General features: G+C 46.1%; 1 protein-coding gene across 2 annotated transcripts; it reads left to right on the top strand.

Moving 5' to 3' along the window:
• Positions 1–169637: 169637 nt before the first annotated feature.
• LOC132829107 (paralemmin-1-like) lies at positions 169638–469939 on the top strand. Of its 2 annotated transcripts, none has more exons than XM_060846425.1 (8): positions 169638–169813; positions 282578–282623; positions 333099–333179; positions 403823–403953; positions 436433–436523; positions 438860–438881; positions 444313–444381; positions 464370–469939. In XM_060846425.1, the coding sequence occupies exons 1-8, from the start codon at positions 169797–169799 to the stop codon at positions 465041–465043; spliced, it is 1131 nt and encodes a 376-aa protein (XP_060702408.1). In that variant the 5' UTR covers positions 169638–169796; the 3' UTR covers positions 465044–469939. The 2 variants fall into 2 exon arrangements, with proteins under 2 accessions (XP_060702408.1, XP_060702409.1); XM_060846426.1 differs by lacking the exon at positions 169638–169813 and adding an exon at positions 226726–226770.
• The last annotated feature ends 106777 nt before the right edge of the window (positions 469940–576716 follow it).

Here is a 576716-nt window from a genome sequence, read left to right as displayed (position 1 = left end):
AGTGGGGACACTCTCTGTGGTATGGTGTGGGCTTGTACAGCCCAGAGTGGGGACACTCCTTGCGGTATGGTCGGGGCTAGTATAGCCAGTGCGAAGACACGCTCTGCGGTATGGTGTGGGCTTGTATAGCCCAGAGTGTGGACACTCTCAGCGTAATGGTGTGGGCTTGTACAGCCCAGTGCGGAGACACTTTCTATGGTATGGCGTGGGCTAGTATAGCCCAGTGTGGGGACCAATCTGCAGTATGGTGTGGGCTCGTATAGCCCAGTGTGGGTACATTGCCTGCAGAATGGTGTGGGCTAGTATAGCCCAGAGTGAGGATACCATCTGTGGTATAATGTGGGCTAGAACAGCCAAGAGTGGGGACACTCTCTGCAGTATGGTGTGGGCTAGTATAGCGCAGCGTGGGTGCATTGTTTGCGGTATGGTGTGGGCTAGTATAGCACAGAGTGGGTACACTCTCTGCGGTATGGTATGGGCTAGTATAGCCCAGCGTGGGTACGTTGTCTGCGGTATGGTATTGGCTAGTATAGCCCAGAGTGGGGACACGCTCTGCGGTATGGTATGAGGTAGTATAACCCAGAGTGGGTACACATTCTGTGATATGATGTGGGCTCGTATAGCCCAGAGTGGGGACACTGTCTGCGGTATGGTGTGGGCTAGTATTGCCCAGTGTGGTGACACTCTCTGCAGTATGGTATCGGCTACTTTAGCCTCGAGTGTGCTCACTCTCTGCGGTATGGACTGGGCTAGTATAGCCCAGTGCGGGGACACTCTACGCGGTATGGTAGTGGCTAGTATAGCCCAGAGTGGGGACACTCTCTGTGGTATGGTGTGGGCTTGTATAGCCCAGAGTGGGGACACTGTCTGCGGTATGGACTGGGCTAGTATAGCCCAGTGTGGGGACACTCTCCGCGGTATGGTGTGGGCTAGTATAACCCAGTGCGGGGACACTCTCCGCGGTATGGTAGTGGCTAGTATAGCCCAGAGTGGGGACATGCTCTGTGGTATGGTGTGGGCTATTATAGCACAGTGTGGGGGCACTCTTTGCGGTATGGTGTGGGCTAGTATAGCCCAGAGTGGGAACCCTCTCTGTGGTATGGTGTGGGCTAGGATAGCCAAGAGTGGGGACACAGTGTGTGGTATGGTATGGGCTAGTATAGCCCAAAGTGCGAACACTCTAATTGGTATGGTGTTGGCTTGTACAGCCCAGAGTGGGGACACTCTTTGCGGTATGGTCGGGGCTAGTATAGCCAGTGCGAAGACACGCTCTGCGGTATGGTGTGGGCTTGTATAGCCCAGAGTGTGGACACTCTCGGCGTAATGGTGTGGGCTTGTATAGCCCAGTGTGGGGACACTTTCTATGGTATGGCGTGGGCTAGTATAGCCCAGTGTGGGGACCAATCTGCAGTATGGTGTGGGCTAGTATAGCCCAGTGTGGGTACATTGTCTGCAGAATGGTGTGGGCTAGTATAGCCCAGAGTGAGGATACCATCTGTGGTATAATGTGGGCTAGAACAGCCAAGAGTGGGGACACTGTCTGCAGTATGGAGTGGGTAGTATAGCCCAGTGTGGGGATACTCTCCGTGGTATGGTGTGGGCTTGTGTAGCCCAGAGTGGGACACTCTCTGCGGGATGGTGTGGGCTGGTACAGCCCAGAGTGGGAACACTCTCTGCAGTATGGTCGGGGCTAGTATAGCCAGTGCGGAGACACGCTCTGCGGTATGGTGTGGGCTTGTATAGCCCAGAGTGTGGACACTCTCAGCGTAATGGTGTGGGCTAGTATAGCCCAGTGTGGGGACACTGTCTATGGTATGGTGTGGGCTAGCATAGCCCAGTGTGGGGACTCTCTCTGAGGTATAGTGTGGGCAAGTATAGCCCAGTGTGGCTATGTTGTCTGCGGAAAGATGTGGGCTAGTATAGCCCAGAGTGGGGATACTGTCTGTGGTATGGTGTGGGCTAGTATAGCCCAGAGTGGATACACTCTCTATGGTATAATGTGGGCTAGTACAGCCAAGAGTGGGGATACTCTCTGCAGTATGGTGTGGGCTAGTATAGCGCAGCGTGGGTGCATTGTCTGCGGTATGGTGTGGGCTAGTATAGCACAGAGTGGGTACACTCTCTGCGGTATGGTATGGGCTAGTATAGCCCAGCGTGGGTACATTGTCTGCGGTATGGTATTGGCTAGTATAGCCCAGAGTGGGGACACTCTCTGCGGTATGGTATGAGGTAGTATAGCCCAGAGTGGGTACACATTCTGTGATATGATGTGGGCTCGTATAGCCCAGAGTGGGGACACTGTCTGCGGTATGGTGTGGGCTAGTATTGCCCAGTGTGGGAACACTCTCTGCAGTGTGGTATCGGCTACTTTAGCCTCGAGTGTGCTCACTCTCTGCGGTATGGACTGGGCTAGTATAGCCCAGTGCGGGGACACTCTCCGCGGTATGGTAGTGGCTACTATAGCCCAGAGTGGGGACACTCTCTGTGGTATGGTGTGGGCTAGTATAGCACAGTGTGGGGGCACTCTTTGCGGTATGGTGTGGGCTAGTATAGCCCAGAGTGGGAACCCTCTCTGTGGTATGGGGTGTGGGCTAGGACTGCCAAGAGTGGGGACACAGTGTGTGGTATGGTATGGGCTAGTATAGCCCAAAGTGCGAACACTCTAATTGGTACGGACTGGGGTAGTACAGCCCAGTGTGTGGTCACTCTCTGCGGTATGGTGTGGGCTAGTATAACACTGTGTGGGGACACTCTCTGTGGTATGGTGTGGGCTAGTATAGCCCAGAGTGGGGAGACACTCTGCGGTATGGTGTGGGCTAGTATAGCCCAGAGTGGGGACACTCTCTGCGGTATGGTATCTGCTACTTTAGCCTCGAATGTGCTCACTCTTTGGCGTATGGAGTAGGCAAGTATTGCCAAGTGTGGGGACACTCTCTGCGGTATGGTATGGGCTACTATAGCCTCGAGTGTGCTCACTTTCTGCGGTATGGAGTGGGCTAGTATAGACCAGAGTGGGGACACTCTCTGCGATATGGTGTGGGCTAGTTTAGCCCAGAGTGGGGGCACCCTCTGTGGTATGGTGTGGGCTAGTGTAGCCCAGAGTAGGGTCACTCTCTGCGGTATGGTGTTGGCTTGTACAGCCCAGAGTGGGGACACGCTCTGCGGGATGGTGTGGGCTGGTACAGCCCAGAGTGGGAACACTCTCTGCAGTATGGTCGGGGCTAGTATAGCCAGTGCGGAGACACGCTCTGCGGTATGGTGTGGGCTTGTATAGCCCAGAGTGTGGACACTCTCAGCGTAATGGTGTGGGCTAGTATAGCCCAGTGTGGGGACACTGTCTATGGTATGGTGTGGGCTAGTCTAGCCCAGTGTGGGGACTCTCTCTGAGGTATAGTGTGGGCAAGTATAGCCCAGTGTGGCTATGTTGTCTGCGGAAAGATGTGGGCTAGTATAGCCCAGAGTGGGGATACTGTCTGTGGTATGGTGTGGGCTAGTATAGCCCAGAGTGGATACACTCTCTATGGTATAATGTGGGCTAGTACAGCCAAGAGTGGGGATACTCTCTGCAGTATGGTGTGGGCTAGTATAGCGCAGTGTGGGTGCATTGTCTGCGGTATGGTGTGGGCTAGTATAGCACAGAGTGGGTACACTCTCTGCGGTATGGTATGGGCTAGTATAGCCCAGCGTGGGTACGTTGTCTGCGGTATGGTATTGGCTAGTATAGCCCAGAGTGGGGACACTCTCTGCGGTATGGTATGAGGTAGTATAGCCCAGAGTGGGTACACATTCTGTGATATGATGTGGGCTCGTATAGCCCAGAGTGGGGACACTGTCTGCGGTATGGTGTGGGCTAGTATTGCCCAGTGTGGGAACACTCTCTGCAGTATGGTATCGGCTACTTTAGCCTCGAGTGTGCTCACTCTCTGCGGTATGGACTGGGCTAGTATAGCCCAGTGCGGGGACACTCTCCGCGGTATGGTAGTGGCTACTATAGCCCAGAGTGGGGACACTCTCTGTGGTATGGTGTGGGCTAGTATAGCACAGTGTGGGGGCACTCTTTGCGGTATGGTGTGGGCTAGTATAGCCCAGAGTGGGAACCCTCTCTGTGGTATGGGGTGTGGGCTAGGACTGCCAAGAGTGGGGACACAGTGTGTGGTATGGTATGGGCTAGTATAGCCCAAGGTGCGAACACTCTAATTGGTATGGACTGGGGTAGTACAGCCCAGTGTGTGGTCACTCTCTGCGGTATGGTGTGGGCTAGTATAACCCAGTGTGGGGACACTCTCTGTGGTATGGTTTGGGCTAGTATAGCCCAGAGTGGGGAGACACTCTGCGGTATGGTGTGGGCTAGTATAGCCCAGAGTGGGGACACTCTCTGCGGTATGGTATCTGCTACTTTAGCCTCGAATGTGCTCACTCTTTGGCGTATGGAGTAGGATAGTATTGCCAAGTGTGGGGACACTCTCTGCGGTATGGTATGGGCTACTATAGCCTCGAGTGTGCTCACTTTCTGCGGTATGGAGTGGGCTAGTATAGACCAGAGTGGGGACACTCTCTGCGATATGGTGTGGGCTAGTTTAGCCCAAAGTGGGGACACTGTCTGCGGTATGGGGTGGGCTTGTGTAGCCCAGAGTGGGGGCACCCTCTGTGGTATGGTGTGGGCTAGTGTAGCCCAGAGTAGGGTCACTCTCTGCGGTATGGTGTTGGCTGGTACAGCCCAGAGTGGGGACACTCTTTGCGGTATGGTCGGGGCTAGTATAGCCAGTGCGAAGACACGCTCTGCGGTATGGTGTGGGCTTGTATAGCCCAGAGTGTGGACACTCTCGGCGTAATGGTGTGGGCTTGTACAGCCCAGTGTGGGGACACTTTCTATGGTATGGCGTGGGCTAGTATAGCCCAGTGTGGGGTCCAATCTGCAGTATGGTGTCGGCTAGTATAGCCCAGTGTGGGTACATTGTCTGCAGAATGGTGTGGGCTTGTATAGCCCAGAGTGAGGATAACATCTGTGGTATAATGTGGGCTAGAACAGCCAAGAGTGGGGACACTCTGCGGTATGGAGTGGGTAGTATAGCCCAGAGTGGGACACTCTCTGCGGGATGGTGTGGGCTGGTACAGCCCAGAGTGGGACACTCTCTGCGTAATGGTGTGGGCTAGTATAGCCCAGTGTGGGGACTGTCTCTGAGGTATAGTGTGGGCAAGTATAGCCCAGTGTGGCTATGTTGTCTGCGGAAAGATGTGAGCTAGTATAGCCCAGAGTGGGGATACTGTCTGTGGTATGGTGTGGGCTAGTATAGCCCAGAGTGGATACGCTCTCTATGGTATAATGTGGGCTAGTACAGCCAAGAGTGGGGATACTCTCTGCGGTATGGTGTGGGCTAGTATAGCGCAGCGTGAGTGCATTGTCTGCGGTATGGTGTGGGCTGGTATAGCACAGAGTGGGTACACTCTCTGCGGTATGGTATGGGCTAGTATAGCCCAGCGTGGGTACATATTCTGTGATATGATGTGGGCTCGTATAGCCCAGAGTGGGGACACTGTCTGCGGTATGGTGTGGGCTAGTATTGCCCAGTGTGGGGACACTCTCTGCAGTATGGTATCGGCTACTTTAGCCTTGAGTGTGCTCACTCTCTGCGGTATGGACTGGGCTAGTATAGCCCAGTGTGGGGACAGTCTCTGCGGTATGGTGTGGGCTAGTATAACCCAGTGCAGGGAAACTCTCCGCGGTATGGTAGTGGCTAGTATCGCCCAGAGTGGGGGCACTCTCTGTGGTATGGTGTGGTCTAGTGTAGCCCAATGTGGGGTCACTCTCTGCGGTATGGTGTGGGCTAGTATAACCCAGTGTGGGGTCACTCTCTGTGGAATGGTGTTGGCTAGTTTAGCCCAATGTGGGGCACTCCCTCCGGTATGGAGTGTGCGAGCATAGCCCAGTGTGGGGATACTCTCTGCGGTATGGTGTGGGCTAGTATAGCCTAGAGCGGGGATACTGACTGCGGTATGGGGTGTGCTAGTTTAGCCAGGAGTGGGGACACTCTCTGTGGTATGGTGTGGGCTAGTATCGCCCAGAGTGGGGACACTCTGCGGTATGGCGTGGGCTAGTATCGCCCAGAGTGGGGACACTCTGCGGTATGGCGTGGGCTAGTATAGACCAGAGTGGGAACACTCTCTGCAGTATGGTGTGGGCTTATAAAGCCCAGAGTGGGGACACTCTCCGCGGTATGGTGTGGGCCTGCATAGACCAGTGTGGGTACACTGTCTGCGGTATGCTGTTGGCTAGTATAGCCCAGAGTGGGGATACACTCTGCAGTATGGTGTGGGCTAGTATAGACCAGAGTGGATACACTCTCTATGGTATAATGTGGGCTAGTAAAGCTAAGAGTGGGGATACACTCTGCGGTATGGTGTGGGCTAGTATAGCGCAGCATGGGTGCATTGTCTGCGGTATGGTGTGGGCTAGTATAGCACAGAGTGGGTACACTCTCTGCGGTATGGTATGGGCTAGTATAGCCCAGAGTGGGGACACATTCTGTGGTATGGTGTGGGCTAGTATAGCCCAATGTGGGGTCAGTCTCTGCGGTACGGAGTGGGCTAGTATAGCCCAGAGTGGGTACACATTCTGTGGTATGGAGTGGGCTAGTTTAGCCCAATGTGGGGGCACTCCCTCTGGTATGGAGTGGGCGAGTATAGCCCAGTGTGGGGATACTCTCTGTGGTATGGTGTGGGCTAGTATAGCCCAGAGTGGGGACACTGTCTGCGGTATGGTATGGGCTAGTATAGCCCAGAGTGGGGACACTCTCTGTGGTACGGAGTAGGCTAGTATTGCCAAGTGTGGGGACACTCTCTGCGGTATGGTGTGGGCTACTATAGCCTCGAGTTTGCTCACTCTCTGCCGTATGGAGTGGGCTAGTATAGCCCAGTGTGGGGTCACTTCTGCGATATGGTAGTGGCTAGTATAGCAGAGTGTGGGGACACTGTCTGCGGTATGGTGTGGGCTTGTATAGCCCAGAGTGGGGACAGTGTCTGCGGTATGGTGTGGGCTTGTATAGCCCAGAGTGGGGACACTCTCTGCGGTATGGTGTGGGCTAGTACAGCCCAGAGTGGAAACACCTCTGTGGTATGGTGTGGACTAGTATAGCCCAATGTGGGTACATTCTCTGCAGTATGATGTGCGCTAGTATAGCCCAAAGTGGGTACATTCTCTGCGGTATGGTGTGTGCTAGTATAGCCCAATGTGGAGTCACTCTCTGCGGTATGGAGTGGGCTAGTATAGCCCAGTGTGGGGGCACTCTCTGTGGTATGGTGTGGTCTAGTGTAGCCCAATGTGGGGTCACTCTCTGCGGTATGGTGTGGGCTAGTATAACCCAGTGTGGGGTCACTCTCTGTGGAATGGTGTTGGCTAGTTTAGCCCAATGTGGGGCACTCCCTCCGGTATGGAGTGTGCGAGCATAGCCCAGTGTGGGGATACTCTCTGCGGTATGGTGTGGGCTAGTATAGCCTAGAGCGGGGATACTGACTGCGGTATGGGGTGTGCTAGTTTAGCCAGGAGTGGGGACACTCTCTGCAGTATGGTGTGGGCTTATAAAGCCCAGAGTGGGGACACTCTCTGCGGTATGGTGTGGGCCTGCATAGACCAGTGTGGGTACACTGTCTGCGGTATGCTGTTGGCTAGTATAGCCCAGAGTGGGGATACACTCTGCAGTATGGTGTGGGCTAGTATAGACCAGAGTGGATACACTCTCTATGGTATAATGTGGGCTAGTAAAGCTAAGAGTGGGGATACACTCTGCGGTATGGTGTGGGCTAGTATAGCGCAGCATGGGTGCATTGTCTGCGGTATGGTGTGGGCTAGTATAGCACAGAGTGGGTACACTCTCTGCGGTATGGTATGGGCTAGTATAGCCCAGAGTGGGGACACATTCTGTGGTATGGTGTGGGCTAGTATAGCCCAATGTGGGGTCAGTCTCTGCGGTACGGAGTGGGCTAGTATAGCCCAGAGTGGGTACACATTCTGTGGTATGGAGTGGGCTAGTTTAGCCCAATGTGGGGGCACTCCCTCTGGTATGGAGTGGGCGAGTATAGCCCAGTGTGGGGATACTCTCTGTGGTATGGTGTGGGCTAGTATAGCCCAGAGTGGGGACACTGTCTGCGGTATGGTATGGGCTAGATTACTTACAGTGTGGAAACAGGCCCTTCGGCCCAACAAGTCCACACCGACCCGCCGAAGCGCAACCCACCCGTACCCCTACATATACTCCTTACCTAACATTACAGGCAATTTAGCATGGCCAATTCACCTGACCCGCACATCTTTGGACTGTGGGAGGAAACCGGAGCACCCGAAGGAAACCCACACAGACACGGGGAGAACGTGCAAACTCCACACAGTCAGTCGCCTGAGGCGGGAATTGAACCCAGGTCCCTGGTGCTGTGAGGCAGCAGTGCTAACCACTGTGCCACCGTGCCGCCCCTAGTATAGCCCAGAGTGGGGACACTCTCTGTGGTACAGAGTAGGCTAGTATTGCCAAGTGTGGGGACACTCTCTGCGGTATGGTGTGGGCTACTATAGCCTCGAGTTTGCTCACTCTCTGCCGTATGGAGTGGGCTAGTATAGCCCCGTGTGGGGTCACTTCTGCGATATGGTAGTGGCTAGTATAGCACAGTGTGGGGACACTGTCTGCGGTATGGTGTGGACTTGTATAGCCCAGAGTGGGGATACACTCTGCAGTATGGTGTGGGCTAGTATAGACCAGAGTGGATACACTCTCTATGGTATAATGTGGGCTAGTAAAGCTAAGAGTGGGGATACACTCTGCGGTATGGTGTGGGCTAGTATAGCGCAGCATGGGTGCATTGTCTGCGGTATGGTGTGGGCTAGTATAGCACAGAGTGGGTACACTCTCTGCGGTATGGTATGGGCTAGTATAGCCCAGAGTGGGGACACATTCTGTGGTATGGTGTGGGCTAGTATAGCCCAATGTGGGGTCAGTCTCTGCGGTACGGAGTGGGCTAGTATAGCCCAGAGTGGGTACACATTCTGTGGTATGGAGTGGGCTAGTTTAGCCCAATGTGGGGGCATTCCCTCTGGTATGGAGTGGGCGAGTATAGCCCAGTGTGGGGATACTCTCTGTGGTATGGTGTGGGCTAGTATAGCCCAGAGTGGGGACACTGTCTGCGGTATGGTGTGGGCTAGTATAGCCCAAAGTGGGGACACTGTCTGCGGTATGGTGTGGGCTTGTGTAGCCCAGTGTGGGGACACTCTCTGTGGTATGGTGTGGGCTAGTGTAGCCCAGAGTAGGGTCACTCTCTGCGGTATGGTGTTGGCTTGTACAGCCCAGAGTGGGGACACTCTTGGCGGTATGGTCGGGCCTAGTATAGCCAGTGCGAAGACACGCTCTGCGGTATGGTGAGGGCTTGTATAGCCCAGAGCGTGGACACTTTCGGCGTAATGGTGTGGGCTTGTATAGCCCAGTGTGGGGACACTTTCTATGGTATGGTGTGGGCTAGTATAGCCCAGTGTGGGGACCAATCTGCAGTATGGTGTGGGCTAGTATAGCCCAGTGTGGGTACATTGTCTGCAGAATGGTGTGGGCTAGTATAGCCCAGAGTGAGGATACCATCTGTGGTATAACGTGGGCTAGAACAGCCAAGAGTGGGGACACTCTCTGCGGTATGGAGTGGGTAGTAGAGTCCAGTGTGGGGACACTCTCTGCGGTATGGTGTGGGCTTGTATAGCCCAGAGTGGGACACTCTCTGCGGGATGGTGTGGGCTGGTACAGCCCAGAGTGGGGACACTCTCTGCAGTACGGTCGGGGCTAGTATATCCAGTGCGGAGACACGCTCTGCGGTATGGTGTGGGCTTGTATAGCCCAGAGTGTGGACACTCTCAGCGTAATGGTGTGGGCTAGTATAGCACAGTGTGGGGACACTGTCCATGGTATGGTGTGGGCTAGTGTAGCCCAGTGTGGGGACTCTCTCTGAGGTATAGTGTGGGCAAGTATAGCCCAGTGTGGCTACTTTGTCTGCGGAAAGATGTGGGCTAGTATAGCTCAGAGTGGGGATGCTGTCTGTGGTATGGTGTGGGCTAGTATACCCAAGAGTGGATACGCTCTCTATGGTATAATGTGGGCTAGTACAGACAGGAGTGGGGATACTCTCTGTGGTATGGTGTGGGATAGTATAGCGCAGCGTGGGTGCATTGTCTGCGGTATGGTGTGGGCTAGTATAGCGCAGCATGGGTGCATTGTCTGCGGTATAGTGTGGGCTAGTATAGCCCAGAGTGGGGACACTCCTTGCGGTATGGTCGGGGCTAGTATAGCCAGTGCGAAGACACGCTCTGCGGTATGGTGTGGGCTTGTATAGCCCAGAGTGTGGACACTCTCAGCGTAATGGTGTGGGCTTGTACAGCCCAGTGCGGAGACACTTTCTATGGTATGGCGTGGGCTAGTATAGCCCAGTGTGGGGACCAATCTGCAGTATGGTGTGGGCTCGTATAGCCCAGTGTGGGTACATTGCCTGCAGAATGGTGTGGGCTAGTATAGCCCAGAGTGAGGATACCATCTGTGGTATAATGTGGGCTAGAACAGCCAAGAGTGGGGACACTCTCTGCAGTATGGTGTGGGCTAGTATAGCGCAGCGTGGGTGCATTGTTTGCGGTATGGTGTGGGCTAGTATAGCACAGAGTGGGTACACTCTCTGCGGTATGGTATGGGCTAGTATAGCCCAGCGTGGGTTCGTTGTCTGCGGTATGTTGTGGGCTAGTATAGCCCAGAGTGGGGGCACACTCTGCAGTATAGTATGGGCTAGTATAGACCAGAGTGGGGACACTCTCTGAGGTATGGTGTGGGCTAGTGTAGCCCAGAGTAGGATCACTCTCTGCGGTATGGTGTTGGCTAGTACAGCCCAGAGTGGGGACACTCGCGGCGTAATGGTGTGGGCTTGTATAGCCCAGTGCGGGGACACTTTCTATGGTATGGTGTGGGCTAGTATAGCCCAGTGTGGGGACCAATCTGCAGTATGGTGTGGGCTAGTATAGCCCAGTGTGGGTACATTGTCTGCAGAGTGGTGTGGGCTAGTATAGCCCAATGTGGGGATACCATCTGTGGTATAATGTGCGCTAGAACAGCCAAGAGTGGGGACACTCTCTGCGGTATGGAGTGGGTAGTATAGCCCAGTGTGGGGACACTCACTGCGGTATGGTGTGGGCTTGTATAGCCCAGAGTGGGACACTCTCTGCGGGATGGTGTGGGCTGGTACAGCCCAGAGTGGGGACACTCTCTGCAGTATGGTCGGGGCTAGTATAGCCAGTGCGAAGACACGCTCTGCGGTATGGTGTGGGCTTGTATAGCCCAGAGTGTGGACACTCTCAGCGTAATGGTGTGGGCTAGTATAGCCCAGTGTGGCGACACTGTCTATGGTATGGTGTGGGCTAGCATAGCCCAGTGTGGGGACTCTCTCTGAGGTACAGTGTGGGCAAGTATAGCCCAGTGTGGCTACATTGTCTGCGGAAAGATGTGGGCTAGTATAGCCCAGAGTGGGGATACTGTCTGTGGTATGGTGTGGGCTAGTATAGCCCAGAGTGGATACACTCTCTATGGTATAATGTGGGCTAGTACAGCCAAGAGTGGGGATACTCTCTGCGGTATGGTGTGGGCAAGTATAGCGCAGCGTGGGTGCATTGTCTGCGGTATGGTGTGGGCCTGTATAGCCGAGAGTGGGAACTCTCTGCGACATGGTGTGGGCTAGTATAGACCAGAGTGGAAACACCTCTGTGGTATGGTGTGGACTAGTATAGCCCATGTGGGTACATTCTCTGCAGTATGATGTGCGCTAGTATAGCCCAAAGTGGGTACACTCTCTGCGGTATGGTGTGTGCTAGTATAGCCCAATGTGGAGTCACTCTCTGCGGTATGGAGTGGGCTAGTATAGCCCAGTGTGGGGGCACTCTCTGTGGTATGGTGTGGTCTAGTGTAGCCCAATGTGGGGTCACTCTCTGCGGTATGGTGTGGGCTAGTATAACCCAGTGTGGGGTCACTCTCTGTGGAATGGTGTTGGCTAGTTTAGCCCAATGTGGGGCACTCCCTCCGGTATGGAGTGTGCGAGCATAGCCCAGTGTGGGGATACTCTCTGCGGTATGGTGTGGGCTAGTATAGCCTACAGCGGGGATACTGACTGCGGTATGGGGTGTGCTAGTTTAGCCAGGAGTGGGGACACTCTCTGCAGTATGGTGTGGGCCTGCATAGACCAGTGTGGGTACACTGTCTGCGGTATGCTGTGGGCTAGTATAGCCCAGAGTGGGGATACACTCTGCAGTATGGTGTGGGCTAGTATAGACCAGAGTGGATACACTCTCTATGGTATAATGTGGGCTAGTAAAGCTAAGAGTGGGGATACACTCTGCGGTATGGTGTGGGCTAGTATAGCGCAGCATGGGTGCATTGTCTGCGGTATGGTGTGGGCTAGTATAGCACAGAGTGGGTACACTCTCTGCGGTATGGTATGGGCTAGTATAGCCCAGAGTGGGGACACATTCTGTGGTATGGTGTGGGCTAGTATAGCCCAATGTGGGGTCAGTCTCTGCGGTACGGAGTGGGCTAGTATAGCCCAGAGTGGGTACACATTTTGTGGTATGGAGTGGGCTAGTTTAGCCCAATGTGGGGGCACTCCCTCTGGTATGGAGTGGGCGAGTATAGCCCAGTGTGGGGATACTCTCTGTGGTATGGTGTGGGCTAGTATAGCCCAGAGTGGGGACACTGTCTGCGGTATGGTGTGGGCTAGTATAGCCCAAAGTGGGGACACTGTCTGCGGTATGGTGTGGGCTTGTGTAGCCCAGTGTGGGGACACTCTCTGTGGTATGGTGTGGGCTAGTGTAGCCCAGAGTAGGGTCACTCTCTGCGGTATGGTGTTGGCTTGTACAGCCCAGAGTGGGGACACTCTCTGCAGTATGGTCGGGGCTAGTATAGCCAGTGCGGGGACACGCTCTGCGGTATGGTGTGGGCTTGTATAGCCCAGATTGTGGACACTCTCAGCGTAATGGTGTGGGCTAGTATCGCCCAGTGTGGGGACACTGTCCATGGTATGGTGTGGGCTAGTGTAGCCCAGTGTGGGGACTCTCTCTGAGGTATAGTGTGGGCAAGTATAGCCCAGTGTGGCTACTTTGTCTGCGGAAAGATGTGGGCTAGTATAGCCCAGAGTGGGGATGCTGTCTGTGGTATGGTGTGGGCTAGTATACCCAAGAGTGGATACGCTCTCTATGGTATAATGTGGGCTAGTACAGACAAGAGTGGGGATACTCTCTGTGGTATGGTGTGGGATAGTATAGCGCAGCGTGGGTGCATTGTCTGCGGTATGGTGTGGGCTAGTATAGCACAGAGTGGGTACGTTGTCTGCGGTATGGTGTGGGCTAGTATAGCCCAGAGTGGGGACACATTCTGTGGTATGGTGTGGGCTAGTATAGCCCAATGTGGGGTCACTCTCTGCGGTACGGAGTGGGCTAGTATAGCCCAGAGTGGGTACACATTCTGTGATATGATGTGGGCTCGTATAGCCCAGAGTGGGGACACTGTCTGCGGTATGGTGTGGGCTTGTATAGCCCAGAGTCTGCTCACTCTCTGCGGTATGGAGAGGGCTAGTATAGCCCTGTGTGGGGACACTCTCTGAGGGATGGAGTGGGCTAGTATAACCCAGTGTGGGGCACTCTCTGCGATATGGTAGTGGCTAGTATAGCACAGTGTGGGGACACTCTCTGTGGTATGGTGTGGGCTAGTATAGCCCAGAGTGGGGAGACACTCTGCGGTATGGTGTGGGCTAGTATTGCCCAGAGTGGGGACACTCTCTGCAGTACGGTATCTGCTACTTTAGCCTCGAATGTGCTCACTCTTTGGCGTATGGAGTAGGCAAGTATTGCCAAGTGTGGGGACACTCTCTGCGGTATGGTATGGGCTACTATAGCCTCGAGTGTGCTCACTTTCTGCGGTATGGAGTGGGCTAGTATAGCCCAGAGCGGGGACACTCTGTGTGGTATGGAGTGGGTTAGTATTGCCCAGTGTGGGGACACACTCTGCGGTATGGTATGGGCTACTATAGCTCGAGTGTGCTCACTTTCTGCGGTATGGAGTGGGCTAGTATAGCCCAGAGTGGGGACACTCACTGCGATATGGTGTGGGCTAGTATAGCCCAAAGTGGGGACACTGTCTGCGGTATGGTGTGTGCTTGTGTAGCCCAGAGTGGGGACACTCTCTGTGGTATGGTGTGGGCTAGTATAGCCCAGAGTAGGGTCACACTCTGCGGTATGGTGTTGGCTTGTACAGCCCAGAGTGGGGACAGTCCTTGCGGTATAGTCGGGGCTAGTATAGCCAGTGCGAAGACACGCTCTGCGGTATGGTGTGGGCTTGTATAGCCCAGAGTGTGGACACTCTCAGCGTAATGGTGTGTGCTTGTACAGCCCAGTGCGGGGATACTTTCTATGGTATGGCGTGGGCTAGTATAGCCCAGTGTGGGGACCAATCTGCAGTATGGTGTGGGCTAGTATAGCCCAGTGTGGGTACATTGTCTGCAGTATGGTGTGGGCTAGTATAGCCCAGAGTGAGGATACCATCTGTGGTATAATGTGGGCTAGAACAGCCAAGAGTGGGGACACTCTCTGTGGTACGGAGTAGGCTAGTATTGCCAAGTGTGGGGACACTCTCTGCGGTATGGTGTGGGCTAGTATAGCCCAGTGTGGGGTCACTTCTGCGATATGGTAGTGGCTAGTATAGCACAGTGTGGGGACACTGTCTGCGGTATGGTGTGGGCTTGTATAGCCCAGAGTGGGGACACTCTCTGCGGTATGGTGTGGGCTAGTACAGCCCAGAGTGGGGACACATTCTGTGGTATGGTGTGGGCTAGTATAGCCCAATGTGGGGTCACTCTCTGCGATATGGAGTGGGCTAGTACAGCCCAATGTGGGGGCACTCTCTGTGGTATGGTGTGGGCTAATGTAGCTCAATGTGGGGTCACTCTCTGCGGTATGGAGTGGGCTAGTATAGCCCAGTGTGGGGGCACTCTCTGTGTTATGGTGTGGGCTAGTTTAGTCCAATGTGGGGGCACTCCCTCCGGTATGGAGTGGGCGAGTATAGCCTAGAGCGGGGATACTGTCTGCGGTATGGCGTGGACTAGTCTCGCACAGTGTGGGTACACTCTCTGCAGTATTATATGCGCTAGTACAGCCCAACGTGGGTACGCTCTCTGCAGTATGGTGTGGGCTAGTGTAGCCCAGAGTGGGTGCATTGTCTGCGGTATGGTGTGGGCTAGTATAGCCTAGAGCGGGGATACTGTCTGCGGTATGGGGTGGGCTAGTTTAGCCCAGAGTGGGGACACTCTCTGTGGTATGTTATGGGCTAGTATAGCCCGGAGTGGGGACACTCTGCGATATGGCGAGGGGTAGTATAGCCCAGAGTGGGAACACTCTCTGCGGTATGGTGTGGGCTTATAAAGCCCAGAGTGGGGACACTCTCTGCGGTATGGTGTTGTTTTGCATAGACCAGCATGGGTACATTAAGTGCGATATGGTATGGGCTAGTATAGACCAGAGTGGGGACACTCTCTGCGGTATGGTGTGGGCTTGTATAGCCCAGAGTGCGTATACTGTCTGTGGTATGGTGTGGGCTAGTATAGCCCAGAGTGGGTACACTCTCTATGGTATAATGTGGGCTAGTACCGCCAAGAGTGGGGATACTCTCTGCGGTATGGTGTGGGCTAGTATAGCGCAGCATGGGTGCATTGTCTGCGGTATGGTGTGGGCTAGTATAGCCCAGAGTGGGTACACTCTCTGCGGTATGGTATGGGCTAGTATAGCCCAGCGTGGGTTCGTTGTCTGCGGTATGTTGTGGGCTAGTATAGCCCAGAGTGGGGGCACACTCTGCAGTATAGTATGGGCTAGTATAGACCAGAGTGGGGACACTCTCTGAGGTATGGTGTGGGCTAGTGTAGCCCAGAGTAGGATCACTCTCTGCGGTATGGTGTTGGCTAGTACAGCCCAGAGTGGGGACACTCGCGGCGTAATAGTGTGGGCTTGTATAGCCCAGTGCGGGGACACTTTCTATGGTATGATGTGGGCTAGTATAGCCCAGTGTGGGTACATTGTCTGCAGAGTGGTGTGGGCTAGTATAGCCCAATGTGGGGATACCATCTGTGGTATAATGTGGGCTAGAACAGCCAAGAGTGGGGACACTCTCTGCGGTATGGAGTGGGTAGTATAGCCCAGTGTGGGGACACTCACTGCGGTATGGTGTGGGCTTGTATAGCCCAGAGTGGGACACTCTCTGCGGGATGGTGTGGGCTGGTACAGCCCAGAGTGGGGACACTCTCTGCAGTATGGTCGGGGCTAGTATAGCCAGTGCGGAGACACGCTCTGCGGTATGGTGTGGGCTTGTATAGCCCAGAGTGTGGACACTCTCAGCGTAATGGTGTGGGCTAGTAAAGCCCAGTGTGGGGACACTGTCTATGGTATGGTGTGGGCTAGCATAGCCCAGTGTGGGGACTCTCTCTGAGGTACAGTGTGGGCAAGTATAGCCCAGTGTGGCTACATTGTCTGCGGAAAGATGTGGGCTAGTATAGCCCAGAGTGGGGATACTGTCTGTGGTATGGTGTGGGCTAGTATAGCCCAGAGTGGATACACTCTCTATGGTATAATGTGGGTTAGTACAGCCAAGAGTGGGGATACTCTCTGCGGTATGGTGTGGGCAAGTATAGCGCAGCGTGGGTGCATTGTCTGCGGTATGGTGTGGGCCTGTATAGCCGAGAGTGGGAACTCTCTGCGGTATGGTGTGTGCTAGTATAGCCCAATGTGGAGTCACTCTCTGCGGTATGGAGTGGGCTAGTATAGCCCAGTGTGGGGGCACTCTCTGTGGTATGGTGTGGTGTAGTGTAGCCCAATGTGGGGTCACTCTCTGCGGTATGGTGTGGGCTAGTATAACCCAGTGTGGGGTCACTCTCTGTGGAATGGTGTTGGCTAGTTTAGCCCAATGTGGGGCACTCCCTCCGGTATGGAGTGTGCGAGCATAGCCCAGTGTGGGGATACTCTCTGCGGTATGGTGTGGGCTAGTATAGCCTAGAGCGGGGATACTGACTGCGGTATGGGGTGTGCTAGTTTAGCCAGGAGTGGGGACACTCTCTGTGGTATGGTGTGGGCTAGTATCGCCCAAAGTGGGGACACTCTGCGGTATGGCGTGGGCTAGTATAGACCAGAGTGGGAACACTCTCTGCAGTATGGTGTGGGCTTATAAAGCCCAGAGTGGGGACACTCTCTGCGGTATGGTGTGGGCCTGCATAGACCAGTGTGGGTACACTGTCTGCGGTATGCTGTTGGCTAGTATAGCCCAGAGTGGGGATACACTTCGCAGTATGGTGTGGGCTAGTATAGACCAGAGTGGATACACTCTCTATGGTATAATGTGGGCTTGTAAAGCTAAGAGTGGGGATACACTCTGCGGTATGGTGTGGGCTAGTATAGCGCAGCATGGGTGCATTGTCTGCGGTATGGTGTGGGCTAGTATAGCACAGAGTGGGTACACTCTCTGCGGTATGGTATGGGCTAGTATAGCCCAGAGTGGGTACACATTCTGTGGTATGGAGTGGGCTAGTTTAGCCCAATGTGGGGGCACTCCCTCTGGTATGGAGTGGGCGAGTATAGCCCAGTGTGGGGATACTCTCTGTGGTATGGTGTGGGCTAGTATAGCCCAGAGTGGGGACACTGTCTGCGGTATGGGGTGGGCTTGTGTAGCCCAGTGTGGGGACACTCTCTGCGGAATGGTGTGGGCTAGTATAGCCCAAAGTGGGGACACTGTCTGCGGTATGGTGTGGGCTTGTGTAGCCCAGTGTGGGGACACTCTCCGTGGTATGGTGTGGGCTAGTGTAGCCCAGAGTAGGGTCACTCTCTGCGGTATGGTGTTGGCTTGTACAGCCCAGAGTGGGGACACTCTTTGCGGTATGGTCGGGCCTAGTATAGCCAGTGCGAAGACACGCTCTGTGGTATGGTGTGGGCTTGTATAGCCCAGAGCGTGGACACTTTCGGCGTAATGGTGTGGGCTTGTATAGCCCAGTGTGGGGACACTTTCTATGGTATGGTGTGGGCTAGTATAGCCCAGTGTGGGGACCAATCTGCAGTATGGTGTGGGCTAGTATAGCCCAGTGTGAGTACATTGTCTGCAGAATGGTGTGGGCTAGTATAGCCCAGAGTGAGGATACCATCTGTGGTATAATGTGGGCTAGAACAGCCAAGAGTGGGGACACTCTCTGCGGTATGGAGTGGGTAGTATAGTCCAGTGTGGGGACACTCTCTGCGGTATGGTGTGGGCTTGTATAGCCCAGAGTGGGACACTCTCTGCGGGATGGTGTGGGCTGGTACAGCCCAGAGTGGGGACACTCTCTGCAGTATGGTCGGGGCTAGTAATGCCAGTGCGGGGACACGCTCTGCGGTATGGTGTGGGCTTGTATAGCCCAGAGTGTGGACACTCTCAGCGTAATGGTGTGGGCTAGTATAGCCCAGTGTGGGGACACTGTCTATGGTATGGTGTGGGCTAGTATAGCCCAGTGTGGGGACTCTCTCTGAGGTATAGTGTGGGCAAGTATAGCCCAGTGTGGCTACTTTGTCTGCGGAAAGATGTGGGCTAGTATAGCCCAGTGTGGGGATACTGTCTGTGGTATGGTGTGGGCTAGTATAGCCCAGAGTGGATACGCTCTCTCTGGTATAATGTGGGCTAGTACAGCCAAGAGTAGGGATACTCTCTGCGGTATGGTGTGGGATAGTATAGCGCAGTGTGGGTGCTTTGTCTGCGGTATGGTGTGGGCTAGTATAGCACATAGTGGGTACATTGTCTGCGGTATGGTGTGGGCTAATATAGCCTAAAATGGGGACACTCTCTGCGGTATAGTATGGGCTAGTATAGCCCATTGTGGAGACACCCTCTGCTGTATCGTGTGGGCTAGTATAGCCCAGAGTGGGGACACATTCTGTGGTATAGTGTGGGCTAGTATAGCCCAATGTGGAGTCACTCTCTGCGGTATGGAGTGGGCTAGTGTAGCCCATAGTAGGAACACTCTCTGTGATATGGTGTGGGCTAGTATAGCCTAGTGTGGGGGGCACTCTCTGTGGTATGGTGTGGGCTAGTGTAGCCCAATGTGTGGTCACTCTCTGTGGTATGGTGTGGGCTAGTTTAGCCCAATGTGGGGGCACTCCCTCTGGTATGGAGTGGGCGAGTATAGCCCAGTGTGGGGATACACTCTGCGGTATGGTGTGGGCTAGTATAGCCTAGTGTGGGGATACTGTCTGCGGTATGGGGTGGGTTAGTTTAGCCAGGAGTGGGGACACTCTGTGGTGTGGTGTGGGCTAGTATAGCCCAGAGTGAGGACACTCTGCGGTATGGCGTGGGCTAGTATAGACCAGAGTGGGAATACTCTCTGTGGTATGGTGTGGGCTTATAAAGCCCAGAGTGGGGACACTCTCTGCGGTATGGTGTGGGCCTGCATAGACCAGTGTGGGTACATTATCTGCGGTATGGTATGGGCTGGTATAGCTCAGTGTGGGTACACTGTCTGTGGTATGCTGTGGGCTAGTATAGCCCAGAGTGGGGATACACTCTGCAGTATGGTGTGGGCTAGTATAGACCAGAGTGGATACACTCTCTATGGTATAATGTGGGCTAGTAAAGCCAAGAGTGGGGATACTCTCTGCGGTATGTTGTGGGCTAGTATAGCGCAGCGTGGGTGCATTGTCTGCGGTATGGTGTGGGCTAGTATAGCACATAGTGGGTACATTGTCTGCGGTATGGTGTGGGCTAATATAGCCCAGAGTGGGGACGCTCTCTGCGGTATAGTATGGGCTAGTATAGCCCATTGTGGAGACACCCTCTGCTGTATCGTGTGGGCTAGTATAGCCCAGAGTGGGGACACATTCTGTGGTATAGTGTGGGCTAGTATAGCCCAATGTGTGGTCACTCTCTGTGGTATGGTGTGGGCTAGTTTAGCCCAATGTGGGGGCACTCCCTCTGGTATGGAGTGGGCGAGTATAGCCCAGTGTGGGGATACACTCTGCGGTATGGTGTGGGCTAGTATAGCCTAGTGTGGGGATACTGTCTGCGGTATGGGGTGGGTTAGTTTAGCCAGGAGTGGGGACACTCTGTGGTGTGGTGTGGGCTAGTATAGCCCAGAGTGAGGACACTCTGCGGTATGGCGTGGGCTAGTATAGACCAGAGTGGGAATACTCTCTGTGGTATGGTGTGGGCTTATAAAGCCCAGAGTGGGGACACTCTCTGCGGTATGGTGTGGGCCTGCATAGACCAGTGTGGGTACATTATCTGCGGTATGGTATGGGCTGGTATAGCTCAGTGTGGGTACACTGTCTGTGGTATGCTGTGGGCTAGTATAGCCCAGAGTGGGGATACACTCTGCAGTATGGTGTGGGCTAGTATAGACCAGAGTGGATACACTCTCTATGGTATAATGTGGGCTAGTAAAGCCAAGAGTGGGGATACTCTCTGCGGTATGTTGTGGGCTAGTATAGCGCAGCGGGAGTGCATTGTCTGCGGTATGGTGTGGGCTTGTATAGCCCAGAGTGGGTACACTCTCTGCGGTATGGTATGGGCTAGTATAGCTCAGCGTGGGTACGTTGTCTGTGGTATGGTGTGGGCTAGTATAGCCCAGATTGGGGACACACTCTGCAGTATAGTATGGACTAGTATAGACCAGAGTGGGGACACTCTCTGTTGTATGGTGTGGGCTTTTATAGCCCAGAGGGGGAACTCTCTGCGACATGGTGTGGGCTATTATAGACCAGGGTGGAAACACTTCTATGGTATGGCGTGGACTAGTATAGCCCAGTGTGGGTGCACTCTCTGCAGTATGATGTGTGCTAGTATAGTCCAAAGTGGGTACACTCTCTGCGGTATGGTGTGGGCTAGTGTAGCCCAGAGTGGGTGCATTGTCTGCGGTATGGTATGGGCTAGTATAGCCCAGAGTGGAGTCACTCTCTGCGGTATGGAGTGGGCTAGCATAGCCCAGAGTGGGTACACATTCTGTGGTATGTAGTGGGCTAGTTTAGCCCAATGTGGGGGCACTCCCTCAGGTATGGAGTGGGCGAGTATAGCCCAGTGTGGGGATACACTGTGCGGTATGGTGTGGGCTAGTATAGCCTAGAGCGGGGATACTATCTGCGGTATGGTGTGGGCTAGTGTAGCCCAGAGTGGGGATACTGTCTGCGGTGTGGAGTGGGCTACTTTAGCCCAGAGTGGGTACACATTCTGTGGTATGGAGTGGGCTAGTTTAGCCCTATGTGGGGGCACTCCCTCTGGTATGGAGTGGGTGAGTATAGCCCAGTGTGGGGATACACTGTGCGGTATGGTGTGGGCTAGTATAGCCTAGAGCGGGGATACTATCTGCGGTATGGTGTGGGCTAGTGTAGCCCAGAGTGGGGATACTCTCTGTGGTATGGTGTGGCCAAGTATAGCCCAGAGTGGGGACACCCTGCGGTATGGCGTGGGCTAGTATAGACCAGAGTGGGGACACTCTCTGCGGTATGGTGTGGGCTTATAAAGCCCAGAGTGGGGACACTCTCTGCGGTATGGTGTGAGCTTGCATAGACCAGTGTGGGTACACTATTTGCGGTATGGTATGGGCTAGTATAGCCCAGTGTGGGGACACATTCTGTGGTATGGTGTGGGCTAGTATAGCCCAGAGTGGGGACACATTCTGTGGTATGGTGTGGGCTAGTATAGCCCAATGTGGGGTCACTCTCTGCGATATGGAGTGGGCTAGTACAGCCCAGTGTGGGGGTACTCTGTGTGTTATGGTGTGGGCTAGTTTAGCCCAATGTGGGGGCACTCCCTCCGGTATGGAGTGGGCGAGTATAGCCTAGAGCGGGGATACTGTCTGCGGTATGGCGTGGACTAGTCTCGCCCAGTGTGGGTACACTCTCTGCAGTATTATATGCGCTAGTACAGCCCAAAGTGGGTACGCTCTCTGCAGTATGGTGTGGGCTAGTGTAGCCCAGAGTGGGTGCATTGTCTGCGGTATGGTGTGGGCTAGTATAGCCCAGAGTGGGGACACTCTGCGATATGGCGAGGGGTAGTATAGCCCAGAGTGGGAACACTCTCTGCGGTATGGTGTGGGCTTATAAAGCCCAGAGTGGGGACACTCTCTGCGGTATGGTGTGGTTTTGCACAGACCAGCGTGGGTACATTAAGTGCGGTATGGTATGGGCTAGTATAGACCAGAGTGGGGACACTCTCTGCGGTATGGTGTGGGCTTGTATAGCCCAGAGTGCGTATACTGTCTGTGGTATGGTGTGGGCTAGTATAGCCCAGAGTGGGGACACATTCTGTGATATGGTGTGGGCTAGTATAGCCCAGTGTGGGGGGCACTCTCTGTGGTATGGTGTGGGCTAGTGTAGCCCAATGTGTGGTCACTCTCTGTGGTATGGTGTGGGCTAGTATAGCCCAGTGTGGGGTCACTCTCTGTGGTATGGTGTGGGCTAGTTTAGCCCAATGTGGGGGCACTCCCTCTGGTATGGAGTGGGCGAGTATAGCCCAGTGTGGGGATACACTCTGCGGTATGGTGTGGGCTAGTATAGCCTAGAGCGGGGATACTGTCTGCGGTATGGGGTGGGTTAGTTTAGCCAGGAGTGGGGACACTCTCTGCGGTATGGTGTGGGCCTGCATAGACCAGTGTGGGTACATTATCTGCGGTATGGTATGGGCTGGTATAGCTCAGTGTGGGTACACTGTCTGCGGTATGCTGTGGGCTAGTATAGCCCAGAGTGGGGATACACTCTGCAGTATGGTGTGGGCTAGTATAGACCAGAGTGGATACACTCTCTATGGTATAATGTGGGCTAGTAAAGCCAAGAGTGGGGATACACTCTGCGGTATGTTGTGGGCTAGTATAGCGCAGCGGGAGTGCATTGTCTGCGGTATGGTGTGGGCTTGTATAGCCCAGAGTGGGTACACTCTCTGCGGTATGGTATGGGCTAGTATAGCTCAGCGTGGGTACGTTGTCTGTGGTATGGTGTGGGCTAGTATAGCCCAGATTGGGGACACACTCTGCAGTATAGTATGGACTAGTATAGACCAGAGTGGGGACACTCTCTGTTGTATGGTGTGGGCTTTTATAGACCAGAGTGGGAACTCTCTGCGACATGGTGTGGGCTATTATAGACCAGAGTGGAAACACTTCTATGGTATGGCGTGGACTAGTATAGCCTAGTGTGGGTGCACTCTCTGCAGTATGATGTGTGCTAGTATAGCCCAAAGTGGGTACACTCTCTGCGGTATGGTGTGGGCTAGTGTAGCCCAGAGTGGGTGCATTGTCTGCGGAATGGTATGGGCTAGTATAGCCCAGAGTGGAGTCACTCTCTGCGGTATGGAGTGGGCTAGCATAGCCCAGAGTGGGTACACATTCTTTGGTATGTAGTGGGCTAGTTTAGCCCAATGTGGGGGCACTCCCTCTGGTATGGAGTGGGCGAGTATAGCCCAGTGTGGGGATACACTGTGCGGTATGGTGTGGGCTAGTATAGCCTAGAGCGGGGATACTATCTGCGGTATGGTGTGGGCTAGTGTAGCCCAGAGTGGGGATACTGTCTGCGGTGTGGAGTGGGCTACTTTAGCCCAGAGTGGGTACACATTCTGTGGTATGGAGTGGGCTAGTTTAGCCCTATGTGGGGGCACTCCCTCTGGTATGGAGTGGGTGAGTATAGCCCAGTGTGGGGATACACTGTGCGGTATGGTGTGGGCTAGTATAGCCTAGAGCGGGGATACTATCTGCGGTATGGTGTGGGCTAGTGTAGCCCAGAGTGGGGATACTCTCTGTGGTATGGTGTGGCCAAGTATAGCCCAGAGTGGGGACACCCTGCGGTATGGCGTGGGCTAGTATAGACCAGAGTGGGGACACTCTCTGCGGTATGGTGTGGGCTTATAAAGCCCAGAGTGGGGACACTCTCTGCGGTATGGTGTGAGCTTGCATAGACCAGTGTGGGTACACTATTTGCGGTATGGTATGGGCTAGTATAGCCCAGTGTGGGGACACATTCTGTGGTATGGTGTGGGCTAGTATAGCCCAGAGTGGGGACACATTCTGTGGTATGGTGTGGGCTAGTATAGCCCAATGTGGGGTCACTCTCTGCGATATGGAGTGGGCTAGTACAGCCCAGTGTGGGGGTACTCTGTGTGTTATGGTGTGGGCTAGTTTAGCCCAATGTGGGGGCACTCCCTCCGGTATGGAGTGGGCGAGTATAGCCTAGAGCGGGGATACTGTCTGCGGTATGGCGTGGACTAGTCTCGCCCAGTGTGGGTACACTCTCTGCAGTATTATATGCGCTAGTACAGCCCAAAGTGGGTACGCTCTCTGCAGTATGGTGTGGGCTAGTGTAGCCCAGAGTGGGTGCATTGTCTGCGGTATGGTGTGGGCTAGTATAGCCCAGAGTGGGGACACTCTGCGATATGGCGAGGGGTAGTATAGCCCAGAGTGGGAACACTCTCTGCGGTATGGTGTGGGCTTATAAAGCCCAGAGTGGGGACACTCTCTGCGGTATGGTGTGGTTTTGCACAGACCAGCGTGGGTACATTAAGTGCGGTATGGTATGGGCTAGTATAGACCAGAGTGGGGACACTCTCTGCGGTATGGTGTGGGCTTGTATAGCCCAGAGTGCGTATACTGTCTGTGATATGGTGTGGGCTAGTATAGCCCAGAGTGGGGGGCACTCTCTGTGGTATGGTGTGGGCTAGTGTAGCCCAATGTGTGGTCACTCTCTGTGGTATGGTGTGGGCTAGTTTAGCCCAATGTGGGGGCACTCCCTCTGGTATGGAGTGGGCGAGTATAGCCCAGTGTGGGGATACACTCTGCGGTATGGTGTGGGCTAGTATAGCCTAGAGCGGGGATACTGTCTGCGGTATGGGGTGGGTTAGTTTAGCCAGGAGTGGGGACACTCTCTGCGGTATGGTGTGGGCCTGCATAGACCAGTGTGGGTACATTATCTGCGGTATGGTATGGGCTGGTATAGCTCAGTGTGGGTACACTGTCTGCGGTATGCTGTGGGCTAGTATAGCCCAGAGTGGGGATACACTCTGCAGTATGGTGTGGGCTAGTATAGACCAGAGTGGATACACTCTCTATGGTATAATGTGGGCTAGTAAAGCCAAGAGTGGGGATACTCTCTGCGGTATGTTGTGGGCTAGTATAGCGCAGCGTGGGTGCATTGCCTGCGGTATGGTGTGGGCTTGTATAGCCCAGAGTGGGTACACTCTCTGCGGTATGGTATGGGCTAGTATAGCTCAGCGTGGGTACGTTGTCTGTGGTATGGTGTGGGCTAGTTTAGCCCAATGTGGGGGCACTCCCTCTGGTATGGAGTGGGCGAGTATAGCCCAGTGTGGGGATACACTCTGCGGTATGGTGTGGGCTAGTATAGCCTAGAGCGGGGATACTGTCTGCGGTATGGGGTGGGTTAGTTTAGCCAGGAGTGGGGACACTCTCTGCGGTATGGTGTGGGCCTGCATAGACCAGTGTGGGTACATTATCTGCGGTATGGTATGGGCTGGTATAGCTCAGTGTGGGTACACTGTCTGCGGTATGCTGTGGGCTAGTATAGCCCAGAGTGGGGATACACTCTGCAGTATGGTGTGGGCTAGTATAGACCAGAGTGGATACACTCTCTATGGTATAATGTGGGCTAGTAAAGCCAAGAGTGGGGATACTCTCTGCGGTATGTTGTGGGCTAGTATAGCGCAGCGTGGGTGCATTGCCTGCGGTATGGTGTGGGCTTGTATAGCCCAGAGTGGGTACACTCTCTGCGGTATGGTATGGGCTAGTATAGCTCAGCGTGGGTACGTTGTCTGTGGTATGGTGTGGGCTAGTATAGCCCAGATTGGGGACACACTCTGCAGTATAGTATGGACTAGTATAGACCAGAGTGGGGACACTCTCTGTTGTATGGTGAGGGCTTTTATAGCCCAGAGGGGGAACTCTCTGCGACATGGTGTGGGCTATTATAGACCAGAGTGGAAACACTTCTATGGTATGGTGTGGACTAGTATAGCCCAGTGTGGGTACACTCTCTGCAGTATGATGTGTGCTAGTATAGTCCAAAGTGGGTACACTCTCTGCGGTATGGTGTGGGCTAGTGTAGCCCAGAGTGGGTGCATTGTCTGCGGTATGGTATGGGCTAGTATAGCCCAGAGTGGAGTCACTCTCTGCGGTATGGAGTGGGCTAGCATAGCCCAGAGTGGGTACACATTCTGTGGTATGTAGTGGGCTAGTTTAGCCCTATGTGGGGGCACTCCCTCTGGTATGGAGTGGGCGAGTATAGCCCAGTGTGGGGATACACTGTGCGGTATGGTGTGGGCTAGTATAGCCTAGAGCGGGGATACTATCTGCGGTATGGTGTGGGCTAGTGTAGCCCAGAGTGGGGATACTGTCTGCGGTGTGGAGTGGGCTAGTATAGCCCAGAGTGGGTACACATTCTGTGGTATGGAGTGGGCTAGTATAGCTCAGCGTGGGTACGTTGTCTGTGGTATGGTGTGGGCTAGTATAGCCCAGATTGGGGACACACTCTGCAGTATAGTATGGACTAGTATAGACCAGAGTGGGGACACTCTCTGTTGTATGGTGTGGGCTTTTATAGCCCAGAGTGGGAACTCTCTGCGACATGGTGTGCGCTATTATAGACCAGAGTGGAAACACTTCTATGGTATGGTGTGGACTAGTATAGCCCAGTGTGGGTACACTCTCTGCAGTATGATGTGTGCTAGTATAGCCCAAAGTGGGTACACTCTCTGCGGTATGGTGTGGGCTAGTGTAGCCCAGAGTGGGTGCATTGTCTGCGGTATGGTATGGGCTAGTATAGCCCAGAGTGGAGTCACTCTCTGCGGTATGGAGTGGGCTAGCATAGACCAGAGTGGGTACATATTCTGTGGTATGTAGTGGGCTAGTTTAGCTCAATGTGGGGGCACTCCCTCTGGTATGGAGTGGGCGAGTATAGCCCAGTGTGGGGATACACTGTGCGGTATGGTGTGGGCTAGTATAGCCTAGAGCGGGGATACTATCTGCGGTATGGTGTGGGCTAGTGTAGCCCAGAGTGGGGATACCCTGCGGTATGGCGTGGGCTAGTATAGACCAGAGTGGGGACACTCTCTGCGGTATGGTGTGAGCTAGTTTAGCCCAATGTGGGGGCACTCCCTCTGGTATGGAGTGGGCGAGTATAGCCCAGTGTGGGGATACACTCTGCGGTATGGTGTGGGCTAGTATAGCCTAGTGTGGGTACACTGTCTGTGGTAGGCTGTGGGCTAGTATAGCCCAGAGTGGGGATACACTCTGCGGTATGTTGTGGGCTAGTATAGCGCAGCGGGAGTGCATTGTCTGCGGTATGGTGTGGGCTTGTATAGCCCAGAGTGGGTACACTCTCTGCGGTATGGTATGGGCTAGTATAGCTCAGCGTGGGTACGTTGTCTGTGGTATGGTGTGGGCTAGTATAGCCCAGATTGGGGACACACTCTGCAGTATAGTATGGACTAGTATAGACCAGAGTGGGGACACTCTCTGTTGTATGGTGTGGGCTTTTATAGACCAGAGTGGGAACTCTCTGCGACATGGTGTGGGCTATCATAGACCAGAGTGGAAACACTTCTATGGTATGGCGTGGACTAGTATAGCCTAGTGTGGGTGCACTCTCTGCAGTATGATGTGTGCTAGTATAGTCCAAAGTGGGTACACTCTCTGCGGTATGGTGTGGGCTAGTGTAGCCCAGAGTGGGTGCATTGTCTGCGGAATGGTATGGGCTAGTATAGCCCAGAGTGGAGTCACTCTCTGCGGTATGGAGTGGGCTAGCATAGCCCAGAGTGGGTACACATTCTGTGGTATGTAGTGGGCTAGTTTAGCCCAATGTGGGGGCACTCCCTCTGGTATGGAGTGGGCGAGTATAGCCCAGTGTGGGGATACACTGTGCGGTATGGTGTGGGCTAGTATAGCCTAGAGCGGGGATACTATCTGCGGTATGGTGTGGGCTAGTGTAGCCCAGAGTGGGGATACTGTCTGCGGTGTGGAGTGGGCTACTTTAGCCCAGAGTGGGTACACATTCTGTGGTATGGAGTGGGCTAGTTTAGCCCTATGTGGGGGCACTCCCTCTGGTATGGAGTGAGTGAGTATAGCCCAGTGTGGGGATACACTGTGCGGTATGGTGTGGGCTAGTATAGCCTAGAGCGGGGATACTATCTGCGGTATGGTGTGGGCTAGTGTAGCCCAGAGTGGGGATACTCTCTGTGGTATGGTGTGGCCAAGTATAGCCCAGAGTGGGGACACCCTGCGGTATGGCGTGGGCTAGTATAGACCAGAGTGGGGACACTCTCTGCGGTATGGTGTGGGCTTATAAAGCCCAGAGTGGGGACACTCTCTGCGGTATGGTGTGAGCTTGCATAGACCAGTGTGGGTACACTATTTGCGGTATGGTATGGGCTAGTATAGCCCAGTGTGGGGACACATTCTGTGGTATGGTGTGGGCTAGTATAGCCCAGAGTGGGGACACATTCTGTGGTATGGTGTGGGCTAGTATAGCCCAATGTGGGGTCACTCTCTGCGATATGGAGTGGGCTAGTACAGCCCAGTGTGGGGGTACTCTGTGTGTTATGGTGTGGGCTAGTTTAGCCCAATGTGGGGGCACTCCCTCCGGTATGGAGTGGGCGAGTATAGCCTAGAGCGGGGATACTGTCTGCGGTATGGCGTGGACTAGTCTCGCCCAGTGTGGGTACACTCTCTGCAGTATTATATGCGCTAGTACAGCCCAAAGTGGGTACGCTCTCTGCAGTATGGTGTGGGCTAGTGTAGCCCAGAGTGGGTGCATTGTCTGCGGTATGGCGTGGGCTAGTATAGCCCAGAGTGGGGACACTCTGCGATATGGCGAGGGGTAGTATAGCCCAGAGTGGGAACACTCTCTGCGGTATGGTGTGGGCTTATAAAGCCCAGAGTGGGGACACTCTCTGCGGTATGGTGTGGTTTTGCACAGACCAGCGTGGGTACATTAAGTGCGGTATGGTATGGGCTAGTATAGACCAGAGTGGGGACACTCTCTGCGGTATGGTGTGGGCTTGTATAGCCCAGAGTGCGTATACTGTCTGTGGTATGGTGTGGGCTAGTATAGCCCAGAGTGGGGACACATTCTGTGATATGGTGTGGGCTAGTATAGCCCAGTGTGGGGGGCACTCTCTGTGGTATGGTGTGGGCTAGCATAGCCCAGAGTGGGTACATATTCTGTGGTATGTAGTGGGCTAGTTTAGCTCAATGTGGGGGCATTCCCTCTGGTATGGAGTGGGCGAGTATAGCCCAGTGTGGGGATACACTGTGCGGTATGGTGTGGGCTAGTATAGCCTAGAGCGGGGATACTATCTGCGGTATGGTGTGGGCTAGTGTAGCCCAGAGTGGGGATACCCTGCGGTATGGCGTGGGCTAGTATAGACCAGAGTGGGGACACTCTCTGCGGTATGGTGTGGGCTTATAAAGCCCAGAGTGGGGACACTCTCTGCGGTACGGTGTGAGCTTGCATAGACCAGTGTGGGTACACTATCTGCGGTATGGTATGGGCTAGTATAGCCCAGTGTGGGGACACATTCTGTGGTATGGTGTGGGCTAGTATAGCCCAATGTGGGGTCACTCTCTGCGATATGGAATGGGCTAGTACAGCCCAGTGTGGGGGTACTCTGTGTGTTATGGTGTGGGCTAGTTTAGCCCAATGTGGGGGCACTCCCTCCGGTATGGAGTGGGCGAGTATAGCCTAGAGCGGGGATACTGTCTGCGGTATGGCGTGGACTGGTCTCGCACAGTGCGGGTACACTCACTGCCGTATTATATGCGCTAGTACAGCCCAAAGTGGGTACGCTCTCTGCAGTATGGTGTGGGCTAGTGTAGCCCAGAGTGGGTGCATTGTCTGCGGTATGGCGAGGGGTAGTATAGCCCAGAGTGGGAACACTCTCTGCGTTATGGTGTGGGCTATTATAGACCAGAGTGGGGACACTCTCTGCGGTATGGTGTGGGCTTGTATAGCCCAGTGTGGAAACACTTCTATGGTATGGTGTGGACTAGTATAGTCCAGTGTGTGTACATTCTCTGCATTATTATGTGGGCTAGTATAGCCCAGAGTGGGGACACTCTCTGCGGTATGGTGTGGGCTAGTGTAGCCCAGAGTGGGGTCACTCTCTGTGGTATGGAGTGGGCTAGATTAGCCCAATGTGGGGGCACTCTGTGCGGTATGTTGTGGGCTGGTACAGCCCAGAATGTGGACACTCTCAGCGTAATGGTGTGGGCTTGTATAGCCCAGTGTGGGGACACTGTCTATTGTATGGTATGGGCTAGTATAGCCCAGTGTGTGAGCTCTCTCTGGGGTGTGGTGTGGCCAAGTATAGTCCAGTGTGGGTACATTGTCTGCGGAATGGTGTGGCTTGGTATAGCCTAGAGTGGGGATATTGTCTGTGGAATGGTGTGGGCTAGTATAGTTCAGAGTGTGTACACTCTCTATGGCATAATTTGGGCTAGTACAGCCAAGAGTGGGGACACTCTCTGCGGTATGGTATGGGCTAGATTAGCCCAGCGTGGGTACAATGTCTGTGGTATGGTGTGGGCTGGTATAGCCCAGATTGGGGACACTCTCTGTGGTATGGAGTGGGCTAGTATAGACTATCGTGGAGACACTCTCTGCTGTATGGTGTGGGGTAGTATAGCCAAGAGTGGGGACACTCTCTGCGGTATGGTATGGGCTAGCATAGCCCAGCGGGGGTATGTTGTCTGCGATATGGTGTGGGCTAGTATAGCCCAGAGTGGGGTCCCTCTCTGCGGTATGGCCTGGGCTAGTATTGCCCAGAGTGGGGACACTCTCTGCAGTATGGTATCTGCGACTTTACCTTCCAATCTGCTCACTCTTTGGCGTATGGAGTAGGCAAGTATTGCCAAGTGTGGGGACACTCTCTGCGGTATGGTGTGGGCTAGTATAGCCCAGAGTGGGGAGACACTCTGCGGTATGGCCTGGGCTAGTATTGCCCAGTGTGGGGACACTGTCTGCAGTATGGTATCGGCTACTTCAGCCTCGAGTGTGCTCACTCTCTGCGGTATGGACTGGGCTAGTATAGCCCAGTGTGGGGACACTCTCTGCGGTATGGAGTAGGCTAGTATTGCCAAGTGTGGGGACACTCTCTGCGGTATGGTGTGGGCTACTATAGCCTTGAGTTTGCTCACTCTCTGCGGTACTGAGTGGGCTAGTATAGCCCAGTGTGGGGACACTCTCTGCGGTATGGTGTGGGCTAGTATAACCCAGCGTGGGGACACTCTGCGGTATGGTATGGGCTAGTATAGCACAGTGTGGGGACACTCTCTGTGGTATGGTGTGGGCTAGTATAGCCCAGAGTGGGTACACTCTCTATGGTATAATGTGGGCTAGTACCGCCAAGAGTGGGGATACTCTCTCCGGTATGGTGTGGGCTAGTATAGTGCAGCATGGGTGCATTGTCTGCGGTATGGTGTGGGCTAGTATAGCCCAGAGTGGGCACACTCTCTGCGGTATGGTATGGGCTAGTATAGCCCAGCGTGGGTTCGTTGTCTGCGGTATGTTGTGGGCTAGTATAGCCCAGAGTGGGGGCACACTCTGCAGTATAGTATGGGCTAGTATAGACCAGAGTGGGGACACTCTTTGCGGTATGGTGTGAGCTTGTATAGCCCAGAGTGGGTACTCTCTGCGACATGGTGTGTGCTAGTATAGACCAGAGTGGAAACACCTCTATGGTATGGTGTGGACTAGTATAGCCCAGTGTGGGTACACTCTCTGCAGTATTATGTGCGCTAGTATAGCCCAAAGTGGGTACACTCTCTGCGGTATGGTGTGGGCTAGTGTAGCCCAGAGTGGATGCATGGTCTGCAGTATGGTGTGGGCTAGTATAGCCCAGCGTGGGTACGTTGTCTGCGGTATGGTGGGGGCTAGTACAGCCCAGAGTGGGGTCACTCAATGCGGTATGGAGTGGGCTAGTATAGCCCAGAGTGGGTACACATTCTGTGGTATGGAGTGGGCTAGTTTAGCCCAATGTGGGGGCACTCTCTCTGGTATGGAGTGGGCGAGTATAGCCCAGTGTGGGGATGCACTCTGTGGTATGGTGTGGGCTAGTATAGCCTAGAGCGTGGATACTGTCTGCGGTATGGGGTGGGCTAGTGTAGCCCACAGTGGGGATAGTCTCTGTGGTATGGTGTGGGCTAGTATAGCCCAGAGTGGGGACACTCTGTGGTATGGCGTGGGCTAGTATAGACCAGAGTGAGGACACGCTCTGCGGTATGGTGTGGGCTTACATAGACCAGTGTGGGTACACTCTCTGCGGTATGGTGTGGGCTAGAATAGCCCAGAGTGGGGACACACTCTGCAGTATAGTATGGGCTAGTATAGACCAGAGTGGGGACACTCTGCGGTATGGTGTGGGCTAGTATAGACCAGAATGGGAACACTCTCTGCGGTATGGTGTGGGCTTATAAAGCCCAGAGTGGGGACACTCTCTGCTGTATGGTGTGGGGTATTATAGCCCAGAGTGGGGACACACTCTGCGGTATGGTATGGGCTAGTATAGCCCAGAGTGGGGACACATTCTGTGGTATGGTGTGGGCTAGTATAGCCCAATGTGGGGTCACTCTCTGCGGTATGGAGTGGGCTAGTATAGCCCAGTGTGGGGGTACTCTTTGTGGTATGGTGTGGGCTAGTTTAGCCCAATGTGGGGGCACTCCCTCTGGTATGGAGTGGGTGAGTATAGCCCAGTGTGGGGATACACTCTGCGCTATGGTGTGGTCTAGTATAGCCTAGAGCGTGGATACTGTCTGCGGTATGGGGTGGGCTAGTTTAGTCCAGAGTGGGGACACTCTCTGTGGTATGGTGTGGGCTAGTATAGCCCAGAGTGGGGACACTCTGCGATATGGCGTGGGCTAGCATAGACCGGAATGGGAACACTCTCTGTGGGATGGTGTGGGCTTATAAAGCCCAGAGTGGGGACACTCTCTGCGGTATGGTGTGGGCTTGCATAGACCAGAGTGGGGACACACTCTGCAGTATGGCGTGGGCTATTATAGACCAGAGTGGGGACACTCTCTGCGGTATGGTGTGGGCTTGTATAGCCCAGTGTGGAAACACTTCTATGGTATGGTGTGGACTAGTATAGTCCAGTGTGTGTACATTCTCTGCATTATTATGTGGGCTAGTATAGCCCAGAGTGGGGACACTCTCTGCGGTATGGTGTGGGCTAGTGTAGCCCAGAGTGGGGTCACTCTCTGTGGTATGGAGTGGGCTAGATTAGCCCAATGTGGGGGCACTCTGTGCGGTATGTTGTGGGCTGGTACAGCCCAGAATGTGGACACTCTCAGCGTAATGGTGTGTGCTTGTATAGCCCAGTGTGGGGACACTGTCTATTGTATGGTATGGGCTAGTATAGCCCAGTGTGTGAGCTCTCTCTGGGGTGTGGTGTGGCCAAGTATAGTCCAGTGTGGGTACATTGTCTGCGGAATGGTGTGGCTTGGTATAGCCTAGAGTGGGGATACTGTCTGTGGAATGGTGTGGGCTAGTATAGTTCAGAGTGTGTACACTCTCTATGGCATAATTTGGGCTAGTACAGCCAAGAGTGGGGACACTCTCTGTGGTATGGTATGGGCTAGATTAGCCCAGCGTGGGTACAATGTCTGTGGTATGGTGTGGGCTGGTATAGCCCAGATTGGGGACACTCTCTGTGGTATGGAGTGGGCTAGTATAGACTATCGTGGAGACACTCTCTGCTGTATGGTGTGGGGTAGTATAGCCAAGAGTGGGGACACTCTCTGCGGTATGGTATGGGCTAGCATAGCCCAGCAGGGGTATGTTGTCTGCGATATGGTGTGGGCTAGTATAGCCCAGAGTGGGGTCCCTCTCTGCGGTATGGCCTGGGCTAGTATTGCCCAGAGTGGGGACACTCTCTGCAGTATGGTATCTGCTACTTTACCTTCCAATCTGCTCACTCTTTGGCGTATGGAGTAGGCAAGTATTGCCAAGTGTGGGGACACTCTCTGCGGTATGGTGTGGGCTAGTATAGCCCAGAGTGGGGAGACACTCTGCGGTATGGCCTGGGCTAGTATTGCCCAGTGTGGGGACACTGTCTGCAGTATGGTATCGGCTACTTTAGCCTCGAGTGTGCTCACTCTCTGCGGTATGGACTGGGCTAGTATAGCCCAGTGTGGGGACACTCTCTGCGGTATGGAGTAGGCTAGTATTGCCAAGTGTGGGGACACTCTCTGCGGTATGGTGTGGGCTACTATAGCCTTGAGTTTGCTCACTCTCTGCGGTACTGAGTGGGCTAGTATAGCCCAGTGTGGGGACACTCTCTGCGGTATGGTGTGGGCTAGTATAACCCAGCGTGGGGACACTCTGCGGTATGGTAGTGGCTAGTATAGCACAGTGTGGGGACACTCTCTGTGGTATGGTGTGGGCTAGTATAGCCCAGAGTGTGGACACTGTCTGCGGTATGGTGTGGGCTAGTATAGCCCAGAGTGGGTACACTCTCTATGGTATAATGTAGGCTAGTACCGCCAAGAGTGGGGATACTCTCTGCGGTATGGTGTGGGCTAGTATAGTGCAGCATGGGTGCATTGTCTGCGGTATGGTGTGGGCTAGTATAGCCCAGAGTGGGCACACTCTCTGCGGTATGGTATGGGCTAGTATAGCCCAGCGTGGGTTCGTTGTCTGCGGTATGTTGTGGGCTAGTATAGCCCAGAGTGGGGGCACACTCTGCAGTATAGTATGGGCTAGTATAGACCAGAGTGGGGACACTCTTTGCGGTATGGTGTGAGCTTGTATAGCCCAGAGTGGGTACTCTCTGCGACATGGTGTGTGCTAGTATAGACCAGAGTGGAAACACCTCTATGGTATGGTGTGGACTAGTATAGTCCAGTGTGGGTGCACTCTCTGCATTATTATGTGGGCTAGTATAGCCCAGAGTGGGGACACTCTCTGCGGTATGGTGTGGGCTAGTGTAGCCCAGAGTGGGGTCACTCTCTGTGGTATGGAGTGGGCTAGATTAGCCCAATGTGGGGGCACTCTGTGCGGTATGTTGTGGGCTGGTACAGCCCAGAATGTGGACACTCTCAGCGTAATGGTGTGGGCTTGTATAGCCCAGTGTGGGGACACTGTCTATTGTATGGTATGGGCTAGTATAGCCCAGTGTGTGAGCTCTCTCTGGGGTGTGGTGTGGCCAAGTATAGTCCAGTGTGGGTACATTGTCTGCGGAATGGTGTGGCTTGGTATAGCCTAGAGTGGGGATACTGTCTGTGGAATGGTGTGGGCTAGTATAGTTCAGAGTGTGTACACTCTCTATGGCATAATTTGGGCTAGTACAGCCAAGAGTGGGGACACTCTCTGCGGTATGGTATGGGCTAGATTAGCCCAGCGTGGGTACAATGTCTGTGGTATGGTGTGGGCTGGTATAGCCCAGATTGGGGACACTCTCTGTGGTATGGAGTGGGCTAGTATAGACTATCGTGGAGACACTCTCTGCTGTATGGTATGGGCTAGTATAGACCAGAGTGGGGACACTCTCTGCGGTATGGTGTGGGCTTGTATAGCCCAGAGTGCGTATACTGTCTGTGGTATGGTGTGGGCTAGTATAGCCCAGAGTGGGGACACATTCTGTGATATGGTGTGGGCTAGTATAGCCCAGTGTGGGGGGCACTCTCTGTGGTATGGTGTGGGCTAGCATAGCCCAGAGTGGGTACATATTCTGTGGTATGTAGTGGGCTAGTTTAGCTCAATGTGGGGGCATTCCCTCTGGTATGGAGTGGGCGAGTATAGCCCAGTGTGGGGATACACTGTGCGGTATGGTGTGGGCTAGTATAGCCTAGAGCGGGGATACTATCTGCGGTATGGTGTGGGCTAGTGTAGCCCAGAGTGGGGATACCCTGCGGTATGGCGTGGGCTAGTATAGACCAGAGTGGGGACACTCTCTGCGGTATGGTGTGGGCTTATAAAGCCCAGAGTGGGGACACTCTCTGCGGTACGGTGTGAGCTTGCATAGACCAGTGTGGGTACACTATCTGCGGTATGGTATGGGCTAGTATAGCCCAGTGTGGGGACACATTCTGTGGTATGGTGTGGGCTAGTATAGCCCAATGTGGGGTCACTCTCTGCGATATGGAATGGGCTAGTACAGCCCAGTGTGGGGGTACTCTGTGTGTTATGGTGTGGGCTAGTTTAGCCCAATGTGGGGGCACTCCCTCCGGTATGGAGTGGGCGAGTATAGCCTAGAGCGGGGATACTGTCTGCGGTATGGCGTGGACTGGTCTCGCACAGTGCGGGTACACTCACTGCCGTATTATATGCGCTAGTACAGCCCAAAGTGGGTACGCTCTCTGCAGTATGGTGTGGGCTAGTGTAGCCCAGAGTGGGTGCATTGTCTGCGGTATGGCGAGGGGTAGTATAGCCCAGAGTGGGAACACTCTCTGCGTTATGGTGTGGGCTATTATAGACCAGAGTGGGGACACTCTCTGCGGTATGGTGTGGGCTTGTATAGCCCAGTGTGGAAACACTTCTATGGTATGGTGTGGACTAGTATAGTCCAGTGTGTGTACATTCTCTGCATTATTATGTGGGCTAGTATAGCCCAGAGTGGGGACACTCTCTGCGGTATGGTGTGGGCTAGTGTAGCCCAGAGTGGGGTCACTCTCTGTGGTATGGAGTGGGCTAGATTAGCCCAATGTGGGGGCACTCTGTGCGGTATGTTGTGGGCTGGTACAGCCCAGAATGTGGACACTCTCAGCGTAATGGTGTGGGCTTGTATAGCCCAGTGTGGGGACACTGTCTATTGTATGGTATGGGCTAGTATAGCCCAGTGTGTGAGCTCTCTCTGGGGTGTGGTGTGGCCAAGTATAGTCCAGTGTGGGTACATTGTCTGCGGAATGGTGTGGCTTGGTATAGCCTAGAGTGGGGATATTGTCTGTGGAATGGTGTGGGCTAGTATAGTTCAGAGTGTGTACACTCTCTATGGCATAATTTGGGCTAGTACAGCCAAGAGTGGGGACACTCTCTGCGGTATGGTATGGGCTAGATTAGCCCAGCGTGGGTACAATGTCTGTGGTATGGTGTGGGCTGGTATAGCCCAGATTGGGGACACTCTCTGTGGTATGGAGTGGGCTAGTATAGACTATCGTGGAGACACTCTCTGCTGTATGGTGTGGGGTAGTATAGCCAAGAGTGGGGACACTCTCTGCGGTATGGTATGGGCTAGCATAGCCCAGCGGGGGTATGTTGTCTGCGATATGGTGTGGGCTAGTATAGCCCAGAGTGGGGTCCCTCTCTGCGGTATGGCCTGGGCTAGTATTGCCCAGAGTGGGGACACTCTCTGCAGTATGGTATCTGCGACTTTACCTTCCAATCTGCTCACTCTTTGGCGTATGGAGTAGGCAAGTATTGCCAAGTGTGGGGACACTCTCTGCGGTATGGTGTGGGCTAGTATAGCCCAGAGTGGGGAGACACTCTGCGGTATGGCCTGGGCTAGTATTGCCCAGTGTGGGGACACTGTCTGCAGTATGGTATCGGCTACTTCAGCCTCGAGTGTGCTCACTCTCTGCGGTATGGACTGGGCTAGTATAGCCCAGTGTGGGGACACTCTCTGCGGTATGGAGTAGGCTAGTATTGCCAAGTGTGGGGACACTCTCTGCGGTATGGTGTGGGCTACTATAGCCTTGAGTTTGCTCACTCTCTGCGGTACTGAGTGGGCTAGTATAGCCCAGTGTGGGGACACTCTCTGCGGTATGGTGTGGGCTAGTATAACCCAGCGTGGGGACACTCTGCGGTATGGTATGGGCTAGTATAGCACAGTGTGGGGACACTCTCTGTGGTATGGTGTGGGCTAGTATAGCCCAGAGTGGGTACACTCTCTATGGTATAATGTGGGCTAGTACCGCCAAGAGTGGGGATACTCTCTCCGGTATGGTGTGGGCTAGTATAGTGCAGCATGGGTGCATTGTCTGCGGTATGGTGTGGGCTAGTATAGCCCAGAGTGGGCACACTCTCTGCGGTATGGTATGGGCTAGTATAGCCCAGCGTGGGTTCGTTGTCTGCGGTATGTTGTGGGCTAGTATAGCCCAGAGTGGGGGCACACTCTGCAGTATAGTATGGGCTAGTATAGACCAGAGTGGGGACACTCTTTGCGGTATGGTGTGAGCTTGTATAGCCCAGAGTGGGTACTCTCTGCGACATGGTGTGTGCTAGTATAGACCAGAGTGGAAACACCTCTATGGTATGGTGTGGACTAGTATAGCCCAGTGTGGGTACACTCTCTGCAGTATTATGTGCGCTAGTATAGCCCAAAGTGGGTACACTCTCTGCGGTATGGTGTGGGCTAGTGTAGCCCAGAGTGGATGCATGGTCTGCAGTATGGTGTGGGCTAGTATAGCCCAGCGTGGGTACGTTGTCTGCGGTATGGTGGGGGCTAGTACAGCCCAGAGTGGGGTCACTCAATGCGGTATGGAGTGGGCTAGTATAGCCCAGAGTGGGTACACATTCTGTGGTATGGAGTGGGCTAGTTTAGCCCAATGTGGGGGCACTCTCTCTGGTATGGAGTGGGCGAGTATAGCCCAGTGTGGGGATGCACTCTGTGGTATGGTGTGGGCTAGTATAGCCTAGAGCGTGGATACTGTCTGCGGTATGGGGTGGGCTAGTGTAGCCCACAGTGGGGATAGTCTCTGTGGTATGGTGTGGGCTAGTATAGCCCAGAGTGGGGACACTCTGTGGTATGGCGTGGGCTAGTATAGACCAGAGTGAGGACACGCTCTGCGGTATGGTGTGGGCTTACATAGACCAGTGTGGGTACACTCTCTGCGGTATGGTGTGGGCTAGAATAGCCCAGAGTGGGGACACACTCTGCAGTATAGTATGGGCTAGTATAGACCAGAGTGGGGACACTCTGCGGTATGGTGTGGGCTAGTATAGACCAGAATGGGAACACTCTCTGCGGTATGGTGTGGGCTTATAAAGCCCAGAGTGGGGACACTCTCTGCTGTATGGTGTGGGGTATTATAGCCCAGAGTGGGGACACACTCTGCGGTATGGTATGGGCTAGTATAGCCCAGAGTGGGGACACATTCTGTGGTATGGTGTGGGCTAGTATAGCCCAATGTGGGGTCACTCTCTGCGGTATGGAGTGGGCTAGTATAGCCCAGTGTGGGGGTACTCTTTGTGGTATGGTGTGGGCTAGTTTAGCCCAATGTGGGGGCACTCCCTCTGGTATGGAGTGGGTGAGTATAGCCCAGTGTGGGGATACACTCTGCGCTATGGTGTGGTCTAGTATAGCCTAGAGCGTGGATACTGTCTGCGGTATGGGGTGGGCTAGTTTAGTCCAGAGTGGGGACACTCTCTGTGGTATGGTGTGGGCTAGTATAGCCCAGAGTGGGGACACTCTGCGATATGGCGTGGGCTAGCATAGACCGGAATGGGAACACTCTCTGTGGGATGGTGTGGGCTTATAAAGCCCAGAGTGGGGACACTCTCTGCGGTATGGTGTGGGCTTGCATAGACCAGAGTGGGGACACACTCTGCAGTATGGCGTGGGCTATTATAGACCAGAGTGGGGACACTCTCTGCGGTATGGTGTGGGCTTGTATAGCCCAGTGTGGAAACACTTCTATGGTATGGTGTGGACTAGTATAGTCCAGTGTGTGTACATTCTCTGCATTATTATGTGGGCTAGTATAGCCCAGAGTGGGGACACTCTCTGCGGTATGGTGTGGGCTAGTGTAGCCCAGAGTGGGGTCACTCTCTGTGGTATGGAGTGGGCTAGATTAGCCCAATGTGGGGGCACTCTGTGCGGTATGTTGTGGGCTGGTACAGCCCAGAATGTGGACACTCTCAGCGTAATGGTGTGTGCTTGTATAGCCCAGTGTGGGGACACTGTCTATTGTATGGTATGGGCTAGTATAGCCCAGTGTGTGAGCTCTCTCTGGGGTGTGGTGTGGCCAAGTATAGTCCAGTGTGGGTACATTGTCTGCGGAATGGTGTGGCTTGGTATAGCCTAGAGTGGGGATACTGTCTGTGGAATGGTGTGGGCTAGTATAGTTCAGAGTGTGTACACTCTCTATGGCATAATTTGGGCTAGTACAGCCAAGAGTGGGGACACTCTCTGTGGTATGGTATGGGCTAGATTAGCCCAGCGTGGGTACAATGTCTGTGGTATGGTGTGGGCTGGTATAGCCCAGATTGGGGACACTCTCTGTGGTATGGAGTGGGCTAGTATAGACTATCGTGGAGACACTCTCTGCTGTATGGTGTGGGGTAGTATAGCCAAGAGTGGGGACACTCTCTGCGGTATGGTATGGGCTAGCATAGCCCAGCAGGGGTATGTTGTCTGCGATATGGTGTGGGCTAGTATAGCCCAGAGTGGGGTCCCTCTCTGCGGTATGGCCTGGGCTAGTATTGCCCAGAGTGGGGACACTCTCTGCAGTATGGTATCTGCTACTTTACCTTCCAATCTGCTCACTCTTTGGCGTATGGAGTAGGCAAGTATTGCCAAGTGTGGGGACACTCTCTGCGGTATGGTGTGGGCTAGTATAGCCCAGAGTGGGGAGACACTCTGCGGTATGGCCTGGGCTAGTATTGCCCAGTGTGGGGACACTGTCTGCAGTATGGTATCGGCTACTTTAGCCTCGAGTGTGCTCACTCTCTGCGGTATGGACTGGGCTAGTATAGCCCAGTGTGGGGACACTCTCTGCGGTATGGAGTAGGCTAGTATTGCCAAGTGTGGGGACACTCTCTGCGGTATGGTGTGGGCTACTATAGCCTTGAGTTTGCTCACTCTCTGCGGTACTGAGTGGGCTAGTATAGCCCAGTGTGGGGACACTCTCTGCGGTATGGTGTGGGCTAGTATAACCCAGCGTGGGGACACTCTGCGGTATGGTAGTGGCTAGTATAGCACAGTGTGGGGACACTCTCTGTGGTATGGTGTGGGCTAGTATAGCCCAGAGTGTGGACACTGTCTGCGGTATGGTGTGGGCTAGTATAGCCCAGAGTGGGTACACTCTCTATGGTATAATGTAGGCTAGTACCGCCAAGAGTGGGGATACTCTCTGCGGTATGGTGTGGGCTAGTATAGTGCAGCATGGGTGCATTGTCTGCGGTATGGTGTGGGCTAGTATAGCCCAGAGTGGGCACACTCTCTGCGGTATGGTATGGGCTAGTATAGCCCAGCGTGGGTTCGTTGTCTGCGGTATGTTGTGGGCTAGTATAGCCCAGAGTGGGGGCACACTCTGCAGTATAGTATGGGCTAGTATAGACCAGAGTGGGGACACTCTTTGCGGTATGGTGTGAGCTTGTATAGCCCAGAGTGGGTACTCTCTGCGACATGGTGTGTGCTAGTATAGACCAGAGTGGAAACACCTCTATGGTATGGTGTGGACTAGTATAGTCCAGTGTGGGTGCACTCTCTGCATTATTATGTGGGCTAGTATAGCCCAGAGTGGGGACACTCTCTGCGGTATGGTGTGGGCTAGTGTAGCCCAGAGTGGGGTCACTCTCTGTGGTATGGAGTGGGCTAGATTAGCCCAATGTGGGGGCACTCTGTGCGGTATGTTGTGGGCTGGTACAGCCCAGAATGTGGACACTCTCAGCGTAATGGTGTGGGCTTGTATAGCCCAGTGTGGGGACACTGTCTATTGTATGGTATGGGCTAGTATAGCCCAGTGTGTGAGCTCTCTCTGGGGTGTGGTGTGGCCAAGTATAGTCCAGTGTGGGTACATTGTCTGCGGAATGGTGTGGCTTGGTATAGCCTAGAGTGGGGATACTGTCTGTGGAATGGTGTGGGCTAGTATAGTTCAGAGTGTGTACACTCTCTATGGCATAATTTGGGCTAGTACAGCCAAGAGTGGGGACACTCTCTGCGGTATGGTATGGGCTAGATTAGCCCAGCGTGGGTACAATGTCTGTGGTATGGTGTGGGCTGGTATAGCCCAGATTGGGGACACTCTCTGTGGTATGGAGTGGGCTAGTATAGACTATCGTGGAGACACTCTCTGCTGTATGGTGTGGGGTAGTATAGCCAAGAGTGGGGACACTCTCTGCGGTATGGTGTGGGCTTATAAAGCCCAGAGTGGGGACACTCTCTGCGGTACGGTGTGAGCTTGCATAGACCAGTGTGGGTACACTATCTGCGGTATGGTATGGGCTAGTATAGCCCAGTGTGGGGACACATTCTGTGGTATGGTGTGGGCTAGTATAGCCCAATGTGGGGTCACTCTCTGCGATATGGAATGGGCTAGTACAGCCCAGTGTGGGGGTACTCTGTGTGTTATGGTGTGGGCTAGTTTAGCCCAATGTGGGGGCACTCCCTCCGGTATGGAGTGGGCGAGTATAGCCTAGAGCGGGGATACTGTCTGCGGTATGGCGTGGACTGGTCTCGCACAGTGCGGGTACACTCACTGCCGTATTATATGCGCTAGTACAGCCCAAAGTGGGTACGCTCTCTGCAGTATGGTGTGGGCTAGTGTAGCCCAGAGTGGGTGCATTGTCTGCGGTATGGCGAGGGGTAGTATAGCCCAGAGTGGGAACACTCTCTGCGTTATGGTGTGGGCTATTATAGACCAGAGTGGGGACACTCTCTGCGGTATGGTGTGGGCTTGTATAGCCCAGTGTGGAAACACTTCTATGGTATGGTGTGGACTAGTATAGTCCAGTGTGTGTACATTCTCTGCATTATTATGTGGGCTAGTATAGCCCAGAGTGGGGACACTCTCTGCGGTATAATGTAGGCTAGTACCGCCAAGAGTGGGGATACTCTCTGCGGTATGGTGTGGGCTAGTATAGTGCAGCATGGGTGCATTGTCTGCGGTATGGTGTGGGCTAGTATAGCCCAGAGTGGGCACACTCTCTGCGGTATGGTATGGGCTAGTATAGCCCAGCGTGGGTTCGTTGTCTGCGGTATGTTGTGGGCTAGTATAGCCCAGAGTGGGGGCACACTCTGCAGTATAGTATGGGCTAGTATAGACCAGAGTGGGGACACTCTTTGCGGTATGGTGTGAGCTTGTATAGCCCAGAGTGGGTACTCTCTGCGACATGGTGTGTGCTAGTATAGACCAGAGTGGAAACACCTCTATGGTATGGTGTGGACTAGTATAGTCCAGTGTGGGTGCACTCTCTGCATTATTATGTGGGCTAGTATAGCCCAGAGTGGGGACACTCTCTGCGGTATGGTGTGGGCTAGTGTAGCCCAGAGTGGGGTCACTCTCTGTGGTATGGAGTGGGCTAGATTAGCCCAATGTGGGGGCACTCTGTGCGGTATGTTGTGGGCTGGTACAGCCCAGAATGTGGACACTCTCAGCGTAATGGTGTGGGCTTGTATAGCCCAGTGTGGGGACACTGTCTATTGTATGGTATGGGCTAGTATAGCCCAGTGTGTGAGCTCTCTCTGGGGTGTGGTGTGGCCAAGTATAGTCCAGTGTGGGTACATTGTCTGCGGAATGGTGTGGCTTGGTATAGCCTAGAGTGGGGATACTGTCTGTGGAATGGTGTGGGCTAGTATAGTTCAGAGTGTGTACACTCTCTACGGCATAATTTGGGCTAGTACAGCCAAGAGTGGGGACACTCTCTGCGGTATGGTATGGGCTAGATTAGCCCAGCGTGGGTACAATGTCTGTGGTATGGTGTGGGCTGGTATAGCCCAGATTGGGGACACTCTCTGTGGTATGGAGTGGGCTAGTATAGACTATCGTGGAGACACTCTCTGCTGTATGGTGTGGGGTAGTATAGCCAAGAGTGGGGACACTCTCTGCGGTATGGTGTGGGCTTATAAAGCCCAGAGTGGGGACACTCTCTGCGGTACGGTGTGAGCTTGCATAGACCAGTGTGGGTACACTATCTGCGGTATGGTATGGGCTAGTATAGCCCAGTGTGGGGACACATTCTGTGGTATGGTGTGGGCTAGTATAGCCCAATGTGGGGTCACTCTCTGCGATATGGAATGGGCTAGTACAGCCCAGTGTGGGGGTACTCTGTGTGTTATGGTGTGGGCTAGTTTAGCCCAATGTGGGGGCACTCCCTCCGGTATGGAGTGGGCGAGTATAGCCTAGAGCGGGGATACTGTCTGCGGTATGGCGTGGACTGGTCTCGCACAGTGCGGGTACACTCACTGCCGTATTATATGCGCTAGTACAGCCCAAAGTGGGTACGCTCTCTGCAGTATGGTGTGGGCTAGTGTAGCCCAGAGTGGGTGCATTGTCTGCGGTATGGCGAGGGGTAGTATAGCCCAGAGTGGGAACACTCTCTGCGTTATGGTGTGGGCTATTATAGACCAGAGTGGGGACACTCTCTGCGGTATGGTGTGGGCTTGTATAGCCCAGTGTGGAAACACTTCTATGGTATGGTGTGGACTAGTATAGTCCAGTGTGTGTACATTCTCTGCATTATTATGTGGGCTAGTATAGCCCAGAGTGGGGACACTCTCTGCGGTATGGTGTGGGCTAGTGTAGCCCAGAGTGGGGTCACTCTCTGTGGTATGGAGTGGGCTAGATTAGCCCAATGTGGGGGCACTCTGTGCGGTATGTTGTGGGCTGGTACAGCCCAGAATGTGGACACTCTCAGCGTAATGGTGTGGGCTTGTATAGCCCAGTGTGGGGACACTGTCTATTGTATGGTATGGGCTAGTATAGCCCAGTGTGTGAGCTCTCTCTGGGGTGTGGTGTGGCCAAGTATAGTCCAGTGTGGGTACATTGTCTGCGGAATGGTGTGGCTTGGTATAGCCTAGAGTGGGGATATTGTCTGTGGAATGGTGTGGGCTAGTATAGTTCAGAGTGTGTACACTCTCTATGGCATAATTTGGGCTAGTACAGCCAAGAGTGGGGACACTCTCTGCGGTATGGTATGGGCTAGATTAGCCCAGCGTGGGTACAATGTCTGTGGTATGGTGTGGGCTGGTATAGCCCAGATTGGGGACACTCTCTGTGGTATGGAGTGGGCTAGTATAGACTATCGTGGAGACACTCTCTGCTGTATGGTGTGGGGTAGTATAGCCAAGAGTGGGGACACTCTCTGCGGTATGGTATGGGCTAGCATAGCCCAGCGGGGGTATGTTGTCTGCGATATGGTGTGGGCTAGTATAGCCCAGAGTGGGGTCCCTCTCTGCGGTATGGCCTGGGCTAGTATTGCCCAGAGTGGGGACACTCTCTGCAGTATGGTATCTGCGACTTTACCTTCCAATCTGCTCACTCTTTGGCGTATGGAGTAGGCAAGTATTACCAAGTGTGGGGACACTCTCTGCGGTATGGTGTGGGCTAGTATAGCCCAGAGTGGGGAGACACTCTGCGGTATGGCCTGGGCTAGTATTGCCCAGTGTGGGGACACTGTCTGCAGTATGGTATCGGCTACTTCAGCCTCGAGTGTGCTCACTCTCTGCGGTATGGACTGGGCTAGTATAGCCCAGTGTGGGGACACTCTCTGCGGTATGGAGTAGGCTAGTATTGCCAAGTGTGGGGACACTCTCTGCGGTATGGTGTGGGCTACTATAGCCTTGAGTTTGCTCACTCTCTGCGGTACTGAGTGGGCTAGTATAGCCCAGTGTGGGGACACTCTCTGCGGTATGGTGTGGGCTAGTATAACCCAGCGTGGGGACACTCTGCGGTATGGTATGGGCTAGTATAGCACAGTGTGGGGACACTCTCTGTGGTATGGTGTGGGCTAGTATAGCCCAGAGTGGGTACACTCTCTATGGTATAATGTGGGCTAGTACCGCCAAGAGTGGGGATACTCTCTCCGGTATGGTGTGGGCTAGTATAGTGCAGCATGGGTGCATTGTCTGCGGTATGGTGTGGGCTAGTATAGCCCAGAGTGGGCACACTCTCTGCGGTATGGTATGGGCTAGTATAGCCCAGCGTGGGTTCGTTGTCTGCGGTATGTTGTGGGCTAGTATAGCCCAGAGTGGGGGCACACTCTGCAGTATAGTATGGGCTAGTATAGACCAGAGTGGGGACACTCTTTGCGGTATGGTGTGAGCTTGTATAGCCCAGAGTGGGTACTCTCTGCGACATGGTGTGTGCTAGTATAGACCAGAGTGGAAACACCTCTATGGTATGGTGTGGACTAGTATAGCCCAGTGTGGGTACACTCTCTGCAGTATTATGTGCGCTAGTATAGCCCAAAGTGGGTACACTCTCTGCGGTATGGTGTGGGCTAGTGTAGCCCAGAGTGGATGCATGGTCTGCAGTATGGTGTGGGCTAGTATAGCCCAGCGTGGGTACGTTGTCTGCGGTATGGTGGGGGCTAGTACAGCCCAGAGTGGGGTCACTCAATGCGGTATGGAGTGGGCTAGTATAGCCCAGAGTGGGTACACATTCTGTGGTATGGAGTGGGCTAGTTTAGCCCAATGTGGGGGCACTCTCTCTGGTATGGAGTGGGCGAGTATAGCCCAGTGTGGGGATGCACTCTGTGGTATGGTGTGGGCTAGTATAGCCTAGAGCGTGGATACTGTCTGCGGTATGGGGTGGGCTAGTGTAGCCCACAGTGGGGATAGTCTCTGTGGTATGGTGTGGGCTAGTATAGCCCAGAGTGGGGACACTCTGTGGTATGGCGTGGGCTAGTATAGACCAGAGTGAGGACACGCTCTGCGGTATGGTGTGGGCTTACATAGACCAGTGTGGGTACACTCTCTGCGGTATGGTGTGGGCTAGAATAGCCCAGAGTGGGGACACACTCTGCAGTATAGTATGGGCTAGTATAGACCAGAGTGGGGACACTCTGCGGTATGGTGTGGGCTAGTATAGACCAGAATGGGAACACTCTCTGCGGTATGGTGTGGGCTTATAAAGCCCAGAGTGGGGACACTCTCTGCTGTATGGTGTGGGGTATTATAGCCCAGAGTGGGGACACACTCTGCGGTATGGTATGGGCTAGTATAGCCCAGAGTGGGGACACATTCTGTGGTATGGTGTGGGCTAGTATAGCCCAATGTGGGGTCACTCTCTGCGGTATGGAGTGGGCTAGTATAGCCCAGTGTGGGGGTACTCTTTGTGGTATGGTGTGGGCTAGTTTAGCCCAATGTGGGGGCACTCCCTCTGGTATGGAGTGGGTGAGTATAGCCCAGTGTGGGGATACACTCTGCGCTATGGTGTGGTCTAGTATAGCCTAGAGCGTGGATACTGTCTGCGGTATGGGGTGGGCTAGTTTAGTCCAGAGTGGGGACACTCTCTGTGGTATGGTGTGGGCTAGTATAGCCCAGAGTGGGGACACTCTGCGATATGGCGTGGGCTAGCATAGACCGGAATGGGAACACTCTCTGTGGGATGGTGTGGGCTTATAAAGCCCAGAGTGGGGACACTCTCTGCGGTATGGTGTGGGCTTGCATAGACCAGAGTGGGGACACACTCTGCAGTATGGCGTGGGCTATTATAGACCAGAGTGGGGACACTCTCTGCGGTATGGTGTGGGCTTGTATAGCCCAGTGTGGAAACACTTCTATGGTATGGTGTGGACTAGTATAGTCCAGTGTGTGTACATTCTCTGCATTATTATGTGGGCTAGTATAGCCCAGAGTGGGGACACTCTCTGCGGTATGGTGTGGGCTAGTGTAGCCCAGAGTGGGGTCACTCTCTGTGGTATGGAGTGGGCTAGATTAGCCCAATGTGGGGGCACTCTGTGCGGTATGTTGTGGGCTGGTACAGCCCAGAATGTGGACACTCTCAGCGTAATGGTGTGTGCTTGTATAGCCCAGTGTGGGGACACTGTCTATTGTATGGTATGGGCTAGTATAGCCCAGTGTGTGAGCTCTCTCTGGGGTGTGGTGTGGCCAAGTATAGTCCAGTGTGGGTACATTGTCTGCGGAATGGTGTGGCTTGGTATAGCCTAGAGTGGGGATACTGTCTGTGGAATGGTGTGGGCTAGTATAGTTCAGAGTGTGTACACTCTCTATGGCATAATTTGGGCTAGTACAGCCAAGAGTGGGGACACTCTCTGTGGTATGGTATGGGCTAGATTAGCCCAGCGTGGGTACAATGTCTGTGGTATGGTGTGGGCTGGTATAGCCCAGATTGGGGACACTCTCTGTGGTATGGAGTGGGCTAGTATAGACTATCGTGGAGACACTCTCTGCTGTATGGTGTGGGGTAGTATAGCCAAGAGTGGGGACACTCTCTGCGGTATGGTATGGGCTAGCATAGCCCAGCAGGGGTATGTTGTCTGCGATATGGTGTGGGCTAGTATAGCCCAGAGTGGGGTCCCTCTCTGCGGTATGGCCTGGGCTAGTATTGCCCAGAGTGGGGACACTCTCTGCAGTATGGTATCTGCTACTTTACCTTCCAATCTGCTCACTCTTTGGCGTATGGAGTAGGCAAGTATTGCCAAGTGTGGGGACACTCTCTGCGGTATGGTGTGGGCTAGTATAGCCCAGAGTGGGGAGACACTCTGCGGTATGGCCTGGGCTAGTATTGCCCAGTGTGGGGACACTGTCTGCAGTATGGTATCGGCTACTTTAGCCTCGAGTGTGCTCACTCTCTGCGGTATGGACTGGGCTAGTATAGCCCAGTGTGGGGACACTCTCTGCGGTATGGAGTAGGCTAGTATTGCCAAGTGTGGGGACACTCTCTGCGGTATGGTGTGGGCTACTATAGCCTTGAGTTTGCTCACTCTCTGCGGTACTGAGTGGGCTAGTATAGCCCAGTGTGGGGACACTCTCTGCGGTATGGTGTGGGCTAGTATAACCCAGCGTGGGGACACTCTGCGGTATGGTAGTGGCTAGTATAGCACAGTGTGGGGACACTCTCTGTGGTATGGTGTGGGCTAGTATAGCCCAGAGTGTGGACACTGTCTGCGGTATGGTGTGGGCTAGTATAGCCCAGAGTGGGTACACTCTCTATGGTATAATGTAGGCTAGTACCGCCAAGAGTGGGGATACTCTCTGCGGTATGGTGTGGGCTAGTATAGTGCAGCATGGGTGCATTGTCTGCGGTATGGTGTGGGCTAGTATAGCCCAGAGTGGGCACACTCTCTGCGGTATGGTATGGGCTAGTATAGCCCAGCGTGGGTTCGTTGTCTGCGGTATGTTGTGGGCTAGTATAGCCCAGAGTGGGGGCACACTCTGCAGTATAGTATGGGCTAGTATAGACCAGAGTGGGGACACTCTTTGCGGTATGGTGTGAGCTTGTATAGCCCAGAGTGGGTACTCTCTGCGACATGGTGTGTGCTAGTATAGACCAGAGTGGAAACACCTCTATGGTATGGTGTGGACTAGTATAGTCCAGTGTGGGTGCACTCTCTGCATTATTATGTGGGCTAGTATAGCCCAGAGTGGGGACACTCTCTGCGGTATGGTGTGGGCTAGTGTAGCCCAGAGTGGGGTCACTCTCTGTGGTATGGAGTGGGCTAGATTAGCCCAATGTGGGGGCACTCTGTGCGGTATGTTGTGGGCTGGTACAGCCCAGAATGTGGACACTCTCAGCGTAATGGTGTGGGCTTGTATAGCCCAGTGTGGGGACACTGTCTATTGTATGGTATGGGCTAGTATAGCCCAGTGTGTGAGCTCTCTCTGGGGTGTGGTGTGGCCAAGTATAGTCCAGTGTGGGTACATTGTCTGCGGAATGGTGTGGCTTGGTATAGCCTAGAGTGGGGATACTGTCTGTGGAATGGTGTGGGCTAGTATAGTTCAGAGTGTGTACACTCTCTATGGCATAATTTGGGCTAGTACAGCCAAGAGTGGGGACACTCTCTGCGGTATGGTATGGGCTAGATTAGCCCAGCGTGGGTACAATGTCTGTGGTATGGTGTGGGCTGGTATAGCCCAGATTGGGGACACTCTCTGTGGTATGGAGTGGGCTAGTATAGACTATCGTGGAGACACTCTCTGCTGTATGGTGTGGGGTAGTATAGCCAAGAGTGGGGACACTCTCTGCGGTATGGTATGGGCTAGCATAGCCCAGCGGGGGTATGTTGTCTGCGATATGGTGTGGGCTAGTATAGCTCAGAGTGGGGTCCCTCTCTGCGGTATGGCCTGGGCTAGTATTGCCCAGAGTGGGGACACTCTCTGCAGTATGGTATCTGCTACTTTACCTTCCAATCTGCTCACTCTTTGGTGTATGGAGTAGGCAAGTATTGCCAAGTGTGGGGACACTCTCTGCGGTATGGTGTGGGCTAGTATAGCCCAGAGTGGGGAGACACTCTGCGGTATGGCCTGGGCTAGTATTGCCCAGTGTGGGGACACTGTCTGCAGTATGGTATCGGCTACTGTAGCCTCGAGTGTGCTCACTCTCTGCGGTATGGACTGGGCTAGTATAGCCCAGTGTGGGGACACTCTCTGCGGTATGGAGTAGGCTAGTATTGCCAAGTGTGGGGACACTCTCTGCGGTATGGTGTGGGCTACTATAGCCTTGCGTTTGCTCACTCTCTGCGGTACTGAGTGGGCTAGTATAGCCCAGTGTGGGGACACTCTCTGCGGTATGGTGTGGGCTAGTATAACCTAGCGTGGGGACACTCTGCGGTATGGTAGTGGCTAGTATAGCACAGTGTGGGGACACTCTCTGTGGTATGGTGTGGGCTAGTATAGCCCAGAGTGTGGACACTGTCTGCGGTATGGTGTGGGCTTGTATAGCCCAGAGTGGGGACACTCTCTGCGGTATAGTGTTGGCTAGTACAGCCCACTGTGGGGACATTCTCTGGGATATGGAGTAGGCTAGTATAGCCCAGTGGGGGGACACTCTCTGCGGTATGGTATGGGCTACTATAGCCTCGCGTGTGTTCACTCTCTGCGGTATGGAGAGGGCTAGTATAGCCCAGTATGGGGACACTCTCTGCGGGATGGAGTGGGCTAGTATAACCCAGAGTGGGGCACTCTCTGCGATATGGTGGTGGCTAGTATAGCACAGTGTGGGGACACTCTCTGTGGTGTGGTGTGGGCTAGTATAGCCCAGATTGGGGAGACACTCTGCGGTATGGTGTGGGCTAGTATAGCCCAGAGTGGGGACATTCTCTGCGGTATGGCCTGAGCTAATATTGCCCAGAGTGGGGACACTCTCTGCAGTACGGTATCTGCTACTTTAGACTCGAATGTGCTCACTCTTTGGCGTATGGAGTAGGCAAGTATTGCCAAGTGTGGGGACACTCTCTGCGGTATGGCATGGGCTACTATAGCCTCGAGTGTGCTCACTTTCTGCGGTATGGAGTGGGCTAGTATAGCCCAGAGCGGGGACACTCTGTGTGGTATGGAGTGGGTTAGTATTGCCCAGTGTGGGGACACTCTCTGCGGTATGGTATGGGCTAGTATAGCTCGAGTGTGCTCACGTTCTGCGGTATGGAGTGGCCAAGTATAGCCCAGAGTAGGGACACTCTCTGCGATATGGTGTGGGCTAGTATAGCCCAGAATGGGACACTCTCTGCGGGATGGTGTGGGCTGGTACAGCCCAGAGTGGGGACACTCTCTGTGGTATGGTGTGGGCTAGTATAGCCAGTGCGGAGACACGCTCTGCGGTATAGTGTGGGCTTGTATAGCCCAGAGTGGGGACACTCTCAGCGTAAGGGTGTGGGCTAGTACAGCCCAGTGTGGGGACACTGTCTATGGTATGGTGTGGCCTAATATAGCCCAGTATGTGGACTCTCTCTGAGGTAGAGTGTGGGCAAGTATAGCCCAGTTTGGCTACATTGTCTGCGGAAAGATGTGGGCTAGTATAGCCCAGAGTGGGGATACTGTCTGTGGTATGGTGAGGGCTAGTATAGCCCAAAGTGGATACACTCTCTATGGTATAATGTGGGCTAGTACAGCCAAGAGTGGGGATACTCTCTGCAGTATGGTGTGGGCTAGTATAGCGAGGCGTGGGTGCATTGTCTGCGGTATGGTGTGGGCTAGTATAGCCCAGAGTGGGGACACTCTCTGCGGTATGGTGTGGGCTAGTATAGCCCAGAGTGGGGACACATTCTGTGGTATGGTGTGGGCTAGCATAGCCCAATGTGGAGTCACTCTCTGCGGTATGGAGTGGGCTAGTGTAGCCAGAGTAGGGGCACTCTCTGTGATATGGTGTGGGCTAGTGTAGCCCAATGTGGGGTCACTCTCTGCGGTATGGTGTGGGCTAGTATAGCCCAGAGTGGGGATACTGTCTGCAGTATGGTGTAGGCTTATAAAGCCCAGAGTGGGGACGCTCTCTGCGGTATGGTGTGGGCCTGCATAGACCAGTGTGGGTACATTATCTGCGCTATGGTATGGGCTAGTATAGCCCAGTGTGGGTACACTGTCTGCGGTATGCTGTGGGCTAGTATAGCCCAGAGTGGGGATACACTCTGCAGTATGGTGTGGGCTAGTATAGACCAGAGTGGATACACTCTCTATGGTATAATGTAGGCTAGTAAAGCCAAGAGTTGGGATACTCTCTGCGGTATGTTGTGGGCTAGTATAGCGCAGTGTGGGTGCATTGTCTGCGGTATGGTGTGGGCTAGTATAGCCCAGATTGGGGACACACTCTGCAGTATAGTATGGGCTAGTATACAACAGAGTGGGGACACTCTCTGCGGTATGGTGTGGGCTTGTATAGCCGAGAGTGGGAACTCTCTGCGACATGGTGTGGGCTAGTATAGACCAGAGTGGAAACACTTCCATGGTATGCTGTGGACTAGTATAGCCCAGTGTGGGTACACTCTCTGCAGTATGATGTGCGCTAGTATAGCCCAAAGTGGGTATACTCTCTGCGGTATGGTGCGGGCTAATGTAGCCCAGAGTGGGTGCAATGTCTGCGGTATGGTGTGGGCTAGTATAGCACAGAGTGGGTACACTCTCTGCGGTATGGTATGGGCTAGTATAGTCCAGCGTGGATACATTGTCTGTTGTATGGTGTGGGCTAGTATAGCCCAGAGTGGGGTCACTCTCTGCGGTATGGAGTGGGCTAATATAGCCCAGAGTGCGTACACATTCTGTGGTATGGAGTGGGCCAGTTTAGCCCAATGTGGGGGCACTCCCTCGGGTATGGAGTGGGCGAGTATAGCCCAGTGTGGGGATACACTCTGCGGTATGGTGTGGGCTGGTGTAGCCCAGATTGGGGATACTCTCTGTGGTATGGTGTGGGCTTTTAAAGCCCAGTGTGGGTACACTATCTGCGGTATGGTATGGGCTAGTATAGCCCAGTGTGGGTACACTGTCTGCGGTATGGTGTGGGGTAGTATAACCCAGAGTGGGGACACACTCTGCGGTATGGTATGGGCTAGTTTAGCCCAGAGTGGGGACACATTCTGTGGTATGGTGTGGGCTAGTATAGCCCAATGTGGGGTCACTCTCTGTGGTATGTTATGGGCTAGTATAGCCCAGAGTGGGGACACTCTGCGGTATGGTGAGGGTTAGTATAGACCAGAGTGGGAACACTCTCTGCGGTATGGTGTGGGCTTATAAAGCCCAGAGTGGGGAAACTCTCTGCGGTATGGTGTGGGTTTGCATAGACCAGTGTGGGTACATTAAGTGCGGTATGGTATGGGCTAGTATAGACCAGAGTGGGGACACTCTCTGCGGTATGGTGTGAGCTTGTATAGCCCAGAGTGCGGATACTGTCTGTGGTATGGTGTGGGCTAGCATAGCCCAGAGTGGGTACACTCTCTATGGTATAATGTGGGCTAGTACAGCCAAGAGTGGGGATACTCTCTGCGGTATGGTATGGGCTAGTATAGCCCAGCGTGGGTTCGTTGTCTGCGGTATGGTGTGGGCTAGTATAGCCCAGAGTGGGGGCACACTCTGCAATATAGTATGGACTAGTCTAGACCAGAGTGGGGACACTCTCTGCGGTATGGTGTGCGCTTGTATAGTCCAGAGTGGGAACTCTCTGCGACATGGTGTGGGCTAGTATAGACCAGAGTGGAAACACTTCTATGGTATGGTGTGGACTAGTATAGCCCAGTGTGGGTACACTCTCTGCAGTATGGTGTGGGCTAGTGTAGCCCAGAGTGGGTGCATGGTCTGCGGTATGGTGTGGGCTAGTATAGCACAGAGTGGGTACACTCTCTGCGGTATGGTATGGGCTAGTATAGCTCGAGTGTGCTCACTTTCTGCGGTATGGAGTGGCCTAGTATAGCCCAGAGTAGGGACACTCTCTGCGATATGGTGTGGGCTAGTATAGCCCAGAGTGGGACACTCTCTGCGGGATGGTGTGGGCTGGTACAGCCCAGAGTGGGGACACTCTCTGCAGTATGGTGTGGGCTAGTATAGCCAGTGCGGAGACACGCTCTGCGGTATAGTGTGGGCTTGTATAGCCCAGAGTGGGGACACTCTCAGCGTAAGGGTGTGGGCTAGTATAGCCCAGTGTGGGGACACTGTCTATGGTATGGTGTGGGCTAATATAGCCCAGTATGTGGACTCTCTCTGAGGTATAGTGTGGGCAAGTATAGCCCAGTTTGGCTACATTGTTTGCGGAAAGATATGGGCTAGTATAGCCCAGAGTGGGGATACTGTCTGTGGTATGGTGAGGGCTAGTATAGCCCAAAGTGGATACACTCTCTATGGTATAATGTGGGCTAGTACAGCCAAGAGTGGGGATACTCTCTGCGGTATGGTGTGGGCTAGTATAGCGAGGCGTGGGTGCATTGTCTGCGGTATGGTGTGGGCTAGTATAGCACAGAGTGGGTACACTCGCTGCGGTATGGTGTGGGCTAGTATAGCCCAGAGTGGGGACACATTCTGTGGTATGGTGTGGGCTAGCATAGCCCAATGTGGAGTCACTCTCTGCGGTATGGAGTGGGCTAGTGTAGCCCAGAGTAGGGGCACTCTCTGTGATATGGTGTGGGCTAGTGTAGCCCAATGTGGGGTCACTCTCTGCGGTATGCTGTGGGCTAGTATGGCCCAGAGTGGGGATACACTCTGCAGTATGGTGTGGGCTAATATAGACCAGAGTGGATACACTCTCTATGGTATAATGTAGGCTAGTAAAGCCAAGAGTGGGGATACTCTCTGCGGTATGTTGTGGGCTAGTATAGCGCAGTGTGGGTGCATTGTCTGCGGTATGGTGTGGGCTAGTATAGCCCAGAGTGGGGACACACTCTGCAGTATAGTATGGGCTAGTATACAACAGAGTGGGGACAATCTCTGCGGTATGGTGTGGGCTTGTATAGCCGAGAGTGGGAACTCTCTGCGACATGGTGTGGGCTAGTATAGACCAGAGTGGAAACACTTCTATGGTATGCTGTGGACTAGTATAGCCCAGTGTGGGTACACTCTCTGCAGTATGATGTGCGCTAGTATAGCCCAAAGTGGGTACACTCTCTGCGGTATGGTGCGGGCTAATGTAGCCCAGAGTGGGTGCATTGTCTGCGGTATGGTGTGGGCTAGTATAGCACAGAGTGGGTACACTCTCTGCGGTATGGTATGGGCTAGTATAGTCCAGCGTGGATACATTGTCTGCGGTATGGTGTGGGCTAGTATAGCCCAGAGTGGGGTCACTCTCTGCGGTATGGAGTGGGCTAATATAGCCCAGAGTGCGTACACATTTTGTGGTATGGAGTGGGCCAGTGTAGCCCAATGTGGGGGCACTTCCGCGGGTATGGAGTGGGCGAGTATAGCCCAGTGTGGGGATACACTCTGCGGTATGGTGTGTGCTGGTGTAGCCCAGAGTGGGGATACTCTCTGTGGTATGGTGTGGGCTAGTATAGCCCAGAGTGGGGGCACTCTGTGGTATGGCGTGGGCTAGTATAGACCAGAGTGGGGACACTCTCTGCGGTATGGTGTGGGCTTTTAAAGCCCAGTGTGGGTACACTATCTGCGGTATGGTATGGGCTAGTATAGCCCAGTGTGTGTACACTGTCTGCGGTATGGTGTGGGGTAGTATAACCCAGAGTGGGGACACACTCTGCGGTATGGTATGGGCTAGTATAGCCCAGAGTGGGGACACATTCTGTGGTATGGTGTGGGCTAGTATAGCCCAGAGTGGGGACACTCTGCGGTATGGCGAGGGTTAGTATAGACCAGAGTGGGAACACTCTCTGCGGTATGGTGTGGGCTTATAAAGCCCAAAGTGGGGACACTCTCTGCGGTATGGTGTGGGTTTGCATAGACCAGTGTGGGTACATTAACTGCGGTATGGTATGGGCTAGTATAGACCAGAGTGGGGACACTCTCTGCGGTATGGTGTGAGCTTGTATAGCCCAGAGTACGGATACTGTCTGTGGTATGGTGTGGGCTAGTATAGCCCAGAGTGGGTACACTCTCTATGGTATAATGTGGGCTAGTACAGCCAAGAGTGGGGATACTCTCTGCGGTATGGTATGGGCTAGTATAGCCCAGCATGGGTTCATTGTCTGCGGTATGGTGTGGGCTAGTATAGCCCAGAGTGGGGGCACACTCTGCAGTATAGTATGGACTAGTCTAGACCAGAGTGGGGACACTCTCTGCGGTATGGTGTGCGCTTGTATAGCCCAGAGTTGGGGCTCTCTCTGTGATATGGTGTGGGCTAGTGTAGCCCAATGTGGGGTCACTCTCTGCGGTTGTGGAGTGGACTAGTATAGCCCAGTGTGGGGGCACTCTCTGTGGTATGGTGTGGGCTAGTGTAGCCCAATGTGGGGTCACTCTCTGCGGTATGGTGTGGGCTAGTACAACCCAGTGTGTGGTCACTCTCTGTGGTATGATGTTGGCTAGTTTAGTCCAATGTGGGGACACTCCCTCCGGTAAGAGTGGGCGAGCATAGCCCAGTGTGGGGATACTCTCTGCAGTACGGTGTGGGCTAGTAAAGCCTAGAGCGGGGATACTGTCTGCGGTATGGGGTGGGTTAGTTTAGCCAGGAGTGGGGACACTCTCTGTGGTATGGTGTGGGCTAGTATAGCCCAGAGTGGGGACACTCTGCGTTATGGCGTGGGCTAGTATAGACCAGAGTGGGAACACTCTCTGCAGTATGGTGTGGGCTTATAAAGCCCAGAGTGGGGACACTCTCTGCGGTATGGTGTGGGCCTGCATAGACCAGTGTGGGTACCCTGTCTGCGGTATGCTGTTGGCTAGTATAGCCCAGAGTGGGGATACTCTCTGCGGTATGGTGTGGGCTAATATAGCGCAGCGTGGGTGCATTGTCTGCGTTATGGTGTGGGCTAGTATAGCACAGAGTGGGTACACTCTCTGCGGTATGGTATGGGCTAGTATAGCCCAGAGTGGGTACGTTGTCTGTGGTATGTTGTGGGCTAGTATAGCCCAGAGTGAGGACACACTCTGCAGTATAGTATGGGTTAGAATAGACCAGAGTGGGGACATTCTCTGCGGTATGGTGTGGGCTTGTAAAGCCGAGAGTGGGAACTCTCTGCGACATGGTGTGGGCTAGTATAGACCAGAGTGGAAACACTTCTATGGTATGGTGTGGACTAGTATAGCCCAGTGTGGGTACACTCTCTGCAGTATGATGTGCGCTAGTATAGCCCAATGTGGAGTCACTCTCTGCGGTATGGAGTGGGCTAGTATAGCCCAGTGTGGAGTCACTCTCTGCGGTATGGTGTGGGCTAGTATAGCCCAGTGTGGGGGCACTCTCTGTGGTATGGTGTGGTCTAGTATAACCCAGTGTGGGATCACTCTCTGCGGTATGGTGTTGGCTAGTTTAGCCAATGTGGGGCACTCCCGCCGGTATGGAGTGTGTGAGCATAGCCCAGTGTGGGTTACTCTCTGCGGTATGGTGTGGGCTAGTATAGCCTAGAGCGGGGAGACTGACTGCGGTATGGGGTGTGCTAGTTTAGCCAGGAGTGGGGACACTCTGTGGTATGGTGTGGGCTAGTATCGCCCAGAGTGGGGACACTCTGCGGTATGGCGTGGGCTAGTATAGACCAGAGTGGGAACACTCTCTGCAGTATGGTGTGGGCTTATAAAGCCCAGAGTGGGGACACTCTCTGCGGTATGGTGTGGGCCTGCATAGACCAGTGTGGGTACACTGTCTGCGGTATGCTGTTGGCTAGTATAGCCCAGAGTGGGGATACACTCTGCAATATGTTGTGGGCTAGTATAGACCAGAGTGGATACACTCTCTATGGTATAATGTGGGCTAGTAAAGCTAAGAGTGTGGATACACTCTGCGGTATGGTGTGGGCTAGTATAGCGCAGCGTGGGTGCATTGTCTGCGGTATGGTGTGGGCTAGTATAGCACAGAGTGGGTGCATTGTCTGCGGTATGGTGTGGGCTAGTATAGCCCAGAGTGGGGACACATTCTGTGGTATGGTGTGGGCTAGTATAGCCCAATGTGGGGGCACTCTCTCCAGTATGGAGTGGGCGAGTATAGCCCAGTGTGGGGATACTCTCTGCGGTATGGTGTGGTCTAGTATAGCCCAGTGTGGAGTCACTCTCTGCGGTATGGTGTGGGCTAGTATAGCCCAGTGTGGGGGCACTCTCTGTGGTATGGTGTGGTCTAGTATAACCCAGTGTGGGATCACTCTCTGCGGTATGGTGTTGGCTAGTTTAGCCAATGTGGGGCACTCCCGCCGGTATGGAGTGTGTGAGCATAGCCCAGTGTGGGTTACTCTCTGCGGTATGGTGTGGGCTAGTATAGCCTAGAGCGGGGATACTGACTGCGGTATGGGTGTGCTAGTTTAGCCAGGAGTGGGGACACTCTGTGGTATGGTGTGGGCTAGTATCGCCCAGAGTGGGGACACTCTGCGGTATGGCGTGGGCTAGTATAGACCAGAGTGGGAACACTCTCTGCAGTATGGTGTGGGCTTATAAAGCCCAGAGTGGGGACACTCTCTGCGGTATGGTGTGGGCCTGCATAGACCAGTGTGGGTACACTGTCTGCGGTATGCTGTTGGCTAGTATAGCCCAGAGTGGGGATACACTCTGCAATATGTTGTGGGCTAGTATAGACCAGAGTGGATACACTCTCTATGGTATAATGTGGGCTAGTAAAGCTAAGAGTGTGGATACACTCTGCGGTATGGTGTGGGCTAGTATAGCGCAGCGTGGGTGCATTGTCTGCGGTATGGTGTGGGCTAGTATAGCACAGAGTGGGTGCATTGTCTGCGGTATAGAGCGGGGATACTGTCTGCGGTATAGCACAGAGTGGGTGCATTGTCTGCGGTATAGAGCGGGGATACTGTCTGCGGTATGGTGTGGCCTAGTATAGCCCAGTCTGGGTACACTCTCTGCAGTATTATATGCGCTAGTATAGCCCAAAGTGGGTACGCTCTCTGCAGTATGGTGTGGGCTGGTGTAGCCCAGAGTTGGTGCAATGTCTGCGGTATGGTGTGGGCTAGTGTAGCCTAGAGCAGGGATATAGTCTGCGGTATGGGGTGGGCTAGTTTAGCCCAGAGTGGGGACACTCTCTGTGGTATGTTATGGGCTAGTATAGCCCAGAGTGGGGACACTCTGCGGTATGGCGAGGGCTAGTATAGACCAGAGTGTGAACACTCTCTGCGGTATGGTGTGGGCTTATAAAGCCCAGAGTGGGGGCACTCTCTGCGTTTTGGTGTGGGTTTGCATAGACCAGTGTGGGTACATTAACTGCGGTATGGTATGGTCTAGTAAAGACCAGAGTGGGGACACTCTCTGTGGTATGGTGTGGGCTTGTATAGCCGAGAGTGCGGATACTGTCTATGGTTATGTGTGGGCTAGTATAGGCCAGAGTGGGTACACTCTCTATGGTATAATGTGGGCTAGTACAGCCAAGAGTGGGGATACTCTCTGCGTTATGGTGTGGGCTAGTATAGCGCAGCGTGGGTGCATTGTCTGCGGTATGGTGTGGGCTAGTATAACCCAGAGTGTGTACACTCTCTGCGGTATGGTGTGGGCTTGTATAGCCCAGAGTGGGAACTCTCTGCGACATGGTGTGGGCTAGTATAGACCAGAGTGGAAACACTTCTATGGTATGTTGTGGACTAGTATAGCCCAGTGTGGGTACACTCTCTGCAGTATGATGTGCGCTAGTATAGCCCAAAGTGGGTACACTCTCTTTGGTATGGTGTGGGCTAGTGTAGCCCAGAGTTGGTGCATTGTCTGCGGTATGGTGTGGGCTAGTATAGCACAGAGTGGGTTCACTCTCTGTGGTATGGTATGGGCTAGTATAGCCCAGCGTGGGTACATTGTCTGCGATATGGTGTGGGCTAGTATAGACCAGAGTGGGAACACTCTCTGCGGTATGGTGTGGGCTTAAAAAGCCCAGAGTGGGGACACTCCCTGCGGTATGGTGTGGGCTTGCATAAACCAGTGTGGGTACATTATCGGTGGTAGGGTAAGGGCTGGTATAGCCCAGTGTGGGTACACTGTCTGCGGTATGGTGTGGGCTAGTATAGCCCAGAGTCGGTACGTTGTCTGCGATATGGTGTGGGCTAGTATAGCCCAGAGTGTTGTTACTCTCTGCGGTATGGAGTGGGCTAGTATAGCCCAGAGTGGGTACACATTCTGTGGTATGGAGTGGGCTAGTTTAGCCCAATGAGGGGGCACTCCTTCTGGTATGGAGTGGGCGAGTATATCCCAGTATGGGGATACACTCTGCGGTATGGTGTGGGCTAGTATAGCCCAGAGTGGGTTCACTCTCTATGGTATAATGTGGGCTAGTACAGCCAAGAGTGGGGATACTCTCTGCGGTATGGTGTGGGCTAGTATAGCCGAGAGTGGGTACACTCTCTATGGTATAATGTGGGCTAGTACAGCCAAGAGTGGGGATACTCTCTGCGGTATGGTATGGGCTAGTATAGCGCAGCATGGGTGCATTGTCTGCGGTATGGTGTGGGCTAGTATAGCCCAGAGTGGGGGCAGACTCTGCAGTATAGTATGGGCTAGTATAGACCAGAGTGGGGACACTCTCTGCAGTATGGTGTGGGCTAGTATAGCCCAATGTGGGGTCACTCTCTGCGGTATGGTGTGGGCTAGTATAACCCAGTGTGTGGTCACTCTCTGTGGTATGGTGTTGGCTAGTTTAGCCCAATGTGGGGGCACTCCCTCCGGCATGGAGTGGGCGAGCATAGCCCAGTGTGGGGATACACTCTGCGGTATGGTGTGGGCTAGTATAGCCTAGAGCGGGGATACTGTCTGCGGTATGAGGTGGGTTAGTTTAGCCAGGAGTGAGGACACTCTCTGTGGTATGGTGTGGGCTAGTATAGCCCAGAGTGGGGACACTCTGCGGTATGGCGTGGGCTAGTATAGACCAGAGTGGGAACACTCTCTGCAGTATGGTATGGGCTTATAAAGCCCAGAGTGGGGACACTCTCTGCGGTATGGTGTGGGCCTGCATAGACCAGTGTGGGTAGCCTGTCTGCGGTATGCTGTGGGCTAGTATAGCCCAGACCGGGGATACACTCTGCAGTATGGTGTGGGCTAGTATAGACCAGAGTGGATACACTCTCTATGGTATAATGTGGGCTAGTAAAGCTAAGAGTGGGGATACACTCTGCGGTATGGTGTGGGCTAGTATAGCGCAGCGTGGGTGCATTGTCTGCGATATGGTGTGGGCTAGTATAGCACAGAGTGGGTACACTCGCTGCGGTATGGTATGGGCTAGTATAGCCCAGCGTGGGTACGTTGTCTGCGGTATGGTGTGGGCTAGTATAGCCCAGAGTGGGGACACACTCTGCAGTATAGTATGGGTTAGTATACACCAGAGTGGGGACATTCTCTGCGGTATGGTGTGGGCTTGTATAGCCCAGAGTGGGAACTCTCTGCGACATGGTGTGGGCTGGTATAGACCAGAGTGGAAACACTTCTGTGGTATGGTGTGGACTAGTATAGCCCAGTGTGGGTACACTCTCTGCAGTACAATGTGCTCTAGTATAGCCCAAAGTGGGTACACTCTCTGCGGTATGGTGTGTGCTAGTATAGCCCAATGTGGAGTCACTCTCTGCGGTATGGAGTGGGCTAGTATAGCCCAGTGTGGGGGCACTCTCTGTGGTATGGTGTGGGCTAGTGTAGCCCAATGTGGGGTCACTCTCTGCGGTATGGAGTGGGCTAGTATAGCCCAGTGTGGGGCACTCTCTGTGGTATGGTGTGGGCTGGTATAACCCAGTGTGGGGACACTCTCTGTGGTATGGTGTTGGCTAGTTTAGCCCAATGTGGGGACACTCCCTCCGGTATGGAGTAGGCGATCATAGCCCAGTGTGGGGATACTCTCTGCGGTATGGTGTGGGCTAGTAGAGCCTAGAGCGGGGATACTGTCTGCGGTATGGGGTGGGCTAGTTTAGCCAGGAGTGGGGACACTCTCTGTGGTATGGTGTGGGCTAGTATAGACCAGAGTGGATACACTCTCTATGGTATAATGTGGGCTAGTAAAGCTAAGAGTGGTTATACTCTCTGCGGTATGGTGTGGGCTAGTATAGCGCAGCGTGGGTGCATTGTCTGCGGTATGGTGTGGGCTAGTATAGCACAGAGTGGGTACACTCTTTGAGGTATGGTATGGGCTAGTAGTGCCCAGCGTGGGTACATTGTCTGCGGTATGGTGTGGGCTAGTATAGCCCAGAGTGGGGACACACTCTGCAGTATAGTATGGGCTAGTATAGACCAGAGTGGGGACATTCTCTGCGGTATGGTGTGGGCTTGTTTAGCCGAGAGTGGGAACTCTCTGCGACATGGTGTGGGCTAGTATAGACAAGAGTGGGTACACTCTCTGCAGCATGGTGTGGGCTAGTGTAGCCCAGATTGGTGCATTGTCTGCGGTATGGGATGGGCTAGTGTAGCCCAGAGTGGAGTCACTCTCTGCGGTATGAAGTGGGCTAGTATAGCCCAGAGTGGGTACACATTCTGTGGTATGAAATGGGCTAGTTTAGCCCAATGTGGGGGCACTCCCTCTGGTATGGAGTGGGCGAGTATAGCCCAGTGTAGGGATACACTCTGCGGAATGGTGTGGGCTAGTATAGCCTAGAGCGGGGATACTGTCTGCGGTATGATGTGTGATCGTGTCGCCCAGAGTGGGGATACTCTCTGTGGTATGGTGTGGGCTAGTATAGACCAGTGTGGGTACACTATCTGCGGTATGGTATGGGCTAGTATAGCCCAGTGTGGGTACACTGTCTGCGGTATGGTGTCGGGTAGTATAACCCAGAGTGAGGACACACTCTGCGGTATGGTATGGGCTAGTATAGCCCAGAGTGGGGACACATTCTGTGGTATGGTGTGGACTAGTGTAGCCCAATGTGGGGTCACTCTCTGCGGTATGGAGTGGGCGAGTATAGCCCAGTGTGGGGATACTCTCTGCGGGTATGGTGTGGTCTGGTATAGCCTAGAGCAGGGATACTGTCTGCGGTATGTTGTGGACTAGTATAGCTCAGTGTGGGTACACTCTCTGCAGTATTATATGCGCTAGTATAGCCCAAAGTGGGTACGCTATCTGCAGTATGGTGTGGGCTAGTGTAGCCCAGAGTGGGTGTATTGTCTGCGGTATGGTGTGGGCTAGTATAGCCGAGAGCGGGAATACTGTCTGCGGTATGGGGTGGGCTAGTTTAGCCCAGAGTGGGGACACTCTCTGTGGTATGTTATGGGCTAGTATAGCCCAGAGTGGGGACACTCTGCGGTATGGCGAGGGCTAGTATAGACCAGAGTGTGAACACTCTCTGCGGTATGGTGTGGGCTTATAAAGCCCAGAGTGGGGACACTCTCTGCGTTTTGGTGTGGGTTTGCATAGACCAGTGTGGGTACATTAACTGCGGTATGGTATGGTCTAGTAAAGACCAGAGTGGGGACACTCTCTGTGGTATGGTGTGGGCTTGTATAGCCGAGAGTGCGGATACTGTCTATGGTTATGTGTGGGCCAGTATAGGCCAGAGTGGGTACACTCTCTATGGTATAATGTGGGCTAGTACAGCCAAGAGTGGGGATACTCTCTACGTTATGGTGTGGGCTAGTATAGCGCAGCGTGGGTGCATTGTCTGCGGTATGGTGTGGGCTAGTATAACCCAGAGTGTGTACACTCTCTGCGGTATGGTGTGGGCTTGTATAGCCCAGAGTGGGAACTCTCTGCGACTTGGGCGGCACGGTGGCACAGTGGTTAGCACTGCTGCCTCACAGCGCCTGTAGACCCGAGTTCAATTCCCGACTCAGGCGACTGACTGTGTGGAGTTTGCACGTTCTCCCCGTGTCTGCGTGGGTTTCCTCCGGGTGCTCCGGTTTCCTCCCACAGTCACAAAGATGTGCGGGTCAGGTGAATTGGCCAAGCTAAATTGCCCGTAGTGTTAGGTAAGGGGTAAATGTAGGGGTATGGGTGGGTTGCGCTTCGGCAGGTCGGTGTGGACTTGTTGGGCCAAAGGGCCTGTTTCCACACTGTAAGTCTAATCTAATCTAGTCTAATCTAATGGTGTGGGCTAGTAAAGACCAGAGTGGAAACACTTCTATGGTATGTTGTGGACTAGTATAGCCCAGTGTGGGTACACTCTCTGCAGTATGATGTGCGCTAGTATAGCCCAAAGTGGGTACACTCTCTTTGGTATGGTGTGGGCTAGTGTAGCCCAGAGTTGGTGCATTGTCTGCGGTATGGTGTGGGCTAGTATAGACCAGAGTGGGGACACTCTCTGCGGTATGGTGCGGGCTTGCATAAACCAGTGTGGGTACATTATCTGTGGTAGGGTAAGGGCTAGTATAGCCCAGTGTGGGTACACTGTCTGCGGTATGGTGTGGGCTAGTATAGCCCAGAGTCGGTACGTTGTCTGCGATATGGTGTGGGCTAGTATAGCCCAGAGTGTTGTTACTCTCTGCGGTATGGAGTGGGCTAGTATAGCCCAGAGTGAGTACACATTCTGTGGTATGGAGTGGGCTAGTTTAGCCCAATGAGGGGGCACTCCTTCTGGTATGGAGTGGGCGAGTATATCCCAGTATGGGGATACACTCTGCGGTATGGTTTGGGCTAGTATAGCCTAGAGCGGGGATACTGTCTGCGGTATGGGGTGGGCTAGTGTAGCCCAGAGTGGGGATAGTCTCTGTGGTATGGTGTGGGTTAGTATAGCCCAGAGTGGGGACGCTCTGTGGTATGGCGTGGGCTAGTATAGACCAGAGTGCGGACACCCTGCGGTATGGCGTGGGCTAGTATAGACCAGAGTCGGGACACTCTCTGCGGTATGGTGTGGGCTAGTATAGACCAGAGTGGATACACTCTTTATGGTATAATGTGGGCTAGTACAGCCAAGAGTGGGGATACACTCTGCGGTATGGTTTGGGCTAGTATAGCCTAGAGCGGGGATACTTCTGCGGTATGGGGTGGGCTAGTGTAGCCCAGAGTGGGGATAGTCTCTGTGGTATGGTGTGGGTTAGTATAGCCCAGAGTGGGGACGCTCTGTGGTATGGCGTGGGCTAGTATAGACCAGAGTGCGGACACCCTGCGGTATGGCGTGGGCTAGTATAGACCAGAGTCGGGACACTCTCTGCGGTATGGTGTGGGCTAGTATAGACCAGAGTGGATACACTCTTTATGGTATAATGTGGGCTAGTACAGCCAAGAGTGGGGATACTCTCTGCGGTATGGTATGGGCTAGTTTAGCCCAGTGTGGGTACACTGTCTGCGGTATGCTGTGGGCTAGTATAGCCCAGAGTGGGGACACACTCTGCAGTACGGTGTGGGCTAGTATAGACCAGAGTGGGGACACACACTGCAGTATAGTATGGGCTAGTATAGACCAGAGTGGGGACACTCTCTGCGGTATGGTGTGGGCTTGTATAGCCCAGAGTGGGAACTCTCTGTGGTATGGTATGGGCTAGTATAGCCCAGCGTGGGTACGTTGTCTGCGGTATGGTGTGGGCTAGTATAACCCAGAGTGGCGTCACTCTCTGCGGTATGGAGTGGGCTAGTATAGCCCAGAGTGGGAACTCTCTGCGACATGGTGTGGGCTAGTATAGACCAGAGTGGAAACACTTCTATGGTATGTTGTGGGCTTAAAAAGCCCAGAGTAGGGACACTCTCTGCGGTATGGTGTGGGCTTGCATAAACCAGTGTGGGTACATTATCTGTGGTAGGGTAAGGGCTGGTATAGCCCAGTGTGGGTACACTGTCTGCGGTATGGTGTGGGCTAGTATAGCCCAGAGTGTTGTTACTCTCTGCGGTATGGAGTGGGCTAGTATAGCCCAGAGTGGGTACACATTCTGTGGTATGGAGTGGGCTAGTTTAGCCCAATGAGGGGGCACTCCTTCTGGTATGGAGTGGGCGAGTATATCCCAGTATGGGGATACACTCTGCGGTATGGTTTGGGCTAGTATAGCCTAGAGCGGGGATACTGTCTGCGGTATGGGGTGGGCTAGTGTAGCCCAGAGTGGGGATAGTCTCTGTGGTATGGTGTGGGTTAGTATAGCCCAGAGTGCGGACACCCTGCGGTATGGCGTGGGCTAGTATAGACCAGAGTGGGAACACTCTCTGCGGTATGGTGTGGGCTTATCAAGCCCAGAGTGGGGACACTCTCTGCGGTATGGTGTGGGCCTGCATAGACCAGTGTGGGTACATTATCTGCGGTATGGTATGGGCTAGTATAGCCCAGTGTGGGTACACTGTCTGCGGTATGGAGTGGGCTAGTATAGCCCAGAGTGGAAACACTTCTATGGTATGGTGTGGACTAGTATAACCCAGTGTGGGTACACTCTCTGCAGTATTATGTGCGCTAGTATAGCCAAGAGTGTGAACACTCACTGCGGTATGGTGTGGGCTAGTGTAGCCCAGAGTGGGTGCATTGTCTGCGGTATGGTGTGGGCTAGTATAGCACAGAGTGGGTACACTCTCTGCGGTATGGTATGGGCTAGTATAGCCCAGCGTGGGTACGTTGTCTGCGATATGGTGTGGGCTAGTATAGCCCATTGTGGAGACACCCTCTGCTGTATGGTGTGGGGTAGTATAACCCAGAGTGGGGACACTCTCTGCGGTATGGTATGGGCTAGTATAGCACAGAGTGGGGACACATTCTGTGGTATGGTGTGGGCTAGTATAGCCCAATGTGGGGTCACTCTCTTCGGTATGGAGTGGGCTAGTATAGCCCAATGTGGGGTCACTCTCTTCGGTATGGAGTGGGCTAGTATAGCCCAATGTGGGGTCACGCTCTGCGGTATGGAGTGGGCGAGTATAGCCTTGAGTGGGGATACTGTCTGCGGTCTGGGGTGGGCTAGTTTAGCCCAGAGTGGGGACACTCTCTGTGGTATGGCGTGGGCTAGTACAGCCAAGAGTGGGGACACTCTCTGCGGTATGGCGTGGGCTAGTGTAGCCCAATGTGGGGTCACTCTCTGCGGTATGGAGTGGGCTAGTATAGCCCAGTGTGGGGGCACTCTCTGTGGTATGGTGTGGGCTAGTTTAAAGTGTGGTCAGCAGATGCTAGAGATCAGAGCTGAAAATGTGTTGCTGGATAAAGCACAGCAGGTTAGGCAGCATCCAAGGAACAGGAAATTCGACGTTTCGGGCCAGAGTCTGATGAAGGGCACTGGCCCGAAACGTCGAATTTCCTGTTCCTTGGATGCTGCCTAACCTGCTGTGCTTTAACCAGCGACACATTTTCAGCTGTGGGCTAATTTAGCCCAATGTGGGGGCACTCCCTCTGGTATGGAGTGGGCGAGTATAGCCCAGTGTGGGGTACTCTCTGTGGTATGGTGTGGGCTAATATAGCCCAGGGGGGGACACTCTGCGGTATGGCGTGGGCTAGTATAGACCAGTGTGGGGACACTCTCTGCAGTATGGTGTGGGCTTATAAAGCCCAGAGTGGGGACAGTCTCTGCGGTATGGTGTGGGCTTGCATAGACCAGTGTGGGTACACTATCTGCAGTATGGTATGGGCTAGTATAGCCCATAGTGTGGACACACACTGCAGTATGGCGTGGGCTAGTATAGACCAGCGTGGGGACACTCTCTGCAGTATGGTGTGGGCTTGTATAGCCCAGAGTGGCGCACTCTCTGCGACATGGTGTGGGCTTGCATAGACCAGTGTGGATACACTATCTGCAGAATGGTATGGACTAGTATATCCCAGTGTGGGGACACAGACTATGGTATGATGTGGGCTAATATAGCCCAGAGTGGGGTCACTCTCTGCGGTATGGTGTGGGCTTGTACAGCCTAGTGTGGGGACACTTTCTGCGGTAGGGTCGGGATAGTATAGCCCAGAGTGGGTGCACATTCTGTGATATGGAGTGGGCTAGTTTAGCCAAATGTGGGGGCACTCTCTGCGTTATGTTGTGGGCTTGTACAGCCTAGAATGTGGACACTCTAAGCGTAATGGTGTGGGCTTGTATAGCCCAGTGTGGGGACACTGTCTATGGTATAGTGTGGGCTAGTATAGCGCAGTGTGGGGACTCTCTCTGCAGTATTATGTGCGCTAGTATAGCCCAGAGTGGGGACACTCTCTGCGGTATGGTGTGGGCTAGTGTCGCCCAGACTGGGGTCACTCTCTGCAATATGGTGTGCGCTTGTACAGCCCGGAGTGAGGATACTCTCTGCGGTAGGGTCAGGATAGTATAGCCAGTGCGGAGACATGCTCTGCGTTATGTTGTGGGCTTGTATAGCCCAGAATGTGGACACTCTCAGCGTAATGGTGTGGGCTTGTATAGCCCAGTGTGGGGACACTGTCTATGGTATGGTGTGGGCTAGTATAACCCAGTGTGGGGACTCTCTCTGCGGTGTGGTGTGGGCAAGTATAGTCCAGTGTGGGTACATTGTCTGCGGAATGGTATGGCCTAGTATAGCCTAGAGTGGGGATACTGTCTGTGGAATGGTGTGGGCTAGTATAGCCTAGAGTGTGTGTTATGTTATGTTATTCAGGTGGATATCCTCAATAGGTATGGGTTACTAGCGGATTAAACTACAGTACCTCGGGCATATACCTGAGGCCGTTACCTGTCAAGTTTACCAGTGGTCCCTATTGACTGTATGGTCCTGATAGCTACAAACTCGGCTGGGTTTATCGCAGGTCTCTAGGTCCCTTCAGTTTATCCTTTCACCTAGGAGTGAGAGGGATTCACTTTAAGTCAATCCTAATGCCTTCTCAGCTAAGTTCTAGACTTAACATACCAACACAAAGGTAAACATATCTTATCAAATAAAGGTTCGGCGAATACGAAGTGTGTGGTGTAAAATATAATAGAAATTTATCACTATAATAAGTTGAATACTCACAATCAGATGTTTTCAGTTAATCACAATCGTTACAGCCTTTTTGAATGTTCTTAAAAGGTACCTAGGATAAAAGCAGAGCTTAATACCTGAGTGTCCCAAATGGGATCTTCTTAGACTAGCGTGTTTCAGCTAGTTGGTTCAGATTGTATCTTCTTCAGGCTAGAATGCAGTGCCTCAACCGAGAATCTTTTAGGCAGGCGTATTTCAGCAAACTCTTAGCCGTCCGTATGTTTCATCCGATCGGTCTGTATTTTGCACAAATGTGTCTTTTCTGCAAGCCTGGTGGTTCAGAGGATCTGCAGTTAAGCCGAGATGGTTGGGTGACTCATTGTCTGTGTTTCAAGACAAGAGTGAGTTCTGTCTGTTTTAGCTCTGCTTTTATCCCTTACAGTCTAAGTTAAGCAATTACATCATTTGTTTAAAGAACTGGAATCTCAAACTGTGCCTCGGTCAGCATTGTTTAAAGGTCGCGTTAAACACTTAATTAGCTGAGAATACAATAAGTAGCTGATAAGTAGCTGGTAAAGAGCAGCTGCCACGTAGTCATAGTTATACTTAATTGTTGCTAGGCTAAAATACAATAAAGAGTTAATAGTATCATTGTTGCTACAATCTAATATAATCAGGTAAAATTCCACAGAAGAATTGAGTCTTTTCATGAAGAAGTAGACGGATCCCATGACACTTAACAAGTTAATAGCATCATTGTTGTTAAGCTTAATCTTATACAATATAATATAATCAGGTAAAGTTCCACAGAGGAATCGAGTCTTTTCATGAAGAAGTAATGGATCCCGTGACATCCCCCTCTTGAAAAGCGAGATTTCCCCATGTGTCTTTAAAAAGTTCAAATGATAGCTGAACAGAGTTCTACAATGATTGTTGTACCAATAGCAGCATGTATCAGGAGTTTTTCGTTTTTCTGCGCTCCATTATTATTATCTTCACTTTATTCATCAGCGGTGTAGTTTGTTGCAGTTGACGCTCTTATTATGAAAGTTCCCATGGCGGGTTTCATGATCAGATTCAGTTGTTGGGGTTCGAACGAATTTCATCAGTGGATTTCGTTTCCAATCATGTTGGTGATCAAAGAGCCGGACCTCTGGTTTCCATGTTGGTTTTGGTTCGGGGCCTTGACAGCCATCGTGTTTCCAACTGTACCATGAAGTTTGTTGGACCATCCGTTTTGGTCTTTCATTCAGAATCCTCATTTTGTACTCATGGTAGTCTTTGAGATCCTGTTTGCGGTCTCTTTCGCATGCCATGTACGGGGATATTTTGTGTTGTCTCCGGAGTTCCCTCAGGAGGCAGTCATTGTATCCAGGTGGGTTCTTATATTCTCTTTCCGTCCATTTCCAATCATGGGTCGGTGATGTATAAGTTACCACCGTTTCTATGGCTTTGGGTGACCATGTCCATTTTGACCATTCGGTTATCATATCGATTTGTGGATGAGGTAACGGTCTGTTGGCTTCTCTGGTTACGTAATTAAACACGTCTTGTTTTATGTTGGATCGGAGCATGTTTAGGTCAGTTAGGTTTTCTTCATTCCGCTTTTGTAGTTTTGCAACATAGTTCAGACAGTCCACAAAGGTATATTTTCCTATGGAGAGTATCATTAAGTGTTCAGCCAGGTTATGGCCTCTTCTACGGTCATACTGTACCATATATTCTTTTGAAAGGGGTGTTTGTCGAATGCGTTCCCCTTTGATCAAATCTGGGTCTGGCAACATCTTTGTTGGTTTGCATACAGAAAGTAATATGTTCATATTCAATTCTTCGAATAGCATTGAGCAAAATGTGCATATTAGTCTCTGTGCCTTTTTACGTCCATTACAATTTAAACATTGTCCAATGTTGTGTTCTTTTAGAACTGTTCTTGGCTCAGTCCACCATCCGTATTCTGTGTGGTGTTGGTTTCCTTCTTTCTAGTTACCCATTCTTTAATTTTTGGATATTGATAAAGGAATATTGAGGTTGTTTTTTTTTTCGCATAGATGCAGAGGGTTTGTTGAGTTCCAGTAACGTAAGTTTTTGGTTCCATTTTGGTACGCAGGTTTTCTGTGGTTTTGGTTTCTTCCAAGGTGGTAGCTGCTTGGACTTATTTTGTTTTTCTGGTTTAGCGTCACCCAGAGACGGGTCGCGTCTGTGTTTCAAAGGTTTGGTTTGGTTTTTGGTTTGGACAAACGAAGGTTTATCCTGGTTCGAGGTCTGTGTTAAGACCGAATGACAGACAATTAATGTCTTTAGAATCAAGTGAATGGTAGCACAATAAATGGCCCATTCTGGTTCGTAATTAAAAGATATGATTATGGTTGAGGAGATCAGTGTTAAAAACGATCCCCATTCTCCCTTAGTAATTCCAAATTTTCTTCGTTTAAATTCAAAGCCAATCATAATTGTGAGAATTAGTCCTATACCTAAGGTCAAATGGACCCATTTATATTCTACCAAGCCCCAAAGGAGCTGGAGTCCTTTCAGAATGTTTCCTCCTATAATGGGTAGGTGGTGGCAGTAGGCATCCCATAGACTTACGGGCATGACTACAGGGCTAAATTGTTCTTTCATGTGGGAGAAAATACCACATTTGTTTGAGGAATTCCCGTTTCTTCACAATAGTTCAGAGTTCCAAGTAAGTCTTGGTTTTGTTTTCCCAGGAAGTCTAGGACTTCTTGGTATTTGGTTGTGGTTTCATCCATGCTTGCCGGTCGAGGAAGCAGAATGTGGTTTATTTTCGTTCTGGAATCAATCCCTTGATTAATGGCTTGAGAAATGGCCAAATTACGACCACAAACACCCAGAGTAGGATAAGTCCCACTAAGAGCGGTGTATGTTGTTCTAGGCCAAGCCATGATAGAATCCAATAAATCCAATCATAGATTTGCACCCAAATGTTTGCAGTAGTTTGTAATACTGACATAGTCCCTGCATTAATATGCAAGTTATCATACCAATTTTTTCTTGATTCTTCTACACATATTTTTATCTCTTCCTGTAGAGTTTTTTGGTCAGCCTTCCTTTCTTTTGATATTAGGTTCTGGAGGGTCTTTAGCTTCTCGTCATCCGTTGGGCCCGAGAAGGTTATCTCCATCCATTGCTTTTCTGAATAGATGGTTAGCATTCTTTCAAAATGTTCTAGGTCAGGTTTGGGTTTTTCTATTTTTAGATTAATTTTTTCTGCCAGGTTCTTATAAGTTTCTCTGTTTTGTCTCACAATTTTGCCATTACATCCGACATGTCCTGTCGTAACATTAAATTCTCCTGACTGGTTTGTTAGCCAGGTATTTCCAGATGGAAGTACTCTATCTGGCAATCTTTTTTAACATATTGAACCGTGTTATTATCACAGGGTTTTAATAGGATTAAATTAGAGAATTCAATCAGTTGAGGCTGATTGTTAATTTGAATACATTTTTCCTTTTTCAGCCACCCATTTTTTAGGCTTTGCCAAATTGGTTGTTTTATTTTAGTTTCGTAATTTTCGTTTGTGAGAATGGATTTGATCTCTACTAGTGAGATCTTTAGTTGTTGATCTTTGTTTTCCACGTGGGATCTGTATACCCTTGAGGTTAAATCAGCTGTTGTCCTGTTTTCTGTTCTTACGGTGTTATGCAACCATCGTCTAGTTATTACATTTAATCGATTTCTAAGGTCATTAAAGGCAATTTGCCAGGCTTGGTCTTTTTTGATTGTTATCACCTCTATTATTAGGTTTTTTGAGTTTTCCCATTGTATTTTCTGATTTTTGAATAAATCCTTAATATATGCTTCTGCCTGTTGTTGTCTATTATTATTATTATTATCATTATTCTTGCTGTTACTGCTTTTTTGATTTGTGGTTATCACCAGCCATCTATCAGGAGAAGATTGTTCCCAAAAGGTGGCATTCTGCTTTGTTTTGTAGCAGTACATCCTGCCCCAATGGTAGCAGTACAGAGTTGTATTTTCTACTTTTATTTCAGTTCCCTATCTTTGTGGGTCTTTTAGGAAGTATTTTAATTTTTTCCAGTCTTGATATACTGATTTCCATTTAGATGTTTAATTTCCATCTGGGTTTTCTGCCTCAGTGTTATACTTTTTGGTATTATTTTCATAGTAATTATCCTAAGGAACTTCATAAGTGTATCCACATTTAAATCTACCGTGTTCTATATATACTACTTTTCCTGAGTTGGGAATTTTGCAGGACCATGGTCCATGGGTTTCATTTCTTTTTGCTCTATTATCATTTGGGCAGTTTTGGAGGAGAGCGGTATTGTATCCTGATGGACGAGAACATTGTGTGGCTTTATCGGTGTGTCGGGGTTATTACCTGTGTTACATTCCAGGCTGCGCTTTATTACTGCCTGAAGTATCCATCCTATAGTTAGAAAGGCTAATACTATAAATAGTAGGGTGTGTTGAACTATATTACACTTAGAGCAGTGTTCTGCCGTGAGTTTCTTTTGTTTAATCGTCTTAGTCTCTTCTTTCTTGGGTTTTTTTGATTTAAGTTTAGGAGGGTTTTTTACTTTTGGTATCCTTTTGCCTTTCCCTAATTGTCCTAACTCCATATTGTTCTGTTTTTGTTTTTTTTTCTTTAAATATTTGTTTCCAATTTTTTTCATTTCTGCTGTTTACATCTTTCTTGGAGGTTAAAAATCCCTCCATTTGTTCCCTGTGTTTCTCTTCTTCTCCTAAATATACAGCCATCCAATCTGCCATGTTCTTAATCTTTGTTAACTGGTCTTATATTATCTACAGATAAAGTCCTTTCCTTGCCTTCCTTCCCGACTGTCACTGTCCTATTTCCTACTTGGATTATCTGTTGAGGCAAATTATAGCGGGCTTTAAAGGCTCTTCCTGATTTATTTTGTTTTTTCTCTTGTACCCAATCTCCTACTTTAGGTTGCCAAAATTTTCTGTCTTCTTGAATTTTCTGTTCCCTTTGTTGTCTTAATTCTTCTTTTTTAGTTTTTAGGAGATCTATCCATTCTTTTTTAAGTTTAGTTTGGGTTTCTATTTCAGGCTTATTTTCTGTATTCATTTGTACTCCATATCTCAAATAGTGCGGAGTTATATGGTTCTCTGCTCCTAAGAGATCTATGGGTGTGTTATTGATGGCCAGCTGCACCTCCTTCAACCATTGACTCCAACTACCACCGCGAGTGCACAATAATTTTGCCAAGGCTAGTTTGACATCTTGGTTTCTCCGTTCTACCTTTCCTGCCGATTCAGGATGTGTGCTAAACTCAAGCTGTATCCCATGAGCGGTACACCACATGTTAAAGTCCTGGTTTTTAAAGCCAGGTCCTTGGTCTGTATGAATTACTCTGGGAGGCCCGTTAGCGACCAGAATCAACTCACTAGCTTCTATAACATCTTGTGTCCTACAACTCTTTGTTGGGATCAGGGTGGTGAATCCGGTACATTCATCAATACATACTAGGCAATATTTATTCGGTCTTTTAAATGGCTTTTTCCCGTGAGAGGTCGGCAATGGGCCGATAAAATCCATTATCCATTTATCCCCGGGCTCCATATTTTGTGACCGAATAATTTTCGGTTCTTTTTTAGTTCCTCCCTTGATATTATATTTTAGGCAAGTTTTGCATTCATTACAATATCTTTTAAATTCTGCATTCATCCCAGGCCACCAGTATTTCTGCTTTAGGTGTGACTGAGTGGTTTTTATTCCTGGATGCACGGCCCCTAAGCCTTCGTGGGCCGTCTTGATAAGTTCTTTTCTCCCTTTCCTAGGGGGTATTATCTTAGCCTGTTCTGTGGTTTGATCTTTAAATTTGGTTTTGACTACCCCATCAGATTCTTCCCAGTAGTCCTGATTTTTAGGGTATCCTTTTACTTCCTTGCCCTGAAGTAAGTCTTCCAATTCTTTGTCCTGATTCTCTTTTTTCATTTGCCTAGTTATTACTCTTATTTTATATTCTTTTCCCAAACTTGCGGCTTTGGCTGCTCGGTCAGCTAGATCATTTCCTTTTTTGTGTTCACCTTCTTTCTGGTGTCCTCTGACATGTATTACTTTTACATTTGGGAGGTTTTCTTTTAATCTAGCTATTTCTTCCCATATTTGTCTATATTGTATGGGGTGATTCCTACAATCATGGAATCCTTTTTCACTCCATTTATCTAGTTCCTCGTTATAGCCTCTACTGGCATAAAAGCTATCTGTACAAACGAGAATTTGGAGTTCTGCAGGAAATTGGCTTGCTTCTTTTAAGGCTAATTCTAACGCCTTTACTTCTGTTTTCTGGGCTGAACCTCCCAGTGGTCCTTTTATTTATAAGACCTTTTCTTCTTGGAACTCATTGTTTAGTTTTGTACCGATTACTATTCCTATTCCTGTTAATTTTTCTTCTTTACCTTGTTTATCCAGGCCTCTTTGGGCACTACCATCTGTATAGATGTACATATCTGGATTGAATTCAGTTTTTTCTTCAGTAGCAGCTAGTTTATATTTCGGTGTCCACCAAGTATCTGTTTTTCCTGTAAGGGGCTGTATTTCTATAGTGGGGTCAGCTAGTAGGATATCCCATTTTTCATACCTGGCCGAGTGGACCCTTTGGCTCCTTTCTATTTTTTGTTGTTTGGATTGTAATTCTGCCAATTCCATGAGGATTATTATCTTTCCTTCCCCTTGGATTTTTCTGATGGGTTCCACTGCTCTAGTTATGGCTACCCATGTTTTTTCTAATTTTGGGTATTTCCTCTCTGTTTCTGTAAAGTTTAAAGAGATATATTGGAAGGGTTTGTTCTGTCCTTGACTGGTTACTCTTACGGTGGCACTTTCTTGCCCTATAATTACTTCTAGTGTAATGTTTTTCCCTGGTTCATGCTTTCCCATGTTTTCTGCTTTATTTAATTGGTTGATTAGTTCATTTAGGTTATTTTGATCTTCTTCAGTCCATGAGAATACTTTCTCGGTTAGTTTTTTGTACAGGGGTTTAGATATTTCTGCATATCCTGGGACAAAGTCTCTGGCATAGTTACATAGGCCTAATATTGCTTGTAATTCTTTAATTTTGGTAGGAGGTTGAATATCAGCTATTTTTTCACTGTATTCTTCAGTTAGTCCTTTCCCTTCATTGGTTAATTCCACTCCTAAGTATTTTACCTTTTCTCTGGCGATCTGGGATTTTGCTAGTCCAATTATATATCCCTTATGGTACAGGTGTTCCATTATTCTATGTAGGCAGGCAAAATGTTCTTCTAGGTCACCATGAGTGATATAAATATCATCTACATAGCATTCTATTTGTCCTGGCGGAGCTAAGTTTTGTACTGTTTTTCTGACTTCTGCAGAAAATATTACTGGGCTGTTTAGGTATCCCTGAGGGAGTCTGGTCCAAACTAATTGTCTCCCTAGGGTGTCTGTTATGGCTGTATATGGCCACTCTTCTTTTGGGATTGGATGACTCCAAAATCCATTTGATAAGTCTAGGGTAGTTTTATATTTCTCCCTTCTTAAGGTATTCAATGTAGTCTGAGCTCCTTTAAAGTATGACGAGAAGGGCACTGATCCTGAATTCAAGTCTCGGTAGTCACAGACAAGTCTGTACTTTCCTGGCATATCAGGCTTTGGTATTCCAATTATGGGTGTATTGTATGGGGATCCTTTTTCTATTAGGACTCCCTGTTCCTCAAGTCTTTCTATGACTTTTTGGATTTCCCTAGCTATCTCTGGTTTGTTGATGCCATACTTCTTTTTGATTTTGAAGTGTCCCATTCCTGTGGGAGTGGGATCAATGTTTAGATTACCGCAATGGTATGAGTCTTTTTGCCAGATTTCCCAGTGAGTTTGCACTAGGTGTTTTATTTTTGCTCTGATTTTGGGGTTGCTTTCTTTATCTAAAATTTCTTTTAAGTCTTCTGTTCTTTTGTCTTCTGTTTGTTCTAGTAGTTTGTGTCCTTTAATGTCTTCCCATCCTAATATTACTGGTTCTCCCTGGTCTTTTAGACCTTCTATAATTAGAGCTTTAGTCTCTATTTGTTTTCCATTTTTTAGGATTAATTTGATTTTTCCTACATCTGCCCATTTTACAGGTGCTCCTATGCCCTGATAAGGTTCTGTTCCTACTTTTGGTATGTTTAGTTTTTCTGCCAAACTTTTGTCCATTAATGACATTTCTGCCCCTGTGTCTAGCATTATTGTGAGCCATTGCTGTCTGTGGGGTTTATACCCCTCTATTTTTCCTTGTTCTTGAGGGTAGCATGGTTCTGCTGCTGTCTGTCTGGGTTTTCTCACCATCCCTGTCTGGTGGATTCTTTGCCCTTCTGTATTCCTTTCGTCCCCTTGTGCTTGCACTCTGGCTGATCCAGAGGTTATTGCTTGTCCCTGACTGTTTCTGGGTCTCAGGTTGTATCGTTCTTGTTGAACTTGTCCATTTGGAGGCCTAGGTCTAAAATTTTGTTGGGGTGGCCTATATTCCCGAGGTTGTTGTGGTTGCTGGGCTGGCTGTAGTGGAGATTGGTATCCCCCTCTAGCTCTTGGGTCTTGATAATTCGGAATGGGGTTTCTCCCTAAATAGTTTGGGCTTACTCCTGGAATTGGTCTAGGAGGTAGCTGCTGTCGGGGAGGTCCCTGGTTTCTGGGTTGGACTTTTTCCACTACCTGAACCAATGGTTCATATTGGGGTCGGTATGTCCATGGTTTTCTTTGGTTTTGTTGGCGTCCTTGTGCCTTGGATTTCTGGGTTTCTGATTTAGGTTTTTCTGATTTCCTTTCCTTGGCTTCTGGTTGAGGTCCGTGGGGATTTTGTTTTCCTATTCTATCTAGGGATAGATTGAGGACTTCTCCTAAGTTGATTAATTCTTGTCTGAATACTTGCCATGGGTTTTGTCCCTGTCCTAGTGCTCTGTTTGTGGCTTCCCTGAGCCTGTTTGCATGGCCTTCGTTCTGGAATTGTCTGAATAATTGCGACCTGACTTGGACATAGTTTATTTCTAGATCTTCAGCGGATTGTGCTACCTGGAGCATTGTTCTCCCTGATTCCAGGAGTGTTTTGAATATCTTGTTGGCTGCTTCTGCTCTTTGGGTTCCACATACCCGGTTGTGGGCTTCATGGAGTATGGTAACTAGATTTATGGTGGTGTGCGGTTCCTGATCTAAAGCAGGACAATCCAGGGCTTTAAATAAATCTGAATTTTCTTGGGGGGTTAGTCCTTCCAAGAAGGCTTTTAGTTTTTCGAAATGTTGAATTATATATTTTATTGCTGCTCTGTCATCTGAGGGAAAGTCTAGGAAGCAGATTTTAAAATTCTTCAGTGAGGGATCACCGTACACACGGCGGGCTGCTACCGGTTGTGGTGCTTGTCCGGCTTGTCCGGGCCTGGGATTATTGATTAGCCATCGGGCTTTTTCTACAGCATGTTGCGCCACTAGGACTTGTGCTGCTACTCTATTTAGTTGGGGTATTTGGAGCACTCTGTCTACTGCCACTATAATTTGCTGAGCTATATCTTCTGCCCAGGCATGTTCTGACATGCCTGGTACTAGATGTACTTCTCTTCCCCTTAGGTCTGTTTCTCTTCTAATTACTGTTACCGTATGTTGAGCTGGTAGAACGCCAGCGGTATGCTGGTGGGCTGGTTCTAGGGGGTTTCCAGTTCCATCTGCTGGTATACATCCATCACAGTGATGGTGAGTTCCATCTACATATTCTATTCTGAACCTGTATCGGAGTCTTGCTGCTATAGGTTCTCCATTGAGTCCGTTTAGTCCTTCTAGGACTGACTCATCTGCCCTCAGTCTTACCTCCTGACCTCTTAGGTTAGGTGGGGAGACTATATTGTCGTTTCCTGCTGCGACTATTTCTGCCCAATCATTTGTAAAATAATAGGCAGGTATATTGGCCATTTTCTTTTTCTTTTTGAGGGGCTTTTATTTTTTTTTACTATTCGCTATATCCCTACAGAAGGAGTTTATTTGGTGACAAAGATAATATTTACGCCGTGAGGTTCAAGATAGTGCAATCTCTCGAGCCGCACGTTGGGCGCCAATTGGTGTGGGCTAGTGTCGCCCAGACTGGGGTCACTCTCTGCAATATGGTGTGCGCTTGTACAGCCCGGAGTGAGGATACTCTCTGCAGTAGGGTCAGGATAGTATAGCCAGTGCGGAGACATGCTCTGCGTTATGTTGTGGGCTTGTATAGCCCAGAATGTGGACACTCTCAGCGTAATGGTGTGGGCTTGTATAGCCCAGTGTGGGGACACTGTCTATGGTATGGTGTGGGCTAGTATAACCCAGTGTGGGGACTCTCTCTGCGGTGTGGTGTGGGCAAGTATAGTCCAGTGTGGGTACATTGTCTGCGGAATGGTATGGCCTAGTATAGCCTAGAGTGGGGATACTGTCTGTGGAATGGTGTGGGCTAGTATAGCCTAGAGTGTGTGTTATGTTATGTTATTCAGGTGGATATCCTCAATAGGTATGGGTTACTAGCGGATTAAACTACAGTACCTCGGGCATATACCTGAGGCCGTTACCTGTCAAGTTTACCAGTGGTCCCTATTGACTGTATGGTCCTGATAGCTACAAACTCGGCTGGGTTTATCGCAGGTCTCTAGGTCCCTTCAGTTTATCCTTTCACCTAGGAGTGAGAGGGATTCACTTTAAGTCAATCCTAATGCCTTCTCAGCTAAGTTCTAGACTTAACATACCAACACAAAGGTAAACATATCTTATCAAATAAAGGTTCGGCGAATACGAAGTGTGTGGTGTAAAATATAATAGAAATTTATCACTATAATAAGTTGAATACTCACAATCAGATGTTTTCAGTTAATCACAATCGTTACAGCCTTTTTGAATGTTCTTAAAAGATACCTAGGATAAAAGCAGAGCTTAATACCTGAGTGTCCCAAATGGGATCTTCTTAGACTAACGTGTTTCAGCTAGTTGGTTCAGATTGTATCTTCTTCAGGCTAGAATGCAGTGCCTCAACCGAGAATCTTTTAGGCAGGCGTATTTCAGCAAACTCTTAGCCGTCCGTATGTTTCATCCGATCGGTCTGTATTTTGCACAAATGTGTCTTTTCTGCAAGCCTGGTGGTTCAGAGGATCTGCAGTTAAGCCGAGATGGTTGGGTGACTCATTGTCTGTGTTTCAAGACAAGAGTGAGTTCTGTCTGTTTTAGCTCTGCTTTTATCCCTTACAGTCTAAGTTAAGCAATTACATCATTTGTTTAAAGAACTGGAATCTCAAACTGTGCCTCGGTCAGCATTGTTTAAAGGTCGCGTTAAACACTTAATTAGCTGAGAATACAATAAGTAGCTGATAAGTAGCTGGTAAAGAGCAGCTGCCACGTAGTCATAGTTATACTTAATTGTTGCTAGGCTAAAATACAATAAAGAGTTAATAGTATCATTGTTGCTACAATCTAATATAATCAGGTAAAATTCCACAGAAGAATTGAGTCTTTTCATGAAGAAGTAGACGGATCCCATGACACTTAACGAGTTAATAGCATCATTGTTGTTAAGCTTAATCTTATACAATATAATATAATCAGGTAAAATTCCACAGAGGAATCGAGTCTTTTCATGAAGAAGTAATGGATCCCGTGACATGTGTACACTCTCTATGGTATAATGTGGGCTAGTACAGCCAAGAGTGGGGACACTCTCTGCGGTGTGATGTGGGCTAGATTAGCCCAGCGTGGGTACACTGTCTGTGGTATGGTGTGGGCTGGTATAGCCCAGATTGGGGACACCCTCCACGGTATGGCGTGGGCTAGTATAGCCCAGTGAGGGGTCTCTCTCTGCGCAATGGTGTGGGCTAGTGTAGCCCAGTGAGGGGACACTTTCTGTGGTATGGTGTGGGCTAGTATAGCCGAGAGTGGGGACACTCTCTGTGGTATGGTGTGGGCTAGTATAGCCCAGTGTGGGGACACTGTCTATGGTATGGTGTGGGCTAGTATAGCCCAGTGTGGAGACTCTCTCTGAGGTATAGTGTGGGCAAGTATAGCCCAGTGTGGCTACATTGTCTGCGGAAAGGTGTGGGCTAGTATAGCCCAGAGTGGGGATACTGTCTGTGGTATGGTGGGGGCTAGTATAGCACAGAGTGGGTACACTCTCTATGGTATAATGTGAGCTAATACAGCCAAGAGTGGGGATACTCTCTGTGGTATGGTGTGGGCTAGTATAGCGCAGCGTGGGTGCATTGTCTGCGGTATGGTGTGGGCTAGTATAGCCCAGAGTGGGTACACTCTCTGCGGTATGGTATGGGGTAGTATAGCCCAGAGTGGGTACACATTCTGTGGTATGGAGTGGGCTAGTATAGCCCAGTTTGGGGACACTCTCTGTGGTATGGTGTGGGCTAGTATAGCCCAATGTGGGGTCACTGTCTGCGGTATGGTGTGGGCTAGTGTAACCCAGTGAGGGGACACTTTCTGTGGTATGGTGTGGGCTAGTAGAGCCAAGAGTGGGGAATCTCTCTGTGGTATGGTGTGGGCTTGCATAGACCAGTGTGTGTACACTATCTGCAGTATGGTATGGGCTAGTATAGCCCAGTGTGGGTACACTGTCTGCGGTATGGTGTGGGCTCGTATAGCCCAGAGTGGGGACACACTGTGCAGTATGGTATGGGCTAGTATAGAACAGAGTGGGGCATTCTCTGCGACATGGTGTGGTCTTGTATAGCCCAGAGTGGGGCACTCTCTACGACATGGTGTGGGCTAGTATAGACCAGAGTGGAAATACTTCTATGGTATGGTGTGGGCTTGTACAGCCCAGAGTGGGTATACTCTCTGCAGTATTATGTGCGCTCGTATAGCCCAGAGTAGGGACCTCTCTGCGATATGGTGTGGGATGATAAAGCCCAGAGTGGGGACACTCTCTGCGGTATGGTGTGGGCTTGCATAGACCAGTGTGGGTACACTATCTGCTGTATGGTATGGGCTAGTATAGCCCAGTGTGGGTACACTGTCTGCGGTATGGTGTGGGTTAGTAGAGCCCAGAGTGGGGACACACTCTGCGGTATGTTGTGGGCTTGCATAGACCCGTGTGGGTACACTATCTGCAGTATGGTATGGGCTAGTATAGCCCATAGTGTGGACACACACTGCAGTATGGTGTGGGCTAGTATAGAACAGAGTGGGAACACTCTCTGCGGTATGGTGTGGGCTTGTATAACCTAGAGTGGCGCACTCTCTGCTACATGGTGTGGGCTAGTATAGACCAGAGTAGAAACACTTCTATGGTATGGTGTGGAGTAGTATAGCCCAGTATGGGTACACTCTCTGCAGTATTATGTGCATTAGTATAGCCCAGAGTGGGGACACTCTCTGCGGTATGGTGTGGGCTAGTGTCGCCCAGAGTCGAGTCAATCTCTGCGGTATGGTGTGGGCTTGTACAGCCCAGAGTGGGGATACTCTCTGCGGTAGGGCCGGGATAGTAGAGCCAGTGCGGAGACATGCTCTGCGGTATGTAGTGGGCTTGTATAGCCCAGAATGTGGACACTCTGAGGATAATGGTGTGGGGTGGTATAGCCCAGTGTGGGAGCACTGTCTATGGTACGGTGTGGGCTAGTATAGCCCAGTGTGGGGACTCTCCCTGTGGTGTGGTGTGGGCAAGTATAGTCCAGTGTGGGTACATTGTCTGTGGAATGGTGTGGCCTAGTATAGCCTAGAGTGGGGATACTCTCTGTGGAATGGTGTGGGCTAGTATAGCCCAGAGTGTGTACACTCTCTATGGTATAATGTGGGCTAGTACAGCCAAGAGTGGGGACACTCTCTGCGGTATGGCGTGGGCTAGTGTAGCCCAATGTGGGGTCACTCTCTGCGGTATGGAGTGGGCTAGTATAACCCAGTGTGGGGGCACTCTCTGTGGTATGGTGTGGGCTAGTTTAAAGTGTGGTCAGCAGATGCTGGAGATCAGAGCTGAAAATGTGTTGCTGGTTAAAGCACAGCAGGTTAGGCAGCATCCAAGGAACAGGAAATTCGACGTTTCGGGCCAGAGTCTGATGAAGGGCACTGGCCCGAAACGTCGAATTTCCTGTTCCTTGGATGCTGCCTAACCTGCTGTGCTTTAACCAGCAACACATTTTCAGCTGTGGGCTAATTTAGCCCAATGTGGGGGCACTCCCTCTGGTATGGAGTGGGCGAGTATAGCCCAGTGTGGGGTACTCTCTGCGGTATGATGTGGGCTAGTATAGCGTAGAGTGGGGATACTGACTGTGGTATGGGGTGGGCTAGTGTAGCCCAGAGTGGGGACACTCTCTGTGGTATGGTGTGGGCTAGTATCGCCCAAAGTGGGGACACTCTGCGGTATGGCGTGGGCTAGTATAGACCAGAGTGTGGACACTCTCAGCGTAATGGTGTGAGCTTGTATAGCCCAGTGTGGGAGCACTGTCTATGGTATGGTGTGGGCTAGTATAGCCCAGTGTGGGGACTCTCCCTGTGGTGTGGTGTGGGCAAGTATAGTCCAGTGTGGGTACATTGTCTGTGGAATGGTGTGGCCTAGTATAGCCTAGAGTGGGGATACTCTCTGTGGAATGGTGTGGGCTAGTATAGCCCAGAGTGTGTACACTCTCTATGGTATAACGTGGGCTAGTACAGCCAAGAGTGGGGACACTCTCTGCGGTGTGATGTGGGCTAGATTAGCCCAGCGTGGGTACACTGTCTGTGGTATGGTGTGGGCTGGTATAGCCCAGATTGGGGACACTGTCTGTGGTATGGCGTGGGCCAGTATAGCCCAGTGAGGGGTCTCTCTCTGCGCAATGATGTGGGCTAGTGTAGCCCAGTGAGGGGACACTTTCTGTGGTCTGGTGTGGGTTGGTAGAGCCAAGAGTGGGGACACTCTCTGCAGTATGGTGTGGGCTGGTACAGCCCAGAGTGGGGACACTCTCTGCGGTATGGTCGGGGCTAGTATTGCCAGTGCGGAGACACACACTGCGGTATGGTGCGGGCTTGTGTAGCCCAGAATGGGTACACTGTTTGCGGTACGGTGTGGGCTTATAAAGTCCAGAGTGGGTACACTGTTTGCGGTATGGTATGGGCTAGTATAGCCCAGTGTGGGTACACACTCTGCAATATGGTATGGGCTAGTATAGCCCAGGGTGGGGACACCCTCTGCAGTATGGTGTGGGCTTGCATAGACCAGTGTGGGTACACTATCTGTGGTATGGTGTGGGGTAGTTTAGCCCAGAGTGGGGACACACTCTGCAGTATTATGTGCGCTAGTATAGCCCAGAGTGGGGACACTCTCTGCGGTATGGTGTGGCTTGTAAAGCCCAGAGTGAGCACTCTCTGCTACATGGTGTGGGCTAGTATAGACCAGAGTGGAAAAACTTCTATGGTATGTTGTGGACTAGTATAGCCCAGTGTGGGTACACTCTCTGCAGTATTATGTGCGCTAGTATAGCCCAGAGTGGAGACACTCTCTCCGGTAAGGTGTGGGCTTGTATAGCTCAGAGTGGGGACACTCTCGGCGTGTGGTGTGGGCAAATATAGTCCAGTGTGGGTACATTGTCTGCGGAATGTTGTGGCCTAGTATAGCCCAGAGTGGGGATACTGTCTGTGGGATGGTGTGGGCTAGTGTAGCCCAATATAGCGTCACTGTCTGTGGTGTGGAGTAGGTTGGTATAGCCCAAAGTGGGGGCACTCCCTTCGGTATGGAGTGGGCGAGTATAGCCCAGTGTGGGGATACTCTCTGCGGTATGGTGTGGTCTTGTAAAGCCCAGAGTGGGTTCACTGTTTGCGGTATGTTATGGGCTAGTATAGCCCAGTGTGGGTACACGGTCTGCGGTATGGTGTGGGCTATTATAGCCCAGAGTGGGGACACCCTCTGCGGTATGGAGTAGGTAGCATAGCCCAAAGTGGGGACACTCTCTGCGATATGGTGTGGGCTTGTAAAGCCCAGAGTGGGTCCACTGTTTGCGGTATGGTATGGGCTAGTATAGCCCAGTGTGGGTACACTCTCTGCGGTAAGGTGTGGGCTAGTATAGCGCAGAGTGGGGACACACTCTGCAGTATGGTATGGGCTAGTATAGCCCAGTGTGGGTACACTCTCTGCGGTATGGTATGGGGTAGTTTAGCCCAGAGTGGGGACACACTCTGCAGTATTATGTGCGCTAGTATAGCCCAGAGTGGGGACACTCTCTGCGGTATGGTGTGGGCTTGTAAAGCCCAGAGTGAGCACTCTCTGCTCCATGGTATGGGCTAATATAGACCAGAGTGGAAACACTTCCATGGTATGTTGTGGACTAGTATAGCCCAGTGTGGGTACACTCTCTGCAGTATTATGTGCGCTAGTATAGCCCAGAGTGGAGACACTCTCTGCAGTATGGTATGGGCTATTATAGCACAGAGTGGGGACACTCTCTGCGGTATGGTGTCGGCTAGTGTAGCCCAGAGTGGGGACACTCTCTGCGGTATGGTGTGGGCTAGTGTAGCCCAGAGTGGGGACACTCTCTGCAGTATGGTATGGGCTATTATAGCCCAGAGTGGGGACACTCCCTGCGGTATGGTGTGGGCTAGTGTAGCCCAGAGTGGGCACACTCTCTGCAGTATGGTGTGGGCTAGTATTGCCAAGAGTGGGGACACTCTCTGCGGTATGGAGTTGGTAGTATAGCCCAGAGTGGGGACACTCTCTGCGGTATGGTGTTGGCTAGTGTAGTCCAGAGTGGTGATACTGTCTGCAGTATAGTGTGGGCTAGTATAGCCCAGAGTGGGGACACTCTCTGCGGTCTGGTATGGGCAAGTTTAGCCTAGAGTGGGTTCACATTCTGTGGTATGATGTGGGCTAGTATTGCCCAATGTGGGGTCACTCTCGGCGTTATAGAGTGTGCTTGGATAGCTCAATGTGGGGTCACTGTCTGTGGTGATGAGTGGGTTGGTATAGCCCAAAGTGGGGGCACTCCCTTCGGTATGGAGTGGGCGAGTATAGACCAGTCTGAGGATACTCTCTGCGGTATGGTGTGTGCTTGTAAAGCCCACAGTGGGTTCACTGTTAGCGGTATGGTATGGGCTAGTATAGCCCAGTGTGGGTACATAGTCTGCGGTATGGTGTGGGCTAGCATAGCCCAGAGTGGGGACACACTCTGCAGTATGGTATGGGCTAGTATAGCCCAGAGTGGGGACACCCTCTGCGGTATGGAGTTTGTAGCATAGCCCAGAGTGGGGACACTCTCTGCGGTATGGTGTCGGCTAGTGTAGTCCAGAGTGGTGACGCTGTCTGCGATATGGTGTGGGCTTGTAAAACCCAGAGTGGGTACACAGTTTGCGGTATGGTATGGGCTAGTGTAGCCCAGAGTGGGGACACTCTCTGCAGTATGGTATGGGCTATTATAGCCCAGAGTGGGGACACTCTCTGCGGTATGCTGTGGGCTAGTGTAGCCCAGCGTGGGTACACTGTCTGCAGTATGGTGTGGGCTAGTATAGCCCAGAGTGGGGACACTCTCTGCGGTATGGTGTGGGCTAGTGTAGTCCAGAGTGGTGACACTGTCTGCGGTATGGTGTGGTCTTGTAAAACCGAGAGTGGGTACACTGTTTGCGGTATGGTGTCGGCTAGTGTAGTCCTGAGTGGTCACACTGTCTGAGGTATGGTGTGTGCTCGTATAGCCCGGCGTGGGTACACAGTCTGCAGTAACGTTTTGGCTAGTATAGCCCAGAGTGGGGACACTCTCTGCGGTCTGGTATGGGCTAGTATAGCCCAGAGTGGGTTCACATTCTGTGGTATGTTGTGGGCTAGTATAGCCCAATGTGGGGTCACTGTCTGTGGTGTGGAGTAGGTTGCTATAGCCCAAAGTCGGGGCACTCCCTTCGGTATGGAGTGGGCGAGTATAGCCCAGTGTGGGGATACTCTCTGCGGCATGGTGAGCGCTTGTAAAGCCCAGAGTGGGTTCACTATTTGCGGTATGGTATGGGCTAGTATAGCCCAGTGTGGGTACACAGTCTGCGGTATGGTGTGGGCTAGTATAGCCCAGAGTGGGGACACACTCTGCAGTATGGTATGGGCTAGTATAGCCCAAAGAGGGGACACCCTCTGTGGTATGGAGTAGGTAGTATAGCCCAGAGTGGGGACCCTCTCTGCGGTATGGTGTCAGCTAGTGTAGTCCAGAGTGGTGACACTGTCTGCGATATGGTGTGGGCTTGTAAAACCCAGAGTGGGTACACTGTTTGCGGTATGGTATGGGCTATTATAGCCCAGTGTGGGTACACTGTCTGCGGTATGGTGTGGGCTAGTGTAGCCCAGAGTGTGGACACACTCTGCAGTATGGAGTTGGTAGTATAGCCCAGAGTGGGGACACTCTCTGCGGTATGGTGTCGGCTAGTGTAGTCCAGAGTGGTGACACTGTCTGCAGTATAGTGTGGGCTAGTATAGCCCAGAGTGGGGACACTCTCTGCGGTCTGGTATGGGCTAGTATAGCCCAGAGTGGGTGCACATTCTGTGGCATGGTGTGGGCTAGTATTGCCCAATGTGGGGTCACTCTATGCGTTATGGAGTGGGCTAGGATAGCCCAGTGTGGGGAGACTGTCTGTGGTATGGTGTGGGCTAGTGTAGCCCAATGTGGAGTTACTGTCTAAGGTGTGGAGTAGGTTGGTATAGCCCAAAGTGGGGGCACTCCCTTCGGTATTGAGTGGGCGAGTATAGCCCAGTGTGGGGATACTCTCTGCGGTATGGTGTGGGCTTGTAAAGCCCAGAGTGGGTTCACTGTTTGCGGTATGGTATGGGCTAGTATAGCCCAGTGTGGGTACACTCTCTGCAATATTGTGTGGGCTAGTATAGCCCAGTGTGGGTACACTCTCTGCAATATTGTGTGGGCTAGTATAGCACAGAGTGAGGACACACTCTGCAGTATGGTATGGGCTAGTATAGCCCAGCGTGGGGACACCCTCCGCGGTATGGTGTGGGCTTTCATAGACCAGTGTGGGTACACTCTCTGCGGTATGGTCGGGGCTAGTATAGCCAGTGCGGAGTCACGCTCTGCGGTATGGTGTGGGCTTGTATAGCCCAGAGTGTGGACACTCTCAGCGTAATGGTGTGGGCTAGTATAGTCCAGTGTGGGGACACTGTCTATGGTATGGTGTGGGCTAGTATAGCCCAGTGTGGGGACTCTCTCTGAGGTATAGTGTGGGCAAGTATAGCCCAGTGTGGCTACATTGTCTGCGGAAAGGTGTGGGCTAGTATAGCCCAGAGTGGGGATACTGTCTGTGGTATGGTGGAGGCTAGTATAGCACAGAGTGGGTACACTCTCTATGGTATAATGTGAGCTAATACAGCCAAGAGTGGGGATACTTTCTGCGGTATGGTGTGGGCTAGTATAGCGCAGCGTGGGTGCATTGTCTGCGGTATGGTGTGGGCTAGTATAGCCCAGAGTGGGTACACTCTCTGCGGTATGGTATGGGGTAGTATAGCCCAGAGTGGGTACACATTCTGTGGTATGGTGTGGGCTAGTATAGCCCAGAGTGGGTACACTCTCTGCGGTATGGTATGGGGTAGTATAGCCCAGAGTGGGTACACATTCTGTGGTATGGTGTGGGCTAGTATAGCCCAATGTGTGATCACTCTCTGCGGTATGGAGTGGGCTAGTATAGCCCAGTTTGGGGACACTCTCTGTGGTATGGTGTGGGCTAGTATAGCCCAATGTGGGTTCACTGTCTGCGGTATGGTGTGGGCGAGTATAGCCCAGAGTGGGGCCACTCTCTGCGGTATGGCGTGGGCTAGTATAGACCAGAGTGTGGACACTCTCAGCGTAATGGTGTGGGCTTGTATAGCCCAGTGTGGGAGCACTGTCTATGGTATGGTGTGGGCTAGTATAGCCCAGTGTGGGGACTCTCCCTGTGGTGTGGTGTGGGCAAGTATAGTCCAGTGTGGGTACATTGTCTGTGGAATGGTGTGGCCTAGTATAGCCTAGAGTGGGGATACTCTCTGTGGAATGGTGTGGGCTAGTATAGCCCAGAGTGTGTACACTCTCTATGGTATAACGTGGGCTAGTACAGCCAAGAGTGGGGACACTCTCTGCGGTGTGATGTGGGCTAGATTAGCCCAGCGTGGGTACACTGTCTGTGGTATGGTGTGGGCTGGTATAGCCCAGATTAGGGACACTGTCTGCGGTATGGCGTGGGCCAGTATAGCCCAGTGAGGGGTCTCTCTCTGCGCAATGATGTGGGCTAGTGTAGCCCAGTGAGGGGACACTTTCTGTGGTCTGGTGTGGGTTGGTAGAGCCAAGAGTGGGGACACTCTCTGCAGTATGGTGTGGGCTGGTACAGCCCAGAGTGGGGACACTCTCTGCGGTATGGTCGGGGCTAGTATTGCCAGTGCGGAGACACACACTGCGGTATGGTGCGGGCTTGTGTAGCCCAGAATGGGTACACTGTTTGCGGTACGGTGTGGGCTTATAAAGTCCAGAGTGGGTACACTGTTTGCGGTATGGTATGGGCTAGTATAGCCCAGTGTGGGTACACTCTCTGCAATATTGAGTGGGCTAGTATAGCGCAGAGTGGGGACACACTCTGCAGTATGGTATGGGCTAGTCTAGCCCAGCGTGGGGACACCCTCTGCGGTATGGTGTGGGCTTGCATAGACCAGTGTGGGTACACTATCTGTGGTATGGTGTGGGGTAGTTTAGCCCAGAGTGGGGACACACTCTGCAGTATTATGTGCGCTAGTATAGCCCAGAGTGGGGACACTCTCTGCGGTATGGTGTGGCTTGTAAAGCCCAGAGTGAGCACTCTCTGCTACATGGTGTGGGCTAGTATAGACCAGAGTGGAAAAACTTCTATGGTATGTTGTGGACTAGTATAGCCCAGTGTGGGTACACTCTCTGCAGTATTATGTGCGCTAGTATAGCCCAGAGTGGAGACACTCTCTCCGGTAAGGTGTGGGCTTGTATAGCTCAGAGTGGGGACACTCTCGGCGTGTGGTGTGGGCAAATATAGTCCAGTGTGGGTACATTGTCTGCGGAATGTTGTGGCCTAGTATAGCCCAGAGTGGGGATACTGTCTGTGGGATGGTGTGGGCTAGTGTAGCCCAATATAGCGTCACTGTCTGTGGTGTGGAGTAGGTTGGTATAGCCCAAAGTGGGGGCACTCCCTTCGGTATGGAGTGGGCGAGTATAGCCCAGTGTGGGGATACTCTCTGCGATATGGTGTGGGCTTGTAAAACCCAGAGTGGGTACACTGTCTGCGGTATGGTATGGGCTAGTATAGCCCAGTGTGGGTACACTGTCTGCGGTATGGTGTGGGCTAGTATAGCGCAGAGTAGGAACACTCTCTGCGGTATGGTGTGGGCTAGTGTAGCCCAGAGTGGGGACACTCTCTGCAGTATGGTATGGGCTATTATAGCCCAGAGTGGGGACACTCTCTGCAGTATGGTGTGGGCTAGTGTAGCCCAGAGTGGGGACACTCTCTGCAGTATGATATGTGCTATTATAGCCCAGAGTGGGGACACTCTCTGCGGTATGGTGTGGGCTAGTGTAGCCCAGAGTGGGGACACTCTCTGCAGTATGGTATGTGCTATTATAGCCCAGAGTGGGGACACTCTCTGCGGTATGGTGTGGGCTAGTGTAGCCCAGAGTGGGGAGACTGTCTGCGGTATAGTGTGGGCTAGTATTGCCCAATGTAGGGTCACTCTCTGCGTTATTGCATGGGCTAGGATAGCCCAGTGTGGGTACACTGTCTGCGGTATGGTGTGGGCTAGTATAGCGCAGAGTAGGAACACTCTCTGCGGTATGGTGTGGGCTAGTGTAGCCCAGAGTGGGGACACTCTCTGCAATATGGTATGTGTTATTGTAGCCCAGAGTGGTGACACTCTCTGCGGTATGGTGTCGGCTAGTGTAGTCCAGAGTGGTGACACTATCTGTGGTATGGTGTGGGGTAGTTTAGCCCAGAGTGGGGACACACTCTGCGGTATGGTGTGGCTTGTAAAGCCCAGAGTGAGCACTCTCTGCTACATGGTGTGGGCTAGTATAGACCAGAGTGGAAAAACTTCTATGGTATGTTGTGGACTAGTATAGCCCAGTGTGGGTACACTCTCTGCAGTATTATGTGCGCTAGTATAGCCCAGAGTGGAGACACTCTCTCCGGTAAGGTGTGGGCTTGTATAGCTCAGAGTGGGGACACTCTCGGCGTGTGGTGTGGGCAAATATAGTCCAGTGTGGGTACATTGTCTGCGGAATGTTGTGGCCTAGTATAGCCCAGAGTGGGGATACTGTCTGTGGGATGGTGTGGGCTAGTGTAGCCCAATATAGCGTCACTGTCTGTGGTGTGGAGTAGGTTGGTATAGCCCAAAGTGGGGGCACTCCCTTCGGTATGGAGTGGGCGAGTATAGCCCAGTGTGGGGATACCCTCTGCGATATGGTGTGGGCTTGTAAAACCCAGAGTGGGTACACTGTCTGCGGTATGGTATGGGCTAGTATAGCCCAGTGTGGGTACACTGTCTGCGGTATGGTGTGGGCTAGTATAGCGCAGAGTAGGAACACTCTCTGCGGTATGGTGTGGGCTAGTGTAGCCCAGAGTGGGGACTCTCTCTGCAGTATGGTATGTGCTATTATAGCCCAGAGTGGGGACACTCTATGCGGTATGGTGTGGGCTAGTGTAGCCCAGAGTGGGGACACTCTCTGCAGTATGGTATGTGCTATTATAGCCCAGAGTGGGTGCACATTCTGTGGCATGGTGTGGGCTAGTATTGCCCAATGTGGGGTCACTCTATGCGTTATGGAGTGGGCTAGGATAGCCCAGTGTGGGGAGACTGTCTGTGGTATGGTGTGGGCTAGTGTAGCCCAATGTGGAGTTACTGTCTAAGGTGTGGAGTAGGTTGGTATAGCCCAAAGTGGGGGCACTCCCTTCGGTATTGAGTGGGCGAGTATAGCCCAGTGTGGGGATACTCTCTGCGGTATGGTGTGGGCTTGTAAAGCCCAGAGTGGGTTCACTGTTTGCGGTATGGTATGGGCTAGTATAGCCCAGTGTGGGTACACTCTCTGCAATATTGTGTGGGCTAGTATAGCCCAGTGTGGGTACACTCTCTGCAATATTGTGTGGGCTAGTATAGCACAGAGTGAGGACACACTCTGCAGTATGGTATGGGCTAGTATAGCCCAGCGTGGGGACACCCTCCGCGGTATGGTGTGGGCTTTCATAGACCAGTGTGGGTACACTCTCTGCGGTATGGTCGGGGCTAGTATAGCCAGTGCGGAGTCACGCTCTGCGGTATGGTGTGGGCTTGTATAGCCCAGAGTGTGGACACTCTCAGCGTAATGGTGTGGGCTAGTATAGTCCAGTGTGGGGACACTGTCTATGGTATGGTGTGGGCTAGTATAGCCCAGTGTGGGGACTCTCTCTGAGGTATAGTGTGGGCAAGTATAGCCCAGTGTGGCTACATTGTCTGCGGAAAGGTGTGGGCTAGTATAGCCCAGAGTGGGGATACTGTCTGTGGTATGGTGGAGGCTAGTATAGCACAGAGTGGGTACACTCTCTATGGTATAATGTGAGCTAATACAGCCAAGAGTGGGGATACTTTCTGCGGTATGGTGTGGGCTAGTATAGCGCAGCGTGGGTGCATTGTCTGCGGTATGGTGTGGGCTAGTATAGCCCAGAGTGGGTACACTCTCTGCGGTATGGTATGGGGTAGTATAGCCCAGAGTGGGTACACATTCTGTGGTATGGTGTGGGCTAGTATAGCCCAGAGTGGGTACACTCTCTGCGGTATGGTATGGGGTAGTATAGCCCAGAGTGGGTACACATTCTGTGGTATGGTGTGGGCTAGTATAGCCCAATGTGTGATCACTCTCTGCGGTATGGAGTGGGCTAGTATAGCCCAGTTTGGGGACACTCTCTGTGGTATGGTGTGGGCTAGTATAGCCCAATGTGGGTTCACTGTCTGCGGTATGGTGTGGGCGAGTATAGCCCAGAGTGGGGCCACTCTCTGCGGTATGGCGTGGGCTAGTATAGACCAGAGTGTGGACACTCTCAGCGTAATGGTGTGGGCTTGTATAGCCCAGTGTGGGAGCACTGTCTATGGTATGGTGTGGGCTAGTATAGCCCAGTGTGGGGACTCTCCCTGTGGTGTGGTGTGGGCAAGTATAGTCCAGTGTGGGTACATTGTCTGTGGAATGGTGTGGCCTAGTATAGCCTAGAGTGGGGATACTCTCTGTGGAATGGTGTGGGCTAGTATAGCCCAGAGTGTGTACACTCTCTATGGTATAACGTGGGCTAGTACAGCCAAGAGTGGGGACACTCTCTGCGGTGTGATGTGGGCTAGATTAGCCCAGCGTGGGTACACTGTCTGTGGTATGGTGTGGGCTGGTATAGCCCAGATTAGGGACACTGTCTGCGGTATGGCGTGGGCCAGTATAGCCCAGTGAGGGGTCTCTCTCTGCGCAATGATGTGGGCTAGTGTAGCCCAGTGAGGGGACACTTTCTGTGGTCTGGTGTGGGTTGGTAGAGCCAAGAGTGGGGACACTCTCTGCAGTATGGTGTGGGCTGGTACAGCCCAGAGTGGGGACACTCTCTGCGGTATGGTCGGGGCTAGTATTGCCAGTGCGGAGACACACACTGCGGTATGGTGCGGGCTTGTGTAGCCCAGAATGGGTACACTGTTTGCGGTACGGTGTGGGCTTATAAAGTCCAGAGTGGGTACACTGTTTGCGGTATGGTATGGGCTAGTATAGCCCAGTGTGGGTACACTCTCTGCAATATTGAGTGGGCTAGTATAGCGCAGAGTGGGGACACACTCTGCAGTATGGTATGGGCTAGTCTAGCCCAGCGTGGGGACACCCTCTGCGGTATGGTGTGGGCTTGCATAGACCAGTGTGGGTACACTATCTGTGGTATGGTGTGGGGTAGTTTAGCCCAGAGTGGGGACACACTCTGCAGTATTATGTGCGCTAGTATAGCCCAGAGTGGGGACACTCTCTGCGGTATGGTGTGGCTTGTAAAGCCCAGAGTGAGCACTCTCTGCTACATGGTGTGGGCTAGTATAGACCAGAGTGGAAAAACTTCTATGGTATGTTGTGGACTAGTATAGCCCAGTGTGGGTACACTCTCTGCAGTATTATGTGCGCTAGTATAGCCCAGAGTGGAGACACTCTCTCCGGTAAGGTGTGGGCTTGTATAGCTCAGAGTGGGGACACTCTCGGCGTGTGGTGTGGGCAAATATAGTCCAGTGTGGGTACATTGTCTGCGGAATGTTGTGGCCTAGTATAGCCCAGAGTGGGGATACTGTCTGTGGGATGGTGTGGGCTAGTGTAGCCCAATATAGCGTCACTGTCTGTGGTGTGGAGTAGGTTGGTATAGCCCAAAGTGGGGGCACTCCCTTCGGTATGGAGTGGGCGAGTATAGCCCAGTGTGGGGATACTCTCTGCGATATGGTGTGGGCTTGTAAAACCCAGAGTGGGTACACTGTCTGCGGTATGGTATGGGCTAGTATAGCCCAGTGTGGGTACACTGTCTGCGGTATGGTGTGGGCTAGTATAGCGCAGAGTAGGAACACTCTCTGCGGTATGGTGTGGGCTAGTGTAGCCCAGAGTGGGGACACTCTCTGCAGTATGGTATGGGCTATTATAGCCCAGAGTGGGGACACTCTCTGCAGTATGGTGTGGGCTAGTGTAGCCCAGAGTGGGGACACTCTCTGCAGTATGATATGTGCTATTATAGCCCAGAGTGGGGACACTCTCTGCGGTATGGTGTGGGCTAGTGTAGCCCAGAGTGGGGACACTCTCTGCAGTATGGTATGTGCTATTATAGCCCAGAGTGGGGACACTGTCTGCGGTATGGTGTGGGCTAGTATAGCGCAGAGTAGGAACACTCTCTGCGGTATGGTGTGGGCTAGTGTAGCCCAGAGTGGGGACTCTCTCTGCAGTATGGTATGTGCTATTATAGCCCAGAGTGGGGACACTCTATGCGGTATGGTGTGGGCTAGTGTAGCCCAGAGTGGGGACACTCTCTGCAGTATGGTATGTGCTATTATAGCCCAGAGTGGGTGCACATTCTGTGGCATGGTGTGGGCTAGTATTGCCCAATGTGGGGTCACTCTATGCGTTATGGAGTGGGCTAGGATAGCCCAGTGTGGGGAGACTGTCTGTGGTATGGTGTGGGCTAGTGTAGCCCAATGTGGAGTTACTGTCTAAGGTGTGGAGTAGGTTGGTATAGCCCAAAGTGGGGGCACTCCCTTCGGTATTGAGTGGGCGAGTATAGCCCAGTGTGGGGATACTCTCTGCGGTATGGTGTGGGCTTGTAAAGCCCAGAGTGGGTTCACTGTTTGCGGTATGGTATGGGCTAGTATAGCCCAGTGTGGGTACACTCTCTGCAATATTGTGTGGGCTAGTATAGCCCAGTGTGGGTACACTCTCTGCAATATTGTGTGGGCTAGTATAGCACAGAGTGAGGACACACTCTGCAGTATGGTATGGGCTAGTATAGCCCAGCGTGGGGACACCCTCCGCGGTATGGTGTGGGCTTTCATAGACCAGTGTGGGTACACTCTCTGCGGTATGGTCGGGGCTAGTATAGCCAGTGCGGAGTCACGCTCTGCGGTATGGTGTGGGCTTGTATAGCCCAGAGTGTGGACACTCTCAGCGTAATGGTGTGGGCTAGTATAGTCCAGTGTGGGGACACTGTCTATGGTATGGTGTGGGCTAGTATAGCCCAGTGTGGGGACTCTCTCTGAGGTATAGTGTGGGCAAGTATAGCCCAGTGTGGCTACATTGTCTGCGGAAAGGTGTGGGCTAGTATAGCCCAGAGTGGGGATACTGTCTGTGGTATGGTGGAGGCTAGTATAGCACAGAGTGGGTACACTCTCTATGGTATAATGTGAGCTAATACAGCCAAGAGTGGGGATACTTTCTGCGGTATGGTGTGGGCTAGTATAGCGCAGCGTGGGTGCATTGTCTGCGGTATGGTGTGGGCTAGTATAGCCCAGAGTGGGTACACTCTCTGCGGTATGGTATGGGGTAGTATAGCCCAGAGTGGGTACACATTCTGTGGTATGGTGTGGGCTAGTATAGCCCAGAGTGGGTACACTCTCTGCGGTATGGTATGGGGTAGTATAGCCCAGAGTGGGTACACATTCTGTGGTATCGTGTGGGCTAGTATAGCCCAATGTGTGATCACTCTCTGCGGTATGGAGTGGGCTAGTATAGCCCAGTTTGGGGACACTCTCTGTGGTATGGTGTGGGCTAGTATAGCCCAATGTGGGTTCACTGTCTGCGGTATGGTGTGGGCGAGTATAGCCCAGAGTGGGGCCACTCTCTGCGGTATGGCGTGGGCTAGTATAGACCAGAGTGTGGACACTCTCAGCGTAATGGTGTGGGCTTGTATAGCCCAGTGTGGGAGCACTGTCTATGGTATGGTGTGGGCTAGTATAGCCCAGTGTGGGGACTCTCCCTGTGGTGTGGTGTGGGCAAGTATAGTCCAGTGTGGGTACATTGTCTGTGGAATGGTGTGGCCTAGTATAGCCTAGAGTGGGGATACTCTCTGTGGAATGGTGTGGGCTAGTATAGCCCAGAGTGTGTACACTCTCTATGGTATAACGTGGGCTAGTACAGCCAAGAGTGGGGACACTCTCTGCGGTGTGATGTGGGCTAGATTAGCCCAGCGTGGGTACACTGTCTGTGGTATGGTGTGGGCTGGTATAGCCCAGATTAGGGACACTGTCTGCGGTATGGCGTGGGCCAGTATAGCCCAGTGAGGGGTCTCTCTCTGCGCAATGATGTGGGCTAGTGTAGCCCAGTGAGGGGACACTTTCTGTGGTCTGGTGTGGGTTGGTAGAGCCAAGAGTGGGGACACTCTCTGCAGTATGGTGTGGGCTGGTACAGCCCAGAGTGGGGACACTCTCTGCGGTATGGTCGGGGCTAGTATTGCCAGTGCGGAGACACACACTGCGGTATGGTGCGGGCTTGTGTAGCCCAGAATGGGTACACTGTTTGCGGTATGGTATGGGCTTATAAAGTCCAGAGTGGGGACACTCTCTGCAGTATGGTGTGGGCTAGTGTAGCCCAGAGTGGGGACACTCTCTGCAGTATGATATGTGCTATTATAGCCCAGAGTGGGGACACTCTCTGCGGTATGGTGTGGGCTAGTGTAGCCCAGAGTGGGGACACTCTCTGCAGTATGGTATGTGCTATTATAGCCCAGAGTGGGGACACTCTCTGCGGTATGGTGTGGGGTAGTTTAGCCCAGAGTGGGGAGACTGTCTGCGGTATAGTGTGGGCTAGTATTGCCCAATGTAGGGTCACTCTCTGCGTTATTGCATGGGCTAGGATAGCCCAGTGTGGGTACACTGTCTGCGGTATGGTGTGGGCTAGTATAGCGCAGAGTAGGAACACTCTCTGCGGTATGGTGTGGGCTAGTGTAGCCCAGAGTGGGGACACTCTCTGCAATATGGTATGTGTTATTGTAGCCCAGAGTGGTGACACTCTCTGCGGTATGGTGTCGGCTAGTGTAGTCCAGAGTGGTGACACTATCTGTGGTATGGTGTGGGGTAGTTTAGCCCAGAGTGGGGACACACTCTGCGGTATGGTGTGGCTTGTAAAGCCCAGAGTGAGCACTCTCTGCTACATGGTGTGGGCTAGTATAGACCAGAGTGGAAAAACTTCTATGGTATGTTGTGGACTAGTATAGCCCAGTGTGGGTACACTCTCTGCAGTATTATGTGCGCTAGTATAGCCCAGAGTGGAGACACTCTCTCCGGTAAGGTGTGGGCTTGTATAGCTCAGAGTGGGGACACTCTCGGCGTGTGGTGTGGGCAAATATAGTCCAGTGTGGGTACATTGTCTGCGGAATGTTGTGGCCTAGTATAGCCCAGAGTGGGGATACTGTCTGTGGGATGGTGTGGGCTAGTGTAGCCCAATATAGCGTCACTGTCTGTGGTGTGGAGTAGGTTGGTATAGCCCAAAGTGGGGGCACTCCCTTCGGTATGGAGTGGGCGAGTATAGCCCAGTGTGGGGATACCCTCTGCGATATGGTGTGGGCTTGTAAAACCCAGAGTGGGTACACTGTCTGCGGTATGGTATGGGCTAGTATAGCCCAGTGTGGGTACACTGTCTGCGGTATGGTGTGGGCTAGTATAGCGCAGAGTAGGAACACTCTCTGCGGTATGGTGTGGGCTAGTGTAGCCCAGAGTGGGGACTCTCTCTGCAGTATGGTATGTGCTATTATAGCCCAGAGTGGGGACACTCTATGCGGTATGGTGTGGGCTAGTGTAGCCCAGAGTGGGGACACTCTCTGCAGTATGGTATGTGCTATTATAGCCCAGAGTGGGGACACTCTCTGCGGTATGGTGTGGGCTAGTGTAGCCCAGAGTGGGGAGACTGTCTGCGGTATAGTGTGGGCTAGTATTGCCCAATGTAGGGTCACTCTCTGCGTTATTGCATGGGCTAGGATAGCCCAGTGTGGGTACACTGTCTGCGGTATGGTGTGGGCTAGTATAGCGCAGAGTAGGAACACTCTCTGCGGTATGGTGTGGGCTAGTGTAGCCCAGAGTGGGGACACTCTCTGCAATATGGTATGTGTTATTGTAGCCCAGAGTGGTGACACTCTCTGCGGTATGGTGTCGGCTAGTGTAGTCCAGAGTGGTGACACTGTCTGCGGTATGGTGTGGGCTAGTATAGCCCAGTGTGGGGACTCTCCCTGTGGTGTGGTGTGGGCAAGTATAGTCCAGTGTGGGTACATTGTCTGTGGAATGGTGTGGCCTAGTATAGCCTAGAGTGGGGATACTTTCTGTGGAATGGTGTGGGCTAGTATAGCCCAGAGTGTGTACACTCTCTATGGTTTAACGTGGGCTAGTACAGCCAAGAGTGGGGACACTCTCTGCGGTGTGATGTGGGCTAGATTAGCCCAGCGTGGGTACACTGTCTGTGGTATGGTGTGGGCTGGTATAGCCCAGATTGGGGACACTGTCTGCGGTATGGCGTGGGCCAGTATAGCCCAGTGAGGGGTCTCTCTCTGCGCAATGATGTGGGCTAGTGTAGCCCAGTGAGGGGACACTTTCTGTGGTCTGGTGTGGGTTGGTAGAGCCAAGAGTGGGGACACTCTCTGCAGTATGGTGTGGGCTGGTACAGCCCAGAGTGGGGACACTCTCTGCGGTATGGTCGGGGCTAGTATTGCCAGTGCGGAGACACACACTGCGGTATGGTGCGGGCTTGTGTAGCCCAGAATGGGTACACTGTTTGCGGTACGGTGTGGGCTTATAAAGTCCAGAGTGGGTACACTGTTTGCGGTATGGTATGGGCTAGTATAGCCCAGTGTGGGTACACTCTCTGCAATATTGAGTGGGCTAGTATAGCGCAGAGTGGGGACACACTCTGCAGTATGGTATGGGCTAGTATAGCCCAGCGTGGGGACACCCTCTGCGGTATGGTGTGGGCTTGCATAGACCAGTGTGGGTACACTATCTGTGGTATGGTGTGGGGTAGTTTAGCCCAGAGTGGGGACACACTCTGCGGTATGGTGTGGCTTGTAAAGCCCAGAGTGAGCACTCTCTGCTACATGGTGTGGGCTAGTATAGACCAGAGTGGAAAAACTTCTATGGTATGTTGTGGACTAGTATAGCCCAGTGTGGGTACACTCTCTGCAGTATTATGTGCGCTAGTATAGCCCAGAGTGGAGACACTCTCTCCGGTAAGGTGTGGGCTTGTATAGCTCAGAGTGGGGACACTCTCGGCGTGTGGTGTGGGCAAATATAGTCCAGTGTGGGTACATTGTCTGCGGAATGTTGTGGCCTAGTATAGCCCAGAGTGGGGATACTGTCTGTGGGATGGTGTGGGCTAGTGTAGCCCAATATAGCGTCACTGTCTGTGGTGTGGAGTAGGTTGGTATAGCCCAAAGTGGGGGCACTCCCTTCGGTATGGAGTGGGCGAGTATAGCCCAGTGTGGGGATACCCTCTGCGATATGGTGTGGGCTTGTAAAACCCAGAGTGGGTACACTGTCTGCGGTATGGTATGGGCTAGTATAGCCCAGTGTGGGTACACTGTCTGCGGTATGGTGTGGGCTAGTATAGCGCAGAGTAGGAACACTCTCTGCGGTATGGTGTGGGCTAGTGTAGCCCAGAGTGGGGACTCTCTCTGCAGTATGGTATGTGCTATTATAGCCCAGAGTGGGGACACTCTATGCGGTATGGTGTGGGCTAGTGTAGCCCAGAGTGGGGACACTCTCTGCAGTATGGTATGTGCTATTATAGCCCAGAGTGGGGACACTCTCTGCGGTATGGTGTGGGCTAGTGTAGCCCAGAGTGGGGAGACTGTCTGCGGTATAGTGTGGGCTAGTATTGCCCAATGTAGGGTCACTCTCTGCGTTATTGCATGGGCTAGGATAGCCCAGTGTGGGTACACTGTCTGCGGTATGGTGTGGGCTAGTATAGCGCAGAGTAGGAACACTCTCTGCGGTATGGTGTGGGCTAGTGTAGCCCAGAGTGGGGACACTCTCTGCAATATGGTATGTGCTATTGTAGCCCAGAGTGGGGACACTCTCTGCGGTATGGTGTCGGCTAGTGTAGTCCAGAGTGGTGACACTGTCTGCGGTATGGTGTGGGCTAGTATAGCCCAGAGTGGGGCACTCTCTGCGACATGGTGTGGGCTAGTATAGACCTGAGTGGAAACACTTTTATGGTATGGTGTGGACTAGTATAGCCCAGTGTGGGTACACTCTCTGCAGTATGGTGTGGGCTAGTGTAGCCCAGAGTGGGGACACCCTCTGCGGTATGGAGTTGGTAGTATAGCCCAGAGTGAGGACACTCTCTGCGGTATGGTGTGGGCTAGTATAGTCCAGAGTGGTGTCACTGTCTGCGGTATGGTGTGGGCTCATATAGCCCAGCGTGGGTACACTGTCTGCAGTATAGTGTGGGCTAGTATAGCCCAGAGTCGGGACACTGTCTGCGGTCTGGTATGGGCTAGTATAGCCCAGAGTGGGTTCACATTCTGTGATATGGTGTGGGCTAGTATTGCCCAATGTGGGGTCACTCTCTGCGTTATGGAGTGGGCTAGGATAGCCCAGTGTGGGTACACTGTCTGCGGTATGGTGTGGGTTAGTATAGCCCAGAGTGGGGACCCTCTCTGCGGTATGGTGTGGGCTTGTATAGCCCAGAGTGGGGCACTCTCTGCGACATGGTGTGGGCTAGTATAGACCTGAGTGGAAACACTTCTATGGTATGGTGTGGACTAGTATAGCCCAGTGTGGGTACACTCTCTGCAGTATTATGTGCGCTAGTATAGCCCAGAGTGGGGACACTCTCTGCAGTATGGTGTGGGCTAGTGTAGCCCAGAGTGGGGACATCCTCTGTGGTATGGAGTTGGTAGTATAGCCCAGAGTGAGGACACTCTCTGCGGTATGGTGTGGGCTAGTATAGCCCAGCGTGGGTACACTGTCTGCAGTATAGTGTGGGCTAGTATAGCCCAGAGTGGGGACACTCTCTTCGGTCTGGTATGGGCTATTATAGCCCAGAGTGGGTGCACATTCTGTGGTATGGTGTGGGCTAGTATTGCCCAATGTGGGGTCACTCTCTGCATTATGGAGTGGGCTAGGATAGCCCAGTGTGGGGACACTGTCTGTGGTATGGTGTGGGCTAGTGTAGCCCAATGTGGGGTCACTGTCTGTGGTGTGGAGTAGGTTGGTATAGCCCAAAGTGGGGGCACTCCCTTCGGTATTGAGTGGGCGAGTATAGCCCAGTGTGGGGATACTCTCTGCGATATGGTGTGGGCTTGTAAAACCCAGAGTGGGTACACTGTTTGCGGTATGGTATGGGCTAGTATAGCCCAGTGTGGGTACACTGTCTGCGGTATGGTGTGGGCTAGTATAGCGCAGAGTAGGAACACTCTCTGCGGTATGGTGTGGGCTAGTGTAGCCCAGAGTGGGGACACTCTCTGCGGTATGGTGTGGGCTAGTGTGGCATAGAGTGGGGACACTCTCTGCAGTATGGTATGGGCTATTATAGCCCAGAGTGGGGACACTCTCTGCGGTATGGTGTGGGCTAGTGTAGCCCAGAGTGGGGACACTCTCTGCAGTATGATATGTGCTATTATAGCCCCGAGTGGGGACACTCTCTGCGGTATTTTGTGGGCTAGTGTAGCCCAGAGTGGGGACACTCTCTGCAGTATGGTACGTGCTATTATAGCCCAGAGTGGGGACACTCTCTGCGGTATGGTGTGGGCTAGTGTAGCCCAGTGTGGGGAGACTGTCTGCGGTATAGTGTGGGCTAGTATTGCCCAATGTAGGGTCACTCTCTGCGTTATTGCGTGGGCTAGGATAGCCCAGTGTGGGTACACTGTCTGCGGTATGGTGTGGGCTAGTATAGCGCAGAGTAGGAACACTCTCTGCGGTATGGTGTGGGCTAGTGTAGCCCAGAGTGGGGACACTCTCTGCAATATGGTATGTGCTATTGTAGCCCAGAGTGGTGACACTCTCTGCGGTATGGTGTCGGCTAGTGTAGTCCAGAGTGGTGACACTGTCTGCGGTATGGTGTGGGCTCGTATAGCCCAGCGTGGGTACACTGTCTGCAGTATAGTGTGGGCAAGTATAGCCCAGAGTGGGGGCACTCTCCGCGGTCTGGTATGGGCTCGTATAGCCCAGAGTGAGTGCAAATTCTGCGGTATGGTGTGGGCTAGTGTAGCCCAATGTGGGGTCACTGTCTGTGGTGTGGAGTAGGTTGGTATAGCCCAAAGTGGGGGCACTCCCTTCGGTATGGAGTGGGCGAGTATAGCCCAGTGTGGGGATACTCTCTGCGGTATGCTGTGGGCTTGTAAAGCCCAGAGTGGGTACACTGTTTGCGGTATGGTATGGGCTAGTATAGACCAGAGTGGGGACACTCTCTGCGGTATGGTGTGGGCTTGTATAGCCCAGAGTGGGGCACTCTCTGCGACATGGTGTGGGCTAGTATAGACCTGAGTGGAAACACGTTTATGGTATGGTGTGGACTAGTATAGCCCAGTGTGGGTACACTCTCTGCAGTATGGTGTGGGCTAGTGTAGCCCAGAGTGGGGACACCCTCTGCGGTATGGAGTTGGTAGTATAGCCCAGAGTGAGGACACTCTCTGCGGTATGGTGTGGGCTAGTATAGTCCAGAGTGGTGTCACTGTCTGCGGTATGGTGTGGGCTCGTATAGCCCAGCGTGGGTACACTGTCTGCAGTATAGTGTGGGCTAGTATAGCCCAGAGTCGGGACACTCTCTGCGGTCTGGTATGGGCTAGTATAGCCCAGAGTGGGTTCACATTCTGTGGTATGGTGTGGGCTAGTATTGCCCAATGTGGGGTCACTCTCTGCGTTATGGAGTGTGCTTGGATAGCCCAGTGTGGGGACACTGTCTGCGGTATAGTGTGGGCTAGTGTAGCCCAATGTGGGGTCACTGTCTGTGGTGTGGAGTAGGTTGGTATAGCCCAAAGTGGGGGCACCCCCTTCGGTATGGAGTGGGCGAGTATAGCCCAGTGTGAGGATACTCTCTGCGGATATGGTGTCGGCTAGTATAGCGCAGAGTGGGAACACTCTCTGCAGTATGGTATGGGCTATTATAGCCCAGAGTGGGGACACTCTCTGCGGTCATGGTGTGGGCTAGTGTAGCCCAGAGTGGGGACACTCTCTGCAGTATGGTATGGGCTATTATAGCCCAGAGTGGGGACACTCTCTGCGGTATGGTGTGGGCTAGTGTAGCCCAGAGTGGGGACACTCTCCGCGGTATGGTGTCGGCTAGTGTACTCCAGAGTGGTGACACTGTCTGCGGTATGGTGTGGGCTCGTATAGCCCAGCGTGGGTGCACTGTCTGCAGTATAGTGTGGGCTAGTGTAGCCCAGAGTGGGGACACCCTCTGCGGTATGGAGTTGGTAGTATAGCCCAGAGTGAGGACACTCTCTGCGGTATGGTGTGGGCTAGTGTAGCCCAGAGTGGGGACACTGTCTGCGGTATAGTGTGGGCTCGTATAGCCCAGCGTGGGTACACTGTCTGCAGTATAGTGTGGGCTAGTATTGCCCAATGTGGGGTCACTCTCTGCGTTATGGAGTGGGCTAGGATAGCCCAGTGTGGGTACACTGTCTGCGATATGGTGTGGGTTAGTATAGCCCAGAGTGGGGACCCTCTCTGCGGTATGGTGTGGGCTTGTATAGCCCAGAGTGGGGCACTCTCTGCGACATGGTGTGGGCTAGTATAGACCTGAGTGGAAACACTTCTATGGTATGGTGTGGACTAGTATAGCCCAGTGTGGGTACACTGTCTGCGGTATGGTGTGGGCTAGTATAACCCAGAGTGGGGACACTCTCTGCAGTATGGTGTGGGCTAGTGTAGCCCAGAGTGGGGACATCCTCTGTGGTATGGAGTTGGTAGTATAGCCCAGAGTGAGGACACTCTCTGCGGTATGGTGTGGGCTAGTATAGCCCAGCGTGGGTACACTGTCTGCAGTATAGTGTGGGCTAGTATAGCCCAGAGTGGGGACACTCTCTTCGGTCTGGTATGGGCTATTATAGCCCAGAGTGGGTGCACATTCTGTGCTATGGTGTGGGCTAGTATTGCCCAATGTGGGGTCACTCTCTGCATTATGGAGTGGGCTAGGATAGCCCAGTGTGGGGACACTGTCTGTGGTATGGTGTGGGCTAGTGTAGCCCAATGTGGGGTCACTGTCTGTGGTGTGGAGTAGGTTGGTATCGCCCAAAGTGGGGGCACTCCCTTCGGTATGGAGTGGGCGAGTATAGCCCTGAGTGGGGACACTCTCTGCGGTATGGTGTGGGCTAGTGTAGCCCAGAGTGGGGTCACTCTCTGCGGTATGGTATGGGCTATTATAGCCCAGAGTGGGGACACTCTCTGCGGTATGGTGTGGGCTAGTGTGGCATAGAGTGGGGACACTCTCTGCAGTATGGAGTTGGTAGTATAGCCCAGAGTGGGGACTCTCTGCGGTATGGTGTCGGTAGGTATAGCCCAGCATGGGTACACAGTCTGCAGTATAGTGTGGGCTAGTATAGCCTAGAGTGGGGACACCCTCTGTGGTATGGTGTAGGTAGTATAGCCCAGAGTTGTTACTCTCTCTGCGGTATGGTGTGGGCTAGTATAGCCCAGAGTGAGGACGCTGTCTATGGTCTGGTATGGAATAGTATAGCCCAGTGTGGGTACACTCTCTGCGGTATAATGTGGGTAGTATAGCCCAGAGTGGGGACCCCCTCTGTGGTATGGTGTGGGCTAGTATAGCCCAGAGTGGGGGCACTGTCTGCGGTATGGTGTGGGCTTGCATAGACCAGTGTGGGTACACTATTTGCGGTATGGTATGGGCTAGTATAGCCCAGTGTGGGTACACTGTCTGCGGTATGGTGTGCGTTAGTATAGCCCAGAGTGGGGACACACTCTGCAGTACGGTATGGGCTAGTATAGACCAGAGTGGGGACACTCTCTGTGGTATGGTGTGGGCTTGTATAGCCCAGAGTGGGGCACTCTCTGCGGCATGGTGTGGGCTCGTATAGACCTGAGTGGAAACACTTCTATGGTATGGTGTGGATTAGTATAGCCCAGTGTGGGTACACTCTCTGCAGTATTATGCGCTAGTATAGCCCAGAGTGGGGACACTCTCTGCGGTATGGTGTGGGCTAGTGTAGCCCAGAGTGGGGACACTCTCTGCAGTATGGTGTGGGCTTGTGCAGCCCAGAGTGGGGACACTCTCTGCGGTAGGGTCGGGGATAGTATAGCCAGTGCGGAGACATGCTCTGCGGTATGTTGTGAGCTTGTATAGTCCAGAATGTGGACACTCTCAACGTAATGGTGTGGGCTTGTATAGCCCAGTGTGGGGACACTGTCTATGGTATGGTGTGGGCTTGCATAGCCCAGAGTGGGGACTCTCTCGGCGGTGTGGTGTGGGCAAGTATCGTCCAGTGTGGGTACATTGTCTGCGGAATGGTGTGGCCTAGTATAGCCCAGAGTGGGGATACTGTCTGTGGAATGGTGTGTGCTAGTATAGCCCAGAGTGTGTACACTCTTTATGGTATAATGTGGGCTAGTACAGCCAAGAGTGGGGACACTCTCTGCGGTGTGGTGTGGGCTAGTATAGCCCAGTGTGGGGATTCTGTCTGTGGTATGGTGTGGGCTAGTATAGCCCAGAGTGGGGATACTGTCTGTGGAATGGTGTGTGCTAGTATAGCCCAGAGTGTGTACACTCTTTATGGTATAATGTGGGCTAGTACAGCCAAGAGTGGGGACACTCTCTGCGGTGTGGTTGGGGCCAGTATAGCCAGTGCGAAGACATGCTGGGCGGTATGGTGTGGGCTTGTATAGCCCAGAGTGTGGACACTCTCAGCGTAATGGTGTGGGCTAGTATAGCCCAGTGTGGGGATTCTGTCTGTGGTATGGTGTGGGCTAGGATAGCCCAGAGTGGGTCCACTCTCTATGGTATAATGTGGGCTAGTCCAGCCCAGTGTGGGGATACTCTCTGCGATATGGTGTGGGCTTGTAAAACCCAGAGTGGGTACACTGTTTGCGGTATGGTATGGGCTAGTTTAGCCCAGTGTGGGTACACTCTCTGCGGTATGGTGTGGGCTAGTATAGCGCAGAGTGGGGACACATTCTGCAGTATGGTATGGGCTAGTATAGCCCAGTGTGGGTACACCCTCTGCCGTATGGAGTTGGTAGTATAGTCCAGAGTGGGGACACGCTCTCCAGTATGGTGTGGGCTAGTGTAGTCCAGAGTGGGGACACTCTCTGTGGTATGGTGTGGGCTTGCATAGACCAGTGTGGGTACACTATCTGCGGTATGTATGGGCTAGTATAGCCCAGTTTGGGTACACTGTCTGCGGTATGGTGTGGGCTAGTATAGCCCAGTGTGGGGACACCCTCTGCGGAATGGTATGGGCTACTATAGCCTCGAGTGTGCTCACTCTCTGCAGTATGGAGTGGGCTATTATCGCCCAGAGTGAGGTCACTCTCTGCTGTCTGTGGAATGGAGCAGGCTAGTATAGACCAGAGTGGGGACACTCTCTGCGGTATGGTGTGGGCTAGTGTAGCCCAGAGTGGGGACACTCTCTGTGGTATGGTGTGGGCTAGTATAGCCCAGCGTGGGTACACTGTCTGCAGTATGGTGTGGGCTAGTATAGCCCAGAGTGGGTGCACATTCTGTGGTATGGTGTGGGCTAGTATTGCCCAATGTGGGGTCACTCTCTGCGTTATGGAGTGGGCTAGGATAGCCCAGTGTGGGGACACTGTCAGTGGGATGGTGTGGGCTCGTGTAGCCCAATGTGGGGTCACTGTCTGTGGTGTGGAGTAGGTTGGTATCGCCCAAAGTGGGGGCACTCCCTTCGGTATGGAGTGGGCGAGTATAGCCCAGTGTGGGGATACTCTCTGCGATATGGTGTGGGCTTGTAAAACCCAGAGTGGGTACACTGTCTGCAGTATGGTATGGGCTAGTATAGTCCAGAGTGGGGACACACTCTGCAGTATGGTGTGGGCTAGTGTAGTCCAAAGTGGGTACACTATGTGCGGTATGGTATGGGCTAGTATAGCCCAGTTTGGGTACACTGTCTGCGGTATGGTGTGGGCTAGTATAGCCCAATGTGGGGACACCCTCTGCGGAATGGTATGGGCTACTATAGCCTCGAGTGTGCTCACTCTCTGCAGTATGGAGTGGGCTATTATCGCCCAGAGTGAGGTCACTCTCTGCTGTCTGTGGAATGGAGCAGGCTAGTATAGACCAGAGTGGGGACACTCTCTGCGGTATGGTGTGGGCTAGTATAGCCCAGAGTGGGGACACTCTCTGTGGTATGGTGTGGGCTAGTATAGCCCAGCGTGGGTACACTGTCTGCAGTATGGTGTGGGCTAGTATAGCCCAGAGTGGGGACACTCTCTTCGGTCTGGTATGGGCTATTATAGCCCAGAGTGGGTGCACATTCTGTGCTATGGTGTGGGCTAGTATTGCCCAATGTGGGGTCACTCTCTGCGTTATGGAGTGGGCTAGGAGAGCCCAGTGTGGGGACACTGTCAGTGGGATGGTGTGGGCTCGTGTAGCCCAATGTGGGGTCACTGTCTGTGGTGTGGAGTAGGTTGGTATCGCCCAAAGTGGGGGCACTCCCTTCAGTATGGAGTGGGCGAGTATAGCCCAGTGTGGGGATACTCTCTGCGATATGGTGTGGGCTTGTAAAACCCAGAGTGGGTACACTGTTTGCGGTGTGGTATGGGCTAGTATAGCACAGTGTGGGTACACTGTCTGCGGTATGGTGTGGGCTAGTATAGCGCAGAGTGGGGATTCATTCTGCAGTATGGTATGGGCTAGTATAGTCCAGAGTGGGGACACGCTCTGCAGTATGGTGTGGGCTAGTGTAGTCCAGAGTGGGTACACTATGTGCGGTATGGTATGGGCTAGTATAGCCCAGTTTGGGTACTCTGTCTGCGGTATGGTATGGGCTAGTATAGCCCAGTTTGGGTACACTGTCTGCGGTATGGTATGGGCTAGTATAGTCCAGTGTGGGGACATCCTCTGAGGTATGGTATGGGCTACTATAACCTCGAGTGTGCTCACTCTCTTCAGTATGGAGTGGGCTATCATCGCCCAGAGTGAGGTCACTCTCTGCAGTATGGAGTGTGCTAGTATAGCCCAGTATGGAGACACTGTCTGTGGTATGGTGTGGGCTAGTATAGCCCAGTGTGTGGACAAACTGTGCGGTATGGTATGGGCTAGTATAGCCCAGAGTGGGGTCACTCTTTGCTGAATGGAGTGGGCTAATAAAGCCCAGAGTGGGGTCACTCTCTGCGGTATGGTGTGGTCTAGTATAGCCCAGTGTGGGGACACTCTCTGCTGTCTGTGGAATGGAGCAGGCTAGTATAGACCAGAGTGGGGACACTCTCTGCGGTATGGTCGCTGCTAGTATAGACCAGAGTGGGGACACTCTCTCCGGTATGGTCGCTGCTAGTATAGCCCAGAGTGGGGACACTTTCTGCGGTATGGTGTAGACTAGTACATACCAGAGTGGAAACACTCTCAGCGTAATGGTGTGGGCTTGTATAGCCCAGTGTGGGGACTGTCTCTGTAGGATGGTGTGGGCTAGTATAGCCCAGTGTGGGGACCTTATCTTGCCAGGATATTCTCACTGGCAAGGAGACTTTAAAATTTGTAAACAAGTCACTCCTGAAGGGAAGTGAGAAGCTCGTGAAGAAGAAAGAGATCAAGGACTAACATGTCCAGACATGCCAAATGATCATCTGAGTGTGCTCTATGACAATAACCAATGAACTGTCTTCCCAGTCTACCTCTCCACTCAGAATGCTTCGGTTTATTTTATCATTCTGTGTCCTTCTGCATGTGTGTGCAGGGGAGGTTTCATACAGGGGTTAGAGCTTGAACTGTTGAATAATGGGTCGACAGTTCATAATTGTTGGCCTGTTGGTCGAACCTGTCTGGTTGAAATAACCTCTTGCTGAGATATTTGAATCATCGATAGTCACAGGTGAGGTGCCAGATGACTGGAGGTTGGCAAATGTGGTGCAGCTGTTTATGAAGGGTGGTAAATACAAGCCAGGGAACTATAGACCAGTGAGCCTGACCTCGGTAATGGGCAAGTTGTTGGAGGGAATCCTGAGGGTCAGGATGTACATGTATTTGGAAAAGCAAGGACTGATTCGGGATAGTAACAAAGAAGATTGTTGAGGGTAGAACAGTAGATGTGATCTATATGGGCTTCAGTAAGGCATTTGACAAGGTTCCCCATGGGGGACTGATTAGCAAGCTTGGATCTCATGGAATACAGGGAGAACTAGCCATTTGGATACAGAACTGGCTCAAAGGTGGTGGGTGGTGGAGGGTTGTTTTTCATACTGGAGGCCTGTGACCAGTGGAGTGTCACAAGGATCAGTGCTGGGCCCACTACTTTTTGTCATTTACATAAATGATTTGGATGCGAACATAAGAGAGTAAGTTTGCAGATGTCACCAAAATTGGAGATGTAGTGGGCAGTGAAGAGGGTTACCTCAGATCACAACAGGATCTGGACCAGTTGGGCCAATGGACTGAGAAGTGGCAGATGAAGTTTAATTCAGATAAATGCGAGGTGGCTGCATTTTGGGAAAGCAAGTCTTAGCAGGACTTATACACTTAATAGTAAGGTCCTAGGGAGTGTTGCTGAACAAAGAGACCTTGGAGTGCAGATTCATAGTTCCTTGAAAGTGGAGTCGCAGGTCGATAGGACAGTGAAGAAGGCATTTGATATGCTTTCCTTTATTGGTCAGAGTATTGAGTACAGGAGTTGGGAGGTCATGTTGCAGCTGTACAGGACATTTGGTTAGGCCACTGTTGGAATATTGCGTGCAATTCTGGTTCCTTCCTATTGGAAAGATGTTGTGAAACTTGAAAGGGTTCAGAAAAGATTTACAAGGATGTTGCCAGGGTTGGAGGATCTGAGCTACAGGGAGAGGTTGAACAGGCTGGGGCTGTTTTCCCTGGAGCTTGGGAGGCTGAGGGGTGACCTTATAGAGGTTTACAAAATTATGGGGGGCACGGATAGGATAAATAGGCAAAGTCTTTTCCCTGGAATCGGGGAGTCCAGAACTAGAGGGCATAGGACATAGAACATAGAAAAATACAGCGCAGTACAGGCCCTTCGGCCCTCAATGTTGCGCCGATCCAAGCCCACCTAACCTACACTAGCCCACTTTCCTCCATATGCCTATCCAATGCCCGTTTAAATGCCCATAAAGAGGGAGAGTCCACCACTGTTACTGGCAAGGCATTCCATGAACTCACGACTCGCTGAGTAAAGAATCTACCCCTAACATCAGTCCTATACCTACCACCCCTTAATTTCAAGCTATGCCCTCTCGTAATATCTGACTTCATACATGGAAAAAGGTTCTCATGGTCAACCCTATCTAAACCCCTAATCATCTTATACACCTCTATCAAGTCACCCTTAAACCTTCTTTTCTCCAATGAAAACAGCCCCAAGTGCCTCAGCCTTTCCTCATATGATCTTCCCACCATACCAGGCAATATCCTGGTAAACCTCCTTTGCACCCGTTTCAGTGCCTCCACATCCTTCCTATAGTATGGCAACCAAAACTGCACATAATACTTCAGATGCGGCGGCACCAGAGTCTTATACAACTGCAACATGACCTCAGGACTCCGGAACTCAATTCCTCTACCAATAAAAGCCAGTACGCCATATGCCTTCTTCACAGCACTATTTACCTGGGTGGCAACTTTCAGAGATCTGTGTACATGGACACCAAGATCTCTCTGCTCATCCACACTACCAAGTATCCGACCATTTTAGGGTTTAGGGTGAGAGGGGAAAGATATAAAAGAGACCTAAGGGGCAACGTTTTCATGCAGAGGGTGGTACGTGTATGGAATGAGCTGTCTGAGGATGTGGTGGTGGCTGGTACAATTGCAACATTTAAGAGGCATTTGGATGGGTATATGAATAGGAAAGGTTTGGAGGGATATGGGCCGGATGCTGACAGGTGGGACTAGATTGGGTTGGGATATCTGGTCGGCATGGACGGGTTGGACCAAAGGGTCTGTTTCCATGCTGTACATCTCTATGACTCTATGACTCTAAATAATAACTATTGTTAACTACAAAAAAAATCTGGTCTGCGCTTTTTGTCAACCTAAATCGTGGGATTCTGTGAACTTTGATAAAATATTTAACTTTGTCAACAACTCCTGGAAAAGTGGGTTTGCTTTCCATTGTGCAACCACAATGGGGTGTAGCAAACATAAAATTCAGAGCTAACTAAAAATGGAAAGAACTGCAGATGCTGTAAATCAGAAACAAAATAGAGATTGCTGCAAGAACTCAGCAGGTTTGGCAGTATCCGAGGAAGGCTCGCTAACCCGAAATATTAACTCCAATTTCTCTCCACACGTGCTGCCAGCCCTGCTAAGCTTTTCCAGCAATTTCTGTTTTTAGTTTATAAAATTCAGAGCAACCAGTTTTGGCTTTGGGAGATAAAAGGGTCCATTTTTCAGCTGCACTTCATTTTATATGTGAACACTGCGTAAATTTGTATTTATATAACTTTCTCTTAATTCTCAAGATCCAACAATCAGCTGTCTTCCTTTCGATCTTGTTCTAATTTTGATGAGTGGCATGGTGGCTCAGTGGTTAGCACTGCAGCCTTATAGTGCCAGGGAACTGTGTTCAATTCCAGCCTTGGGCAGCTGTCTATGTGGAGTTTGCACATTCTTCCTGTGTCTGTGGGGGTTTTCTCTGGGTGCTCCAGTTTTCTCCCACAGTCCAAAGATGTGCAGGTCAGGTAGATTGGCCATGCTAAATTGCCTGTAGTGTTAAGTGTTTTGTCAGAGAGAAATTGGTCTGGTTGGGTTACTCTTCGAAGGGTCGGTGTGGACTTGTTGGGCCGAAGGGCCTGTTTCCACACTGTAGGGAATCTAATCTAATCCTAGCTCTCATTTCTAAATAACTGTCACAAGTCAGTCTGGACCAACGTCAGGCTGTAATACTTCATGATGTTGATCACATTAACCGAGCCATGTTCTTGCTCTGACGTGTTTTGATCTATTCCCTTGTTATGATTAAGTTGCTTGAACAGTTACAGATTATTTGTTTCTCCCGAGGCAGCTTTGAGTTGTTAATATGGTCCATGATTTTATCTTTGATTCTTGTCAAGTTAACAATTGCAGCCTTGAGGTCTTTCTTCAGTTAATATGTCATTACAATAATTGTTTCTTCAGTAGCTTATCGATCCCAAATTAATATATAGGTTTGTTCTGATTGTGTTGCATTAGTTACCCCTCTTTCATATTTGATACACGTGACACATTCTGACTGTTTTACCTAGTATTCATTCTGTTAGTGCAGCATTTATGTCAAATTCTTTATTCATCTTACAATTGTCCTTTGAACATCCCTGCTTCATGTGGTCCTTAGTTAGTCTCACTGGAGATCACTTACCATAAAGTTGGTGGCACGGTGGTATAGTGGTTAGCACTGCTGCCTCACAGTGCCAGAGACCAGGGTTCAATTCCCGACTCGGGCGACTGACTGTGTGGAGTTTGCACATTCTCCCTGTGTCTGTGTGGGTTGTGCTCCGGTTTCCTCCCACAGTCCAAAGATGTGCAGGTTAGGTGAATTGGCCATGCTAAATTGCCCGTAGTGTTAAGTAAAGAGGGGAATGGGTGGGTTGTGCTTTGGCGGGTCGGTGTGGACTTGTTGGGCCGAAAGGCCTGTTTTCACACTGTAAGTAATCTAATTTCAAAAGTCCATCATAACAAGGCTGAAATCCTTCAATTACAATTGAAATACTAAATATAATAACACTTTTCTTATTCATAGAATGAGGGCATCACTGGCTAGGTCAGCATTTATTGCCCATCCCTAATTACCCAGAGGGATATTAAGAGTGAACTACATTGCTGTTGGTCTAGATTTAAAGGTAGGCCAGACCAGGTAAGGACGGCAGTTTCCTTCCCTAAACAACATTAGTGAACAAGCTGGGTTTTTCTGACAATCAACAATGGTTTTGTCATCATTATTAAATTCTTAATTCCAGATTTATTTTTATTGAATTCAAATTCCACCATCTGCCATTGCAGCATTCGAATACAAGTCCCCAGAATATTGTCTGGGTCTCTGGATTAACATCGATAAAACCACTAGGCCATCACCTCTTCTTCCCCTCTGATTCAGCTGCATGGCCAAAGAGACATGTGTGGCTTGGCTGAGTTGCTGCATTGTGACAGATCTGGGATTGTGACTTATGGCCACCATCACTAAACATCATCCATTTACTCAAAGTTCCTCCCATTTCCCAGCAGCTTGCTAGAGATACCAGGAGTCTAATAGTTGAATATTATTGCCTTCTTTCTTCTAATGTGCTGTGTTGTGAGCAACGTCACTCCACACACAATCCTCTCAAACTTTCTGATGGCCTACCTTCTGTCTTGGAGGCAGTCAGCTCTAGCTGTGATGGAATGGGTTAGACCTCACTGCAGGACACTCTGTACCTCCTGATAGAACACAGAACCTGACCACATTGAAAACATTCCAATCCTTTTGGGATAATTTGGAACTATACAACGTGAAACCCACTGGGTATATAAAGGACAGAGGGTTTGAAGAACACCGTGATAATCTTTGATGAACAGTGGTTGAAGAAGCTCCTGTGGAATATAAACAACAGTGTAGACAATTTGCAAGTTTGTGTGCTGCACATTTATGAACCTTGATGTAATCCCAGAAGAGTGTAACTTCAGGTTGGTAATGCACAAAGCCAGTTCACAGTCCTGCAACAAATGTTAACAGTCTGTGTTAGCTTTAGGGAACGTCTCAAAGGAAGTGCTTGCTATACATCAATGCATCTAACCTACACATCCCTGAACATTGTAGGCAATTTAACATAGCCCGTTCACCTAACCTGCACATCTTTTCGAGATGCCGGTACTGGACTGGGGTGTACAAAGTTAAAAATCACACAACACTATAACCTGGTGTTGTGTGATTTTTAACTTTGAACATCTTTTGACTGTGAGAGGAAACAAGAGCACCGAGAGGAAGCGAATGCGTATATAGGGAGAATCTGCAAACTTCACACAGATAGTTGCCCGAGGCTGGAATCAAACCCGGGTCCCTGATGCTGTAAGGCAGCAGTGTTAACCACTGAGCCACCGTGCCACCCTCCTGTTGCCATTCGAACAAATGTATATGAAGCATTTCTGGAAACACAGGAACAAATGGAGCAAGATTGTGATTAATGTGCATGCAGATAGGTATTCCAAATTGTACAGTGTCAAAGCATCTGAGTTCAAGAACTTCTTGCGAATACATGGGCCTGTGGAAAGATTCAACAACCCATATTAGACCACATTGTCAACAATATTAGTCAGATTCCACAATGACTGAGTTGAGATGCCTGAATTGTGCCTGACCAACTATTCAAGACAGTGACTCTGAAACTGAATGTGTCACCCCAGACAGCTGCCCAAGCATGATGCATACGTTATGCACCCACCATGACAGATAGACTATCACTTTGGAAGGAGCAACAGAAATAAAGAGTACTGGGCTAATGGTAAGATGAGCAGTGTAGATGAGCAGAGAGATCTCAGTATCCATACACATAGATCCCTGAAAGTTGCCACCCAGTTTGATGGGATTGTTAAGAAGCATGTGGTTTGTTGGCTTTTATAGGTAGATTGATTTTTGGAATCATGAGGCCATGCTGCAGCTGTACAAAACTCTGGTGTGGCCGTACTTAGAATATTGTGTACAGTTCTGGTCACCACATTCTCGGAAGGATGTGAAAGTTTTGGAAAGGGTTCAGAGGAGGTTTACTAGGATGTTGCTTGGTATGGAGGGAAGGTCTCACGAGGAAAGGCTGAGGGACTTGAGGCTGTTTTCATTCAAGAGAAGAAGGTTGAGAGATGATTTAATTGAGACATATAAGATAGTCAGAGAGTTAGATAGGGTAGCTTCAGATTGGTTCCACAGGTCAGAGAAACATTGAGGGCCAAAGCGCCTGTGCTGCACTGTAATTTTCTATGTTCTATATTGTCCAAACTCTCCTTATAACGTAATCCATTTAGTCCTGGAAACATCCTTGTAAATTTATTCTGCACTCTTTTCAGTTCAATAACATCCTTTCCGTTGCAAGGTGACCAAAATTGAACACAATACTCCAAGTGCAGCCTCACCAACATCCTACATAACTGCAACATAACTTCCCAACTTCTATACTCCCTGCCCTGATTGATGAAGGCCAGTATGCCAAAAGCCGCCTTCATTGTCCTGTCTACCTGTGACTCTACTTTCAGAGAACTGTGCATCTGAACTCCAAGGTCCCTCTGTTCCACTGCACCCCTTAAGACCCTACCATTCACCATGAAACTCCTACCTTGATTTGATTTTCCACAATGCAAGACCTCACACTTAGATTTATTGAACTCCATTTGCCATTTCTTGGCCCACTTCCCCAGCTGATCGAGGTCCTGCTGCAATTTCTGATAACCTTCCTCACTATCCACGATACTGCCTTGTATCATTGGCAAACTTACTAGTCATGTCTTGTACATTCTCATCCAATTCATTGATACAGATAATGAACAGCCATGAGCCCAGCACTGAATCCTGAGGCACTCCATTGGTCACAGGCCTCCCAGTCCGACAAGCATCCTTCCACTATTACCCTCTGCTTCTTACCATCAAGCCAATTTTGTATTCAATCTGCCAGCCCCCCCAGGATTGCATGTGATCTAAACTTTCAGAGCAGCCCATTATTGTACAATACACCTTAAAGACAGCTGGATGATATCATGATATGTGATGTTCTATATAAGAGCTCCCCATTTCGCTGTATTACACCCGCACCCGTGGTGGCACAGTGGCTAGCACTGCTGCCTCACAGCACCAGGGTCCCAGGTTCAATTCTAGCCTTGGGTGACTGTGTGGAGTTTGCACATTCTACCTATGTCTGCGTGAGTTTCCTCCAGGTGCTCCAGTTTCCTCCCACAGTCACAAAGATGTGCAGGTCAGGTGAATTGACCATGCTAAATTGCCCATAGTGTTAGGTGCATTAGTCGGCGGGGGGTGGTGGTGAGTCACTCTTCAGAGGGTCGGTATGGACTTGTTGGGCCGAAGGGCCTGTTTCCACACTATAGGGAATCTAATCTTAAACTGTATATGTGAGTCTGGTGTGTCATATTAGCATACACAGCAGTTGGTAAACCTCCAGATATCTGACTTAATATGAACTCTCTGTGATATAGGTTAATGTGTAGAAAATCATGAAGCATAATTCAACAGTTGCATTCCCACAGTGATTTGGAGATGCCGGTGTTGGACTTGGGTGTACACAGTTAAAAATCACACAACACCAGGTTATAGTCCAACAGATTTAATTGGAAGCACACTAGCTTCCGGAGCAACGGTCCTTCATCAGGTGATTGGGCACCTGATGAAGGACCGTTGCTCCGAAAGCTAGTTTGGTAGACAATCTAGTCTGGTAGACAATCGTGTGGATATGCATTTTAACAACATTCTATAATCCAGAAAAAAAAAATCAAAATGCCTTGGTCTCAAGCATTCTGGCCTGGAGAGTTTACGGCCTAATCATCCAGGTTGTTCTTGTTCACATGTTATTGATAGTGTAATGCTGCCATCTGTTGGATGAAATGGACACTTGCACTTTTCATGCCTCACTGAAACTCAACACATCTCTAATAAAATAAAACAAAAGAATTGTGAATGTTGAAGATCTGAAAGAAATAAGGAAATTTCTGAGAAACGGGCAAAATCTGCAGAGGGAAAGCAGATGTAACATCTCAAGTCCAGTGGCTCTTCTTTGGAAGTCGCCAATGACCTCCTGTAATATTGAAAATATTGTGTGGAATAATTTGAGGCTGGCCTTAGCTTTGCACAGAATACCTCCAGTGTGGAAGCAGACCATTCTGTTTACTGAGTCCACACTGACCCTCCAAAAGAGCATCCCACCCAGACCAACCCCATTACCTTATCCCTATCAACCTGAACTTTCCCACCACTGCACATCAAGAGCAATTTCCCATGACCAATCCTGCACAGCTTCAGACTGTGGAAGGAAATCAGAGAATCCAGTGCAAATCCACTTAGACACAGGGAGAACATGCAAACACCACACAGACAGTCACCCAAGGATAGAACCGAACCTGGGTCCATGGCGCTGTGAGGCAGCAATGCTAACCACTGAGCCACTGTGCCATACAGAAGGGAGGGTAGCAGATTATCATTGGATGGGAAGGAAGAGTTTAATTTCCCGACAGCATGTTAAAGTTTTGCAATGACCTCAGCTTTCCTGACCTCCACCATCAGGAGCAAAAACTGAAATCACTGGAGAAGCTCAATAGGTCTGTCAGCATCTGTGGAGAAAAAGCCGACTGAACATTTTGGGGTCAGTGACCCTTCTTTAGAATTATGTCATCACAAATCCGTTTTGCATGAATTGCCATGTTATGAATACTCATTAATACCTGAATTTGTTGGAATTATGTTCATGGACACAACCTTAGTGGAAAATAGAGAACCATTGTGTTCACAAACTTTACTCTGTATGTATGGAACTGATAGAGTAGACATCATCCTCCAGGTTCCAGTGAAAATAACCCTACTCACTAACACTAACATTACTCCTTTTATAAACAAGCTATTCTTTGGTGTAAACCATGACAGTGTAAAGAGCAAACTGCCACATGTTCGCCAGCTAATGAGCAGTTCTAGTCAGATGCAGCCTGTTATTTGTCACACTCACAGTGTTAGCAGGGGGCAATGTATGACAGGGTCAAACCAGTCCAGGTAAGGCTGCTATATTGGCTGTTATCTGTCAATCTGCTGGGAGAAGCATGTGCAATTTGCCTGAAAAGGTGGCTCAACCCAAAAAGCCATCTTACCTGCTTGCATTTTTGCCGCATGCAAGCTTTTAATGAAAAGCTATCAGATGCGTAATGCTCTTGAATGTGATGAAAATCCAGTGGCCCAGTGCTGCCTCACATTGCCAGGGACATGGGTTCGACTCCACCCTCAGGTAACTGGCTGTGTGGAGTTTGCACGTTCTCCCTGTGTCTGTGAGGATTTCATCCCACAGTCCAAAGATGTGCAGGTTAGGTGGTTTGACTTTGATAAATATGGAGGTGCAGGGTGTGAGTGGCGTGCTCTTTAGATGGTCAGCATTGACACAATAGGCTGAATGGTCTCTATCTATATTGTAAGGATTCTGTGGTGGCACACAAACTGCTGAGTGGTGTGAACCTGAGGCAGGTATGTCAGAGACTGCATCACTTTTTGGATAGGTATTGATTGCACATGAGATAGCTGACAGCGATACCCCTGGCACTCAATCCTCTTGTGAGCCTCTGCTCTCCAATAGCAACCTTACAATTCTATCTCACTCCTATTGGAGCACTAAACATTGAGCCAAGAGCGTTATCTAACCTGATGGAGCACAATAGATCATCATCTTGCAACACTGGAGACAGGATCTCTTGAAAAGACCATGCCTAGGTCCGTTTATATTCAATGCCTCACTCAATGAAGAAAAGTAGCCCATAGCCTTTGATGTAATCACCTTATCTACCTGTCCTGTACATTCATGGACCTGTGGATGTGCACTCAAAGCTCTGTCACTCAGAAGGTGTTAGAATCCCTACAGGGTGGAAGCAGGCCATTCGGCCTACTCAGTCCACTCCAGCCTTCTGAAGAGCATCCCACTCAAACCCATTATATCCCAATCCTGTAACCGTGCATTTCCCTTGGCTAATCTACTGAGCTTGCACATCCCTTGACACTGTGGGCAAGTTAGCATGGCTAACCTGCATATCTTTGGACTGTGGAAGGAATACAGAACACCTGGAGGAAATCCATGCAGACAGTGGAATTGAACCTGGATCCCCATGGTGCTGTGAGGCAGCAGTGTTAACCATGGAGCCACTGTTGCCACTCTTCTCAATACTCACCCATGGTGCATCCCCTTGTTGCCTTTGCCCTCCTCAAATGCAACACCTCACATTTATCTAAATTAAACTCCATCTGCTACCCTGTGGCCCATCAGCCCATCTGGTCAAGATCCCATTCTAAACTGAGGTAACCTTGTTTCTCCAGATTAATTTCCATCTATCACCTTTCTGCCCATTCATCAAACCACTGTTACCTTCCTATTGTTGATATCAGATGTATTTACATGGAAATGGAATGAACTGCCAGCAGAAGTGGTTGAGATGGGTAAATTAACAATATTTAATAGACATTTGGTCAAATACATGGATAGGAAAGGTTTAGAAGGCTGAGTGTAGGGTAATGAGGTTAGCTTGGATGGATGTTTTGGTCAGCATGGACGAGTTTATACTAAACAGCCTGCTGTAGGACTCTATGACTCTATCAATGAACCCTCTCTCATTCAGATTGCAACAGTCCTGGTTGTACAAACTCCCCAAAGACTCCCTTTTTTAAACCCCTTTCAACAATCTGGTGGGTTTTGGCTCATCCCAATAGTAGAAATGGATATCATCCAGTCGAAAATCCCTTCTCCTATTGATTCCACTCTCTGCTCTTTCAAACAATATAACAGACATTTGAAGATTGCTAAAATGACAAACTGTTTCAGTCGGAAAGAACCTTGCTTTGTTTCCTCACTACGTTCATTTTCCAGTGCACTTCCAAATAGAAAATGCTGTCTGGGCCAACCCCAGTGCAATGAGCTTACTATTTACCTTTTGTTTCCTAGCTACTCATTCTCATGATGACCTGAGATCACATGGCCATTTCTTGGAGCCTGATTATGTCATAATAGGAGACCAATGAACCCTCTTTTTGATTGGCTACTGTTCACTTTGGCCTGAGAAGGACAGCTCACAAAACTAAAATACGGCTTCCCATTGCCGTTTGGTCATTGCACATGTGTGCAAGTTTGTGACCCCCAAACTCAATCATTCCTCTGATTTGTAAGTCGTCATTATCTCAGTTAATCTAGCCTAAGGTAAAGACGTTCTCTCAACCAAGTTGCCAGGTTAATGAATGAAGACCCAGCTCCAACAAGGAGGTAACCCCCACTTTTCCTCATAACCATCACTCTCACAATCTCATTATTCCAACAGCATATATAAGTGTCTGATAGATTAATAGTAACACTCTTTAATCTTTGCCTTTTTATTTTACGGCTTTTATGAGCCATGACCTGCTAATTTCCTAACAAAGGCTGAATTTTGACTCAAATTTTCACTGAACTGTGCGTTGTGGACGAGCCAGGGTTAAACCTTCAGTGATAATCCTTACTCCCATTCTTTATCTAAGCAAATCAGCTTTATCACATGTTCCAGCAACACATCTTTGAGAATGCTAAAGCTAAACTCTTTAAAATGTATTTATTGCTGTAAACATTAGCCAATGCATTCAGCCCATTAAGAGCTTTCTCAGACAGGATTTTCGTGGAAGTGTCCCTGAACCTCCGCTTACTTAATAGCTCCTGAGCAGCATCTATCCCAGTGAAATGCAGCGTGCCCCAGAACTCACTGACTTCATCTGACACTTTCAGCAGCTCCTTTTTGGAGATATGAAGATCAGGAATGTGGAAGAAAATATCATACAGAGCCCTGTTATCACGGTATAGGCGCGGTATGATCCCTGTCATCACGGGTATAGGCGCGGTATGATCCCTGTCATCACGGGTATAGGCGAAATATGAGCACATTCAGACATGGTCAAAGGCAGTGGGTTCCACGTCTGCTGGCTCCGATATCTCTGCTGGGTTTTGAGGGACTGGAGATTGCCCTGTGCCAACGGGAGTACAGAGGGAGTTATTTTGAATCTACCAGTAAGGAGAGTACCAGAAGTAGTAATTTGGAGGTTTATCAGAAGGTGAGGTGTAGAACTGAATAGGCCTGTTAGCATTGGATGGTATGTAAGATTGCAAGTGCACAGATTGGATATCTTGGATCAGACAAGCTCCATCAGGCGTTTCACAGGGCTCTGACTGGAAGGGGTCTTCAGATTTGACATTTTGTACACTGACAATGAGTCCACAGCAGCTTGGTCAGAGTGGACATTTGTGTCAATGTCACTTTTGGTCACCATATCTGCTGGCATTATTCTCAAGGATGGGTGCGCCGTGGTGTGAACAGTAACTGAGGAACTGTTCCCATCCAACCCTGATGCGGGGACAGGCTTTTTCTGAGGAGCCAGTTCCTCAGTATGCCCTCCGTTGTCCCTGTTTGTGACTTGTCAATTCTGATTGTCATATCTTTGAGTGAAAAATGCTTTGCTTGGCTGTTTGTGGATGAGTCCTTTCCTGGAGGAATGCTTTCAGATCCAGGACCATCAACTGTTTTCTTTACTTGGGAAAAACCAATAGCCTTCAAAAGAAGAAAACAAATGATCATCATGATTTAATCATGTTAATTAGGAATAACACACATAGATGATTTAAAAAACATATAAAGTAAGCAACATTTATATTTAACATCTTGCCTCTAATCTCAGGACGATAGTATTCCAACTTGTAATTGTATGCGGTTGGTATTAGAGCCCATTGCTAAATTTGGCCTGAAGCTACAGGCAGCACTGCCTTGTCCTCTCTAAGTAGACCAAGCAGGAATTTGTGGTCCGTTATTATTACAAACTTACATCCGTAAAGGTATGGGTGCAATTTCTTGACTCCAAATATGACCCCCAAACATTCCATCTTCATCTGGCCGTGTTCGCATCCTGCATTAGCCAATGTTCTGGATGCATATGCTATTGGGCGTTCCTCTCCATTGAGCTGCCTATGAGCCATAGTTACCATAATACAATGTGGGAAGGCATTGTATGTCAATATTAGATCTTGCTTGGAATCATAGTGTGCCAACATCTTAGATGTTGATAGCTGTTCCTTCACTTCCCTCAAAGCTATGGCTTGGCTGTGCGACCATTTCCAATGTTGACCCTTTTTAAAGAGTTGATGCAAAGGTACCAGGATAGAGGCTGGGTTATGTATGAACTTTCTGTAATAATTCCCCAGCACAAGGCAAGACCTAAGCTCCAGTACAGGCATGGGAGCCAGGCCACCTTTACTCGTCCTCACTTTATCTTCCAATGGGTGTAACCCGAACTTGTTTACTAGGTAGCTCAAGCAGGTCACTTGGGGTGCCTGGAACATACATTTTTCCCTTCTAAGGCATATAACCACCTGGGAGAAACATCAAAGAACTATGTTCAAGTTGTTTAAGTGCTCCTTATTGGTCTTCCCTTCTGTTATCACATTTACTCATAAATAGTGAGCCAGGGTAGACCTTGTAAAATATTCTCTATCATCTGCTGAAAGATTGCACAGATTGATGATACCCAAAGTGGCAGTCTTGTATATTGGTACAAACCTTTTTGGTATTAATTATCCCATACTTCTGGCAATCCTCATCTAACCGCAATCACAGATACGCACAGCTCATGTCCAGCTACGTGAAGGACAGTCGCCCTGCCAGCTTTGAGTATAAATCCTCTGTGCAAAGGATTGGTATTAATCCAGCCGTGAGAAGCAGGTTACCATTTGTTTAAAGTCCTTACAAAGGTGAACCAACCCATTAGGCTTCACAATCAGTATGACTGGTGCTGCCCAATCTGCAGACTGCCCTGGTTTGATCATTCCTTCTCTTTCCAGGCTTTTGATTTTTGCCTCCACTTTTGTCCATAAAGCAAGTGGCACTGGGTGGGCTTTGTAGAATCGTGGAATTGCTTCCTGGTCGACATCTGAGTTGGCCTTAGCTCCTTTGAAAGGCTGGTCATGGCATTAATCAACTCTAGTCTCCCCACTACTCTTGACCCACTTCAATTTGCCTATCAGACCAACCGATCCACGTCAGATGCCATATCACTTGCCCTTCACTCCTGCCTATAACACTTCCTGGATGCTGCCAGAACTGCTGTGCTCTTCCAGCACCACTAATTCTAGAACATCTTGATACCAAGAACAGCTATGTAAGAATCCTACTCATTTTCTACAGTTCAGCCTTCAACGCTATTATCCCCTTGAGACTGATTATTAAACTTAGTGATCTTGGACTAAGTCCCACTGTCTGCAACTGGATCCTCAGTTTCCTGACCCACATGCTACAATCCGTAAAGATTGGGGACGATATTTTATCCTCACTAACACTCAACAATGGAGTCCTCCAGGGGTACGTACTCAGCCTCTTATTGGACTCAATGTATACCCAGGACTGCATCACCAAACACCAGGCTAATGCCATTTGCAAATTGGCTGATGACACCACCGTAGTCGGTCGAATCTCAGATGGTGATGAACCAGACTACAGACAGGAGGTGGAAGACCTGGAAAAATGGTGCAATGGGAAAAACCTGGCTCTCAATGCTGGCAAAGCCAAGAAACGCATTATTGACTTTCGGCAGGATGTTACACATTAACAGCATTGAGGTGGAACGAGTGGACAGTGTCAGGCTCCTGGGAGTGGTCATCCACAACAAGCTTTCTTGGACTCTTCATGTGGACGCACTGGTTACAATGACTCAACAAAGTCTCTTCTTCCTCAGGCAGCTGAGGAAATTCGGCATGATGGTGAATACCTTTGCCAACTTTTATAGGTACGCCACCGAAAGCATTCTGTCTGGATGTATCACTACCTGGTATGGTACTGTACCATTCAAAATTGGAGACGGATACAGGGAGGGGTGAACTCAGCCCGGGCAATCACAAAGGCCAACCTCCTAACTATACAATCCATCTACCAGACTTGCTGTCAAGGAAAGGCCGCCAGCATTCTCAAAGATCCATCCCACCCTGGCAATGTTACACAGCCTTGTATAGGTATGGAGATTAGGCCATGCTAGATCCCGCTGGGTCTCATTGAATGGCAGAGCAGGCTGGAGTTATAGAGTCATCAAGATATATATCACGGAAACATATCCTTCGGTGCAACTCGTCCATGCTGACCAGATATCCGAAATTAATCCAGTCCCATTTGCCAATGCTTGGCCCATATCCCTCTAAACCCTTCCTATTCATATATCCATCCAGATGCCTTTTAACTGTTGTAATTATACCATCCTCCACCACCTTCTCTGGCTGTTCATTCCATGCATGCACCATCCGCTGAGTGAAACAGTTGCCCTTTAGGTCCCTTTAAAACTGTTCCTCCTTCTCCCTAAACCTATGCCTCTAGCTCTGGATTCCCCCACCCTGGGGAAAAGACCTTGGCTATTCCCCCCTATCCATGCCCCTCATGATATTATAAGGTCACCCTTCAGCCTCTGACATTCCAGGGAAAACAGCCCCAGGCTATTTAATCTCTTCCTATAGCTCAAATCCTCCAACCCTGGCAACATCCTTGTAAATGTTTCCTGAACCATTTCAAGTTTCACAACATCCTTCCTAGAGCAGGGAGACCAGAGTTACACAGAACATTTGCTAACTTGCCCCTCGTGTCCAGGGATGTGCAGTTTAGGGGCCATTGGGCATATCACTGCTCTGAAATGCTTCATTCTTGTGTTTTTATGTTCCAGTCAACACAGGCTGATCATTGAAAGTTACAAAGACACAGGTCATTCAGTCCAATTAGGCTGTGGCAGTGTTTGCTCTTCATGTGAATAAGTAGTCCTGAACACACTTACCAATGCCATCCTGCATCCGTCTTCCCATTTCCTGCATTCACCAGAATGTGAAGAGTTTCAATATCAACCACTACCCCAGTAATTCTCACCAACTAAACTCTTACTCAAAGGATGTTTCTATCGCCTTCTGTACAATAAGTCTCGCATGCAACCTCAGTACCTTGTTCTTAACTGCTCGATAATCAGCAAAAGATTTATTTATATCTTTTCACAATGTTGACTATCCTTTAGCTCCTTAGTCAGAACAAAATCATGTTGATTTTTCTTAGTCCTTCTTTGTAATTGTACAAAGTTAAAAATTGCACAACACCAAGTTATAGTCCAACAGGTTTAATTGGAAGCACACTAGCTTTCGGAGCGCCGCTCCTTCATCAGGTGATAGTGGAGGACATTCCTGGCGCTCCGAAAGCTAGTGTGCTTCCAATTAAACCTGTTGGACTATAACCTGCTGTTGTGTGATTTTTAACTTTGTACACCCTAGTCCAACACCGGAATCTCCAAATCATTTGTAACTGTAAGTCTTCATACCAGACAGTACCAGCTAACCGGTTACTCACTCTTTACAATCATAATATCTTTCCTCTTGTGTGGATCTCAGTGCTGTACGGTGTATTTCAACAGAAGTCCTGATTTAGGTGCAGGGAAGTGTGTCCCTGGTTTCTGGATTCAGACAGATTTCTCTGTTCCAAATTGCTCTGACAGATTACAATGGTTAGGCATCAGACACCTGCTTAATTGACAAAAGTGTAGTAGAGATTAACCAGGAATCACAAACATGCTGAGTCTCACATCAGAGGTTGGGAATATATTGGACAAAATTCTGCAGGAAAGAATTAATCTCTGTTTGGAGAGGCAGGGTTTGATCAGGAATATTCAACGTGGACTTTTCATATAGAGTTCATTCCTGGTTGAATTTCTTGCTGAGATGACCAAACAGATGAGGACATTGCAGCAGATGTAAAGTATGTGGATTCAGCAAAGGCTTTGACAAGTTCACTCATGGGAAGCTGATACAGAAATAAATGCACATAAGATCCACTGGTGAGATGGATCTGAAATTGGCTTAGCCACTGGAGGCAGAGTGTGGTGATAGAAGACTGGTTGTATGGCTTGAGCATGGTGTGCAGTGATGTACAACTGGGATCAATGCTGGGTGCCTTATTGTTTGTGACCTTCAAAACTGATGTAGATGAGAATGTGGGAGAGATGGTAAGTTAGTATGTCCATGTCAAAAAGATTGGCTGAGTGGTTGACAGGGAGGACAAAGGTGTGAGGTTAGAGTAGGATATAAACAGATTGGTCAGGTGGGCGGATGGAAGGTAACTCTGATAAATGTGAAGTGACGCACTTTGGAAGAAGGAACAAGACAAGGGAGTGCTCAATGAATGAGAGGACACTGGAAGTTTAGAGGAACAGAGGAACCTTGGGATACTTGTCAACGGAACTGGTTAATAGGGTAATTAAGAAGGCATACCAGTTCACAAATGCATTCATTAAGTACAGTTGCACTTAAATTAATAAATACATTCATATAAAGGGTGTAGTTTAAATTGAGAACATGCACCAATTCCCGATGGCCCCAGTATGCCAGCTCTAAGTGACAATATGTAACCGCTCCAGGCTCTCTAGCCCTCATCTGGCCTCCAAGCAAACCCTTAACTTCACCAGTTTCAGCCTTTGAGACTAATATTGTGATGTCAGCTTCATTGACAAAGCCACCAATCACTCATCACTAAAACTGAAACCATGGCGATAGATTGTTCACTTGTCAGAATAATAGAACTTGTCAGAGGATATTTTGGAAGCTCCTGCTGATAGTCCCACTGAGGCAAGGAAAGGATGATAGGGTGAAAGAACCTTGGGTGACAAAGGATGTGGACCATCTAGTCAAGAGGAAGAAGGAAGCTTTCTTAAGGTTAAGGAGGCAAGGATCAGGTAGGGCTCTAGAGGGTTACAAGGTAGCCAGGAAGGAACTGGAGAATGGTCTTAGGAAAGCGAGAAAGGGGCATGAAAAAGTTTTAGTGGGTAGGATTAAGGAAAACCCCAAGGCGTTCTATACTTATGTGAGGAAGAAGCGGATGGCCAGAGTAAGGGTAAGGGTAGCTTGAGCCTGGAGTCAGAAGAGGTAGGGGAGATCCTTAATGAATGCTTTGCTTCAGTCTTCATGACTGAAAGGGACCTTGACATTTCTCGGTCAGTGAGAAAAAGACTGATATGCTAGAACAGGTTGATTTTAGGAAGGATGATGTGCTGAATATTTTGAAAAGTATAAGGATAGATAAATCCCCTGTGCCTGATGGGATATACCCAAGGTATATACTACAGGAAGTGAGGGAAGAGATTGCTGCACCTTTGGCAATGATCTTTGTGTCCTTACTGTCCACTGGACTAATATCAGATGATGGGAGGATGGCAAGTGTTATTCCCTTGTTCAAGAAGTGGAATAGGGATAATCCTGGGAATTACAGATCAGTCAGCCTTATGTCAGTGGTGGGCAAAATATTGGAGAGGATTCTGAGAGACAAGCTTTATGATTACTTGGAAAATCATTGTTTGATTTGACATAGTCAGCATGGCTTTGTGAGGGGCAGGTCATGCCTCACAAACCATTTTGAATTCGTTGATGATGCAACAAAACACATTGATGAAGGTAGAGCAGTGGATGTGATGTACATAGATTTTAACAAGGCATTTGTTTAGGTTCCCCCTGGTGGGCTCATTCAGAAAGTAAGGAGGGATGGGATACAGGGAAACCTACAGAATTAGTTGGCCCATTGAAGACAGAGGGTGGTAGTAGATGGAAAGTATTCAGCCTGGAGCTTGGTGATCAGTGGTGTTCCACATCTGCTCTTTGTGATTTTTGTAAGTGACTTGGATGAGGAGATGGAAGGGTGGGTGAATAAGTTTGCAGATGATATGAAGGTTGGTGGAGTTGTGGGTAGTGTGGAGTGCTTTGTAGGTTGCAACGAGACATTGACAGGATGCAGAGCTAGTCTGAGAAGTGGCAGATGGAGTTCAACCTGGAAAAGTGTGCAGTCATTCACTTTGGAAGGTCATATCTGAATGCAGAGTACAGGGTTAAAGATAGGATTCTTGGCAGTATGGAGGAACACCAGGATCTTGGAGTCCACATCCATAGATGCCTCAAAGTTGCCACCCAGGTTGACAGGGTTGTTAAGAAAGTAAATGGTATGTTGGCTTTCATTAGCAGGGGGATTGGGTTTAAGTGATGAGGTTATGCTGCAGCTCCAAAGAGTTCTGGTTAGACCACACTTGGAATATTGTGTTCAGTTCTAGTTGCCTCATTATAGGAAGGATGTGGAAGCTTTAGAGAGGGTGCAGAGGTGATTTATCAGAATGATTCCTGGACTGGAGGGCATATCTGATGACGAAAGGTTGAGTGAGCTAGGGCTTTTATCATTGGAGCAAAGAAGGATGAAAGGTGACTTGATAGGGGTGTACAAGATATTGAGAGGCATAGAGGCATAGACAGAGACTTTTTTCCCATAGTCTGTACTGTGCTGTACTGTTCTATGTTTTATAATCTATGTTCTATGATCTATGGTCTATGCTCTATGTAAGCTCACTTTATTCCTTCCTGCCTGGGATGAATATTGTCAAAAGCAGTAAAATTTTGTCTGCTTGCTGAAAGAGAGATAGCAGGATTGAGCTCCGTGTAACTCAGTGTCAAATCTAATTTTAAAACTCCAGCAGAGGCTACGTGTGCTACCAGGTGTCTAACAGAGTCTGACCCTCTCCACATTGTCATTTCCTGCATCATCAGCAGCCTTCTCCTACCATTAAATTCCTTATCCGAGGACTTTGTAACAGGACTCGTGTGTAACCTCACTTGGTGATGAGTTGGTCACAAGTTACTTTTTCTCATTGATCTGATTGTAGCCCTCTAATGCCTGACGATTTCAAGTCATGGAATCATAGAGTCACAGAGATGTACAACACGGAAACAGACTCTTCAGTGCAACTCACCCATGCTGCCCAGAGCACTTGGCCTATATCCCTCCAAACCCTTCCTATTCATATACCCATTCAGGTGCCTTTCAAATGTTGTTATTGTACCACCACTCCCTCTGGCAGCTCATTCCATATACGCATCACCCTCTATGTGAAAAAGTTGCCCCTTAGGTCTCTTTTATATCTTTCCCTTTTCATCCTAATCTTATGGCCTCTTTTTCTGGACTCCCCCACCCCAGGGAAAAGACTCTGTCTATTTCTCCTATCCATGCCCCCCATGATTTTATAAAACCCTATAGGGTCACCCCTCAGCCTCTGATGCTCCAGGGAGAACAGCCCCAGTCTATTCAGCCTCTCCCAATAGCTCAAACCCTCAATCCTGGCAACATTCTTGCAAATCTTTTCAGAACCCTTTCAAGTTTCACAACATCCTTCCTATAGCAGGGAGACCAGAATTGCACACAATATTCAAAACGTGGCCTAACCAATGTCCTGCACAGCTACAACATGACGTCCCAGCTCCATACTCAATGCTCTGACTAATAAAAGCAAGCATATCAAATGCCTTCTTCATTATCCTAGATTTGAGTGGTGCTGGAAAAGCACAGCAGGTCAGGCAGCATCCGAGGAGCAGGAAAATCGACGTTTCAGGCAAAAGCCTGATGAAGAGGGCTGATGTTCCTCCCTAACTTACTGTGCTTTTCCAGCAGTACTCTAATCTAGACTCTGGTTTCCTGCATCTGCAGTCCTTGTTTTTACCTTCTTCACTATCCTATCTTCCTGACACTCCACTTTCAAGGAACTATAAACCCGTTCTCCAAGTTCTCTTTGTACAGCAACATTTCCCAGAACCTTAACATTAAGTGTAAAAGTCCTGCCCTGATTTGCCTTTCCAAAATGCAACCCCTCACATTTATCTAAATGAAACTCCATCTGCCACTCCTCAGCCCGTTGGCCCATCTGACCAAGATCCCATTGTACTCTGAGGTAACCTTCCTCACTGTCCATGACACCTCCAATTTTGATGTAATCTGCAAACTTGCCATGTGTCGATGCCAACTTGATACCAGGCTTCACAATTTACCCACGACCAATATCTGAGCTGATGGCTCTGATAAAGAGACAATATGTCTTTATCACTGGAGTAATGTGATCTTCCTTATATATCCATTCATTCAATCACACTGGCCAGGCTGAGGGGAAGACAGTGGAATAGTAGTGTAGTAATGTTCTGGGGACATAGGTTCGCATTTAACTCAATTCATTAATGTGGAATGTAAAGCTATAAAGAAATGATTGCCAAAGCAATGTTTTTGTGAGAAGGTGACCAAACAGGTGGATGAGATTAAAGTGGTTGATGTCGTGTATATGGATTTCAGTAAGGTGTTTGATAAGGTTCCACATGGTAGGCTATTGCACAAAATACGGAGGTATGGTATCAAGGATGATTTAACAGTTTTGATCAGAAATTGGCAAGCTGAAAGAAGACAGAGGGTGGTGGTTGATGGGAAATATTCATCCTGGAGCTCAGTTACCAGTGGTGCGCCGCAAGGATCTGTTTTGGGTCCACGGTTGTTTCTCATTTTTATAAACGACCTGGATAAGGGCGTAGAAGGATAGATGAGTAAATATGCGGATGACACTATGGTCGGCAGAGTTGTGGGTAGTGATGAAGGATGTTGTAGGTTACAGAGGAACCTAGATAAGCTGCAGAGTTGGCCTGAGAGGTGGCAAATGGAGTTTAATGTGGAAAAGTGTGAGGTGATTCACTTTGGAAGAAGTAACAGGAATGCAGAATACTGGGCTAATGGGAAGATTCTTGGTAATGTCGATGAGCAAAGAGATCTTGGTGTCCATGTACATAGATCCTTGAAAGTTGCCAACCAGGTTGATAAGGTTGTTAAGAAGGCAAACGGTGAGGGGATCCAAGATGGCGGCGACCCAGCAAGACTGAGTCCACAGTGCTCTACCCAAAACTTGGGCAAAGTGGGCTATCCACCCCCACCACACTCACTAAACCATTTATAATAGTTGTTAACCTTAAATAGTTACCTATTAGTACATTTAAATAGTCTAATACTAGCTGGAAAATGAGTAAAGGGAAGGGAACAGGCGGCTGTAAGAAAGCAGGGACCCCTCCCCCATCCTCTCCCTCTTCAGCTGCAACAAAGGTGTCTTCAGCTACTTCAGGAGAGTTACCAATGAAGATGAGCTTTGAGGAGATGTTTGCCAGGTGGGAGGCGAAGATTGATGCTTTTATCGATGAGTCTCGGCAGAGCAGAGAAGCACTATCAGCCGAGCTGCAGAAGCAGGGCAGACACATTCAGGAATTGGGGTGCCGAGTCAGAGAGGTGGAGTCAAAGGCCGCAGCCTCAGAGACTGCGATAAAATCGGCAGCCGACCACATCCGTTTTCTCGAGAATCGAGTCCAGAACCTAGAAAACCACATTGATGACCTCGAAAATCGATGTCGTAGAAAAAATATTCGGTTGTTGGGCCTGCCCGAGCAGGAAGAGGGAGGTCAGCTGACAGCATTCTTAGAGCATTGGCTGCCACAACTTTTAAATCTGCAGGCTGGATCAGGCCAGGTAAGGGTAGAATGGGCCTACCGGGTCACAGTACGTGGGCTCGGCTCAACCCAGCGCCCACGCCCGGTCCTGTTCCAGCTGCAGAGCTATAGGGAGAGGCAGATGCTCCTGGAAGCCTCAAGAAATCTGGGAAAAGATCCCCAAGCTATGATCCACAAAGGATCCAGGATCATGCTGTTCCAGGACTTCTCCCCAGCTTTGGTCCGAAAGAGGAAGGCATTCGATGAGGCGAAGAAGCGTTTAAGGGACTTAAATATTCAGTACTCCTTACGATATCCAGCGACGCTACGCCTTAGCCACGAAGGATCCATATATAACTTCGGATCACCGGAGAAGGCTAAGGAATTCTTGGACTCTCTTAAATAAACTGTAAGAGATTGTGGACGCTGGTCTGCCTTTCCCATTATTTTGGTTTACATCCCTTCATCTTTTCTTATCTTTCCCCCTATGTGTGTATGTATATATATATATATATATATATGTTGGGGCGTTTGGTTAATGTTGATGGGGAGAGGTGGTTACCTTATTCTATTTTACTTCTGTTTTTAGGAGCGGGGTGGTTTTTCTTTCCCCTGTTATTTTGTGGTATTATATTTAAGTATTACATGTTGAGATTGTAATCTTATAGTTATATATGGTATTAATATTCCCAAATATATTTAGATGTGGGTGTGGGTGGGGGTGGGGTGTTCACTGTTAACTCTAGCTTTATATTATATTTGAATTCTCCTCATTTTATTGAGGAACACCTGGGTCAAGGGTGGGGCACTGGTTGGAAGAGGGTAAGATGGACTGTGGGAGAGGAAGTGACGCTCCCTGGGAACAAGGGAGAAAATCTCCAATTCGGAATGTTTTATATCTTTTATACTTAGAAAGAGTTTTTTGTTATATTGTTTTGAGTGTATCAGAGAGTATTTACTTTTGTAAATCTTGTATGCTCCATGCTCGGGATGTTCTAGATAGGGTTTCCCCTCCCGAGGGGTCTCGGATCTGTCCAGATGATTATGGCTGAACAGTCGGTTAAGTGGTGCACCTGGAATGTCAGGGGGAGTAATTCGCCAGTTAAAAGGAAGAAAATATTATCAAATCTTAAGAAGGAGAGAGTTGATATAGCTCTCCTACAGGAGACACACCTGTCGGATAAAGAACACTTAAAATTACGACAGGGCGGATTTGATCAGGCCTTTTTTTCCTCTTTTAATTCAAAAAGCAGGGGAGTCGTTATCCTTGTCCGGAAGAACTTCCCTTTGAAAATTCTAAATCAGATAAAAGACGAATCTGGACGATATATTTTGATTAAAGCCCTCATAAATGGAGAGGAATATGGGATCTTAAGTGTGTACTGCCCCCCGGCACACCCCTTTAAATTCATAACGGAAGCTTTTTCAAAACTGATGGCCTTTGGTGCCCGTCATACAATTATAGGGGGAGACTTTAATTGTATTATGGATCCGGAAATAGACAGGATTCCCAAGAGTGCTGCTGGAGTATCTCCCAGATCTAGACAACTGGCGGACCTGAATAAAGAATTAGGATTGGTAGATGTATGGAGATGTCTCCATCCACAGGGTAGAGATTTTTCTTTCTACTCTAATCCACATAAATGTCACACAAGAATTGATACGTTTTTTGCCCCATCGATTTTTCTAAATTCTATGGCAACCTGTAAAATAGGTACTATAGCAATCTCTGACCATGCCGCTGTATACATGGAAACTAAGGTAAAGAACAATGGGACATCCGCTCGGCATTGGCGTATGGACCCCTTCCTGATAAAAGATAGCAAATTTTTAAAGTACTTCTCCCAAGAACTTAAAACTTTTTTAGAAATTAATACTGGTACGGCTAGCAATCCGTCAATGATGTGGGAGACCATCAAAGCTTATGCACGAGGTTTGATCATCTCCTATTCAGCGACCTAGAGGAAAATGAAGGGAGAGCAACAGCGTCTGCTCGAACCTCGCCTAAAAGCAGCCGAAACAGCATACGCTGATAGACCTTCTATCACAAAATTGCAGAGGATTACAGCTCTTAGGACAGCTTTAAACACCGCGCTTACTCAAACGGCTAAAAGGGAAATATTATTTGCGAAACAAAGATTATATGAATATGGCGACAAACCGGGTAGATACTTAGCATTTCTTGCAAAGAAAAAGGAAGCCCCTCAAACTATTCCGACCATCAAGGAAAGTACAGGTACCCTGACTCATGATCATAAAAAGATCAATGCGACCTTTAAAGAATTTTATTCTGAACTATATAGATCGCAGGATTGTGAAGACAGGATTAGGAGGATGCAGTCATTTTTTAAAAATTTGACCTTCCCGGGCCTGACTCCGGAACAGGTGTCGGCCCTAAATACCCCTTTAACAGTCCAAGAAATACTTGAGGCAATTAGGCAACTTCAGAGCGGAAAAGCACCGGGCCCGGATGGTTTTCAAGCTGAATTCTATAAAGAATTTACAGGAATATTGGTTGACCCACTTATGGATATGTATAATTTTGCGCATAGTCAGGTCTGTCTCCCGCCCACGCTGAAAGAAGCAAATATTTCTCTTATCCTCAAAAAAGGAAAAGACTCAGAAGATTGTGCATCTTACAGACCAATATCCTAACTAAATGTAGACTTTAAAATTCTCTCAAAAATGTTAGCACTAAGACTAGAAAGGGTACTGCCATATATTATAAAGGAGGACCAGACGGGATTTATTAAGGGCCGCAGATCATCCAATAATATCAGAAGGGTCTTGAATATGATCCAAGCCTGTCATCAGGGAAAGATACCAGGAGTAGTAATTTCATTGGATGCGGAAAAGGCATTTGATAGGGTTGAATGGTCATATTTATTTTACACATTGGAAAGGTTTGGCGTTGGACAGGTGTTTACCAAATGGGTTTCAACATTGTATAATGACCCCAAAGGAGCTGTTATTACTAATGGGTTAAGATCGGATGGCTTCAGTGTGGGTAGGGGCTGCCGTCAAGGATGTCCTCTCTCACCATTGTTGTTTACACTGATAATCGAACCATTAGCAGAAGCCATCCAGACTGATCCTAATATAACGGCCCCGAGGATTGGTACAGGTAAACACAAAATTACCCTCTATGCAGATGACGTTCTCTTATTCCTCAGTAATCCTTTAATGTCAGTGCCTCGTCTAATTCAAGTTATTAATACATTTAGTGCATTCTCAGGCTATAAAATTAATTTTTCAAAATCGGAAGCCATGCCAATGGGTGGTCTGGCTATGATACCCCACTTAATGGACGGATCCCCTTTTCCCTTCCGTTGGTCCCTGGAGGGCTTCTTATATTTAGGTATTTTTATCACGCCAGTATTTGATCAGCTGTATAGGGCTAATTTTGTACAATTAATGGAAAGGATAAGGCAGGACCTCCAGCGATGGAGAGACCTTCCGATTTCCTGGCTAGGGAGAATAGCATTAATTAAAATGAATGTTCTGCTTCTCTCTTATATCCTATGAGAATGCTCCCGCTGATGCTGCCAAGGCTAGCCCTACGTAAATTATATGGCTGGTTGGGCTCCTTTATTTGGAACCATAGACGGCCCCTTATTAAGCTGAAGAAGCTACAGCTTCCACAGGCAAGGGGAGGACTGGACTTCCCAGACTTTAGGAAATATCAGTTAAACTCCCTACTAAGTTACATAGCTGATTGGGTTTCATCTGATCCACAATCAATTTGGCTGGATATCGAAGCCTCCCAAGTAAAATACCCACTTATTAACCTTTTAGTTTCAGATAAGAGGAAAATCATTACAGACCACTGTAAAAATCCCATAATATTAGACACAATTAAGGCCTGGAATATAATGCGGCAAAATGAGGGTAACTCACATAAAACATCCCCCCATGCACCAATAGTAGGCGCATGGGGATTCCAACCGGGGATTACAGATGCCACCTTTAAACTCTGGAGATCCAGGGGCATCTCATGCTTAGGGGACCTATTTAAAGATGGGATCCTGATGTCCTTTGAGCAGCTGCGTCTGAAATTCGGAATACCTAATGGGGATCTCTTTCGATACTTCCAAGTTCGAGATTATATACAGAGGAAGACTACATTAATAGATAGTCTTTATAAATCAGAATGAGAACGTAATGTCTTACGACCAGCCGGGGCATCCTCCGTTAGTACTGTATACCATTTGCTACATGATGGAGTCTCAGGAGACATGGATGACCTGCTTAAAACATGGGAGCAGGACTTGGGGCTAGAAATCTCTGAGGATATGTGGAATGACATTTGGGAAAATGCTAGAAGAATTGCTATCTGTAACAGAACTCAGGCAATCCAACTAAAGATACTTCATAGGGCCCATATAGCACCGGCTCGACTGGCAAAATTTAAGGCAGGAGCATCTCCACTGTGTCCCAAATGCAAAATAGAGGTGGGTACTCTTGCACATTGTCTGTGGACTTGTCAGAAAATCCGCAGATACTGGACTAAAGTGGCAAATACCCTGACAGAAATTTTAGGAACGGAAATTAGAGTGGACCCTGTATCTCTCCTTTTGGGCTTTTCGAACCTCTCATCTCTGGATATGCATGTGAAGAGACTATTTTCTATTCTCTCTTTCTGTGCAAGGAAAAATATTTTGGTGAACTGGGTGGCTGAGGGCCCCCCTGGACTTTCAAATTGGCACAGATTAATTATGGAATATATCCCCCTTGACTTCCTCACAAATATGGTGCACCGAAAGACTGAATTATTTTATAAAATATGGCAGCCCTTTTTGAATTATATAAATGCAGGTATTTCAGCTATCCTAACAAGGGCTTTTATTTAGTGAAGATTTCAGACCGGGCTGCTCTGGGGCCCCTTGGGAGAGGAATCCTGCGCGAATACGGGTTTTATTATATTTGATGTTTATACATTCCGAGCATGTAAGAGACTTAGGTATACACTCTGGTTAGTTATAGGTTAGATTAGTAGAAAGTTGAGGTTTTTTTTTCTTTCTTTTTTCGTTTCTTTTTTTTTCTCTTTTTGTTTTCTTTCTTTCTCTTTTCTTTGTTAAATTATGACTATTGTATATATGATTTAATTGTACATCAATGTTTGTATTTGAGAGTTTTGTTTATTTTGTTAATTTGCAAAAATGTTAAATTTCAATAAAAAATCTACAAAAAAAAAGAAGGCAAACGGTGTGTTAGTTTTATTAGTAGACGGATTGAATTTCAGAATGATTAGATTATGCTGCAGCTGTACAAAACTCTGATGAGGCTACATTCGGAGTATTGCGCACAGTTCTGGTCACCACATTATAGGAAAGATGTGGGAGCTTTGGAAAGTGTTCAGAGGAGATTTACTAGGATGTTGTCTGGTTTTGAGGGATGGTCTTACGAGGAAAGGCTGAGGAACTTGAGGCTGCTTTTCTTAGAGAGAAGAAGGTTGAGAGGTGACTTAGGTCAGACATATAAGAAAATCAGAGGGTTAGATAAGGTTAGACAAGATATAGTGAAAGCCTTTTTCCTTGGATGGTGTTGGCTCGCATGAGGGGACATAGCTTTAAATTGAGTGGTGATAGATATAGGACCGCTGTCAGAGGTAGTTTCTTTACTCAGAGAGTAGTAGGGGCGTGGAACACACTGCCTGCAACAGTAGTAGACTTGCCAACTTTAAGGGCATTTAAATGGTCTTTGGACAGGCATATGGATGAGAATGGAATAGTGTAGGTTAGATGGGCTTCAGATTGGTTTCACAGGTTGGCACAATATCGAGGGCCAAAGGACCTGTACTGGGCTGTAATGTTCGATGTTCTATGTTCTATCAGAAATTGTTGCAAAAACATAACTGGTGTTTCAGGAAGGAAATCTGCCATTCTTATCTGGTCTGGCCTACATGTGACTCCAAAAACATGGCAACGTAAATGACTCTTAGTCATCCTCTTAGAAGGCTCAGCAATCCATTCCATTCTAGGGTAACTAGGGATGGGCAACAAATGCCAGCATTGGCAGTGGCACCCACATCCAGCGATGAAGAAAGAAGAAAACATTCTTCAGTGGTTGAATGCAGAGGAGGAGAATTGGTAAGTGAGGGGTGGGTGAGAGGCCGGTGTTGGAGGATTGGTACGTGAGGGGTGGATGAAAGGCCGATGTTGGAGGATTGATACGTGAGGGGTGGATGAGAGGCCAGTGTTGGAGGATTGGTATGTGAGGGGTGGGTGAGAGGCCGATGTTGGAGGATTAGTACGTGAGGGGTGGATGAGAGGCCGATGATGGAGGATTTATACGTGAGGGGTGGATGAGAGGCCAGTGTTGGAGGATTGGTATGTGAGGGGTGGGTGAGAGGCCAGTGTTGGAGGATTGGTATATGAGGGGTGGGTGAGAGGCCGATGATGGAGGATTTATACGTGAGGGGTGGATGAGAGGCCGGTGTTGGAGGATTGGGATGTGAGGGGTGGGTGAGAGGCCAGTGTTGGAGGATTGGTATGTGAGGGGTGGGTGAGAGGCCAGTGTTGGATGATTGGTACGCGAGGGATGGATGAGAGGCCAGTGTTGGAGGATTGGGATGTGAGGGGTGGATGAGAGACTGGTGTTGGTGGATTGGGACATGAGGGGTGGATGAGAGGCCGGTGTTGGTGGATTGGGATGTGAGGGGTGGATGAGAGGACGGTGTTGGAGGATTGGGATGTGAAGGGTGGGTCAGAGGGATGAGAGGCTTGTGTTGCTAATGTAAAGCATGATCACAACTTCAGCTGGCACTTGGCATAATGTCACAGGTGAGGGGAGCATGAAGCGAAAACCTAACCACCATCTTCGATGGTCTTGGTGAGCCTGGATTTCAGAGTCTCTATCACAGCCAGGTCCGTGACATAGAATTTCATCATGGCTCAACTAATAGAGCTCAAGCTCAAGAGTTTCTTAAAAAATATCTGTTGTGTGCAAAAATAATCGACTTCTGTTCAAAGTATTGCAGATGCTGGAAACCTGAAACAGGCAGAGAGACGTCTGGAGAAACTCAATAAGCCTGGCAGCATCTACTGAGAGGGGAATGGAGTTATTGTTCTGAGCCTGGTATCACTTTTCTTTAGAACTTCATTTTTGACGAAGTGTCCACACCTGCTGAGTTTCTCTGGCAAATTCTGTTTTTCTTCCGTATCTGTTAATTTAATTTGAGAAGCTGTTAAAAATAAATCTGTTGCAATCCGATTTTTCTGTATATATAAATGGCCTTCTTTTAATTTAAAGTCTTTGCCCTGCAAAACGTTGGCCTTGTGGGATCACATTAAAAATCACACAACACCTGAAGACGCAGTGCTCCAAAAGTTAGTGCTTCCAAATAAACCTGTTAGACTATAACTTGGTGTTGTGTAATTTTTAACTTTACCCACCCCAGTCCAACACCGGCTCCTCCACATTATTGAGGATCACATGAGAGCTTCCAGCTGGACAACAATAGAACTTCTGGTGACAATATAGCATTGCACTGTCACATTCCCTCAGCTGAAAATCACACAACACCACGTTATAGTCCAACAGGTTCATTTGAAAATACAAACCTTTGGAATGCTGCTCCTTCATCAAAGCTTGCCAAAGTTCCTTCAGCCAATGGGAATAGATTGCTATCTGAGAGCACTTGCCCAGCATGATTAATTGGAATAGGTTAAAATGTGGCGATCTCGGAGAGCGTGTGCTCCTCAGGGATATGATTGCCCACGTACAGGACAGAGAGGTGGATGTCTGCCTCATCAGCCTGGACCAGGAGAAAGTCATTCACAGGATTTCACACACATACATGCGGGACGTGGTCTCCAAAATGGGCTTTGTGAAGGGAATCTGCAATTAGATCCGACTACTTTACACCAACATTGCTAGCGCAGTCTCAATCAATGGGGTGGGAATCAAAAAGCTTCCCGATCAAAACCGGAGTCAGGCAGGGCTGCCCACTCTCTACAGCTTTGTTTGTGATTTGTATGTAAAACTTTTGTTGAGTCCATCAGGAAGGATGTGAGCCTGAGAGGGGTGACTATTCCTGGAAGCAGAGGCCTGTACATTGATGATATCACTGTTTTCGCTCAAGTCCGTTGTCAATGCGCAGACTCATGAGCATCTGCGACCAGTTCAAACTGGCCTTGGGAGTCCATGTAAATCGAGGCAAGAGTGAGGTCATGTTCTTTGGGAACTGGGCTGACTGATTCTCTATTCCCTTCATCATCAGGTCAGATTGCCTGAAGGTGCTGGTTACCTAGTTCAGACAGGGCATGGTATGCACAAAAACTTGGGAAAAGTGTATCACCAAGATGAGGTAGAAACTGGGCTTTTCGGAGCTCCATTCCCTCTCCATTGTGGGAAAACTGTGGTTATCGGGTGTGAGGCACTCTTGGTGTTGTTGTTGTATGTGATGTGTGTCTGTAATATGGGACTCCCTGGTCTACAGGATGCTCCCTGGGATGCACACTAAGACAAACATCAGCCGTGCCTGCACAACCACCAACTTAGTGAAAGACACTCTTTGATTTGTCTGAAATGTATTCGTCTCCCAATGCAAAGAGTCACCCTGACTGAGTGTTGCAGACTGGCATATTCCAGGGCCCAGGACTATGAGCTGAGGGAAGCACCAAAGCTTGAAATGTTTATTAAAAGGTCATTTTTCTTACACTTGGATTGATGCTAAAATGCCATAATTGCACTGGACTTTCTGCAGTGTCCCAGCTGAACCATTTCTACTTACCTATAGATGAATAAAGTAAATTTTTGCTAAACAAAGTCAGTGAGTTATGTCGGATGTGTATTCAATTTTGGAGACTGTCAGAAATCCTGAATATTAATATAATCATCATGGTGGGTTTTTTTTAATTCAATAAAATCTGAACAACATTTAACGATTTCAGATATTTCCTTCAGCTCTGAGCCATGTTCGAATCCTGACAATCACCACAGGACCATGGGGGATGATCTGCAAAGCAAGGCTGTTCAATAGAGGATGCTGCAACACCAGAGGTGGTGAAACACAGAGTTCAGGCTGTCTGCCTGTTTGTTGCTGACGGTCACAGAGCAGGCACAGACACAACAGCAAAACTTTCAAAGGGTCTAATTTTATCTTTTTCATGTCTCTTCCATCCAGGATGGCAGTTATGAGGGGCTATGAACATCGAATATCGAACGTGGCGGCACGGTGGTTAGCATTGCTGCCTCACAGCACCAGAGACACCAGTTCAATTCCCACCTCAGGCAACTGTCTGTGTGGAGTTTGCACATTCTCCCCATGTCTGCGTGGGTTTCCTCCGGGTGCTCCGGTTTCCTCTCACAGTCCAAAAATGTGCAGGTTAGGTGAATTGGCCATGCTAAATTGCACCGTAGTGTTAGGTGAAGTGGTAAATGTAAGGGAATGGGTCTGGGTGGGTTACTCTTCGGAGGGTCGGTGTGGACTTGTTGGGCTGAAGGGCCTGTTTCCACACTGTAAGTAATCTAAAATGTTACAACGCAGTACAGGCCCTTCAGCCTTTGATGTTGTGCTGACCTGTGAAATTGATCTGATGCCCATCTAACCTACACCATTCCATTATTATCCATATGTATGTCCAATGCCCATTTAAATGCCCTTAACATCAGCAAGTCTACTCCTGTTGCATGCAGGCCTATCAATGCCCCTACTACCCTCTCTGTGTAAAGAAACTACCCTGATATCTGTCCGAAATCTATCACCCTTCAATTTAAAGCTATGTCCCCTCCATTTAAAGCTATGAGCCTTCACCATTCAAGGAAAAAGGCTCTCACTGTCCACCTATCTATCCCTCTGATTATCTTATACATCTCACCTAAGTCACTTCTCAACCTTATTATCTCCAACGAAAACAGGCTTGGTTCTATCAGCCCTTCCTCGTAAGACCTTCCTTCCATACCAAGCAACATCCTAGTAAATCTCCCTGAACATTTTACAAAGTTTTCACATCCTTCCTATAATACGGTGACCAGAACTGTACGCAGTACTCCAGGTGCGGCCTTACCAGTCTCTTGTACAACTGAAGCTGACCTCGTGGCTTCAAAACTCAATCCCCCTACCAATAAAAGCCAACATACCATATGCCTTCTTAACAAACCTATCAACCTGGGTGGCAACTTTTAGGGATTTACGTGCCTGGACACCGAGATCTCTCTGTTTATCTACACTGGCAAGAATTTTACCATTAGTCCAGTACTGTGCATTCCTGTTATTTCTTCCAAAGTGAACTACCTCACACTTTTCCACATTAAACTCCATTTGCCACTTCTCAGTCCAGCTCTGCATCTTATCTATGTCCCTCTGTAACCCACAACATCCTTCGGCACTATCCACAACTATACCTACCTGAGTCTCATCCACAAATTTACTAACTCATCCTTCCACGCCCACATCCAGGTCATTTATAAAAATGACAAACAGCAGTGTCCCCAAAACAGATCCTTGTGGTACACCACTGGTAACTGAGCTCCAGGATGAACATTTCCCATCAACCACCACCCTCTGTATTCTTTCAGCTCGCCAATTCCCGATCCAGTTCACTAAATCCCATGCCTTCGTATTTTGTGCAATAGCCTACTTTGTGGAACCTTATCAAACGCGTTACTGAAATCCATATAAACACATCGACCGCTTTACCTCCACCCACCTGTTTGGTCACCTTCTCGAATAACTCAAAAGGGTTAGTGAGGCATGACCTACCCTTCACAAAACCATGTTGACTATCCCTAATCAACTTATCCCTTTCCAAACGATTATAAATCCTTTCTCTTATAACCTTTTCCGGCACCTTACCCACAACCGAAGTAAGGCTCACCGTCCTATAATTACCAGGGTGGTCCCGACTCTCCTTCTTAAACAAGGGAACAACATTTGCTATCCTCCGGTCTTCTGGCACTACTCCTGTTGACGATGATGACATAAATATCAAAGTCAAAGGCTCTGCAATCTCTTCCTTGTCTTCCCAGAGAATCCAAGGGTAAATCCCATCCAGCCCAGGGGTCTTATCTATTTTCAGATCTTCCAAAATTGCTAAAACCTTCTTACTAACATTGCCCTTTTCCAATGTGAATACTGACGAAAGTATTCATTAAGTGCTTCCCCTATTTTTTTAGATTAGATTAGATTAGATTTACAGTGTGGAAACAGGCCCTTACGGCCCAACAAGTCCACACCGACCCGCCGAAGCGCAACCCACCCATACCCCTACACATACCCCTTACCTAACACTACGGGCAATTTAGCATGGCCGATTCACCTGACCGGCACATCTTTGGACGGTGGGAGGAAACCGGAGCACCCGGAGGAAACCCACGCAGACACGGGGAGAACGTGCAAACTCCACACAGTCAGTCGCCTGAGGCGGGATTTGAACCCAGGTCCCTGGCGCTGTGAGGCAGCAGTGCTAACCACTGTGCCACCGTGCCGCCCTATGTCCTCAGATTCCGCACACAACTTCCCACTTTTATCTTTCATTGGCCTTAATCCTACTCTAGTCATTCCTTTATTCCTGATATACCTATTGAAGGCCTTAAAGTTTTCCTTGATCTTATCCGTCAACAGCTTCTCATGTCCCCTCCTGGCTCTTCTTAGCTCTCTCTTTAGATCTTTTCCGGCTAACTTATAACTCAAGGTCCCTAACTGAGCCTTCATGCCTCATCCTCACATAAGTCTTCCTCTTCCTCTTGAAAAAAAGCTTCAACTGCTTTCGTAAACCATGGCTCCCTCTCTTGACAATTAGCTCCCTGCTTCATCGGTATATACTTATCAATGACCCGCACGCCGATCACCGTTTCCACACCTAACTTCGCCCCCACGCCGATCTCCGTCCCTGCCCCCTCGCCTAACCCCGCCCCCACTCCCAGCTCCAGCCCCACAGCAGGTCCTAGCTCGCAGCCCTGTTGTGTTTTCACCATCCCTCCTGGCCTCCCCCTCTCTGAGGATGAAAGATCAGTCCTCAGCAGAGGCCTCACCTTCATTCCCCTATGCTCTCGGATTAATGAGTTCAACACGCGGCGAGACATTGAACAGTTCTTCCGCCGCCTTCGCCTCTGTACCTACTTCTTCAACCAAGATTCTCGCCCACCCTCTGATGACCCCTTCTCCCGCCTCCAACACACCCCATCCACCTGGACGCCCCGTGCTGGTCTCTTACCCGCCCTCGATCTCTTTATAGCCAACTGCCGCTGCGACATTAACCGCCTCAACCTGTCCACCCCTCTCACGCACTCCAACGTCTCACCCTCGGAACGTGCAGCCCTCCACTCCCTCCGCTCCAACCCCAACCTCACCATCAAACCAGCAGACAAGGGAGGCGCGGTAGTTGCTTGTTGCACCGACCTTTACATTGCTGAGGCTAAACACCAGCTCGCTGACACCTCCTCCTACTGCCCCCTTGACCATGACCCTACCTCCCACCACCAAACCATCATCTGCCAGACCATCCATAACCTCATCACCTCAGGGGATCTCCCATCCACCGCCTCCAACCGCATAGTCCCACAACCCCACACCGCCCGTTTCTATCTCCTGCCCAAAATCCACAAACCTGACTGCCCCGGCCGACCCATTGTCTCAGCCTGCTCTTGCCCCACTGAACTCATCTCCGCATACCTCAACACGGTCCTGTCCCCCTTAGTCCAAGAACTCCCCACCTACGTTCGGGACACCACCCACGCCCTCCACCTCCTCCATGATTTTCGCTTCCCCGGTCCCCAAAGCTTTATCTTCACCATGGACATCCAGTCCCTGTACACCTCCATCCCCCATCACGAAGGACTCAAAGCCCTCCGCTTCTTCCTTTCCCGCCGTACCAACCAGTACCCTTCCACCGACACCCTCCTTCGACTGACTGAACTGGTGCTCACCCTGAACAACTTCTCTTTCCAATCCTCCCACTTCCTCCAAACCAAAGGAGTTGCCATGGGCACCTGCATGGGCCCCAACTATGCCTGCTTTTTCGTAGGATATGTGGAACAATCCATCTTCCGCAACTACACTGGCACCACCCCCCACCTTTTCCTCCGCTACATCAATGACTGTATCGGCGCTGCCTCGTGCTCCCACGAGGAGGTTGAACAGTTCATCCACTTTACCAACACCTTCCATCCCGACCTCAAATTCACCTGGACTGTCTCAGACTCCTCCCTCCCCATCCTAGACCTTTCTATTTCTATCTCGGGTGACCGAATCAACATGGATATCTACTATAAACCAACTGACTCCCACAGCTACCTAGACTACACCTCCTCCCACCCTGCCCCCTGTAAAAACGCCATCCCTCATTCCCAATTCCTTCGTCTCCGCCACATCTGCTCCCAGGAGGACCAGTTCCAATACCGTACAGCTCAGATGGCCTCCTTCTTCAAGGACCGCAGATTCTCCCCAGACGTGATCGACGATGCCCTCCACTGCATCTCCTCCACTTCCCGCTCCTCTGCCCTTGAGCCCCGCCCCTCCAACCGCCACCAGGAGAGAACCCCACTGGTTCTCACCTACCACCCCACCAACCTCCATATACAGCATATCATCCACCGTCATTTCCGTCACCTCCAAACAGACCCCACCACCATGGATATATTTCCCTCCCCTCCCCTATCAGCATTCCGAAAGGACCACTCCCTCCGTGACTCCCTCGTCAGGTCCACACCCCCCACCAACCCAACCTCCACTCCCGGCACCTTCCCTTGCAACCGCAAGAAATGCAAAACTTGCGCCCACACCTCCTCCCTTACCTCTCTCCTAGGCCCCAAGGGATCCTTCCATATCCACCACAAATTCACCTGCACCTCCACACACATCATCTATTGCATCTGCTGCACCCGATGTGGCCTCCTCTATATTGGGGAGACAGGCCGTCTACTTGCGGAATGTTTCAGAGAACACCTCTGGGACACCCGGACCAACCAACACAACCACCCCGTGGCTCAACACATTAACTCCCCCTCCCACTCAACCAAGGACATGCAGGTCCTTGGACTCCTCCATCGCCAGACCATAACAACACGACGGTTGGAGGAAGAGCGCCTCATCTTCCGCCTAGGAACCCTCCAACCACAAGGGATGAACTCAGATTTCTCCAGTTTCCTCATTTCCCCTCCCCCTACCTTGTCTCAGTCAAATCCCTTGAACTCAGCACCGCCTTCCTAACCTGCAATCTTCTTCCTGACCTCTCCGCCCCCACCCCACTCCGGCCTATCACCCTCACCTTGACCTCCTTCCACCTATCACATCTCCATCGCCCCTCCCCCAAGTCCCTCCTCCCTACTTTTATCTTAGCCTGCTGGACACATTTTCCTCATTCCTGAAGAAGGGCTTATGCCCGAAATGTCGAATCTCCTATTCCTTGGATGCTGCCTGACCTGCTGCGCTTTTCCAGCAACACATTTTCAGTTCCTTGAATAAGCTCCACATTTCAAGTGTGTCCATCCCCTGCAGTTTGCTTATCCATCCACTGCATCCTAAATCTTGCCTAATCTCATTATAATTCCCTTTCCCCCAGTTATACCTCTTTCCCTGCGATATATACCTATTCCTGCCCATTGCTATTGTAAACATAACCAGATTATGGTCATATATCACCAAAGTGCTCTCCTACCTCCAAATCTAACACCTGACAGGGTTCATTCCCCAGTACCAAATCCAATATATCATTGTTGGCCTGTCTACATACTGTGCCAGGAAACCCTCCTGCGCACATTGAACATAAACTGACCCATCTAAACTACTTGAACTATAGTATTCCCAGTCAATTTTGGGGAAGTTAAAGGCCCCCATAACAACTATCTTGCCACTCTTGGTCCTATCGAGAATCATCTTTGCTACCCTTTCCTTAACATCCCTGAAACAATTTGGAGGCCTATAGAAAACTCCCAACAGGGTGACCTCTCCTTTCCTGTTTCTAACCTCAGCCCAAACTATCTCAGTGAATGTGTCCTCAAAGTTATCTCAGCTACTGTAAATACTACCCTTGATTAACAATGCCACACCTCCACCACTCCACCTCCACCTTTTATCATCTTTCTTGTTCTTACTGAACGTTCTAAATCCCTGAATCTACAACAATCATTCCTGCTCCTCCTCCAGACATGTCCCTGAAATGGCCACAACATCGAAATCCCAGGTACCAACCATGCTGCAAATTCACCCACCTTATTCCAGATCCTCCTGTCATTAAAGCACACACATTTCAAACCAACATATTGATTGCTAGTGCCCTCTCATCATCTTGTAAACCTATCCCTGACCTCAATACCCTCAATCTCCTGTACACTGGAACTCCAATTCAGGTTCCCATCCCCCTGCTGCATTAGGTTAAACCCTCATAAAGAGCAGGAATTCCCCCCCCCCCCCCTCCCCCCACCCCACCAAGATATTAGTACCTCTCTGGTTCAGGTGAATTACATCCTGTTTGTAGAAGTCCCACCTTCCCCAGAAAGATGTCCAATTATCCAAAAATCCAAAACCCTCTCTCTTGCACCATCCCTGCAGCCATGTGTTCAGCTCCGCTCGCTCCCTGTTCCTCACTTCACCAGCACGTGGCACAGACAATAAACCAGCAGAGGCACGGTGGTTCAGTGGTTAGCACTGCTGCCTCACTACACCAGGGACCTAGGTTTGAATCCAGCCTCGGGTGCACATTCTCCCCGTGTCTGCCTGGGTTTCCTCTGGGTGCTCCGGTCTTCTCCCACAGTCCAAAGATGTGCAGGTTAGGTGAATTGGTCATGCTAAATTGCCCATAATGCTAGGTGCATTAGTTGGAGGGGACTGGGTGGGTTGTTCTTTGGAGGGTCGGTGTGGACTTGTTGGGCCGAAGGACCTGTTTCCACACTGTAGAGAATCTAATGACAATTCTGTTTGTTCTAACTCTAAGCTTCCACCCTACCTTCCTGAATTTCTGCCTTAGAGCCCCATCTTTCTTCCTATCTATGTGACTGGTGCCTATGTGGACCGTGACTTGGAACTTTCCCTCAAGGATCCCAGAAACACGATCAGTGACATCATGAACCCTGGCACTTGGGAGGCAACACAATAATCGTGAGTCTCCCTCATTCCCACAAAATCTCCTAACTGTTCCCCTAAGTATGGAGTCCCTAATGACTAAAGCTCTGCTCCTCATCCCCCTTCCCTTCTGTGCAACAGGGACAGACTCTGCGCCAGAGACCTGTGCCCCATTGCTTACTCCTGGTACATTGTCCCCCACCCCCACAACAGTATCCCAAAACAGTCCATTTATTGTTGAGGGGAACCACCACAGGAGATCCCTGCACTGCCTGCAGGTTCCCTTTCCTACCCCTGTCGGTAATCCATCAACCTTCATGTGGCTGTGGAGTAACTACCTCCCTGTAACTTCTCTCAATAACCCCCTCCCCTTCCAGAATGATTCGAAGTTCATCCAGCTCCAGCTCCAGTTCCCTAACGGTTCTCAAGGAGATGGAGTTGGGTGCACTTCCCAAAAACAAAGTCAGCAGGGACACTAGAGGTGACCCTTACCTCCCAGATACTGCAGGAGGAACATATAACTGCCCTAACCTCCATTCCCACTATTCTAAATTCCCAAATAAACCGCTGCAAAAATGAAGCACAAAAGAAAACACTTGTCACCTTGTCAACCGACGCACAGAACTTTTTTATTTGGTTAGAGGAGGAGGATGGGTGGGAGACACTACCCAAGTAGTGTTTTGGGTAAAGCAACAGCCCAAATATGTGAGCTCATGACCTCTCCGATTGCCTCCAGGAACTGAACCACGAGGTCAGGACAGTCCCATGATTTTTTTGATTTAACCTATTTTTATTTTCTGAATTAACCTGTTCAGAGATGTTATTGCACAGCTCTAGAGCAGGTGGGACTTGAACCCAGGCCTCTTAGGTCCAGGGGTAGGAGTACCACAAAAGGACCTCTCCCTGAATAAGTCCCTAGTCCACCTCACCACGTGAAGGAAGCTCAGTGGAGTAGGAATCCCGGTAACCTGTGTGCTGAGGCTGCGCTGTATTATAACTGTAAAGCAGGACCGGGAGGACAGATCCTGTGTTTATCAACCAGTTCTCATGACTTCAGGTCATTTCAAAGTGCTTGAGAGCTGTGCCTATATAGTCATGCCTTTGAGAAGCATGAGAGTCAATTTGTGCATATCAGGTTCTCACAAAGAGTAAAGCATTAAACATATTGGTCAGTGTGACAATACTGACACTTTAACAAGGTTATTTTGTTCTTGGTTTTTTAAGAGCCTAGTTTAATAATGGCAGCAGGCTGGCCTGTTCTCCCAGCTCAGGGTTTTTCTAGTTTGGTTTTACTGTGATAATAACCAAAAGCTGGAGTCCAGGAAGGTTGCAAGCTTTAGCAAATGACTCGTGATTGACTTTCTCTCTGAAATCTCTTTGGATGTTGTTCTCTCCTGCCTGTAAGAATCTGTACTTCAATTTACCTTTTGGCCAAGAGATGTGTCTATGGGATATTATAGGACTGGAACAGCTCCTTAGTTACATTGCTGTTTTGGATTTTTTAATGTTTTCCAATACTTAAGTTATTGTAAATTCTGCTTTCTTTTGTTTGTGTATCAACTGCAGTTTCAATACATTTGTTTTGCTGAAAGCCGAGTAGTGTGACCAACTGCATGACACCTGGGATATCCACTTCAACATCTGCCTTTAAAATAAGAAAAAGGTAGAGTCTAGGCTACCTTCTTAAATAGTTTGAGGGAGTCTGGCCTGGTCCATAACAATCAGCACTTTTGGAAACATTCACATTTTCTCTTCAAGTCTGGCAATAGGATGTGATACATTCAACTAAGAGGTAAAACAGAGCCTCATTGAAACATGCCATCCAGAAGATGGACCCTCTAACAGTGCACATTACTGTGGTAAGTGCCAATCTTTATTAATGTTCTCCATCTGTCAAGCTATGTCTGTGCAGTGAGGCTTGGAGCTCAATGACTTTCTAAAATTATTGCACTTGTTGATGTAATTTATTTATCCATCTCATTATTTAACAACAGTTGCTCCATTTGAAAGTGTTTATTTGACTGAAACATGCATTAGGACATCCTGTGGCTATAACAGGGTGCAGCATACCATGGTTCAGCCCCACCCACCCAATCCCTCTCTCCACACAGCTTTCTTCCCAACCCTTCCAGCTGATCTTCCTGCCTGGCTCCCTCTGCTTGCTCCAAATTTATCCCTCCCTCCCTCTCTCTGTCCTGCACTATCAAACCTCTCTCTCTTGCTTTTTGAATCCCTTCATGTTTTTCTCATTGTCTGTCTCTCCCTTTCTCTCTCTTGCTCAGTTCCTCCCTCTGTCTTTCCAATTTGTTCTTTCTATCTCTCCCATTTTTGATTGGGCCCTTCTCCCCGTCAGACTCTCTCTGGCTGCATCTCTCTATTTTTCTCCTTTTGTTGCTCCCTGTTTATGTCTCCCTTCTTGTCCTTAACTCTCTCTCTTTGTACATCTTGCTCTCTGCCTCTCCCTTTTTCTGGAAAGCCTTTCTCCTTCCTATCTCTGTCAGTCTCTAAGCCTGGGTTCCTCTGTCTGTCTCAGTCTCTCTCTGTTTCTCTCTCTGTGTCTCCCTCTCTCCATCTCTCTCTCTCTCTCTCTCTGGCTTATTCTCATTGTTTTTCTCTGTCTGTCTGTCTGTCTCTCTCTCTCTCTCTCTCTGGTTCTCTCTGGCTTTCTCCTTCTCTGACTCTGTTTCTGCCTCTCTCTATATATCTCTCTATTTCTGTTTTTCCCTATCTCTCTGACTCTCTTTCTCTGTTTCTCTGACTGTCTCTCTCTCTCCCTCTCCCTCTCTCTCTCTCTGATTCTCTCTCTCTTTCTCTCTCTCTCTGTCTTTCTCTCTCTCTTTCTCTCTGTTCCTCTGTCTGTCTCTGTCTCTGATTCTCTCTGTCTCTCTCTTTCTGTTTCTTTGTCTCTCTCTCTCTGTCTCTCTGTTTCTCTCGCTCTGTCTGTCTGTCTCTCTGTCTCTCAGGGAAATTTGAAATGTGCCAGGCTGAGAGCCAGCTAGATTAGTCTCTTGATTCAATTGCCTAAAGGATCTCGGGAAGGTGGAGACAACAGAATGGGAGAGTGAGGAGGAGGCTAGCCCCCAGACTGAGCAGGCCAGGCTGGAGGTGGTTCAGCCTGTTAACATGGTGCCACTTAGGAGCTGGATGTGATTTCTGGAAAACGTAACCCTCAGGACAGGTGCTGGGTATTCACCCTCCAGAGGCTTGTGAGTCTGTATGACACCTGAACATAGGACCCCAACAGAGACAGACAGACCCAGACAGAGGGATAGAGGTCAGGAAGGGATGGGGAGGTTACAGAGACAGTGGAATTCAGAGAGAGAGAGGGAGAGGGGGAGAGAGAGGGAGAGGGGGAGGGAGGGAGAGAGAAAAAGAGAGAGAGGAGACAAACTGAAGGACAAGGAGACTAAAGGTGACAAAGAGACAGAGGGAGCCCAACACAAGTGGCCTAGAAATAAAGAGAGAGAGAGAGAGACAGACAGACAGACAGACAGACACGGAGGGAGGGACAGACAAGGAGGGAGAGTCTGTATCCCAGATATTGGCCCCACAGCAAGACCAGAATCGAGTGTCTTCTCTCCCCCCACCCCCCACAGGGAGAGGCTGAATGCCTATTTGAGGCTGGGGCTATTTGCCCTGGAGTGTCAGAGGCTGCGGGGTGACCTTATAAATGTTTATAAAATCATGAGGGGCATGGATAGGGTAAATAAACAAGGTCTTTTCCCAGGGGTGGAAGAGTCCAGAACTAGAGGGCATATGTTTAGGGTGAGGGGGGGGTGTGGAATTTAAAAGGGACCTAAGGGGCAACGTTTTCAAGCAGAGGGTGGTGCATGTGTGGAATGAGCTGCCAGAAGAAATGGTGGAGGCTGGTACAATTACAGCATTTAAAAAGCATCTGGATGGGTATATGAATAGGAACAGAGTGAGGGGGTGGGGTTATGTGCCAAATGATGGCAAATGGGATTAGATTAATTTAGGATATCTGGTCAGCAAGGACGAGTTGGACCAAAGGGTTTGTTTTCATGCTGTACATCTCTATGAGTCTATGTGAACATGTAATGGTATGATCAAATAATATTATCATGTGTATTGGTTTGAATGTGTTTGGATAATATAGTCATGTGTCCAACCTGGTTGCCAGCACTGTTGGGAGAGATATTGGTGAGTAAATGTGTAACTTTTGGATTGGACTTTTTTATCTGCAGGAATTCTTCTTTGGAAGTTTGTCATCTGTGAAAAAAAATGTTCTTTTATGATAAAGATTTGAGCAGTGTGCCATTTTTTGTGAATGTGGCAAATGTTATTCCCTTGTTTGAGAAAGGAAATAGGAATAATCCTGGGAATTACAGACCAGTCAGCCTTATGTCAGCGGTGGCAAATTATTGGAGAGGATTCTGAGAGACAGGATTTATAATTATTTGGAAAAGCAGAGTTTGATTAGAAATAGTCAACATGGCTTTGTGAGGGACAGGTCATGCCTCACAAATCTTATTAAATTATTTGAGGATGTGATAAAACACATTTATGAAGGTAGAGTAGTGGATGTGCTGTATATGGATTTTAGTAAGTCATTTGATAAGGTTCCCCATGGTAAGCTTATTCAGAAAGTAAGGAGGCATGGGATACAGGGAAATTTGGCTGTCTGCATACAGAGTTTGCTGGCCCATAGAAGGCAGAGGATGGTAATAGGTGGAAAGTATTCAGTCTAGAGCTTGTTGACAGCGATGTTCTGCAGGGATCTGTTCTGGGACCTCTGCTGTTTGTAATTTTTATAAATGACTTGGATGAGGAGGTGGAAGAGTGGGATGGTAAGTTTGCCAATGACACAAAGGTTGGTGGGGTTGTGGGTAGTGTGGAGGGCTGTTGTCAGTTGCAATGGGACATTGACAGGCTGCAGAGCTGGGCTGATAAGTGGCAGATGGAGTTCAACCTGGAAATGTGTGAAGTGATTCATTTTGGAAGGTCGAATTTGAATACAGAATACAGGGTTAAAGGCAGGATTCTTGGCAGTCTGGAAGAACACTAGGATCTTGAAGTCTACATCCATAGCCTTCTCAAAGTTGCCAACCAAGTTGATAAGGTTGTTAAGAAGGCATATGGTGTGTTGGCTTTTATTAGCCGGGGGACGACCACAATTGGAATATTGTGTTCTTTTCTGGTCACCTCATTATAGGAAGGATGTGAAATCTTCAGAGAAGATTTACCCAGCTGCATTTGGGTCAGTGGGCATGTCTTATGAAGAAAGGTTGAGGGAGCTGGGGCTTTTCTCATTGGAGCGAAGAAGGATGTGTGGTGACTTGATAGAAGTGGACAAGATGAAGAGAGGCATAGATAGAGTGGATAGCCAGAGACTTTTTCCCAGGGCAGACACGGCTATCACAGCAGGCATAATTTTAAATTGATTGCAAGAAGGTTTAGGGGAGATGTCAGAGGTAGGTTCTTTCTAAGAGTTCAAATCAACCCAGTCCAGTTGAGCTGGGGCATCAGGATTCACAGGAAATGAAGGTACACTGAGGCCAGATGCAGCAGATGTTGGAGTCCCCCGAGGCTGTGAAGACTCATGGAGAATGGATGAGTCCATTTTGTGAGCCCTCAGGCGCTGAGTGCATTAACCTCCGAGGAGAGAGTGGCCAACTTCTTTGAGAGGCACCGTGAAAACATTTGCAGTGTATGCAGTTTGTGACAGAGAGGAGATGCAGGACACATTGGGGCCACATCATGGAGATTTTAGAGGGTGCACTGATTCTGCCCCAACTGGTGGTCCCTTTCCAGTCAATGAACATCAGCCAGAAGCTGAGACAGGTCCAGGGGTGGATGAAGGTGCCAGTCCTCATGGGCACTCTCATCATTAGGCTCCATGGTCCCTGTGTTGGAGGAAGAACCTTACTGCGGGGCACAATGACAGCGGCTGGCCGCACAGTGATATACGGGTGACTGTCTATGTGGAGTTTGCACATTCTTCCCGTGTCTGCGTGGGTTTCCTCCGGGTGCTCCAGTTTCCTCCCACAGTCCAAAGATGTGCAGGTCAGATGAATCGGCCACGCTAAATTGCCCATAGTGATAGGTGCATTAGTCAGAGGGAAATGGGTCTGGGTGGGTTACTCTTTGGAGGGTCTGTGTGGACTGGTTGGGCCGAAGGACCTGTTTCCACACTGTAGGGAATCTAATCTAATCTAATCTAAACAACCTCAAGAAGACATTTGCATGGGCACCAGGGCGTTTCCAAACACAAGCCAAAAGAACAGATCTCTTTGTCAGCTAAAAGGGAAACACCACATAGGGCCTGTCAGCAAACGCCGAGACTTCCAGCAGAGCATTGAATGGGGTCATTGGGGGTCTTCTACCTGTACTTGTGCTCTGCTTTTCTGTGTGAATGTTCTAACATGATGTGCATTCATCTTTAAAGGAACATATCTAAACCTACATATCCCTCGCCATGATATAATGGGAACACTGTAAGTTCCCCTCCAAACCACTCACCATCTTGACTTGGAAATATATCACCATTCCTTCACTGTTGCTGAGACAAAATCCTGGTATTCCCTCTGCAGGGATGTTTTGGGTCGACCCATAGCACATGGACTGCAGTGGTTTCAGAGGGCAGCTGACCACCACCTTCTCAAAGGTAGCTAGAGTCGGGCAATAAATACTGACCCAGCCAGCGATGCCCACATCCCACAAGTGAATTAAAAAAGAATATTGATCCCTCAGTAGCCCATAGCATCAGTGGCTTGGGTCAGACATGTGCCCCAAAGCCTCCCAGTGAATATTATCTGCATAAAGCCTTATCTTTAAATTAAGGCCCCACATTATTCTTACACAAATCCTCATTGATACATTCAAATTGAAATCTGAGAATACCACAAGAACATGTATAAATTAGAACTCAGACATGTGAGCTTCCATTTATTAACAGAGGGTCAAAATGAAGGGGGCAGAGGTTTTGACGAGTAGTAAAGGTCATTCGATCAGTGAAATCTCTGGGTAGGTGTACCACCTCTCCAAGAGGTTCCCTGTGCCAGACTAGACTTTCAATGCATGTGTGAGCACAAGCTGCTCAGAGTATGTTCTAAGACATGTTGTTTCTCCCATGTCACAGGGTCTCCGCTGGAATGAGCCTGAATCAGGTGGTCTGTGGTGTTGATGTCATCCTGAGCAGACTCTCAAAGCTTCCTTCTGGGGTTTGAGCACATCCCCGTGCCACCAAATGCCATTTTTTTCCTCAGCCTCCAAATCCTGCTCCTGCTTTTCCTCTGATGAACTTTGTCTTCCCAGAGCTTTCTAAACTGAATGCAATGAGGGCCATGTGGTGGGGAGCAGACCTGACCACCGGTGGGGAAGTGAAGGCAGAACAGGTCTCCTGGAGACTTTGATGACATGGTTACAGAACTGGGAAAGTCCTGGGAGGAGAGCAGAAGAGGGATAAATAATCTCAGAACAGCCTTTCTTGAAGCCTTGCCACAAGCCAGCAATACTCTGGGAGCTAAATACACAGAATTGGAACACTTCAACAAAGAGAAAGGAAACTCACACTTCATTGTGTTAGGTGTGGGCAGTCAATAGAGACAGAGATTACCTCAACTACTTCAGCACACAGTGAAGCCATGAATAGGTACTCTGGAAGGGTCAGTTTCAATGCAATGGACAGGGAGCCAGCACCTTGTTATAGTTATTTCAATCAGCCCGTTCAGGATGTTATGACACCCACTGAGCTCTGGGGAGGTGATGGCCAAGTGATTTTTTTTACACGTGCATAGTACTTGTCAAAGGTCCAGCTTCCTCAGAGCCAGCTCTTAAAATAGGTAGAGCTTCTGATACTCTTGTTTTGGTTTTCTTTTTTCTCTTTTTATCATTACCATCTCTGAGTGGGTGAAGTCTCCTGGAGACTTTGATGACACTGCGGTAGTGCTTATTTTTCCCCAGCACCCATGGTGTGTGTGTGTGTGTGGTGTGTGTGAGGTGTGTGTGTGTGAGGTGTGTGAGTGAGAGTGAGAGTGTGTGTGTGTGTGTGTGTGTGAGTGAGTGAGTGAGTGAGTGTGTGTGTGTGGTGTGTGTGTGTGGTGTGTAGAGTGTGTGTGTGTGTGTGTGTGTGTGTGTGTGCAGGTGTGAGACACAGTGAAGGGCAATCTTTATTCAATTTCCACCACCAGGAACAAAGGAAACACCCAAGTGGCCTTCACATCAAAGGGCAATGCTGCATGATCGAACAGTGAAGGGGAGGGGAGGGATTAAGTCAAAATAGAGTTGGAAATAAGACAATCCACTCTCTGCGGCACCCACCTTTCCCTGAAAACCTCAAGGGTGTTGGTGGACACTGTGTGCTCCTTCTCCAGGGACACCTGGGCACGGGCAACATTTTTTAAATTGTTTTTCCTTTTTATTCTTTTTTTTTCACAGTTAAAGACACAAGGTGTATAAATCTTTATTCAATTTTCACCACTATGGAAAGCGTTTAACATGGCAACTTCACACTTCTGACGTAAATCAATGGTCATCCACCACCATTGGAAGATGGACAAGCTGTGTCTCCAAATGTCCAGCAGGGGGAGCTGAGAACTACATGTGGGGCATTTGTGAAAGTCATGTGAATGATCGGAACCTTTATGAGCTCAAAGACAAAATGAAAAATGAAAATTTTCCAGAGTCATGCAATAATTCAACAAGGGAAAAAAGGAATATAGAACAAAAGATGAAGGCAACATTCCTCAATGAGACCAAATAGATTCTAAACCTAGTTAAAAATCACACAACACCAGGTTCTAGTCCAACAGGTTTATTTGGAAGCATTAGCTTTCGGAGCGATGCTCCTTCATCAGGTGGTTGTGATGAAGGAGGAGCGCTCTGAAAGCTAATGCTTCCAAATAAACTTGTTGGATTATAACCTGGTGTTGTGTGATTTTTAACTTTGTAACACCCCAGTCCAACACTGGCATCTCCAAATCAGATTCTAAACCATGAGCTTGAAGGAACAGGCTTTCAAACAGAATTTAAACCTGATGCAGGAACAGATGTTTCAAAACTGGCCAGGGTTAATGTTGATGACAACTACACTAACAAATACAAAACTCCTAGGCCCAGGAGGCACAGATCTTCAGGGCAATGGGTCAAATCACCATGAAGTTTACGGAAAGTGAAATGTCAGTGAAATTTTATATATGAGCAGAAATGCATGTATTTGTCTAGGTCTCTTGGACTGTGGATAAATGACTTCAGGTTAGAAACAAGAGGGTGTCAGCAATACTTTCTAAAAATTGATTAGAGGTTTAGGCAAATAGAAGCAGCAAACTTCCATTACTTTGCAAGATGATGCTAAGCATCTCTGTTTGCACACTACCTGGAACATTTCTCATCTTTCTATTCTCAGTTACACAGGACAAAAACAGGGTCAATATCACCAGTGACTGAAAGAACTCAGAGTGAGTCACTGTTCCCAAGAAAAATAGTAAACGAAGACTGCGTGTGGATCAAAGAGTCAGAAGGGAAATCCATCCTAGTTTGTCTGTCAATGATAGTTTGGCAAAATTGGCAACAGACAGTTTTCCACAAAACTGTATGCCGGCAACCAGCGTCCATCTATTGAGACCATGAATCAAGATTGTCATCTGTAATAATGCTATTCTGTTGGCATTCCCTCAAACATCTACCATTTGGAATTTCTTCTGTACCAGAGAATTTCCTAATGGCAATGGTTCATATCCTAGAAAGGGAAACTGGGAATCATTTTTGAAATGGATGACATCCTAGTGAATCACAAATGAAGAAGGAACACAATCAGAGGGACAGGGTTGTGCGAAAGGCACAAGACCTTACACTAAATGAGCAACATTAATTCTGTCGAACGCCGATTACATTTCTAGGACACAGTATCCAAGAGGAAGGAACCACAACTACCTCAGGAAGGCAAAGGGCCATGAGTGAATTTCTGAGATGGGAATCCAATGGGAAAGTACATCACCAATTTATTCAGCGTTACTCAATCTGTAAGGGGATTTTTCACAAAACGGTGATGCATACTGTATGCAGTACTCTGCTTTTGTGCTACCAGTGAGCTGTATCACTAAAGCATAACCTCCTCACCCCTATATTCAACTCCCTCAAGATAAAAGATAACATTCTATTAGCATTGCTCTAGAATTATTAACTATAGTTATTGCAAATATATGTTCTGTCCAAGGGACTAGGAACAGTTACCTTAAGGGGATGCATTATCCAGGTTCTGTTATCTCTGGATTGTCAATTCAGGGACCCAGTAAGTGTTCTGGGGACCTTGGTTTGAGTCCCACTACAGCTGATGGTGGAATTTGAATTCAATAAAATCTGAACTGATGACAATGAAGCCATTGTCAATTGTTGGAAAACCCTGCTGGTTCACTAATGTCCTTTAGGGAGGGAAACTGCTGTTCTTAACTGCTGGGCCTGTGGTTGACTCTCAACTGCCCTCTGGCTAATTCAGGATGGGCAACAATTGCTGGCCCAGCCAGTGATGCCCACATCCTCTGAATGAATTGTTGAAAAGCCCACAAAACCTATCCATTTCATTTAATGGAAACTTAAAGAGGTATAAGACCACAGAGAAGAAAGCATTAGCAGCTATCAGGGCTGTGAAAGGTTCACATGAAATTCTGGTTGAGATGGACCACAAGTTCCTGGGACTGAAAGAAACCTCAAAAATGCCTCAACACGTTACGACTAAGGATGATGAAATAACAATGATGGAATGAGGTTCAAGGCAAGGCACAATTAACAATAAATACACGCTTGAGAGCTGCGAGTGGGTCACGTAGAAAAAGAAAATCGTATTGTTGTAGAAGGGCCAGTCTCTTATTCCAATAGCCAGCCGTGTCACCTGAGAGAAAACAGACAATCTCATTCAGTTCAAAATCTGACAAAGAGTGCACAAAGATCAGATGATCCTGCCCGCATGGATGGTCAGAGTATAGTGCATGTGCTGGAAAGCACCCCCCCCACCCCCTCGACAATAGTGAGGGATTTATTGATGTACAACCATCAGTTAGTGATGCCATCGTTGATGCGGAGAGTAATCCTACAGAAACTGCACAGGAGAGAGTAATACAGTCATGAGTTGGAGGCAGATAACAAGCAGTTAAGGGAAAGGAGGCTTACAGCTGTAAAAAGTTGTTGTCCTAGTGTTCACTTTTAGAGTTAAAGAATAAATTGACATTTTTTCTTTAAATAGGGGAAGTTGGGAGTTCTCTGTACTCATACTTTAACAGATTACGAGGCGAGGTGAGTTTTTTTGTGCGTTTGATTTAATTAGCAGAAGGATTCACAGCCATGTCGTAACAAAAGGCTCATGACAGAGTTGTTCAATTTTACAAAGAAGGTGCATTTATTTCCTGTCAAGGATGTATTGATGGTAAAAGACTTGATCCAAACCACAGCAACTTAGTGATTGGAGCATTGAAGGAAATCTTTGCAATGCATGATTTCCTGAAAGAATAAAGTTTGGACAATGGACATCAATTGGTGAAGAAGGATTTCAGGAAATTGATTTGAGAAGGAGGCAATGACCAGGTGACAGGCTCACCACTCTACCCTCAGTGAAAGGAGAGGTGTGAAGAGCAGTCTAGACTCTGAAGGTACTGGTGTAGAAGAGGCCAGACTGGGAGCCAGTTCTACTCAGTTACCAAGCAACACCATTGAACAATGATAAGCTACAAGCGGAAGGGGGAAAGGGACGAAATTAGAAATTGGAGACCGATCTCACTGTTAAACACAGACTACAAAATCTTGTCAAAGGTCATCGCCAACCGGGTCAGGTCTGCTCTGGGAGCGGTGATCCACCCTGACCAAACTTATGCTGTACCGGGCAGGAAGATCTCTGAGAGTCTCGCACTCCTCAGGGATACGATCGCCTACATGCAGGACAGGGGGCTGGACACCTGCCTCATCAGCCTGGACCAGGAGAAAGCCTTTGACAGGATATCGCATACATATATGAGGGATGCCCTCTCCAAAATGGGCTTTGGGGAGGGAATCTGCAATTGGATCAGACTGCTCTACACCAACATTGTCAGTGCAGTCTTAATCAATGGGTGGGAATCAGATAGCTTCCCTGTAAGATCTGGAGTCAGGCAGAGCTGCCCACTCTCTCCTGCCTTGTTTGTGTGTTGCATAGAGCCATTTGTCGAATCCATCAGGAAGGATGCGAGCCTGAGAGGGGTGACTATTCCTGGCAGCGGAAGCCTACAGGTTAAGGCCTCCCTGTACATGGATGACGTCACCGTTTTCTGCTCGGATCCGCTGTCCGTGCACAGACTCCTGTGCATCTGCGACCAGTTCGAACGGGCCTTGGGGGCCAAGGTAAACTGAGGCAAGAGCGAGGCCATGCTCTTCGGGAACTGGGCCGACCAATCGTATATCCCCTTCACTGTCAGGACTGACCACCTGAAGGTGCTGGGTATTTGGTTCGGGGGTGCTGGGGCGTGCGCCAAGACCTGGGAGGAGCGTATCAGGAAGATGAGACAGAAACTAGGCAGATGGGAGCAACGGTCGCTCTCCATCGCGGGGAAAAACCTGGTCATCAGGTGCGAGGTACTCTCAGTATTGTTGTATGTGGCACAGGCCTGGCCTATCCCCAGAACCTGTGCTGCCGCAGTCACCCGGGCCATCTTCCACTTCATGTGGAGATCAAAGATGGACCGGGTCGAAGAGACACCATGTACAAAGACCGGTGCAATGGGGGAAAAAACACTCCCAATGCCACCCTCGCCCTGATGGCCACCTTTGTGTGTGGCTGCACCAAGCTGTGCATGGATCCCAGGTACACAAACACCAAGTGTCACTACGTACTGAGGTTCTACCTGTCCCCGGTGTTGCGAAGGATGGGCCTGGCATCGCTGCCGCGGAACGCTCCGAGTAGTTGGACCGTTCCGCACCACCTGTCCTTCGTGGAGAAATTTCTGAAGAAAAACACCTTTGACCACAAGTCCATCAGGAAGTGGTCAGCACGTAGCATCCTTGAGACCCTTCGGGAAAAGGAGAGGGCGGATCCTGTTGAGTGGTTCCCTGAGCAGACTGTCAAAGCAATTTGGCAGAATGCCTCATCGCCAGAACTTTCCAACAAGCACCAAGACATGGCTTGGCTGGTGGTGAGAAGGGCTCTGCCTGTGAGATCCTTTCTGCACGCCCGGACTCTCAGCCGCACCGCACGCTGCCCTCAAAGCGGCTGCAGAGGGGTGGCAAGACTGTCACACACCTCCTTCTGGAATGTGCTTATGCAGAGGAAGTCTGGAGAGGAATGCAGTGGTATTTGTCGAGGTTCGACCCGAGCAGCGCCGTGACGCGGGACTCCGTGCTCTATGGCCTGTTCCCCAGGACGCACACCGAGACGGATATCAACTGCGCCTGGAGGATCATCAACTCGGTGAAGGACGCTCTCTGGGTGGTCCGAAACCTGTTGATCTTCCAGCTGAAGGAGTTGACCCCAACTGAGTGTTGCAGACTGGCACATTCCAAGGTTCAGGACTACGTGTTGAGGGACGCGCTGAAGCTTGGGGCAGCTGCCGCCAAGGCACGGTGGGAAAAGACCACTGTTTAACATCTGCCTGCCTAAAGAAGAACAGGGGGCCCATGCAGTCATTTGGGCTCTGCCGACGCCTCAGCTCAATGAGTGAGAAATGCACAGATCTGTATGTAATAATGAAAATTCTGAGCTGAGTATGTAAATGTGGAAATATGTATGGCATTACCTAATGTACAGTGTATCAAATTATTTTATGAAGATTTTATGAATAAAGTATATTTTTGAAATTAAAAAAAAACACCAGCAGACCCGTGAATGGAAGGATGTTCAAAATAGATGCTCCAGTTTTAAAACATATTATGGACCAGACCAGATCCCCTCAAACCATTTTAAGAACGTAGCCCAAACCCTAACTTTTCTCGTTGTTTCAAGGCAGATGTAAGGTGGATATCCCAGAGGTGATGCAGCCAGTCAAACAACATGGCTTCAAGTAAAATAGCATTTATTTACACACCACCAAAAAAATACAAACAAAAGAAATCAGAATTTAAAACAACAATGTTTTGAAAACTCGACTGACACAGTATTCTCCACAACTTAACAAAGGGCTGTTCCAATCGCCTGCATCATCCCATAAACACAACCCTCAGCAAAAAGGTAAATACAAACACAGGTTCTTACTGGAAAGATGTCAAAGAAAGTGTGTGTGTGTGTGTGTGTGTGTGTGAGAGAGAGAGAGAGAGAAAGAGAGAGAGAAAGGGAACCGCCAGAGATCATTTGCTGAGGCATGGAACCTCTTTCCACTGCAGCTGTTTCTCTAGGTCCTCAACTAAAACTAATCCAGACCAGAATAATCCCAGAACTGGGAGAACTGGCCACTCCCCGCCCATTGTACAACTGTTTTAAAAAATATCTTAAAGCCTTTTCCCTAATTGCTGCCTTAGGCAGTATGTTCGAGTAAAAAATGAGGTCTGCAGATGCTGGAGATCACAGCTGCAAATGTGTTGCTGGTCAAAGCACAGCAGGTTAGGCAGCATCTCAGGAATTGAGAATTCGACGTTTCGAGCATAAGCCCTTCATCAGGAAGGGCTTATGCTCGAAACGTCGAATTCTCAATTCCTGAGATGCTGCCTAACCTGCTGTGCTTTGACCAGCAACACATTTGCAGCTTAGGCAGTATGTTAGCCATTAACGAAGATCCCAAATCGCAGACAAATGAAATAACCATGAATAACGTAACCTTGGAGTTGCCAGTGTTGGACTTGGATGGACAAAGTTAAAAATCACACAGTAGCAGGTTATGGTCCAACAGGTTTATTTGGAAGCACTAGCTTTCAAAGCACTGCTCCTTCATCAGGTGGTTGTGGAACAGGACAATAAGACACAGAATTTATAGCAAAAGATTACAATGTCATGCAACTGAAATGGTATATTCAACAAACCTGGATTAAGTGAGGACTGCAGATGCTGGAGATCAGAGCTGGAAAAATGCAACAGGTCAGGCAGCATCCAAGGAGCAGGAGAATCGACATTTCAAGCATAAGCCCTTCTTCAGGAATGAGGAGGGTATGCCAAGCAGGCTAAGATAAAAGGTAGGGAGGAGGGACTTGGGGGAGGGGCGTTGGGAATACGATAGGTGGAAAGAGGTTAAGATGTGGTTGATAGGCCGGAGAGGGGGTGGGGGCGGAGAGGTCGGGAAGAAGATTGCAGGTCAAGAAGGCGGTGCTGAGTCCGAGGGTTGGGACTCGGAGGGTTGGAGGGTTCCTAGGTGGCAGATGAGGCGTTCTTCCTCCAGGCGTCGTGTTGCCATGGTCTGGCGATGGAGGAGGCCAAGGACTTGCATGTCCTTGGCAGAGTGGGAGGGGGAGTTAAAGTGTTCAGCCACAGAGCAGTTGGGTTGGTTGGTCCGGGTTTCCCAGAGGTGTTTTCTGAAATGTTCCGCAAGTAGGCGGCCTGTCTCCCCAGTGTAGAGGAGGCCACATCGAGTGCAGCGGATGCAGTAAATGATGTGTGTGGAGGTGCAGGTGAATTTGTGATGGATATGGAAGGATCTCTTGGGGCCTTGGAGGGCCCAGGAACCCTCCAACCACAAGGGATGAATGCAGATTTCTCCAGCTTTCTCATTCCCCCTCCCCCCCATCTTATCTCAGCCCCAACCCTCGGACACAGCACCGCCTTCTTGACCTGCAATCTTCTTCCCGACCTCTCCGCCCCCACCTCCACTCTGGCCTATCACCCTCACCTTAACCTCCTTCCACCTATCACATTCCCAATGCCTCTCCCCTAAGTCCCTCCTCCCTACCTTTTATCTTAGCCTGCTTGGCACACCCTCCTCATTCCTGAAGAAGGGCTTATGCCCGAAACGTCGACTCTCCTGCTCCTTGGATGCTGCCTGACCTGCTGCGCTTTTCCAGCAACACATTTTTCAACAAACCTGGATTGTTAAGCCTTTCATCTTTCAGAATGTGTTGCAGGTTTTGGTTTTTTAATATGCAAAAGAAGTTCTGGGATTTACATATTAATAAACTGAAACTTTTAAAAGATGAAAGACTGAACAATCTAGATTTGTTCAATATATCATTTCACTTGTATGACACCATAATCTTTTGCTATGAATTCTGTGTCATATGGTCCTGTTCCACAACCACCTGATAAAGGAGCAGCGCTCAGAAAGCTAGTGCTTCCAAATAAACCTGTTGGACTATAACCTGGTGTTGTGTAATTTTTAACTTTGTTAAAGGAGCATCTTCACAAACATAACATCAACATAACATTAAGTGAAAAAAACCTCTCAAGTCCACCAGATGATAAAACAACTAGAGAGAAGCCACAGCAAAGGCCAGGAGAAGCAGCATAACTCTCAGTACTTTGTTAACCTCAAGGACAGAAAGTAAGAAGATGTCAGAAGCCATGGTCACCAGAGAAACAGATCAGCCAAGTTCTTAAATTGTCATAATGTTTGAAGGGGCAAGTGAGACAGAGTATGATTCTCACAGGATGCGGGGAAGCCATAAATATACTAAAGCAATTAATGTGTGCAGGAGTGGCATAACTATTCCAGCCATAGTTCAGAAATGTCACTCTTGTGGTGAACTCCAACAAACCAAATCAGGGATGTCCAGTCACAACAGAGGGACGGGGGATAAGGATTCTAATTCTTCCAGAGATTATTGACCCAACTAGGTTTACGATTCCTGCACACAAAATTAGGACAAATCTAACCTGGCCTATTATCACCCGTCCATCTACTTTGATCATCAGTAAATTAATGAAAGGTGTCATCAACAAGTGCCATCAAGGCATCATCAAACAGCACCTGCTCAGCAATAACCTGCTCAGTGACGCCCAGTTTGGGTTCCACCAGGGTCACCCAGCTCCTTGCCTCATTACAACCTTAGTTCAAACATGGACAAAAGGGCTGAATTCCAGAGGGGAGGGGAGAGGGACAGCCCTTGACATCACTCTAGCGATTTGAGTAATATATTATGCTGAGGGAGTGCTACACGTGGCTAGGCGGGGTCAGGAGAAAGCCTTGGCAGGATGGATTAGGGAAAACCCAAAGGCGTTCTACACGTACGTGAGGAATAAGACAATGAAAAGCGAGAGGGTAGGGCTGATTGCAGATAGCAGAGGGAACTTGTGCCTGGAGTCTGAAGAGGTAGGGGAGGTCCTATATGTTCCTTTTGCTTCAGTATTCACTAGAGAGAGGGACCTTGTTTATAGTAAGTACACTGTGGACCAGGGTAATAGGCTTGAACAGATTGATATTAAGAAAATGGGTGTATTGGAAATTTTGAGAAGCATCAAATTCCCAAGGCCAGACCAGATATATCCAAGGTTACTACGGGAAGTGAGAAATGAGATTGTTGCACCTCTGGTGATGATCTTTGCATCGTAACTCTCCACGAGAGTAGTACCGGCTGATTGGAGGGAGGTGAACATTGTTCCTCTGTTCAAGAAAGGGAATAGGGAAATCCCTGGGAATTACAGACCAGTCAGTATTACGTTTGCAGTAAATAAGGTACTGCAAAGGATTCTGAGAGATAGGATTTATGACTATTTGGAAAAATATAGTTTCATTAAAGATAGTCAGCATGGCTTTGTGAGGGGCAGGTTATGCCTCACATAACCTCTGAGTTATTGAATTCTTTGAGGATGTGACAAGACAAGTTGGCGAAGGTCAAGCAGTGGATGTGGTGTATATGAATTTCAGTAAGGCATTTGATAAGGTTCCCCATGGTAGGCTCATTCAGAAAGTTAGGAGGGTATGGGATACAGGAAAATTTGGCTGTCTGGATACAGAATTAGCTGGCCTATAGAAGACAGTGAGTGGTAGTGGATAGAAAGTATTCCGCCTGGAGGTCAGTGACCAGTGGTGTCCTGCAGGGATCTGTTCTTGGGCCTTTGCTCTTTGTAGTTTTTGTAAATGACTTGGATGAAGAAGTGGAAGGGTGGGTTAGTAAGTTTGCCGATGACTCAAAGGTCGGTGGTGTTGTAGATAGTGTCAGATGCTGTTGCAGGCTACAACACGACATTGACAGGATGCAGAGCTGGGCTGAGAAGTGGCAGATGGAGTTCAACCTGGATAATTGTGAAATGATTCATTTTGGAAGGTTGAATTTGAGTGCTGAATACAGGGTTAAAGAGAGGATTCTTGGCAGCGTGGAGGAACAGCAGGATCTTGGTGTCCATGTGCATAAATCCTTCAAAGTTGCCACCCAAGTTGATGGGGTTGTTTAGAAGATGTATAGTATTTTGTCTTTCATTAACAGGAGGATTGAGTTTAAGAAATGCAACTGCAGCTCTATAAAACTCTGGTTAGACCACACTTGGAAAATTGTGTCCCGTTTTGGTCACCTCATTACAGGAAGGATGTAAATGCTTAAGGCTGGGTGCAGAGGAGATTTACCAGAATGCTGTCTGGATTGGAGGGCTTGTCTTATGAAAAGAGGTTGAGTGATTTTGGGCATTTCACACTAGATAGATTAGATAACCAGATACCTTTCCCCAGGGCAGAAATGGCTGTCATGAGGGGTCATAATTTTAAAGTGATTGGAGGAAGCTATAGGAGAGATGTCAGAGGTAGGTTCTTACGCAGAGAGTGGTGGGTGCGTGGAATGAACGGCCAGTGATGGTAGTAGAGTCAGAGACATTAGGAACATTTGAGTGACTGCTGGACAAGCACATGAACAGCAGTAAATTGAGGGGTGTGTAGGTTACATTGATATTAGATTAAGATAAATGCTTGGCACAACATCAATGGCCAAAGAGTCTGTACTGTGCTGCACTGTTCTGTGTTCTATGCTCTATGTACATCCTCAGAGTTAGTGTCTTTATGGCAGTGCATTAAACTGAGGCTCTGTCTGCCTGTGAGATGGAAAGAGAAGATCTCCTAGCACTGAAGAAGATCATGGTGTTGTACTGACTGATCACAACCCCAAGTACTATTACAATTACTTACAATTTCAAAATGTATCATTTGAAGGAGGGCTGATTCAGAGAATAATATTTTCTGATGTAAATTAAGTGACTGTGTGTTGAGGTTGACTGATGAAAGATCTAAAATGTCAAAGGTACTTCAAACATTGGACTTTGAAGAAAGCACAGGAACACAGTCCAGGAGCAGACAGTTAAGATTAGTCTAGTTTGGGATTATGTTCGGCATGGACTGGTTGGACCGAAGGGTCTGTTTCTGTGCTGTGTGACATATAATTCTATGACTCTATAACAGGAGTTAAAATTCATGTTCAACACCATTGAAGTAGGCTAGTGGGAATGAAATCTGTCATGTGTAGCAGCCTGTGTTTGATCTTTAGCGTGCTGTAGCAGTCAGTGGAAGAACTATCCTCTAGTCATCCCTGAGTTGCAGGTAAAGGAAGACCTTCTCTCATTCTGAGTACTGCAAACTGGTTATAAAGGAAACAGGACAACAAAAGGGCTATTTCTCATTCTGAGTACTCAAATTTAATCATAGTTGAAAGGGATTAGAACTACAGGATCTCAACCAATCTACAAAACTAAGGATCATGGAACAAAGTATTCAACTATCAGTAATCTCCATGCTGACGGCCACAATATTAAACAATCTGCTCTTCACAAACTATTTTAGAGACTTATATTTGACTTTTTAAATTTTATTAATCTTTTTGACTACTTCTGTACATGTGTTGTGTTACAATTCTTCCCGTGTTTGGAAATAAATAAGCTCATTATTGTTGTTAATTCAAGAAAACCTGATGAAGTTGGCTCCTTTTAAAATGTAGTTTCATTTTTTCTGGAAGAAGGTTATCCACAAGGGAAGGTATGACTTTGAGGTGCCGGTGCTGGACTGGGGTGGACAAGGTTAAAATTCACAACGGGTTTATTTGGAAGCACTAGCTTTTAAAGCACCACTCCTTCATCAGGTGGTTGTGCTCAGGTCTATTTGAATTCACCTTGTTGTAAGCAGGTGAGAGGCTTGGTGAACCAAGAAGGGGAGCTCTCTCACCCCTCCACATTCAGGAGATTAACATCTTTGGGGTATCCATTATGGTCAACAACGATAATGAACGAGGAACCTGAATTAGGACCTGGCCATAACAAGGAATGGTTCCTAGTTCCTCAGTCAAAATTGGTTCCTCACCCAATATCACAAAAAGCAAATTAACTAATTGTTTGTGGGATCTTGCTGTGTACAAATTCTCTGTTGTGTTTTTTATCTTCTCACAGCACACATATGAGGTTGAGGGGAGACTTTACAGAGGCTTATAAAATCATGAAGAGTATAGATAAGGTTAATGGCAGGAGTCTTTTCCCTAGAGTGGCGGATTTCAAGGCTAGGAATGTACTTTTAAAGTGAAAGGAAACATATTTTAAAAAGACATGAGGAGGCAACATTTTTACACAGAGAGAAGTTCATGTATGGAATGAATTTGCAGAGGATTCTGAGATAAGGTATACATGCATTTGGGATTACAGGGTTTGATTAGGAATAGTTTTTGCACGTACAATTTCATGCCTCACAAATTTGTTCAAGGTCTTTGATGAAGTGACCAGGAACGTTGATGAAGCCAGGGCACTAGACATAGTCTATATGAATTTTAGTAAGGCCTTGGTAAGGTTCCACATAGTAGACTGCTCTGGAAGATTAGATTGCATGGAATTCAGGAGCAACTGGCAAATTAGACGCACACAATTGGCTTGATGGTAGGAAGCAAAGGGTAATAATGGAAGGATGCTTGTCAGACTGGAGGCCTGTGACTAGTGGAGTGCCTCAGGGGTCAGTACTGGGCCCGTTGCTGTTTGTTATCTACATCAATGATTTGCTTGAGAACATACAACATATGATTAGTAAGTTTGCAAATGACACTAACATAGGCGGTATGATGGACAGTGAGAAAGTTATCAGAAATTACAGCAGGACCTTGATCAGCTGGGGAAGTGGGCTGGGAAATGGCAAATGGAGTTTAATGGAGGTCTTGCATTTTGAAAAGTCAAATTAAGGCAGGAGTTTCATCATGAATAGTCGGCCCTAAGAAATGTAGTGGAACAGAGGGACCTTTGAGTTCAGGTGCATGGTTCTCTGAAAGTGGAATCACAGACAGGGCAATGAAGATGGCTTTTGGCACACTGACCATCATCAGTCAGGACACTGAATATAAAGTTGGGAAGTTATGTTACAGTTGTACAGGACATTGGTGAGGCCACACTTGGAGTATCGTGTTTAGGTTTGGTCACCTTGCTGTAGGAAGAATATTATTAAATTGGCAAGAGTGAAGAAGAAATTTACAAGGATGTTGCCAGGTCTCAACAGTCTAAGTTATAGGGAGAGGTTAGACAGGAAATTACGAGGAGTGTTTTTTTAAGAGTGTAGGACACCAAGGGGGAGTCTTATGGAATTGTATATGAGCATGAGAGGCATGAATAGGGTGAATGCACAAGGACTAGAGGGCATCAGTTTAAGGTTAGAGAGGAAAGAATAAAAGGGAACCTGAGGGGAAGATTTTTTAAACAAAGGGTGATAGGCGTATGAAATGAGCTGCCAGCGGAAGTGATTGAGGCGGGTAAATTAACAACATTTAAAAGGCAATTGGATAAATACTTGGGTATGGGCCAAGTGCAGGGGAATGGGGTTAGCGTTAATGGACATGTTGTTCGGCATGGACCAGTTTAGGGCAAAGGGCCTGACTCCATGCTCAGGACTCTATGACTCTACCAGTAAGTGGTAGATGTGGGTCCAGTTACAACATTTAAATGACATTTGGATAAGTTCATGGTTAGAGAATGTTTGGAGTGATGTGGGCCAAGTGCAGGCAGGTGTGATTAGTGTAGCTTGGGGGATTATTGTAGGCAAAGACAGGATGGATCTAAGGCTCTGTTTCCATGCTGCATGACTCTATAAATCCTGAGATTGTGATGGGGACTCCACTAACATCAGTGTTTCCTTTATTGTTAATTATATTTCTGCTATTTGGGACATGATTAGTTAGCCTGAACTAAAGAAGGCTTCGGTTTCTTGGTGGTACGTATCATCTAAAGTGCTCACTCCCAGAATGGCTCCTGTATTTTAATTTAATTGTATAGAAATCGTCTTTGGCAGTTCGTTCTCTCCCTGCCCAGAAGGCAGACGGAGCAATGCAGGCACTGTCCAGTAGGGGTGCAGTGACACCGCTGTATCATGGAGCTGAGTGAACACAGGACAAAGGCAATGAGATGTGAAGCTGCCGCTCGCTAATAGCAGACTGTCAAAGCAGAGGGGGTGCTTTCTGTAGGAAATAAGCACCCACAGGCTGTGGACACACACAGATCCGACTGCACGTCCTTCCAACCAGCATCCCAGACAGGCTGCCCTCTTGTAACCAGGAGCACCGCACAGTAAATGGCACTGACAATGGAGTAAGTGAATTAAATCTGATCCTGTGGAATAATCTATTGATCCAGCAGGCTGGTGTGGGAGGGTAGGGGGTGGTGGATTGGGTATATCACTGTACTGCTGTCTGTGGGCATTTCATTAAGAGAACTGAGTATTGCACAGCCATGCATTAGCCTGGGTGTCTGCTTGTGAGGCTGCAGGCTTTTGTGGTTGCTAATTCAGCTGAGATTGCAATGTGCTCGCACCTATGTCTTTGAAGGACGATGGGATGTATTGTCTATTTATTTTGCATTCTGAAATGGGGAATGTAACAGTGATTCCCAGTGAATCTCAACATGGCTGCACCAGCCTGAAACCCTTGCAGTTTATACTCAGTATCAGTTGATACCTATGACTCTATCAGAGAAAATTCATTGTGCATCATTAAAAAGCAGAAAATTATTATTGTGATGTATTATCCGTACTGTATAATATGATGTAGTGACCATGAAGGACAGGGGCAGAAGATAGACAGAAAGTTATTTGGTCCTTTCCCCTGAATCCATGCTTCTGAGTGCCCCGAGGTTTTACATTAACCATTTGTTTGTTGAATTATTTATTCATTGTACCTGAGTTAGCAGAGGCTTCTTATTGGGATAGGATTTCTGGCTGTGTTTCTGAACAAGCTTTATTTTGATAAAATCTGCAATTTGCTCAATGCTTGGCATTTTGAGATGGTGCTGTTAGAGACGTGCGTTGGTGTTTATAAACCTCCCTTTTCCCCTTCGCTATCCCTCCCATGAAGTGGGGGTCCCTGTGGGCAGTGGGTTTGGGCCCTGTGTGTCGTCAGCTGTAAGAGAAACACTGTGCCCAACCTGGGCGAGGATCTTCCATGCCAGCCATTTCTGTCCATGCCAGTGAGCAGACAGTGAACTGGAGACTGGGAGAGATCTGGGTCACTTGGCTCCACAGAGAACAAGTCAGGAACTTGTCATTCTTACTGAGTGAGACCCTCTTCCCAATAAAGAGAATCGTTTTTCAATATTCGCCCTGCTTTTTCTGCTGGCTGTTTCTGAGATAATGCGTGACAAGAACACATCTCCTCTTTGTTACTTTGCCCAACTGCTCAGTCACATGTGAGGCTCGACAGTAAGCAACTACAAACTATTTGGAGATATTATTACAATTAATACTCTCACATACACTCACATTTACTCTCTCACACACACATTCACACACTAATATTCTCACATACACCCTTATACTCTCATACACTCGCATTTACAGTCACACACACTCAAACTTATATACTCACACTAGAAGAAAGTGAGGACTGCAGATGCTGGAGATCAGAGTTGAGAGTGTGGTGCTGGGAAAAGCACAGCAGGTCAGGCTGCATCCGAGGAGCAGGAGAATCGATGTTGCAGGCATAAGCCCTCCATCAGGATGATCTGCTGTGCTTTTCCAGCTCCACGCTCTCGACACTTATATCCTCACACGTACACACACACTAGTACTCATAACTCACATTTACACTCAATCACACATTAATACTCACACTCACATTTACACTCACACTCAGTAATACTCACACACTCACATTTAGACTCAAACACATACTCACACACACTAATACTCTCACACTCACATTTACATTCACACTCAAACACACGCTTATACTCTCACATACACTCACGTTTACACTTGCATATACATTCATACTAATATTTTCACACACACTAATGCTCTCACACATATATTTACACACATGAATACTCACATATATTCACATTTACACTCAAACACGTAATAATACTCTCACACACACATTAATATCACACACACTCACATTTACTCACACACATTCACACTAATATTCTCACACATATGCACACTAATACTGTCATATACTCACATGTGGTTTCACTACAAATTCACACGCACACAGACACTCCATAAACCTACTCTACATACACACAGTCCAACTTACAAACAAAAAGATAGCCATATACACTGTCACACACACACACTCATGAACATTCAAGTTCCCATGAGCACACACACACGTACACACACGCACACTTGTTCACAGACTTACATGCGCTCTCTGACACACACACCCATACACACTAACGCACACATAAACAAATACAGACATACACACCTACAAGTGCAAATTAACAGAATGGCATAACATGTATGTATGCACATACACACAGATGCACTGTAGTATATACATGTAAATGCATGTTTACATATGAAAACAGACATGCACACATACACAAATTCATATGCATGTATTCACACACACATATTTTAACAGAGGTTACCATATAGCAAGTCCAAAAATGAAGTGATCTCTGTCTACCTCTGCCTACCCTGGCCTGCGAATGAATTGGAAGTGATTTGTGAGTGATCCTAGAACATAAGGCAGCTGAGGTTCAGCAGTTAATTCGTGAAGCTAGTGGACATCGCCCCAAATACTTCTCTCATAAAATGTTTATCTCTCCATTTTAGATAATGTGTAACACAACCTCATGATCATGTACTTGGGAACAGTAACCCAGATTCTGTAATTGCTGTTATTATGCTACTTGTGACAAGATGGCACCACCTAAATGATGCCAAGTGGAAAATAAGACTCATGTGAAAAGGCACTTAGAAAATAAGATTCCAGAAGGCAAAGAGTGGAATAGGGGAGAGACAGAGTGATTCCTGAAATTAGAACTGAGGATCTGGTCAAAACTGTCAACTTTACAGAGCAGTCTGTTCTGATACAATGTGATAATTCTGTTCCCGTGTAATCCTGCGCCATAAGAAAATCACATAATAGCAGACCATTTAAACAATGGGATTGGAGTTGTGTTATAGCCAATGCAGGTAAAGAAGGTTTGCGTTCTTCAAATAATGGTCTAAATTCTTCAATTATGTTATCGCGAATTAGTGTCAAAGAAATGCATGTTATAGCAGAACCGACTTTACCTTGTTTCACCTTTCCGTAACAATAATTTGTTGCTGTTTTTGGTCTCATTTGATCCAAAGATTGCATTTGGAATATAGACATTTGATACTGGTAGAATTCATACAACACAGGAGACCATTCAGCCTTTGTATCCATGCTGTACATTTGGTGGCTACAGCTTTCCTGACAACTTCAGACCAGAAAGTGGGGCCTTGAATTTCTGACTTCTCCTCTCAGGTCAAGGAGTGAACTCTCTAATAATTAGTTGGACCAAACTTCCAGATCGACCACCAACTTAAACTTACTTTGAGTGAAAAAAACTTGATGTTGGGAAGGGAGAAGCTTTCATATTTCGTGGAAAGAGCATCTATTTTGCCAAGCTGTATACAGGGCAGGTAGACATTCCACTGAGTGATCGGTAAGGGCTTTGTGCTGGGAGTGACCCCGCCCCTTCTGGGCATGATCAAATCTTCAAAGAGAGAAAATATTGATGATAGAACAAGTAATTAACATTAGAAGGGAAACTGTCAAATGGCAAGTGATTTAATTCTTCTGGATCAAAAGGACAGGTTCATCTGTGGTGCAGTAGTAGTGTCCCTACCTCTGATCCAGGAGGCATGTGTTCAAGACTCATATACATTGAAGGTTTGTCATACCATGACTAAGCAGGTTGATTAAAAGCACCTTCTGTGTAGAAAGGGGCTCTTGCAGTGCAGTGGTTGTGTCCCTACCTCTGAGCCAGAAGGCCAGGTTCAAGTCCTATCTACTCCAGAGATGTGTCATAACACTGTGAACAGTTTTTTTTAAAGAAATATCTTGATGGGATATAAAGGGGGGCTGACCGGGAGAGAGAACCGTTAGGCTGAAATGGTCAATAAACTCTCAAAACAATGAAAATGCATGTCCTTTCTTTTCTGTTTGACCAGCCTGGTTAGGATCCACTAACAATGGAATGTGAACAGTCTGTCAGGACTATAGAAATGTTATTACTGTACTTCTTCTATTTTCAGTTTAGCCATCACTTCTTTATGAAGGATATGGTCTCTCCACAGGCAGTAGTCTACTATTGGTTGCCATCTCTTGATACAATTCTCCAGCACTTGATAGAGTCTCTAATGATTAATAGTGAGTCAGGGTGTCTTGTCAATGTGATCTGAGCTTTCTCCAGTGTTCAGACAGCCTTGCAGTACAATACAGTAATGGGTAAGGTCGACCAAAGACGACCAATTAGGATGAGATCTCACATTAGTCTCAGTTGTAAGTTGAGCTTCAGTGACACCATTGTGATGTTCCCAGCCCGGGCTTTGCTAAATTCTTTGCCATAAAGAACAATATGCTGGAGAAACTCAGCATGTCTGCAGAGAGAGAAGTAAAACAGAGTTAACGTTTCAGGTCAATAACATTTGCATCATGAATTCTAACAAATAATCATCAATAGGAAACATGAACTGTTTCTCTCTGCACTGATGGTGCCAAATCTGCTGAGCTTCTCAAGCACGTATTTGATTTTATTTCAGATTTCCAGCATCTGCAGTTTTTTCTACTTGACTCCGAGTTGTCTAGGTGTTAGTAAGTGGTGGGTGTCTCCGCAGGGGGCCACTTGTGTAATTAAGTACTGCATTTAATGTGCTGGCTGTGAGAAAGAAAAGAACTTTGGTTTCTTTAGCACCTTTTGCAGTCTTAAATTATTCTAAAACAGGTCAGGAAGCAATTGCAAAGTGTAGTCACCTGTCCCATGACAATATCAAGGCAGGCAGCCAGTGTTCGCAGACTGGGTTCCCACACACGATGATGTGAAAATGACCAGATATTTTGCTTTTAGGATGTTGATTGAGGGGGAAATATTGCACCAGTATACATGGGAGAGCTCCTTTGCTCCTCTTTGAATAACGCTGTGGGATTGATGATATCGAGGGGAGGGAGCAGATAGAATCATAATCATAGAATCCTGATAGTGCACACAGAGAATATTCAACACGCTGAAGAACATGGTTTTAAAAACATTGTTTTTAAAACAGTGGCTAATTCACTAACATTGCAGATCCCTGGAAACTACAGGGGAATTATTACCACAGCTAATCCACCTCCCCTGCACATCTATTTTCCCTGGAGTGTTGGAGGCTGAGGGGAGACCTTACAGAGGTTTATAAAATCATAAGGGGTATACATAAGGCAAATAACCAAGGTCTTTACCTCAGAGTAGAAGAGCCCAACACTAGAGGGTATAGGTTTAGGATGAGAGGGGAGAGATTTAAAGGGGACCTAAGGGGCATCGAACATAGAACAGAGAACATTGCAATGCAGTACAGGCCCTTCAGCCCTCGAGGATGCACCCACCTGTGAAACCAATCTGAAGCCCATCTAACCTACACTATTCCATTTTCGTCCATATGTTTATCCAATGACTATTTAAATGCCCTTAAAGTTGGCGCGTCTACTCCTGTTGCAGGCAGGACATTCCATGCCTCTACTACTCTCTAAGTAAAGAAACTACCTCTGACATCTGTCCTCGATCTGTCACCCCTCAATTTAAAGGTATGTCCTCTCATGCTAGTTATTACCATCCGAGGAAAAAGCTCTCCCTGTCCGCCCTATCTCATCCTCTGATTATCTTAAATGTCTCAAATTAAGTCATCTCTCAATCTTCTTCTCTCCAACGAAAACAGTCTCTCTAGTCCCTCAGCCTTTCCTCATAAGACCTTCCCTCCATACTAGGCAACATTCTAGTAAATCTGCTCTGAACCCTTTCCAAAGCTTTCACTTCCTTCCTATAATGCGGTATCCAGAACTGTACGCAATACTCCAAGTGTGGCTGCACTATAGTTTTGCACAGCTGCAGCATAACCTTGTAGCTTCAAAACTCAATCCCCCTACCAATAAAAGTGAACACACCTAAGCCTTCTTAACAAGCCCATCAATCTGGGTGGCAATTTTCAGGGATCTGTATGCATGGACACTGAGATCTCTCTGCTCATCGAAACTGCCAAGAATCTTACCGTTGCCTAGTACTTCTTATTCCTGTTGTTCCTTCCAAAGTGAATCACCTCACACTTTTCTGCATTAAGCTCTATTTGCCACCTCTCAACCCAGCTCTGCAGCTTATTTATGTCCCTCTGTAACCTGCAACATCCTTCGGCACTATCCACAACTCCACCGACCTTAGTGTCATCTGCAAATTTACTAACCCATCTTTCTATGCCCTCATCCAGGTCATTTATAAAAATGACAAACAGTAGTGGTCCCAAAACAGATCCTTGTGGTACACCACTAGTAAGTGAACTCCAGGATGAACATTTCCCATCAACAACCACTCTCTGTCTTCTTTAGGCTAGCCAACGTCTGATCCAAACCACTAAATCACCTTCAGTCCCATGCCTCCATATTTTGTGCAATAGCCTACCATGGGGAACCTTATCAAAAGCCCTACTGAAATCCATATACACCACATCTACCGCTTTACCCTCCTCCACCTGTTTGTTCACCATCTCAAAGAACTCAATGAGGTTTGTGAGGCACAACCTACCCTGCACAAAACCGTGTAGACTATCCCTAATCAACTTATTCCTATCTAGATGATTATAAATCATATCTCTTATAACCTTTTCCAACACTTTCCCCATAACCAAAGTAAGGCTCACTGGTCCATAATTGCCAAGGTGTCTCTAATCCCCTTCTTGAACAAGGGAGCAACATTTGCTATCCTCTAGTCTTCTGGCACTATTTCTATGGACAATGACGACATAAAGATCAAAGTGAAAGGCTCTGTATTCTCCTTCCTGGCTTTCCAGGGAATCCTCAGATAAATCCCATCTGGTCTGGCGACGTATCCATTTTCACACTTTCCAGAATTTCTAGCAATCCTGCCCAGTCTCATAGCCTGTAACTCAGTATTCTTCTCGACAACATTGTCTTTTTCCAGTGTGAATACTGATGAAAAATATTAATTTAGTACTTCCTATTTCCTCGGAATTCACGCACAACTTCCCACGACTGGACTTGACTGGCCCTAATCTTACTCTAGTCATTCTTTTATTCCTGATATACCTATAGAAAGCCTTAGGATTTCCCATTATCCTATCTACCAACAACTTCTCATGTCTCCTCCTGGGTCTTCTGAGATCTCTCTTTAGGTTTTTCCTGGCTAACTTGTAACTCTTAACCGCACTAACTGAGCCTTCATATCTCATCCTTATATAAGCCTTCTTCTTCCTCTTGACAAGAGATTCAACTTCTTTAGTAAATCACGGCTCCCTTGCTTGACCACTTCGTCCCTGTCTGACAGGTACATATTTATCAAGGACACACAGTAGCTGTTCTTTGAATAAGCTCCACATTTCAATCGTGCCCATACCCTGCAGTTTCCTTCCCCATCCTACGCATCCTAAATCTTGCCTAATCGCATCATATTTGTCTTTCCCCCAGCTATGACTCTTGCCTTGTGGTATATACCTATCCCTTTCAATCACTAAAGTAAACATAACCAAATTGTGGTCACTATCACCAAAGTGCTTACCTACCTCCAATTCTAACGCCTAGCCTGGTTCATTACCCAGTACCAAATCCAATGTGGCCTCACCCCTTGTTGGCCTGTTTACATACTGTGTCAGGAAACCATCCTGCACACATTGGACAACAACTGACCCATCTAAATATACACAGGGACTGCTGCTATGCATTAGTCAGAGGGAAATGGGTCTGGGTGGGTTAATCTTCAGAGGGTCGGTGTTGATTTGTTGGGCCGAAAGGCCTGTTTCCACAATGAGGGAATCTAATGTAAAGTTCGTCAATGTTTGGAAAATTAAAGTCCTCTATAACAACTACCCTGTTACTCTCACTCCTAAACAGAATCATCTTTGCTGTCCTTTCTGTTACATCCCTGGAACAATTCAGAGGCCTCCAGAAAACCCATACCAGGTTGACTTTTCCTTTTGTGTTTCTAACTTCAGCTCATACTACCTCAGTCGATGAATCCTCACATGTCCATTCTGCCACCGTAATACTGTCCTTGTCTAACAATGCTACACCTCTCCCTTCTTTACCATCTTCCCTGTTCTTACTGAAACATCTAAATCCCAGAACCTGCAATAACCATTCCTGTCCCTGCTCTCTCCATGTCTCCGAAATGGCCACAACATCGAAGTCCCAGGTACCAACCCATGCTGAGGTTCATCCACCTTATTCCGGATGCTCCTGGTGTTGAAGTAGACACACTTCAACCCACCTTCCTGCATGCCGGTGTGCACCCTTGTGACATTGAAGCCTTATTTCTGACTCACTAATCTCAACCTCCTGGACAATAGAACTATAACTCAGGTTCCAATGCCCTGCTGAATTAGTGTAAACCCTCCCGAATAGCATTAGTAAACACCACCCCCCACCCACCAAGATATTGGTAACCCTTCTGGTTCAGGTAGACTGTCCTGTTTGTAGAGGTCCGACCTACCCCAGAATGAGCCCCAATTAAGCAGGTATCTGAAATCCTCCTTCCTGCACCATCCCTGTAGCCATGTGTTCAACTGTTCTCTCTCTCTCTCCCTCCCTATTCCTCACCTCGCTAGCATGTGGCACGGGTAACAAACCAGAGATAACAACTCTGTTTGTTCTAGCTCTAAGATTCCACCCTAGCTCCCTGAATTTCTGCCTTAAATCCCCAACCCTTTTCCTACCTATGTGGACCACAACTTGGGGCTGCTTCCCCTTCAACGATCCCAAAAACACATCCGAGACATCACGATCCCTGGGAGGCAACACACCAATCATGAGTCTCTCCCGATCCCACAGAACCTCCTATCTGTCCCCTTAACTATGGAGTCCCCCAGTGACTAATGCCCTGCTCCTCTCGCCTCTCTCCCACCTTTCCTTCTGAGCAACAGGAACAGCCTCTGTGCCAGAGACCTGTATCCCATGGCTTACACCTTAAGTACCTGCCCACACCCCCCCAACAGTATCCTACAGAGGGTCCCTGCACTGTCTGCTGAATCCCTTTCCATTCCCTGACTGTAACCCATCTGCCTTTTTCTTGCACCTCCAGGATGACTACCTCCCTGTAACTCCTCTCAATTACCCCTTCAGCCTCCTGATTGATCCGAAGTTAATCCAGCTCCAGCTCCATTTCCCTAATGCGGTTTCCGAGGAGCTGGAGTTGGGTGTGCTTCCCGCAGATGCAGTCAGCAGGACACTAGTCATGACCCTTACCTCCCTCACATTCTGCAGGAGGAACATTCAACTTCCCTAACCTTCATTCTCACTATTCTAAATTCCCAAAGAGACTATTGAAAATAAAGAAAAATAACTAGTTACCTTACCAATCCGGCGTGTAGAACTCTTTTTTTTCATCAGGTGAGGTGAATGGGTGAGAGACACTACCTAAGTCGTGTTTTGGGTAAAGCAACCGCCCAAATATATTGCCCCACTTACTCGGCCGTCCTGTGTCCGCTCCTGCTCAGCGTGTGCTCCACCTGTTCATGAGGTAAGTTTTTAAAACACTCACTTACCTTCCCAGCAGCACCCTGGTCATCGCTCCTGCTCTTCCTGCTGCTGAACACAAAATGGAGGCTGACTTTTTTCAACGCAGAGGGAGGTGCATGTGTGGAATGAGCTGCCAGAGGAAGTGGTAGAGGGTGGGACAATTACAACATTGAAAAGCCAACTGGATGGGCATACAAAGTATTTAGAAGGATATGGATCAAATGCTGGAAAATGGGACTGGATTAATTTTGGATGGACGAATTGGACCGAAGGGTCTGTTTCAGTGCTGTACAACTCTAACATTTAGACTGTGGGAGGAAACCAGAGCATCCGGACGAACCCACACAGACACATGGAGAATGTGCAAACTCCACACAGACAGTTGCCTGAAGCTGGAATCAAACCAAGGTCCCTGGCGCTGTGAGGCTGCAATGCTAACCACTGAGCTACCGTGCCACCCTAAGTGTCAGTTTAACATCATACCTGAAAGACAGTGCCTCTGGCAGTGTATCACACTCTCAGTACTGCATCCAGCAGTAGTGGCAGCCTGGATGTCATGCTGAAGCCTGGGGAGTAATGTTAGAAGTCCCAAGTGAGATTGAGGCAAATCAACTCAGCAACCAAATAAACTCTAAACAGCAAGCAGATATTCCACATTAGCACAACTTTGGTGTGAGGCTGCCCTCCAGAGAAACAGTTCGGATTTGTAGTGGGAAATGGGGAGGATTCCTCGGGAATTATGGCTTAGCATTGGATCAATTGCACCCACCCCCAACTCCCCCCAAAAGCTAAACCCATACTGTTACTGCAAAGATAAAACGACATGCTCCTGATTCATTCTTTCCACTGTCACTCAGTGGAAAATCCCAATGGAAAACACAGCAGTTATTTCACACCCAATAACATCACAGTGAACTTAGCCCCTGCTTTCAAGTGAACTACACTGTAGTCAAACATTCCTCACACATCACATTCCATCTGCTCCGTCCTGTCCCAAACACTACATCTGCCAGGGATATCCCTGAAACCCAGATTCTTACACTCACGGCACAATATTTTCCATCATTATTGATGCCACTATTCCACATTAACGCCTTCCAACAAAGGCACTGCAGCTTTTGAAGTGTCCTCAGCAGTAACACTGTAGCCATTTTCAATAGAGTCCCAGTAGTGTGAATGTAGAGCCATTCAGCTCATCAAGTCTACACTAAACTCCTGAAGAACATCCCACCCAGAACCACCATCCCTCCAAACCAATATTTCCCATGGCTAACTCACTCAGACTGTACACAATGGGGAATTTCCCATGCCAAATCCAGCTAACCTGCACATCTTTGGAGTGTGGGAGGAAACCGGAGCACCCAGAGGGGGCCCACACAGAAACAGGGAGAATGTGGAAACACCATATAAACAGTCACCCGAGGCTGGAATTGAACCTGGGTCTCTGACACTGTGATGCAGTTATACGAACCACTGAGCCACTGTGCTGCCCACAAGTTCAGGGTACGTGAGGTGGTGTCATTGTTGCACATAATTGCACCGGTGAATCGCTGAAGTTGGAGACGATAATACTAGCTACCCGAAAATTTCAAAGGGTAATTTTGTGTAACTCAGAGACTGAGATAAGAGAACCTAAAATGTACCACTGAGCACACAGGCATTACGTAGTAAATCAATGTCTTCGGTGTTAGGAACAGTGATTTATAACCATGTGTTTCAGCTCTGCTTGTTGTCGAAGTTTTGAAGCATTGAGTCAGATATGTCTTTACTCTCCAGATGTAGCTTGGCTTGTCAACAGAGATTAATGGACTAATTCCAGTTGAACAGTAGTCTCCATTTCATCTTTGTAAAAGTGAGTCCCATCAGAAAGGCTCAGAGTTTGAGTAGAAACTTTTTTCTTGGAATGTCAGCAAAGCTGGTCAGGCCAAAATTCATTATCCATCCCAAGTTAATTTTGAGACGGTGGCAGTCACTTTTCTTCTTGAGCCATTTAAGTCAAACATCTGTACACTGCTGTCATTTAAATAAGGGATTTTCAGAATGTTGGCCCAGTAGCTGTGAAGGAATGGAGATATAGTTCCAAGTCACGATGGTGAGTATCTTGGAGTGAACTTGAAGCCTATCAGATAGATGGGAGGAATTTGGTGTCTGCTGTGAAGTGCCAAAAGGCAGATAAGATGCATATGGAAAAGGACTAAAGGCACAGCGACTCAGCAGATCAACTTGGAAATCACAATGTTAGAATAGACTTCACTGCAGCAGGAAAAGTTATTCTGAAAATGTTCTGGGCCAATAATGAAAATCTAGGTAAATTATTTAAAAAGCTACATTTTTTGCAGGAAAAGCATTTCAGCAAGGGCCATTTTTGAAACTGCTGAAAGAATTAAACAATATGGAAGGGAAGCTGTAAAAATTAATGAATGCATTCATGGATTGAAAGATGTAATTAGTATTTCACAATTAGATCAATCTTGCTTAAGTTAGACTATATTTAGCTGAAAGCAGATCGAGCAAACTTCTACTGGTATCACAAAGAGAAACTCTTAGGCATCTTTGTGATGTAGTTGATGGAATTTTTTGAGGAAGAAACAAGCAGGTTAGATCAAGGAGAACCAGTTGATGTTATCTACCTGGACTTCAAGAAGGTCTTTGACAAAGTGATGCACAGGAGTCTGCTGAGTAAGCTAAGAGCCCATGGTGTTAGAGGCAAGGTGCTAGCATGAATGGAAGCCTGGCTGTCTGGCAGAAGGCAGAAAATGGGGATAAAAGGGTCCTTCTCAGGATGGCAGTGGTGTTCTACAAGGCTCAGTGTTGGGACCACAACTTTTCACTTTATTTATTAATGATCTAGATGAAGGAACTGAAGGCATTCTGGCTAAGTTTGCAGATGTTACAAAGATAAGTAGAGGGGCAGGTAGCATTGAGGAGACAGGAGACTGCAGAAGGATTTAAATAGGTTAGGAAAGTGGGCAACGAAGTGGCAGATGGAATACAATGTGGGACAGTGTGAGGTCATACATTTTGGTAGGAAGAATAGAAGCATGGACTGAATTCGAAATGGGGAGAAAATTCAGGAATCTGAAGTGTAAAGAGACTTGGGAGTTCTTTTCCAGGATTCTCTCAGGATAAACTTGCAGGTTGAGTCTGTAGTTAGGAAGGCAAATGCAATGATGGCATTTATTTTGAGTGGACTTGAATATAAAAGCAGAGATGTACGTCTGAGGCTCTATAAGGCTCTGGTCAGACCATATTTGGAGTATTATGTGCAGTTTTGAGCCCGATATCTCAGGAAGGATGGCCTTGGAACGTGTTCAGAGGAGGTTTACAAGAATGGCCCCAGGAATGAAAAGCTTAACATTGAGAGGACTGTACTCAATGGAGTTTAGAGTTGAAAAATCTGGTGCTGGAAAAACACAGCAGGCATGGAAGCATCCGAGGACCAGGAGAATCTACGTTTCGGGGATAAGTCCTTCTTCAGGAATGAGGCTGGTGTGCCAGGCGGGCTGAGATAAAAGATAAAGGGGAGGGAATATGGGGGAGGGGCGCTGGGAATAAGATAGGTGGAAGGAGGTGAGAGTGAGGGTGATAGGCCGGAGAGGGGATGGGGGCAGAGAGGTCGGGAGGAAGATTGCAGGTCAAGAGGGCGGTGCTGAATCCGTGGGTTGGGACTGAGATAAGGTGTGGGGAGGGGAAAATGGGGAAGCTGGAGAAATCTACATACATGAGCAAAACCAATGTAGTGTACAAAATCCCATGCAAGGACTGCACAAAATACTACATAGGACAAACAGGAAGGCAGCTAACGGTCCGCATCCATGAACACCTACTAGCCACGAAATGACATGACCAGCTATCCTTAGTAGCCACACACTCAGATGACAAGCAACATGAATTCGACTGGGACAACACAACTATTATAGGACAAGCCAAACAGAGAACAGCCAGGGAATTCCTAGAGGCATGGCACTCATCCATAGATTCTATCAATAAGCACATTGACCTGGACCCAATATACCAGCCACTGCAGCGGAAGCTGGAACTGACAACCGTGAGCGGCAGGTATAAATCACTATAAATGCCGGAGGAGACATCACAGAAGCACTTCACAGGAGGCTCCCAAGCACTGAGGATGTCACCTAGACAGGGGACAAAACATCTGCAACACAAATTTCAGCTTGGCGAACAGAACCACAACAACGAGCACCCAAGCTACAAATCTTCTCCCAAACTTTGAAAATCTACATTCATCCCGTGTAGTTGGAGGGTTCCAAGGCGGAAGATGAGGCGCTCTTCCTCCAGGCGTTGTGTGGTCAGGGTCTAGCGATGGAGGAGGCCAAGGACCTGCATGTCCTTGGCGGAGTGGGAGTGGGAGTTAAAGTGTTCAGCCACGGGACGGTTGGGTTGGTTGATGCGGCTCGCTGAAACGTTCTGCAAGTAGGCGGCCTGTCGCCCCAATGTAGAGTACACCACATCGGGTGCAACGGATACAGTAAATGATGCGTGTGGAGGTGCAGGTGAATTTGTGACGGATATGGAATGGTCCATTGGGGCCATGGATGGAGGTGAGGGGGGAGGTGTGGGCGTAAGTTTTGCACTTTTTGCGGTTGCAGGGGAAGGTGCCGGGAGTGGAGGTTGGGTTGCTGGGGGTGTGTGGACCTGACGAGGGAGTTGCAGAGGGAGTGGTCTCTCTGGAAAGCTGATGGGGTGGGGAGGGAAATATATCCCTGGTGGTGTGGTCTGTTTGGAGGTGGTGGAAATGACGGAGAATGATACGATGTATCCGGAGGTTGGTGGGGTGGAAGGTGAGGACCAGTGGAATTCTGTCCTGGTGGCGATTGGAGGGGCGGGGCTCAAGGGTGGCGGCGCGGGAAGTGGAGGAGATGAAGTGGAGGGCATCATTGACCTTGTCTGAGGGAAAATTGCAGTCTTTGAAGAAGGAGGCCATCTGGGTTGATCGGTAGTGGAATTGGTCCTCCTGGGCGCAAATACGGCCGAGGTGAAGGAATTGGGAATATGGGATGGCGTTTTTACAGGGGGCAGGGTGGGAGGAGGTGTAATCTACGTAGCTGTGGGAGTCAGTCGGTTTTTAGTAAATGTCAGTGTTGAGTCAGTCGCCCGAGATAGAAATGGAGAGGTCTATGAAGGGGAGGGAGGAGTCTGAGACGGTCCAGGTAAATTTGAGGTCGGGGTGGAAGGTGTTAGTAAAGTGGATGAACTCTTCAACCTCCTCGTGGGAGCATGAGGTAGCGCCAATTGATGTAACAGAGGAAAAGGTGGGGAGTGGTGCCAGTATAGCTGCGGAAGATGGACTGTTCCACATATCCGACGAAGAGGCAGAAATTTGGTACTTGTGAAAATCGCTGTATATAAGGTTTTTGAAGAATGTAAGCCTAAAGGGGGTGACTTTACACTGTATGGACAATCACAACCTGCAGAATAATTTACATCTCACAAAAAGGTGTGACAAAGTGGTTAATGATTGCTCATGATAACAGATATCATCGAGATATACAGCACGGAAACAGACCCTTCGGTCCATCTCATCCATATCGACCAGATATCCTGTGTAGATCTAGTCTCATTTGCCAGCACTTGGTCCAGATCCCTCTAAACCCTTTCTATTCATATATCTGTCTAGATGCCTTTTAAATGTTGTAACTGTGCTAGCCTCCACCACTTCCTCTGGCAGCTCATTCTGTCCACACACCACCCTCTGTGTGAAAAAGTTGCCCTTTAGATCCCTATTCACTCTTTCCCCTCTCACCCTAAACCAATGCCCTCGAGTTCTGGACTCCCCATCCTGGGGAAAAGACTTTGTCTCTTTATCCTATTCATGCCCTTATGATTTTATAAACCTCTAAGAACGTCACCCCTCAGCCTTTGACGTTTCTGCTTAAAAACAAAAGAGATTGCCAAAATAAAATAGGTTAATGCACGCCTGCTTTGCAAAAAGGAATGCTTGTGTTAAGACAATGTTGGAGGTTGTTGAAAAGGAATGTCATGTTTTATGATGGTATAATACGCAAATTCAATATTTGTAAACTGTTTCCAAATATTGTGTGTTATTGAATGATTAACTACTTTGGGCATATATAAGAGTGACTGCTGGAACGCTGGTTGTTGATGGTGGAGGTGTAGACCTTTGTACTGTTTATTCTCGAAATAAATGTAGCACTGAGTATGAGATTGGCATTTGGCTTCCTACTTCACCATCTGACTGTCAGAGATTGAACACTTCAGGCTGGGAGCAGTCCATGGATTTGAAAGGAGGCATGGCAACTTTGTATTTGGCAGAGGACACACACTGTGCATCGGTGATAGGGGAGTGAGTGTGCAATGTGGAACCTGGGGTGAAAAGGACTGAATTACTCTCCATTAAATTGCAAGTAGTTTGCCAGGTCAGTGAGGCTGGAGAAGGATTGCACTCAATATAAGTCCAAAATTTGCATTTTCCACCTGTGCAGAGTTTCATTGATGGATGAAATATTTCAGACATGTAGCCATTGTTTCACTGTAGCTGATGGAAGCCAATTAACGCACAGCAAGATTCCACAAAGAAATCATCATTAGGCTTTATGATTTCCACTGGGCCTTTCTCACCTCAGATCAGAGTCTGGTGTGGACTAATTGATTGGTGTACCATATGACTGCTGACATGGTGGAAGGAAGCTAAGATGGATTCAGTCTTAGAATCCCTACAGTTTAGAAACACACCATTCGGCCCAACAAGTCCACACTGACTGTCTGAAGACTATCCCACCCCGACTCACCCCCTACCCTATCCCTGTCACCCTGTATTTCCCATGGCTAATCCACCTAATTTATATATCCCTGCACACAATGGCAATTTAGCATAGCATATAGAGCAAAGAACATTACAGCTCAGTACAGGCCCTTTGGCCCTCAATGTTCTGCCGACCCCTGAAACCAATCTGAAGCCCATCTAACCTACATTATTCTATTATCATCCACATATTTATCCAATGACTATTCAAATCGCTTAAAGTTGGCATGTCTACTGCTGTTGCAAGCAGGAATTCCGCACCCTTACTACTCTCTGAGTAAAGTGCCTACCACTGACGTCTGTCCTATATCTATCACCCCTCAATTTAAAGCGATGGTCCTTCATGCGAGCCATCACCATTCGAGGAAAAAGGCTCTCACTGTCCACCCTATCTAACCCTCTTATCATCTTGTATGTATCTGTTAAATCACCTCTCAATCTTCTTCTCTCTAATGAAAACAGCCTCAAGTTCTTCAGCTTTCCCTCATAAGACCTTCCCTCCATACCAGGCAATGTCCTGGTAAATCCTGTCTGCATCCTTTCCAATGCTTCCACATCTTTCCTACATTGCGGTAACCAAAACTGTACACAATACTCCAAGTGCGGATGCAGCAGAGTTTTGTACAGCTGCAACATGACCTCATGCATCCGAAACTCAATCCCTTTACCAAGGAAAGCTAACACACCATACACCTGGCCAATCCACCTAACCTGCACATCTTCAGACTTTGGGAGGAAACTGGAGCACCCAGTGGAATCGCACACAGACATAAAGAGAATATGCAAATTCCACACAGACAGTTGCCCCAGGCTGGAATTGAACCCCAGGTCCCTAGTGCTGTGAGACAGCATTGCTAACTACTGAGGCACTGTGTTGCACCACCAATGACAGTGATCTCTCATCGAAAGGACAGTGTGTCCAGTAGGATAGTACTCTGTCTAAGTTGTGCTGGAGTTTCAGTTGGGTCATATGCTCAAGCATTTGGAATGGGATTTGAACTCGCATTAAACCATCTCTAGTGCCACACACTGAGCCACCTTGACTGATTTAGGGGGAGATTAGAAGATTAGATTTGACAATGACTCAGCAAGGTTTTAACTACCTTTACAGGATGCTAGCCAAACATTTGATTGGCATTTTCCAGATTATAAATTTATTGCAACTGTAAATGACATAGAGAAGCCTGTCTCCAGCTTGGAGCAAGACACAACTCATGCAAGTTTGGTGACCTTGCCAGCTTTCAACTCCAGTCAGTATCATTCGAGCAGAGTCTCTGGTCGTTATCAATGCAGAAGGCCCTGAAGAAACTCAGCAGATCTGGAATCAACTGCAAAAAGAGAAATCAAGTTAATGTTGTGTATGCATATGCCACCACTTCCAACACTGACCATATCCTCCCTTTCCCTGTCAGCATTTCAATGGGTCTGTTCACTCCATGGTACCCCTGTCTGCTCTTCCATCATTCCCAAACTTCAGGGTGCAACACTTGCCCTTTTACCTCTGCCCTCATCCACCACCAAGGCTTGTGTTCCTTTCAATTCAATCTATGTTGTCTATGGTGTGAACCTTGCAACTGGGGAGATCAAACAAAGACTGGATAACTGCCTTATGGAACACCTTCAATCAGTCCCTAACCTTCTAATCACTCACTATTGTGATGTACCGCCTGGCTTACATTTCAGTCCTCATGCAGTGAAGCCCAACACAGATTGAAAGAACTCTTCGTCCTTTATGTGGGCATCTTGTAGCCTTCATGATTCAAATGGAGTTCTGCAGTTTCAGACCAGGAGCTCTGTCCTCCATGTTAATGATGCTTTACTCCCATGTGCCTGTTTGAATCTTGCTTCTCATGTTTTTGCTTTCAGACAGAGTTGTTCATCATTCTTCCATTAGCACTTAATCTTTGTTTCTTTATTTAAAAATGAAGTGGCCATAATCTAGTGGATGATAGGGCTACTCTCTCATTAGTGTGTGTGTGTGTGTATGTGAGAGAGAGAGAAGTGGCAGTGGTTTAACCAGACAGTCACTGCACCTTGCAAAAGAGGGTTGATAAAGAGGGTAACCCTAGCCAATGCAAGCAATGAATGTATGCTGTTGCTGTTATGCTACATTGCAGACCAAACTGAGCAAACTAGCCCTCCATTTCTTTCCTATAATCAGCTCCAATCCCTTTGCCTTTTGTACCATGACATCTTCTTTCATTTAATCTCTCTCACTCCCTTTCCTATCCCAATATTCCCTTTCATCCCCTCCTTCCTATCAACAAAAATCCCATCGCATTTCTTTCTCCTGTCAAATTTGAAGAAGTTGTATTCGAATGAAAATGTTTAAAGAAAGGTGGTAAGGACAAGACAGGGAATTATAGACCAGTGAGCCTCATGTGGGCAAGTTGTTGGAGGGAATCCTGAGGGACAGGATGTACCTGTATTTAGAAAGGCAAGGACTGATTTGGGATAGTCAAAATGGCTTTGTGCATGGGAAATCATGCCTCACAAACTTGCTTGAGTTTGTTGAGGAAGTAGCAAAGATAATTGATGAGGGCAGAGCAGTAGATGTGATCTATATGGACTTCAGTAAGGCATTCAACAAGGTTCCCCATGGGAGACTGATAAGCAAGGTTAGATCTCATGGACTACAGGGAGAACTAGCCATTTGGATACAGAACTTGCTCAAAGGTAGAAGACAAAGGGTGGTGGAGGGTTGCTTTTCAGACTGGATGCTTGTGACCAGTGGAGTGCTACAAAGATCAGTGTAGGATCCTCTACTTTTTGTCATTTACATAAATGATTTGGATGCGAGCATAAGAGGTACAGTTAGTAAGTTTGCAGATGGCGGCACGGTGGCATAGTGGTTGGCACTTCTGCCTCACAGCGCCAGAGACCTGGGTTCAATTCCCGCCTCAGGCGACTGTGTGGAGTTTGCACATTCTCCCCGTGTCTGCGTGGGTTTCCTCTGGGTGCTCCAGTTTCCTCCCACAACCCAAAAATGTGCAGGTTAGGTGAATTGGCTATGATAAATTGCCCATAGTATTAGGTGAAGGGGTAAATGTAGGGGAATGGGTCTGGGTGGGTTGCGCTTCGGCGGGTCGGTGTGGACTTGTTGGGCCAAAGGGCCTGTTTCCACACTGTAAGTAATCTAATCTAATCATGACACCAAAATTGGAGGTGTAGTGGACAGTGTAGAGGGTTACCTCAGATTTCAACAGGATCTTGACCAGATGGGCCAATGGGATGAGAAGCGGCAGATGGAGTTTAATTCAGATAATTGCGAGGTGCTGCATTTTCGGAAAGCAAATCTTAGCAGGACTAATACACTTAATGGTAAGGTCCTAGCGAGTGTTGCTGAACAAAGAGACCTTGGAGTGCAGGTTCATAGCTCCTTGAAAGTGGAGTCACAGGTAGATAGGATAGTGAAGAAGGCATTTGGTGTTCTTTCTTTTATTGGTCAGAGTATTGAGTACAGGAGTTGGGAGGTCATGTTGTGGGCTGTACAGGACATTGGCTGGGCCACTGTTGGAATATTCTGTGCAATTCTGGTCTCCTTCCTCTCGGAAAGATGTTGTGAAACTTGAAAGGGTTCAGAAAAGATTTACAAGGATGTTGCCAGGATTGGAGGATTTGAGCTCTAGGGAGAGGTTGAAAAAGCTGAGGTTGTTTTCCCTGGAGCGACCTTATAGACGTTTACAAAACCATGAGGGGCATGGATAAGATAAATAGGAAAAGTCTTTTCTCTGGGGTCGGGCAGTCCAGAACTAGACGGAATAGGTTTAGGGTGAGAGGGGAAATTTATAAAAGAGACCTATGGTGCAACTTTTTCACACAGAGGTGGTACATGTATGGAATGAGCTGCCAGAGGAAGTGGTGGAGGCTGCTACAATTGCAACATTTAAGAGGCATCTGGATGGGTATATGAATAGGAAGGGTTTGGAGAAATATGGGCTGGGTGCTGGCAGGTGGGACTAGATTGGGTTGGGTTATTTGGTTGGCATGGACGGGTTGGACCAAAGGGTCTGTTTCCATGCTGTACATCTTTATGTCTCTATGCCTCTAAGAAAATGTTTTTCTCTCTCTCTCTTCAGAGAAGCTGCAGGACCCACTGAAGGTTTCCAGAACATTCCGTTTTTATTTCAGAGCTCCACTATTTGTGGTATTTTTCTTTGAACCAACTTTATTCTTGTCTGGGAAGTCAGAACTAATCAGGGTGACAAATTCTGATTGAGTTCAGATCTAGAGCTCTCTGTTGAGAGTCTAGGTCAATGTTACTATCGCTTCTGGTGACCTTATATTAAACTAAGTGCCTTTAGTTTGAAGAATGTCATCAATGCTCTTAAGGCGGGCCCAAATGAAATACAATTCACCAGCAGCTTGAACAGGAGAGATGGGTCAATATTTGGGAGGAGGCACTATCAGAGAGATTCTTTACTTGACTAGACATGGGTGGGGCACAGGCGCACGAAGGACGAGTGACACCAAGAGACAGGCCATCACATGATCATGAGAGAATGGTTTTCAATTTTGAACGCAATGTTTCTCATTATTTTTTAACCTCAGTCCTTTCCCACCTTTACTTCATGTATAGTCCTGCCCCCCATCCCCCCCCCACCGCCGTCATTGCCTACTCCCTGATGCATGGTTGCCATGTGGGATGGAGTTGTAGTCAATCAAGTTTTGCTATGTCTTTTCTTGTCCAGTTTTATCCCTGTTCTGTGCCTGTCTTTTTGTGTTGAGGTACATTCCCGTGGAAGTCATGTGTCTGTTGGTACCATGGGTGGGTCATTGCCCATTGTTTATCTGCCCTGAGATGTTTCTGGAATGGCTATGGTGACCTGGTCGTTGAACAACAGGAGGAGAGGCCAATCAGTCTCTCTTCCTCACAGGTGGGGATTGCAGTTGATTATTTCTACTGCAATTTCTGCTTTGTCGCAATAATCCCCACAAACAGAAAACATAGCCTCATCAGAGAAAGGAAAAGGAACACTCAAGAAAATTCCACAATGAGCTCCTTCAAAATAACCTCTCAGATCCCAACATTTCTGGATTCACCATTTGATCCTGCCTTTGGAATGAAGACCCAGGGAGTAATGGTTTGGATAACAACAATGAAAGACATTATCCAGGCTTGTTTGAGACTCAAGATGTGAGGTGCAAAAAGTAAATTAGACAGGAGCAAAAAATAACAAAAAGACACTGACAGATGAAGTGAGTGGATGAAATTGTAGCAAATGGATCTCACATGAGGCCCTTCATTCTTGTACGGATAGCTCTGATATAGAGATGGTAAAAGTTAGAAATAGTGGAGGTTTAGTGTCCATATAAACAGATTACTGAAGTGTTATCCTCAGGTACTAAGTGTAAATGAGAAAGGTAGACAGGGCTGTGAAGAAGGCTTTTGGCACACTAACCTTCACCAGTCAGGGTACTTAATATAGAAATTGGGAAGATATGTTGTTGAGGCAGCAATTGGAGTATTGTGTTTAGATTTGGTCCCCTTGTTATACAATGGTTGTTATTAAACTGGAAAGAGTGCACAAGAAAATTACAAAAGTGTTGACTGGACTCAATATTCTGAGTTATAGGGTAACATTCAACAAGCTAGGACTTTTTTCTTTAAAGCATAGGAGACTGAGGGGGGACCTTATAGAGGTGTATAAGATCATGAGGCATGGAAAGGGTAAATGCACTCAGTCTTTTTCACAGGATTGTGGAATAGAGGATGAGAGGAGATCATAGAGTCATAGTGATATACGGCATGGAAACTGAACCTTTGATCCAATTCCTCTATGATGACCAGATGTCCTAACCTAATCTAGTTCCATTTGCTAGCAATTGGTCCATATCTCTCTAAACCCTTCCCATTCATATATCCATCCAGATGCCTTTTAAATGTTGTAATTGTACCAGCCTCCACTACTTCCTCTGGCAGCTCATTCTATACACGCAACACCCTCTCTGTGAAAAAGCTGCCACTTCAGTCTCTTTTAAATTTTAGCCCTCTCACTCTAAACCTATACTCCCTAGTTCTGGACTCCCTCATCCCAGGGAAAAGACCTTGTCTATTGACCCTATCCATACTCCTCATGATTTCATAAACCTCTATAAGGTCACCCCTCAGCCTCTGAATCTCCAGGGAAAATAGCCCTAGCCTATTCAGCCTCTTCCTATAGCTCAAACCCTCCAACTCTGGAAACTTACTTCTAAATCTTCTCTAACCCCTTTCAAGTTTCACAACATTTTTCCGATAGGAGGGAAACCAGAAGTGCACACAATATTCCAAAAGTGGCTTTACCTATGCTCTGTACAGCCACAACATGACCTCCCAACGTCTGTATTCAGTTTAAGGCTAGAGGGGAAAGAATAAAAGGGAACCTGAGGGGCAAAGTTTTTACACAGAGGGTGGTACTCATGTGGAATGTACTGCCAGCAGAAGTGGTTGAGGTGGCTACATTAATAACATTTAAAAGGCATTTGGACAAATATAAGAATAGGAGGGGATGGAAGGATCTGGCCCAAGTGCAGGGAGATGGGACTTCCGTGGATGGATATTTTGGTTGGCATGAACCAGTTTGGGCCAAAGGGTCTGTCTTTGTGCTGTGGGACACTCTGACTCTATGACATAAATTCACTAGAGTCAACTCATTAATTCTGTTTCTCTCTCCACAGATACTGTCAGACCTGCTGAGTTTTTCCAGCAATTTCTGTTCGTGTTTCAGATTTCCAGCAACAGCAATTCTTTGTGTTTTTGTTGTTGTTGAATATAATTGCAATGTTCAACTCTGTAACCAGGCAATGACCATTTCCAGCATGAGATAATCCAACCATTGTCTCTTGATACTTGATATTACCATCACTAAGTGCCCCATTACCAACACTTGAGGGGTTATTATTAATCAGAAACTGAACTGTGAATATAGAAAACATTAAGATTGATGAGTCCCCAGGACCAGACCAGATTTCTCCTAGGCTGCTCTGGGAAGTGAGAAAGGAGGTTGCTAAGCCGCTGGCGAGGATATTTGCCTTCTTACTCTCCACGGGAGTCATAACGGAGGATTGGAAGGAGGCGAATGTTGTTCCACTTTTCAAGAAGGGTACTAGGGAAATCCCTGGCAATTACAGACCAGTCAGTTTTACACCTGTGATCAGCAAGGTTTTGGAAAGAATTCTGAGGGATAGGATCTATGACCATTTGGCAAAGCACAGTGTGATTAAAGGCAGTCAGCATGGCATTGTGAGGGACAGGTCATGCCTCACAAATCTTATTGAGTTCTTTCAGGAGGTGTCAAGACAGGTCGACGACGGTAGAGCAGTGGATTTCAGCAAAGCATTTGATAAGGTTTCCCATGGTAGGCTCATTCATAAAGTCAGGAAGTATGGGATACAGGGAGATTTGGCTATCTGGATTCAGAATTGGTTGGTTGACAGAGGGCAGAGAGTGGTTGTAGATGGGAAATATTCTGTCTGGAGGACAATGTTGAGTGGGGTCCCGCATGGCTCTGTTCTTGGGCCTCTGGCTCTTTGTAGTTTTTATAAATGACTTGGATGAGGAGGTTGAGGGGTGGGTTAGTAAATTTTCAGATGACACAAAGGTTGGAGGTGTTGGCGATAGTATAGAGGGCTACTGCAGGCTGCAGTGCGACATAGACATAATGCAGAGCTGGGCTGAGAAATGGCAGATGAAGTTCAACTTAGATAAATGCGAAGTGATGCATTTAGGAAGGTCGAACTTGAATGCTTATTAAAGACGGGATTCTTGGCAGAGTGGAGGAAGAGAGGGATCTGGATGTGCAAGTACATAGATCCCTCAAAGTTGCCACCCAAGTGGATAGGGTTGTTAAGAAAGCACATGGTGTTTTGGCTTTCATTAACAGGGGGATCAAGTTTAAGAGCTGCGAGGTTTTGCTGCAGCTCTACAAGTCCCTGGTGAGACAAAACTCAGAATATTGTGTCCAGTTCTGGTCAGTGTACTATAGGAAAGATACAGAGACTTTGGAGAGGGTGCAAAGAAGGTTTACCAGGATGCTTCCTGGACTGGAGGGCTTGCCTTATGAAGAAAGGTTGAATAAGCTCGGACTTTCCTCTCTGGAGAGAAGGAGGAAGAGAGGAGACCTGATCGAGGTGTACAAAATAATAAATGGAATAGATAGAGTCAATAGCCAGAGACTTTTTGCCAGGGCAAGATTGACTGGTACAAGAAGTCATAGTTTGAAGATATTAGGAGGAAAGTATAGAGGAGGCATCAGAGGTAGTTCTTTACGCAGAGAGTTGTGAATGCATGGTGGTGGAAGCAAAGTCATTGGAGACATTTAAGCGATTGCTGGACATGCTCATGGATAGCAGAGAGTTGAGGGGTGCATAGGTTAAGTTACTACATTTTACGTTAGGATTAAATCTCAGCACAACACCGTGGGCCAAAGGGCCTGTTCTGTGCTGTACATTTCTATGTTCTATGTTCGATGTTCTAAATACTGTGGCTGTCAGAGCACATCTGAGGCTAGAAACTTTGAGATGAGTAACCTCCTGGCTCCCCAGTGACTGACCACTATCTACAAGGCACAAGTCAGGAGTGTGATGGAATACTCCCTACTTCCCTGGACGGGTGCAGCTCCAACAACACTCAAGAAACTTGATGTTATCCAGGACAAAGCAGCCCACTTGATTGGCACCACATCCATCACTTTCAACATTCATTTACAGAATGGATGTACTGTATCAACAATTTGTACCATCTGCAAGATACACTGCAGTAACTCACCAAGGCTTCTCTCACAGCACTTTCTAAACCTGCAACCTCTACCACCTAGAAGGGCAGCAAATATACAGCAACTCCGCTATGTGTACATTCCTGTTATATGGCAGTGACAGCTCTCTATATTGTATGAGCTGTTGTTCATCATGATGGTTGCTCCCACCAACCTCTTTGCATGTGGCACACTGCAGTGTTAGTGTAGTCAAGGAAGATCATTTACTGGTCTAACTAGAAGGCTTTCTTGTAGGTAACAAGATATAGTTATTGCAAATGAACAGCTAGTCACAGTATCTTCTGCCTTGGGACCCTTCAACTACACGGCATCAACATCGACTTCACTATTTTCCAAATCTCCCCTCCCCCCACCTCATCCCAGATCTAACCCTCCAACTCGGTACATCCTCTTGACCTGTTCTACTTGTCCACCTTCCTTCCCACCTATCTGCACCACCCTCCCCACTGACCTATCACAATCATTCTCCACCTGCATCCACCTGTCACCCTCTCAGGTACCTTCCCCCAGTCCCACCCTCAACCTCCTATTTATCTCTCAGCACCCTCTCCCCTTCCACATTCCTGATGAAGGGCCTGTGCCCAAAATGTCGATTCTCCTGCTGCTCGATGCTGCCTGACCGGCTGTGCTTTTCCAGCACCACACTTTTCAGTGGTATTAGGGACTTTGAGGATGACCAGATGTTAGGTTTGTTTCAGGCAGATGAGGAGGGATGAATCAGGTTATTAACCCCTTTATTTCTTTTCAGCACACGGACTTCAATCAAAACCTAATGCTAGTGAAAATTAAGATTACCAGGTTTGCTTGAGTGAAAGAAAGTAGACTTTTGTTACTTACTCAAAGAAAAATAATAAAATATGGCATCAAACTCACACAGGAATACAAATATACAGTGTATAGATGAGAGAATATCTGATACGAAAGGAAGGTCAACAATGTGCAAAATAAAAACTGTTCAGAGTCCTTAAGGTGTTAGATACTAACCCAAAACCATGACTGTTTCATTGTTGTTCTGTATTCTCAGCAGCGGTGAAATTTGTAGGTAAAAACAATGATTGCAGATGCTGGAAACCAGATTCTAGATTAGAGTAGTGCTGGAATAGCACAGCAGGTCAGGCAGCATCCGAGGAGCAGGAAAATTGACGTTTCGGGCAAAAGCCCTTCATCAGGAATAGAGGCAGGGTGCCTGCAGAGTGGAGAGATAAATGAGAGGGGGGTGGGGGTGGGGAGAAAGTTACATAGAGTACAGTAGGTGAATGGGAGTGGGGGTGGAGGTGATAGGTCAGAGAGGAGGGTGGGGAAGGTAGCAAAGAGTGAAATCAGCAGTGAAATGTGTAACCATCTTTCTGTTTTATAAGCATTGAAGGGAAACATGTAGGAAGAGAGAAAAAGAGTCTTCCAGTTCTGTGTTTCTAATCCAATTCCTTTTTTCACTCTACACAAAAGCTGCTTTCCTGTAATACAGATCACTTGTATATTCCCCTGTCTGGCATCATTGTCTTCAACATGCTGGGTAATCTGCTGACAATTTTCAGTGATACCTCCAGAAAGGTGTGCTTCAAACTTTGGAGCTAAGGCTTTCTCCATTCATGGCTTTGTTTCAGTACCTTTTGATAAAATGTTCATTTTAGCTTAGTCTGGCTTTATTGATCTCGTATTGGTTTCACAAAGTTGACCCAACCTGGCACTGTTGTAATCATCTGAAGTCAGTGGTTTTTCAGTTTTTAAAAATTAGTTTTGTCCAAGAATATTTGAATGTTTTCAAGAAGGAGATGGATATGGTTCTTCAGGCAGAAGGGATCAAAGGATGTGTGGAGAAAGCGGGAAAGGGTATTGAGTTGGATGCTGCAAATGTGTTGCTGGTCAAAGCACAGCAGGCCAGGCAGCATCTCAGGAATAGAGAATTCGACGTTTCGGGCAAAAGCCCTTCATCAGGAATAAAGGTAGAGAGCCTGAAGGGTGGAGAGATACCTGGGGGGTGCAGTGAGAGAGGGACTCACTGAAATCCTTGTAGAGGGAGGAAGAGAGCTTCTTCAAGGAAGGCATCCTTGTAAGAGGATTCGCAGTAGGTTAAAATCTTCGAGTAAAAAATGAGGTTTGCAGATGCTGGAGATCACAGCTGCAAATGTGTTGCTGGTCAAAGCACAGCAGGCCAGGCAGCATCTCAGGAATAGAGAATTCGACGTTTCGGGCAAAAGCCCTTCATCAGGAATAAAGGTAGAGAGCCTGAAGGGTGGAGAGATACCTGGGGGGCTGAAGGGTGGAGAGATACCTGGGGGGATTTCAGTGAGTCCCTATCTCACTGCACCCCCAAGGTATCTCTCCACCCTTCAGGCTCTCTACCTTTATTCCTGATGAAGGGCTTTTGCCCGAAACGTCGAATTCTCTATTCCTGAGATGCTGCCTGGCCTGCTGTACTATTGAGTTGGATGATCAGCCGCAATCAGATTAAATGGTGGAGCAGGGACTTCCTCTGTTCCAACGTTTGTATATCTCTATGCTTCTGTTGGTGCCATTAGGTTAGAATGCTTTGTTAAAAAGACAGTATTATATATCACATGATTTAAACATATTAAGAGCTATAAAAGAGGGACTTCTTTATGTCACTTAGGGGTCTTAAACATTTTTCATTGAATATTTTTGTAAAAAGTACAAGTGACAATAAATTACTATTCTATTCACAAAAACATCTTGATAAACAATAATGGGAAAATATAACTTAGGGAATTAACTATTTAAAATGGACAATTGCCTAATGTTGCAGATTCATCAGGACATTGTTTTAGTGGTTTACTCTTGATATCCATGTAGAGGGGGCTGAAGAGTTTCTGTGCAGAGGAGATGACCTGGGGGGTCAGCCAAACGGGTTCAACTAGAGAAGCTCCTACCATTAGTTCCTGTGAGCGTGTTAACACAGATTACCTTGTCTTCCACACACAAAGGGAGTCCCCTCTCCTCGTGCCTGTTGAACTCTCTGGGCTTTGCCCAGGTCTTTTACATTGGTCTATTGCAGCCACTCCCAGATCCCAGTTTTCACATCACTGCACTGGTCTGCACTGTTCATGGGCCTGGCATGTCAATGCTGAGCCATCAGTCTGGAAAACTCTGTTCCAAATCCTGGCTGCTGTTCACTTTTGTCTCTCTCTTTCTCCAACTAAGGAAACCAGCCAGTCATTTTGGCTAGTGGTTTCTCTGATTCCTCTTCCTTGGTCCCCAGCTGGGATTGATGTTTCCTATTCAAGTCCTAACAAACTTTTCCTTTTTGTTGATCTCTATGGCTCTGCATCACCACCCACCTCTCTCACTAAACATCCCGCTTCCTTGCAGGAATGTGCTCTCCACCAGCATCGCCACCTATTTACAGTGGTCCCACTGTATTTATATGGCAGTGTCTTGGTGCATAGTTTCTGAAGCCTGTTTCTAATCACAAGTTTTGAAGAACATACTGGGAGTTCTTCCAGCTTCAGCCTGAAGCTTTTGTCATGAGGCTGGGAGCCAGACTTTGGCTGATTATGACTGGATGTTGTGCCAGTCGTTTCTTCCTTAAGGTAGGAAGATCTCTCAAAAACAGTACACTTATCCTTATTGAATTATGGACAAGTCTCCTCCTCCACCACCACGCGATATTTCAGAGGTGCGTGAAACTGAGATCAACAAATCAAGGGAGACTTTAAGAAGGATTGCAGATGCTAGAGAGTCAGAGTCAAAAAGGGTGGTGATGGAAAAGCATAGCAGGTAATGAAAAGCTTGTTCAACAAATTGCCCTTTAAGGTTGGTCTTAAATGGGATGTAGAGGTTGAGAAAAGGAAAGACTCAGGGAGGGAATTCTGAGGTAATGGCAAGACAGAAGAAAAATTAGGGTTTCAGCAGCTGATCAGTTGAGTTTGGAAGTGAATGGTGTCATGTCGATGGATGTCGGTGATGTAGGAGGACTAAAACCAACTGATCAGAATGTACAAACACAGTATACCTCAAATGTTTTCCCACAGTGACCCCATTTTGGGGCTTGAACATTGTGGTGGTCTGAAAGAGAACTGTTAGATTGGAGTGGAAGGCATTCTGGGATAGCTGTCTGTGTGAGTGTAGAACATGATTGTCTGAATTCAGTTAACCCCAGAATTCCAACTCACAATCTCAAAATTCCACAAGTCCCCAAATTCCAGCTCAAAATTCCAGCTTGTGACTGTAAAGTTCCAGAAGCAGCCACAATCTCACTACGGGAAGCCTTGTATGAGCAAAAGGAGTGGGGAAGCAATTCATGTGAGCTCTGAGCTTTGCATCTGTTAGATTAAACCCCAAGCAAGCAGACTGCAGGTGTTCATCCTTTGTGATACAATACAGAGCCTCATTATAACCAATTTATTAATAATCCAACAATCATTAGTATCGCATGTCAGATTCTTGTCTCTGTGTCAAAAGAGTGAAGTTCTAAATCTCACTTCTCACAGCTGAGTAGATAATCTTGCCTGATCCTGTGCTACAAGACTGAGGAAATGCTGCACAAACCCACTATCCTTCTGTGCTCTGAGGAGACTTGACCGTACAATTTCAAGAGTAACAGGTCAGTTCTCCCTGAAGTCCTGGACAACATTTATCGCTCAACTGATCTCATTGTAAATAAGATTATCTCTTTCATATCTCATTGCTATTTGTGGAATTTTGCTGTGTAAAAAAAACCTGCTGTAATTGCTACATTATGGAATAATGTTGCTAAACTTGAAAGAGTGCAGAAAAGATTTGGTTTGGAGTATATGAGCTATAGAGAGAGGTTGAATGGGCTGGGGCTTTTTTCCCTGGAATGTTGGGAGTCTGAGGAGCGATCTTATAGAGGTTTACAAAATCCTAAGGGGCATAAAAAGGGTGAATAGCCAAGGTTTTTTCCCTGGGTTAGGGGAATCCAAACCTAGAGGGCATAGGTTTAAGGTGAGAGGAGAAAGACGTAAAAGGGACCTAATGGACAGCTTTTTCATTCAGAGAGGGTGTTGCATGTATGGAATGAGCTGCCAGGGGAAATGGTGGAGGCTGGTATAATTACAACATTTAAAAGTCATCTGATGGGAACATGAATAGGAAGGATATAGAGGGATATGGGCCAAATGCTGGCAAATGGGTCTGGGTCAGATTAGGATGTCTGATCAATGTGGATAATTTGGACCGAAGGGTGTTTTTCTGTACTCTATGATTCTATGTCTCTAACTGTACTCCAAAGATATTAGTCATTGGATGAAAAATTCTCTGTGATAGGCAAAGGTTTATTCTTTAAATTATTTATTCAATCAGGGAATGTGAGATTCACTGACAAGGTGAGCTTTTATTTGCCATCCCTAATTGCCCTTGAGTAGGTGAAAGTAAGCTGCTGTCTTGAACTGCTGCAGTCCATGTGGTGTTGGTAGATCCGCAGTGCTATTTGAGTGGATGTTACAGAATTTTGACCCAGCAAAAGTGAAGGAATGATGATACACTCAGGATGGTGAGTGGCTTGGAGGGGAATTTGCAGATTGTGGTGTTCCCGTGTGTCTGTTGCCCGAATCCTTAATGGTGGTAGAGTTGTTGAAAGAGCCTTGGTGAGTTGCTGCTTGTGAAAGGGACACTGTAGAAAGACAAATAATTCCTTAAAGTTGGTGAAGAGTATTAATAGAGGAACGTTGATATTTACCTGAAGCAAGTGAACCTTATGAGGTTATGTTAGCTTGGCTAATCTCACTGAGCAACCGACAGTATCTGCCTGCGAGCATTCTTCCATTCTGTTATCCCAAACCCAGAGCAGAATAATGTCAGACAGGAGCTAAAGCAGTTGTGAGTCAGGTAGTCTGATTCACGGTTTCCCCAGGGTCCTTATCTTAATGCAATATTAAGCACGACATGATCAAGTGTGATCTGCAGAAGATGTTTAGAAGCAGCAAATGACCTGGAAGTGTTCGAAAGCATTGTTTCCATTTTCATGCCAAGAACAAAAAATACCTCATCAAAAATCTTCCGTTGACTGCTGTCATTTTTCTGCCTTTTGTAGTTCCTCATTTTCAATGCTGTCCTGTGGAAACATGAAATCTGGCAGGATGAAGGGATACCCTTCAGCCATTCAAGCCTGTGCTAGCTCTTTGAGTAATCTACTAGGAGAAAGTGAGGACTGCAGATGCTGGAGATCAGAGCTGAAAATGTGTTGCTGGAAAAGCGCAGCAGGTCAGGCAGCATCCAAGGAGCAGGAGAATCGACGTTTCGGGCATGAGCCCTTCTTCAGGTTTGAGGAAAGTGTGCCAAGCAGGCTAAGATAAAAGGTAGGGAGGAGGGACTTGGGGGAGGGACATTGGAAATGCGATAGGTGGAAGGAGGTTAAAGTGAGGGTGATAGGCTGGAGTGGGGGTAGGGGCGGAGAGGTCAGGAAGAAGATTGCAGGTTAGGAAAGTGGTGCTGAGTTCGAGGGTTGGGACTGAGACAAGGATATGTGGATCAGTCCATCTTCCGCAGCTACACTGGCACCAGCCCCCATCTTTTCCTCCGCTACACCGATGACTGTATCGGTGCTGCCTCGTGCTCCCACGAAGAGGTTGAACAGTTCATCCACTTTCACCCCGACCTCAAATTTACCTGGACCATCTCAGAGTCCTCCTTCCCCTTCCTAAACCTCTCCATTTCTATCTCGGGCGACCGAATCAACACGGACATTTACTATAAACCGACTGACTCCCACAGCTACCTAGATTACACCTCCTCCCACCCTGCCCCCTATAAAAATGCCATCCCATATTCCCAATTCCTTCGTCTCCGCCACATATGGTCCCAGGAGGACCAGTTCCAATACCGAACAACCCAGATGGCCTCCTTTTTCAAAGACCACAATTTCCCCCCAGACGTGATCGACGATGCTCTCCACCGCATCTCCTCCACTTCCCGCTCCTCCGGCCTTGAGCCCCGCCCCTCCAATTGCCACCAGGACAGAACCCCACTGGTCCTCACCTACCACCCCACCAACCTCCATATACATCGTATCATCCATCGTCATTTCTGCCACCTCCAAATGGACCCCACCACCAGGGATATATTTCCCTCCCTTCCTCTATCAGCGTTCTGAAAAGACCACTCCCTCCGTGACTCCCTTGTCAGATCCACACCCCCCACCAACCTAACCTCCACTCCCGGCATCTACCCCTCCAAACACAAGAAATGCAAAACTTGTGTCCACACCTCCCCCCTTACTTTCCTCCAAGGCCCCAAGGGATCCTTCCATTATCTGCCACAAATTCACCTGCACCTCCACACACACTTCATTTACTGCATCCGCTGCACCCGATGTGGCCTCCTCTATATTGGAGAGACAGGCCGCCTACTTGCGGAACGTTTCAGAGAACACCTCTGGGACACCCGGACCAACCAACCCAACCACCCCGTGGCTCAACACTTCAACTCCCCCTCCCACTCCACCGAGGACATGCAGGTCCTTGGACTCCTCCATCGCCAGACCATAGCAACACGACGGCTGGAGGAAGAGCACCTCATCTTCCGCGTAGGAACCCTCCAACCACAAGGGATGAACTCAGATTTCTCCAGTTTCCTCATTTCCCCTCCCCCCACCTTGTCTCAGTCCCAACTCTCGAACTCAGCACCACCTTCCTAACCTGCAATCTTCTTCCTGACCTCTCCGCCCCCACCCCACTCCGGCCTCTCACCCTCACCTTAACCTTCTTCCACCCATCGCATTTCCAACACCCCTCCCCCAAGTCCCTCCTCCCTACCTTTTATCTTGGCCTGCTTGGCACACTTTCCTCATTCCTGAAAAAGGGCTAATGCCCGAAACGTCGATTCTCCTGCTCCTTGGATGCTGCCTGACCTGCTGCGCTTTTCCAACAACACATTTTCAGCTTTGAGTAATCTGTCCAATTTTTCTTGCTGTGACCCCTTGGCTGTTCAGTCTTTTCCTCTATTATCCAATTCCTTTTTATAAATCCTTATTGAATCTGATGCCTCTGTCCTACAAAAAAGTGCATTTCAGATCACAATAATTTGCTATACACCAAAATCTTCATTTTCCTCCTGCTCTTTTGCCTAAAACTTTAAAGCAATGTTGTCTGGTTACTAGTCTACCCCTTATTTCCTTTAGGCAAGCCCTTCATCAATCATTCCTTCATCTTCTTAACCTTAGGTTTCACCAACCTCTGATGCCATTTCACATTGAAGATGAGCTCCCTGGTGCTAAATGCAGATTGACAAGGGTTATTCCACCAGAGGCCTAACACACACAAATCCAGTGCTGTCAAACCACAAGCGTCTGCTCCTGGATTTGCTCATTTGCTCTGTAAACAGTAGAAACTGACGCCTTCTTCCCTTGCCCATTCCCTGTCAAACACTGAAACCCAGTCTCAGACATACTGTTGCTACATTGATTGAGCTCAGTGGCGCTGACCACTGCTCAGTCTATATAGTGGTCCACCACAGTAGGTTTGACCTCTGACACTGCTGGATTACCAACCAGTTTCCATAGCAGATCAAAGATCCTACAAGGCATAAAACTGCGTTTCAAAGAGGCTTCCTGGACTGTGTCATGTGACAGCAACATGAGGCCCAGCAAAAGACTTTGGAGAGGGCCATATCTCATTGAAATTAGGCATAGAACTGTATCTAAGCTGTAGCTGTGAGAACTCTCAAGTCCCACACCAGAGATTTCAACACAGTACTTTGTCTGACAGTCACAGTTGGTACTTAGAGTGCTGTACTCCCAGAAGCACTGTCTTTAGGAATAGGTACTACACTGAACTCTCTTGTCTGATTTTAAATGAATCCACCACTCTGCTTTTAAAAATAAGAAAGTGAATCTTTCCTGGTGTCATATCTGAATGTTGATCCCTCAATCATCATTACAAAAACAGAAATAGATCACAGTCACTTTCACATTGCCATTTGTGGGAGATTGCTGTGTACACATTCGTTACCACTTTTCCATTATTACAGCAGTAATTACATTTTGAACCTTGTTGAATCCCTGAGATGGTGAAGGGTGTTACACAAATTCATCCTCTGCCTTCATGATGCAAATATATTGAAGTAACGTTTAGATTTCACTCGCTGATGTTTTCTTCTCTACTTTCCTGAAATTGGTACCAATTCCCCAGTTGTTGGTAAATCTCCAATATCTTCCAGCGATGGCCGAAATTGATGTGTGAGCCTCATTAAGAAATGGTGGTGAACCAATTGACTATGAAAGCTATCACATCCGAGTACTATTCTCATCCATCATCCAGGCACAGCAAATTCAAACAGCAGTTACTCGTCAGTTATCAGAAGCTGGATCTCTGGCTAATGACAAGATGTGGAACTCTTTCCAGCCTTAATCAACATGGTTGTCAAACAAACCTTAGATTCTCAGAATTACTACTTCCTGATTTGTTTCATTTCCTCTCAGTCTTTTCAGCTGTGGTTGTGTCGTGTTCTTTAATCCTTGACCTCCCTTGGCTTGTCAAACATACATTCTTAATCAACACACAACTAAGTAATGAGTGGCAAATGATTCCAGCTGATTTTCAAAATCTTTGACTGGTCAATGCAGGCCAACTGCTTCCAAATTGATCATGTTCGGTTGTACTTTCTGAACCGAGGGGATCAGCGTTTCTGACTGACAGTTACTGCATGGCTCCATTCTGCAAATCACCGTTAGTTTATTTGGAGATGTCAATTGCTTCACAACAGCAACGTGAATTTCTTTGCACGGAATTAAACTTCAAGTCAGAGAATTCTGCTTATCGGCACATCAATTCTGCACCAGTCTAATTGAACTAAACTAATTGAAACTTGTCAGAAAAAGTTAATTTTCTGTTAGAATTTGGTTCATTTACAACCTCACTGAGTACCTTCGAAGGAAATCTTGCTGCTGCTGTCCACCCTCTGTAATTCTGGACTCCGGATCCGCCCCGGATGGAGAGGGGAATATTTTCTTCAAATGTGTTTATGTCACTACGTTGTTGATCAATCAAATGGCTCTGTTCTGGATGAATTTGATCTTCTTTGTCTGCCCTGCTGACTGCATTTCTTCCTTTTATTTTCAATGCTAACTCTGTAAAATATTGTACAGAAGAGTTTTGAGATCTTGCCTCACAGGGTAAGGTAAGAAGGAACCGAGTGTGATGGGTATCTCCTTCAAGAATATTCTGGAATATCAAGGAATTCAGCAGATTACTCTCCCTGCTTTATGCTTTAAAAGGGAAATGACTGGTGGTTACTCATGAATCATACTGAGTCACTGAGTCATAGAAATGTGCAGCATGGAAACACACCCTTCGGTCCAACCCGTCCATGCCAGCCAGATATCCCAACCCAATCTAGTTCCACCTGCCAGCACCCGGCCCATATCCCTCCAAACCCTTCCTATTCATATACCCATCCAAATGCCTTTTAAATATTGCAATTGTACCAGCCTTCACCATTTTCTCTGGCAGCTCATTACATTCACGCACTACCCTCTGTGTGAAAACATTGTCCCTCAGGTCTCTTTTATATCTTTCCCTTCTCAGCCTAAACCTATGCCCTCTAGTTGTCGACTCACCCACCTCAGGGAAACCTCTCGTGATTTTATAAACCGCCATAAGGTCACCCCTCAGCCTCTGATGCTCCAGGGAAAACAGCCCTAGCCTATTCAACCTTGCTCAAATTCTCCAACCCTGGTAACATCCTTGTAAATCTTTTCTGAACCCTTTCAGGTTTCACAACATTCTTCCGATAGGAAGGAGACCAGAATTGTATGCAATGTTCTCTTTGTGTCTCCCCTGTGTTTATTTGTTTCTAGTGTTGGAACAAATTACGACAGATGCTGGAATCTGTTCTGAAAACAACAAATGCTGGAGATCACAGCGGGTCAGGCAGCATGTGCGGAGAAAAAGCTGCCTGATCCACTGTGATCCCTAACACTTTGTTTTCGTATTTGTTTCTTATCTTTTGTATTCCTAGTTCCTGTCAGTGATCTCCTTTGCTTCTTCCAGTTGGCACTCTCTGCCGATCGTTCCCTCACCCTTTTCCAGTTCACACTGACCCAGTCACCTCCCATTTCTTCCTCAGACAAAGATTTCAAAGTAACTTTAAGCTCTCGATGTGTAACGTCGGCTGGCAGCCACCTATTCCAGAGTGAGGCTCTGAATTTGACAGTAGGCCTTGAAAGGTCAAATGATGAAGACCACAGAGTGTCTGAGGTGCTAACGAATTGAATGAAGTCAGCCCCGATGCTCATAGAGATTACTTCAGCCCAATTTAATCAACATTAAAGGAAATGTTTACGGGGAGTATGTTGTGGGGTTTTGACAGGCAATCAGTTCTCCAAAAAAAAATGGATGGGAAATAAGATGGAAGCAAGGAGGGATAGAATGGTTGATGAATCTACAGTACAAAGACTGTCAGTGAATTTAACCAAGTATGACTGATGGAATGTTATATTAATTCTCTCTCGGCTGAAACTGACCCATCATTTAAATTTAATTCCCTTATAAAAGCTATCCTAGATTTAACTTCCATCATTGCTAGTAGTAGAGAATTCTATTCTCTAAATGTTGAAAAAATGTCTCCTCATCTCCCCGTTATTCTTTTAGCAATGAGAGCTTTATACATTTCTTTGAAAGGTGGAATGTGTTTGTCAAGTTACCTTTGTTGTCATCCGCGAAGAGAGTCAATACCTTGTAAAAAGTAATCCTCACCATAGAAAGAAAATGGTTGGACAGGATTTCGTGAATAAAAATCTTGACTGTAACAAATTAACTAAAATCAACATAATTAATTAGCTAGCGAAGGTTATTTTGGACAAAAAGGTAAATTTCACTTTGAATTGCTGCTTCAACAAAGGTATGCTGGATCCAAGAACTTACATTAACTCCAACAGAAGCATGGCACCCATTTGCAATCTCACAGTTCCCAACCTGACCTCTGCTATGTAAGATTTCTTACTGCTCATCTAATTGTTTCTGCTGTTAAACCACTTTCACCAGCAGTCATCTGCCATTCAAAATCCAGGCCAGGGTTACCATCGACAAGGGCATACCTACTAAGTCTCTTCCACTCGGGTCACACCAGCCCTGATGGCACAGAGTCCTCAAGGGTCATTTCTCCAACTTCTGTAGACTTGCCAAATCAATAATTTAATTCCTTCCCTATCTTCAACTCTTTCCTGTTTTCCTGTTTCCAACTCTATGGCGCGCACGTGCGCGCGTATATACACACACACACACACACACACACACTCTCTTTTCTTGGACGCTTTCTTCAATGCCTGTATCTGTTCATGAGAGTGTCAAGCAAAAAAAACCTAAGGAAAATCTTACTTGTTTTCATTTTATGCAAATTACTTGTGTGCTTTTGGTGTCAGTCACTAAAACAGGCAGAAAACTCCAACATCACTGCAATTAGTCTTCTATTTATGCCTTGATTCTTACCTGCGCATTGCCATGGCAACCTCAGCTCACATGGACATTTCTTTGAACCTAACGATTTCATTATCAGGAATTAACCAATTAGCCCTCTTTCAGAATACCCCCAGTCCACTTAGTCTTAAAGGGACGTTAAACAAAAGAAAATACAGGCTTTTCCCAACAACCCAAGTTGATGGGGTTGTTAGGAAGGCATACAATGTGTTGGCTTTCATTAGCAGGGGAATTGCGTTTAAGGTTATACTGCACTCTGTAGAGCCCTGGTTAGACCACACTTGGAATATTATGTTCAGTGCTTGTTGCCACTTATTGGAAGGATGTGGAAGCTTTAGAGGAGATTTACCAGGATGCTGCCTAGGCTGGAGGGCATGTCTTATGAAGAAAGATTGAAGGACCCACAGCTTTTCTCATTGGACCAGAGAAGGTTGAGAGATGACTTGCTAGAGGTGTACAAGATGATGACAGGCATAGGGCAGAAATGGCTACCACAAGGAGAAATAATTTTAAGGTGATTGGAGGAAGTTTTAGGGGAGATGTCAGAGGTAGGTTCTTTACACAGAGTGGTAGGTGTGTGGAATGCACTGCTAGCAGTGGTGATAGAGTCAGATACATTAGGACCATTTAAGCGACTCTTGGATAGGCACATGAATGATAGTAAAATTAAGGGTATGTAGATTCGTTTGATCTACAGTGGAGTAAAAGGTTGGCACAACATCAAGGGCTGAAGGGCCTGTACTCTGCTGTACTGTTCTGTTCTATGTTTTTTAATGTGGACCACCATACCTTACTAAGACACCTTTTAATTTTGAGTACCTCAGTAAAATTGCACTTATGCAACACTTCCTGTGGCATTTTGCTCCTGAGTAAGAATTCCATTATTCAACTGGGACTGTGACGAATATGGCTGTGGCAACCATCTGTGAATCTGGCACAGTGTTGGCTCATTCAGCATGAACTGATCGAGTCAGCCTTGGTTCAATGAGTAGCAATCTCATTTCTGTCTTTTCAGGCCATATCAAATATTAATCCTGTGCACTAAACTGTTGACTGAACCCATAGTTAGTATTGTGCAATTGGAACTTAATCCAGTTTGATCTTCTCTGAATTATGTTAAACCACCAAAAGGTTTTCTGACCGATATTTGCGACAGGTGAATTTGAAACCATGATGATTTGTATTCCCACAATAGCAAAAACACCACAAATATTTACACAGTATTCATCAGATGGAAAAAAAAATCCTTCAAACCATTCAAAGAGGGCATCAAGAGGTCAGTGGAAATGAGATTGAAATTGATTGAAATGAGAGTGAAAAGTATGATCAAACTCTCAAATTTTGAGAAGGTTTTTAAAGGAACAGAAGGAAGTGATGAAGTCCTGATTTTACTCATGAGGTGATAAGTTATCTGGGATCAGTCGGGGATTAACTTGCTGGATAATATTTCCTGCTGTATTGACACTGGCACCATTTTAACCCCAGTTTTCAAGGCCTTACATAATAGGCCTCACTGTTTTGGAAATGTTAAGCATGAATCAAATACTCGAGCCCTGTTGAGATCTTAACTTGAATCAGATACGAAGATCTCTGAGGATGCTACTGGGAACTACAAAGATCAGATTGTGGTTTTGTGTGATCAACTGGACAAGATTGCAGCCACTTATTCAAAATCGTAATCTATCTTTCTAATCACAGTCAAACTATCCTGGTCCACTTACGATCCAGCACCTTGCCTTCTACAATGTGTCATCATTCTAGACTCAAGGGTTACACATGTGTAACTACCTGAGTTGCTTTGATCTTGGTGGAAATGGTGCAGGTTTGTGATAATGTCATTTGAACTCAATCACCAACTCCTCACGTGTTTGTTCCCAGGTCCTCCTGAAACGACACCCTGCACCTCCCATACCTACTCCCAGCCTCTCCTGTACCTTCTCCCAGCTCCTCCTGTACCTCCTCCCAGCTCCTCCTATACCTCCTCCCAGCTCCTCCTATACCTCCTCCCAGCTCCTCCTGTACCTCCTCCCAGCTCCTCATGTACCTCCTCCCAGCTCCTCCTCCCAGCTCCTCCCGTACCTACACGCAGTTCCTCCTGTACCTCCTCCCAGCTCCTCCTATACCTCCTCCCAGCTCCTCCTATACCTCCTCCCAGCTCCTCCTGTACCTCCTCCCAGCTCCTCATGTACCTCCTCCCAGCTCCTCCTCCCAGCTCCTCCCGTACCTACACGCAGTTCCTCCTGTACCTCCTCCCAGCTTCTCCTGTACCTCCTCCCAGCTCCTCCTGTACCTCCTCACATCTCCTCCTGTACCTCCTCCCAGCTCCTCCTGTACCTCCTCCCAACTCCTCCAGTGCCTACTCCCAGCTCCTCCTGTACCTCCTCCCAGCTCCTCCTGTACCTCCTCCCAACTCCTCCAGTGCCTACTCCCAGCTCCTGTTGTATCTCCTCCCAGCTCCTCCCATACCTACTCCAAGCTCCTGTTGTACCTCCTCCCAGCTCCTCCCATACCTACTCCCAGCTTCTCCTGTACCTACTCCCAGCTTCTCCTGTACCTCCTCCCAGTACCTCCCGTACCTCCTCCCAGCTCCTCCCAAACCTACTCCCAGCTTCTCCTGTACCTCCTCCCAGTACCTCCCGTACCTCCTCCCAGCTCCTCCCATACCTACTCCCAGCTTCTCCTGTACCTACTCCCAGCTTCTCCTGTACCTCCTCCCAGTACCTCCCGTACCTCCTCCCAGCTCCTCCCAAACCTACTCCCAGCTTCTCCTGTACCTCCTTCCAGTTCCTCCCGTACCTCCTCCCAGCTCCTCCCGTACCTCCTCCCAGCTCCCAGCTCCTCCAGTACCTCCTCCCAGCTCCTCCCATACGTCCTCCCAGCTCCTCCCATACCTCCTCCCAGCTCCTCCCATATCTACTCCCAGCTCCTCCCGTACCTCCTCCCAACTCCTCCTGTACCTCCTCCCAGCTCCTCCCGTACCTACTCCCAGCTCCTCCCATACCTACTCCCAGCTCCTGTTGTACCTCCTCCCAGTTCCTCCTGTACCTCCTCCCAGCTCCTCTCGTACCTATTCCCAGTTCCTCCCGTACCTACTCCCAGCTCCTCCCGCACCTCCTCCCAGCTCCTCCTGTACCTCCTCCCAGCTCCTCCCGCACCTCCTCCCAGCTCCTCCTGTACCTCCTCCCAGCTCCTCCTGTACCTCCTCCCAGCTCCTGCTGTACCTACTCCCAGCTCCTCCCGCACCTCCTCCCAGCTCCTCCTGTACCTCCTCCCAGCTCCTGCTGTACCTACTCCCAGCTCCTCCCGCACCTCCTCCCAGCTCCTCCTGTACCTCCTCCCAGCTCCTCCCGCACCTCCTCCCAGCTCCTCCTGTACCTCCTCCCAGCTCCTCCTGTACCTCCTCCCAGCTCCTGCTGTACCTACTCCCAGCTCCTCCTGTATCTCCTCCCAGCTCCTCCCGTCCCTACTCCCAGCTCCTCCTGTACCTCCTCCAGTACCTTTTGCCAGCTCCATCTCTGTCTCTTCACTTGTCTAAAGACAGTTTTACTCTACATTGTCACTCTGTGATTTATTTTTCTTTTTCCCTGACATTCTTACTGGAAAGACCATAAGAAACAGGAGCAGGAGTAGGCCATTCAGCCCTTCGAGCCTGCTCCGCCATTCAATAGAATCATTGCTAATGTGACGTTCCTCATGTCCACTTTCCTGCATTCTCCCTGTAAATAGGTTAGTGGAGACAGTTCAAGTCAGTGGCATGTGACACTTATAAGCCAATCATAAGCTCTGCTGGAATCTATCTGGTTTGAGAGTGGGGATGGATCAATGTGCATGAGGTAGGAGTGTGATAAGGTGGGAAGGTGTAGTTACGGTTTAACTGATCAGACTTTACCTCATTGATTGGTGAGTGGACTCATTGGGCTGAATGGCCTATTTTTGCTCTTATGTCTTCTGGAATTGTTGATAGAAATGGATTGTTCCAACATTTTCCCCTCTGATCTACTCTGGTTAACTTGCTCGAGACCACTACTCAATAATCAGATGACTGTGGAAAGTGAAGCAATTTCTAGCCGTATTCTAAATACAACATCAACAACAAGCAAAAAGAACTTTGATTTATCGGAACAACTTGCCTTCTCCAAAACAATTTGGAAATTCACCCAAGATCCTCAGACAGCATCTTCCAAACCCACTATCTGGAAAGGCAAGAGTGACGTTTACATGGGAACATCTTCACCTGCAAGTTCCTCTCCAAGCCACTCACCATCCTGACTTGGAAAGATATCACCGTTCCTTCACTGTCGCTGGGTCAAAATGATGCAATTCCCTCCCTAAGGGCATTGTGGTTCAGCCCATACCAGGTGGACTGCAGCAGTTCAAGAAGGCTGCTCACCACCACCTTCTCAAAGACAACTAGGAATGAGCAATAAATGCTGGCCAGCCAGCGATGGCCCACATCCTATCAACTAGGAATGGTTGCTATCGATTTGTTGACCATGTTGTCAGTTGTAAAGGTTCAGGAAATGACTTTAACAGGTTTTTCCAGTTAGTATGCAAACTACACAATTTCTAATGAATTATTTTATACAGCAATCCATTGCTGGCCACCATACTTCTTTATGGGAATACTGTTTGATTGTAACAGCACCAAGATGTCCTGCATGGGCAAGATTCAACACTTTGAGGATGTCTGTTCAGGTCCCATAGACAATGCAGTTGTCCTAAGAACATAAGGCATAGGAACAGGAATAGGTCATCTGATCCATCGAGCTTGCTTTGTCATTCAATAACATCATGGCTGATCTTTTCATGTAGGACAAAGTGTGGACTGCAGATGCTGGAGATCAGAGTATGAGTGTGGTGCTGGAAAAGCACAGCAGGTCAAGCAGCATCCGAGGAGCAGGAGAATCAACGTTTCAGGGCTTATGCCCGAAATATCGATTCTCCTGCTCCTTGGATGCTGTCTGACTGCTGTGCTTTTCTAGCACTACACTCACGACTCTGATCTTTTCATGTACTTGGCTCTACTTCCCCTCCTGCTCAGCATAGCCCTTAATTCCCTTATTGTTCAAGAATCTATCTTTGCCTTAAAATCATTCAACCAAGTAGCCTCAACTACTTCACTGGGAAGGGAATTCCACGGATTCACAATCCTTTGGGAGAAGAAATTCCTCCTCAACTCAGTCTGAAATCAGCTTCTCCTTTTTTGAGGCTACGCCTCCTAGTCCTAGTTTCACCCGCCAGTGGAAATATCCTCTCTGCTTCTATCCTGTTTATTCCCTTAATAATGTTAACTGTTTCCGTAACATCCCCCTTCATTCTTCTAAATTCCAATGAGTATAGTCCCAGTCCAGTTAAACGATCCTCATAAGCCAACCCCCTCGACTCTGGATTCAACATAATGAACCTGCTCTGCACCCCCTCCAGTGGCAGTGCATCCTTTCTCAAGTAAGGAGACCAGAACTGTGTACAGTACTCAGTACTTATCAAATAATGCAAGCTTATTCCATATTCTGTCACACGGAAACGGCTCGCTATCTATTTCATCAGACCACACAGTTTTTACATACTGTCAGTACACTTTCTGCCCTTGAAAGTAGAGTCTCAGGTCGATAGGATAGTGAAGAAGGCATTTGGTATGCCTTCCTTTATTGGTCAGAGTATTGAGTACAGGAGTTGAGAGGTCATATTGCGGCTGTACAGGACATTGGTTAGGCCACTTTTGTAATATTGTGTGCAATTCTGATCCTATAGGAAGGATGTTGTGAAACTTGAAAGGGTTCAGAAAAGATTTACAAGGATGTTGCTAGAGTTGGAGGATTTGCAGTATAGGGAGAGGCTGAACAGGCTGGGGCTATTTTCCTTGGAGTATCAGGACCTTATAGAGGTTGATAAAATCATGAGGGGCATGGATAGGGTAAATAGACAAGGTTTTTTTCCCTGGGTTGGAGGAATCTAGAACTAGAGGGCATAGGTTTAGGGTGGGGAGGGGGGAGTGGGGGAGAATTAAAAGAGACCTAAGAGACAATGTTTTCATGCAGAAGGTAGTGCGTGTATGGAATGACCTGCTAGTGGAAGTGGTGGAGGTTGGTACAATTACAGCATTGTGGTTCTGTTCGCCGAGCTGGAAGTTTTTGCTGCAAACGTTTCGTTCCCTGGCTAGGGAACATCATCAGTGCTATTAGAGCCTCCTGTGAAGCGCTGCTTTGATGTTTCTTCCGGTATTTATAGTGGTTTGTTCTTGCCGCTTCCGGGTGTCAGTTTCAGCTGTAGTAGTTTGTATGTGGGGTCCAGGTCGATGTGTCTGTTGATGGATGTTCTTGCCGTTTCCGGGTGTCAGTTTCAGCTGTAGTGGTTTGTATATGGGGTCCAGGTCTATGTGTCTGTTAATGGAGTTTGTGGATGAATGTGCTGCAAACGTTTCGTTCCCTGGCTAGGGAACATCATCAGTGCTATTGAAGCCTCCTGTGAAGCGCTGCTTTGATGTTTCTTCCGGTATTTATAGCGGTTTGTTCTTGCCGCTTCCGGGTGTCAGTTTCAGCTGTAGTAGTTTGTATGTGGGGTCCAGGTCGATGTGTCTGTTGATGGATGTTCTTGCCGTTTCCGGGTGTCAGTTTCAGCTGTAGTGGTTTGTATCTGGGTTCCAGGTCTATGTGTCTGTTAATGGAGTTTGTGGATGAACATTCATCCACAAACTCCATTAACAGACACATGGACCTGGACCCCATATACAAACCACTACAGCTGAAACTGACACCCGGAAACGGCAAGAACATCCATCAACAGACACATCGACCTGGACCCCACATACAAACTACTACAGCTGAAACTGACACCCGGAAGCGGCAAGAACAAACCACTATAAATACCGGAAGAAACATCAAAGCAGCGCTTCACAGGAGGCTCCAATAGCACTGATGATGTTCCCTAGCCAGGGAACGAAACGTTTGCAGCAAAAACTTCCAGCTCGGCGAACAGAACCACAACAACGGACACCCGAGCTACAAATCTTCAACCAGACTTTAATTACAGCATTTAAAAGGCATGTGGATGTGTACATAAATAGAGGGTTTAGAGGGATTTGGGCCAAATGCAGGCAAATGGTACTAGATTAGTTTAGGATATCTGGTCGGCATAGATGGGTTTGATGGAAGGGTTTGATTCCGTGCTGTACACCTCTATGACTCTATGACTGCCTTCAATTCCATCCGTGTGACAGAATTCATAATTACATCTCACTGGTGAAGTGAACTGCTATTCCCAAATTTAACACAAAAATTAAAGATTTTACCAACTTTGCAAAGTTTCATAATTTACCTGACTTTCAGATTAACAAAAAGCACAGGCCAGGTTTCCGTACTTAACAAAAGTTGCTATTTATTATTCGTAATTAGTCTCTAGTTACATGTAAACAGTTAGAAGCTGTTGGCACATAAGAGTACTGATTAAAACATTAATTCCCTTATAAAGTGCACTTTACACACATGCACGCACACGCACACGCACACAGAGACATATACAGACACAAACATAGAAAAAAAACAGGCAAGACAGTTCACTGGTCACTCTTGCCCAGTTCTGTTATTGAGATGATCTTTATGACTCTTCTGCTTCTGTTGCCTTTCTCAAGATGCTTTGGTTCATTGGCAACAGACACAAGTGGCCAGTTCATTTATAACAAATCTCTAAAAGTCACACATTACAATATGCTTTGACTGCAGAGACAAGTGAGACTGCTCCTGAGCAAAGAAGAATAGAGTACTTCTCTCTCGGTCTCTGTCTTTCTTTGTGTCTCTCTGTAACTTGCTCTCTTGGCCCATACCCCTCTCAATTTTTCCTGTCCATATACCTGTCCTAATGACTTTTAAATGTTGTAACTGCACTTCCATCTACCACTTCTTCTGGCAATTCATTTCATACACACACCACCGTCTGTGTGAAAAGGTTCCTCCACAGGTCCCTTTGAAATCTATCCCCTCTTACCTTAAACTTATGCTCCCTTGTTTTGAATTCCCCTATCCTAGGGAAAAGACCTTGGCTGTTCACCTTATCTATGCCCCTCATGATTTCATAAACTGTATAAGTCACTCCTCAACCTCATACACTCCAGGGAAAAAAGTCTCAGTCTATTTCGCCTCTTGTTATAATTCAAATCCTCCAGTCATGGTGACGTCTTGGTAAATCTTGGTGAGGTCATTGATTGAAGGTTTGTAGTTTAGAGAGTTTGTGACCTTCTGAAAAGAATGGTCTTGAAACTTGGCAGTGTTTCAGTGGCTGATTGGTGGAGCTCTGGACAAATGGTATAAACAGAGACTTTCAGTTCATGAGCTCATTTTTCTCAAAGTTACACCATCCTCCCTCTTCTCAAAATCGTTACCTTCCTTGTTCAATTTCACAGAACATAGAACAGTACAGCACAATACAGGCCCTTTGGCCCACTGTGTTGTGCCAAGCATTTATTTTCATCTAAGATCAACCTAACCTACCCACCCCTCAATTTACTGCCGTCCATATGCTTATTCAGCAGTCGCTTAAATGTCCCTGATGTCTCTGACTCTACCAACACTGCTGCCAGTGCATTCCACACACCCACCACTCTCTGCCTAAAGAACCCACCTCTGACATCTACCCTACACCTTCCTTCAGTCACCTTAAAATTATGTCTCCTCGTGACAGCCAAATTTGCCCTGGGGAAAAGTCTGGCTATCTATCTATCTGTCTCTCATTACCTTGTACAACTCTATCAAGTCACCTCTCTTCCTTCTTTTCTCCAGTGTGACAAGCCCTAGCTCATTCAATCTCTCTTCATAAGACATGCCCTCCAATCCAGGCAGCAACGTCCTGGTAAATCTCCTCTGCACCCACTCTAAAGTATCTACATACGTGCTATAATGAGGCGACCAGAGCTTGACACAAAATTCCCAAGTATGGTTTAACCAGGGTTTAGTAGAGCTGCAGCAAAACTTTGTGGCTCTTAAACTCAATTCTCCTGTTAATGAAAGCCAAAACACCATACGCCCTCTAAACAATCTTATCAAGTTGGGTGGCAACTTCGAGGAATCTACGCACATGGACCCAATGATCCCGCTGTTCCTCCACGCTGCCACGAATCCTGTCTTCAACCCTGTATTCAGCATTCAAATTTGACATTCCAAAATGAATCAGTTCACATTTATCCAGGTTGAACTCCATCTGCCACTTCTCAGACCAGCTCTGCATCCTGCCAATATCATCTTGTAGCCTGCAATAGCCCCCAATACTATCTACAACACCAGCAACATCTGTGTTATTGGCAAAATTACTAACCCACCTTTCCACTGCTTTATCCAAGTCATTTATGAAAACTACAAAGAGCAGAGGTCCAAGAACAGATCCCTGCAGGACACCACTGGTCACTACAGGCAGAATACTTTCCATCCACCATCACTTGCTGTCTTCTTTCAGCCAGCCAATTCTGTATCCAGATGGCCAAATTTCCCTGTAGCCCATACCCTCCTAACTTTCTGAGTGAGCCTACAGTGAAGAACCTATCAAATGTCGTACTAAAGTCCATATACACCACATCGACGCTTGACCTTCGTCAAGTTGTCTTGTCACATCCTCAAAGAATTCAATAAGGCTTGTGAGGCATGACCTGCCTCTCACAAAGCCATGCTGACTATAGAACATAGGTGGAACATAGAAAAGTACAGCTCAGAACAAGCCCTTTGGCCCACGATGTTGTGCCGAGGTTTAATCCTAATGTAAAATATAGTAACTGAACCTACGCATCCCTCAACTCACTGCTATCCATGCGCATGTCTAGCAGTTACTTAAATTTCCGCAATGACTCTGCTTCAACTACCACAGCTGGCAACACATTCCATGCATTCACAACTCTCTGCATAAAGAACCTACCTCTGATGTCTCCTTTATACTTTCCTCCTAATATCTTCAAATTATGACTCTTCGTACCAGTCAATCCTGCCCTCGGGAAATGTCTCTGGCTATTGACTCTATCCATTCCTCTCATTATCTTGTATACCTCGATCAGGTCTCCTCTCTTCCTCCTTCTCTCCAGAGAGAAAAGTCCGAGCTTATTCAACCTTTCTTCATTAGGCAAGCCCACCAATCCAGGCAGCATCCTGGTAAACCTTCTTTGCACCCTCTCCAAAGTCTCTGTACTTTTCCTGTAGTAGGGTGACCAGAACTGCACACAATATTCCAAGTGTTGTCTCACCAGGGACTTGTAGAGCTACAGCAGAACCTTGCAGCTCTTAAACTCTAGCCCCCTGTTAATGAAAGCCACAACACTATATGCTTTCTTAACAATCCTATCCACTTGAGTGGCAACTTTGAAGGATCTATGTACTTGCACACCCAGATCCCTCTGTTCCTCCACACTGCCAAGAATCCCGTCTTTAATCCTATATTCAGTATTCAAGTTCGACCTTCCAAAATGCATCACTTCGCATTTATCCAGGTTGAACTCCATCTGCCATTTCTCAGCCCAGCTCTGCATCCTGTCTATGTCACGCTGCAGCCTGCAGTAGCCTTCTATACTAACGACGACAACTCCAAGCTTTGTGTCATCTACAAATTTACTACCCCACCCCTCAACCTCCTCATCCAAGTCATTTAAAAAAACTACAAAGAGCAGAGGCACAAGAACAGAGCCCTGCGGGGCCTCACTCAACACTGATCTCCAGGAAAAATACTTTCCATCTACAACCACTCTCTGCCTTCTGTCAGCCAGCCAATTCTGAATCCAGATAGCCAAATCTCCCTGTGTCCCATACTTCCTGACTTTATGATTGAGCCTACCATGGGGAACCTTATCTTTAATTTTTCTTTAATCAAACTATCTTTTTCCAAATAATCATAAATCCTGTCTCTTAGAATCCTTTTCAGTACAGCAGACATAAGACTGACTAGTCTGTAGTTCCCAGGAATTTCCCTATTCCTTTTCTTGAGCAGCGGAACAACATTCACCTCCTTCCAATCAGCCGTCATTACTCCCGTCGAAAATGAGGATGCAAAGATTATCACCAGAGGTGCAGCAATTTCATTCTTCACTTCCCGTAGTAATCTTGGATATATCTGGTCCACCCTGGGGTGTTGATGTTTCCCAAAATTTTCAGCACGTTCACTTCCTTAATCTGTTCAAGCCTATTAACCTGGTCCATGGTGTTCTCATTATTTCATGACCAGTTCATGAAAAAAAGAACACAGAAGGGTTATTTCCCCATCAAATTCACTCACTATGTCTCATCTGTTGTGGACAGACTCAATTGACCAAACATTTCATTGATCTAACTGCAATATTTCAGCTGCAAATGGCAGTAAATGTTTGAAGAACACCAAGTGGCATTTTGGTTAAGGGTGATGTCTTAAGGGTGATGCCACGTATCTGAAGTCCATTAGACTGATGTTATTGAGGCCCAGGGCTAATTTCAGGATCTACTGAGGCCTCACCATTCAGGAGTTTGGATTGTATAACCACCCACAAAACATAAACAAACAGTGCCCTGTGAAAGTTTTCCAGAATTGCTGAAGTGAATCAAAAGCACAGAACATTATTTCAACTCTGTAAAGATTGGATTCACTTGGGGATGGTCATGCTTGGACAAGCACCCAGCAACATAACTACAGCTGGCCTCTTTATTTTAAAATAATTTTGGTCCTGGGTGGAATGAACTGGAGATCCCAAGGGCTGAGGAATGTATTTATAGACTCTGTCCTGAGGCAGCAAATATCAAAGAAATTATCAGGAATTCATCAACCAAAAGCAAAAATACAATTGATTTAATGCTTTGTTTATCCAGTCTCAGCAGAATCTGTGGCTGAGTTGTTAGAACCTTGTTGTTTTTACTTTGGATAGCTGCATAGAATGAATTGTTTTCTTCTGAAGTGAGCTAAGTTCGGGTACAACAGCAGATTGTGATACTCGGCAGCGTAGGAGGTATCTTTTGTCTGTGAGTCAGAAGGCTGTCTTTCCAAATCCTGCTCCAAAGGCTTGAGTAGCTTCATAGAGTCATGCAATATGGAAATCGACCCTTCGACCCAACTGGTCCATGCTGACCAAGTTTCCTAAACTGAACTAATCTACTCACAACTCAATCGGAAGGGCTGCATAGTTGGAGATGTTGCATTTCAGGTGAAGCATTACACCAAGACTCCATCTGCTCTCTTATGTTCACATAAATGATCCCATGGCATTATTGGTAGAACAACCGAAGAGTTCCCTTCATCTCCTAGTCAATATTTATCTATCAACCAACACTAGAGGTAATTTATTCCATTGTTGTTTATCAGGCCTTTGCACAAAATGGCTGCCAATTTTTGTATATTAAAATGGCAACCAAATTTCTTAAATTGACAACAGTAATCGTCCGTCACTAGGACTTCATTGGTTGGAAAGTGCTTTGTGACGTTATGAGGTCTTGAAGATACATGGTCTGCATTCCGTATGTATTACTTTTTTTGTTGTATTTGGATGAGGTATCCCAGAACTACGTTTTTAGGAAGAAGCACAAACCTGGCAAACAGGAGGGTAAGTCACGCCTTGGTCAGTTCTGAGGCCAAGAGGATGAGGGGATATCTTTGAAGCCACTATGTGATGGATCTGGGATCTGTGTTGGTATCAGAAAGGGCCAGAGTTCAACCTGTGTCTCAAACAAACAACAGATTAGTTAAAATTAGCGCTGAGTGCAAATGTCTTAGCTTTCCCTTCAAAACAAATCAATCAGATCTAATGTATTCACAATGATAGCTGATTTAAAAACCTTCATAATCAAATGGGGCCTAGCTTCAGAGCAAAGTCCTAATTTCTAGTTGGCATGTTGTGATAAGATAAGCTATGATATAAGATATGATATGGGTTTTGAGGTGACAACAATCAGTCAGAGACCTTGCTTGCTTTAAGTCAATTGAGGTCATAGAATCCCTCCAGTGTAGAAACAGGCCATTTGGCCCACATCAATTCTCTGAAGAGCATCCCTCCCAGACCAACCCCACCCCTGTAGCCCTGCCCTGCATTTTCTATGGCTGACCCACACAGCCTGCACATTCCTGGGCACTATGGGCAATTTAGCACTGCCAATCCACCTAAATCTGCATTTGTTTGGACTGCAGCAGGAAATTGGAACATCTGGAGGGATCCCACGCAGACACGGAGAGAGTGTGCAAACCCCATACAGGCAGTTGCCAGAGGCAGGAATTGAACCAGGGTTCCCGGCACCATGAGGCAGCAGTACTAACCACTGAGCCACCATGCCACCCCCAAACTGGATATCAGAGTTAACACATGATAATTATCTGCTTCACTCAAAACAACAGCAAGTTTCACTTTTGCACAGCTCACTGTCAAAAGAATTTCCTTCGAAATGACTTTTTAAAAATATATTTGCTGATGGACTGAGGGCATACCCTGGCTAGACCAGTATTTATTACCCATCCCTAATCGCCACTTGAACTGACTGGCTTGATATGGCTTCCTCAGAGGGCATTTTAAAGTCCACTATCTTGCTGTTGCTCTGGAGTCACATGTAGGCCAGACCAGGTATGGACGGCAGATTTCCTTTCCCATTAATGAACCTGTCGAGGGTGATTATATGTTTAATATAATTTGGCCCCAATTTGCAGTACGGAACCTGACAGTGCTGCAGTTCTGTGGTCGGCCCAGCATGGATACATGCCGGCAATGTGGTCAGTAGAGGCAAGATGGCGGCGAAGTAGGACGACTGTGTTCCAGCAGAGGTGGCATGGTGTTGGTCTCACTGGCAGGGTGAAAGAGTTCTGATCCATACCCATGGCTAAGCACTTAAGGAGGATTGTAATGTTGAATTTATAACATTATTTCTTTATTTTTCAAGTTTACGTGAAGATTTTGTACCTAGAATCTGTTGCACCTGAGATGGTGCCAAGAATGGTGACATTGTACACTTTTCAGTGTACTCCTGTATTCCTGTACTCGAGTACACATGATAATAAAATCTAATTCTAATGCACCGTTTTTCTCAGCTCACTCACAACTGGAAACGTTTTTCAAATCCATCCTATAGAATCCTTTCATTATTATAAATATTGTCTCTGTCAATATCATAGGAGTTCAAAGTTTGGGAGAAGATTTGTAGCTCGGGTACTCATTGTTGTGGTTCTGTTCGCCGAGCTGGGAATTTGTGTTGCAGACGTTTCGTCCCCTGTCTAGGTGACATCCTCAGTGCTTGGGAGCCTCCTGTGAAGCGCTTCTGTGATGTTTCCTCCGGCATTTATAGTGATTTGTATCTGCCGCTTCCGGTTGTCAGTTCCAGCTGTCCGCTGCAGTGGCCGGTATATTGGGTCCAGGTCGATGAGTGCTCATCCACAGATTCAATCAATAAGCACATCGACCTGGACCCAATGTACCGGCCACTGCAGCGGACAGCTGGAACTGACAACCGGAAGCGGCAGATACAAATCACTATAAATGCCGGAGGAAACATCACAGAAGTGCTTCACAGGAGGCTCCCAAGCACTGAGGATGTCACCTTGACAGGGGACGAAACGTTAGCAATACAAATTCCCAGCTCGGTGAACAGAACCACAACAACATATCATAGGAGTTATATGGTGACTGTGTTGTGGGGAGGTAACGTCCTCGTGGTATTATTGCGGGACTGCTAATCCAGAGACCCAGGTAATATTCTGGGGGTTTGAATCCGGCAGCAAAAGATGATGTAATTTGAATTAATTTTAAACAAGCTGGAATTAAGACTCCAATGGTGACATGAAATTGCTGGGGGTAAATCTATCTGTCACCCATGTACTTTAGGGAAGCAAACTGCCATCCTTACCTGATCTGACCAACACATGACCCCACAGCAACTCTTAACTTCCCTAACAGCAATTAGGCATGGCCAATAAGTGCTGGTCTAGCCAGCGATGCTAATGTCCCATGTATAAACTAAAAATAAAATTCCCTCTTGCTTTTCTGTACTCTGCAGCCAATACAAAAATATTGACATCAGCAATGTTAGTATAAGTCAGTCATTTTCAATATGGCTGCCTGAAAAGGTGACAAGATGGTGAAATCGCCAACAGTTTCTTGAGATTGTTACATTCTGTTAGCATCAGCAAAGAAACGGTTGCTAACTCTGATTGGAGGTGTTCTGAAGTTTCCATCATGTGACATTTGACCACATGGCATTTGAATTTGAATAGGGCCTTATGTTTGTAAAATGTTGTTCCATTTATCTTTGTGTCTTAGTATCACTGTGCCCCAAAGAAAATACTTGCAGCATTTATCACGAGATGGATAACAGCATTTTTAAATCAAAGAGGTAGAAAGATTTAAGAAGTAATTTTTAATTCAAACTACACAATGGCCTTTCAGTGTCAACCACCAGGAGAAACACCAATCTAACAAAATACTTGTTAGAAATAACTTCTGATCAAAGTTTTCGGACAGAATGATGGCTTTTCACAGTGCACAGCAAGTTATAAGTTTATGAATTAAACTGAAAATCAATTCAGTTCACTGACTGAAACACACACACTGACTGCTCCAGCTTCAAAGAGGTGAGATTCAGTCCTCAAGAGAAGCAGCACCAAATCACCCATTCACAAAAAAGACACATTGTACAACAAGGCACATCTGAAGTCAAACCTGACCTTAGGATTCAGTCTCTCTCCAAATTTGTGTTTCTCTTTTCCTCTTCGATCTGTTTCTCACACTTTCTCACAGTTTGTATATCTCTTTTTCAAATGTGTTTGTCCCTCTCTTCCTCTCCCAGTCCGTTTGTCTCTCTCTCAACTTGTGTTTCTCTCTTTCTCTTCCTCTTCAGACTGCGTTTCTCTCTCAGTCTGTGTATTTCTCTCTTACAGTCTCTCTCTCTCTCTCTCTCTCTCTTTCTCTCTCTTTCTCTCTCAGTCTGTGTCTCCCCCGACTCCAATGCCCACACATCTCTTACCAATCCCTCCTTCCCCATGTTAGTTTTGTAAACTACAGCCAGGAGCTGATGAAGACCCCTGATGAGGGAGGGCCTGGATAATCGATGTGAGCATGTGCTGAAATCTGGAGGAAATAGTGGAGTTTTATCCTGGAATTCTTTAAGAAATAATCAGATTGTGCCTTGCAGCCTCATGGTTGAGTTTCCATCTATAGTTCAGCATCAAAGTAAAGGACGAAGCAGCTCCGTCTGCTCTTTCCTTCCTACCTCTTGTAGCCGCAGTGGAAGATAAACACTGGAGGAACTGTTCCTTCGCTCAGTACATTTAGTTGTGATCTCTAACTCAGCATATTGGACCAATTCTCAAATCAATATCACCAATGGCTGCACTAATGGTTCCTGACCTTAGACATTTCCTCTCTTGCATATCAACCACAACAGTTTACATCAGATTGAGGGCTGAGGTCAGAATGATTCAATTTAACTTCTGTTTACAGTTATCTTTTGAATCGGTAAATGGTTCTCACTAATGCTCTGCTAATTTTAGCTCTTTGCTTTCTGCTACCAGCCTAGTAGACTCTTTTCTCAATGTTGTAAGCATTTCAAGATTCTGCTTTCCTAAAGCAGAGCTAGACATACTAAATCAAGCTCCTTCTGAGCATGTTGAAATCACAGATGAAAGGGATTTTCACATTTAATAGACAGTGAGTGTACACAGCTACTTATTAATATGTGGGCAATATTCAGTTTTCTTCTTGAAACAGAATAGTTTTGAGAATCATTAAGGAATAAGAGGAAAATCAGATGAAGCAATCATCCGCTGATAACAGAAGGTGAAATATTTTCCTGCCTAGTGTTTCCATTGTGTGAGATGATGATCCAATAATTCAGAATTATTGTTTGGCCTGATTCACCTCCCAAGCCTCCAATGTGGTCAACAGAAAGTACTTCCTGAAAGTCTAGGGAATGCGGTTTTTCCTCGACCCATTTTTATTGACCCCTCTGAAACAGGCATTTAACCCCTTGTCTATGTGAACAGAGGCCTTGGTGACTGATTCAAACCCCACTACAAATTTAATTCCCTTTGAGGCTGCTATTGAGACAATAGGAATTGCAAACGGTACTTACTGAGCGTAAGCATTAATGGAGTGCTGTCCACAGCTCCAGATTAAATCTGAAGGTTGTTATTGGTGTAATCATCACCCTGTGACTAGCAACACTTACCCAGGATTAGAGACCAGAGCCCATTTAGCATTCGCCCATGGGATGTGGGCATCACTGATTGAGCCAATATTTAATGCCTGTCCCTAGCTGCCCTTGAGAAGGTGATGGTGAGCATCCTTCTTGAACTGCTACAGTTCAAGTGCTGTGGGTTGACCAACAATGCCACTGGGGAGGGAATTCCAGGATGTTAACCCAACGGTGGTGAAGGAACGGTGATATACTTCCAAGTCAAGATGGTGAGTGGCTTGAAGGGAAACTTGCAGGGGGTGGTGTTCCCGTGTATCTGCTGCCTCTGTCCTTCTAGATGGAAGTCATGGTTTAGAAGGTATTTTTAGTGAACTTCTGCAATGCATCTTGTAGATAGTACACATTGCTGCTACTGAACATTGGTCGTGGAGGGAGTAGATGTTTGTGGATGTGGTTCCAATCAGAGGGATTGCTTTGTTTTGGATAGTGTCAAGCTTCTTGAGCGTTGTCAGGGCTGCACTCATCCAGGCAAATGGGGAGTATTCCATTAAACTCCTGATTTGTGCCTTGAAGGATAGTGGGCAGATTTTGGGGAGTCAGGAGTTGAGTTACACGCTGTAGTATTCCTAACCTCCGACCTGCTGTCAGATCCAGACAGCCATTCTGGATCCAGCCTGCTACAAACTGTGAACTGGCTGGAGCTCACCAATCTGGTGAGGCAGGTGAGATCCATCATGCGTGGTCCTACCTGTAGTCAGTTGAGGCATGATGACAATTTCTATGTCAATGCACTAGTAGTTAATTAAATTATGAAGTAAATGTAGGTCTGACATCTATCCTACACTCTGCACCCTGGAATTGTTGATCAGCAAGATGGACAATGACAATATTGTTAGAGATAGTTAATGAAGTAATCAAACTGCTGGGAAATGTTGGAATGGCCAGTGGCAAGGTATAGAATAATTGGCATCATGCAGCCTGACAGCATTTCGGGTCTTCTGATCCCAATGAATTGAGGCCTCACCATCTGATGTCTGGGCAGAACAGTGTGAGGAAATAGAACAGAAAACCACTCCACCATCTCCTCTGTCTACGTTGCTATTTCTTCCAAACTTTCTGGCTCAATATGATACTGACTAGTTCTGAGATTTGGGCTCGTGCAGGCCTGAGACTTTCACCAAATGTTCTGCTCGATCACGATTAAAATCAGTAGCTGCTAGAGATAGAAAATGAGTATCTTGCTGCTGCTGGCCATGTTTTGGGAGGATGGGAAATCATTGGAACTTCCTGAAGATCATAGCTCACCAGCAGATCAGTGCTGGGATTGCGGTGTAGTGAACTGAGTCAGCCGTAACCGCAAGATGGAAGTTTTCATCTGTGTGTCATGGAGGAGGCCTTTATCCCAGCTCTTCCAAACCACCTCCTCCCTCTCAGAACAGTGACAATTTCTTCTCCTATTGACCCTAGATATGTGTTCCTCTTAAGGGTTATAGAACATTACAGCACATTACAAGCCCTTCAGTCCTTATGTCTTGTCTATTGTTAAAAATCACACAACAGATTATAGTCCAACAGGTTTATTTGGAAGCAGTAGCTTTCAAGGTGCTGCCTCTTCATCAGGAGGTTGTGGAACAGGATCATAACACACAGAACTAGTTTCGATTCTTTAACTAGCATATCCCACTCTAAAAGAAGAAAGACTTAATCTAAATTTGTTTAAGTTATCATTGCAGCTCCATGACACTGTAACCCTTTTGCTATAAAATCTGTGTATTATGATCCTGTTCCACAACCTCCTGATGAAGAGGCAGCACCTCGAAAGCTAGTGTTTCCAAATAAACCTGTTGGACTATAACCTGGTGTTGTGTGATTTTTAACTTTATCCACCCCAGTCCAACACCGGCATCTCCAAGTCTTGTCTGTTGAAAGCGTTCAGGGTGCTTTGCTGGATTTACATGATTTTACAGTGATGTGCCATATGTTTACTTTTAAATTTTCTCTCAAAAGCTGCAGAGAACATTTGCAAAATGCAACAAGATTAACACTGCCACACACTTCTGAATCAGCCAGCTTTAATGTTCAAGTTGAATGAGCTGGCTGTAGTCTTCCTCTCCTCTCCCCTTACTGATCATCATCCGTGTAGACTGGGCCAGACTCAGGTTGTGAAGAATTCAAGCATCTCCCACCAGCAGAGAATCCGTGCAAGTGCACAGCCATTATGTTGGGAGAGTGGAAAGGGTCTTCCTACAGCGGGTTCTGCTGCCTAACCCCTGCTGACCTTTGAAATATGCTTCCTGAAAAAGCTTCCTTGTTATGTCGTTGAGCTGCTGAGAGGGAAATGAGTCTCCCCCTCTCCAGATGATCTGAGTGGGGCTGTTTTCTACAAGCATTGTGGCAAGGTTTTGCTGAAAACATTACCATAAATTGGTTTTGATGCTCTCTGTGTCAGACCATTGAACTCCAGTGTTGCATATCTTGCACTGAGAGTTTACATCAACTAACAGTAATTAACCTCAGGTAAAGCTGGCGCTGAGTTTGGGCAACAGGTAAGATTTCTCAATCATTGGTTTGCAATGGAATGAGCTGTTCCATTTCTTTGGCAAACTGAAATGTTTAATTTACTGCATGACATGTTTCAATTTATGAAGGAGAGGATATTTTTACTTAGGAATGCAAGATTCTGCCTCTTCATTCTAACTAGGATAACTGTTACTCATTCCTACATTTGGTACAGTTGGTGTTTAGAGCTTAAAAATGTGTTGCTGGAAAAGCGCAGCAGGTCAGGAAGCATCAAAGGAACAGGAGAATCGATGTTTCGGGCATAAGCCCTTCTTCAGGAATGAGGAGGGTGTGCCAAGCAGGCTAAGATAAAAGGTAGGGAAGAGGGACTTGGGGGGAGGGGCATTGGGAATACGATAGGTAGAAGGACGTTAAGGTGAGGGTGATAGGTTGGAGAGGGGGGTGGGGGCGGAGAGGTCGGGAAGAAGATTGCAGGTCAAGAAGACGGTGCTGAGTCTGAGGGTTGGGACTGAGAAAAGGTGGGGGGAGGGGAAATGAGAAAGCCGGAGAAATCTGTATTCATCCCTTGTGGTTGGAGGGTTCCTAGGCAAAAGGTGGTTTTGCCCCTCTGAAGCAGGTGGTTATATGTTCAAATCCTGTTTAAGTACTTTTCGTGAGACTGAACACAAGGACTGCAGAACTCTTGGAGTTGCTGCCTTTTGGGTCTGCAAGATAGCCATAGAAAATCGTATTTCGCTTGTCAGAGATAGGAGTCTCAGTGGGCGTTGGATTGGCCAGCATTATATCCTGCACCTGATGTTTAATTTCATTGGCTGCTATCTAACCATACCATTTAATATGGGTGGCTAATCCACAAGAGTGCAGGGGAAATCTCCCTATCTTGATTAGATTACTTACAATGTGGAAACAGGCCCTTCAGCCCAACTAGTCCACACCGACCCTCAGAAGAGCAACCCACCTAGACCCATTCCCCTACATTTACCCCTTCACCTAACACTACGGGCAACTTAGCATGGCCAATTCACCTAACCTGCACATTTTTGGACTGTGGGAGGAAACCGGAGCACCCGGAGGAAACCCATGCAGACACGGGGAGAATGTGCAAATCCACACAGACAGTTGCCTGAGGTGGGAATTAACCCCGGGTCTCTGGTGCTGTGAGGCAGCAGTGCTAACCACTGTGCCACCCGTCTTTAAGCCAGATAGCTTGGGTTCAAGTCCCACATGCTCCAGAGGAGTTTTATAATATATCTAGACAGATTAATTAAAAATATCTCCATTATAGTCCATTCTGCCTGAGATGAATTTATCTATTGTGAGAATAAATACCAATTGGTTAATAGTCAATAATGGAGGCTCTAATACCCATCATCTTCTACATTCCCAAATGTGCTCTATCCATTGAATGGTGTTAATTGTTCAACATGCCAAGGTCATGTTGCTTCCAGAAGTCATGTTGTGACTCTGCTGCTTGTTAAGAGTCTAGCTGTAGGAAAACAAGAGGGAATGTCTCAATGACTGATTTAATTTTCCAAGATTCTGGAGTGATATATATTACTCTGCAGCAATCCAGAAACAATAGATTTCCCTGCCTGAAACTGCTGCAAGTTAACATACTGGAACTTCCCTGTGTGGTTCAGCTGAGGAATGAGCCTTAAACGTTTCAGTTGAAGTTGATGTTTTTAACAAAGTCAACCATTTTTTGCTTTGATACATTGTGTAGAAATTGCTCCTCACCCACACTGTAAACCTTCTGGTGTAATGGCAAAATTTCCAAGAAAGCCTTTTTGGCTTTCATGATACCCTGTTGTCATATTCCCATTCCCATTGTTTTTAGGGATAGACACATTGTTCCAAATCCTTCAGTCTTCAGACATATCCTACAAGATACACACTGAGACCTCTCGGAAGTCATATTCAATAGTTATCCAAGATGTTTAAACTTGAGAAGGGTCATTACTCTGGATCTAAATGCCCTCCACAAATGTCTCAAATTTGGAGTTAGAGTCAGAGACATAAGAGGGTTCAAACTGACTCATCTGAGTAGATCCCCAGGAAAAGGTGGAGCTAACTCCAGGCTAAGTGGCCACCCCTGGCGTCGATCACTCGCTGTGACTGCACCCACCATCCACGCGACCTGGACATGCATCACTCACCCCCCTCCAGCACACCGCCCACCCCCATCTTGGGGATTTTGAGACACTCTCCAACACTTGACCCACCCTGCAATCCCCTTCACACTCTAGACCTTGCCCACTCACTTGTCACCTTATTCCTGACATCTTACCTCCTTACCCAACTGGTGTGCTATACCTCTCACCCATTTATCAGCCTCACCTTGCACCCACCTGTCATCATATCTCCTCACCCACCATGCAGCCTACACCCAACAATCCAGCCATTCTAATTCCTCACTCACTCACTTGCCTGTCTAAACACTTAATTTCATTTTTAATAGCTGTTGAAGTGGCTTTTGGACTTTGTATTTACTGGAATTTGATGCTTCCTTTACTGATTCGGCCAGCATTAATTTCCCACCCCTCAGTGCCCAGAGGGCAGGAAAGTGCCAACCACATTGCTATGGGTCTGGAGTCACATGTAGGCCAGACCAGGTAAGGATGGCAGTTTCCCTTCCTAAAGGGCATTAATGAACCAAATGCTCCCCCCGCCCTCCAAATAATCGATTTGTGATCATGATTAGACTCTTAATTCTACATTCTTTTTTCAATTGAATTCAAAATCCACCATCTGCCATGGCAGGATTTGAACCTGGGTCCCCAGGACATTATCTGGGTCTCTGAATTAATAGTCCCATGATAATGCCGCCAGGCCACCACCTCCCCTCTGGAAGCCAAAATTTGAAGCTAATTCCAAAAAAAAGGCATCTAACACTAATCCTGTGCTGAGTGGGTTCTATGAGGAGAAATGCTGTAGATCAGAGCTGAAAATGTGTTGCTGGAAAAGCGCAGCAGGTCAGGCAGCATCCAAACAGCAGGGGAATCGATGTTTCGGGCATGAGCCCTTCTTCAGGGATGAGGAGAGTGTGCCAAGCAGGCTAAGATAAAAGGTAGGGAGGAGGGACTTGGGGGAGGGGCGTTGGAAATGCAGTAGGTGGAAGGAGGTCAAGGTGAGGGTGAGAGGCCGGAGTGGGGTGGGGGTGGAGAGGTCAGGAAGAAGATTGCAGGTTAGGAAGGCGGTGCTGAGTTCGAGGGATTTGACTGAGACAAGGTGGGGGGAGGGGAAATGAGGAAACTGGAGAAATCTGAGTTCATCCCTTGTGGTTGGAGGGCTCCTAGGCAGAAGATGAGGCGCTCTTCCTCCAGCCACAGTGTTGCTATGGTCTGGCGATGGAGGAGTCCAAGGACCTGCATGTCCTTGGTGGAGTGGGAGAGGGAGTTGAAGTGTTGATGTGCCCTCCACCGCATCTCCTCCACTTCCCGCTCCTCCACCCTTGAGCCCCATCCCTCCAATCGCCACCAGGACAGAACCCCACTGGTCCTCACCTACCACCCCACCAACTTCCATATACATCATATCATCCGTCGTCATTTCCGCCACCTCCAAACGGACGCAACCACCAGAGATGTATTTCCCTCCCCTCCCCTATCAGCGTTCCGAAAAGACCACTCCCTCCATGACTCCATCATCAGGTCCACACCCCCCACCAACCCAACCTCCACTCCCGGCATCTTACCCTGCTACCAAAAGAAATGCAAATCTTGCGCCCACACCTCCCCCCTTACTTCCCTCCAAGGCCCCAAAGGATCCTTCCATGTCCGCCACAAATTCACCTGCACCTCCACACACATCATCTATTGCATCCGCTGCACCCGATGTGGCCTCCTCTATATTGGGGAGACAGGCCGCCTACTTGTGGAACATTTCAAAGAACACCTCTGGGACACCCGGACCAACCAACACAAGCACCCCATGGCTCAACACTTCAACTCCCCCTCCCACTCCACCAAGGACATGCAGGTCCTTGGACTCCTCATCGCCAGACCATAGCAACACGACGGCTGGAGGAAGAGCGCCTCATCTTCTGCCTAGGAACCCTCCCTCTACAAAGGATGAACTCAGGTTTCTCCAGTTTCCTCATTTCCCCTCCCCCCATCTTGTCTCAGTCAAATCCCTCGAACTCAGCACCGCCTTCCTAACCCGGAATCTTCTTTCTGACCTCTCCGTCCCACCCCCACTCCGGCCTACCACCCTCACCTTGACCTCCTTCCACCTATCACATTTCCAACGCCCCTCCCCCAAGTCCCTCCTCCCTACCTTTTGTCTTAGCCTGCTTGGCACACTCTCCTCATTCCTGAAGAAGGGCTCATGCCGAAACGTCGATTCTCCTTCTCCTTTGATGCTGCCTGACCTGCTGCGCTTTTCCAGCAACACATTTTCAGCTCTGAGTGGGTTCTGTGGCAATTTCCTACGTTGGAGACACTCAGAACAGGTGATGTTCTGAGACACTCAGAAATCTGGCTGAACAATTCACTGACAGGTATAGGTCACTCTGCTATAACACATGCTTCGGTCACACAAATTCTCTAACACCAATGATGAATTGGAGACACTGTTTCTAAAGCATGAGATTTTAGAGCTGCTATTGATTGTATTGGTTATATTCTGGCTCCATTATTTTAAATGGTGCCACTATTATGCGAACAGAACAGGATAGCATTATAACATAACAGAACTGACTGTAAGTGGACAATCTCCATCAAGGTTACGGTTGGACTTATACCTCTGACCTAAACTCCTAATTTCCAGCCGCAAAACAATGCCAGCCAAAAATAACCAGCAGCCAGATTTCTCACCCAACCCCATTCTGTGATATTCCATATTTTATATGTACACTCATTCATAAGATTATTGCATATTTAATGGCATTAGTATTCAGTTTAATGGAGGATACAACCAAATCATACAAGTTGATTTTGCAATGAAGTGGCATTAACTGCAGCAAAGAATCCTGAGTCAGGACAAACCCTGCAGTAAATCCAACAGTGCAGCTGGAGTGAATTTCAGATGCATCTCAATAACAGAATCTTTAGAATGGATGGAATCTTTACAGTGGCTGTGTACAACGTCAGTACAGTGTGTATAGCGTTTGTGTAACAGTGGGTATGTAGTGTTTGTATGCAATGTGTATAGTGTGTAATGTGTAAATATAATGTCTGTATATAAAACATAGAACAGAACAATACAGCACAGAACAGGCCCTTTGGCCCACAATGTTGTGCCGAACATTTGTCCTAGATTAAGCATCTATCCATGTACGTATCCGATTTCCGTTTAAAGGTCACCAATGATTCTGACTCTGCCACTCCCACAGGCAGCGCATTCCATGCCCCCACCACTCTCTGGGTAAAGACCCTATCCCTGACATCCCCCCTATACCTTCCACCCTTCACCTTAAATTTATGTCTCCTTGTAACACTCTGATGTACCCGGGCAAAAAGTCTCTGACTGTCTACTCTATCTATTCCCCTGATCATCTTATAAACCTCGATCAAGTCACCCCTCATCCTTCGCCGTTCCAATGAGAAAAGGCCTAGCACTCTCAACCTATCCTCGTACAACCTATTCTCCATTCCAGGCAACATCCTGGTAAATCTTCTCTGCATCCTGTCCAAAGCTTCCACATCTTTCCTAAAGTGAGGCGACCAGAACTGCACACAGTACTCCAAATGTGGCCTTACCAAGGTCCGGTACAGCTGCAACATCACCTCACGACTCTTGAATTCAATCCCTCTGCTAATGAACGCTAATACACCATAGGCCTTCTTACAAGTTCTATCCACCTGAGTGGCAACTTTCAAAGAGCTGTGAACATAGACCCCAAGATCCCTCTGCTCCTCCACCTTACTAAGAACCCTACCATTAACCCTGTATTCTGCATTCTTATTTGTCCTTCCAAAATGGACAACCTCACACTTGACAGGGTGGAATTCCATCTGCCACTCCTCAGCCCAACTCTGCATCACATCTAAGTCCCTTTGCAGCCGACAACAGCCCTCCTCACTATCCACAACTCCACCAATCTTCGTATCATCTGCAAATTTACTGACCCACCCTTCGACTCCCTCTTCCAAGTCATTAATAAAAATTACAAACAGCACAGGACCCAGAACTGATCCCTGCGGAACTCCACTTGTAACTGGGCTCCAGGCTGAATATTTACCATCTACCACCACTCTCTGACTTCAACCGGTTAGCCAGTTTTCTATCCAACTGACCAAATTTCCCACTATCCCATGCCTCCTGACTTTCCGCATAAACCTACCATGGCGAACCTTATCAAATGCTTTACTAAAATCCATGTACACTACATCCACTGCTCTACCCTCATCCACATGCTTGGTCACCTCCTCAAAGAATTCAATAAGACTTGTAAGGCAAGCAAGACCTACCCCTCACAAATCCGTGCTGGCTGTCCCTAATCAAGTAGTGTCTTTCCAGATACTCATAAATCCTATCCCTCAGTACCCTTTCCATTACTTTGCCTATCACCGAAGTAAGACTAACTGGCCTGTTATTCCCGGGGTTATCCCTATTCCCTTTTTTGAACAGGGGCACAACATTCGCCACTCTCCAGTCCCTTGGTACCACCCCCGTTGACAGTGAAGATGAAAAGATCATTTCCAACGGCTCTGCAATTTCCTCTCTTGCTTCCCACATAATCCTAGGATATATCCCTTCAGGCCCGGGGGACTTGTCTATCCTCAGGTTTTTCAAAATGCCCAACACATCTTCCTTCCTAACAAGTATCTCCTCTAGCTTACCAGTCCATTTCATACTCTCCTCTTCAACAATACGGTCCCTCTCATTTGTAAATACTGAAGAAAAGTACTCATTCCAGACCTCTCCTATCTCTTCCGCCTCAATACACAGTCTCCCACTACTGTCCTTGATCGGACCTACCTTCATTCTCATCATTCTCATGTTTCTCACATATGCATAAAAGGTCTTGGGGTTATCCTTGATCCTACCTGCCAAAGATTTTTCATGCCCTCTCTAAGCTCTCCTAATCCCTTTCTTCAGCTCCCTCCTGGCTATCCTGTATCCCTCCAACGCTCTGTCTGAACCTTGTTTCCTCAACCTTATGTAAGCCTCCTTCTTCCTCCTTACAAGACATTCAACCTCCCTCGTTAATTAAGGTTCCCTCACACGACCATCTCTTTCCTGCCTGACAGGTACATACATATCAAGGACACGTCGTATCTGTTCCTTGAAAAAGTTCCACATTTCAATGGCATCCTTCCCTGACAGCCTATGCTCCCAACTTATGCTCCTCAGATCCTGTCTTGCAGCATCGTATTTAACCTTCCCCCCAAGTGTAAAACCTACCCTGTTGCCCGCACCTATCTCTCTCCAAAACAGAAAGTCACAGAATTGTGGTCACCATCACCAAAATGCTCACCCACTAACAAGCCCATCACTTGTCCCGGTTCGTTACTGAGTACCAAATCCAATATGGCCTCCCCTCTGGTTGGACAATCTACATACTAAGTTAGAAAAGCTTCCTGGACACACGGCACAAACACCGCCCCGTCCAATCTACTTGATCTAAAGAGCTTCCAATCAATATTTGGGAAGTTGAAATTGCCCATGACTACTACCCTGTGGCTTCTGCATCTTTCCAAAATCTGTTTCCCAATCTGTTTCTCCACATCTCTGCCGCTATTGGGGGGCCTATAGTAAACACCCAACAAGGTGACTGCTCCTTTCCTATTTCTGACTTCAGCCCATACTACCTCCAAAGGCAGATTCCCCTTGAACTGCCTTTCTGCAGCCGTTATACCATTTCTAATTAGCAACGCCACACCCCCTCCTTTTTTACCTCCCTCCCTAATCTTACTGAAACATCTGTAACCAGGAACTTCCAACAGCCATTCCGGTTCCTCTTCTATCCGCGTTTCTGTGATGGCCACAACATCGTAGTCGTAAGTACCAATCCATGCCTTAAGTTCACCCACCTTATTTCTGATACTCCTTGCGTTGGCGTATACACACTTGAACCCATCTCTATGTCCGCAAGTATTCCCTGTCAGTGCTACCTTCTCCACAGCCTCCCTACATTCTTGGACATCCTGAAAAATAGCTGACCTACTTGCTGGACTACAAGTCCGGATCCCATAGAACATAGAACATAGAAAAATACAGCGCAGTACAGGCCCTTCGGCCCTCAATGTTGCGCCGACCGAATCCTACCTAACCTACACTAGCCCAATAACTTCCAAATGCCTATCCAATGCCCGCTTAAATGACTATAAAGAGGGAGAGTTCACCACTGCTACTGGCAGGGCATTCCATGAACTCACAACCCGCTGTGTAAAGAATCTACCCCTAACATCTGTCCTATACCTTCCACCCCTTAATTTAAAGCTGTGTCCCCTTGTAACAGCTGACTCCATTAGCGGTAAAAGGTTCTCAGTGTCTACCCTATCTAAACCCCTAATCATCTTGTACACCTCTATCAAATCTCCCCAAACCTTCTTTTCTCTAATGAGAACAGCCCCATTGCCAAATTAGTTTAAACCCCCCCCGAAGAGTGCTAGCAAACCTACCCCCCAGGATAGTGGTGCCCTTCTGGTTCAGGTGCAACCCGTCCTGCTTGTACAGGTCCCACCTTCCCCAGAATGCAGTCCAATTGTCCAAATACCTGAAGCCCTCCCTCCTACACCATCCTTGCAGCCACGTGTTCAACTGCAATCTCTCCCTATTCCTTGCCTCACTGACACGTGGCACCGGCAACAACCCAGAGATGACGACTCTGTCCGTCCTAGCTTTTAGCTTCCAGCTTAACTCCCTGAGCTCCAGAATTACCTCCACCCCTCTTCCTACCTATGTCGTTGGTGCCAATGTGCACCACGACTTCTGGCTGCACACCCTCCCCCTTAAGGATTCTGAAGACACAGTCCGAGACGTCTTGGACCCTGACACCCAGGAGGCAACAAACCATCTGTGAGTATCGCCCATGTCCACAGAACTGCCTGTCCGTCCCTCTAACTATAGAGTCTCCTATAACTAGTGCTCTTCTCCTCTCCCCCTTTCCCTCCGAGCCGGACCTCGTGCCAGAGACTCAGTCACTGCAGCTTACCCCTGCTAGGCCGTCCCCCCCAACAGTATCCAAAGCGGTACATGTATTGTTGAGGGGAACGACCACAGGTGATCCCTGCACTGCCTGCTTCCTCCCCTTCCCACCTCTACATGTTACCCAGCTACCTCTGTTCTCTGGTGTAACTATGTCCCTGTGTATGCAAAGTGTATGTACAGTGAATGTATAGTGTGTATACAGTGTATTTGTATAGTATGTATATATACAGTGCATGTGTAGTGTTTTTATGTGTATACAGTATGTACAATATGTGTATACACAGTGCGTATATAGTGTCTGTATATATAGTGTGTTTGTACAGTGTATGTGTGTACAGTACTGTATGGTGTGGATGTATATACAGTGTGTTTGTACTGTGTGTGTATACAGTACATGTATAGTGTATGTATATATACAGTGTGTTTGTACAGTGTGTGTATATATAGTACATGTATAGTGTGAATGTATATACAGTGTGTTTGTACAGTGTATGTGTATACAGTACATATATAGTGTGTGTATATATGCAGTGTGTTTGTACAGTGATGTATATACAGTGTGTTTGTACAGTGTATGTGTATACAGTAGATGTATGGTGTGGATGTATATACAGTGTGTCTGTACAGTGTGTGTATACAGTATACATATGGTATGGATGTATATACAGTGTGTTTGTACAGTGTATGTGGATACAGTACATGTATGGTATGGATGTATATACAGTGTGTTTGCACAGTGTGTGTATACAGAACATGTATAGTCTGTGTATATACATACAGTGTTTGTACAGTATGTGTGTATAAAGTAATGTATAGTGTGCATGTATATACAGTGTGTTTGTACAGTGTATGTGTATACAGTACATGTATAGTGTGTGTATATGGCCCTCAATCGCTAAAGGCATTAACACTGTTAGTTTCACTGTCAGTGACATAGCCTGAGACAGTAGGAAAAGACACTGCCATTCAAACTCCAACTCAATTCCTTTGGTAACTCCTCTAACACTGCAGCAATCTGTGTCTGCCTACAACAAGACGTGGACAACATTCATCTTTGGGCTGAACATTCATGGCACACAAGTGTCAGGCACCAACCAGCACAAGAAACTGAATCTAAACTCTGTTGATATTCAGTAGCATGACTGTGCTTTTTTCCCAAATGACCACAGCTGGTACCTTCTGATATTTTCCATCTCTCTCTAGGTAGATGGCACTGGGTAAGGTTGCCAATCCTTCTTCGTCTTTGAGTCTTGAGTCTCCCTCATGTTACAGCACTTCAGAGAATCTAAAGAACAGGCACTGTTCTTAGATAACAAAAAGGCTTTTTGAATGCTAGCAATGAGTACAACTACACATTTGATCAGGATAATGATTAAGAACTGAGGGAGTTGGTACAGATATGTTTGCTCCCTTTGAAAGCTGGAGATGAACTCCTTGACTCTACCCTCAGACTGCATGAACCAATGTAACAATGACCCTTGTAACAATATGACAATTACCAGTCATCAATGCCCTCAGCCTTACAGAATAGTCTAGAGTCCAGAAAGTGGCCATTCAGCCCATTGAGTCCTTGGCAACACTCCAAAGAGCATCCAACCTAGACTCAATCCCACCCTCATTTACCATTATCAACAACCAGAAAAGTAACTGGACTGTGGGTGCTGTTGTGTCTGAGTGGTAATGCCAGGAGGCAGGTGTTCAGATCCTACTTGCTCCAGAAGTGTGTCATAACATCTCTATTGGGCTGAGGAAGATGTTAACAGATCTAACAGATATTCGAAGCCTGGGAAATCTGTGGCAAGTAATTGTCCTTCTGATTCTCCAAAGCCTCTGCAATCTACCACAGGAAGCAGGAGTGAGATAGAATACTTGTGTGGTTAGTAACACTTCCTACAACACTCACAAAGCTTGGCACCAATCAGGATGAAGTAACCTATTTGATCAACATCACGCCAACAACTTCAACCATCCTCCTCACCTAACTTTTAACAGAGTTCTGAGAAAGGGTCACTGAACCCGAAACGTTAGTTCTGTTTTCTCTCCACCGATGCTGCCTGTTGAGTTTTTCCAGCATTTTCTGTTTTTGTTTTATTTCCAGTATCCATAGTTATTTACTTTCTTTTGTCTTTTTTTAGCCTTTAAACATCCTTGCAGATACATGGAGGTACATTTGAGTCCATGAGTTAGGAATAGACCTGTCAATCTTGTTCACTGTTCAATAAATAATGGTTAGCACTGCTGCCTCACAGTGCAGATTCCATTCCAGCCTCGGGCGACTGTCATGTGGAGTTTGCACATTCTCCCCATGTCTGCATGGGTTTGCTCCAGATGCTTTGGTTTCCTCCCACTGTCCCTAGATCTAGGTGAAAGAACTGAGATTATTATGGCTCAATTTACAGATGATACAAAGATAGGTAGAGGGACAAATAGCACTGAGGAAGCAGGGAGACTGCAGAAGGATTTGGACATGTTAGGAGAGTGGGCAAAGAAGTGGCAGATGGAGTATAATGTGGGAAACTGTGAGGCCATGCCCTTTGATAGGGAGAATAGAGGCATGAGTTATTTTCTAAATGGGGAGAAAATTCAGAAATCTAAAGGGCAGAGAGACTTGAGAGTTTTAGTCCAGGAGTCTGTCAAGGTAAACTTGCAGTTTGAATCAGTAGATAGGAAGGCAAATGCAATGAGGGAATTTATTTTGAGAGGACTTGAATATGAAAGCAGGGATGTTCTTCTGAGGCTCTATAAGGCTCTGGTCAGACCACATTTGGAGTATTATGTATAGTTTTGGGCCTCATATCTCAGGAAGATGTACTGGGCCTGGATTGTGTTCAGAGGAAGTTCACGAGAATGGTCCCAGGAATAAAAAGCTTAACATAAGAGGAACGTTTGAGGACTCTGGATTTATACTCAATGGGGTTTAGAAGGATGATGGGGGATCTAATGGAAACATACAGAATACTGAATTACCTGGGCAGAGTAGATGTTGAAAATATGTTTCCATTGGTAGGAGAGACTAGGACCCGAGGGCACAGTTTTAGAGTAACGGGAAGAACTTTTAGAACAGAGATAAGGAGAAACGTCTTCAGCCAGAAAGTGGGGAATCTATGGAATTTATTGCCACAGAAGGCTGCTGAGGCCAGGTCATTGGGTACATTTCAGACTGAGATAGATAGCTTCTTCAGTATCAAGGAGATCAAAGGGTTACAGGGAGAAAGCAGGAGAATGGTGTTGAGAAACTTGGTGCTTAGGCTTTGAACCCACAGCCCCTGTTCTTAGAGTGAAGGATGTTGTCATTGGCAAGTAGCAAGTCTTCAAATCCTGATCTTAGACTAGGTTCCAGTCCAGCACAGACAACAGAAACTAATAGGATTATTCTGCTCACCTATCCTCCCACATATGGGAAACTCCATCAGGAAACCAAGGCTTCCAATATTTATAGAATCCCTACAGTGTTGAAGCAGACCATTCGACCCATCGAATCCATACCAATCCTTCAAAGAGCATCCCATCCACACATCCTATCCATGTAACCCTACATTTCCCATGGTCTCTCCACCTAACCTGCACATCTTTGGAAACCTGAGCACATGGAAGAAACCCATGTAGACACAGGGAGAATGTACAGAGGGGTACTAATATCCTGAGTGGGAAATTTGCTGGTGCTATTTCGGGTGGGTTTAAACTAGCTCAGCAGGGGGATGGGAACTGGAGATGTAGTTGCAGTGCACAGGAGGATGAGAGTAGGAAGGACAGGGACAAGATTTCAGGGTCACAGGAATCTGCTAGCAGACAGCGAAGTGGATTGAAGTGTGTCTACTTCAATGCCAGAAGTATCCGAAGTAAGGTAAAAGAGATGGAGGCATGGCCTTGTTAGTCAAAGATAGTATAACAGTGGCTGAGAGAACTTTTGATGAAGATTCGTCTACTGAGGTAATGTGGGCTGAGGTTAGAGACAGGAGAGGAGAGGTCACACTGCTGGGAGTTTTTTATAGGCCTCCGCAGAGTTCCAGGGAAGTAGGAGAGAGGATTAGCAAAATTATTCTGAGTAGGAGTGAAAGGAACAGGGTGGTCATTATGGGGAACTTTAACTTCCGCAACATTGACTGGAGATGTTATAGCTCTAGTACGTCGGATGGATCAGTTTTTGTCCAATGCGTACAGGTGGGTTTCCTGACCCAGTATGTCGAAGGGCCGACAAGAAGGGAGGCCACACTTGATCTAGTGCTTGGTAATGCACCAGGCCAGGTGTTTGATTTAGTTGTAGGTGAGCACTTTGGGGAGAGTGACCATAATTCAGTTATGTTTAGTTGAGCGTTGGAAAGGGATAGGTACATGCCACAGGTCAAGAGTTATCGATGGGGCAAGGGCAATTATAATGCAATTAAGCAAGAATTAGGATGCATAGAATGGGGGAGCAAAATGCAGGGGATGCAGACAATCGAAATGTGGAGCTGGTTTAAGGAACAGATATTGCGTGTCCTTGATAGGTATGTCCCTGTCAGGCAGGGAGGAAGTGATAAGGTAACGGAACCGTAGTTTACAACAGAAATTGCATCTTTTGTTTAGCAGAAGAAGGAGGCTTATGTGTTGATGAGACAAGATGGTTCAGATGAGGCGATGGAGAGATACGGATCAATTGGGAAGGATTTAAAAGAGAGAGTTAAGAAGAGCAAAGAGAGGACACGAGCAGTCTTTAGCAAATAGAATAAAGCTTTCTATAGGTATGTGAGGAATAAAAGGATGACTAGGGTAGGAATAGGGCCAATCAAAAACAGAAGTGGGAAGTTGAGTGTGGACCCTGTAGAGATTGGAGAAATGAACATTTCTCATCGGTTTTCATTCAGGAAAAGGAGAATATTGTAGAGGAGGAGAATGAGGTATGAGATATTAGACTAGAAAGGATCGAGGTTAGTTACAAACAGGTGTTATCAATTCTAGAAGGAGTGAAAGTAGACAAGTCCCCTGGGCTGGATGGGATTTATCCAAGGATTCTCTGGGAGGAGATAGCAGAGCCGTTGGCTTTGATGCTTGAGTCGTCATTTTCTACAGGCTTAGTACCTGGGGGATTGAAGGATTGCAAATGTTGTGCCATTGTTCAAGAAGGGCAGCAGGGATGACCCAGGTAATTATAGACCAGTGAGTCTTACTTATGTTATAGGAAAGGTTTTGGAAAGGATTATAAGAGATAAGACTTATAATCATCTGGCAAGCAACAATTTGATTTCAGATAGTCAACATGGTTTCGTCATGGGCAGGTCGTGTCTCACAAACCTCATTGAGTTTTTTGAGAAGGCGACCAAGCATGTAGATGAGGGTAGGGCAGTTGACGTGATATACATGGACTTCAGTAAAGCCTTTGATAAGGTTCCACATGGTAGGCTGATGGAAAAAATGCAGAGGCATGGGATTGAGGGCGATTTAGCAGTTTGGATTAGAAACTGGCTTTCTGGAAGAAGGCAGCGAGTGGTGATTGATGGAAAATATTCAGTCTAGAGTCCAGTTCTAGTGGTGTGCCACAAGGATCTGTTTTGGGACCACTGCTGTTTGTCATTTTTATAAATGACTTAGACGCAGGCATAGGTGGATGACACTAAAGTCGATGGAGTAGTGAACAGTTTGGAAGAATGTTACAGGTTGCAGGGGGGTTTGGGTAAACTGCAGAATTGGGCTGAGGTGGCAAATGCAGGTAAATGTGAGGTGATGCACTTTGGGAAGAATAACAGGAAAGATTCTTGGTCGTGTGGGTGTGCAGAGGGATCTTGGAGTCCATATACATAGATCCCTGAAAGTTGCCACCCAGGTGGATAGTGCTGTTAAGAAGGCATACAGTGTGTTTGGTTTCATTGGTGGAGGCATTGAGTTCCGGAACCACAATATCATGTTGCAACTATATAAAACGCCGGTGCTGCCATACTTGGAACATTGTGTTCAGTTCTGGTCACCCCATTACAGGAAGGATGTGGAAGCATTGGAAAAGGTGCAGAGGAGATTGACCAGGATGTTGCCTGGTCTAGAGGGAAGGTCTTATGAGGAAAGGCTGAGAGACTTGGGCCTTCTTTCATTGGAAAGAAGAAGGCTAAGGGGGGGATTTGATAGAGACATACAAGATGATCCGAGAATTATGTAGTGAACTAATTTTTCCTAGGATGATGACGTCAGCTTGTACGAGAGGGCATAACTACAAATTGAAGGGTGATAGATTTAAGACAGATGTCAGAGGAAAGTTCTTTATGCAGAGAGTGGTAAGGGTGTGGAATGCCCTATCTGCTAATGTAGTCAACTCAGCCACACTAGTGAGATTTAATCAATCCTTAGGTAAGCACATGGATGATTTTGGGATAGTGTAGGGGGACGAACTGAGAATCGTTCACAGGTCGGCGTAACATTGAGGGCTGAAAGGCAAGGTCTGTGCTGTATTGTTCTATATTCTATGTTTTAATGTGCAAACTCCACATAGACAGTCACCCAATGCTGGAACTAAGCCCTGTTCCCTGGAGATGTGAGGCAGCAGAGTTAACCACTGAGCCATCATGCTGCCCATTGTCAGATATTATCTATCATCAGATAATTGTTTATGATCTGATGCCATGATAATAATGTATCTCCACTTTTTATAGTGTTGCTTACAGCACAACAGACATTTCTGACATGCTGTCCATTCCCAAAGATGATAAATATCTGACTATTATCACTTCCCGGTTAAATCTTACAGTCAGATTTATATATGATTACACAGATATCACAATACAAATGTTGAGCTTGTTTGGCATTTTTGATATAGAAAAGCATCCCAATGCATTTTGCAGAGGCAAATAGGCAAATAGATCAAAGAAAGAAAGTGGCAGTGCCATGGTAAAAGAGATCGGAGAGGCCACTGATTGCTTGGTGAACTAACATTGATTTTAAGAGTTTTGAAACATAGACGGAAATTATTTAGATTAGATTCCCTACAGTGTGGAAACAGGCCCTTTGGCCCAACCAGCCCACACCGACCCTCTGAAGAGTAACCCACCCAGACCCATTTCCCCTCTGACTAATGCACCTAACACTAAGGGCAATTTAGCATGGCCAATTCACCTGACCTGTATATCTCTGGACTTTGGGAGGAAACCCACGCAGACACAAAGAGAATGTACAAACTCCACACAGTCACCCAAGGCTGAAATCAAACCTGGGACCCTGGTGCTGTGAGGCAATAGTGCTAACCACTGAGCCACCGTGCCACCTATTTAGCATAGAGATGAGGAGAAATGACTAGCGATGCCATGGTGGCTCAGTGATTAGCGCCATTACCTCTCAGTGCCAGGGACCCCGGTTCAATTCCAGCTTCAATCGACTGTCTGTCTGGAGTTTATACATTTGCTCTGTGTCTGTGTGGTGTTCTGATTTCCTCTCACAGTTCAAAGATGATTGGTTAAGTAGTAAATTCCACATAGTGTCCAGGAATGTGCAGGCTGGGGTGGATTACCCAGGGGAATAATAGAGTGGGTTTGGTTGGGATGTTGTACTAAGGTTCAGTGTGGACTTGATGAGCTAAATGACCTGCCTCCAAATAGTAGGAGTTGCATGACTTCACTTGAAGGGCAGTGATTCTTAGCAATTCTATCTCCTGGGAGGTTGTGGATGTGGTTGTTGAATACATTCAAGGCTAGGTTAGACGGATTTTTAGCCTCTGAGGGAATCAAGGGTTCAGTGATTAGGTGCAGGGGTGTGATTAAAGCCCAAGATTGGCCATTATCATATTAAATGGAAGACCAAGGTTGAGGGGTCAAATGGCCTGCTTTTGCCTTTTTCTTGTGTTCTTGTGAAGGGATTTTGGTTGAGATTGGCAGAGATAAGACTGTAACAACAGAAGACATCCATCAGTGGGTGTGAAGGGTGGTTAGCACTGCTGCCTCAAAGCGCCAGGGACTGGAGGTCGATTCCACTCCCTGCATCTGTGTGAGTTTCCTCTGGGTGCCCTGGTTTCCTCCCATAGCCCAGTAATGTGCTGAAGGATTGGCCATGGGAGATTGCGGCTGAAAACAATGCCCTTTGACATCTAGTATTCAGCTGTGTGTAAATATCAATGATACAAGCTATAACAGTTTATTAATATCTAGCCTCTGCAGGCTTACATAATGTCATGTTTTTTTCAATACATTTCAGGATTCACACATTAGGATCACCTCTAATTCATCGTGAACATCTCCCGGGGAGATATAATCACCCTCAGTAAATAATAAAGGTTGATTCAGCACACAATGAGCTAAAAAAAACATATTTTATCATGGTCCAAAAATTTCAGGGAGAAAACAAGACTTTCACAATGTGATGTTTGTGCATAACAGAGGCAGTTTTCAGAGGGACTGATCATAACTCAACAAAAGACCAGTTAAACAGCAATACACACAGCGAGTTAATCAGACTATCAAATAAAGAACTGTTCACCAATTAAATAAAAGATATAAAAGTGAATCCTTTTGGAAGGATCAGTTGACAAGATTTGTTCAGTTTGTCGATGATCACATGTCCATTAATATTTGACCATAAAATTCAAATTAGTCTGGCTTTTATATCCTGAGGGACCAGTAGATACAAGAGCTTGGGATGGTTCCATCTCCAGCTTGTGGGTATAAAAATGAACAACATACTCTCTATAATCACTGCCATATCATAAAGTGCAAGGCTGCTGAAATGTTCCCTATTTTCTGCAGGATGGGAGATGTGCAAGCTAGCTTAAGCGTATTAAACTAGAAAGAGTACAGAAAAGATTTACCAGGATGCTACCTGAACTGGAAGTTTTAAGTTAGAAGGAGAGTGGCTGGATAGGTTGGGACTTCTTTTCCTGGAGTGCAGGAGATTGAGGGGAGATCAGATAGAGGTTTGTAAAATGATGAGAGGTATAGATAGGGTAGATAGCCAACAGCCTTCCGATGGTGGGGAGTCTAAATTGAAGGGTATAGGTTTAAAGTGAGAGGAGAGAGATACAAAAGGGTCTAGAGGGGAATTTGTTCACACGAGAGTGGTGAGTGTCTAGCGAAAGAGCAAATCTTTTTCAGGGTGAGCATTCATCAAAGAGACATAGCAGTCGATTAACAAAATGTAAGAGCGAATTGCTGCAGGTGGTGGAATCTATAGTAAAAAAAAGTCTAGAACAGGCTGCCAGAGATAGAGGTGGAGGCAAGTATAGTTTTATCATTTAGGAAACATTTGACAAGTACATGGAATAGATATGGAGGAATATGGAATAAACACAGGTGAGTGGGACAAGATTATTTGTGAAAACTGGGTGGCATATACAAATTGGGCCGAAGGGCTGTAAAACTCTATGACTCCTCCTCCTGCTTGCATTGCTAAACTTCCTACATGAAGAAAGCATTTGTCCACTCAAACTGATTGTCAAACTATTTCTCCTCAGCAGCCAGTGAACATTTGCAGCTGAGGTTAGAAGCAGAATGCCAAGAATATTTAGGGGGTAGGGCATGGAGCTTTCATTCTGCGGAGGCTTAAAGATAAAGTTTCAGTTGGCACTCGCTCAATCTAAACTGGCATGGGTGCTTGGAGGTAGAATAATCTGTTCAGTCTGCAGGGTAGACAATGAAGTTGGTGTTGTTATTAGTTCATGAAAAGATGAAAGGATAATTCAGGTACATTAGTGTGAATACTTAGCACTTGGCATATTCTTTCAGTCCTGTTGCCGGTACACTTTTGAAGCTTCACAGTTAAGTTTTCAAAACCTGATCTTATTATTTTAACAGACTGAGTGACGGCTCAAACATAGAGCTTCAAGTGAACGCACTGTCCGGATTAATATTAGAAGAGAGAGGAGAATCTCAGGGGGTTTGAAGTTGTTGTGTCCTTGCTTTCTCTCTGTAACCACTCTTGAGCAAGCCAGAAGACAAAAAAATGACTGGCAGTAATTCAGCAAACTATCAATGCATTTGGTGTGTATCTCAGTGGGCATGCTCCAATTAAAGTGCCTGAGACTACGTAATGGGGTGATTTCAATGTGACCCGTCTAATGGTGGGTTCCAGCCATCCACTGTTGGATGTCAATGAGAAAGAAAATGCAGTGTGTTAAAACAGACAGTCGGTCTAATCAAATAAAACCAGAAATTCTTGGTCTGACCGCATCCTTGGAGAGGAAACAGAAGAAGGGTCACTGGACTTGAAACGTTTCACCAGCAATTTTTATCTTAGTTTATTTAGATCTCCAGCATCTGCAGTTACGGAGTCATAGAGTCAAACAGCACATAAATAAATTCTTTGTTCCAACCAGTCCATGCTGACCATAATCCCATCTAAACTTGTCCCACCTGCCTGCATTGGTCCATATTCCTCTGAACATTTCATATCCATGTACTTATCCAAATGTATTTTAAATGCTGTGACTGTGACTTCCTCTGGAAGTTCACTCCACATACAAACCACTCTCTGTGTAAAAAGGTATATTTTTAAAATCTTCATCCTTGCATCTTAAAAATATGCACCCTAGTCTTGAAATACCCCACAATAGGGAAAAGCTAAGCACAAATCCTCTTACCATACCCCTCTATAAGTTCACCCCTCAATCTTCTACTTTCCGGTGAAAAAATGTCCCAACCTATACAGTGTCTCCTTATAACTCAAACCCTCCTGACCTGGCAACATCCTAGTAAATCTCTTCTGTACCCTCTCCAGCTTTATAATTTCCTTTCTATAACAGGGCACAGTACCCCAGAAGAGGCCTCACTTCCTGTATTCCAATATGAGATCCCAACTCCTATACTCAAAGGTCTGAGCGATGAAGTTCTTGGTTTTATTGTATTCAATCTAATCAATGGATAAATTGAGTCAAGTAGACAGTGTTTGAAGATTCATTCTGCAACCCATCTGTGTCACCAATTCCTACAGAGTGAAACATGCCATGGTAAAGAAACAAAGAACTTGTATTTCTGGAGTTCATTTTGTCCAAAGCACCTCAAGTTCAATTAAGTACATTTCGTGGACTGCGGTCACTATTACACGACACAAATGCCATCAGTTCGACTGCTTTAGATGATGATAGTGATATAAGTGAGCTCTCTGTGAAAAGTGCCTTTAAGCCCCTCAGAGCACAGAGCTGTGTAACACCTCATGTGAACATTTCCCGAAACTGCATCCTTCTGGCACAGAGACAAGAACACTATGACTGAGCCATAGCTGCCACATGAGGAATAATATGCCTCCACTGGCAGAAGGATGTAACTACAGAATGATAAGTTAATATAGATAATTTTCATTTGACATGAGAAGAGTTGCCAGCAGATGTATAGAAGATTAACAATGCATTTCTTATAATAGATAGAAGTCTATAAAATTATGAGAGGAATAGTTGGGGTTTACAGAAACTTTGTCCCAGAGTTGAAATGTCTAATTTAAGGGGGCATGGGGGAAATTTAAAGGAGATGTGAGGGGCAAGATTTTGAACAGAGGTGCTTGCACATGAATAAGCAAGAATGGAGGGATATAGACTGTGAGCAGGCAGAATGGATTAGTCAACTTGGTGTCAAGTTCAGCATCATGGGCCAAAGGGCTTGTTCCTGTTCTGTACTATTCTATGTCCAATTATTAGCATGACACCATACAATATCTCACTCCTTTAATACACCCCGCAATATCAGAAAAATCTATCTCTTTAAAGATTTACTCCTCCTCTATAAGGTATTTTGGTTTCTTCTTCAATTCTTTAAATCAATTTCTTCAGCCCAGAATCTAATATAATAACCAGCTAACCACATTGTTAAACTAGCCAGCCTTTTCCAGCTTATGATCCAAGTCTATTAATTGAATTTCCAGCACCGCATTCTGCAGTGATAGTTTAACATTGGAATGACTACAAGTGTTTCAAAGCTGCAAGGGAGTACACAGTAGGAATGTAGAATGTTCCTTTCTTTCAGCTTTCCATCCTTTATTCCCAGCTCTAGCCTGTGCAACTTAAAAGGACTTTGCTTTCATTGACAACACAATGGAAAAGTAAAGACTTGAACTTCACAACCTCAGCATATCTCAAAAAGTGTTTTATAGCCAATTAAGTTCTTTTGTAATGTGTGTACAACAAGATTCCCAATACAGCAGTGTGATAATGATAGAATAACCTGTTTCCATAAGTTGGTTAAGGGACAAATATTGGTCAGGACATCAGATTTAACTCTATGGCTTCTGTTCAAAGTAATGTCATGGGATTATCCATCATGGAGCAGACCGAGCCTCCGTTTGACACTGCCAGTTGCACCATCCTCCTTCGATTTGTGAGTCAATCATTTCAATGGAACCTGTTACTGAACGCAAGAAGACTACAGAGCCAAACACAACTAAATTCACAACTTGTGTTGAAAGACATGACTTGAGCTAACTGTACAATTTCATCTGACTCTCTTGATTAATTTTCCTCAATATTAAAATACTCATATATTTTCCATAAAAATGATGTAATAAGACCATAAGAAGTAGGAGCAGAGTAGGCCAATCAGTTCATCGAGTCTGCTTCACCATTGAATGGCTGATCTGATAAACCTCAACTCCACCTTCATTGATTTTAACAATTATTTTGGCTGCCTATGTTAAATAGAGAGACACATACTGACTCATGCATTCACACTCACACATTCACACTCACACATGTACACCCTCACACACACATTGATACACACTCACACATGCGCACACACATTGGGCCTGCACACACATTCACATTCGCATTCACACAAACACACATTCACACACACACGTGCGCACACATTTACACTCACACATTCAAACACACTCATACGTACTCACTCACACATAGACATTAACACACATATATTTGTTCTAACAAACATACTCACATTCATAGTCACACTAACTCACATTTAGACTTGTACTCATTGACACACAGTCACACTAATACACACCCTCACATACACATTGATACACACTCACAGTTACACACACATTCACATTCACAGACATAGACAGTTGTACATACACATGCACGTACTCACTTCACTCACCACAATGTGACAGAGATGAATGGAGTACTAATCAAATACGCTGTTTTATATAGTGTGGTGCTGTGTTGTTGGAAGTGCTATAATCCAGGGAACCGGACGATATCTCACTCCTGACATATAGAAGGTGAACAAGCATTGGGAAGGCAGAAAATGAGTTACCTATCACAGAAATTACAATCTCTGAATTCCTGTTGACACCACAATACTTACCTGACTGGTCCAGTTCAGTTTCAGCTCACTGCATATGGCACGCCCTCTGATTTGGTGGCAGAGTGTGGGAGACGGGATATAGAGTTAAATCAAATGAGGTCTTGGACAGATTTAAAAGTGAGGATGGAAGAGTTTAAATTGTTCTGTGGGAATGGGAAAAGGGAACAGTACAGGTCAGCACAAGAATGACTGATCCAAACTGTTTTCCACACAATTGGTATTTTGTTGCTAGGTTTTGAGTTAAGAGCATTAATCAACATGGCTCAAGTTTATCAGTATCCATGAATTTCCTGACATCTGGTCTATGCAGAGAGCCAGAAATCTCATTGCTGGGACTTCACCAGGAACAGAGTTTGTAGACAAACTCAGTGGTGAGGTTCCAGTATGTCAACATCATGTAAACACAGGCAGCCAGTTTAACAAGCAGATTACCAACTGGACTGGATACTATGTTGACAGATTCTCTAACCTTGATGACTAAACAGTGAATAAATCAGCGTTTAATGAGAGAGCCAGCCAAAGATTCAAAGTTCAAATATTACTCTAGCTGAATTTAGCTGAAGACATGGTGGGACTGATCAAAACACTGAGGCTCAGTGACACTAGGTTTGGCTTTTAAAAGCTCGTAAAAGTGGAAGAAGAAAAAGCTGAGGAAGGTGAGCAGTTCCACTGTTTTATCATGTCATTGTTTCAGTGACGAAAGTAAATGATGACCAATTTAGCTAACGCAGATTTTGTCCACTGACAGTGACTTCATGTGCTTAATTAATTAGGAAAATAATGTGAAGGAGTATGAGAGGAATTACTTGCTATGCAAAATCAATGGAGTACAGTGTAGTTACTGTTGTGATATTGGAAATTGTGGCAGTCAACTTGCATACAGCAAGATCTACAAACAGTGATACTCAGATAATCTATTGTCCAAGTAACATGGCTGGCACCATTTTGAAAATGAGAAAGTGTGGACTGCAGATGCTGGAGATCAGAGCTGAAAAATGTGTTGCTGGAAAAGCGCAGCAGGTCAGGCAGCATCCAAGCATCTCCTGCTCCTTGGATGCTGCCTGACCTGCTGCGCTTTTCCAGCAACACATTTTTCAACCATTTTGAAAAGGCCTAGACAATGGGTGTCCAAAGCATTTGCCTGTTTCAGGCACCTGTCTTACCTGATGTGGTGGTGCTGGTGTTGGACTGGAGTGGACAAAGTCAGAAGTCACATGACACCAGGTATTGTCCAACAGGTTAATTTCAAATCACGCTAGCTTTCAGAGCATTGCCCCTTCCTCAGGCACAGGTTTACACCTGATGAAGGGGCTGCACTCCGAAAGCTTGTGATTTCAGATGAAACTATTTATTTGAAATCACAACCTGTGTTGTGTGATTTTTCACTTTTGTAAATAGGACACAGATTGCCATTTTAGGTAGAGGTTTTATAATGCTCACTGTGATTGGCTTCATGGGCAAAAGCCCAACAAAGGGAAGAAATCTTGTGGGCCCCAAAGGAAGAGGAAGCAATCAGAAACCACACAAATAATTTCAATAAAATCAAATGTTTATTTACAGTTAAAGTGTGACATACATTTGAGAGTAATGTTCAGACACAGTCTGTGCTTTGAGTGTTACATTGCAGAGAGCCTGTGGTTTTGTGACAACATCCTGCTGCCTGACTCATGTGTACATTGAGTTCTTAAAAGGGCATCAGTTCCAAAGATGATTGTACACAATAACAGAAAGTAGAGAGAAGAAAACAGGTGGTATTTCTAATCTGTACTAGCAAATTGTCACAAGGATCAGTGCTATAGAATCTGAGCTATTTGCAAGCGATATTCCAGACCTAGACAAAGAGACAAGGAATCCAAGTTTGCTGATGATCCAAAATGAATTAGGGATGTAAACCGTGAGGCAGACACAAAAACAGTACAAAATGGTTAAGTGAGTGGCATCAAGGTGACAGTAAGAATATTATTTAGCAAGGTGTGAGCTTATTCACTTTGGTTGGCCTCATAAAAGGACAAAAGGCTCGAACAATGTCTTGGCCAGCAATTAGAAAAGCAAGTTACCTGTGTGTCCTCATTGTGAGGGGTTTCGATTACAAGAGCAAGTAAACTTTGCTACTAATGCACTGCAGTTTGGTAAGAACATATCAGGAATTTTAGACTGCATATTTAAGGAAAGATATAGGGTAGGGCGGTGGGGCAGTACGGGTAGCTCAGTGGTTAGCACTGCTGCCTCACAGAACCAGGGACCCAGGTTTGATTCCACTCTCAAGTGACTGTCTGTGTGGACATTGTCCCCGTGTCTGCATGGGTTTCCTCTGGGTGCTCCAGTTTTCTCTCTCAGTCCAAAGGTGTATAGGTGGATTGGCCGTGCTAAATTGCCCTCGAGTATCCATGGTGTGTGCATCCTTGGGGGATTAGCCATGGGAAATGCAGGGTTTCAGGGATGGACTGAGTCTGGATGGGATTCTTTTCAGACAATCAGTTTGGACTTGATGGGCTGAATGGGCTGCTTCTGCACTGTAAGGATTCTGTGAGCTTATGCTCTTAATTTCCTGAAGATGGTACCGACATTGATTCATGAGCTGACTTATGATGAGCTGTTGAGAAAATTGTGTCTAAAATCTCGAGAGTTGCGAAGAATGGATGGTGAGCTCATTGATACACAAAAGATTATGACAGAGCACACATTGTGAAATGCTTCCCCTCTAACTGGGGAATCAGAAATACAGAAGCACAGTCTCAGGATGAGGTGCCGATCATTTATGGCTGAGATGGAGAGAAATATCTTCATCCAACAGGATCTTTTGAATTGTCGACCCCAGAGTTATTGATGCTCCATTGCTGAATAGATTCAAGGCTGGGTCAGGCAATTTGCTCTCTTAGGGAATTGTGGAATATAGAGTCATAGAGATGTACAGCATGGAAACAGACCCTTCAGTCCAACCTGTCCACCCCAACCCAATTTAGTCCCACCTACCAGCACCTGCCTCATATCCCTCCAAACCCTTCCTATTCATATACCCATCCAAATGCCTCTTAAATGTTGCAATTGGGGAACTAAGGGGCAAGCTGAGCTGAAACAGAAGATTGGTCATTATTGTACTTAATGGCAGAGGGGACGCGATGGGTGAATGGTCTATTCCTGCTTCTGGTCCTTTTGTTGGTAGTTCTTGATGACATCTAGAGGTTATAGAGTCATAGAGATATACAGCACAGAAACAGACCCTTCGGTCCAACTCGTTCATACTGAACAAATATCCTAAATTAATTTGCCAGCATTTGGCCTACATCCCTCTAAACCCTTCCTATTCATATACCCTCCAGATGCCTTTTAAAAGTTGTAATTGTACTGGCATCCACCACTTCCTCTAGCAGCTCATCATGTACACATACCACCCTCTGCATGAAAAATGTTGCCCCTTAGGTTCCTTTTAAATCTTTCCCCTCTCTCCTTAAACCTCTGCCTTCTAATTTTCCCCTATCCTAGGAAAGCGATTCTGGCTATTGACCCTATCCATGCCCCTCATGATTTTATAAACCTCTATGAGGTCACCCCCTCAACCTCCGATGCTCAAGGGAAAAAATCCCCAGTCTATTCTGCCTCTACCTATAGCTCAAAGCCTCCTACACTGACAACACTTTTCTGAAACCTTTATGGTAGAGAAAAGGACAATAGAAGGTTTTGAGCAAGCAAAAGCACTTCCTTGGGCCCTTACACACATCCCTGGGTCTACACCAGATAAAGATGAGAGGATGCCTAAAATCTGGGGCCTCTCTTAAACTTGGACGTTGTGCAGAGTGGACTTGGGGAAGGAAATTAGCTCACTAATATGGATTGCTGGCGTTATGGCACAACAGACTGGACTTTTTGTGCCCAGCACAGACTTTAATTCCAGAATGGTTTCATTTCCTGAGGCCCCCTGCCCAGTTCATATAATACAGAGATCACTCAATACAAAAGTCAGCCCAGCTGCAAATTGGAGTTGTAACAAAAATAACAGACAAAACAATATTGAAGGAAGAGGAAGCCTCTGCAGTGTTGAGTGCTGTGTTGAAAGCTTTAGCAGGCTCACAGTTGGCCACAGCGATGGGATTAAAGCTCGCAGAATAACGTTGCCATAGTCACCGCTTTTGGCTTTCAAAACTGTTTTCTCCACATTCTGAGTTCCGAACTTTGGAGTGAGATCAGAATTAATGAAGCTGATTTTGTGTGTGTGTGTGTTTTTCTGTGTGTATTCTTGTTTGTCTGTTTTTGCATGCATTTGTGAGTGTAGGTGTCCATTTATTGCCAATCCATAAATTATTTGACAGTCTGGAAAGAGGTTGGGGATTCTGTCTCGCTCCCTGCATTGGCTGGGGAAATATTGTTTGTAAATGGATTTGCCAAAACAAATCCTCCTTATCCATTCTGAGCACGTCCTTATCCATGGGATAGTTTACTCTTAGCAGTTCTATTTCAAGATTTTGCTCTGGAGTGCTGGATATTTGCTAAAACTGTGAGATATCTCAAAATACTTTTTGTTCCGAAGCCTCCTGCTCCAAAGGTTTCAGCACATAAGGCAGAGTGCTGCTCCCAGCTCAGCAGCCAAGCATTGCTACATTGTTGGAGTTGTTTTTCTAAATGAAACGTTACATGGAGGTCCCATCTGTCCTAACAGGTGGGAGGAGAAACAGTCTGTTACACTACTGTAGAACAGAGGAGTTCTAGTGAGCCAGCGTCTATCCCTCAATCAGTATTGTTAACAAAAAAATAATTTGGATTGTTCCATATTGCTGCCTGCTGGAGCTTCCTTTGTGCAAATTGGCTGTGGTGTTTCTGACAGGAATATCTACATTTTGAAAGTATTGTGTTAATTGTAAAGAGTTTTAAGTCATCACAAAGTTGCTGTACAAATATGAGACTTCTTGATGTCCATCTAGTTTCATTAAAGATTAATTTGCCCTGTGGAAGTTCTTATTTACAGTACTTACATCAAAATACTTTGATACTGATTTCTGTCACAAATTATACAAACAGAGGTGTTAGTATTTGGCGGGGAATGTCCTAATCCATGATTGGAATGTGCCGGAAGTCCTGGCTGTGTCCATTGTTGGTGTACAACCATAAGACCATAAGATGTAGGAGCAGAAGTAGACCATTCAACCCATTGAGTCTGCTCCACCATTCAACGGCTGATCTGATCATCCTAAACTCCTGCCTTTCCCCCATGACTCTTGATTCCCTTCCTGATTAAAAATCTATCATTCTCAGCCTTGAATATACTTAATGACCCAGCCCTACAGCCCTCAATGGTAAGGAATTCCACTTTTTCATGACCCTTTAAGAGAAGAAATTCCTCCTCACCCCTGTTTTCACTGTGTGATCGCTTACTCTAAGATTATTCCCTGTTGTTCTAGACTCTCCCACAAGGAGAAACACACTCTCCATATTTACTTCATCAATTCCTATAGGAAACTTGTACATTTCGATAAGATTGCCTCTCATTCTTCTGTACTCCAATGAGTCCATGTCTAACCTCCTCAACCTCTCCTCATAAGACGGTCCCTCCATATCCAGGATCAGCTAAGTGAACCTTCTTTGGATTGCCTCCAATGCCAGTATGCCTTTTCTTATATACAGAGCCTAAAACTGTTCACAAGCATTCTAGCTGGGGTCTGACTTGTACAATTTTTGCAAGACCTCCTGACTTTTATACTCCATTTCCTTTGAAACAAAGACCAATATTTTAGTCTTCCCTTTTAATTACTGAACTGAGATACTAGCTTTTTGTGATTTGTGGATGAAGACTCACAAGTCCCTCTGTTCTGTAGCTTTCTATTGTCTTCCTTCATTTCTCCATTCACTCCAATAAAGACACGGTGGTAGGAACTCAGACTGAACTGACTGCAAGTCGGAATGGTAAAGCAGTTTGGTATCTGTTTAAGATGAGCAGGTTAACTCATCAGCTTTCAGGCAATCTCACCAGTGCCTTTAGTATTCATATACTAACATCGGGGTCATTTCTAGGTCAGAGGCTTTTTTTGGTGATTTTTTTTATGCTGGTCAAGTCCATGAACATTAGCACAAGTTTCAGAAAAGGAAGGTTTTCCCATTGCAGTTCCCCGCGCCCTCACTCCTACAATAAGATTATTATCCAGCTACTAAACCTACCACCCTTCCAGCCCCTGACATTCAACTGAACTTAACTAATGTGATATTGTCAGCTCCCTGCATTCAACTTTAAGAAGTATCACATTGACTGGTAAGAGTAGTGGTGCATCCTGTGATCTGCAGTATTGCTTTGGGGTGGAGAGTGGCATAGTGATAATGTCAGTGAGCCAGTAATTCAGGGGCTCAGGCTAATGCATTGCGGACCCTGGTTCAAATCCCATCAGGGCAAGGGTGGAAGTTGAAAAATTGATCTGGAAAAGCTCATCTCTCTGTTGGTGACGGACATCTTATTTTTAAAAAGTCTGGTTCACTAATGTCCTTCAAGGAAGGAAGTCTGCCATCCTTACTTGGTCTGGCCCACACGTGACTCCAGACACTTGTAGAAGTGCATGAGATCATGAGAGGCATGGATAGGGTGAATGCACTCAGTCTTTTTCCCAGGGTTGGGGAATCGAGGACTAGAGGGATCAATTTAGATTAGAGGGGAAAGAATAAAAGGGAACTTGAGGGGCAATTTTTTTAACACAGAGCTGGAATGAACTGCCAGTGAAAGTAGTTGAGGCGGGTACATTGACAGCATCTAAAAGGCATTTGGACAAAGACATAGGTAGGAAAAGTTTAGAAGGATATGGACCAAATGCAAGGAAATGGGGTTAGCATGGATGGACAGTTTGGTTGGCATGGACAGTTTGGGCGAAAGGGCCTGTCTCCATGCTGTAGGACTCTAGGACTCAATGACTCACAGCACTGTGAGCTTTTATAGAACTGCTAAAGGCCCTTCGGCCCATCTTATCTGCACCAGTTATCAATCATCCATCTGCTCTAGTTGCAATTTTCCAGCACTTGTCCTATTGCCCTGTATGAGATGGCAGTTTAACTGCTCATCTAAATACTTTTTATATATCTTGATGGTTCATGCCTGTGCCACCCTTTCAGGCATTGAGTTCTCAATATTCACTCACTGCTGGGTGAAATAATTTTCCTCAAATCCCCGATAAACCTCCTACTTTTTATCTTAAGACTGTAGTTGATCATAACTACCCTCTGAAATGATTGTGCCAGCCAATCAGGTCAAGGTCAATTAGAGATGGACAATAAATGCTGGCCTCGCTGGTAATGTCCACATCCCATGAAAGAATTAAAAAACTACTTTACCATTGAGCACTTGACAATTTAATTAATGCAAAGTCAATAAGGTCTCATTCCCAATGCTGGAGGTAAGTACTATTGTGAGAATAGGCACTTCCACTTTTCACTGTCGATCACACTGACTGGGAGGAAGTGAGGTCTGCAGATGCTGGAGATCAGAGCTGAAAATGTGTTGCTGGAAAAGCGCAGCAGGTCAGGCAGCATCAAAGGAGCAGGAGAATCGTTTCAGGCACAAGCCCTTCTTCAGGACAATCACACTGCTGGGTCTACCTTGCAGAGTTGCTGCAGCACCCCTCATCTCCAATTACAGCTCTTTCTACCTGTGTTTCCTCTCTTGCCTCCTTTGACCAATACATGAACTTTAATCAGAACCACATGAAGGGGACAGACAGCAGGCCCTGCCCCTGATGTGCTGGGATAATAAACATTCAGCTGCTGCAGTGTGTTGATAAAGCTCCCAGCCCAACCCCAGCTCTGTCGGCTGGAATGTAGAAGAGAGTTGCTCCTTGTCAGCCTGATTGATGGCATTCAGTAGGGAGTATCCTGGGAGCAGGCCAAAAATACTCTGATTCTGTGTCCTCCAGCCTGATACCATCCAACAGCATCACCCCATGGGCGACCCTATCCTTCACTTTATATTTTCTCACTCTGCGTCCCTTTCAGACTATATCCCCTTGCACAACACCCCCTCTCTTTATAACCCCTCACTGTATAACCCTTCACTTTATACCTCCTCACTCTGTGTCTCCTTCAGTCTATATCCCCTTGCGGAGCTCCCCAACTCTTTATAACCCCTCACTGTATAACCGTTCACTTTATACCCTTCTCAATATATACCCCTCTCATTTTATCACTTACTCACTCACTTTATACCAACTTCGCTTTATACACTCACTCACTATGCCCTCCCTCACTCTCTGCCCCTTAATCAACAGCTCTTTCTCAGTCAGTAACCCCCTGCTACACGATATGCACCGCACCCCATACTCCCCTCACCCATGTCCTGTCGCTCTTACCCAGTCCCTAATGCTCCAATCCTCTGTGACCCTGCCTCTCATCTCCCCCAGCTCTCAGCTGTCTCTGCTGGCCAGATGGATTCAGCAAGAGATCAGAGGTAAGACAGCAGTTTGCAACCCTTTGTGATGTGAACAGTCTGTCCTGTGAATGTGCATTTGTGCCCAGGGCTGTGTGAAATTAATTTGCCAAAAACAACGTAGCAGCTGCAGTGTGAGACCTTCCTTTATCATCTTTCAGGATAAAGTCTTGGAAAGAGTGTGTGTCTAAGACACTGAAGTTATGCTGTAATTGTACAGCAAGCTGGTGAGGCCTCACTTGGAGTATTGTGTTCAGTTCTGGTCACCTTGATATAGGAAGGATGTTCTTATACTGGAAAGAGTGCAGAAGAAATTTACAAAGACTCAATGGTCTGAGTAATGGGGAGAGGTTGGTCAAGCTAGGGCTCTCTTCTGTAGAGTATAGGAGACTGAGAGGGGAGCTTTTGGAGGTGTATAAGATCATGAGAGGCATGGCTAGGGTGAATGCACTCAGTCTTTTTCCCAAGGTTGGATATTGAGAATTAGAGGGCATCAGTTTAAGGTTAGTGGGGAAACACACACAGAGTGGTATACATATGGAATGAGCTGCCAGCGGAAGTAGTTGAGGTAGGTACATTGCTGAAAATGTGTTGCTGGAAAAGCGCAGCAGGTCAGGCAGCACCCAAGGAGCAGGAAATTTGACGTTTCAGGCATAAATCATGAATCATTCCTGAAGAAGGGCTCATGCTTGAAACGTCGAATTTCCTGTTCCTTGGGTGCTGCCTGACCTGCTGCGCTTTTCCAGCAATACATTTTCAGCTCTGATCTCCAGCATCTGCAGACCTCACTTTCTCCTCGAGGTAGGTACATTAACAACATTTAAAAGGCATTGGGACAAATACATGGATAGGAAAGGTTCAGAAAGATTTGGGCCAAGTGCAAGGAAATGGAGTTAGCGTGAATAGACATTTTGGTCAGCAAGGGCCAATTTGGGCCCAAAGGCCTATCTCCATGCTGGAGGACTTTATGACTCTAAGACTCTAACCAATCCTGGTACGGGGTAAAAATTACCGGACAAAGTGATTGTGGCCCTCTAGATCCTTTTTGTGCCTGCACTGTTGACTGACATAGCAGTGACCCCACCTCTGCAGCCAAACACAGGAGTTACAGAATAAAGCAGGAAGTGTTTGAAAAACTCAGCAGCTCTGGCAGTGTCAAACAGATCTCGACAGGCCAATTCATTAGAGCTGTCAGAGCTTATGGTCAGAAGACTTCATGCACAGCCAATTGGAAATGAATAAGAGGCCTAAATTAACTTGGAGAGTTGCAAATTTGGAAGATACCACAGAGGGATAGCACTTTGAGGTGGCATGGTGGCCCAGTGGTTCGCGCTATTGCCTCTGAGCACCAGGGACCTGCATTCAATCCCATCCTCGGGCGACTGTCTGTGTGAAGTTTGCAGATCCTCCCAGTCCCAGGGTGGGTGTGTTCCAGTTTCCTTCTGCAGTTCAAAGATGTGCAAGTTAGGTTGATTAGCCATGGGAAATATAGGGTTACAGGGATCGGATAGGATGGTGGGTCTGGGTGGGATGCTCTTTGGAGGGTCAGTGTGGACTTGATGGAACGAATGGCCTGCTTCCACAATGTAAGGATTCTATGCTACTTCTGAAATGTATTCATGATAAAAACAAATTGGCATGGTGGTAAATAGGGCACCCTTAGGTTACAGAGCTGAAAATGTGTTGCTGGTTAAGGCACAGCAGGTTAGGCAGCATCCAAGGAACAGGAAATTCGACATTACGGGCCAGAGCCCTTCATCAGGAATTCCTGACGAAGGGCTCTGGCCCGAAACGTCGAATTTCCTGTTCCTTGGATGCTGCCTAACCTGCTGTGCTTTAACCAGCAACACATTTTCAGCTCTGATCTCCAGCATCTGCAGACCTCACTTTTTACCCTTAGGTTACAGGGTGATATTGATGACTGTTGTAATATGGCCACTATCACCTACTAAGGTCCTGGAAACAGCAAAGAGTTAAATGATCAGCTTATCTTTTTTTTTGTGATGGTGACTGGGGGATAAACTTTAGCATGAAGTGATGTGAGTTTGCCTCCAGTGAATATTTACCTGATCACCCATAATGCCTGAAACTGAGTGGAGATGGTGACAGTGAAGAATCCAACAGTAATTTAGTACAGCTAACTATTATACACAAGCATTACATTCCTAGGAATCCTCAGCAAATAACTCACATCCTAATTCCCAAAGTCTGTCCACCATCTACAAGGCACAGGTCAGGAGTCATGATTTGGAGATGCTGGTGTTTGACTGGGGTATACAAAATTAAAAATCACACAACACCAGGTTATAGTCCAACAGGTTTATTTAGAAGCACAGTAGCTTTAGGAGCCCCGCTCCTTCATCAGGTGATGAAGGAGCGTCGCTCCAAAAGCTACTGTGCTTCCAATTAAACCTATTGGACTATAACCTGGTGTTGTGTGATTTTAAGCACGCCAGGAGTGTGATGGTGTATTCCCCATTTGCCTGGATTACCCATCAAAATTGTGTCAAAATGGGAAGAATGAGTATGTGGTCCCACAATCAGAATTTAGGGATTTCAGGTGTGGTAATCTCAGCATTCCTTCCAGTTTCATGTGCAAGTGAATACAGATTCAAAGGATAACACAGGTGAATGAGTGTCTGGAAAGATGGTGCAGGAGGGAGGTCTTTAGATTCCTGGGACATGGGACTGGGGCTGGGGAAGGTAGTACTTGGACACATCAGATGGGTAGACCTGGGACTGAGTTCCTCGACAGACATTTTATTCGTTTTGTTCAGAGGACTTTGGTAGGGGAGTGGGAACCAAAGGAAGACAGTAGAGGACAATACTAGGGTTCGCAAAATACTTTGAGATGCAGTTATCATGGGTGTAGAGACAGCAGCAAATTAATCGGTGAAGTCAGGCTAAGGAAGTAAGAAATGAGGTGTAAATCAGGGTTCATGTGGATTTTTGTGAATGTGGGGAGTGCAGTAAATAATTATGAGGAGTTACAGGCACAGATTGCTATGTGAAAAAATGTTGTAGCAATAACAGAAACATGTCTCGAGGAAGGATGTTAAGTATTCCTGGGTGCAATGTGTTCAGAATAGCTAGAAGGGCAGTACTGGTTAAGGAGACCATTGCAATTTTGGAGAAAGAAGAAGTCTCAGAGGTTTCAAGGACAGAATCTATTTGGTTGGAGCAAAGGAACAAAAAGATTGCAATGCTGGGTGAAGTCGGCTGTTAACCGAAAGGTTGGTGTCTCATGCCTACCCAGGGACGCTCCTGTATGTCTATTTAGGAGCAGCACGATGGCTGAGTGGTTAGCACTGCTGCCCCACAGCACTGGGGTCCCAGGTTCAATTCCAACCTCGGGTGACTGTGTGGAGTTTGTACATTCTCCCTGTGTCTGCGTGGGTTTTCCTCCGGATGCTCCAGTTTCCTCCCACAATCCTAAGATGTGCAGGTCAAGTGAATTGGCCATGCTAAATTGTCCATAATGTTAGGTGCATTAGTCAGAAGGAAATCGATCGGTGTGGACTAGTTGGGCTGAAGGGTCTGTTTCCACACTGTAGGGAATCTAATCTAATCTATTAGAGCATCAACTAGTGGCAAGAACTTAGAGAACAAATCTACAAGAAATTACAGAGACATGCCAGCATTAAAGAGTGGGGAGAGTTTAAATATCCATAGAAGACTGAGGTAGTTGTAGTGTAATGGGCAGTGAGGGACATGTGTTTCTAGATTGTGTTCAGAATTCACGACAGCAGTATGCGTCCTGGCCAACAAGGAAGGATGTGTGTCAGACTTGGTTTTTGGGAATGAAGTGTGTCCAGTAAATCGAACATCAAAGGGAGATTGTTTAAGTGACAGTGATCATTGTATCAGAAGGCTCAGGATCATGACGGAGAATGATCATGGTTAATCCAGAGTAAGCAACTCAATTGATAGAGATCTGACTTCAGTGGGGTAAGAACGAGGTTGAACAAGATTAACTGGAATGAGAGGTTGATGGGAAGAACAGTAACTGAAAAACGGGCGCCCTTCAAAGAGGAGACAAATCAGGGGCAGTTGGGGTAAATTGCCTCAAATGGGAAAACAAATAAATCCAATCTCCATGAATAACAAAAGAGACAGAGATCCAGATAAAGAAGCAAAAGTGCTTTGTGACAGGCATCATAAAATACAATCCTGAAAGGCATTTGGATAAGTACATCGATAGGAAAGGTTTGGAGGGATACGGGCCAGGAGCAGGCAGGGGGGGCTAGTTTAGTTTAGGATTATGTTCAGCATGGACTGTCAGACCAAAGGGTCTGTGTTCATGCTGTTTGACTCTATAATGAATACAAAGGTTAAGAGGGAAGGTGAAAAAGCAAATAAGAGAAGCAAAGAGAAATTATGAGAAAAAATGTGCAGTAAACCTAAGCTGGTGTCCCAAAGTCTTTAATAGGCTTATAAATAATAAAAGAGTGATAAAAGGAGGAGTAAAGAAACAAGATTTACAAATGGATGAGGTTTAAATGAATGCTTGCATTTGTCGTTACCAAAGAGAGAGATTTTACTCAGACTAAGGTGATTGAAGAGGAAACTCTGTTGGTAAAAGAGTCCAACACTAAAAAGCAAGGAATGTTGGATAGCCTGTTCATACTTAAAATTGACAAAGCATGATGTGATGCATTTGAAAGACATGAGTGTGGAAATTGCAGGGGGGCACTGGTCTGAGTCTTCCCCAGACTCAGAGAAAGTTCCAGGAGACTGGAAAAAGTGCCAGGAGACTGGAGAAAGTGTCAGGAGACTGGAGAATTGCAAATAGCAGTTTTGTTCAAGAAGCGTTGCAAGGATAATCCCAGAAATTACAGACCAGTCAGTTTAACTTTTGTTGTGGAGAAAGCATTGAGAGACAATTATTTGGGGCAAAATTAATAGGAGAAAGGTTGATTCAGAAGACTCAAAATACATTTCTAAAGGGAGAATCATGTTTAACTAACATACTGGAGATCTTTGAAGGAGTAATAGAAAAGCTCAATGTGGATGATGCTGTGGATATGGTGTACATGGATTTCCAGAAGCCATTTGATACAACGCCACACAACAGACTTAGGAGGAAGGTTATAAATTGTGGTATAAGAGCAACATGGATACCAAATTAATTGAGTGATAGAAATCAGAGAGAAATAGATAATGAATATTTTTTGGGTTGGAGGAAGGTTTTTGAAGGAAGGGGTTGGTATTGGGACCTTTTCTTTTTCTGAAATATATTAATGACCTGAATGGTTGGCTATCACCAAAACAAAAACACAAAGTTGCCATGTTATCACAAAAATCCAATAGCACAGAATAGAAGAAGGAAACCTGCCCTTCTTATCTGACCTGAGCCTCCCTGTGGACTCCAGTTACAATTACACAATTGGCTGTGGGAATTTAGGAATTGGTAGTAAATGATGCTTTGCAAGTCTTTTATCGTGTAGCTTGATGCCACACTGTCAGCTTGGGTTTGTTACAGATTGTTGAGAAGGTAAAGTTTAAGACTGTATTTAGGCTAACACAAAGTAGCACTATCTATTATACATTATCACTAATATTGTTTGGATGTGGTAATCAGATCTATCCTGGTTCTGAGTTACAGTCACATGGATTAAGGACTAAACTATCTTCTTCATGCATGTCCTCTTAAGACTCTCTGTCTCATTCTGCAATGTGTTGTTGCAGTGTGAAATCATCCTCCAGAGGGTATTAACTCTGCCCATGCTATGCTATTTATACTCAGTGAAATGCAGCTCTGTGACATAATTTCAAGGCTGCTCCAGGGTCCTGTTGCCCTTGCACAACAGCTTGTGCCACCCATGTCCTGAGAATAACTTTACAAAACTTCAGATGATCACTTCCGGTGCAATGGCTCTTCTCATGGTCACATGGTGGTAATTAATGATATTTTAAAACAGGAGAAGGACTGAATGGACTCAACAATGAGTTTTCATTGAATTAATGTGAAGCTAGCATCTGTTTCACCACTCATGATAGGTATAGATTCAAATAGTATTGTCACCATCTTTACTGTTTACTCATCGTTTGGGTGAGACGTCACTGAATGTAAGCCTGAGCCTTCAGATTGACAGTGAAGATCATTGGGTCTTTATCTGACAGTAGCAGGTAATTTGGCCAAAGTCCTGAACAATGATCCTCCCTAAACCAACATCACCAAAAGAAACATATGGGCAAGCCAGCTATTCATCTTAATACCGATGGTGTAATACTGTTGAATGAGAATCAGTTGCCATATTCCTCTGTGTTACATGATTCACAGCAGCTCGAGATAGTCATTCACCACTGACTTTCAAGAATATTAAGTGCTTGCCAAGCCAATGATATACTCATCCCATAAATGAACAAAGGAGAAAAAGATTGCATTTCAAAGCAGTTTATTGTCAGTACTTTGGAAAGTTCTTAGGAGAGTTCATAAGTTAAATTTTTTTTCTCTCTGAAACATTAGGCAATAGTTTTATCAGGAATGTTCCTTTTAAGAAGAACTTGTGATAGGTTTGGCTGCAATAACACCACAAATCAGCTTTTCCAGTGTTAGGAGGCTATTTAATATCAACTGGTGTTTTTATATAAAAAAGACTCCCGATTGTGGCTGGTAAATGCATCCAACTTGTTTTAGCCAGAAATATCCTTGAGGCTGTTTACAGGAATGTTTTTCCAAGTTGGCTACATGACCTTTGGTAGCTTGCTAGTCAGCTGCTAGAAATCATAAGAACTCAGACTGTCACTGGAGGGGGTGCAGAGGAGGTTCACTAAGTTGATTCTGGAGTTGAGAGAGTTGGTTTATGGAGTCATAGGGTCATACAGCATGGAAACAGACCCTTTGGTCCAACCAGTCTGTGCCAACCATTATCCTAAACTAAACTAGTCCCACTTGCCTGCTCCTGGCCTATATCCCTTCAAACCTTTCTTATCCATATTCTTAACCAAATGTCTTTTAAACATTGTAACTGTACCCACATCCACCATTTCCTCAGAAAGTTCACTCCACACGTGAACAACTTTCTGTGTGAAAAGTTTGCTCCTTGTGTCATTTTTAAGTCTCTCTCTCCTTAAAAATGTGCCCCCTAGTCTTGAAATCTCCCATTCTCGGTAAAAGACAACTATCCATACTCTCGTTATTTTATAAATGTCATAACCTCCTACATTCCAGTCAAAGATGTCTAACCTATCCAGCTCTTCTTTATAACTCAAACCGTGCATTCCCAGCAACATCCTGGTAAATCTGTTCTGAACAACCTCCAGATTAATAATATCCTCTCTATAAGTGGGCAACCAGAACTGGACACAATACTCCAGAAGAGGCCTCACCAATGTCCCATACAACCTCAACATGATTTCCCAACTCCCATACTCAAAGGTCTGGACGATGAAGGCAAGCGTGCTAACCACCTGCTTAACCATCCTGTCTGTATGTGATGCAAACTTCAAAGAATTATGTACCTGAACCCCTCAGTCTCTCTGTTCTACAACACTACCCAAGGTCCTACCATTAGTGACCAGGACTATACCCATTGGAATTTAGAAGGATGAGAGGGGATCATTTAGAAACATAAAATTATGAAGGGAATAGATAAGGTAGAAGCAGGGAGGTTGTTTCCACTGAAGGGTGAAACTAGAGACTCAAAATAAAGGGGGAGTAGATTTAGGACTGAGTTGAAGAGGAACATCTTCTAAAGGGTTGTGAATCTGTAGAATTCCTGTATGGTGAAGCAGTTGAGGCTACCTGGTTAAATGTTTTTAAGGCAAAGATAGATTTTTGAACAACAAAGGAATTAAGGGTTATGGTGGAAGGGTGGATAAATGGAGATGAGGCCATAAAAAGATCAGCCATGATCTTATTGAATGATGGAGAGGGCTCAAACGGCCACATGGCTGAATTCTGCTCCTATTTCTTATGTTCTTATGTTCTTATGTAGGAGCAGGATTAGGTCATTCAACCCTGCTGCACGATTTAATATGATCATGGCTGATCTCATTTCAGCCTTAACTTCACTTTCCTGCCCACTCTCCATAATCCTTCAACCTATTACTGATTAAAACTCTGTCTATCTCCTCCTTAAATGTATTCAGGGTCCCAGCGTCCACTGGTGTTCTAGGTCATGAATTCCACTGGTTCTCAACCCTTTAAGATAAGCCATTCCTCCTTACCTCTGTATTAAGTCTGCCTTAAAGTTATCCTAAAAATTTGACCTCTCATTCTAGATTGTCCCACAATGTGAAACATTTGCTCTATGTATACTTTGTCAATCACCTCTAGTATCCTATATGGAGAAAGTGAGGTCTGCAGATGCTGGAGATCAGAGCTGAAAATGTGTTGCTGCAAAAGCACAGCAGGTCAGGCAGCATCCAAGGAACAGGAGATTTGACGTTTCAGGCATAAGCCTGAAGAAGGGCTTATGCCCGAAACGTCGAATCTCCTGTTCCTTGGATGCTGTCTGATCTGCTGCACTTTTGCAGCAACACATTTTCAGCTCTAGTATCCTATATACCTCAAATAAATCACCTCCTATACTTCTACACTCCAGAGAGAATTGGCATAAACTGCTCAATCTCTCTGCATGAGACAAACCTTTCAGTCCTGCAATTAATCTAGTGAACCTCCTTTGAATGAAAGGACACAGAGTGAAAGAGAACACACTTAATGTAATTGGCAAAAGCAGCAAAAGAGATACACCAATGCAATGACTGCTTAAGATCTGGAATGCCCTGCCTGAGAGTGAGGATGCATTGAAAATGAAATTCGGCTATTATCTTAAAAGGAACAATGTGCGGTGTTAAGGAGAGAAAGCAGGGAAGGGGCATGAAGTGAAATATTTTTTGGAAGAGTTAGGACAGGCATGACAGGCCAAAGGGCTTCTTGTGCATTGTACAACTTCTGTGATTTTGATTTTCAGTACTGACCTCCCCCTAATTTGGCAGCTTCTGGAAACTTAAAAATTGCATTGTAAGTTTTCAATGTTCATATTGATGTAAATTGTGAACAGCAGTAACCCCAGTATTGATCCTTGCAGTACGCCACACTCCAAATAACTCACATTTAACCATTTTCTCAGCAGTCAGTCTCGAAACAGGCAGACATTCATTCTGCTGCTTGTCTTTTGACTGTCCATTATTTTATTCATCGCCTGTTTTGCGGAACCCTGTCATAGGCCTTTTGAAAAGCCAGATAAATGATGTCTACTGTGTTGCCCTTGTCTACTTTATCTGTGACCACTTCAAAAATTCGTAAGGACAGCGAGCGAGAATTTTCCTTTTGAAATCCGTGGTGCCTAGTCATTGGAATAGCCCTGTCCTCTAGATATTCTCTCATTTAGTAAGGGTGACATTATTTTTCCTACCACTAAAATTAAACTGCCAGGTCTATAATTTTAAGGAAATGTTCTGCACCCCCCACTTTGTAAATATAGGAATTACACTGGCTATCTTTCAGGCCTCTGGCACTAAAACTTTCTAAAATAGATTATTAAAAATGAACAGTTTTAACTTTGTTAACTCCTCCCTGGATTGTTTTTAAACAGACATATGGTTTACTATTTTGTTTTCTGTTCCTTGACAATTTAATTTTGTAGTGTCTCTACCTTCCTAATTGTTATTTTTGGCTTATCTTTTAATTTTTTTGTGTTCTCCATGATGCTTACTGTTGTCTGTGCATCTAATGTATATCTGTGTCCTTTCCCACAATTGTACCATTATGTCTTTATTCATGTGTGGTGACTCATTAATGATTAGCTTGGGCTTCTTTGTAACAGCATATATTCCTACTGCTTTTTGTTGAAACATTGTTTTTAATCTTTCCCATTGGTGTTTTATATCATTGTTTTCCCATCTTTTTGCCCATTTTATTTTTTTCAGAAAATGTTTTGGTCCCTCAGATGAAAACTCTCAAAAAAAACTTTTCTTCAATCTACTAGTTTGGTTTTGTCATATTTCTCCCTCCTTATTATCAACTTCATTTCTGTTCTTTAATGGGATGCGGGTATCACTGGCTGGGCCAGCATTTATTGCCATCGCTAATTACCCAGAGGCAGTTAAGAGTTGTGGGTCTGGACTCACATGTTGTTCAGACCGGGTAAGGATGGCAGTTTCCTTCCCTAAAGGGCATTAGTAAATTAGATGGGTTTTTCCAACAATTGATTCATAGTCATCATTATACTCTTAATTCAAGATCTTAATTGAATTCAAATTTCACATTTCTATGGCCAGATTCGAACCTACGCGACCTGACTTTACTTGGGTCTCTTGATTCACAGTCCAGCAATAATACCATCATCATTAGGGGCCATCATCTCCCCTAATTTTATCATGATCAGTATTGCCAGGATGTTCCTTATTTTATTACATTTTACTGCTCTGGCCCATTCTTTACTATGATGCCAATTTGTGAAAATTCCTTTTTAACAACTAACCAATTGAGTTAAAACAGAGGAAATAGAATGAGAAGGAGGTCAGTTGCCCCCTCTCAGCTCTATCATTCAACTTAATCATAGTGATCTTCTACCGCAACGCCATTTACCCCACCATCCCTTCATCCCTGATGTCTTTACTATTTAGAAATCTATCAATGTCTGTAAGAATTTTGCTTCAATAGGATCACCTCATTTTATTCATTCAACTGTAGTTAATATATACAGAGGAATCTTGGATATCCGCCATTCGATTATCCGAATTTCAGATTATCCGAACAAGATCGTAAGGTCCTGATGCTTTTTAAACTGTGTATTTCGGCATTCAGTTATCCCAACAAAATAATCCTTTGCCCTTGTCATTCAGATAATCAAGGTTCATCTGTATCGCTCTACTGTAGAAAAGATATTATTAAACAAGAAAGAGTGCAGAAAAGATTTACTAGGATGCTACCTGGGCTGGCAGGTTTGTGTTTCCCTGGGGTGTGGAGACTGAGAGGTGGCCTTAAAGAGGTATATAAGAAACATGAAAGGCATAGATAAGGTAGATAGTGAGAAGCTTTTCCCCAAGGGAGTATAAAACTAATGGGCATAGGTTTAAGGTGAGAGAGGAAAGATACAAAAGAGTCTGGGGGCAATCTTTTCACATAGTGTGGTGAGTAACTGGAACTAGCTGTGAGAGATAATGGTGGAACATAGAACAAAGAACATTCCAGCGCAGTGCAGACCCTTTGGCCCTCGATGTTGCGCCGCCCTGTGAAACCACTCTGAAGCCCATCTATCCTAAACAGTTCCATTATCATCCATATGCCTATCCAATGACCGTTTAAATGTCCAACTGTTGCAGGCAGTGCATTCCATGCCCCGACTACTCTCTGAGTAAAGAAACTGCCTCTGACATCTGTCCTATATCTATCATCCTCGATTTGAAGCTATGTCCCCTCATGCTAGCCATCACCATCCGAGGAAAAAGACACTCACTGTCCACCCTATCTAACCCTCTGATTATCTTAAATGACTCAATTAAGTCACCTCTCAACCTTTTTCTCTCTAATGAAAACAGCCTCAAATCCCTCAACCTTTCCTTGTAAGACTTTCCCTCCATAGCAGGCAACATCCTAGTAAATCTCCTCTGAACCCTTTCCAAAGCTTCCACATCCTTCCTATAATGTGGTGACCGGAACAGCATGCAATACTCAAAGTGCAGCTGCATGACCTCAGCTGCAGCGTGACCTCGTGGTTCAGAAACCCGATCCTTCTACTAATAAAAGCTAACACATCATATGCCTTCTTAACAGCCCTATAAACCTGGGTAGCAACTTTGAGGGATCTATGTACACATCTACACTACCAAACATCTCACCATTCGCCCAGTACTCTGCATGCCTGTTGCTTCTTTTCCGCATTAAATTCCATTTGTCATCTCTCAGCCCAGCTCTGCAGCTTATCCCTCTGTAACCTGCAACATCATTCAGCACTATCCAAAGCTGTCCCGACCTTAGTGTCATCCACAAATTTACGAACCCATCCTTCTAAGCCCTCACTGTTTATAAAAATGACAAACAACAGTGGATCTGGTACAGATCCTTGCGGTACTCCACTAGTAACTGAACTCCAGGATGAATATTTCCCAACAACCACCACCTTCTTTCAGCGAGCCAATTTCTGATTCAAGCCGCAAAATCACCCTAAATCCCATGCCTCTGTATTTTATGCAGTAGCCTACCATGGGGAACCTTATCAAACACCTTACTGAAATCAATGTACACCACATCAACTGCTTTACCTTCATCCACCTGTTTGGTCACCTTCTCAAAGAACTCAGAGGTCCGTGGGGCACGACGTATCCTTCACAAAACCATAATAACTATTCCTAATCAACTTATTCTTATCTCTTATAACCTTTTCCAACACTTTACCCACAACCACAATAAGGCTCACTGGTCTATAATTACCAGGGTTGTCTCTAATCCTCTTCTTGAACAAGGAGACAACATTTGCTATCCTCCAGTCTTTGGGCACTATTCCTGTCGGCAATGATGACATAAAGATCAAAGCCAAAGGCTCAGCAATCTCCTCCCTGGCTTCCAGAGAATCCTTAGGATAAATCCCATCTGGCCCAGGGGATTTATCTATTTTCACACTTTCCAGAATTTCTAACACCTCCTCCTTGTGAACCTCAATCCCAACTAATCTGGTGGCCTGTTTCTCAGTATTCTCCTCAACAACATTGTCTTTTTCCAGTGTGACTATTGATGAAAATATTCATTTAGCACTTCCCATATCTCCTCAGACTCCATGCACAACCTCTCACTACTGTCCTTGTTTGGCCTTAATCTTACTCTGGTAATTCTTATATCCCTTATACACCGATAGAATACGGGGGTGAATACAATTTAGTCATTTAAGAAATATTTTGACTTGTACGTAAATGGGATACGAATGGGGGAATATTGACCAAATGCAGGCAAATGGGACTTGTTTAAATTGTGAAAACTGGGCAGCATGGGGACGTTGGGCCGAAGGACTCTATAAGCCTCGACCTTGAGAATAGAGTCCTGTATACATGATAGAAACACTATTCCATTAACCCTTTTATTTACAACTTCTGGTCAATTTATATCAGGATAATTGAAATTCTTGATGACTTATTCTACGTTGTTTTACTGAATTCCCCCATTTGTGTTTTTTACCCTCCATGTTTCTGCCACTCCATCTTGTTCATCCTTTGAGAAGGAGAGAATTATTGTCATCATGTGGGATGTTTGGGAAGATTCTGCTGGTGGTTGCTGTGAATGATCTGACTTCATGGATTCTGCTGCAAATAGGACAGGATAGGACACACACTTGGACAGTTGCTAGCTCAGTATTTCCTCTTCTTGTGTTTTCTCCCTCATTCTGATATGAGCTTGCTTTCAAAGGAGACCAGTCCATTTTATTTCAGTTTGCTCCAGGGACAGCAGTCCTGGGTGAGTTTCTCTCAGCGCAGAGGATCGCTATCAAAACTTCGATGCTGAGCCTTTGAAGTGGCCTTTGGAGCACTTCCTTCGTCTGCAATGAGAGTCCACCCAAAACTGAAACACTTTTTCATAAAAGTGTCAGACATTCGAATCACACCAAGTCAGTTCTGAGTGTGTCAACGTGGAGTGGATGATTGGCATGCCAGCTGAGGTTGGCACTGCAGTACTTGGTGTTTTATCCTGCCATCTGATCTTTAGAAGCTTTTGAAAGCAGTGCAGATTGGAGCAATTAAACATTGAATCATTTCACTGGAATGTCGCGGAGTCATACATTGCAGAAGAAGCCGTTCAGCCTATTGAATCTGCACTGACCTATCAACAGTAGTCCCACCTTCCAGCATTTGGTCCATAAACTTGAATGCTATGACATATATTCCCTCATTCCTGATACAGGGCTTATACCCGGAACATCAATTCACTTGCTCCTTGGATGCTGCCTGACCTGCTGTACTTTTCAGCGCCACACTTTTCGACTCACATATTGTTTAAAGATTTATGACTGCCTCATCCTGGGTGAAACATAATTTGCTGAAATCTCTTTGAAACTTCCTATCTATTATCCCAAAATGATGTCCCCTTGTTATTCACCTTTAAATGATGAGGAACAGCTGCTTTCTATCCACCTTGTCCATGACCCTCATAATCTTATACTCCTCAATCATGTCCTTCCTCAGCCTTCCCTGCTCCAAAGAAAACAATCCGAGCTTATCCAGCTTCTCTTCAAAGCTGAAATGCTCCATTCCAGACAACATCCTGGTGAATCTTCTCTGAACATCCTCCATTGCAATCACATTCTTCCTATAGTATGTGGACCAGAACTGGACACAGTACTGCAACTGTTTTCTAACCAAAGTCCTGTACAACTCCAACATGACCTCCCTGCTCTTATAATCTATGTTACGACTGATAAAAGCACATGTCTTGTATGCCTTCATATTTTCCTTATTAACCAGTCCTGCCACCATCAGACATGCATCCTAAGATCTGATCATTCCTCAGAGCTTCCTAGGCTCCTGACATCCATTGAGTACTCTCTTGTTTTGTTATTTCTTCCAAAATGCATCACCTCACATTTATCAAGATTAAATTGCATTTGCCCCCTGATCCGCCCATCAAGAACAACCCACCTATATCTTTCTATAAAACAAAACCTTCCTCACTATTAGCCACCTGACCAATCTTCATATCATCCACAAACTTAGTAATCTACAAACCCCACATTCTCATCTCCATCATTCACACACATAATGAACAATAAGGGACCCAGCACTGATCCAATGGCATGCCACTGCATACCGAGTTCCAATGACACAGACCACTAATTTTAGATGATCTTGCCAAGTTACCCTGGATCCCATGTGCTTTTACCTTTTTCATCTCTATCCATTAGAGACCTTGTCAAAGGCATTGCTGAAATCCATGTAAACTGAATTAACCACACTACTCTCATCTGACCCAAATTTTTAATTCTTCTCTGGCCACAGGGGAGGTGCCAGAGAACTGGAGGACAGCTAATAAGGTTTCGATTTTATAGAAGGGTGGTAGAGATAGACCAGGGAAAACCACACACCAGTGACTTTCACATCAGTGGTTGAGAAACTATTGGAGGAAGGAGTAAAAGAGAAAATTAATCTTCATTTAGAGAAACAAAGTTTGATCGGGAATAGTCAGCATGGTTCTGTCAGAGGGAGGTCATGCCGAACAAATTCTATTTAATTTTTCATGGAGATAACCATGTGTGTAGATGAAGATAACAACTTCACAGTTGTCCTCCCTAACCACACCCTCCCCCGAGTGAAAACTGAAATGAAACACTGATTTAACACCCTTCCAATGTTGTCTGATTCCACACCCAAACTGCTCCTTTGTTCCCTGCTCTTTTCCTGATTATACCCTTCCCCTTCATATATTTATAGATTATCTTGGGAATCTCCCTAGTTTCATCTGCTGGCATTGTAACATGCCCCTCTTTGATCTCCTAATTGTTTCCTTGCCATTCCCCCCTGCCCTTTCCATACTCCTCGAGAAGCCTCCACTATTTCACTCCCTTTCCTCCTTATATATAGCTCTCTTTTCCTTTTTATTCAGTCTTGAATATTTCAGGACATCCAGGGTTCTCTGGGCTTCTTGGTCCTGCACCAATTCACCAATGATCCTCAGACAGCAACTCCCAAAACCATGATCACTTCCATCCAGAAGGACAAGGACAGCAGATATATGGGAACACCATCACCTTCAAGTTCCCCTTCAGGCCACTCACCATCCTGACTTGGAAATACATTGCCGTTCTTTCAGTATCGCTGGGTCAAAATCCTGGAATTCACTCTCTAATGGCATTGTGGGTCAACTCATAACAGTGGTTCAAGAAGGCAGCTTACCATCACCTTCCCAAGGGCATCTAGCGATGGCCAATAAATGCTGGCCAGAGATCAATGCCCACATCCCGCAAAATGAATTTAAAAATGCTTTACTCTAAAGGGAATATGTTGGGTCTGTACTTCGCTCAGTACCTTACTGAAAATCTCCCATTCTTCTGTTGTAGATTCACCCTAAAGTTATAGGGTCATAGAGGTGTACAGCACCAAAACAGACCCTTCGGTCAAACTCATCCATGCTGACCAGATATCTTAAATTAACCTTGTCCAATTTGCCAGCACTTGGCCCATATCCCTGTAAACCCTTCCTATTCATATACCCAACCAGCCTCCACCACTTCCTCTGGCAGCTCATTCGATAAACACACCACTCTCTGCATGGAAAAGTTGCCCCTTAGGTCACTTTTAAATCTTTCCTTTCTCACTCTAAACCCATGCCCTCTAGTTCTGGACTCTCCCATCCCAGGAAAAAGATCTTGTCTATTTACCTTATCCATGTCTCTCATGATTTTATCAACTTCTATAAGGTCACCCCTCAGCGTCCCTTGCTCCATGGAAAACAGCCCCAGACTGTTCATCCTCTTCCTATAGTTCAATCTCTCCAACATCCTTGTAAATCTTTTCTGAACCCTCTCAAGTTTCACAACGGACGGAGACCAGAATTGCACACAGTATTCCAAAAGTGGCCTAACCTAAGTTCTGTACGCCGTAACATGACCTCCCAACTCCTATACTCAATACTCTGACCAATAAAAGCAAGCATACCTTCTTCACGATCCTATCTACATGCGACTCTACTTTCAAGGAACTATGAACCTGCAGAACTATGAACTATGAGTTCAGTTTGGTCAGCAAAACTCCCCAGTGCCTTACTATTAAGTGTGCAAGTCCTGCCCTGATTTGCCTTTCCAAAATGCATCAGCTCACATTTATCTAAATTAAACTCCTCAGCCCATTGGCCCATCTGATCAAGGTCCCGTTGTACTCTGATGTAACCCTTTCCTTGCTGTCCACTACACCTCCACTTTCGATGACGTCTGCAAACTTACTAACTATGCCTCCGATATTCACATTTATATAAATGACAAAAGGCAGTGAACTCGCTGTTCCCTGTCTATATTGGCTAGCTATTGCCTTATTTAATGAAATCTGCCTTACCCCAATCCAAAACCCCTTTTCTGCAGAGCATTCACAAAATCAACCTAGAAGGTACAGTGTTGTTGTTGCTGTCAGTACAACATTCCCCTGCTGTCACCCATCACTTTCATTACCCAGAATTCCATCCAGCACTGTCACCACTATGTGCTTGACCTTTTGTGTGGACATGAACATCTCTGGAACGTATTTCAAGAAATCCTCTCCCTTTAAACCTTTTACACTATGATAACCTAAATTAATGTTGGGAAAGTTGAAATCCTTTAATGTAATTACCCTATTATTGTTACACACTTTAGTGAATGTTTGATACATTAACACTGACTGGGGCCTCCCAGCAATGTGAATGCCATCTTTTTTATTCTTAAGTTCTACCTAGCAAACCTTATGTGAAGACTCCTGCAAGATATTATCCCTTACTGCAGTAACTTAATTAATTAATCATATGACACCACCTCCACTTCGATATCTTCCCTTGACCTGCCTGCAGATCTAATACCCCAGCATGTTCAGCTGCCAGTCCTGTCTCTCCCTCAACACTGTCTTTGTGTTGGCAACAGTATCACAATTTGATGTGTCAATCCACACTCTTATCTCATCATGTTATGCCAATCATGTCATCCACTAACAACCAATTTGAGACACAGTTGAAGCCAGAGTAAGGGTAAGGACCGATATGGGATTAGCTACTTCAAGAATTAGGTAGGTAGAAATTTATTGCTATTTGTATTTATGAAAATACAGTAAAATGCGTATAGGTCGCCACAAAAAAAAAGTACCATTTAATTTCACAAACTATTTACTTTAAAAAGGAGACAAAAATCGTTTTTTATTCACTTCACTGCCAAAGACCAGCAATTTCTATCTATTTCTACACAACATAAAGATTGGGGTATGGTTGAGACAGATGCCATAATACATCGTTACGCTGCAATGAAATCCTACATTGACACATGGACTCGGCTCTGAGCGCAGTGAATGTATAAAGAAAAGACAGAGTAACTGCAAGCAACATATTCCTGTGGTTCATATACTGCTACTAATGTTGGAAGTGAAGTTAGGTCCTTTATGTTTAAACATCACACATCATATCAATCTAACTGTCTTAAAGGTACACTGCCCTTGTGCTAATAGCGAGTCTGTAGACTACAGTACTTGGTCTGATTAATTTTTTAGTTTCTCTTTAGTGAATTGGAGATTCACGAGAATGGTCACAGGAATGAAAAGCTTAACAAATGAGGAACAGTTGAGGACTCTGGATTTATACTCAATGAAGGTTAGAAGGATGGGATGGGGGGGAAATCTAATTTAAACATACAGAATACTGAATGGCCTGGACAGAGTGGATGTTGGGAAGATGTTTCCATTGGTAGGACAGATGAGGAACGAGGGCACAGTCTTAGAGTAAAGGGAGAACGGACGTAAGGAGAAACATCTTCAGCCAGAGAGTGGTGAATCTATGGAATTCATAAGGCTTTGGAGGCCAGGTCATTGAGTATATTTAAGACTGAGATAGATAAACTCTTAATTGTCAAGGGGATCAAGAGTTACAGGGAGAAAGCAGGAGAATGGGGTTGAGACACTTATCAGCCATGATCGAATGGCGGAACAGACATAATGGGCTGAATGGCCTAATTTCTGCTTCTATGTCTTGTAGTCTAATGGATTTAATGTCGACTTTGCTGACAGCCATCTGTGCACCTGAATATACACAGCTCCTCCACTTCCCTTTTATCGCTCTCTATCTTTTGAAATGTGTTGTATTCTGCTTTGTTTAAATGTTAAATGTTTAAATCCAAGCACTGATTTTTTTTTCTCTAGATATTTCTCAGTAATCCCTATTAAGTCTGGTTCCTCACAAAATATGATAGCCAAAATATCCCTTAATCATTAAAGACACTGTGTGTTATACTAGAGAGTTTAAATCTTCTAAATAGCAGTTCTTCTTATTTGATTTTTAACATTTTTTGCATTCAAGCTCAATAAATTAACTCCTCACTTAAGTTTAGTCTTTCTTTAGAATCAGAAAATCCCCAGAGTGCAGAAAGAGGCAAATCAGCCCATCGAGTCTGAACCAACCCTCTGAACAGCATCCCACCAGACCCATGCTTCCCTCCACCATCCCACCTCATGCGACCCCACCATCTACCCTGTCCCTGTAACTCTGCATTTACTATGGTCAATCCACCTAACCTGCACATCATTGGATAGCCGGAGGAACCTGGAGTATCCGGAGGTAACCCATGCAGACATGGGGAGAACGTGCTTTACCCTAGTATTTTCTGTTTTGTTGATGTTTAGATTAATTTCAGCTTCTCTGCATAATCTCCCCCCGCCCTCTGCTCCATGTCACTTTGTTACTAATTTAAAAACCTTGGTCCCCTCCCTATTTATCCTTTTCAATAATGATACAATGACCCTCCTGGCTAATCCCCTTGAACACAGAGAGCCCTGTCTTGTCTCTGCCAGGCTTCTCCACATGGTAACTTCCCTGAATAATCTTCTCTCTGCCAATTTGCATGTGACATGTGCAATAAACCTACAATCCTCAATGTCATTGCTTTCAAAAAAAGTGCCTAACTGACCCTAACCCTAACTCTAATTATTAGTCCTGCCTGTTCCTACACTATGTTCTCGGCTGCCCTACCCTGGATTATCCTCCTTCCTTTCCAATTTTCTCTTCTGATCACGACCCTTACCCTGACACCTAACAAGTTACACACCCAGAGGGATTCTCCCTCAAGTCTGCAGTCTGCATAAATGAGGCGCTGTGTTTACAACACTCACCTGTGCCTTGGGATGTCCTAAGTGGTGCAAAAGGTGCAATACAAATGAAAACACTTTCCGTTTTTCTCACTCTTGCGTTAATCTGGCAGATTCTAGAAGGGAGTCTTCCTGTCGGGAGTAATCTCAGTAAGGGTCTCACAGTGCAACTCACACTGTCAGTCTCACCCAACTCGAATAGCGAGTGGAGAGATGGCGGGGGTGCTCCTGAACACTCCTGTTACTGAGAGACCACAGATCCCATGCCGGAGATTTCTGACATTAGGAAGAAATGCTGTTGACTCCCATTCTAGGCCTCAGCTCCCCTCTGCAATTTCCCCTCCAACGTGGTCGACGACACTCTCCACCGCATCTCCTCCACTTCCCGCACCTCTGCTCTTGAACCCCGCCCCTCCAATCGCCACCAGCCCAGAACCCCACTGGTCCTCACCTTCCACCCCGTCAACCTCCAGATACATCGTATCATTCTCCGTCATTTCTGCCACCTCCAGACAGACTGCACCACCAGGGGTATATTTCCATCTCTACCCCTATCAGCATTCAGGAGAGACTACCTCATCAGGTCCACACCCCCCACCAACTCAACCTCCACTCCCGGCACCTTCCCTGCAACCGCAAGAAGTGCAAAACTTGCGCCCACACCTACCCCCTCACCTCCCTCCAAGGCCCCAATGGATCCTTCTATATCTGTCGCAAATTCACCTGCACCTCCACACACATCATTTACTGTATCTGTTGCACCCGATGTGGTCTCCTCTACAATGGGGAGACAGGCCGCCTACTTGAGGAACATTTCAGGGAACACCTCTGCGACACCTGCACAAGCCAACCCAACCGCCCCGTGGCTGAACACTTTGGCTCCCCCTCCCACTCCACCAATGACATGCAGGTCCTTGGCCTCCTCCATCGCCAGACCCTGGCTACACGACGTCTAGAGGAAGAGCGCCTCATCTTCCGGTTAGGAACCCTCCAACCGGATGAATGTGTGGTTCCCCTCATTTCCCCTTCCCCTACCTTATCTCAGTCCCAACCCTTGGATTCAGCACCGCCCTCTTGACCTGCAATCTTCTTCCCAACCTCTCCGCTCCCAACCCCTCTCCGGCCTATCACCCTCACCCTCACCTTCACCTCCTTCCACCTATCGTATTCCCAGCGCCCCTCCCCCAAATTCCCTCCCGTCTATCTTTTATCTCAGCCCGCTTGGCACACCAGCCTCATTCCTGAAGAAGGGCTTATGCCTGAAACGTCAATTCCCCTGCTCCTCAGGTGCTGCCTGGCCTGCTGTGTTTTTCCAGCACCACATTTTTCTACTCTGGTACTCCAGCATCTGCAGTCCTCACTTTCTCAGCTCTGAAGCCTCTGTCTAAGTAAACCACTCACTGTCTGATCACAGACTCTCCTACACAAGCTAAGTGGGAGAAATGATGGAATATCTACTGTAAACCCAATCAAGGTGAACTCCATTTTGGGAAAAAGTGACATTTCTTCTGAGGCAGAACCACTTCAATTGGAATTCAATTGGACCTTTTTTTCAAATCTGATATTAAGTAGCCTTGATGTTGTGCATAATATATGAAGTTAATATTCTTCTGCAGGGTACTGGTGAACTGCAGAACAAGAGGTCATGTCAGTGTTCTGCTACAGAATGGAACTGTTTGCTTTGTAAAAACATTCCTCCCAACATCACTGCCACATTCATATCATGTTCAGATAATTTGATAACCAGCTCATCAGCTCCCAATCACAGACTGGCAAACCAGTATTAACAAAATATCTAGCTCTCAATCACACAGTCCAATAGAACATCAAATAGCGTCACAGAGTCATAAACAGACCCTTCGGTCCAACCCATCTATTCAACCAGGTTTTCCAAACTAATCCAATCCTTTGGCCCATCTCCCTCTAAACCTTTCCTATTCTTGTCCCTGTCCAAATGCCATTTAAATGTTTAACTGTACCTGCTTCTACCACTTCCCCTGGCAGTTCATTCCACACACGCACCACCCTCTACATGAAAACGTTGCCCCTCAGGTCTCTTTTAAACCTTTCCCCTCTCACCTTAAATTCCAGTACTCTAGTTTTGGACTCCCCTACCATGGGGAAAGATCTTTGCTAATCATCTTATCTGTGCTCCTCATGATTTTATAAACTTTTACAAGATCACCCCTCAACCTCCTACATTCCAGGGAAAAACGTCCCAGTCTTCCTAGTTCCTCCTTATAACTCAAACCCTTCAGTTCTAGCAACATCCTTGTATATTTTTTCTAAACCCTTTATAACTTAATAATACCTTGCCTGCAGCAGAGCAGCCAGAGTACTCTAAAAGTGGCCTCACCAATGTTCTGTACAACCGTAACATGACATCCCAATTCCTATAATCAATGCTCTTTGATCAAGTCCTTTCGATGTATAGTGAACTGTGAGAATCCATTCTCTCATTGATAGGCTCTGGTACCATCCTCCAACCAACTAAATTCTGCTACCAGCCTTGAATCATCCAAATCAACCAAGCTGTCTGATGAAGGGGTTGGATTTGGAATAGTGAGACAGTTTTCTGAACCAAGTTGCGGTGATTGTAATGAGGTCTCATAGAATTTGAGTTCCCTGATAAGTATTGTTAATCAGGACCAATCAGGGAGCCTTGGCTGACAGATATGAACAGGGGTCCAGAGTTTCTGTTCCCGCTGACAGCTGGCTTTGAGGAAGCCAGATTAGTGTCCAATACTATGCATGTGCAAAAAAAGAGCGATTTGGTGACGGGATACCAGCCTCTGTGAAGTTATTTCACAAATAAGCAAAGGAACTGAAATAAAAAGAACCAAGAGGAACACAAGGGTATTCCCAAGGGAGGAGAGTGTTTACTAATCATGGGTTTTGCACTTTATATTCCCCCTAAGAGTCCTTCCTAAACTCATGGTGCCCTTGGGAAGTTCAGGAGCCAAAATGGAAGGCAGGATTACTGCTACCCAACACTTCGTCAATACACCTTAGAGACAGGTCATGGTGTAGGGAGGTCTCTGCCAAGAAAACACGGTGGAACGTGCTGTGAAAGACCACATGATAGTGCCTTGTATACACCTGCTTTAAAATTCCCTCTTTAGTCCAAAACAGAAAAACAGTATCTCTCTAATAAACAGTCCACCAACAAAATTCTTCTGAGAAATTATCTAGATCTATGCCATTTGGTATTGTTAATCATAGAAGGGAAGCGATATTCTAGTGTTTTCTGCTGAAAGGAATCTGCTCCTCTGAGTGATTGGACAATTTCCTAAAAATCTCCACCATTGAGATGACAAGACATTGCCAAAGCTGTCCTTCCATAACCACAAAGATTCACAACCCACTGGCAAAGACTGGCAAGTAGAAGTCATGGTAACTGCAAGGTATGACTGATGGAAAATGCTAAATGATTCAGTTCGCCACTAACAGCTGAGATTTATCATCAAGACCCACACAGAAATCCTAGGATCATTCGCAGGTTTGTGTTGTTTGCTGGATCCCATTCCTGCAACGCATCCCAGCACATCCTATGCCTGGGAACTGGGATGGAGGTCAGCTGGGAATCCCACTCCTGATTGTAAAACAAACCTCTCAACATGCTTGGGGGTAACAGGCTGAGGAGAAAAATGGAGGGAAATTAATCAGGAAGCCAGACAAGCATGTGAAACAGTTAGAAGTGGAAAGGGGTGTTGATCGCAGTGAGGTGAAGATTGGTTCCTCTAGGGTAGTGGGTAACAGGTTGATCTCTGAGCCAGAAACTCCAGGTTCAAGTCCCGCTCTCAGACTGGATGACCTTGAAAGGTGTATTCCTAATGTTGCCAACCAGGTCAACGATCAAACTTCACTTTCTTCCGTCATGCACGGCAGTGGAGGAATCTCCTGGTCAGCTCTGTTTGATGTGGAGTGGCACCTCTGAAGCTGTAGTCTCTGATGGAATGGTTGCCCCAAGAAGCACACGCTTTGTCTGCCTCATAGAGCATTAAAACTGGGAGGAGTCCTGCACAGTAAGAGGGAGGAAGCCTGTCCAGAATCAAACACAGCATTATTCAGTTGAATTTCTCTCATGTTTATAACCCAATCTAACTCTGTGTTTGTATGAAGGGTGAAAGTCCCAGAGAGTCTCTCTGCTCAATTGGTAACTACGCTGTGTCTGCATTAGTTTCCTCTGGGTGCTCCAGTTTCCTCCCACAGCCCAAAGATATGCAGGTTAGGTGAATTGGCCATGCTAAATTGCCCATAGTGTTCTGGAATGTGTAGGCTCGGTGGGTTAGACAGGGGAATGTAGAGCAGTAGGATAGGGAATGGATCTGGGTGGGTTACTCTTTGGAGGGTCGGTGTGGACTTGTTGGGCCAAATGGCCTGTTTCCACACTGTTGAAATCTATAATTATCTATGATATGTTGATCCTGCTCCCTGGGTGCAGTTTAATCCTCATAGCCCAGTCAAACAAGTTAGAAAGATGTCACTGGTGAACTTTACACGCTGTGATCTCAGCTTCATATCTGTCAATCCCCTCCACTGAACAGGAGCTGTTCCTTCACTCGTTACACTGGCTTCTATGTTACCTTAACGCATCATGGAGTTTACAAATCACTGCTGCTATTGACTGCAGGAGCACATTAAAATTCTACAGCCTTCTCATCGTCAAATTCCTTCAAATCATACTTGTGCTACGTTGTTCAAAACTGGGAGTGGGGTTGACAAATAAGGAGAAACTTAGTGGAAGATTGGCAATCAGAGAATGCACATTGCAGAGGATTTACAAAATAATCAAGGGGTGGATGAAGCTGAATGTTTTAACACATTGAATTGGTATTACCTGGAATACATTGCTGGCAATCAGGGAGGAGGTAGAGGCAGAGTGAATGCAAACTTTCAAAACGGAATTGGATAAATAGTTTGAAAGGTAAATTTGTGTGAATATATAAGGAAGGAGCAGGTGGCTAATTGAATTGCTTTCATAAAGAGCAAGCATGTGCCAAAGACTGAAGAGCCTTCTCTGTGCAGTCTGATTCCAAGTATCTACATTAATTTGTTCAGCTTACAGCTAAAATGGTGGTGTGATTCCTGTGGTGATTGATTGATGTGGCAGTCCTGCAGGTCAGAATGGGCTGCTTCTATTTGAGACTCTACTTCTACTCTGGGTATTATGGTAATGCGAGACACTAGCTGAATAATATTCAAGTGTTGGTGGTCACTTAGACTGCATTTTACTGCTGGATCATATGCAGGCAGGCATCATGAGGCTGGACCAGAACAGGTTGGAATGTTTTTTTAAGATTACTGATGAATTATCTCAATATCTCTTTCCTTCTTGCAGCAACACAGGTTTTTTTTTGTCATTGTCTCATCGAATAATCCTTTTCTTTCTTGCTTTCTCAGGATGTCCGAGACTTTGTTTCAACAGGAGAGGCTCCAAGCTATCGCGGTGAGTCTATATATAACTTCTCTTCTTTCTCTGATCCTCACCCGTTCTGCTAAAGAGGTGTTGTCCAGGGAAAGCCCACTCTAGCCACTTCCTGGGCTCAGGCTGACCCTGATCCCCAGTGAGATTAAAATGGGGCAAATGTGTGAAATTATCATATTTTTTAAATATGATGGTACCACCCAGCAGCTCATTGGCAACCTCAGGAGGTCCAGAGTCACCTTATCATTGCTTATTAATCTTGGCTGCATCTTATAGGCCTTAAATTTACTCAGGTATCTGAGCGGGATTAATCTTTGCATCAATCTTTAGAATAGGATATATTTTTGTTGAAGGCCTTTCCTGTTTAAAATGGTCCTGACTGAAAACATTTGTTTTTATTGTCTTCCTGCAAACATTGATTGAGATTCTGCACATTCCAGCATTAGGACTGTTTCCAATCATTTTCTGTAAGGGTTGTGAATGTATTGACATTGACTCTGTGTCGGTCTCTATTTCAAAACAACTTTCTTATCAATGTCGAATTAATTTCTCTGTCCATTTTCAGAATTAAAAGCATGCATTGTGAATATTAAATAAAAGGGAAGTTTCAGGATGCAAAAGATTATTTATCCCTTTTACTTGGCAGCAATCGTATTCTGAGGGGGAAGAAGAGCAAGGCGATTTTATTTATAATAATTTAATGCTGATGGAGGGATCTGTTTGATCGATGAGACTGAGGATATTAATATGTCCAAAGTGGCTAAATAAATAATGTACCTTAAAGTCAGGAGTGGGACTGGGTATTGCAACAGCAACAACATAGGGAGTGGAATTGTCGCTGGACTAGAAATCCGGAACCTTAGGTTAATGTTTTGGGAACATAGGGTTCAATCCTACCTGACAGATGGTGAAATTTGAATTCAATTGAAAATTTGCAATAGAAGCTGGGCAAGCTGGGACTCTTTTCCGTGGAGCATAGGAGGCCAGAGTGTGATTTTACAGAGGTTTATAAAATCATGAGGGATGTAGATAAGGGGAATAGCAAAGATCTTTTCCCTAGGGTGGGGGAATTCAGAACTAAACAGCATTTAAAGTGAGAGGGGGAAGATTTAAAAGGGAGCAAAGGGGCAACTTTTTCACACACAGGGTGGTGTGTGTGTGTGGAATGATCAGATTGGGAAATCTGGTTAGCATGGACAAGTCGGACCGAAGGGTCTGTTTCCATGCCATATGACTCAATGACAGACAATTGTCATAAAGACCAATCTGGCTTATTAATGTCCTTTCAGAATAGAAATCTGTGAGTTTTACCTGGTCCAGGCTCTGAACTTCTGAAGAACAGCCTTATCGGACTTGAAATATCAGCTCTGTTTCTCTCTCTCCAAAGAGATTACATAACCCGTTGAGTTTCTCCAGCATTTTCTGTTTTTCTTTAATTTCCAGCAGGTGACTATCTTGCTTTTATTCAAGTGGTTATATAGTTTCCATTAGTCTGATTTTTAGCCCATGTATTATTGAATCCAGATTTCAGCATCTGCAATGGGATGATTTAAATCCAGAGAATTAATAAGGGTTTCCAGATTTCTACCCCAGTGACATTACCATGAGACTACATCTCCTCTGAGTGAGGTTTCCATGCTATTATTGATAATGGTCCCATAATCAAGACCTCATCCATCATTAATCCCTCATTGGATATTGATTAACGGTGTGGATTAGTTCATTGAAAACATTAAAACATATTATAAGTAACAAAGCAGAACAGCAAGGCAACTGATTTCTGTGAGCGCATGTTGCAAACCCAGAGCAGACACAATGTCAAGCACATTTGCAATATTGTACATTCATTGCTCATGGAGTCCTTAAAGGTGAACTTTATTAAAGGTAAGGTAAGCATGCAATAGTGCTAGGATGACAGCCCATGCAAATTTCTACTGTGTGTCTCGAGTTTCAAAGAGTAAGAAGCAATCTCATTGAGACAAAGGTCTGAAGGGACTTAATGGGAAAAGTGCTGAAAAATGGTTCAATTCTTAAAATATCCAGGGGCACAGTTTTAGGACGAGAGACTGATCATTTAGAACTGAGACAAAGAAAAATCAGAAAGTTGCAAGCTATGGTGTTACCTCCCCCAAAGGGCAATGGTTGTTCCCCCCATTGAATAATGTAAATTAATTAATTATTTTATTGTTGTCACATTGAGATACAGCGAAAAGTGTTGTTTTGCATGCTATACAGGCAGATCGTACCATTCAAAAAGTATCAGAGTAGCAAAACACAATATAGTGTAACAGCCATAAAGAAGGTGCACAGAGAGAGATCAGAATTAGCATTTGAGACGTTTGTTCCAAACTCTGATAACAGGGGGAAAGAAGCTGGTCCTGAATTTGTTCGCAAGTGTATTCAAACTTTTACACCTACAGCCCAATGGAAGAGAATACACAACCAATGTGGGAGGGGTCTTTGATTATTCTTTACTTTCACAAGGCAGCAGGAATTATAGATGGAGTCAATGGATGGAGTTATAGATGGAGTCAATGGATGGAGTTATAGATGGAGCCAGTGAATGAAGTTATAGATGGAGACATTGGATGGAGTTATAGATGGAGTCATTCGATGGAGTTACAGATGGAGTCATTCGATGGAGTTATGGATGGAGCCAGTGGATGGAATTATAGATGGAGTCATTGAATGGAGTCATAGATGGAGTCAATGGATGGAATGATAGATGGAGTCAGTGGATGGAATGATAGATGGAGTCAGTGGATGGAATGATAGATGGAGTCAGTGGATGGAATGATAGATGGAGTCAGTGGATGGAATGATAGATGGAGTCAGTGGATGGAATGATAGATGGAGTCAGTGGATGGAATGATAGATGGAGTCAGTGGATGGAGTTATAGTTGGAGTCAGTGGATGGAGTTATAGTTGGAGTCAGTGGATGGAGTTATAGTTGGAGTCAGTGGATGGATTATAGATGGAACCAGTGAATGGAGTTATAGATGGAGCCAGTGGATGGAATTATAGATGGAGTCAATGGGTGGAGTTATAGATGGAGTCAGTGGATGGATTATAGATGGAGCCAATGAATGGAGTTATAGATGGAGACATTGGATGGAGTTATACATGGAGTCAATGGATGGAGTTATAGATGGAGTCAATGTATGGAGTTATAGATGGAGTCAGTGGATGGAATTATAGATGGAGTCAGTGGATGGAGTTATAGATGGAGTCAATGGATGGAGTTATAGATGGAGACAGTGAATGGAGTTATAGATGGAGTCAGTGGATGGAGTTATAGATGGAGTCAGTGGATGGAGTTATAGATGGAGTCAGTGGATGGAGTTATAGATGGAGTCAGTGGATGGAGTTATAGATGGAGTCAGTGGATGGAGTTATAGATGGAGTAAGTGGATGGAGTTATAGATGGAGTAAGTGGATGGAGTTAAAGATGGAGTCAGTAGATGGAGTCAGTGGATGGTGTTATAGATGGAGTCAGTGGATGGAGTTATAAATGGAGTTACTGATGGAATTATAGATGGAGTTAGTGGATGGAATTATAGATGGAGTAAGTGGATGGAGTTAAAGATGAAGTCAGGGGATAGTGTTATAGTTGGTGTCAGTGGATGGAGGTGTAGATGGAGTCAGTGGATGGAATTATAGATGGAGTCAGTGAATGGGAGTATAGATGGAGTCAGTGGATGGAGTTACAGATGGAGTCAGTGGGTGGAGTTATAGATGGAGTCAGTGGATGGAATTAAAGATGGAGTCAGTGGATGGAGTTATCGATGGAGTCAATGGGTGGAGTTATCAATGGAGTCATTGGTTGGAGTTATAGATTGAGTCAGTGGATGGAGTTATAGATGGAGTCAGTACATGGAATTATAGGTGGAGGAAGTAGATGAAGTTATAGATGGAGTCAGTGGATGGAATTATAGATGGAGTCAGTGGATGGAATTATAGATGGTGTCAGTGGATGAAGTTATAAATAGAGTCAATGGATGGGATTATAGATGGAGTCATTGGATGGAGTTACAGATGGAGTCAGTGGGTGGAGTTATAGATGGAGTCAGAGGATGGAATTATAGATTGATTCAGTGGATGGAGTTATCGATGGTGTCATTGGATGGAGTTTACATGATTGATAGAATTTTAGTACAGGGAATGAAGGGGTATGTGGAACAATCAGAGAGGTGGGGTTGAATCCTGAAGTCAACCACGGTCTTACAAATTAGCAGAGGAGTTTCACTGAAGGAACTGCATGGTCGACTCCTGCTCCTAGTTTGTATTCTGGCGGGTGGAGGTGGGCTGAAGCTAGCCTTTGTGAGGAGTGCCATTATGAATCAGGAAGCTGCTTTACATGGCACCCTACTGCTTCAATGCACGTTGTTGGATCCAAGTTTTGCCACCAGCAATAACTAACTTTCTCCAGTGAAATCCCTCCACTCACTATCATCTGTAATTTCAGCCTATCTGTATTAAAGACCTTTAGGTGTAGACCCCTTTATTGTCTGTCTGTATCTCTGGCATACAACATTTATTTGTTTTCCTTTGTATAAATAATAAAACTGAAAATAAACGTGGTTGAAAATTGAAAATAGATGATCTAACTAATGAACTATCTGTGCAGTGAAGTTCTGTGACTGTGGGAATACTCCAGTTTAGACCATTCACATTGTTAGTGAACCTTGTTTATGTCCAGGTGAAGATTAGGAGCGGGGGTGGGCTAAATAAAAGTAGGAAGGTGTTGACTGGCACATCATTAATGCTGACCCACGGTGTAGATGTCACAGCATCTGTGCACCTGCCACACAGCTTTAGATGCTAACTGTGGCTTACTTGGTCGCACAGCCACCTTCTAATCCTAAGACTCCGGGTTCACGTCCCACTTCTCATGCTTGAACGTTAAGATGAAGGTAACACAGTGGCTTCACAGCACCAGGGACCTGGGTTCGATTCCAGTCTTGGGTGACTGCGTGACGTTTGCTCATTCTCCTCATGTCTATTTGAGTTTTCACCGGTACTCCAATTTCCTCCCACAATCCAAAGATCTGCAGGTTCGGTGGATTGGCCATGGGAAGTGCCGGGTCACAGGGATGGGGTGGAATGTTCTTTGGAGTGTTGGTGTGGATGTGATGGGCTGATGGGCCTGTTTCCACATCATAGGGAGTCTATGATAGCCCAATACATTGCTGAGAGAGCAGCACCCCTTCCAGAGGAGATGGTAAACTGAAGCCTCATGTGCCGAGTTGAGTGTGTCCTATGCTGAAGAAGAACAGGAGAGCTTTCCCTGGTTCCCTGATCAATATTTGTATTTCAATCAACAGCCTCACAAAAGATGGAAATCATGGGCATTCTTGTGTTGTTTTGTGGGAGCTTGCTGAATGTAGATTGGTTGCTGTGGTTCTAGTGCATTCAAATGGGGATCACACATGAGAAAATGTGCCCCATTAACTTTGAAGTGTTGAGAGAGTACTGGTGGTTGTGATGGTTGCTATGTATATGCCTTTCAAGGGAAGTTTCTACTTTACAGTGTGGTGGCTCAGTGGTTAGCAACTGCTGCCTCACAGCGCCTGGAACTCAGGTTCGATTCCAGCCTCAGGCAACTGTCTGTGTGGAATTTGCACTTTTGCCCTGTGTCTATGTGGGTTTCCTCCAGATGCTCTAGTTTCCTCCCACAGTCCAAAGATGTGCAAGTTAGGTGGATTAGTTCTATGAAACGTGGTGACAGGAGAGTCTGAATGAGATACTCTTCAGAGGGTCATTGCAGATTTGATGGGCTGTATGGCCTCTGTCTGCACTGTAGGAATTCTGTGTTTCCCTTTCAGAATCTATTTTGTTGTAGATTTTTTCTCTCCTCTTCTGAAGCTGTTAGTTTTTGCAACAATGACTCCAAAGTACAATTGAGATTGGGCATCATGGACTGGGCTGGCATTTATTACCCATCCCTTGTTTGACCATTTCAGGGCTAGGTAGGATTCAACCCCATTGCTGTGGGTCATGTGTAGGCCAGACCAAGCCGACAGATTGTCTTTTTAAAATTGATCAAGTTGAGTTTTTTCTGATAAACAGTGCTGACATGTTTTGCATTTTTTTATTGCACATTTTTATGAATTGACATTTCACCAGTACCATGGTGAAATTTGAACCCGTACACATAGAAAATTAACCTGAGGTTACTGGGTTATCATTATCCCAGTGAAATCACCACTACACCAGTGCTTCCCTGATTTTTCAATGATATTTTCAAGGTATTTTCAATTGCATTGAGTCAATAAAATTATCTGGGCCTAGTGGGAATTATGTTAGTAGTTCAGTGATAGATTTCTTGCCTGCCACATGGGAGGCCCAGGTTTGATTCCCAGCCAATATATGGCACTCCTTTTCTTCTCTTCTAGGGCCCTGTTGTGGTGCAGCATCCCTACCCATGGACCCAGAGTCTCAGGTTCAAGACACATCTGCTTCAGTTTGATTAAAGAACTTCTTTTTTTAAATCTCACCTTGCTGACTTAGAAAGCACAAGTCTGGGGATAAGCGTGCTGCAAAATTAATCACTTTCTTGTGAAAGAACCCGCCAGTTAAGTTAACCTTGTGAATTCAGGGATAGCTGTAACATGTGTGCTGAAGCACTGGGGAAAGTGCTGATGTGGGGCTGGTAGAGGAAAGCACAAAGCATGGAGGGATTGAACAGCAAGCCTCAATGATTAATTAACACAGCTAACATATCTGAGGCTTTGTAAAGGGAGGAGGTCTGTATCCCAAAGACGTAGAGTTGTAGAAATGTACAGCATGGAAACAGACCCTTCAGTCCAACTCGTCCAGGCTGACCAGATATCCTAAACTTATCCAGTCCCATTTCCCAGCACTTGGCCCATATCCGTCTCAACACTTACTATTCATATACCCATCCAGATGCCTCTTAAAAGTTGTAATCATACTGGCCTCCACCACTTACTCTGGCAGCTCATTCCATTCACGCACCACCTTTGCATGAAAAAGTGGCCCATTAGGTCCCTTTTAAATCTTTCCTCTCTCACCCTAAACCTATTCCCTCTAGTTCTGGATTTCCCCACCCCAGGGAAAAGACCTTGTCGATTTACCCTATCCATGTCCCTCATGATTTTATAAACCTCTATCAGGTCACCCCTCAGCCTCTGATTGTCCAGGGAAAACAGCTCCAGCCCGTTCAGCCTCTCTCTATAGCTCAAATCCTCCAACCCTGGCAACATCCTTGTAAATCTTTTGTAAACCCTTTCAAGTTTCACAAAATTCTTCCTAAAGACCAGAACTGTGCACAATATTCCATTTGAGCAGACTCTTTCCAGATGTTCCTGTAATTGCTGCAGAGATGCAGAATTTTATTTAAGGAGTGCAGAAGCGATAATTTGCCACTCAAGCAAGATAAATGTCATCTCCCTTTCCTGGTTGGGTTTTCAGAATGTCAAGATGTACTCAGATTCTGATGGAGGAACATACATATAGCATCCCGATTCCATTCCATTGTTAGGACACAAGAATTGTCAGAGGATTGAGGCTGTGATTGGCGCTGGGGTGACACAGTGGCTCAGAGGTTAGCCCTTCTAGCACCAGGGATCTGGGTGCGACTCCGGCCTTGGGCAAATGTCTGTATGGAGTTTGCACATTTGCCCCATATCTGCATGGATGTCCATGCTAGGTGGATTGGCCATGAAAAATGCAGGATCACAGAGATGGCACAGGCCAGGGTGGGGATGCTCTTCGGAGAGTCAGTACAGACTCGAACCAAATGGCCTGCTTCCACACTGTAGGGATTCTATGGTTTTTAAAATTCTGCCGGCCTTCAGAGAATGGTTGTCAGACACTGCGCCACCGAGACCACTTGTCCCACAGCCAATGAACACGAAGGGCCAGAGTTGGTGTGACTTCAGCCCCTCCATTGGATAGTCAGGTCCTCACTTAGACAGTTACCAGCCCATATGATTGGCCAGTAGCAGTCTAATCTCAGCCAATCAGAAGCTGCAGTGGGCACAACAAACCATTGGAGTCTCTGGGAGTCCAGGAGTGGGACGGATATTGGGGGTTGCTCAGGACAGCGAGGGGTGTAGGGGAGTATGACTGCGGTGGTTGAACAAAAGGATGATGGACCTATTGGTGGGAATACCAGAAGCGGGAGGAGAAATGAAGGGACATCTGTAAGGGGTGGGTGGACATTGTGTCCAGGGGCACTGGATGTTGAAAGGAGGTCATTGATTAACCCACCCACTTCCTGCCTTGGGAAAGAGACTCAGTTGACACTCACTGAGATGAGCAGAAATCAACAGGTTACAAATCCACAGTATTCCTCTCCCCCCTCGAGAGGGGTTACGGCTGTTCCGCCATTGAATGTGTTCAGGGTCAGAATGGACAGCTTTTTGCTGTCTTGGAGAATGAAGGGATATATGGAGCTGTCAGAAGGTGGAGCCGAAGCCTGGAATTGTTCAAATTGGCAGGATCACTGAGCCATCAAACACCAGCTGGTGAACTTAGGCTCCATTGGTACGTAACCTGGGCACAAGGCATCAACATTTAATAACCAGGAGCGGGGTGGTGTCACTGTGCTTGGGGTAGGGAGGGGGTGAGGCTTCCCAGGCCAAAAGCAGTTCTAGGTTCCATGATGTCAGTCACTGTCCCTGGATGAAACATCATGGGAACAAAGTCACTCCCTGAATTGCTTACCAATGCAATGCTATCAAATGACCTGCTGGTTGAATGCTCAATATTGTTTTGGAAACCAGGGAGATGGCCTCTTGAGACAGCAAATAGTGCTTCCATTTCAAATCTCGGTCAACAAAACAGCATCTCCTACAATGCAGCATGCCTTCAGCGCTAGTCTGGTGCATTAACCTAGCTTTGGTGCTGAAGTTGCTGGATTAGGACTCAAACCCACAAGAAAAAGAAGGAAGCATATGTAAGGTATAGACAGGAGAGATCGAGTGAATCCTTAGAAGAGTATAAAGGCAATAGGAGTATACTTAAGAGGTAAATCAGGAGGGCAAAAATGGGACATGAGATAACTTGGCGAATAGAATTAAGGAGAAACCAAAGGGTTTTTACAAATACATTAAGGACAAAAGGGTAACTAGGGAGAGAATAGGGACCCTCAAAGATCAGCAAGGCGGCCTTTGTGTGGAGCCGCAGAAATTGGGGGTGATACTAAATGAGTATTTTGAATTAGGATATGGAAGATATAGATTATAGGGAAATAGATGGTGACACCTTGCAAAATGTCCAGATTACAGAGGAGGAAGTGCTGGATATCTTGAAATGCGTAAAGGTAGATAAATCCCCAGGACCTGATCAAGTGTACCCTAGAACTCTGTGGGAAGCTAGAGAAGTCATTGCTGGGACTCTTGCTGAGATATTTATATCATCGATAGTCGCAGGTGAGGTGCCGGAAGACTGGAGGTTGGCAAACGTGGTGCAGCTGTTTAAGAAGGGTGGTAAGGACAAGCCAGGGATCCGTAGACCAGTGAGTCTGACGTCGGTGGTAGACAAATTGTTGGAAGGAATTCTGAGGGACAGGATATACATGTATTTTGAAAGGCAAGGACTGATTCGGGGTAGTCAACATGGTTTTGTGCATGGGAAATCATATCTCACAAACTTGATTGAGTTTTTTGAAGAAGTATCAAAGAGGATTGATGAGGGCAGAGCGGTAGATGTGATCTATTTGAACTTCAGTAAGACGTTCGACAAGGTTCCCCATGGGAGACTAATTAGCAAGGTTAGATCTCATGGAATACAGGGAGAACTAACCATTTGGATATATAACTGGCTGAAAGGTAGAAGACAGAGGGTGGTGGTGGAGAGTTGTTTTTCAGACTGGAGGCCTGTGACCAGTGGAGTGCCACAAGGATCGGTGATGGGTCCTCTATTTTTTGGTAATTTACATAAATGATTTGGATGCAAGCATAGGAGGTACAGTTAGTAAGTTTGCAGATGACACCAAAATTGGAGGTGTAGTGGACAGTGAAGAGGGTTACCTCAGATTACAATAGGATCTTGATCAGATGGGCCAATAGGCTGAGAAGTGGCAGATGGAGTTTCATTCAGATAAATGCGAGGTGCTGCATTTTGGGAAAGCAAATCTTAGCAGGACTTATACACTTAATGATTAGGTCCTAGGGAGTGTTGCTAAACAAAGAGACCTTGGAGTGCAGGTTCATAGCTCTTTAAAAGTGGAGTCGCAGGTAGATAAGATAGTGAAGAAGGCATTTGGTATGCTTTCCTTTATTGGTCAGAGTATTGAGTACAGGAGTTGGGAGGTCATGTTGTGGCTGTACAGGACATTGGTTAGGCCAAAGTTGGAATATTGCGTGCAGTTCCGGTCTCCATCCTATTGTAAAGATGTTGTGAAACTTGAAAGGGTTCAGAAAAGATTTACAAGGATGTTACCAGGGTTGGAGGATCTGAGCTACAGGGAGAGGCTGAATAGGCTGGGGTTGTTTTCCCTGGAGCTTCGGAGGCTGAGGGATGACCTTTTAGAGATTTACAAAATTATAAGGTGCATGGATAGGGTAAATAGACAAAGTATTTTCCCTGGGGTGGGGGAGTCCAAATCTAGAGGGCATAGGTTTGGGGTGAGAGAGGAAAGATATAAAAGAGACTTAAGGGGCAACTTTTTCACACATAGGGTGGTACGTGTATGGAATGAGCTGCCAGAGGAAGTGGTGGAGGCTGGTACAATTGCAACATTTAAGAGGCATTTTGATGGGTCTATGAATAGGAAGGGTTTGGAGGGATGTGGGCCGGGTGCTGGAAGGTGGGACTAGATTGGGTTGGGATATCTGTTCGGCATGGACGGGTTGGACTGAAGGGTCTGTTTCCATGCTGTACATCTCTATGACTCTATGACTCTGAGCTTGGTGGGACGACTAACACAGCTGGGAGAATAGAGTCACAGCTAAGAGGGGCTTGTTGCAAATGTGAGAATGCTACATACGTGCCGCTGTGCTACAGGTGGTTTTGTTGGAAGTGTGTACTGATGTCTCCTCAGAATTTGCTGTAGTCTGCAAGTCTCTGTATAGCAACTCCATCTGTGGAAGCACAAACTGTGCAAAAAAAACAAAGTGCTGATTCCTTGTCAATTGTTACCCAGTGTAGGGTCATTATTCACTTGTCCCTTATGTTAAGGAATAGTAACCTGATACTGAGGAGCCAAATTTTTACAGAGGCTGGAAGGTTCTACAGAATTCTAAAGATGGTGGACATTGCTTAGCTGAGGAGATTGCACCTCCATCTCCATCAGATGGATAGACAATATGTGTTAATGACTTAGAGGAAGGCAGTGAATGTACTGTAGCCATATTTGGAGTCAACATTAAAATAGGTGGAAAATCAGGTCGCAAATGGAATACAAACAAGCTACAGAGAGATATTGATAGGTTAAGAGAGTTGGAAGAAAGTTGGCAAATGGAGTATATTGTGGGAAAATGTGAAGCTGTTCATTTTGGAAGTTGTGAAAAGCTATTAGCAAACAGGATTAAGAAAAGCAAGAAGGTAACCAGGGAAAGGGTTGGCCCACTCAAGGACAAAGGAGGGATTGTATGTGTGGAGCCAGAAGAAGTTGGCGAGGTCCTCAATGAATACTTTGTATCAATATTCACCAAAGAAAAGAAAATGGTGGAGGATGATCTCAGGGAAGGGAGTTTCGAATTTCTAAGCAAAGTTGCTATTAAAAAGTAAGAGGTGTTGTGCATCTTAAAAAGTATTAAGGTGGATACGGGTTAGCACTTCTGCTTCACAGCACCAGGAACCTGGGTTCAATTCCACCCTCAGGTGACTGTGTACAATTTGCATATTCTCCCCGTGTCTGCGTGGGTTTCCCCTGGGTGCTCCGGTTTCCTCCCACAGTCCAAAGATGTGCAGGTTAGGTGGATTGGCCATGCTTAATTACCCATAGTGTCCAGGGGCGTGCAGGCTAGGTGGGTTAGCTGTGGAAAATAGAGGGTTACAGGGATAGGCTAGGGAGGTAGGTATGGGTGGGGTGCTCTTTGTGGGGTCACTGTGGACTTGATAGGCTGAGTGGCCTGCTTCCACACTGTAGGAAAGAAAAACGATGACTAAGTTCTGGGGTCCTGATGGAATCTATCCCAGAATATTGAGGGAGGCAGTTGCTGGAACATTGGCAGGCATCTTTGTATCTTCTTTGGCCACAGGTGAGGTCCCAGAGGACTAGCAAATCGCCAATGTTATCCGATTGTTTAGGAAGGGTCACAGGGATAATCCTGGAAATTACAGACCTGTGAGCCTCATCTCAGTGGTAGGAAAATTATTAGAAAAGAGTCAAAAATACATGCATTTTGAAGCAAATGGATATATTAATGATAGACAGCGTGGTTTTGTGCAGAGGATGTTCTGCCTCACTAACTTGATTGGGTTTTCTGAGGAGATGATGAAAATGATTAAGGGAAAAGCAGTTGATGCTGTGTATGTGGACTTTCAGTAAAGTCTTTGACAAGATGCCTTATGGCAGACTGATACAAAAGGTAAAGTCACATGGTATCAGGGTGAGCTAGCAAGATGGATACAGAACTGGCTTAGTCATAGGAGACAGAGTATAGCAGGGGAAGAATGCTTTTTGGGATGGAGGATGGTGGCTGGTGGTGTTCCATAGAGGGCCTCTGGTGTTTGTGGTCCACAGAAATGATTTGGTCTAATTAATAAATTGAATGATACAAAGATTGGTGGAGTTGCAGATAATGAGATTGTCCAAGGATACAGCAGGATATAGGACAGTTGGAGGCATGGGCAGAAAAATGACAGATGAGTTTAATCCAGACAAATGTGAGGTGATGCATTTTGGAAGGTCAAGTACAGGTGGAAATTATACAGTGTACCCTGTACAATGGTAAGACTCTTAGGAGTATTGAACTGCAAAGAAATCTGGGTGTTCAGGTCCATAGATCATTCAAGGTGGCAGCGCAGGTAGATAAGGTTTAAAAAAGGCCGATGGCATGTTTAGCTTCATCGGAAGGGGGATCGCATATAAGGAGGGCTAAGTTATGCTGTAGCTTTATAAAACTTTCATGAGGTCACAATTGGAATATTGTGCACAGTTCTGGTCACCACACTACCAGAAGGATGTGGACGCTTTAGAGAGGGTACAGAAAAGGTTTACCAGGATGTTTCCTGGTATGGGGGATTTTAGCAATGAGGAAGGGTTGGATAGACTGGGATTGTTTTAACTTGAACATAGGAGGTTGTGGGGTGACCTGACAAGTTTATAAGATTGTGATTGGTACAGTTAGAGTGGAAAGTCTGAGGCTTTTTCCCAGGAAGCAGACACAATAGCAGCCTTCAAGAAGTCCTTGAGTGAATGCATGAATAGGAAGGGAATGGAGGGATATTGATCCTGTAAGTGAAGACAGTTTTAATATGGAGGGGCAAAATGTGTCAGCACACGCTTGGAGGGCTGGAGGGCCTGTTCTTGTGCTGTTTTGTTCTTTGTTCTTTGGAAGGAAGAAGAAAGTATTATTTCAATAGGGAAATTCTGCAGAAAGCTGCAACACAGAGGGAATTGGGGGGACTTAGGCACACAACACAGAAAGCTAGCATGCAGTGGCAGCAGGTAATCAGGAAGGCCAATGGAATGTTGGCCCTTATTTCAATGGGTTTGGAATATGAGAGCAGGGAAGTCTTACTGCAACTGCACATGTGAATAGTTTTGGTTTCCTTATTTCAAAAAATATATTATTTCATTGGAGTCAGTACAGAGGAGATTCACGAGGATGACCACTGGCATGGAGAGATTGTCTTTTGCGCAAAAGTTCAACAGGTTGAGAGTGTACTCACTGGAGCTTAGAAGAATGAGACACAATCTCTTTTAAGTTCCATAAGAATCCTACATGTTTCAAAAGATAAATGCTGAGAGGGTGTTTCCCCTCGTGGGAGAGTCTGGGACCAAAGGGCACAGTCTCTGAATAAAAGAGAGCCAATTTAAAACTGAGATGAGGAGGAATTTCTTCTCTTGGAGGGTTATGAGTCTTTGGAACTTTTACCACTGGGAGTTGTGGGGGCAGAGTCCTTGTGTATATTTAAGGCTGAGATTCTTGATGAGGAGGAGAATAGAGAGGGATGGGAAAAGGCAGGAAAGTGGGCGCAGAGAGTGCCAGGTCAGCCATGATCCCCACTGAATAATGAAGCAGGCTTGAGGGACTGAATGCTCCTGTTCGTAGTTGTTATGGTCTTGGAGATTCAATTTTTGCTGGTGGGGGAAAAGAGAATGTGTGTGATTCCTACAGGAGAGCCACCCAAACTCTCAGGGTTCCATTTTGGAGCTCCATTTTGTCGACTGAATTGTCATAATCTGGCAAATAAGTCTGTGTAATTGTAATAAAAAGCAGTTTTTTAAAAATACCCCACTCTTTCTTTAATAAAAACTGCTGTCACTCAGGAGTAAAGTAACATCCTCTGCTGGCTGCTTTTATTGATAGGCATAGGTTAAGAAAGTTCTGCAGTTTCAATAGAAGTCTTTCTTGACATTTTCCAAAGGTTGTCATTATGAATGTTTGACAATTTCTAAAGTTACAATTATCTCAGCCAGAGTTCTAAATTCATACTTTGTTTGACAGGTTTAAAAGATTATTAAAAGGCTGGCTCTGACTCTGATTAGGGCTGTCTTTGATTTGGAGTCTGAATAAAAGTTTTTTTTACAACCAGAGATAAACAATTTGCTGAGACTTAAGGGTTTTGAATGGATTTTATGAAAGGAGGGTTTTATCACTATTAAATGTCTAAAAACAGGAGCTGTATCGGGTAGCCTATTATGTTTAGCTCCACAAGAGTTCTGAGATCTACCTCTGTTGGATCTTGGGTGATTGGTATGGAGGAGGCATGGTGAGTAAGAGGGTGATGTCAGAATGGTGTGAGTAGGCTTGGACACTGGGAAGCCATTGAGGTGTGGGTGAGAGGATGAAGGAGTATGGGGGATATGAGTTCTAGAGGGATTAGCAATTATTAAAGCTATTAGGATTAAATGCCAGAAGGCAGAGGTAAGCTTTCTAAAATGGTCTGTATCTACAATGTAGCTTAGCTGTGCTTCCAGGGTCGGTAATCCCAACTATCACAGACCCAGAGAATGTTTCAGGGTCTTTTCTGCTGAGGCAGCTTCAATAACTTGGGGAATTTTGCAACTTAAGCTAGCTGCCTCCATAGTCAAGCTCCAGCCCTGGGATTTCCATACACCATCGATTGCCATCAATCTACCGAGAATACATACTGGGGGCTGGGATTCAGAACACAGGCACTGGGGAGGGCCAATGCTATCACCTAAATTCTTCAGCATATTACCTCTGCTCCTGACAGTGTTGAGATAAGAAGGGCCCATTATTTTATGCTGCAATGTCCAAATTATGACCTTCTTTTTCTCATGTTAGAGTTTACGGTTTGCAGCTAACTTACCAGCTGAGATTTTGTCTGGGAGAATGACCCTGACCATCCACTTGCTTGACATTTCAATAAGTTATCTTTGCCCCTGTGTTGACATTGCCTGTCCTGGGTCTGTTGTTCCAGTGAAGCCCAATGCAAGCTGGAGGAACAACACCTCATTTTTCACAGTCACTTTACAACCTCGAGGACTCAACATTAAGTTAAACAAATTCTGATAGTCCTGCATTTTGATTGCACCCTCTCTCTTCCCATATTGTTTGCATGTGTTTGCTCTTAGTGTAGCAGTCCTATTAACGCCTACCATTAACACCTTTTCTTCCTCCATATCGCTCCTGTACTGCCATTAGCAAGCACTTGGCTTTTGTGATGGGCACCATTTGTTCCACTTGCTCCTCCTCCACTTTTCTTGACAGCAAGAAAAATTGTTTTCTGGCCCCTTTCAGATCCCAAAAAAGTCAGAGTGGGCTCAAAATGTTAACTCTGTTTCTCTCTCCTGCTCAGTGTCTACGTCATTTTCAGTTTTTCTTTAAAATCTGCGCAGTACTCTGTTATTTAACAAGAGATGGGAGCAGTTTCCAAGTGATTAATCCAACCCCCTGGAGCAGCCAATTGCTACTCAGATGGTGGGTCATCTTAATGATGATGGGCAGGCTCTTAGAGGTGGTGGCTTGACCAAAGGTCTTGCAGCTTGGAGGGAAAGGGTGCTTCAAAATGGAGATGGATCTCAGCACTATCCCTAAATCCTTAATGATCACACTGGAGGCAGTAGCTGCACCTACACAAGGATGGATGGACAGAAAGAGTCCCTCATTTGGAGCTCTGCCCTTGGCCAACCACTGGGTGCTCATCTCCAAGCCTGAAATGGGCTTCTTCCTGTCCGAACAGGAAGCCTGATTGAAAAATCTGTGAACGGCATCTTCCTTCAATTGCCCTCAGTGACAGTGGCTACATTAGAAGGTCAGAAGCTGGGAATCCTATGGCAACTAACTCACCTCTTGAACCCCCTGTCCACCATCAATGAGGAGCAAGTGAGAAGTGTGATGAAATAGTTCCCATTTGCTCTGGATAAGTGCAGCCCCGACAACACTTAAGCTTGACACCATCCAAGACAAAGCAGCGCCCTTGATTGGCACTACATTGACAAGCATCCACTCTGTTCCCCACCGATATTCAGTAGCAGCAGTGTGTACTATCTACAAGATGCATGGCAGAAATTCACCAAAGATCCTCAGACCTTCCAAACTCATGACCACTACCATCTAGAATGGCTAGGGCAGCAGATATGTGGGAATACCATCCCGTGCAAGGTCCCCTCAGAGCCACTCACCATCCTGACTTGGAAATATATCACCATTTTTTCGCTGTCACTGGTCAAAATCGTGGAATTCCCTCCCTAAAGGCATTATGGGTTAGCCCACACTAGGTAGACTGCAGTGGTTCAAGAAGGCAGCTCACCACCACCTTCTCAAGGGACAAGTACTAATGCTAGCCTGGCCAGCGATGCTCACATCCCACAAGTGAATAGAAACTTGCACTGTCTACATACAATACCCTTTTTGTAGGCATCCATTAAAGTGCTTCAATGTCTTAATGGAGCCAGGGAGTCAGTATGGCAGCTGCTGGGATTATTTATCTCCCACCCACCATTCCTCCCTCCTCTTTGTCTTCAAATTTAGCTGCAGAATCCCAGTTTAATGTCTCATCTAAAAGATAGCAGTTCCAGCACTCAGTAGCTCCTCAATTCTGGAGGATCAACATCCACATTCAGGGATTGAGACCTGCTACACCAGACCTTCAATAATCAGTCTCCCAGACAAAGCTGACTCAAGCCATCAGCTAATACAGGCCTGAGGTCACTAATCCACCATTTACCATAGAATAAGAACCACACACACTCCTTACCACCTGAAGCAGATGTTTGCTTTCCTTTCATAGCGTCCAGAGACAGGACCTTCAGCCAAAACTGGTCCATGCCGAACAAAATATCCATCCACATTAACCCAATTTCCCTGCACTTGGCCCATATCCTTCTAATCCTTTCCTATCCATGTATTTGTCCAAATGCCTTTTAAATGTTGTTAACGTACCCACCTCAACCACTTCCACTGGCAGCTCATTCCCTATGCATGCCACCCTCTGGGTAAAAATGTAGCCTCTCGGGTTCCCTTTTATTCTTTCCACTCTAACCTTAAACTGATGCCCTCCAGTCCTCGATTCCCCAACCCTGGGAAAAAGTCTGAGTGCATTCACCCTATCCTTGCCTCTCATGATCTTATACATTTCTGTAAGATCCCCCCTCAGTCTCCCACACTCCTAGTTTGCCCAATCTCTCCCCATAACTCTGACTCTTGAGTTCTGGCAACATCCTTGTAAATTTCTTCTGTATTCTTTCCAGTTTAATAACATCTTTCCATTTGCAAAGTGACCAAAACTGAACACAATACTCCAAGTGTGGCCTTATCAATGACCTGTATAACTGCAAAATAACTTCCCAACTTCGGTACTCAATGCCCTGACTGATGAAGAGTAGTTTGCCAAAAGCCTTCTTTACTGCCCTGTCTACCTGTGACTCCACTTAAAAAAAAACAAATTGCTCTGGTTAAGGAGGAGGCAGGATTGCACTCTCCAACATCCCAGTATCTCACTATGCTACCACCAGTCCCCCCTATACATCCCTCCCGTACTTCATGTGTCACCACCCACCCCTGCAGCTACTGGGCAAGCCACATGTGGAGTTGTGACAGACAGCCTCATAATGAGAATCAGCATATCTGGCAGCATTTATGGAGAGGAATCAGAGTTAACATTTCGGGTCCAGTAACCCTTCATCAGAACATCCTCTACAAATCCCCCACATTCTCCCTAGAGTGCAGTGACCAGAACTGCACACAATACTCCCAAGTTTGTCCTGACCAAAGTCTTATACAATTGTAAGGTAAGTGTGCCTTACGCCTCCTTTACTAGCTTATCTACTTGTGTTGCTACTTTCGCTTGATTGGAATTGAGCTCCAGGCTTGAATACAGGCCTAGAGTGTCAATGAGGAAAGGTGGTCTAAATTCAAGAATCCGAGCTGAATAGGCAGGGAATACAGGGATATGGGCCAGGCACAGGCAGATAAGACCAGGTGAGAATGGCATTATGGATGATACAGACATGGTGGGCCAAAGGCCTGTTCCTGTGCTGGACCGTTCTGTTATTTGAGGTAAAAACAAGAACTGCAGATGCTGGAAACCAGAGTCTAGGTTAGAGTGGTGCTGGAAAAGCACAGCAGGTCAGGCAGCATCTGAGGAGCAGGAAAATCGACGTTTCAGGCAAAAGCCCTTCATCGGAACGTAGCCCTCCTATGTTCATTGAGGGTCTGAAGCAAACAAAAGGCATTCCTTGGAAATGTTTGTTTAATGAGGTAGATGTATAAAGTATCTTGAAATCCTGAGGCTCCATTTTCCAGATATAATCGAGGGAATTAATAGTCAGATAAGCAAGAAGTGTTTCAAATTAACAGAAAAAATATCAGTTGGGGAATGTGGCAGGCAGCAGGTGATCTTTCTATTTGTCGAGTTAAATGAAAGGATCACAGAGCAAATCCTTTATCTCCTGATTCAAGAGAATTTGTAAGAGAATTTGGGCTGATTAGTTGAATTTTACTGCTTTGGAGCAGAAAGCAGTCAGGCATTTTAGATCATTATCCTAAATCCAGGCCTAGATTTATCACCACAGTGGAGAGAGGCCTGACCAGAATGGATGAGGCCCAACTTGTAATTCTCATTCCCAAACACAGCATTTCCCATTCGAGTGGGAGCAGGAAAGTGGTTGGGTTGGGATTTGACATGTCCTTTTTGTGGGCAGCTAGTTATTTAAATTAACATTTACAACCAATGAAATGGGATTTTGTCAGCCTTGGAGTGTGAAACCTAAAGGATTGAAATGGTGGTGTACCTTTCTGGCCTGATTCCTTGGACACATTTGGAAGCGGCATGGTGCCCTTTAAGGGAGGTAAGGACCTTTCTGGGTTTATTAAACGTATATATAATTACGTTTATAAAATGCATAAACTTATCAATGAGCCATGCTCAATGGAGCTCTGAAAAGACCTGTTAAAGGTTTAAGAAGCACCCTGCAAAGGGACCTGTCAAATATGTCAAGAAGTTTTGACAAAAACACTTGTCAAAGAGAGCTGTCAGACTCTTAAAGCATTTAAAAGTCCTGCCCTTTAAGTCCTGCCCTAGAATTAGAAACAAAAACAGAAATTACTGGAAAAGCTCAGCAAGTCTGGCAGCAGCTGTGAAGAGAAATCAGTTAGTGTTTCGGGTCCAGTGACCCTTCCTCAGAATTAGAATGAGCTTGATTGTCACATGTACTCATTTAAGTACAGTGAAAAGTTTATAAGTCACCACTTATGGAGCAATATACGGTATCAAGGTCCCTAGGTAGAGCTGCTTAAGTACAAATTTTCAGTGGCAAAAGTTAGAAAAATAAAGGAATAAAAAAATCAGTAATAAATTAGTAAAATTGAGAAATAAGAATTCAGAAAATGACAGAGGATATGAGGAGCAGTAGGGTGACCATCTGTCAGATTGCCACAAAACTTCCACTAATAAGAATTTACTTTTATCTAGCTGCTTTTAAACATAATTCAAAGGGACCGTGACACCCTTAACTAAAAGAAAACTATCATGGATGTGAGAAATCCAAAATAAAAACAGAATGCTGGAGAAACTCAGCAGCATCTGTGAAGATAGAAAGAGAACTAACATTTTGAGTTCAATATGACTCTTCTTCAGCATTGAAGGGCACTGGGGAATGATGGTAATGCTGGGGAGTAGGAGTGAGTGGAACATATGATCAGGGTTCCGAGAGTGAACAATGAAGTGAGTGCTAATAATTGAAAGGAGAGATAGGAATGATAGCTGTGGATAGTCAAAAATAGATTGGTTTTACTAACAGCAAATCTACACGAACAGAACACTGGAGGAGGGGAGGGCTGTAATCAACGCAGAGGACCGAGTTCATGCCAAAGTTGTTGGGCTCAACGTTTAGCTCTGAAGGCTTTAAAGTGACAACGTGGAAGATGAGATGTTGTAACTCCAGCTCGCACTGAGTTTCGCTGGAACATTGTAACAGGTCCAGGACAGAATGAGAACAAGATGGTGCACTCAAATGGTGAGCAATTGAAAGATCAGGGTCACTGTCGTGGACAAAACAATAAAGGAAAGCAGTACCCAGTCTGTGTTTTATCTCCCTGCTATTAAGGAAAACCACCTTGTGAGTAGTGAAACAGAAGACTAGGTTAAGAAAAGGTGAAGTGAAACGCTACTTCAGCATGAAACCAGGCTGTTTGGCATATTGAATCACACCAAGCATCCCACCCAGACTCACCCCTCCACTCTACAATTCCCATTGCGAATACTTTTAACTTATACACCCCGTTCAGTGTTCAACGATGGTCAATCCACCTATTCTGCACTTTTTGGACTGTGGGAAGAAACCAGAGCACCCAGAGGAACCCACACAGACATAGAAAGAACATGCAACCTTCACACAGACAGTCACCCGATGCTGGAATCGAACCCAAGTGCCAACCACTGAGCCACTGTGCCACTCGTCACTGGGCAGGAAGTGAAGAGTGAGGAAGGCAAAGAGCAAGTGTGACTGGATGGGGAAGTGTGATGGGGAGTGAGAAAGTGATGGAGGAGGGGACCAGGTAGTCACAGAGGGAACAGTCCCTGCAAAATGCAAACAATGGAGGGGATGGCAAGGTGTGTTTGCTAGCGACATCCTCATGGAGGTGGTGAAAATGGAGGAGGGGTATTGTGGAGTCCGGTGGGGTGGAAAGTAAAAACAGAGGGAATCCTATCATTCTGAGAGGAAGAGGAAGGAGGGAGGACAGAAGTGTGAGATGGGTTAGGCAAAGAAAAAGTTTTTCAGAAACATCCCGGTGAACATTGGAGTTGGAGTTCAGAAGTGACAGAGATGGAAAAGCTGGACAAGTGAATGGAGTCCTGACAGAAAGCAGAGTGTGATGAAATATAGTTAATTATAGTTGGCACTGACCCTACGACAGTGCAGCACTTCCTCAGTACTGACCCTCCATCAGTTCCTGTTTCCTCGGTACTGATCCTCCAACAGTACGGCACTTTCAGCACTGACTCTCCAACAGAGCAACACTCCCTCAGCACTGACCCTCTGACAGTGCGACTCTCCCTCAGCACTGACCATCCAACAATGTGGCAGTCCCTCAGCACTGACCCTCTGACAGAGCGGTGCTCCCTCAGGACTGACCCTCCGACAGTGCGGTGCTCCCTCAGCACTAACCCTCTGACAGTGCGGCATTCCCTCAGCACTGACCCTTTGACAATGCGGAACTCCGTCAGCACAGGCCTTCTGACAGTGCAACACTCCCTCAGTACTGACCATCTGACAGTGCAGCGCTCCCTCAGCACTGACCCTCTAACAGTGCATCCCTCACTCAGCAAAGACCCTCCGACAGTGCGGAACTCCCTCAGTACTGACTATCTGACAGTGTGATGCTTTTTCAGCACAGACACTCTAACAATGTGGTGCTCCCTCAGCTCTGACCCTCTGACTGTGCAATGCCTCAGCAATGTCCCTCTGACAGAGCGGCACTCCCTCAGCACTGACCCTCTGATAGTGCGGCACTCCCTCAGCACTGACCCTTCGACAGTGCAGCATTCCCTCAACACTGAATCTCCGACAGTGCGGCAGTCCCTCAGCACTGACCCTCCAATAGTGCAGTGCTGCCTCTGCACTGACCGTCAGACAGTGCGGCGCTCCCACATCTCTGACTCACTGAGAGTGTGGCACTTCCTCAGCACTGACCCTGTGACAGTGCAGTGCTCCCACAGCACTAACCCTCCGACAGTGCAACACTCCCTCAGCACTGACCCTCCAACAGTGCAGCACTCCCCCAGCACTGAGCTTCTGACAGTGCGGTGCTCCCTCAGCACTGATCCTCCGACAGTGCAGCATTCCCTTAACACTGACCCTCTGGCAGTGCGGTGCTCCGTCAGCACTGACCATCCCACTGTGCTACACTCCCTCAGCACTGACCCTCCGACAGTGTGGTGCTCCCTCAGCACTGACCCTCCAACAGTGTGACACCCCCTCAACACTGACCCATGACAGTGCAACACTCCCTCAACACTGATCCTCCGACAGTGTGGTACTCCCTCAGCACTGACTCTCCACAGTGCGACTCTCCCTCAGCACTGACCCTACAACAGTTCAACATTCCCTCAGCACTGACCTTCTGACAGTGCGGTGCTCACTCAGCATTGATCTTCTGACAGAGCAGCACTCCCTCAGCACTGACCCTCTGACTATGCAGCACTGCCTCAGCAGTGATCCTCTGACAGTGCAATACTCCCTCAACACTGACCCTCTGACAGTGAGGCACACCCTCAGCACTGACCCTCTGACAGTGCAGCACTCCCTCAGCATTGACCCTCTTACAGTACAGCGCTGCCTCAGCACTGACCCTCTGACAGTGCAGCACTCCCTCAGCATTGACCCACTTACAGTACAGCGCTGCCTCAGCACTGACCCTCTGACAGTGCAGCACTCTCTCAGCACTGACCCTCTGACAGTGCAACACTCCCTCAGCACTGACCCTCTTACAGTGATGCACGCCCTCAGTACTGACCCTCTGACAATGCGGCAGTCCCTCAGTACTGTCTCTACAAAAATGCAATGATCTCTCAGTACTGACACTCCAACTGTGTGGAACTCCTTCAGCACTGACGCTCCAAAAGGCAGCATTCCCTCAACACTGACCGTCTGACAGTGAGTCGCTCCTTCAGCACTGACCCTCTGACGGTGAGGTGCTCCCTCAGCACTGACCATCTGACAGTGAGGTGCTCCCTCAGCACTGACCCTCTGACAGTGCGGCAGTCCCTCTGCACTGTCTCTACAAAAATATAGTGATCTCACAGTACTGACACTCCGACTGTGTGGCACTCCCTCAGCACTGACCCTCTGACAGTGAGACACACCCTCAGCACTGACCCTCTGACAGTGTAGCGCTCCCTCAGCACTGACCCTCTTACAGTACAGCGCTCCCTCAGCACTGACTCTCTGACAGTACAACGCTCCCTCAGCTCTGACCCTCTGACAGTGAGACGCTCCTTCAGCACTGACCCTCTGACAATGCGCCAGTCCTTCAGTATTGTCTCTACAAAAATGCAGTGATCTCTCAGTACTGACTCTCCGACTGTGTGGTACTCCCTCAGCACTGACCCTCCGACAGTGCAGCATTCCCTCAACACTGACCCTCTGGCAGTGCATTGCTCCATCAGCACTGACCCTCTGACAGTGTAGCGCTCCCTCAGCACTGATCCTCTGACAGTGAGGCGCCCCCTCAGCACTGACCCTCTGACAGTACAGCGCCCCCTCAGCACTGACCTTCTGACAGTGCAGCACTCCCTCAGCACTGACCCTCTGACAGAGCAGCACTCCCTCACTATGGACCCTCTGACAGTACAGTGCTCCCTCAGCACTGACCCTCTCACAGTGTGGCAGTCCCTCAGTGACTCTACAAAAATGATCTCTCTGTACTAACTCTCCGACTGTGTGGCACTCCCTCAGCGCTGACTGTCTGACAGTGCAGCATTCCCGCAACACTGACCCTCTGGCAGTGCGGTGCGCCCCTCAGCAATGACCCTCTGACAGAGAGGCAGTCCCTCAGCTCTGACCCTCTGACAGTGTGGTGCTCCCTCAGCACTGACCTTCCTACAGTGCAACACTCCCTCAGCACTGACCCTCCGACAGTGCAGCACTCCCCCAGCACTGAGCTTCTGACAGTGCGGTGCTCCCTCAGCACTGATCCTCCGAGAGTGCGATGTCCCTCGGCACTGATCCTCCGACAGTGCGGCACTCCCTCAGCACTGACCCTCCGACAGTGCAGCACTCCCCCAGCACTGACCTTCTGACAATAAGGCGCGGTCTCAGCACTGACCCTCTGATAGTGAGGCGCTCCCTCAGCACTGACCCACTTACAGTACAGCGCTACCTCAGCAATGACCCTCTGACCGTGGAGTACTCCCTCAGCACTGATCCTCTGACAGTGAGGCGCTCCCTCATCACTGACCCTCTGACAGTGCAGCACTCCCTCAGCACTGACCCTCTTACAGTACAGCGCTCCCTCAGCACTGACCCTCTAACAGTGCAGCACTCCATCAGCACAGACCCACTGAGAGTGAGTTATTCCCTCATCACTGACCCTCTGACACTACAGCGCTCCCTCAGCACTGACCTCTGACAGTGAGGCACTCCCATAGTACTGACCCTCTGACAGTGCAACACTCCCTCAGCACTGACCCTCTTATAATACAGCGCTCCCTCAGCACTGACCTCTGACAGTGAGGCACTCCCATAGTACTGACCCTCTGACAGTGCAGCACTCACTCAGCACTGACCCTCTGACAGTGAGGCACACCTTCAGCACTGACCCTCTGACAGTGTAGCGCTCCCTCAGCACTGACCCTCTGACAGAACAGTGCTCCCGCAGCAGTGACCCTCTGACAGTGCAGCACTCCCTCAGCATTGACCCTCTTACAGTACAGCGCTGCCTCAGCACTGACCCTCTGACAGTTCAGCGCTCCCTCAGCACTGACCCTCTGACAGTGAGGCGCGCCCTCAGTACTGACCCTCTGACAATGCGGCAGTCCCTCAGTACTGTCTCTATAAAACTGCAATGATCTCTCAGTACTGACACTCCGACTGTGTGGAACTCCCTCAGCACTGACCCTCCAACAGTGCAGTATTCCCTCAGCACTGACCCTCTGACAGGGCGACACTCCCTCAGCACTGACCTTCTGACAGTGTGGTGCTCACTCAGCATTGATCTTCTGACAGTGCAGCACTCCCTCAGCACTGACCCTCTGACTATGCAGCACTGCCTCAGCACTGACCCTCTGACAGTGTAGCGCTCCCTCAGCGCTGACCCTCTGACAGTGCAGCATTCCCTTAACACTGACCCTCTGGCAGTGCGGTGCTCCGTCAGCACTGACCATCCCACTGTGCTACACTCCCTCAGCACTGACCCTCCGACAGTGTGGTGCTCCCTCAGCACTGACCCTCCAACAGTGTGACACCCCCTCAACACTGACCCTCTGACAGTGCAACACTCCCTCAACACTGATCCTCCGACAGTGTGGTACTCCCTCAGCACTGACTCTCCACAGTGCGACTCTCCCTCAGCACTGACCCTACAACAGTTCAACATTCCCTCAGCACTGACCTTCTGACAGTGCGGTGCTCACTCAGCATTGATCTTCTGACAGAGCAGCACTCCCTCAGCACTGACCCTCTGACTATGCAGCACTGCCTCAGCAGTGATCCTCTGACAGTGCAATACTCCCTCAACACTGACCCTCTGACAGTGAGGCACACCCTCAGCACTGACCCTCTGACAGTGCAGCACTCCCTCAGCATTGACCCTCTTACAGTACAGCGCTGCCTCAGCACTGACCCTCTGACAGTGCAGCACTCCCTCAGCATTGACCCTCTTACAGTACAGCGCTGCCTCAGCACTGACCCTCTGACAGTGCAGCACTCTCTCAGCACTGACCCTCTGACAGTGCAACACTCCCTCAGCACTGACCCTCTTACAGTGATGCACGCCCTCAGTACTGACCCTCTGACAATGCGGCAGTCCCTCAGTACTGTCTCTACAAAAATGCAATGATCTCTCAGTACTGACACTCCAACTGTGTGGAACTCCTTCAGCACTGACGCTCCAAAAGGCAGCATTCCCTCAACACTGACCGTCTGACAGTGAGTCGCTCCTTCAGCACTGACCCTCTGACGGTGAGGTGCTCCCTCAGCACTGACCATCTGACAGTGAGGTGCTCCCTCAGCACTGACCCTCTGACAGTGCGGCAGTCCCTCTGCACTGTCTCTACAAAAATATAGTGATCTCACAGTACTGACAATCCGACTGTGTGGCACTCCCTCAGCACTGACCCTCTGACAGTGAGGCGCTCCCTCAGCACTGACCCTCTGACAGTGAGACACACCCTCAGCACTGACCCTCTGACAGTGTAGCGCTCCCTCAGCACTGACCCTCTTACAGTACAGCGCTCCCTCAGCACTGACTCTCTGACAGTACAACGCTCCCTCAGCTCTGACCCTCTGACAGTGAGACGCTCCTTCAGCACTGACCCTCTGACAATGCGCCAGTCCTTCAGTATTGTCTCTACAAAAATGCAATGATCTCTCAGTACTGACTCTCCGACTGTGTGGTACTCCCTCAGCACTGACCCTCCGACAGTGCAGCATTCCCTCAACACTGACCCTCTGGCAGTGCATTGCTCCATCAGCACTGACCATCTGACAGTGTAGCGCCCCCTCAGCACTGACCTTCTGACAGTGTAGCACTCCCTCAGCACTGACCCTCTGACAGTACAGCGCCCCCTCAGCACTGACCCTCTGACAGTGTAGCACTCCCTCACCACGGACCCTCTTAGAGTACAGCGTCCCCTCAGCACTGACCTTCTGACAGTGCAGCACTCCCTCAGCACTGACCCTCTGACAGAGCAGCACTCCCTCACTATGGACCCTCTGACAGTACAGTGCTCCCTCAGCACTGACCCTCTCACAGTGTGGCAGTCCCTCAGTGACTCTACAAAAATGATCTCTCTGTACTAACTCTCCGACTGTGTGGCACTCCCTCAGCGCTGACTGTCTGACAGTGCAGCATTCCCGCAACACTGACCCTCTGGCAGTGCGGTGCGCCCCTCAGCAATGACCCTCTGACAGAGAGGCAGTCCCTCAGCTCTGACCCTCTGACAGTGTGGTGCTCCCTCAGCACTGACCTTCCTACAGTGCGACACTCCCTCAGCATTGACCCTCCAAAAGTTCAACACTCACTCAGCACTGACCCTCTGATAGTGCGATGCTCACTCAGCTTTGACCTTCAGACAGTGCAGCACTCCCTCAGCACTGACATTCTGACTGTACAGCACTGCCTCAGCACTGACCCTCTGACAGCGAAGCGCTGCCTCAGCATTGGCTCTTTGACAGTGTAGCAATCCCTCAGCACTGACCCTCTGACAGTGCGGTGCTCCCTCAGCACTGACAATCCCACTGTGCTACACTCCCTCTGCACTGACCCTCTGACAGTGCGGTGTCCCCTCAGCACTGACCCTCCAACAGCTCAACACTCCCTCAGCACTGACCCTCTGACAGTGCGACACATCCTCAGCACTGACCCTCTGACAGTGAGGTGCTCCCTCAGCACTGACCGTCTGACAGTAAGGTGCTCCCTCAGCACTGACCCTCTGACAGTGCGGCAGTCCCTCTGTACTGTCTCTACAAAAATGCAGTGATCTCTCAGTACTGACACTCCGACTGTGTGGTATTCCCTCAGCACTGACTGTCTGACAGTGCAGCACTCCTTCAGCACTGACCCTCTGACGTTGTGGTGCTCTGTCAGCACTGACCCTTTGACAGTGCAGTGCTCCCACTGCACTGCCACCCCCCCCCGACTGTGCTGCACTCCTTCTGCACTGACCCTCTGACAGTGCGGTGCCCCTTCAGCACTGACCTCCTGATAGGACGGTGCTCCCTCAGCACTGACCCTCCGACTGTGCTACACTTCTTCTGCACTGGCCCTCTGACAGTGTGGTGCCCCCTCAGCACTGACCCTCCAACAGTGCGACACCCCCTCTGCACTGACCCTCTGACAGAGCGACACTCCCTGAACACTGACACTCCGACAGTGTGGTGCTCCCTCTGACAGTGCGACACTCCCTCAGCACTGACCCTTCGACAGTGTGCTGCTCCCACAGCGCTGACCCTCTGACACTGCGGCACTCCCTCAGTACTGACCATCTGACAGTGCAGCGATCCTCAGCACTGACCCTCTGACAGTGGGATGCTCCCTCAGTACTGACCCTCTGACACTGAGGTGCTCCCTCAGCACTGATCGTCTGACAGTGAGGTGCTCCCTCAGCACTGATCGTCTGACAGTGAGGTGCTCCCTCAGCACTGACCCTCTGACAGTGCGGCAGTCCCTCTGTTCTGTCTCTACAAAAATGCAGTGATCTCTCAGTACTGACACTCCGACTGTGTGGCACTTCCTCAGCACTGACCCTCTGACAGTGTAGCATTCCCTCAACACTGACCCTCTGGCAGTGCGGTGCTCCCTCAGCACTGACCCTCCCACTATGCTACAGTCCCTCCGCATTGACCCTCTGAGAGTGCAGCATTCCCTCAGCACTGACCTTCTGTCTATGCAGTGCTGCCTCAGCACTGACCCTCTGACAGTGAGGCACTCCCTCAGCACTGACCCTCTGACAGTACGGTGCTCCCTCAGCAATGACCCTCTGACAGTGAGGCACTCCCTCAGCACTGACCCTCTGACAGTGCAGCACTCCTTCAGCACTGACCCTCTGACAGTGCGACACTCCCTGAACACTGACCCTCTGACAGTGCAGCACTCCCTCAGCGCTGACTCTCTGACAGTACAGTCATCCCTCAGCACTGATCCTCTGACAGTGAGGCGCTCTCTCAGCACTCGCCCTCTGACAGTGTGGTGCTCCCTCAGCACTGACCCTCTGAAATTGCGGCATTCCCTCAGCACAGACCGTCTGGCAGTACAGTGCTCCCTCAGCACTGACACTCTGCCAATGCGGCAGCCCTTCAGTACTGTCTCTACAAAAATGCAGTGATCGCACAGCACTGACCCTCCCACTATGTTGCACTCCCTCTGCATTGACCCTCTGACAGTGCAGTACATCCCTCAGCACTGACCCTCCGACAGTGTAGCATTCCCTCAACACTGACCCTCTGGCAGTGTGGCGCTCCCTCAGCACTGACCCTCCCACTATGCTACAGTCCCTGCGCATTGACCCTCTGATAGTGCAGCACTCCCTCACCACTTACCCTCTGTCTATGCAGTACTGCCTCAGCATTGACCCACTGACAGTGCAGCACGCCCTCAGCACTGATCCTCTGACAGTACGGTGCTCCCTCATCAATGACCCTCTGAATGTGCAGCACTCCCTCAGCACTGACCCTCCAACAGTTCAACACTCACTCAGCACTGACTCTCTGGTAGTGCGGTGCTCACTCAGCTTTGACCTTCAGACAGTGCAGCACTCCCTCAGCACTGACCCTCTGACAGTGAGGCGCTCCCCCAGCATTGGTCCTTTGACAGTGCAGCACTCCCTCAGCACTGACCGTCTGACAGTGAGGCGCTCCCCCAGCATTGGTCCTTTGACAGTGCGGCACTCCCTCAGCACTGACCCTCTGACAGTGTGGTGCCCCCTCAGCACTGACCCTCCAACAGCTCAACACTCCCTCAGCACTGACCCTCTGACAGTGCGACACTTCCTCAGCACTTACATCCGACGGTGTGGTGCTCCCTCAGCACTGACCCACTGACAGTGCGACACTCCCTCAGCATTGACCCTCTGACAGTGCGGTGCTCCCTCAGCACTGACCCTCCAACAGTGTGACTCTCCCTCAGCACTGACCCTCTGACAGTGCGACACTGCCTCAGCACTGACCCTCTCACAGTACAGCGCTATCACAGCAATGACCATCTGACCGTGCAGCACTCCCTCAGCACTGATCCTCTGACAGTGAGGCACTTCCTCAGCACTGACCCTCTGACAGTGCAGCACTCCCTCAGCACTGGTCCTCTGACAGCGAAGCATTCCCTCATCACTGACTCTCTGACAGTGCGGCAGTCCCTCAGTACTGTCTCTACAAAAATGCAGTGATCTTTCAGTATTGACACTCCGACTCTGTGACACTCCCTAAGCACTGACCCTCCGACAGTGCAGCATTCCCTCAACACTGATCCTCTGGCCAGTGCGGTGCTCCGTCAGCACTGACACTCTGACAGTGCGGTGCTCTCTCAGCACTGACGTTCTGACAGTACAGTGCACCTTCAGCACTGACCCTCTGACAGTGAGGCACTCCCTCAGCACTGACCCTCTGAAAGTGTGGTGCTCTGTCAGCACTGACCCTCTGACAGTGCGACACTCCCTCAGCACTGACCGTCCAACAGTTCAACACTCACTCAGCACTGACCCTCTGATTGTGCAGCACTGCGTCAGCACTGACCCTCTGACAGTGAGGCTCTTCCTCAGCATTGGCCCTTTGACAGTGCAGCACTCCCTCAGCACTGACCCTCTGACAGTGCAGCACTCCCTCAGCACTGACCCTCTGACAGCACGCGCTCCCTCAGCACTGTCCCTCTGACAGTGAGGCACTCCCTCAGCACTGACCCTCTGACAGTGCAGCACTCCCTCCGCACTGAGCCTCTGACAGCATGCGCTCCCTCAGCACTGTCCCTCTGACAGTGAGGCACTCCCTCAGCACTGACCCTCTGAAAGTGTGGTGCTCTGTCAGCACTGACCCTCTGACAGTGCGACACTCCCTCAGCACTGACCGTCCAACAGTTCAACACTCACTCAGCACTCACCCTCTGACTGTGCAGCACTGCCTCAGCACTCACCCTCTGACAGTCAGGCGCTGCCTCAGCATTGGCCCTTTGACAGTGCGACACTGCCTCAGCACTGACCCTCTCACAGTACAGCGCTATCACAGCAATGACCCTCTGACCGTGCAGCACTGCGTCAGCACTGACCCTCTGACAGCGAAGCATTCCCTCATCACTGACTCTCTGACAGTGCGGCAGTCCCTCAGTACTGTCTCTACAAAAATGCAGTGATCTTTCAGTACTGACACTCTGACTCTGTGACACTCCCTAAGCACTGACCCTCCGACAGTGCAGCATTCCCTCAACACTGATCCTCTGGCCAGTGCTGTGCTCCCTCAGCACTGACCATCCCACTGTACTACACTCCCTCTGCACTGATCCTCTGATAGTGCGATGCATCCTCAGCACTGACCTCCTGATAGTGCGGTGCTCCCTCATCAATGACCCTCCAACTGTGCCACACTCCTTCTACACTGGCCCTCCGACAGTGCTACACCTCCCTAGCACTGACCCCCTGACAGTGCGACACTCCCTCAGCACTGACCCTCTGACAGTGTGACACTCCCTCAGCACTGACCCTCCAACTGTTCAACATTCCCTCAGCACTGACCCTCTGACAGTGCGGTGCTCACTCAGCATTGACCTTCTGACTGTGCAGCACTCCCTCAACACTGACCCTCTGATTGTGCAGCACTGCGTCAGCACTGACCCTCTGACAGTGTGGTACTCACTCAGCACTGACCCTCTGACAGTGCGGTACTCACTCAGCACTGACCCTCTGACAGTGCGGTGCTCACTCAGCATTGACCTTCTGACTGTGCAGCACTCCCTCAACACTGACCCTCTGATTGTGCAGCACTGCGTCAGCACTGACCCTCTGACAATGAGGCTCTTCCTCAGCATTGGCCCTCTGACAGTGCAGCACTCCCTCAGCACTGACCCTCTGACAGCACGCGCTCCCTTAGCACTGTCCCTCTGACAGTGAGGCACTCCCTCAGCACTGACCCTCTGACAGTGCAGCACTCCCTCCGCACTGAGCCTCTGACAGCATGCGCTCCCTCAACACTGTCCCTCTGACAGTGAGGCACTCCCTCAGCACTGATCCTCTGAAAGTGTGGTGCTCTGTCAGCACTGACCCTCTGACAGTGCGACACTCCCTCAGCACTGACCGTCCAACAGTTCAACACTCACTCAGCACTCACCCTCTGACTGTGCAGCACTGCCTCAGCACTGACCCTCTGACAGTGAGGCACTGCCTCAGCATTGGCCCTTTGACAGTGCGACACTGCCTCAGCACTGACCCTCTCACAGTACAGCACTATCACAGCAATGACCCTCTGACCGTGCAGCACTCCGTCAGCACTGACCCTTTGACAGCGAAGCATTCCCTCATCACTGACTCTCTGACAGTGCGGCAGTCCCTCAGTACTGTCTCTACAAAAATGCAGTGATCTTTCAGTATTGACACTCCGACTCTGTGACACTCCCTAAGCACTGACCCTCCGACAGTGCAGCATTCCCTCAACACTGATCCTCTGGCCAGTGCGGTGCTCCGTCAGCACTGACACTCTGACAGTGCGGTGCTCCCTCAGCACTGACCATCCCACTGTACTACACTCCCTCTGCACTGATCCTCTGATAGTGCGATGCATCCTCAGCACTGACCTCCTGATAGTGCGGTGCTCCCTCATCAATGACCCTCCAACTGTACCACACACCTTCTGCACTGGCCCTCTGACAGTGCTACACCTCCCTAGCACTGACCCCCTGACAGTGCGACACTCCCTCAGCACTGACCCTCTGACAGTGCGACACTCCCTCAGCACTGACCCTCCAACTGTTCAACATTCCCTCAGCACTGACCCTCTGACAGTGCGGTGCTCACTCAGCATTGACCTTCTGACTGTGCAGCACTCCCTCAACACTGACCCTCTGATTGTGCAGCACTGCGTCAGCACTGACCCTCTGACAATGAGGCTCTTCCTCAGCATTGGCCCTTTGACAGTGCAGCAATCCCTCAGCACTGACCCTCTGACAGTGCAGCACTCCCTCAGCACTGACCCTCTGACAGCACGCGCTCCCTCAGCACTGTCCCTCTGACAGTGAGGCACTCCCTCAGCACTGTCCCTCTGAAAGTGTGGTGCTCTGTCAGCACTGACCCTCTGACAGTGCGACACTCCCTCAGCACTGACCCTCCAACGGTATGGTGCTCCCTCAGCACTGAGCCTCTGACAATGCGACACTCCCTCAGCACTGACCCTCTGACAGTGCGACACTCCCTCAGCACTGACCCTCTGACAGTGCAGCACTCCCTCAGCACTGACCCACTGACTGTGCAGCACTGCCTCAGCACTGACCCTCTTACAATACGGTGCTCTCTCAGCACTGACGTTCTGACAGTACAGCGCACCTTCAGCACTGACCCTCTGACAGTGAGGCACTCCCTCAGCACTGACCCTCTGACAGTGCGACACTCCCTCAGCATTGACCCTCCAACAGTTCAACACTCCCTCAACACTGACCCTCTGACTGTGCGGTGCTCCCTCAGCACTGACCCTCCAACAGTGTGACTCTCCCTCAGTGCTGACCCTCTGACAGTGCGGTGCTCCCTCAGCACTGACCCTCCGACAGTGTGCAGCTCCCTCAGTGCTGACCCTCTGACAGTGCGACACTCCCTCAGCACTGACCCTCCGACAGTGTGCAGCTCCCTCAGCACTGACCCTCTGACAGTGCGTCACTGCCTCAGCACTGACCCTCTCACAGTACAGCGCTATCACAGCAATGACCATCTGACCGTGCAGCACTCCCTCAGCACTGATCCTCTGACAGCGAAGCATTCCCTCATCACTGACTCTCTGACAGTGCGGCAGTCCCTCAGTACTGTCTCTACAAAAATGCAGTGATCTTTCAGTACTGACACTCCGACTCTGTGACACTCCCTAAGCACTGACCCTCCGACAGTGCAGCATTCCCTCAACACTGATCCTCTGGCCAGTGCGGTGCTCCCTCTGCACTGATCCTCTGATAGTGCGGTGCTCCCTCATCAATGACCCTCCAACTGTGCCACACTCCTTCTGCACTGGCCCTCCGACAGTGCTACACCTCCCTAGCACTGACCCCCTGACAGTGTGACACTCCCTCAGCATTGACCCTCCAACAGTTCAACACTCCCTCAGCACTGACCCTCTGACTGTGCGGTGCTCACTCAGCATTGACCTTATGACAGTGCAGCACTCCCTCAGAACTGACCCTCTGACAGTGAGGCTCTCCCTCAGCACTGACTCTCTGACAGTACAGCGCACCCTCAGCACTGACCCTCTGACAGTGAGGTGCTCCCTCAGCACTGACCCTCCAACAGTTCAACACTCACTCAGCACTGACCCTCTGACTGTGCAGCACTGCCTCAGCACTGACCCTCTGACAGTGAGGCGCTGCCTCAGCATTGGCCCTTTGACAGTGCAGAATTCCCTCAGCACTGACCCTCTGACAGTGCGGTGCTCCCTCAGCACTGACGATCCAACTGTGCTACACTCCTTCTGCACTGGCCCTCCGACAGTGTGGTGCTCTCTCACCACTGACCCTCCAACAGTGCAACACACCCACAGCACTGACCCTCTGATAGTGCGACATTCCCTCAGCACTGTACCTCTGACGGTGAAGCACTCCCTCAGCACTGACCCTCTGATAGTGTAGCGCTCCCTCAGCACTGACCTTCTGACAGTGCAGCACTCCCTCAGCACTCACTCTCTGACAGTACAGCGCACCCTCAGCACTGATCCTCTGACAGTGAGGTGCTCCTTCAGCATTGACCCTCTGACAATGCGACAGTCCCTCAGTACTGTCTCTACAAAAATGCAGTGATCTCTCAGTACTGACACTCTGACTGTGTGGTACTCCCTCAGCACTGACCCTCTTACAGTACAGCGCTGAAGGAGCACCGTACTATCAGGAGGTCAGTGCTGAGGGGGCGCCGCACTGTCAAAAGGTCAGTGCAGGGGGAGTGTAGCACAGTGGGAGGGTCTGTGCTGAGGGAGCACCACACTGCCAGAGGGTCAGTGCTGACACAGCACCGCACTGTCAGAGGGTCTGCACTGAGGGAGTGTTACACAGTTGGAGGGTCAGTGCTGAGGGAGCACTGCACAATCAGAGGGTCAATGCTGAGTGAGCACCGCACTGTCAGAGGGTCAGTGCTGAGGGAGTGTTGAACTGTTAGAGGGAGAGTGCTGAGGGAGGCATGCACTGTCAGAGGGTCATTACTGAGGGAGCACTGTACTAGCAGAGGGTCAGTGCTGAGGGAGCACTGTACTAGCAGAGGGTCAGTGCTGAGGCAGAGCTACACTGTCAGAGGGTCAGTGCTGAGGGAGCACCGTACTGGCAGAGAGTCAGTGCTGAGGGAGTGCTGCACTGTCAGAGGGTCAATGCAGAGAAGTGTAGCATAGTGGGAGGGTCAGTGCTGAGGGAGCACCACACTGTCAGATGTTGAGTGCTGACGGAGCACCGCACTGCCAGAGGGTCAGTGTTGAGGGAGTACCACACAGTGTCAGTACTGAGAGATCACTGCATTTTTGTAGAGACAGTACTGAGGGACTGCCGCATTGTCAGAGGGTCAGTGCTGAAGGAGCGCCTCACTGTCAGAGGGTCAGTGCTGAAGGTGCGCTGTACTGTCAGAAGGTCAGTGCTGAGGGAGCGCTGTACTGTAAGAGGGTCAGTGCTGAGGGAGTGCTGCACAGTCAGAGGGTCAGTGCTGAGGGAACATCACACTGTCAGAGGATCAGTGCTGAGGGAGTGCTGCACAGTCAGAGGGTCAGTGTTGAGGGAATGCTGCACTGTCGGAGGGTCAGTGCTGAGGGAATACCACACAGTCGGAGTGTCAGTACTGAGAGATCACTGCATTTTTGTAGAGACAATACTGAGGGACTGCTGCATTGTCAGAGGGTCAGTGCTGAGGGAGCACCTCCCTGCCAGAGGGTCAGTGCTGAGGGTGCGCTGTACTGTCAGAGAGTCAGTGCTGAGGGAGTGCTGCACTGTCAGAGGGTCAGTGCTGAGGGAGCGCTGTACTGTAAGAGGGTCAGTGCTGAGGGAGTGCTGCACAGTCAGAGGGTCAGTGCTGAGGCAGTTCTGCACAGTCAGATGGTCAGTGCTGAGGGAGTGTTGAACTGTTGGAGGGTCAGTGCTGAGGGTGCACACACTGTCGGAGGGTCAGTGCTGAGGGAGTGTCGCACTGTCAGAGGATCAGTGCTGAGGGAGTGTCGCACTGTCAGAGGGTCAGTGCTGAGGGGGTGTCGCACTGTTGGAAGGTCAGTGCTGAGGGAGCACCACACTTTCGGAGGGCCAGTGCAGAAGGAATGTAGCACAGTTGGATCATCAGTGCTGAGGGAGCACCTCACTGTCAGAGGGTCAGTGCTGAGGGAGTGCTGCACTGTCAAAGGGCCAATGCTGAGGTAGCACCTCACTGTCAGAGCATCAGTGCTAAGAGAGTGCTGCACAGTCAGAGGGTCAGTGCTGAGTGAGTGTTGAACTGTTGGAGGGTCAATGCTGAGGGAATGTCCACTGGCAGAGGGTCTGTGCTGAGGGAGCACAGCACTGACAGAGGGCCAGTGCTGAGGGAGTGTCTAACTGTCAGAGGGTTATTGCTGAGGGAGCACCGTACTGTCAGACGGTCAGTGCTGAGGGAGTGCTACACTGTCCGAGGGCCAGTGCTGAGGCAGTGCTGCATAGACAGAGATTCAGTGTTGGAGTGCTGCACTCTCAGATGGTCAATGTGTAGGGAGTGTAGCATAGTGGGAGAGTCAGCGCTGATGGAGTGCCTCACTGTCAGAGGGTCAGTGCTGAGGGAGCACTGCACTGTCAGAGGGTCAGTGCTGAGGGAGTGCTGCCCTGTCAAAGGGCCAGTACTGAGGCAGCGCGTCACTGTCAGAGGGTCAGTACTGAGGCAGTGCTGCAAAGTCAGAAGGTCAGTGCTGAGGGAGTGTCACTCAGTCGGAGTGTCAGTAGTGAAAGATCACTGAATTTTTGTAGAGACAGTACTGAGGGACTGCCGCACTGTCAGAGGGTCAGTGCTGAGGGAGCACCATTCTATCAAGAGGTCAGTGCTGAGGGGGCACCGCACCGTCAGAGGGTCAGTGCAGAGGAAGTGTACCACAGTGGGAAGGTCAGTGCAGAGGGAGCACCACACTGCCAGAGAGTCAGTGCTGACAGAGCACCGCACTGTCAGAGGGTCTGCACTGAGGGAGTGTTACACTGTTGGAGGGTCAGTGCTGAGGGAGCACTGCACAATCAGAGGGTCAGTGCTGAGTGAGCACTGCACTGTCAGAGGGTCAGTGCTGAGGGAGTGTTGAACTGTTGGAGGGTGAGTGCTGAGGGAGGCATGCACTGTCAGAGGGTCACTACTGAGGGAGCACTGTACTGTCAGAGGGTCAGTGCTGAGGGAGCACCGTACTGTCAGAGGGTCAGTGCTGACGGAGCGCTGCACTGCCAGAGGGTCAGTGTTGAGAGAATGCTGCACTGTCGGAGGGCCAGTGCTGAGGGAGTGCCAGACTGTCGGAGTGTCAGTACTGACAGATCACTGCATTTTTGTAGAGACAGTACTGAGGGACTGCCGCATTGTCAGAGGGTCAGTGCTGAGGGTCCACTGTGCTGTCAGAGAGTCAGTGCTGAGGGAGTGCTGTACTGTAAGAGGGTCAGGGCCGAGGGAGTGCTGCACTGCCAAAGGGCCAATGCTGAGGGAGAGCCTCACTGTCAGAGGGTCAGTGCTGAGGCAGTGCTGCACAGTCAGAGGGTCAGTGCTGAGGGAGCACCATACTGTCAGAGGGTCTGTGCTGACAGAGCACGGCACTGTCAGAGGGTCAGTGCTAAGGGTGAGCTGTACTGTCAGAGAGTCAGTGCTGAGGGAGTGCTGCACTGTCAGAATGTCAGTGCTGAGGGAGCGCTGTACTGTAAGAGGGTCAGTGCTAAGGGTGAGCTGTACTGTCAGAGAGTCAGTGCTGAGGGAGTGCTGCACTGTCAGAATGTCAGTGCTGAGGGAGCGCTGTACTGTAAGAGGGTCAGTGCTGAGGGAGTGCTGCACTGTCAGAGGGTCAGTGCTGAGGGAGCGCTGTACTGTAAGAGGGTCAGTTCTGAGGGAGTACCACACAGTCAGAGTGTCAGTACTGAGAGATCACTGCATTTTTGTAGAGACAGTACTGAGGGACTGCCGCATTGTCAGAAGGTCAGTGCTGAGGGAGCGCCTCACTGTCAGAGGATCAGTGCTGAGGGTGCGCTGTACTGTCAGAGAGTGAGTGCTGAGGGAGCACTGCACAATTAGAGGGTCAGTGCTGAGGGACTGTTGAACTGTTGGAGGGTGAGTGCTGAGGGAGTCATGCACTGTCAGAGGGTCACTGCTGAGGGAGCACTGTACTGGCAGAGGGTCAGTGCTGAGGGGCACTGCACTGCCAGAGGGCCAGTGTTGAGGGAATGCTGCACTGTCGGAGGGTCAGTGCTGAGGGAGTACCACACTGTCGGAGTGTCAGCACTGACAGATCACTGCATTTTTGTAGAGACAGTACTGAGGGACTGCCGCATTGTCAGAGGGTCAGTGCTGAAGGTGCGCCTCACTGCCAGAGGGTCAGTGCTGAGGGTCCGCTGTACTGTCAGAGTCAGTGCTGAGGGAGTGCTGCACTGTCAGAGGGTCATTGCTGAGGGAGTGCTGTACTGTAAGAGGGTCAGGGCTGAGGGAGTGCTGCACTGCCAAAGGGACAATGCTGAGGGAGAGCCTCACTGTCAGAGGGTCAGTGCTGAGGCAGTGCTGCACAGTCAGAGGGTCAGTGCTGAGGGAGCACCATACTGTCAGAGGGTCAGTGCTGACGGAGCAGCCCACTGCCCGAGGGTCAGTGCTGAGGGACTGTTGCACTGTCAGAGGGTCTGCATTGAGGGAGGCTCATACTGTTGGAGGGTCATTGCTGACGGAGCACTGCACAATCAGAGGATTATTGCTGATTGAGCACCGCATTGTCAGAGTGTCAGTGCTAAGGGTGAGCTGTACTGTCAGAGAGTCAGTGCTGAGGGGGTGCTGCACTGTCAGAAAGTCAGTGCTGAGGGAGCGCTGTACTGTAAGAGGGTCAGTGCTGAGGGAGTACCACACAGTCAGAGTGTCAGTACTGAGAGATCACTGCATTTTTGTAGAGACAGTACTGAGGGACTGCCGCATTGTCAGAGGGTCAGTGCTGAGGGAGCGCCTCACTTTCAGAGGATCAGTGCTGAGGCAGTGCTGCACAGTCAGAAGGTCAGTGCTGAGGGAGTGTTGAACTGTTGGAGGGTCAGTGCTGAGGGAGCGCCTCACTGTCAGAGGATCAGTGCTGAGGGTGCGCTGTACTGTCAGAGAGTGAGTGCTGAGGGAGTGCTGCACTGTCAGAAGGTCAGTGCTGAGGGAGCGCTACACTATCAGAGGGTCAGTGCTGAGGGAGTGCTTCACCGTCAGAGGGTCAGTGCTGAGGGAGCACCACACTGTCAGAGGGTCAGTGCTGACGGAGTGCTGCACTGTCAAAGGGCCAATACTGAGGCAGCGCCTCACTGTCAGAGCTGAAAATGTGTTGCTGGTTAAAGCACAGCAGGTTAGGCAGCATCCAAGGAATAGGAAATTTGACGTTTCGGGCATAAGCCCTTCATCAGGAATGGGGGCTTATGCCCGAAACATCGAATTTCCTATTCCTTGGATGCTGCCTAACCAGCTGTGATCTCCAGCATCTGCAGACCTCATTTTTTACCCTCACTGTCAGAGGGTCAGTACTGAGGCAGTGCTGCACAGTCAGAAGGTCAGTGCTGAGGGAGCGTTGAACTGACCCTCTGACAGTGAGGCTCTCCCTCAGCATTGGCCCTTTGGCAGTGCAGCACTCCCTCAGCCCTGACCCTCTTACAGTTGATCACTCCCTCAGCACTGACCCTCCAACAGTTGATTACTCCCTCAGCACTGACCCTTCAGCAGCGCGGTGCTCCCTCAGCACTGACCTTCTGACAGTGTGGTGCTCCCTCAGCACTGACCCTCTAACTGTGCTACACTCCCTCTGCACTGGCCCTCCGACAGTGTGGTGCTCCATCAGCACTGACCATCCAACAGTGCAACACACCCTCAGCACTGGCCCTCTGACAGTTCGACACTCCCTCAGCACTGACCCTCTGACAGTACGGTGCTCCCTCAGCACTGTCCTTCTGACAGTGCGGCAGTCCCTCAGTATTGACTCTACAAAAATGCAGTGCTCTCTCAGTACTGACACTCCAACTGTGTGGCACTCCCTCAGCGCTGACCCTCTGACAATGCAGCATTTCCTCAACACTGTGCTACACTCCTTCTGCACTGGCCCTCTGACTGTGTGATGTTCCCTCAGCACTGACCCTCCAACAGTTCAACACTCCCTCAGCACTGACCCTCTGACAGTGTGGTGCTCACTCAGCACTGACCCTTCAACAGTGCTACATTCCCTCAGCACTGACCCTCTGACAGTGCGGTGATCCCTCTGCACTGACCCGACAACAGTGTGACACTCCCTCAGTGCAGACTCTCTGAGAGCACAGCAGTCCCTCAGCACTGACCCCCCGACAGTGCACATTCCCTCTGTACTATCCCTCCAACAATGCAGTGCTTGCTCGACACTGGCCCTCCAATAGTGCGGTGCTCCCTCGAGGTTGTCTCTGCAACAGCATTGCACTCGCTCACTACTTTTTACAGGTTTTTTTCCAAGATAATGACATGAATTGCTGGACTGGTATTTGCTTCCCTTCTCCAATGCCTTTGAAACGGTGGTGGTGAACTGCTGACTTAACCTTTTCTTTCCATTTGGTGTTTGTTGACCCACAATGGAATTCTGGGATTTGAACCCATTTTAACAGCAATATATTTACAAGTTAGGACAAAGAGGTTTTGCAGGAGGGGTCCTTGCAGGAGGTGTTTGGTCCCACATATCTGCTGCTTTTGACCTTCTAGATGGACGTGGTTGTGGGTTTGGAAGTTGCTGTCTGTGGTGAATGTTTGCACTGAGTCTGTCAGCTGAGATATGGTCCTCAGGTTCCAGAAACAAAACTGAGTGTGAGGTGAGGGTGTAATCACAGAGACAGAAGGCATCTCCTTGGTGACTTATGCTGCACTGGGAAGGGATACTGTTGTCCGTATCTGGTCTGACCTGGACGTGATTCCAGTCAAATACCAAGATGAGTGACCCTTCACTTCCCGCTGAGCTGGTACAACCTCAACCACCAGCAGCTGCTGTCCATCCCATGGGACAAGCTACAGATACAGTTTTGCCAGCAATGCCTAAATCCTGAAGCACCTATATTCTTTTTAAACGGTTCCTTCCTCAGCTGACACCCCCTCCCACCCCACCCACACCCAACATGCAGCCCAATAAACTGATGCTACAACTGGAAACGGTGTTCCTCTCTCTCATCCTCGACAGTTCCCAACAAGTAGGCGGCACAGTGGTTAGCACTGCTGCCTCACAGCGCCAGAGACCCGGGTTCAATTCCCGCCTCAGGCGACTGACTGTGTGGAGTTTGCACGTTCTCGCTGTGTCTACGTGGGTTTCCTCCGGATGCTCCGGTTTCCTCCCACAGTCCAAAGATGTGCAGGTCAGGTGAATTGGCCATGCTAAATTACCCCTAGTGTTAGGTAAGGGGTAAATGTAGGGGTATGGGTGGGTTACGCTTCGGTGGTTCAGTGTGGACTTGTTGGGCCGAAGGGCTGTTTCCACACTGTAATCTAATCTAATCTCAAATGATTAATCATGGAATACTGGGCATTGTCAGTTACCCAATGTCTTGAACTGTCTTTCCCACTTCCAAAACCAGTTGTCTCAGTACAGACTGAGGGTGGTTCTGGTTCAGCCCATGAGAGAATGGTAATCAATACGAGAACCATTTAATCCTGGCTTTTGGCCAGAGGATGACATGAGTTTGACTGATCACCCCACTCAATGAAAGTATTTTGATCAACACTTTCCATCTCCTCCTATATCTGCTTCCAACAGAACTCCATTTCAAAGATATAGTGCCCCCTCCAGATGTTGTAATATCTCACCTGTATAATTAATAGGCTGTGAATGAATAAATGAAACTTGGCTTTAATTGCTGGCTGGGATGTGAGTCTGGATTATAGTTTAAACTGCCTGTGGAATGGGATGGATCAAACTGGTAACTGATACGTTTACTCTCCATGAGGACATGGACCTTATCCTACATCAACCCATCCAGCAACATCCCACTCGATTTTGGGACATGCGTCTCCTTATTGGTTGTTACAAGGTGCATGATGAGCTTGTCAGTGCATACCTTTCACCTCTCCTTCCCATCGTCAATTCTCTTCTCCTCCTTTTCATCTGCTCTTAGCCAAGGTTTGAGAAGAGCTGCACAACCTCACATAAGGATCCACTTTCACACTTGGGAGAGATGGTGTTGGGCAGTGGAAGAGCACTGGACTCCAGGGAGGGTGGGGAGTTGGTTTTACTACGGGGATTTGGGGATATAACCAAGCCCAATGCTGTCCTTCATTGATGTCTATCAGCAACTTCTAGCAGTGATCATTGGATCATTGGAAGTATATTAGTAATTACAATGCATCACAATAATAAGCCCCTATTAAAATATATATGTATTGTTACCATTAATAGAATTGATCTTAATTGGAATCAGATTGGAATTCTGCCCAGCCAATGCTACTGCATTTGTACATTAGCAAATTCCAGCAGGACTGGTAATGGACACCGCATAGAACATAGAACATAGAACATTACAGCACAGTACAGGCCCTTTGGCCCTCAAATGTTGCGCCGCCCTGTGGAACCAATCTCAAGTCTATCTATCCTAAACTGTTCCATTTTCATCCACATGTCTATCCAATGACCATTTAAAAGCCATAAAGGTTGGTAAGTTTAATACTGTTACAGGCAGTGCGTTCCGTGCTACTATCTCTATAATTACCAGGGTTATCTCCACTCCCCTTCTTGAACAAGGGGACAACATTTGCTATCCTCCAGTCTTCTGGTATTATTCCTGTAGACAATGACAAAATAAAGGTCAAAGCCAAAAGCTCTGCAATCTCCCCCTTGGCTTCCCAGAGAATCCTAGGATAAATCCCATCCGGCCCAGCAGACTTATCTATTTTCACACTTTCCAGAATTGCTAACACCTCCTCCTTATGAACTTCAATCCCGTCTTGTCTCGTAGCCTGTATCTCAGTATTCTCCTCAACAACATTGTCTTTTTCCAGTCTGAATATTGATGAAAAATATTCATTTAACACTTTCCACTTTCCACAGACTCCACACACAACTTCCCACTCCTATCCTTGATTGGCCCTAATCTTACTCTGGTCATTCTTTAATTTCTGATATACCTGTAAAAAACTTTAGGGTTTTCCTTGATCATAGCTGCCAAATACTTCTCATGTCCCCTCCTGGCTCTTAGCTCTTTCTTTAGATCTTTCCTGGTGAGCACGTAACTCTCAAGCACCCTGAATCTTCATGCCTCATCCTAATATAAGCTTCTTCTTCTTTTTGACAAGAAGTTCAACTTCTTTAGTAAACCACGGCTCCCTCACTCGACCACTTCCTCCCTGTGTGACAGGTGCATACTTATCAAGGATACGCAGTAGCTGTTCCTTGAACAAGCTCCACATTTTAATTGTGCCCATCCCCTGCAGTTTCCTTCTCCATCCTATACAACCTAAACCTTGCCTAATTGCATCATAATTGCCTTTCCCCCAGCAATAACTTTTGCCCTGCATTATATACCTATCCCTTTCCATCGCTAAAGTGAACATGACCGAATTGTAGTCACTACCTCCAAATCTAACACCTGGGGGGGTTCATTTCCCAGTACCAAATCCACTGTGGGCCTGTTACATACCATGTCAAGGAACCATCCTGCACATATTGGACAAAAACTGACACATCTAAAGTACTCGAACTATCATATTTCTAGTCAATATTTGGAAAATTAAAGTCCCCTATAACAACTACCCTGTTACTCTCACTCCTATCCATCTTTGCTATTCTTTCTGCTGCATCCATGGAACAATTCAGAGGCCTCCAGAAAACTCCCACCAGGGTGACTTCTTTCCTATTTCTAAGCTCAGCCCATACTACTTAAGTAGATGAGTCCTCAAACGTCCTTTCGGCCACCATAATAATGTTCTTGCCTAACAATGCCACACCCGCGCACCTCTTTACCATCTTCACTGTTCTTACTGAAACATCTAAACCGCAGAACCTGCAACAACCATTCCTGTCCCAGTCTATCTATGTCTCCGAAATGGCCACAATATTGCAACATCAAGGTCCCAGGTACCAACCCATGCTGATGTTCATCCACCTTATTCTGGATGCTCCTGGTGTTGAAGTAGACACACTTCAAACCACCTTCCTGCATGCCAGTCTACTCTTGCGACCTTGAAACCTTATTTCTGACCTCACTACTCTCAACCTGCTGGACACTGGAACTACAATTCAGGTTCATACACACAGGCACACTCGCACACAGACATGCACACAGAAACACAGACATACACATAGGAACATACACAGACACAGACATGCACACACACAATGTCCCTGTGGTAACTGCTTGGTACTGCCAATCCTCTGGTCTCAGAGCAGTGTTCCCGTTGAGGTAAATGATAGTCTTAGTGCCTTCCTTCTATCTTGACGGACCTATGAGTATTAGCATGTAGGTAGACTGCCTGATCTCTTTTGAAAGCTTCTTATTTCAGATTCATCATCTATTAATGTGAATAATTTTAATTTTAGCAGCACAATTTGATCTTTTTCTTCAAAAGTAAAGGCTAATATACAATATTCATTTGCTATTTCTACTGTACATTGAACATTCCGTCTAAAACAGTCTTTGCGAATCTCTTAATGATATAACATGTCTGCTGAGTTTCTCGTGTTTAATGCAGTTAGAAAAGTTATTTTTTCTCAGGCTGTCGCTGTTGTGCACAATCCTTTTTCCTGTTAACCTTTTTGCAGATTTAACAGTGACCTTTGTTTCCTTTTATTGTGTGTGGAACCTCCTTGTGTTTTCCTGGGAATTATCTACTTCTAATCTGTGAAAATGTTTTCGTTTGAGAAATAATTGTCTTTGCTTATAACCAGCCAGGCAGCTTTGTTAATAATTACCATGCAGCCTATGCAATGGATGGATATATATGAGTTCCACGTGCTTCAATTCATACATAACGTCAGAGAGATCTACAGCCAGAATAAAGCCCTTTGGCCCATCAGCCACCTAAGTATTTCAATTCAATACTTAGCCCATAGTCTTGCCTGCCTTGACATTATAAGTGCATATCTAAATACTTATAGTGTCACAGATCCAACCAGTCCATGCTGAACATAATCCCAAACTAAACGAGTCCCACCTGCCTGCTCCAGGCCCATATCCCTCCAAACATTTTCCACTCATTTACTTATCCAAGTGTCTTCAAACATTGTAACTGTGCCTCTGGAAGTTCATTCCACACACAAACCACTCCAAAATATTGGCCTCATGCCTTATTTAAATCTTTCTTTTCTCACCTTAGAAATATTCCTCCTAATCTTGAAATCTCTGACCAAAGGGAAAAGATATCTGCCACTCACCTTATCCATACCCCTCACGATTTTATAAACCTCTGTAAGGTCACCCCTCAACCACATACATGCCAATGAAAAAAGTCCCAACTTATCCAGCCTCTCCTCATAACACAAATGCTCCATTCCTGGCAACATCCTGGTAAATCTCTGCTGAACTCTCTACAGCTTAATCATATCCTTCCTACAACAGGGTGACCAGAGCTAGACGCAGTACTCCAGAAGAGGCCTCAGCAACGTCCTGTACGACCTCAACATGACATCACAACTCCTATACCCAAAAGTCTGAGCAATGAAGGCTAGCGTACTAAATGCCTTCTTAACCTGTCTACATGTGACACAATCTTCAAAGAATTGTGTACCTAAACCCCTACCTCTCTCTTTTATTCCCAAGGCTGTACTTTTAATTCAAAGTCCTACTTTTGGTTGTTTTACCAAAATATATTACCTCACATTTATCAAATTGAACTTCATCAGCCATGCCTTAGCCCATTGACCCAACTGATCAATTGTTTTGAAGGCTTCTGCCTCAGTGGGAATGAGTTGCAGATTCCCACCACCCTCTGAGTGAAAAGGTTTCTCCTCACATCTTCAGGAAACCTCCTGCCCTTTCCATTACCTCTGTCATTGCCATGAACGTTATTTGCAAGTTTCTCTCTGGTCTTTCTCCATAATTGAGGCTCCTGGTACAAGGGATGAATCTTATGGGGTTTCTCGCCTCTGAATACAGAGTTCGGTCACCTGCACCATGTCATGATCACCAGAACCAGACACCACCCTCAATTAGTGACAAGAGTTTGGGAAGATAGGGCCTAATGGTAATTACTAGTCATCCAGAAACTTCGATTTTACTTAGCCATGGGTTCAAATCCCACAAAAGCTGCGGGTTTAATGTGAATTTGGTTAATAAATTTAGAATATTAAGATAACCTCAGTAATGGTGATGCTTTAAAAAAATGTTCTATCAGTTCACTCATGCTGTTTCTAGAGGGATACCTACCATCCTGGCCTACATGCAACACAAGATCCACAACAATGTGCTTGACTCTTAACTTCTCACTGAACTGGACATAGCAACTGCTCAGTTTAAAGGCAATTGGGAATGAGCAACAAATCCTAGCACATCTGATGAAAGAAAAAAGATGAGGATTTGATCAGAAACATATTCCCATTTTCAAGGAGGACAAGGTCATTTAGTTGGAAATGGCAAAGTGAAAACTGAAATCAGATAAACTATCTGAGTGCTATGTTCTTCTGAAATGTGAAAAGTGCTGGTACGAGCGCTAATATTTCATTCAATGCTGAGAATTTCCGACGTACTGTATATCAATCCCCCTTCATAAATGAGTCTTCAAGCAAGCTTTGAAAGATTTGAGACTATTAAGCTGAAAGGCTTCTTTCAACCTTTTGTTGAGCAGACTGCATTATGGAAAGAATTAAAATGCAGATTAAAGGAGCATGCTCATCACACCAACACACCAGTTTACTCAGTTGCCAAATTGCTAGCGTACGGAACAGAGCAGTGCCAACAGCATTTGGCCAATATCTGATATTGGGACCTGCCCCCTCAGCCTTCCCCCTGAGAGTGAAAGACAATGGCAAACAGCCAAGAGAATTGGCTCAGGGTGAAGCCAACAATAAGTTAATGACCTGAGCTCAAAAGGAATGGTATCATCAAACCGGCTTTATTTCAAGGTGGGCCAGTGGCCCCACACATTGAAAGATGCCTCAACAGAGGCTGGTACTACTTTTACTTCATGGCCACCAGTGCCGAAACCATTGTCCCATGTTTGTTGCTCTAAAGGAGATTCTCCTCACCAGCCTCCTCTCCTCCACCCTGAATAAGCTCCGTAAGTGTAGGAGTCACAATTCAGCCCCTCACTTCTGCTCCGTTATTCCAGCAGGTCATGGTTAATTGACACCTTGAAACCAATTCACAGATTTGTTGTGATGCAAAAGGAGGCACTAAACCCATCTTTGTGACACCAACTCTCGGGCTGAGTCATTTACTGCTGTTCTTCTACCATACCCCCACCCCCAAAACTTTGAATCTTGTTTCTTTTTAAATGTGAGCGGCAAGTGGCACAGTGGTTAGCACTGCTACCTCACAGTATCAGAGACCCGGGTTCGGTTCCCGCCTCAGGTGACTGACTGTGTGGAGTTTGCACATTCTCCCTGAGTCTGCATGGATTTCCTCCGGGTGCTCTGGTTTCCTCCCATAATCCAAAGATGTGCAGGTTAGGTGAATTGGCCATGCTAAATTGCCTGTAGTGTTAGGTGAAGGGGTAAATTTAGGGGAATAGGTCTGGGTGGGTTGTGCATCGCTGTGGACTTGTTGGGCCGAAGGGCCTATTTCCACACTGTCACTAATCTAATCTAAAAGGCCAATTCCCTTTTGAATGCCTCAGCTGAACACTGTCCACAGGAAAACTTTAACTGATGAGGAAAATTAGTTTTCATTCATCCGATCTGATATTATTATTCAATATTTTTTTAATTTGATTTTTTAATGTCACATGCACCTGGGTATAGCGAAAAGTTTTGTTTTGTATGTAGTACAGGCAGATCATACCATACCGAAGTGCGTTAGGGTAATAGAACAGAGCAAGGAATAGTGTTACAGCTGCAGAGGAAGAGTGAGTTCATCATTAAATTTAAAATTTGAGAAGTCTATTCAGAAGTCTAACAACAGTAGGGAAGAAGCTGCGCCTGAATCTGTTGGTACATATCCATGGCCATCATAGTATATCAATGACATTAGGTCTGTGTCCTCCCATTCTTGATCACTGATCCTATATACTCTGTCCTGACTTATCAAAGATTTTGAACACCTCAATCAGATCTCCTCTGAAACCTTCTTCTCTCCAAGGAAGTTGGTCCTAACTTCTCCAAACCTCTACCTCAGATCCTCATCTCTGAAACCATTTTTGCAAATCCTTTTACAACCTTACACATTTTGGCTCCATGACATTAACTAACCAGTTCTGCTAATCATAGTCTGGAAAGCTCCAGTTATTCCCTAGTATCCAAATACCTTTGGGAGAGTGAGTTCCAGGTTTTTACATCAAGTCAAAAAGTGCTTCTTGTCTTCCAACCCGGATGACCTACCTCTAAAGTTAAGTTGATGAGCTGGCCCCTGAAGTTTCCAACACTGAGCAAACCCACATTGGCATGTTGAAATGGGACGTACACATGGCCTCCAGTTCCACTTTGATGCCCACTTGATCATAAAACTGTCAATGAAATACAGCCAATGAGCATCTCACTGAAAAAAACCTTTGATATTGCTCAAATAAGCAGATAGATATTGAAAACTGACATCATAGAATGTAATAAAACTGTCACTGAAATACTACCTGTGAAATGGAGAGGTGGATGTGTAATGACAAAATCACCGACGAATAATCCAGAATCCCATGCTAATGTTATGGAGCACGGGTTTGAATCTCACCTTGGTGAAATCTGAGTTCAATAAATTCTGTAATTAAAAGCTGAATCTAATGATGACCGCTGTTCATTTTCATAAAAACCCATCTGATTTACTAATGTCCTTTAAGGAGGGAAATCTGCCACTCTTAACCAGTCTGACCTACATGTGACTCACAGCATTATGGTTTACTCTTACTTGCCCTCTGAAATAGCTTTTCAAACCACTTAGTTTGAGTGCAGTTGGGGATGAGCAATAAATGCTGGCCAAGTCAGTGACAGCCATGTCTCATAAATGAATTATTTCCTAAATTCCACTAAAGAAACTTTGACCTTGGTTAAAACTACACACAACTAATTAAAACGGACTTCAACAGTAATAAATCTGTCAATCAAGCAAAGCTAGCAGTCCCCTTTACAATGTGTCAGCAAACAACTGCATGACTGAGTCTTTATAGAATCATAGAATCCCTACAGTGCAGTTAGAGGCCATTCAGCCCATTGAGCCTGCATTGACCCTCTGAAGGGCAACCCACCCAGACCCACTCCTAAGCTATTAGTCAGTTCACTAAGTATTCAAGATGAGGATTATCTTGCATTTCTCTCCTGGATATTGAGAATGATGGATCAAGGAACATAGCACATCAGAGCAGGAGTAGACCACACTGCCTATTGGGCTTCCCTCACCGTTCAGTGCAATCCTAGCTAATTGAAGAATTCATTGTATTTTACCCACCCCAGCCCCATAACCCTGGACACTCTGGTCAGCAGAAATCTATCAGTCTCAACTTTAACCATATTCAACAATTCAGCTTCCATAGCATGCTGGGAGAGAATGGCAAAGATTTACAACACTGAGTAAGAGGAATTCTTCTCATTTCAGACTGAAGTATCACTCCCCTTATCCTTATCTAGTGTCCCTCGATTTTAGATTCAGCAACCTGGAGTAATACCTTAACTACATGTATCTGATTTCTCCTTCTCTGATTGGGGAAGAGAGTGTGGCAATGGGGGTGGCGAGTGGGGATGGGAAGGAGTGGATGTGTGGGGGAGTGGGGAGGAGAGGGAGTGGGGTGGTTGGGAGAGTGGGGAGGGGAGGGAGTGGAGCAGTGGGGGAGTGGGTGTTGGGAGAGTGGGGAGGGAAGAGAGTGGGAGGGAAGTGGGGAGGAGAGGGAATGGGGGTGGGAGAGTGGGGACGGGAGGGAGTGGGGAAGGGGGTGTATTGGGACAATGTGGGAGTGGTGAGGGGAGACAGGCGGTTGAAGCAACAGTTTTGTTTGGAACTATTAAAAGCTGCCATTGTTACTCAGAATTTACTGGAACCTTTTTTTAAAAAAGCGATATTTCACAATAATAATATTTAAGTGAAACCAATCCCTGATGTTAAAAGCCTGAATGAATTCATTCATCACCTTCTGTGTGAAAATCCACAATTAACCAATCACTGAATTTAAAGCAACGTAACGCGAATCCAGCAGCAGTTCCCCATTCAGGATGTTCTATTCAGGAAAACTGAGAGAGACAATAGACTGAGTAAGTGAACAGGGAATTATTTAGTGAGTCTTTTGAACTGATTCCTTCTTGCTCTCTCTCATTCCCAGGAGAAGAGGAAGCGGCAGACAGAGATAGAAAACAAGAAACGACAGCTGGAGGATGAGCGAAGGCAACTCCAGCACCTGAAGGTACGCCCCCTATTGAAGTTCGATGCCAACCATTTTATTTAACTAAGTTTACTCTCATGCAAACGTGTGTGGTACCTTGAATAAATCTAAATGGTAATAATCCTATGGGAATGCTCCCATTCTCCTCCTGCGCTATATTGTTCTATGTTCTATATTTACTGTACTTGCCTGGCTGGGCTATGTGATCAAGAAACTCCACACTGTTGCAAAAAGCCCAATCTAGTGAGGGTCATTGATGTCAGAGAAAGAAAGACTCCACCATAAGAATGCTAAGTAAAAAACTTATAGAAACTGAGCCAGGATGACTAAAGAACTGATACAGAGAGAAATTGGAATATTAGAATAAACGAGCAAGAAGTGTAAAGATAGACAGTAGGAGCTTCTACACTTTTATGAAAAAGAGGAGAATAGCTAAAGTCAGTATTCCCTTTTTAAAGATTTGAAGGAGCTAGTGTTGGACTGGGGCGCTTAAAGTTAAAAATCACACAGCACCAAGTTATAGTCCAACAGGTTTATTTGGAGGTACTAGTTTTCAAAGCACTGCAAAACCACCTGACGATGAAGCAGCGCTCCGAAAGCTACTACCTCCAAATAAACCTGTTGGTCTATACCGTGGTATTGTGTGATTTTTTAACTTTGTCCCCTGTAAAGAGTGAGACTTGGAAATTATTAATGGTAAATGAAGCAATGATAAGGACTTTGAACAAGTATTTTGTATCTATCTTCACAGCATAAGATATTCAAATCATCTCAAGAGTAGTACCACCTCAAAGAAAAAAAATAAAACAATTGCATTAACTAGAAGGGCGGTGGCACAGTGGTTAGCACTGCTGCCTCACAGCACAGGGACCCAGGTTTGATTTCAGCCTCGGGCAGCTGTCTGTGTGGAGTTTGCACATTCTCCCCGTGTCTGTGTGGGTTTCCTCTGGGTGCTCCGGTTTCCTCCCACAATCCAAAGATGTGCAGGTTAGGTGAATTGGTCATGCTAAATTGCTCGTAGTGTTAGGTGCATTAGTCAGAAGGAAAATGGATCTGAGTGAGTTATTCTTTGGAGGGTCGGTGTGGACTTGTTGGGCCGAAGGGCCTGTTTCCACACTTGTAGGGAATCTAATCTAATCTCAAAACTTGATGTGACAGAAGCCTAACAAGTCTGTAATTGTCTGCTTCCTAGGGTCTCGAAAGAAGTGGCAGCAAATGTAATAATAGATGCATTGGTTGTAATCTTCCATAAATCCATAGATTGTGACAGGTTCTCAATGTTTTAGAAAATGACAGATTTTCTAAACCAATGTTTAGAAAGGATGGAGAGAGAAAAAAACGGGGTAGATAGTCTAACATCTATCATTGGGATAGTGCTGTAATATAAAATTAATGGCAGAACATTTAGGAAATCATAATTCAATCAAGTAGTGCCAAGTGGGTTACTAAAAGGATAACCATGTCTGACAAATTTATTCAAGCTCTTTGAGTATGTAATAACCAGTAGCAATAAAGGGGAACCAGTAAATGTAATGAATTTGGGTTTCTGAAATGCAAAAAATTGCCACATAAAACTTCAGCGCACAAGTTAAGAGCTTATGGTGTTGTGACTGAAGTGTTTACAGTCTGTATTGATGAGGTGAATAAAGGGAATGAGTATATTGTAGCCACAATAGCTGGTGATATAACATTAGGTGGGAAAGCAACTTGGAAGGATGATACAAACTTATTCCTTATAACTATAAGGATTAGTTACATTTCTCATAACTATATAAGGAACATAAGTTAAATGAGTGGGAAAACTTGTTAAATCAAGTATAATGTGAAAACTATGTGAGGCTGTTCACTTTGGTAGCAGGATGAGAAAAACACAATATTTAAATAGAGAACAAAAACTGAATGCTGTAGTAAAGAGGGTTTTGAGTGTTCTGGTAACTGAATCACAAAAGTTTGCCTGTAGGCACAGCAAATAATTAGGAAGACGAATGGAAATGTGGTAATCTGGAAAAGTCATCTGGTCATCTACTTGAACTACTTCTGCAGATACAGTTACTTGGCTAAGCTCCAGGAACAGATCCTGCCCTCAGCTCAGCAGGCAATATTCACATGCTAGCAGGGAATTGTATGGCTTGTTTGATTGACATACGTATTATCTTATAATAAATAATTATTTCTTTGATGTTGGTTTTTAATGCTTACACAAGATTAAGGGATGTGGGCTTGATGAAAACTTTTGACATTGAAACGATGAATGATGGTGGCTGTTTGGTACTTTTAAGAGCTCAATAGTTTCTTTTTTCCAAGGGACATTTTCAAATGCATATGATGACTGCTTCGAGGATTGTCCAGACCTGAGTGGGTGATTGGAATTATATAATATCCATTGGGAGAGTGGGCCTGGAATATGGATGGGTAGGGGTCACAGAAGGGGTATGGAAAGGACATTAGGGATAGAAGACCCAAGGAGTGGTTTGGGTATATGAAAGAAAATGGCGGGGACACGTGAGACATGATGAGGCATTGGCAGCAACTTTCAAACTGACCTGTTAAAGGTTCCTGACTCTTCAGTAGTCCCCTGCCATGGTGCATGAATTCACTTAGCACAAGCTTCAGATCTCACTCAGCTATACAAAATGCCAAAGACAGAGAAATTTTAATTTCCTGCATGTTTCCACCCCACTTTAAGTGAGTGCAGGTGGTGACCCTGCCATGACCTAATAGAAATGACAGAAGTCTTTGAGGAAATTCAAAACTCTGGTTCTGAACCCCTCCCAATTCTGATGTGCCCAACCTCGATGGCTTTATCAGTCTAGTAACTCTACCCTGGCCGGATAGCAGTCAAACCGGCTCTGATCTGGTTAACCACATTTAGAAGGCAGTTTCAGAACAGCACAGTAGCTTGCAAATGTCATCAAGAATCATTTGGTGACCCAGCAATTTTTTTTTTGGTATTGCAATTGTATCAGCAAAGAGTTGAAGTCTCTGATGGCTTAGTGAAGGAATGTCCCATGGTGCATGCTACAGACTAATGGGGAGCCACACTCCATCTGTTCCCAGTTTGAATTGGTTGGTATTAATCAGGAGGGAGAAAGACTGTCATTGCCGAATGCTAAGGGATTGAGTTCAAGTCTCCAGAAATTGACAATTGATCTCCAGGGCAAATCTGGAGAATAATCATCGAGTTTTCAATAATTCACGTGTGTGTGTTTTTTTTCTCAATTATCACTGAATACTTTCCTATATGAGTTATAAAACTATCCAGATGTAGGGTAGGCCAGGAAGAAGGTTGTTTTACCAGCTGAGGCAGATAAAGGCAGGAGGTCATTGGACAAAACCCCCTCTGTCATTCATTTAGAGTTTGCAGCCCAAAGTGAGATGCTCAAGTCCAAGAGAAGTAAAAGGAATCACTGGAGGATTGCCAGTCTACACCTCTATCTCTGGATTTCACCCCCGCCCCCCGCCAACAGTAGGAGGCATGACCAAAGGCAGGAGTCCTTTACTTGAGGCAGCCATTACCGTCAAATGTATCGCGGTGGCACCATCTAATCTCAACTCATCACGGTTGGCTAGACGAGTGTGGAATCTGTAACTGGTGTTCGAGGATCGAGATCCCAGCTTGAAAAGTATCTCTTGGATTCTTACATGAGACATGGGAGCAGCTGGCAAGGGCAACATTTATTGCTCATCTCTAATTGCCCTGGAACTGAAAGGTTTGCTCAGCCATTTCAAAGGGCGATTAAGAATGAAGCACACTGTTTTGGATATGGAGTTAGGATGGCAAGTTTCTACCCCAGAAGGACATTAGAGAACAAGATGGATTTTTACAAATGAATGATAGTTGTTGATATAGACCAGACCAGACCACTTCAAAATATATTAAGAAGGTAACCTAGACCTTAACTTTTTCTTATTTTAAAGATTAAATATAAAGTTTTGCATTCCAGATGCAATTCAATTGGTCAAACTAACCAGCGTAAAATAAAACACACTTTATTCATAAACTATGGTCAATATAGACAAAAGAAAGAATAGAGACAATAATTGGCTTAGCTATGACACTATTGGACAACTTAACATAATAATTGATCTAGTAGCTATTACTAATTAACTGTTCCAATATAGTAACATTCCATAAACCCAGCCTTGGCAGAAGACAAATTCAAGCAAACAGATTATTTCATGCACAACTGTAGCAACCCAAGAGGAGAAACATCAAGACAATTCTGAAAGAGTATGTACTTCAGTAATGGATCCCAAAATAATTGCTATGTGTGAAAAACTAAAAAACTAAAACTTATTTGAATTGAGATTGACCACACCCATTCAGGCTGCTTCTATTATTCCAATTTAAAAAAAAACTCTAAGGCTGCACAAGCTATTTAGTCTACTGGTTTTCCAAACAGACAGCTCAGCACTTCTGTCTTTAAAAAATCTCTCTTTAAAAAAACAGTATAACCTCTCAAAGCCATTGTATCGTCACATTATCATGGTCCACAGTTAAGAAGACTGGCTTTTTATTTGGATGTACTAACCAGCTGGTGGGGCAAGATTTGAATCCATGTCCCTAAAACTTTAGCCTAGGCCTCAGAATCACCAGTGACAATATCACTACACCACCTTCATTCCAAATCTACAGCAACAAGGAATAGGAAAAGGGCAGATATACCATCAGAGTCAAGAGTGTGGTGCTGGAAAAGCCCAACAGGTCAGGCAGCATCCGAGGAGCAGGCGAATCGATGTTGCGGATATAAGTCCTTCATCAGGATATACCATCAGACCTGTTTCACAACTATAGTGCCAGATATATAAACACCTCCCAGAGTAATCTCCTGGCAGAGACCATTCATGGAAAATAAAAATCTGGAGAATTCCCTTGGGACTGCTATAAGTGATGTAAAGCACTCTGGGTCACCACAGTAATCTACAAGGAATTAGAGGCAAAAAAAAGCCGGCAAATGCTGGAATCCAAAATTGACGAGCAGGAGGCTGAAAGAACACAGCAAGCAACAGAGCTTCAGGATGTGAAGAAGCCAACGTTTAGGGTATAATCCTTCTTCAGGAATTCCTGAAGGAGGTTTATATTCGAAATGTTGACTTCTCCATCCCCTGATGCTGCCTGACTTGCTGTGTTCTTCCAGCGTCCTGCTTGAGTACTATCTACAAGGTACTGTCAGATACCAGTGCATCACGTGGACGAAGTATCAGAGGGAGAAACAAATAAGCCAAAAGCAATATCTCACTTCAAAACACTTATTTGGAGACACCATTGTTGGACCGGGGTGTACAAAGTTAAAAATCACACAACACCAGGTTATAGTCCAACAGGTTTATTTGGAAGCACTAGCTTTCAAAGCACTGCTTCTTCATCACCTGATGAAGGGGCGGCACTCCGAAAGCTAGTGCTTCCAAATAAACCTGTTGGGCTATAACCTGGTGTTGTGTGATTTTTAACTTCAAAATACTGAGCAGCATTCACATCATGTATCTATCACTCTCAGGATTCACAGCAGGAGAGATTTCTAACAGTTATCAAAATTCAAGATTACAAGTTTACAGTTTTTGGTCAGAATGGGAAGCTCAGTGAGCAAGCAGCTCATGTGCTCATCTCCAAAAAAACTATTGTAACCCCTTCTTCAAGCTTCAGGTCATTACTCTGGTTCAAATGAAACAGAAACAGTGAAATAAAGTAGAGCTGGGAAGTGAACATACTGGTCCAAATCCAAGTTCCATTTTCAGGTATAGAAGGCTTGTGTTTTACAATTTCTTTCTTTGAGGCCAGAATTCCTGTCTGTCCAGCTGGTGGGAGCTGTGTTTGACACTCTCCAGAATTCCTGTCTGTCCAGCTGGTGGGAGCTGTGTTTGACACTCTCCAGAATTCCTGTCTGTCCAGCTGGTGGGAGCTGTGTTTGACACTCTCCAGAATTCCTGTCTGTCCAGCTGGTGGGAGCTGTGTTTGACACTCTCCAGAATTCCTGTCTGTCCAGCTGGTGGGAGCTGTGTTTGACACTCTCCAGAATTCCTGTCTGTCCAGCTGGTGGGAGCTGTGTTTGACACTCTCCAGAATTCCTGTCTGTCCAGCTGGTGGGAGCTGTGTTTGACACTCTCCAGAATTCCTGTCTGTCCAGCTGGTGGGAGCTGTGTTTGACACTCTCCAGAATTCCTGTCTGTCCAGCTGGTGGGAGCTGTGTTTGACACTCTCCAGAATTCCTGTCTGTCCAGCTGGTGGGAGCTGTGTTTGACACTCTCCAGAATTCCTGTCTGTCCAGCTGGTGGGAGCTGTGTTTGACACTCTCCAGAATTCCTGTCTGTCCAGCTGGTGGGAGCTGTGTTTGACACTCTCCAGAATTCCTGTCTGTCCAGCTGGTGGGAGCTGTGTTTGACACTCTCCAGAATTCCTGTCTGTCCAGCTGGTGGGAGCTGTGTTTGACACTCTCCAGAATTCCTGTCTGTCCAGCTGGTGGGAGCTGTGTTTGACACTCTCCATCAAGTAAATGGATCATGGAAGCAAAAGAGAAACTTGACAAGCGAAACACCTTGAGGGATGAGCATGAGAGAGGATTGCTGCTCCCCAGGGTCGATGAACTTGAATAAAATGGTAAAACATTTTCTCTTGGGGAGGTTCTCATGTGCAGCTTGACTGAGCAGTAAACCCCGCCCAACCTTAAACTGCCCAGATCCAGGTTAAACGAGCATGTCCAGTTCCAATGAAGCCATCAACTCCCGGTCCAGATAATAAGGGGACTTAGTCTTAGTCTTGTTGCCTACTGTTTAAAGGCAGAGTGGGTTAGATCAAGAAAGAATTGGGTAAATTTCCCTTTTCATTTCAATTGCCTTGGTTAGGGGAGGAATTGGTGGGGGTCAGTGAGTTGGAACTGTGGGCCACATCCAGATCTAAAAAAGGCTCCTTGAAGTACCAACGTCATCAGATGATTTCAAATTTACGGAATGATTTGCTCTTTGCGAATTTGTGGGCTGAACTGTTTAAGTTTTCTAGTGTAGCCGATGTCTTTTTACCAGTTGCCATGAGAAACAACATGGCATCCAGTCGACATTGACTGAGCACTATCACCTGGTGCAGCTGGTGCCCCCTGATATTACAGCTTTGTTCAAACCAATTTGAGCAGCTCTCAATGTGTGGTTTTGCGCAAGCCTGGCTTTTGTGGTTTCTAGTTTTCCCAATACCTTTTACTGGTGTTTCATTAGTAAGGATAAATGTCTATATTGAACAAAGGGTAACTCTTTACCACAGAAAGTGGTTGAGGCAAGCGCATTGAATATTTTCAAGGAGGGGTTTAATATAGTTCTGAGGGCTAAGAAGATCAAAGATATGGGGAGAAAGTGGGAAAAGGGGACTGAGTTGGAAGATCAGCCGTGATCATTTTGAATGGTGGAGCAGGCTTAAAGGGCTGATGGCCTACTCCTCATCCTATATCCCATCTTGCTGTGTTTCATACAATGTGGATCCCAGGACTAAAGTTAAAAATCACATGACACCAGGTTCTAGTCCAACAGGTTTATTTGGGAGCACTAGCTTTCAGAACGCTGCTCCTTCATCAGGTAGCTGTGGAGCAGGATCATAGACACAGAATTTATAGCAAAGGATTACAGTGATACATTGAACAAACCTAGATTGTTAAGTCTTTCATCTTTTAGAATGGATTTGCTGGTCTCGGTCTTTTAATATCTAAATCCCAGAACTACTTTTAAGTCACATTTTCAAGATAACTTAAGGTTTTATAACAATAGGTGACATCTCAGCTCAGACAATGCCTTAATGGTGTGAGTCAGACCAATCTTGAGCCAGACTACTTCTATTTCCAAAGTGGAATTTACAAATATTACATGGATTCACTGCCTGCAATGACTTTTTGCAGGTTTTGCATTTTTTGAGCAAAAGAGAATATACCTGCAAATGTCATTCTGCAAATACAAATTCACCCCACAAACGGATCTGTGTGTGCGTGTGCAGGAGAGAGAGAGAGAGTCCATTTGAGCGCGTATGTTTGAATGTAAGTGCACATGAGACAGCGTCTGTTTGCATGTGTGCAGGCTTGGTAAAATGGGTGTGTGAATGTGATGGAGTATAAGCCTGAGAGAATGCGTGCGTGGGTGTGAGTGTGGGAGCTGTCCGTGTGTTGTGGATGAGAGAGGGTCTGCATGAGTGTGTGAGTATATAACAGTGTGGGTGTGTGTGTGAGAGGGAGAGAGTGTTGTGGGGTCACCTGTAGTGTGACATGAACCCAAGGTCTCAGTTGAGGTGATCCTCATGAGTCCTGATCTTGGCTATCAGCCTCTGCTCAGCTGCTGTGCATTGTTGCCTATCTCGAAGTCCACTTTGGAGGATGGTCACCTGAAGATCTGAGACCAAATGTCCCAGACCGTTGAAGTGTTTCCCGATTGGGAGGGAACACTCCTGCCTGGTGATTGTTGTGTGGTGTCCATTCACCGTTGTGATAGTGTCTGCTCAGTCTCACCAATGTACATGCCTCGGGGCATCCTTACCTGCAGCGTATGAAATAGACAACGTTGGCCAGGTCACATGAGTACCTACCACGTACACGGTGGGTGGTGTCCCCACATGTAAGGGTGTTACCCGTGTTGACACTCTGACATGTCTTGCAGCGGTTGTCATGACAGGGTTGTATGGTGTTGTGGTTGATGTTGTCCTAAAGGCTAGGCAGTTTGCTGCAAACAATGGTCTGCTTAAGGTTTGGTGGTTGTTTAAAGGCGAGAAGTGGAGGCATAGGGAAGGTCTTGGCGAGGTGCTTATCCCCATCAATAATGTATACTGGCTGCAAAGAACATGGCATAGTTTTTCGGGTCCCCAAAAGTACTGGACAACAATGTGTACCCTATCGGTTGCAACCCGTGTCTGTCTCCTGAGGGGCTCATTATGGTTTCTCGATGTGGCACGTCAGAACTGATGGACGATGAGTTGTGCATCATACTCTGTTCTTATGAGGACATCCTTGAGTACCTTCAGGTGTCTGTCACATTCCTCCTCACCTGAATAGATCCTGTGTATGCGTAGTGTAGCATTGTGAGGTTATCCCTGGGCTTGTGGTAGAGTGAGGTGCTGAGGTGCCCATCCTTGATGCAGATGCAAGTATCTAAGAATGAGACAGATACTGGAGAGTAGTCTATGGTAAGTCTGCACCTGTCCTTTCTTGATTACCACATCCTAGCCACATTAGAGACCACCAGTACTATTGCACTATATGGCTGCACTAACATTTCTGGAAACTTCTGTGATATTGTTTGGTTTCCCATTCATGTAGAGGTGAGATTAATAGAGTCAGCCAGCAATGGAGCAGATGTGTTCCCTGGAGTTTATTGTGCTGAGGCAAATTCCTGAAATCCCCTCAGACTTCTCACTGAAGCAGACTGTGTTTGCTCCATAGCTATCTCTTTCTCTGTAAAGCTTTCTTCTCAAGTTAAAAATTTTCAGAACGGTCTTAGTAGCTTTTGAAATGCACACAATAAAGGGAAATGCCTACAAGCAACAACATTTCCGAAATGGAGATTACACGAGCAACTTCAAATCATGGAAGCTTGAAACAAAGGCAGAAAATACTTCACAGGCCCTGGGAAGAACAGACGGATCTACATTTTGGGTGGAGATCATTTGTTACTCTTACTCCCTGCCGTGTCAGATATCAGTGGATCTGTTATGAACTTTTAGCAATTTTCAATCCAAAAATGGGGATGATAACTGGGATTATGCAATGTCCATAATCACAGAGTTGGCAAAAGAATCATTCAAAAGCAACTGAGTCTGCTAGATCCTGCTGAAGGCAGGAATAGAAGCCTAGAATCACTACCACTCACTGTCTCTGAACTGGTTCTCAGAGTTCCTCCCCCATCTTGTTTGACATTGTTTTTATATAATATTGATCACCGATGATATCATTCCTATTCCAGCCTGTATCAAATCTTCCCCAGACTAGTTCAAGTAACAAGACCAACCTTAAAAACACTCCAACGTTTGTACAGCTTTCTATAATCCCATAAACTTGCTTCTCTTTATGAGAGTTTATATTGTTCACGAATCCAGTATTTTAAACCAGTACTTTACAAGTAAATGAATCAGAAAGACCATAAGGATTCAAGTCAAAAACCCCATCATATGCATCATCAGATTTTAACAGGTGACAAGAGCTTTTTCATCAATGGGTTGAAAGGAAATAACTACAGCCATGAAGATCAGGCAGTAGGAAGACATGATGACAGCTGCCTTCTACCTGGAGTCAGAATAGAGGCCTGCCAGGTTTTTTGTGGGAGGATCCTTCAGTCAGGAAGATCGCTGTGGGCAGGGATCCCCTCATGGTGCAAGAGATTCCTTGAGCAGGAGTAATGCACATTGTGGCTTCTGCCTTTAGCACAGAACGATCACACTGCACGGCAGGAGTAGGCCATTCGGTCCTTCAAGTCTGCTCCACCATTCAATAAGATCAAGGCTGTTCTGATTTTACATTGCTGCATACACCTGATCATCTTTCAGACGCTTGATCGTCAAGAATCTAACTACCTCTGCCTTAAAAATATTTAAACATTCTGCATCCATTGTCTTTTGAGGAACAGAATTCCAAAGACTCATGAGAAAAAATATCTTTCCTCACCTCTGTCTTAAATAAGTGACCCCTTTGTCTGGATTCTCCCAAAGAGGAAACATAATCATTTCCACATTCACCCGGTTAAGTCCCCTCAGGGATCTTATATGTTTCCATTGAATCACCTCTAACTCTAAATTCCAGAGGATACAAGTCTTGCATATTCAACCTTCCTTCATGAAGCAATTTGCTCATTCCAGGTATTAGTCTAGTAAACCTTCTCTGAACTGTTTCCAGTGCATTAACATATTTCTATAAGTATGGTGACCAAAATTGTACACAGCACCCCAGATACAATCTGATCAATGGCCAGTACAACTGAAGCATAGCTCCCACACACTTGCATCAATTCCCTTCACAATACAAGACACTTCCCGTATGGTTGAAGACAGCAGATAGACGAGAACACCACCGCCTTCCAGTTCCTTTCCAAGCCATGCACCATCTTGACTTGGAAATATATCACAGTTCCTTCAGTGTTGCAGGGTTAAAATCCTGGAATTCCCTCCCGAACAGGACTGTGATACAGTGGTTCCAGAAAGCACCTCACCAGCATCTTCTCTGGGGCAAACAGGCAATAGGGACAAACACTGGCTTAGCCAGCAATCACCACCTCTCTTAAAAAAAATCCATAACTCTTAGTTTTTTGAGAATTGAGTATGAATTCTAATAGTGGGATCTGAGATATTACCTGCAGGGACAAAGGATCACACCATTAGAAACAGAAAATGTTGGAACTACATTAAGAGTGGAGAGAGAAACAAATTTAAAGTTTCAGATTGATGAACTCTTATTGTTCATCTTCTGCCATGAGTAGATGCTTCCCTCTTCACAGCAGTCTCACCAGAAAACATTGCTTGATAAAGGTGTGTACATGTGGCTAGGAGAAGGAAGTGTAAATGAAATCCTTGTTGATCTGCAAGGATCACCGCACTTTTCTCCATTTCCTTTAATACCTTTGGTGAGCAAAAGTCTACTTGTCTCAGCTTTAAATGTCACAATCGCCCAGAACTGATTATCATTTTCAGATTAAAATTCCAGGCATAGAATCCCAACAGTGTGGTAACAGGCCATTCAGTCCACACCAACCCTCTGAAAGGTATCCCTCCCAGTCCCACCCCCTCATTCTGCATTTCCCATAGCCAACCAACTGAATCAGCACATCATTGGAGGAATCCCATACAGACTTGGGGAGAGTATGCAAACTTCACCCAGACAGTCACCCAAGGATGGAATTGAACCCGAGTTCCTGATGCTGTGAGGCAGCAAGCTAACCATTAAGTCACCGGCCACCCCATCTTTCAGTCTTCATGTGTGGATGTGTTTTCTGATTTCACTCCTGAAAAGTCTGACTGTAATTTTTAGATTGAAAGTCCCCAGTGTGTGACCTGCAGTTCCCCACGTACATGAGAGTCCCTTCCAAACTATCTTTTGTAGTGATTCATGATACCCAGCATGGTCACCATGTTATATTCTATCTCTTGTGATCAACCACTGTTGGGCTGTGATTGGACCAAGTGCATGTTACCACCAATCTACCCTCCTATCCAGGTGTAAGAGGTTCTTTCATAATCCAGGGTGGAGAATGGACCTAAAGCTGAAGCAATACTTGTCTACCATGATAGAATGTAGTTGATTACATAATGTTACGTATGTAGGGATTACATTCCCTCTTAGGCGCATTAAATATTATTAACAGGAGGTAGAGAAGACAGATTTCAAATCATTCTCCACCCAGATGTTGTGTGACTTCATCAAACTGGGTGGAGCTCTGGATTGCATAGGCATTAACTCTTTCAGAACCCTTATCTTATACAATACCATTCACAATTATTGGTCAACACAAAGCATGTAACAGTCAAGCATCTGTAATCAATCAACTGTGACAGTGTCACTGGACAACTGCTTCCAACCCCCCCAGGGCTAATTCTCTGGCAATTTGGGTTCAAATCCCCCAATGGTGAAAGCTGTATTAAATCAGTGTGTGGAGTTAACAGCTGACTTCATGGTGGCCAGGTAACCATTGTTGATTATTGCAAAAAAAAAGAACCTTTTTGGAAAGTAAATCTGTTCCCCTTTACCTGGCCTGGCCTACACGTGACTCCAGACTCATGGCAAAGCGATGGACAATAATTGCTGGTCAAACCAGCAATGAATTAAAATAAAAATTCTTGAAATAATTAATAAATGCAGCAACATCTTTCTCCACCACAAGACCCAGCAAGCCACAACGAGAGAAATGATCCATTAAATTATATTAATGTTCATTGATCTCTTGCTAAAAACACTGTGGACATATCTACTTCAGATGGAGGTTCGAAATGGTATCTTAGCAAAGCTTCTCCTGGACAATTGTAGACAGGCCTGGTTATAAATGCAGGCTTGACCAGCGATGCTCACGTCCCATAGAAGAATTGTAAAACTGTTGGCAAGGACAAGAAACAGTCCCTTTCTTGACTTACATAGTTTGTTTTTATAATTAGTAAATGTCTGACAAGGCCAGTGGTCAAATTCAGGAAAGCATTTTTTGAAAACAAAGTTGGCCTATAGAACTTCCTCAAAACATTGTGGATGTTTGACCAAAGTTTTTAAGACAAAAAGGACTATGCTAGTGAACAAGCTCAGTTCAATAGAATTGGGCTGTGGGTCAGTTGGGATCAAATTGGATAGCAGAGAATGCCCAAGGCACTAAGTGGCTCCCTCCTGTTCCAAGGACTTGTCTTAGATGGTACCCATTGGTACCAAACAGAGAGGATCAAATACCCCCTGCCATTTAAAATCACAACATCCCTGTGTTGATCACACCAAAATTGAACTGAGAACAGATGAACCTCAAAGCCAATCTGAATTGAGAATTGACCACCAACCGTATCTCTCACTTTGCTTTCCAGGTGCCTAGCAACATCTCACTATCCTTGAATCAGTATGATTTCAGTCCTGGGCATAATATTAACTCTGTCCTTCTTTTTCGGGGCAGGGGTTTTCCAACCTGGGCTGCATTTTCGCTAATGGGATATTTCGTTCAAGTCGGGAAATACCCTGATTCGAGACATTTGCCCCAGTTGAAGGATCTCGGTCATGCAGAGTCCCCATTCCTGGGAGCTTGAGGCGAGAGAGAGTCAGCCCTGTCAATCTCGGACACGGATTGTAAGCAGTCACTTGGGTGGACGGTCAGTCTCTTGTCAAGCTCAGTAGATTAGAAAACCCACCTTGGCTTCTTTGAACTGCATACAGGGTATATCAAAAGCAGTTTGGGCCTGTCGCTCTCATTCCTCCCACACTCTCAGCTCCTCTGTCTCTATGAGGCCATTGATGGCCTGGCCAGTGGGTTATTGCTGCGAGAAATCCAGGATGGCGGGTGGGAGAGGGTGGACTGTCCATTGGCATAAAACCCAGCACTATATGTGTAAAATCAGTAACAATCACTCCATCAGTACAATGTTGGAAGACTGTGGTGTCATTGTACGGAGCCAATGGGACATTTCGTTCAAGTCGGAACAATAACTCAGTCCACGTTCCAATATCCATCCCAGCACATTGACATGTCCGACCAGGATTGGAAATCATGCGTGCTTCTCTCTCATCTCATTGTCTTCTTTATTGAGAAGATTGTTCCAAGCTTAATTCCTGAAAAGGGCTCATTTCGACCAATGGCTCCTGATTGCATGTACAGCGCTGCTTCAGATCAATATCGAACATAGGAACAGGAGTAGGCCATTCAGCCCCTTGACCCTGTTCTGCCGTTCATTGACATCAAGGTTGATCTGTGGTCTAACTCCACAGACATGCCTTTGACCTATATCCCTGAATACCTTAACTTAATCAAATAATTTATCCATCTCAAATCTAAAATAAACAATTGATCCTGTATCCCGTGCCATTTGTGGAAGAGAGTTCCAAACTCCTTTTATATATATGACTGAAAGTGATTGGCATAGACTGTTGGGGATCTGCTGAGTTATTTTGGAAGGTACTGCTCTTTCCTCAAAACCTGGGTGTTGAGGATGGAGGTAGAAATAATCTTGAGGTGTCAATTAATGCTGTGGGCTATGGGTTCAAACTCCATCCCATAACTTATGTGCACTCCAAAGGGGCCAAAGTGGGTTTTCTAATCAACTGAGATTGAGTACAGACTGACCATCCACCCCAGTGACTGCTTCCAATCTGTTTCTGAGATCGGCAGAGCTGACTCTCTCTCACCTCCAGCTTCCTGAAGTAGGGACTCTACATGATCGAGACCCTTCAACTGGGGAGCGTCAACAAAACAGGCAATTAAAGTTTAGTCTCAGTGATGGTGACCATGATAATTATCATCAATTTTTGCAAAAATCCACCTGCTTCACTTATAGGATAAAATCTGCCATCCTTACCCAACCTGGTCTGCATGTGGTACTGCATCCACATACTTTGATGGTAATGCCCACATCCCACAAAAGAATAAAGGAAGGAAGATCTCCTGCAGCTGGCTACATGTCAGGCACAGGTCACCACCTTCACAGGAGTAAATTGCTGTGCAGTTTCATGTAGATTGTAATTGTATGGATAAGACCATAGAGATAGGAGCAGAAATTAGCCCATTCAGCCCATCAAGTCTGCTCCACCATTCAATCATGGCTGATAAGTTTCTCTACCCCATTCTCCTGCTTTTTCCCCATCACCCTTGATTCACTTAATCTTCAAGAACCTAGCTATCTCAGTCTTAAATACACTCAATGACCTGGCCTCCACAGCTTTCTGTGGCAATGAATTCCGTAGATTCACCACTCTCTTTGCCTTACTTCCATTCTAAAAGTTCTTCCCTTTATTCTAAGGCTGTGCCCTCGGGTCCTAGTCTCTCCTACCAATGGAAACAACTTCCCAACATACAGTCTGTCCTGGCCATTCAATGTTTCAATTAAATACCCCCTCATCCTTCTAAAATCCATTGTGTAAAGACCGAGAGTCCTCAAACATTCCTCAGTTGTTAAGCTTTTCATTCCTGGTATCATTCTTAAGAACCTCCTCTGAACACACTCCAGAGTCAGTGCATCCTTCCTGAGATATGGGGCCCAAAACTGTGCACAACACTCCAAATTTGGTTTAACCAGAATCTTAAAGCTTCAAACGTACATCCCTTTTTACATATAAGTCCTCTCAAAGAAATGCCAACATTGCTTTTGCCTTCCTATCTACTGACTCAACCTACAAGTTTACCCTGAGAGAATCCTGGACTAGAACTCCCAAGTCCCTTTGTACTTCAGATTTCTGAATTTTCTCCACATTTAGAAAATAGTCCATGCCTCTATCCTTCCTACTAAGGTGCATGACTTCACACTTTTCTACGTTGTACTCCATCTGCCACTTCTTTATCCACTCTCCTAACCTGTCCAAATCCTTCTGCAGCCTCCCCACCTCCTCAATGCTACCTGTCCCTCTAGTTGTCTTTGTATGATCTGCACAACTTAACCAGAATGCCCTTAGTTCCTTCATCTAGATCATTCATGTACAAAGTGAACCATTGTGATCCCAACACTAAGCCAGCAGAACACCACTTGGTCTGAGAAGTATTCAGAAACCTCATCCTTCACAACGGATAGCAAGATTTTACCCACACTTGAGTCTGGAATTTTCCTTCTTTTGCTATTCCCTTTTCAAACAAGGTTGTCACATTATCGATTTTCCAGTCCTCTTGGACCCTCACTGATTCCAGTGATTCCCGAAAGATCACTACTAATGACTCCACTATCTCTTCAGCTGTCTTCCTGAGAACTCTAGGATGTAGTCGATCTGGTCCAGGTGATTTATCCACCTTCAGGGCTCTCAGTTTTTCTGGCACCTTCTCCTTGGTGATGGCCATCATACCCAGCTCTGCCCCCTGACTCTCTTGAATGTTTGGGATATTACTTGTGGCTTCCACCGTGAAAACTGAAACAAAGCAATTATCCAGTTCCTCAGTGATTTCCTTGTTCCCCATGACTGTCACTCTGGCATCATTTTCCAGCAGCCCAATGTCCACTTTTACCTCTCTTTTGCACATTATGTACCTAAAAAAGCTCTTAGTTTTCCTGATAGTCAGTTTCCTCAATGTGATAGAACTATAGAATGGTGTACCCAGAATGGATGCAAACTATGAAGTGCACAATTGGCTCATGGAGGCTGTGTGTCTCCCAGCAGATCTGAAAGGCATAACCACCCTCCACATAAATGGATCTGGAGATGTGGTCTTCTGTTCAACATTGAAGAAATCTAATCCTTTCCTGTAAAACATGTCATTCTGGAGAGGATGCAAGGCCAAATCACAGCATGACCTTGTGAATTCAGCAATAACATTGGTGTCCGTTCCCTTCGGTTTCACACACAGGCTTTAGGCTCATCAATCAACAGCATTTTTTATAGTTCCTGGAGTCGTCGTCACAGTCTGACTGTGTACGTGCAGCCAACTGACAGTTCCCAGAGTGGAGAGGGGGTGTTAAAATTGTCTTCCTCTTTCCTGTCCTTTCGTTTAGGACAATGACAAAACACAGCTGCATCAACCAAGGCAGGAACAGCTATCGAGTAGTAATGAAAGTCTGACTCCAGCCCAGCTACATGAACACTGTACAGGGACTTGGAATGTGAAGGGAGGCAAACCTTTCCATTTCCCTCTGGCGTCACACCTTGGCTGAGCTCCAATTTCCAGGAAAGCTTCCACTGATTCCTTCCCACCAGTTTGGGTGTAATTGCACACAAATCAAGGCAACATTGTGTGTTTCAGGATAGAATGGACTGATTGAGCTGAATGGCAGAGTCTAGTGTGGCATACTTGGTCATTTGTAACTCGGAGCTGCCTGACCTGGGTGAAATGTAAAAACCAGGGTCTTGCTGACCCCCAGGTTGAGACAAGATGGCATCCTTCAGAGAAGGTCATTGGAGATTTACTCCAGTGTCCTTGCCCAATATTTATCCCTCAATCAACATCACTAAAACTGATTATCCATTTCATTTTGGCTGTTGGGATCTTGCTATGCTGGGAGTCCTCATTGCAGTAGTTGAAAAGCACTTCACAGAATTGTAATGGCACACAAGAAGGCCATTCAGCCCACCATGTCTGCACCTGTTCTCTCATAGAGGAATGAGAGGAGACCCAACTGAGGTGTAGAGGATGCTAAAAGATGTTGGAAAAGTCAGTATGGTACGGATGTCTTCTCATGTGGGACAATCTAGATGGAGAGAGATCATAGTTTTAGGATAATGGGTAGCAAATTGAAAATAGGGATGAGGGAAAATCACTTCAAGTAAAAGGTCATGAATCTGTGCAATTCACCTCCCCAAGGTGCAGGGGATACTGGGATATTGAGTAAATTTAAGGAGGAGATAGGCAATTTTTTAATTAACAACGGGTTCAAGGACTTTTGGGAGTGGGCAGGATAGTGGAGTTGAAACCGAGTTCAGATCAGCCATGACAGTATTAAATGGCAGACCAGGCTTGACGGGCTAAACAGCCTACTCCTAGTTTTTATGTTTTTGAGCATTTCACTTCATGCCACTGTCCTGTCACAACTCTGTGCATAGTTTCTGTTCATATAGTTGTCTAATGCCCTCTTGAATGCCTCAATTAACCCTGCTTCCCTCACAATTCCAGGCAATGAATTCCATTGGGTGGCACAGTGGCTCAGTGGTTAGTACTGCTGCCTCACAGCACCAGGGACCTAGGTTTAAGTCCTGCCTTAGGCAATTTTTTGTGTGGAGTTTGTACGTTCTCCCCATGTCATGTGAGTTTCCTCCGGATGCTCGGCTTCCTCCCACAATCCAAAGATGTTCAGGTCTGGTGAATTGGCCAAGCTAACTTGTCCTTCATGTTACGTGCATTAGTCAGGGGTAAATATAGGGTGGGGGGGGGGAGTGGGTTACTCTTCAGAGGATTGGTGTGGACTTGTTGGGCCAAAGGGCCCACTCCCATACTGTAGGGAATCTAATGTAATCCATAATTGAGCTAGTTGCTGTGTGAGAATATTTTGTCTCATATCACTTTTAAATCTTTCACTGATTACATTAAATCTGTGCCCTTTCATTCTCGATTCTTTTATGAGTAGGAGCAGTTTAGAACATAGAACATTACAGCGCAGAACAGGCCCTTCAGCCCTTGATGTTGTGCCGACCTGTGAACTATTCTCAGCTTATCCCCCTACACTATCCCATCATCATCCATGTGCTTATCTAAGGATTGTTTAAATCTCCCTAATGTAGCTGTGTTAACTACATTGGCAGGTAGGGCATTCCATGACCCCACCACTCTCTGCCTCTGACATCTGTCTTAAATCTATCACCACTCAATTTGTAGTTATGCTCCCTCACACAAGCTGACGTCATCATCCTTGGAAAAATACTTTCACTGTATACGCTATCTAAGCCTCTGATCATCTTGTATGTCTCTATCAAATTCCCCCCTTAGCCTTCTTCTTTCCAATGAGAACAGTCTCTCAGCCTTTCCTCATAAGACTTTTCCTCCAGACCAGGCAACATCCTGGTAAATCTCCTCTGCACCTTTTCCAATGCTTCCATATCCTTCCCAAAATATGGCTAAGTGTGGCTGCACCCTATCTATTCTGTCCAGGCTCTTCATGATTTTGAAAACTTTGATTAAATCACCTCTTGCACTCCCCTCTCCAAAGAAAGCAGTCCCAACCTCTTCAGTGCATTGACATACTCCTAGAATCCTTCTCATAAACCTCTCCTGCACTGTCTCCAATCTCCAATGGCCTTCCTAACTGTAGATGGAAATGTACACAATAATTCAGTTGAAGATGAACCACAATGGTCTGCTCTATGGAGAAAGAGGTCGATGAAGGCAGAGCAATAGATGTTTTCTTTATGGACTTTGGCAAGTCAATTGATAAAGTTCTACATGGCAGACTGAACACAGAACATAGAACAGTATAGCACAGCACAGGCTGTTGGTGTTGTGTCAACCATTTATCCTACTCCAATATCAAACAAACCTACATTACTTTCATTTTACAATCTTTCATGTGACTATCCAAGAGTCGCTTAAATGTCCCTAATGTACTGCATTCCACACACCCACCGCCATCTGTGTAAAGAACCTGCCTCTAACATCTCCCCTATACCTTCCTCCAGTCATCTTAAAATTATGCCCCCTTATGATAGCCATTTCTGTCCTGGGAAAAAGTCTCTGGGTATCCACTCTATCTATGCCTCTCATCATCTTGTACACCTCTATCAAGTCACCTCTCATCCGTGTTCGCTCCAATGAGAAAAGCCCTAGCTTACTCAACATTTCTTCATAAAACATGCCCTCCAGTCCAGGCAGCATCCTGGTAAATCTCCTCTGCACTCTCTCTAAAGCTTCCACATTCTTCCAAATATGAGGTGACCAAAACTGAACACAATTTTCCAAGTGTGGTCTAACCAGGGCTGTATTGAGCTGCAGCATAACCTCACAGCTCTTAAACTCAATAACGCCATTATTGAAAGCCAACACACTATACTCCTTCTTAACAACCCTATGGACTTGAGTGGCAACTTTGCATTCAAATTCAAATTTCCAAAATGAATCACTTTGCACTTTTCCAGGTTGAACTCCATCTGCGATTTATCAGCCCAGCTCTGCATCCTGTCACTGTCCCGTTGCAGCCGACAACAGCCATCCATACTATTCACCACTCCCCAAGCTTTGTGTTGTTGGCAAACTTACTAACCCACCCTTCCACTTTCGCATCCAAGCCATTTATAAAAATCACAAACAGCAGAGGTCCCAGAGCAGATCTCTGTGGAACACCACAGGTTACCGAATACCAGACTTTCCATCCACTACTACTCTCTGTCTTCTATCAGCCAGCTAATTCTGTATAAGTCAGCCACATTTCCCTGTTTCCCATACCTCCTTACTTTCTGAATGAGCCTACCATGGGGATCCTCATCAAACGCCTTGCTAAAATGCATGTACGCCACATCCGTTGCTCTATGTTCATCAATGTGCTTTGTCACATCCTCAAAGAATTCAATAAGTCTTGTGAGGCATGATCTGCCCCTCACAAAGCCATGCTGACTATCTGTAATCAAACTCTGTTTTTCTAAGTATTCATAAATCCTGTCTCTCAGAAACACAGATGAAAGACTGACTGCTCTATAATTCCCAGGATTATCCCTATTCCCTTCTTGAACAAGACTAGTCAGCAAGTTTAGATTACATGGGATCTAGCCAATTGGATTCAACATTGGCTTCAAGGTAAAAGACAGAGAACAGTGATCAAGGGTTGTTTGTCAGACTGGAGACCCATGATTGATAGCGTGCCGCAATGTTCGGTGCTGGGTCCACTGCTTTTTGTCATTTATGTAAATGATTTGGATGTGAACATAGGAGACATAGTTAGTAAGTTTGCAGATGACACCAAAATTGGAGGTGTAGTGACAGTGAAGAATGTTACCTCGGATTACAATGGGATCTTGATCAAAAGGGCCAAAGGGCTGAGGAGTGGCAGATGGAATTTAATTTAGATAAATGTGAAGTGCTGCATTTTGGAAAGGCAAATCAGAGCAGAACTTATACACTTAATGGTATGGCCCTGGGGAGTGTTACCAAGCAAAGAGACCTCGGAGTGCGGGCACATAGTTACTTGAAAGTGGAGCAACAGGTGTACTGGTTGCTGAGGAAGTCATTTGGTATGTGTGCCTTCATTGGTCAGAGCATTGAATATAGGAGTTGGGACGTCATATTGTGGCTATACATGACATTGGTGAGGCCACTTTTGGAGTGCTACTTACAATTCTGGTCTCCCTTCTTAAGGAAAGATGTTAAACTTGAAAGGATGCAGAAAAGATTTACAAGAATGTTGCCTGGACTGGAGGGTTTGAACTACAGACTGGGCCTATTTTCCCTGGAACATCAGAGGCTGAGGAGTGACCTTAGAGAGGTTTATAAAATCATGAGGTACATGGATAGGAAGAATAGCCAACATCTTTTTCCCGGGAGAGTCCAAAACTAAAGGGCATAGGTTCAAAAGGGGCGTGAAAGGTAACTTTTTCATGCAGACAGTGGCGCATATATGGACTGAGCTGCTAGAGGAAGTGGTGGAGGCTGGTGCAATTTAAAAGGATGGAGTATATGAATAGGAAGGGTTGATGAGGGTATCGGCTACATGCTGGCAAATGGGACTAGGTCGTATTGGGATATCTGTTCAGCATGGATGAGTTGGACCAAAGGGTCAGTTTCTGTGCTGTCTGACTCTAGAACTGATTAATAAAGCCAAGGATCTATCTGCTGGATTAACTGGTCTCTCCACGCTCCACAACTTGTCAATCTCTTTGAAGCTGTACACTGTCCAGCTCAGTTTACAATGCTTTTAAGTTTTGCTACTATGTGCAAACTTTCAATTGTCCCCTGCGCATTAAGGTTTAAAGCATTAATATATTTAATGAAAACAAACAGTCTCAGTGTTTACTCTGCAGAACCCCAGTACAAACCATCCTCCTCCAGCTCAAATAAATGGTTGTTAATCATTTCTCCCTGTTTGCTATCACTCAGACAATGTTGTACCCACATTGGTCTTATAATTCATTGAGTGTAACTTGTTTTGCAATATCCTGAGATGTGAAATAATACATAATTGCAGGTTCTTTCCTTTAAATTAATATGCCAAGTATTTCCCAACAAGGCTCGTGGTCCTTTAACAGTTAGACAGGAACAACCATCTCAAAGGCTGAATGTTGTTATAGCAACATTTATCTTTGAAATTCATTTGAAAGGATGCTGGCTGCAGGGCAGCACTAAAGCAGTGCTGGGGGTGTCATAGCGGGGAGGGAGGTGAGCTGGAAAGGAAGGAGAATTGGTGGATACGGTTCATTGCAGGATATCTCCCGATTGGACAAAAGATCAGAAATTTTAATCTTTGGAACATTCATGAAACTCAGGATTTCTAAATGACAGAACACAACACATTTTCAAATCATTGGAAGGAAGAATAAACAGCAAATTGATCTCATAGCTCTTTTGAAACCCTGGGCCTTTTAATTATATGAAAGGACTAATTATAAGCAATGTACTGTGGCCAATCAGTTTAATCTTTCCTCTGTTCTGAAAGGCATGTGTTATGAAGACTGATTAAGTAGTTTAGGCTTATGCTGTTCAGAATTTAAATGAAGCATAGAATCCTTACAGCATGGAAACAGGCCATTCAGCTTATCGAGTTCACATCAACCCTCTGAAGAGTATCTCCCCTAGACCCGACCCCTGCCCCATCCCTGTAACCCTGCAATTCCTGTAGCTAATCCACCTAGCCTGCACATTCCTGGTCACCATGAGCAATGTAGCATGGGCAATCCACCCTAACCTGCACATCTTTGGACTGGGGGAGGACACCGGACCATCCTGAACAGACATGGGGAGGATGTGCAAACTCCACACAGATTATTGCCCAAGGGTGGAATTGAACTTGGGTCCCTGGCCGTGGGAGACCATTGTGACACCCTATGATAAAAGAGAGATATATAAAGTGATAAAGGGGATCGACATCCCTAGAACAAGAGGTCATAGTTTTAGGATGAGATGTATCAGATTTAAAACAGATAGAAGGAGGGATTATTTCTGTCAAAGCTTTGTGGAACTGTGGAATTCACTACCCTAAATTGTGTTAGATGCCAGGAAATTGAGTAAATTTAAGGAGGAGATAGATCTTTAGCTAGTAATGGAAAGCGGACAGGAAAATGGAGTTGAGGCTGAGATGAGATCAGCCATGATTGGATTGAATGATCAGGTGGGCTGAAGGGACTGGAGTATTTTCGCTCCTCGTTCTTATGATGCAGAGGGACAGTGGCTGATCATTGGGTTTAGCCACATTCTGTACTGTGTGAAAGTGAACAACTATTGTATTGTCTCCAAAGCTCCTGAAGCACTGCTTCCATGGGGTTAACACAGCAGAATGCCGTCCAGTTGGGGACAGGACAAGTATGGAAAGACAAACCAGTACAATGAAAAATCCTGAAGTGAAAACAAAATACTGTCTGATCTGCTGAAATGCATGTTTCTTCAACACGAATTGCCTTTAACGCGATTGAAGAATTTAGACCGTTATTTGCAGAACACAAATTCCCTTACCTAAATTGGATATAGTGCAGTTCCAACACCGTTAGTTTAAATGGTGCTGGTATTGCGCAATTTTCCTAAAAAGCAAGATCACATGAGAACAGAACTATCGCACTATATCAGAACTGTAGATGTGGGAAATCTGAAACAAACACAGAAGAAGTTGGAGAAACTCAGCAGGTTTAGCAGCATCTGTGCAGAGAAAAACAAAGTTATTGTTTCAAGCAGTAGCTCAGTGGTTCGTACTGCTGCCTCACAGCCCCAATCAGGGAAATATTTTTCTGTGAGGTCCAGCAAGCTGACCTCATTACAATCACTACACTAATCCAAAAAGACAGGCAGCAAGTATGCAGAGCAGTTGGAACTACTCAGTTTACTGTATTCAGCGACCAACAACTGATTTGTGTGCTAATCCCTCTCTGAGCTTCCCCATCCATGACTGGAAAGTGATAAGGTAGGAGCTGATCACCCCACAACAAGAAAAGTCAGGAGCTACATAAAGGGGTTCAATCTTCCCCTTCTTCAATGAATTTCCCCAGGTCATCAGAGATTCACACAATCATTAAGGGGTTGAAGGAGACTATTTCGCCCATCGTGCCTGTTCTAGCTCTGTTATCTAGTCTGGCCTATGATCTGGTATCAATCCCCTACCTTCTCCCAAATTCCTGCACACTGCTATTATCTATAAAAAAAGTTTGATATCCTCTTGAACCTGTCTGCACCACATTTCCAGGCATTGCATTCCATAGTCACTAACTGCTCACTGTGTGAGAAAGTCTCTTGTCACATCACCCTTGTTTGTTTGCGTGGACCCCAATCATTCCCCAATCTATAGCAACTCCTGACAGTCACCTCCCGCCCACAAATCCCCCTCCACTCCACAAATCATTCAACCCAATTAGTCATGTAAAACTACAGGATTGTGTCACAGGAAAGTTACAGTATACACTTATTCATACAATAACCTTAGATGACTCTCTCATTTAAAGGATAGAATTACAAGGAATGCATTACTGGACTTGGTCTGCGAAGATTTTCATAATGTTATGCTCCACAATCACCTGATGAAGGAACAGCACTCCGAAAGTTAGTGCTCCCAAATAAACCTGTTGGACTATAACCTGGTGTTGTGTGATTTTTAACTTTGTACATCCAAACATAAGCCTTCTTCTTCCTCATTTAGGTAGGTAATGTCACTCAACTTTTTCACTTAGTGGGATAAAGTTACAGGAATCTATCTCTGTACAATAATTAGTAAAGTTCCAGATGTCTTAACTGTCATTTTATGGTAAGGTTGCAGGACACTTCCCCTTCTGTTGATGTTGTCATAGGTCCACCTATGGGTGAAAATGGGACCTCAAGTCAACATTTCATTCAAATAAGTGAACCTTCTGACTGCAGCACTCCTTTCGTACTGCACTGGAGTATTAAACTGTGCTGTGAAGTGGAACATGATCCCGTGATCTTTGGAAGCAAGAGTCGTAATACTCAGCTCAAGCTAATTGATGAGGTATAAGAAATGCATGAGAAATGTATGTTCAGGGAGTTGGATAAATGAATCAAAAACAGACAACATGGGTAATACAGAGTGCTGTTGCAGATGTAATAAGCTTATGGAAGCTATAAAGCAGTTGACCTTTCCCAGTCTTTCAGTGATAAATGGGACAGCAGTGAAACTACTGTCAATTTCCCTCTTATTGGAGCATAGTCTGTAAGTGGCATTGAATAGTTGGGCACAGTTCCCTGTTGCCCTTATCCTTGGCTCTGTCATTACTGGCACTTTGCAGACACTGTGGGTTTGTTTCTTGTCATTGTTTAATTTTACTTTCATCTAAAATGTTCATTAAGAGGGTATCTGTGGTTTTAGAACTCACTCAGTTCAACAACCCCTACAGAGAAATCTAACTCTCACCAGCCAAATCCTTTTAAAAGCCTCAGAGTTCCTTTGAAGCACTCACTCAGTCCTTCCCGATAGTGTTTGATGGGCGGATGTGAAATAGGAAGTGACTTCTATCGAACAGCTCTGAGTTAAGTGCTTACTTTAGAGTGATTTGGCTAATAGGCTGAACAGAGAGAAAAAAACTCTTTGAATATTCATAAAGGGAGCCTTCACAGAACTGAGCTGAATAAACCAAGTTATAATATTCTGTCTGGTCTCTACAAAGTATAGTGAAACAGATAAACACAGCACACAAGAACATAATGTGGAGTGCAGCCACAATAAGATAAACTATTCAAAAACATTTCAGAAAAAAATACACTACACACTTCAGCTCTATATTGGTGTCAGCTATAGTTCAATAGGAAAACTTAGAATCCCTACAATGTGGAAACAGGCCCTTCAGCCCAACAAGTCCAAACTAACACTCTAAGAGTATTCCACCCAAACCCATTCCCCATTACTCCTGACTAATGCACTGAACCTAGACATCCCTGAACACTATAGGCAATTTAACATGGCCAGTTCACCCAACCTGTACACTTTTTGATTATGGGAGGAAACCCATGGAGACACGGGAAGAATCAAACACCACACAGATAGTTGCCCGAGGCTGGAATCAAACCCGGGTCCCTGGCACGGTGAGGCAGCAGTGCTAACCACTGAGCTACCATGCCACCCCAACTCCTGAAAGATGCAGAGACCACCAGAATTTTGAGATTATGTGCCAGCCATAGATCTCTGTTACCTTTCAAGCTGGACAGGGATTCCTAAATTCCCTTAGACTGTGAGGCCCCATCTCACCCCTCAGTAAAAGAAACATAGTCAGAGGGATAGACCAGAGTAAACAAGCAACAGATATTGTATGAGCTTGCTGCATTTGTTTTAAATTTAAAAATGGATGTCTTTTGGCAAATAAAGTTTTGGATAGCTGTTGGTAACTAGAGACGTGACATGACATATGAGTTAAACATCACATGGCACCTGTTGGACTGATTTGTGATTTTTAACTTTGTCCATCCCAGTCCAACAATGGCACGTCCACATTATAACATATGAGTGTAGCATGTGTGGGAGGAGTGAGTGACTCTGGAGCTAAGATTCAGAAAGCTCTCTGCCACTGGGTTTTCCCTCACCTGCTGTCTGGGTCTGTTCTACACTCAGTGAGTGAGATTGATTAGGATTCCATTATCAACCCACTGCCAGAATGGAGCAAATGAACTGACAGACCGTGGTCTTATGTCAACATTTCAATTTCACACAGTGAGTGGGTCTGGAATGTTCCACCTACAGTGTGCTGGAACCCGGCTAAATCTGGGCTTCTGAAAGGGAATTGGATAACGATCTGATGGGAAAACATTCTGCCAGTTCATTTAAATGGTATTCCTTAATTTTTTTATTTGATTTGATTTATTAATGTCACGTACCTAGATACTGGGAAAAGTTTTGTTTTGCATGCAGTACAGGCAGATCATACCATGAAAAGTGTGTTAGGATAATTGAACAGAGCGAGGAATACAATGTTACAGCTGCACAGAAGGTGCATAAAGAGCAAGATCAATATTAAATTTGAGATTTGAGAGGTCCATTCAGCAGTCTAATAACAGCGGGGAAGAAGCTGTTATTGAATCTGTTTAAGCTTTAGTATCAGCAAATTACTGCAGCTGCTCAAATCAGATCTGAAAACAAAAAATGCTGGAGGTCACAGCAGGTCAGGCAGCATCCATGGAGAGAGAGCAAGCTAACATTTCAAGTCTCGATGACTCTGCATCAGAGCTCTCTGTGCAGATGCTGCCTGACCTATTGTGATGTCCAGCATTTTTTTAAAGCTTTTGCATCTTCATCTCAGTGGAAGAGGGTAGAAGAAAGTATAACCAGGGTTGGAGGGGTCTTTGATGATGTTGGCTGCCTTCCCTAGGCGTTGAGAATTATAGATGGAGTCAATGAATGGCAGGTTGGCTTCCATGATGGACTGGGCTGTGTTCACAATTCTCTGTAGTTTCTCACAGTCCTGGGCAGAGGAAATGCTGTACCACTCTTTGGTGCATACATTCAGAATGCTTTCTATAAAAACTGGTAAGAGTCGAGCACTTGCTCAATGGGATGATGTATAAAGCTTGATTAACAGCACTGGCTTCAGCCATCGAGTCCTGGTCTTTCAGAGCGTTGACATCAATCTCTTTTCCTTCACTTTGCCTGACACCAACAACAAAGACCTGCATTTATATTGTGCCTTTAGCAGGGTCAGGCATAATGTGACTCTTTACAGAAACATTGTCTCACAAGGTGTGACACTGAGCCACTTAAGCAGATATGGGGACAGCTGACTAAGAGCATAGTCAAAGTTGTAGGATTTACAGAGCAATCCAATTAAGGAGAGAATGTTAGCGTAGTTTAGGGAAGAAATTTCAGGCCTAAGGGCTTCGGTGGCTGGAGGAGTTACCACCAACACTGACCTGGTAAGAATCAAAGATTCTCAAGAATCCAGACTTGGGAGAGGCCAAGATATTTCTTAGAATCTTAGAATCCCTATGTTGTGGAAACAGGCCCTTCGGTCCAACAGGTTCACACTGACCTCTGAAGAGTATCCCACCCAAACCCAATCCCCATTACTCAACATTTACCCTTGACTAATGTCTGTGTCATTTGCTGAGGAAAGGTCAAAGGTCAGCATTCCCTATCACAATGCATGGAGTTATTATTGTGAAGCAAAGCCAGATTTGAGCATACCTGTGAAGTCTCCCATGTCAAATTTCAGGAAAAGATCCCCAGTCCAGGCAGGAGACACCAAATCGTTACATTCTCGGGTGGGGAGCTGGGTCCTAAGGTGATGGGGAATGGGGCCCCTTGTTTGGTCATTGCATGGTTAATCCTAGAAGCATCTTTCCTTTGTGGACAACTTTCTCCCAGATACAAGTAATTTTCTGTTTTACTAGGAGCCAATGTAACCCAACTTTCTCAAGTGGATAAAAGAATAAGTTTATCATTGACAAAACGTGCAAAGAGGTAATAATTTGCACACAGATTAGAGAAGAGATGCGTCTGAAAAAACAAGTTAAAAGGTGTACAATTCAGTCCCTGAATTGTTCATGAAAGATAGTTAGTGGAACGCTGATAGTTGGAAGTTGATTTTAAGATTCTTGGTTTTACAGGTCAGTTGAAATTCTTTTGACAGACTAGGTAGCTTCTAGTGCTCAGGACGGGAGAATATTTAACCGCCATACACATGTAACTAGTGGTGATTATTCAACTGTGACCTTCACTGCACAGTGGCACACAAATCAAGACTATCACCAGGAGGATCTCAGCTCATTAGCCCACCTTCTCCCGCGAGAACACATCAACCAGGGTTTAATATTACTGAAAGGGGAGGAGTCAAAACAGGACTCTTGCTGGACTGTCAATTCTTTTATTCCAAGCAGTTCGCAGTTGGAGATAAATTCCTTGTGATTACAGTTCATCTTGTGCTGCATTTTCTATCTTTGAAGTTTCTTTGACACCTACAGGTGTGGCATTCCAGAGTTTCTCTATCCAGACGGCCACTAATTTGCATATTTTTTGTTGTTTCAGTCACCTTTTAAGGAATATCACATGTTGAAATTTAAAACTTGGATATGTTCTTAGGTGACCTAGGTTTATGATCGCAGTCATGACAAGTGACACTTATTTCTGAAATCATCCTTATAAACCCTCTCAACACCCGTTCCAGGGCCTCATGATCCATTTTATAATGTAGGACTACAATAATGCTCTCTCTGTGATAGAACATAGAACATAGAACAATACAGCACAGAACAGGCCCTTCGGCCCACGATGTTGTGCCGAACATCTATCCTAGATTAAGCACCCATCCATGTACCTATCCCATTGCCACTTAAAGGTCGCCAATGATTCTGACTCTACCACTCCCACGGGCAGTGATCTAACAAGGTTTGATATGGGTTCAGGATAATAGCCCTACTTTTCAATTTAACCCTTGGGAAATAGAGCCTGTAGTTTGTATTCCCTATGGCCTTGTTGACCTATGACCTATCTGCCATCTGCAGACTTTCTGATTATGCAGTCCATGCAAAGCTATTTTCTGGTCATCAAAATTTGCCAGTAGGAAGCCATAACGGAGAGCAAGAGAGAACATAACCCAGTGAACAGGCTCCAAGAGGAATATCCTCACAGCAGGGGAGAGGAAACTTGGGGAAGGGAGAAAGGCTTTCTTTGAGGCCCAGAGGACAGTCTGTCCTCTGTTATCAATGCTCCTGCTTTAGTGAGTTTGCTGTCTTTTCAACTGGCTCAGCTAGGAACGCTGTAATGTCACTAGGTTATCAGCTCTGTTAAATGGAGGTCATGTCAATGAAAAAGTTTCTGCAAATCCCAACTCTTAGTTAAACTGCCTCATTGCCACCACCTCAGTTTGGACAGCCTTAGTCCTCAGAGAGTCATAGAGCATGGAAACAGACCCTTCGGCCCTACTTGTTCATGCTGACACAGTTTCCCAATCCGAACAAGTCCCATTTCCTTGTTTTTGGCCCATATCCCTCTAAACCTTTCCTATTCATATACCTGTCAAAATGACTTTTAAATGTTGTACCCACATCTCTAACTTCCTCTGGCACTCGTTCCATAAATACATTACCCTCTGAGTGAAAAGGTTGCCCCTCAGGTCCCTTTGAAATCTTTCCCTTCTCACCCTAAACCCTATGCTGTCTAGTTTTGAATTTCCCAACCCAAGGGAAAAGGCCTTTGGCATTCGCCTTATCCATACACTCATGATTTTATAAACCTCTATATGGACTTAAACCTCCTATACTCAGGGAAAAAGTTCCAACTTATCCAGCCTCTCCTTATAATTCAAACTCTCCATTCACAGTAACATCCCCGTAAATCTATTCTGTACCCTTTCTCGTTTAATAACATCCTTCCTATAGCAGGGAGACCAGAATTGTGGCTGAACCAATGTCGTGTACAGCCTCAACATGACCTCACATCTTGTACACTCAGTGGTCTCAGCAAAGGTGGCAAGCATGTCAAATGACTTCTTCACTACTTTGTCTACCTGCAATGCAACGTTTAAGAGGAACTATGTACCTGAATCCTTAGCTCTGTGAATTAATCTTGCCCCATCATTAAAATGAGTTTCAGGGTTAACAGCATGCTTGGAGCTGAATTCACTGGTTTCCTGCAAAATCTGCGTAATACTCACAGCCAAGACATTTTAAAGCATCTGCTTTCGATTTGAGTCCACGGGACATGGGACAAACACAGACACATGAGGCTGACTTCCTTTCATTAATCTGACAATCTGTTGGTAATGGAAATGAATTTAGCCAGGCCAAAACAGTCATCGAAGGATAGGGAAGTATTAGATCGGGATAGAAATAAACTTCATTATTACACAAGATGAGGTGAGCGAAAGTGAGTGTTCGTCCACATGAAGTTAGTTTTTGCTTTGGGCGTGTGAGTAATATCGGATGATCCTTCCCTTGGTTCCATTACCTTCAATCCTTGCTTGATTAGAAACAGGACCTTCAGCCCAACAAGTCCACACTGACCCGCCGAAGCGCAGCCCACCCATACCCCTACATATACCCCTTATCAAACACTATGGGCAATTTAGCATGGCCAATTCACCTGGCCCGCATCTCTTTGGACTGTAGGAGGAAACCAGAGCACCCGGAGGAAACCCACGCAGACATGGGGAGAGCGTGCAAACTCCACACAGTCAGTCGCCTGAGGCGGGATTTGAACACTGGTCTCTGGCGCTGTGAGGCAGCAGTGCTAACCACTGTGCCACCGTGCCGCTTGATGACTCCACTAGTTAGAAAATGAGAGAAAAATGACATTGCCAATTTATTTCTCTGCTGCTACCCTTTTGAGTGCAAGCAAAATTTCCACACCAATTTACATTTCAATAGTGGCTTTAGTGTCATCAATTTCAGAGATGCAATGATCAACTTTAACACTGAGCCACATAAGGAAACAGGTGGCCTGAACTGAGCTCAGAGATTTTAAGGTAAAATGAACATTAGGCAGGGAATTCCAGAGCCATGTGTATTTGCAATAGCAGTTACATGAGGATTTCCATAAGTATGCTACAATAAATACCCATAAAGGTTTGATCAAATATATGAGACTGTCATTCTGGGGCATGTTAGCGTGCGCCATTTTCCAGAGGACAATGGAGAACATTTTACAAGATCTACCCGAGGTCACCTTTTATATCAATGATGCACCAGTAACAGGGAGGATCAATAAGGGGCACTCAGAGAACTTGGACATAGTTCTTGGATGTTTCTTTGTTGGCACCCTGGGCACTGCCACACCAATGTGGCTATGTCTGCATCCAATCCTGGCTACCAGACATACCTTCTGGCAGGTGTATGCCTTAGAAGGGAAAAATATGTGGTCCAGGCACCAAATGTGACTTACTTGGGCTACAGAGTCGACTAGAACTGGCTACATCCAGTGGAGGATAAAAGTAGGGGTGATCAAAGGTGCCCTAGCTCCCATGTCTGTACTGGAACTTAGGTCTTTCCTTGAGCTGGCAGGGAAGTGAAGAAACAGCTCTCATCCTCTAAACTGCTGGCACACTATGATCACAAGTGAGATCTGGTATTGACATGCGATACCTCCCTGTGTGGCATTGGGGTAATCTTAGCTCATATGTAGCCCAATGGAGGGGAGCGCTCAACAGCATGTGCACCCTTTGGCTAATGCAGAGTGTAAATACATCCAGATAGAGAAGGAAGGTCTGGCAGTCATGTTTTAAATCAGGAGGTTCCACCACTAGCTTTATGGATGTAAATGTGTAACAATAACAGACCACAAACTCCTGCTGAATCTAGCTAAAGACAACAGTGCCACCCATAGCTTCGGCCAAATTCTGGGTTCTCATCCTAAGTGCATGTAATTACAATTCGGGACAGCGCCTGGGAGGCCAAGTCGCAGATGTGGTTACACTGAGCTGCCTCCTGCTGGCAGATACACCCCTGGTGGTGTGGCCACATGAAGTGTACGTGATGGTTTTAGGTGTTCCAGACACTCTTCCAGTCAAAACTAACAATATCAGACTTTGGATGCAGAAAGATCCAGTTCTTGCAAAACTGAAACAGATGGTTGTGACGGGGGAAACCGTAGGGCAGTCACAACCAGAGTCAAAGACTTTTTGGACTCGGAGAGGCCAGATTAATTAAAGGACTGCACATTGCTTTAGGGAACAAGAGTGATTGTCCTGAGCAAAGGACGCTGCCAGATACTGGCTGAACTCCATTAGGATCATTCAGGGGTCTCAACATTGGAAGATGTTGGTGAGAGGTTATGTCTGGTAGCCAGGATTGGATGCAGACATAGCTGCATTGGTGTGGCAGTGCCCAGGGTGCCAACAAAGACAACAATTATCATCAGCAGCTCCCCTACTTCCATGGGAATGACCAGGTGAACCCTAGACTTGGTTACTCATTCACTATGCAGGTCCTTTCATAGGCTCAATGTTTCAGTTGTGTGGATGCCCACTCAAAGTGGCTGGACATGCAGAGAGTTCACTTGTCAAACAAGGGAACACAGGAGAAAACTGACATGCATCTTCTGCAATATACGGGCTCTCTGAAGTTTTGGTCACAGATAACATTTACCAGCAGGAAATTTGATTATTTCCTAAAGTTGAATGGTATTCGACACATAATGTCAGCTCCATACTATCCATTATCCAATAGTCTGACAGAAAGAGCAGTCCAAACTTTGAAGGTAGGCTTAAAGAAACAGCATACAGCTTCAGTTGATACCAGAGTGCCCTGGTCTCTATTTGATTATAGGACCACTCCTCATCCAACTACAGGGATAGCTCCAGTAGCAGGTTAAATCTGATCTTCCTGGATCTGTGGGAGGGGAGGGTGAAATGGCATCAGGAACACCAATGCTGGACACAAGATTCCGCTAAGTGAGAGAGGCAGTTGACTGCAGGACACGATGTTTGGCGCAGGAACTATGGGCATGGCCCTCCATGGATAAGAGACATGGTTGATGCAAAGTCAGGTTCAGTGATGTATAAAATCCAGGTCAGTGCTGACCAAACGTGGACCATATGAAAGCTGCAAAATGACAAACGGTGTGGGAGCAAAATGTGCCCGGCTCCTTGACTGCTTTTTCAACTGTTCCTAAACCCATGAGTTCTCCCTCTCCATCACGCGTTGAAGATACCTCAATATCAGAGATGGACACAGCGGATCATTGCGGTCTCAATGCCTTTGCCATCTGAAGAAGAGAATGATTTTTTTCTGAGATGTTCCGGATGCAAGAGATGAGTTACTGTGTGTTACACATCACCCGCATCCAAGTCAGAGTCAGAAGAGCCTGACCCAGTGCTAAAATACCCCAGGAGAAGCAACAAAGAAAAATAAATAGCCTATGTGTTCTGACTCTGTGTAATGAGGTCAGCCAGGTGGACCTCATAAAATACATGTTCCCTGATTGGGGCTGTTAACCTGGTCTAATTAGAGAGCCCTGCCTGACAGATAGGATAGGAGTGTCAGAGGTTCTGCTCAGTCAGGGCGCTGACTCTGAGGGAGCTGGACCAGTATCAAGGATTCTCCATGTGTAAATAAAAGGTGAATTGGTGATGGGATCCCAGCCTCTGTGAGTTATTTCAATGTCAGTAGCAAAACCTTCACTGATAGATGGGAGAAAAGGTAGAAGTATTTGCATTCTTATAGCACCCTTCATAGCCTCAGGACATCAATGATTTACACTCACTGAAGAACCTTTGAAGTGTAGTCACTGTTGTGATGTATTTGCATGTAACAGAAGTCCCACAAATAGTGACACAATAATGGCCTAGCTTATCTCTCTGTGAAGTGCAATTTGAAATGTTAACTTTCTAACTCAGACCAATAGGGATCATAACCCATGTAGTTGTTCATTTTCACTATCCTCATGGATTGGTGTAATATATAGAAACATTAAAGGCAGTGTGTACGTGCCTTCTCACTGTTACAGCTACTATGACATTGCACACAAGGATTTGACAACGCCTGCATGATGTAATGATCAGAACTGCAGCTGCACTTGCCAAGAAACAGCGATGCAAAGTTTGATAAATGAATACTTAAAACGTCACAAGGAATTATTAGATGGACTACAGCGACACATTTCTCTTCTCCTTAACACAAATGTCCTAGAGCTGCCTGAGGACTGAGAGACATGAATGTTGCCCGTCACTTTGATCTTACAAAGTTGTAACATTCTATCGGGATCCATGTACCCTAAGGATTTGGAGGTATGAACACATACATTAATGACACGTAGGCCTCCACTTTGCTTATTGCACATGGTGGGCGGCACGGTGGCACAGTGGTTAGCACTGCTGCCTCACAGCGCCTGTAGACCCGGGTTCAATTCCCGACTCAGGCGACTGACTGTGTGGAGTTTGCACGTTCTCCCTGTGTCTGCGTGGGTTTCCTCCGGGTGCTCCGGTTTCCTCCCACAGTCCAAAGATGTGCGGGTCAGGTGAATTGGCCATGCTAAATTGCCCGTAGTGTTAGGTAAGGGGTAATGTAGGGGTATGGGTGGGTTTCGCTTCGGCGGGTCGGTGTGGACTTGTTGGGCCGAAGGGCCTGTTTCCACACTGTAAGTCTAATCTAATCTAAAAAAAATCTAATCTAGATGTCACTTTGGAAAGTCTTGAAAGGTGTGACATAAATGCAAATGTCTCTTACTTTGTATGATGTGGAGGAGCCGGTGTTGGACTGAGGTGTGCAAAGTTAAAAATCCCACAAAACCTGGTTAGAGTCCAACAGGTTTATTTGGAAGCACTAACTTTCAGAGCGCTGCTCCTTCATCAGGTAACTATGGAGCAGGACCATAAGGCTATAAATTCTGTGTCTTAATATCCTGCTCCATAGCTACCTGATGAAGGAGCACCGCTCCGAAAGCTAGTGCTTCCAAATAAACCTGTCGGACTATAACCTGGTGTTGTGTGATTTTTAACTTACTTCATATGACGCAGAATCAGACATTCTACTTTCTTTAGAAGTAAAAGATCATTAAATGTGAATTGTGATTGGCTGTGTTTTATTTTCATTTGTATGCCAACTTGTGTCATTGTGATTTAGATAGTTGTAATGAAGCAGAATAAGGAACCTTACGTCTGGTGAAGGTTATACTAGAGTGGGAGTCTCCGTGTGCTTAAAAACCTGTTTACTGTCCCAGGAATAGCTCAAACAGTCTCAAACAACTTATGACCTTGTGTATTTAAGTATAATCAGGTGATATCAATGCATGAATAGCATTCCAGGGCTTGTGAACAAATACATCATAAAAGTATCTAAAATTAGCAAGACCTGATTAAACTGTAATGGAGAATGTGCATAGCAGATTGTGCAATTCTACAGGTGAAAAAGTTTTGAACAAAATCAAAATGTACCAAAATGGACTCTTGTTAAAAATAATTGGTGGGTGTCACTGGCTAGAGCAACATTTATTGCTTTGGGGAAGGTGTTGGGGAGCTGCAACATTTTAGCTACTGTCGTGTTTGTGGTATTGCAATGTGCTCTACACTGTTAGGAAGGGAATTCCAGGATTTTGAGCCAGACACAGTGAAGGAATGGCCATATACTTCCAAGTTGTGATGCGGTGGCTCAGCGGTTAGCACTGCTGCCTCATAGCAACAGGAACCTAGGTTTGATTCCATCCTCGGAGGACTGTTTGTATGGCATTTGCACATTCTCCCCATAACCCTTTGGGTTTCCTCCAGTTAGTCAGGTGTCCTCCTACAGGTGGAAAATATGCAGCTTAGGTGAATTGGCTATGCAAATTGCTCATAGTCTTCAGGGATGCAGGGTTGGGTCTGCGTGGGTTGTTGTTCAGTGGGTCGGTGCGGACTTGATGGGCTGAATGGCCTGCTTCCACGCTGCAGAGATTCAATGATTCTAAGTCAGACTGTGTAGCTCAGAGGTAATGATGTTGCCGTGCATCTGCTGTCTTCATTCTTTTGGGTGGGCTGAGTCCTGGCAATATTATAGGGATGAAAACGGGGGAAAGCTCTCTGCTGATTGAAGTAATACTTAGCACAAAAGAAAAGGAGCTGCGGTTGTTGGAGGTCAGTTATCTCAGCTCAAGGACATCTTTGCAGGAGTTGCTCAGAATCATAGGATCCCCTACAGTGTGGAAACAGGCCATTCGGCCCATCAAGTCAACACCAATCCCCTGAACAGCATCCCACCCAGACACAGTAACTGTGTATTTCCCACGGCTAACCAACCTCGCCTGCACATCCCCAGACATTAACCTGCACATTTTTGGATTGTGGGAGGAAACCGGAGCACCCACGCAGACACAGGGAGAATGAGCAAACAACACACAGACAGTGGCCTGAAGGTGGAATCGAACCCAGGTCCCTGGCACTGTGAGGTAACAGTGTTAACCACTGACCATTGTGCCACTTTCAGGGTAATGTCCTATGTGCAAACGTCTTCAGCTCCTTCATCAATAACCCTCCCTCCACCATAAGGTCAGAAGTGGGGATGTTCGCTGATGATTGTACAGTGTTCAACACCATTCGTGACTCCTCAGATACTGAAGCAATATCAAATGCAGCAAGACCTGGACCTCATCCAGGCTTGAGCTGATACATGGCAACTAATACTAACTTCACACAAATGGCAGCCTATGACCAGCTGCAACAAGAGAAAATCTAACCATTACACTTGACAGTCAAATGTCTTACCATTGATGACTCTCCCCCCTCTTCCCCACTACCATCAGAGGCTTGCATTAACCAGAAACTGAACTGGACTACCCATGAAAATAACGTGCAAGTCAAAGGCTGGGAATACTGTGGTGAGTAACCCATTCCACTGACTCAAAATTCTGCCCACCATCTGCAAGGCACAAGTCGAGAGTGTGATGGAATACTCCCCACATGCCTGGATAGGTGCAGTTCCAACAAGACTCAAGAAGCTTGGCACCCATCAGGCCAAAGCAGCATACTTGATTCACACCATGTCCATAAATATCCACTCTCTTCACAACCAACACTCAGTAGCAGCAGTGTGTACTATCTAGAGGATACACTGCAGAAATTCACCAAAGATCCTTAGACAGCACCTTCCAAACCCACAACTACTTCCATTGAGAAGGATAAGAGTAGCAGATACATGTGAACACCCCCACCTGCAAGATCCCCCCAAGCCACGCACTATCCTGACTTGGAAATATAACACCATTCCTTCAGCATGGCAGTGTCAAAATCTTAGAATTCCATCCCTAACAGCACTTGGATCTACTATAGCACATGGACTTCCACAGTTCACCACTGCCTTCTGTAGAGGAACTAGACAAAGAGATGAGTGTAAAGGTGTAACAGACTCCATTATATGATGAAGGAACTGAAATCAAACCTGAAGAACTGCTTCAGTGAACTGAAATGAGAGGGCTGAATGGTCTCACCCTGTTCCTTCCAAAAACAAATTTAGCTCATCAAAAATTTTACTGCTTTTCTTGAATATGGGCCAAGTACAGACTAAAAAATAAATGTTTGTCATTGGAGCACATTTGGTTTAACCTTTGGAACAACTTCGGAAGACGCAAATATAGCACTTTCTGCAAATGTTAAACAATTGTCTCTGGCTGGGACTCTGTCCAGTGACTGGATAACTCTTGTTCCACATGTTATCACCACACCCAACCACAGGGGCTAGTTAAAATGTGGAAACCCCCGTTGCTACGAACCCTACACAAAACAGAGTCCAAAACCCTTCAGCCAAAAGGAATTAAACAGCTGCTGGAAAAGGAGGAATATTACGGGAACTCAAGAAGGCAAGAGTTGCATTTGGGTAGCTCCAAACCTCAGCACATCCAAAAGTGGTTTACAGTCGCTGCATAGTGTTAGTCATCTTTAAAATGTAAAAACACAAGTTGAACACATCAAACACAGTGAGAGGCATGAGCAGTTAATCTGTTGTAATCATAATGGTTGAGGGATAAATATTGGCCTGGACGCCAGAGAGAAATCTTTTTTTTATACAGAATGGCAAAATCTTTGATGTCTGTCTGAGATGAAGTGTCAGTTTAATGTGGGATAAATCTAACATTGGATTAAGAATAGATTTTCAATGGGATTGAAGTTCATCTCCCTTCAAGTAGATGAGGAATGAGCTGACATTGTGATTAAAATGCGAGTCTAGCATTTACATTTCTTTCCCTGCTAGCGTTGCAATCTCATATGATAATGGAACTTGTAAAGGGGGGTTTCAAATATTTAAAATCACTGTCTTGTGACTGCTGTGCCAAGTGCTGCTCCCAGATTTAATGCTCCCACTCCCTGACAGTGCTCTCATAATCTCCTGCTGTTAGGCAGGGTATCCTAGCTAACTCACTGTCTCTGGACCCCATGCATTCTCAGTTTATAACCAACGCATACCCCTTATTCATCTATTCATCATTAACCAATGTATACTCACAGTCTATCCAACCAAGATATGCTTAACCATTGTCACATTTAGAGTCTTTCACATTGTTGTTGATTTGATTTGATTTAAAAGTTTGTTTTGCAGGCAGTACAGATAAATCATAGCAAACAAGGACATACAGATCACAGGATGCTCAGACAGAGTGAGACATACGGGGTTACAGCTGCACAGGAGGGGCACACAGCAGGATCAACATTGGGCTTGAAATTAGAGGGGTCCATTCAGAATTGACGTTTCGGGCATGAGCCCTTCTTCAGGAATTCCTGAAGAAGGGCTCATGCCCGAAACGTTGATTCCCCTGCTCCTTGGTTGCTGCCTGACCTGCTGTGCTTTTCCAGCAACACATTTTCAGCTCTGATCTCCAGCATCTGCAGTCCTCACTTTCTCCTAGGTCCATTCAGAAGTCTAATAACAGCAGGGAAGAAGCTGTTCTTGAACCTGTTGGGATGTGTGTTTAAGCTTCTGCATCGTCTACCCAATGAAAGAATTTGGAAGAGAGTATAACTGAGCTGGGGGTGAGAGGGGGGTTGGGGGGGTGGGGTTTGGGGGGCGTCTTTGATGATGTTCGCTGCCTTTCCACAGCAATGAGTCCATGGATGGAAGGCTGCCTTCTGTGATGGTCTGGCCTGTGCACACCACCTTCTGTAGTTTCTTACAGTCCTGAGCACAGCAGTTGCCATACCAGGCCATTATGCACCTGGAAGGTATGCTGTCTATGAGTCATCTGTAAAGGTTGGTGAGGGTCCTTATAGACATGCCACATTTCCTAAGTCTCCTGAGGGAGAACTGGCATTGTTGTGCCTCCTTATACTGTGAGGTGGGTAATTATTTATTCTTCTGTGGGATATGGGCATCACTGCCTGGACCCGCATTTCTTGCCCATTCCAAGTAGCCCTTGAGAAGGTGGTGATAAGCTGCCTTCTTGAATAGCTGTAGTCCATATAGTGCAGGGTCACCCACAGCCCTGTATGGAAAAGAGTTCCATGATTTGTAACCCAGTGACGGGAAAGGAATGATAATACAGTTCCAGAGCAGGATTGTGAATGGATTGAAGGGGAATGTGCATATGATAGTGTTCTCTATCTGCTGTCCTTGTCCTTCTAGATGAAAGTGGTCATGGTTTGAAAGGTGCTGTCTAAGGACCCTTAGCGAATTTCTGCAATGCATCTAAACATTGCTTCTACTGTGTGTCAGTGGTAGTGGGAGTCAATATTTGTGGATGTGATGCTGTTTTGTCCTGGATGGCGTCAAACTTCTTGAGTGTTGTTGGAGCTACAGCCATCAGGCAACTGGGGAGTATTTCATTACACTCCTGACTTGTGCCATGTGGATGTTGGATAGGCTTTGGGGAGTCAAGAGATGAGTTACTCTCTGCAGTATTCCTAGCCTTAATTGCTATTGTAGCCACTGTGTTTATATGTATCTAGTCCAAATCAGTTAGTTGTCAATAGTAACCCCCAAGATGTTGACATTGAGGGTGGTTATGCCATTGTGATTGTGAAACGTGTATTCCAGAATGGGGCATGACTGATTGTCACATTTGTTTGCCTTCAGAAAGAATATATCGCAGTTTATTTTCAAAGTGCTGGCAGTAATGAAGGATGATTGATTAGTATGTGGTGGAAAAGCTGCTAATGGGACATTTTTACGAGGCCTGATCTGAGCATGACTCGAGATAGGAAGCATTGAGCTGGCTTTAATGACAGTCAGCTGCAGCCCACAACTTGAAGGAAATCAAAACAACAGCAGCCGCTTGGTCCCTCAGAATGTCTCCTGTTGATTCCTGCACAATCTGATCCGCATTCTAGTTTTCTTACTGCAGGAAACAGGAAATCTTATTTTCTAACTAAAAATAAGGTTTCATTTCTTTGATGTATACTGAGGGACAACCCCCCTTCCCCCCCACCTTCGGGTGAAGCAGTGCAGCAGCATTTTCACTCATTTAGTTGTAACGAGTGAAAGAGTGAGAAATTTGAAACACAAAGCAAGCCACACAAAAACCACCCACTCTTAAGTCTCTGGGCTGTTTTAATATTCAAGATTCAGTCTGTCTGGACCAGACCCTGCCTGTTCAATAGACCCTCTCCCCAGGTCAATATTATGAGTTCCCACCAATTGTACTGGAAAAAAGCAACATTTCTCAAAATAAGGTTGAGGCCCATTGACTCTACATGACAAAAAAATATTTAACTTAGTCAGGAACTGAACAGTGTTCACCACTCAAACTACTAAATTATTCAACATTGTTTATTTAAAGTCAGTCACTGTGTCTATATTGGAATCCCTACCCTATTATTGGGAGGTCTAGGATGTCCGTCATCACTGTTGATCTAATTGCAGTTTTTTTTAAAATAACACATAAGAACAAAGTATAGTTCAGCCAGGATCTGTGGAGAGAAAAACTGTTTGTTCTCAGTACAAGCCAATGTTTGGAACAAGTGAGACTTTGACAAAAGTCTTCCCTCTGTGGACTCTGACTGACCTGGTGTCTGTTTTGGTTTTAATTCAGAATGACCTGCTGTTTTGACAACTTGGCTGAAGAAACAAAGAAAGTCTTGTGTTTGTACAACACTTCTTGCAGCCTCACAATGTCCAAAAGCACACTATAGCTCGTGAATTCCTTTTGAAGTGTAGTCACTGTTGTTTTGATTCTGGAGTCAGTGAGCCTCTGTTAGCATCTAAAAGGGATTTTGTTGATGGATGTGTTTAAAGATATTAGAATTAGAATTCCTACAGTGTAGATAGAGGCCATTTGGCCCAACAAATCCACACTGAATCTCAGAAGAGTATCCCACCCAGACCAATTCCTCTACATCTATTACTGTACATTTCCCCTGACTAATGCACCTTACCTACATATCCCTGAACATTATGGGCAATTTAGCATGGCCAATTCACCTAACCTGTACATCTTTGGATTGTGGGAGGAAACCGGAGTACCTGGAGAAAAACACGGGGAAAATGTGCAAACTCCATACAGTCAGTCACCTCACCTTACTTGATGAGTTAATGATGGCTGTTATGATGCACTGGTTCAAAGCCTACCTGCTTCCTGAGGTGTGGCATAACGTTTCTGAACAGACTGTTTAGGTACATAACGGAAAGCAAGCTAGTCCAGCCCCTGGCTAGAGTGGAGATACAAACACTGTGGCAAGCAAGAAATAGTCTCCTAGCAAAGTAATCCAGTTTGCGGGTATTCACCACAAAGAGAGCTCCAATGTGTGCATTGGGATTAGTAGTTTGTGGAATTTCCCAGCTTGGGGCTAGCCACCTCTTTGTTGTGATTCACTCATGGAATGGAAGCATCACTGGGCTACTTATTTCCTGTGTAAAAGGAAAAGCACAGCAGATCAGGTAGCATCCAAGGAGCAGGAGAGTCGACATTAGCATTCTTGATGAAGGGCTCATGCCTGAAACATCGAATCTCCTGCTCCTTGGATGCTGCCTGACCTGCTGTGCTTTTCCAGCGCCACACTTTTTGATTCTGACTCTCCAGCATCTGCAGTCCTCACTTTCTCCTACTTATTGCCCGCCCCTTGAGAAGGTGATGGTGAGCTGCCTTCTTGAACTGTTGCAGTCCATGTGCCACAGCAAGAGCCATAATGCTCTTGGGGGAGGGAGTTCCAGGATTTTGGAACAATCTTATCCTGGTACCCAAAGCTGGGCCCTTCAGTGTTTATGGTCTACATGAAACCGCTCCTGCATCTCTGCACACTTCCCAGTCCTCTATCATACAACATGATTAAGAAAGTCTTCTATTCCCTTCTTCCTCATTGATCATCTAAATTACCATGTAACTGCCTCAGCTACCGCTTATGGCAATGTGTGCCACACTGTAAGCATTTTCTTCGGGAAGGAGGTTTATTAAAAGGTTGAAGTGTTTAAAACCCTATTTCTGTTGTGGCTAAAGCCTGATTTGAGGCAAACCTTACAATGAATCATTCCTACCTCTAACAAGCGATAAAAAGTAGTAGAAAGAATAATTGGATTTATGAATAACTATTTTAGATTTTATAGCCTGGAATATCCTCCCCATTTTCAAAGTACGCTGTTCAAAATATCTCTGCTTCATAGCAAAGACCATTCACCCTCAGCCCTCTCCAAGTCTGTCCTAGGGGAGGGATTGCCAGTGATTCATGATTGGCCTGGACTCTCCAGGAATTGAAGATTAATCCCCAAATACCTGTTGAGTAGGATCTTGCAGAAAGATCACAGGAATATTTTAAAGAATGGGATTTTATTTGCCATTTTATTTGAAAGTTTCTAATCGCCAGATGTAAAAACATTTAAAAAGGAGAAGCAAGTGATTAACAGTCAAATATTGTATAAAGTCATTGAGTGATACAGCATGGAAATAGACCGTTCAATCCAACCAGACCACACTGACCATAATTTCAAATTAACTACTCCCACCTGCCTGTGCTTGGTCCTTATCCCTCTAAATTTTTCCGATTGGCTCCAGACCAATCCTGGAGCATCGGTAACCCCTCCCTGGGACAGGCTTGGAGAGGGCTGGGGGGATGACAGTGAATGGTCTTTGCTATGAAGCAGAGTGTACTCTGAAATAGGGAGGACCTGATCAGGTGTACCCAGCAACTCTGTGGGAAGCTAGAGAAGTGATTGCTGGGCTCCCTGTTGAGATATTTGTATCATCGATAATCAGAGGTGAGGTGCCGGAAGACTGGAGGCTGGCTAATGTAGAGCCACTATTTAAGAAAGGTGGTAAGAACCAGCCAGGGAACTATAGACCAGTGAGCCTGACATCGGTGGTGGGCAAGTTGTTGGAGCAAATCCTGAGGGATAGGATTTACATGTATTTGGAAAGACAGTAACTGATAAGGGATAGTTAGCATGACTTTGTGCATGGAAAATCATGTCTCACAAACTTGATTGAGTTTTTGAGGAAGTAATAAAGAGAATTAATAAGGGCAGAGCGGTAGATGTGATCTATCTGGACCTCAGTAAGGCGTTCGAAAAAGCTCCCCATGGGAGACTGGTTAGCAACGCTAGACCTCATGGAATACAGAGACAACCAGCCGTTTGGATACAGAACCAGCTCAAAGGTAGAAGACAGAGGATGGTGGTGATGCAGGGTTGTTTTTCAGACTGGAGGCCTGTGACCAGGGGAGTGCCACAAGGATCAATGCTGGGTCCACTATTTTACATAATTTATATAAATGATTTGGATGTGAGCATAAGAGGTATAGTTAATAAGTTTGCAGATGACAACAAAATTGGAGGTGTAGTGGACAGCGAAGAAGGTTAGCTCAGATTACAACAGGATCATGATCAGATGGGCCAATGGGCTGAGGAGTGGCAGATGGAGTTTGATTTTGATAAATGTGAGGTGCTGTATTTTGGGAAAGCAAATCTTAGCAGAACTTATACACTTAATGGTAAGGTTCTAGGGAGTGTTGCTGAACAAAGAGACCTTGGAGCAGAGATTCATAGTTCCTTGAAAGTGGAGTCTCAAGTAGATAGGATAGTGAAGAAGGTATTTGGTATGCTTTCCTTTATTGGTCAGAGTATTGAGTACAGGAGTTGGGAGGTCATGTTGTGGCTGTACAGGACATTGGTTAGGCTACTTTTGGAATTCTGATCTCCTTCCTATTGGAAGGATGTTGCGAAACTTGAAAGGGCTCAGAAAAGATTTGCAAGGAAGCTGCGAGGGTTGGAGGATTTAGGGAGAGGCTGAACAGGCTGGGGCTGTTGAGGGGTGACCTTATAGAGGTTTAGAAAATCATAAGGGGCATGAATAAGATAAATAGACAGTCTTTTCTCTGGGGTGGGGAGCCTAGAACTTGAGGCATAGGTTTAGGGTGAGAGGGGAAAGATATAAAAGAGACCTAAGGGGGAATATTTTCATGCAGATGGTACTATGTGTGTGGAATGAGCTGCCGGGAAAGTGTTGGAGGCTGGTAGAATTACAACATTTAAGAGGCATCTGGATGGGTACTGTATATGAATAGGAAAGATTTAGAGGGATATGGGCTGGGTGCTGACAAATGGGACTAGATTAGTTTGGGATAGCTGGTTGGCTTGGACGCATTCGTTTGTTTCTGTGCTGTACATCTCTGTGACTCAATGACTGTGTAACTTAACCAAATAATTTTTAACCATTCTAATTGTGCCCACATCCGCCACTTTCTCTTGGAATTCATTCCACACGCCAACCTATTTCTGTGTAAAATAAATTGCCCCTAAGGTCCTTTTCAAATCTTTCTCCTCTCGCCTTAAAAATACACCCCTTGTTTCTGAACTTCCCCACTGTATGGAAAAGACCCTTGTCATGCACCTTATCAATGCCCCTCATGATTTTATAAACCTCAATAAAGTTACCCGCTAATCTCTTACACTCCTGCGAAAAAAGTCCCAATCTTTCCAGTCTAATTTTATATCTAAAATCCTCCATTCCCAGTAACATCCTGGTAATTTTTTTTTCTGAACCTTCCCAGGTTAATAATATCTTTCCAAAACAGGGTGACCGGAACTGCACACAGAAGAGACCTCACCAATATCATGTACAACCTCAACATGATGCCCCATCTCTTATGCTCAAAAGGTTTGAGCAATGTTTTCAAATTAGCACGAGAAGGCCCAGTGTATCACGAGGATGGTAGATTGGCTGACTGTAGAACATGGGAAATATCACATGATGAACCCTCCAGGGATTGATTCATCACAGTCAGCAGCTCAGTCCCAACACTGATTTCAATCTTATTCATGCTGGAGCTCATTTCTCTTTAACATATTTGCTTGTTTCTATTGATTCCATCACCAAGCAAAAGGCAAAAATCGATTGATCATATCTCAGGTTTGAAATTTATAATTGCCCCAGAGACTTTTGGATTTCCACCACAGTTTGTGAGAGAAAGTGCTTGAATCTGATGATTATTCTCAGCTTGAGTGGGGAACAGTTTCTCCCAGTCTAAGCCCTTTCTCAGCAGGTTATGGGTAAGGAGGGATAATTGGGAAATTCTCATCCCACTGTGCAGTACAGGATTCGGGAGTATGTGATCATTCTAATGTGTATCTGTCTCCTTCAATTGTAATGAAGGAAAGAAATGAAACCTCAGCCTGAGCAGACTAAAAACACAGCAGGAAACAGAGAGAAAAAAAAACTCACTGGAATGTGAGGAAATGTCCGTTGTGTGGGTCAGGATTAGAGCGGTGCTGGGAAAGCACAGCAGATCAGGCAGCATCCGAGGAGCAGGAAAATCGACGTTTTGGGCAAAAGCCCTTCATCAGGAATGAAGGCAGGGAGCCTCCAGGGTGGAGAGATAAATGGGAGGGGGTGGGGTGGGGCTGGGGAGAAGGTCGCCTCGGATGCTGCCTGACCCGCTGTGCTGTCCCAGCACCACTTTATTTTAGACTCTGATTTCCAACGTCTGTAATCCTCACTTTTGCCTTTGAGTAAGGTCAGTGAGGGCACGGATTTCATTACTTCATCCAGGGAATTTAGTCTCCTTCCTTAGCCCCCTCAGCCTGAGCTATCACAGCTATAAGTGAGAATTGTGTTGGCAAACTGCAGGGAGGAGAGTAGTGGTGATGAAGTGAAAGTGTCACTGTATTCATAGTCCAGAGGTACAGGTTAAAGCTTTGAGGACATGATTCCAATCCCACTATTTGGAATTTAAATTCCATTAATTTAATCAGGAATTTGAAAGCTACTATCAGTAATGGTGATCGTGAAACAACTATTGATTGGTATAAGAGCCCATCTTGTTCACCAATGTGCATTAGGGAAAGAAATCTGCCGCCCCTACCTGGTCTGGCCTACATGTGACTCCAGACCCACAGCAAAGTGGTTCACTCTGAACTGCCCTCTGAAAATGGTCCAAGCAAGCCACTTAGGCATGGGCAACAATTATTGGGTGTGCCAACGTGCCAATATCCCATGAAGGAATTAAAAATAAGTCCCTCAGGACATCGTGAGCAAGAGGAAGGATAGTGGGAATTCTATCGGAGTAGGCCTATAGAATTATACAGACTGCAGGTCACTCAGAACTTGACATAACTACTTCTTAAAGTGCGCTAATCCCAATTCTCTGCACTTGTCCCAGATCTCTGAATGTTACAATACTCAAAGTACTCATCCAAATATATTTTGGAATTGTAAAGTTTCCAGCCTCCACTACCTTCCCAGATTCCCACCACTCACTGAGTGATAATTTTTTTTCCCAAATCCCTTCTGAACCTTCTGCCCCTTACCCTAAAATTATGTCCTCTTGTGATTGACCCCACAATCAAGGTGAGCAGCTGCTCTCTATCCCCTGTCAGTACCTGTCATAAACTTTTATACCTCAATCATGTTCCCCCTCAGCCATCTCTGTTCTAGAGAAAACAATCCAAGCCTATCTAGTCTCGCCTTATTGCTCAATTTCTCTATACCAGGTAACATCCTGGTGAACCTCTACTGTACTCCCTCCAGCTTGTCCAACTTATTGACGCTGTGTTCTTCCACCTGAAGTCAGCCATACCTCATTGGGCAGGGCCATTCCTAAGACTGGTGCACAGGATCTGGATTATAGCTCAGTGCAGTGCTAAGGAACGGCTGCACGATCAGAAATAATGATTTTCAGACAGCTCACTAAATCATGGCCCTCTCTTGCACTCAGAATGATCCCAAAATAGTCTGGCATTCTAGACAAGTTTATTACTCAACCAGCATCATTTAATACAGGATATCGGCTTGTGTCATGTTGCTGTTTGTTGTGTCTTTCTGTGCATAAACTGACCGCTGCATTTATCCTAAACAACGGAGTCCATGGACAAAATCATCTCCTCCAGAGGAATGACAAGGAAAGTAACAGTGGGGGTTGGGTTTGGAATGGGTGGAAGAATGGGAAAGTTGGTTGATATTCGAGAGATAATCCCTTTCCTTCCACCATTGCAATTAAGATCCTGGGAGAGGAATGCCCAAGTCTGACTTCCACATCCCAATGTTACATTGCCCACTCCACTTATTTATATGTCAGAAATTCCCAGCCTAGATTTTAAAACAACTTAATTTGCTATGATCTCCCAAAAGTTTTATATAAACACAAGGTCTTTTTTTCTCTCTCTTAAGTGCTGCCTTCTAGTCCTCCCAGACGACCATGACTGTTTTTCTCCATAAAAGTAAGCACATCTAAAGCTCTACACTCAATATCCAAACCTACACTAAATCCCATTCACCTACTACCCTTATGCATAACAAACTCTTATTCTTATGTGAAAATTCCTTAATTGACTTCATTCCCTGTCTCGATACACTCCTCTAGTGTTGTATTTCTCCCAGATCTTTGCATTGATCTAATTCTGGCCCCTTGAAATTCCTCAGTTACCTTTATTCCACCATTGACTGCAGTGCCTTCAGCTGCTTAAACCTCAAGGCCTCGGATTCCCTCCCTATCTCTCTCTATCTCATTAAAAATCACTGCTTTAAAAGCTGCATTTCTTCAGGCTTTCCGCCACCAATCCTAAAATCTCCTGCTGTCAGATTTTGTCTGATAATATTCCTGCAAAGCCTGATGGGAAATATTCATTACATTAATGGCGCTAGATAAACACCAAGTTGTTGTTGAATCGAGATGCTTTGAAACTGGAGTACCCACCAGCCATGCCCCTGTCAGGGGTCAAGAATCAGCCCCTTTGACCCTTAACCTTCAAATTCCGACCCGACTCTCTCCAGTGGGTGTATCCATCACAAAGCAAGATTTATTTTACACTGCTTGTTCATTCATCTTGTAACTGCTGCTCCTCAAAGCGCAGATCCATGCAATAGCTGGAATGTGTTTAATTAGTGGAAAATGAAACAAGATGTTCAAGGTTGAGGTAGTGTCCAGAATGACTCAGCCTTTGTATTCAATTCACTGCATTCAAGGAAGTATCCCTTACTTCCAAGAATTGACTGAGTTATTTAACATATTGGAATAATTGCCAGTTTTGGGAAATTATAGCCTGTGGAACTGGGAAGTAGGAGGGTGAATGGGATAGTCTGGGTAGTAGTTCCAGATGGAGAATGGTTGCAAGCTGATGGGCCCAGTACTCCCATACTGAGTTACTGTCTGGGGATAGAAAGATTCAAATCTATATCCTGGCATCACGCAAAGATGCTCTCTCTATATTACAGGACCTCTCTGATTTTATCCTATTGTCTGAATTTTGCCAGTTGGGTTAACTAAATCTTTGCTGAGTTAGCTTGGAGTTAAATGGTTTCCCCTGTCAGTGCAGTTAAATGGGCAACGTAATCTTCAGGGAACAGTGCTTAACCACTGATCCACTGCCACCCCTATCCAAATCATCCTGACTCCAAACCTCATCTAGAATATTGCAGAATAGCAACAGCTTGATGAATGATCGAGGTATTTATGCAGGTGATTCCCAACCTTATCACCAAGGTAACTGAAGGCGCAGTCACCAGTGGTGAAGCGATGCAAAATGGACATCACGGACTGCAGTGTTGTGACAGTGCAAAAGGAGGCCATTCATCCCATCATGACTGCACCAGCTTTCTGAATGAATGTTAAGACTCAGTGCCATGCTCCTGCCTTTTCCCCATAGCCCAGCTCATTATTTCCATTGAATCCAATGCCTTCTTGAATGCCTCCATTGAACCTGTCTATACTACATTTCCAGGCAGTGCATTTCATACCTTAAATACTTGCTGAATGAAAAAAAGTATTCTGTAACCTTGTATTTGATTTTGCAAATTACCTGATATTTATGCATTGTTCTTCCTGAGTTTCTCTCTATTTACGCAGTGCAGACTCCTCACCATTCTGAAAAGTTTTGTGAAATTGCCTCTGGGCTGCCCTGTCTCCAAAGAAAACAGTCCCAACTGCACCAAGCTATCTTCATAGCCAGCACATGCAGCAGTTTGAGGGGCTGGAGGAGATGACAATGATAGGGAGGGCTGACACCGTGAAGAAAATGGAAAACAAGGATCAAAATTTCAAACCGGAAGTGTTGCCAGGCCAGGAGCCAGAATACAGGAGTAATAGGTGAACAGGAGTTGGCGCAATTGAATTTACAATCAGGGAAGATTTGCTTGAGTTCAAGTCTACAGAGAGCAGTATGTAAGAGACTAACCTGGGAACATTTCATTTCACAAGATCTCTCTCAGCAACATCATCAAGTAATACACTCTGATGCCATAGTACCACCTCAATCAACTTCTGTTGCCTCTGGTTTCACACATTGGAAACATTTGAATAATTGTCTAAAAGTTACAGTGGAGGTGGAGTTAAACAATGTTATGCAGTTGGAAGACTGAATTCTTGGTGCTGGAAAGAAGAGGAGTTGGAAGTACTTATTCAGTGTCAAATCGGACAACTTATTGTGAGTGGTCTGTGAAGGAGATGAATGACTATTTTGTAATGGCAACCAAAGATGGTGGTCTTCTCAACCATTAACCAGAGGAGATTTGTACTTGCCCAGTTGTAAAGGTTAGAAACACAAGGTGTAAAACCATAGGCAGCAGTAGGATTGAGTTGATTGAACTGGTGAGGTGGTGCTATGTCATCAGAGTGCATGCAGACCCTTGCGTTGTGTTACATAGAAACATAGAAAATAGGTCCAGGAGTAGGCCATTCAGCCCTTCCAGCCTTCACCATCATGCAATATGATCATAGTTGATCATCCAATTTCAGTATCTCATTCCCACTTCCTCTTCATACCCCTTAATCCCTTTAGCTGCAAAGGTCATGCCCAGCTCCCTCTTGAATATATCTAACAAACTGGCCCCAACAGCTTCCTGAGGTAGAGAGTTCCACAAGTTCATAACTCTCTGAGAGAAGAAATTCTTCCTCATCTCAGTCCTGAATGGCTTACCTTTATTCTTCAACTGTTTTGCTGAGATTTTACGAGATGAGATGTAAAAAAGGGCCAAGGATAGATCCCTGAGAGAATAGATTCCAGAGATTCCAAGGTTGGGGCAGGAAGAGAAACCATGGAAGGTGATCATCTAGAAGCTAACACCTGAGAACGGATTATCACATTGCTGTGTGCTACTTTTATACAATACTGCAGTTTATTTCTGAAGAGGAGTCACTGGACCCGACAATAACTCCACTTTCTCTCCACAAATGCTACCAGACCTGCTGAGTTTCTCCAGCAATTTCTGTTTTTGCTACGGTTTACTTAATTGACTATAAAGTACTTCAGAGTCCTGACTTTGCCAAAGGTGCTAAATGAATGCAAAAGCTTTTGGTTTTTTTGGCTGCCTTCAATGAGAATGAGAGAGAGAGAGAGAGAGCTGTCCCTTTAAGATTCTTTTAAATTAAAACAGGCAGCCAAAAGCAATTAAAGGATTGAGAGGCAGATATTCCAGGTTCTGAACTTTCTCTTGTGACTGCCAACTATTTGCTCATTGGCAGGTGTTTCATTTCATTCCAGCTGAGACATGGCCCCATGGGAATATGCAGGAAAGCTGCAGATCCTAGTCTCCTCAGTACATCACCGCCCCTTGGCACCGGATCAGGTGATTTCACTTCCACTGCAATAAGACAGCTTTGGTGTGTTTTGTGTGCAAAGACTGCTCCTTCACTGCCACTGAAAGGTTGCCTTCTCCCAAGTCAGAACTCCTCTGAATAATTGCATTTAAACTCGTTTTAGCTCATTTAGAATCCTGCATAAATTCTGGGCTCCCTGCTTTAGGAAGGCTGTTGTTAAATTTGAAAAGGTTCAGGAAAGATTTATGTGGATGCTGCCTGGGTTGGAGGGTTTGAGCTATAGAGACAAGCTGAATAGGCTGGTGTTATTATCCCCGGAGCGTTGGAGACTGAGGAATGATCTTATCGAGGTTTATAAAATCATGAGGGACATGGATAAGGAGAATAACAAAGGTATTTTTCCCAGAGTAGGGGAATCCAAAACTAGAGGACATAGATTTAAGGTGAGAGGGGCAAGAATTAAAAGAAACCTGAGCGGCAATGTTTTCACACAGAGGGTAATGCGTGAATGGAATGAGCTGCTAGAGGAAGTGGTGGAGGCTGGTACAATTACAGCATTTAAAATGCATCTGGATGGGTGTTTGAATTGGAAGGGTTTGTGAACCAAATGCTATCTAATGGGACTAGATTAGTTTGGGTTACCTGGTGAGCATGGAAGGGTAGGATCAAAGGGTCTGTTTCAGTGCTGTACATAGAATATAGAGCAATACAGCGCAGAACAGGCCTTTTGGCCCTCGTTGTTGCAGCAACCTGTGAACTATTCTCAGCTCGACCCCCTACACTATCCCAAAATCATCCATGTGCTTATCTAAGGATTGTTTAAATCTCCCTAATGTGGCTGAGTTGACTACATTAGCAGGTAGGGCATTCCACACCCTTACCAATCCCTGCATAAAGAACGTGCCTCTGACATCTGTCTTAAATCTATCACCCCTCAATTTGTACTAATGTCCCCTCGTACACGCTGATGTCATCATCCTAGGAAAAAGACTTTCACTGTCTACCCTATCTGAGCCTCTGATCAAGGGTGGCATGGTGGCTCAGTGGTTAGCACTATTGCCTCACAGCGCCAGGGACCTGGGTTGGATTCCAGCCTCGGGTGTCTGTGTGGAGTTTGCACATTTTCCCCGTGTCTGCATGAGTTTCCTCCGGATGGCCCAGTTTCCTCCCACAGTCCAAAGATGTGCAGGTTAGGTGAATTGGCCATTCTAAATTGTCCATATAGTTAGGTGCATTAGTCAGAGGTAAATATGAGGAATGGGTCTGGGTGGGTTATTCTTTGGAGGGTCGGTGTGGGGCTAGTTGGGCCGAAGGGCCTGTTTCCATACTGTAAGGAATCTAATCTAATCTTGTATGTCTCTATCAAATCCCCTCTTAGCCTTCTTCTTGCCAACGAGAGCACGTTCAAGTCTCTCAGCCTTTCCTCATATGACCCTCCCTCCAGATCAGGCAACATCCTGGTAAATCTCCTCTGCACCTTTTCCAATGCTTCCACATCCTTCCCAAAATATGGGGACCAGAACTGTACACAATATTCCAAGTATGGCTGCACCAGCATTTTGTATATTTGCAGCATGATATTGTGGCTCTGGAACTCAATCCCTCTACCAATGAAATCTAACTCACCGTATGCCTTCTTCACAGAAAAAATCCTCGGATAAATCCCATCTGGCCCAGGGGACTTGTCTACTTTCACTCCTTCTAGAATTGATAACACCTGTTTGGAACTAACCTCGATCCTTTCTAGTCTAATATCTCGTACCTCATTCCTCTCCTCTACAATACCCTCCTTTTCCTGAGTGAACACCGATGAGAAATGTTCGTTTTGCACCTCTTCGATCTCTACAGGGTCCACACTCAACTTCCCACATCTGTCTTTGATTGGCCCTATTCCTACCCTAGTCACCCTTTTATTCCTCACATACCTATAGAAAGCTTTAGGGTTCTCCTTTATTCTATTTGCTAAAGACTGCTCGTGTCATCTCTTTGCTCTTCTTAACTCTCTCTTTAAATCCTTCTGAGCTGATCTGTAACTCTCCATCGCCTCATCTGTGCCATCTTGCTTCATCAACGTATAAGCCTCCTTCTTCTTCGTAACAAGAAATGTAATTTCTGTTTTAAACCATGGTTCCCTTACCTTATCACTTCCTCCCTACCTAACAGGGACATACCTATCAAAGACACGCAATATTTGTTCCTTAAACCAGCTCCACATTTCCATTGTTAGCATCCCCTGCATTTTGCTACCCCATTCTATTCATCCTAATTCCTGCCTAATCGCATTATGATTGCCTTTGCCCCATTGGTAACTCTTGACCTGCAGCAGGAAATTATCCCTTTCCATCGCTAAACTCAATGTAACATCTCAATGACACCATAACTTTGAACAGATTAATAGCTCAGTTCAGAACGGGAATGCTGACATGCAGGTAAGGAGCAGGTCATTACTTGACGAGGAAGTTTGTGTGAAGTCTAAATTAGTTGGGTCAAGTGATCAGTTCCAGCTCCTTAAATCTGGAGGATCCCAAGTTCATACTGAAATGAAGATCTGTATTGTCAGACGTGCCATTTTCACATATAAATATCTTCATGAAATGTGGCAAGGCCAGATTTTTTGCCCAATCCCAAATTGGATTGAGCTGCTTGCTTAGTAACCTCAGAGGACAGTCAAGAGCCAATCATACTGTCTTTAGTCTGGAGTCACATGTTGACCTGAACAAGTGACAACAGCAGGTTTCCTTCCCTAAAGAGAATCAGCAAATCAGATTGGTTTTTAAACAGCTCTTGGATAATTGTCAAGATCACCCATCACAAAAGAACCAGCTTCAGTTCCAGAATTATTAATTTAAATTCCAACAGTTGCCCTTGAATCTGGGTTTCCAGAGTTCTAGCCCCCATAAAGAGCCTGTAACTGGCCGTGTTAAAGATTTATGACACTCTTCAAAGTGAATTACCCAGTCGATATGTAACCCATGGCACCAAAGGCATTTACCTCATTGCAGTTTGTGGGATCTTGCTGTGTGCCAGTTACATGTCATGCCTGTCCACAAAGAGTGACTTCACTTCTGCAATAATTCACTGTAAAGCACTTTGGCTGCACGTTTTGAAGAAATGAAAGGTGTTGTGTAAATCTAACATTTTGTTCATTCTCCTTTTCTTGTCTCTTCCTATCCCAACTCCTTTATTATAGAATCCCTGCAGTGTGGCAGCAGGCCATTCGGCCAATTAAGCCCACATCACCCCTCCAAAGTGCACCCAACCCAGACCCACAGTCCTACACAGCCCCATAGCCTCACATTTTCCTTGGCTAACCCACCTAGCCTGCACATCTCTGGATACAATGGGTAATTTAATGTGGCCAGTCCACCTAACTTGCACAGGAAACTGGAACACCCAGGGGAAACTCACACAGACACAGGGAGAACATGAGGAAGTGAGGACTGCAGATGCTGAAGATCAGAGTTGAAAAGTGTAGTGCTGGAAAAACACAGCAGGTCAGGCAGCATCCGAGGAGCAGGAGAGTCGCCGTTTCGGGGATAAACGTTTCACCAGGAATCCCTCCATTTTATTCCAACAACACTGGATGACAATATTTATGATCAGGTATAAAATGGTAAATCAGGTGTAAACCAGGAAGAACTTGTCTAAATATTTGAGACATAAATACAGGCCATTGTTGTTCTCTACAGTGTGGCCTGTATCTTAGGAAAGTGGGCTCTGACCTGGCATATTCAAAACTGACAAGGGCACTCAGTCTCCACTCTGGCTGTGAAGCAGCACTGGGTATTTCAATCTGTGTGTGTGTCTGTGTATGTGTGTGCTTGTATGTGTGTGTCTGTGTCTATGTGTGTGTATGTGTATGTATGTGTGTCTGTCTGTGTCTCTGTGTGTATGTATCTGTATGTGTGTCTGTGTGTGTGACTGTGCGCGTGTGTGTGTGCGCGCGCGTGTGCATGTGTGTGTCTGTGTATGTGCATGTGTGTATCTTTGTGCATGTGAGTGAGAGAGAGAGAGAGAGTGAATATGTGAGTATGTGTATCTTTGTGTGCGTGTGTGAGCATGTAGTTCTTTGTGTGTGTTTATGAGAGTGAGTATGTGTATCTTAGTGTGTGTGTATATACAAGTGTGAATATGTGTATCTTTGTGTGTGTAAGAGAGAGAGAGTGAGTGTGTGAGTATATGTATCATAGTGTGTATGTGTATTTGTGTATGTGTGTAAGAGGGTGGTGTGGGAAATGTATGTGAATGCTGTGAGAGTGTGTGTGTGTTGTGTGTTTGAGAATGTGAGTGTGTGTCTGTGTATGAGAGTGTGTATATGTGTGCCTGTGTTTGTGTGAGAGGATGAGTATAGGGGATATCATTGTCTAGTCGTATTAGTACAGGATTGACTCTGTGTATCTGTAGAAGATCCTTGCATGTCTGAGGCTCCTTTACCCTAGAAACAACCCTTGAACAATCCTACTTTGAAACAGCTCACTATGAGCATGAGACTCAGCAAGCCTCATAGCCCTTTCTTCTCTCCATTGAAACTTGCTTTACATTTAGCTTTCAAGGATAAGTTCACTTTTCGCAATCTCAATATGTTATTATTTAAAAAGGCCATGTATTGTTACTTAACATTGGCCTAATCAGCCTGCAGTGACCAGACTGACTCTCAATCACCCTGTTACACATCCTCTTTTGAGCACGACACTATAAGTTCCATTGAGCCTCATATCATTTTGCCTCTACCCTGCAGTGCTCCATCTCATACATAATAAAGCTGAGCTGACATGGTTACCAGACAGGTTACCAGCATCTTTCCCTTCCCTAGGCCCCCTTCAATTTGAGGGGCACATGGCATGTCACCAGGACAGTTGGCACTTCAGTGAACAGCACCTTGGGGTTTCTGTGCCCATGAAATGGATGGACCATATCTCACAGCTGTCCCCGAAACAACAGTGGCTGCCCAAAGAGCGAACACTCTGTTCCTGTCTGTTCCTGCACTATTTCACTGACAGAGTCTCTCTTGAGGCTTTGCTTTAAATACAAATGTTTGTGGGAAGTCTGTGACTGTGAGCAGGAGATTATTACAGAGCACATGGTGGGCGGCACGGTGGCACAGTGGTTAGCACTGCTGCCTCACAGCGCCTGTAGACCCGGGTTCAATTCCCGACTCAGGCGACTGACTGTGTGGAGTTTGCACGTTCTCCCCGTGTCTGCGTGGGTTTCCTCCGGGTGCTCCGGTTTCCTCCCACAGTCACAAAGATGTGCGGGTCAGGTGAATTGGCCAAGCTAAATTGCCCGTAGTGTTAGGTAAGGGGTAAATGTAGGGGTATGGGTGGGTTGCGCTTCGGCGGGTCGGTGTGGACTTGTTGGGCCGAAGGGCCTGTTTCCACACTGTAAGTCTAATCTAATCTAAGTCTAAAAAAAAATGGCTCACTGCCCAGGAAACAACCTCTGGCTCAGAGATTCACTAGAACCAGTTGATTCTTCTGTTTTGGTCTGGTTTGGTGTGTGTTTTGCCTGCAGCAGGGTATATTTACCAACTGTGGCAATGCTATGTTATCCCTCATAACTGGGACTTAGGTAACATGAAAGATCCAATAAATGCTCATTACAGTGCAGTACAGTATGTACAAATGTTATATTTCCTAGCACCTCCATGTCTGGGCTGCCATTAAGTATTCGATTAAAAAGAACAAGATACTTCCATCAGTGTGTGGCCAGTTCAGATGGAGTATGAAACCTATACACTAGTGCTTCCCAAACTTTATCCCATTGTTTCCTTATTTTGAGGTTGGAAAACTGATGTGAATCCGCTGTGAGCATTGGGGGCAGAAGGAAGTCAGGGGTGGCTCAGTTTTAGATTAGATTACTTACAGTGTGGAAACAGGCCCTTCTGCCCTACAAGTCCACACCAACACGCCGAAGCGCAACCCACCCATACCCGTACATTTACCCCTTACCTAACACTACGGGCAATTTAGCATGGCCAATTCACCTGACCCGCACATCTTTGGACTGTGGGAGGAAACTGGAGTACCCGGAGGAAACCCATGCAGACACGGGGTTATTGCAACCAGAGAATTCACAATCCCAACATATCAGCTCAATTTCAGCACTCAGTTTCCTCAGCTTTACATTGGAAAGCCCGGTATTATCCCCTCAGGTCACAAGCTATAACGGAAAGATGATAGCACAAGGGTGGCACAGTGGCTCAGTGGTTATCACTGCTGCCTCACTACACCAGGGATCTGGGTTTGATTCCAGCCTCGGGTGACTGTCTGCGTAGAGTTTGCACATTCTCCCCGTGTATGCGTGGGTTTCCTCCGGGTGCTCTGGTTTCTGCCCACAGTCCAAAGATGTGCCAGTCAGGTGGATTGGCCATAGGAAATACAGGATTTCAGGGATGGGATGGGTCTGGGTGGGACACTCTTGACCGAGGCGGTGTGGATTTGGTGGGCTGAATGGCCTGCTTCAACACTGTAGGGATTCTATGATTATCAAGGAGAAAATGAGGTCTGCAGATTTAACAGGAAATTTGACGTTTCGGGCATGTCATTACTGAAGAAGGGCTTATGCCCGAAACGTCAAATTTCCTGTTCCTCGGATGCTGCCTACCTGCTGTGCTTTTCCAGCAACACATTTTCAGCTTCTATGATTATCACGTGCATATCTCTTAAATACATACTCACTGTGAGAGTTACCACGACTGGATTAGTAAGAGGAGGTATGACTTAAAATCTGAAATAAACCATCAGTAATGAGAATATTCCAAAAGAGCCTGGCTCTCTCCCTGGGTGAGGCCCAGGTTTATTAGTTATGACTTTATTTTCCTGAGGATTCATCACCCCATCTCCAACAGCAATCCAAAGTAATAGCTCCAAGTTTGTCATGGCCCCAAATTTGACAGATGCAGCCCCTTCCTGCAACAGATGAGCCTTCAGTCTGTACTATAAGTAATATCATCCGAGGGGTTACAGTGTATTGGGTGTGAGTTTACTACATCAATAACAGTGTAATTTTGCACATGCTGCATTTCAGAAATGAAAACAAAGTGTTGAAGAAATTGAGCAGATCTGTGGAGAGAGAAAGAGTGAGCATTTCCGGTCCAATACAATTTCTTCATGTTTTTCATGATGGGCTGAATGGCCTGATTCCACACTATAGGGATTCTCTGTGATACCTTCACTGGGTCCATGAGGCTGCAAGCAATCCAAACATTGTAATGACTCCTGTGATGACGCTTTCCAACTCCCATTGGCGTGTTCATCCTTGGGTAAATATCTGCCAGCAGCATTCGGTTAGGTCCAAGTTATTGCGATAATTGGCTTTCCCTAAGCCCTCAACTACCAATTTGGATACCTCATTCTGAAAGTCTTGAAAGAACTGTTTATTTCATTCAGGTTTTGAAGATAAAACCACGAGGCAACTCCATTGTCATGTGATTCTTTAGTCACCCTGAGTCTCCACGCCCTTGACATCTCCAGGGTAGCCATCTTCCACTGGATGTTGGAAATTTATGCCATCAGTTATTGACTTTCCCTCCCCCTCTCTTTCTCTCTCTCTCTCTCTCACTCTCTCCCTCTCTCTTTCCGTAGAGAACTAAGATACCTTCTTAACAGTAAATCTGAGACACAGCTGGAGGGGATCCCAGTTTCATCCATGCTTTGTCTTCAGTCCTTTTCTGACTTTTTGTGGGTCTTGTCGAAAATTTCCACAAGGACATTGGTTTGAGGAGATAAACTAAACATACTTACATCTTTGAACAGTGCAATGGATCAGTCGTTAGCACTGTTACCTCACAGCACCAGGGACACAGGTTTGATTCCAGTCTCAGACATCTGTGCAGAGTTTGCACATTTTCCCCATTTCTGCCGGGTGCTCTAGTTTCCTCCCACAGTCCAAAGATGTGTAGGAATAATGCATTGACGTAGAGAGGTATAGAGTTAACAAAGGCCTGAATGAGGGTTGCAGCTGATTGAACTGAGGCAGTTGTGGATTTGAATGATGATACAGAAGTGGGAATTGATCGTTTTTCATTGATGCTAGTGTGTGTGGTCAGAACTCATCCCAGAGTCAAGTTTTACACCAAGGTCATGAGCAGTAAGTGGTTTACTCTCAGATAATTCGCAGAAACAGGATGGAGGTAATGATTTAGAAATGGAGTGTGTGACTGGTGTGGAAGGCAATGGTTTCCTCTCCCAAATATTTATTACAGGGTGTATCTGCTCATTGAGTGCTGAATGTCAGAGAACTGCTTAGATGATTTAGGGACATTGAGTGAGATGGAGGTGACTGTTTGCCACCTATATTATACACTCATACTTTAATACTCTATTGTTCTTTAATTCTAACCTAATATATTCTGTTTTTCACCCCTCAGCAACAAAATCTCTGCCCAGTGCTATAATTTCTTAAATGAATACTGTTCACCTCCTTTTTTCTGTTTCCTTATTATTCCAGATTATCTTAATGCTGGGAATATTAACTTCCCAATCCTCCTCTTCTTAGAACTAGATCTTTGTCATTGCCACCATATTATCATTCTTTTTGGTGACTTGTGTCTACAGCTCACCAACTGTATGATGCACATTCCATGTATTTATCTGCCTGAAGTCCAATTTATGTGCTTCCCATTAGTCCCTGTCAGATCCTTCCTTTTCTTGAACTACTCTTTACCCCAGCATGACTCCCAACTTTATATCTGTGTAGTGACTTTAATGTAAAGAAATCTTTGAAGGTGATTTGCGAAAGTGTTCATATAAAATTAAGTATAATACTGAGCCACAATAGGTTTAATGATGTAATGAAAAATGTCCAGTTCTTGGAGGCCTGGAGAATTGAAATCACTTTGATTCTTCTCTCTCATATCTCAGACTGATATCCATCCTTCTATGAACCTTTTCTCATAGTACTTGTGAACCTACTCTCCCCCATTCCACCCCGTCGCCAACGTCCGAAGGAAATCAGTCCCCGGTAAGGTTTATAGCACCAGAGATAGTGACTGACAGCGAGCTCCAGAGGTTCCAGCACCTGACAGTTTCGCTGGGAGTGGGAGAGGGTCATCATTTGCACACCTTTACAGAGGCATATGTTAAAATGCAGCTGCATTCGGTCAGATCCGACTTACGTGTCAGATGAATGGCTTATGCCCAAAATGTCAACTCTCCAGCTCCTCGGATGTTTCCTGACCTCCTGTGCTTTTCCAGCATCACACTTTTTGACTCCAATTTTCATGTCCAAAACATGACTTGAGACCATAGCTGTGGAATATTGAAAGCTTGATGAATTATTTGGATAGGCTCAGAGATACTGCATTGAGATTCCCTCCTGTACTGTAATGAGTCTAGAAAGCCAGATTTCAGCCACCAAGCTGAGGCAGGCTAGTTAAAAGGCTAGTTTTGAGGCATTTCCTTTCAATTGTTCTAATAACTGTTAGGTCCTCACCACTCCTCAGCATTCTCTCCCATTTCCTATGGCCCTTTATATATCCCATGGTCTTTTCATAACCATTTACCCAGTAGCCATCATGTACACATTCCTGATGAAGGGCTCTTGCTCGAAACATCGATTTTCCTGCTCATCAGATGCTGCCTGACCTGCTGGGCTTTTCCAGCACCATTCTAATCTAAACTCTGGTTTCCAGCATCTGCAGTCCTCACTTCTGCCTACCATGTACAGATCCCCCAGAGTAATGCAGAGATGAAAAATAAACTCATTTTGCTCTCATTTGTGCACACTTGATAATGAAAAAAAACTCCCATTCACAAAATCTATCCAATCTCCTCAAATGGTTAATTTCTCATAAAAACAAATGTCTTTCAGACCCAACATCAAAGACAGCGAATCCTTTAATAGCCTCTTGAAGTCGTGTCAATCGTGAACTTAGATTCATCAGTGAGATAACTGTATCTTTTGAAACTTAGCCAAGCATTCGTAATGACATGATGATAGTCTTGGGGAAATGTGAACAAAGAGCTTGTCTGAAACTGAACATTCTCAGTGAAACTGTCAGGTGCTGGGACCTCTGTCAGATGCTGGTGGTTTTTTTTAACCTACACCTGCTGATCCAGCAGAGAGTCTTCCTTCTTAAATTTAAAGAATGGGGCATTTAAAAATGTTCCAGATCTCGGCAGTTGTACAGAACTTCCTTGGTCTTGTGATGGTGAAGGAGAAGCTATGTTTGAGCTCCTGCTCTGGGGCTCGCCCATCTCCATCTGCTTTTTTTTTCTTTTTGCTTCTATTATTTCCTTCTCTTTTACGGCCTTTACTGCATCCTAAAAACAGGGCCCTGTAGTACGGAACATGCAGCAGGAGACAACGAGCCTAGCTATTCAAGATGGCAGCACAGGCATGGTAGGCCTATCTGCTTAAAGCCAGCCATGACCTGTTCTTTTTTCTCTCTCTCTTTTCATCCTTTTTTCTTTTCTTCTCCTTTTCTTCACCTTCTTGACATCACAGGGAGGCTGCAATGACATCGCTGATGACCTGACCAAGGATTCCTGGCTTCCCAGGCCCGATATGGTAGCAAGGCATGAAGGAGCAGGGACCCCTGGCAGCAGTAGGCCCAAAGAGGGGACCTTGCTGTTGTCCTGGAGCCATGTTTGGGAACCCGGCTGATGAAGATGAATTCTGTTTAAGTATTTGCTGTTCACCCTTTTGTACTTCAAAATGGTGCCATATTGTGGCAACAGAACACTCTTCACTGTATCTGCCTCGCTAAATATGACGATAAATCATTTATTCATTCATTCACATCTACTCCATCAATTCATGATCCTAGAATTGAGGGTTAAGGCCAAAATTTGGTCTGTTTGAACTCGGTATTGAGTTCAGGTTGGCCACAGTGAGTTTAGAATTCCCTCTTGTGTGAATCACAACTTGGCAAAACCTGGATATAGCTGAAATCAGGTTAAGAGACCCACATCTAGGCTCGAACCACTCTGTTTTTAAAGATCTACTTAGAATTCCCAGTGCTGTGAAAATCCAACCTATAATTCCTTCACCTCTTGAGAAAAGGTATCTCCGGCAATGATTAATATCTGAAGTAATTGCAAAAATAAGTGCCTGAGAGGTTGTTTGACTGTTGCTAATATAATCAAAAACTTTAAATGAATTAAAACAATTTATATCTGACTACGTCAATGTGTTTAGGAAGTAACTAATGGATAAATGCAGGAATGTCTTGCCATTTGTACATTTGAATGTCAGTCTTTAAGTGAGGTTCCACTGTAGAAAAGTCTTTAGACAAAGTGGAGAAATCAGACATCCACTTTCAGATTCACCCATCCAGCTCTGCATGTACACATTCCAAAGGTCACTGAACAATTTACTCCTTACTAGTGTGAATGCTGGTAGTCTCATAATTATTTCTATCAAAAGATCCAGGCCACTGTATAATGATATTAACACAGTGAGTGATTGGGCCAGTGTGTGGGACAATACTGTGTGTACATTGTGTATTGGTGTTACAGTTAGCAATGGCTAAGAATATGAGACTATTATAACACTATGTTAGTACACAGTAGTTTTGTAGCATGATGTTCCTACAGGGTCCTTCAGACTCAATTTGACATAATATTTCAGCATGATTTTACCATTGGGAATCACTACGCGTGTGTTCATGATCAAACATTAAACACGGTGCCTCTGACAGTACAGCATTGAAAGCATTGTCAGCGTTGAAAGTTTGTTCTGATGGCAGTGAAGTTGGACATGAACCCAAAACCTACTTGACCCAGTGAAAAAAATGTTACCAGTTGACCCACAGCCGGCGTGACATTGTGCTCCTCTGTTTATTAACCCACAGACAATTTTCACCATTTTCTCAACTTGCTCTGCAGCCTTTCAGCATTTCTGCGGCTATTGGTAGAATAGTCAGTCATTTATAATATACAATCTTTGCATGTAACAGGTCTGGCAAAGTGCATTAGCTCACATTTTCTATGTTTCTTGATCTTGTTATCTTAAAGTTGTTTACCATAAATAATTGTGTGTGGTTACCTGACTATGCTACATCATTGTATATGACATGATAGGATCATGTTACTGTAGGGAGGCACTATCTGTATACCGTAATCTATCATAATATTACTAAAGGTATTTGCTAACTACAGTATATGCAATAACATTATAACAGTTAGTGTCTGTACGTAACAATATTGTGTCATTTAGTTACTATAGGAAGTCAACATCTGTATTTAATAACCTGTCGTGATACAGGTATATAACGTGCTGACTGTATATAACATTATATAATGGTGTAACTATTGAATGCTGTTAATCAATAGTATATCATCACATTGCTATCAGGTGTCATTGTGCACGTTTATAGATAATGCTATGGTTCAATGGCAGTATGGGAAATTGCAGCATATGTTCTTGATAAAGGTGTGTCATGATGTCAGTATAGGCAATGAACCCCTTCATCCTGTTATTTTAACCTATTTGTGTCACCTGACAAGTTATTTGAGACTGAGCAATGGGGAAACTTCAAATTAATATCTTTGCTGCTCACATTTCATTTCAGAAGTATCCGAGTGATGTCCTGTTGGAAATCCTCTGCCAAGGTTCCAGATAGTTCTCAGTTCAGAAATACAGCTGTTCCAAGTCGCTAGCTTATTATTACCACTACTTCATTGAAAATTCCCCAGTAACTTTAGTGTGGCAGATAGGATCTAACCTTGACCAACTGATACACTGCCCCAATTTTAATGCCTGTGATTACCTAATGATAGATCAAGGATTCCTTGGTATAGGCTTGATAGATATAGGACAGATATCAGAGGTTGCTTCTTTACTCAGAGTGTAGTAGGAGTGTGGAACACATTCCTGCAGCAGTTGTAGACTCACAAACTTTAAGGGCATTGAAATGGTCAAAGGAGCCTTCTTTCTGATTTACTAATAAACCTTTTCTGAGCTATTTTTACACACCTATGGAGGAGGTTGGACTTGAGCCTTGGCCTCTTGGCCCAGAGATAGGAATACAATAACTGTGCCAGAACAGCCCCCCATCTTAAGGTACCAAGCTCCTCCTTTCGATCAACCTGCTGAGGCACATTATAATTAGTTTAAACCCACTGTTCGGGTTGGGGGTTGGCATTGGTAGTCAAGGACAGTATTACGGGGGCAGAAAGGACATTTGACAATTCATCTACTAAGGTAGTATGGGCTGAGGTTAGAAACAGGAAAGGAGAGGTTGCCTTGTTGGGAGTTTTCTGTAGGCCTCCGAACAGTTCCAGAGATGCAAAGGAAAGGATAGCAAAGATGATTCTGGATAAGAGTGAGAGTAACAGAGTAGTTATTATGGGGGACTTTAACTTTCCAAATATTAACTGGGAATACTATACTTCAAGTACTTTAGATGGGTCAGTTTTTGTCCAATGTATGCAGGAGGGTTTCCTGACACAGTACGTAGACAGGCCAACAGGGGTAGAGGCCACATTGGATTTGGTCCTGGTTAATGAACCTGGCCAGGTATTAGATTTGGAGGTAGGTGAGCACTTTGGTGATAGTGACCACAATTCGGTTATGTTTACTTTAGTGATGGAATGGGATAGGGCAAGAGTTATAGCTGGGGGAAAGGCAATTAAGGCAATTAGGAAAGATTTAGGATGCACAGGATGGGGAAGGAAACTGCAGGGGATGGGCACAGTTGAAATGTGGAGCTTGTTCAAGGAACAGCTACTGTGTGTCCTTGATAAGTATGTACCTGTCAGGCAGGGAGGAAGTTGTTGAGCAAGGGAGCCGTGGTTTACTAAGTTGAATCTCTTGTCAAGAGGAAGAATAAGGCTTATGTTATAATGAGATGTCATGGCTCAGTTCGGGTGCTTGAGAGTTACACGTTAGCCAGGAAAGACCCAAAGAGAGAGATAAGATGAACCAGGAGGGGACATGAGAAGTCAATGGCAGATAGGATCAAGGAAAATCCTAAAGCTTTCTATAGGTATATCAGGAATAAAAGAATGACTAGAGTAAAATTAGGGCCAATCAAGGATAGTAGTGGGAAATTGTGCATGAAGTCTGAGGAGATAGGGGAAGCACTAAGTGAATATTTTTCCTCAGTATTCAGCTTAGTAAAAGACAGTGTTGTCAAGGAGAATACTGAGATACAGGCTACCAGACTGGATGGGATTGAGGTTCACAAGGAGGAGTTGTTAGTAATTCTGAAAAGTGTAAAAATAGTTAAGTCCCCTGGGCTGGATGGGATTTATCCACAGAATTTCTAGGAAGCTAGAAAGGAGATTGCAGAGCCTTTGGCTTTGATCTTTATGTCGTCATTGTCTACAGAAATAGTGCCAGAAGATGGGAGGACAACAATTGCCCCCCTGTTCAAGAAGGGGAGTAGAGCCAACCCTGGTAATTATAGAGCAGTGAGCCTGACTTCGGTTGTGGGTAAAATTTTGGAAATGGCTATGAGAGATTGGATTTATAATCATCTAGAAAGGAATAAGTTGATTAGGGATAGTCAACACTATTTTGTGAAAGGCAGGTCGTGCCTTTCAAACCTCATTGAGCTCTTTGAGAAGGTAACCAAACGGTTGGATGAGGGTAAAGTAGTTGATGTGGTGTATATGGATTTCAGTAAGGCATTTGATAAGATTCCCCATGGTAGGCTATTGCACAAAATATGGAGGGATGGGATTTTGGATCAGAAATTGGCTAACTGAAAGAAGACAGAGGGTGGTGATTGATAGGAAATATTCATCTGGAGTTCAGTTGCTAGTGGTGTACCACAAGGATCTGTTTTGGGTCCACTGCTGTTTGTCATTTTTATAAATGACCTAGATGAGGATGTAGACGGATGGGTTAGTAAATTTGCGAATGATACTAAGGTTGGTAGAATTGTGGATAGTGCCGAAGGATGTTGTAGGTCACAAAGGGATATAGATAAGCTGCAGAGTTGGGCTGAGAGGTGGCAAATGGAGTTTAATGCGGAAAAGTTTGAAGTGGTTCACTTTGGAAAGTGTAACAGGAATACAGAGTATCGGGCTAATTGTAAGATTCTTGGTAGTAGAGATGAGCAGAGAGATCTTGGTGTCTATGTACATAGATCCCTGAAAGTTTCCACCCAGGTTCATAGGGTTGTTAAGAAGTCATATGGTGTGTTAGCTTTTATTAGTAGAGAGATTGAGTTTCGGTACTATGAGGTCTTGCTGAGGCTGCACTGGAGTATTGCGTACAGTTCTGGTCACCACATTATAGAAAGGATTTGGAAGTTTTAGAAAGGGTTCCAATGAGATTTGCTTGGATGTTGCCTAGTATGGAGGGATGGTGTTATGAGGAAAGGCTGAGGGACTTGAGGCTGTTTTCTTTTGAGAGAAGAAGGTCAAGAGGTGACTTAATTGAGACATATAAGGTAATCAGAGGGTTAGATAAGGTGGACAGTGAGAGCCTTTTTCCTCAGGTGATGGCTAGCATGAGGCGATATAGGTTTAAATTGAGGGGTGGTAGATATAGGACAGATATCAGAGGTTGCTTCTTTACTCAGAGTGTAGTAGGAGTGTGGAACACATTCCTGCAGCAGTCGCAGACTCACAAACTTTAAGAGCATTGAAATGGTCTTTGGATAGGCATGTGGATGAGAGTGGAATATTGTTGGTCAGATGAGCTTCAAATTGGTTTCACAGGTCGGCATAACATCAAGGGCTGAGGGGCATGTACTGCACTGTAATGTTCTATGTTCTATAACACATCCCCAGGGCAATTAAGACTTGAACCCTTGGGCCAGAGGTAGAGGACACTACCCTTACACCACAAGAGACTATCTTCTAAAGGAATTCACCAGTGCAACTTATAAAGAGACAGGCATTGACCTTTCATTGGCAGGCATTGAATAACGAAGCACCAAAGATTAACAACTTTAGAATTTTTTTTTGTAGAATCCCTACAGTGTGAAAATAGGCTCTTCGGCCCAGCAAGTCCACACCGATCCTCCGGAGAGTAACCCACACAGACCCATTCCCCCATCGTATATTCAACCCTGACCAATACACTATTCCTACACATTCCTGAATGCTATGGGCAATTTAGCATGGCCAATCCACCTGACATGTAAACCTTTGGATTATTGGAGGAAACCAGAGCAACCGTAGGAAAACCACACGGAAACGGGGAGAATGTGCAAACTCCACATAGACAATCACTCGAGGTTGGAATTGAACCCAGGTCTCTGGTGCTGTGAGGGAGCAGTGCGAACCACTGAGCCACTGTGCTGTATTGAGTCTCTAGATTCTGGAGAGGCAGAAAATTAGCAAGATTACTTCTCTGTTCAAGAAGGGATTAGATACAGAAAAAAATAAACTCATGAGTTTGACATGGGTCTTAGGAGCCATGTCCCAATCAATCACTAATCCTCTATTTCAAATAGAGGATTGGCTGGCTGACAGAAAACAGGGAATATCTCATAAATGGTCCAATGCCTGATTGGCAAGGGTCTGTGCCAGGGCGTCAACTTCTTCCAGTTTATTGTATAGGAGAAGCAAATGTGTGGGGGTGAAGTCTGCAGGTGACCCAAAGATGGTTAGGAAATTATGAAGAGGATAGAAGAAGGTTGCAGATGGATATAGGTAGATTGAGTGAGTGGGAAGAAGAGCCTGGCAGATGGAGTAAACTGTGGGAAAATGACAGGTTGTTTGCTTTTACAGGAAGAATATTAAAAAAACAGTTTTACTTAAACAGATAATAACTGCATCAAACGCAAAGATCGAAGTGTTTGAGTGCATGAAGGTACAACAAGTAATTAAGCAAGTTAAAATAATGCTATCTTATTAGATTAGATTAGACTAGACTTACAGTGTGGAAACAGGCCCTTCGGCCCAACAAGTCCACACCGACCCGCCAAAGCGCAACCCACCCATACCCCTACATTTACCCCTACCTAACACTACGGGCAATTTAGCATAGCCAATTCACCTGACCCGCACATCTTTGGACTGTGGGAGGAAACCCACGCAGACACAGGGAGAACATGCAAACTCCACACAGTCAGTCGCCTGAGTCGGGAATTGAACCTGGGTCTCAAGCGCTGTGAGGCAGCAGTGCTAACCACTGTGCCACCGTGCCGCCCAAACAAGGATATTATTCTTCAGTTATATATGACATTAGTGAGACTGCATCTTGGATACTGTGTGTAGTTTTGGTCTCCTTAAGGTATAAATGTGTTTGGAGGTGATTTAAAGGAGATTTACTAGATTGGTACCTGAAATCAGTGGACAGCTTGAATAGATTGGGCTTGTTGCACTGGAGTTTATTAGAGAAAGGGATGCCTTGACTGAAGAATATAGAGTATTGAATGGTTTTCACAATGGGAATGTGGAAAAGTTATTTCCCTTTGTTGATTAGACAAGAATTAGGAACAACTATATAGAGATTTAGGAATAACCCTTTTACAACAGAGATGAGGATTTTTTTTTCTTTCTCAGAGGGCTGTAAGACCTTGGGACTCATTGCCCCAGAGGGTGATGGATTAAACACCTTTATGGCAGAAGGAATCAGTAAGTAGGTGGGAATATGGAATTCAAATGCAATCAGCAATGATCCTGCTAAATGGCAGAGCAGGCTCGACAGGCCAAGTTGTCTAATCCATTTTTTGATGCTATATCTATTATTAAAGAGAGGGGATTGCATAGATGTAAGGCCTTTGGTGGAATTAGGGCCATGCAAGAGGCTGGAAGAGTTCACAGTATTAGAATGTGTTGAAGATTTGAAGGGAATGTAGCCCATGAAGATCCATGAGGACTGGGAGATGGGTGAGTAGTGGAACTTATTGTGAGACAGGAGTCTTCAACTGGAGGAAGACCTGGCTCAATCCATTGGCTTTGAATTGAACAGGAATTCTGATAGAGATGCTGCACAGGTAGAGCTGAGTCCATATGAAAATAGATGTGAAGATGATTTGAAAACCAGTGTTATTGTTCAAAGTTTGGGAGAAGATTTATAGCTCGGGTGCTCGTTGTTGTGGTTCTGTTCGCCGAGCTGGGAGTTTTTGTTGCAAACGTTTCGTCCCCTTTCTAGGTGACATCCTCAGTGCTTGGGAGCCTCCTGTGAAGCGCTTCTGTCATGTTTCCTTCGGTATCTATAGTGGCTTGTCTCTGCCGCTTCCGGTTGTCAGTTGCTGTCCGCTGCAGTGGCCAGTATATTGGGTCCAGGTCGATGTGCTTGTTGATAGAATCAGTGGATGAGTGCCATGCCTCTAGGAATTCCCTGGCTGTTCTCTGTTTGGCTTGTCCTATAATGATAGTGTTGTCCCAGTCGAATTCATGTTGTTTGTCATCTGTGTGTGTGGCTACTAAGGATAGCTGGTTGTGTCGTTTTGTGGCTAGTTGGTGTTCGTGGATGCGGATCATTAGCTGTCTTCCTGTTTGTCTTTTGTAGTGTTTTGTGCAGTCCTTGCATGGGATTTTGTACACTACGTTGGTTTTGCTCATGCATGGGTTTCGTCTGGGTGCTCCAGTTTCCTCCCACAATCCAAAAATGTGCAGGTTAGGTGAATTGGCTAGGCTAAATTGTCCGTAGTGTTAGGTTAAGGAGTAAATATAGGGGAATGGGTCTGGGTGGGTTGCATTTCGGCAGGTCAGTGTGGACTTGTTGGGCCGAAGGGCCTGTTTCCACACTGTAAGTCATCTAATCTAAAAGGAGTACAATGAAACGTAATACAATCCCCATTTTAAATGTTGTACACTGTGTCCTTGTTTCTGTCTGATACTTTGATTTGGCGTTATGGTTACCATTAAATGACAAAAAGCTTGGCATTTGAGGAAGTACAAAAAATTTGAAAGACAGAGGGACGAGAATATCGACACTGATTGTTGGGTGTAATTGCTGCATGGCATGTTCACAAGGACAGTCTCCTTAGCAATTACAAATTAGAAATTGAGGTAGAAGTATGACAAAAAAAATGAAATGGCCAAGTAAAATGCAGACAGAAAATTGCACAGGTGCAAATGTTTTATTTCATTATAGATAATAAGAAGTTTCCTAATTTTCTACTGGGAACTTTCTCAGAATAGAATGGGGTTTAAAATCTGCAGGCACACTTTCAAATTTAGAAAGGATGTAGAAATTGGAACCGCACTCAAATTGAAAGCTGATATATCAAATGAGGCAGATGTGGAGGTCAGACAGCACCATGTCCTCTTACTTTGAATCCATCTGATTTTAATTTCTTTCCTAACACAGTCCAAGGCTCTGCGGGAACGATGGCTGCTGGAGGGAACTCCATCATCGGTGGCAGAGGAAGACGAGGGGATGAAGAAACAGCTCCAGGAGGACAATGACAAAACTAAACAGATGGAGGAAACCATCCAGAGGTAAGTGGCAGGCAGTCTTATCATTAATTCTTATATAACAGAGACAAAGCTGAAAAGACGAAGTTACCGCTATCCTATAATTAGGACCAAGGCTGGAATGTTTTATCTGAAATAGGGTCTTCTGCTCCTTCAGTGACAGTGTTCAGAGGAGGTTCACGAAAATGGTCCCAGGAATGAAAAGCGAATGAACATTTGAGAACTCTGGGTCTAATCTCAATGGAGTTTAGAAGGATGAGAGAGGGATCTAACTGAACCTCCAGAATACTGAATGGCCTGGACAGAACGGACGTTGGGAAGATGTTTCCATGGTAGGAGAGACTAGGATCCAAGGGCACAGAATGGAGATAAGGAGAAACCTCTTCAGCCAGAGAGTAATTAATCTATGGAATTCACTGCCACAGAAGGCTGTGAAGGGAAGGTCATTGAATATATTTAAGACTGATCTAGGGGATCAAGGGGATCAAGAGTTATGTGGAGAAAGCAGGAGAATGGGGTTGAGAAACGTTTAGCCATGATTGAATGGCAGAGCAGACTCGATGGGCTGAATGGCCTAATTTCTGCTCCTGTGTCTTATGGTCTTAATGGTACAACACACGATGCCATCTTAGGTACAAATCCTAGGTACAAAAAAAAGAGAAAATAAAGAAACAAAAGTTACGCTACGCTCTAGATATACATCGCATAGGTTAGGAAAATTAGAAATAAAGCTAAAAAGATGGACATGTGGTCCTTTGATGTGATCAGAACCAGATTCTTCAATTCCCTCAACCATGATGGGCCTGTTTCTGTATCAGGAGTGAATGTTTGAAGAATCATTTATCATGAATTACAACAGGTACTGTCTCCTGCTGTCCTCTTAGTTGCCTTGGGTTTTGATGTCTCTCAAGAGATTACATGGCAATGGAGGGATGGAAATGGAGTGTAGGAAACCATCTGAGAGATACAGCTCGCTGATTTACCCATCTATAATAGCACTTAAGATAACTGGCTGGTTAGTCCATTTCAAAGATCCTGATGAAAGCGTTATGCTGCAAACGTTGACCCTCTTTCTCCTCAGATGCTACCTGACCTCCTGTGCTTTTCCAGCACCATACTTAATTGACTCTGACTGTCCAATCTCTACAGTCCTCACTATCTCCTACTTCATACTACTTTGAGTATGGGTCATGTTCAGTCAGACCAGGTAACGTTGGCAGATTCTTTTTCTCATGCTGGCTGGGCCAATATTTATTGGCAAGATAGCAGTTAAGAGCCAACCATATTGCTGGAGTCACATGGATGCCAGACCATGTAAGGATGGCAGGTTGGCATCAGAGTAGCTTTTTAATATTGAATTCAGATTTTGCCATCTGCTATGATGGGATTTGAACTGTTGTGCCCAGATATTATCCTGAGGTTCTGGATTACTTACCCAGTGACATTACCACCATCTCCTCAGTGTTGATTTACAGCCTCTGACTAACACAGGAAAGTGCAGGTTGGACTAAATTGTACAAGAATTGAGACACATGGCTCACACACACTTGTAACCATGACTAGTAAGGTGGCACTGAACAACAGGGAGCCCTGCATGAGCTGTCAACTCCTGCTGATCTAGTCAGATGTTTTAACTCATTACATAGCCATGCTCTATCAGCAACTATGGACTTATCTCAAATCTCCTGCAGTAGTAACAGAAATACTTCTGGAACGCTCAGACATAAAACAAAACCAGTCATTTACAGAGATCCTATCACATGACGAAATTTCTAAATGTGGAGGAATGTTGGTCAAATCTTTTTACAGTCGGGAAAGGAAAGGACAGAGCATGACTGTTGCATTGTGGCAAGTCTAAGCGAGGTTTAATCATTGAACCACATTTTTTCAAACTCGGGCCTGCAAACATACAGGAGTTGATTTACAGGTTTAGAAATAGGAAGTATGGGAAATCCTGAAAGTCCTCAGCTGCCTAGGCCTCAAGCTCTCCCCATAGTCCAAAAGGGAAAACTAGCAAATAAGACAATCTGGTCCAACTTGTTTTGAATATTTCAGAATGGACATCCAGTACATTCATTTCCAAATGTCATTATTCTTTCACTAGCTTGTCCCTCTGGGTGCCCATTGCTTCACCATGTTTAGTGCACCTTTAGAACTCTTCTTAATACACACCCTTTTCGATCAAGTCCTCTACATCTTGCACATCATTCCTGATCTTGCCAACTTGTTCTGGCTTCCACTTTATCCTCACGAAGCCCTTCAGTTCACATTGCAGCTTCTAAGTTTAGACTGGAGTCTATGAAGTTGAAAGTTAACCCAGTGCACCACTGAGAGCAGGTTGGGAGAAAACAATGTGTGCATTTTCGCATGTTTGTTTCTTAGTGAAAGAAATATTGGTGAAAATTATTTCTGACAAGCAGTCTGTGATTGGGAGGCGGGGTGATGGTAGGGGTTGGGTGGAGGTGGGAGGCATTGGTGACAGAAGATCACATGACAAATTCTGCAGGAATATGGCCAACAAGAGTTAGCAACTCTGGTCTGAAGCACTGGGTAAGTGGCATATATTCATTTGTTGTTGAAATAGGATTCAGATTTATGATCCAAATGGAATTCCTTCAGTATTTAATAGTGGGAACCAAGGAAAGACAGGAGATAAGATAGAAGGATGTCACATCCCACTCATTAGTGGTCCACTAAATATTATCCAGGTGTGTTTCAATTGTGTAAACAATTGTATTGAGTGCATTAAAAGGTGCTAATTTAAGACTAAGATGAGGAGGAATTTCTTCTTTCAGAGCGTTGTGAGTCTTTGGAACTCTTTGCCCCAGAGAGCTGTGGGACAGGGCTAGTCCTCCTGTATATTTAAGACTGAGATGGATGGATTCTTGATCAGTCTGGGAATCAACCAATATAGGGAAAGGGCAGGAAAGTGGACATGACACATATCAGATCAGGCATTATCCTCTTGAATGGTGGAGCAGGCTCAATGGTTGGAACAGCCTACACCTGTTCCTATTTCTCACAGTCTATTAATGACACAACATTAATTTCAAGATCCTATAATGGTCTCTCAGAAATGGTCATTTTTAATTTGCTATCTTCTTTCCTCAATTATACAAGATTTAATGCTTCTGTAGAGAAACCTTATTTCCTTTAATGAACAGGTACACTCTTTCTGAATATTTCTGTTCGATATTTCAAAACAGAGGTATTTTGAGAGCTCTTTGCAAACTGTCAGAAGCAGCCTTGGTGAGCTGTCTAACATTAGATTCACTATAATGCATTTTATATCTATACTCATGAGCCATCTCAATCTTTCATTGGGAATCAGTTATTATCTGCAATAAGCTCTGAACTATGCACTGCAGAGGTGGGCTAGAAGGGACAGGATTAGGAGGTTGGGGAGGGTAGGATGTTGAGTGTAAGATAGGTTTGTTCTCCTCCTCGGTTGCTGCGTTTCAGCTGGTGAAAGAGATTTACCTGTCCACAGTTGTGAGATGCTGGCAGGGAGACAGATAGGGTTACAGGCTGCTGTATGAGGAGAGGTGATTAAGGGCAATGGCTTGAACTGCTGTTGAGGGCTTTTGCATAAATAGGCCCTACCAATGTAACATTTTATGACTGGGCTTCATCCTCTAAGTGTAGAAGGTTGCACAGACTCACACTCTAGGAGAAGAGTATCTAGAAACAAAAGAGTCGGAGGAAAGGACACTGGACCCAAAACGATAACTCCGTTTTTGTTCCTACAGATGCTGCCAGGCCTGCTGAGTTTTTCCAGCAATTCCTGAATTTGTTTATGATTCTCAGCCTCCATGGTTGTTTTGGTTTTTTGTTTTGGTCAGAAAAGTATTTATTTTGTGACCATCAGACTTGTCAAAGCTCATTAAGTACTATTAATTGGTTGCAATATAGGAAAGCTGGCAGTCAAGTTCACGCACAGAAAGATCCCACATACCACAATGTGACAATGGTCAAATCATCTGGGACTTTTTGTTTGCAAAAATATACTTTATTCGTTAAAAAGTCTTTGCATATGAAGAACAAGCAAGACACAGTGGTTAGCACTGCTGCCTTACAGCACCAGGGTCCCAGGTTCAATTCTAGCCTCGGGTGACTATATGTGTGGAGTTTGCACATTCTCCCTGTGTCTGTGTGGGTTTCCTCCGGGTGCTCCGGTTTCCTCCCATAGTCCAAAGATGTTCAGGTCAGGTGGATTGGCCATGCTAAATTGCCCATACCAGGGATGTGAGATTAGTTGGATTAACCCCAGGGTAAATGGGAGGATACAAGTAAATGTGAGGTTACAGGAATAAGGTGGGTCTGCATGGGATGCATTTCAGAGAGTTGGTTCAGACCCAGTTGGCCAAATGGCCTCTTTTTCTGAAATCCTCAGTGATCCCCATGAAACATGGAAATTTCACATCCCTGCAGTTACCAAAACAAAACCCAAAGTGTTTCTTACTTATGCAGGACAATATTTACATATATTTGAAGCAGTGAGATGGTCTGATAACTGAGCAGACAGTTTTTCTGGGTTGTAGCTTGAGGGATACATGTTGGTCAGGCTTCTGCCATTGTTGAAATAATGTCTTAGGGTATTTTACATTCACCTGAAACAGATCCTCAGTAAAACAGCCCTCCCTCCCCAAACAAGAACCAAAACCTCCCTCAGTGGACGTGGTGCCTTTAAGTTTATGTCCAAGGACTGGACCCAGAGCTTTACTGCTGTGACATGAGAATATTAACCAATCAGCAATTGCTGCTACAACAGTGAAATGGTTACGTCACTGGGTTTATAATCCAGGGCCCTCATCAAGTCAACCGCACCCCGCCTCTCCTGTAAAATGGTTGATCGGCTAAAAATGGCTTCCTCACACCAATAGTATGCTAGAAGCAGCTTTAACAATGCAACCATCACATTTCCACCACCATCCAGGGCAACAAGAATTAGAGATAATTTTGGGGTTCTTAATCAGCGAGGGATCAGGGACCTTAGTAATGGATGTGGGGAGAGATTTTGGTTTCAGAGATTGAATGGGGCAGTTACAGAATTACGTCTTCAGAGGGGGCACCCCTGAGCACCACAAGAAGTGTCCCTCCTTCTTTCCTTCCTGTAGACATTGGAACAGAGGAAGTAGGAGCAAAGGTAGGCCATTCGGCCTTCGAACCTGCTCCATCATTCATTAGAATCATGGCTGATCACCCAACCCTGTTCTTGCTTTCTCCCTCACACCCTTTGATCCCTTTAACCATGAGAATTATATCTAACTCCCGTTGAAAACATTCAATGTCTTGGCCTCAATGCTTTCTGTAGCAGAGAATTCCACAGGCTCCCCACTCTCTGGGTGAAGGAATTTTTTCCTCATCTCTGTCCAGATTGGTCTATCCAATATCTATGGACGGTGACCTCCTGGTTCTGGACACCCCTGGGAAGTAGTGACATTGGCCATTGAGTAGGGCTGGTGTCTAGCCCTCCCACCCAATCCCAATGTCCCCCAGGGCAGCCTGAAATCAGTTTGAATGGCAGACAGCACTCTCCAGTCCTGTTTAAGATCACATTCTAAGCTGTCATTGTTCTGTCTGTGAGACAGGGTGATGTCTGTTCTCAACGCCCACAGTGAGGCACTCACAATGAGTTTCTGACTCCCAAACTCCATTTTATTCTTCAATTCCAGATGAGACAAGGGCAGACTCTGATAGCAAATATCCCTCAGACGTGGACCATTCCAGAACCACAGCTCAGTAAGGCCATTCAGTGTCAGGCCAGCTCTCTGACAGACACACTGGTGTGGGAGGCCTGTGTAATGTGAGGTCTATCCTTGGATTGATTGGAGGAATAAGCCTGAGAAGTGAATGTTCTGTACTCTATGCCAACGATGTTAAGTAAATGTCCAGTTCACTTTGACTCGTTCTCCTATCCAATGCTTTTCCCCTTCATAAATACTACAAGACCAGCTATTCAGATGGGCATTGTTCAAGCTGCTGTGAACATTTATAGGCTATGGGACAGCAGAGCTCAATCCTACACCATTCTCAGCTGCGGTATGTGACTTGACAACATGTGGGGAATGGCCAATACTGGGGACAAATTCACCCATTGTATCACTAAGTTATATGATAGCAAATCCATAGAACATTACAACAAAGAAAGAGGCCATTCAGACCATCAAATCTGTACTAGCCCTTTTAAGAAGCAATCTGATTAGTCCAATTGCTTCCCAATTCCCCCACATTCTTAGAAATGTTGCTGCACCATTCCAGCAGCCTGTGTAATTCCAATTCTTACTACACACAAAATGCAAATATTTCTCATCATTTTGCCTCTAGTCTTTGGGCCAATCACCTTGTGAGCTGTTACCATTGAGAATAGAACCATAGAATCCCTACAGTGTGGAAACAGGCTCTTCGGCCCAACAAATCCATACCACCTTCTGAAGAATATCCCACCCAGAACCATTCCTCTACCCTATTACTCTACATTTACCCTTCACTAATGCACCTAGCCTATACATGCCTGAACACTATGGGCAATTTCCTCATGGCCAATTAACTTAACCTACAGACCTTTTAGATTGTGGGAGCAAACCCATGCAGACACAGGGAGAATGTACAAACTCCACACAGACAGTTGCCTGAGGCTGGACTCAAACCCTGGTCCCTGGCGCTGTGAGGCAGCAGTGCTAACCACTGAGCTACCATGTTAATTCCTCTTTATTTGTTTTTTCTCAACCCTGTCAGATTTTAACCATCTCAATTGCTTGATTACATTAGATTACATTCCCTACAGTGTGAAAACAAGCCCTTCGGCCCAGCAAGTCCACACCTACCTTCTGAAGAGCAACCCACCCAGACCCATTTCCCTCTGACTAATGCACCGAACACTATGGGGATCACTTTGTGATTGTGGGTAAAAATCAGAGGAAACGCACACAGACACAGCTGCGCAAGGCTGGAATCGAACCTGGACCCCTGGCACTGTGAGGCTGCAGTGCTCTCCACTGAGCCACTATGCTGCCCTAGTGCCACATCTCCTTTTATTTTGAGCTAGAAGGATAACTCCTGCTGTCCAACTGAGTGTGATCTTTCTTCACGTTAAACTATTCCAGTAAATCTTTTCTGTAACCTTTCCTAAACCATCAAATCTGTTCTAAAGTGCAGTTCCCTGAACCTACTGCCTTGATCCAAATATGGTGATGAACTCCAGAGGTGAGTGGAGATTGACAGCCCTTGACGTAAGACTGCATTAGATCAAGGAGCCCTTACAAAACTGGAGTCAATGTAAATCAGGAGACTAATTATCTGCTGGTTAGAGTCATACCTGGCACATAGGAAGATGGTTATGGTTTTTGGAAGTCCATTGTCTCAGCTCCAGGAGCCCCTCAGAGTAGTGTCCTAGGTCCAACCATTTTCAACTGCTTCATCAATGACCTTCCCTCCATCATAAGGTCAGAAGTGGGGATGTTCTCTGATGATTATACAATGTTCAGCACTATTGCCAACTCCTCAGATACTGAAGCAGTCCATGTTCAATTTCACCAAGATCTGGACAATATCCAAGCTTGGGCTGAAAGTGGCAAGTAACATTCATGCCACACAAATGCCAGGCAATGACAATCTCCAGTAAAAGACAGTCTAATCATTCCCCTTGACAATCAATTGCATTACAATTGAATCTCTCAGGTCCAAAGTCATTGGGGTTACCATTGACCAGAAACTGAACTGGACTAGCCATTTAAATACTGTGGTTACAACAGCAGATCACAGGTTAAGAATCCTGTAATGAGTCACTCACCTCTTGTCTCCCTAAAGCCAACTACAAGGCACAAGTCAGGAGTGTGATGGAATACTCCCCACTTGCCTGGATGGGTGCAACTCCAACAACATTCAAGAAACTTGACACCATTGAGAACAAAGCAGCCCACTTGATTGGCACCACATCCATCACCTGCAATATTCATGCCCTTCACCACCAATGCTCAGTAGCAGCAGTGTGTCCTACTGACAAGATGCAATGCAGAAATTCACCAAGTCTCCTTTGATAACACTGTGACAAAGCAGATAAACAAGAACTCACCATCCAGATTAGGAAATTTATCGCCATTCCATCGGTGTCATTGGTCAAAAATCCTGGAAATCCCTCCCTAACAGCATTGTGGGTGTACCAAAGGACAAGCTCAACAGCAATTTAAAACGTTAACTCACTGTCACTTTCCGGAGGGAAATTCGGGGTGGGAAATAAATGCTGATCTGACCAATGACACCCTCATTTCATACAAATAAATAAAAAACAGGACACTATTGTCCTCATGCACAAGGAAGTTCCTTCTTTGTGAGTAGAAGAAAAATTAATGTATAAAAGCAGGGCATTCATTTCGCAAAAGTTATTGTTTGTGGAATATCTGATAACTGAGATCACAGAGTCAGATTGTTCACCTTACTATTTGTAAACCCACATTGGATCCAATTTACCAAAGTAATGAAACATTCAGCAAGGTCACTTTTCCACAGCCATCTGCTCAATTACCGTTTGCAATCACGGAGCACTTTGGAAGATTCATTTGCAATGGAAGCTCTTACTATAAACCAATGTCTTTAACCATCTGTAGTTTATGAGGACAAGTTTTCTTCTCTTTGCCTGACCTTGTGCGGTATATCTTGCATAGATTTTTCTTTAATTGGAAGTTAATATTGCTCTGTATTAAAGCACAAGGTTGTATGATATGTTAATGGATTTTCATACTCAGTCACGGACATCAATTGCATTCCCGACTGAGCTGACTCTGAGTTGATTTCTGCGGCTGTTTTATCAATAAAGCTCTGAGATGCCTGTTATTTTTATTGGATGAGGGTATTGAGAACTATGGAGAATACAATAGCATTTAACTCAGCACTCCCATTTTGGAGATATAATCTGGGCACCATCATGGTTGGGTATTCACTGCTTTGACCAGCTTGCTCTATTTCTGCCTGAACAAATGAGCAGGAGTGGGCCATGCAGCCCTTCATACCTGCTCTTGGTAAGATCATGGCTGAACCAATTATCGCCTCCATCTCACATTGCCACCTTTCGCTCTCACCTCTCGATTCTCTTGTTAGTCTAGAGTTGGTCAATCTCCAATTTAAGAATATTCAGTGGCCCAATGCCATTGAGAAAAGAATGCTCTAATGACTTATAGAGTCATAGAGATGTCCAACAGAGAAACAGACCCTGCAGTCCAATTCATCCATGCTGACCAGAAATCCTAAATTACTCTAACCCCATTTGCCAGCATTTGACCCATTTCCCTTTCATGTCCCTTTGTGAGAAAGAAATTCTCCTCCTTTTGGTATTAAATGACTAATTTTCTAAAACTGCATCCCCTAGTTTGAATGCTTCCTGCACATTGAAGAATCCTCTCAGTAACCACCCTGTCAAGACTCTTATACAGTTCAATAAGATCACCTCTCATTCTTCTAAACTCCAATGGATACAGGCCAAACCTATCTAATATTTCTCATAAAATAACACATCCATCCCAGATAATGGTGAAGTTAATCTTCTGGCCTTGAATGCATTTATAGTCTTTCTTAAATAAGCAGACCAAAACTGTGCACTGTACTCCAGATGTGGTCTCACCAATTCTCTGTGTAACTGAAGCAAAACATTCCTAATTTATTTTCTACTCCAAAGCTTGCATGTTGCACATGGAGTAAATAGAATAATTGCTTCCTCATAGAGGATAATTGACGCAGTGAGACAGCAAGGAGCAGTCGAGCGCCAATGTCATCAGAATCACAAGAGTTAGTTGTTGCTTTGTGCCAAAACCAACTTTGCTTTCATCCTTCTTAACAGTCCATATCAAATACCATTGTTGTCAATTGTCTCCCCTCCCCAAAAAGAATGGAGTCTCCTCAGAGCTGACTTGCTGCTGGAGTGATGGAGATAAGTAAGTCCTTGAATGAAGCTGTGGCATGGAGAAGAAAGCACCATTGAGGACTATTCATCGTAGTTTCTGGATGCCCTTCTACTCAGGATGAAAAGCTAACAGTGAGAAAAATGAGGAAAGACTGAAGAGGCTTTTCAACCTTGACTGGTTTGTGAGATAGCTGGCAAGAAAGAAAGGTAGCTGCAGAACTGAGCCTTAACACGCAAGGGGGAGCGGGTGGTGTCATCTCCAATGAGTGAAGGAAAGAATTAGTTCTTGGATTGGCAAGCTCTTTTCAACAAGGGCTGTTTGGGACACGGATCATGGAGATACAGCAGTGAGGGGGGAGGGGGTGTTCTGGAATCCTTTGGGAAATAGCTGGAAGCTGTAAAATATGAAAGTTGAGCTTCCCTAAAAGGATTTTAAGGTGGAGTTAATAGCCTTGCTCACCTGTTTTCAAATCATGAAGCTAGAGCCTTGATCGGAGGATACACAACATCACGTGACTGCTTTTGTATTCTAAATGAGATAATCCACTCATCATCTCATTGGACAATGGGCATTGCAGTGTCATACAAGTGAGAGTAGGCCATTTGGCCCTTTGAGCCCGTTCCATCATTAAATCAGATCAGGGCTAGATGTCTTTCCCAGAGAACGAGCGCAGCTGAATGATCTCCATCCAAATTCTATGCTACCAACACAAGTAACCAGATTTATCAATTCACACCTGGATGTGGAGGATTTCAAACAGGTGATCTTATGGCTCCATTTTGATGAACACGAAGGTGCCATGCCTAATTCCCAATGTGCTGGCACCGTCACAAGGGCAAAGATCTCTTCTCACTGCCATCGGGCACACCACCTCTGAAATTTTTGTTTTGGCCATTTAGGAATGGCCAAGTAACAATAAGCCACTGGGAGTACTATCTCGGTATAAACCTCACTGTTGACAATAGAGGCTGCCTCAGTAACGCGATGGGAGGGAGGGGGAAATCCACACAGAGTCTACCGGCAGATGTGGTTAACTGTGTGTTCAAACACTGTGCTGACTTCAGATGGCACTCTGCTCCTTCCCGCCATAGCCTTCATTTCTGAATGGAATGATCACTCTGTGAATGGACTGATCCCTCAGTGTTGTGAATGGACTGATCCCTCAGTGTTGTGAGTGATCCCTCAGTGTTGTGAATGGACTGATCCCTCAGTGTTGTGAATGATCCCTCAGTGTTGTGAATGGACTGATCCCTCAGTGTTGTAAATGGACTGATGCCTCAGTGTTGTGAATGATCCCTCAGTGTTGTGAATGGACTGATCCCTCAGTGTTGTAAATGGACTGATCCCTCAGTGTTGTGAAGGATCCCTCAGTGTTGTGAATGGACTGATCCCTCAGTGTTGTGAATGGACTGATCCCTCAGTGTTGTAAATGGTCCCTCAGTGTTGTGAATGGACTGATCCCTCAGTGTTGTAAATGGTCCCTCAGTGTTGTGAATGGACTGATCCCTCAGTGTTGTAAATGGACTGATGCCTCAGTGTTGTGAATGATCCCTCAGTGTTGTGAATGGACTGATCCCTCAGTGTTGTAAATGGACTGATCCCTCAGTGTTGTGAAGGATCCCTCAGTGTTGTGAATGGACTGATCCCTCAGTGTTGTAAATGGACTGATCCCTCAGGGTTGTAAATGGTCCCTCAGTGTTGTGAATGATCCCTCAGTGTTGTGAATGGACTGATCCCTCAGTGTTGTAAATGGACTGATCCCTCAGGGTTGTAAATGGACTGATCCCTCAGTGTTGTGAAGGATCCCTCAGTGTTGTAAATGGACTGATCCCTCAGTGTTACAAATGGACTGATCCCTCAGGGTTGTAAATGGACTGATCCCTCAGTGTTGTGAAGGATCCCTCAGTGTTGTAAATGGACTGATCCCTCAGTGTTCTAAATGATCCCTCAGTGTTGTGAATGGACTGATCCCTCAGTGTTGTGAATGATCACTCAGTGTTGTGAATGGACTGATCCCTCAGTGTTGTAAATGATCCCTCAGTGTTGTAAATGGACTGATCCCTCAGTGTTGTAAATGGACTGATCCCTCAGTGTTGTGAATGATCACTCAGTGTTGTGAATGGACTGATCCCTCAGTGTTGTAAATGATCCCTCAGTGTTGTGAATGGACTGATCCCTCAGTGTTGTAAATGGACTGATCCCTCAGTGTTGTAAATGGACTGATCCCTCAGTGTTGTGAAGGATCCCTCAGTGTTGTAAATGGACTGATCCCTCACTGTTGTGAATGGACTGATCCCTCAGTGTTGTAAATAATCCCTCAGTGTTGTGAATGGACTGATCCCTCAGTGTTGTGAATGGACTGATCCCTCAGTGTTGTAAATGATCCCTCAGTGTTGTAAATGGACTGATCCCTCAGTGTTGTAAATGATCCCTCAGTGTTGTGAATGGCCTGATCCCTCAGTGTTGTAAATGATCCCTCAGTGTTGTGAATGGACTGATCCCTCAGTGTTGTAAATGGACTGATCCCTCAGTGTTGTAAATGATCCCTCAGTGTTGTAAATGGACTGATCCCTCAGTGTTGTAAATGATCCCTCAGTGTTGTGAATGGACTGATCCCTCAGTGTTGTAAATGGACTGATCCCTCAGTGTTGTAAATGATCCCTCAGTGTTGTGAATGGACTGATCCCTCAGTGTTGTAAATGGACTGATCCCTCAGTGTTGTAAATGATCCCTCAGTGTTGTAAATGGACTGATCCCTCAGTGTTGTAAATGATCCCTCAGTGTTGTGAATGGACTGATCCCTCAGTGTTGTAAATGGACTGATCCCTCAGTGTTGTAAATGATCCCTCAGTGTTGTGAATGGACTGATCCCTCAGTGTTGTAAATGGACTGATCCCTCAGTGTTGTAAATGGTCCCTCAGTGTTGTAAATGGACTGATCCCTCAGTGTTGTAAATGATCCCTCAGTGTTGTGAATGGACTGATCCCTCAGTGTTGTAAATGGACTGATCCCTCAGTGTTGTGAATGGACTGATCCCTCAGTATTGTAAATGGACTGATCCCTCAGTGTTGTGAATGGACTGATCCCTCAGTGTTGTGAATGGACTGATCCCTCAGTATTGTAAATGGACTGATCCCTCAGTGTTGTGAATGGACTGATCCCTCAGTATTGTAAATGGACTGATCCCTCAGTGTTGTGATGGACTGATCCCTCAGTATTGTAAATGGACTGATCCCTCAGTGTTGTGATGGACTGATCCCTCAGTATTGTAAATGGACTGATCCCTCAGTGTTGTGAATGGACTGATCCCTCTGTGTTGTAAATGGACTGATCCCCCAGTGTTGTGAATGATCCCTCAGTGTTGTGAATGGACTGGTCACTAACTGGGGACAGAGAGTCTCTCCTCTTCAGTGCTTGCTAAAGTACCGAATGGAGTGAAACAGAATAATTGATTTTAACTACAAAAGTACTTGAATATTTCACCATTGTCATAGCCATCAATATTCCCTCACTACACAAAATGAAAAATAGTACAGTCTGCCTGTGTTAAAAACACCATTTCTGTGTATGGGCCACTGTTATTGATGTACCCAGACTGAACTCCTGCAATTTAAATGACCAGGCAGTGAGACTGTGTGGTCTACATCAGACCAGGGAACAAGAACTATCTCTGGCATTTCAGATACTAAAACTGAAAACATGTAATTGACAAACTCCCTGGTTTTTGAGCAGCAGCATTATATTTGACTGAAGAAAGTAGTAATTGAACCATTATAGTCTCTGTGTAAATAAAACACAACACATTTTGATTTTATCTCAAAATAGCAATTTTCTCTTGTATTTGCTGTTGAGGGGAAGTTGCTGACACTAGTCTTGTCCCATTTATCTATTTCCTTTTGTTTTTTATATTGTTAGGCAGTCGTCCCACTGCTCCCTTTACAACATCCATTGATGCCCTGGCAAACACAAGCTTCTGGAATGACCCCAGCCTCAGGCTGTCTCCTGGCTTCAGTCTGATTACACTGACACCTATTGGCTATGTATAAGCACAGCATTTTCCTGAGGCAAGGCCTCTACAGGGAATGTCACACACATTCTCTCTCTCTCCCTCTCTCACACAAGCATTCTGTCTCTCTCTCCCTCTCTCAAACTACATTCATTTTGATAGCACCTTTCAAAAGCCATCCCAAAAATGGTTAACAATCAATTCTTCTTGAAGTGCAGTCAACGGTGCACAGTCATGAAACATGACAACCAGTTTGTATACGTTGAGATCCCGCAACCAGCAATGAAGACAGTGACCAAGACTAAACACCAGGCAGAGGTCACCCAATCTCTTTCAGATTAGTGTCATAAGACCTTTGTAAAGACTTAGCAGAACAAGGGCAGCAGATGTGGTGAACATCGCCTACAGCAATTTCCCCACTAAGCCACGCACTATTCCATTTAAAATCCAGGAACCCCCACCCACAGCCTCACCATGTTCTGGTTGTCCTTGCAGCAGTTCAACAAGGTGGTTGACCACCAGTTAAAGGGAGGCGGCAGCGACTGCACTTGCCAGTGGTATCACATCTCACTGTGTGTGGAGGTGTGTGTGTGTGTGTGTGTGTGTGTGAGAGAGAGAGAGTGGGGGGGGCTCTCTGTGTGCGCGTGTGTGGGGCTGTGTGTGTATGTATGTATGTGTGTTGGGGGGGCTGTATGTGTGTTGGAGTGTGTGTGTGTCTCTGTGTGTGTGTGTCTGTGTGTGTGTCTATGTGTGTGTTGGAGTGTGTGTGTGTATCTGTGTGTGTATCTTTGTGTGTGTCTGTGTGTTTATGTGTGTGTGTGCGTTTATGTGTGTGCGTATCTGTGTGTGTGCGTGTGTGTATCCACATTCTCTCATATATGCAAAAGGAAGCACTCTAATACACATTCAGTGTCTCTCCCTCCCTCACATACACATTCTCTATCTCTCTCTCCCTCAGGCGCACATTCTAGCTCTCTTCCTCTCACACACACATACTTTCTGTGTCCCTCTCTCACACACATTCTCTCTCTCCCTCTCTCAGACTCAGACTCTGTGTCTCCTCCCCTCTTTGAGAATCACATTCTATCTCTCTCTCTCTCTCAGACTCACATTCTGTCTCCCCCTCTCTCAGACTCACATTCTGTCTGTCTCTCTCTCTCTTTCTCAGACGCACATCCTGTCTCTCTACCTCTTTCAGACACTCACATTCTGCTGCTCTCACTCTGATACAAACATGTGGTCCCTGTCTCAGACACACTCCCTCATGTAGCCCAGTGACCAGCACTGTTTGCATGCTCTCCCCTAGCCCTGCACGCTGAGGATACCCTTCAGTGCATATCCACTGGAAAAAACAGGAATTTCAGGGAAGCTATTGACCTGTTGTCATCCATGATACCTGTTATGGTATAACATCGTTTAGAATCAAAATCTGCAAAAAATGTATTTGAGGGGAATTTTTCAAACACACACCTGAATTATAAAGTTTGGCTGGCATTCAATAAAAATTGAACAATTTGACTGACTTGTTTATTGGTAAAGGTGAATTGTTTCCTCATTTGTATTGATTACCAGTGATTGAGTTGAGTAAACAAATCTTCAGAAAACCCCATCTGTGGAACTAATCCACACTTTCTAATAGAGCTTTTGCCCGAACCGTCGATTTTCCTGCTCCTCGGATACTGCCTGACCCGCTGTGCTTTTCCAGCATCACTCTAATCTAGATTCTGGGTTCCAGAATCTGCAGCCCTTGTTTTTACCTAATAGTCAGGGTAGACAGCTCCCACCTTTCTACTGTTTAAACAAATCAACAATAAAAGCTGCCCATTAGAAACTGTTGATGGCATCTGGATTAAAGTTGGGCCATTGGGCAAGAGGAGAAAATCAAGATAAACCTTTTTGCACAGAGGCTGGTAGACATCTGGAATTCTTACTTGGACCATTCAAGGTGGAGATTGGTGGATTTTTGGTGTAGAGGATGGAATAATAGTAAAGATCAGAGACAATGTAACTGAATGGTAACAGGCATAAGGGGCTGAATGTTCCCAATTAATCCAAAGTTTTGTGCCTTAGTTAAGGAGGAGAAAGTGAGGACTGCAGATGCTGGAGATCAGAGCTTAAAAATGTGTTGCTGGAAAAGCGCAGCAGGTCAGGCAGCATCAGCTTATGCCCGAAACATCGATTCTCCTGTTCCTTCGATGCTGCCTGACCTGCTGTGCTTTTTCAGCAACACATTTTTAAGCTCTGCCTTAGTTAAGGGCCAAAGAACAAATAATGTCTGTGTTAAACCGGATAAGATGGTCTGGTGTCAAAGGATACACAAACTCCCTTTTTTAAAATTATTCATTCATGGGATGAGGGCATCACTAGCTAGATCAGCACTTATTACCCATCCCTAATTACCCAGAGGGCGGCTAAGAGTCAACCACATTGCTGTGGGTGTTGAGTCACATTTAGGCCAGTTCAGGTAAGGATGGCAGTTTCCTTCATTAGTGAACTAGATGGGATTTTCCTGATAATGGATATATGGTCATCATTAGACTCTTGTTTCCAGATTTTTATTGAGCCATGGTGGGATTCAAAACAGGTCTGCAGAACATCACCTGGAGTTCGCTGGATTAACACACTCCTGATGAAGGAATTACACTCGAAACATCGAATCTCCTGCTCCTCGGATGCTGCCTGACCTACTTTTCCAGTGCCACACCTTTTGACAGTGTCAGGCCATCACCTCCCCTCGATTTCCTGAAGACCATAAGACAAAGTGAATGTTTTGTCAGAAAAGGACCTTTAGCTGCATGGTCTTCAGATGAGAAATCCACATGGCAACCTGCCCAATCAGAAATGCAGTTCCAATCAAAGTCACGGACTCAGCTCAGGGATGCTTGGAATGTAGATTGTCAAAGACAAGGCTGACTGTTTCCATAGTGACATTGAGGCCTGTGTTTAGTTGCCAGTTCATTGTACACAGGCTACACATAACAGCGACTGGAATGATTTATAAATTGTTGGCTTGGCTGCATGGAAGCAATTAGCTCTAATAAGCTGCAGGTCCTGTTGATATCTTCCAACAGTGCTTTGAAGCTGGTATTGTGTGGAATCTGAAGGTCAGTGTTGCTATCCTTAGTCCTGCTGTCCTTTCCAGAGGGCCCCAGATAAAAACTGGACCTCGTGGCAGGCAAATTGAGAGAAGCTGGGATGGGGAGGGGAGACAGGAGAGCTCTAATGTGGGGGACAGCGTTCTACACCCCAATGGAGAGATGGGAATAAGGTGCCAACTGATGGACCATTTTCGGGGCCACTTAAAAAAGTGGTTCACACATTCATGAGCACGCACTCAAGAGTTCGACCTCATGATGCCTGTCTACAAAGGTTAGTCAAAGTTAGATGATGCAGAGACCGGGCTGTTCTACTCCATTTTTGTTTTTGGCTCATACTGTGCTCGTAAAAGGATTGATGGAATTAGATGCTGCCCGTAAAAAAGGTCAGCATTTTCTGTGTCAAAGTGTGAGTCACAGAGTGCTCCATAATGTCACTGCAAGATGCAGCTAAACCCGACTTACACCTATCCTTCTCAGGCACACCCCAATCCCACTCCTCCAACAACCCCACCCCCACCCCCTCCCTTTCCTGTCCATGCCAACCCAAGGTCATAAAGATATCCAGCACAGAAACAGACCCTTCAGTCCAACTCATCCACGCCGATCAGATATCAGAAATTAATCCAGTCACATTTATCAGCATTTGGCCCAAATCCCCTCGAAACCCTTCCAGGACACCCTGGTCCATGCCTCAAACCCTCCCCACATCACCTTCCGAAGCAGTTGCAAAAGGTGTAATACCAGTCCATTTACTTCCTCTCTCCTCATATCCAAGACCCCAATACACCTTCAGGTGAAGCAGTTCACACAATCCAGTTTATTGTATTCACTGTTCACAATGTGGTTTCCTCTACACTGGGGAGACAAAATGCGGACTTGGCGACCGCCTTGGCAGAGCATCTATGTTCTCTGTGCAAAAATGACCTTGAGCTTCCAATTGCCTGCCACTTCAGCATACCACGATGTTTCTGGGCCAACCTCTCTGTCTTGGGGCTTGCTGCAGTGCTCCAGGGAAGCTCAGAGCAAACTGGGGACCCTGCAGCCTCTAGGAGTCAACATTGAGTTCAATAACTTTAGAACTTGGTGAATGATATGGGCCAAATGCTGGCAAATGGGATGAGATTAGGTTGGGATATCTGGTTGGCATGGGTGAGTTGAACCAAAGGCGAAACTGAGTACTTCAGATGCTGAAGACTAGAGTTAAAAATATAGTGCTGGAAAAGCACAGCAGGTCAGGCAGCATCCGAGGAGCAGGAGAATCGACATTTTGGGCAAAACCCTTCATCAGGAATGAGTCAAAGTTGAACCAAAGGGTCTGTTTCTGACTCCACGATGCCATCCTTCCATGTTGTTTTTTTAGCCACCCCACACCCGGTCCTGTTATGACATTGGTTGCTTTTAGCATTGTCACTCAATCCCACCTACTCCAGCTCTCATTATTACTGATTCAGCTTCACTTCAATCCTAGCTTACTACCAATAACCCCCTCATTTGTCTACCCCATTCAAACATTTTTCTCTGCTGGCTCCATCTCCACCTATCTGCTCACCTCTTCCTCCACCACCACCACCCCCAACCTCATCTTCAGCATAAAGACCACTTCTTCCTCGTTGCTAATAAGTCTGGTGAAGAGTCACTGGACTTGAAACGTTAACTCTGTTTTCTTCCTGCAGATGCTGCCAGACCTGCTGAGTTTCTCCAATGATTTCAGTCTCTGTTTCTTGTTCCAGAGAACCAGCTGGCATGGATTGTCGCTGTGGCATCTGGCCCAGCTGTTGTCCACTGCTGCCAACATTGCTAGTTCTTTACAATCATTAGTTATGGTTTGGTTTATTGGTTAAGTTTAGTGATTAAGAATTATGATTAGTGGATAGGGTTAATAGAACTAAGGTTAGTGCCGCGAGGTTAATATGTCCAGGTTATTGGATGGGTTTGACGGTTAATGTCAGTGGTTTGTTCGGTGCAGTGGTTGAGCAGTCAAGATTAAGGTTAGTTGATTGGTTGAGGACAATTGATTTAGCTTAATGATTATTTTAGATTAGATTAGATTACTTACAGTGTGGAAACAGGCCCTTTGGCCCAACAAGTCCACACCGACCCGCCGAAGCGAAACCCACCCATACCCCTACATTTACCCCTTACCTAACACTACGGGCAATTTAGCATGGCCAATTCACCTGGCCCACACATCTTTGGACTGTGGGAGGAAACCGGAGCACCCGGAGGAAACCCACACAGACACGGGGAGAACATGCAAACTCCACACAGTCAGTCGCCTGAGTCAGGAATTGAACCCGCGTCTCAGGCGCTGTGAGACAGCAGTGCTAACCACTGTGCCACCGTGCCGTCCACTATGGTTATGGTTTACTGGTTAGGATTAGCACTTTAAGGTTAGGGTTAATCTTTCCATTGGATATGAACTGTGCTGGTTGGGTTAGCATTTATTGCCCATCCCTAGTTGCCCTTGAGAAGGTGATGGTGTACTGCCTTCTTGAACCACTGCAGTCCATGTCCTGTGGATAGCTTGATATACACACACATAGTCACATACACACAGTCTCACACACACATGATCTTACACACACAACCACACGCAAATGCACAGAAACATTCACATGCAAACACACACACAGACACACACACACAAAACACGCTACAGTATGTCATGGCTGCTTGAGGACATTGCTCAGCTTGAATTGATTTCCACATGATTACAGTTACTCTAATTCCAAAGTCGCTGATTGGCTGTAATATTGTGAGGCTGTGAAAGACTCCGTATAAATGCAGTCATTTTCTCCCTTGACATTTGAAACCAGTCTTGATTTTCAGACATTTTCAGAAATGCACAGTTACCCTGGTTACCTTGTAGTCTCCCAAATGAAGCTGCTGCCAAGTCCAGCCTGGAGTGTGAGCCTGGCTGTGTGTTGGTTTCACAGTTGTGATTCATGAAGACAAGAGGCAGGATATTCTCAGGGAGAAGACTGGTTTCCACTTCAGCTATGTCTGCAAGAAACATGGAAGATGTAAAGGGTGACTTTAACCCCCAACCCATTTGTGAGCTGCTGGTGCCCAAGAAGAGAGAATCAAATGGAATATTCAACCCACTTGGAGAACAGGCAGCAGTTCCTGGAGTTAAAGGGATCAATGGTTACAGTTTTCTTTTGGTCCCATAATCCACAGAGAGGGACACCGAATTTGCTGTTGGGAATGGAGTTTGATGCTGAGGAGGGAGATGAGAGGGGGCAGGCTGGGAGACGGTGCGAGAGGGTGGTGGGTGGATGGATGAATAATCGCACCAGCTCACTGGACTAACATATTCATCCCTACAGCATTACGATCCCAGCAGTGATAGGTTAATACAAAGGTCAGTGATACTGGATTAATATTTGCATGTTATTAAACTAACAGGCAATAAGAAGGACAGTAGCGATATTGCTTACTCATTACAGTGTGTTGCATTCATGTGCTCGAATATGTGACAGTATTGATACTATGCACTACAGGTATAGAGTTCTGCTTGAGCATAAAGCCAGAAATAGCAATGAGCCTTATGTTGAAGCCTGGAGGTTTAAGTGGTGTGACAGTATACTGTGGATTATGTTCAGGTAACCCAGATTAAATATTCCTCTCACAAACAAAACAGACATTTTTGGGAAAACTCAGCAGGTTCAGCAGCATCTGTGGAGAGAAATCAAAATTAATATTTCAGGTCCAGTGACTTTTTTTCAGAACTGATGGCTACTAGGATAATTTTTTTTAATACAGAAGATAGGTGAGGGTAAGGAGTAAGGAGTAAACGAGAAGTGGACCTAAGGCCATAAGACCGCAAGACATTGGAGCATAAATTAGGCCATTCAGCCCATCAACTGGGAGCAGGGTGAGAACTGCAGATGCTGGAGATCAGATTTAAAAAGTGTGGTGCTGGAAAAGCACAGCCGGTCAGACAGCATCTGAGGGGCAGGAGAGTCAACATTTTGGACATAAGCCCTTCACCAGGAATATGGGGGTGACTCAAGGAGGCTGAGATATAAATGGGAGGGGGAGTGTGGGGCTGGAGGGTGTGTAGCTAGTAATGTGATAGGTAGATGAAGGTGGGGGGGTGATGGTGATAGGTCGGATTCGAGGGTGGAGCGGATAGGTGGGGAAGAAGATGGACAGGTAGGACAGTTCAAGAGGGCGGTACCAAGTTGGAGGGTTGAATCTGGGATAAGTGCAGTTGGAAGTTCTCAAGGCAGAAGATGAGACATTGTTCTTCCAGTCATTGGGTGGCTAGTATCTGGCAGTGGAGGTGGCCAGGACATACATGTCCTTGGCGGAGTGGGAGGGGGTGTTGAAGTGGTCAGCCATTGGGTAGTGGGGTTATTTAATGCGTGTGTCCCAGGGATGTTCTTTGAAATGTTCCACAAGTTGGCGACCTGTCTCCCCAATGTAGAGGAGACCACATCGGAAGCAACAGACACAGTAGATGATGTGTGGAGGTGCAGGAAAATCGCCTCCGTGAGCGATGCAAGAACCACTGTCGCCGAAACCACCGCAAAGTTTACCCAGCATGTCACTTCCCCCCCTGCAGTTACCATCGTCTCAGCAACTTCCAACGTCACTCACTGGAACACCACCAATGAACACGCAGCCACTGCCAAAGACATCACGAATGTCACACAGAACATCATTTCCGCCCCCACAGATGCCACCGAATGTACCGCTTCCACCCCCATGATCCCTTTGATGTGTGGCACTTCTGTTGGTGATGACACCGATGATATCATAAGCACAACCACTTGAGAGACAGTCTCCGCCCCTACTCCCAACTCCAGCCCCACACCAGGTCCTAGCTCCCATCCCTGCCATGTTTTACCATTCCCCAGACCTCCCCCTCACTGAGGATAAATGATCAGTCCTCAGTAAAGGCCTCACCTTCATCCCACTGTGCTCCCGGATCAATGAATTCAACACGTGTTGCTACGTTGAACTTTTCTTCCACTGCCTCCACCTCCGTGCTTACTTTTTCCAACAAGACTCCCGCCCTCTCTCTCCGAGGACCCCTTCACTCACCTCCAACACACCTCATCCATCTGGACACCCTGTGCTGGTCTGTTACCTGCCCTCAATCTCTTCATTTCCAACTGCCGCCGTGACATTGACCACCTCAACCTGTCCACACCCCTCCCCCACTCCAACCTCTTGCCCTCACAATGAGCAGCCCTCCACTCCAACCCCAACCTCACCATCAAATCAGCGGACAAGGGCGCCGTGGTAGTTTGGCCCACCAACCTCAACACCGCTGGAGAGAGGCGCCAACTCATGAACACCTCTTCCTTTTGTGCCCTCCCTCTCTCCCAACCATGACCTCACCACCCATCACCAAACTATCCTCTCCCAAGTCATTCACAACCTCATCACCTCAGGGGATCGCCTGCCAACAGCCTCCAACCTCATAATCCGGGATCCTCGCACCACCCAGTTCTACCTCTTACACAAAATGTACAAACCTGACTGCCCCAGTCGACCAATCGTCTCCACCTGCTCCTGCCCCACCAAACCTATCTCCACATATCTTGAAACCGTGCTTTCCTGCTTCATCCAGGATAGCCTCACATACATTTGAGACACTACCTATGCCCTCCACCTCCTCCATGACTTTCGGTTCCCCAGCTCCCAATGCCTCATCTTCACCATGGACATCCAGCCCCTATGCACATTCATCTGCCATGACAAAGGCCTCTAAGCCCTCCCTTTCTTCCTCTCCCACCGACCCAAACATTACCCTGCTATCAACATACTCATTCGATTTGCTGAACTGGTCCTCACCCCCAATAATTCCTCCTTTGAATCCTCGTAGCCATGGACACCCACATGGGGTCCAGCTATGCCTTCCTCTTCATCAGATATGTGGAACAGTCCATCTTCTGCAGCTACACCAGCACCATTCCCCATCTTTTCCTCCGCTACATCGATGATTGTATTGGTGCGCCTCGTGCTCCCACGAGGAGGTTGATCAAATCATCAACCTCACAAACACCTTCTAGTCTGACCTCAAGTTCACCTGGACAATCTCAGACACCTCCCTCCCCTTCCTGCACCTCCAGTGTTAGATCCACGCCCCATACCTACCCACCATCCCCTCCCAGCACCTTCCCCTGCCACCGCAAGAAGGTCTCCTCTACATTGGGGAGACAGGACGCCAACTTGCGGAATGTTTCAGAAAACATCTTTGCGACACGCGCACTAAACAACCCCACTGTCCTGTGGCCGAGCACTTTAACTCCCCTCCCACTCCGCCAAGGACATGTAAGTACTATGCCTCCTCCACTGCCAGATACTAGCCACCTGATGCCCGGAGGAAGAAAACCTCATAATTCACCTTGGCACCCTCTAACCGCACAGGATCAATGTGGAGTTCACCAGTTTCCTCATCTCCCCTCCCCCCACCTTATATCAGATCTAACCCTCCAACTTGGCACTGCCCTCTTGAACTGTCCTACCTGTCCATCTCCTTTCCCATGTATCCGCTCCACAATCCTCTCCAACCTATCACCATCACCCCCTTCATCTGCATTCCCAGCTGCCCGCCCCCCCCCACCCCCCCACCTCCCATTTATCTCTCAGCCCCCTTGGGCCTCCCCCACATTCCTGATGAAGAGCTTATGCCAGAAACGTCAACTCTCCTGCCCCTCGGATGCTGCCTGACCAGCTGTGCATTTCCAGCACCACACTCTTTAACACATTCAGCCCATCAAGTCTGCTCCACATTCAATCGTGGCCAATAGGTTTTTCAATCCCATTTTCCCACTTTCTTCCCATAACCTTTGATCCCCTTGGCAATCAAGAACTTATCTATCTCAGTTTTAAATATATTCAATGATCTGGCCTCTACAGCCTTCTGTGGCAGTAAATTGTACAGATTCATCACTCTCTAGCTAAAGAAGTTTCTCCTTATCTCCATTCTAAAAGGTCTTCCCTTTACTCTAAGGCTGTGCCCTCGGGTCCTAGTCTCTCCTACCAATGGAAACATCATCCCATCATTCACTGTGTCCAGGCCTTTCAGTATTCTGTAAGTTTTAGTCAGAACGCCTTCATCTAAACTGCATCAAGGATAGACCCAAAGTCCTCAAATGTTCCTCACATATTAAGCTTTTCATTCCTCAGATCATTCTCCTGTGAACACGCTCCAGGGTCAATACATCCTTCCTGAGGTATAGGCCCAAGCATTGTGCACAATACTCCAAATGTAGTCTGACCCAGTGCCTTATAAAGTGTCACAGGTACATCCTTGCTTTTGTATTCTAGTCCTTTCAAAATTCAAGACAACATTGTATTTGTTTTCTTAACTACCAACTCAAACTGCAAGTTTACCTTGAGAGAATCCAGGGCTAGGACTGTCAAGTAACTTTGTACTTCAGAGTTATAAATTTTCTCTCCATGTAGAAAACAGTCCCTGCCTCAATTTTTCCAACCAAAGTGCATGACTTCACTCTTTCCCATGTTGTCTGCCATTTCTTTGCCCAATCTCCTAATCTGTCTATCTTTCTGCAGCCTCCCCGCCTCCTCAACACTACCTGTCCCTCCACCCATCTTCGTATCATCTGCAAATTTAGCCAGAATGCCCTGAGTTGGTTATCCAGATCATTCATGAACAGTATAAAGTGAAAAGTTGTGGTCCTAACACTGATTAGGACGGCACTGTGGCACAGTGGTTTAGCACTGCTGCCTCACAGTGCCGGAGACCCGGGTTCAATTCCCGACTCAGGCGACAGACTGTGTGGAGTTTGCACATTGTCAGCGTGGGTTTCCTCCGGGTGCTCCGGTTTCCTCCCACAGTCCAAAAATGTGCAGGTCAGGTGAATTGGCCATGCTAAATTGCCCGTAGTGTTAAGTAAGTGGTAAATGTCGGGATTTGGGTGGGTTGCGCTTCGGCGGGTCGGTGTGGACTTGTTGGGCCGAAGGGCCTGTTTCCACACTGTAAGTAATCTAATCTAATCTGATCCTTGTAGAACACCCTTGTCACTGTTGCCATCCTGAGAAGGACCCTTTTATCCCCACTCTCTGCCTCCTGACAGCCAAGCTTCTATCCAGGCTAGCACCTTGCCTCCAACACCATGGGCCATTATCTTACCCAGCAGCCTCCTGTGCAGCACCTTATCAAAGGCCTTCTGGAAGTCTTGATGGTTAACATCCATTGGTTCTCTTTTGTCTACCAGCTTGTCACCTCCTCACGGAATTCTAATGTATTTGTCGGGCATCACCTTCCCTTGATGAGACCATGCTGACTTTGCTCTATTTTAGTGTGCTCTTCCAAGTATTCAGAGATCTCATCCTTCACAATGGACTCCAAATTCTTGCCAACAACTGAGGTCAGGCTAATCAGCCTATAATTTCCCATCTTCCCTTTCCTTTCTTAAACAGCAGGGTTACATTAGCAATTTTCCAGTCCTCTTTACCCTCCTTGACTCCAGTTATTCCTGAAAGATCGTCTAAAGCCTCCACTATCTCTTCAGCTATCTCCTTCAGAACTCATCAGGTCCGGGTGATTTATCCATCTTCAGACCTTTCAGCACCTTCTCCTTGGTGATGGCCAGCATACTCAGCTCTACCTCCCACCGTTCTTGACATTTTGGGATATTACTCATGATTTCCACTGCGAAGACTGACTCAAAGTATTTGTTCAGTCATAGAGTCATTGAGTCAGAGATGTACAACATGGAAACAGACCTTTCGGTCCAACTTGTGCATTCCGACCCAACATTTAAATTAATCTAGTCCCATTTGCCAGCACTTGGCCCTCTAAAGTTGAAATGTGTGACAAAGGGCTTATGGCAGAAACGTTGATTCTCCTGCTCCATGGATGCTCCCTGACCTGCTGTGCTTTTCCAGCAACACATTTTTTGACTCTGATCTCCAGCATCCGCAGTCCTCACTTCTTCCACATTCCTCTAAACACTTCCTATTCATGTACCCGTCCAGATGCCTTTTGAATGTTCTAATTGTACCAGCCTCAACCGCTTCCTCTGACATCTCATTCCATACATGCACCACCTTCTGTGTCAAAAATTGCCCCTTAGGTCCATTTTAAATCTTCCCCCCTCATCCTAAACCTATGACCTCTAGTTCTGATCTCCCCCACCCAGGGAAAAGACCTTGTCTACTTACCCAATCCATGCCCATCATGATTTTATAAACCTCGATAAAGTCACCCCTCAGCCTCAGCCATTTCTTTGTTCCCCATTACTACTTCCCCATTAGCATCATTTTCCAGTTTCCCAATGCATACTGTTACCTCTCCTTTGCTCTTTATATATCGACAGGAAACTCTTGCAATCTTTATTAATATAACTGGCGAGCTTGCCCTCATATTTAATCTTCTCTCTCCTTATTTCTTTCTTTGTTGCTCTCTGTTCATCTTTCTAAGCTTCCCAATCCTCTGGCTTCCCAATGCCCTTCACCACATTACCTGTTTTTCCTTTTGCTTTTATGCTATCCCTGCCTTCCCTAGTCAGCCATGGTTGCCTCATCCTCCCTGTACCATGTTTCTTTTCCCTCGGGATGAATCCCAGAAATGCCTGCCATTACTGTTCCACTATCTTTCCTGATACACTCCTCTCCCAGTCAATTCTACCCAGCTCCTCCCCCATGCCTCTGTAGTTGCCGTTACTCAACTGTCAAATCGCATCATCCATTGACATTTCCACCACCTACAAATGGACCCATCACCAGGGATATATTTCCCTCCTCACCCCTTTTCACTTTCCGCAAAGATCATTCCCTCCACGACTACCTGGCCAGGTCCACGTCCTCTAACAGCCCACCCTCCCATCCTGGCACCTTCCTCTGCCACCTCAGGAATTGCAAAACCTGCGCCCACACCTCTCCCCTTACCTCCGTCCAAGGCCCCAAAGGAGCCTTTCACATCCATCAAAGTTTCACATGCACTTCCACACATGTCGTTTATTGTATCCGTTGCACTTGATGCGATCCCCTCTACATTGGGGAGACTGGAGACCTTCTCGCAGAGAGCTTTAGAGAACATCTCCGGGACACCCGCACCTATCAACCCCACCGCCCTGTGGCTGAACATTTCAACCCTCCCACTCTGCCGCGGACATGCAGGTCCTGGGCCTCCTCCATTGTCGCTCTCTCACCACCCGACGCCTGGAGGAAGAACACTTTATCTTCCGCCTCGGCACCCTTCAACCACAGGGCATCTATGTGAACTTCAGCAATTTCCTCATTTTCCCTCCCACACCTTACCTCAGTTCCAACCTTCCAGCTCATGACTGTCCTCATGACCTGTCCCACCTGTTAACCTTCCCACCCATCCACTCCACCCTCCCCTCCGACCTATCACTATTACACCCACTTCCATTCAACTATTGGACTCTCAGCTACTTTCACCCCAGCTTCAACCCCCTCCCATTTATCTCTCCACCCCTGAGGCTCCCAGCCTCATTCCTAATGAAGGGCTTTCACCCGAAATGCCAATTCTCCTGCTCCTCGGATGCTGCCTGACCTGCTGTACTTTTCCAGCAACACATTTTCCACTGTCATATCTTTACATCTGATTCCACCTTCTCCCCTCAAATTACAGAGTAAATTCAATATTATGATCACTGCCTCCTAAGGATTCCTTCACCTTAAGCTCCCTGATCAAGTCTGCCACGTTGCATGTCACTAAATCCAGTTATGCATGTTCCCCACTGGGCTACACCACAAACTGCCCCAAAAAGCCATCTCATCGACAATCCACAAATTCCTTTTCTTACAATCCACTACCAACCTGATTTTCCCAGCCCAGCTGCATATTGAAGTCCCTCGTGATCATTGTAACCTTGCCTTTCTTACACGTCTTTTCTATCTTTTGGTATATCTTGTGCCTGAAATACTAACCACTGTTTGATGGCCTGGACATAACTCCCATTATGCTTTTTCTACCTTTGCAGTTCCTCACCTCTCCCCTCAAGGATTTAACATCATCTGACGCTCAGTTTCATTTCTTACTAACAAGACAACCCAACCCTCTGCCCACCTGCCTGTCTTTTCGATAGGATGTATATTCTGGGATATTTAGCCCTCAGTCCAGGTCCCCTTTACAGCCACGTCCTCGGTGATTCCTAGCCCTTTCCAAACACTGTCCTATTTTGTGTGCTGGAGACATTAATAATCTCTCCTGAGTTCTCCTTCCGTTCCAATTATATCATGTTTTCCCATGCAGTTGAATCCACCTCCCCAAACATTAACCTGCAGCTTTGCTTCCCATTGGTTATTCTGTTTCTTGGAGTTTTACCCTTCCTTTTCCCCCCACATCCTAGTTTAAAGTCTTGTTGACAGCCCTATTTACCCTCTTCACTTGAACTCTGGTCGCAGTTCAGTTCAATTCAGGTGGAGATAGAACCCAAAGAGAGTGAAGAACAGTTGGACAGACAAAAGAGTAAATAACAATCAGCCTAGGGGAAATGAATCAAAAACAGAAATTGTTGGAAAAGCTCAGCAGGTCTGGAAGCATATGTGGAGAGAAATCAGAGTTCTGAGAAAGGGTCAGTGGTCCCAAAACGATAACTCCGATTTCTGTCTGCGGGTGCTGCCAGACCTGCTGAGCTTTTCCAGCAATTTCTGCTTTTGTTTCTGATTTACAGCATCTGCAGTTCTTTCAGTTTTTATTTTGAAGAATGAGTAGCTACAAATGGGGACTATTAGTGGCTAACAATGAGTTGTGTGTATTAGCAGACCCTGTGATAACAAGGCCTGGTGTGGGGGGTAAGGACATGGGAGAAGGTGCCTCCAGCCCTAAAGTTGTTGAACTCGAGCCTGAGTCCAGAAGCTGTAGAGTTCCCGAGTGGAAAATGACACGTTCTTCTTCCAGCTTGCGCTGAGCTTCACTGGAGCACAGCAGCAAGCCTGAGACAGAGATGTTGACCAGAGAACAGAGTGGTGTGTTGAAGTGGCAGGCATCTGGAAACTCAGAGTCATTTTTATGGACACAATGTAGGTGTTCTGAAAAGCGGTTACCCAGTCTACATCTCGCTTCCCCAATGTAGGGAGATTACATTGTCTAGTAAAAAGTGAGGTCTGCAGATGCTGGAGATCAGAGCTGAAAATGTGTTGCTGGTTAAAGCACAGCAGGTTAAGCAGCATCCTGATGAAGGGCTCTGGCCCAAAACGTCGAATTTCCTGTTCCTTGGATGCTGCCTAACCTGCTGTGCTTTAACCAGCAACACATTTTCAGATCACATTGTCTGTCCAGTCTGATCTGCTCCTGCCAAACATGACAAATTCGTTCAGTCACACTCAGTACACAGGACGTAGATAGGAATGTGTTAGACTGAGGTTTATGATTGTGAAGGGCAGATGAAGGTATTCAGGAGTATTCACAATCTCCCAGTTGCTATGGAGTCGAATGTGGGAAATTTGCTTTTAAGAGAAAATCACCAGGTGTGTAAACCTGTGGAGGGGAATATTCAATCCCCACTGCCCCAGGGGCCTGTTATCGCAATGTGTGCCCAATGCAGGGCCCGAGCTATGTTCAGCATTGCTCTTTGTTTGGACTTTGACGGATGACTCCCAATTTTGTTCGTCCAGTTATCCAGCTGCAGGTCAGTCCTGGGACAGTGGGAGGTGGGGCAGAGGAGGTGGAAGGTACCAAGACCCACAGTGACCTGTGGTCTATTTGGCCTATTTCAAGTTTCTCCTAGCCTCTCAGGGCTGTTATTGGCTACAACAATGCTGGTTCACTTGGTTCAGCCAATCTAGACCCAGTAAAACCAGACGGAACTAACATAGCACAAGCTGAACTCGTTTCTCACCAGCTCTCGATTGTTATTAGATACTCCAGTTGACAAACACAAAGTGACCAATATCCATTTGGTCAGGCATACCAGCCACTAAGGAAGTGCCCAACCTATTCATAGAATCCCTATAGTGTGGAAACAGGCCATTTGGCCCAACAAGTTCACACCGATTCTCCAAAGAGTAACCCACTGAGACCTATTCCCCTACCCCTGACTAATGCACCTAACACTATGGGCAATTTACCATAGCCAATACACCTGACCTGTGCTTCTTTGGATTGCGAGAGAGAACTGGAGCACCAGGAGGAAATCCACACAGACACGGGGAGAATGTACAAACTCCACACAGACAGTCACCCGAGGCTGGAATAAACTGGGTCCCTAGCACTGTGAGGCAGCAATGCTAACCACTGAGCTACCATGCCACCCATTGTGCCATGTATGATGATTTGCAATGTTCCCTGTAAGATCAGCTTTAAGAATTGTAGATCCAGCAACCAGTTAATGTCTGAAAGCCCAGCAAAGATGAATTACATTTCTCCATCACAAAACCTGACAACAAAGTGGGAGCCCTCCTATTCCTAAGGCAGTCAGTCACAGGATATACAACACAGAAAGCAGGCCATTTGGCCCAATCACTCCATGCCAGTGTTAATGCTGCAGTCTGCCTCCCCTCATCTCCTCTCCATTCCCATTGTATTGCTCTATACCCTCCTCCATCATCAGTCCAATTACCATTTGAAATCACACTCTAGACTGACACTGATCTGCAGTACCAAAGGAGTAAGTTATTACAACTAAACTCCCTTCAATAAACACCAGAGATTACATTGTTGGTTAGATAGAGTCCAGGCATATGCTTTTCCTGTCAGCATTTATTCCAACTCACACACCAGCAACTCCATAACCACCTTGATCCCCACATGGTACATTCTCACTCAATTAGATATGTTTAATGAATCTGCTCAGGCATGCTGTTACACATCAATGGAACAGGACAGCCTTGAACCCAAGCATCCTGGTTCAGAGATAGGAACACTACCACTGTGGCACAAGAGCCCATCACACTACCTTAAATTTCACTTGAACCTATTTTTCTAATCAACCTAGTCAGAGATGTTCCATGTCTGGAACAGAGAGGATTGAAACCGGGCGTCTTGGTCCACGACAGGGGCACAACCACTGCATCACACTCACTCCCTTACTCTCACATGACCTATAACCACCAGCCATTGCCTCGTTCCACTTGGCCTCAGTGTAGTGAATGTAACAAGGTCAGCCAGGTGGACCTCATAGAACATGAGTTCCCTGATCGGGGCTGTTTACCTGACCCAATCAAGGAACCCTGGCTGACAGATATAAACAGGAGTGTCATGGGTTCTGCTCGCTCTGACAGCTGGCTCAGAGCTAGCTGGGTCAGTGTCATCTACTACCTATGTGTATATAGAGGGGGACTTGCTGAAAAGATACCAGTTTTCACAGAGATTTTCACCTTCCACGCCCTCCCCCTTCACAAACTGAGTGGTGAGAAGCAACCAAGGGAACTTGGGGGAGATTTGTCTCTGCTTTTGAAAACAAATTACCATGAAGGAAGGGAGGGGTGGTCTGCACGCGCACTGGAGCTGATGTCATTGTGTGAGGTGAGACACCAGCAGTGGACGCATTGACAATAGTTTGGCGATTTGAGTAACCAACATTCCTGATAGAACAAACTCCAGCGTCTTTTACAGTCTCAAAATGACTGAGAGAACTTCACGGTTAATACCTTACAGTACAGTCACTCAATTTGGTCAATTTCAGCCAATTCACCTACAGCAAGATCCCAACAAACAGAATAAAGTCAGTCATAGAGCCATACAGCACGGAAACAGACCTTTCGCTACAACATGTCCATGCTGACTATGTTTACGAACTAAACTAGTCCCACTTGCCTGTGTTTGGCCTTTAACCCTCTCAACATGTCCCATGTTGGATCCATGTACCTGTCCAAATGTCTTTTTCAAGGTGTAACCGTACCTGCATTTACCATTTCCTTTGACAATTAATTTCATGTACGCATCACCCTCTATGTAACAAGGTTTCCCCTCAGGTTCCATTTCAAATTTTACCCCTCTCGCCTGAAACACTCTGTAGTTTTGGACTCCCCCACCTGAGGGAAAAGACCTTGGCCTATCTATGCCCCCTTATGATTTTATAAACCTCCATGAGGTCACCCTTCAGCCTCCAGCTCTCTTTGGAAAATAGACCACAGCTATCCAGCCTCTCCCTATAGCTCCAACCATCCAGTCCTGGTAACACACTGTTAAATCTTCTCTGATTCGTTTGGCCAATTAAATTGTTTATTCAGGGTGAATATTGCTGTGCAGTAGTAAATAAGACAATTGCCAGTGGAATTCAGCTATGTTCACAGGTGTGTGTGTGTGTGTGTGTGTGGGGAGGGGGGGGGGTGATTTATCATGCAATATTTTGAGAGTGTAAAAACAAAAGAGAGAAAAATATTACCAGTTGGCATTGAGCCAGATAGCAAGAGGATGAAACCATTAGCAGGCCACTCCGTTAGTGAGGGCAGAAGCCATTCCATGTTCTAATTCATCAAACTAACTAAATAGGTAACCCACGGCAACAGGATCCCTAGGAAGTGCCTGTGTCTTAATGGATTAATGCTTCTGGCATATTGATGTACATTAATCCCACTGTTAATGAAAGTACATTAATCCCTTTCAGGCTGGAGAGGGAGCTTGAATTACTTGAAAATGGTGAAATTGTCATCTCGAAAGAAAACAGCATTGAGGAGAAGCTGAAAGCTGAGGAGAAGGTTTGTACCGAGGGGGAGGATTCGATAACGGAGGAGGGAATGGGGCAATGTCTGTTGTGGGTATGACCTCCATCTGAGTGATCAGTGCATTGGAAATGTAGCAATATTTCCCTCTGCTTAAAAATAGCATGGCCTGATTAGATTGGAGCCACCAAGCTCAGGAATTGGTGACGCAACCCCATGTCGAATAGGCTTGAGCTTGGGATTCCTGCCGACCCTCTTGGCCTTTGTATGAAGAGGAGTAAGCAAGAGGAAGTCCTAACCCAATGGAAACTGACTCTTCCCATAAGGAGGGGGAGGGGTTAGGTGGGAAGTGGTGAGCCATGGTTGTTAGGCAATGGGGATGATCCTGAGGCAGTGAAGAGTTCACTGTGTCTTGAAGTGGCAATTCTTAGAAAGTTTTTACACTTCTAAACCGCTGCGAGTCACCGTACTGCTTGCAAACACACAATGCATGCTCCATTGCTTTTCCCCAAACAAGTGCAATTTAATGGCGCCAGGAGATTCCCAATGGGAATGACATGTGGAAAATTAGGAAGACCCTTTGAGAGATGCCAAGCTTGGGGCATTGATGGCAGGTGCCTACCTGCAGGAACCTATATGCCATCAAACAACGATTAAAGTACTTCACATCATGGCAATTAAAGGGTTCAAAAGTTATTCCTTTCCAAACAAAGTTTTAACAACAGACACAATGGCATCACTACAACCTGAAGCAATTGGTGATGTTTCCTCAGGGTTGGGCAGGAGAGATTTACCAACCCCTCCCTCCACCTGCCAACCTCATTTACATTTGGAATCTCCGGACAGGAAGGAGGAAGGGGAGCTCCCTCACCCCCAGTGACAGTATGTCAGGTTGTTACAGTTTTCATCGCAGTGATGCGGTTTGGTGGCCAGGAGGTTTGACTGAGCCTTAGTGCCCCAGAGGGAATGGAGGGTGGGAGGGTAGAGTTATTAAATTATGAAATATCACCAGACTTTCATCTCAGTTCCAACAATCCAAATCCTCCAGTGAAATCAGGCTGACCTAAGCATGACAACTCCATTTAACTTCATTCCCAGTCCAGGCACAGACAGGTCCACACTGTGAGCAGTGTACACTGAGTGACTGAACACTCCTGCCCACCCTCCTGAGCCTTGCCTCTGGGTGTTGAGCCTCCCATACAGCCCACTGGCCAGAAATATTCTCCTCGATAAGCCAAGCACAGAAACTGTCAACGGTGGTGCAGCATGTTATACAGGCCTGACAAAAAATTCGCCAAACATTGCCGAGGATCTCCCCTCATATCCCTGACCAAACATGGCACTGACCTCTGCCAGTCTTGGAAAACAGCTCAGCGATTCCCTGTGCATGCTGGCTGAGAGTACAGAACTGCACTCTCTCTGGGCTTTAGACAATTTTGTAACACACCCCTTTCACACAGGGACCAAGGTTCAATTCCAGCCTTGGGCGACTGTTTGTGTGGAGTTTGCACACTCTCCCCGTGTCAGCATGGGTTTCCTCTGGGTGCTCCCACAGTCCAAAGCTGTGCAGGTTAGGTGAATTGGCCATGCTTAATTGTCCATAGTGTTCAGGGATGTGTAGGTTAGGTGCATTAGTCAGGGGCAAACGTAGAGTAATAGGGGAATGGGTCTGGATGGGATATCCTTCGGAGGGTTGTTGTGGATTTGTTGGGCCACATGGTCTGTTTCCATGCTGTAGGGATTCTATGATTCAATGAATCAAGTTGTGGGAAGGGATGGTTTTGAAGAGGTCATTCAGTGCTTCAAGGTATACTATCATTCAGTTGTGTCCTGACTGATCTTTATCTCCACCTTCATTCCCTGCTTTGATTCCATGCTGTTCCTGAACAGTTTTTCATTTTTCACTGACCTTTCTGTGAGTAATGATTCCCAATTTCACCCATCACGCCATCAAAATGCTGAAATATTTCAGTGAGATCACTTTGTCACCCTCAACACTCAGGGCAGTACAAACCATGTCAATTTGTGGTGGTCCATATCAGATCATGGCTTGACTTTGGTCCTAATTTCCAGACAGGGTGGCTGCAATACTGACCTCACAAAAGGTATAATGGGATGGCACTGAGTCGGGAAGTCCTCCTCACAGTCTTAAAAACCATCACTACCCTCTTCTGCCTCTTTTGGCTCCTTACACTCACACCCCCTGCCTATGTGCACCTGTGTCTCCAGCTTTGGCCATAACTCATATTGGTTAATGCCCAGATTAATGTTCCACATCTCCAAGAGATGGACCAGTGAGAGAACAGTGTCATTTGACAAATAAATATAACTTCAAATGTCCATTAACATCCGTCTTATTATTCTCCTCACAGGTTTCTCCAAACAAAGGCAGTGGTGAGTAGTTTTATTCATGACAATTTGAAACAGTTGATGCTAATCGTGCAGAGTGTGGAACGTGTTTATAGGACTTCACATTTACTCTGTGCAGACTTCATTCATAATAAGCAAGAACAAAAGATCCAAAGCACTTCCATATAGACTTTGGAGAAAATATAGTGGAATTTGATATTCCTCATTAGAATCCAGTTACAACAAAGAGACCTGAGGAGGACCATTTATATTCCCATTTATATTCCCAGTAAAGTAGCAGCAGGATCCCAGGCCCTCATTATATATTGGCTGAACAACCTTAGAGCATGGCCTTTCTTTCAGTTTAAACACAACGCCTCATTGGGGTTGTTTGCACCTGCTTTTGGCAGTTGATTTGGGCTCAGGTAGATTGAGTATCTGTTACAGTGACCCTCCATCAGCTGGAATAGATGAGAATGCCAAAAAGCTTGTAAACAGCAGCCAATTATCATCACACTCTCTCGCAGTGCACAGAAACTGTAAAGCGCAATCATTTTCAAATTTTTGTAAAGAAGTGTATACAGAGGGTTAATGGAGCCGCAGTTAAACTCTCACCCCAACTTGAAGCTTATTCCCATGAGTAAGCAGATATTAATCATGTTAACTCATTAACTCCAGGTAGAGATGGGTGTAAGTTGATTAATTAGATAAAATTGGATTTGCAATTTTTCTCTTGATTTTCACTTCCAACGGAGTCTAGTGGTGCAGTGGCAGTGACCCTACCCCTGGACCGGGACGCTTAGCTTCAAGTCCCACATGCTCCAGAGGAATGTAATGATATCCCTGGTCAGATTGATTCAAAAATGTCTCTCATTTCCTAACTAAACAGAACTTCCATAGTGACAGTCTGGGAAGCACTAGTGTGTTATGAAGTGTGTTGTTGACCAGAAAGCCAAAGGTCATCTAATTAGTGTACGTCTCCCACATCAAATTACTAATACCCTTGATGAGAGAGGTGGGCACTTTAGAGGGCTGGAGTATATTATTTTCCCCTTCAACTCAGTCTTTCTTTAGTCCCTGCCCTCCCACTGCAGTGGGCAGTGGTTCTGAATTATTAATGTGAAAATGTTACTGTGCATGTGAATGTATTGGTAAGAGCCCAGTGATTTATCATTGTGGTCCCAGGAATTTCAGTTTTGAGGACTGGAGAAGATGGAACTGTTGACCTTGGAGAGAAGAGGTTGATAGGAGGTCTCTTCAATGGTTTCAAAATCAGGACCGAGCTGGATAGAGTAGAAAGGAAGAAACTGTAAAATGAACAAGAATAAGAGGGTATAAAATGAAAGGGATGTGGAAATGAAGCCAGGCTGAAGCAAGGATATACTTTCTCACTCGGTTAGTAGTTAGTGTGTGGAATGCATTGCCTGGAAATGTGATTCAATTGAGACACTTGAGAGGACAGTTATTTGGATAGAAATGGGATACAGGGTTAGGGGAAACGGCGGGAGATTGGCACGAGAGAATGGAACTGGTGCAGGTCTGATGGACCGAAAGATCTCCTTCTGTGTGATTCTGCTGTGAATGTTTAGTTGTTTTCAGTTAGCAGTTTTATGATGGGCTTAAAAGCTAGATTGGCATCATTGACATGATACAGGTCAGCAAAAGGATCCTTTGCAGAATGGGCTAGGGTTAGATGGTAGAATGTCCAGGTTCACCTGCTGTGGAGTCATAGAGATGTGCAGCATGGAAACAGACCCTTCGGTCCAACTCGTCCATGCCAACCAGATATCCTAACCTAATCTAGTCCCATTTGCCAGCACTTGGCCCATATCCCTCCAACCCCTTCCTATTCATATACCCATCCAGATGTCTTTTAAATGTTGTAATTGTACCAGCCTCAACCACTTCCTCTTTGCTCCTTGATCCATTTTATCTCTTTCCCCTCTCACCTTAAACCTATGCCCTTTAGTTCTGGCCTCGCCCACTCCAGGGAAAAGGCATTGTCTATTTACCCTATCCATGCCCCTCATGATTTTATAAACCTCTATAAGGTTATCCCTCAGCTTCTGACACTCCAAGGAAAACAGCCTATTTAGTCTCTCCCTGTAGCTCAAATTTGAGCTAGAGCTGCCATATGCACAGGAGGCTGGGGGAGCTGTTTCCATGGCACCTCCAGGATATTGAGGCTATATTTTGAAGATCAGGAATCATCCACTGTGGAAGGCGAGGATATACCTATGAAGCTCGGCTCCGCTCTGAGAATCCGGGATCATCCATGAGGGGAGCCGAGTATTGGGAGAGAGAGGGAGAAATCATGAATATTAACGAGCAACACTCAGAGCAAATACACTACAGACAATAGAGGTCAAAGGTGAGAATAGATGCAGCAATTGAGAGGGAATCAAGACAGGGAGTCTCAGGGAGCGAGGCTAAAGGGGGAGTCAGAATTACACAGGCTGATGGTTAAGGCTGGAGGACTGGGTTAAACTTGTGGAGGCATTTGTGAATGAGACTCAATGTTTTGAATTCGATGTATTGGGGAAAGGAAGACGTGATATAGATTAAAGTCAGAAATACTGGAAATGGTCACGAGGCCAGAGAGGAGAGAGAAATGGAGTGAACATTTTAAGCTAACTGTCTTTTAGAGCCAAGAGTGTGGTGCTGGAAAAGCACAGGAAATCAGGCAGCGTCCGAGGAGCAGAAGAAACGACTTTTCGGGCAAATGCCTTTCATCAGGAATGAGGCTTGTGGGCCAAGTGGGCAGAGTGATAAATGGGAGGGGGGGTGGGACTGGGGTAAGGTAGCTGAGAGCGCAATAGGTGGATAGAGGTGGGAGTAAAAGTGATAGGTCAGAGGGAAGGGTGGAATGGATAGATGGGGAGGAAGATGGGCAGGTAGGATAGGTCGTGAGTATGGTGCTGAGCGGGCAGGTTGGAACTGGGGTAAGGTGGGGAGGGGAAATGAGGAAGCTGGTGAAATCCACCTTATCCCAGTTCCAACCTACCAGCTCAGCACCATCCTCATGACCTGTCCTACCTGTCCATCTTCCTTCCCACCTATCCGTTCCACCTTTACCCCCCCCACCTCCATCTATTTATCACACTCTCAGTTACCTTTCCCCTGGCTCCACCTCGCTCCCATTTATCGCTTCACCCCCAAGGCTCCCAACCTCATTCCTTTTCCCGAAACGTCAATTCTCCTGCTCCTCGGATGCTGCCTGACCTGCTGTGCTTTTCCAGCACCACACTCTCGACTCTAATCTCCAGCATCTGCAGTCCTCACCTTCACCTAACTGTCTTTTATCAGAGTATCTGAGAGCTTGGGCAGTAGAAACAGGTCTAGAGGTTAAATCTGAGCAGCACTTTCAATCAGCAGAGTTTTTGTTGAATTTAAGTTTGAGATGGTCTCCCGAGGGAGTGACTCGTGATAATGTGACGCTACGCAGTGCCAGTATCTTTGCAGACTGTGTAATTATACCCTGTGTGCCTGTGTCTGGTCTAGACTATCTGGTGCCAAGGCAGGTTAGTACCCAACAATGAACCAACAAGCTGGCTCAATGCACCTGCTGCCCCAGATGAGATCAACCGTCAACACTGCGATCACAACACCAAACTCAACCTCATATCACACCATTCATTTAGCAGCCCATTCCTGGGGGACAAGCAGAGTTTTCACAGTGCTTTCACTCAATCTCTATCTCTCTGGGGTTAATCCTTCCTTTAGTAAACCAGGTAATGACAACATAAGGCATGCTTGAGATCCATTGATGACTTCACATGTACTCCTCTCTCACTCACTTAATCAGTCTCATTCTGTCTCTAACTTGCTGTCTTCAGTAATTCTCCCTCACTTTCTCTATCTCCATCAAATCTATGTCAATCCATGTCTCTCTTCACTAATGCTCTCTCGTTTTCTCTGTCACTCACCCTCTCTGTCTATCTCCCACAATCCTGTCTCTCTCTGTCTTTCTTCACTAATTCTCTCTTGCTGTCTCTCTCCTTCTCTCTCTCTTTCTCTATATCTGCATTAATATCACTGTTATCCTTTGGAACGCCGCTCCATCATCAGGTGGTTGATGAAGGAGCAGTGCTCCTAAAGCTAGTGTGCTTCCAATTAAAGCTGTTGGACTATAACCTGGTGTTGTGTGATTTTTAACTTTGTACACCCCAGTCCAATACCGGCATCTCCAAATCATGACTGTCATCCTTGTCTGTCTCAGCCTAATTCTCTCCATTTTTCCAATGATCTCTCTCTCTGTTCATCTCCCTTCTCTAATCTCTTTAATTAGCAGACAGTGATGAACACTACATCATACTCAGTTCAGTTATGGAGGCACCACTCACACAGGGAACAAACAAGAGCTGGGAACACTGTACTCCCCATGTGTCTGGGTTCCCACTCGGAGTGCAGAACTAATAATCCCAGACCTCATCCAACAGCTTCATGTTTCCTGCTCTGCAAGCTAACCTGTTTGAAACAAACTGGATTGCATGAAATAAACAGGTTAGAAGCTCCATTCAAATAGCAAGTGCAGAGGGATAAGGTAGCGATTCACCAGTAACACTTGTAAATGAAGGTACTGGTTATGCTGGAAACTGTTCTGAGGTGGGCAAGGCAGTCTGCATCATTCCCAAGTTTTACAAGTTTTGATTAAGTCATAGGCACATGATAAACAAGCTCCAACAGCGCTCACAGTCATTCCTGAGCATCTTCAAACAAATCACCAAGGAAATCATGAGGGGCATAGATAAGGTGAATACGAAAGGTGATGAGTTCAACAGTAGGGGGCATATTTTTAAGGTGAGAGGAAAAAGATTTAAAAAGGACATGAGGGACAACTTTTTTACACAGGCTGGTTCATGTGTGGAACAAGCTTCCAGAGGAAGTGGTGGATACAGGTACATTTAAAAGACATTTGAATAAGTTCATGAATGGAAAAGATTGGAGGGATATGGGCCAAATAAGGGCAAGTGGGACTCATTTAGTTTGGAAGTATGGTCAGCATGGACCGGTTGAACCAGTTTCCATGCTCTATGAGTCTATGAAATGAAATGTGGGAGTCACATAACTCATAACCTGCAGTTAAAACTCAAAATAAAATTGAATGCAACCTGACTGGGCTATTGTCTATTCAGAGTCCTTGTATACTCTGCAGACTTTATCATGTATAAACAGGACAATCTCACTGAGGATTAATGTGCACAATAGGTCCTTCTTCAAACATAGCACAACCTCTGTTCCTATCAAACTTCAGCAAAGTGTAAAGTTCCCCTGTTAAAGGAAACTTTATTTATCAATAGCATGTTTTTTTAAGGTGACCTCAGATTGCAACCTTTGAACCTGGCAGGTTGGTAGATTGAATGCCACGAGTTCAGCTTTAAAAAGTTAAGAGCTTGAGATAACCCAGAGATGGCTCTGTCACACCAGGCAACCACCCAGTCCCGTCGGCCTGTCTAATTCCACCTTACTCTTACAGAGTCGGCAAAGCATCACAGCAGCCCATTGGCCAATAAACCTGAAGGAAGCACGGAGAAGCTGAAAGCTGGTAAGAGCATCTAGTAACCAGTAACTAGTGACTAGTCACCAGTTGCACCCTATTGACCCGCTCTGGGGTATCTATCTTAACATGAGACCAGGGTGACCAACCCTAATAAAGCAAATTAAAGGGCACCCTGATTGTGGACCAAAAGAGAAGGGGTGATGGTGGCTAATTGAGCGCGAGCCGACAGGGATGGAGGATGTTTAATGCAATCAAGACTTTTACAAGGTATCTTGAGGAGTTATTAGTTCCTCATGCTGCTGGCTGGCACACAGACATGCAGCCCCAGGCCCCTGCATACTGTCCAAGAAACACAAGACAGGAGCAGGGAAAGGAACAGGCTCAATTACAGGGAAAACCTTAAAGAACTTGAAAAACAGGTATAGGAGCAGGGAAAATCTTAAGGCATACAGAAAGAACAGGTTAAGGAACAGGAGAAACAAGGAAAACCTTAAGGAACTGGGCAACAGTTTAAGGAACAATTAAAGTGCACTTGTTTATCCTGTGTAACTCACTCAACAACATTTGAATGCCTGATTCGCAAAATAAAACTGTGTCAATCTTTGAAATCTTACCAGGCCGAGATTATTGAATGTGCACTGGCTGCAACAACGGCTCAATTCCAGGATCAGGAGCCTACGATGCAGAAATATTTACAGAATATCCAATGAGAAATGAGGGTAAAATGTTTCCCAGGCCTCCCTAGCAGCACCCTAAATCCTGCATTAGGTCCATTACGATGGCTCTTCTAAACCCTGTCTCATCCTCCACCCCAAGCAATTTTGGAAGCACCAACCAAGCAGGCATTGGGCCCACCCAGAGTAGGACCCTTCAGCAGGACCCAATCAAACAACGTGAGACCAGTCCCTTCAGTGCTGCTGGGGGCAGAATGGGTCAAAAGACCACTGGATTCATGCCATTTCACCATCTCCATCAGATTAGGTCTTTAACTGTCTCACAACAAAATACCTGAAGAAAACGATTGATAGAAAAGGAGCAGAGGAGAGAAAACATTGTGGATCAGACCAGGATTAAATACAATAGTACACTGACTGAAGGTCAGAAGGTATAGGGAACAGACTGAGGCACCAGTGTAGCTCTTGCCCCGCATTCAGACACCTGCTACACTCCAACACACATGCATACACACACACACACACACACACACACACACATTCATGCACACATAGTCACACACATACACACCCACATATATACATATATATTCGCACACATATATACATATATATATTCACACACATACACATATATATTCACACACATGCACATATATATTCACATACACACACAAATATATACATATATTCACATACATACACATATATATTCACACACACATGCATACATATATATTCACACACATACACATATATATTCACATACATGTACAAATATATACGTATATTCACACACATCCACATATAGTCACACGCACACATATAGACATATATATTCACACATATACACATATATATTCACACACACATATATACATATATATTCACACATACACGCACACATATAGACATATATATTCACACATATACACATATATATTCACACACATATATACATATATATTCACACACACATGCACACATATATACATATATATTCACATGCATACACATATATATTCACACACACATGCACACATATAGACATATATATTCACACACATCCACATATATAGTCACACGCATACATATATACATATATATTCACATATACATATATATTCACACACATTCAATGGACTGAGGAGTGGCAGATGGAGCTTAATTTGTCTAAATGCAAGGTATTGCGTTTTGGTAGAACAAACAAGAGCAGGACTTATACAATTAATGGTAGGGCCCTGAGTAGTTTTGTACAACAGAGAGAGCCAAGCGTTCAGGAATAATTCTTTGAAATTTGCATCATAGGTAGGCAGGGTGGTTAAGAAGGAGTTCAGCACAATTGCCACCATTGCTCAAACCATTGAGTATAAGAGTTGGGATAGGTACATGCCACAGGTCAAGAGTTATCAATGGGACAAGGGCAATTATAATGGGATTAGGCAAGAATCAGGATGTATAGAATGGGGTAACAAAATGCAGGGGATGCAGATGTTCGAAGCTGGTTTAAGGAACAGATATTGCATGTCCTTGATAGGTATGGTCCTGTCAGGCAGGGAGGAAGTAATAAGGTAACAGAACCGGGTTTTTGCCTGAAACGTTGATTTTGCTGCTCCTAGGATGCTGCCTGAACTGCTGTGCTTTTCTAGCACCACTAATCCAAAATCTGGTTTTCAGCATCTGCAGTCATTGTTTTTACTTAGAAACTGGGAAGGAGACAGCAGAGCCTTTGGCTTTGATATTTGAGTCATCATTGTCTGCAGGTTTAGTACCTGAGGACTGGAGGATTGAAAATGTTGTGCCCTTGTTCAAGAAGGGCAGCAGAGATGACCCAGGTAATTATAGACCAGTGAGCCTTACTTCCGGCGTAGGAAAGGTTTTGGAAAAGATTATAAGAGATAAGATTTATAATCATCTAGCAAGCAACAATTTGATTTCAGATAGTCAACATGGTTTTGTCAAGGGCAGGTTGTGTCTCACAAACCTTATTGAGTTTTTTGAGAAGGTGACCAAGCATGTAGATGAGAGTAGGGCAGTTGGCGTGGTATACATGGACTTCAGTAAAGCTTTTCGTAAGGTTCCACCTGGTAGGCCGATGGAGAAAATGCAGAGGCATGGAATTGAGGGTGATTTAGCAGTTTGGATTAGAAACTGGCTTTCTGAAAGGAGGCAGCGAGTGGTGGTTGATGGAAAATATTCAGTCTGGAGTCCAGTTATTAGTGGTGTGTCACAAGGATCTGTTTTGGGACCACTGCTGTTTGTCATTTTTATAAATGACTTAGCTGCAGGCATATATGAAGGGATTCGTAAATTTGCAGACACACTAAAGTCGGTGGACAGTTTGGAAGAATGTTACAGGTTGCAGTGGACTTGGATAAACTGCAGAATTGGGTTGAGATGTGGCAAATGGAGTTCAATGCAGCTAAATGTGAGGTGGTGCATTTTGGGAAGAATAACAGGAAGGCAGAGTACTGGGTCAATGGAAATATTTTTGGTAGTGTGGATGTGCGGAGGGATCTTGGGGTCCATGTGCATAGATCCCTGAAAGTTGCCACCCAGGTGGATAGTGCTGTTAAGAAGGCATATGGTGTGTTAGATTTCATTCGTAGAAGGATCGAGTTCTGGAGCCGCAATATCATGCTGCAACTATACAAAATGCTAGTGTGGCCACACTTGGAATATTGTGTACAGTTCTGGTCGCCCCATTACAGGAAGGATGTGAAAGCATTGGAAAAGTGCAGAGGAGATTTACCAGGGTGTTCCCTGGCCTGGAGGGAAGGTCTTATGAGGAAAGGCTGAGAGACTTGGATCTGTTTTCATTGGAAAGAAGAAGGCTAAGGGGGATTTGATAGAGACATACAAGATGATCAGAGGATTAGGTAGGGTAGACAGTGAAAGACTTTTTCCTAGGATGATGAGGGGGCATAACTACAAATTGAGTGGTGATAAATTTAAGACAGATGTCAGAGGCATGTTCTTTACGCAAAGACTGGTAAGGGGGTGGAATGCCCTTCCTGCCAATGTAGTCAACTCAGCCACATTAGGGAGATGTAAACAATCCTTAGATAAGCACATGGATGATTTTGGGAGTGTGTGTGTGTGTGTGTGTGTGTGTGTGTGTGTGTGTGTGTGTGTGTGTGTGTGTGTGTGTGTGTGTGTGTGTGTGTGTGTGTGAGTGACACAAATATTTCACAGGTCGGCGCAACATCGAGGGCCGAAGGGCCTGTTCTGTGCTGTATTGTTCTATGTTCCATGTTGAGTTTGTACAGGATGTTGGTGAGGCCTTTTCTGGGATACTGTATACAGTTCTGGTTGTCCTGCTATGGGAAGGATATCATTAAACTGGAAAGCTTTATCAGAATGCTGCCTGGACTGGAGAATTTGAGTTATAAAAATGGGTTGGGTAGGCTTAGATATTTTTCACTGGAGCACAGGAGGTTGAGGGGCAACCTGATAGTGGTTTATAAAATCATGAGGGGCATACATAAGGTGAATAGCAAAGATCGTTTCCCTAGGGTAAGGAAGTTCAAAACTAGGAGGTGTATTTTCACAGTTATTTTATACAGAGAATGGTTTGTATGTGGAATGAACTCCCAGAGAAAGTGGTGGATGCAGGTACAGTCAGAACATTTAATAGACCTTTGGAAAAGTTCACAAATAGGAAAGGTTGAGAGGAGATATGGGCCAAATGCAGGCAAGTGAGACTAGTTTACTTTGGCAACATGGTTGGTGGATCTAGTTGGACCAAAGGGTCAGTTTCCATGTATGACTCTATGACTGTATGACACACATACATGTACACACATAGATTCATGTACACATATTAACACACATACACCTATTCACACACAAACATATATTCACATGCTTAAACACATGCTTGCACATATAACCATGTTCATATGAACATAGAGCACAGAACATAAAGCACAGCACAGGCCCTTTGTCCACAATGTAGTGCCGAGGACTTATCTTAGTCTAAGATCAACCTAACCTACACACCCCTCAATTTATTGCCATCCATGTGCTTGTCCAGCAGTCGCTTAAATGTCTCAAACGTCTCTGGCAGTGTATTCCACACACCCACCGCTCTCTTTGTAAAGAACCTACCTCTGACATCTCTCCTATACCTTCCTCCAATCACCTTAAAACTATGACTCCTCATGACAACCATTGCTGCCCTGGGGAAAAGTCTCTGGCTATCTACTCTATCTATGCCTCTCATTACCTTGTACACCTCTACCAAGTCACCTCTCTTCCTTCTTCTCTCCAGTGTGACAAGCCCAAGATCACTCAACCTTTCTTCATAAGACATGCCCTCCAATCCAGGCAGCAGCAGCCTGGTAAATCTCCTCTGCATCCTCTCTAAAGCACCTACGTCCTTCCTATAATGAGGCATCAGAACTGGACACAATATTCCAAGTGTGGTCTAACCAGGGTTTTATAGAGTTGCAGCAAAACCTTGCATCTCTTAAACTCAATCGCCATCTGCCTTCTTAACAACTCTATCAGTTTGGGTGGCTACTTTGAATGATCTATGTACTTGGACCCCAAGATCCCACTGTTCCTCCACACTGCCAAGAATCCTACCTTGATGCTTCCCAGAATTTCTGGTACATCTATTTCCTTAATATCAATCTATTCAAGCCTATTAACCTAGTCCACGGTGTGTTCACTATCAGCAAAGTCCCTCTCTCTAGTGAATACTGAAGTAAAAAACTCATTTAGGGCCTCCACTACCTCTTCAGATTCCAGGCACAGGTTCCCTCCACTATCCCTGATCAGCCCTACTCTCTCTGATTATTCTCTTATTCCTCACGTAAGTGTAGAATGATTTGAGTTTTCCCTAATCCCTTCTGAAGGCTTTTAATGGCCCACTTCTAGCTCTCTTCAGTGCAGTTTTTAGTTCTTTCCTAGCCACCCTGTAACCCTCTAAAGCTGTGTCAGATCCTTGCTTCCTCAACCTTAAGTAAGTTACCTTCTTCCGCTTGATGAGAAGCTCCTCTTCTCGTCATCCAAGGCTCCTTCACCACAGCAGTATAATTTCCCTTCCCCCAATTAAATACCTTCCCATACTGTCTGTTCCTATCCCTCTCCATGGCTATGATAAGGTGAGGCAGTTGTGGCCACTGTCACCGAAATGCTCTCCCACTGAGAGATCTTACACCTGGCCTGGCTTGTTGCCTCACACCAAATTCAATATGGCCTCTCCCCTAGTCGGCCTATCTACATATTGAGTCAAGACTCCTTCCTGGACACACCTGACAAAATTGGCTCCATCCAGACCATCTGCATTGACGAGGTTCCAATCAATATTGGGTGAGTTGAAGCCACCCATAGCAACAACAACTCTGTTACAGCGGCGCCTTTCCAAGATCTGCTGTCCAATCTGTTCTTCCATCTCTCTGCTGCTACTGGGGGCCTATGGATAGCACCCAATAAAGTGGCTGCTCCTTTCATGTTACTGACGTCCACCTATACTGACTCAGTAGACAAATCCTCCTTAACAACCTCCTTTTCTGCAACTGTGATGCACTCTCTAATTAATAATGCTACTCCCCCTCCTCTTTTGCTCCCCTCCCAGTTCTTTTCACAAGATTTAAATCCTGGAACATCCAGCAACCATTCCTGCCCCTGTAAAATCCACATCTCCATTATGACCACACCATCGTAGTTCCAAGTACTGATCCATGCTCTAAGTTCATCACTCTTATTCCTGACACCTTGCATTGAAACAGACACACTTCAACCCATCCCTTTGCTCTAACAACTGTGTATCCTTTCTGACAGACTCTCTGCATTCTATTTCTGCCCATTCAACAGCTAGCTTCTCTTCTGATCTGATCTGTAACTTCGGTTCCCATCCCCCTGCCAAACTCGTTTTAACCTTCCTGAAATGCTTTTGCAAATCTGCACAGGACATTGGTGCCCTCCAGTTTAAGTGCAACCCGTCTTTCATGTACAGGTCCCACCTTCCCCAGAAGGTATCCCAATGATCGACATATCTGAAGCCTTCCCTCCTACACCAGCGCTGTAGCCACGTGTTTAGCTGCATTCATTCCCTGTTCCTCGCCTCACTAGTACATGGCACCAGTAGCAATCCTGAGATTACTACTCTACTCATCCTTCCAACCTAACTCTTTGAAATCACTTTTTGGAACCTCATTCCTTTTCCTAGCTATGTCATTGGTGCCAATGTGTACCCCAACTCTAGCTGCTCACCCTCCCCTCCAGAATCTTGTAGATTCAATCAGAGACATCCCGGACCCTGGCACCTGGGAGGCAGCATACCTTCCGAGAGTCCCATTATATGTGCTCACACACGTACTCCCAAACATGGGACATGCATGATGCCCGCAACAGACGTTCATGCCAATGCTGTCATGCACCCATATACCCAGAAACCCCCAGCCAAGCACACACTTAAAGAAACATGCAAACATACATTACTCCACCCAGCCTGTGACTCACACTCATAAACAATTACAAAATCTACTGACTAGGCTTGGATTTCCAGTAACATCATCAGGTGAGAATGCATCTTTCATATGCCAGAGAGACTGTACTTAAACATTGGTATGAAATTCTTGGTGGAACAGCACTGTGGATGCCCTACACACTCAGAACTGCAACCATTCTATAAGGCAGCTCCTCACTACCTCCTTCAGGGCATTGGAGATGAACATTAAATGCTGGCCCAGACTTTGCTACCCACATCCCATGAAATGATAAACACAAAGACATTCAGACAGCTCAGTCAAAGGCAAGGGCCAATGTAACTTCAGTTTTATTTTGTAGCATGGGTACTTTGAATGTTATGTGAGTCTCTGTGCGGTCTTGTAAGAATTGTCAGCTCACTACATGGCCTTGCAGTGTCACACAGGTCTGACCCCTGTTAGTTCAAGTCTTAACGACATTTGGGACATCCTGCCTGTCCAGGGCAGAGTCTTCACCTTGTCCAGAAGGTCAAAGGTCAGAGAGTCTTCACCCTGTCCAGAAGGCCAGGAGAGTAGTCAGGAGACCCACCGGTCACAGTCAGTGGGCAGAGATTATAACCAACAGCAGGAAGTTACACTCCCTGGTCCTTATGAATAGTACTTGTTAAAATGAAACCTGTTGATTTCCGATTTGTTATAACAGGGTGTGAGGGTAAACAAGCAGGGAGCAGCCTGGTGGCTGAAGGGGGACAATAGGTGTGGGACATTAGCTTGGGGGTTATTCGCTGGGGATATGAGATAGGGGTATTCATGCCTGAGCTCCGACATATTCCATCTCAGTAAATGTCTTGTAGCACTCTGGGTTTGGGTGTTTGCTATAAAGGAGATATCCTCGAGCTGACCCTGGCTCTGAAAGCCCCTTGGACAACAGGATATTTCAGATTTTGTAGCCCAATCTGTTTGCAGAGCAACCAGCCCATCCAGCCCAGGCCAAACCAGCCCAGGCCAAACCAGCCCAGGCCAAACCAGCCCAGACCAAACCAGCCCAGGCCAGACCAGCCCAGGCCAAACCAGCCCCGGCCAGACCAGCCCCGGTCAAACCAGCCCAGGCCAGACCAGCCCAGGCCAAACCAGCCCAGGCCAGACCAGCCCAGGCCAAACCAGCCCAGGCCAAACCAGCCCAGACCAAACCAGCCCAGGCCAGACCAGCCCAGGCCAAACCAGCCCAGGCCAGACCAGCCCAGGCCAAACCAGCCCAGGCCAAACCAGCCCAGGCCAGACCAGTCCAGGCCAGACCAGCCCTACCCAGACCAGCCCTGCCCAGACCAGCCCAGAACAGACCAGTCCAGACCAGACCAAACCAGACCAGACCAGTCCAGCCCAGACCAGCCCAGAACAGACCAGTCCAGACCAGACCAAACCAGTCCTGCCCAGCCCAGCCCAGTCCAGCCTAGTCCTGTGGTATTTGGCCAGTATCAAGCTGCTGGACTGCTGCTCTCGATGTGGTCTCCTCTACATTGGGGAGACAGGACGCCAACTTGCAGAATGTTTCAGAGAACATCTCTGAGACACACATACCAAACAACCCCACCACTCTACACTTCACCTCCCCTCTCACTCTGCCAAGGACATGCAAGCCTTTGGCCTCTTCCACCACCAAATCCAAGCCTATCCCACCTATCTGCTCCACCCTCTGCTCTGACCTATTACCATCACCCCCCACCTCCACCTACCTATCGCATTCCCAAACCCCAGCCCCCTCCTATTTATCTCACAGCCCCTTTGGGCACCCATCCTTCCACCCCGCCCCATCCCCCAATCCCTTCAAGATTCCTAATGAAGTGCTTACGCCCAAAACATCTTCTCTCCTGGTCTTCAGATGCTGCCTGACCTGTTGTGCTTTTCCAGCAACACACTCTCCACTCTTATCTCCAGCATCTACGGTCATCACTTTCTATGGATTAGTGGTAATGTCTGCCACCTTCTGGAGCTCTGGTGGTACTGCTCAATGGCTAAACTGCTTGCAAGCTGCAGTGACATATTCCAGGATCAACAGGGAGAGAGAGAGCGACAGGAACTGAGAGAGTTATAGGGAGTAAGGGATCAACAGGGACTGAGGGATCGATAGGAAGTGAGGAGGTCGGGGAAGGATGTATCCTCCGTGGCACCACTAAGTTAAATGTTTAAAAATTGCCAATGTCATCACATGTTCCTGTGCAGAGTCTCTCTGCAGTAGCTAATTTTGATCATATCCTTAATCAGTGACTGCAGAAAACTATCTCCAATCATATATCAAAGATAAACAACAATCAGGAGGAAGAAGATATCTCTCTGTGAAGTATTGCTCAGATTTGTGATTGGTTCGGTGTATTATGTTTCCTCTGTGCAGCAATAATTACAAGCACTATTCTGTTGAAGTAATTCAAGTTACATGACACAGCCTCAAAATGAAAATACTGACAGCTGATCTTGTACACACCACAAGACCATATGATATTAGCCATTCGGCCCATTTGATCATTGCTGAGATTTTTCTCAATCCCATTCCCCTGCCTTCTCACATAACCTTTGATACCTTTACTCATCAAGAACATGTCCATCTGTCTTGCATACATTCAATGACTTGGTCTCCACAGCTCTCTGCGGCAATGAGTTCCACAGATTCACCACCCTCTGGCTGAAGAATTTCCTCTTCACCTCAGTTCGAAAGGGTTGTCCTTCACTCTAAGGCTGTGCCCTCGGTTCCTAGTCTCAGAGCTCCTTAAGATAAAGGAACAATTTTACAGAATAGAGAAACAAACATAAATCTCTTGGATACCTCCCCTATGCTCTTCAAGTAATGATAACTCACAAAACTTCCATAGATTATGCCTTCCAAGTCCCCATCTTCTGTCAACCAGGAGGATAAGGGCAGAAAAGTGCCAACCCCCCTGTCCCCTCAGTCACCATCTTGACTTGGAGAGACATTGCTCTTTTTTCTCTGTCACTGAACAGCAAGGACAAGTCGACCATTCAGCCATTCAAACCTATTCCACCCTCCAAGAAGAATATAACTGATCCGATTGTAACCTCAAATCCTCATTCCTAACTTCTCCTACCCCACCCCCACCCCATTCGGAACAAGGATCTGTCTAACTATACTATAGGAAGGATGTGGAGGCATTGGAACGAGTGCAGAGGAGGTTTACCAGGATGTTGCCTGGTATGGTAGGAAAATCGTATGAGGAAAGGCTGAGGCACTTGGGGCTGTTCTCATTGGAGAAAAGAAGGTTTAGGGGAGATGTGATAGAGGTGTACAAGATGATTAGGGGTTTAGATAGGGTCGACACTGAGAACCTTTTACCGCTAATGGAGTCAGCTGTTACAAGGGGACACAGCTTTAAATTAAGGGGTGGAAGGTATAGGACAGATGTTAGGGGTAGATTCTTTACACAGCGGGTTGTGAGTTCATGGAATGCCCTGCCAGTAGCAGTGGTGAACTCTCCCTCTTTATGGTCATTTAAGCGGGCATTGGATAGGCATTTGGAAGTTATTGGGCTAGTGTAGGTTAGGTAGGATTCGGTCGGCGCAACATTGAGGGCCGAAGGGCCTGTACTGCGCTGTATTTTTCTATGTTCTATGTTCTATGTTCTAACTCTGCCTTAAGAAAGATTCACCGATTCTGTTTCCAGTGTCTGGTCAAAGAGAGAGTTCCAAACACTCACAACCCTCTGAGAGGAAACAAACTGGATAAAAGCAAATTACTGCAGATGCTGGAATCTGAAACCAAAAGAGAAAATGCTGGAAAAATCTCAGCTCTGGCAGACCTGCTGAGATTTTCCAACATTTTCTCTTTTGGTTTTGGAGAGGTAAAAAACATTTGCCTCATATTTTTCAAAAGAGATTCCACTTTCATGGGTGGGTGAATTTAAATCTATGGTCGTAATATCGGAGGCAGAGGAACCTGGAGGTTCCTGGACTGTTCGGGGTGATCTAGTGAGAAGGTGGTGATCAAAGTAATGTCGGTTGTTGAGTTTCCAACACTGGGGTATTGAAAACAAAAGCAGACAAGTTTCTGTGGTCCTTTATTAAGCTTGAGTGAGGCCTTAATAAGAATTGCGCCCAATCCTGTTCACTAATGTTTAGGAAGGATAGAAGGGTCCTTGAGAGATTCATATGAAGATTTACTGGAATAGTTTCAGGGATTGGGGATGTCAGTTACAAAATGTAGTTGGAGATGTGCCTGCAGCAAAGGGAAGATCTAATCAAAGTCTACAAGCTGATCACAGATAAGATGCCAGTAAGGAGAGGACTAGGGAGACAGAGGAGTTGAACACATGGCTACAGGGATGGTGCAGGAGGGAGAGTTTCAGATAATTGGATAATTGAGGCTCATTCTGGTGTGGTTGGGACCTCTACAAACGAGATGGTCTACACCTGAACCAAAGGGGTACCAATATCCTGGGCGTGAGGGGGGAATGTTTGCTAATGCTCTTTGAGAGGGTTTAAACTAATCCAGCAGGGGGTTGGGAACCTGAATAGTAGCTCCAGTGTCCAGGAGGTTGAGAGTAGGGAGGTCAGAAGTGACGTTTCAAGGTCACAAGAGTGTACCAGCAGGCAGGAAGGTGGTTTGAAGTGTGACTGCTTCAACGCCAGGAGCATTCGGAATAAGGTGGATGAACATGCAACATGGGTTGGTACCTGGGACCTCGATGATGTGACCATTTCAGAGACATGGATAGAGCAGGAACAGGAATGGTTTTTGCAGATTCCAGGGTTTAGATGTTTCAGTAAGAACAGGGAATATGGTAGAAGAGGGGAAGGTGTGACATTGTTAGGCAAAGACGGTATTACGGTGGTAGAAAGGATTTTTGAGGACTCATCTACTGAGGTAGTATTGGCTGAGGTTAGAAACAGGAAAGGAGAGGTCTCCCTGTTGGGAGTTTTCTATAGGCCTCCAAATTGTTACAGAGATGTAGAGGAAACGATAGCAAAGATGATTCTGCATTGGAGTGAGAGTAACAGGGTAATTTTTATGGGAGACTTCAACTTTCCAAATATTGACTGGAAGTACGATACTTTAGATGGGTCAGTTTTTGTCCAGAGGGTTTCCTGACACGGTATGTAGACAATCTAATAAGGGGCGAGGCCACATTGGATTTGGTACTGGGTAATGAACCGGGCCAGGTGTAAGATTTGGAGGTGAGCACTTTGGTGATAGTGACCACAATTTGATTATGTTTACTTTAGTGATGGAAAGGAATAGGTATATAATGCAGAGCAAGAGTTATCGCTGAGGGAAAGAAAATTATGATGTGATCAGGCAAGATTTAGGATGCATAGGATGGGGAAGGAAACTGCAGGGGATGGGCACAGTTGAGATGTGGAACTTATTCAAGGAACAGCTCTACGTGTCCTTGATAATTATGTAACTGTCAGGCAGGGAGGAAGTGGTTGAGTGAGAGAACTGTGGTTTATGAAAGAAGTTGAATCTCTTGTCAAGAGGAAGAAGAAGGCTTATGTTAGATGAGACCGAAGACTCAGTTGGGTGCATGATAGCTAGGTAAGACCTAAAGGGAGAGCTAAGAAAAGCCAGGAGAAGACATGAGAAGTCATTAGCAGATAGGATCAAGGAAAGCACTAAAGTTTTCTATCAGTATATCAGGAATAAAAGAATGACTAGAGAAAGATTAGGGCCAATCAAGGATATTAGTGGAAAGTTGTGCATGGAGTCCGAGGAGACAGGGGAAGTGCTAAATGAATATTTTTCCTCTAGAAAATTTTTACACTGTAAAAATGTTGTCGAGGAGAATACTGAGATACAGGCTATGAGATTGCGGTTCACAAGGCAATTCTGGAGAGTGTGAAAATAGATAAACCCCCTGGGCTGGATGGGATTTATCCAAGGATTCTCTGGGAAGCAAGGGAAGGGATTGCAGAGCCTTTGACTTTGATCTTTATGTCATCATTGTCTACAGGAGTATTGCCAGAAGATTGGAGGATAGCAAATGTTGTCCCCTTGTTCAAGAGGGGGAGTAGAGACAACCCTGGAAATTAAAGACTGATGAGCCTACTTCAGTTGTGAGTAAAGTGTTGGAAAAGGTTAAAAGAGATATGATTTATAATCAGCTAGAAAGGAATAGGTTGATTAGGGATAGTCAGCGTGGTTTTGTGAAGGTAGGTTATGCTCACAAATCTTTTGGAGATCTTTGAGAAGGTGACCAAACAGGTGGATGAGGGTAAAGCAGTTGATGTGGTGTATATGGATTTCAATAATGCGTTTGATAAGGTTCCCCATGGTAGGCTATTGCACAAAATACAGAGGCATGGGATTGAAGGTGATTTAGTGGTTTGGATCAGAAATTGGCTGGCTGAAAGAAGACAGCGGGTGGTGGTTGTTGGGAAATGCTCATCCTGGAGTTCAGTTACTTGTGGTGTACCACAAGGATCTGTTTTGGGCCCACTGCAGTTTATCATATTTATAAATGACCTAAATGAGGGTGTAGAATAATGGGTTAGCAAATTTGCGAATAGCACTAAGATCGGTAGAGTTATGGGTTCTGCCGAAGGATGTTGCAGGTTACAGAGGGACATAGATGAGCTGCAGAACTGGGCTGAGAGGTGGCAAATGGAGTTTAATGCAACAAAGTGTGAGGTCATTCACTTTGGAAGGGTAACTGGAATGCAGAGTACTGGGCTAATGGTAAGATTCTCGGTAGTGTCGATGAGCAGAGAGAGCTCTGTGTCCAGGTACATAGGTCCCCGAAGGTTGCCACCCAGGTTGATTGGGTTGTTCAGAAGGCGTACGGTGTGTCAGCTTTTACTGGTAGAGGGATTGAGTTTTGGAGCCACAAGGTCATGCTGCAGCTGTACAGATCTCTGGTGCAGCCACACTTGGAGAATTGCGTACAGTTCTGGTTACCGCATTATAAGAAAGAGAGTCACAGAGTCATAGAGATGTACAGCATGGAAACAGACCCTTCAGTTCAAATCATCCATGCTAACTGGATATCCCAACCCAATCTAGTCCCACCTGCCAGCACCCGGCCCATATCCCTCCAAACCCTTCCTATTCATATACCCATCCAGAAGCCTTTTAAATGTTGCAATTGTACCAGCCTCCACCACTTCCTCTGGCAGCTTATTCCACACTTGCACCACCCTCTGTGTGAAAAAATTGCCCCTTAGGTCTCTTTTATATCTTTCCCCTCTCACCCTAAACCTATGCTCTCTAGTTCTGGACTCCCCCACCCCAGGGAAAAGTCCTTGGCTATTTATCCTATCCATGCCCCTCATGATTTTATAAAACTCTATAAGATCACCCCTCAGCCTCCAATGCTCCAGAAAAAAACAGCCCCAGCCTATTCAGTCTCTCCCTACAGCTCAAATCCTCCAACCCTGGCAAAATCATTATAAATCTTTCTGAACCCTTTCAAGTTTCACAACATCCTTCTGATAGGAAGGAGACCAGAATTGCATGCAATATTCCAGAAGTGGTCTAACCAATGTTCTGTACAGCCATAATAGTGGTGGAGAGATGGACTTCAGATGGGCTTCACAGGTCGGCGCAACATTGAGGACCGAAGAGCCTGTACTGCGCTAGATTGTTCAAAGTTCTATGTTTAAAATGGTCAAAGAGAAATTGTTCCATTAGCTGATGGTCCAATGACAAGGGGACACAGCTCGAAGATTTTTGGAATGAGACACAGCAATTAACGATGACTGACTGCCTGTGAGAACAGTGAATTCAGATTAGTGATGTCAGAAGAAAATTGGATGGAAATTTGTAACAGGACTGTGTGGATGGAGTGAGGGAATTGGAGTAGCAGGTTTGCTTCATAGGGTTAGTATAATCTCAATGGATAGAATGACCTCCTCACTGTAATAACAACTCTAAAACTCTATCAGTCAGAATCAACCAGGTTTCAGAAGTGACGATCTGATCCTTAACCTAGCAGGTTCTCGCTATAGGCCCCACTGCAATCACTTCAGCTTGTAGATTGGGATGAAAATTCTGTGAGTTAAGGTGCTGAGGGTGTGCTGCACTGTTGAAGCTGCAGTTGGTTCAATGAGGACCTAAGCTCAGACCTGAGTTTCACTTTCAGGTCAATGTGGAAGACCAAATAGGTTTTACTTTTCTTCACTCATGGAATGTGGGTGTCACTGGTTGGGCTGGTGTTTGTTGCCTGTCCTTCATTGGGTGGCTCAGTGGTTAGCACTGCTGCTTCATAGATCCAGAGACCCGGGTTCGATCCTACCCTCGGGTGACTGTCTGTGTGGAGTTTGGACATTCAGATGTGCAGGTTAGGTAGATTGGCCGTGCCGAATTGTCCAGGAATGTGCAGGCCAAGTGGATCAGCCATGGGGAAACAGAGTTACGGGGATAGGGTAAGGGGAGGGACTGGGTGGGATGCAGTTCAGAGGATTGGTGTAGGCCGAATGGCTTTCTTTCTGCACTGTAGGGATTCTATGAATTGCCCTTTGGGGTGAGCCACCTTCTTGAACTGCTACAGTCCATGGGATGTCGGCGCCCACATGGTTGTGAAGAAGGGAGTTCCAGAAATTTGACCCAGTGACACCGAAGGAACCACAATCACCCAGGGAGGTGTGTGACTAGAACATAGAACATAGAACATAGAATAATACAGCACAGAACAGGCCCTTTGGCCCACAATGTTGTGCCAAACATCTATCCTAGATTAAGCACCCATCCATGTACCTATCTAATTGCCGCTTAAAGGTCACCAATGATTCTGACTCTACCACTCCCACAGGCAGTGCATTCCATGCCCCCACCACTCTCTGGGTAAAGAACCCACCCCTGACATCCCCCCTATACCTTCCACCCTTCACCTTAAATTTATGTCCCCTTGTAACACTCTGTTGTACCCGGGGAAAAAGTTTCTGACTGTCTACTCTATCTATTCCTCTGATCATCTTATAAACCTCTATCAAGTCACCCCTCATCCTTCGCCGTTCCAACGAGAAAAGGCCGAGAACTCTCAACCTATTCTCGTACGACCTATTCTCCATTCCAGGCAACATCCTGGTAAATCTTCTCTGCACCCTCTTCAAAGCTTCCACATCATTCCTAAAGTGAGGCGACCAGAACTGCACACAGTACTCCAAATGTGGCCTAACCAAAGTCCTGTACAGCTGCAACATCACTTCACGACTCTTGAATTCAATCCCTCTGCTAATGAACGCTAATACACCATAGGCCTTCTTACAAGCTCTATCCACCTGAGTGGCAACTTTCAAAGATCTATGTACATAGACCCCAAGATCCCTCTGTTCCTCCACCTGACTAAGAACCCTACCGTTAACCCTGTATTCCGCATTCTTATTTATTCTTCCAAAATGGACAACCTCACACTTGGCAGGGTTGAACTCCATCTGCCACTCCTCAGCCCAGCTCTGCATCATATCTAAGTCCCTTTGCAGCCGACAACAGCCCTCCTCACTGTCCACAACTCCACCAATCTTCGTATCATCTGCAAATTTACTGACCCACCCTTCGACTCCCTCATCCAAGTCATTAGTAAAAATTACAAACAGCAGAGGACCCAGAACTGATCCCTGCGGAACTCCACTCGTAACTGGGCTCCAGGCTGAATATTTACCATCTACCACCACTCTCTGACTTCGACCGGTTAGCCAGTTTTCTATCCAATTGGCCAAATTTCCCTCTATCCCATGCTCCCTGACTTTCCGCATAAGCCTACCATGGGGAACCTTATCAAATGCCTTACTAAAAACCATGTACACTACATCCACCGCTCTACCCTCATCCACATGCTTGGTCACCTCCTCAAAGAATTCAATAAGACTTGTAAGGCAAGACCTACCCTTCACAAATCCGTGCTGGCTGTCCCTAATCAAGCAGTGTCTTTCCAGATACTCATAAATCCTATCCCTCAGTCCCCTTTCCATTACTTTGCCTACCACAGAAGTAAGACTAACTGGCCTGTAATTCCCGGGGTTATCCCTATTCCCTTTTTTGAACAGGGGCACAACATTCGCTACTCTCCAGTCCCCTGGTACCACCCCCGTTGACAGTGAAGACGAAAAGATCAATGCCAATGGTACTGCAATTTCCTCTTTTGCTTCCCACATAATCCTAGGATATATCCTGTCAGGCCCGGGGGACTTGTCTATCCTCAAGTTGTTCAAAATGTCCAACACATCTTCCTTCCTAACAAGTATCTCTTCTAGCTTACCAGTCCGTTTCACACTCTCCTCTTCAACAATACGGTCCCTCTCGTTCGGAAATACTGAAGAAAAGTACTCATTCAAGACCTCTCCTATCTCTTCCGACTCAATACACAATCTCCCACTACTGTCCCTGATCGGACCTACCCTCGTTCTCGTCATTCTCATGTTTCTCACATACGCATAAAATGCCTTGGGGTTATCCTTGATCCTATCCGCCAAGGATTTTTCATGCCCTCTCTTAGCTCTCCTAATCCCTTTCTTCAGGTCACTTCTGGCTATCCTGTATCCGTCCACTGCCCTGTCTGAACCCTGTTTCCTCAACCTTATGTAAGCCTCCTTCTTCCTCTTTACTAGACATTCAACCTCCCTCGTCAACCAAGGCACCCTCACACAACCATTTCTTTCCTGCCTGATAGGTACATACATATCAAGGACACGTCGTATCTGCTCCTTGAAAAAGTTCTACATTTCCACCACATCCTTCCCTGACAGCCTATGCTCCCAACTTCTGCTCCTCAAATCCTGTCTTACAGCATCGTAATTTCCCTTCCCCCAATTGTAAAATCTACCCTATTGTGCGCACCTATCTCTCTCCATAACCAAGGTGAAAGTCACAGAATTGTGGTCACCATCACCAAAATGTTCACCCACTAACAAGCCCATCACTTGTCCCGGTTCATTACCGAGTACCAAATCCAATATGGCCTCCCCTCTGGTTGGACAATCTACATACTGAGTTAGAAAAGCTTCCTGGACACACTGCACAAACACCGCCCCATCCAATCTACTTGATCTAAAGAGCTTCCAATCAATATTTGGGAAGTTGAAGTCGCCCATGACTACGACCCTGTGGCTTCTGCACCTTTCCAAAATCTGTTTCCCAATCTGTTTCTCCACATCTCTGCTGCTATTGGGGGGCCTATAGTAAACACCCAACAAGGTGACTGCTCCTTTCCTATTTCTGACTTCAGCCCATACTACCTCCAAAGGCAGATCCCCCTCGAACTTCCTTTCTGCAGCCGTTATATCATTTCTAATTAGCAATGCCACCCCCCCTCCTTTTTTACCACCCTCCCTAATCTTACTGAAACATCTGTAACCAGGAACCTCCAACAACCATTCCTGTCCCTCATCTATCCACGTTTCCGTGATGACCACAACATCGTAGTCCCAGGTACTGATCCACGCCTTAAGTTCACCCACCTTATTTCTGATACTCCTTGCGTTGAAGTATACGCACTTGAGCCCATCTCTGTGTCCGCAATTATTCCCTGTCAGTGCTACCTTCTCCACAGCCTCCCTACGTTCTTGGACATCCTGACAAACAGCTAGCTTACTTGCTGGACTACAAGTCCTGATCCCATCCCCCTGCCAAATTAGTTTAAACCCCCCCGAAGAGTGCTAGCAAACCTACCCCCCAGGATATTGGTGCCCTTCTGGTTCAGGTGCAACCCGTCCTGTTTGTACAGGTCCCACCTTCCCCAGAATGCAGTCCAATTGTCCAAATACCTGAAGCCCTCCCTCCTACACCATCCTTGCAGCCACGTGTTCAACTGCACTCTCTCCCTATTCCTTGCCTCACTGTCACGTGGCACCGGCAACAACCCAGAGATGACGACTCTGTCCGTCCTAGCTTTTAGCTTCCAGCTTAACTCCCTGAGCTCTTGAATGACCTCCCCACCCCTCTTCCTACCTATGTCGTCGGTGCCAATGTGCACCACGATTTCTGGCTGCACACCCTCCCCCTTAAGGATTCTGAAGACACGGTCCGAGACGTCTCGGACCCTGGCACCCGGGAGGCAACAAACCATCCGAGAGTCTCGCCCATATCCACAGAACCGCCTGTCCGTCCCTCTAACTAGAGAGTCTCCTATAACTAGCGCTCTCCTCCTCTCCCCCTTTCCCTTCTGAGTCTCAGAGCCAGACCCCACGCCACAGACCCCGTCACTGCAGCTTACACCTGCAAGGCTGTCCCCCCCAACAGTTTCCAAAGCTGTATACTTATTGTTTAGGGGAACGACCACAGGGGATCCCTGCACTGCCTGCTTCTTCCCCTTCCCACCTCTAACTGTTACCCAGCTACCTCTGTTCTCCGGCGTAACTATGTCCCTGTAGCTTCTATCAATCACCCTCTCAGCTAGGAGGGGAGCTTGCTACAGGGTAGTGTTCCATGCATTAGCTGCATTTGGCTAGCTACCTAATAGATGATATGGGTTTGGAAGGTGTTGTCTATGGAACATTTGAGTTATTATTACAAATAGTTTATTAACCAGCATCTGGGGAACAAGCAGTGTACCTGTTGAAGCAATATTCCGGATAATCGAGAGGTATGCCTAATCAACATAAAAATATGCCAAGTAATGCAAACATAACATATGACTGTTATACTTTATTTACAGCATAAATAATGATCTAACCTTGCCTTAAATATTACCGGTAGAGAGCTTTCTCATTTGCATCCTCATCTGATTACTCAGACACTGGGGAGATCGCAATAATACAATAAATATGCATTTAAGGTTTATATGTTTTGCTGGCTCATGAGATTTCAGGTCATTGGGGAAGGTGCCAGTTCAAACAAAGTTTGCTGTCTTTTGTTATTTGAAGAGCTGTGGTGGGAGAGATTTACCCCACCAGATTATGGAACCATTGCCACCATCCTTAACATGCAGTGACAGTATTTTTTGCTACCTATTTGCTGACATTCAGCTCCTTTTGTTGTTTGCAGCGATGTTTGCGGTGGAAATTACGGTGGAGAAGGACAATGTTACAGGGGAGACCAAAGTCTTGTCCACCAGCAGTGTGTCTCCCAAGAACCTCAAGCAACAAGGAGTCAAGGTCTATGAGGATGACCTCAAGGTTATCCATGAAATGCGCAAAGGTGACGGAGCAGTGGAGAACGGAATCCACCTTCTCACTAGCACCGAGGTGGACGAGCTGATACAGAAGGCTGACAAGGTGACAGACTTCAATAAAGCGCTGGCTCCTGAGGGGAAAGGACCTCATGGTCAGCTTCAGGCCGACGGTCAGACCCCAGAGAAGCTAAAGCCGGACGGGATGGCCGGAGAGAGCCTTAAAATCCTTCAGAAAACCCCGGGGGATGGTGCAGAGCCCAGCAAAGACCAGCCGGTTACCATGATCTTCATGGGTTATCAGGACGTCGAGGACGAGAATGAGACCAAGAAGGTGCTCGGGTATGATGGAACAGGCAAAGCAGAGCTTGTGGTGATTGAGGATGCTGATGGCAAGAGCGAGAGGCCAGGGGAGAGCCAGGCCCCTCCCAATGGCACCACCGCTGCCCAGGGTGCTGAGGAGAAGGCAGCTGGGAAGGGTAAAGAGGCAGTAGGCGAGGTGGAGAATTTGAAGGAGAAGCAACGTTGCCAGTGCTGCGTCGTGATGTGATCGCGCCCTGTCTTATCCTTCTTATTGTACAGTCGGAATGTTATATGTTCATAGTCTTCAGATGCACTGTTTGTCTTCTAACGTAACACATGCTTTAATTGGGGATGCAAGGATTGCAGCCAATCCATCGCAATTTAGCAAAGACCTGCATTTTCATTGGCATTCGGTCAGGGCCTAAATAAAAGCTGAGAGCTAATTGGCTGAATGGTACCCAAAACATCATCCATTGAGTACAGTAGAGCTTCACTGAGTCTACCTTGGCGATGACATGATGGTGCTGTAATGTCCCGTTGCAATCATCCACGAACAATATGAGAGTTGTTATAAACAAGCCATGAGCAACCATCTCTCAATGCAGAAAGAAAACAAACTCACAATTGATCTCTATAAAGTGACGCCTGTCCAAGCTGTTGGGCAGGAAGCAGTGCTTGTCAGTGATCAAAGGTTGCCCTGATCACTCTGTAAGTCAGCAAACCCAGAGCTCAGAAATGGCTTGAACTATGTCCTTTAAAAGTAACTGATAGAATCATAGAATCACTATAGTGTGGAAACAAACCATTTGGCCCATCGAGTCCACACTGACCTGCCGAAACACAGCCCACCCAGACCCACCCTATCCCTGTAACCCTACATTTCCTGTTGCTTGCCCACACATATCTGAACTTTATGGGCAATGTCCCATGGCCAATCCAACCTTAGCCTACATTTCTTTGGGATTTTTTCTTTCATTGTCTCTCACCAAAAGTGAACAGTTGGGAGGAAGGACTTGAACAGTTTTTAAAGAGGACTTAAACCTCTTTTTAAAAACAAAAGGGTTTTTTTTACGTTCAAATTTCAAAACAGAGTGAAGGCCTCATGGCCGGAGAGAAAAGGGATGGGTGGATTGAATCATTTTAGTTTCTTCAAAATCTGAATTTAATTGTGTCATGTAATAATTGGGTCATAGTGTTACAGTAATAAAGCCAGGCCTACCTTTTGTAAATAGGGTTTATATTGTAGCTGATCTCTAGGGGAGGTGATGATCTAGTGATATTATCACAGGACAATTAATCCAGAGACACTGTTAATGTTCTAGGGTCCCAGGTTCAAATCCTGCCACGGCTGATGGTGGAATCTGCTTTCAATAAATATCTGGAATTAGGAATCTAATGATGAGCATGAAACCATTGTCAATTGTCACAAAAACCCATCTGGTTCATTAATGTCCTTTAGGAAAGGAAATTGCCATCCTTAACTGGTCTGGCCTACACGCGACTCCATACCTACAGATTGACACTTAATTGCCCTCTGGGCAATTAGGGATGGATAATAAATGTTGGTCTGGCCAATGCTACTCACATCCTTGAAGGAATTTCTAAAACCTCAACTGAAAACAGACTAAGTCAGCCAAAGGAGATGTTTCTGGGAATCTGCTGGTAATGTAAGGGTTAAAAAGTACATAGTCAAAACTCATAGTAAAACTTTCTCATCAAGTTCATTCTTCTGTCATCTGATCAACCTGGAAACTGTACTGTACACAAATATATGATGCTTGGAATTTCGCTTTAGTACAGTGAGTCCCACCTTTTCTCATCTAAGTCATATCAATGTGAATAAGTTCTGTCCTTTATTGAGCCACAGTGCCATTGAGTTCAATCTCTCTACTTCATGGTGATATATGATGCCTTAAATGATCCGAATAAGCAAAAATAAACTAATGTTAATACTGTCATTTGGTCATTTTGGATCATAACCAGTTTGCCAAAGGGGTTATGATATCCTGCAGAGAATCTATTGCTGGACAAACATAGTGAGGTTAGTAGAGGAATATTCAGCATCATGTGGGGTACCCTTGCTGTTAAATAATGGGCTAGATCATTCACAAAAACCCCTGAAACTAGATTAATGCTCGTTTTTGTCCAACATGCTTTTTTATTTCTTCCTGCTCAAGCTACAGTTTTAGTGAAATGAAACCAGTAATTCCTCCACAGGAATCATTTGACTGGATTCCTTCAGCGCATGTACTGCTTAGTCCATTTCTCCAGACCATGCATTGATTGATCTTTAACTGAGCACTGAACTCCTTTCTTAGGCATACAAGATGGTTGACCACTGAATTTTCATTAACTTTGAAAGACTCTGTTAATGTATATATACAGTCAATGTTAAATCAACTTTGGTTTTTCTACATTGAGATTTCGGTATTATCAATGTCAAACTGGCAGCTGAGATCTTTTAGTCAGCCTGAAAATTTGTCTGTACAGTTTGGATTTTCTGAATCATTGCATCCCTAATTTTGAAACACTTTTCTACATCACAGTTAGTCTTGAACCAGATCAACCTATTCTATACACTGCCAGGCACCATGCACTACTCTCAGCATATATGTATGACGTGATACAATGGGACAATTTTATTTTTCTCTGCATGTTCTATAGCTCCAAGCTGATTACAGATCATTGTAAAAGTAGTTAACTGATGGTGTTTTTTTTATCCGACTGCAATCTGTCTGCAATTCCTTTTTACATCTATCCAAAGGTTCAATGAGCCTAGAGACCAATTGCAACATTGCTGTTTAGTTGAAGATTCTCAGTCCACTTTCTGCTCCAGATTCTAATCAGTTCAAATCTGAATCGACTGATTGTCCAGATTAAAACTTCAGATACAAATGGTGTCATGCAAACTTAGTGATTCTTAAGTCATTCTAAATACAATCCAGATCAAATCTGACTTGTGCAAGTGTCCAAACTTGATTTTAAAAAGTACACCACTTGAAGCTGTGGATCTGATTGTTCCTGAGCTGAGCTGAGTTCACTTTGTTTGAATGTGTTTGCTGAAGTGCCTGCGTGTTTATGTTTTTTTTAGTACGTGTGTGTTTGAATGTGTGAGTGCTCCTATGTTTGAATAAAGCTTTGTATGCATTTCCCTTTATAAGTTTGCTTGAGTCCATCTGTACTTACCTGCTTGTGCGCACGCCTGTACTTGCATAAGTGTGTGTATGCATGTGTGTGTGCATTTGTAAGTTTGCCTGTAGACAGCCTGTCTGTCTGTTTGTGTATGCAAGTGTGTATTTATGTGTACGAGTGTCTTTGTGTGTACGGGTGTGTGTTGTGTGTATGGGTGTGTATTTATGTGTACGAGTGTGTTTGTGTGTACGGTGTGTATTTGTGTGAGAGAAAGTAACTCAGAATTCCTGGGAACTCACTTCATTCCTCTTGTGTTCCTGATCACATTATTTGTTTCCATGGTGACTCCAGGCATTACCAAAGATTGCACCAAACGATATCACTGCAAAAGTTGTTGTTATTGTTTTTGTTAATGGAAACTTCATTAAAAATGGGAGTAAGCAAGACAATCAAATTTCTTTAAAATGCTTTCCCATTTTGTTGCTCTCCATGAACTATTATTGAAAATTCCCAGCCTATTATTGGAGAAATCAATATATGTATAGATCTATAAACACATATATCTATTTTTGAACACGATGCCTTGGGAATGGCTTTGAACCATGTTTAGATTTCCCTAACCTGGTTAGAGATGGATACGATAGTGCGAGCATGCTCATTAGATAATAAAGTAGTCCCATTTTATTCAACACATTCCAGAGGCCTGTGACACGAGTGATCTCACATAAATTCTTCGGCGTAGCACATGTGTAAGCGTGATGTGCACTTCCCTGAAGGTCTGAGCACCATGTCTGTAATGTGCTTCTGGATTTCTGAGACTTTGGGACTCCAGCTCTCTGTAGCTGAGAGGCAAAATCAATCAGAGTGCAGATTCCCTTCATGTGTCAGGCATTAGGCTTTGTAATCGATTTGTGTTCTTTGTTGTTTAGTGCTGGTGTTGTAAAGGGTTGGAAACCCTTAGTAATCTCTTCTGTATCATACCCCTTCGAAAATCCTATAGCATACATTGGTTCTTGAGGGGCTTTTAAACACATTGTCCAAAAGACTATTTTACAACATTCAGCCAGATAAACAGATACCTAGTATTAAAACATATTGGAGCATGGACAATGAGTACTTTGGAATACAAGTTGCAAATGATTGTCTAACTTTTATGTTAAAAATGCTTTGTGTTTTTTTTAAAACAAGAAGAATCAGTTCCCATTGACAACTTTAGTAAAAGAAAATTTAATGCATATATTTTTGTTATGACATCTTATAATTACTGTTAATTTGTGGTGTGTGCAACACACACACACACACACACACACACACACACACACACACACACACACACACACACACACACACACACACACACACACACACACACACACACCTCACAATATGCTTGCCTGAGGTGTCCAAATGCTTATTTGGTGATACATAGTCGCTGGACTCATACAGGACAAATTATACACGCTGTACAATGTTTGCTCTATATTAAAGAATCCAACACCAACAGAATGTTTTGTTTTGTGTGAGGGAAGTTGTTTGAGTGTGCATTACAGTCAACCCCCCTTCGAAGCATCTGGCAATAAAACTTGCTGTTCTTTTCACCTTGTGCATGCAGAACTGTTCTCCTTAAGGCTCACTTTCACAAGTGGACCATCTTCCAACAACTAACTGAGATGTCATGTGGTAATGAAATTGTAGAGTTCTAACTAGAAGATCAAAGAACTTGACTATCTGTACCACTGATGTGGATAACCTGACAGTTTACTCCCATTGATGGTTAGCAGTCCACCAATTTGTAAAAGAGAAAAACAAGTATTAAATGTCAATGTTTCATTAGAGGATTGGGACTGTAAACAAATGGAAGGAAAATTAACAAAGCTAAATTATAGAACTTGAAACTGCTCTTGCCACATGCACCCAAGTGGAGTCGACTGTATTTAACTGTTTGGAACAATGTGAAATTTAATATGCAAAACTGTATAGTAATCAAAAATAAAATCTAGATGTGATTAAATGGAATGTTATTAATGTGACTAAATCCTAGGAATTGGAATGGGAGTATAAAAAAAATTTAAAGTACAATTGATTATTTCTCAACAGGTTTAAGTAAATGTTCTAGTTGCAGTTGTGCAGTTTTAATGATCTCTTTTGTTGTTAGTTTTCCAGATGAGTTGGTCTTCATTTGCAAAGTCTTGTATGTTGAAAAATATGTCTTTTGTTCTTCATGTGATTGGATGCATCCAGAGATTTCTTGGAAGCACTTAATTCCTATCCTGGAGTTTTCTCAAGATCACTTACACTCTGAATAGTTTCTCTGTTAATCAGCTTTGTACCTTGATTCCATGGCTGAAATTTGCACACTTGGTTTTGTTAAGCAACATGGTTTTTCAAATTGGTTCCACTTTCTGTTTTGTTTGACTGGAAGTTGGATTATACTCATTCAGTGACCATTTTCTGAATCCCATGCTTAAAAGTAATCTTTTCTTTAACTTTCCAGCCCATTGTATAAGTCTTGTCTCCCATAGGCAAGTAGGAACTTGGGTACTAACCTAGTTGATAGCTTTCCTGAGCTGTGCAGGTAATGTGGAATGGGAAGATGTTGGCTGGGATTCAACCAGCAGTAACAAAGTCCCGAAGCTGGGCATGAACAGGCAGAGTTGTTGTGGGAGTGCAATGTTGGTGGAGAGAAGAGGATGTAAAGGTTGCAACAGTGGTATCCTACAGAAACAAAGATTCTGTTGTGCTACTGAGTATCAAAGGTGTCTCCCACCATGCTCAGACTCAACTTCTGGCATAGTGGTAGTGTCTCTATCTTTGAGCCAGGAGGCCTGGGTTCATGTCCCACCTGAGCCAGAGATGTGTAATAGCATCTCAGAAGAGGTTGATGAAAAATATTTTGGTATCACTGACAGAACTCTGCAAGCGCATTGACAAGGGAGACACTCCCAACAAGATGGGCAACTAGGAACAACCAAGTGACTTTCAGGAGCAAGGTGCTTTTCCAGGAGGTCTGCACCCTCAGCTTTCTGACCAGAGAACCCAACCAACACCTGCCAAGAAAAAAGGCTCAATAATGTCTGTCTCTGGTATCTACAGCGACAATTGGAAAGACAAATCCATCAGACAGTAAGATGTAGGAACAGGCAAGACAGCTCCACCATTCAATGTGATCCTGGCTGATCTGATAATCCTCAACTCCATTTTCTGCCTTTTCCTCATGATTAACTCTCTGTCTCAACCTTGAATACATTTAACAATAAGACTATAAGACATGGAAGTAGAATTAGACTATTTGGCCCATCGAGTCTGTTCCATCATTTGATTATGGCTGACGTATGTCTCAACCCCATTCTCCAGCCTTTTCCCTGTGACCCTTGATTCCCCCTTACTAAAACCAACCTATTTGTCTCTGTCTTAAATACACTCAATCATTTGGCCTCCACAGCCCTCTGCAGCAATGACTTTCATAGATTAACCACCCTCTGGCTGAAGAAATTCCTCCTCCTTCCAGTTCTAAAGAGTCATCCCTTCACCCTGAGGCTATGCCCTCGGCTCCTAGTTACCTGCTGTGGGAAACATCTTCTTCGTGTCCACTCTATCCAGGCCTCTGAGTATTCTGTTTCAATCAGAACCCCTCTCATCTTTCTGAACTGCATCGAGTACAGACCTCAACTGGTCTTCATATGACAAACTCTTCATTTCTGGGGTCATTCTTGTAAACCTCCTCTGGACCCCCTTCAAGGCCAGCATGTCCTCTCTTTGATACGGGGCTCAAAACTGCTCACAGTATTCGAAATATAGTCTGACCAGAGCCTTACACAACCCTAGCAGTACATCTCTGCTCTTGCATTCTAGCCCTGCAGAACTCTACTAATCACCAGCTGCCATCCAGAAGAAGACCCCTTTATCCTCACACTCTGCCTTCTGCCAGTCAGCCAATCTGCTATCCATGCAAGTACCTTGCTCTGAACACCAGGGGCTCATATTTAACAGCCTCCTTGCAGAACCTTGTCAAAGGCTTCCTTAAAATCCAAATATAGATGAACCTCAATTATCCAGCATTCCATTATCCGAATTTCAGATTATCTGGACAAGATCGTAAGGTCCTGATGCTGGGCTAAATTGTGTTATCCGAACATTTGATTATCTGAACATTCAATTATCCGAACATTTGATTATCTGAACAAAATACTCTCCAGCCGTGTCGTTCAGATAATCAAGGCTCCTCTGTAGATCACATCCACTGGCTCTCCTTTGTCTAACTTGCTCGTTACCTCCTCAAAACTTCTAAAAGATTTGTCAGGCATGGCCTTTCCATGTCAAAGTTGTGCTGACTCAGCCCTAGTTTCCCATGTACGTCCAAGTACTCCACAATGTTATTTTTAATAACAGACTCAAAAATCTAACTAACAACTAAGGTCAGGCTATAGCTTCCTGGGCTAACTGACCAAGCTTCCTGAGCTAACTAACTAAGCTGAAAATGTGTTGCTGGTTAAAGCACAGCAGGTCAGGCAGCATCCAAGGAACAGGAAATTCGACGTTTCGGGCACAAGCCCTTCATTCCTGATGAAGGGCTTGTGCCCGAAACGTCGAATTTCCTGTTCCTTGGATGCTGCCTGACCTGCTGCGCTTTAACCAGCAACACATTTTCAGCTCTGATCTCCAGCATCTGCAGACCTCACTTTTTACACTAACTAACTAAGCTTCCTGGGCTAACTGACTAAGCTTCCTGGGCTAACTAACTAAGCTTCCTGGGCTAAATGACCTATAACTTCCTGGGCTAATTGACCTATAGCTTCCTGACCTATCTGACCTATAGCTTCCTGGGCTAACTGACCTATAGCTTCCTGGGCTATCTGACCTATAGCTTCCTGGGCTAACTGACCTATAGCTTCCTGGGCTATCTGACCTATAGCTTCCTATTTTCTGCCTCCATCCCTTTTTAAACATTAGCTATTTTCCAGTTCTCTGAGATCCTTCCTGACACCAGTGATTCCCGAAAGATCAACACCAATTCCTCCATATTTTCTCAGCTATTTCCTTCAGAATCCTGGGATGTAGTCCAGCCTGAGCGGCTGATTTATCTTCAGATCTTTCAGCTTCACCAGCACCTTCCCCTTAGTGATGGTAAATGCAGTCACCTCTGTTCCCTGACTCTCTTGAAGTCTGGTATGCTGCTTGTTTCATCTCACTGTGAAAACTGATGTGAAAACCTAGCTTCAATGCCATTTCTTTGCTCTCCATCACTGCTACTCCACCCCCATTTCTCAGCAGTCCCACGTCGACACTTGCCTCTCCCTTGCTTTTGGGTGACTCAGTCGTGCCTGCTGTCTGCAGTAAAAAAAATTCTACAGATTCACAACCCTCTGAGAAGAGGAATTCTTCCCCATCTCTGTCGTAAATGTGTGACCCTCTGATTGTGTTCACTTTCCCTAGACTCTCCCACAAGGAGAAACAACCTCCCATGCTATGGACTAGGCCAGACCCCTCAAAACACTTATAAGCAGGTAGGCAAATCCGTAGCTTTGCTATTTGTTGAGCTAGATGTATAGTGGATATTCCCGGAGTAAATTAGTTAGGTAGACGACCAGGTTTTAAACAAATAAAAGTTATTTACAAAATTGCAGAATGAAAGACAACAGAAAACAGAATACTGGATAACTTATCCTATCCAAACCCGACTTAATGATATAGTTCCGAAAATACTTGCAACAGCCCCAATACACACATCCCTTCGCACAACCAGTAAACAATGACACAGGCAACCTACAGTTCTAAATCATAAGGGCAGAAGGCCAGAGAGAAGCTGCCAGCTTCCCCTGTGACTCTTATTCAACTCTCTCCTGAACTGAATTGAACTGCACAGCTAGAGAGCTGGCCCGCCCCCTTGACTGTACCAGTTTTTTTTTCGAAATGCTTTTCAAGCTTTTGGCCTGAAGCTCTATCTGTTCGGGTAAACAACAAGGTCCCAATGAACCATTCAAACTTCAGGCACAATGGAGCCTGGCCAATTACTCCCTCTCTTATAAAAAAATTCAAGAGCAAAGTAACCTTGTACCAGACCAGCATTGTGACATTCCCCCCCCGCCCCCCCAAAAGAAAAACGAACCATCAATGTCTAAATATGGCTTCATTTTCAAAACACTAAAAATTGTTTTTCATTTGGTTAGTACTTAAACACACTATACATTCACTAACTATAAACATGCAAACATGCACAACCACATTCAGATCCAGTCTGTGGTTCTCCCACCACTGATTGTCTGTTTCACATCCAAGTCTCAACAACGCATCAGTAATCACTTTTCCTCAATCTGCCACATGCACAATTGTCAAATTGAATGGCTGCAATTCCAAGCTCCATCAAAACAATCTGGCATTATATCTCCACAAACCTCAATGGGTTATGATCAATGTATACGATTGTCTCAGATGCGTTACTGGTAGCATAAACACTGAAGTGCCAACACCAAGCATAAAGTCTCTTTCTCAACCGTTGAATATTTCTGCTGATGAACATTCAATTTCCCGGAGAAATACCCGATAGGTCTCTTTATCTTCTTGTTGTCTTCCTGCAGGAGCACAACAGGAGCACTGGCATCAATAGCCACCTTGAAAGGCTTTGCATTATTAAGCATGGCTAATACAATAGTTAACACAGTTTTCAGGCAGTTCGCTGTCAACTGAAACCCCTTGCCTTTCTTTCGCAATTCAGGGAGTAGAGCAACCACGCTGCTAAAGTTCGACACAAACTTTTGATAAAATCCACTCAATCTCAGGAACCGTAATACAGCTCTTTTTGTCGATGGGGTGGGAATTTCCTCAATTAATCCCATGGGGCCATTTGTCTGTGTCCAATAACATGGCCCAGGAAGGTGACTTGGGCTTTGGCAAATTCACTTTTAGCCAGGTTTACCACCAAGCCTGCCTTCCGAAGTTGATCAAACAAGTCTGATAAATGTTGTCAATGTTTCTTCCATGAATGACTAAAAAATCACCAGGTCACCTGTGTACACAACACAGTTGGGTAATCCAGCAATGACCTTATTGGTTAGTGTCTGAAATGTGGCTGCAGCATTTTTCATACCAAATGACATGATTTTTAACTGATACAGTCCATTTGGCATTACAAAAGCCAAAATTGCGTTTGCTCTCTCTGACAGGGGTACCTGCCAGTAGCCTCTGAGTTAAGTCCAACTTAGAAATGTAAGTTGCTTGTCCCACTTTTTCAACACAGTCCTCCAACTGCAGAAATGGATGTGCATCAGTATTTGTAATGGCATTGACTTTGCGATAGTCCACACATAACGTCTGGCTTTGGCACCATTACTATGGGTGAGCTCCAGTCACTGTAACTCACTTTGATTATGCCATCTTGGAGCATGCATTCTATCTCCTTCTGAACCTGTGCCAACTTTAGAGGGCTTTATCTATAAGGATGTTGCTTAATCGGAACAGCATCCCTTAGATCTACATCATGCACAATTAGGTTAGTACTTCCCAATTTATTTCCACATATCTCCCCATGTGATCGTAGTAACTCTTACAGGTCATTTAGATTTTTCTCAGGAAGATAACTCAATTATTTATCCCAATTTTTGACAATTTCTCATTGTCCAGTTTAATTTGAGGAATGTCCAATTTAGAACACTTTGAATTTGCTTCGTTTTTCTGTGCTGTAATCATTAAAACCTTCTCCTCTTGCTTTTCTTCCCTATCAAAATACCTTTTCAGCATATTCACATAACACACTCTCTGAGATTTCTTCCCGTCAAGTCATTCACCTCACTCATTTTCCTTTCCTTTTGATAAGGTCCACTAAACCTTGCTTTCTAAGGTTCACCTATTACTGGAAGTAACATTAATACCTTATCCCCAATTGCAAAATTGCAGATTTTTGATTTCTTATCTGCTTCCTGTTTCATTGCATGTTGTGATACTTTTAAATGCTGCCTAGCCAACTCTCCAGCTCTATTTAATCATTCTCTAAAATGTAATATGTAATCCAAATGGGTGGTCTCTGAATTCTGACTTACTAATTTCTCCTTAATCAATTTTAATGGTCCTCTCACTTCATGCCCCAACCACTAATTAAAATGGACTGAATTTGGTTGATTCATTTGGTGCATCTCTGATGGTAAAAAGCACAATCATCCCAATCATCGGGATAATCCTGACTGTAAGCCCTCAACATGGTCTTTAGTGTTTGATCCCACCTTTCTAGTGCTCCTTGCGATTCTGGATGATTTGCAGTAGATTTGGATTGTTTTATGCCTAAGCTCTCCATAACTAGATGGCACGGTAGTTAGTACTGCTGCCTCACAGCGCCAGAGACCCAGGTTCAATTCCCAGCCTCAGGCGACTGTCTTTGTGGAGTTTGCACATTCTTCCCGTATCTGCATCGGTTTCCTCCCACAGTCCGAAGAATGTGCAGGTTAATTAATCTAATCTAATCTAATCTAATCTAGGTTAGGTGATTTGGCCATGCTAAATTGCCCGTAGTGTTCGGTGGAGGGGTAAATGTAGGGGAGTGGGTCTGGGTGGGTTGTGCTTCGGCGGGTCGGTGTGGACTTGTTGGGCGAAAGGGCCTGTTTCCACACTGTAAGTAATCTAATCTAAAAAAAACTTCCTTGAATAGTTTGGATGTAAAGTTTGACCTTTGACCTGACTGTCTCTGGTCCATATGTAGTAAAAAATTTGATTAATCCCTCTACAATTCTTTGACCTGTGATATTGTGTAATGGAACAGCCTCTAGAAATCTCGTTAATACATCCATTATTGTTAACAAGTACTGATTCCCACTTTTTGCTTGAGGCAGGGGACCTACACAATCAATTAAGACTCTTGTGAAAGATTCCTCAGTCCTGGCATAGGTATTAAAGGTGCAGGTTTTATTACTGCCTGTTGTTTTCCAATTATAGAATCATAGAGATGTACCGCACAGAAGCAGATCCTTCAGTCCAACCTATCCATACCGACTAGATATCCCAACCCAATCTAGTCCCACCTGCACATCTAGCAAACTTCAACTACAGAGGAACCTCAATTATCCAGCATTCTATTATCCGAATATCAGATTATCTGGCAAAATCACAAGGTCCTGATGCTCAGCTAAATAATGTTATCCGGCATTTGACTCTCCAGAATTCGATAAACCGAACAAAATACTGCCCGCCCTTGTCCTTTGGATAATCAAGGCTCCTCTGTACATCCTTGTGTAGTCCAGGCCAGTAAAAGTGTCTTTGTAGTTTAGCCTGTGTTTTCCTCCCCCCTCAATGACCTCCAAGTGATAGCTCATGTGCCACTCGTAGCACTTCCTTTTTATACCCCACTGGCAAGATAATTTGATGAATTTCTACCCATTTCTCATCCGCTTGAATATGTGATGGTCACCAGTTCCTCTATAAGACACCATTTCTCAGGTAATATCACACAGGGATATATTCAGACTCTTTCTCTGTGTATGTCTTTTGATGCAACTCTAAATTTTCATCTTTCTACTGCAACTCAATGAACTTTGCAGAGATAAAGATATTTGTATGGTTGTTTATTTATCTCAACTAACTGATTGAACACTGTCTCTGCTAAAGCTACTTCAGGTTCCTTATCTGAAACCTTTGATCTCTCCTCCTTCAGCTGGTAACTGTGACCTCATTACTACACAGTCAGGGAAGATTCCCAAATAAGAATCCTGCATTGCTTCTGTTGCTTGAGTCTCTACTGGCTTTTCAACTCCAGTAGGTAGCATGCCTACCAGTGAATCAGCGATATCGTTTGCAAGGACTGATTGTATTCCTGGAGCTGAGAGTTTGTCAGTAATCCTACCACAAATTCTCCACTCTTCTCTGGACACCCTAACCTCACTTGACATTATTGAATGTTTTTGGTCTCTCTGTGAATTCCCATTACCAATACCTTTTCTGGCAATAGTCCTTCAGGAGTACATATCACCTCACTCTCCTGTATCACAGACTGAACGGATCCTGTGTCCCTTAATATTGTAATCTCTTTACCTGCTACTCCTGGCCTGTGTGAATAAACTTTACCCTTGCATGTATATGTTTTAAGCAGATCTAGCACTTTCTCCTTGACCAACCTCCGATCAGCTTGTACATTCTGGTGCAGCTATCCAGCCTCCACTGTGCTTTCTGTTACCATGCCAGCAAACCTCCCAAGCTGATCTTGTCTTCCTACATCTGGCTTCCCAGTGCTTCACCAAGCCCATCAGCACTGTGATTTCATGTGGCCTACTTTATTATAATGAAAATACTGGAGCTTTTTACCTTCTTGACCCCCTTCAAGAATTTCCTCATTTCCCCATGTAAGTTCTCTTTATGATCTTCACTGAGATCTATCATTCCTTTTCCATATGAGGATTTCTCTTTTCCACAACTTCTACCCTTCATGGACTGAAATTGATTCTGGAAGCCAAACTGTGTTTTATGGATCAGCTCATAATCATAAACAGCTGCTAACTTTGCTGTTTTAACTCTCTGCTCTTCCACATGAATTCACAGTATGTCAGGCAGTGAGTTTTTGAACTCCTCCAAAATAATCGTTTCTCTAAGGGCATCGTAAGTTTACTGTATTTTTAAAGCTCTTATCCATCTATCAAAAGTACCGTTTGATCCCTTCAAGCTCAATGTGGGTTTCACCAGGGTCCCTCCTGAGATTCCTGAAACATTGTCTGCAGGCTTTTGGTACAAGCTCATATGCACTTAAGATGGTTTTCTTCGCTTCCTCACACTCCCCAGATACCTCCTCTGATAGTGATGTGAATACCTCACTAGTCCTACCTACAAGTTTGGTTTGGATCAACAAACCTTACATGGTCACTGGTTACTGCATTTGTTTAGCCACTTTTTCAAATAAGATGAAAAAGGTGCCCACATCCTTCTCATCAAATTTAGGCAATGCTTTAATATACTTAAACAAATTCTCACCAGGCTTCTGACTACAAGGGGAACTCTCATCCTCACTCTCTTCTTCACTCAGCTTACCCTCAGCCTTTATCTCCAGCCTTTTAAGCTGATTTCCCTTTTTAAGTGCTAATTTCTGAAGTTCAAACTCTCTTTTTCTTTCACTTCTGCTGGAGCCCTTTGTTCTTTTTTCTTTGTCTTGCGATTGTGAGCGTAACTTAAACTGTTCCATTTCTGCTGCCCTTTCCTTATCCCTCCCCTCCAATCAAAGCAATGTCATATGCAATTGAATTTTAGCCATCTCAACAGATCCAGATAATGTTTCCAGCAAATTTAAATGCTGAGCTATTGCTGTAACCATCTCATCTTTCCTCATGTTGGGAGATAAATTTAAATCCAGCTTGTCTATTAATTCCCATGGCTTGGTCTTATTTGCCTTTTGTAAATAAAAACCCCAAGATCACTTCTTCCACCTCCAGAAACTCCTTGATGACTGAAAGAGCCATTGCTATCTGGGTGCTGTTTCAACCAATCAAATCAACACCCCAACAAGTCCACACCAACCCTCTGAAGAGTAATCCTCCCAGACCCATTCCCCTACCCTATTACTCACGTTTGCCTCTGACTAATGCACCTAACCTGCATATCCCTGAACACTGTGGGCAATTTAGCACGGCCAATCCACTTAACCTACACATCTGTAAACATCAAGGGCAATTTAGCATGGCCAATTCACCTAACCTACACACCCATGAACACTATGGGCAATTTAGCATGGCCAATTCACCTAACCTGCGGATCTTTGGATTCTTCTCAGTATCTTGTATATTTCAGTAAGGTTGCCTCTCACTCTTCTAAATTCCAATGAATACAGCTAACTAACCTATAGTTACCTGAAAACAAGAAATGCTGGAGATCACAGCAGGTCAGACAGCATCCATGGAGAGAAAGCAAACTAACATTTTGAGTATAGTTACCTGTTTTTGTCTCCATCTCTTTGCAAATAATGTGATAAATTGGTAGTTTTCCAATTCTCTGGAAATTTTCTAGAGTTAAGGATTCTTGGAAGTGCATCCATTATCTTTGTGGCTACTATTTTTATCATTTCAGCATGTATCCCACCAGGTCCAGGGGGATTGTTGGTCTTTATCCCCATTAGTTTCCCAACACCTTTTCTCTAGTGATAGTTATTATGTTTATTTCTTCTCCTTCATTTGCCCCTTGACTAACTTTGGAATTTCAGACTGATGCAAAGTATTTATTCAACTCCTCTGGAATTTCCTGGTTCCCTGTTATTATTTCTCCAACTTCATTCCCTAAGGCACCTAAGCTCACTTTGGGCTCCCTCTGCCTTTTTATATCTTTAAAGATGTTTTTTTTTCCATCTTGACATTACTTGAACATTTGCCGTCAAAGGCTTCACTGGACATGTTCACAGGATTGAGAGGGTGGCGCTGGAAAAGCACAGCCAGTCAGGCAGCATCCGAGGAACAGGAGAATTGGAATTTTGAGGATAAACTCTTCATCAGGAATGAGGCTTGTGGGCCAGGGGGCTGAGAGATAAATGGGAGGATGATGGGGCGGGGGGAAGGTAGCTGAGAATGTGATAGGTGGATGAAGTTGGGGGTGAAGGTGACAAATGGGAAAGGTGATGCACAGGTAGGACATATCAAGAGGGCGGTGCCGAGTTGGATTTGTGATAAGGTGGGGGGAGGGGAAATTAGGAAACTGATGAAATCCATATTGATCCCATGTGGTTGGAGGGTCCCAAGGTGGAACATTCTTCCTCCAGGCGTTGGGTAATAATGGTTTGGCGATGGTGGAGGCCCAGGACCTGCATGTCCCTGTAGAAGTGGAGGGGGGAGATAAAGTGTTCGGCCACAGAGCAGTGGGGTTGTTTTATGCGTGTGTCCCAGAGGTGTTCTCTGATGTTCACAGAATAGCAGTTGGCTGTATTCCCCAAGGACATGCTGTGTGGGAGAAGAAGCTTGTACCCAGATTCAAGGATATTCTCTAAAGAAACATGAAAACCCTTAATATCAACCAAGACCATTGGGAACCCAATCTGGTGATCCCTGTAAATGGTGACACCAACTGTTGGCAGGATTGCTTCACCCCGAGGAAGATTTATTATGGCTGCAACTACAAAATATTTTATGGAAATTTGGTGGAGGGCAAACATCCATTGTGATTTAGACTGTGAAAGGTAGGGAAGCCTCCATTTTACCTGCAGAAGGAGTGCAAACCTAAGGAGATCAAATGGAATTTTGGCATTTATTGCTAAAGGAATGGAGTATGAAAGTAGGGAAGTAATGTTGCAATTGTGAGACGGCATGTGAAGTACTATGAACAGTACTGGCCCCTGTTATGTGAGGAAGGACGTAATTGCATTGGAGGCAGTTCAAAGAAGATAAATTCCAGAGATGAAAAGCTTGTCTCAGAGAAATTGAACAGTTTAGGTTAATAGTCTTCGGAGAATGAGAGGAGATCTAATTGGCTAAAGGGGACTGATAAAGTGGACATAGAGCAGATGTTTTCTCATGTGGAACAATCTAGAACAAGAGGTCATAGTTTTAGGATATGGGTTGCAGATTGCAACAGACATGAGGAGGAATTACCTATAGAGTCATACTTATACAGCACGGAAAAATACCTTTCGGTCCAATTCATCCATGCTGACCAGATGTCGTAAACTGATCTAGTCCCATTTGCCAGCATTTGGCCCATATCCCTCTAAACCTTCCCTATTTATGTACCCATCCAGATGCCTTAAAAATTTTGTAATTGTACCATTTCCACCACTTCCTCTACCAGCCCGTTCCACACACACAACACTCTCTGCATGAAATTGTTGCTCCTCAAGTCCTTTTTAACTCTTTCCCCTCTCACCTTTAACCTATGCCCTCTGGTTTTGGACTCCCCTAACCTGGGAAAAATACTTTGGCTATTCACCCTATCCATGCCCCTTATGATTTAATAGACCTCTATAATGTCACTCCTCAGCCTCCAAATGCTCCAGAGAAAACAGCCCCAGCCTATTCAGCCTCCTCCTATAGTTCAGACCATCCTCGTAAATCTTTTCTGAACCCTTTCAAGTTTCACAACATTATTCCAATAGAAAGGAGACTAGAATTGAACATAATATTCCAAAAGTGCCTAACCAATGTGCTGCTTCTCTTAAAGAATCATGATTCTTTGGAATTCACAACCCCCACCTTGTGGTGAGTGGCCAGAATTTAAGAGGTGATAGACCGATTTTTAATGAGTAATCGGTTGAAGAGTTATGGAGAGTGGCAGGAAAATGGAGTTGAGGCTGAGATAAGATTAACCATGATCATATTGAATGGTGGAACAGGCTGGAGGGGCTGAATGGCCTACTCATGCTCCTAGTTCTGATGTTTTTAAAACAGTACAAAGATGTAGCTATGCTATACAATAGTATGTAATGAAATAAAGAACAACAGATGCTGGAAATCTACAACAAAAACAGAAATTGAAGTTTTGATGAAGAGTCACTGGACTGAAAATGTTATAATCAAACACAGGTTTTCACAGGAGAAGATACTAGAAAGAGAAAGAGAGAGAGAGAGAGAGAATAAGCTTCAAACTGTTTCTTTGGAACATCAGCTAAAACATGACAAGCAGCTTCAAGACAGACTGCTTGCTAAAACCAAACCAGAAAACAAAACCCTGAATTGGGACAACTGGCCAATCTCCTTTCATAAGATGTTTTTTTAAAAAAACTTCAAAGCCTTTTCAAGTAGATATATCCAGACATATTGGAACCTCTGCCCTTACTACCCCTATGAAAAAAAACAAGGACACCGTAACCTTGTTAAAGGAGCAGCATCGCCACATAGGTCACTTCAAGAAAATGTGACAGCAGAGGAATTTTTGTGGGTAAGCGATGATTCAGCCAACTTGAGTTTGACAGGAATCGTTTATGGAAAAGTCCAACACAAAGAGCAATGGGAGTCAAAAATGTATATGCAATTCACAATCAACACATCTCACCTTTGAGATTGCTCATATGTCATGATCTCAAAAGTAGCCGAAGAAACTTGATTTATACCAAGGAACAACTGGTTCAGGAATGAACCATTAGCAACCAAATGGTCAGGACAACCATTTGAGGATTTCATTGGGCTTTGTACAGGTCGTTCTCCTATAATGCACGTTTCATCAGCACAAATTGGCTATAACGTGACTGACAAATTGTGGCTGCTGTTGGATGATGCAAACTTTCTGCCATACGGGTATAATGATTTTCTTTTAGGCATCTTCAACAGCGCCATTTCCTAATGTGTGGTGTGGCAGAGGAACACAACTGTTGCGTTATAGCAGAATGATCTGTAGACCCATGGCAGAATCCTAAGAGAAGGGATTTGTTGAGATTACTCATTATGGCATGAAAGAATTGCTTCACGTACCAAAATGAACCAGAATCCAGCAAAGCCAATTCAGTGAGAACAAAGTGGAAACTGAGAAAGTGCCACCAGTTGGCTCACAGCTCCGGGGACCTGGGTTCAATTCCAGCCTCGGGTGACTGTCTGTGTGGAGTTTGAACATTCTACCTGTGTCTGCGTGAGTTTCCTTCGGGGACATCAGTTCCCTCCCATAGTCCAACGATGTGTAGGTTAGGTGGATTAGCCTTGGGAAATGCAGGGTTTTGGGAATAGGTTAGGGTGGGTAGGACACTGTTCAGAGGGTCGATGTGGAATTGATGGACTGAATGGCCTGCTTCCATACTGTAGGCTGTAAGAGTGTCAGTGAGCAACTAATCGGTGGATGAGTTCTGCTTGATAGAAATGTTTGACAGACTCTTCCCAGGCCCCTGAACAATTTAGATGATGGGAAATTTGGGTGAGATGTCCAGCAAGGACCCTTCCAACTTGAAATTGAAAAGTCCCATTTGAAGGCCTCACAGGAGGGTAAAGAGCAAAGAGTCCAGCACCTCACCATCCCCCACTGTGCTATCATTAGCTGTTTGTGTCTGCACAATGATACTATGAATGGCAGAACCCTTACAGACATTAACATACAGACAGATCTGGGTGTGCAGATCCACAGTTCCATAAAAGTGGCAACATTGTGTGCAGGGTGGATTAAGAAGGTATACAGCTTGCTTGCCTTCATCGGCTGGGCATGGAGTACAGGAGTTGGCAAACCATGTTGCAGTGATATAAAACCCTCGTTCGGCTGCATTTGGAGTATTGCATGCAGATTTGGTTGCCACACTACCAGAAGGATGTGGAAGCTTCACAGAGAGTGCAGAGAAGGTTCACCAGGATGTCACCTGGTCTCAAGGGCACTGGCTATGAGGAAAAGTTGAGGCATTAGCTAGGATTGTTTTCACTGGAAAGACAGCAGCTGAGAGGAGACCTGGCAGAGGTCTACATAATTATGAGAGGCATAGATAGGGTAGATAATCAGAGGCTTTTTCTCAGAGTTGAAGTTTCATTTACAAGGGGGCACAGGTTCAAGGTGGGGGTGCAGTTTAAGGGAGATGTGTTAGGGAAGTTTTTCATGCAGAGAGTGATAGGAGTCTGGAACGTACTGCCAGAAGAGGTGGTGGAAGAAGGCACACTGGGGACATTTAAGGGGCATCTGATGGTTACATGAATAGGAAGAGAATAGAAGGATAAGGACTGAATAAAGGTAGAGGGTTTTGTTTATTAGTTTAGTTAGGGCATGATGATCAGCACAGACCTGCAGGGTTGAAGGGCATCTTCCTGTGCTATACTTCTCTTTGTTCTTGGCACCATGGCTGGATTGAGTGAGATGACAGTGGGTGGCACAGTTGGTAGTGCTGGGGAAAGGTAAGGAGGCAGTGCAGAGGGCATACGGAATCCATAGCAGGGGCAAAGTGGGTGAGGTGCAAATGAGGGAACATGCTACATGGAACAGCGAGGGGGTAGACCCTGAGGTTGGGTGGGAGGTAGGCGCAGTAGCAGAGATAAAGTGAGTGTGACATAGCAGTCCTTCCCTTTGAGCTTTACTTGTTGCATTCTCTCTCACCATGTCCTCTCTCCTCTTCCCTCACTCCAGTGGGACAAGCTGGTCTTTCCAATCTGGCCTTTAGACTCACCATTGTTCTGCCCTTCTCCATTCTGATCACTCAATCTGCACAATCAGCAGTCTTCCTCCACCAAAGCTCCAGCCCAACTCACTATTACATAAATGCTGCCCCCTACTCAGCTCTGATGAAGAGTCATCTAGACTCGAAATATTAGCTTACTCTTTATCATTCTCTCTCGCCATGGATGCTGCCTGATCCGCTGTGATTTACAACATTTTTTTTTGTTTTCACAACTCCTGCACTCAAATTCTTTTGCAATAAAAGCTAACATTCCATTTGCCTTCCACATGGCTCGTTGCACTTTGATGTAAGTTATTGACAAGGGCACCCACGTTCCTCTGTGTATCTGCACTTCCAGATTTCTTATCATTTAAGAATTATTCTGCACATCAGCTACTCCTACCAAAGTGGACAACCTCCCAGCTTTCCACATTACATTATCTACCATGTTCATGTCCATTCACTAAGTCTATGCAAATCCCCCTGAAGCTGTGTTATGTCTTGCTCACAACTCACATTCCTGCTTAGCTTTGTATCATACATAAATGTGAAGATGTTAACTCTCTGATAAATTATTTATTTGATATAATGCAGTCATCATTCCTGCTCTTCAATATGGTTCTGAAATTTGAACCACTTCAAAGTCCTTGAGACGAACCAGCAACACCGAGATGGATTCTCTGCACCAGCTTGGATGATAGGCACACTAACATCATTGTTCCTTTAGCAGCATTGAGGCCATGATCATCCAAAACCAACTCCAATGGACTGGCCATGTGCTTAAGACGTCAGAGTTCTGACTTCTAAAGCTCATCATGTTCATCCAGCTCAAGGGAAGCACTTGATTGAGAGAAAGTTGAAGGAAAATGTTTTAAAAACTCCTTTGAGGCCTTCTCTCAAGAAATGCACCACAAGTGTCAAGGCATGGGAGACCACTGTTCAGAAGAAATAGACTTGGAAGAAACTCAGTGCAAAGAGACACAAATCTTTGAGAATATTCGCCAACGAGTCGAAGTGTGGAAAAGGAACCAGGGAAAGGAACACCGGTGATTTCAAGGCTGTAGACCAATTCCACCCACTTGGAAACACCAGCCAAATGTGCAGTCACAGATGTGGCTTTAGGGTTGAACCACAGAACCATAACTAGTGATACAGGATTCTGGCCCACTTCTTCCTACAACGTATTTTCATTCTGCTTACCAAACCTTAGCAGTGAGAATGACACGTTGCAGCCCTTTGCTAATGATTGAGATTCGGATGATGGTGCAGGAATTGGCTAAGTTTGGATTTTTTTTTGTGTCCAGAACATAACTAGTCAATTTTCCACCTTGCTGGGAAGATACCAAAGTTATACTGGAACAGCTTAGCTGGAAGCATGGCTAATTCTGGAGTGCATGTCTTCAGTATATTTGCAGTCTGCAATGTCATCAGCTATTTCTCAATCAGGAGTGAATGAGAGTTATGGTGTCCCACAGTACAACCCTAACTGGTCCCTAACACTATTCCCCTGCACTTGGCTCATATCCTACTAAATCTTTCCTATCCATGTATTTGTCCAAATGCCTTTTAAATGTTGTTAATGTACCCACCTCAACCACTTCCGCTGGTAGCTCATTCCATATGTGTACCATCCTAGAACATAGAACATAGAACATAGAAGGATACAGCGTAGTACAGGCCCTTCGGCCCTCGATGTTGCGCCGACCGAGTCCTACCTAACCTATACTAGCCCAATAACTTCCAAATGCCTATCCAATGCCCGCTTAAATGAACATAAAGAAGGAGAGTTCACCACTGATACGGGCAGGGCATTCCATGAACTCACAACCCGCTGTGTGAAGAATCTACCCCTAACATCTGTCCTATACCTACCACCCCTTAATTTAAAGCTATGTCCCCTAGTAACACCTGACTCCATTAGCGGTAAAAGGTTCTTAGTATCTACCCTATCTAAACCCCTAATCATCTTATACACTTCTATCAGATCTCCCCTAAACCTTCTCTTCTCCAATGAGAACAGCCCCAAGTGCCTCAGCCTTTCCTCATAAGATTTTCCTACCATTCCAGGCAACATCCTGTGTAAAAAGGTTGTCCCTGAGGTTCCCTTTTATTCTTTCCCCTCTAACCTTAAACCAATGCCTTCTAGTCTTTGATTCCCCAACCCTGGGAAAAAGATTGAGTGGATTCACCCCATCCATGCCTCTCATGATTTTATACACTTATATAAGAACCCCCCTATGTCATAGAGTCACAGAGATGTACAGCACGGAAACAAACCCTTCAGTCCAACCCGTCCATGCCAACCAGATATCCCAATCCATACTAGTCCCACCTGCCAGCACCCGCCCCATTTCCCTCCAAACCCTTCCTATTCATATACCCATTTAAATGCCTTTTAAATGTTGCAATTGTACCAGCCTCCACCACTTCCTCTGGCAGCTCATTCCATACACGTACCACCCTCTGTATGAAAAAGTTCCCCCTGAGGTCTCTTTTATATCTTTCCCCTCTCACCCCAAATCTATGCCCTCTAGTTCTGGACTCCCCCACGTCAGGGAAAAGACTTTGTCTATTTATCCTATCCATGCCCCTCATGATTTTATAAACCTCTATAAGGTCACCTTTTAACCTCCGATGCTCCAAGGAAAACAGCCCCAGCCTATTCAACCGCTCTCTATAGCTCAAATCCTCCAACCCTGGCAACATCTTTGTAAATCTTTTCTGAACACTTTTAAGTTTCACAACATCTTACCGATAGGAAATAGACCAGAATTGCAAGCAATATTCCAAAAGTGGCCTAATTAATATCCTGCTGCAAATGTGTTGCTGGTCAAAGCACAGCAGGTTAGGCAGCATCTCAGGAATAGGGAATTCGACGTTTCGAGCATAAGCCCTTCATCAGGAATAAGAGAGAGAGAGCCAAGCAGGCTGAGATAAAAGGTAGGGAGGAGGGACTAGGGGGAGGGGCGATGGAGGTGGGATAGGTGGAAGGAGGTCAAGGTGAGGGTGATAGGCCGGAGTGGGGTGGGGGCGGAGAGGTCAGGAAGAGGATTGCAGGTTAGGAGGGCGGTGCTGAGTTGAGGGAACCGACTGAGACAAGGTGGGGGGAGGGGAAATGAGGAAGCTGGAGAAATCTGAATTCATACCTTGTGGTTGGAGGGTTCCCAGGCGGAAGATGAGGCGCTCCTCCTCCAGCCGTCGTGTAGTTGTGTTCTGCCGGTGGAGGAGTCCAAGGACCTGCATGTCCTCGGTGGAGTGGGAGGGGGAGTTAAAGTGTTGAGCCACGGGGTGATTGGGTTGGTTGGTTCGGGCGGCCCAGAGGTGTTCTCTGAAGCGTTCCGCAAGTAAGCGGCCTGTCTCACCAATATAGAGGAGGCCACATCGGGTGCAGCGGATGCAATAGATGATGTGTGTGGAGGTACAGGTGAACTTGTGGCGGATATGGAAGGATCCCTTGGGGCCTTGGAGGGAAGTGAGTGTGGAGGTGTGGCTTGGGGCCTTGGAGGGAAGTGAGTGTGATATCCTGTACAGCCACAACATGACCTCCTAAACTCCTGTATTCAATACTCTGACCAATAAAGGAAAGCATACCAAACACTATTCCTGAGATGCTGCCTGGCCTGCTGTGCTTTGACCAGCAACACATTTGCAGCTGCAACCTTCTTCAGTATCCTATCTACCTGCAACTCCACTTTCAAGGAGCTATGAACCTGCACTCCAAGGTCTCTTTGTTCAGCAACACTCCCTAGGACCTTACCATTAAGTGTATAAGTTCTGCTAAGGTTTGCTTTCCCAAAATGCAGCACCTCACATTTATCTGAATTAAACTCCATCTGTCACTTCTCAGCACATTGGCCCATCTGGTCAAGATCCTGTTGTAATCTGAAGTAACATTCTTCACTGTCCACTACACCTCAAATTTTGGTTTCATCTGCAAACTTACTAACTGTACCTCTTATGCTCACATCCAAATCATTTATGTAAATGACAAAACATAGTGAACCCAGCACCAATCCTTGCCGTTACAGGCCTCCAGTCTGAAAAACAACCCTGCACCACCACCCTCTGTATTCTACCTTTGAGCCAGTTCTGTATCCAAGTGGCTAGTTCTCCCTGTATTCCATGAGATCTAACCTTGCTAACCAGGCTCCCATGGGGAAACTTATCGAACGCGTTACTGAAGTCCATATAGATCACATCTACCACTCTGCCCTCATCAATCCTCTTTGTTACTTCTTCAAAACACTCAATCAACTTTGTGAGACATGATTTCCCATGCACAAATCCATGTTGACTATCTCTAATCAGTCCTTGCCTTTCCAAATACATGTTGATCCTGTCCCTCAGGACTCCCTCCAACAAGTTGCCCACCACCGACATCAGGCTCACCGGTCTATAGTTCCCTGGCTTGTCCTTACCGCCCTTCTTAAACAGTGGCACCACGTTAGCCAACCTCCAGTCTTCCAGCACCTCACCTGTGACTATCAATGATACAAAAATCTCAGCAAGAGGCCCAGCAATCAATTCTCTAGCTTCCCACAGAGTTCTCGGGTACACCTGATCAGGTCCTGGAGATTTATCTACCTTTACACATTTCAAGACATCCAGCACTTCTTCCTCTGTAATATAGACGTTTTGCAAACTGTCAACATCTATTTCCCTACATTCTGTACCTTCTATATCCTTTTCCACAGTAAATACTGTTGCAAAATACTTGTTTAGTATCTCCCCCATTTTCTGCGGCTCCACACAAAGGCCGCCTTGCTGATCTTTGAGGGGCCCTATTCGTTCCCTAGTTACCCTTTTGTCCTTAATGTATTTGTAAAAACTCTTTGGATTTTCCTTAAGTCTATTTGCCAAAGCTATCTTATGTCCCCTTTTTGCCCTCCTGATTTTCCCTCTTAAGCATACTCCTACTTCCTTTATACTCTTCTAAGGATTCACTTAATCTATCCTGTATATACCTTACATATACTTGCTTTTTTTCTTAACCAAGCCCTCAATTTCTTTAGTCATCCAGCATTCCCTATACCTCTCAGCCTTTCCTTTCACCCTAACAGGAATATACTTTCTCTGGATTCTCGTTATCTCATTCCTAAAGGCTTCTGACTTTCCAGCCATCCCTATACCTGCGAATATCTGCCCCCAATCAGCTTTTGAAAGTTCTTGCCTAATATCGTCAAAATTAGCCTTTCTCCAATTTAGAACTTCTCTCCTATGCTCTAAAGAAAAAGGTTCTATCTTGTCCAACCTCTCCTTATAATTCAGTCCCTTGAGTCCTGGCAAAATCCTTGTAAATTTCTTCTGCACTCTTTCCAGTTTAATAACATCCTTCCTACAGCAAGGTGACCAAAATGGAACACAATACTGAATTGGCTGAAGACTGTCATTCGTGATGCTGGGATATACTGCCACCCTCAGTGCTTTTTCCAATTGGTACTCAAAGCTGATTTAACAGCCAACGGTGTGGGTAGGTGGGGTGTAGGTTTGGTGCTCGACTCAATCTGCACTTCACGGGGTGCAGATCAATGTTGAGGACTCCCAGAATAACCAGGGTGCTGCCATATCAGTGATATTGGTGCTCTATCCACTAAATTGGGCTGAATCTTATGTAGTTTTCGTTAGACATCAATTTTGTGAAGTTTTTTATTGTGGTTCCTTGCTGTTAGGCTTAGTAAGATTTCTTGCCGTGACTTACCAAACTGGCTGATGAACTGCCTACCACACCTTATGTCCAAATCCACCACAATCTTACCCTTACACCTTTCCCAGAAGAACTTGCCACTCAGTGAATATACATTGAAAGTCCAGCCATTGTTTAAAGTCTGTTGAGTACACAGGTGAATGTTGGTATTCGTCTTCGATCTCAGTATAGGGGAAGATGGGACTGGGATTCCCTGACAAGGACATAGAACATAGAACATAGAAAAATAGAGCACAGTACAGGCCCTTCGGCCCTCGATGTTGCGCTGATCCAAGCCCACCTAACCTACACTAGCCCACTTTCCTCCATATGCCTATCCAATGCCCGTTTAAATGACCATAAAGAGGGAGAGTCCACCACTGCTACTGGCAGGGCATTCCATGAACTCACAACTCGCTGAGTAAAGAATCTACCCCTAACATCTGTCCTATGCCTACCTCCTCTTAATTTAAAGCTATGCCCCCTCGTAATATCTGACTCCATACTTGGAAAAAGGTTCTCATGGTCAACCCTATCTAAACCCCTAATCATCTTGTACACCTCTATCAAGTCACCCCTAAACCTTCTTTTCTCCAATGAAAACAGCCCCAAGTGCCTCAGCCTTTCCTCATACAATCTTCCTACCATACCAGGCAACATCCTGGTAAACCTCCTCTGCACCTGTTCCAGTGCCTCCACATCCTTCCTATAGTACGGCAACCAAAACTGCACACAATACTCCAGATGCGGCCGCACCAGAGTCTTGTACAACTGCAACATGACCTCAGGACTCCGGAACTCAATTCCTCTACCAATAAAAGCCAGTACACAATATGCCTTCTTCACAGCACTATTTACCTGGGTGGCAACTTTCAGAGATCTGTGTACATGGACACCAAGATCCCTCTGCTCATCCACACTACCAAGTATCTGACCATTAGCCCAGTAGTCTACCTTCTTGTCACTCTTACCAAAGTGAATCACTTCACACTTAGCGACATTGAACTCCATTTGCCACCTTTCTGCCCAGCTCTGCAGCTTATCTATATCCCGCTGTAACCTGCCACATCCTTCCTCACTGTCAACAACTCCACCGACTTTCGTATCATCCGCAAACTTGCTCACCCAACCTTCTAGCCCCTCCTCCAGGTCATTTATAAAAATGACAAACAGCAATGGTCCCAAAACAGATCCTTGTGGAACACCGCTGGTAACAACACTCCAAGATGAACCTTTACCATCAACTACTACCCTCTGTCTTCTTCCAGCCAGCTAATTCCTAATCCAAACCTCCAACTCCCCCTCAATGCCGCCTGGAGGTCCTGGTGGGGGAGGGGGTGGGGGAAGGGGTGAGGGGAGCGGCGATTGTTACAAACAATGGTCACCCTTTGCCCAGAGTATTGGCAGAAGACGCCAACGTCCCACACCACTAACTCTGAATGACCTCTGTCCTAGCTACTCACGTGGAACAGCTCCACACCTGTACCAGCACCAAAAGTTGTGCCACCCATAATCATCTCACTCAATCACTCCCTTTCTCTCATTCCAGGAGCAGACAGGCCACTACAGGATAGAAAGCTCCTGGATTGGTGGAGAGGTGCCTGACATCACATTCCTCAGCTCCTACAAAGAGTGATGTCTGTCCCCTACAGGAGATCTTGAAACATCCAGATCCCACTGATTAAATACCATTCTTCATTCCACTCCAACTCCCCTGTTAACTCCCTGTCAGTCTCATTCATTGCGCACTGTGTCTATCCATAGGCCTCATCACCTTCTTACTCTTGTGTTCTGTGCATCTCCTCCAGCTCTGTAGGGAAAAGAAGACACCTCCTTGATCTCTGAGGATGAACGTACTGAGGCCTCAGAGGAAGCATTAGCATGGCTGCCTCCAGCACCCCGAGCACATGGGAGCACAATCTGGTGAGCACCTCACTGTGACAGCTCCCGCAGCACTCGGGGAACTGTCAGAGACCAGGCACCCGCTCAATCCGAGGCAAGAGAGGAGATCTGCCTTCAATGGGATCATGCTGGATTAGCCACTAAAATGACATTAGACCATTAATGCCCCCATCATTGGGTGATCAAAAATGTCAAAACAAGAATTGAACTTACAAAATACTTCTCACACCATTCCCTTTCTCACAAACATCTCCAAACATTTGATATAATATGAACAGCATTGAATGCACTGTCATTCCACATTGTGATCCACTTTGCAGAACTGAGTCTCAAATAGAGTGATGGAATGGCATGAATATTGCTGGTCAGGACACTCTGTGAGCTGACTGTATAAGGAGATACCAGAAACCACTGAAAACAGAAAGATCTCGGGAATAATGTCCCACTGAAAGGCTAACCATTGTTACAATGAGTCAATGCCTCAATCTGGCATCAAAAAGTCGTTTTAGTGCATGCATGAAACCTACCAGTATCTGACTCAGAGCTGACACTGCCCTAAGAATGAGAACGTGTATACAGCATCCCACTGACATCTGGTGTGAATCAGTAATTAGCTCAGTCCCAGAAAACCTGTGAAAAGCAGAACAATCATTAAACATATAAATGGATCACTGCATCGGGCTTAAATATAATTTTGCTGAGAAATTAAGTTGCTGAGTCATTCAAATAAAGTGTTTTACAATCCTGGTGTGTGGTGTGTAATTGCAAGGTTTTGAAGTTTAAGATACAGTGCCAACCACATGAAGGGTTTATTATTAATGCTCCTTAAATACTGCTCACTGTCAGCACACAGGTCACCACCACAACCAGGACTAAGACACAGAGAGAGAGGGCCACTAGAACACAGTGATAACATTCAAACACAAAGGTCCATGATTAGTCTCACTTTTAAGTTCCCTGCCTGGGTAATAACCTGGCAGAGTTCCAGAAACAGAAATTGCTGTATCGTGCAGAGAGAGAAACCGTCTCAAGAGTCCAGTGACCCTTCTTCGGAACTGGAAGAGTTGATTGCTTTTACTGCTGTTCAGTGACTGTCCAATAGCTATGATTGTCCTGACAGGGCTAGAGCCAATCCAATTCCTATTACTGCTCTAACTCTCAGCATGTGTCTGAAGGGTCAGTTTTTAGACTGGGCAATTCAAAACACTGCAGTTTCAGCTTTAATTTCAGTTCCTTTCCTGTCACCATATTTTGCTTCATCAGAGTTTATTTATTTGTAAATTGAGAGCAAAACTGGGTCCTTGCATCCATTACAGTATTAATACTTTTTATTCATTCCAACGACTATCACTGGCTGCGCTTTACCCATCTTGGATATGCTTGAGAAGGGGTGGGGAGAAACCTTGAACAATTGTGGTGTAAGTATTCCTGCAATGTTGTTGAGTAAGGCTCTCTGGACTATTGACCCAGTGACAGTAAATGAATGATGATGTGGAAGTGAGTGTGGTATGGATGATTTGCTTGCTTTCGAAGCCTTTCTTTCTTGTGGCGGAGAGCACAGGTTTGCGAGAGTCTATCAGAGAAACTTGCTGTGTGGGTGGATGGTACAGAACACAGCTACAGTGTCTGCTCAATCATTATCACAGTCAATGCATCCTCTTTATTCGTACCCCGGATCACTGAATACAATTGGGACCATTGCTCTCATTGTGTAGTCCCGGTACAAAGAAATGTTTAAAAATTTACCAACTGTTCTTTTACTCAAAGCTCCGTGCAGCCTGAAGTGATTCTCCACAATCAAACACATCAGCAAGATCCAAAACCCTCAAAGATGCTGGTACTGCAGTCCTCACATCCCTCATGCTAAATATACTCCTGATTACCCCTTCCATCCCAAAAGGTGGCCTTAAAAAGAATCAACCAGAACTTGGGACAGCTTTGGAGCTACATTCAGTATGAAACAACAAAGGAAAAAAGAAAGAACTTGCATTTGTATAGCATCTTTCACAACACAAAGCATTTAATAGTCAGTGAAATACTTCAGAAGCACATTCATTGTAATAAAGTGGGAAATATAATAGCCAATTTGTGCACAACGAGCTCCCATGTTCAGCAGTGATATTGTGATGTGACATTCTATGAGCTGCTGTGGACCAGACCAAACCCCCTTAAAATATATTCAGAAAATAGTCCAGGTCTTAACTTTTTCTTGTTTTAAAGATGAGTGAGATGTTGAATTCCAGATGCAACTTGATTGGTCCAACTACTCAAAACACACTTTATTTATACAGTATAGTTAAAATACTACACAAGAAAGAGAAATTGGAGTAACTCAATTCTATTGGAAAACTTAACAGAATAATAGAACATTTCAGTACTAGCCAGTAACTGTTGCAATTTAGAAACAATCCATAAATACCCCCTTGGCAAAAGGCACGTTCAGTAAAATGGACTGTCTCACAGGCCAGGAGGAAAAACATCAAGTGATAACTATGAGAGAGAGAGAATAGAAGGGAGAGCTGTACTGCACTTCCACCCAACTTCCACCCAAAAAACCAATGCCTCACAAGCTTAACAGGCTTTCAATAGACAGCTTTGCACCTTGGCCTTAAAACCTCTCTTCAGAAAAAAAGACAAAATATACCTCTTAGAGCCACAGTACCATCATAGAATATACAAATCAGGAACAAGTGCAGGGCACTGTGCCCTTTGACTTTACACTGCCATTCAGTGACAAAAATCGCAATAGCTGGAGACCTGACTACATCAGCAAAGTTAATGCTTTGGGTCCAGTGACCCTTCAGAACTGACTGGACCTGTGGAAAAGATTGGTATAAATGCTGAAGACAAGCATTTGGGGTGGGCTAGGCAGAGCAGTAAATGATGGGTGGAAATGGAGCCCAAAGAGAGAGAAAAAGGCAACTGGGCAGTGTAGTGATTGGAACAAGGGTCAGGTTGATCTCATCGATGATGAGATCCTTGATTGGGTTGTTAGTTTGGGCCAACCAGGGAACCCTGGCTGACAGACATAAACAGGGGATTCAGCAAGATACTCAGATTAGGAACTGGCTCTGAGCTGGCTGGTCAGAGCCCATGTACAGTGCACATGTTAATGAAGAGTGACTTGGTGAAGGGATACCAGCCTCTGCGCTGTCATTTTAGGCAAAGAAATGGCTAATGGATGATGGTGAGCCAGGGAGTAAAAGAAACTACTATTAGAGACCTTGGGTGGATGAAAGCAGCCTCTGTGATGACAGGGGTGTGGGCTTTGGGGTAAGGACATGGGAGAAGGTGCTCAGGGCCTAACATCATTGAACTCGATATTGAGTCCTGAAGGCTTCAGAGTCCCCAAGCGGAAAATGAGATGCTGTTTCTAGTTTTTGTTTCAGATTTCCAACAACAGCAGATCTTTTTTTTTTTGTGTTTCCTGCCATTGAATAACTTCATGGAGGGCTTGCCTGAGCCCCATTAAACTGCCCCAAAACAAGAGAAGTATTTCCATTCTCTGAACATTTCTCCTGAGCAGATATAAAAATATTGGAAATGAGAGTAAAATTTCTGTTTGACCAAGTGTCATCCAAATGGATACTGATTCTTCCTGTTTTGCATTTGAAGCAGGAAAGCGGTATGTCACATCAATGGATGAGTTTGCCAATGAATAGTTGGAACATGGGGCCAAGTCATGGGGATGAATGAGTCAATAAGTGTGAATCTGGACAGGCACAGCAGGTCAGACAGCATCTAAGGAGCAGCAAAGTCAATGCTTCAGGGCAAAACCCTTCGTCAGGACTGGGAAGGGAGAGGGGAGTCAGGATGTAAATTGAAGGAGGGGGCAGGGCTAGGGGAAGGGTAGGTAGGATGGTGATAGGTGGATACAGGTAGGGGATTATTGTAATTGATCAGTCGGAAGAGTGGAGGTGAGTATGAAGGTGGACAGGTGAAGTCAGGTCAAGGAGGCGGGGAAGAGGGGTGGGGCTAGATATAGGATAAGGTTGTGGGAGGAGTGATCTTGATGCTGGTGAGGTTGATGTTGAGGCCATTGGGCTGTAAGCTTCCCAGGCGAAGTATAAGGTGTTCTTCCTCCAGTTCCTGTTTGACGTCATTCTGACAATGGAGGATACCTGGTAACCTTACAGCCCAATGGCCTCAACATCAACTTCACCATACAACCTTGTCATGGAAATCACTGCAAGATATGTCAGAGAATTGACATAGATACTACCATTATACGTGAGGATACCACCCACCATGTACACAGCAGGTGACTTGGCCAACGTCATCTATCTCATGTGCTGCAGGCAAAGATGACCAGAGGTGTGGTGCATTGGCGAGACCAAACAGACGCTACAACAATGGATGAATGGACACCATGCAACAATCACCTAACAGGGGCATTCCCTCCCAGTGGGAAAATCACTTCAGTGGTCAAGGACATTCGGCCTCGGATCTTTGGATAAACGTTCTCTATGGTGGACTTTGGGATACACAACAACGTAGAGCAGAGGTTGATAGCCAAGTTCAGTACCCATAAGGATGGACTCAACGGGATCTTGGGTTCATGTCACACCACACTGTACACTTACACACATACTCTCACGTATACACACACACGCACACGCATGCTTATGCACACTCCCTCCCACACATACTTCCTCACACTCACATGCACTCTCTCTCAAGTACTCACACACCACCCTCTGTCTCACACACACACGCACATAAATCTCTGTGGTGAATTTGTATTTGCAGGTACATGCTATATTGTTCAAAAAGCGTACAATGTGTAGACAGTCAGTCAATATGGCATTTTATAAATTCCTACGTTGGAAATAAAACCAGACTAACTCTAGGTTAAGACACAGACAGACTCTAATCAAGGCCTCAGACATTAAATGCATTGTCTGACCTGAGACATCACTCTTTTATACTGATAAAACCTTAAATTATCTCGAGGCTGTGACTTGAAATAAATTCTGAGAGTTACACATTAATCAATTGAAAACTGCCTCTCCATTCCATCTGATTAAAGATTTAACAACCACTTAGGTTTGCTTGTTACATTCACATCAGTTGCATGTATCTTTGATCTTTTACTAATAAATTCTGTGTCTGACGCATCATCTCCCACTAACTACCTGAAGAAGGAGTGACACTCCGAAAGCTTGTGTTTTCAAATAAATCCGTTGAACTATAACCTGGCGTCATGAGATTATTACCAGCCATAAGATGCACTGCAGAAATTCACCAAAGATCTTACAGCACCTTCCAAACCCACGACCACTTCCATCTAGAAGGACAAGGGCAACAGCTACATGGAAACACCACCACCTGCAAATTCCCCTCCAAGCCAGTCACATCCTCACTTAGAAATAGATCACCTTCAGTTCCTTCAGTGTTGCTGGGTCAAAATCCTGGAATTCCCTCCCTACGGGCATTTTGAGTCAACCTACAGCACAGGGACTGCAGCAGTTCAAGAATGCAGCTCACCACCACCTTCTTAAGAGGCAACTAAGGACAGACAATCAATGCTGGGACCAGTCAGTGATGCAATCTCCCACAGATGAAGAAAAAACGGACACAGATTCACAGAAAAGCTCGCCACTGTGATATGATTACGTTGTCTTTCACACACCTGTAAACTTTCTATCTCATCAATATTTCATTACAAGTTAATATTTTAACAAATGGGAGAGATTAGTTTGGGAAAGCAATGGGGTGTAATCTTCACAATGCCTAAGGATTGAAAGATTTCTGAACCTTGCTGTTAGTTGGAAGCTCTTCTGAACTCACTGCCACATGTAGCAGAAGTTGCTGATTACAACTATACCCATAATTATGTGCATACAAGCAGTTTGTGAGGACTGCAGATGCTGGAGATCAGAGGCAAGAGTGTGGTGCTGGAAAAACACAACAGGTCAGGCAGCATCAGAGGAACAGGAGAGTCAGTGTTTCGAGCATAAGCTTTTCATCAGAATTCATCATCATTCCTGATGAAGAGCTCCTGCTTGAAATGTCGACTTTCCTGCTTCTTGGATGCTGCCTAACCGGCTGTGCTTTTCCAGCACCACATATTTTGACCTCTGTCTTATGCCTATCAATCAGTCCATCTAGGAGCCAGTTCCACAATTTCACTATCTCTGTGTAAAGATGTTTCTCCAGAGTTCCCTGCTTGATTGATCGGTGACTATTTTGTATTCATGCTCCTCCCATCCCCCACTCACCACTTTGGATTCTCCTACAAATGGGAACATCAGGTGGAATCTCATGCCCCACGCCCATCTCCTGAGGCAATGCCCTGCTGCCAGCGTCTGATTGGTCACCAGCATTTTTAACCTGATTTGGCAATTCATGCTCAATGGGACATCCCAAAAGGAGACAACGCAGTCTCTCACAGGCTCAAGTAAGACAACCAGTGCCTACATCAATGCTTCCCAAATCTCTTCCTACTATGACCTCATTTCCAATTAATGCTGTTCCAATTCCTTGTTGAGTGTTGTGGAGGGAGAAGGCCAGTGGGAGGTGAGGAAGCAATTTCAGCTCGTGGTTCCATTTTTGGGTCCCAACTTCCACTTTAAGTGTTCTGGCCCATGAAATAATACTAATGTCAAGGCAAAATGTTGCAAATGCTACATTTGGGATTTTTTTTGTATTAAGTACTGTACACCCACGTGACTTCTACCTTATCAAAGCCTTTCATAATTGCAAATATCTTCAAGTCGCCGCTCAATCTCTATTTCCTACAGTAAGAGCCCCAGTCTATTTCCAGCTTTCCTGATAGTTGTACCATCTCAGCTGGAGTATTGTCATTGTAAAAAATGACTGGATGCCACCAGTTGACAGAAAACAAAAAGTGTATTAAACTAATCCCCAGGAGAAGAATGAGACCTGACTCTCATACACTGATTAATTTCCCCAAACCCATTCATCATTCTGAAGCCTTCATTTCTTTATGAAATTCATTAATAGGACAACCAAAGGACTATTTCTCATTAATTTGTTTTCTTCTGCCAGCCCACCAAGGTCTGTGCATGGCAGTAACTTCTGAAACCGGAAATCCAGGCTGGGTGTGGCATCGCCATGCTAATTGGTGTGCCTAGACCCTTGGAGTGGATGCATAACTGCACAGCTAACAGGGAATGCTGCCAGGCAGACAGTCTTCAGAGAAAAAGGCAGGCAATTCGGTTTTGAGATAAGGAAAAACCCCTTTACCGAGTGGGTGGTGAATCTGTGAAAATCTCTATCCCAGAGGGCTCTTGGAGCTCAGTAAGTTTAAGACAGAGATTGATAAATTTCTAGCTATGAATGACATCAGGAATATGGAGATAGGGCAGGAATATGGTATTGAGGTAGATGAGCAGCTGTGATCCAGAATGGCAAAGCAAGTTCAAGGACTGAATGACCTCCACCTATGTTTCTATCATGTGCTCAGAGTACTCTTGAAATAATTCACCCAGAAAGGACTAAAAATTGAACACAACATTCTTTACCTGGAAATAAGATCCTGGATCTGGACAGCAGGTTTCTCCACTCTGGATAGAACTATGCCTGATTTAGTTTTCCCACTTTAGCACTCCAGCTGTCTGATGAAGGAGCAGCGCTCCAAAAGCTTGTACTTTCAAATAAACCTGTTGGACTATAACCTGGAGTAACATGATTTGTTTTAATGTTGTGCACTTTAGTATAAGAAGACTAATTGAATGTTATGTTTTATTGTGAGGGAAATTGAATGCAAGAGTAGGCTCTGTGTACACCACTGATCACTGTACTTGTAGAAGGATGTTGATGCATTGGAAGCAGTTCAGTGAAGGTTTACTGGACCTGAGTGGATTGTGTTATTAAGAAAGGCTAGACAAGCAAGGCCTATATCCTCTGGAGTTTAGAAACATAGAAGAGAGGAGCCGGAGAAGGCTATTCAGCCCTTTGAGCCTGCCCCACTATTCATCGTGGTCAATAGCCTAATCCTGCTTTCTCCCCATAACCTTTGACCCCATTCACCCCAAGTGCTGTATCTAGCCACCTCTTGAATATATTCAATGTTTTGGCATCAACCACTTCCTGAAGTAATGAATTCCACAGGCTCACCACTCTTTGGGTGAAGAAATGTCTCCTCATCTCTGTCCTAAATGGTTCTGGACACACCTATCATCTGGAACATTCCCCTGCATCTACCTTGTCTAGTCCTGTTAGAATTTTATAAATCTCTAAGAGATCCCCCCTCATTTGTCTGAACTCCAGTGAAAATAATCCTAACCTAGTTAATCTCCCCTCATACGTTAGTCCTGCCATCCCCCGGGATCAGCCTGATAAACCTTCACTGTACTCCCACTGGAGTAAGAGCATCCTTCCTCAGAAAAGGAGACCAAAACTGCGCACAATATTCTAAGTGCGGCCTCACCAAGGCCATGTATACAAGGCTACAAGAACACATCCCTGCTCCTGTTCTCGAAACCTCGGGCAAAGAAGGCCAAAGTACCATTTGCCTTCTTTACTGCCTGCTGCACCTGCATGCTTACCTTCAGTGACTGGTGCACAAAGATACCCAGGTCCCACTGCACACTCCCCCTCCCAATGTACAGCCATTCGGTTAGTAATCTGTCTCTTATTTTCAAAAGTGATGTAAGATCCTAATGGGACTTGACTGGGTGGATGTGGTAATGATGGTTCCCCTTGTGGACAAATCTAGAACTAGGAGAATCGCTGTCTTAAAATAACGGATCACCCATCTAAGACAGAGATGAGAAAACATATTTTCCTATCAGAAGGTTGTGAGGATGTTGTCAGCAATGAAAAGCTTGAGTTAAAAAAAATAGGTTGGATAGGCTTGGACTTTTTTCACCAGGGCAGAAGGGATTGAGGGATGACCTTATAGAGGTTTATAAGATCAAGAATGGCATAGTCAAAGTGAATAGCAATGGTCTTTTCCCTAGGATGGGGGATTTCAAAACCAGGGAGCACATTTTCAAGCTGAGAGGAGAAACAACATGAGGGGCAGCGTTTTTACTCAGAGTGGTTCGTGTGCAAAATCAACTTGCAGAAGAAGTGGTGGATGCGGGTACAGTTACAGCATTTAAATTTGGACAGGCACGTGAATTAGAGGGATATGGGTCAAATGCAGGCAGGTGGGACTCATTTAGTTTGGGTACATGGTTGGCGTGGACTGGCTGGACTGAAGGGACTGCTTCTATACTGTCTGACTCCATGAGTCATTGGAATTCCCTTCCTCAAAGGCAGCGTGTGCAGAATCTTTAAATAGTTTTATGACAAAGGTGGATTCATGCTTGAGTACCAAAGGGATGAGAGACTATCGGGTAATGCAAAAGGCAAATTGAGGTCAAACTCAGATCAGCCATCATGTTACTGAATGGCAGAGCAGATGTGAAGGGCTGAATGGCCTACTCATGCTCCTTGTTTGTGCATTGCATCTTCCAGATTCAGGGTCTATGCAGCTTGAGCTGTCCCAATACTGGTCAGACATTTCACCAGGCTTTGCTGCAACAGGGAGGGAGTTCCAGGACTTTGACCCTGCAACAGTGAATGAATGGTGACATATTTCCAAGTCACATAATATGTCACTTGGAAAGGAACTCTCAAGTGGTAGCTTTCCCATGTATCTGCTGCCCTTGTCCTTCTGGGTGGAAGTGGTTGTGGGATTGGAAGGTGCTGCCTAAGGATCTTTGGTGAATTTCTGCAGCTCATCTTGCAGATAGTACACCCTGCAGCATCTGAGCGCTGATGATGGAGGGAATAATGCGGACCCAAACAAGCGGAACCACTTTGTCCTGCATGGGGTGAAGCTTTTTGCGTGTTGTTGGAGCTGCACCAGTCCAGACAAGTGAGGAGTATTCCATCACAATCCCACTTGTGCCTTGTAGAAGGTGGACAGGCTCTGGGGAGTCAGGAGATGAGTTACTTCCTGAAGTATTCCTAGAGTCTGAACTGTTCTTGTAGCAGCTGTATTTATATGACTAATCCAGTTCAGGTTTGGGTCAAGGCATACTCCAGATGCAAATGTAGGTGTCTCAGTGGTTAGCACTGCTGCCCCCCAGCACCAGGGACCTGGGTTCAATTCCAGCCTTGGGTGACTGTGTGGAGTTTGCACATTCTCCCTGTGTCTGCATGGGTTTCCTCTCACAATCCAAGGATGTGCAGTTTAGGTGAATTGTCTGTGCCATATTGCTCATAGTGTTCAAGGATGTTTAGGTTAGTGGTAAATATAGTGTAGTAGGGGAATGGGTCCGTGAGCTAGTGTGCTTCCAGTTAAACCTATTGGACTATAACCTGTGTTGTGTGATTTTTTAACGTTGTACACCCCAGTCCAACACCGGCATCTCCAGATCATGACTCCTAAGAGCATTGAACCTAGGTCCAACCCCTAGCCTATCGTTTTTAGCCTGCATTTCTGATGGCGAATCCACACAGCCTGCACATCCCTGGACACTATGGGCAATTTTCCCATGTCCAATCCATTTCAGCTGCAACCTTGATACTACACTTAGTCAAATGCAGCCTTAATGTCAAGGACTATCACTCTCCCCTCCCCTCTGGAATTTAACTCTTTTGTCCATGTTTGAACCAAGGCTGTAATAAGGTCAGGAGCTGAGTAGCCCTGGTGGAAGACCAGCATGAGGTAACATTAGCTCCATATCAAAGCAAAAATTCTGAAGAGGAACCCTCCAAAATGGACCTGTTTCCCTTATCTTTATTTGCCATTAGCTGCCCACTGATAAAGTCTGAACCGTTAGACCAGTTATTGAAAACCTGAATTAAAGTATCCATTATCTGAAAAAGCAAGTTTAAAGAACAGTGAGGGTTTACCTGAATGAATGAATGAAACACAGAAAGAAAGAATTGTTTAATAAGTCGCTTGCTCCCAGGCCAATCGCAGATTGCAATAACCTGGACAGAAAGAATCGATTTATTGGGATGGGGAAACCCCCCGTGGGGCAGGGAGCTGCTGCACTGCGATTGGTTTCTTCACCAATTAGCGGCTTTAAAGCGGGTTGGAGCTCAGGGGCGGGCACAGATTCAGGCAGCGCGATGGGGCATTGTTTGGTTTGGTGTCTGTGCCTTTGGGCCGCTCGGCCCTTCCTGGTCTCTGCTGTGTGTCCTCCGGAGCCGGGCTGGAGGCTGCCGTGTGGCCTGACCACTATCAACAGCACTGAGTGCATCAAGCAGGGCTGCTGCTTTCAGTCCCCGAGTCTCAGTGGGCAATCCTGTTTCTACAACCTGAGAGACAGCCCAGGTAAGCAGCCCAGCCTCCCCCTGGAGCGGAGCCCACCCCGGGTTGGGCGAAGGAAGTATGAGGATCACCCCAGCCTGGCACTGAGGAAATAACCCCGGACTTGTTGGTGTTTCCTTGTGCAATGGTGAAGGGCTGTTTGTGGGGAGTCAGTGGGAGGGAGAGAGAGAGAGAGACTTCTTTTCTGTAGGTGAGTAAATAACCCAGGGATTTTTGTTTTTAGTTTTGTTATTTAATCACAAAATGTGGAGCCGTGTTGATATTCACATTCTGTCCTGACATAATGACTGTTGTAAAAGTCAGTGTGATTTTTAGTTTCATATTAACTTTTAGTTGTAGTGTTGTCTTGTTTGCCTTTGAACCCTGATTTTTCAAAGGGCATGGAGAAGGCTGGAAGTATCTCTAAATTTGATCTTTGAACAAGCCCCTTATTGTTAAAGTTGACTTTTCTCTGGCTAAAATATTATTCTATATTTGGTTTCATTACTCTGATGTCCTTGTGTAAGGAATGGTTTGTCTGATTAGCATGCAGAACAGTACCTTGTCCCAATACATCTAAGAATAAAGTCATATCTGAGACTTATGTCTGGGTGCCTGTTCTGAACGGAAGAACGTCAACTGCTACAGGACTGTTTCTCAAGGGAACCTGGATAGGTAACTTTCTTTTCAATGGCTAAATGTCAGGGCAGCTTACTGCAGATACTGGAATCTGTACTGAAAACAACAAATGTTGGTGATCAGTTGGTCAGACAGCATCCACAGAGAGAGCAAAAATGTTTTAATTTGTGATTATTCTCCCTCAGTACTGAAGTGTGGATGTGTTACTGCTTGGGGGTAATGGGGCTGGTGGAGGAGAGATGTTAGTTTTAATGAATTGATTGGAATCTGAGTGGCAGAACAATGGTGTCTCCGAGTCTTGAAAGGACAGACCCTCTCACTAGGATAGGGCAGAAAGGACATGATAACAGAATTTAACAAGCTAAACTAAAGGGAAGAAATGGTTCAGTTTGAAGGTGTTGAACTCAATTTTAAGTCCAGAAGGTTGTAAAGTGCCTGGTCAGAATCATAAAATCATAAACCCTACAGTATGGAAGATGAGATGTTGATCAGTTTGTGTTTCACTGGAACAATACAACATGCTGAGGATGGGCATGTGAGCAGGACACTATGTTAAAATGACCAGTGATAGGAAGGTTGGAGTCCTGCTGCACACAGACCAGAGGTGGTCTGCAAAGTGGTCAACCAGTCGTTGGTGTCTCCAATGTAGAATGCAACATGTTGGGCGCAGTGAATACAATACACAATTGGAAGTGCAGGTGAAATGCAGCTTCACCTGGAAAGACTGTTCAGGTCCTTGAATGGTGAGCAGGGAGGAGAGAGGGTCAGGTGCTGTACTTCCTGCAGTTCAATGTGGGCAGTGGCGTTGGTAGCTGTGGAATAGACTCGGGTGTCCCAGATGGAACAATCCCTGTGAAATGAAGATGGGGTGAGGGAGGGGAAAGACGTGCTTGGTGTCCTGCTGGAGTTGCCTGAAATAGTGGACAAAATGTTAAAGATTTGTTGCTGTCCCTATTGTAGAACAAAGAATGGGAGGATAAACTTCACTAGAAATGTCCTCTGCTAGCTGTCCTATGAGTTGTCTATTGAGGAAGTAACTTAACCCGGGGAGGTTGCCTGTTTTATAGCCACTGCAATTTGATGAGTTATGTACACCACCCTCTGAATGTATGGAAATGAGCTGCCAGAGGAAGTAGTGGAGGTTGGTACAAATGAAATTTAAAAGTTATCTGGATGAGTACATAATAGGTAGGTTTGGAGAGTAATGGGCCAAATGGGATTAAATTGAAATATCTCTGGTTGTCATGGATGAAGTCAGACTGAAGGATCTGTTTTTATGCTGTATATCTCCATGACTGAGGCACTGCATAAATTCCTATGTTTATAAACCTAAACTGCAAAAAGTGTAGGATGAACAGATTACAAAATGGAGTTGGAAATGGGGACCACATAGTGATGCATTGGACTCCATACAGCCACAAACATGAATCATAGAATCACTACAGCATGGAACCAGGCCCTTCAGCCCAACAAGTCCACACAAACACTCCAAAGAGTAACCCACTCAGACATATTGCCCTATCCTATTACTCTCCATTTACCCCTAACTAATGCACTTTACATACACAGCCCTGAACACTATGGGCAATTAGCACGGACAATTCACCACACGAGATCAATATGGATTTCACCAGCTTTCTCATTTGACCTCCTGCCACCTTATCCCAGATCCAAATTTCCAATTCCACACCACCCTCTTGAACTGTCCTACCTGTCTATCTTCCTGCTATCCACTCCACCCTCCGTTCAGACCTATCACATTCAACCCCATCTTCATCTTCCTATCACATTCCCAGTTATCTTACCCCCAGCCCATTTACCTCTCAGCCCCCTTGGGTCACTCCCTCATTCCTGATGCTCAAAACATCGACTCTCCTGCTCTTTGAATGTTTCCTGACTGGCTGTACTTTTCCAGCAGCACATTCTTCAACTGCTACCAAACATAGCCAAGATGTCATCATAGTAGATCAACATTTGTCCTATTGCCACTAACTGAACCTTTCTGTTTCAGGTGTCCCTATGAAGGTGATGACTATCAAACCCTCCTACAACCGGTAGGTGTCTCTTCTGGCCTGCAGTTCCCAACCCATCACAAGCGGTTTGAAGTGAAGACATTTGTTTTCTTGGATGGAGTGTCTGAGCAGCCCCTCTCTGGACAGGTAACCAAAACGGAAGGAATGAGGCCAAGCTCATGAAATCTTCTTGCTGTGTCTCTGTACTACAACCTGGGCTATGGATCTCCAGGAAGCTCCCCTAACATCTCTCCTCCTTTCTAGGTTTACTTGCACTGCAGTGCTGAGGTTTGCTCTCCCTCTGCTCAGGATGACTGTATACCCATTTGTGGTCCAAGTGAATTCCTTCTTTTGTGAAAGACAAATGGTGTTTAAATGGCCTTCAAGAATGTAATGAACCATGTGAATAAAGGAGAATTGGTAGATGGCAGTTTTCTTGAAAGTGCCCCAGATTACAAAAGAACTTTGCAGTGCAGGGGTGTAACATGAAGGAAGGATTCTGTTGGTAAGGTAAAACAGAAGCCCATGAGTGGGTCATCCAAACCAGGAAAGTAAATGCTGGGATTCTATTCATTAGATCTCTTTATATGGATCCTTCATTCATGTCAATGTGCAATAGCTAAATTTGATTGCAGAGATAGGTAAAAGGTGTGAAGTGAGAAAGGACTGGTGGTGTGCCTGGACCAGCAATCAGAATTCCAGGCTAGTGTTTCTGGGATTTGGTTCAAATCTCTCCACAGCAGGTGCTGAAATTTGAATTCCAGAAATGTAGAATAAAAAGCTGTTTGAACAGTTACCATGTAAAAGTTTTTATTAAAATTCTCCTCCCCCTCAGGAAGTCTTCTTTCCTTGCTGCTTTTGACTCCAGAACCACTGCAATGTAGCCAAATCTGAATTGCCCTGCAGACCCACTGGGCTGGGCCTCCAGTGAATGAAGGGATGTAATGTCAAGTCAGCAACAACTTTTGGTAGAACTTGATGACAAAATGAGCTCTTCCACTTTGGCAGGAAGAACAGAACAACATTCCTCAAGGAAATAATGAAAGGCTCGTCTCTCAATTTATGGAACATAGTTAGTTTGCAGGTGCAGCAATCACTTGGGAACAAAGTGTGCAGCAAGAAGTTTCCCAACAGTTCCTCAAAACTCCATTCTAAATCTTTTAGTCTGGGTCACTATCTTCCTACAACATTGCACAGAAACCCATTCTGTGGGTTACTGAACAGTTGAGCCACTTCTGAAAGGTTAGAATGAGGTGATCATAGTGAGTCACAGGCTGGGGGGGGGGGGGGTTGTTTGGTGGCAGGGGTGGTGGACACATGTACTGCCACCTTCAGACACCTAGGAATGGGCAATAAATGGTGGCCCAGCCAGCAATGTCCATGTCCCACAAATGAATCAATAGAAGTCGAGATCCCAATCTGATCAGCCAAGTTACCAAATGGTAGAATAGGTTGAGGGGCTGAATGTCCTCCTATTCATTCTCTCTCTGACTTGGGAAGCCGTCTGCTTCAGATTTGGATTTGAAGTAACTTGCTTGTTGAAGGAATTTCTGTTGCCCTGTGTCTGAGGCTTGATCCCTTTTATACAGACAGTGAAAGGGGTTTTTACGTCAATGGGAACTACAAATCCATGTCTGAAGAACTGACTGATTTGTCCCCCTCAATGCCCATAACTATACAGGCCGAGACTTAATGGTCACAGAAATAGGAATGCTTGCCATTGATCTGAAGAACATTATTGAAGATGCCAGTGTCTGTGGCAAGAACTTGCACAACTTTATGTAACAGAATTTAACAAGTTCCCAACATGAAATTGTGAATTAAGCTCACTTTGCATTCTCTAAACACTAAGAGCTAGAACAACACATTGGTTGATATTGAGCTTCATTCCAGACACTTGGCATTCCCCCAAACACATCAATGTTGAGTTAACAATATATGTTCTCTTTCCTTATCACTTGTCACTGACAAGTGACACAATGCCATTGCATAAAAGGTGTTCTCTCCAACTTCAGTGGTTTGAATTTCTTGTTTGGAGTCCAGTGCTTCCTTAGTGAAAGCAGTGACTACCCACAAGTATCATGGTTTCAGTTTTTCACTAAAACATCAGATTAGGAGGGGGTAGGTAAGCATTTGCTAACTGCGACCTGATGCATTGCTGGCTGAAGTACAGATGGTTCTTCACATAGTAACATTTCTGATCTTGGAGCAAGCTCTAGTACTAACTAGTGGGCAGCATGTTGGCACAGTGGTTAGTACTGCTGCCTCACAGTGCCAGAGACCGGGGTTCAATTCCTGCCTCAGGCAACTGTCTTTGAGGAGTTTGCACAATCTCCCATTGTCTGCATGGATTTCCTCCCACAGTCCAAAATGTGCAGGTTAGGTGAATTGGCCACGCTAAATTGCCCAAAGTGTTAGGGGAATGCGTCCGGTTGGGTTGCTCTTCGGAGGGTTGGTGTGGACTTGTTGAGCTGAAGGGCCTGTTTCCACACTGTAAGTAATCTAATCTAACTCCTGGATTGGGTCAAACTATCTAATCTTTGTATCCAACAGGGCAGCGTAGGAGTACCCATGACCATGAAGGGACAGTAGTGAGTGCACCAGGCCCAATCCTCCTGAGAGGGAGAAGTTACATTGCAAAGAAGCAACTTGAAGCAAATGGTGAGTGAAGTCTCTGTAATAGGTCACCTGTGACCTCCAGCAAAAAGAAACTGTCCTCTGATCTCTTCCCCCCCCCCCCCAAGATGTTGCTGGGACCCCTTGGGTTCTGCAGGGAGCAGTCATTGACCTCCAGATGGTGTCTCTATCTCTGGTAGTGATGGTTGCAGTGTACATGAAGAGACCAAGAACTGCTGCTGTTACTCCATATGGTGAATTGTAAGCCCTGAACAGACTTGTATCAGATGGGGAAATATGCTATGAGTCCTTGAGGAACTGTCAGAGCAAGATCAGCAAATCCTGTTGGTAATGAGAGATGTGTGAAATCTAAATCCAAGCTGTTAGGTATAGCAACATTTTAATCCAGAATCCACCAAACATCAGTCAGCTTGAATCAGTTATTTGAACTATCGGAATTTTGCAAAGCAAATTGCACCCAATTTCATGTTTTACATTGGTTTGTACAATGAGTAGTGAAATTAGATTCGGTGAATTAGTCATGCTAAATTGCCCATAGAGTTAGTGCATTAGTCAGGGGGAATAGGTCTGGATGAGTTACTCTTCGGAGGATCAGTGTGGATTAGTTGGGCCAAAGGGCCTGTTTCCACACTGTAGGAAATCTAGTCTAATCTAGTGCAGTCAGGCCTGCTTTACCACTGAATACAAAACTGATTATTAATAAACCTTGAATATCCTTCCTGTCTACCCTGAACCTTTCACCCATTGCTTACTTTGTTGAATCTATCCAATCTGCCTTCAATGTGGACGGCACGGTGGAACAGTGGTTAGCACTGCTGCCTCACAGCGCCAGAGACCCGGGTTCAATTCCCGCCTCAGGCAACTCATTCTCCCCGTGTCTGCGTGGGTTTCCTCCGGGTGTTCCGGTTTCTTCCCACAGTACAAAGATGTGCGGGTCAGGTGAATTGGCCATGCTAAATTGCCTCTAATGTTAGAGTGGTATGGGTGGGTTGCGCTTCTGCAGGTCGGTGTGGACTTGTAGGGCCAAAGGGCCTGTTTCCACACTAAGTAATCTAATCATTGAAGGACTCTACTTCTACCTCTTCAGAGAATGTTCCAGGGGGTTTTATTTGAATTTTTTTATTTTAAATGTCTAATCCTTAATATGAAATCCTTCCTCCCACCCACCCAAGAGGAAATGTGCTGACATCTAACTAGACACAGCCCACCCTTTCAACTTGATTGAGACAACTTGCTTTTCAGATGCATGTCCAGCCTTTCCTCATTCAATAGCATTCCTCCATTTCATGGTTTGATCTCAAATCTCCCAACTACACTAATGTACTTCACTACATACAGTATCTAGATATGTCTTTGTCACTCCTCCAGCCTGTAGTTTCTTTAATTGATTGCATTTCTCTTCCAGTCCCTCTCCCAAATGAAGGCTATTTCAAACTAAAACAAATGTATCCAGTATCTCTCCAAAGGATGAATGCTCTCGGGACCTGGATACTTCTCAGCCTGTAGCCCCAACTGTTTATTTAGTATTAATTTGGTTCTCTTCACTACTACTTCCTAGTTTAGAACTAATTCTGGGATGTTACATTGTATCCTCAGTGAGAACTACAAAATACTCATCACCCAATATTTGGATCATTCATGATGAGGTATAAGACTTTCTAAGGGAAGACTTATGAAACGTGTGGCTATTGGTGTTATCATTTTTTTGGTACCGTTTAATCTCAACTTTTCCCAAACTTGATTGCTGTTTACCTTTGCATAACCCTCCTTCTCCACCTTCCCTTTCCAAACCAGGGATCCAATATTTGGTAATTTTCCATTCTGGAATGGATGGATCACTGAGATAATGTCTGCCACAGCATTTTATTGACCTACCCCTTAATTTGCTAACTTGGCTTCTATGCCCTCAATTACCCTTGAGCTTGACACTAATCTTTGACCACTCCCACCCCTCAGTAATTCCATAACTGCCTACTGAGGAGTGGCTGAATTCAAATGATTGATCTTGCCTCATGGCTCCTTGCCAGGTCTACTACACAGCCTGCTCTCTAGTTTTCAGAGCATCCTTAGTCTAGGAAGTTAATCCAAAGCTATTCTAAGGACTCCAGTTAGGCTATCATTACTCATGCTGCTTTCTAGGCTTGGTATAGAATAAGGTCACCAGTGATTATCATTCAGTATGTTGTGAAGTGCTCAGTCTTCCTTTATGCTCCACCTTATTGCAAGGTTACTATGGGTGTGGTGCACATAGACCCTCTAATGTCTTTATTACATAATTATATATCCATCCTGGTTTTGAACTGTTGCCAAAGCAACTACTCATGTCAAGCTTCCAGCTTTACCCTTAATGTTACGTACCGTATGGAGTCCCAATATGGTTACCATTTCCCACTTCATTTTGTGATCAGTTCATCCTACTTTTTGTTGTAGTTTAAATGTTTAAATTTGAAAAACCTAGGGATTTATGCAGTGCTTCTATCTGTCAAGGATACAGCACAGAAACAGACCCTTTGGGCCAATTAGTCCATGCCAGCCAGATAGCCTAGTTAAATTTAGGCACTTATTCCCTTCAACTGTTCTATTCATGTATCCATCCAGATGCCTTTTAAATGTAACTGTACCAGTCTATGGCAGCTTATTCCATACATGCACCATCCCTGAATGTAACTGTAAACACTCTCTGCCAGAAGTTTTTAATCTTTGCTATCCTTCATGGAATCCCTTCCTGTTCACCCTGCAAGTCCCTCCATTATATGGAGCACCTTTAAAAGCCTGCCTTTTCAAATAGCTTCTCCACGTGTGGCTGACCTTTAATCATACGAACTTCCATCATGGAAGATAGCAACTCATGGAATGCCAGTCTTGACAGTATGCAGAGTTTCTGAGCCAGGTCATTCCCCTAACAACATCCTGAATCAAAGGATGTTCTGGATGTAGGGCATTAGGTTGGTGTCATCATTTGATCTGCCTTTTGGTTATACTAGCACACTAAACGTTCCCTGTCATTGTACATAATGACTATGGCTTTCTTGCTGAACGTGCCTCTGATCTAGCTACAGTTCTGTAGGATGAGCCTTTACCTTAAGTAAATGACAACAGCTGTTATCTATACTGCTGCCTACCAGACTAATGGGGTGAGGTTGTGCCAATGATGTCAAGGGTCTAGCCCACATCACCTGCTGCCAGAGTGATAGATGATAGCAAACAGCTGGTCCCTTTGATTGTAGCAGGCATCAGGGCGCTACTTTTCAACACAGACAGCCTTTCCTTGTGTATCTCTGAATATCAAAAGCAGAATCAAACAGCAGATATTGACAACCTGAAGCAAATAATCCTAACAGTGCTATAAGAGAAACACCACAAACTAGGTTCACACTTAATTGGGCTCACGGTATGATTTACTTCACAGACCTTGCTCTTTGTAAGCAAAATATCTGCTTATTGTCCACTCAATTTTTGTGAAAAGTGTTGGTAGTGCTTACCATAGTAAATATAGCAGGCATTCTCAATGTGTGACCAAGAAGATGCTGCCTATTATGACCAGAACCCCAGTGAGGTTCCCACTATAAGTCCAAGAAGTTAGACCATTCAACTCATCAAGTCTGTTCCACCACTCAAACATGGCTGATAAATTTCTCAACCCTATTCTCCCACTTTCTGCCTGTAATTCTTGATCCCCTTCATACTCAAGAACCTATCTGTCTCCATCTTAGATCTATTCAATGACCTGGCCTCCACAGCTTTCTATTGCAATGAATGTCATAGAGTCATCACTCTCTGGCTGAAGACATTTCTCCTTATCTCCATTCTAAAAGGTCTTCCCTTTAGTCTAAGGCTGTGCCTTTGGGTCCTAGACTCTCCTACCAATGGAAACATCTTCCCAACATCCACTCTGTCCAGACCGCTCAGTATTCTGTATGTTTCAACTAGATCCCCCCTCATTCTTTTAAACTCCACTGTGTATAGACCCAGAGTCCTCAAACATTCCTCAATTGTTAAGCTTTTCATTCCAGGGACCATTCTTGAGAACCTCCTCTGAACACAATCCAGGGTCAGTGCATCCTTCCACAGATATGGGGCCCAAAACTGTGCACAATTCTCCAAATGTGATCTAACCAGAATCGTTTAAGTCTCAGGTATATTCCGCTTGTATATAAAAGTCCTCTCAAAATAAATCCACCATTGCATTTCCCTTCCTAACTACTGACTCAACCTGCAAACTTACCTTGAGAGAATCCTGGACTAAAACTCCCAAGTCCCTATGCACTTCAGACTTCTGAATATTCTCACCATTTACAAAATAATCCATTCATTACCAAATTCTTTGCTCATTCTCCTAACCTGTCCAAATACTTCTGCAGCTTTCCTGCCTCCTCAATGATACCTGTCCCTCCACCTATCTTTGTAGTGTCTGCAGCCATAGCCAGAATGCCCTCAGTTCCTTCATCTAGATCATTAATGTATAAAGTGAAAAGTTATGGCCCCAAAACTGAGCCTTGCAGAATACCACTTGATACCAGCTGCCATCCTGAGAAAGACCTTTTTATCCCCACTTTCTGCTTTGTCAGACAACCAATCTCCTCTCCATGCTAGCACCATGGACCCAGCAGCCACATGTGCGGCACCTTGTCAAAGGCTTCCTTGAAGTCCAGGTAGATAACATTCCTTGGGTCTCCTTGGTTTAACCCGCTCATTGCTTCGTCGAAGATTTCTAATGGATTTGTCAGCCACGACCTCCCCTTGATGAAACCATGCTGACTTTGTCCTATTTTAACCGTACCTCCAAGTACAGAGGAACCTCGATTACCCGAAGGAGATGGGTGGACATTTTATTCGGATAATTGATTATTCGGTTAATTGATTCAATGCCTTACCTCTGGAGCTCAGAGTTTCCTGTTGTCCGCTCACCGCTCAAGAGTCAAGGCAGCAGGACACTGAACGCAAGCTCCCACTCACCCGTCCGCCCCACAAACCTGTCCAACATCGCCCTCAATCCTGTCCAACACTGCCCTCCACTCCTGCCACCGCCAATGCCATCCAACACCACACCTCCATTCCCCACCCCCAACCCTGTCCAACACCACCCCCTGCCCTCCACCACAACCCTGTCCAACACCACCCCTGCCCACCCCCAACCCTGTCCAACACCACCCCTGCCTGCCCCCAATCCTGTCCAACGTCATCCCTGCCTGCCCCCCATCCCTCCCCCCAAACCTATCTGCCCCCACCCCCTACCCTCCCACAAACCTCTACCATTGATGTTCCACTGTATTTCTGAGACAGGCTGTTTCCCAGTACATTAAAGCCTGAAGTGAAGAAGGATGAATTGACTTCCCTTATCTATTCAGCTACTCCCTCAGTTGAACACAAGATGGATACTTTAAAAAGAATACCTTCCCTAATGGGTACAGATATGCTTTTTTTTAAACAAGGTGCCGAATTAATAGGCTTTTGTGAATGAAGTGAGTTTATTAATGACTAAAGTGAGAAGAGTTAGTAACACAATTGATTTCAAAAAATGATTTGGAGATGCCAGTGTTGGACTGGGATGTACAAAGTTAAAAATCACACGACACCAGGTTATAGTCCAACAGGTTTAATTGGAAGCACACTAGCTTTTGGAGCACCACTCCTTCATCAGGTGATTGTCAATTAAACCTGTTGGACTATAACCTGGTGTTGTGTGATTTTTAACTGATTTCAAAAAAGATGGTCTTCAAAAATGCTCTGGATTAGTCTCTGAATTGTTCAGAGTGGATAGTTGAATGCTGCAGCCATTGCATTAGGGGTTACTAGTAATGTTGGTAAGTGAATGGGCGGCTTCATAATCCTTTGGTTTTTTGCAGATTGGTTGAGATCCTGTAGTTCAGTGCTCATGGTGTGAGATAAAAATCCTTTGTCCTACATTTTTGTGATTTGTAGCATTCCGAGGATCCTTACCTGGAAGTCAGGGGATAAATAGGGGATAGTTCTTTGCCTAGGGTCACTTGGACTGAGAAAGCCAGTCAGTTGTAGTAACACACAGCTAAAAATGTGTTGCTGAAAAAGCACAGCAGGTCAGGCAGCATCCAGGGAACAGGAGATTCGACATAACACACACAGCCCAGGCAAAGTGCAAACACAGCAACTGGATGATGGCATCAGCATAATGTAAATGGCAGCAGTTATCCTGGGTAGACATACCCCCACAACTTATCCACTAAACAAAGGAGGGCTGAAACAAAGACATTGGATCTTGCTACACAAAGGAACTAACCGCAGCAAGCCATCCAAATGATTAACTGTTTCAAACTATTAAATGATCTCCCTGATTGGTCAGAACTATAGAAAGTTCTAGAAAACCATCTCAGGTATTAAACAGAGTTCACCTGCAAACTGTGCTGTTGGAATCATCTGAGATCTTCCAAGGAGGCTAGCTCTCCATCCAGAGAGAGGAAGGAGGCTTCAGAGGCAGAGAGAGAGTAACTACATAGACTTACAAGGGATTGATGAAATACTGTAACATTAAGGGGCTAAATAGGATTAGAGATGGTATGTTTAGTATTAAAGATTGCTGTAATTTTGTTCCTAATAAAGTTGGGACTGTTTAACATTGGTAGCGGCTTGTGTTTGTATTGCTTCAGTATTGTTCAGATAGAGTTGTTAAGGCAGCATAAGATGTGCTAGCTTTTATTGGTAGACGGATTGAGTTTCAGCCACGAGTTCATGCTGCAGTTGTACAAAACCCTGGTGCAGCCGCACTTGGAGTATTGTGTACAGTTCTGGTCACTGCATTAGAGGAAGGATGTGGAAGCTTTGGAAAGGGTTCAGAAGAGATTTACTAGGATGTTGCCTGGTATGGAGGGAAGATCTTATGAGGAAAGGCTGAGGGACTTGAGGCTGCCTTTTTTTAGAGAGAAGAAGGTTGAGAGGTGACTTAATTGAGGCATATAAGATAATCAGAGGGTTAGATAGGGTGGACTGTGAGAGCCCTTTTGTTCGGATGGTGATGGCTAGCACAAGGGGACATAGCTTTAAATTGAGGGGTGATAGATATAGGACAGATGTCAGAGGTAGTTTCTTTACTCAGAGTAGTAGGGCTGTGGAACGTGCTGCCTGCAACAGTAGTAGACTCGCCAACTTTAAGGGCATTTAAATAGGCATTGAATAAATATATGGATGAAAATGGAATAGTATAGGTTAGATGGGCTTCAGATTGGCTCCACAGCACAACATCAAGGGCTGAAGGGCCTGTACTGCACTATAATGTTCTATGCTCTATTGGGGACACCTGGGAAAATTCATTCATAACATTTTGATTAGAGTTCTCCAAATTATTTTAAGGAGAGAAGAGAAACAACAAACTCAGCAACAAAATAAATAACTCTGGATACTGGAAATCAGAAACCAAGTTATAAACTTAGCCCCATTAACCCTGCAAAGTCTTCTTTATCTGGAAGTTGGTGCCAAAATTGGGAAAGGTAACTCACAGTCAGTCAAGCAACAGCCTAATTGATTCATACACTCAGAATCACACCTCACAATGTTCTAGATGAAACTATCACCAGCTCTGGGCATGTCTATCTCACTGGCAGTATAGTGGTATACTGTCAGAAGGGAGCTTTCCTGGGACTGCTCACCATTGACTCCAGATCCCACATAGTCTCACTGGCGTCAGATGGGCAAGGAAATGTCCTCATGATTGCCATGTATTGTGCCCAGCCCTAGGCTGCTGAATCCATATTCCTCGATGTCCAACATTATTTGGAAGAGTCAATGACAAGGGCAAAGTTATAGAATCTATTCTGGGTGAGGAATATCAATGTCCACCAGCAAGAGTGGCTTAGCAGCAGCATGCCTGATCAAGTCCAAAAGGACATCACTGCTGGACTGGGTCTCAGCAAGTGGAGAGGGAAGGAAAAGACTGTCTTTTGTTAGACTCCAGGTTTCCCTCTAACACAAGGCAACCCTGTAGGTCCCTCCCAGGAAAGAGAATGATGGCACCAAACCTACCTGATGGATCTTACACCAAGATGAGCTGTGGTGAGGATATCAGCTACTTCAGGGCAACACTCTGCAGCCAGTTTTGAGTCAAGCATCACCTACTAAATGGGTTAGAGGGAACACAAGAGTAGATAATGTCAAGACAAGATTAGATTAGATTAGATTAGATTACTTACAGTGTGGAAACAGGCCCTTCGGCCCAACAAGTCCACACCGACCCGCCGAAGCGCAACCCACCCATACCCCTACATTTACCCTTTACCTAACACTATGGGCAATTTAGCATGGCCAATTCACCTGACCTGCACATCTTTGGACTGTGGGAGGAAACCGGAGCACCCGGAGGAAACCCACACAGACGCGGGGAGAACGTGCAAACTCCACACAGTCAGTCGCCTGAGTCAGGAATTGAACCTGGGTCTCAGGCGCTGCGAGGCAGCAGTGCTAACCACTGTGCCACCGTGCCGCCCACTTTTCCAAAACTGTGACCTCTCCTTCTGGCTTGACCCACAATGGGAAACATCCTCTCTACATCAACTTTTTCAATCCCCTTCAGCACTTTATGTACCTCAATTAGATTAGATTAGATTAGATTACAAGCCCTCAATAGGTGTCCAAATACTTTTTTTAAAATAAGAGGTTCCTGATCATTGAATGCTCAGTATTGCACATTTTCCAAACAACCATTTGGCTGCTTCCCTACATGGCCTGAAGTTATGAAGGGTACATGTTCATGGCTCAGTGCTGGAGAAACTTGGCAGTGCATAGAATGAATGTCATTGATATTAAAATATAAAGCAGTTTACTTTAAGGCATCAGCTTGAATTTCAAATCACCAACTGCTAATTTGTGACCTATGCCATTTTATGCTGAAACAGTAATTTACCCGTAGCCTCGTGATTTGACTGAAATTTCCCCATTTGTACATTAATTTCCCACTGAACATCCTGGAATGGCATTTACTCATTAAGTGCAATCAACTTATCTGAGCAATTATAATGACCATATTCCTTCAGAGAGCAAATTGTTCCCGATTTTAAAAAATGATTGTATCTCTATTGCTATATGTGATCTGACATTGGCTTCACTTTAACAATTCAGGACCAAAATGGCCTAATGTAATGAGAATGGCTACCTTCCGATCCAACCAGAAGACAGTATTGTTGTTCGTAAGACTACCATTTATTACATCTCTGCAACCATTTACTGTACACGTGACAATAATTTGATCTACATGAGAGACTGGTGGGAGGACTTAGATCAGATTCTTCACCATCCATAGTTACTCTCTAAATCAATCATCGTACCAGCTCCAGCACTTGATCAATAAAAATGCTTTCAGATGGAAGTACATGATCATCCTTTGATCTTGTCTCAAAACATGACGAAGACTGAGAGTGTCAGTCAGCTTTCCCTATCTCACATTATCTCTTGTGAGATACAGGAGTACTGAGTTAGTACTGTCAATTGTTCCTTTACAGGTGGGATGTTAAGTGGTGGTGCGAATCTAAGATGAACTGTTGAGAATAACCAGCAAAGTGCTATTGATACTGGATTCTTATATAGCAGGAGACAGATTTTTAATCTGCAAATGATGGGGAAAGGCGAGAAAGCGGAATTGGGAATACAGATTAGCCATAACCTACTTTTCACTTTATATATTAATGTTCTGGATAAAGGAACTGAGACTATTTTGGCTAAGTTTACAGATGATGGGTGGAGGGGAGATAGTATTGTGGATATGGTGGGGCTGCTGAAAGATTTAGACAGGTTAGGAGATTTGGGCAAAGAAACGCAGAAGGAACCACAGAATCCCTGAGTGTTTGGCTCCAACAAGTTTACATCAACCCTCCATTTATACTGACTAGTACCCCTAACCTACGCATCCCGGAAAACAATGGGCAATGTAGTGTCCAATCTTACCATCTTTGGACAGTGGGAGAAAGCCTAACCAGAGATAAAGAGAATTTACAAATCCCACACAAGTCACCCCAGGCTGAGAGGCTACAGGACTAATCACTGAGCTATGGTGCCTCTGAATTGTTTAACAAACCGCGTGTTCCCAGGCCAGTCACAGATTGCAATAACCTGGACAGAAATAATCAATTTGTTGGGATGGGGAAACCCCTCCGTGAGGCAGGGAGCTGCTGCACTGCGATTGGTTTCCTCACCAATTAGCGGCTATAAAGCGAGTTGGTGCTCAGGGGCGGGCACAGATTCGGGCAGCGCAATGGGCCATTGGTTGGGTTGGTGTCTGTGCCTTTGGGCCGCTCGGCCCTTCCTGGTCTCTGCTGTGTGTCCTCCGGAGCCGGGCTGGAGGCTGCCGTGTGGCCTGGCCACTATCAACAGCACTGAGTGCATCAAGCAGGACTGCTGCTTACAGTCCCCAAGTTTCAGTGGGCAACCCTGTTTCTACAACCTGAGAGACAGCCCAGGTAAGCAGCCCAGCCTCCTCCCGGAGCGGAGCCCACCCCGAATGGAGGGAAAGAAGCATGAGGACCACCCCAGCCTGGCACTGAGGAAATAACCCGGGACTTGTTGGTGTTTCCTTGTGCAATGGTGAAGGGCTGTTTGTGGGGAGTCGGTGGGAGGGAGGCAAAGGGACCTGCTCCTGAGGAGGTAACCCAGTAACCTAGTCGAGTGGGGGATAATCCCGAGTGAAGCGGCTGGCTGGTTAGATGATGAATAATGTTATCCTGGTCTCATTAGATTGTTATTTTAGAAGCAGATTTTTAATAACACCAATCTTTTTGAAAGAGGTTAATTTGGGATGATACTGTAAAGGTTTCTAGTGTTGTGTCGTGTTGAGGTGGTTATCACCTGCTGTAACTGCTAAGAGCGTATTTTTGTTTGCTGTGTGAGTAGATAAATGCCAGGGTCTATGTAGCCTGCCTGTCCACATTGGTGGGGATAAATTGCTGTATATCAACCTTCACTGAGCTTGGGTGTCAGAGGGAAGTGCTACCAGCTATGGGTCAGTTTGTCTAACAGTGGGTGTTTTTGTAAACATTTTAAGCAAATCAGATCTTGAACTTGTTGTAGAAACTTGAATGAATTAAATGCCAGTTTGTGATTGGCAGACTATTAGTCTAAATGTTTCTCCATTAACACAAATGGTGGGTATTGCCTTGATATCTTGTAAGGGGAAAGACTTATGACCTGAGGGGTAATCTCTTTGGGCAGAATGGTATCTGTATGGAATGGACTGCCAGAGAAAGTGAGGCAGGTACAACATCGACAGTTCATGATAAAACTTTGGAAAGGTACATGAATGGGAAGGGTTTGTGGGGATAATGCCCCAAATGTGGGTTATTGGAACTAGCTGGGTATCATGATCAGCATGGACTCCTTTTGACTGAAGGATTGGTTTCCATGCTGTGTTATCCTAGCTTTCTAAGAAAGCATGGATAATTATTGTTTGATGAAAGCAAAACTCATGGAATGGGGATTGAGACTTACAATGGGTCTCATGCTGGAGATATTAACATGAGGCTATAAATAGGACAGGACTTGTCAAACTGGTATCACAATGTGATTTACTGTTTCACTTGTGGAAAAAATGTAACATGGTTCCTCTCTAGCGCTATTTTAAGATGGAAAAATAAAGCAAAACATCATAAAAGCCAGAAGCGTTCATCTTTAGCCTTTGTGATCTGTCATGTTCCTTTGCCATGCTGCAGTTAGATTAGATTCCCTACAGTGTGGAAACAGGCCCTTTGGCCCAACCAGTCCACACTTCTCTTCTGAAAAGCAACCCACCCAGACCTATTTCCCTCTGGCCAGTGCATCTAACACTACGGGCAATTTAGCATGGCCAATCCACCCTAACCTGCACATCTTTGGGCTGTGAGAGGAAACTGGAGCATCTGGAGGAAACCCATAAGATGGGGGAGAATGTGCAAACTCCACACAGTCGCCCAGGGCTGGAATTGAACTTGGGACCCTGGTGCTATGAGGCAGTGCTAACCACTGAGCCACTGTGCTGGCCTTGCTGTGACATAAGTCACCATTCTCTCTGGCACTATCACTCCTCCTCCTCCTCTTCAGTGCAGAGGCCACCAGGTACTACACTGACCTGAACCTGTTTCCTGAGTCTGCTTTGGGCCCAGCTTGCTGATGCTGCTGGGTTCACTTGTTGTCACCTCCATGAATCTGCACAGGACATAGACAATGCCAGGAACCCAAACATTTTTCACCTGCCTCCATCCCCCCTGTTTTGAGACCAACTGGTTTGGTTAAGATGGATGTTTGGCATAAATGTTTCTTCTTTTTGCTTCTCTAAAACTAGTCAGTATTATTGTACTGAAACGTTCCTATGCTTCCTGAAATCTTTACGTCTTGAGGGTTATAATGAAATGTTTTTGCCAGCATTGATTCTTTAGACATAAATGTCTAACTTGTTTTAATCACAGTCTTGAGTATCTCAGTGCATGTGACAATGCTAGGTAGTGTTCTGAATTTAGCTTGTTTGGCCCCTATTTGTTGAAATTTCAAACAATACAGTATTAAACTTGTTTGTCTAAGACAAGGCGGAAGTTTGCTTATTACAAAACTGGTACTACACTAACTGTTATGAAGGTACAGCATGGAAAGAATTTTCAGTCCCATTTGTCTATGCCAACCAGATATACTGACTAGTCCCAATTGTTAGTACTTGGTCTGCATCTCTCTAAACCCTTCCTATTTATATACCCAGCCAGATGTCTTTTTAAATGTAGTCGTACCAGCCTGCACTATACCTCTGGCAGCTCATTCTATACTTGCACCACCTCCTGGAATAGGTTGTCCCTTTTATACCTCCCGTCTCACCCTAAACCTATGCCCCTCTAGTTCTGGACACTCCACCCTAGGGAAAAGACCTTGTCTATTTACCCTATCCATACCCCTCATGACATTAGTCTCTAAATGTGAGATGTTGTATTTTGGAAAGGCAACTCAGGACAGGACTTAGACACAGAATGGTAAGGTTCATAGTGCAGGTTTATAATTAAAAGTAAAGTCAGATAACAGAATGAAGCTGGTGTTTGCTATACTTTATTAGTCAGAGCATTGAGTATAGGAATTGGAAGGCCACGTTGCAGCTGTACAGGATATTGGTTAGGCCACTATTGGAATATTGTATGTAATTGTCCCTCTATTGGAAGGGTGTGGTGAAAGCTTGAAAGGGTTCAGAAGACTTCAAGGCTGTTACTGGGGTTGGAGGGTTTGAGCTAGAGGAGAGGTTGAATAGGCTGGGGCTGTTTTCCCTGGAGTGTCAGGTTGAGGGGTGACCTTAGAGGTTTATAACATTATGACAGGTATGGATAGGGTAAACGCCAAGGTCTCTTTCTCTGGGGTGGGGATATCCAGAACTAAAGATTTAAGAGGGGCCTGAGGAGTGACTTTTCAGGCAGCAGGTGGTGTATTGAATGAGCTGCCAGAGGCTGTGGAGGCTGGTGCCTTTCCAACACTTGAAAGGCATCTGGATGGGTATATGAATGATATGGAGGTGCCTGTGTTGGACTGGCTTGGCCAGCCCAAGATAATATAACAGCATGTTATCATACAACAGCTTTGGCTTAAAAACCAGCTTTCAAAGCTTTGCTCTTTTTTCAGGTGTTAGGGAGGAGGATGTATTGTCCACACTTGCTTGGTAACTAAAAGATGAAAGGGTCATACAGTAGATTCAAATTGTTGAACAAACCTAGACGATGGTGGTTTTGATCAGCTTGAGTGGAGATGCAGGTTTTTATTGAAAGATTGTGGGATTTATCAGTTACTGCCCCCAAGATAACTTGAGCTTTTGTCAGCAGAAGACAGACCTCTTCAGTCAGATGTGTGTGATGCCTTAGTTAGTTTCCATGACTCCTAACATGAAGTCAGACTGGTTTCACTTCCAAAGCAGGAATTGTATAATGCCACACTAGCAGATCAGTGGTTCGCACTACCTCAGGACCAGGATCTAGATTCAGTGCCAGCCTTGGGTGACTGGAGTTTACACATTTCCCTCATGTCTGCAGGATTTGCTCCAGGTGTTCTGGTTTCCTCCCACAGTCAAGACCCGCAGGTTAGGTAAACTGGACAAGCTAAATTGCCCATAACGTTTTAGGATATGTTGGCTAGATGCATGAGTCATGGAATATTAAGCAAAAGGGTAGGGAAATGGGTTAGTGTGGACTTGTTGGGCCAAATTGAAAATGTGTTGCTGGTTAAAGCACAGCAGGTTAAGCAGCATCCAAGGAATAGGAAATTCGACGTTTTGGGCATAAGCCCTTCATCAGGAATGAGGAGAGGGTGCCAGGCAGGCTAAGATAAAAGGTAGGGAGGAGGGACTTGGGGGAGGGGCGATGGAGATGTGATAGGTGGAAGGAGGTCAAGGTGAGGGTGATAGGCCGGAGTGGGGTGGGGACGGAGAGGTCAGGAAGAAGATTTCAGGTTAGGAGGGCGGTGCTGAGTTGAGGGAACTGACTGAGACAAGGTGGGGGGAGGGGAAATGAGGAAACTGGAGAAATCTGAGTTCATCACTTGTGGTTGGAGGGTTCCCAGGCGGAAGATGAGGCGTTCTTCCTCCAAACGTCGTGTTGTTATGTTTTGCCGGTGGAGGAGTCCAAGGACCTGCATGTCCTCGGTGGAGTGGGAGGGAGAGTTAAAGTGTTGAGCCACGGGGTGGTTGGGTTGGTTGGTCCGGGCGTCCCTGAGGTGTTCTCTGAAGCGTTCCGCAAGTAAGCGGCCCGTCTCCCCAATGTAGAGGAGGCCACATCGGGTGCAGCGGATGCAATAGATCATGTGTGTGGAGGTACAGGTGAACTTGTGGCGGATATGGAAGGATCCCTTGGGGCCTTGGAGGGAAGTGAGGGAGGAGGTGTGGGCGCAAGTTTTACATTTCCTGCGGTTGCAGGGGAAGGTGCCGGGAGTGGAGGTTGGGTTGATGGGGGGTGTGGACCTGACGAGGGAGTCACGAAGGGAGTGGTCTTTGCGGAACGCTGATAGGGGAGGGGAGGGAAATATATTCCTGGTGGTGGGGTCCATTTGGAGGTGGCGGAAATGACGGCGGATGATGTGTTGTATACGGAGGTTGGTGGGGTGGTAGGTGAGAACCAGTGGGGTTCTGTCTTGGTGGCGGTTGGAGGAGCGGGGCTCAAGGGCGGAGGAGCAGGAAGTGGAGGAGATGCGGTGGAGGGCATCGTCGATCACGTTTGGGGGGAATCTGCGGTCCTTGAAGAAGGAGGCCATCTGGGCTCTGCGGTGTTGGAACTGGTCCTCCTGGGAGCAGATGCGGCGGAGACGAAGGAATTGGGAATATGGGATGGAGTTTTTACCCTTGTTGGGCCAAATGGCCTGTTTCCACACTGTATGGGCTATAATTGTCTACAGATTGCTGATTCATTCTATTGTTGTTAAACAATGACAAATTGACCCCTAGATTTGTGAAGAAGGGCCACATGTAGTGTGACACAAACCAAGATCTTTGAAGCCATGAAGTTCATGGCTACTGAACCCAGTCTCTGCTTGGCAACACTACATTGTGTATCCCTGAAATCCACCTCAGATATTGACCTAAAGATCTGAGGTTGAATGTCCGTCACTGCTGAACTGTATCCCTCCAGGAGGGATATGGTGCTAAACTAAACTAGTTTGTGGATGGGGTGGACCAAAAGGCTGCTTTCTACCGTGCAGCTAACGGTGCACCTGTCTCAAATTTGAGAAACTGCAGATGCAGGAATCCAAAATAAACCAGCAGGAGGCTGGAAGAACTTCAGCCAAGCAGCATCTGGAAATGAAGTCAGTGCTTCAAGTGTCACCCTTCAGGACTCTCTCAAATTTAGGATCCTGTGACTGTGTAATCGATATCATGTAAGATGTTTTGCTTGCAAGCAAATGTTGGATTACTGTCTTTTTAAATCTCTGCAAAGACTCAAAAGCTTTGGCTTTTTTTGGGGTTTTGAGGTTTCATCCCTCTGTCAATGATTTGGAGGCCATAACCACCAATGGGGAAACTGAACTTTCCCATTCTCTCTGCAGTGTGCACTGCAGATGACCAGTTCATTGTAGCAATCACCAGGAACCTGACCCGTCCTGCCCTCAACCTGCCATTTCTGTACGTGAAAGATGGACATGAAGCTGAGTGCAGGCCTATGCACATTACAGCGGAACTTGTAGCCTTCCACTTCCCAATTACCTCTTGTGGCTCGACCCAGCGGGTGAGTATTGGAGGCTCCAGCATTCTGTCCCTTTGAACAGGCCAGCTCCCTATTAAACAGTGTCTTCCCTTGCAGGAGGAGAATGGGAGCTTTGTGTATGAAATGGATGTCTTGATGATTCAGAGGGGGCCACTGGGCTTAATAACCCGGGGCAGCACCTTCAGGTGAGAGGGCAGTGGGATTTGTTGGTATGGAGAGGGAAGTGTTACTGACTGAAACTCCTCCACCTATTTCTGTCTCTCGACAGCCTGCACGTCCAGTGCAAGTACAAGGGGGAGCATGAGGCAGGCTTACAAATCAATGTCTCAGTTTACACCGTCCCTCCACCACTAGCTGCTTCTGAAGATGGGATCCTGTGGCTGGAGCTGAGAATAGCAACAGGTAGTGCTGCCCTGGTAATAGGAGCACTGGGAATTGTATCCCTTCAGGGGAGTGACTGTTTTGGTTTGTTCTCCTTTTATTTTTGTCTGTTTAGATGGCAGCTACAGCTGGTGGTACAGGGACAGTGACTACCCCATTCAGAGAATCCTTCAGGAGTCGGTGTTTGTTGAGGTTCATGTGAAGAATCGCACTGACCCAATGATTGTCCTGAGATTGCGTGACTGCTGGGCAATTCCTGTGCCAGCCCCTTACCATGAGGTGCAGTGGAGTCTCCTGGTGGATGGGTAAGTAAATGAATAGGGTAATGGCTTTAGTTCACCAGACCATGATGATCAGCTGTTCCTGCCAACGCTAATGGATAAATGTTTCCATGGCCTTGGAGTCAAACAAATTCAAAGCAATTGATCCATCTCTAGGTTCTCCATCTAACCTCCTATCAGCCCACCTGACTGTTGCTGAAATACTGAACTCCATTTACGTCCCACTGCAAACTAGTATAGGTGGTGATCTTTCACTATACACAGATGTACACAACTCAACATGCTTTTTTTTTCTGTCATAAAAGTCCAATACAATAAGTGCTAGAGAAATGCAGCATCTGTAACGAGAAATCCGATGCAGTCCTTGTATTAATCCACTTATTTGTCCATGTTATACCCACTTTTCTGTGAACAGATGCCTCTCCTCTTTTCAGATCAAGAAGTAACTATATACCACAGCCACAAATGGCCCTGTTAACATGGCTAAACCTGCCCTCTGTAAGGACTAGTTGAAATAACTGATAGAAGATCCAAATGATCTTTCTAACTGAAGTGTGCATCAGGGTGTGAGTTTTGACAATACCACCATTGGACCGATTCTAACTTGATTAGGTTAGATTATTTAGATTAGATGAAACAGGCCCTTCGGCCCAACAAGTCCACACCGACCCGCCAAAGCACATCTACCCAGACCCATTCCCCTACATCTAACACTACGGGCAATTTAGCCTGGCCAATTCACTTAACCTGGGAGGAAACCACAGCACCCGGAGGAAACCCATGCAGACACGGGGAGAATGTGCAAACTCCACACAGTCGCCTGAGGCAGGATCTGAACCCGGGTCTCTGACGCTGTGAGGCAGCAGTGCTAACCACTGTGCCATCGTGCCGCTTGATAGCTTAATTAGAAATGGTTTGTAGTGAGTCTACAATATGTCGTTTTCTTTAACCTGGAAGAACCAACTGGATTGGAGCAAGGATGAACAAGGGAAAAATCTCCTTAACTTTCACTCTAGCCTTGACTACTGCTGTCATAAATGGCCAAGGTATTATTGCAGTGAATCAATCACTCCTGTCAGTGACTAAACCTTCCTGTTTCAGGTGTCCCTATGAAGGTGATGACTATCTGACCCTCCTACACCCAGTAGGTGTCTCTTCTGGCCTGCAGTTCCCAACCCATCACAAGCGGTTTGAAGTGAAGATGTTTGTTTTCTTGGATGGAGTGTCTGAGCAGCCCCTCTCTGGACAGGTAACCAAATGCAAGGAATGAGGCCAAGCTCATGAAATCCTCTTGCTGTCTCTGTGCTAAAAACTGGGCTATTGATCTCCAGGAAGCTCCCATAACATCTCTCCTTCTTTCTAGGTTTACTTGCACTACAGTGCTGAGGTTTGCTCTCCCTCTGCTCAGGATGACTGTACACCCATGTGTGGTCCAAGTGAGTTCCTCTTTTGTGGGAGGCAAAGGGTATTTACATTCTCAAGACATTTAATGAGCCATGTGAATAAAGGAGAATTGTCAGATGTCATGTTTACTGAAGCATTTATAGGTTGCAAAACAACGTCCCAGTGCAGGAGTATAACACGAAGTAAGGGGGTTAGCTCTCTTCTAAACCAGAAAGCATGAATTGGTCATCTAAGCTAGCACAAAATGAATGTTGGGATTCAGTTCACTAAATCCCCTTTGGCTCCTCCATTTCATGTGAATGTGCAATAGTTAAATTTGATTGCTGAGATGGGTAAAGGTTTGAAAAGAAAAATAGATGCTAATGTCTCTGACCTAGCAATACACCACTCCAGAGTAAATATTCTGGGGATCTGGGTCAAATCTCACCCCAGTAGGTAACTTGAATTCCAGAAATCTCTAGATTAAAGCTAGTTAATGGTGACCATGTAACTGATGTCAGCCTCTTCAAAAACTTCCTTCCTTTCAGGAAGTCTTCTGTCCTTGCTGGGTCTGACCTTCATTTGACTACTCCAGAGCCACTGCAAAGTGGCTGAATTTTCATTGCCCTCCAGATGGGTCCGAATTTTGGCTGGACCAGTTAAAAAGCACATAACATCAAGTGGGCAAGAGTTCTTGTAGCTCAAACAGTGAGCTTTTCCACTTTAGCAGGAAGACTACAACAGCATTGAGGGAAATAACAGCATTAAAAGACTCTCCCTCCTTATTTGGATCATAGTTTGTTCCCAAGTGACTGCTGCACCTCAGAGGCTTCCCAACAGTTCCTTCAAGCAACAGTGAGATGACATTCTAAACTGTACAGTCTGGGTCACTGCCTTTCTAAACACTCTCAGAAACCCATTCAGAAGGTTTGTATTGACTGCTGGAATGATGGGTGAGCATAGTGGTGCCAAGGCTGAGGAGGAGGGCTGTTTGTTCTATGGGTCAGATATGTCGATGACACATTTGTAATCATCAAAAACACGGAAATAGAAAAAACACACCGGATCATCAACGCCACACTCACAGGAATCCGATTCACGAGAGACGAAGAAAAGGATAGCCAACTCCCATTCCTAGACATGATAGTACAGAGAACACCGAACAGAGAATTCACCACAAGGGTACACAGAAAAACAACACACACAGACCAAGTCCTAAACTATGAAAGTAACCGCAACACACACAAACGAAGCTGCATCAGGACACTATTCAAAAGAGCCACAACACACTGCAGTACACCAGAACTGCAAAAAGAGGAACACCTATACAAGGTATTCGCCAAAAACGGATACCCGCGCAACTTTATCGACAGATGCCTAAGAGATAGACCACGGAACAAGGACATGCCACAACCAAAAGGACTAGCCACACTACCATACATCAGGAGCGTTTCAGAACTGACAGCCAGACTACTGCGACCCTTAGGACTCATAACGGCACACAAACTAACAGCCACGCTCAGACAACAACTCACTAGAACAAAGGAACCAATACCCAACATGAGCAAAACTAATGTAGTTTACAAAGTACCATGCAAGGACTGCACAAAACACTATATAAGACAAACAGGAAGACCGCTAACAATCCGCATACATGAACATCAACTAGCCACGAAACGACACGACACGACCAGCTATCCCTAGTAGCCACACACGCAGACAACAAGCAACATGAATTCGACTGGGAAAACACTACTATCATAGGGCAAGCCAGACAGAACAGCCAGGGAATTCCTAGAGGCATGGCATTCATCCACAAACTCCATCAACAAACACATCGACCTGGACCCAATATACCAACCACTACAGCGGACAGCTGAAACTGACACCCGGAAGCGGCAAGGACAGACCACTATAAATACCGGAAGAAACATCAAAGAAGTGCTTCGCAGGAGGCTCCAGAGCACTGATGATGTCGCCTAGCCAGGGGACGAAACGTTTGCAACAAAAACTTCCAGCTCGGCAAACAGAACCACAACAGTCTAATCTTTGTCTCCAACAGGGCAGTGCAGGAGTACCCATGACAATGAGGGGACAGTGGTGAGTGCACCTGGCCCAATCCTCCTGGGAGGGAACAGCTACATTGCAAAGAAACAACTTGAAGCAAATGGTGAGTGAAGCCTCTGCAAGAGGTCACCTGTGACCTCAGCAAAAGAAACCATCCTCTGATCTCTCCTTTTCTCACTCCATAGATGTTGCTGGGACCCCTTGGGTTCTGCGTGGAGCAGCTATTGGCCTCCTGATGGTGTCTCTATCCCTGCTGGTAGTGATGGTTGCAGTGTACATGAAGAGACCAAGAACTGCTGCTGTTTCTCCATGTGGTGAATTGTAAACCCTGAACAGAAATAAATCAGATGGGGAAGTGTGTTATGAGTCCTTGAACTGTCAGAGCAAACATCAAATTCTGATGCTGGTGAGGGATTGGGAACTGAAACTATGCTGTTAGATCTAATCCAGAATCCACAACATCACACCACTTCAGTCAGTTTGGTTCAGTTACTTGAACTGATTTTTGGAATCTTTCAAAGCAAATTGAACCAACCCAATAGCTTGGCCTCCATTGGAACAAGAGCAGTGTTCTGGCCTGCTTAGTCACTGAATAACGTTCCCCTTGAATATCATTCCTATTTACCCTGAAATGTTTTCATCCACTACTTACTTGGATTACTCTAATATTGAAGGCAGGTGTGGATAGATTCTGACTAACTCATCAGGGAATGTTCCAGAGATCCTAAAATAGGGAGGGGAAACTTAGGTTTAAATGGCAAATCCCAATTTGAGACCTCCACCCAAGAGGGAACATCTCCTCCGTCAACTAGACAATACTCACCCAACTTCATTGAGATTCCATGCTATTAGATGCATGTCCAGCCTTTCCTCATTCATAACACTCCAGATCAGGGTTTGATCTTATTAGCTGCACTAATATTCTTCCCACAGCATAATACCTAGATGTGCCTTATCAGTCTTCCAGTCTGTAGTTTTTTGCTTCCTTTCAGATTAACTCTTTCTGAATTAGTTGCATATATTAAACTCTCAAATGAAGGATATTTCAGAAATTAAAACCAATTCCTCTACATCTCCAGAAGGTGAAGGCTCTCAGGACCTGGTCACTTCCCAGCCTGTAGCTCTAACTGTTTGCTCATCTTTGCATTTTTTCTCCTTACGACCATTTCCTAGTTTAAATCAATTCTGGGCTATCTCGCTGTATCCTGAGATCTACAAAATACTTATCATCCAGTCTCTGGATCATTCCTGATGAGGTATGAGACAAAGGAAACTTCTTATGTTTGGTACCCTCTAATCTCCACTCAGTCCAAACCTGATTGCTATGTACCTTTTGCACACTATTTTTCTCCTTGTGCATCTTTCCCTTCAAAGTGTGGATCCAGCATTTGGTAACTTGTCATCCTAGGATGGCTCACATTGAATATTTTAGATGTCTGCCACAGCACTTTATTGATCTGTCCTGAATTTATCAACCCAACTTCTATACATGTATTGGCCCATGAGCTTAATGGCTATTCACACTAATGCATAATTCCATGACCACTACAAAGGAGCAGCAGGAATGGTCTTTCCCCATGGCTCCATGCCCAGTCCAGTATACAGCCTGCTCACTAGTTTTCAATGCATCCTATTTTAATATGGAAGTTAGTTCAGTTATGCTGAGGCCTCCCAAGTTAGGTGCCCATTACTCTTTCTACGTACCAGGCTTGGTGTAAAGTCACCTCAATCATCCTTGCACCTCAAATAATCATTCCTTTATGCTTCACCTTGCCACAAGGTCCACTAGAGGGGCACTGTACACTACTCCCATATGTAACTTGTCTTATTACATAATTATCCCCATCCTGGTTTGCAGCTATTTACTACCAAATAACTAATACTAACTTCTACCTTTTTTTCTAGCTTTGCCTTTATGTTTGAGACCTGTATTGAGTCCTAATTAACAAAATGTAGTTACCATTTCCTACATTATTTTGTGGACTTCACATCATGGACTTCAGTAAAGTGTTGACAAGGTTCCTCATGCTTGAGTGGTTAGATTCCCTGGAATACAGAGCAAACTAGCCAATTGGATAAAACTCTCTAAGACACTAATACAGTAGTAGAGGGTTACTCCAGACTGGAGACCTGTGACCAGTGGTGTGCCATGAGGATCTTTGCTGGGTCCACTGTTTTTTGGATTTAAATGATTTGGATGTGAACATAAGTTTGCACATGACCTCTCAATTGGAGGTGTAATGGACAGTGTAGGTTACCTCAGAACAAGATCTTGGTCAGATGAGTCTAGGAATGATGTGGAGTTTTAAATGAGGTGCTGCATTTTTATTCTTGGAAAGGCAAATCCATGTAGGACTTGTATACCTTAATGGTAAGGTCTTCAGCAGTGTTGCTGAACAAAGGGACCTGAAGTCCCAGGTGGACAGGATAGTGAAGCTGTTTGGTATGCTTTACTTAATGGTCAGAGCATTGAGTTGGGAAGTCCTGTCTGTACAGGACATTGGTTAGGTCACTTCTGGAATATTGGTGCATTCTGGTCTCATTACAAAACTTGAAATGGTTCAGAAGATTAACAAGGATGTTGCCAGGGTTAGAGGATTTCTCTAAAGAGAAGCTAAATAGGCTGGGGCTGTTTTTCCCTGGAGTGTCAGTCTGAGGGGTGACTTCACAGAGGCTTATAAAATTGAGGGGCATGGATAGGCTAAATAGTCTTTTCCCTGGGGTGGGGAGTCAGAAGAGGTCATAGGATTAAAAGGCACCTAAATCTTACCCTAATGAGCAACATCATGCTGAGGGTGTGTATGGCAAAGTGCCAGAGGATATGGTGGAGACTGGTACAATTGCAGCCTTTAGAAACCATCTTGGATGAGTACATGACTATGAATGGCTTAAAGGGATATGGGTTAAGATTATTTTAGGATATCTGGTTGGCATGGAGTTGGACCAAAAGGTCTGTTTGTGCTGTATATCTGACTCTGGCTTTCAATCACAAGTTTCTATGCAGAAGATAGCTACTCCATTGCAGCCATGTCTTAGTGATATGCAGGATTTCAGAGCTGGGTCATTTTCCACCACATTTGATTTGCCCTCTGGTTATACGAGCACACAGCAATCCTGCCATGGCACTTAATCTGAATTTGCATCTATTATTGGGAATGCCGTCGTTGGAGGGAAAACACCAGTTTGAGTCAGAATCGGTGCTCAATGAGTGACTGGTCTTTCCTTGTGCAATAAACTGAGCTCTGGGGAGACATTAAGTGGTTAGCTTCAAGTCTTCTGTCAACCCAGAGCACATGTCGAACTTTTAAACATCTTGTGATACAAGATGTATAAAAGTTACTGACTTGTAACATGATTTGTTTATGGTAATCCTTGCAGAATCTTAGTTTCAATAGTCTTTATCAGTTTCAGTGTAGGCATGGACATCCATTGTAATAATGGCTGCTAATCACTTCCTGAGAAGGACTGTACTTCAGCCCTGGCTATTAGCATTTTGTATTGAGTCTGTATCAAACTCTTAGCATTTCTATAAGAGGTGTTGGCTGAGCCCAGACACTTTGGGTAGTGTTCATTACTCATGTGTATTTTCACCCCACCACCCCACACCCCCACACCGTTAAGCTAATAAACTGGGTTGAGTGTATTGTGCTGGCATTCTGGCCCCAGACACTGTCCATATGTGCTCTGCTGTTTCTCTCCATATTGTGATCCAGTGGCCATCTTGTGTCTAATGTGCCTAGTGTCACCCTGTCCCATGCCATCTCCCTGTTCACCATCATCCAGCTGTAGATCTGGTTAGGATGATCCTTCTATGTAGGTGACAACAGCTGCCATCCATGCTGCTGTCAAGGCAAATGCTACCTACCAGGTGAATGGGGCCAATGATGTCAGGTCACAATCCCTCATCAGCTGCTGACAGATTTTTATTTCAAAAATATACTTTATTCATAAAATATTTTGATCTGTACAATTGGTGCCATTCATAGGTGCACCTTGCATTTCTGTACACACAGATTGGAATGAATCATTCATTATATACAGGTCTTTTACTTGTACATCTCAAGGTCATATTTGCCATGATATAATTGTCCAAAAGCAGAATGTATAACTGGGCTCATAGCACGATTCACTTACTTTAATAACAGTTCTTGGTATTGTAGGCAAAAACCACTTTGTCTGCTTATTGTCCTTTCAGCCTTATGTGGCAAGGCTACCATGCTAAATATAGCAGGCATTGGTAACAATGTTGCCAAGAGATTCTGCCTGTATGATCAGATCTCAGCATGAGGTTCTCCACCTAATGACAGTGTCAGACAGGCTCTTTCCAAATTACTGAAGCTCCAGGTGCAGACAAATGAACCTTATCTACTCATCAATGGGCCAAGGGGCTGAGAAGTGGCAGATGGAGTTTAATTCAGATGAATGCGAGGTGCTGCATTTTGGGAAAGCAAATCTTAGCAGGATGTATATACTTAATGGTAAGGTCCTAGGGAGTGTTGCTGAACAGAGACCTTGGAGTGCAGGTTGGTTAGCACTGCTGCTTCACAGCGCCAGCGACCCAGGTTCAATTCCCGACTCAGGCGACTGACTGTGTGGAGTTTGCACGTTCTCCCCGTGTCTGCGTGGGTTTCCTCCCACATTCCAAAGATGTGCAATTCAGGTGAATTGGCCATGCTAAATTGCCCAGAGTGTTAGGTAAGGGGTATATGTTGGGGTATGGGTGGGTTGCGCTTCGGTGGGTCGGTGTGGACTTGTTGGGCCGAAGGACCTGTTTCCACACTGTAAGTAATCTAAAAAAAGGTTCATAGCTCCTTGAAAGTAGAGTCGCAGGTGGATAGGATAGTGAAGAAGGCGTTTGGTATGCTTTCCTTTATTGATCAGAGTATTGAGTACAGGAGTTGGGAGGTCATGTTGCAGCTGTACAGGACATTGGTTAGGCCACTGTTGGAATATTGTGTGCAATTCTGGTCTCCTTCCTATTGGAAAGATGTTGTGAAACTTCAAAAGGTTCAGAAAGGATTACAAGGATGTTGCCAGGGTTGGAGGATCTGAGGTACAGGGAGAGGCTGAACAGGCTGGGGCTGTTTTCCCTGGAGCATCGGAGGCTGAGCGGGTGACCTTTATAGAGGTTTACAAAATTGAGAGGCATGGATAGGATAAATAGACAAAGTCTTTTCCCTGGGATCGGGAAGTCCAGAACTAGAGGGTATAGGTTTAGGGTGAGAGGGGAAAGATATGAGACCTAAAGGGCAACTTTTTCAGAGGGTGGTACGTGTATGGAATGAGCTGCCAGAGGAACTGGTGGAGGCTGGTACAATTACAACATTGAAGAGGCATTTGGATGGGTATATGAATAGGAAGGGTTTGGAGGGATACAGGCCAGGTGCTGGCAGGTGGGACTAGATTGGGTTAGGATATCTGGTCGGCATGGACGCGTTGGACCAAAGGATCTGTTTCCAAGCTGTACATCTCTATGACTGTACCCCCTTAGTTGAACAGAAGATCTTCTTCTTTAACAATAACCCCTTCCCTCATGTGGACGTTCTTCCCAAAAACCAGGTAACTTTTTTAAACAAGGTGCCAATTTAACCAGCTTTTGTGAATAAAGGGAATTGATTTAATTTGAATGAGAATTAATAGCAATTTATTTCAAGATGGTCTTTGAAAGATAGTTCAGAATGGATAGTTGAATACTGCTGCCATTGCATTTGAGGTTATGAGGAATGTCAATAGGTAGCTTCACAATCCTTCATGTCTATAGATTTGGTTGAGATTCTCCAGTTCTGATACTCACCACATCAAAAAACATTTCGGTGCTCAGGGTGAGACAAGAATCCTTTTTGTCCTACCTTTTTGACTTGTAGCACTGAGGATCTGTCCCTGAAAATCAGGCGGTAACCTAGGGCAGAGTTCTCTGGCTGTGGTAGCCTCCTGCCTAAAAATGCAGATGATTAGCTTGGCCAAGCAGCAAGGGATGCTGGGTACACTGGCAAAGTCAAACTCTCCAATCACAAATCTCACAGCAGCCAGATGCTAATGGCATCAATATCATGTAAAAGTTATCATGGCAGACATACCCCAATAACTTACCCATGGAGCAAAGGAGGGCCCTGATCTAAAGGTATTGAATGTTGCTACATCCCGGTCAGATGCAACGACGTCAAGCCGGTATTCTTCTCTGACCACTGCCTCCTGCTGGCCGACTGTCACCTACAGGACGAGCAGCAGGCTGGTAAGGGAACGCGGAAGCTGCACACAAAGCTGTTGACCCTGGGAAACATTGAGGAGCTCAAGAGGGACTATGCAGGTTGGAGAACCGTGAAGCCCCTCTTTGAGTCCCCAACGGACTGGTGGGAAACAGTAAAAGGGAACATCAAGAGGTTCTTCATCCTCAAAGGTGTTCAGGAGGCGAGAGAGAGGTGGGGAAAACTGTCCCAGCTCCAGGAAAGTATGCAGAACCTGCTCCTGCTGCAGACGATGGGGGTCGATGTCACGGAAAACCTCAAAGAGGTGAAGGGCCAGCAAGCCTCGCTCTTTGCCTTGGAGGCCTCCAAGATAATCTTCCGGTCCAGGGTCCGCTCGGTGGAGCAGGACGAGACGTGCTCACGTTTCTTCTTCCAGAAGGTGCACAAAGAGAGCTCTGTGCTCAGCAGCCTGAAGGAAGAAGATGGCTCGATAATGTCATCTCAGGCTGACGTCATGAGAATCAGTAAATCCTTCTATGCCAGTCTGTATGACGCGAAGCTGACCGACAGCGCGGCCTCCCAGTCGTTCCTGTCTTCTATCACGGACGACAGAACACGCGAGAGGCTGGACCAGCCGTTATCTCTGGATGAACTGACCAAGGCCCTCGAGTCCTTCGAAAAGAATAAAACTCCCGGAAGCAACGGCTTACAGGTTGAGCTCTATTCCGCCCTGTGGGACTTGATTGGCCAAGACCTGCTGGAGGTGTACGTCAGTATGCTTCGGGCAGGTACCATGAGTGAATCCATGAGGAAAAGCATCATCACCCTCATCTACAAGAGGAAGGGGGAGAGGGATAACTCAAAAATTGGAGACCAATCTCACTATTGAATGCGGATTACAAAATTCTATCAAAGGTAATTGCCAACCGGGTCAGGTCTGCTCTGGGGTCGGTGATTCACCCTGACCAAACCTGTGCTGTACCGGGCAGGAAGATCGCTGAGAGTCTCGCACTCCTCAGGGATACGATTGCCTACGTGCAGGACAGAGGGTTGGACACCTGCCTGATCAGCCTGGGCCAGGAGAAAGCCTTTGACAGGATATCACACAGTTATATGAGAGATGTTCTCTCCAAAATGGGCTTTGGGGAGGGAATCTGCAAGTGGATCAGACTGCTCTACACCAACATTGTCAGTGCAGTCTCAATCAATGGGTGGGAATCAGATAGCTTCCCAGTCAGATCTGGAGTCAGGCAGGGCTGCTCTCCCTCTCCTGCCTTGTTTGTGTGCTGCATAGAGCCATTTGCCGAGTCCATCAGGAAGGATGCGAGCCTGAGAGGGGTGACTATTCCTGGCAGCGGGGGACTGCAGGTTAAGGCCTCCCTGTACATGGATGACGTCGCCGTTTTCTGCTCGGATCCGCTGTCTCGTGTGCATATGTGACCAGTTCGAATGGGCCTCGGGCCTTGGTGAGAAGGGCTCTGCCTATGAGATCCTTTATGCATGCCCGGACTCTCAGCCACACTGCACGCTGCCCTTGAAGCAGCTGCAGGGGTGACAAGACTGTCACATACCTCCTTCTGGAAGGTAAACCGAGGCAAGAGCGAGGCCATGCTCTTCGGGAACTGGGCTGACCAACCCTCGATCCCCTTCGCCATCAGGACTGACAACCTGAAGGTGCTGGGTATGTGGTTCGCGGGGGCTGGGGCGTGCGCCAAGTCTTGGGAGGAGTGTATCAGCAAAATGAGGCAGAAACTGGGCAGATGGAAGCTACGGTCACTCTCCATCGCGGGAAAAAAACCTGGTCATCAGGTGTGAGGCACTGTCATTGCTATTATACATGGCACAGGTCTGGCCTATTCCCAGAACCTGTGCGCTGCAGTCACCCAGGCCATCTTCCAGTTTATATGGAGATCAAAGATGGACCGGGTCCGAAGGGACTCGCTGTACAAAGATCTGGACAACGGGGAAAAAAAATATTCCCAATGCCACCCTCGCCCTGATGGCCACCTTTGTGTGTGGCTGCATCAAGTTGTGCGTGGATCCCCAGTACGCAAACACCAAGTGTCACTACGTACTGAGGTTCTACCTGCCCCTGATGTTGTGAAGGATGGGCCTGGCCTCGCTGCTGCGGAACGCTCCGAGTAGTTGGATCGTTCCGTATCACCTGTCCTTCGTGGAGAAGTTTATGAAAAAAAAAACACCTTTGACCACAACTCCATCATGAAGTGGTCAGCACGTAGTGTCCTCGAGATCCTTCGGGAAAAGGAGAGGGTGGATCCTATCGAGCGGTCCCCTGAGCAGACTGTCAAAGCCATTTGGCAGAATGCCTCATCGCCAGAACTTTCCAACAAGCACCAAGACATGGCTTGGCTGGTGGTGGGAAGGGCTCTGCCTATGAGATCCTTTATGCACGCCCGGACTCTCAGCCACACCGCACGCAGCCCTCGAAGCGGCTGCAGGGGGGACGAGACTGTCACACACCTCCTTCTGGAATGTGCCTACGCAGAGGAAGTCTGTAGAGGAATGCAGTGGTGTTTGTCGAGGTTCGTCCCGAGCAGCGCCGTGACGATGGACTCTGTGCTCTTCGGCCTGTTCCCCGGGACGCACACCAAGACGAACATCAACTGCGCCTGGAGGATCATCAACTCGGTGAAGGACGCTCTCTGGGTGGTCCGAAACCTGTTGATCTTCCAGCTGAAGGAGCTGACCCCGACTGAGTGTTGCAGACTGGCACATTCCAAGGTGCAGGACTACGTGTTGAGGGACGCGCTGAAGCTTGGGGCAGCTACCGCCAAGGCACGGTGGGGAAAGACCACCGTGTAACATCTGCCTGCCTAAAGAAGAACAGGGGGCCCACGCAGTCATTTGGGCTCTGCTGACACCTCAGCTAAATATATGGGCATATGACTGAAAAATGTAGAAAAATGATAAATTCTGATCTCTGTATGTAAATGTTTACATATGTATGGCATGACCAACTGTACAGACCATCAAATTATTTTATGAATAAAGTATATTTTTGAAATAAAAAAACTCCAGAAACTAACTACTGAAATGATTAAGCAATCTCCAATTGGCCAGAATTGTAGAAAGTTCCAGAAAATAAAGCCATTAAACAGGGTTCATCTGAAGTTGCTGTTGGAATTGTCTGAGATCTACCAAAGAGACCAACATGGCAAGCAGAAGAGATCAGGTAACTGGGGAGGGGGGTGCCAGGGGTGGGGTGGTGAGGGGTGCAGGATGATGGGGAGAAAGAGGAAAGCAGCTTTACAGAGCTAGGGAGAGAGCAACAGCATAGATCTATAAGAGACTTGAAGTATTGCAATCTTCAGGAGCTGATTGGTGATGGTTATTGTAACTTTGTTCCTAATAAAGTTGGGACTCTTCTCTTGGTACTGGTTTGTATTGTTGGATACCTGGGCAAATTCATAACATTCTGGTTGGAGTTCTCTAAATTATTTTGTTGCTGAGTTTATTTTTTTCTCATCTCTCCTTAAAATAAAGAACCCTGGCGAGTGGAAATGAGAAACCAATCTATAAGCATAGCCCTATTAACCCTGCACAGCCTTTCTTAGCTGAGAGCTAGTGCTAAAACTGAGAGAAATGCCTGACGGTTGGTCAAGAAACAGCCTAATTGTTTCACGCTCTCAGAATCATACCTCAATGTTTTGGATGACACTATCACCAGCCCTGGGCATATCCTGTCTCCCTGGCAGCACAGTGGTATACGGTGGAGAGGGAGCTATCCTAGGCATACTCCACACAAAGTCTCATGGCATCAAATCAAGTATAGGCAAGGAAACCACCTCCTGCTGATTAACATGTCCCATGCCCACCTCTAGGCTACTGCATCCATGGTCCTTTATGTTCAACACCATTTGGAAAAACCAAAGATGTTAGCAACAGTATAGAATGTACCCTGCGTGAGGAATATCAATGTCGTCCACCAAGAATGGCTTGGCAGTAGCACTGCTGATCAAGTCCTAAAGGATATTACTGCTAGACTAGGTCTGCAGTCGGTGTAGTGAGAAAGATATTGTGTTTAAGCCAAGAGTGTTATCTCATTTAACTCCAGGAAGTTTTCCTCTAATGTAGAGACCAAGGTGGCTCTATAGATTCCTCCCAGGAAAGAGGATGGTGACAGAAAATCTACCTGATGGATCTTACACCAAAATGAGCTGTGATGAGGATTCCGCTTCCAATGACTGACTGCTTCAGGACTGCTTTCTGCAGCTGGTATTGAGTCGAGTATCACCTGCTAAACGAGTTAGCGGGAATGAAAAGTAGAAAATGTTAACACGAGCTCTGAATAGGTATCCAAGTACTTTTAAAATCAGAGCTTCCTGAGCATGGGGTGCTCAGTCATGCACACTTTTCAATCAGCCATTTGGCTCCTGTCCTACATGGACTGAGTCAGACCAATGGCCTGGAGGTTATGAAGGGTGTGTGTTCATGACTCAGTGCTGGAGAAACTTGGCAGTGTGTAGAATGAATGTCATTGATGTTAAAAAATAAAAGCAGCTCACTTTAAGACATCAGCTTGAATTGCAAATTGCCAAATTCTAATTGGTGACCCATGACACACGAAAATTGCAGATGTTGAAATTCAAAGTAGACAAGTAGGAGGCTGGAAGAACACAACAAGCCAGGCAGCATCAGGCTGGAGAAGTCAACATTTCGGATATAACCCTTCTGGATGGAGGTGAGGGGTTCGGTGGAGCTGCAGACAAAAGAGGAAGGGTAGGTTTTGGGTGGGGAGAGGGACAGAGTCGTGAGGTTATTATAGGTGAATACAGGTGGTGGGTATGACTTGGTTGGTTGATGGGATGAATGAATCCAGTTGGTAGCTGAAAGGAAGGGTCGATTGGAGGGATGGAATGGAGGAGGCGGGGCTAGAAATGGAGTCCAGGGATGGGTGGGAAGGTTGTTTGAAATCGGAGAACTCAATGTTCAGTCCTCTAGGCAGTAGGCCGCCTAGTTGAAGATAAAGTGTTCCTCCAAATTGCACTGATTCACTGCGGCAACGGAGCAGGCTGAGGATAGACATGTCGGAGAGGGAGAGGGAATGGGAATTGAAATGCATGATGGCTGAGAGGTCAGGTCAGCCCCTGTGGGCCCAGCTGAGAGTCTCAGCGAAATGTTCCCTTTGTTTACATTTGGTCTCCTCGATGCAGAGAAGACCACATCGGGAACACAGGATACAGTAAACTAGGTTGGAGGAGAGGCATCTGCACCTCTATTTCACCTGGAAGAATTTGGCCCTGGATGGAGATGAGGGAGGTGGTGTACCAGCAGGTTTTGCATCTTTTACGGTTGCAGGGAAAGGTGTGATGTTGCTGCTCCTTTTAACAAGGTTATGTTATCCTTGGGTTTTTTTTTCAGAGGGGTTGTGAAGACGCAGGTTCCGAAATGTCTGGGTTTATCTATCTGAAGAAGTTTTTTTTTATAAAAAAAACTTGTACAATGAAAGGGGAGTGGTCCGTTCACCCAGCTCAGCTTTTCTCCGGTTAGTTTGGTTTGGCTTTAGCATGCAGTCAGTTTTGAGGCTGCTGGTCAAGGAAACAGCTCCATGCTGATTCTCTCTCTCTCCGATATCTCTCCTGTTGGAACCTGTTTGACTTGACCTTTTTTTTGCCAAGGGGGTTTGTATGAGGATGTTGCAACTGGGTAGAACAGCATTAATAAGTTGCAATGGAGTTGATTAGGTTTTTGGATAGGTCAAGTTATTTTGCATTCTGTTCTTTTTTGTTTGTGTTTCATTTAGTACTCTGTAAATAAGTTCGGCTTTGTTTAAAACCAAGGGGTTTTGATCAGCAGCATCCCTCCTGGACTATCCACTGTATACCTGTTCAAAACAAGTAGAAACGTTAGGGTCTGGGTTACCTTCTTGAAATGTTTTGAGGGGGTGTGGCCTGGTCCAGAACAAAGGTACTTGTCAGGGTGGGGAGGGAGGGGGAGGTGGGTGCTGAGTGTTTTGGTGGGGAGAGTGTCATTAAATAAGGAATGAAGGAGGGAACAGTCCTTCTGGAAGGCAGAGAGGGGTGGGAAGGGGAAAATGGTGCTGGTAGAGTTTAGTTGGAGTTGTGGAAGTGTTTGAGGATGACGCCATGGCTGTGTGTAATTTTAGAGTGGAAAGTGAGGACTGGGGGACTCTGTCTTTAATATATTTGTGGGGGAGGGCGGGGTTTACAGCAGTGAAGCAGGGAATGAAGGAGGTGCGGTGGAAGCTGTCTGGATGACAGGGGTGGAAAACACATTATTTAAAATAGATGAACATCTGGGAGTCTTGGGAGGTGAACCTCTTTTCATCAGAGCAGGCATGATGGAGACCGAGAAATTGGGAAAACAGCTTTTGCAGGTTATGGTGTGGGAGGAGGTGTAATCCAGGTAGTTATGGGACTCTGTGGGTTTGTAGGTAATGTTGGTCCATAAACTGTCACCGTAGATAGAAACAGAGAGGTCAAGAAAGGGGAGGGAGGCGTCTAAGATAGACAAGTGAATTTCAAGGCAGGGTGGAGTTGTTGGTAAAGTCGATGAACTAGAGCGGTGGATGTGATCTATATGGACTTCAGTAAGGCGTTTGACAAGTTTCCCAATGGGAGACTGGTTAGCAAAGTTAGATCTCATGAAACACAGGGAGAACTATCCATTTGGATACAGAATGTTAGGGTATCTGGTCAGCATAGACAAGTTGAACTGAAGGGTCTGTTTCCATGCTGTACATTTCTATGGCTCTAACTGCTCCAGTTCAGCTTGGGTGCAGGATGCAGCACTGATGCAGTCATCAATGCAGAGGAAGAGTTGGGGAACAGTACCTGTGTATGTGCTGAAGAGGAATTGTTCAACGTAGCCTACAAAGAGGCAGGTGTAGCTAGGGTCCATGCAAATGCCCATGGCCACCTCCTGGATTTGAAGGAAATGGGAAGAGTTAAGAAAAAGTTATTGAGGGTGAGGACTAATTTGTAAACTTAGGCAACGTTTTGCTGAGCATCTCAACCAGGCCCACAGTGAATCAACCGCAAATTGGAGGAACAACACCTTATCTTCTGTCTGGACAGCCTACAGCCGGAAGAACTCAGCATTGAGTTCTGCAATTTCAAATAACCTCCCTTCCCATCCCCTGACTCCATTTCCAGCCCTGCCTCCTCCCTTCTATTCCACCTACCAACCCTTCCTTTCAGACACCAACCCATCCAGCCCATCGATTAACCAGGTCGTACCCACCACCTCTATTCATCTATCACTACCTCACCACTATGCCCCTCTTGCCACCCATAATAATTCCACCCCTCTTTATCTGCAGTTTCCCCTACTCCTACCTCCATTCCTGAAGAAGGGTTATACCCAAAACAAGGATTTCTCCACCTCCTGATGCTGCCTGGCTTGCTGTGTTCTTCTAGCCTCCTGCTTGTGTAATTTGTGACCCTTGCCACTTTATGCTGAAACAGTAACTTGCCCACAGCCTCCTTGTGGGATATAGGGGTGCTGAGTTAGTGCTGTCAATTTTTCTATTACATGTGACATGTTAAATGGTGTTGTGCATCTAGGATAATCAATGAAAGAATGACTAGCAGAGAGCTGTTGAGGTTGGGTTGTTAAATAGAGAGAGACAGATTTTTAAGCTGTAAATGATGGGGAAAAACAGTAAAGTAGAGTTGAGAATTCAGATTAGCCATAATTCCACGATTCAGTGGACTGAAGAGCCAATTTACACCCTTAGATTTTATAGCCTTCACCTTTAAGACATGAAAGGTTAGAGGAAAAGGGATCTCTTGCGGATTGGTGTTACAAATGCAACAGTAACACCATAACAGAGAAAAATCAAGGATAAACTCCCAGATGAAAATTTAAAAGCTGAAATATCATCCTGAAAAGCAGAGATTTGATTAGAATAACAAATCGTGTTTCCAGTGCGAACTATAGCCATTGCAGAGGATAAAGCAAGCTGGAGAAACAGTGAGATTAGAAAATTTGCATCTCCAGGAAATAGCTTGCTGACATAACCCTCCCAGGAAGGGTTGACAGATTCAGAAGACCATAATGTATGGGAGCAGAAAGAGACCATTTGGCCACTCAGGTGTGCTGCACTATTTGATGCAGCTAATATGTTTCACAACCCTATTCCCCTGCTTTCTCCCTGTAATCCTTACCAAGGACCAGAGTGTGAGTCCATCCTTCCCGGAGCTTCTGTGAGTCTGTGTCCATACTCAGAATCCTTGATGCCTCACTCAGTCAAAAACAGCCTTATTCTCAAGGGCTTTCACTCTCCCCTCCCCTCTGGAATTCAGCTCTTTTGTCCATGTTTGAACCAAGGCTGTAATGAAGCCAGGAGCTGAGTGGCCCTGGTGGGAGAGTAGCATGGGGAATGCTAGGTCAATACCAAAAGACAAATTCTGAAGAGGGACCCTACACATGGACTTGTTTCCCTTATCTTTAATTTGCCTTTCGCTGCCCTCAGATGAAGCCTAAACTGATAGACCTGGTGTTGAAAATCTGAATTAAATTATGCATTATCTGAAAAAGCTTGTTTAAAGTGTAGTAATGGTTTGCCTGAACAAATCACAGAACCCCTACATTGTGGGAACAGGCCCAAGTCCACACCAACCCTTCAAAGAGTAACCACTCCCCTAACTAACGCATCTAATCTACACATCAGCAATCTCGCACGTCCAAATCACCGAACCTGCACATCTTCAGACTGTGGGAGAAAGCCCACCCAGAGATGGGGAGAATGTGCAGATTTAACACAGCCGAGGCTGGACTCGAACCCGGATACCTTGGGCTATGAGGCTGCAGGACGAACCACTGAGTCACGGTGCCTCTGAATTGTTTAATAAGCCATATGTTCCCAGGCCAGTCACAGATTGCAATAACCTGGACAGAAAGAATCGATTTATTGGGATGGGGAAACCCCCCGTGAGGCAGGGAGCTGCTGCACTGCGATTGGTTTCCTCACCAATTAGCGGCTATAAAGCGGGTTGGAGCTCAGGGGCGGGCACAGATTCAGGCAGCGCGATGGGACATTGGTTGGTTTGGTGTCTGTGCCTTTGGGCCGCTCGGCCCTTCCTGGTCTCTGCTGTGTGTCCTCCGGAGCCGGGCTGGAGGCTGCCGTGTGGCCTGGCCACTATCAACAGCACTGAGTGCATCAAGCAGGGCTGCTGCTTTCAGTCCCCGAGTCTCAGTGGGCAATCCTGTTTCTACAACCTGAGAGACAGCCCAGGTAAGCAGCCCAGCCTCCTCCCGGAGTGGAGCCCACCCCGAATGGCCGTGTGTGGGGTTCGATAATTGAAGTGAACAAATCAACCTAATACTGAAGAAATAACCCGGGATTTGTTATTGTCTGTCTCCCTGTTCAATGGAAAAGGGATGTTTGAGTGGGTGAGTGAGGAGTTCTGTGGGTGAAGAAATAACTAAGGTTCCCATTATTTCAATGTAACGAAAAGCTGAGTATTGATCGCGCATTCTGTCCTGGCATAATGATTCATTTAAAACTTAATGAGTTCGGTGTTATGCTACCTTTCTTAGCTGTGGAGTTGCTTGTTTGCCTCTTGTACCCCAGCTCTCCTTTGTGGGGGGGAGGGAGGAGGAAGGTGGGAGAGGGCAGGTTGGAAATACTTCTAGGTGCTAGCTCCTCATTCGACTTAATCTTTCTTTACTTCTGCATTCTGTTTCTTTTCTATGATATTTATAATTGTCTGCCTGGATAGTGTGCTGTCATATCTTGTGACAGCTCCTAAACTTTCTAACTTGAATCAGATTATCCACACTGCCCCTCTGAAGAGGGGTGACCTTGTAGAGGTTTACAAAATCAGGAGGGGCATGGATAGGTTAAGTAGACAGTCTCTTCCCTGGGGTTGGGGAGTCCTGATCTAGAGGGCATAAGTTTGTGAGGGGAAAGATGAGACCTAAGGGGCAACATTTTCTCTCTCCAGGTGGTGTGTGGAATGAGCTGCTAGAGGAAATGGTGTGGGCTAGTACAATTTTCATGCCTTTTTAAAGGCATCTGTATGGGTCATGAATAGGAAAGGTTTGAAGGGATGTGTTGGGTGCTGGCAGGTGGGACTAGATTGGTTTGGGCTATCTAGTCAGCATGGACAAGTTGGAACAAACTTTTTTTGTGCTGGACACTTTCACTTTAGATTGAGTCATACAGCATGGCAACAGACCCTTTGGTCCAACTTGACATTGCAATCTGGCCCTCTAAACTCTTTTCTAATCAGACTGCCATTCAGATGGCAGTAAAATGTTGTGGAGGTGGGTACAGCTATTACTTCCCCTCTAGCTTGCACAATGTCCTCTGCATGAAAAAGCTACCTCCAGTCCCTTTAAGCCTTCCCCTCAGCTTATATCTATCTCCTCTGTTTTGGAGACTCCAACCCAGGTGCAAAGAACTTGACTAATCACCTTATTGATGCCCCTCTGATTTTATAAAGCTCAAGTCTCCCTCTTGAAGTAAAGCCCTTCAGAATCTCGAGTCTTTTGAAGACTAACAAATCCTTCCTACAGAATGACCAGAATTGTATGCATGTTTCAAAAGTAGCCTCACCAATCCTATAATAGCCAAACATGGCATCCTAACTCCATACTCGATGCTTGTCTGAAGGCAAGCCTACCAAATGCCACCCTGTCTACCTGTGGTGCATTTTGAGGAACTGTACCTGCACCTGAGGTCTGTTTGACAATACTCTACTGCTTACTGTGCAAGTCCTGCCCTTGTTTGCCTTGCAAAAATGCAGCAGCATGCTTCATTAAATTAAACATCACTTCTCTATCCTTTGGTCCATGAGATCAAGGTTCTGTTATATTGAGGGGACCCTTCACTGTCCATGGCACTCTTCTGGTGTCAAACCCACTAAGTCTCCTATATGCATGTCTGGATTAATTATATCAATGACAAAGCAGTGGACCCTGCACAGATCACCACCTTGTCTGAAAAACATACACTCTGTCTCTAGATTAGATTACTTAGTGTGGAAACAGGCTCTTCGGCCTAACAAGTCCACATGACCTGCTGAAGTGTAACCCACCCAGACCCATTCTCCTACATTTACCCCTTCACTGAACACTACAGGCAATTTAGCATGGCCAATTCACCTAACCTGCACATTTTTGGATTGTGGGAGGAAACCAGAGCACCTGGAGAAACCCACGCAGACATGGGAAGAATGTGCAAACTCCTGAGGTGGGAATTGAACCTGGGTCTCTGGTGCTGAGGCAGCAGCGCTAACCACTGTACCATTGTGCTGCTCTACTTTCAAGTACATTTGGTATCCAATTGGCTAGCTGCACTGGATCCCATGTAATCTAATGTTGCTAACCAATCTGTCAGCAGAATCTAGCTGATTCTTTGCTGAGGCAGTACAGACAACATCTGCCACACTGCCTTTAATCTTTGCCCACCTCTTCAAAAAAACTTAGTCAACATGACTGAAATTCTCACTATCCCCAATAGTCATTATCTTTCCAAATATGTAAATTCTACCACATCGAATCCCCTTTAACATTACTGTCCTGTTTTGGCTCAGTTCAGGTTCCCTTTCTCTGACCCTCTGATTTCCCTTCAGTCTAGTTCCTAACTAGTTTGGTTTCACCAACACTGTTACTGTAGAGCCCCTGTACACTGACTTTCTACAGTCCAATAAGGATTTTTTATTCAGTGAGGGAGACTCCAGCTTGAATTAGAACTGGTTTATTCTCCTGACCTGTGGTGTACTTCATTGCAGTGTGCACAGATGACCAGTTCATTGTAGCAATCACCAGGAACCTGACCCGTCCTGCCCTCAACCTGTCATCTCTGTACGTGAAAGATGGACATGAAGCTGAGTGCAGGCCTAAGCTCATCACAGCGGAACTTGTAGCCTTCCGCTTCCCAATTACCTCTTGTGGCACAACCCAGCGGGTGAGTATTGGAGGCTCCAGCATTCTGTCCCTTTGAACAGGCCAGCTCCCTATTAAACAGTGTCTTCCCTTGCAGGAGGAGAATGGGAGCTTTGTGTATGAAATGGATGTCCTGGGGAAGAGGATGATTCAGAGGGGGCCACTGGGCTCAATAACCCGGGACAGCACCTTCAGGTGAGGGCAATGGGATTTGTGGGTATGGAGAGGAAGTGTTACTGACTGAAACTCCACCACCTATTTCTGTGTCTCAACAGCCTGCATGTCCAGTGCAAGTACAAGGGGGAGCATGAGGCAGGCTTACAAATCAATGTCTCAGTTTACACCCTCCCTCCACCACTAGCTGCTTCTGAAGATGGGATCCTGCGGCTGGAGCTGCGAATAGCAACAGGTAGTGCTGCCCTGGTAATAGGAGCACTGGGAATTGTATCCCTTCAGGGGAGTGACTGTTTTGGTTTGTTCTCCTTTTATTTTTGTCTGTTTAGATGGCAGCTACAGCTGGTGGTACAGGGATAGTGACTACCCCATTCAGAGAATCCTTCAGGAGTCGGTGTTTGTTGAGGTTCATGTGAAGGATCGCACTGACCCAATGATAGTCCTGAGATTGCGTGACTGCTGGGCAACTCCTGTGCCAGCCCCTGACCATGAGGTGCAGTGGAGTCTCCTGGTGGATGGGTAAGGACTCTGAAGCCATTATCCTACTATTCAGTTTATCAGACACCAATATCGTGCTTCTCCTGTCAGGGTTACTGGTTAAATGTTTCCATAGCCTCCGTCAAAGCAAATTACACTAAAGCAGTTGATCCAGTTTGAGTCATGAGCTAATCTCCAACTTTTAGCCTGGTTAATAGTGCAGTAGATCAGCAACAGCAAAACTTCACACTGATGAATTGGGTCACATTTTAAAAACTAGCAATTGATAATGTGATCTCCTGGAATGAATGTATAGTGGAAGAACAGCTGAACTTCCTGTCTCTCCCAATAAAGGCCAGTAACAATAGACACTAGTGAAACTCCATTTATGTCTGTAACCTGAGATCCTTTGCAGGTCCTTGTCTATTTAATTTCACTTTGTCCAAGTAACAATCCTGCCCCATTCTGAATAGCTGCAACTTAGATGCAGACCACCATCCAAGTAGTAAGGACACTACCACTGCCACCTAGAGGCCCTTATAACTAGCTAAGCCTGTACTCTGGAATGACTAGTCAAATGTACTTTAACTATTAACATTGGGGTCATTTGGAGCACTTGCTTCACATCTTTTCACCTGACTCATGCGTCAGTACATAAGTTTTAACAATTCTTTGTTCAGAACTTCCATTTAAAACATCTTAATATCCCATACTCTTCACTGGGAAGAACCAACTGGGTTAGAACAAGGAAAACTCTGCCTTTTCAAAAGCTTCACTCTAGTCTTGGTTACTTCAAACTAATATTACCAAGATGTATTGCAGTGGATCAGTCACTCCTGTCAGTGACTAAACCTTCCTGTTTCAGGTGTCCCTATGAAGGTGATGACTATCTGACCCTCCTACACCCAGTAGGTGTCTCTTCTGGCCTGCAGTTCCCAACCCATCACAAGCGGTTTGAAGTGAAGACATTTGTTTTCTTGGATGGCGTGTCTGAGCAGCCCCTCTCTGGACAGGTAACCAAATGGAAGGGCCAAATTTATGAAATCTTGCTGTGTCTCTGTACTACAACCTGTGCTATTGATCTATAGGAAGTTCTCCTAACATCGCACCTTCTTTCTAGGTTTACTTGCACTGCAGTGCTGAGGTTTGCTCTCCCTCTGCTCTGGATGACTGTCAGTCCATGTGTGGTCCAAGTGAGTTCCTTGTTTTGTTTTTGAAGACAAATGGTGTTTGGCCTTTGAGACTGTAATGTGCTATGGTTCAAGATGACATGTAGATGTCATATGACCTGAAGATGCCCCAATAAAGTTCATCAAACTTCCCAGTGCAGGGGTGTAATATGGAAAAGGGCCTTTTTAAAACAAAGCATGAATTGGTCATCCAAGCTAGCACAAAGTGGATGTTGGGATTCAGTTCATTAAATCCCTTGACTCCTCCATTTCAGGTAACTGTGCAATAGCTAAATTCGAGTTGGGTAAAAGGTGTGAAGAGAAATGGTGGCTGGTAATGTCACTGGCCTAGCAATTCAGAACTCCAGGCTAATGTTCTAATCTCAACAGTAATGAGGCTGGAATTTGTGGAGTAGCTAGAATAAAAAACACCCTAATGGTGACCTCCAACTACTGTCAACTTGTTTTTTTTCCAAAAAACATCCTTGAGGAAGGATGTCTCTCCTTGCATGACCTGATGTTTGTTTGACTCTAGGCCACTGGGATTAGTAATAAATTCTGGCCAAGCCTGAGATGCCCACATCCTCTGAACTTTCCATTTACAAAGGATGTAATGTCAAGTGGGCAAGAATTAAGTGGAGCACTGCAAAAGGAGCTCTTCTCTAGCAGGAGTAGAAGAACTGATTTTTTTTGTCAAGAAATAACAGCGATGAAAGGATCTGTCTCCATGGACCATGGTTGGTTTGCAGGTAGAGCAACTATTTGAATATCCAGGAGCTTTCCCAACAGTTTTTCAAACGACACATAAACAAACAATGGTCTAGGTGATCAACTTTCTAGACACTCGCTAGAAACAGGTCAAACTTCCTATTGACTCTTAGGACAATGAGTGACCAAAATTAGTTGAGCCTCTCCTGAAAAATGAGATTATCGTAGTGGCTCCAAGGCTGGATGGGGGTCTGAAAAGGAGGCTGCTGAAGGATTCTTTCAGACAAGAGCTAGGTTCAGTTTAAAAGTTCTGAAGGTCAAGATTTCCTCCAGGTGTTCAGTTCTGGGCATGGACTACAGCAGCTCAATCACTGTTTTCCCAACTAGGGATGGGTAATGTTGGCTGGCCAGGAATGCCCATGTGCCTTAGTGAATGGAGTGGAGTCACAATCCAATCTAATCAGCCACCATGTTGACAAATGGTAGAATAGGCTGAGGGGCTGCTGAATGTCATCCTGTTCATTCCCTCTGAAGCAATGTTCAGATTAGATTTGAGTAACTCACTTAAGGAGTTTCTAATAACTGAGGCCTGATCCTGCAATATACAAAGGCAATGTAATCCATCTGAGCACTGATTTGTCCCCTTCAAGACCCATAAGTCAACAGGCCTGCATTTAATTGTCACAATGGGAATGCATGCTACTGATTCCAAAGAATCCCATTGGAGATGTAACCATCTGGCAAGAACTTCAACTTTGTGAAGGAACATGAACTTGAACAAGCTCCCAGTATGGAATTATGAATAAAAGCTAGCCTTGCCTAGTTACTAAATTAAACCTCATGTTAGAACAAATTGAATGAATGGTGCTGAACATGAACCAGTACATGACATTCCCTAACACCAATGTTGATTTAACAATGGTTGTGTACACTTTAAGTCTGTCACTTGTCATACTTACTAAAAGGGGTTTGCTCAACATCAATGGTTGAATTTCTTGTTTGGAATCCTGTGCAGTCTAACTGAAACCAGCAACTTAACCCTGCCAGTATCAGGTTTTTTCACTAAATTCCAACTTGAGGGGGTAGGTAAGCATTTGCTAACTGCTACGGAGCTGGATGAAGTACAGATGATTTTCCATATAGTAACATTTCTGATCTTAGAGCAAGCTCTCCACTAACTCCCCTAGCTTGGGTCAGAACTGTCTAATCTGTTTTCAACAGGGCAGCGCAGGAGTACCCATGACCATGAAGGGACAGTGGTGAGTGCACCTGGCCCAATCCTCCTGGGAGGGAGCAGTTACATTGCAAAGAAACAACTTGAAGCAAATGGTGAGTGAAGACTCTGCAATAGGTCACCTGTGACCTCCAGTAAAAGAAACCATTGTGATCTCTTTCTCTCTATAGATGTTGCTGGGACCCCTTGGGTTTTACATGGAGCAGCTATTGGCCTCCTGATGGTGTCTCTATCCCTGCTGGTGGTGATGGTTGCAATGTACATGAGACCAAGAGTTGCTGCTGTTTCTTCACATGATGAATTGTAAACCCTGAACAGAAATAAATCAGATGGAGAAATGTTGAGTCCTTTATGTACTGCCAAAGCAATCAGCAAATCCTGTTGGTGAGGGATGGGCTGAAACTATCTCTAGATATAGCAACATTCTATTCCAGTTAATTCTAAATGCCTTCAGTCAGTTTGGATTAGTTATTTGAACTGAGTTTTCCAAACTTGCATCCAGCTTGCATTTGAATATGTTGCATTGTCAGGCATACTCTGCCACTTGATATCATTCTTGCTTGTCCTGACCCTTCAGCCACTCCAGAATCTATCCACAATAACAGTTCCATTTCAGTTTAATCTTAAATTGTTAAATTATCCAAATGTGCTTCCCCAACTCCAACACCTTATTGACCTACCCTAACTTTTTCTGACTCTTCTATGCCCTAAATTGCCATTGAGCTTCCACTTCTCCATTCCCTTCCATGTATACAGCCATCATGATGATATCTAGGAACCTCATTTGAGATTGATCTTGCCCCCCGCCAAGCCTAGTGCATATTAGAGGTGCCAGTATTGGACAATGTAAGTCATGACAAATTTATAGTCCAACCGGTTTACTTTAATCACAAGCTTTTGAAGCAGACTGTGTCAAAGTTGGACTTTCTGCTGAATGTCTAGTGTAGCTTGAAAAGCCTTTTATCACTTTGCTATTAGCATAGACTAGCTTTGGGCTCACTTCTGAAGGACTCCCTACCTAGGCTACTCTTTATTCATACTATTTTGCAGTCTTGGTGTAGAATGAAGTCACTTGTGCTTCTTTGCCCCTTGCAAAATGCTCTCTATTGCTTTCTGCTCCACCTTACCATGAATACTGGTGGAAGTGGTCTGTGCACCACTTGTAACTTCTAACATGCATATCCTGGGTTTAAGTCCTCCTTGGTCTCCTTCCACTTCAATCATCCTTACACAGGTCACTTCCACCTTGAATTTCCAGTAATCAAAAAAAAACACTTACACTGCACCACTCCTCAGTCATGCATTTATTTGCTTCATTCTAACATTCCTACCCTCGTTAGCTTGTAGCACCAGGAGTAATCTAAATCACTACCCTCCAGGACCTCCTGCTGGACCCCCTCCCTCTGAGAATATTCTGCACCCTCTCTGGCAGCAGGGGGGCAATACAACATTCTGACATCTCTCTACCTGGCTGCAGAAACCTGTCTCTGACTAGAGTCCCCTGTAACAATTGCTTGCAACCTGATGTACCCCTCATTACATTAGAGCCAATCTTGATACCAGAAACTGGGCTGTTTAATGCTACATTCCAGAGTCCATCACCCCTATATTGTTTCAGAAAATGTACTTGTTTGAGGTTGGGATTACCTGGTGGTAACCCAGCTACCCGACTGCTATGTGGCTTTTCTCCCTATAACTGCCATCCATCACAATCCCTAGCTTGTGTAAATTCCTCATTGCCTTAACTGTAAATCCATGGGATCTGAGCCTTTGCAACCAAAGGCACATCCTGCAGACCTAATCAGTAATGTGGAAACTCTCTCCCTAATCTCTCTCCTTACAGAAAGAGCATGTCCCCATTCTTTGCTCACAATCTAGACTCTGAAATAGCACCATATTCCTCTTTATTTAAAAAAAACACTGTTCCAAGCTAACTTAGTACCTATAGTTTTGATTTCATATGTTGAGATCTGTCTATTGATTAAATTTTAATCAAACCCACCTGTCAACTTGCAGTAAGGTTGAGCTTCCGTTCCTGTGCTGTTCCCACTGTTTCCTCTAAGGTCAGTGGTTAATTTCACTTTATTTTTCCTAGATGCACTCTGATGTCCAGAGCTATGAACTCCAACTGCAAAGGCAGTAACTATGGAGATTCAGTGCTGTCAGTTACTTTCTCTGACCCAGTGGTCACTACACTGGAGGAATTCAGACAAAAAGATAAAGTCCTGATGTATTTTTTGTCAAAGTTCCAAAACAATGCAACAGTATAAAACAGTAATTACTTCTGGAATCTGAGGAACTCTCTCCCAACACCATTTGGATGTAGAACTGGCTCAAAGGAAGGAGAGGGTGGTGGAGGGTTTTTAAGACTGGAGGTGAGTGCCACAAGGATCACTGAATCCTTCACTTATGTAAATGACAAAAAATGATTTGAATGTGAGCAGAAGAGTGTGTAAGCTTGCAAATGACACAAGTTAGTGTTCAGCTACAGGCCAGTGGGATTGGTTCATGTGTGTGGCTGTCCTGACCTGCCAGCTGGGGCTGTACACTTTAACTCCCCCTTCCACTCTAAGGACAAGAATGCCTACCTTCCATCTTGGGATCTTCTATCCACATGAAATCAATGTGGATTTCACCAGTTTTCTCATTCCCTTAACACTGCCCTCTTGACCTATCCCACCTGTTTGCTCCAACCTATCTCCTTCTCCCCTAACTCCATCTACCTATTGCATCCTTAGTTACCTCTGCAACCCCCTGTTGCCACTCCCCTCCCACTTATCTCTCAGCCCCTTATTACCCCTCATTCCTGAAGAGTTTGTGCTTGAAACATTGACTCTCCTGCTCCTCTGTGCTTTTCCAGTACTCCACTCTTTGATGCTGATCTCCAGTCCTCATGTTCTTCCTGAGAATTATCAATGTCCATCAGCAAGTGACTTGGCGGCAGCAGTGAAAAGGTGACCTCCGATTACAACAGGATCTTGACCAGATCAGCCAATGGGCTGAGAAGTGGCAGATGGAGTCTAATTCAGATAAATGCAAGGTGCTGCATTTGGGAAAGCAAATCTTAGCAGGACGTATACACTTAATGATAAGGTCCTAGGGAGTGTTGTTGAACAGAGACATTGGAGTGCAGGTTCACCACTCCTTGAAAGTGGAGTTGCAGGTAGATAGGATAGTGAAGGTATGCTTTCCTTTATTGGTCAGAGTATTGAGTACAGGAGTTGGGAGGTCATGTTGTGGCTGTACAAGTCATTGGTAATGCCACTGTTGGAATATTGCATGTAATTTTGGTCTCCTTCCTGTCGGAAAGATGTTGTGAAACTTGAAAGGGTTCAGAAAAGATTTACAAAGATGTTGCCAGGATTGGAGGAGTTGGGCTGTTTTCCCTGGAGCATTAGAGGCTGAGGGGTGACTTTATAGCAGTTTACAAAATTTGAGGGATAAATAGACAAAGCCTTTTCCCTGGGGTGGGGGAGTCCAGAACTAGAGGGCATAGGTTTTAGGATGAGAGGGGAAAGGCACACACCTTCCAAAGGAAGGGGTGGAGGCTGGTACAACTTCAGCATTTAAAAGGAATTTGGATGGGTATATGAATAGGAAGGGTTTGGAGGGATATGGGCCAGGTACTGGCAGGTGGGACTAGATTGGTTTGTGACATCTGGTTGGCATAGATGCGTTGGACCGAAGGGTCTGTTTCCATGCTGTACATCAATGTCCTAGAATATCTCAAAAAAAGCAGCTCTTATAGCCACAATTTTTTTTTTCCTGCCTTCCATATCAGGTTAGCAATATCTGGTTGTGAACCATAATTGTATCAAATTATACATGTCAGATTGGCAAATAGCTTATCCCTTTGACTGTAACAGGCATTGTGCAGGTGAGGCACCCCACCTCACCTGCACCCCATACAGACACTGGGAATTGAATCCAGGTCTCTAGCACTGTGGTTAGCACTGCTGCCTCAATGTGCTACCGGGTTGGTGGGTGAATAGGTGGCTTCATAATCGTATGTTTTTGCAGATTAGATTGTCACAACTACAGAATCAGTCCTTTGTTCTCCATCAGTTTACGGGATTTGTAGCTCACAGGACCTTTAACTGTGTGCAAAAAAAACAAAATCCACATACTGGAAATCTGGAACTAAATTATCAACTCAGCCCATTTAAACCTGCAAAGTCTTCCTTATCTCAAGGTTAGTGTCAACAAGGGGAGAGTTGTCTCATAGTCAAGTAACAGCCTGATATACTCTTGGAATCATACCTTCCAATGTTTTGGACAATACTGGGTATATCCTGTCTCACTGGCAGCACAGGCTTAGCAAAGGTGGCAACACAATGGCATAGAGTCAGGAGGAAGCTATCCTGGGACTCCTCTGCATTGACTCCAGGTCCCACAAAGTCTCAGGGCATCAAATCAAACATGAGCAAGGAACCTCCTACTGATTACCATGTACTGTGCCCACACCTAGGCTGCTGAAATCACATTCTTGTGTGTTCAACACCATTTGGGAAAAATCAGTGATATTGGCACAAGTATACAATGTACTCTGAGTGAGGAATATCATAGGAGGGGGGTGGGGCTGCGCGAAGGTAGCTGAGGATGCGAAAGGTAGATGAAGTTGAGGGAGAAGGTGATAGGTCAGAGAGGAGGGTGGAGCAGGCAGGTGGGAAGGAAGAAGGACAGGATCAGCATTACTGATCAAGTCCTAAAGGTTGTCACTGCTAGATTGGGTCTGTAGCAGCTAGAGAGGGAAAAACCGTGTTTAAGATGAGACTGTCTTCTCATTAGATGCCAGGAGTATGCCCTCCAGCGCAGAGACCAAGGTGGCTATGTAGGTCACTCCCAGGAAAGAGGGTGGCGGCAGCAAATCTACCTGATGGATCTTACACCAAGATGAGCTGTGGTGAGGACTCGGCTCACAATAACCTGATGCTTCAGGACCACGCTCTGCAGTTGAGTTGAGCAGAAAAGTGGCACACTGTTGGTGCATCCCCAGGTACCATTCCTGCATCAAAAATAACAGGAAGTGGGAAAACAGCATTATCTTGTAGCAATTGTAAATAGTATGGTGTCTTGGAAATGAATGTTTTCTTTGTGTTGTGGCTTTCAGTCCAGTGAATGTTAATAATTGAGAACATTGATGAAAAATTCTAATTCTGCTTCAGGGTGAGACCAAACAACCAATTAGTCAATACAAAAACACAAGGTATTATTATTTTATGTCACTTGCAAAATGAATGTGGGAATGAAAAAGTAGAAAAGGTCATAAGGAGTCCTTTATGTGTCCAAATATGTTTTAAGTAAGAGGTTCTTGACCACTGGGGGCTCAGTAATGCATACTTTCCAATCAACCATATGGCTGCTGTCCTACCTGGCCCGGAGATTATGAAGGGTGCATGTTCATGGCTTGGTGCGAGAGAAACTTGGCAGTGTGTAGAATGAATGTTATTGGTGTTAAAAAATAAAGCAGCTCGCTGTAACACATAAGCTTCAATTGCAAATCACCAATTGCTAATTTGTGACCCCTGCCATTTTTAATGCTGAAACAGTAGTTTGTCCGTAACCTCCTTGTGATTTGACTAAAATTTCCCCATTTGTACGTTAAATGCCCATTGCATTTCCTGGAATGACATTTCGTCATTAAGTAAGTGCTCATTTAATGACAATCGGTAATGACTGACAATCAAACTGTTTGAGTAACTATAATGCCTCATTCCTTCAGAGTGCGGATTGTTCTGTTTTTAAAAATGACATTGTCTCTGTTGCTCTACATCATCTGTCATTGGCTTCACCATTACCAATCCTTTCCAAGACCCAAGTAACCAAGTGTAATGAGAACGGCTACCTCTGATCTAATTAGAAGAGAGAACTATTTTTTATTATATCTCTGTAACCACTTACACATGACAATGATTTGATCTACTTTAGAGACTGATAGGAGGATTTGGATTAGATTCTTCACCATCCTTAGTTACTCTCTACGCCAATTGTCATTGCCAGCTACAGCATTTGATCAATATTAATGCTTTCAGGTACAAGTACGCCATCCTTTGATCTTGAAGACTGAATATCACTCAGCTTTGCCTATCTCACCCTCGTCCTTGATTTGCAGTTAAGTATGAACACAAGCTTGGCCTCTTGTTCTGTGATGTTCACATCCTCGATGAATGAATTTATTTTTGTCTTTAGACAGATTAGCCCCAACTTGTGAATCACACTTAAACTGGAAGGGCTTAAGGATGATGTATCATTGAAGTAATAAATAAACCCTCTTTAGTGTGTGACTTTTCAACTTTTTTGAATTCTTTGTCCTTGGAGAAATATGCTGTTCACAGGAATTAAGAATGGGAGGTGACTTTGTTGAACCAAATATAAAATGTTTTAGGGGGAGTCTGACAAGGCATGTGTGGAAAGATTATTTCTCTGAGATTCTAAAGCCAGAAGCCACATTCTCAGAAGAGTGGTCAAATATGTCAGGTAGATGGAGGAGAATTTATGACAATAGGCACAGGAGTAGACCAGAATGTCCAATCCTTTAATAATCTTATACGTCTCAATCAGATCCCCTCTCATCCTTCTAAACTCAAGCCCAGTCGCTCCAACCTTTCAACATGTGATATTCCTGCCATTCCGGGAATTGACCTTGTGAACCTACCCTGCACTCCCTCAATAGCCAGAATGTCCTTCCTCGAATCTGGAGATTAAAACTGCACATAATACTCCAGGTGCAGTCTCACAAGGGCTCTGTACATCTGTAGAAGGACATCTTTGCTCCTATACACAATTCCTCTTGTTCTGAAGGCCAGCATGCCATTAGCTTTCTTCATTGCTGCTATATCTGCATGCTTGCTTTCATTGACTGATGTACAAGAACACCTAGATCTCATTGTACTTCCCCTTTACCTAACTTGATTCCATTTAGATAGTAATCTGTCTTCCTGTTCTTGCCACCAAAGAGGATAACCACACACTTATCCACATTAAACTGCACCTGCCATGTATCTGCCCACTCACCTAGCCTGTCCAAGTCACCTTGTATTCTTATAACATCCTTCTCACATTTCACCATGCCACCCAGCTTTGTGTCATCAGCAAATTTGCTAATACTACTTTTCATGCCTTCATCTATATTATTAATATATATTGTAAACAGCTGCGGTCATCATCGATCCTTGTGGTACCCCACTGCTCACCGCCTGCCATTCCAAATGGGTCTACTATCACTACTCTTTGCTTCCTGTCAGCCAGCCAATTTTCAATCCAAGTCAGTATTTGCCCCCAATACCATGTGCCCTAATTTTACTCACTAATCTACTATGTGGGACTTTAGCAAAAGCTTTCTGAAAGTTGAGGTACACTACATCCACTGGCTCTACTTTGTCCATCTTCATCGTTACATCCTCAAAAAATTCCAGAAGGTTAGTCAAGCACGATTTCCCCTTCATAAATCCATGTTGACTCTGACATATCCTGTTCGTGCTATCCAAATGAGTTGTAATTTCATCTTTTATAATTGGCTACAGCATCTTTTCCACCACTGACATCAGGCTAACCGGTCTATAATTCCCTGTTTTCCCCCTCCCTCCTTTCTTGAAAAGTGTGACAACACTAGCCACCCTCCAATCTGCAGGAACTGATCCTGAATCTATAGAACATTGGAAAATGCATCCACAATTTCTAGAGCCACCTCTTTAATTACCCTGGGATGCAGATCATCAGGTCCCAGGGACTTATCAGCCTTCAGACCTAATAGTCTATCCAACACTATCTCCTGCTTAATATAAATTCCCTTCAGTTCATCCATTACCCTAGATCCTTCAGCCACAATTACATCTGGGAGATTGCTTGTTTCTTCCCCAGTGAAGACAGATCCAAAGTACCTATTCAACTCTTCTGCCATTTCCTTGTTACCCATAATAAATTCACCCGTTTCTGTCTTCAAGAGCCCAATTTTAGTCTTAAACATTGTTTTCTTTTCACATACCTAAAACAGCTTTTACTATCCTCCTTTATATTTCTGGCCAGTTTGCCTTCGTACCTCATTTTTTCTCCATGTATTGCCTGTTTAGTTATTCTCTGTTGCTTTTTAAAAGTTTCCCAGTCCCCTGGCTTCCCGCTCACCTTTGCTACATTATTCTTCTTCTCTTTTATCTTTACACAGTCCTGAACTTCCCTCGTCAACCATGGCCGCCCCTGCCTCCTCTTAGGATCTTTCTTCCTCTTTGCATTATATCCAGAAATTGTTGTTCCACTGCCATCCTTGCTAGAATATTGAACCATTGAACTTTTGCCAGCTCCTCCCTCAGCTCCATAGTTCCCTTTGTTCAACTGCAATACTGACACTTTCAATTCTCCCTTCTCCCTCTCAAATTGCAGATTAAAACTTATCATATTATGGTCACTACCTCCTAATGGTTCCTTTACTTCAAGGTCCCTGATCAAATCCGGTTTGTTGCACAACACCAGATCCAGAATTGCTTTCTCCCTGGTAGGCTCCAGTACAAGTTGTTCTAAGAATCCATCTTGGACACACTCCACAAACTCCCTTCCTTGGGGTCCAGTACCATCCTGATTCTCCTAGTCTACCTGCATGTTGAAATCCCCCATAACAACTGTACTAATACCTTTGCAACAAGCCAATTTAAACTCCTTATTCAACTTACACCCTACATTCAGACTAGACCCTAGACCCTATATACCGGTCACTGCAGCAGACAGCAACTGACAACCGGAAGCTGCAGATTCAAACCACTATAAATGCCGGAGGAATCAGCACAGAAGCGCTTCACAGAAGGCTCCCAAGCACTGAGGATGTCACCTAGAAAGGGGACGAAACAAAAACTCCCAGCTCAGCGAACAGAACCACAATAACGAGCATCCGAGCTACAAATCTTCTCTCAAATTTTGAACACCTACGGGCAAGAGACGCTAAGACAAGCCAGGAAATGGGAATCCTGTGCTAACCACCTAAGCGCCACTTATGAACAACTCCGATTCCTGCATGAATGCCAAAAGAATCGAATCCTTCCACCATGTGTCAGATACAGACCACCAGTCAACAATCCACAAGCCAGGGACACAGCCAGACAGAATGGACTCAGGATGATTCAGGTAATGATTACAGACGCTCACAACAGACTTCACGAATACAGACAAGAAATTGCGCGCCAAAAATCATTAATTTCAAAAACCACCAATCAGGAATGGACCCGGACCATAGAACAGGCTGTCACCATAGTACAGAATAGGAGCACTCCCCGCAAAAAAATGGCCAAACTAACACACAACGAAGAGGACACCACAACACACACCTGGGTTAAAAACCTCTCCCACAGACAGCTCACAGACACGGAAAGAACAATACTGGCCAAGGGACTTAACTACAACCACAGGAATGCCAAGATAGCAAACTTCCTAGCAGCACTAGAATGCACACTCAGGAACAATGGATTGACAGAAGAGACACAACAAACAGTGAGACAAAGTATCGTACCTCTGATAACAAGGAAAAGACAAACACATAACCTCAACACCAAGGAGAAAGAAGCACTAAAGTCACTAAGAAACGATAAGAACATAATCATACTACCAGCAGACAAAGGCAGAATGACGGTCATACTGGACAAATCAGAGTACACTCAAAAGGCAGAGCAACTACTTGCAGATACCAACACCTACCAAAAGAGGGAGTTTGACCCCACTCCACAGCTCACCAATAGGATAAACAACACACTGAGGAATCTACAAAAAAAACGGACAGATTACCAGGTCTGACCTACAAAGAATGAAACCGGAAAGCATCAACACCCCAGATTCTATGGACTACCTAAAGTACACAAACCAGATATCCCACTCAGACCCATAGTATCACTACCAGGGACACCATCACACAAACTGGCTAAAGAGCTACAGCAGAAACTGAAACACCTGATCAGCGGATCCAGACTCTCTATACAGTCAACACAGGAATTCTTGGACATCATCAGAAATATACACATAGACAAGGAAGAAACCATGGTCTCATTCGATGTAACGGCACTGTTCACTTCTATTGACAAAACCCTAGCCAGAGAAACAATATCCAACCTGCTGGACATACATAACAGACAACAGGACGTCGAAACTATTAACAAAGACAGCATACTTAAACTACTGGACCTGTCCCTCACAACACACTTCACATTCAACAACCAGATATATGAACAAATCAACGGAACACCCATGGGCTCACCGATCTCCGGACTCATAGCAGAAGCAGTAATGCAAAGGTTAGAAAAAACGCAAATACAACCCAAACTCTGGGTCAGATATGTGGACGACACCTTTGTAATCATTAAAAACACAGAAATAGAGAACACACACCGGATCATCAACGCCACACTCACAGGAATCCGATTCACAAGAGAGGAAGAAAAGGACAACTAGCTCCCATTCCTAGACGTGATGGTACAGAGAATACCGAACGGAGAATTCACCATGAAGGTATACAGAAAAGCCACACACACAGACCAACTATGAACTATGAAAGCAACCACCCCAACACACACAAACAAAGTTGCATCAGGACATTATTCAAAAGGGCTACAACACACTGTAGCACACCAGAACTGCAAAAAGAGGAAGAAGAACACCTATATGAAGAAGATGTTCACCAAAAACGGATACCCGCGCAATTTTATCAACAGATGCCCAAGGGAAAGACAACGAAATGAAAACATGCCACAACCCAAAGGACTGGCCACACTACCATACATCAGGAGCATTTCTGAACTGACAGCCAGACTGCTGCGACCACTAGGACTCATAACAGCACACATACCAACAGCCACGCTCAGACAACAACTCACCAGGACAAAGGACCCGATACCTAGCATGAGCAAAACCAATGTAGTGTACAAAATCCCATGCAAGGACTGCACAAAACATAGGACAAACAGGAAGACAGCTAACAACCCGCATCCATGAACACCAGCTAGCCACGAAACGACACGACCAGCTATCCTTAGTAGCCATACAATCAGATGACAAACAACATGAATTCGATTGGGACAACACCACTATTATAGGGCAAGCCAAACAGAGAACAGCCATGGAATTCCTAGAGGCATGGCATTCATCCACAAATTCTATCAACAGACACATCGACCTAGACCCAATATACCGACCACTGCAGCAGACAGCAACTGACAACCGGAAGCGGCAAATTCAAACCACTATAAATGCCGGAGGAATCAGCACAGAAGCGCTTCACAGGAGGCTCCCAAGCACTGAGGATGTCACCTAGAAAGGGGACGAAACGTTTGCAACAAAAACTCCCAGCTCAGTGAACAGAACCACAACAACATCCAGACTACTGTTTGGGGGTTTATAGATGAGAGTTTTTCTATCCTTAGAATTTCTCAGCTCTATCCGTACTGACTCTACATCTCCTGATTCTATGACACCCCCTCTGCCCATCAGTCTGTCCTCTCGATATCACATATAGCCTTGAATATTTATTTTCCAGGCCCTGTTCACTTGAAGCCACGTTTCAGTTATCCCCACAACATTGTGCCTGCCAATTTCCAACTGAGCCCCAAGCTCAACCACCTTATTTCTTAAGATTCATGCATTCATATATAACATTTTAAATTTGTTACTCCCCTCTCCCCTCCTATCAATCCCTGATTCACTTGACCACACTGTATGATCCTTTCTTGAGTCTTCCACTCCATTGATTCTGTTGTCTTTCTTAACTTCTCTTATTCTCACTTTCCCTTTAACTTCCTCCTTGAATTTCCAGTTTATCTCCACCCTCCGCCCCTCCCCCCTCACTACCTGTGTTGCAGTGGCAGATCTTTTCACCGCAGAGAGCGGCGCGAGCTGGGCGGAAGTGAGGTTGGAGTGCAGAGCTGGTCGGGAAGGTAAGTGATTAGTATTTGAATGGCAGCGCAGGCAGTGGAATGTTCCTCCTGCAGGATGTTTGAGGTAGGGGTGACCATCGATACTCCTGCCGACTTCGTCTGCAGGAAATGCAGTCAGATCCTGCTCCTCACCGAACAAGTTAGGGAACTGGAACTGGAGTTGGATGAACTGAGGATTATTCGAGAGGCGGAGAGGGTGATTGATAGAAGCTACAGGGACATAGTTACGCCGGAGAACAGAGGTAGCTGGGTAACAGTTAGAGGTGGGAAGGGGAAGAAGCAGGCAGTGCAGGGTTCCCCTGAGGTCGTTCCCCTAAACAATAAGTATACAGCTTTGGAAACTGTTGGGGGGGGGACAGTCTTGCAGGGGTAAGCTGCAGTGACAGGGTCTGTGGCGTGAGGTCTGGCTCTGAGATTCAGAAGGGAAAGGGGGAGAGGAGGAGAGCGCTAGTTATAGGAGACTCTCTAGTTAGAGGGACGGACAGGTGGTGAGACATGGGCGAGACTCTCGGATGGTTTGTTGCCTCCCGGGTGCCAGGGTCCGAGACGTCTCGGACCGTGTCTTCAGAATCCTTGAGGGGGAGGGTGTGCAGCCAGAAGTCGTGGTACACATTGGCACCAATGACATAGATAGGAATAGGGGTGGGGAGGTCATTCAAGAGCTCAGGGAGTTAGGCTGGAAGTTAAAAGCTAGGACAGACAGAGTCGTCATCTCTGGGTTGTTGCCGGTGCCACATGACAGTGAGGCAAGGAATAGGGAGAGAGTGCAGTTGAACACGTGGCTGCAAGGATGGTGTAGGAGGGAGGGCTTCAGGTATTTGGACAATTGGACTGCATTCTGGGGAAGGTGGGACCTGTACAAACAGGACGGGTTGCACCTGAACCAGAAGGGCACCAATATCCTGGGGGGTAGGTTTGCTAGCACTCTTCGGGGGGGTTTAAACTAATTTGGCAGGGGGATGGGATCCAGACTTGTAGTCCAGTAAGTAAGCTAGCTGTTTGTCAGGATGTCCAAGAATGTAGGGAGGCTGTGGAGAAGGTAGCACTGACAGGGAATATTTGCGGACACAGAGATGGACTCAAGTGCGTATACTTCAACGCAAGGAGCATCAGAAATAAGGTGGGTGAACTTAAGGCGTGGATCGGTACCTGGGACTACGATGTTGTGGCCATCACGGAAACATGGATAGATGAGGGACAGGAATGGTTGTTGGAGGTTCCTGGTTACAGATGTTTCAGTAAGATTAGGGAGGGTGGTAAAAAAGGAGGGGGGGTGGCATTGCTAATTAGAAATGGTATAACGGCTGCAGAAAGGAAGTTTGAGGGGGATCTGCCTTTGGAGGTAGTATGGGCTGAAGTCAGAAATAGGAAAGGTGCAGTCACCTTGTTGGGTGTTTACTATAGGCCCCCCAATAGCAGCAGAGATGTGGAGAAACAGATTGGGAAACAGATTTTGGAAAGGTGCAGAAGCCACAGGGTCGTAGTCATGGGCGACTTCAACTTCCCAAATATTGATTGGAAGCTCTTTAGATCAAGTAGATTGGACGGGGCGGTGTTTGTGCAGTGTGTCCAGGAACCTTTTCTAACTCAGTATGTAGATTGTCCAACCAGAGGGGAGGCCATATTGGATTTGGTACTCGGTAATGAACCGGGACAAGTGATGGGCTTGTTAGTGGGTGAACATTTTGGTGATGGTGACCACAATTCTGTGACTTTCACCTTGGTTATGGAGAGAGATAGGTGCGCACAACAGGGTAGATTTTACAATTGGGGGAAGGGAAATTACGATGCTGTAAGACAGGATTTGAGGAGCAGAAGTTAGGAGCATAGGCTGTCAGGGAAGGATGTGGTGGAAATGTAGAACTTTTTCAAGGAGCAGATATGACGTGTCCTTGATATGTATGTACCTATCAGGCAGGAAAGAAATGGTCGTGTGAGGGAGCCTTGGTTGACGAGGGAGGTTGAATGTCTAGTAAAGAGGAAGAAGGAGGCTTACATAAAGTTGAGGAAACAGGGTTCAGACAGAGCAGTGGAGGGATACAGGATAGCCAGAAGGGACCTGAAGAAAGGGATTAGGAGAGCTAAGAGAGGGCATGAAAAATCCTTGGCGGATAGGATCAGGGATAACCCCAAGGCATTTTATGCGTATGTGAGAAACATGAGAATGACGAGAACGAGGGTAGGTCCGATCAAGGACAGTAGTGGGAGATTGTGTATTGAGTCGGAAGAGATAGGAGAGGTCTTGAATGAGTACTTTTCTTCAGTATTTACGAACGAGAGGGACCGTATTGTTGAAGAGGAGAGTGTGAAACGGACTGGTAAGCTAGAAGAGATACTTGTTAGGAAGGAAGATGTGTTGGACATTTTGAACAACTTGAGGATAGACAAGTCCCCCGGGCCTGACGGGATATATCCTAGGATTATGTGGGAAGCAAGAGAGGAAATTGCAGTACCGTTGGCAATGATCTTTTCGTCTTCACTGTCAACGGGGGTGGTACCAGGGGACTGGAGAGTAGCGAATGTTGTGCCCCTGTTCAAAAAAGGGAATAGGGATAACCCCGGGAATTACAGGTCCGTTAGTCTTACTTCTGTGGTAGGCAAAGTAATGGAAAGGGTACTGAGGGATAGGATTTATGAGTATCTGGAAAGACACTGCTTGATTAGGGACAGCCAGCACGGATTTGTGAAAGGTAGGTCTTGCCTGACAAGTCTTATTGAATTCTTTGAGGACGTGACCAAGCATGTGGATGAGGGTAGAGCAGTGGATGTAGTGTACATGGATTTTAGTAAGGCATTTGATAAGGTTCCCCATGGTAGGCTTATGCGGAAAGTCAGGAGGCATGGGATAGAGGGAAATTTGGCCAATTGGATAGAAAACTGGCTAACCGGTCGAAGTCAGAGAGTGGTGGTAGATGGTAAATATTCAGCCTGGAGCCCAGTTACAAGTGGAGTTCCGCAGGGATCAGTTCTGGGTCCTCTGCTGTTTGTAATTTTTATTAATGACTTGGATGAGGGAGTCAAAGGGTGGGTCAGTAAATTTGCAGATGATACGAAGATTGGTGGAGTTGTGGACAGTGAGGAGGGCTGTTGTCGGCTGCAAAGGGACTTAGATATGATGCAGAGCTGGGCTGAGGAGTGGCAGATGGAGTTCAACCCTGCCAAGTGTGAGGTTGTCCATTTTGGAAGAACAAATAAGAATACGGAATACAGGGTTAATGGTAGGGTTCTTAGTCAGGTGGAGGAACAGAGGGATCTTGGGCTCTATGTACATAGATCTTTGAAAGTTGCCACTCAGGTGGATAGAGCTTGTAAGAAGGCCTATGGTGTATTAGCGTTCATTAGCAGAGGGATTGAATTCAAGAGTCTTGAAGTGATGTTGCAGCTGTACAGGACTTTGGTTAGGCCACATTTGGAGTACTGTGTGCAGTTCTGGTCGCCTCACTTTAGGAAAGATGTGGAAGCTTTGGAGAGGGTGCAGAGAAGATTTACCAGGATGTTGCCTGGAATGGAGAATAGGTCGTACGAGGATAGGTTGAGAGTTCCCGGCCTTCTCTCGTTGGAACGGCGAAGGATGAGGGGTGACTTGATAGAGGTTTATAAGATGATCAGAGGAATAGATAGAGTAGACAGTCAGAAACTTTTTCCCCGGGTACAACAGAGTGTTACAAGGGGACATAAATTTAAGGTGAAGGGTGGAAGGTATTGGGGAGATGTCAGGGGTGGGTTCTTTACCCAGAGAGTGGTGGGGGCATGGAATGCGCTGCCCATGGGAGTGGTAGAGTCAGAATCATTGGCGACCTTTAAGCGGCAATTGGATAGGTACATGGATGGGTGCTTAATCTAGGATAGATGTTCGGCACAACATTGTGGGCCGAAGGGCCTGTTCTGTGCTGTATTGTTCTATGTTCTATGTTCTATCTGTCTGCCAGAATCATGGTCTCCCACCTATTAAGGTGCAACCTGTCCCTCTTGTATAATTTATCCTTACCACAAAATTTCTTCACTGTCAAGAGCTATTGAGGTCAAGTTGTTCAATGGAGGGAGACAGATTTTTAATCTGTAAATGATGGGGAAAGGCAGGAAAGTGGGTTTGAGGATATAGATTAGCCATAACAGACTGACTAGTCTACTGGCACCCTTAGATCTTTTGTTCTTCATGTGTAGGACATGAAATGTTAGAGAAATATGTATCTGTCTATGGATTAGTGTTACAGACTCACCAGTGACACCACAGTGTACAAAGAAAAATCAGGGATAAACTCCCACATGGAAATTCAAAGCTGACATGTGAACCTGAAAAGCAGAGTCTTGATTAGAATAAAGCATCATGTTTCCAATGTGAAGTACCATCATTCCAGAGGATAAAGCAATCTGTGGAAACAGTGAGCATAGAAAATTTGCACTCTCCAGAAAACAACTTGCTGATATGTCCCTCTCAAGGAGGAGTTGATAGATTCATAAAACCAAAATGGATAAGGGCAGAATCAGGCCATTTAGCCCATCAGACCTGCTTCACCATTTGATTGTAGCTAATATGTACTCTATTCTCTTCCCTTCTCTCTGTAACCCTTTAACAAGGACCAGAGAGCGGTCCATCTTTCTCAGAACTTGAGCTAGTGATTCCGTTTATCTGTCCCTGAGATTGAGTGAATGCTCAAGGCTCCTTGATGCCTCACTCAGTCAAAAACAGACTTATTGTCGAGGGCCATCCCTCTCCCCTTCCCTCTGGAATTCAGCTCTTTTGTCCATGTTTGAACCAAGGCTGTAATGAGGTCAGGAGCTGAGTGGGCCTGGTGGGAGAGTAGCATGGGGAAACGTTAGCTCAATACCAAAGGACAAATTCTGAAGAGGAAGCCTTCCAATCGACCTGTTTCCCTCATCTTTAATTTACCTTTCGCTATCCACAGATGAAGTTCAAATTGATAGACCTGGTGTTGAAAACCTGCATTAAATTATGCATTATCTAAAATATCAAGTTTAAAGAATAGGAGTAATGATTTGCCTAAACTAATGAGCAAAACAAATCACAGAACCCATATAGTGCGGGAACAAGTCCACTACCCTAACTAACGCACCTAACCTAGACATCCCTGAACATATGGGCAATTTCGCATGTCCAACTCACCAAACCTGCACATCTTTGGACAGCGGGAGAAAGCCCACCCAAAGATAGGGAGAATGTGCAAATTTCACAGCTAAAGCTGGAATTGAACCCGGGTACTTTGTGCTGTCAGACTAACCACTGAGCCACGGTGCCTCTGAATTGTTTAATAAGTCCCGTGTTCCCAGGCCAGTCACAGATTGCAATAACCTGGACAGAAAGAATCGATTTATTGGGATGGGGAAACCCCCCGTGGGGCAGGGAGCTGCTGCACTGCGATTGGTTTCCTCACCAATTAGCGGCTATAAAGTGGGTTGGCGCCTCAGGGGCGGGCACAGATTCAGGCAGCGCGATGGGATATTGGTCGGTTTGGTGTCTCTGCCGTGTGGCTTGGCCACTATCAACAGCACTGAGTGCATCAAGCAGGGCTGCTGCTTTCAGTCCCCGAGTCTCAGTGCACAATCCTGTTTTTACAACCTGAGAGTAAAAAAATGAGGTCTGCAGATGCTGGAGATCGCAGTTGAAAATGTGTTGCTGGTCCTGATGAAGGGCTTATGCCCGAAACGTCGAATTTCCTATTCCTTGGATGCTGCCTGACCTGCTGTGCTTTAACCAGCAACATATTTTCTACAACCTGAGAGACAGCCCAGGTAAACAGCCCAGCCTCCTCCCGGAGCGGAGCCCAGCCCGAATGGCCGTGTGTGTGTTTCGGAAATTGAGCAACAAATCATCCTGGGATTGAGGAAATAACCCGCGATTCTTTATTAGATAAAGGCTGCATACGGGATTGAATGGGCGAGAAAGCGACGCTCTTTCCGCAGATAGGGAAATAACTCGGTTGTCTCTTGTCTCTATAATCAACTTGAGACAGTGATATTCACACCTGTTCTAGTGTAGTAATTAGTTTAGAATCTAGTTTTAGTTTTTGTACTAACTTGAGTTTTATTGTCTTTTGAGCTTCTTTCTAGAGAGGTAGGGGGAGTATGGAAGTATCTTTAACTTCTGTTTAGAACAGGCTGCTCACTAATGTTGGTGTTTCTCTGTAGCTGTAATAAAATTCTTGTTCCCTTACCCTGATGTACTTGTAGGAGACTGCGTGCTATCCAGGCAAACCATGTAATACCACACTGACCATTTTTTTTAAAAAAAATTGTGAATTGAACTTCTCTCCTGCAAGCAAGAGCATGACTAACCCCTGCCCAACCTGTTTTCCCCTTGGAGGTTCACTCTAGAAAATAACTCTTCAATGAAGAAATAGTTGACATGTTACTGTGCTGTTGTACAACAGAATGGTGGGTGTAGACATTAACAATGACTGCCTTTTTTCCCCAGCCTCTCCTGAGTTGTCCATTGAGGAATGAACTTTGCCTCTAAAAGCTGCCTGTTAATCTCTGTTCAGTTTAAGGGTGTTTTGATCATAATGTGATTCCTGGTTAATCTATTGAGATTCCATGGTTAATGAGACTAATGGTTCAAGGTAATTTTGGACTATTTTGCCTTCCTTTTAATGGATGGCTGTTTGCCTAGCCAGAAACTTTTCTTGTGTACTAAGGTGATGTAATTTCTTCTGTCCCATGTCATCTGGTCACTGGATTTCTCTTTGAGAATGTAACATTACATTGTGTAAAATTTGAACTAGCTTCAGTGAGTTGACAAGGTACATTACATAATGAGACAGGTGACCCAGATAACTAACTGACCTGTTGCTTTACTCACAATAACAACCCAACCTAGTTTCTTGTATCATTGTGGCTTGCCAGTCTGTTGAAGGCAAAGAATCACCTGCCAGTGATGTCAATGTCCATTTGAGTGAATAACTGACTCAATTGAGTTTTAAACTAATCAAAGCTGACATTTTTAATGTCCTTTTATGGGAAAAGGATTCATCTCTGGGGATCAAGTCTTCCTTCCTCCCTCTTGGGGGACCCCGAGACTATTTTCTTGTCTCCCATGAGGACATCAGTGACTAGCTAGCATTTATTGCCCAGAGGGCAGTTTAGAGTCGAGCACTTCACTGGAATTAGTGAAATGTAGGCCAGAACAGGTAAGGATGGCTGGTTTTCTTTCCTGAAGGACACTTGTGAACTAAATGGGGTTTTCTGACAACTTACAATGGATTTATAGTTATAATTAATTTCTTAATTCCAGGTATTAATTGAATTCAAATTTGACTATCTTCTGTAGAGGGGTTTGAACCTGGGTTTCCCCAGAACATTATCTGGGTCACTGGATTGTTAATCCAGTGATAATGCTAAGCTATCACCACTCTGCTGTTCAGCCTCTTGTTATATGGCAAATCCTCCAGTTACAATAGCATCCTTAAATCTTTCCTGCACCCATCAGTTTAACATGCATCCCATAGAACAACTGGCACTATACACAATATTCCAGAAGTGGCCTCTCAATATCCCATACAGAAGTAACCTCTGTAACAATGCAGAAGTCAAACCTCTCTGCTCACTAAAACCAAACAGCCAGAAAAGTGCTCAGCCCTCAATTGTGGAATGAGTGGAAAAATGCCTGACTGTCACTTGGAGTTAACAACTTATTTTCCCCAACTGTGGATGCTAAACTATCAAATCTACCCTTTTTTTTTCTTAACTACTGTCTGACCCAACTTTACAGAAAGCTGTTCCAATAGGACCATTTTTTAAACATTAACTTTATCTCCAGTCCATACAGTCTCTCTTGCTGTCTCCCTTCTGGTCTTCTGATTCTGCTGTCTTCTTCCAGGGTCATATTACTTTAACTGCTTCTTAAAAGGAAAGAACTTTTGATAGTACATTCTGAGATTTGAAAAGTGTTATTTCTTTAGATGGCAGTTGCTCTGACCAATTTCAATGCCCAATTACTCTGTTCTCTGAACCACACCCCTCTGGTCCAATGTTTTCAATAAAATAGGTCCAGACTCAGTTGGGTTTTGGTATCCTGTGCAACTAAAACTGTTATCAAGTAACAGCCAATTGTCACAAATCTATTTTGGATCCAGCTATCTCTTGGTTGTACTTTAAATTCAAATACTTTCCATCTTAAAGTGGCCGTACACTCTTGTGACTGTAAACATGTGGCATCCCAACTCTGAAGGCAAGCAGGCCAAATGCTGCCTTCACCACCCTATCTACCTGTGGTGCCACATTCAAGGAACTGTGCACCTGAACCTCCAGTTCTAGTTGGCAATACTTTCCCAGGGCCCTACTGTTAAATAGATGCTACCCTGATTTGCCTTGCCAAAATGCATAGTTCATGTTTTAAAATTCCATCTGCCACTTTTGCCCATCTAATCAGTCCTGTAGTAGTGACCGAACCTCTTCACTGACCACTAACACTATTTTAGTGTCCTCAGCAAATCTTCTAGCCATACCTCCATTCATATATAAAATGACTTCAGATGGGACCATAGAATGGAGGGACCCAGCCTGATCATTTCCTCACTGCTGGCCATGTGCCTCCACAAGCATGACGTATGCCCTTCACCCCTTGATTGTTGTTCTGACCTTGTGAAACCATCTGAAGCCCATCTAACCTACACTATCCTTTTTCATCCATATGCCTATCCAATGACCACTTAATTGGCAAGTCTACTACTGTTGCAGACAGGGTGTTCCATGCCCTGACTAATGAGTAAAGACTATACCTCTGTCCTATATTTGTCATGCTTCAATTTATTTATAGCACTGTCCCTTCATGCTTTCCACTTCCTTCCAAGGAAACAAGCTCTCACTGTCTACCCTGTGATCTTGTATATCTAAGTCACCTCTAACCTTTAACAAAAACCACCTTCCCTCCATACAAGGCAACATCCTGGTAAATCTCTACCTTTCCAAAGCTTGCTATAATGCAGCAAACGGTATTGTACAAAGTACATCAAGTGTGGCTGCAGAGTTTGTTCAGATGCAATGTGACCTCATGGTTCTGAACCTCCATCCCTCTACTGATTTTTAAAAACTAAACCATACACTGCCGTAACAACCCTGTCAACTTTCAGGGATCTATATCTGTGAACACACCTCTCTTCTTCCATGCTAATAAGAATCTGCCATTAGCCCATACTGTGTATTCCTGCTACTAATGCCAAAGTGAATCACTCACTTTTTGCATTAAACTCCGATTTGCCAGCTCTGCAGCTTATTTCACTCGAATACAATATGCTTCTGTATTATTCACAACTCCACTGACTTTAGTGTCATCTGTAAATTTACTAACCCATCCTTCTATGCCCTCATCCAAGTCACTTATGAAAATGGCAAATAGCAGTGGCCCCAAAATAGATCTTCAGTTACATTAGTAACTGAACTTGTGAGCACTTTCCATCAACCACCATCCTGTCTTTCAGCTTGCCAATTTGTGATCCAAACTGCTAAATCTCTTTTTTTTTTGCAATAGGTTACCATGGGAAAATCTCTTCAGTGCTTTACTAAATCCATATACACATCAATTGCTTTGCCCTCCTCCATCTTTGTTCACTTTTCAAAGAACTCAAGGTTTGAGGCACAGTCTACCTTTTTAACTATCTCTAATCAAATTGAACCTTTCTAGATATAATCCTATCTCTTGTACTCCTTTCCAACACCTTACCCACAACTGAAGTAAGGCTCACTAGTCTATAATGACCAAGTTGTCTCCACTCTCCTTGACCGGAGCAACATTTGCTATCCTCCAATCATCTGGCACTATTCCTGTAGACAATGAGAATCAAAGCCCAAGGCTTTGCAATCTCCTCCCTAACTTCCCAGAGAATCAAAAATCCATCCTGCCCAAGAAACTTATCTATTTTCACTCCAGAATTGCTAACATTTCTAAACTTCAATCCTGTTTAGTCTAAGCCTGTATTTCAGTATTTGCCATTACCATGTTGTTTCTCCACTGTGAAAATGACAGTTCATTTAGTGCTTTCCCATCTCCCTGAGCTCCACACCACTTCCCACAACTGTCCTTGTCTGGCCCTAATCCTAGTCTAGTCATTCTTTTTTATTCCTGACATAGCTATAGAAAGATTCAAGGTTTTCCTTGATCCTACGTGCCAAAGACTTGTGTCCACTCCTGGCTTTCTTAGTGCTTGTTTCAGGTCTTTCCTGGCTAACCTGTAACTCAAGCACCCTAACAGTGCCTTTGTCTCTGCTTTACATAAGCCTCTTTGACTCTTGACAAGAGATTCAACTTTAGTAAACCAGTCCCTCACTTGACCACTTCCTTCCAGGGGACAGGTACATATTTATCAAAGACCCAGTAGCTATTCCTTGAATAGCCCCACATTTCAACTGTATTCATCCCTGCAGTTTCTGGCCACATTGGCATCACATTTGCCTTCCCCAGGTATAATTTTTGCCCTGCAGAACATGACTATCCTTTTCCATCACTAGTAAACAAAACTGAATTGTGGTCACTATCCAAGTGCTCACCTACCTCCAAATCTAACACCTGGCCAGGCTCATTACCTAGTGCCAAATGCAATGTGGCCTCCTGACCTGTCCATATCCTGTCAGGAAACCCTCCTGCACACAAACTGGCCAATCTAGTATTTGTGTTTCAGTCAATATTTGGGAAGTTGAAGTCTCCTATGATTGCCCTGTTACTCCTGTTTGTATCCAGAATCATTGTTGCATTTCCAGAACTATTCAGAGGCCTGTAGAAAACTCACAACAGGGGTGACGTCTTTTCTGTTTCTAACTTCAGCCCATACTACTCAGTAGTCCTTTCTGCCACTGTACTACTGCCAGTCACTGACAATGCCACACCTCCCCTCCTCACCATCTTTCCTGTTTCTTATTGAAACATCTAAAATTCCAGAACCTGCAACAACCCTCTCTCAATGTCTCTAAAATGGTCACAACATCTTAGTCCCAGGTACCAGCCCATGCTGCCAGTTCAAGATCTTCCTGATGTTGAAGTAGGCACACTTCAAACCACCTTCCTGCCAGTACACTCTTGCAGCCTTAACCTTACTTCTGACCTCACTACTGAACCTTCTGTACACCAGTGAGAATTCTGGTTTCTATCCCCTGCTGAATTAGTTTAAACACTCCTGAAAAACATTAGCCAATTTCCCCTGAGTCAGGTGTAGACCATCCCATTTGTAGAGGCCCCATTACCCCCAAATGAGCCCAATATCCAAGTATCTGGAACCCTCCTGCACCATCCCTGTAGCCATGTGTTAAATTCTCTCTATTCCCCTCCTCACTAGCACATGGCACAGCTAACAAACAGAGAACTGTTTGTAGCTAAGCTTTCATCCTAGCTTCTGAAATTTGTCTTGCATCCACATTCCCTTCCTACCTTTTTCCTATGTGGAACACAACTTGGGGCTGTTCCCCTCCCTTAAGGGTCCTGAAAATCTGATCAGACATCAGATCCTGGCACCTGGGAGGCAACACCCCAACCCTGAGTCTCTGGTTCCCACAGAATCTTCTATCTGTCCCCCTTACTAGTCCCTGTGACTAATGTTCTCCTCTCTCATTCTGAGAAACAGGGACAGACTGTGGCAGAGACCTGTACCCCATGGCTTACCCTGGTAAGTCTCTGCCCCCCTGCCTGCCCGCCACTGCCGCCAAACAGGATCCAAAACCATTACTTAAGGATTTCCAGAGGGATCCCTGCACTCTACCTGTTTTTCTATCCCCTTGCTATAACCCATCTACCATTTCCTGTATCTGAGGTGTGAGTACCTCTTGTAACTCCTCCCAATTATCCCCTTAGCCTCCTGAATGATATGAGGTTCATCCAGATCCAGTTATCTGGTTTCAGATAAGCTGGGTGCACTTCTTCCAGATGAAGTCAGTGGAGGCACTCATTGTGACCCTTACTTCTCTGCTTCTATGGGAGGAGCATTCAACTGCTCAATCTATTTCCTCAATTTTTTAAAGCTGGTAACCTTATCAAAAAGGTTCATGCACTGAATTGGTAGGTGTCTCCCAACCATCCTCCAAAGTGTTTCAGGTGTAGTTGCTTTACCTTATACTCAACAGTTCTGTTGCTCCTGTTCCTTCTAAGAGGGAAGTTTACCTTCCTAGCAGCTACCAGCCCCCTCTTGCCTCTCTTCTGCTGAGAAATGGAGGCTACTAACCCTTGAGGTAAGCTTCCTTCAGCTCTCCATTTTGAAGCCAAATTGGCATTGAATTGCCTGGCTCCCCTTTAAATCACATGGAATAAACCTTGCTAACAAGACTACCACATGGAACCTTAGTAAAGGCTTACGATGGTAGACATTGAAATGTGTTAATCTTCAGTGTCTTGTCACCTCTTCAATGAAGTCAAGTTAGTGAGACAACTTTCCACACACCAAGCCACGCTGACCATTTCTAATAGTCTTTCCTTTCCAAATGCATTATGAATCTTGTCCCTCTGAATCCCCTCAACAGTTTTAGCCTCCCTCCAGCTCCATTCTGATCCCCACTTTCAGAAACTGAGGCTCAATGCTATGCAGTGACCTTCTACCTTCAAACTTTCCCATCAGTCCTGGTTTTACCCAGCACTGCTTGGTGCAGGCCTCTGTACAATTTACAGACCAGTATGATTTGTTTCTGTGGGTGAGACAGTTAGACTTAGAATAAATATTTGTCTCTTGTAATTTGTTGTATTCAGTGCAATGTGCACAGCAGATTGCTACAATGAACTGGCTATCACCAGGAACCTGACCCGTCCTGCCCTCAACCTGTCATCTCTGTACGTGAAAGATGGACATGAAGCTGAGTGCAGGCCTAAGCTCATCACAGCGGAACTTGTAGCCTTCCATTACCCAATTACCTCTTGCAGATCAACCCAACGGGTGAGTATTAGAGGCTCCAGCATTCGGCCCCTTTGAATGGGCCAGCTCCCTATTAAACAGTGTCTTCCCTTGCAGGCGGAGAATGGGGGCTTTGTGTATGAAATGGTTGTCCTGGGGAAGAGGATGATTCAGAGGGGGCCACTGGGCTCAATACCCAGGACAGCACCTTCAGGTGAGAAGGCAGTGGGATTTGTGAGTATGGAGAGGGAAGTGTTACTGACTGAAACTCTACTGTCTATTTGTCTCTCAACAGCCTGCACATCCAGTGCAAGTACAAGGGGGAGCATGAGGCAGGCTTACAAATCAATGTCTCAGTTTACACCCTCCCTCCACCACTAGCTGTTTCTGAAGATGGGGTACTGTGGTTGGAGCTGCGAATAGCAACAGGTAGTGCTGCCCTGGTAATAGAGCACTGGGAATTGTATCCCTTCAGGGGAGTAACTGTTTTGGTTTGTTCTTTATTTTCTGTTAGATGACAGCTACAGCTACTGGTACAGGGACAGTGACTACCCCATTCAGAGAATCCTTCAGGAATCGGTGTTTGTTGAGGTTCGTGTGAAGGATCGCACTGACCCAATGATAGTCCTGAGATTGCGTGACTGCTGGACAACTCTGGCGCCAGCCCCTGACCATGAGGTGCAGTGGAGTCTCCTGGTGGATGGATAAGGACTCAGTGGAAAGGCTGGATTTGAACTCTAGTGAAGATGGCATACATTGTAGTGACACTATTACAAGAATATAACATTGTATATACATAGTGTCAATACTTGTGCTTTTCTTTCAATCGTTCACTTGTGTGTTCCTCTTGCTATTTGATTTATTTTGATGGCCTTGGACTTAATGTGCCTTAATGTGGT

The sequence above is a fragment of the Hemiscyllium ocellatum genome, chromosome 28, assembly GCF_020745735.1.
Source record: "Hemiscyllium ocellatum isolate sHemOce1 chromosome 28, sHemOce1.pat.X.cur, whole genome shotgun sequence".
Classification (NCBI taxonomy): Eukaryota; Metazoa; Chordata; class Chondrichthyes; order Orectolobiformes; family Hemiscylliidae; genus Hemiscyllium; species Hemiscyllium ocellatum.
The sequence above is the reverse complement of the archived record's forward strand: the minus strand, read 5'-3'. Positions and strand labels throughout refer to the sequence as shown.

What these genes read in the sequence shown, in the direction of transcription:
- LOC132829107 (XM_060846425.1), top strand. An exon ending in ATGGAGGAAACCATCCAGAG is followed by an intron (nt 403,954 to 436,432) that starts GTAAGTGGCAGG and finishes AATCCCTTTCAG; the next exon opens with GCTGGAGAGGGAGCTTGAAT. An exon ending in AGCTGAAAGCTGAGGAGAAG is followed by an intron (nt 436,524 to 438,859) that starts GTTTGTACCGAG and finishes TTCTCCTCACAG; the next exon opens with GTTTCTCCAAACAAAGGCAG.